We start from the raw sequence: 519,053 nt of genomic DNA, 5'->3' as shown, positions 1-519,053 counted from the left end.
ATTTCAATTCCCTTAAACCCTAACTTATTTCATGGCCTAACGTACGATCTATCCTGGAGGATGTTCCTTACGTGTTTGAAAAGAATGTGCATTCTGTTGCTGTTGGTTAGAATCTTTGGTATATATCTGTTGGGTCTATTTGGTCTAAAGTGTAATTCAAGTCCATTTTATTTTTTATTGATTTTCTGTCTAGATGATTTGTTCATTGTTGAAAATGGGGTTTTGAAGTCCTTTGCTATGTTTATGTTTCATTCTATCTTTCCCTTCAGATTGCTTAGCCATTCTCCTGTTTGACCCAAGAATACTAGCTGGTGGCATTTGTGACTGCAGCATTTACCCCAAGATGACTTTTCATTGAAATATCTTGGTGTTACTATTATTTTTACATTGCTCTAGTATATCAACTTTGGAAACAAAAGACGTCATTCTATTTATAGCATTCTGTTTTTAGTAGTGATATTTTCGTTTACAAAATATGGTAATCCTTGATCACTGAAAATGTCAAATCCTAGAAAACGTAGCATTCCTACATGTTACGTTAACATAGTTCTCGAACAGATGTTGGCTGAAGATTCATTTGATGAATCTGATTGTTCTCAAATAGATGATTCTGATGTCCATTCTGTTTAGAAATAACTCCAAGAAACTTTCATATTTTATTTTCACATTGAAAATCAGTCATATTTGCTTCAACCTCAAAGACTTTGTTTATGTAAAATCAAGTGAATGTTGGCAGCAAGCTTTACTTTTTTTTCCTAAATGGGAAAAGAGTTAATAACTGCTTTATATATTTAGGTGCTCTGATGTTGAGTGCATATATATTTACAATTGTTATATTATCTTGATGAATTGACCACTTTATCATTACACAGTGACCTTCTTTGTTTCTTTTTACACTTTACTACTTAAAGTCTATTTTGTCTGATACAAGTGAAGCTACCTCTGCTCTCTTCTGATTTTCATTTTGCGTGGAGTATCCTTTTCTATCCCAGCAGTCTCTGTGTGTCTCTAAAGGTGAATTGAGTTTCTTGTTAACATAGTATACTTGGATCTTGTTATTGTTTTTAAAAAATATTCATCCTGCCACTCTTGATCTTTGAATTACAGAAGTTAATTCATTTACATTTAAGGTAATTATTGATAAGTAGGGACTTGCTACTGCTACTTTGTAATTTGTTTTCTGGCTTTCTATTTCTGCCTTCCTCTCTTGCTGTCTTTATTTGTGGTTTGATAATTTTCTCTGGTGGTATTCTTTTAATCCTTTCTTTTTTGTTCTTTTGCATCAACTATAGGTTTCTGCCTTGTGGTTAGTTACCATGAGGAATACATAAAACATCTTAAACATTTAAATCAATTAAACATTTTAAATCACTTCATCAGTCTCACTAGTCACATTTCAAATACTCAATAGCCACATATAGGTAATGGCTATTACAGAGCATTTTCATCATCATAGAAATTTTCATAAGATAGTGCTAAGTGATATGGTAGTCCAAATCAGGTGCCCATTATGCTCAGAAAAAGGATGGAAAGGAAATGAGTATTTTCCATATGGTGATCTTGATATATATTCAAAAGAGCAGGATATTAAACATCATGAATTATTAATAATAAAACTACTAGTTACATCTGATTGGTAAACCAATTTAATTTTTTTTTTTTAAGACAGAGTCTCGCTCTGTCACCCAGGCTGGAGTGCAGTGGTGCTATCTTGGCTCACTGCAACCTCTGCCTCCCAGTTTCCAGTGATTCTCCTGCCTCTGCCTCCCCAGTAGCTGGGATCACAGGCGCACACCACCACTTCCGGCTGATTTTTTTGTATTTTTTGGTAGAGACGGGGTTTCACTGTGTTGCCCAAGCTGGTCTCAAACTCCTGAGCTCAAGCAATCCACCTGCCTCAGCCTCCCAAATTGCTGGGATTACAGGCATGAGCCACTGCACCCGGCCAATTTATTTTTAATAATCACAAATATAAGTGTTATAATTCACATGTGAAGATTCAGTCATCAATTACTCAGTCTGTGTTTTTATTTTTTCAGTTGTCATGGTTTGGGCTTTTCTGTCTGTACCCTCACACAACCACCAGCACTTTGAAAGTATAGCTAGTACAAATTAAAGCACAACACAAATTAAAGTTACAAAAAAGAAGAGAATTGTGCAGAGTCCATTGTCCTTTCTCTAATTAATTCAAATCATGATCAGCTTGTCATTTTCTTTCACTTTTCCTGATTTGAAATCAAATTTTCCTCCCCTTACTGACTCAGACATATACTGGTCTCCTTTCTCTCCCAAAAAAGAGTTTTAAAATCCTGAAAAGTGTCCTTGTTATATTTCCCTTTTAATTGCAGGAAAAAAATAATGCCCCAATACCCTTATGTGCTTATATGCATTGCCTAAGATAAAGGTCACCTTTATGATTTATTTTAGAACATTTTTTCATTGCATGAAGAAGCCCTAACATTCAAAGTTTCCTTTCCCACTTAGTAGCTTTACTTCTTTCTAAAAGGACACTGCTAGCACAATTCAATAATTTGGACAAAAGTGAAGAATGATGACTTTAGATTTTGTTTAATTTTAGTTGTAAGGAAGTGAAAACACACATGATCCTACATTTATATTTATTGCAATTATTTTATTAGGTGCATTATTAAAGCTAGATTGCAAGCTCTTCAAATAATTTAACCATCTGAAGGTAAAGGAAAAAAAAATACCATATCCTTGGCAACTTCCTCAGTCATCTAAAATCGCATGCAAAATCTTTTAAAATCTTCAGAGAAAATTGATTTTCCTCCCTTCACTATACCAGCTGCCTCTTTTAATGTTCTCTTTCCCAGGTTCCCAGGCATTTATCCCAGGGTACAACACACAACACAACTGCAAATTTCTGTCTTTTAAATGGCATATTAGAAATCTGTGAGCAAAGTCACTTTTTTGGCCCAGCACTGGCACTGCATCAACTTTCCAAGCTCTACTGACTCAATTTTAATTGCTATGTAATGATTAATTTATATGTGTCAGGTGCTGTATTAAATGCATTATCTAATTTAATTCACTCAAAAACTTTATAATATACTTTTATCATTGCCGTTTTCTGCCTAGGGAATCTGAATTCCAGAGAGGTTAAAATGACTTGCTTAAGTTAGTAGTGAACTTGAGATTTGATCCCTGGCTGTCTGGTTCCTCAATTGAGCATGTACACAATAGTCTCGCTGCCTTTTTGACTCCAAGTGTATTTTATTCCAAAGCTTTGTTATCAATTTTGGTTTTGGACAGAGGGAACTCTTAGAGCTGATATTCTCCAGTCTCTAATGAAGATTCATAGAGACATAATTTAATACGTTGTGTAATGATCATACTTAAGTAGAGTGTATTTGCTTTCTGTAAGTTAATTTTCCAAGATATCTAACAAATTATGTACTGCTACATATCAGATAGAAGTAATCATTTCTTGGGAAAAATAAAACCAGTCTTACCTATGATGTATAATTAGTAAATGACTGAAAGTAGATGGTTAATTGTCATTTATTAGTTGTAAGTAAATAATTTATAACCCAGTTAATATAACTAATTAGATTAGCTTATACATATCATTTAAATGAAATTCAAATTCAAAATGATGCCTGAGAATTCATATATGTTTACATTTTGATAGTTATTATGCTATCTCTATTCCCCCCCCAGAAAAAATCTATTCCTTAACCCTAATTAATTTTTAAATCAACAGCAAAAAAAAAAATGTAAAAATTAATCTGGGTACATGACCAACTTTTAGTAGATTTGATAAAATATTTTATTGATATATCAGAAAACAACATAATTACTGCTAGTTCCATTGTTAAGTTTTAATTCTAATAAGAAATCCTATTTATTAATCATTAAACATTACATTACTAATAATATTCATATTTAATGTCATCACTAAATTAACAAAACAGCATTTGATTGTAAAAGAGAAACTTTTTTCCATTAGATATTCCCAGGGAATAAAGTTCCACTCACAAAGTATTCCTCAAAAGTGATTTTAAAGTAATCTTTAAGGTAATCCCAAATTCTCAATAGCACATAAAAGCATGCATTTTTTAAAAGTAATCAATAAACCAAAAAAGATGAAGTAAACTATTAATTCCCTGGGAGATTTCTTAATGGTATACAAGTGTTTATTTTTCTCTGTCAGGTGAATTATTAGAAATAAATTTGAATGCCAAGGTGATGAAGATTCCTTTTGATTACATATGAAAACCTTCTTTAAAAATTACTCACAGATAAAAATTTTCACTTCTCCATGGTTTCAGTGCCAGGGTATTATATACAAAAATGGTTAAACTGCTAAATAAAATATGCAATTCTAGGTGTCTTATTTGTAATCCTTAGTCCTGTTTCAGCAGTTGTCCAAGGTCAGGCTAATTGTAATGATCACTTTTGTAGAACACAATGGTAAGGATGACTTTTTGTTGTTGTTGTTTAAGATGGAGCCTCCCTCTGTCACCCAGGCTGGAGTGTAGTGGTGTGATCTCAGCTCCCTGGAACCTCTGCCTCCTGGGCTCAAACAATTCTCTCGTCTCAGCCTCCCGAGTAGCTGGAATTACAGGCATGCGCCACCACAGCCCTGCTAACTTTTGTATTTTCAGTAGAGACGGGGTTTCACCATGTTGACCAGGCTAGTCTCAAACTTCTGACCTCAAGTGATCCACCCACCTCGGCCTCCCAAAGTGCTGGGATTACAGGCATAAGCCACTGTGCCCAGCTGAGGGTGACTATTTTTATAATGGCATCTTAAAATGATTAAACTATTTAAATTTAAAAGGTCATTAATAGTGTGAAAAATTTCCACTGAAGTAATTTCCACTTCTACAGTGAGATTTGTAATAGATGCCTTCTTTGTTCTTAAAAATGAGTTGTATACATTAAATATGTACAGTTTTATGTGTTAATCATACATCAATAAAATGATTTGAAAAACAATGTTCAAAGTCAGTTGAAACCTATTCTTAAGGGAATAATGGTAGTGACTAGTTGTTGTAAACCCCGTACTACCAGTATCTAACTAATAGCCAACACAATATGGGCTTCAGGGCTAGTTGGAGCCAGATAGAAGCATTTCTCTGGCCTTTGTGTTATTTTAAGATTGAACTACATATTGACCTTCATAACATGGAATGAAATGGTATCCTGATTCTTTGCACATAGAACTGGCTGCAAAGAAAAGCTGAGTTAGATTACACAGCAGGGAAATAAAAGAAAGAGAAAAAGTACCTCTTACTTTCATTTGAATGTAACTGTGAAAATGGATGTATGTAATATTGGCTAAAATACGCTTAGGAAGGGAATTTCTAAAATGAGAATACATTTGCAAAGCCACAGATGCTATGAATTTTTATGTTTCAAGACATTACAAATTGTTGTCCAAGAATGTTATCCTAATTCCCAAACTCCCAATTGCACATAAAGGCAGGTATTTTTCCACAGCCTTGCAAAATTGCTTAATATAAAACTTTTACGTTACTGTTAATGTAAGTGAAAAAGCATAATATATTCTTGTTTTGATCACTTCAGACATTTTTGGAAGAATGGTTTATGACTATGATATTAATTTATTAATTACTCACATACTTCCTAGCTATTTGCTATTTGATTTGTCTCTCACTGTTTTTCTAAAACTATTATCTTGACACATCCCCTGGTCAGCTCCTTAATCATTTAGTCCTTTTCTTTTCTTTTTATTTTCTTTCTTTCTTTCTTTCTTTCTTTCTTTTTTTTTTTTTTTTTTTTTTTTTTGACACGGTTTCGCTCTTGTTGCCCAGGTTGGAGTGAGGTGGCATGATCTTGGCTCATTACAACCTCTGCCTCCCGGGTTCAAGTGATTCTCCTGCCTCAGCCTCCCGAGTAGCTAGGATTACAGGCATGCACCACCACGCCCAGCTAATTTTGTATTTTTGATAGAGACAGGGTTTCTCCATGTTGGTTAGGCTGGTCTCGAACTCCCGATCTCAGGTGATCCACCCACCTCGGCATCCCAAAGTGGTGGGATTACAAGCGTGAGCCACTGTGCCCGGCCATAGTCCTTTTCAACGTATTAGTTTCCCAGGGCTGCTATCACAAATTACCACTAACTGGGTGGTTAAAAATACATTTTATCACTTTCTGGAGGTTAGAAATATTAAGTCAAGGTGTCAGCAGGGCCACGCTACCTCCAGAGATGCCAGAGAAGAATCCTTCTAGCATAAGGTGATTGCTGTCAATTCTTGTAATTCCTCGGCTTTCAGTTGCATCACTCTAATATCTGCATTCATCATCACATAGACTTTTTCATTGCGTGTCTCTCTGCTTCTGTGTGTAAATCTCCCTCTTCTTTCTCATAAAATCACCAAATCAGTATGACCTGATGTTAACTTGATTATATCTGCAAAGACTCTATTTCCAAATAAGTCACATTCATAATTAGTGGGGGTTAGGGTAGTCAGCACATATTGGCAACCACATATATTTATGTTTGGTGGGCATTGATTGTGTGGAGAAAAGTTAAGTATAATCATCGACTTAGAGAACTTAAAGTAGAACAAAGAGGCACATATAAATATGCCAATAAGTGCAGAACTGAGTACAAAAGAAATACAGGTAATGGAAGGAGAAAGCCGTCAAGCTAGAGAAGACACTCAAACTGGATTTTGATAAAATTAGTAAGTGTTCGACAGGCCAGCTTTGTGAATTTCTGCTCTGCTATTTTTTCTCTTGGTGGGAAGGTTTTAATCATGAAGTGTATTTCTTTAATAGATATAAAATATTCATATTTTAATTTCTGTTTGTGTTAACCTTTTAATAAACTTTTTATTTTAGTATAGTTTTCAATTTATAGAACTGTTGAAAATAGAATACAGAGAATCCTGAATACCTCATATAGAACTTCCCCTATCATTAATATCTTATATTACTATGGTACATTTGTCACAACAAATGAAGCAATATTGCCACATTATAATTCATTAAAATTCATGGTTTACAATTATTTCCTTATTTTTACCAAAATCTTCGTTCTGTGCCACGATCCCATTGGGGATATCACCTATTTAGTCATCATGTCTCCTGTGGCTCATCTAGACTGACAGTTTCTTACACTTACCTTGTTTCCTTGAAAAATTTGAGGAGAACTGGTTAGGTATTTGAAATAACATCTCTCAGTTGGAGTTGGTCTGAAGTTTTCCTCATGATTAAATAAGGGTTATGGGTTTTTGGAGGAAGATCACTCACATGAAGTGTCATTTTCATTACATCCCATCAAGGGTACATGATACCAACATACATCACTGATTATGTTAACCTGAATCACTTGGCTGGAGTAGTGTTTGTCAGGTTTATACAGTGTTTATTTAACTTATTTCCCTATTTCCATACCGTGTTTATTTGGAAGAGCATTACTAAGCACACCTTATATTCAAGGGGTAGGACATTAAGCTTCACTCCTTTGAAAGGGGAATACTACATATATTCTTTGTAATTCTTTAGTGCTGGAAACTTGTTTCTTCCCTCCCATTAATTTATGCATTCAATCATTTATGTATATAAATATGGACTCATGGATGTTTAGTTTACATTTTGGGTTATGATCCAAAACTATATTATTTATTTTGTCTTTCAAATTATTCCAGATTAGGCCATTGGGAGACCTTTCAGATTGACTCTTGTATGCTTTTGACATGACCCCATCATTTTATTTTTTTCAGTGCTTCCTTATTTCTGACACTACAGGATAATCTAGTTTCATCTTGTATATTCCCTGCCTCAGTCCTAGAATCAGCCCTTTCTGCAAGTAACAAGCCCTTTCTGCTTGTTTCCGTCTATTGGAGGATAGTTCTAGAAACGAAGATCTGGGTGCTGAGTGGGTTTGTTGCTTTGTCGGTACTGAGGTGTTATTTCTCATAGGTCCTCTCAGCAAATAATAGAGCTAGGAAATGTACCTATGTATACTAATCTATGCATGCACATATTTATAATAATTTCCATTTGTACCTATCCATATATTAAGCTAGCATGAGTTCAGACTAGTGTCTCTGACTCTAACCCAGTGCTACAGGGTTTATTCTAGATTTCCTCCTGTTTGATGTAACCTCCCCTTCCAACAGTGAGAAGCTGGCTCCTACCATGTAACATCTATTTACTTTTGTTTAATCACAGTACACATGTATAGAATTTTGAGAATTATTCATCCACACCCACATGAGACATAACTTTGCCAGCTAGAATAGTACTTACGTACTGTTCCTTTTGCCTTCAGACTTACAGTTTCCAATAATCATCAAAGTTACTTAGATAAGCAACTTTTCCCCTCTTCTTTAAGTGAGGTGATAACATACATTTAATAGAGTTAATTTTTATAATCTGAATTCCACCCAGAGATCCATCATCTTCCTACTTGCTTATTTTTAAATTTGGATACATCAATATTTACTCTTTGTGCTATGAAGTTTTATAAATTTTTGCTGAAAGCGTAATGTCCCATATTCACCACTATAGTAACATATGGTACTGCCAGCTTATAGAGTTGATCAATTACAAATAAGAGAAATAGAATATTTTCCTTTACCTTCATTTTTTTCTTCTCCAACATTATTTTCTTTATGTAGGTCCAAGTTTCTGACCTAGATCATCTTCCTTCTGCCTGAAATAAATCTTTTAACATTTCATGCAGGTCTACTGGTGATGAATTCCTTCGTTTTTTAATTTCTCCTTCATTTTTGTAGGATAATTTTTCTGGATATAGAATTCTATGTTGATAGATCATTCTTTCAATACTTGTGGTATTTTACTCCACTCTGTTCTTGCTTTTGTAATTTCTGCTGTACTTCTTATCCTTGATTCTCTAATGGGTAAGGTGTTTTTTTCTTCTGGATTCTTTAAGATTTTCTTCTTGTTTTGTCTTTGGTTTTCTTAAATTTGAATAAAATATTAGGAGTACTTTTTCAGTATTTATTCTGGTTGGTGTTGTCTAATCTTCCTGGAACTGTGGTTTGGGTCTGTCGTTAATTTTTCAATGTTCTTGGCTGTTAGTAATTCAAATTTTCTTCTGCTCCCTTCTCTGTTTTTTCTTCTTCTAATATTCAAATTATACATAGTCACTCCAGTTGAATTTTTTCCAGAGTTCTTAAAGGTTCCTGACTGAGCTTTTTTTGTTTTTCTTTACTTTATATTTTTCTCCTTAAATTTAAGTTTGGAAAGTTTCTATTGACCTCTCTACAGGCTCAGTGATGCTTTCCTTAGCCTATTCCGGTCTACTGATGAGCTTACCTAAAGTAATCTCCGTTTCTGTTACAGTGTTTTTGGTTTCTAGCACTTCTTTTATATTCTTTCTCAAAATTTCTATTTCTGCTTACATTATCCATCTGTTCTTGCATGTTGTCTATTTTTTCCACTAGAACCCTTAACATATTAATTATAGTTATTTTTAAATATTCTGTCTGATAAGTCCAAGACTTGTGTCATATAAGTGTGGTAAGTGTGGTTCTGATATTTGTTTTCTCTCTTCAAACTGTCTTTTTTGTTTCCTTTTGGTGTACCTTGTAATTTTTTGTCAAACACCAAACATGTTATATCAGATCATAGGAACTGAGGTAAATAGAGTTCTACTGTGAAGATTTATGTTCTGATTAGAAACTGAATTTTATTTAATGCTTGCTGCAGCTATGGATATCAAAGAATTCATATTCCTCTAGTGTCCTTGACTTTCCCTCCTTGACTTTGGGCATTCCTAAGTATTTTTTTCTCAAGAGTCTGTGTCTTGCAGTTCTTTCATCTGTAATCAACAAGAGCTCTGTTGATTTGATGGTAAGGTGTTAGGGGAGGGGGTGTTTTGTAATCATTCAATTAAATCTAATTGTGGGGTGGGGGGCTGTATATTTGGCCTGTGATCTTCACAAGTGTTTTTTCTCATATTTTTTTTGTTTTGTTTTGTTTTTAATTATTCTTCCCAAGGTGAGACAGAAAGAGTAGAAGAGGCTGGAGTGATAAGAATACCCTTCTCCATGGCTCTGGGACAATGCTCTGTTAAGTTTTCTCCCTGGAGAGTTGGGATTTGTTATGGGAAAGGTTCTTGGCATATTTCACAAGGATTACTCTTCCAATTCCTCATGCCAGAAGAAGGTGTTTCTTGGTTCTTCATTTTGAGAACCTGGTGCTATTTCTGGAGGTAAAGCATACAAAAGTGTGTGTATACTAGGGGGTGTGGGGTCCTGTTAAGTCTGTGGACCCTGGAGTTTCTCATTCTCATTCTATTCCACACTTAGTCTCTAGAAATTTGTCAAAATTATCATTTAATTCTTATTAGTTTATGGCTTCAGCTACTTTTGCTTGAAATAAGCAGACCTGGGCTGTGACTCTCTGAATTTACTTCTCCAGATTTCAGGGTGGTGGTTTGCCTGCAAAATCAATTCTTTGTTGGGCTCAAGAAAAGTCACTGATTTCTAATTTATCCATCTTTTCCTTGTTGTAAGAATAGGAGTGCCTGCTTCTTAGATTTTGACATATGAGAGCTGAAAGTCCTTTATATTATTGACATGAATGTCTCAGTTGCTCAAATGCATGGGTATCTCTATTGGGTTATAGTCATCATGATCTTTGTCTTTGGCATCTAAAAAAGCTAGAGGAAGGCATGACAGAATGGTCCAAACCTAATATGCTTGCCTAGCTTGCACAATTGAAGCAATGTTTCAGACCAGGAGAAGAAATAGTGTTTGGTCTCCTCACAGAAGAGTTAATATAAGTAGGGGCTCTATCCCAGGTTACTTCCAAGTTTAACAGTCCTGACAAGACAGTATAAGCCACTGAAGACTACAGAGGCTTAGATAAGAAAGGGTCATGTTCTCAAACTGACATAGAAATGACAAAATGTGGCCCTGGTATGTTGTCTTAAACATTGCAAGTGCTTTTTAAAAATAACCCTCTAAAGGAAAACCAAGTCATGCTAATATGCTAATGACAAATCATCAGTGAGTTTATTGACAAATCATCAATAAATTCTAGGACAATATTGTCAAATTTATTGGCAAATCATCAATAAATTCTAGAACAATATAAACTCTTGATGCATGTTCAGATTCTGTTACAATGATGATTTTTGATAATGGCTTCTACTGAGAAAACTGCCTATGTATCACATTGCATACCATCCTAGCACAACTGACAAAAACAGGCTGACTTTGAATATAGCCAAAATCCAAGGCATCATCCAAGGTACCTTGTTGGGAACTATTTGGACCATAATTCAAAGAAATTGTAAAGATGAGCTGTTGATTCATCAGCCATTAAGTACAAAAAAGGAGCCTCAACACTTGACTGATTGTTTTGGATATTGCAGATAGCACATACCACAATTAAAAATTGTACTACAGCCTCTAGACTAATCAAACAGACTACCAGCTTAATATCTACAGCTCATGGCTTTGAAATCAAGCCAAATATTAGTAACTCAAGGCCTGAAGCTCATATCTCCTTCAGACTCCATGACATTACAAATGTTTCTAGCCACAGGGTTGATTGAAACCTATGGCAAAAGACCATGAGTACTCCTCAGCCTCTAGGATTCATACTCAAGGACTTTCTCCTGCTACAGAGAAATGCTCCTACCATTTCTCTTACAGATTTAGATTATCGCACCTCAAAAAATGTCGTTACTCCTTAGCAGAGCCCCCAAATAGAAGCTAGAACTGGTCCTTGAGACCTTAGCCAGGCTACCAATTCCACCTTTACACAAAGATATCATGGCTGTCTATAAAATAGTCTGCATACAGAGAAAACAAAATCAGTGCAAAGAAGCAGCCTTCCAACATAATAATAGATTGCCAATAATTTATGTCGTTGATTGCTCTTCGGAATGAGTTGCACATCAAATGGTGTTCCTAGACATCCCAATATTAACAAATTTACCTTTACACAGACTTCTGGGCCAACACTAATAGCCTGAAAATATACGTACTCAGGACTGTGGTTGTGTGATAGCATAGGAAACACCTGGCCCACTAGGAATGCATGAGTCTTGGAGTGGGGAATGATAAAATTTTGAGAAGGAACAGTATCCCTCCCTTCTTTTAATAACAGTATTGTTAAATATATGTGCCATCTCTCTTTTCTTTTTTTTTGTGCCTACCATGACCTCTGAAGATATATAGAATTTTTTAGATGCTTTTTTAAACTTCAATATGTGAAAGGAAAGATTATATTGTTCAACGTAAGGATAATTGAGCAGACATGAACTTGGACATTGACTTTGCCTCAAGTGGTTTTACACACCCCCGCTTCTGCCCCCATGGACTGCTTATGAAAATAATATGGTGACTTGTTTCCCTGTGAAACTCACCATCCTGGAGAAAGAACATTCAGTCTGTCTCAGTCCCAAGAGGGAATGTAAACTTTGATTGGTTGGGTGTAAACTACCCAACTCTGAGAGATGGATGGGAGGGTGAGAACTCATAAATAATTTTGTCTTTTGCTATTACACATATGTAAAAATAACCTGAAATACTCTTTTACAAATCTTTTGGGCAATGTCTTGTGATATAAATCCTGTACAAATTTGGATATGTTACATTCCACTGGATCCAGCTTGTGGTTTCTCACTGATGCTCCATTCTCAGAAAATACTGTGTAACCCTCTCTACTCCCAGACATACTGTGAAACCCACTATGAGTTTGTGTCAATCAGAGCTAAATTACTTACACTTAATGAGTGCCCCCAGGGGATGAGAGAAAATTATGAATGGTTTGGAGGCTCATTTCCTTCTCTCTCTTTTTTTTTTTTTTTTTTTTTTTTTTTTTTTGGTAGTATAGCAAGGATCTGGCCCAGCTTGAGCCAATCTGGGGAGAAACAAGGTCTTTGGCTGACATCAGCATTCTTGTCATTCAAAGTCTTTCCAAGTGCACTTACTTTGCAGACCTTGGCTGTAAGTATGCCTAGTCCCTGGTATTGCTCCTGAGATTCCTTGAAACATTTTTTATTAATTAAATTATGCACTTCTATATTCATCCTAAGCTAACTTAAATATTTGTAACAAGAAGATAGGACATATTCTCTTTTTTTGTGATTCTCATTTCCACATCCATCCTGTACAGGTAGGCTTCTGCCTGATGGAATATTGGTAATGGTCCACATAGACATTCAATGTTTTGCCTGTACTGTGAAATGAGTGTTCAGGGTATTGCTTGGAATCAGGTTTTAAGTCTTACCTGAAGACCGAATGTCTTTAGTAGTTGTATGACTCTTCAGATTTTCTATTTCTCTTTTAATCAGTTTTCTCAACTTCTAATTTTTCTAGAAATTTGCCTATCTCATATGCATTTTCAAATATATTGGCATTAATTTGTTCATAATTGTCTCATTGTTTTAATCTTAATATTATTTAATTCTGTCTGTTCTCTTTTTAGTTCTCCTTAATCTTAATCTTATCTGAGGTTTACCTATTTTATTAGTAATTTCAAAAAAATCAATTCTTGGATTCGTTAGTTAACTAGGTTTTTCAATTTTATTATTTTTTTCTTTATTATTTCCCTCCCTCCACTCTTGTTGGATTTATATCATTGTTATATTTTTAATTCCATGAGATAGCTGTTTAGCTCATTGATTTTAACACTATTTTTTTCTAATGTAAGAATTTTAGGCTATCCATTTATCTCTATATGTTCTTTTAATTTAACACTCTATTATGATACATAGTATTTAAGTTATTCTCATTTTCCAAATTTTGCCTAATTTCCTTAGTGCTTTTTCCTGTGATTCACGAGTTGTATGCTTTTTCTTGTATTTACAAGTATAGTTTTATTCTAGTCATATTTTGTTATTATTCCTTAATTGTGTCATCATCTCATGAAGTTACTGTGTTAGCAACTATTTGAAAATTTTAAAAACTAACTTGATGACTTGGCACACTATCACTTTTCATAAATATTCTATATGTGCATAAAAATGCATATTCTTGAATTGTTATGGTACACTATTTGATATATATTATTACTTTAGGTTTAGTAATGGTGTTGATAAAATTCTCTAAATTGTTTCTGTTTTATAAAAATTTATTTATTCTACTAACCACTAAGAGAGGTATGATAAAATAACACAGAATGTTGATAGATTTGTCAATATCTCTTTGTAGATGTGTGAATTATTTCACTCTCTTTTCTCCCTCCTCTTTTTCTTTGTCTCTCTCTCCCCTCCTTTCTTCTTTCTCCCCTCTCCTGTCTCCTATGTTCTTAGATAGATAAAATTGTAAAACTGTTACAGATTGAGAAGGGAACATTTTACCATTATGCACTGATCCTCTTTAATTTAATAACATTTTGTAATCTAGTGGATTTTTTTAGTTTAATTTGACAATTTTATCTTTTCACTGCAGAGTTTAGCCCAATTAGTGCAATTGTGATTTTCAATTGTTTTAATCATTTTCCTGTCATCTTACAATTATTTCCTCTTTTACACTTTTTACTTTTCTCCTTTAATGACTTTTTTTTTATCGTTCCTATTCCATTTTTCATTTTTATTTTAATTGTTTAAATCATTATCTTAAAATGCACTTAATTGTATAAAATAAATCCATATTTCAATGACCCTTCAAACAATAAGAAATTATAATACTTGTCTGTTTATGACTTTCCCAATTTACATGATCTTATTTCTTCGTATCTTAATCCTGCCCTTTCTTTTAACACCACTAACTAAAAATTATGATTATTAATTTTTAAGGAAATAATATTTACTTAAATTTACCTCAAAATTGTCTCTTTGACTATCCCTCTGTTGTCATTTATGAAAGCACAACTTCTAGAAGCTTCTTTCTTTCTTTTCTCTTTCTTTTTTTTTTTATATGGGTTTCTTGCTCTGTCACCCAGGCTGGCATGCAGTGGCATGATAATGGCTGACTACAATCTCAAATTCTTGGGTTCAGGGTGTTGGAACTGTTTGTTCCCCAGTGCTGCAAAGAAATAGCATTCGAACATAAACTTAATTCTCTCAGCAAGGCAGTTTTTACTTTCTGCAGAAAGGGTGCTCTCTGCAGATATACAAGGGGATCCTCTTGCCTCAGCCTCCCTAGTAGCTGGAACTTCAGGCATTCATCATCACACTTGGCTAATTTTTTCTTATTTTTTGTAGATGCGGCATCTCATCATGTTACTCAGGCTAGTCTTGAATTCCTGGCCTCAAGCGATCTTCCTTCTTCATCCTCCCAAAGTGCTGAGATTAAAGGCATGAGCCGCCACACCCTGCTAAAAGCTTCTTTAACAAAGTCTGTGTTTAATAATTATTAGCTTTTTTATACAAAATTTTTCTTCAAAGAGAGTTTTCCTGAGTACTCCATTGGAAGCTGATTTTTATTTTCTCTTGACAATGTGAAGAGACTATTTCACTATCTCATAGCTTCCATCTTGGCTTAAAAGGCTTCTTACAGTGTAGCAGTCTTTGTTTTGTTGGTGAGCTTTCTTTTTTCTCTGCTTCCTTTAGGATCTTCTTCTTGTCTTTAGTGTTCCTCATTTTTACTAATGTATGCCTAGGTATGCATTTCTGTTTACTTGTTTACAACCCTTCTGTACTCATTGCTTCCTATCTATTTTTTATTTGTTCTGAAAAATCCTCAGACATGATCTCCTCAAATGTTTTCTCTTTTCTTTTATATATTCTTTTTCTGGGACTCAGAGGTATACGATACCCTCGCTTATAGCCTCTGTTTCTCTTTCATGTGATTTTGTCTGTTTTATATTTGGGGCTATGTCTTCAGATTTATATATTTCTTTTATATTCTGTGCCTGATAATTTTACTATCTAATGTGTGTGTCATTGTAAATTTTTAGGTCTCATTTTTTCTGACTCCCACTCTTGAAGACAAGGTTCTCTGTGTGTTCAGTGATCTGTGTTTGTCAATTCACATTTTCTTCCTATGTGGGAACATATGAACATATGAGGGCCTATTATTTTTCATAAGAAAGAGGAAATTTTCATTTGGTTCTGCCAGGTTCCAGAAGTCAGCAGTGAGCCATGCAACATTTTAGATAGCTCCAAGCATCCCACTAACTAAAGTGGAAGTAATAAAAACACTCAGAATCTCAGTGGCTTAAAATGAGTTTTTATTTGTTTTTATATGTAAAAACACAAATGCATAAAATATAATAATATACAAAATATTGCATTTTGTGTGTATAATATACAACATATTGTGTTTGTATGTACAATATACAAAAATACAAATAATTTTAAACAGATTTTGGTTTAGACATATTTTTATAGAACACTCTTTAATATTTGTTTATTCTATTTCTCACTCATGCTGCTTGTTTTTAAGGGCCCCCCATGGACTGACAGTACATGTTTTTCTCACCCTGAGATCAATATGAGATCTCAGTCTGAGATCTAGGCTATCTGAACGCTATCAGTCACGAAGAGAAAGGAAGAAATCTGGTAAATTGTACACTGTTTCTTAAAGCTTCTGATTAGAGATCATATAAATCAATACAACTCTCATTTAATTGTCCTAAGAGGGTTCCATGGGTGTATTTAGTATCAAAACTATGAAGTACAGTCTTACTGTTAGTCTCAAATACTCTCATTTCATTGTTTCCTATTTTTGTTAGGTTTAACATTTATTCTGAGTTTCCAACCTTACATTCAATTTCATACTTAATTTTTCAATTTTCTTCAAATCTTAGTTTTGTTTCTAAGTGGATTTATTTTTTGCCGCGAATCTTTCCAAATGTGGCTCTTCTGTTATTGAGATCTTAATTTTGATTCATCTTTTTTCTCCCTGTATTTCATCATCAAATTTTTAGGATAAGCTGTTGTTGGACTCTATTCCTTGATTTCCTGCACATTCATAAATTTATTTCTTTTATACTAAAATGTCAACTTGACTAAATATAAAAAGTATTGAGTCACACTTCTTTTTTCTAAGGACTTTATAAATATTATTGCACTCATTTTTAGTCTGTGATTACGTGCAAGAGTCATTCAGATTTTTCTCCTTTCTGTGACTTTCTCTGAATACCTATAGGGTACTTTTTACTTTGTAACCAATTTTAATTTAATTTCATTTACATTGTTAAAATCACAAAATAAGATATACTGTTTTACCAAGTCAGGTAACACCGAGATATAGAAAAGAAAATATCAGTAGTATTTATATACCCCCTCCTTAAGCTAGTTTTTCCCCTTTTTAAATATAAATATTTATTGCTTACAACACAGTTAGAGAAAATGTGGAAATCGTATGTCTAGGATGAATTACTATTTTAAATGTAAATACAACCATGTAAGTAACATGCAGATTAAGAAACACTACAAGAGTAGTAGCATTCCAGAAGTTCCTGCATGCCCCCTTCCATTAGCTTGAGTAACCGTTAACTTGACTACTAACAGCTAAAATAGTTTTGCTTATCTTTTTTTTGAATAAAAAAACAAGAAGTTTTTTGCAAAATTTAAATACACATAGTCAGAAATATAAATGGGATATAATATTGTTTATATTTTGTATTAATGAAAGCATTGTATACAGATAGTGTAGCATCACACAAAAAGGTATGTGTATATTCTTAATAATAATATTTGAATTAAATTTTGTGAGCTATGTGAAGGGAGGCTAAATTTTTATATCTGCAGGTATCAACGGTTGTACTTATGTGAAATCGTGGGCATTGAGAAAGATTTGGAGAAACCAGAAATTTTGTATATTGCTAATGAAAACGAACATTGGTACAATTACTTTAAAGAACTCTGTAGCGGAATCTACCAAATTTGAAAATATCCACATGTTGCAGTCTGTCAGTTCTATTCCTAGGTATATACTTAAAAAATTTATAGACATGTTCACCGACAGACATGATATGTATTAAAATTCCAATATCTCTTACGATGGAATTGGTGCCTTTCTAAGAAGAGATCCAAAAGAGTCTTCTTTCTTTCAATCTCTCTCTCTCCCCCTTTCTCTTTCTCTCTCTCTCTCACTCTTTCCCCACCACATGAGGATATTACAAGAGAGCAGCCATCTGTGAACCTAAAAGAAGGCACTCACCAAAACCCAGACCATTCTGACATCTTGATCTTAGACTTCAAACCTTCAGAACTGTGAGAATTAAATGTTTGTTATTTAAGCCACACAATTTTTGGTATTCTATTTTAGCAGCCCAAATTGTCAAGGAAAATAATTACCTCAAACTACAATGCATTATTACCACTCACCCACAAAGAAAAAAAAAAAGCTAAAATGAAAAAAATCACATCATAAGGGCTCCAGCCCCAGGCCCATGACCTAATTACCTCCCAAAGGCCCCGTGTGCTAAAGTAATTCCATTGCAGGGTAGGCTTTCAACATGAATTTCGTGGGACACAATCATACAGTCCATAGCACTTATTTAACAGTTTTATATTCTTCTACAGCTTTTCTTCTATGTTCATATATAAAGATATACAGATGATTTTTTTCTACTTTATCTTCATTTGTTATTTAACATTTAATCATGCAAATAATTATTTATAACATGTATAAGGACTTACTGTAAAATAAACCTACCTCTGCTTAAGAAATGGAATGTTATCTTTGCAGAATTCTTGATCTATCTTTGAAATTCAATATTTTCAAAAGAATTGTTTTTTGCTTTTATTTAACCATCATTTTAAATTTATTATTAATTTTTCATTAATTCGGCTCCAGAAGCAGTGAGTTGAGATAATCATACTCTTTAGTTCAAAAGCACCTTAGTTGTTTCATTTTATTTTCATATCCTCTCTTATCGCCACTCCCTCTCTGATTTTTCTTTCCTCCTACTAACTGCCAAACACATTAAAATATTTGATGCATAAACATTTGTGTGCATGTTCTTCCAAAACATATGTTTCACTTTTTCATAGAAATTATTTTTCTTACACATCTTATACTAGGTCTTAAATTTTTTATTCTGTATTATATTTTAAATACCTATCGTGTTTATATATATATATTGCTGCATAGTTTTCATAATGTACACCAATCACAGATGACTTTTCTATCCCCTCAGTGACAGTCACTTTAACTGCTCCAACTTCTTTCTATCCCAACAATAATGCAATGCATCCCTTTGTACATGTGTCTTTATGGGTGATTGTGAAGACATCTCGGGGTATAGCTTTTGAGCTGTATTCCTTTTCCAAAAAGTTTATGTATCCTAAATACGATTTTATACCAACTAATTGCTCTCTGGAATGTCTACATCAGTCTATATTACAATACAGTATACAAAGGCTCTTATATCCTTATATCTCACTATTGTTTTAAAATTTGTATATCTCTAGTTACTAATCTAGGTAAACATTTCTTCTTAAACTTCAGATGGTTATTAGCTTTTATTTCTTTTCTGTAAAATTCCTCTTCATATCCTTTTCTATGAGAAGCCATACTTTTAAATTATTGATATAATTGATATGCATACATTTCTTATATATTTCTTACTTATTCTCAACTAACCCCTAATTGATTTTATATATTGTAAAAGTCAGATTTTCCCAATCTGTCATTGGTTTGGTTTGTTAACTTTAACAGTTGTTCTTTTGTTCAGAAAAGGCATTGATTTTGTAAGTTTATTTTGTATCCAGCAATCTTTATGCACTCTATGCACTCTTTTTTTTTTTTTTCTGTGACCAAGTCTCGCCCTATCACCAGGCTGGAGTGCAGTGACGAGATCTCCGCTAACTGCAACCTCTGCCTCCTGGGTTCAGGCGATTCTTCTGCCTTAGCCTCCTGAGTAGCTGGGATTGCAGGTGTGCACCACCATGCCCAGCTATTTTTTGTATTTTTAGTAGACACGGGGTTTCACCATGTTGGCCAGGATGGTCACTATCTCTTGACCTCGTGATCCGCCCGCCTCGGCCTCCCAAAGTGCTGGGATTACCAGCGTGAGCCACTACACCTGGCCTTCATGCGCTCTTTTATTATTGTTAATAGTTTGTCAATGAATTCAGCTCCTCCAGTGTTTTTCTTAGTTTTATTGTTCTAGATTGTTTTCTTAGAATACAATATGCTGTCTTAACCTATAAATAAAGGATTCTCTTCAGAAAAAAACAGTAAATTTTTGAATTTTTAAAATATATTTTCTATTATCATATATTGATTACATAATTGTTTTTTCCTCATACTCAGTAACAGCAATTATGCGTATATTGTATTTGTCTTTTATATCTATAATTAGATCTCTAATCTGCTTTATTTATCATTTTTAAGAATTCCATGTTGATTCTCTCAAGTTTTTCTTTCATGTCCTAAAATATAGAACAGGGATAAATGTGTGTGTGTGTGTGAGTGTGTCCATGGTGGGGGTTTATGTATGTGTATATGCACACAATGCTGCTAATGTTGCTTTTATTTCTGTATTTGTTTTGTTTCTCTCTTTTATCTTTTTCTGAGCTCTGTGAACTTACTTTTCATTTCTGGTCTTATAATTGGTTTATGTTTTCTTTAAGTCTTTTGAACTCAAGAAGATTTGATTAGAAACTATATTTTGGGTTTTGGTAATTGTTCTAGTGGTATTTTTAACCCTCTTTTATTTCTTATATTGCTTTTTTCTTACTTATTTAATTTTTAATCTACGAGTATGTCATCCATGCTTGTTTCTTTCTGATTCTTACTTATTTTGAATGGGATGCACATATCTAGTTTAAATATCTGCTGAAATAAAATTAAAGGTGAGAGATGTGAGCTAAAGCAGTGAACACTTAGGACATATCCTCATCATCTTTGTTTTGTCATCTCCTTGGTAATAATCTCCACTCTTTATTTACCTTTCTCATGTCTGCTGAGCAGAAAATCTTTGGAGTTTTCATTTCCACAGTAAAGTCCTATGCTCCAGGTGTCTGTGACATTTTTAGAATCTATTAATTTATTTTCTGCTGGCTTTGATTAGCTGTCACCAAGGTGATTGGGGTGTATGTACTCTCATCTTGACTGATTTCTGAAAAGATGGCATATATATGTGGCTTCTTATTCAGCCTTTCTACACTCCTCAATCTTGCTTTATAAACACTGTATTGTATTCACATCTTCCATGTAAGATATCTTTGATCCTTTCAGAGCTGTGCTATATATTTTGAAGAACCTCTGCACTATTTAAAATATCTGTAAGTGTTTGCACTTACTCTTGACACTTTTTCCCATTTTGGTCCCAATAAATTTTTTCTTTTATTTGGAGTTTGTGATTTAAAATGTGGTTGTCTCCTGGTCCCAATGATGACACAGCAGTCCATATTTCTTTTATACTTGGTGGTTGTTTCAGTTGGCAATACAGAAGGAGATGAATAAAATTGCAAAAGTGAAGAATGCTCAATTCATGCAGTTAAAAATGATGTAAAAGTAATATATTAAAATTAGGTAAAATATTGGGTAAAATTTTTTTTCTTTGTTCAAAACAGAGTCTCACCCTGTTGCTCAGCCTGGAGTGCAGTGGTGTGATCTCAGTTCACTGCAACCTCTGACTCCTGGGTTCAAGCCATTCTCCTACCTCAGCCCCCTAGTAGCTGAGATTACAGGCATGCGACACCACATTGGCTAATTTTTGTATTTCTAGCAGAGACAAGTTTTCACCATGTTGGCCAGGATGGTCTCAAACTCCTGACCTCAAGCGATCCACCAACTTCGGCCTCCCAAAGTGCTGGGATTACAGGCATGAGCCACCGTTCCAGCCTGGTTAAAATATTTTTAATTGCTTATCTTTGAAAGTCTGCTATTATTGTGAAATTGATTTTTCTATGGGATCAGATGGACTGATGCTTTGTGGTGGGTGTGTAATCACTGCAGAAGAAAATTTGGGAACTGAACCTGGAATGTTAGTCCATGCCAATTATTTGAAAATTAGCATCCAAAAAGCAATAAAATTTGTTGAGAAAAATTGAAAGTTATTACACTACCTAGTTTTACTAGGAAAAGATTCTGGCATTGGGCCAATGATGACTGATAATTATTCATAGCACTATTGAAGAGATTGATGTATTTTACTAGGAATTTTTCAGGTGTGAGTGATAGAAATTCAGCTCTCTTAAGCAAAAAGATAACTTATTGATTCCTATGACTGGGTACTCTAGGAGTGGTGCTTGCTTTAGTCATAGCCAGATCCAGAAGATTAAAAATAAATCTTGTGTTGCTGCAAAGTTTAGGTATTTTCGGACCATTCACAATATGGACAGACATAGCCCCTAGTTAGAAATCTAGCAGAACAAGAATTTTTGTCTCCTGATACTCATACATGAAATATTCCTTGTCACCATTGCCCATACTCTTTGAACCACATTAGATTATATGCCCATGCAAGTATATAGAAAGGGGTAGTAGAATGCCACCATGATCTAATTAAAAACATAGGACTTTTATATATAGGAACAGGATATTGGTAGATGAAAATTTATTAATAAGTCCAATGTAATTAATTGGGACAAATATTATAATATCCTGATTGCAGTGTGATCTCAGAATAGGCTTTACATTTCTATTTTGAGTACAGTATATGCAGAGACTCTGAAGTCTATTCTACTTTGTTTTGTTCTGAAAAAAACTGGACAAAGACAAACTAGACTATTTTAGCAATCTTTATTCTTTAGTTGCAGATTGGAAAACCAAAGACTTGGGGTATCTGTTCTGGTAGCTCTAGGTTTTGTTGGGAATCCTAGATTTAAAGATATTCTCTTATTTCTGTTGGAAGTGAATAAGCTTCAGAGCTTCTGACAGCTATCTTGAAATCACAGGAAGGGATGTAGAAGGAATGGCAATTGCATACAGAAGAACTAAGTCCTTTGTGGCATCTGTAGGTCACCATATTAAGCTTTTGCTAAAGCTGACCTATGTCTGAATTTCCCCATATGTGAGATAATAAATTTATTTAATTTTTAAAATGACATTGTAGATCATATATCTGCTACTTATAATTCAGAGCATCCTAAGGGATATACTGGGACATTTTGGTCCTTGGCCCTTATGAATAGTGGCAAAACCTCCTTGTTTGAGAATTTACAATCTGCTAATTTGGATAAGTCATATTGACCTGGATGTTCTTTGATGTTCTTCTTCTTATGACTCCTCTTGCTCTAACTAACCGATAGAATCTTCTCCTTATTTTGGGCATCCCCACTTCACATTTGACTTGACTTCTTAACTTGGCTCTTCTTTCACAGTTCAGTTTCTGCACTATCTCTACTAAACAAAAAGATACCTTTTTTCCTTTTGGGTTATGATTTGGGCATTTATATTTTCTCCCCTATTTGATGAATTGCTGCTTATTAGTTCACACATGGCTTTAGCATGAATAACCTGGCTTCTAGATTACTCTTTCTAATTATGATTGAGCTTCACCTATGCACTTGGAATCTGTCCTTCACCTGTGGTTGGCTTTATTAGGAACTTATCCTTAGCAATAGTTTTAGCAATGAAGGGAAATGAGAACAAAAAATAGGTGGGGCATTTAAAAACAAAGCTCTTTGATTTCCTATATTCACAATCTTAGCCTCATTTGACTCATGTTCTAGTTTAATTAAACTATAAAGAAAATATTTTTGAAGAGTTGCCTGAATAAACGATAAGCCATCAAAAAATCATGGCCTAGGATAATTTGATAGTCAACTCCTAGGAAAAGAGCCTATTCCTGATTCAGGAAATTAGTTGAAAACTCATTTTGGCTGTCAGGTCATTAACATCTAATGGCATTCAGTATTTTTGTACCACACTGCGTAACCTGGGGATTTTCCCAGGGCTTAAGTACAAGTGAGCTTGTAGGCTTGCAGGCAAAAAGAAAGGAAATAGAAAGTGTAAAGCACAGATTAGAGTTGTTTTTTATTTCTGCTTCTTAATCTGGGTGGATGCCTTGTCAAAAGTGTTAATAGTCCTAATATTCTGAAATATCATATCTTCTCTTTCTGCATATTAATTGGTATTTTAATATACTTTGCATTGATATTTGAGTGGGAGGTGGTGAATTTTTCTCTCAATTATTGATTTGGTTATGACATTTCCAGATTGCTTTTTTGCCATATCCTTATTTTTTGCAACCGTAAAGCTTGCGTGGACCCAGTGTAAAAATTGCATTACTCATTTAGCTCTGTAGCACATGTTCAGCTTGTTGCATCTGAACTCAATATGGTGCATATATTTTTTTGCTATGCATGTGAATGTAATTCAAGATGCTTGTTTTAATTTTAAATGCCTACATGCTCTGGCTTCTAACTACAGAGTATTTAAGGTTTTCTGATTATCCATATTTATTATTTCCAGGGGAGTCCAGAAGAATCACTGAACAGCCAGATTTTTTTTCTGTTTAACTTTAGTGCATTTATGTTGTTTCAGTCGCTCTGAGGGTACATACTTTAGTTTATCTTTTTGGATATAATCAAAACTGTTCAACCTGAGGAGTAAAACTTGAAAAGCATAATTAAATTCATTAGTTGCTAAACTTAGAAGAAGAGTTTATATTAAGAAAAATAATTCTAAAAATGTTGATACCTATATTTTGAAAAACACATATAATAGCAATAGCAGACTATGTGGTGAGCACCGTAATAAATTATTTATATGTATTAATGTATTTTATTCCCCCAAATAAGCACTCTACTCCATTTAGCAGATGGGGAAAATGAAGCACAGTGAGTAAATCGTCCAAGGTCAAGCAGCTGGTAAATGCCAGTTTCAGGCTTTAAATCCAAATAGCCCAGATTCATAAGTTGTATATTGCCAAACAATATTACTTCTCAGGTAGTTGATTAAAGTGAGGCAGTGGGGAAGAGTGGACTGGAGAGGCCATAAGCCCAGATGTGGAGGAAGGTAAAGGGTAAGGGGTAGGCTTTAGACTAAGCTATGCCGATTCTGGAATTCACAGCCCAAATGATGGAACTGCTGAAGAAGCTTTTCTAAGATTTTATGTGTGGGTGTGTTTGTATGTGTAAAAGATAGGATACAATTTTTGTACTCTTCAGGCTGGAGTGATCTGGGGGTGCAAAGGTAGCATTTACATTGAGAAAGAGATGCATGCTGACTCACTACTCTCAAATAATAAATACGCATGTTGAATAAACTAGTCCAATCTCAGATAGCTAACAATATGTAAAATCACTAATAATATATAATCTTTTACATATAAACCTATTCAATTATATACCTATAGCATCTCATGTTCTATAATTTTGTTCTTTTCTTGAGCACTGAATAGAGAATGTTCAAATGCATCTAAACAGTTGCTGCTTATGGCCTTACCTACTGACTTCCTCCCTTTTCTCAATCTGTAAGTATGTGCATTCGATGTCTTGACAATAGTATCACTATTTGTGTTTTTCTGTTTCATTCTTATATTTCGACAATAAAAAATTTACAGTAAACACTCGCATATTTAATTTGTACACTGAAACTGCACAAATCAAAGTGTTAATGGAAACATAGCTACCATTTAACACTTGGAAGTTGTGAGTTACCTAAAAATAAATAAGAATACAAATTTGGTATAAGATGACAATATTATTAATATTTACAACATATCTTTGTGGGAAAAGAAAATATATGAATATTAAACCACTTATGTGTTTATATATAGCACACCAACACTCTTGATGTATGTAATACTCTTCTGTACTAAAAAGTATGAGTTTCCTAATTTCCCGCCAATAGGCAACATTTTTTTCTTTGACTTATTGTCACGTGCTGTGTCTGAACTATCATAGCATTTGCAATGAAAACTACTGTTAGCTTGTAGCTAAGGAGTATTGCATAATAATCAGGAAAATTTAATTTTCATATTAATTATAGTAAAATATCCACTAAGTGATTTACTTTGGCTTTTTTGGTCTTTGTTTAATCATCTTCAAAATGAAGAAAATATCTACCTTACAAGTATAAAATATTTTCAAATTATGATAGATTTTAAACTAATGAATCTGAAGTCATGTTTAATATTGGAATGAATAGATAGTAACTGTATATTTATAAGTTGTTGATATATTTTAGACATAATTCAGCAATAACGTTTAAAGTTTTCCTCTTTGTCAATTAAACTTCTCAATACAAATAATTAATAAAAATAAAAGACAATATTTCACGTCAGTAAAACTTTCAATTAATAAGATATACCAAGTATGTTTCTTCTTCTTTACAAGCATTATCCTACTTCTCAAATCAAACCCTGTATGGGAGAGGACCTAACAGACCTCAATATAAGGCTCTGACAGTGTTTTAAAAATTTGCATACCTTAGTTAAGTATGTCACATGCACGCACATGCAGATACACACATTTAAAAACAGTGTCTACATGTGCAATACAATTTTCCCAGATTGGAATTTTAAAATTTACGTGATTAACTTTTTTTTGAGACAAGGTCTGGCTTCATAGCCCAGGCTGGAGTGCAGGAGCGCTACCTTGGCTCACTGCAATCCCCTCCTTCCAGGCTCAAACCATCCTCCCACCTCAGCCTCCCGAGTAGCTGGGACTACAGGTGAGCACCCACATGCCCAGGTAATTTTTTTTTTTTTTTTTTTTGTGGACATGGGGTTACCATGACCACCTCCTCAGGTTTGGTTAATTTGCTAGGATAGCTCACAGTACTCAGGGAAACAGTTTACTTGTGTTTACTGGTCTACTGAAAAGAAATTACAAAGATACAGATGAACAACGGAAGAGATGCATAGGGCAAGGTACATGAGAAGGGGCATGAAGCTTCCACGCCCTCCCTGGCATGCCACCTTCCAGGCATGTCCATGTTTTTAGCAATCCAGAAGCTCTACAAAACCTGTCCTCTGGGGTTTTTATGAAGGTTTCATTACATAGGCATGATTGATTACATTACTGACCATTGGTGATCAAGTCAATCTTCAGTCTTGCTCCTCTCCCTGGAGGTTGGAGATTGGGAAAAAAGTTCCAACTGTCTAATCCTGGCTTGATCTTTCCGGTGACCAGCCCTCATCCTGAAACTATCTAAGGGTCCCAGCCACCAGTAATTAGCATACAAAGGACACATTTCTTACTTCAGACATTTCAAGAGTTTTAGGAGCTGTATGTCAGGAACCAGGGACTGAAACTACATATATATTTCTTATATATCACAATATGAATGAAGGTAATTGAGACTGGAGTAAAGTAGATGAATAAGATAGTGATAAAGCAATTTTATAATTTTATTTTATAATTTGTATTACCTATTGGTAAGCACCAACATCTGCTAGTTATTAAATAAAAAGCTTCTTTCTTAGGTATATTGAGAAGAACATGCACTTTGGAGTTAGAAAATTATTTAAATCTTGGCTTAGCATCTTCTAGCTGGGTGGTATTTTCTGAGCCTAAATTCTCTCATCTTTCAAATTAGGACAACGTTATTTATTTTTCAGAGTTGTTGTAAAGCTCCTGTAATACTACCTGGCACATAATGGTTATTCACACTGTAGCTACTAATGTTTTATCAATATTATTAGCAACGTTATGTTTTCAACCTTTAATAGTAACAAAGGTCTGACTTAGTTCATTCGCATTCCCTTAGTATCTATGGGGAATTGGTTTCAGGAGCCCATGCAGATACCAACATTTAACTCAATTCTGACATTGTCTACTGAGAGATAGTCTCCTATCCTCCAATTTCAAATCCAAAATGAGTGAATTTTCAAGCGACTTATATAAAATAGCATGGTGTTTGCATGGGACCTATGCACAATCTTCTGTGCACTTACATCTCTAGATTACTTATAATCTAGATTATAAGTAATACAATGTAAATGCTATAGAAATAATTGATATCCTGTGTTTTTATTTATATTGCTTTTTATTTTCATTTTATTATTTTTAGAATATTTTTGATCGATGGTAGATTGAATCCTCAGATGAGGAATCCATGGATGTGCAACTCATGGATATGAAAGACCAGCTGTATTTAATTTCTCATTCATTCATTAGACAGTTATTGATCATCCACTGATTGCCAGGTACTTTAGTAGCCTTTTCTAAGTAGGTACAGATATGCCAATAGTCAAGCTGAAGGATAGTCATGAAGAGAGGTACACCCTTCAATCTATCCGTGGCAGAATTTGGGACACTAGCAACATAAATATGGGAATATTCAATATTAAAAAAAAATCTGGAGTTTTCCAAACCTGATGGAGACTTTTTTCTCACAAAGAAAATGTTTTGTAAGTAGAAGAATAATGAGGATGTGATTTCTTGATTGTCGTAGGAGAACATACTTCAATGTTACTGAATCACATTTGCCACTAAATAATTCCTTCTTTGGTTCTATGTTCTCTATCCCCCCAAAATTCAGTCAATGTGAAGGAGATTTAAAAACAGATAAATGAAGGTGTTATGTGTTATCATTAAGAGTAGTGTTGAACAGCATGTATCTTTAGAGAGATGTATGAGAAGAGGGAAAGAAATACCAGGAAGATCAGAGGATATTACTATGAACACAATAAAACATTAACTGTCTCCTTACAGATTTTCATCATAAGGTTTGCATACACATTTAACCTTGGCCACAAGTTGTATTTTTAGAATGGCTGACAAAAAAAAAATACTAGAAGTGTTGGATAAATTATATTATGTATTGGAATATCTTTATACATAAATCTCTAAATGGCTTTTCTTTGTATTATTTACCTGTGCTAATTGGGTAAAATTTGTGAATTAAATGTGATATACTGCCTTTTTTATTTTATCTCTACTCCTTCCTCTTTTCAGTGTTGCTGAAATAAAATGATTCTGCTCATGTAGCTGGACATGCTTAGAATATAGGACACGTTTTGTTACATTTTTATTTCTGTAGATAGAATCTATTTTAGCTTGAATCAAGGGTCACAGAATAAAACTAATCAAGAAAATAGAGGAACACGTGTCTCTCTGCTCTGGTGGGAGAAGTTGAATTCCCGTCGGTTTTGCTCCCACCTCTCCATTCATCCTTCTCCCTAGTGGTCTTTGGGCTCAGTCTCTACCCACCTCTTCTTTCATAGTGTAAGAACCAGGTGCATTTATCCTTCCTCAATTTCAACAGCCACCTACATGTTGAGCGTTCCCAGTTTTGTATCTCTGGAAAAATATTTGCTCTTGATATTCAGACCCATATATTCAAACCCTCGGGAATTCTCCATTTGACCTTTTGCAAATGGTTCAAAGCAAAATCATTTTCTCACTCAAACCTACTTCTGTATTTCCCTCTCATCCAACAGTAATACCCTCCACCTACTTACTAATCCCAGAAGCCTAGGAATTATCATTGATTCTTCACTCTCCATTAAGTTTTACAATCTCTCCATTACTATCCCATCAATTCTGTCATTTTAATTTCTTATAAATCTGTTGTTTGATTTCATGTGCATTGTCACCACTGCCTCATTTCAGACAATTGACATATCTCTACTAAAATACTGTATAGCTCATAAATGGTCTCCTTTCTTACATTCTTGTCCCACCAATCACTTACCTACACTGCTACCACAGTGATCTTTCCAAAGCATGAATTGGGCTTTGCCACTTACCTGCTTAAAATCCTTAAAAGATTCATCATTGTCCTCAAAATAAAACCCAACCTTGTTGGCATAGTACACAAGGCTCTTCTGATATGGTTGTTAATAAATGAAGGTGCCAATCTTGCCTTTTTTTCACCCTCCTTCTTTGACTCCTTCTCACCCAAACTCATGCCCCTGCTCAAAGTCTATGAAGCTTTTGCATTTGCTGGATCCACCCATGCTTTCTCATTGCTGTCATTTGTGCCTGTATACTTTACTTGCTGCTACTTTTGCCTCCACCTTACTCACCCAATTTTTTATTCTTCAGTATAGATATCAGCCTCTACAGACAGCCTTCCCTGATTTTCCAAAACTGGAATCATGTGTCATTATGTGCTCATTAGCAGCACAGCGGCCTGTACTAATCACTATTGAGGCTTATTATATTCTAGTTTATCTGCTGGATTCTCTGTCTCTCAGCACTTACTTACCCTCACTCATTAGACTACAAAAAGTTCAATTCATAGTAACCACTTAATACATTTTTATTGATAAAAAATAGTAGATTGGTATAAAAGAGACTTGGCATAAAACAAAAACAAAAACACAACAAATAAACCAACAAAAAGAAACCCATAGTAGAACATACAACCACCTTCATAGAGATATTATGTAGCTTAATGATGCTGTTTGAAGGTATGTGGATTATCGCATCTTCTGCCTACAAAGATGAAGTATCTATAAGTGGGTAGCCTAATATATAGTAAGTTTCTTATCTTTTTAAATTTTATTTTCAAATAGTAGTTACAGGGCTATGTAGACATAATCATTGACAACTTTAGGAATTTTATCATAAAAATGACATATGTGATAGACACATATTTTGAGTTTTGGGTAAAAATCCCCATCATATTCTATGAATGCAACTGTGTTCATTACACATTTATGAGCTCATCACAACTTAATTATCAATAAGGTGTTAAAATTGTTAATTAAATTATTCTTCACCCTTGGGAATGAATCTTTTCTTTTTGTGTTAAAACATCAGTATAATCAATCAGTGTATTGGAAACCAGAGATTTTTAAAACACGAATGTTTTTATTAAAAAAGAAGGAGAAATGAGAAGGTATCACATATGTTTTCTAGAAAATAAAAAGAATAAAATTTCTAAAACCAGGAAGCCATTCTCCTTAATCTTCATTTTTTAAATACTTACTCTACCCCATTGGCATAATCATTCAGGACATTTTACAAAGTTCTTTTTTCTTAGTGTGGGGCAATCTCCTCTGTTGCTCTAACTTACACTAGATGTTGATTAGAAGATTTAAGAACATCAGTGAGTAAGATACAAAATTGCAATGTTCAGAACTAAGTTTAAAATTGTTTCCAAAAAGCAAATCTCAAGTCATAGTAGAATAAAACATAGAGAAAGGAAAGGCTCTATGAGGTAGGCAATTAAAAGAGCACAGTGAAAAAGGGAAACAAAGGTAAAAAGAGTGAAAGAGGAAAATACATTTTAACAGCAGGAAATGACATGACATGACAAGAAAAAAACGAATGAAAGAGTAGAAAGACAGATGGGAGAAACAGAAGTCAAAATTAACGACAAAAAAGAAAAAGTACACCTACAGAAGACTGAAAAAAAAATACAAGGAGCAAAATGATCTTCCAATTATAAATGTGTTTCAATGCCCAAATATTGCTATATTTTAAAAAATGCCAGAATAGCTGTATTAGTCTGTTTTCATGCTGTTGATAAAGACATACCTGAGACTGGGAAGAAAAAGAGGTTTAACTGGGCTTACATTCCACATGGCTGGGGAGACCTCAGAATCATGGAGGGAGGTGAAAGACACTTACATGGCACTTACATGGCACTTACATGACAGTGGCAAGAGAAAATGAGGAGGATGCAAAAGGGGAAACCCCTGATAAAACCATCAGATCTCATGAGACTTATTTGCTACCATGAGAACAGTATGGGGGAAACTGCCCCCAGGATTTAAATTATCTCTTACTAAGTCCCTCTCACAACACATGGGAATTATAGGAGTACAATTCAAGATGAGATTTGGGTGGGGACACGGAGCCAAACCATATCATTCCACCCCTGGCCCCTCCAAATCTTATGTCCTCACATTTCAAAACCAATCATGCTTTCCCAACAGTCCCCCGAAGTCTTAACTCATTTCAGCATTAACCCAAAAGCCCACAGTCCAAGGTCTCATCTGAGACAAAGCAAGTCCCTTCCACCTATGAGCCTGTAAAATCAAAAGCAAGCTAGTTACTTCCTAGATACAATGGGGTACATGTATTGGGTAAATACACCCGTTTCTAAATGGGAGAAAGCTGCCAAGGTTTGGGGTTTGCACCCTCTGAAACAATCAGCTGAGCTGTACGTTGGCCCCTTTTGGCAATGGCTGGAGCAGCTGGGATGCAGGGCACCAAGTCCCTAGGCTGCATACAGAATGGGGACCCTAGGCCTGGCCTATGAAACCATTTTTCCCTCCCAGGTTTCCAGGTCTGTGATGGGCAGGGCTGCCATGGAGACCTATGACATGTCCTGGAGACATTTTTCCCTTTGTCTTGGGGATTAACATTTGACTCCTTGTTACTTATGCAAATTCCTGCAGCCAGCTTGAACTTTTCCTCAAAAAACGGGTTTTTCTTTTCTACTGCATTGTCAGGCTGCAAATTTTCTGAACTTTTATACTCTGTTTCCTTTTTAAAATTGAATGCCTTTAACAGCACCCAAGTCACCTTTCAAATGCTTTGCTACTTAGAAATTTCTTCTGCCAGATACCCTAAAATCATCTCTCTCAAATTCATAGTTCCACAAATCTCTAGGGCGGGGCAAAATGCCGCCAGTCTTTTTGCTAAAACATAACAAGAGTCACCTTTACTCCAGTTCCCAACAAGTTCCTCATCTCCATCTGAGACCACCTCAGCTTGGACTTGATTGTTCATGTCATTATCAGCAATTCTGTCAAAGCCATTTAACAAGTCTCTAGGAGATTCCAAACTTTTCCACATTTTCCTCTCTTTTTCTGAGCTCTCCAAAGTGTTCCAATCTCTGACTGATACCCAGTTCCAAAGTCGCTTCCATATTTTTGGGTATCTTTTCAGCAATGCCCACTCTACTGGTACCAATTTACTGTATTTGTCTATTTTCACGCTGCTGATAAAGACATGCCCGAGACTGGGAAGAAAAAGAGGTTTAACTGGACTTACAGTTGTTCCACATGGCTGAGGAGGCCTCAGAATCATGATGAGAGGCTAAAGGTCCTTCTTACATGGCGGTGGCAAGAGAAAATGAGGAGCATGCAAAAGCGGCAACCCTTGATAAAACTATCAGATCCCACGAGACTTATTCACTATCATGAGAACAGTACGGCGTATATTACTGCCTTGATTCAAATTGTCTCCCACCGGGTCCCTCCTGCAACCCATGGGAATTATAGGAGTACAATTCAAGATGAGATTTGGGTGGGAACACAGAGCCAAACCATATCAATAGCATTTCCTATAATACATTATTCTTCTAATTTTCTTAAGTTTATAGTAAAAAAAATTCACTTGGACAATTTCAAGACACACCAGAGAATCAAAATATCATCAATGTGGTAGTTTCCAATTGGTTGCCCTGAGCACATTACTTTGTATAGTTTGTATCCATAATGGCACACAGTATTAGCTGAGTAGGTTTTTTCTTATTTATTTATTTTTAATGTACTATTTGTTCTCTCCTAAACTTTTATCTGAGTATTTGGAAGCCAAATGACTAAGATTTTCACAAAAGGTAAAATAGAGGCACATAGCTTTCTTTTAAGTAAAATGTTACTTTACCCTCTAACCTCCAGCATCCCAGGACTAACAATCGATTGCTATTTTTTTTCTTTTTTCAGTGTCTTGATTTTTAGTCTGTTAATGATATGTAAATATTTCAGATTTTCTGTCATCCAAATAATACAGTTAGACTGTAACTATAAATATTAACTTGGAACATTACAAATAAAATTAATAGAATCATTTTAATAGGAGATGATAAGGTCTAAAATATAAACCAGATCTCTCTCTCTATCTCTATCTGTATAAACTAATAATGTAGCAATATTACTTTCTTATTTAGCAAAGTAATTACAAAAGTTCGTGCTAAATTATGATTTCATAAACAAACACATACCACAGGAGTGCAAGCATGGATGGAAAAAAACATGCTTAATTTCCTAGATTTAATAGCTTTTAATGCAACTCCACACCTATTTGTTGAAATGTGGCTATTTTGAAGGTCCCGTGCTAGAGGCAGCTAAGCCACAGGGAGAGGGGAAGAGTTGAAAGAAAAACGCACAGATAATCGTATAGCGGGTCAGGTTATAGTAAGCATTCCAGGCAAAATACTCACATGGGTTATGAAGGGTTCAAACAAAGGGGTTCAAAGGAAGAAGACATCATAAGAAGCTGGAAAAACCAAGAAATCTAATGGAGGATATGTAATTTGAGATGGGTCTGGAAGGATGAGTAGGATTTTGAAGACAGAGACAAACAGTATGACTTTTATTTCAACTGCTATTCTTCAGGTTTCAGTAGTCATTGTATTTCATTTGATGTTACAAGTTTTGGTAATTTCTTCCTTCATTTCTAGCTTCTTAAATAAACCCTCTGCTACATGACCTCTACTGAGCATTAATCATGCCAAATTAATCACTATTTTCTGGATAAGCCAAATATTCTAAAAAATCCCTATGCCTCTACTCATACTATTCTCTCTGCTTGCTTCACCTTTGCTCTTTTCCCTAAAGTAGGCTGCGAACGAATATAGAAGGCTTGGTTCATTTTCAATGTCTTCCTTGACCCCCACCTCGAAGAAGTATGTGTACCTCACAGGTATTTCCAAATCCCTCTGTATGTTCTTTGATTATTGTCTCTCACATCGTATCCATTTATCAAGGAACAAGCTTGTTCCTCCACACAGAGCGGTTCTTAAGTAAGGGCAGGAGAAGCCATATGGTTATCCTCCGGCCCAGGCTGTCAGGTGGTTGGTATTCGGTCTGTATATACTCTGATGCAATCAGTTTTTGAAGGAAAGAACGGTAAGCGCAAATAGAACCATAGCTTGTGTAGCAGGGTTCATGTAAGCAGTGGTTCTTACTGAAAAACAGACCCTGTTCTCTCGGGCTCACTTCTTCCTCCGTGTGAACCACTAATAGGAGGGGACCGAAGGCTGAGGCCAGGCCACCTGGAAGCCCACAACGCTGCTAGTAGCAGCGACAGCAGTAACAGCAACTCACCACTGTAAAATCCTCAGTGCGTTTCCATGTGCTTTCCCTGTCATCTAAATGCTTCTCTTCAGCGGCCTAAGGTGGCCCTTCTTTTTCCCCGAGTTCAGGGAAACACCTCCCTTCTTTCAGAATGTGAGAAAAAAATGGGATTTTCCTGGGGCTGAGAGTGGGGATTCCCTTTCCAGAAACGTGCAATTTTTTCATCCCGCCCACCTGGACTGAAGGCAATCAAAGCGAGGGAGCTCGTGGCATAGTGGAACACTCCAAGCACCCTGGCCCCCCTCCTCCCAGAGAAGGGTCTGGAGCCCCGCAATCCGCTAATTAGCTCGCCCCCATTGGTTGTCCCCAAGGCACCCCCGTGCCGTCACTGTGCTATGCTAATGAGGGGGAGTCTCATTGGCTGGGCCTCCAGCTCCATCTCCACAGGGAGATTGCGGGGAGAGCCGGGTTGGCCGCGTCTGGGGCCGAAACCCACCGCCCCCGATTCCCGCCAGCTCAGGGCTGTGCCGGATGCAAGCCCGCCCGAGGGAACAGTAGCCGGGAGGCTGCCCTCTGGGAGGATCTGGCAACTGCCTTTAAGGAAAGTGCTTCACCATCAAGCGGCGCTCACTCCCACCCCTCTCCCCTCTTTCTAGGCACCGCGCGTCTTTTTCGGCGAAGTAACTTTTTATACCCGCCTCCCCCTAGTCCTGGGGACCAGAGGCGGTGCCGAGCCTGGGGGCGGTTCCTTGGCAGCGTTGATTCTTGTCAGAGCCAGACTTTTGCTCCTGGGTTGGGTTTGCATCATCCCCATTACACCCTCGGGAAAGAGGAGCCAGCCCCCTTTCAAGCCTTAGCTTCCGGCTCCAAGCGGACCCCCTCCCCCTCCCTGTCCCCTTCCCCTTCTCCCATCCCTCTCTCGGCCACAGCGTCTTGTTAGTCCTCTCCCTGTACTCCGCAATATTTTCTTTCTTTCTCCCTCCTCTCCTCCATTTGTTGTTTGATGTTTCCCACTCTTTGAGGAAGGATGGTTGATTTGGAGAGCGAAGTGCCCCCTCTGCCTCCCAGGTACAGGTTTCGAGATTTGCTGCTAGGGGACCAAGGATGGCAAAACGACGACAGGTGAGTGGTGTGGTGGAGGATTGTTCTGTAAATATTGCTGAAAAAGAGACGGAAATGGGAGGGCCGAAGTGGGGAAAGGAGGGAGAAAAGGAAAACGGAGCCAGAGAGGGAGACTAGGCTGGGGGAGGGAGTAAAAGAGACTCTGATTTGTCTCTCCATTTTGACTCTATATAACTGTTGCTATAGATAAGGAACTCTTTTTCTTTACACTTTTCTTATTCTTGCAAGGTATTTATTGCATTCATTTGGTGCTTATTCTTTTGTCTATCTGTGCTTTTCTAGGATGTGTATAAGGCTGGTATCAGAGGTACAATACACCCAAATGGTATGCAATATCATTTCCAGAAAATTTGCATTTTTTCCTTAGGTGTGGTTAATCAAACTCAAAATTGCATGCAAGTTGTTTGAAAAAGCACATTAGAAACTTAAAATCTCCTGAGTCTATTTACCTCCTCCTTGTCTGTGTTGTCTTGAGTAGGTATCTACTTGGCACTGGAAATTTTATGCTGTTTAAACATTTTGGAGTTTTAAGTAGACAATTGGTTTAAATATGTAACAGGTAGTTAGTGAAAATGACAACCTTTTTAATACAATATACTCACTTTGAACAGGTGACTCTGACCATTATGAATAATGATGTTTGTATAACATGATACAACCTTTTCATAACTAGTATATTTTTTTAACTGAAACAGAATATATGTCTCAAAATTAAAATTAAGTTTCAAAACTAGAATATTTATTGTTAGCAAAATATTGTTCATGTGTTTTATTTATAGCATTACTGCTTTGCACAAACTTCTGAAATTCCTCTGTCTATTTCTGTCTCAAGCACATTTTGTATTTCAGCGAATTTAGTATTTTCTGGAATAGTCATCCCATATATCACATGCCACATTTCTTTGTTTTAAAATAATACATGTATACTAACTAGGTTCTCAACTCAATTGAAATGTTTCATTGAAGTTTAGTTTAGTATTGATGTGCTATTTTAGTTATATAAAAGATCCATTATTGGTCCAATCCAAAATCCCCTCCTCATTCACCACTGACCAATACACTCTATTTCTTTTCTTCACCTTTTCAGCTCCCAATACCAACTCCTGTCTCTACACACTGAGGATTTTATCTTGAGCATCAATTATGGGCATCTTGTTTGGTCTCATATTAGTAATTTGAAAGGAGATGGATGTTTTGTAGAGGATATTTTGGTTCAATCTCTTTTTTAGGCAAAACCACACATATTGGCTAAAAATTTAAAGAAGTAATACCAATTTCTCAGTATTCTTGTAAAGTGTTTGGGTAAACTGAAGATAAAGAAAATAATTTTTAAGTGAATTTGTAATACAAATTGACATTTAGATAAACTGCATTAGCCTGGTTAAATGGCTTAGTAAGTGTAGCATGGTGTTCCTAGTGACTGAATGTATATTTAGTTCAGGACCTCAGGATCATTATATAGAATAGAAATCCTCTTTGTAGAAAGTGTGAGATAGATTAAACACATAAAGCACATACTTTGGTTATAGTGATGGTATTGTTGTTTGTTTGTTTTAAATATCATATCCAATATGTTAATTTTCATGTGGTTGCCCTCATTTTTCTAAGGATGCTGCAGAAATATTTTAGTAATTAAGAATTTTGGTTAGTTGAACACTGCCTAAATGGATCAGTGCCATATTAAAAAAGTTTTGCAGAATGGTTAAAATTTTATGTTCTATTAAAAGGTTATGCTAGCCCAACTTTAACTTAAAAAGCAGGCCACATTTACTACTAAAATAAGTTATTAAATATTTAAAACAATCATTCAACCATTTTTAAGGATTTGGCTACTTTTGTGGCTTCATGGAAAACTATTCTTTGGTTTTGGTTCCATTTGTTGTTAATCTTTGAAGGCAAGATACTTGGAATCAGAGAAACCCAGATTCAGTCCTTGGCTGTTTCCTTCACTAGCTGAGTGGCCTTGGGAAAGTCATTCAGCCATTATGAGATTCAGCAATATTATTTTTTATAATGGGAATTATACTGTCTACCTTATAAAACTGTGACAAGAGGAAGGATGGAGAGGCGCAGAACTAACATTTAGTTGGAAATAAGTACTCCCAAGTTCTTTTAACTGTGCGGTATGTTCTTTCTTAGTTAATCCTCAGACAAACTCTGAATAGCAGGCAATTATGTTAGGCACAAGGAAACTGAAATTTTGGTAAATTAAATACGTGTCTTGGATATTATATCTTATCAGTGTAAAGATAACTCTTCAGTTCAGTTTATTATTATTCAAATCCCTCAAGAAATTCTTAAGTTCTTTTCACTTAATTTATTTGAACTTATAAGAATAATTTACAGCACCTAGCATAGTTTAGGTGCTCATTAAATATTAGTTCCCTTCTTCACTTCTGATTTGCCCTTTGCAATCCTTTTTTTCTCCCTTTTCAGACTCCTAAGCTAATATGTGGTAGGTAAAGTCATCTTCCTTGTCTATAATATGGTGACAAATTCCTCTTTGCAATTACGCCTGGATAGCAATCTCATTCTACTCAGTTATCTTCTTGGACTCAATTCTTATAGAGTTGAGGAGGAAGCCCTCTTTCATGTAGGAGTAGGTAGATCATTTCCAACAACAGATACATTTAGTGCTCTGCCCATATTCTCAAAGCAACTTTCTTTGAACACCTCCTGCATGAGGTTTTCTCCCCACCACCAACCTCAGGTGCATCCAAGTCCTGCTTGGAGAACAAGCTGGAGTGTCACTGAGTAAATAGGCTGTTTCTGAATCAATACTTTTGCTTCCTTGCTCCTTAGCTTGGAGAATTCTGAAGCATGTTCTACACTGTGTCCAAAGGGACTGAGCTCCACTTGCCCGCAGTGATAACTGGCTTAATACTGAAAGCTTTATTGGCTTCTGTCTCTCTTCTCCCCTACTGGTATTTTATCTGTGATCAATTCCCAAATGAACTGCTTTTGCTGCAATCCTATCTCAAGCTTACCTTCTGGGAGAATCTGCATCAAGATAGCTGTTTTCTGGATGTAGAGAGCCACATCCTTGTAATGATGGGGGAATTGTGTTCCAAATGTAGGAGTATAAACACTTTCTACCTTGTTCCTCACTGTAAGAATTTCAAACTCCATCTTAGGTCATAGTTGACTGGCACATGAAAATGAATGAAGCATATGATAGATGCTCAAATGGGTGTTGTTAAAGACATAATATTGATGGGCCTATTAGGTGTAGGAAATGTGTATTCCATACCATAGATTTTCTGTGAATCAACTTTGGATAAGTAGGTCATCTAAATTTATATTGTGCCACCTTTTGTGTAGGTAAAAACACATACACATACACTGGCATAATGTACATGTAATGTATATAGTGTATATGTAACAGATATGCATTGCTTTTGTAATATATGTATTATAAAATATTGTATATTGTATGCTAAAATTGTATATTATGTAATGCATCATATATTACAAATATGTGATTAATAATATATATTATAATATATGTAATGAATAGATATGTCTTTGTATTATCTTTACGCCATCCTTAGATAATTGCTTCTCTCTCATTTGCACTCTGATATCCTTTTCTGAGTAGGACATATGGGAATAGGGTTAGACACAGCAGTGCAGAGAATTTAGCACATGGATAACACTACTTCTGTGAGGCCATGAAATAAATTTGAGTTGCTAAATGAGAATATTGCTTATGTGTAGGGATGTCTTTTGTATATATGATGCACACTTACTTGTTTGACATCCTGAGCAAAAAACAAAAATCTAATTCAAGTGGTTTGTATGATATGTCTTTAATGGCCATTCATTCATTCAGCTAATATTTGAATGTTTGCTATGTCTCAGGGCCCCATTAAGTTAGGTTTTGGGACAAATACGGAAAAGAATATGAAATAGCGCTCAGTCTGGAGGGGGTCACAGATATGATAAGAGGTTAATTCACCTCAGAATATTGACAGTATTGTTTATGTTATGATGATGTCCTTATAGAATTTCCATTTTAATACTGTCAAGAAGATTCTGCACCATTTGTAGAAAGGATATTCAGCATTTGCTTGAAAATAAAGTAGTTGAAATCACATATTAGAGATAGCTCAAGGCATTCAACATTCAATATTCAACTTCTGGCACCAAGCCATCTTCCTGCCTTGGACTCCCAAAGTGCTGGGATTATAGGTGGGAGCCACTGCTCCAAGCCTGTTTTCTGTTTTAATATTTCTATGATTCACAAAGCAGTAAAGATTTAGAGTATTCTCCTGCAGTTAAACACTGATAAGTTACAGGTTTTAAAAGTCATCAGCCAGTTATACAAGTCTTCTCCTGTTTCATCATGATTTAGTAATTTTAAACTTTGGAACACAACACACTTAATGTGAATAAATTGTCACAATTCCAACTACTGTTAATGGAAAATCCTCAGTTGTAGCCATAGAAGAGAAGGTCATTTATTTAAGACCATTCTAGTTTTCAAAAATCAGGTCACTTGTTTCAAATCCAATAATCATGCATACCTTTTGTATTTTATAGGTGGCCTTTAGAAGTAATTCAAGGAAGTCAACTAATGCATTGTAGTTGTTAAAACATTAAAGGATTTGAACATAGTACAAGTCAATCCATTAACAGTTTAAGAGGTATTTACAAAAATAGAAAAATATTTCCACAGCATTTGGAATATGTGTAATTTTAGATATACACTGCAAAATATATTGCTTTACATAATCAAATTCAATTGTGAGAATGGGTTTTGTATTGACATATTAAACATTTTATAAATTACTAACTTTATCTCCATTATAAATTATATATTGTTTTGAAAAACAGCCATTTATTATAAAATATTTATTCTAAATTTTAAGTTCAGGTTAGTAAAGACAATTTTAAATTTTTGAGCGCCATTAAAATGAATGACACATTATTTTTACTCTTTAATCGATAGTGGCATCAACTATGCATATACAATATCTACAAAAATGATTTAAGCATTTACTTTAGAAAGAGAGTTTAGACAATCCTGTGTTTCTTATCAATATCGACTTTATTAAGAAAAATATCCACAAATAAGGCAATAGAAAATTAGAAACTTAAACAGATAATGGTATAAAAAATAGACTTTGGGCCGGGCGCGGTGGCTCACGCCTGTAATCCCAGCACTTTGGGAGGCCGAGGCGGGTGGATCATGAGGTCAGGAGATCGAGACCATCCTGGCTAACAAGGTGAAACCCCGTCTCTACTAAAAATACAAAAAATTAGCCGGGCGCGGTGGCGGGCGCCTGTAGTCCCAGCTACTCGGGAGGCTGAGGCAGGAGAATGGCGTGAACCTGGGAGGCGGAGCTTGCAGTGAGCCGAGATTGCGCCACTGCAGTCCGCAGTCCGGCCTGGGCGACAGAGCGAGACTCCGTCTCAAAAAAAAAAAAAAAAAAAAAAAAAAATAGACTTTGAATATATATAGTGTAATACATAAAATGCAGAGAAAAATGTATTATTTAATAATTATTGTTTTTCAATCACTACTAAGAATTCAGACATCAATATTTTATATAAAACACACAAGGTTCTTTTCTTTTAACCAATTCTTATAAATAAAATTGAAATGTGACTTTTCAAATTACTGATACTTTATTTTTAAAGTTTGATTTAATTTAACAGCTATCATATAGCCACTTTCTGCATTTGGTTATGTATTAGTAGTACTTCTGTGAGTGACTTAATCATTTCCCTGGGGCTCCACTGAATACTGTCACATTCGGTATTATGTTCCAATATATGAATTTCATGGGGACACCAACATTGAGATCACAGCAATTGATCCTTTTGTCATTGATGGTTCATCTGTTTTTATTAATTTATGTATTGCCTATGTCATATTATTTATTATGCACCATGCTTGTCTAAGTTGTCTTTAGAAAATAAAGCAAAAAGCAATATTTTTTACAGTAAAACGGTAACCAGTTGCTTTATATACTTACAATTTGAAATTAAGTTCACTTGGCCTTTTTCTGAGCAATATTTAATGTTTAGCGGTATCCTTCATTGAGATGTCTTTTTCTGAGTTTTAAATTTGGAATTAAAATTTTCTCTGCAAAAGCAATCAAAACAATAAATAATTATCCAGAAAGACAATTATTTTTAATCTTTCACAATCCTTGATTGGATATGGGATTTTTTTTAATGGGTCATAGAAAAAAATCCTTTTCACAGAATCTTAATCATTAGCAATTGAATTGTAATTTAAGTAACAGACGTCTATCTAAACATTGTGAGATAGTAAATAGGATAAACTGTATCCATACTGGTAACAATATGTTATAATCATCTGCTCAACTTCTTTTTGAAATTAGGATGGATATGAATGTCAGACATATTACCAAAGAAATAAGACTTTTAGATAAAATATTTAGGAATAAAAATGCAGTATGGGGCAATTTATCTTTTACATTGTTTTGTAATTTTATGTGGCAATTCTAAAAAAAGGAAGTAGGCTAACATACAGGGTCAGAGAATTGGTAAGATGGCTATAAAATTGGTGAAACACCATCATAATAAGTGGTTTAAAATAATCACCGTATCAGTAGAGCCAATTCTGTTTTTGCTAAATAACATCTCCCTACAGAAACTTCTGACAGTTGTGGATATATTGGTCTTTATCATTTCAAAATTTAAATGATAGCCTGCAGAAACCCTTAATAGCATTGACATCGTTCTTTCACAGACATTAAACACCCTACTAATTATCAAGAAGCACACTAAGCTCTAGGGATAAAATTGTGAGCAAAATAGACCTAGTTCAGATGTAAATGATTTTACAGTAGTGGAAACCGATATTAGATTTAAAAATACATATGCGAACTTAATTACAGTTGTGCTAGGCTATAAAGGAGAATGGCACAATGTTATGAGAGAGCATGATTGAAGATGAGCCTAGTCTGGCAGATGAAATAGTGGTCTGGGGAAAGTTTTCAAAGAAATCTGTGTTGAGATCGAGGTGTAAGGATGAGAAGATGCTGGTAGATTAAATGGGAAAAGAATATTTCAGGCTAAGGAGCAGCTTGCCTAAAAGGCCAGTGCTGGGAGAGAGCAAGGCATTTTCAAGGAACTGAGGAGAGTCAGGAGGCATTTGGAAGTATGGGTCTGGAGTTCAAGAGACCAAACTAGGCTTTACATGTGGCTTGTTACTGAAGCTATCCATAGCTATGGAGAAAATCACTTATAGAAGAGAAGGATGGGCCTGGAGCACTGACACAATTTCATACACAGTACAAAGTCAAAACTGGTTGGGTGAGGTTGTAGATGGTAGGATACAAGTGAAGGTGGGGGACTTTAAGTCCCTTCTCATCTTGAGATTTCTGCCTATGTAGAGTAGAGATGGATAAGCAAGGCCAGAAACTTCTTTAGAAGTAGAAGTGCTGGTGGTGTGTGAAATTTTAAAGGTATCAGCAAATGACCAAATTTTATGAATAAACAAATTGTCAATATTGAGCATAGATACTGTTTTACTCTTGCAATTAAATAAAATATAGAACACTGTTAATCTGTCATTCAGTGTGATCCATATCAAGTATGGATATCTAATATAAATGTATTTCTATTGTTGTGCTCCATAACATAGAAACCAAGAAATTCACCACACATCATAACCATGTTTTACTTCGTCAACCAAACTACATCATTAGTTTTTGTTGCCTAAAACAATCACTGATAGTGACAACTTTTCTGATATTATGTGTTTTGTCACTGTAGTTTTCTTAATTAAACGCTCATGTAATAAAAACAAAAACTTTGTGCTCTTAGGAGCTGTGGTTCCTTTGCATGCCTTGCAGCCAACCACCTCCATCTCTCCAGCTTACAGCTTTGTTTATGTGTATTTGGCTTCACAATTTGTCCCAGAAAATTCGGTATTGGCGGACCCTAAGACACAGGGATATTTCATTGCATACCTCTCATGTAGAAGAGTGATCACGTACATGCTTGCAGCAGATGAATAGAAAACTAGGCTCCATGGAGGCCAGAAAACACCGTGAAATGATGTTGGATTCTCTGTAGCTGGTCATATAAAAGCAGAGGAGTGAATTAGAAATTTCTGACCCTGACTCCTTAATAACTAGGTACAACTAGAACAAGCTGACTCATACATAAAGTCTTACATGTAGTATAATTTCAGATTAAGGAGGAACCATTGCATATACATGAAAAAATAAATCATTAACGTAAATGAAATAAATTAGTTCAGTGATATTAGACTTATTTGTCTCTCTTGACTGGGAAGTGGAGATGGCTTTGGAGTTTGGAGGTAAAGAGTTGAGAACCTGGAAAGCCCTAGTTGCCTGAAAGAAAGAAAAATATGCTCTTGGATGTGAGGCAGAAGATAATCAGCAAAAGAGGGAGACTAAGGACAGTGAGATTTCTCTCCACAATTTTGCCTTAGATTGAACGTATTTATCTTAGTCTTTTCTGAGAAATAGAAGCAGTGAAGGAAAACAGAAACAGAACCCAATTGTCAAGCATGGCTGATGTGTAGGGGACAATCGCCTGGCAGCACATCTCCAACTCTTTGACCTCTTTCCTCTTTAGAGTCTTAGCTGTACCTCTCTTCCAATCAGTGCTTTAGTAGTCTTAGCACTACTGCAATTATGCCACGGCTTTAAAGGGTGAGAATCATATCCCTCTGTGTACACATTCCTTGAATTCAGAGTTGTATTACTTCCAATTTTCACAGTATGTAAATATGGGTAAGAAATGGACTTTGCATATAAAGCCAGAAAACAGTAAATCTAAGAAACAGTGAACTGGTTGTTCCTGGCTTTCTTGCACTGGACTTACACAGAATCATAATGATGAATTGTTATTACAAGGGCACACTTAGCCATCTTGTAAATCACTGTGTGAATAGGGATAAAAGTGGATTAACACATTTCAACCTCATTTAACTCCCTGTGGGAAAACTTGTAGATTGTCCACATATTATAAACAACTAGTTGTTAACAACAGGGTCCAGATGTCTAGTTTAATAATGGACAGCCTGCTGTCTCAAGTCTGTCAAAAACTGAAATACTACTCTGTCCCCTAGGGATCAGATAGGGTGATCAGCAAGCTGCACAGGTTCCATTAAGGAGTGATGGTAATGACTTCTGTCACTGCCACACCATGTGGTGATTACATTGGCAAATTATAGATGGAAGCTGTCAGTATTTTGTTTCCATTTCTTACCTTTCTCTGCTCAAAAGAGTTTATGTGCTATTTCATCCATTTCCAATAAAAATGCAGAAGATAAGGTGAAAATGTATGATAATATTGAATATAGTATTTATCACAGCATCAGAGAACATTTACCAACTACTTAGCATGTGTCAAACATTTTTCTAAGCATGTTACATGTATTACGTATTACTTTATTTAATCTTTATACCAATTCTGAGAAATTCTGTTATTTTTCCCATTTTACAAATGAATCAACCAAGGTACAGAAATATATCACTTGTTCAAAGTCACATGACCTGTAAGAGGTAACTAGAATCTAATTATTATGCCTATTCACTATGTTTACAACATACACAAATGTGATTTAATGCTATTTAAATAATAGGAAGAACAAAATTCAAACAAATTTAAAGGCTTTTGAAGTCAGAAAAGTCATACAGCTCTTGCATCCCCATAGGCCAGTGTTATAGTGACTTGATTAAAATAAGTGTTAAGGAATTTTTGAAGTTGGTCATACTTTCTGAAAGAAAAACCTCTTTTGCCTCTAGATGTAGAGCATGGTTCTTTTGATAGTCTGGAGAAAGTAGAATGACATGGAAAATCAGCAAAACAAACTAAGGCAATGGTTTTATTTGTGTGTGTATGGGGGTATAGATTATTATTGATTGATTGACTGAAATAGGGTAAAGGTAGTTAGTATCCCAGAAACAAAATGAAAACAGTATCCCAGGAACAAAATAAAAACAGCACAATGGATAATATGAAAAAGCAAGTGAATAATAAATGAATCATGAGCATATATCAATCAAAAAGACATCATGTAAGATCAAATAGTTAACTTACTAAGACGTTTTAAAATGTCCATTTTGAATGCTTTGGACAGGGTCATCCATTTATTTGCTACTTTAGTTAATCCACAATTATTACTATTTTTTATAGCTATGTGTTTTATTTTTTAATATTTTTCTCAGTAAGACTTTAAGATTTCCTATTTATGCTTCTATCTCCTGAAGTATTTGTACTAGAGTGAAATTGATTTTTTTCTCAACACTGTACTGGGATAATGAAAACACTATGCAGGGATGTTATGAAATTTACATATCATAAAGTGAAGTTACTTGATTTAGGGCTTAACACTTACACCTACTTATTAGTATGTTTTGCCTATTCTAAAGATTTGCAGTGGTTCACAGAAATTCATGCAATAGCATAGAGTAAACAGAAAGTACAACAGAATGAAAAGATAATAAGGAAAAAACCAAGTTAGGAGTATGTAGGTACATAGTATGACTTCCACAAATTTGTATGTATTTACTGGAGATGGGTTGCGAGGTTAGCCAGAGCAAAGATAAGGGCATGATCAGTTGCATAAGATGAGAAATGAACTGGTAGTTCAGAAGAAACACAGCTTTCCTTGGGGCTCAAATTTAAAGAAAATTTATCCTGTGGATCTTTGATTAGTGTACAGTATTCTTATCCACTCTCCTATCATAAAATAGCAAGTTTCATAAGACTCATAACATTCTCACTCCCTGGTGCTGATATAACTATAGAGAATTGTTCTCTTAAAGTAGATCTACAGGACACACCCAGTACTGTATTTCAGGTATATCCCATAGGAAAAAAAAAAAAAGTACGTGAGGTTACAGATTGATTATATTATTGATATATTATATTGTGTACAGTGTACACTGCTCAGTCTTTCATGTAATCTTCCTTAAAAACCTTTTTTTTTTAGTGTAGGTGGCTTTGATTAATAATAAAGGATGCGAAGAGATTGAAGTTACATTCTTTGTTGAGAACCTGATATGTAAATGTAGTCAATAGATACTATAATAGAATGGCTGTCCTTTGATGGAGAACATACTAGGATTCTAACCAAAACACAAACCTGAATTATGTTTACTCTCTCCTCTTCACCTATATTGGACTAACTAATTTATTTTCTTTTTCCACAAGTGCCCAAAGTAAATATACAATTTAATGTTCTATTAAGACTTTGTAAGGGCTGGGTGGGTGGCTCATGTCTATAATCCCAGCACTCTGGGAAGCCAAGGCAGGCAGATTGCTTGAGCCCAGGTTCTAGATCAGCCTGGGAAAAATGGCAAAACTCCATCACTACAAAAAGTACAAAAAATTAGCCAGGTGTGTTGGTGTGTGCTGTAATCCTAGCTACTCGGGAGGCTGAGGTAGGAGGATCGCTTCAGCTTGGGAGGTCGAGGCTGCGGTGAAACGTGATCACATGATTGCATGCCAGCACGAGACCCTGTCTCAAACAAACAAAATAAATAATTGAAAAATAAAGACTTTGTAAGAATCCTGAATTTGGTTATTAATATAGCCATATACAGCCAGCCTTCTCATATCCATGGGTTTTGCTTCTGTGGATTTAACCAATCATGGAGGGAAATTATTTTTAAAAAACAAATAATCCCATCAAAAAGTGGGCAAAGGACATGAATAGACAAGTCTCAAAACAAGATGCACAAATAGCCAGCAAACATGAAAAAATGCTTAACATCACTAATTATCAGGGAAATGCAAATTAAAACCACAATGTGATACCACCTCACTCCCACAAGAATGGCCATGATTATGAAGTCAAAAAACAATAAATGTTGGCTTGGATGTGGTGAAAAGGGAACACATTTACATTGCTGGTGGGAATGTAAATTAGTACAACCACTGTGGAAAACAGTGTGGAGATTCCTTGAAAAACTAAAAGTTGTACTACCATTTGATCTAGCAATCCCATACTGGGTACCTACTCAAAGGAAAAGAAGTCACTATGTGTGTGAAAATGACACATGCACATGCATATTTATAGCAGCATTACTTGTAATTGCAAATATATGGAACTGACCTAAGTGCCCATCAACCAACAACTGGATAAAGAAAATGTGATATATATATATATATATATATATATATATATATATATATATATACACATCATGGAATACAACTCAGCCATAACAAGGAACAAAATAATGTCTTTTGGAGCAACTTGGATGGAGCTGGAGGCCATTATTCTAAGTGAAGTAACTCAGGAATGGAAAACCAAACATCATGTGTTCTCACTTGTAAGTGGAAGCTAATCTATGAGGATGCAAAGGCCTACGAGTGATATAATGGACTTTGGAGACTTGTGGGGAAGGTCGGGAGGAAGGGTGAGGGTTAAAAGACTATATATTGTGTACAGTGTGCACTGCTCAGGTGATGGGTGTACTAAAGTCTCAGAAATCACCACTAAAACACTTATCCACATAACCAAAAACCACCTGTGCCCCAAAAACTATTGAAATAAAAATAAAAATTAAAAGCCTACTACAAAAAATAAAAATGAAAACCCAGTACAGTATTACAATTATTTACGTAGCATTTACATTGTACTAGTTATTATAAGTAATCTAGATTTATACTTGATGGGAGGGTATGATTAAGTTATGTGCAAACGTTATGTCATTTATATCAGAGACTTGAGCATTTGTGGATTTTAGTATCCCCAGGGGTCCTGGAACCAGCCCCCTCTAGATACCAAGGGATGACTGTTTATATGCACATAGATAGAGATATATATAAAGCACATGACTATTGTAGCCAACTTCTGGTTGCTAAGTAATTCATATCATATGAATAACCTCAAGCTAGTGCACAGCTTTTTAATTTGTCTATCACCATTATTATCACTATAATTATTTCAATTATAGTGAATTAATATCATTAATTCATTAATATCAATTAATTCATTAATATCAATATAATTATTTCAATTCTCCATTTCAAAAACTTACAGTAGATTTGTACTATTTTTTTCAAATTCCCTCCTCAATTAGGTATTGAGCTCCACCTATTCTTTCTTGGTACAGTTTCATCCTATCTTATTTAAATTACTACAGCACTTGCCAGCATAGCTCATTATTCCAGGTCTGTTTTATGCACCCTATCTCCAATAATCTTCAATGCTTAACTCGAGCCTCAGTCAACCTATGCATTTTCATCATAGTCTTCTTAAACATGATTTTACCATATCATATTCCCATTTAAAAACCTATGGTATGCCGTTAATGCTATTATTTGAAATATAAACTGCTGACTCAACATTCAAAGCTCTTTATTAATTGGCTTTTCTTCCTAAAATGCTTTTTGAAATTTGATCTGTGTATTTATTCACAGAAATCATCCCTCTTTTCACAAGCTGATGTCTGCTTTAGTGCCTTTGCTTGTGTCATACCATGATCTGAGGCTGTCTGGTATCATGTCACCCCCTTTTTCATTACCAGACTCTAAATTGGATGCAGTGCCAGAGTTATTAATGACATTTTGAAATCACTCTGATTACTCCATATATTCTACATGCCATTATTTTGTTTTATAATTATGCTTATATTTTTGAAGGTATAACATAACTTTCTAGAGGTAAAGCCATGTCTTTAATTCGTTTTGGATCCTCCTACATTATTTAACGCAAGTAGTCCATACAAAGGCTCCAAGAATTTTAGTCCTGTAGTATAAAGAAGATATTACCAAAAGAAAAAGAAATATGTCACAGCTATGAATATATAGGCCACCACATATATATGTGTACATTATTATAATAAAAATGAGTCATTTGAATTAAAATTCTGATCCCCCTTAGAAACAAAATAGTTTTTAATGTTCATTCTAAGCCTAGGCATTGTAGTTTAAGGTATTTGACTTGAAAATGTCTTTTCTACATCTAATTTAATATTCACAAGGAGCTTTTCTGTGGAAATAGCAAAGCAGAATGTGCTTCAGTCCATAATTCATACTGTGACAGTTCAAATGACTGTTAAAGTGAATTCTGAAATTTACACAGGGAACTGCTCAGTGAAAACCATCAATCTGCTTGACAGCCAGCAGTGCCATTGTCCAAGGGACATGTGGAGGTGTTGTAAATGATCAACTCCATCTCATACTCACATAGGTAGTGGTAGTTATACAGAATTGAGATGAATGGTATTGAATTCTTGTGTGTGTGTATGTGTGTGTGTGTGTTGGTCTTCTGTAAAAATCTTTTTCTTTTCCTTATTGAGAAACAGTGCTTATAATAGTTTAGGGTCTGTTTAGTTTTGCAGTGTTAGTATGAATAAAGAATGATTTTCTTGAAGAATAAAAAGTATGTGAAATACATCTGTGACCATTATCTAAACAACGTGTTCTAAGTATTCGAATAGAAGGTACGCTATTCAAAAATATGTACATTCCTATTATTAAATGTGTAGAAAGTCATATCTTTTGTAGGGTTTCTTTTTTGTTACATGGAGTGACCAGTTTTTTAAATTTTTAATTTTTGTGGGTACATGGTAGGTGTATATATTTTTGGGGTACATGAGATGTTTGGATACAGGCATGCAACGTGTAATAATCACATCATGGAAAATGGGATATCCATCCCCCCAAGCATTTATCCTTTCTGTTACAAAAAATCCGATTATACTCTTTTAGTTATTTTCGAAACCAATCCCACTACTGGGTATCTACCCAGAGGAAGAGAAGTCATTATACAAAAAGATACTTGCACATGCATGTTCATAGCAGCACAATTCACAATTGAAAAAATTTGGAATCAGCCCAAATGCCCTTCAATCAATGAGTGGATAAAGAAAAAAATAAAAAAATACATATATACACATATATATGTGTGTGTGTGTGTGTGTGTGTGTGTGTGTATATATATATATATATTATATATATGATGGAATACTACTCAGCCATAAAAAGGAATGAATTAATGGCATTTGCAGCAACCTGGATGGAATTAGAGAATATTATTCTAAGTGAAGTAACTCAGGAATGGAAAACGAAACATCATATGTTCTCACTCATAAGTGGAAGCTAAGCTATGAGGATGCAAAGGCATAAGAATGATAGATGGACTTTGGGGACTCGGCAGGAAAGGGTGGGAGGGGGTAAGGGATAAAAGACTACAAATTGTGTTCAGTGTATACTACTTGGGTGATGGGTGCACCAAAATCTTACAAATCACCACTAAAGAACTTCCTCATGTAACCAAATACTACCTGTTCCCCCCACATTTTATGGAAATAAAAAATTATTTTATTAAATTAATTTATTAAATTTTCTTAAAAATAATTTTTATTAAATTTAATAGAAATTATTTTTTATTTTATAGAAATAAAAAATTAAAATACATAAAAGTAAAAGTACATTTAAATTATTATTGACTATAGACTCCCTCTTGTGTTATCAAATACTAGGTCTTATTCATTCTTTCTGACTATATATATATATGTATATATATATTTATATATGTGTATATACATACATATATAATCAGATACATATATGTATGTCTATAGACATATATATGTATTTCTAACTATATATATGGTTAGGAAGCATTTGATAGCACATATATTAATATATAACTTTCTAACTATATAAAACTATAACTATATAAATACATTTATATATTTATATATAGTTAGAAAGTTATATATTAATATATTTATATATAGTTAGAAAGTTATATATTAATATATGTGCTATAAATATAAATATATAAATATACAGTTAGAATGAATAAGATTATATATATATATCTTTTTTATCTTTGGTACCCATTAACCATCCCCACCTCCTCTCCCAACACCCCCACACTATCCTCCCAGCCTCTATTAAACATTCTTCTACTTTCTGTCTCCATGACTTCAGTTGTTTTGATTTTTAGATCCCACAAATAAGTGAAAAGATGTCATTTCTGACTTATTTTATTTAACATAATGACCTCCAGTTCCATCCATGTTATTGCAAATGACAGAATCTCATTTTTTTTTATGGCTGAATAGTACACCATTGTGTATATGTACCACATTTTCTTTATCCATTCATCGGTTGATGGAAATGGGTTGCTTCCAAATCTTGTGCCGCAACAAACATAGGTGTGAAGAGCACTTTTGATTTACTTCCCTCTTCTTTGTAGTGCCAGAAAGAAGCTTGTAATACATCTCTTTACACTTGAAGCTTTACTACCACATGGAAGATAGGAAAGAAATTCTAGTACTTACAGAAACATATAATTAAATGCATGCCTATAAACACTAATTAAAATTTTTATTATCGAGTTGCTCTGACTTACTGATTCCATTTTTCCTACAACATATTTCATGTAATATCTCATTCTAGTAAACTTTTATAATGAAGCCAGGGTCAGCTCCTCTGTGCATCCCAAATTATGTTCAAATTTAACTTAATCTTGCTACCTTATGATGTGGGATAATGCATAAGAAGTACTTGAAGGATATCATCCCACACTTACAGTATCCTTGACCCTTATATTGTGCTGGAGAGATAAGACATACAAATTAACTATTATATAAGTTAGAATTTGGTACAAAGGATTGTACTATGAGAGCATTGGAGATTTGCATTCTTGGAATATTGTAGGTCAGTCCACATTGCCCTGTAGTATGTTGATTAATGAGTCTTCAGAATGCAAAACTTCTTTTAACAAAGCCATCATTTCATCATATAGGTGTTGAGGAAGTCTTGGTATTTTTGGTGCGGGGGTGGTATATGACAAGTGTGTTAGTCTGTTTGCATTGCTCTAAAGGAATACCTCAGGCTGGGTGATTTATAAAGAGATTAATTTTGGCTCACAGTTCTTCAGGCTGTGCAAGCATGGTACCAGCATCCTTTTTCTGGGGAGGGCCTCAGGAAGCTTCCACTTATTGTGGAAGTTGTAAGAGGGGAGCTCGAATGTCTCATGGCAAGAGAGGGAGCAAGAGAGAAAGGAGGTGCCAGGCTTCTTTAAACAACCAACTCTCTTGTGAACTCAGAGTGAGAACTCACTCATTGCAGTGAGGACTGCATCACATCATTCATGAAGGATCCGCCCTCATGACCCAAACACCTCCCATTAGCCCCACCTCCAACATTGGGGATCATTCTCTATCTCTCTTTTTTTGTGTGTTTGTGTGATTCTCATGCCTCAGCCTCTCGAGTAGCTGGGAGTACAGGTGCATGCCACTATACCTGGCTAATTTTTGTATCTTTTTGTAGAGACAGGGTTTCACCATGTTGCCCAGGCAGGTCTTGAACTCCTGGCCTCAAGTGATCCACCCACCTCCTCCTCCCAAAGTACTGGGATTACAGGCATGAGCCACTGCACTCGGCCTGAGATCTCTTTTCAACATGGGATTTGGAGGTGGTGTAACATCTCAACCATATCAGTAAGGAAGAGAATACACCTATAAAATGTGGTTGAGGTGAACTCGATTTTACTGCCAAGTAACGTGAAAATATCAATTTAGAAACAGGAGCTTTGTTTTACTTAAAATTTTAAAGTAGATCAACCTTTAGGATTTTGTGAGTGATGGAGCCCTTGCCCACCCCAACCTCCTCACCAAAAAGTCATTTTCACCTGGAGGAGCATGTCCTACATTATCTGGAAGGGCAGTGAAGAAAGGAATGAGGCTAGTGCCAGGGTCTGGGAGGAAGCAGGAAAGCAAGGCTCTGGAGGAGGAGTGCGGGCTTGGGGCTGTCACCTGAAACCCGTCCTCCATTGCAGTGACCATTACACTATTTCTCTTTCTTATAACAAGCCATCTCATAATTAGAATCTGTCCTGCTTGTTAACAAATATTATCTGTCAGTAGCTGGCATCTGCTGATCACCTGTGGCAGATGTGGGATTTCTATACAGTTCTTTTTACCCTCAGCCTTTTGTATTTTTGCTCATTTGGCATATTTTAAATGCCTTGTGTGAAGAACAGCTATACTCGGTCAAAAGTGTGGGAAAAGTAAAGATTGGCAAGTAGCAGTATACTTGGCTTTATTCCTTTCAATGTCTGCTTTAACATTTTGGTGATTTCCCAAAGACTAGAGGGTCACAGTGTGTTTACTTTGCATTTTTTTTATTTGTATAAATTTAAGGGATACAAGTGCAGTTTTGTTACGGGGATACACTACGTAGTGGTAAAGTTGTGGCTTTTAGTGTAGCTAAAACCTGTATAATGTATATTGTACTCTACACACTATTTTTAAAACAACAATGGCTACAAAAATGTGTTCTCTGGTGTTGGAATGAAAAAAGCAAGAGGAAAGTCAGAGTCACTTTGTTTAAAAAGTAGCATTTAGAAGGTTTAGGAGTACACTGTAGGTAATGCTTAGTAAAAATTGATTTAGAAATCTGTATGCATAAATTAAAAAACTCTTTTAATGAAATGGGATGAGTATGATAGACTGTAGGTTCAAAAACTGGCTGAATGAAAGGGACGATTCAGTATATTCAAAACACCTACAGAGAGCCAAGAATATCAAGAATGTGGAACAGTAGTCACATATAATCAGAGTTAATGAATAAATGTCACAAATACACATACTCATGTTGTATACTTTTATAAGAAAGGGAGAAATTCATTAGATTGATTATGAAGGGGCTGGCCTCAGAGGGATTGGTTTTTGGTTTGGTAAACTCCCCAAAGAGAGACGGTTTCAGAATGGAAACATGAGGAAAAATGTTATGCTTAAACTTAGAAAATTTATTTGCTAATAAACTATTCAAATAATTTTATTATTTTATCTTAAAAATATATTTTTGACATTTAATGCCAACACCTCTAGACTACAAATACTACGTTAAATTCTTTCAAGAACATTAAAAAATGTAAAGTTGGTACATTTTAATGTATAGAATTTTTAAAAGAAGAACATGTAAAATACTTTGACTATTCACGTGTGCACACACACACACACTTTTTTTTATATATATAGTGACTTTAAGGATTATGTTTACACAAGTGGAGTTATACAATAGAAGATATTGTTGTACAAACTGATGTTTTCACTTAACATATTGTTACGTAAACCTACTTAAATCCATTGTTTTGTGACATGTATTTCTAAGTAGATTCCAAAACAAGATTACTTTTGATAGTATAATATTCTATAATATGAATATATCGTGTTTATTTAATTAGGTGTTGTTAGATATTTAGGTTGCTTTGATGTTGATATTTTACATTCTTGTCTTTAAATACTTATAGGCTTTTTGGGGGATTCACTGATGATTTTATTAAAATAAATTCTTCATTTACTAAATAAATTCTTTCATTTACTAAAATAAATGAAATTACCCTGTTGAGGAATAAGAGTATGAGTATTTATATTTCATGGTGTTTAATGCATACTTCCATATCATACCCTAGAAATAAGATTTCGTTCCTATACACAGTTAGTAGTCTATGTATTATTGTTCCTTGGTAAAAATTAATTGCTGCCCATAACTATACAACTTCTATAAATCATTGTAAAATATAAGTTTCTAACATGACTGATTAGAAAACACTATGTTAATCCTTTTTACTTTCTGGGTATACTATTGTAACATTGTAGATTTGTGTCATTGGGAAAACAAAGGCAAACAAGGACATTTACACAGCTTATGTATTAAGAATAACAATAAAAGTGACTGCTTTTTAAAAATCTCAACAGAATGTTTGCAATAAGACAGTACAGTTTTTGTTTTGCTAATAAAATCTTTGTTTTGCTATGTGTTAGTAAGGAAAGTAAAGGAAACAGATTAATAAATCACACTTTGACATTGCCTTCTTGGAGAAGCTAATGATAAAAATAGATAATATTCATGTTTTCATTATTTTAAGTAAATCATCACATTTGTTGTGTACTGCACCTGGGGCATTAGGGCAACAGCTTTTGCTTTAAATGTTTGTTTTCCTGTTTTTTTTTCCCATCTATTTAATTCACATTCAGTGCTACAGAATATCACTTTTCAGTCAGATATTACAAGTCAAATGTTTATGTACTGCCAATGCTACTAATACCATGTTCAAATAACCTGCAGAAGTTGAACTGCAAGATTTAAGATATTCAAAAGCCACTCCGTCTTGAAATAGCAGTTCAGGTTAACAATAAAAGAGAATTTGCCCCTTTCTTTGCCTCAGCTGATAGAAAAGGTTTTTCAAAGTATTGATTATGATTATTGTAATTTTTCCACACTATCTTATCAAGGCAAGAACCAGGCAGGCATTGAGCCAGCAAGTGCTACCATTTTTGAAAAGATGAATGAATTTTTCTCTCAAATTAATTAGATATTTGGGAGCAGTGGAGCATGTCAGTATATAAGCAGGATAATTTGAACTGTCTTAATTTTGCAGTGGACTTTTATTTTACTTTTCATCATGTTACCCCTACCCATGCCATTGCGTAGTCAATTTAATTCTAAAAGCAAATATCAAAGAGTTTGGGTTACATACTCTATGGGTTATTTTTGATACTTCTTTTCATTAAAACAGAAGATTTAAGTTTAAATGGAAAGTAATTTTTTTTCTATTGAGTACTTACATAAAAATATGTCTATAGATTATTGTAATCAAAGCCTACAAAGCTAAATCTTATAGCCTTATATCTAAATCAGGACTCTGAAATTAAGACATGATACACAGCTATCTGAATAATTATATGGAATGTTAATAAATGATAATATCTTGTGAATTCTGGTATGATTATTATGGTAGCAATTAAATAATATAAGGTAAAAGTCATATGCTTCTTTAATGTCACTATATTAGAGCTGTTGAGGGTATAAAATCTTAACCAACTCTTTCTGATGAGTTTGGTCCCTCTTCCAGCGTTTAGTAACTGTATGGTCTTGGGCAATTATGTAATCTCTCTAGTTGTCAGTGCTCTCATCTGCAAAATGAAGATAATAATTTTACTGCTGTTGGTAGGTAATAGATAATTTATGAAAATTCCTTAGCTCAGTGCTAGGTAATAATTACTGCTAAATGATACCTTCTTAGTCTTTAGAAGTCATCAATATGTTGTTATTCGATTTTTTAGGATTTGGAAAAAATATTTTTGAAAACACATTAAGTGTATAAAGTGTCAGTTCTTGTTAAAATTTTATTCAAATTTTTTCCATGATTCGAATATTTTCTATATTTCAGTAAGTTGCTTTGAGGAAAGTAGAATCATCACAGCAGAAGTTTATTGCTCTTCATGTTTCATAAACTCAGTCCATTTGAATGATATTATGCTAATTGAGTTTTAGAGAGTCAAGCTTCACGTCAAATATTTTTTCTCTCATACTTGTGGAAAGCAAGAGTTCTGTTCTCCTATTAGCACTTATTAAATATTGTGATTATTATTCAATGTGGACACATTTTATCAATAAAATAAGAGCTCAGGGGAGGAACACGAAGAATATATAGTTTGTAATGGTAAGATATGGTGGAAGAGATTGTAAATTGTACTACTTACAGTTGTTGTTGTTGTTTTTTTTAATCCTCTTGATTTTAATGTTAGTAGCCTCTAAATTATTTGCCTCTGACTATTTCTTTCTACTTGTCTTCCTGAAAACTCATGTTTCATAGTAGAAAATGTGGTTTGATATTGGGTTTTCCAATAGCAGAGTAAGAAAGTGACTCAATGATAAATCAGGTACTCTTATTAATGATAACAGAAACGAATAATAATACAGGTAAGAATTCTTATTATTCTAGCAGCAGGAGATGTCTAGATTATCAATTGACTAGTGTCAAACAAATTTTCCCCAAAATGATTGAATTCTTAATAATATTACTGATAGTTTTAAAACTTTAAATCAAGAGTTTAAAAACCCCATGAGATTTTTAAATAAAACAACAAAATGGGGAATTTAGCAGCAAGAAAAGAAGTGAAGGGCTTGATTAATCTGCTAATTATATGCATATTAATTAATTAATTTCCTTATTTTGAAACAGAGTCTCACTCTATTACCCAGGTTGGAGTGTAGCAGCAGAATCTCAGCTCAATGCAATCTGTGCCACTGGGGCTGAAGTGATCCTCCTGTCTCAGCCTCCCAAGTAGCTGGGACCACAGGCACTTGCCACTACGCCTGGATAATTTTTTGTATTTTTTTAAATAGAGATGGGGTTTTGCCATGTTGCGCAGGCTGGTCTCAAACTCCTGAGTTCAAGGAGCTCAAGATATCTGCCACTTTGGCCTCCCAAAGTTCTGGGATTATAGACATGAGTCATCATGCTTGGCCTGCTAATTATATAATTAAGAGTTCAATAGAGTTGAGATTTATGTGCATTTAATAAAAAAAGTTTCATTTATGTTTATTGCCTCTATAAAATGTAACTGATGGGCTATAAAAACTAAAGTACTTGAAAGTATGAGTGTATCTAAAGTTTTAAATCCTGTACTTCTAGATGAGCTATTCCATTTTCAGTCTATGAATTGCTAAGACTATGTCCAAGGAATTACACTGACAAACCTAATGGATGAGTGAGTGAATGTCCTTTTCTTTTTTGATTACAAGAAAAAAATACTCTAAAATAATCCCATTCTCTTTCTTGCTCTGTTATTTGTGAGTCATCAAATTCGTTTTGTGATCTCTATAATGTTTTTTTTTAATTAGTTAGCTTCCTCTTGGCTGTAATAAATAGCTCAGTTATTTCCACTAAATTGACCCATCCATTCCATTTATTTGGGCAATTGAATTATCGACTGAGTGGAATGACAAAGAGAATTCATTAGTATTAATTGTTTAGATAAATATGTGTGGTCCAATAATCAAAATATAAATTAAATATATGTGTAGAAAACCTTTAGAGGAAACGTTTCTTTTCCTCTCTTCACAGTTTATTTACTCACTACCAGTTACTTGATGTGTAAGTCAAGTCCCATCCTCTCTTTGAAGAGATAATTTGTGTAAAGTGTTTGACACAGAACAGGATTGCATAGTATCTTAAGGTTATAGCTAGTTTTTAATTTTCTGATCTTCCTTTTGCCTCTTCCTCACTACTGAGCTTTCTTCCTAGTCTCAGTTTTTGCGCTTATTATTTCATTTTTATAACTACTCCCTTGAGTTGTCATTTTTTAAATATCTGCAGTTTCTCCAACTAGACTCCAAGTCTCTTCTACATCGTATTGTACTCATACTTGAAAATAATAAATGCTTGGCAAATACTGAATGATAAGCCTCTTCTGCCTGTGAATGGTCCTTGTTCTGAGCAGAACACATGTGTGCTGACTCTTTTTCATGGGACCCACGCCTACTGGAAGCACCCTCTCCATTCGGAGTTCATCTTTGCAAACCCCACCCCCAAACAAACAAACAAAATGTTTTGTTTGGAACCCTGGGCAAAGTCTCCTGAATATTAGACTGGGTGATAAATCATGAATCATATTTGTACTTGGGTAAAATTTAACCCAAATTCCATTTGGAATCTTCAAGCTAATTAACTTCCTCCTGAGTCCCAAGGTTCTTTTTCTAGCAAAGCTTATATATTTACTATTAAAATAAAATCTGATATAAAAGTTGACAGGAATTTTCTCTTGACAACATTATTTCTAGTTACTACAATGTTTGACAATATACTTTTCTGAAAATATGTTCATTCATCTGTACTCTTTCTGTCTCATCCTCATACTCTGTTGATTTAATGGTCCAGGCATGCCCCTCTCTGCTAATCTTTTCTTCTAAGCCTCTTGGAATACGTGCACCCTTACAAATAAATTTTCCAGCACCTTCAGTTTTTTCAAGGAGAGTTCATCCATTTGTTAATTTGAATAGGAAACAAACTGTAACATTAGAATCTTTTTAATAAAAGCTGCTCATTTTCATACTGCTCCCCATATATCACAGGTTTGGAAATGTGTTACCCCTCTTCTTACAAATTATACACCATTACATTTCCCCTTATTTGAGGCGTATGTTATTTATTACAGCCTTTGCTTTTTTCTTGTCACTGTGTTTTGTCAACCTTTGGTGATTCCTCCACAATTATGGAGGGTTTGGGCGGGAGCTTCTATTCTTTTTATTTTATTTTATTTTATTTTATCTTAATTCCAGATGCTAGTATCATTGTTTTCGCATTCTTTGCCCAGGTAATACCCTGTTCCAGACCCTGCCTTTATAGTTCCTTTAGTTTGGTGACTTTTATATCCAATTCTGCCTGGCACCCTCTTGTTAGGCTGGACCTGAGTATGACCAAGATTGCTCTACTTCTGGAAACTTACGTGGCAACATCCCACCATGTAACTCTAACTTGTCCTTTCAGTGTTCACACTTCCTTACTAACACCAAACTGATTCATTTTTACATATCATCAAGACCTTCAGTACCCTATATATTTCCATGCTTTCCACCCATTTTTAACCTGAACTTTTCTTTCCTGGCTCTTATTTACTCTTCTATCTTGTGCATTCTTTCTTCTGCCCTATGGCTCTACTTACGTTTCTCTTAAAATTTCTGATGATCTTTTTCATGCCAGGTCCAATGAACAATTTTTTTTTTCTGATTCTCCTCCTCTTTCTTGAAACTTCCTTCTCTTGATTTCTATGATATCATTCTTCTTTGTTTTATGTCCTACTCATCTTATCCTAGTTCTCCTTTACAGTCTTCCCTTCTTTTATTTAGCACTAAAAATTATGTTTTATCAAGGATTCTTCCTTGGTTCTTTGCTCTTTTCATTTCTAGTTTGCTTTGTTTAAACTTCAATAAATGTAATTATATGTTGATGATTTCCAAATCATGATATTTGTCTTACTTCTCTGTGCAGAGCTCTAAAACTATATAGACTGCTTTCCACTGGGTGTCTTTTCATGTTCAGCAGACATTTCAATCCACAGTGTCCAAAATTAATTTTGTCATCTCTTTGAAACTATTTACCCTCTGGTATTTTTTGTGTTTAAATATGGTACCAACATGCAACCAGCCACCCAAGGCTGGATTATTAAATTCTTTTTAAAGCTTGGTTCACTACAGATCTCATTGATTCAATTCATAGATGGCTCAAATTGTTGTCCTCATGAGTCCATTTTAATTATTACGCTTCTAATTAATGTGCCTGCCTTTCTCATCTGAACTCTTGAGAGGTGTTTTAATTTTTCTGCCTCAGGTCTTCCTTCTGGCTGCCATTGGACAATTCCTCTCTCTGGAATGAATAACAACCTCTGAAGACATCCCACTCCACCTCTACATGTCACATGATATTCACCTATTTTTTGACCAGTTATCACTTACATAATCTTTATCTCAGCATTTTAGGAAGGCTTTTTCGCTATGCAAATCTCTGTATTTTATAATCCTGTATAATTATATTTTATAATCCTGTATAATTATATTTTATAATCCTATGCAATCTGTATTATCTTCTGTATTTTATGCTTTTCAAACCTTTATTGTACTCTATTTGTTCTACTTTATTTAGTTTGGACAAGCTGAAGCAGGTGACATGGTTCATCTGTATCCTTGCCTGATGCATCACTGAAATGTAAATGAATTGGTGGTGAGAGAATAATTCAAAGGACTCAGTGTTTGAACCAAGCCTAGTCAATGCTGTCAATGCTGCTGTATCTTGGGTGTTTGTGGAGGCACTAAGGTAGTGGCCAGGACTGAAGAAATTGGGAACTTGACCTTATAAGGCAGCTACAAAACTTGCCCTCTATCATTCTAACCAACCCTTCCAAACTTCTAAAAATCTCAGCTCCACTTCTGCAAGTTTATCTTCCCTGCTTGCATAAAATTGCAGTGCCTAATTTGAACACCTTCGGTATTCATCAAAAATACCAAAGGTGCTCAAATTAGACATTGCATTTTTTGCGCATGTCAAGTTGAAATCTATTCATGGATCTTTAGCTCCTTAAGAGAACATGCATATAACATTACTTTTTACTAGCATTCTTCCAAGTACTTTACATGCCCAACGAGAAAGCATAATATTATCCCCATTGTACAGCTGAAGAAACAGGCATAGAGAAGTTAAGTAATCCGTTGGTGATTACAAAGCTAGAAAATGGCAGAGCCAGGAACTTGAACCCTGTTTTTCTTGGCCATTAGGCTTGCTGGAAGGGGATACTAAGATGTAGGAAGGGAAGGTGGAGATGAGGGTCTTTGTTGATTTTCCTAAAAAAGTTGGCGTTGTACTGGCATATGGAGAGAAGTTGATAAGTAAATATTAAATACATACATGTTGGTTTTGAAATATATGATAAGACTTTTTAAAGTCTACCTGAAGAACTGGCAGTATTATTGGTTCTCCCACAGAATTTTCTTATGAAAGACATAATTTTCCTGAAATGTGAACATAGAGGCATTTGTGATGCCTATTATCCAGCTGTCATCTGTCTATTCATGTTGTACACATCTACTATAATTTAAATAGGAGAACAACAAAATGAAAGACTTAGTTTTCAAAACATAAGTAATGGAAGAAAGTGAATTTGATATATTTTTATGACAGCTTTTAGTAAATACTTTTAAAATGAACTGAAGTTAATTTATGCTTGAGTGGGATTTCTTTCTCTTTTTGGAAAGTTTTTATAAATAAATGAAAGAAAATATGTTCTTACTAATAACAGTTTCCCCTCCATCTTTCCCCCATCTCCTTAGGATACTTGTGGAATGTCTCTAGAGTGAGTCGGCCACTGAGAGGACTTTGTATTGTGTTAACTTCATTATATTGAAATTTTGGAATAGCCTCAGGGAATAAGGGACAGAAAAAAATGGGGCAATATTCACCCGGTGGCATTCATTTTCAGTAAAGAGCAAGTAAAACCCTTTATTAAATTTAATGTTTTATTTTTGCTTAGTTTGGAATATACATGTGTATTTCACATATATAAAAATAGAACTTTTTTTACTAAACTGGTCCAGATCTAGATATTTATAGGCATATGGAATTTGGAGGTTACAAAATTAACTTCTAAGAATAAATATTTCCTACTCCTCAAGTATCATGTAAGAATAATTTTTCTATGACAATAAAAAAAGCGAAACACTACAATCTGACCCATATTTTCTTGCCACAGATTAGCATTTATGTGATCTTATTCTAAGCCTATGTGGTACAGAAAGGTAAAAATGCTAAAAGAATGACTATATCACATATATACTAATATTTCAATGTTTAATTTTCTGAAAAAAAAACTGTACGTTTTGTAAATAGCTGTAGCAGCTATAGTCAAGATGATTTCTTGAGAAGAAATTACCTGTTCTTTAAAAAATGTTCTTGCCAAAATAATGATTGTACATAGCTCAAAAATCAGCTATTATTAGAAGGCTTACAAGAAAACAAGAACAAGTAAAACAACAATAACAAAAACCATCTGGCCCCTGCCTTCACCTTGTCAGCTTTTCCATGATGTACTTTTCAGAAAGAAACACTTTGAAGCCTTTTGAGTGTTTTTCCCTGCTTTTATTCTCTATAGTCAGTTTCACAGTTTCTCAATTTGAGGGAGTATTCATTGACTTCCTACTATGAAATATAAGGATTTAGCAGTCTAACTATACCATCACAACACACATCTCACTCCCCATTCTTCCAATACAGTAATTATTTTTGTTTAGAGCAATACCATGTATGCATATTATATGACTATTTCAGTTTTGCTCAGAACTGAGTAATGAGTATTATGATTATCATTTTCTTATTCAACTGTCTTTGTTTCTAAGTATATACACATTTTCATTTTGTTGTCTGCTAAGTTTTCTAGTTACCTATTGATAGTGTTTCACCAAGCACTGTGGTAGAACTATAAAGCCTTTCTCAGGGTAATCAAACACATCAGACAGTGTACCTGTGGGGAAGGTCCAGGTTATGCTGTGGAAAGAAACACTCTCAGATCCTCCGTGGTTCTCTTCTGTGGAGTTACTCAGGAACTCCCTCCCCTCCCACTGAACCATCTTCAAGCTTCATTCTGTACCCACATTTCTGTGGGATTGTTTATCACTTTTTTCTCTGTTGAGCTGGGGCTTCCATTCTATTATTTCTTCCATTTAGTATTTCTGGAGCTGGGACTTCCATTCATAATAAATCCATTATCTTAGGAATGCTCTTCACTTTCTTTACTTGAGTGTCCTATTTGCTGGATTTGTTTATTCTTTTGTATTGGTGAAGCACATTTTCCAGAAGCTTCCCTAGAAATGGTTTCAGGAGGAAAAGTTTTGAGCTTGTGCATGTCTGAAAATCTTTTTATTCTACCTTTCCACATGAATGGAAACATTTCTAGGTTGGAAAATTATTTTCTGTCAGAATGTGGAAGCCATTTTTCCATTCTTTTATCTTTCCATGTTTCTATTGAGAGGACCATGAACATTCGAATGAGACTTGCTTCCAGCCAATGAAAGCTGTATCACCAATGAAAGCTGTATCACCACTTTTCTGATATTTCATGATGCTGTACTTTAGTGTAGGTCTTTTTAAAAATTTAACTGGGAGGAGTGTGGTGGCTCATGCTCATAATCGCCGCACTTTTGGAGGGAGAGGTGGGTGGATCACATGAGGTCAGGAGTTCCAGACCAGCCTGGCCAACATGTTGAAACCCCTTCTCTACTATAAATACAAAAATTAGCCAGGTGTGGTGGCACATGCTTGTAATCTCAGCTATGGGGAGGCTGAGGCAGGAGAATCACTTGAACCCGGGAGGAGGAGGTTGCAGTGAGCCGAGATCGTGTCATTACACTCCAACCTGGGTGACAAAGTGAGACTGCATCTCAAAAAAAAAGAATTTCTACTTTTTTTTTCACTTTTATTTTAGGTTTAGGGGTACATGTGCATGTTTGTCACATAGGTAAACTTGTGTCATGGGAGTTTGCCATACAGATTATTTCATCACGCAGGTACTAAGCCTAGTACTCAATGGTTATTTTTTCTGATCCTGTCTCTCCCCCGACCCTCCATCCTCAAGTAGGCCCCAGGGTTTATTGTTCCCTTCTTTGTGTCCATCTGTTGTCATCATTTAGCTCCCACTTTTATGTGAGGACATGCTGTATTTGGTTTTCTGTCCCTGCGTTATTTTGCTAAGCATAGTGTATACAAAATGGGGGAAAAAGGAAAATAATCTATATGACATGGATAACATGTCATTGTACCTTTGTCCAAACCCATACGTTGTGCAGTACCACGAGTGAACCCTAATGTAAACTATGGGCTTTGGGTGATTGTGATGTGTCAAGGTAGGCTCATCCGTCATAACAACTGTACCTTCGTGGAGAGGGATACTGATAATGAGGGAAACTACACTTGTGTAGAGCTAGGGATTATATGAAAAATCTCTGTACTTTCCTCTCCATTTTGCTGTGAACATAAAAGTGGTCTAAAAAATAAAGTCTTTATAATAAACTCTAAAAAATGTTAATTGAATGCTATTTCATTTCACTCTAATACAAAAAAATAATTGGAAGCTCTTTATGAATCGACAGGATTTGCTGCCTGAGGATTTTACTGTGGGTGACATGGGGGGTAGCTGATTATTTCCTTGTTACTCCCTCTCCTCCCATCCAAATCCCGAATGCCAATATTTTTAGTCTCTTTGGTCAGTCCCTCTAGATTTGAATTCTCTAATGTTCTATCTTCTAGAGGCTTAATTGTAAAAGAATTCTTCATACGTTAAGTTGCAATGTGTGGACTTTAACATAGCCCCTGCAGTAGGTAGACTTTAACATAAGCGGAAGTGCCAACTCCCCTTCCTAATTTCTTTCCTTCCTGGCCCACTCTGATCTACAGCTAGTCTGTTTCATCCTCCAGTGCTCTGTGAGGTCAGGGAGTGATATTTGCATAATTCTGTGTGGTGAAGAAGGAGGTGTTGGTTCTAAGAGACTTTGCAGCCATTCTATTTTTTGCACCAATCCTTTCTCCGCGTTCAAGGCTCCCAGTTCCCTGAGTGACTTGTCTTTCCAGGTACTGAGGTGCTTCTTGTTGTCTTTCTGTGCTATCTAACATCCTGTCCGTTCTGGATCGGTTACAACTGATTGTTTTTTTTCCTAACTATGGAGTGTGGTAAGACTGCAGGTTTGGGATTGTTTTTTTTCCTAACTATGGAGTGTGGTAAGACTGCAGGTTTCCTAATTTTGATTCCAAATGAAAATACTTAAAAAATATCAATAGCACTTTTCTTTGAGCACTGTACTATATCAATGAGCTACTACAGCAGAAAGTATAGCATTAAGTAAAATCCCATAATGTGCTAAAAGCAGTGCAGATTTCATTTCTCATTGCCTGGTTTTCCTAATAAAAAAAAAATTACACGTTTTAAAATAACATGCATGAGAAACAGAGAAAGAGTTTAAAATGTTAGTGTATTATATTTTTTTGCTTCTTTGCATTTCTAATAATTTTTATTGGGTTGAGAGTATTATGAATTCTACTTTTTTGTCAGATATTTTGGATTTCCATAAATATTCTTGAGCTTTGTTTTAGAATATTTGGAGACAGTTTGATCCTTTTAGGTCTTGCTTTTAAGTTAGGCAGTACCAGAGCAATGCTCAGTCTAGGACTTATTCCCCATCACTGAGGCAAGACCCTTGTGAGGACTCTAACCAGTGCTCTCGGAATCTTGAGGTTTTCTAGGTTAGTTCAAGCACAATTCCTGGATTTGTGTTAGGGCCAGGCACCATTGCCATTGGTTCTTTCCTCAGCCTTGAATAGTTTCCTAACATACATATGTTAATCAAGGGTCAGCTGAGTGCTTAAGGGAGAATATCTACTGATCTCTGGAATCTATTATCTGTGCCGCTTTCTTCTCCCTAATTCTGTGTTGTGTGAATGCTTGCTGTTTTTGTCTTTTCAGACACTCATCTCTGTGCCTTCTCCATTCAGTCTGTCAGGCTTCATCTGTTTTTCCTGACTGTGGGAAATTTTCTCAAAACAGTAAGAATAAACTGAGGCAGTTGTAGGTTCACCTCATTTGTTTCTCGTTTCTCAGGAATTGCCATCCTTTGTTGTCTCATGTTCATCACCTTAAAATATTTTTGTGTGTGCGTATGTTGTCATTTTTGTTGTTGTTGTTGTTTTGGGAGTGGAGTAGGATGGGGTAGTAAATCTGGTACCTATTACTCTATCATTGCCAGCAGCAGAAGCTATAGGATAGATGTTGGCTTTTAACTGATTATATTGTACATTCTTACAGAATACCATATTTTCATAAACAGTTAATAAAGTAATAGTAATCTGTTGGCATAATTAAAAAGAAAACAAAATTTCTTTGAAATTTTATTTTCTATTCAATGTATCATCACAAGCTCTTACTTGGGAATTGTTTATGCAAATATGGAAAAATCGATCACTTTTCCAAGAAAATGTTTTGCTGGGAAAGAGGAATTTAACTAACTTAATTGAATTCATCACTTAAATAAGTATAGGCAAGATAGAAGAGGAAATATTAATATCACTGATTGGATTGATTGTTCTATGAATGCACATTTAGTGGTCTTTAAAAATGAACTTCAAAACCAACACTGCCTAGTGACATAGAAAGCTTTAATTAACTGCATACTATAAACATACATATTTAAATACAGCCAGAGATACTATTATTTCAAAAGAATAAGTTTGTACAGATGAGAAGAAATGATACTAGATATTGAGGAACATATTGGCAGTATTTTCCATATTTTCCATTTACTTTATAATTATGAAATACATATGTTTATTCATACTTTAGTTAAGAGAACTTACAGCTGTTTTTAGAAATCACACACTAAGAATAATGTGCAAAATTTTTATATAATTTATGTAGGACAGTATCTACTTTACTCTGAAGTATGCTATGGTATTCCCAACAAGTTTGGCGTGGAATGTTTTTCTAGCTACTTTAGGTCCTTCAGGAGACAGTAGATTCAAATAGAAAAACATCTATTCAAATTCTAGTGACAATACTGCTTGTCTTTTTGGATAATTAGTTTAATTTCTCTGGATCTCAGTTTTCTCTTTATACAATGGTAGTAATGGAACAAAAAAACTGGCTTTTGTTTCTGATATATCTGTGTTTATATTACTCTTTTTATGTTTACTAGCCTTGAGTTAATTAATCTTGGGAGCTTTAATTCCTACCATTGTAAAATGAGTATAATCATACCTATTTAGCATCGATGTTAGGATTCTTTAAGGATATATATATACACACACACACACACACATATATATATATATATATAAAACCTAACACACTGCCTAGTATTTTATAAATAGTCATTAGATTAGTCATTAGATGTTAGTTATGATCTCTTCTTCAATTTTTTTTTTTTTTTTTTAGACAGGGTCTCACTCTGTTGCCTGGGCTGGAGTGCAGTGGCATGACCATGGCTCACTGCAACCTCTGCCTCCCAGGTTAAAGCAATTCTTGTGTCTCAGCCTCCCAAGTAGCTGGGATTACAGGCATGCGCCTCCACACCCAGCTTATTTTTGTATTTTTAGTAGAGACCGGGTTTCACCATGTTGGCCAGGCTGGTCTGGAATTCCTGACCTCAGGTGATCCGCCAGCCTTAGCCTCCCAAGTACAGGTGTGAACCACTGCATTCCGCCCTCTTCCTCAATTTAAACTGAGAAGACAGTTCGAGCTAATGATTCTTAGATTTTATGTATATATAAATATATCAAATCTATATATTATTTATTATATCTATATTTATATTATTGTAAATATATGTTAGATCTCTCATATGTCCAAGTAATCTGTTGGTTTGCACGATGAATGTCTACATTACAAAAGTCAGCTGAACTGACAAACCTCTTATAATTGGAACAATGGTTGAAATGTTTTCCCATTAGACGTTAGGTGGGTTCACAGCTCTGCTAGAGTCAAGGGACATAGTTTAGCGCTATGGACATTTTACTTATGACTCATTCAACATAAAACTGTAGTATGTCATTATGTCCATTTTCTCAAAAGAGAAATGTTAAATGTAATGAAAAAAATAATATAGATACCATTGAATTATTCAAATGAATGATGCTAGATACAAAGAATTCCAAATTTAAAAGGGGGTAGTTAAGAGAGTGTTCAATAATTGTGTATAGAGATCAGTCAGTCATTGTTAGGGAGTTAAAACAATGCAGATCATAGATCTTGAAAATTTCACCTTGTATGATTAATTAATTCATACCATTCACCCCATTACTTTCTTTGGGAAAATGGCAAACTTTCACTTCTAAAACTCTCCCTTTATACTTTCTTTATACTTTTATAATTTTGAAAAAATTGCTTAATTATAGACACCATGAAATTTAGTATATAAATTACTAAATAATATACTCAATTAATTATGAGTCTTTCTGGAATCTTTGAACTGAAGGCACCATGTTACTTGTTGAAAACAGGGAGAAATATCTGGGAAAGACAGAGAGAGAGACTCAAAACTCTGCTTTATCTTGTATTAGTTTTTAAGAAAAAAGAAAAAACCCTTCTTATGTATGTTTTAAGATTGTAATATTCAATCATAATAGAATAATGCAAGTAAAATTGTACATAAATCATATATATAATTTATCTATAATAGCTCCAAAGTTTTAGATTCTCAACAATTTTAAACATAAATGTATCTCTTTAAATCATAAAATATTTTTGATCTCTGTAAACAAGTTGTGTTATTATTGAAAAGGCCTCATCAAGAAATTATTTCCCTTAGAAAAACAATTCGAAATTTGGAATATTTAACGTATTCTGCTTGAGGTTTGTAATGAACAGGAATTTTGTTGTAAAGTGTAAAAAGTAATGAAATGCATGAGAGCAAACCTGGATTCCAAGTTTTTTAGTCTTCCCTTGCTACCTACTTCCTGGTTAGTTGTTTAACAGCTATGACTCTAAGTGATTCCTTTCTAAAATGAGACAGAACTTTCACTCTCTTTCACTCTCTTGTAGGATTGCTGTGATAGTCACACTAGATAGTGTATCTGAAAATGATTAGTAAAACACTTTAAAAATGTATGGATTATTTGGTATGAAGATAGACTCTTAAGTTGATTAACATACAATAAGACACAAAATTTCATTCGTTGGTTTTTATTACCAGGAAGCTTTTCATATTTACTCTTATTTATGCTTCATAAGAGCCTACCCAAAAATTAGATATTATTTTCTCCTTTCTCCAGAATAAATAATATTATTAATAATTGATTCTCAGAAAAAGTAAATGATTTAATTAAGACCATGTAACTATGATGAAGTTGAGATTCAGACCTTGGTCCACTATACTGTATTGTTCCTTTATCATCCGGTTTTGTATACTTAGATGATTTTTCCATATCCTTGAAATCTCTCTCATTCTCTCTCTCTCTCTCCCCCTTCAAGAAACTAAGTATCTGACACTATTATAAGTTAATTAATGCTATTAACTTATTTGCAGTCCTCTAAGTGACTGAGAAAGTAAACAAGAGTAACATACCAAGATAAAGTTAAAAAAACATAAAATAACTGCCATGTGGAAAAAACATTTTATATCTCTTCCATTAAGCATATTGTGAAAAATAAAATTATTCAATCTCATGAACATTTCAGCCAGTTTTCTGAGGTAGCTCATTCAGCTCCCTTCCTTCCCTCCTCTTTCTCTCTCCCTCCTCTTCCTCCTTCCGTCTCTTTCTTCCTCCTTTCTCTTCTTTCATATTTTATTTATTAGTTATTTAGTGTTTGAAACACTTTGAAGGATATTGGAAAAACAGCTTAAAGAAAATATGAAGATCATGTAACAAATCTTCAATCTAACTGAGTTCTACAGAGTAGCTCATCAAAGTTGTTAAGATCATTTTCTCCTGGCGTGATTAGAAATCAAGACTTCCCATCATGAACTTTAAAAAAAAACATGATTCAGCAATTAAATGTAGTGCTGGATAAATAAGCATATCAAAAGAACAGTGTCTGCAAATTCCCATCACAGAAGGTGCACTTGATTTTAGATCAAGAAAGCCATGAAGTGAATAAACACACACACACACAAATATCTTTATGAGTTATATTTGTGCTTTCACAGAATTTTAAACGTGTCTCTCACAATTCTCTCTTTTTTAGTATGCTTTTATTTTATCCTTAAATCTTAAAAATAGCCATAACTCTCATATTTTTCTGTGTAGATTGTTAAGACCATTCTTTGAAGTTAAATATAATACACTAAATTTCTGTGAAGGATAAGCAGATGTTTTCTGTCTCTCTCATTAGGAAAGACATGGCCAAGTATCTGTTGTGTGCCAATTCAAAACCATCCAAATTTTTTAAAATCCCGAAGAGACAAGGCCTGCCTTGGTTAACAATAGCTTATTTTATCCTAGCATCTATTTAAACCTGAGACACTAGAGTCCCTTTCTATTTTCTTCTCCATGTATATGGAGTAGAACTCATTAAAGTTTTCTGAGAAGCAGGTAAGTGTCATCATGCATCAAGAAACAACTGGAAATTATATGTTAGACATTCTTACTCCATAAAAGCTTTTGCAGCAACTCTTCTGTTGTTGGTTCCTATGCGTTAATTCATTCTACAAAGTTCCTCAGTAAATGTTCTCCTCTTCATCAGATTTTATTGAAAGTCTACATTAACCTACTATCTAAATGCATCATAGTACTCAATAAAATATAGCAACTTTTCAATAATAGTATCCATCACCCTTAGAAAGCCTTTGCATTCCATGATAATGATGACCTACAAGTAATCCCACCCAAAGTGGTGATAGTGAATAGGAATTGCTGACAAAATGGCAAAACGTATGCAGTTCTCTCTTTTGAATACTTTTTCCTTAGCCTTCTCTGATTCACTTCATTGCACTCTCTCTCTCTTTATCTCCTAGAAAGCCAAGATTAAGACATCTAAGTTTCCTTTTTGTGTGTTGTTATCAAAGTCTGCCTTCTTTCCTAGATGCTGAGCGAGATCCTCACTCACTACTTACAGTGACTAGGTCATCACACCAACATCTACTACTACCCAAGTTTAGGCTACTACTCTTGAGCTGGAGGATCTTATGCCAGGTGGAGATTTCCCTATACTGAGAGAAGTTCCAGGTCTCTAGTGGATCTTCATATTGAATCCAAAACTTGAACTGGCAAGGTTTAATTTTGGTGAGAAGGTTGGATGAATTCTCAGAATATGTCACTACCTTACTCTCTTATTTTATAGCCAAGGTTTGCTACCATTTGGAAGAGATGAAATGGTGAACAGCATGTGCTCATGAGCATTTCTCAGTAGAATCTGAGCCTTATGTGAGACAAGAGGACAAAGGTGTACATAGAACCATTTCTTTCATGGTATTGAGAGGTTGCCTTTCAGGTCCTGCTTCTTACTTTTAAAACCTCCTTTAAGCAGATTTTAACACCTGCACAATCAAGGTCATATTTTCAGAATGGAAGCACATTACCAAATATATATACCATTTCTACTGCTGAAATAAAACAACTGATATTTCTGTTTCATGAAATCTCAAGAACTCACATCACTTCTCCATGAACACACCTCATTCTCTACTGAGCTGACCCTTTCTGTGGAAGAATTTCTGCATGTCTAGGGGAATAATGAATCTGCTGGATCTCTGGAAACATAGATCTCAGAAGCCCTATATCTTCCCCTGAATTTGTACCATTTGGACTCTAGTTTGATATGCATTAGGGCATGATTGATCTGTTGATCACAATTACCTTGTTTATAGACAAGTGTTCCACAATAGAGGTAAACTAATCAATATGGTTAATGACCAGGAATCCAGATGTCTTTTAAGAACAATTTTGACTTGTATTGACAAACTAACTTAACTTCAGTCCCTTGGAGATCAAAAATTGCACATGAAAGGGCTTCTTATATTCATTCTCACATTTCTTTCAGCTCTCTGTTTCAGTTGGATTTCAATGCTATTATATTCTGGGATGTTTTCTGAAGATAGCCTTACCTCTCTCATTCTTTCTCCTTTAGAATATCTTGGGCACAGAAAAGTTTGGGGAATTTTTCAGTTCTTGTCTCATGCTGCCTAAATTCTTCCAACAGATACTGTAAATGGACCCCTAAGCATTTTTTTCTAATTGAACTTATTCCTCTATTTTCTGTTTAATGCTAATATGCCATCCATATCTTTGCAAAAATATCTATTCTTAAAACATCTATTATTTCAACAAATATGTGTTGAGCATGTCTCAGGTACTATGAGATACTATTTAATGTGTTGAAGTCATACAAAATAAGTAAAGATTTCTGCCTTTATGGGGCTTACTTCTTAGTGGGGAGGGGAAGATGAACTAATATAGGTAGTCTGCCATATGGGACATATTAGAACAGTGTGGTAGGAGTAGGCCAGGAGAGTGAGCTGTCTGTTCATGTAACTTACTTGTGCCTTAATGGCACTTATGTTAGAGGAAATAAAGACTTGATTTTTTAGTGGAATAGGTCAGATGCAGCTAGTTAGTTATGGGCAACTGTTTTTTAATTGTTTATTAAGATGAACTCTCTGTGTTCTGTGGTCAGACCTTTAATCTTCATCAAGATCCAGTAGCAAGTAAGAATCTATCTAGCTGTTTCTGAAAAGGACAGTAGTTACTCACCTAAGAAGTGAGAATCCTAGGCATCCCCATTATGTTCTTTTTATGAAGGCTTGTATATTCTGTATAGCACCCTAATCTGCTGTAGACTCTTTGAGTATCATTGCATCTGCCAGTTTATAACATGTATAAAGTATTTCTTGTTTAGAGAATCCTACTTTGAGTAGGATTAGAGTAGGATTCTCTACTCATAGTTTCAAGCTTTTCAGTTTACTTGGTATTGTGTCAGAGTATAACACCAATATGTGATATGAAAGTGTTGGGATGAGGTTCCCACAAGTATGTCTAACTCTCTTCCTTTGCACATTTTCAGATTCTTTTCTTTATATTGTGATACAGTTTTTTCCAATTGTTTTAAAGTCAGGTTTACTCAGGCAAAATTAAAATTATGTAATCAAATGCACTGTGAAAATCTACCAACACATAATTTAAAAAAATTAAACAATAAGAATATCAAATTCCAACAATTCCTCAAATTGGGATTATTTCATACTTACTGCATTTCACCCAAAAAGCAGGTTATTCTTGCTGTTGTTACTGTTTTTGGTTGCTTTTAGTGGAATGAAGTGTTGTCTCAAATGTCCTTGCCTATCATTACACAAAGCCTCCATACTCAAAGGCCTTTAATTTTTTTTTTTTTTTTTTTTTTTTTTTTTTTACTCTAGCTCAAGCTTCCTGGACTCAGGAGGCTTTTTGTTGGTTAGAACTTCTTAGCATAGCAGAAGTTTCCTGTAGCCCTTGAGTGACTTTGGTTAACTTGGTTGAAAATTTCCCCCAATCTCTACACCTTTCTTCACCCCTAGAAGTTGTTTATCTACCTCATAATCAAAACAAAAGCATGCCTTTATTTTTAATAGAAATTTCTAGCAGCATATGTAATCTTAGTCTTTTAGCTTTCTTTCCAATCTGGCCAATTTGGGCGAACATAAACCCCAGTTGCTTAGGTATGAATAGGGACTTGCAGTATGAGGGCTGCCATTCTCTTCCTTCAGCCCTGCCTTTCCTGTTATCCTTTTGAATTAATTTCATTAACAAAATGAATTCAGAGGGTTTTTTTTAGCTCTCTCCAGAAGTCTGAACTCCCTCAGCACTGTTTTGCCATAAATAGCTATAGCAGTAAGTTGTTCCAAATGATCCTGAAGAAATCTATAAAATTTAACTGGTACATATCAAATAGAGACTGAAACAAATGAAATGATAGCTTTATCCTAATGTTGTGACCAAATATCAGATAAATTCACAGCTTTATTTCAATCCCAATAAAAGTTAAATATTTTTTATTGAAAATCAACATAACACTATCAAATTAATCTGAAACATAAATGTTGAGAATATGAGGTCATTTTTAAAAATAGGAACAGACACTGCCAAATATTAAGGCATATTTTAAAAAGACAATGTGTTTTTTAAAAAATATTTTATTCAAAGTAAATTTAGAAATTATTAAAACAATATGATCCTGAAATGATAGGAAGTTAACTTGCAGTTAGAACTTGCAGTTAGAAGTAATCAATTAACTTGAAAGAAATAAATTAAAAAATATAACAACATAAAAATCAAATTAACTTAAAATTTTTCAACAGATTAAGAGGCTAAATTAAAATAAAATCTTAGAAAAAGTAGGAGAAAGTAGAAATTGATATTTAAGATATCAAGAAAAGGATGGAAATCCTTTAGGAATAAATTTGTAATAGCAATGATTCACACTCACAGCAATGATGAGTGACTCCTGCCTCATCCATTGTCCTGGATTATTGCTTCTTTAAAGGAACAGAAAGTTATCACAAGAGAGCACATCAATAGATTTTACCGTACAGAGTTCTTTGAACCAACAGCTATGAATTTTTTCTCTGTGTGCCAAGCATAGTGTCTTTCTGGCATGCATTCAACCAGTATTTACTATTTGCTTCAATTATGTTGGAACCTGGAGAGAAAAAAAAAAAAAGCTCATTATTAACATAAACCAGGGGTCCCCAGCCTCAGGACCACTGACCAATACTGGTCTGTGGCCTGTTAGGAACAGCGCCACACAGCAGGAGGTGAGTTGCCAGAAAAAGAGCATTACCACCTGAGCTCCGCCTCCTGTCAGATCTGTGGTGGCGTGTTTTTCTTTTCTTTTTTTTTTTTTTTGAGACGGAGTCTAGCCCTGTCGCCCAGGCTGGAGTGCAGTGGCGCGATCTCTGCTCACTGCAAGCTCCGCTTCCCGGGTTCACTCCATTTTCCTGCCTCAGGCTTCCGTGTAGCTGGGACTATAGGCGCCGGCCACCACACCCGGCTAATTTTTTGTATTTTGTTTAGTAGAGACGGGGTTTCACCGTGTTAGCCAGGATGGGCTCGATCTCCTTATCTCGTGATCCGCCCGCCTCGGCCTCCCAAAGTGCTGGGATTACAGATGTGAGCCACCGTCCTGGCCATGTGGCATTAGATTTTTATAGAAGGGCGAACCCTATGTGAACTGCACATACAAGGGATCTAGGTTGCGAGCTCCTTATGAGAATCTGATGCCTGATGATCTGGGGTGGAACAGTTTCATCCCGAAACCATCTCTACCACCATTTGTCTTTCATGAAACTAGTCTCTGGTGCCAAAAAGGTTGGGGACCGTTGACATAAATAACACACTTTAATGTGTGGTAAATGCAGATGGAGATTTACTGGGTATTAAGAGAGAGCAGACAAAAGATACTTAACCCAGTTGAGATCAAGTCTTAGGATTTTTTGGTTTTGTTTCATTGCTTCCTTAGAGGTGATGACTTCTATGCTGCAATATTAGAGCTGCTAAGAATTGTGAAAAAGACCCCAAGCACATAAATTGAAACCTAATGCTAAAGGCAGAGTGTTATCCTGAAGGCAATCAAAGTATTGGATAAAGAAAGGTTCCAGTACTGAGGGATAGTTAGAGATGTAAATGCTGTTCAGCAATTCTGCTGCTGTTTTCCATATCCTATTTCCTACATAAGCCCTTTTGAAATGCTCTCTTCTCTCCTCAGCCGTCCTTCACCACCTTTATCTCTTTCTCCACAGAACATCTAACTTTTCACTTCAGGGATGTGACAGAAGCCATCACACAGAAGAACTCCCTTAAGTTCTTGTAACAACATCTAAATGAACATAGTCCCATGTGAATTGCTCATGACAAAAGTAAGAGCTATTCTTCCAGATAATGAATAATATGCCTTCTCTGGACCTCATCTTTTGTACTTCCTGATGGATCCCAACCATCAGTTATCCATCCTGTTTCTAAAAATTATGAAAGAAAAAATAGAAGATCCGAGATTTATGCTGACAACAGCACTTGCTATTCAACCTTATCATGCAGGGACTTAAATGCAATGTGATCAGAAGGTTAGACTTCAGGGAGGAGTGGACATTTGATCTTTGCCCTTGACAGATAAGGAGATTTTGATGAGGTTACACTGAGAAGAAAGCATAGTGGTCTAGTAGATGGAAGAGGGCATAGGAAAGAGAGTTGTGTTCAAGAAATGCTACATAGTCTAGTGTAGATTATTTAAAACATTAACGTTCAAGTAGAGGAGGAGTGAGAGATATGGCTGAAATATAGAGTGAACTGTTCTATAATGGACCATGGTAATTAAGGAATTCATATTTAATTTTGTAATTAATATGCATCAAGTAAAGTTTTTGATTAAGAACTATATAGATAATAACTTTCAACTGATGTCATATGATTCTTGCATTTATTTGTGTATTTATTGATGCATTTTAGTACATATTTGAGTTTATAGATCTTGTTTGTATTTGTTGATTGATTTTGCAAGGTATTATATGAAACATTTGAAGTATATAATGAAAACCTAGCAAGATTTTTATCTTGGCTTAAAAAACAATCTTGTAATAGAATAAAGTACTAAATCTAATAATTTATTTATATGCCTTCTATACTTTTCTCCTGGAAGGTACCCATATTAACTTGACATCTTTATAAGGCATTCATTTGCCACATTTTGCTATGGTGATATACAAAATTTCCTTCTTATTTCTGAAGCAATGTCCTTTAAATAACTTTGTTACTTGGTACTAGCATGGTAAAACTATAAAAACAGTTTATTCATTGTGAAACTATGGGTAAACTTCCATTTAGTTTTCATAAAATTTTCCTTTTTGTCCATTCTCTCTCCCACCACCTTAATCTACCTTTTACTACTTCACACCTGACGTATGGAGAGGGCCTCCCAAGATGTTACTTTCCTTTTCCAACCCATTTGATTAATCTTGCACACAATTGCCATGTTCCTACTCATAAACATATCTTTGAATATGTCATTTCTTATTGAAACAATTTTTATTGTGTATCCCCATTCCTTCTTCATGACTGAAAAGACACAATCTAAACTTTGCAACTTAACATTCAAAAACCACCAATTATGACACCAAATTGCCTATGTAATCACTCAAACTGCTTTATTCAGGTCACTGTGCCCTTTGCTGCTTTGTTACTTTTTATAAGCAAATTTCCTGCCAGGAAGGTCATTTTTTCATTGTTTGAATCTGATAAAATTTGACCCAGAAATAGTCTCACTCTCCTTGGCAATAAAGGATCTTTAGTGATCTCCTGTCTCAAGTAGTCTTTTCCTTCACTGTCTGCTTATTTCTTTTTTACAAATTCATTTTTAAAATTGACAAATAAAAATTGTATATATTTATCGTTTACAATATGTATACATTATAGAATTGCTAAATACAGCTAATTAGCATATATAATCTCATCTCAGATACTTATTTTTATAGTGAGAAAGCTTAAAATCTACTCTCAGTGATTTTCAAGAATATAATACATTGTTATTAACTACAATTACTGTGTTGTACATTAAATCTCTTGAACTTATTCCTCATATCTAATATAAATTTTGTATCATTTAACCAACATCTCTCCAGCCTCCTCCCCACCCACATCCTCTAGTAACCACTATTCTATTCTCTACTTCCATGGGTTTAACTTTTGTAGATTCCACTTATAATAAATGAGATCATGCAATATTTGTCTTTCTGTGTTTGGCTTATTTCACTTAACATCATGTCCTCTAGGTTCATGCATGTTGTCCCAAATTATAGTATTTCATTTTTTAAGTGATGATAATATATACAACATATATACATATATATATATATATATGTATAATGATTTGTATATATACAACATTTTAAAAAGTTTTCATCCATTGGTGGACACCTAGGTGGATTCCATATCTTGGCTATTGTGAATAATGCTACATGAACATAGTAGTGCAGGTATTTTTTCAACACGTTATTTTATTTTCCTTTGGATGTATACCCAGCAATGGGATGACACGGCAGTTCTATTTTTTTATTTTTTTGAAGTATCTCTAGATAGTTTTCCATAATGGCTCTACTAATTCACACTTCCACCAACAGTATGCAGATATTCCCCTTTCTCCACATTCTAGCCAACACTTATCTTTTGTCTTTTTGCTAATAACCATTCTAATCTGCATGAGGTGATATCTCATTGTGGTTTTAATTTGCATTTCTCTAATGATTAGTGATGTTGAGGATTTTTTCATATATCTATTGGCCATTTATATGTTTTTCTTTGAGAAACCCATTTGTAAATTGCTTTTTTTTTTTGCTATTGATTTGTTTTTTTTTCTATTTATTTTGTATGTTAATCCTTTATCAGATATATGGTTTGCAAATATTTTCTCCTATTCTGTAGATTGTCTTTTACTTTCACTCTGTTGATTGTTTTCCTGGGATGTTTTATGTAACCCTATTTGATTATTTTTTGGTTTTGTTGCCTATGCATAAGGGGTGATATCCAAAAAATTATTGCCCAAACAAAGGCCATGGAGCTTTTCTCCTATGTTTTCATCTATTACTTTTACAGTTTCAGGTCTGTATTTAGGTCTTTAGTTAATCTGTGTTGAATTTTGTGTATAAGAATTCAATTCACTGTTCTGCAAGTTGTCCCAACACCATTTATTGAAGAGATTGTCCTTTCTCCATTGTGTGTCCTTGTCTTCTTTGCTGAAAATCAATTGACTTTTAAAGTATCTATTTATTTCTAGGCTGTCTATTCTGTTCCATTGATCTTTGTATCTGTTTTTATACCAGTACTATGCTGTTTTGATTACTATAGCTTTGTGGTATATTTGAAGCCAGATAGTGTGGTTCCTTTGACTTTTTTTCTTTTTGCTGAAGATTGAGTTGACTTTTTGTGGTCTTTTGTGGCTTCATTCAAATTTTGGAATTGATTTTTCCATTTCTGTGAATAATGTCATTAGAATTTTAATATGGATATCAATGAATCTGTAGATCACTGGGTAGTGTGGACATTTTAGCAATATTAATTATTATATTCCATGAACATGCAATATTTTTCTGTTTATTTGTTTCTTCAATTTCTTTCATCAGTGTTTTGTAATTTGCAAGATACAGGTCTTTTACTTCCTTGGTTAATTTTTTTCCTAAGTATTTTTATAGCTATTATAAACAGGATTAAGAATTTTTTTTCAGATAGTTTCTTGTTAGTGTGTAGAAATCCTACTAATTTTAGTATGTGATTTTGTATCCTGCAACTCCACTGAAGTCCTTTATTAGTTCTGAGTTCTTTCAGAAGTTTTTTGGTGGGGTCTTTTGTATTTTCTATATATAAGATCATGTTCTCTGCAAACATAGTCAGTTTAACTTCTTTCTTTCTAATATGGATGACTTTAATTCTTTTTCTTGCCTAATTGCTTTGGCTAGAACTTACAGTACTATGCTGAATTTAAGTGGCAAGAATGGTCATTGCTTTTTTGTTCCTGATTTGAGACAAGAAACTTTCAACTTTGCCTCATTGAGCATGATGTGTGATGTGGGCTTGTAATAGATGGCCTTTATTGTGTTAAGGTTTATTCTACATGTACTTTCTTGATACTTTTATTATGAAAGGATGTTGAATTCTTTCAAATTTTTTTCTGTATGTATTGAGGTAATCATATGATTTTGTCTTTCATTTTGTTGATGTGATGTATCACAGTTTTTGATTTGCATATGTTGAATAATTGTTGCGTTAAATGGATAAATACCGCTTGGTTATGGTAAATGGTCTTATCAATGTGCTATTGAATTTGGCTTGCTAGTATTTTGTTGAGGATTTATATTAACCATACATATTATGCTAAAATTTTCTTTTCTTGTAGTTTCTTTGTCTATTTTTGGTATGAAGGTAATGTTGGTTTCATAAGATGAGTTTAGAAGTATTTGCTCTTCTGTTTTTTGGAAGTTTGAAAAGTTTTTTTTTTTTTCTTTTTTCTTTTTTTTTTTTGTTATTGGGGATAAAATGATAACGATGAATACCACTTCTTTGAAATGACAGACTGCATTTCCAGGTGGCAACCCAAACAGATGGTTTTAATAACACAGTCACTCCCCAACATCTCATGAAAATTATACCAAAGCAGTCACGGTATTTCTTCATTACTAGTGATTGGAAAAGGAATGGGAGAAAAGTGTTGGAACAAAAATTCTAACCCCTAAAAGAGAATAACCAAAACAACAAAAAAATACTCTGTCTTTCTTTCGTATTTCTAAGGCCTGATTTCCTCTCCTGGCAACTGGCAAGGCTAGTGATTAGGACCTAGAGTAAGGTTCCTACATTTTTGGCAATTTTGGGGAAAGACTGAAGGTTGAAGGCGTAGAGTAATTACTATTCTTACATGTAGTGCTCAAGTCCTGGATGTTAGAAACCTCAAATTTTGGGACAGCCTCTAAATAATAAAGTATTTACTCCTTTATGTTAATTTTCTACACAGAAGGTCAATGGACAACTAGGATGAGTTTAAAGCAAAGATTCTGCACTATATTTAGATGGTAGAGTTTAGCTAAATTGAAAAGAAAATATCTGGTGTGAAAGAAAATAGTATTTTATTGGGTATTCAGGTATTTCGTTTGGTTTCCTTGTTTACTTTTGTCAATAGCGGACATTGATTGTTAAAGACATTGAGCTAAAATAGAATTGCCTTGGGAGTAATTAGCAATTCAGGAAAAAAAAAAAAGAGAAGAAAGAAATCAGAACCTTACTGTAGTAATCAATTCAAAATCAACGATATCATGACCAATTTATTATTTTTGTTTTTTTCCCCCAGTTCCCTCAAATTCAGTATTCAAATTTCTCAAACCTAGCACATGACTCTCCCCCATATTTGCTGCTCCTTTCATGTCCAAATTTCTTGGAATACTATCTACCATGTTATTGTAAACTAAAAAATAAAATTCTAAGTCCTCCAATCATCTGAATGGACCCCTCCTCTTGGCCAAGAGCATTTCAAAGTTAGCCTGCAAAACTAGTTCAGGCCATGATGGTAAGGAGGTGGACAGACATGCCTCAACATACCCTCCTTCCTTTTGAATGCAGGCACAACTGACCAACATTAACATTAAAACAGAGATCTTAAGACTTTTTGTAGCAATAAGGTACCAAATTCCAGCCTGACACTAGTATAGTGTCATGACAGATAGCAGGTCCTGAAATAAATCAAAATATTTTATTCCAAAATATATATTTCTTTGTCATATTTTGAAATGGCCCTGAAAAGCTGTCTCTTGTGGGAAAAATCTACATTTTGTTGAGAATTCCATTCCCTTTCCAGGTCTTTTCCCTGATCCAGGAGAGAATTAACTAAGGGCCTGGCACCTTTTTCAAGTCAATAAGAAACATTTGCAATCTATTTTCTCTGAAGCTTGATAAGACTCATCTGCATATTAAGAACCTTGGTCTCCTCATCCCCGATCTTAACCCAGACACTCCCTTCTATGAATTCCAGGTCTTTAGATAAACTCTTTCAACCAGTTGCCAAATCTTTTAATCCCTCTATGACCTGGAGACTCCTCCTTTACTCCCTGGAGTTGTTCTGCCTTTCTGAAGGGAGTCAATGTACATCTTACATGTATTGATTAATATCTTATCTCTTGTCTGCCTAAAATGTATAAAACCAAGCTGTATCCCAACCGCTTTGGACACGTGTTGTCAGGATCTCCTGAGGCTGTGTAACGAGCATTTCTGTTCTTCTATTCTTTCTTCTTCTTCTTTTTTTTTTTTTTTTTTTTTTTTTGAGATGAAGTCTCGCTCTGTGTCCAGGCTGGAGTGCAGTGGTGTGATCTCAGCTCACTGCAACGTGAGCATTCTTTAACCTTGGCAAAATAAACTTCTAAATTGATTGAAACTTGTCTCAGATACTTTTTGGTTTACAATATCAACAACTTAGGAGTCATCTTTATGCCTCTCATTGTGATATCCAACGCACCACCAGATCCTATTGATCTTATATATGAGATATCATAAATACATATACTTCTCTTCTTTATCACTCCCACCCTATTCTAAATTCCTACCATTTCTCACCTGAACCCTTTATTAGTTAGGAAAGACTAGTCCATTCCTCTAATCTCTTTTCTCCTTTACAGTTAGAGAGATCTTTTTTTTCCTAAAACTTTGACCATTTTTTCTCTTTAAACTTAACTGACAGATAGTAATAATATATATTTATGGGATATAATGTGATGCCCTGATATATGTATAAGTCGTGGAATGATTAAATCAAGCTAATTAATATATCTATTATGGCCTATACATTTTTAATTATAAGAACATTTCAAAACTACTCTTTTAGTAATTTTGAAATATGTAATTCATCATTAGGTCACTTAAAATATTATTTTATAATACAAAACTAAGCATATTTCCCCTCTTTTCACATGGAAAAACAAAATCTTCCTACCTAGAAATTCTCACCACAAAGGCAGTAGAAAAAGGAAACCTTCATTGCTGAATAAGTATTAAACTGGAATGTGATACACATCACAGGCAATCTATTAAGGTACTACAAAGATGGAAGGAAATTCTGAAGCCAACTAGGTACGGGACTTTATATAAATGTTTTAAAGATACACAATAACCAGTCCTCAAGGAAGAGGACAAGGCAGCACCATTTGTCACAAGTAGCTTTACCTGGTAGTTGGGGTGACCGTGTGTGATGACTAATTGTTTTTATCCAGAGGGGGGAAGAAAAAACATCATATCATTATTACAGGAAGTCATTTTGCCACTTGGAACAAGGTGCCCACTAAAGTTAGGCTCCTGTTTTCCCACAGAGAGTGAGATAGGTAGGGATGTTACCCCTTTTGTTCTTTATATTTCAAAGAGATGGCATTCAGGTTCTTAAGAAAGATATTAATGGATCATAAAGCTGACAAAAAGCCTACTTAGCTTTCCAAAGGACTTATATACATTTCAAAGAGAAGACGATGTACTTCACAATTCTAATTTTTAAAAAGTAAATTAAGAAAAAGGAGGAGAGAGAAGTCTCCATATTTTCAACATGGAAAATTAATCATCTTGTTTTTAATTTGCATTTGTCCTTACAACACCAAAATCATTTTAATTTCTTTAATACCACATTGTTTGAGTGAAAGATTATTTTTCTGCTTCACCGTTCCCTTTACCTAATTTAGGTTTTGTCGTCTTTTGCATAACATTCCTTTTATTAAGGGCTGTCTCCTGCAGCAAATTTTAAGCTACACAAGCACAGGGGCTGCATCAGGTTTTGTTCACTATTGCTTTATGCCAAGTTTAGTGCAGTTCCTCTGGATGCAAAGCAAGCATTTTACTCAACTTTTTAGATGAATGAATGTAAAAGAATCACATACGGCAAATTAAATTATTTAAAAAGAAAAATAATTAATCGAATATTTAGAATATTTATCAAATAACATCTGAATGGAGAAAACCTTCCTAAGATTACAAATAAGACTGAAGAAGCAGTCTTTCTAAGAAAAAGAATGAAATGTCTTATTTAACGTGTCCTGTATGCACACACATACATACACATAGAAAATTAAAAGATGGATAATACACTGGGAAAATTCAACAATGGATTGATTGTTGTATTATAAAAAAATTCAGAGAATATTTTGCAAAGAACTAATTAGAAAATCAAGAAAAGATGCAATCGAAATATATTCTAACCACAGAAAGATTACATCACTAAAAAACAGAGAAATGCACATTAAAATGAAATGCCATATTTAGTTGTGCTTTTTACAATTAAGCTGTTTAGTGTGAAAGAGGATATAGTAAAATAGAAACTTTCTTACTTTGCTAAAATAGAAACTTTCTTACTTTGCTAATGGGAAGGTAAATTTGTGCAACCCTTTGCAAAAAGATTTGTCAATATTTATCAAGAGCATTGAAATGTTCTACTCTTTGACCAAGTAACTCCACTTCTGGGAATCTACCCTAAGAACGTATCTGAAATGACATTCATAGTTCATTTATAACAGCATAAAACTGGAAACAATCGAAATATTCAAAATTGGAGGAATGGCCTATTAATTAATGAAATATATGTATTCATGGGATGAGTTTCTGTGCAGGCATAAAATACCACGTATCCCATTGTAACATGGGAAATATGGTGTTTTTTATTTTTTAAATTACTGCCAGGTTATGCATAAAATATGCAATAAAATAAAAATATAAATTAATAAGAGAAAGAGCATTCCATTTATTTACTGTGACTTCTATTGAAGTAAATAGATTACATGTGAAACACTTGTGGAAAAGATCTGTTGTTTTCAAGTGATCTTAAAAAGCTGTGCTTTAAATGAGATCAACATAGGACTATATTCAGTGATTTTTTTTTTTGTTTCCAAGTAAAACAGCTACTGTTTACATACCTTTTAAAACAAATTTAGGTGTGACTTTCTTATGCATACCTCATTTGTATTTCAAATCAATGTGCCTCTTATGCTATTACTTGTTTTATTAAGATATTACTTGTTTACAAAGATATTACACCTTTTCTTAAAAGTTTATATAAACTTGTGTGATGTAATTAAAGATTTATAATCAAATTTTTATACATAATAAAAATTCAAAAGCTCACACATTTGATTTAATGTGTATTTTTCAGGTTTACTACATTTCTGCAAAACAATAAGAAATATTTTAACTCTGAGAAAAGATGTGTCAACTTTATAAAAAGAGTAATAAATAGAATCCCTTCAGGAAAACACTTAGAAAAGGCAAGGATAAGTGATGAGTCATAAACTTATTTAAGTCAGCATTTTGTCTTCTTACCCTAAGCTCACAGCCTATTTGCTTTTTGTTTCGTTTTCCTGGCAAATTACTGGCCAGGTTTCGGAAGACACTAGACATTCTTGTAAATTACATAATAATTGCCTTGTTGCACTGGTTGTGAAAATATTATTCCTCCCATTTTCCTGCAAATGCTGCAAGCCAAAACAAAAACAAGTAAAAAACACCCCCCAAATTAACAAAAACAACAAAAGAAACAAAAAACCACACACACACACACACACACACGTTATTTTAGATTTTCAAATTATTATAAAATTGTCAGATATATCCTTACTTTATGACCTTATTAATGATGTAGATTTTTCTAGATTTAATTATTTGATTCTACTTTCCATTTATGATTTGAATGTGCATATTTTCATGTGACATTTGAGAGTTACATGCACAATTTTTGCAACAGTGTATAAGCTGCCTCTACTGAAGATTTTTTTTGTTTCATTATATTGTGTCATTTTCTAATTAGTAATAAGAATCAATAATTCACTCTATCTTAATATCGGCTTACAATTAAAAAGTGCTTTCTGGAAAGTGTACCTCATCCACTTTGGCATGATGCTAATTTGTAACATTTTGATGACAACAGTGAGATAAAATATTACAGAACATTCTCTGTCAGGTTGTGCAACTTCTCACATTTTGCTACATAAGGACAATGAGATCTCATTGCTTTTTCTTAGTATTTCTGAAAGGCATTCTTTGATAAGGAAGTTTGATTTCATTTGGAACAAAAGACGCACCTTAAAATAGTAAATTTCTTTTTAATTTAAAAGATGTAAATAACTGAAAAGTTGGCTTATTGACCTACTTGATCATGGAAATTACATGAGCTTATTCACAAACAAGTCTTCAAAAAATTGAAGTTTTTTTTAATTTACCCTCTTTAATAATCCTATACTTTTATTTTTGCATACTTATCACTTTGATGAGATTAGATGCTCAGTGGTAAGTAAAATAGAATAACATTGCTATTAATTAATAAACCTTGTGTACATGATGGGCCAGACTATTATTCTATTGTCAGCCCACCATTTTTTTTTTCTACACGAGATCTTGTTGAGTCATGAACTTTGTATGAGGAGAATATTTGCAGGGGCCATGAAAAATGACATCTTGACTATTAATTAAGACTAAGCTACAGTGTTCACTGAGACCATTAGATTCCTCAAGAAATGATATGATGGCATTTGCTATGATTTTTAAATCCTCATTCAAAATTATGATAAAAATCCAAATACTATGAGAATTCTAGAAAAGTTGAATTTTGTACCATCCCTTTATGTCATTCTAAAACAAGGAACGTTTTATTAAAACAAATTTCTAACTTTTGCGGGTACATGGTAGGTGTATATATTTCAGGGGTATATGAGATATTTTCGTACAGGTACATGATGCATAATAATCACATCATGGAAAATAGGGTATCTATACCCTCAAGCATTTATTCTTTTTGTTCTGAACAATTCAATTATACTGTGATTATAAAATATATGATTAAATTATTATTGACTATAGACCCCCTCTTGTGCTGTCAAATACTAAGTCTTATTCATTTTTCCTAACTCTATATTTTTTGTATTTATTAATCATCCCTACTTCCACCCTCCTCTCCCAATACCCCTCACCTCAGCATCCAGTAACCATCCTTCCATTCTTTTTCTCCATGAGTTCAATTGCTTTGATTGTCAGGTCCCACAAATAAATAAGAGCATGCAATGTTTGTCTTTCAGTGCCTGGCTTATTTCACTTAACATAATGACCTCCAGTTCCATCCATGTTGTTGCAAATGACAAAATCATATTCTTTTTTATGGTTAAATAGTACTCTGTTGTGTGTAAGTATCACATTTTCTTTACCCATTCACCTGTCGACGGACACTTATGTTGCTTCAAAATCTTGGCTATTGTGAACAGTGCTGCAACAAACAAGAGAGTGCAGATATCTCCAATATACTGATTCCCTTTCTTTTGGGTATATACCCAGCAGTGGGATTGTTGGACTGTATGGTTGCTCTAGTTTTAGTTTTCTGATGAACTACCAAACTGTTTTCTATACTGGTTGAGCTAATTTATATTCCCACCAACAATTCTTCACATCCTCACTAGCATTTGTTATTGCTGACTTTTGGAAAAAAGCCATTTTAACTCGGGTGAGAGGTTATCTCATTACAGTTTTGATTTGCATTTTTCGGATGATCAATGATGTTGAGTTCCTTCTCATATACCTGTTTGCCATTCGTATGTTTTCTTTTGAAAAACGTGTATTCAAATCTTTCACCCAATTTTAATTGAATTATTAGATGGTTTTCCTATAGAGTTGTTTGACCTCTTTATATTTTGGTTATTAATCTCTTGTGAAATGGGTATTTGGAAATACTTTCTCCCATTCTGTGTGTTGTGTCTTCACTTTGTTGACTGCTTCTTTTGCAGAGCAGAAGGTTTTTAACTTGATGTGATCTTATTTGTCGTTTTTGCTTGGTTGCCTGTGCTTGTGGGTTATTACTCAAGAAATTTTTGCCCAGATCAATGTTCTGGAGAGTTTCCCCAGTGTTTTCTTGTAGTAGTTTCACAGCTTGAGGTCTTAGATTTAAGTCTTTAATTCATTTTGATTTGATTTTTGTATAAGGTGAGATATAGGGGTCAAATTTCAATATTGTGCATATGGATATCCAGTTTTCCCAGCACTATTTATAGAAGAGACTGTCCTTTCCCCAATGAATAGTTTTGACACATTTGTCAAAAATGAGATCACCATAGGGATGTGGATTTGTTTTTGGGTTCTTTATTGTTTTCCATTGGTCTGTGTGTCTGTTTTTATGCCAGTACCTACCATGCTGTTTTGGTTACTACAGCTTTGCAGTATAATTTGAATCAGGTCATGTGATTCTTTCAGGTTTGTTATTTTTGCTTAGGATAACCTTTGCTATCTGGGTGTTTTGTGATTCCATATAAATTTTATATATTTTTTTATTTCTGTGAAGAATGTCATTGGTATTTTAATTGGGATGGCATTGAATAAGTAGATTGCTTTGGGTCGTATGGACATTTTAACAATATTGATTCTTCCAACCTGTGAACATGGAAAATTTTTTCATTATTTTCGTGTCCTCTTTAATTTCTTACATTAGTATTTTATAGTTTTTATTATAGACATCTTTCACTTCTTTGGTTACATTAATTCCTATGTATTGAATTATATTTGTGACTATTGTAAATGGAATTGCTTTTTGATTTCTTTTTTAGATTTTTAACTGTTGGCATATAGAAATGCTACTGATTTTTGTATGTTGATTTTGTATCCTGCGACTTTACTGAATTTGCTTAACAGTTCTAATAGTTTTCTGTGTAGTCTTTTAGGTTATTCCAAATGTAATATTATTCTAAATATAAGTATCATCTGCAAATAAGGATAATGTGATTTCTTCCTTTCCAATTTGGATGCCCTTTATTTCTTTCTCCTTTCTGATTGCTGTAGCTAGTGCTTCCATTACAATGGTGAATAACAGTGGAGAAAGTGGACATTCTTGTTATGCTCCAAACCTTAGAGGAAAGGTTGCCAGTTTTTTTCCCATGCAGTATGATACTATCTGTGAGTCTGCCATATATAGCTTTTATTATGTTGAAGTTTGTTCCCTGTGTCCCAAGTTTTTTAAGAGTTTTTATCATGAAGGTATGTTGAACTTTATCCAGTGCTACTTCAGTATCAATTTAAATAATCGTATATTTTTTATTCTTCCTTCTGTTGATATGATGTATCGCATTGATTGATTTGCATATGTTGACCCAACTTTTCATCCCTGGGATATATCCCAGTTGGTCATGATAAATGATCTTTTCAATATAATATTGAATTTGGTTTGCTAGTATTTTGTGTAGGATTTTTGTATCAATATTCATCAGAGATACTGGCCTGTAGTTTTCTTTTTTTGTTGGTTCTTGTCCAGTTTTGGTAACAGGGCAATACTGGTCTTGTAGAATGACATTGGAAGTATTCCTTTCTCTCTACTTTTCAGGGCAGTTTGAGTAGGATTGGTATTAGTTCTTTAAATGTTTGGTAGAATTCAGCAGTGAAGCCATGGGGTCAAAGGATTTTCTTGTTATTATGGCTTCAATATTATTTCTTGTTATTGGTTTGTTCAGGTTTTGGATTTCTTCTCAGTTCAATCTTGGTACTCCCTATGTGTCTAGGAAATTATCCATTTCCTCCAGATTTTCCAACTTGTTGACATATAGTTGATCATAGTACTCACTAATGATCCTTTGAATTTCTGTGGTATCAGTTGTACTATCTCCTTTTTCATCTCCGATTTGATTTATTTAGTTTTTCTCTCTTTTTTCTTAGTTGGTTTGGCACTTGTCAATTTTGTTTATTTTTTCAAGAAACCAATGTTTTATTCATTCATCTTTTGTATTGTTCATTTCAAATTCATTTATTTCTGCTCTGATCTTTATTATTTCTTATGGTCTACTAATTTGGGGTTTGGTTGGCTCTTGTTTTTATAGCTCTTTAAGATGCATTATTAAGTTATTTATTTGATGTTTGGCAAGAGTTTCACATTCATTGCATTTATAAATATTTCTAACGTTTCTTGAAGTAGGCACTTAAAACTATAAATTTACCTCTTAGTACTGCTTTTGCTGTATCCTATGGGTTTTGGTATGTTGTTCTTCCATTATCATTTGTTTCAAGAAATTTTTCAATTTCCTCTTAACTTCTTCATTGACCCATGGTCATTCATGCACATACTGCTTAATATCTATGTGTTTTTACACCTTTCATAATTGCTATTGTTATTGATTTATAGTTTTATTCCCTTGTTAGACTCAATGAGTGATATTATTTCATTTTTTTTAATGTTTTAAGAATTGTTTTGTGACATAAGGTCTATCCTTGAGAATGACCGATGTGCTGAGGAAAAGAATGCATATTGTGCAGCCATTGGATGAAGTGTTCTGTAAATATCTATTGTGTTCATTTGCTCTATAGTGCACATTAAGTCTCATGTTTCTTTATTGATTTTCTTTCTGGGAGGTCTGTCCTATGCTGAAAGTGATGTGTTTAATCAGCTATTAGTGTATTGAGGTCTGTCCCTCCCTTTAGCTCTAGTAATATTTTGCCTTACATATTGGTGTCTTATCTATTATGTTCATTTGTTCTATGGTGCACATTAAGTCCTATGTTTCTTTATTGATTTTCTTTCTGGGAGTAATATTTTGCCTTACATATCGGGGTTTTCCAGTGTTGGGTGCATTATATTTACAATCATTATATCTTCTTGCTAAATTGACCCATTATGTAATGAGCTTCTTTTTCTCTTATAGTTTTTGTCTTGAAATCTATTTTGTCTCATATAAGTATAGCTACTTTTGCTTTTTTTGATTTCTCTTGACATGGAATATATTTTTCTATCTTATTATTTTCATTATAGAGGAAGTGATTTTTTTTAAGCAGTAGATCATTGGGTCTTGTTTTTTCATCTATTCAGGCACTCTGTGTCTTTTGACCAGAGAGTTTAGTCCATTTACATTTTGTTATTATTGATAAGTAGGGAGTTATTCCTGCCATTTTGTTCTTTGTTTTATGGTTGTTTTGTGTTCTTTTCTTTCTTCTCTTTTCCTGTCTTTCTTTTAGTGAAGTTGATTTTCTCTCATGGTATGCTTTAATTTCCTGCCTTTTATTTTTCACATATCCATTGTATGTTTTCTGATTTGAGGTGACCAAGAGGGTTGCAAATGCTATCTTAAACCCAATATTTTAAACTGCTGACAACTTAACACTGATTGAATAAACAAAGACACATGAAAAAAACTATTAAAAACTCTACACTTTAACTATATTTCCCTGCTTTTTACCTTTTTATTGTTCTCTTTACATCTTATTGTACTATGTCTTCAAAAGTTGTAGTTATTATTTTTGATTGGTTCATCAATTAGTCTTTCTGCCTAAGTCAAGCATAGTTACACACCACAATTACATTTTAACATTATTCTGTGTTTTCTGTGTACTTACTATTTCCAGTGAGTTTTATACCTTCAGATGATCTTTTCTTGCTTATTAACATCCTTTCCTTTCAGACTGAAGAACTCCCTTTAGCATTTCTTGTAGGAGAGGTCTGGTGTTAATGAAATCCCTCAGCTTTTGGTTGTCTGGAAGGTCTTTATTTCTCCTGCATGCTTAAAGGATATTTTTGCCAGATACATTATTCTAGGGTAAAAGTAAAACAGGGATGTTTTAGTTTTCATGCACTATTATAAAGACTCCTAGAAAATGAAGAAACTCATGATTTCACAAATAAAACAATCAGTAATTCCTCTTTTTAAAAACAAAAATAATGTAGGTATGGGCACATGTATCAAGAGAATTGATGTATCAAGAGAATTGGAGAGTGTTATTTTATAATTAGACTGTTGTTTATTATTTCCCATTGGCATAAAATATTTACTTTTTTTCTCATTTTTTCTATTTATTTTAGTTAGTTTCAAGAAAAGGGGTTGGAATTTTGTAGGTAACTATGTGATGACTTGAAAGAAGAGAATAGGAGGGAGAACAGAACTGGCAAGAGTTTGAGGTTCACTATATTTATAAACATTTCTAACACATCAGAAAATCACATTATTTTTAATATAGTGACCAGATTCCTTTTCCATTATATACTCCTTACAATAAATCTCACATTTTGTGTTTAGTTATAGGCACAACAATTCAAGTATACCAACCAGGGCAGGTGGAAGAGTGAATGTTTCTTTTCATTATAAAAGGGGAAACTTAAGGGTAGAGAGTGTGGTAAAACTAAATGAGCCCACAGTGGATATTCTGTAAGTGAATGTAATTGAGAAAGGAAACATTTTTTTCAGGTCATGATTCAGAGTAACACTAAGTTGTAAGAAACTGCAGAAAAACACATAAAAAAAGAGTCGTTCCATATTTCAGAGTGGACTTTATCCTAATGAGATGTATTCTCTATCACTGACCCCCCACTGCAAGTGCCAGATGCACATCTTTCATGGATGATTTAGAAGATGTCTCTCTAAGGAATAGAAGAAAGTAGCATCTAAGGATATTCACATTTTGATTGTATATCACCCTACTCATGTGTCTCTAGCATACAAAAACTGCAGTCACCAAGATCTCAATGAAATAGCAAAGTAATCAAAGTTTATTTTGGTATTTCTCTTTCTCCACCAAAGAATCCCCCTTTACAAAAGTTCTCTCAGATTTAACATCCTCAGAATCCCCACATCTACCTGCCACTGGTTCTTCTATTCCATCTAGCCCTACTCTTCACACAAGCAATTCCAAATATAAAATTTATGTTTGTTCTTCAAACCAAAACAAATACAGCTATACTACTTAGTGCCTTTGTGTTACAATCCGATGAAAACAATTCAACAGAAGTCACAGATTTAAGACATATTTAATGATCCCAGAGGATATCTAAGCATGAGTTAATCATCATCAATCTCAAAGTGGTAGGCATAGAGGAGCCAAGTCCAGGGAACTTCTGAGCTTCACTCATCTCCTGGAGGCAAAGTTGAATTTATTCCCTTCCTTCATTGACTTCCCTAGAGGCAGTGATGTAAAAGCATGCACTATGAACTGTGAACTGAGACAGCATAGTCTGGCACAAATTCTGCAAATATCTCAAATAATGAATCATAAATATATGAATGTGAAGTTTTTTCTGTATTTAGAAAATTTTCAGGAATGTAATCTCCCAACATTGCCTTTAAATTTTCCATGGGATCCATCTGAATTTGCTTAGCAATCTCTCTCAGAGCTTCCTGGTATCATTTTTTACCCTTCTACTGCCCCCATAGCCTTTGGTTCAGAGAATAGAAGCATCTGCCTGGTGGAAACAGAGGTTCCCATGATAATTGAGCAGAAAGGGAACAGAAGTAAGAAACAGAGCATGTGCAGTTTTCTGGTGTCTGCTGGCTGATTTATTTTAGAACCTCTGCAAGTGGTCCTGTGCTTATTTTTAAGCCATTTGTACATGGATAAAATAAAAATATTCTTTAGGTTTAACATCCTAAATGGTTTCCTGTATGTTAACATAAGAGACATAGTAAAGACTACAAGTCTAAAGCTATTTTCTTGATTGTGATAATCATTTATTATAATAGCATATACAACAGATATTACTTAAATGCAATCTAAAAATTTACATTTTTCTGACAGAGTGATCATAAAATGTGCCTTGGTTAAAATAAGAAATCTTCATTCTGTGTATTTTCTTACACATGGTGCTTGAAGCAAAACAGTTAAGAAGAATCTAGACAATCCAAATGTTTGATTTTTCAAATAAATTTGCCAGGATCTTTGGGTTTAAATTTTTTTTTCTCTCACTCATGCTGAGAAAGTGCACATACATTTTGAAATTTGGTCTATTTGAGCAATACTTTTTTATCCTTTAAACTGATAATAAGCATATGGGAGTGGGATTGAATTGGAGACAAGCTTTTGATTTCTATTGAACACTCAAAAAATGTAAGGTATCAAAAAATTTTTTTAACTATCCAGTGATGGGCTAAAGTGTATCAGAAGTTTGGTAAACTGGTATATCATTCTGATATGGGGCCAGAGAAAGGAATAGATCTTAAATCGTTTGTCAAGTACATGATGTCTGTCTTTGGGGCCTTCTCATCTCCACTTCGTTGCTACTCAGGCCTCTGTTTCTTTCTCAGCCTATTTCTGCTTAAGGCATCCGAAACTTAGAGCCCATGAGATTTCCTACTGAACTCTTTCCTTCTTGCAAAAGGTTGTGTGTTTTATAGCTTGCTGTTTAGTTTAGCCTCCATCATTATACTCAGACTCTATTCAAGAAAACTGCTTTCAGCTAGCAATAAAAAAGAAATACTCAAACATATCTGAATAAAAGACCCACATGGCTCATAAAATTTAGTGTGCATTATAAGAATCACCTTGGTTACTTGCTGAAAATGCGCTTTTGAAGGCTGGTCCCAGAGTTATTTCTTGTCCATGTTTAATAAACACTCCAACAGATTCTGATGTTGGTTGAGAAACATTGTTCTAGGTTGTCTGTATATTACTAGAATTTTGGAAGGATTTAACTTAAGTCACAAGCCGACCAGAGATGAAATGTGATACTATGTATCACAGAGATGTTTGTGAAACTATGAGTGTCACATACATGAAAAAACAAAATACATAATAACATAATACATAACACATAATAAAATTATATGTGTTTTTACTCTGTAGCTTCTTCTCACTCTCTAGTGTGGGGGGGCCTATTATCTGTAAAATAATTCTGTGTTACTTTTCCCATATGAAGTTTCCCACATCATAATTCACTTTGGAATACTTAGGGTCCATGTGTAAACAAACAAACAAACAAAACAGGGTCACAATAGAGAAAAATTGAACAAAATAAACTGCCAAAATTATACATTTTATTGAGTAACAGAAAGTTTTGGATTTACTTCTTTTTTTTATCATACTTTAAGTTTTAGGGTACATGTGCACAATGTGCAGGTTAGTTACATATGTATACATGTGCCATGCTGGTGCGCTGCACCCACTAACTCGTCATCTAGCATTAGGTATATCTCCCAATGCTATCCCTCCTCCCTCCCCCACCCCACAACAGTCCCCAGAGTGTGATGTTCCCCTTCCTGTGTCCATGTGTTCTCATTGTTCAATTCCCACCTATGAGTGAGACTATGCGGTGTTTGGTTTTTTGTTCTTGCGATAGTTTACTGAAAATGATGATTTCCAATTTCATCCATGTTCCTACAAAGGACGTGAACTCTTCATTTTTTATGGCTGCATAGTATTCCATGGTGTATATGTGCCACATTTTCTTAATCCAGTCTATCATTGTTGGACATTTGGGTTGGTTCCAAGTGTTTGCAATTGTGAATAGTGCTGCAATAAACATACGTGTGCATGTGTCTTTATAGCAGCATGATTTATAGTCCTTTGGGTATATATGCAGTAATGGGATGGCTGGGTCAAATGGTATTTCTAGTTCTAGATCCCTGAGGAATCGCCACACTGACTTCCACAATGGTTGAACTAGTTTACAGTCCCACCAACAGTGTAAAAGTGTTCCTATTTCTCCACATCCTCTCCAGCACCTGTTGTTTCCTGACTTTTTAATGATTGCCATTCTAACTGGTGTGAGATGATATCTCATTGTGGTTTTGATTTGCATTTCTCTGATGGCCAGTGATGAGCATTTTTTCATGTGTTTTTTGGCTGCATAAAAGTCTTCTTTTGAGAAGTGTCTGTTCATGTCCTTCACCCACTTTTTGATGGGGTTGTTTGTTTTTTTCTTGTAAATTTGTTTGAGTTCATTGTAGATTCTGGATTTAAGATTCACTTGTTAAATTCAAAGAGAAATTTTGTTTTATCAGAATATAGCAGGTAAAGGAATACTTTAAAGAACTATAAAAACAGATCTCCCTTTACCTACTCAGCACAGAAGTACAATACAAAGAAATGTTTTTTTTACTATTTTTATTTTTTAGTTATTATTATTTTCTTAAATTCTCCCTCACATCATCATTTTATGCTTATAATGTTCTACTTATTTAATGAGTAGCACCATAAAATTTCTTAAAATTTCTATTACTCAATATATGGCTTTAGACACTTTGAAATGCTAAATCTGTGGGCCCACTATAGACGTACCAGATCAGAATTGCATTTTAGACTATCCCTAGCTGATTTATATCTGAAATAGTTTTTTTCTGGATGTTACCATACTGGAGTTTGTTTCTAATCTATAATTTTATGAAATGATTGATTCTTACTAACAATTTTCTAAAAGAAGATGTATTGCTTTTTTTCAAATTATAAATTTTCCATTTAAAAAATAAAAAATACAGAAAAATATAAATAAGGAAACTCACTCAAAAATATTATTGATGTGATAATTTTAGACATTTCTACATTTATATGTAGATATAATGGATGGATGATGAATGGACAGATGAATGGACAGTGAAAGGGTAAGAAAGAATTTTACTGAAATGAAATCATCCCATACAAAATTTTTTAAAATGAAAGATATTATTTAAGTTGATAGAAACAAACTTAAGTGAAATTGAAAGTATTGTTGAACTTGAAGTAAATGTTTCTTTACAAGAAGAGCTATTAGATTTTACAAGTCATCTATAATGAGAACATTGTGAAATTAAATGTTTCAACTTTAGACATCCATCGTCTGTCCAGTGAAGGATGAGAAAGTAAGTGTCCACACTGCCTCACACCTCCACCTCCCAATTTTTTTTTAAATAATGGCAAGGTTTTTAATATTCACATTTGATTCCAAAATCATAATTTCAAAAGTCGTTTGAGTTTATTCCTATTTAGGGGTATAATTGTCTCACTAATAGTACTTAGCAACAGTATCTCCCACCCTGAGCATCCTGAGTTTTTAATTTTGACACACTTCTTAAATTCAAATATTTAATTACATATTTTTATTCTCTCCACAAGGAAGTGTGATGAGTACTCTTTAACTTCTTGCATGCTTATGAAAATACGTTGTCTTTTTACTAGAAGGCTAAATCCCATGGGTATATAGCTCTTTTGTTACTCTATGTTGCATAATCCTGTAGATAATTCTTGTATTTTCAGGCATTGATTTTTTTTTCCATGGAAAAATCTCAGATTACTCTAATTTACATATGCTGTCCTTGTACCTTACCAAATATTTATTACATTCTTTTTCTATGCAGTTTAGTACCTTTACCAGAATATGTGTTAGTTTTGCAATCAATGTTCCATGACGTACATTGTGCCTTAAGTTGCTGATGATTCAAGTTTTCTTGATTTCAGTCCAATTTTCTTCAATAATATCTTCAATGATTTTTTTGACTTTCTGATTTTACTTGTTCTTTTTTTAAGGGAAGTTTATTTATCTGTGTGTGTAGATTTTTTCTTGACTTCTGTTTCACCACAGTAGAATAGGTTTTGTAACAACTGGGAGATTTCATCACTCATTAGAATCTGATGCTTAGGTTTTTCCTTTTATACTACTGTTGCTTTTGAGGAATTAACACTAATCTTCTGTTTACAAGACTAAGGCATGTTCTGAGCTGTGATCTCAGGTGCCACAGGGTATAAGCAGAGGTGACTTAGAAAGCACTCAGTGTTATGGGAAGGTGTCCATCTGTTGATAATATAAATGTCAAATTGCTGGCTGCTATCACTAGGAGGCCCATATGCTGCAAAGATAAGAAGAGTAGCTAATTACACTCCATCTTTCAGAAGATATATAGTTTCCACTGTGCTAGAGACAAATGATGTAACACCAAATGTATGCGTGACAAAAGACAAAAATAGATACATTTGGCTTCTTTAAAATTGAAAACTTTTGTGCTTCAAAGTACATCATCAAGAAATTATAAAGATAATTCACAGAATAGAAGAATAATATTTAGCATGGGATGGAATAGACAAACGTTGTTGAGGATTTGAATAAGTTACAACTCTCATAAAATTGTTTGGTGCAAATATAAACTGATGAAGCTGCTTTGGAAAGTGATCTGGCAATTCTCAAAGGTTATACATAGATTTACTATATGGCCCAGAATACTATTGGTTATATACTCAAGAGAAATGGAAACATACATTCACAGAAGGCTTGTACGTTAATATTTACAGCAGTGTTACCCATAATAGCCCAAAAGTAGAAATGTGGTATATCCGTACAAAGGAATATTATTCAGTAATAAAAATAAATCAAGTATGATACAAGGTACAATATGGATGAAGTTTGAAAACATTAGGCTCAATGAGAAGAGTCAGACATAAAAAGATAATATATTGTACAATTTCATTTACATGAAATATTTAGAATAGGCTAATCTATGAAAACACAAATTATATTAATAGTTGCTGGAGCTGGGGGGGTGGGTGGGATGGAGAGCTCACTGGGCAAATGGGTGCACCATTTCTTTTGGGGTGCTGAAAATATCCTAAAATTTGCTTTGGTGATGATTGCATGACTCTGTTAATGCACTGAAACATATTGAATTATTCACTTTCAATAGGTAAATTGTATGCTATATAAATTATACGGCAAAAAATCTATTAAAGGAAAAGACCAAGTGGAGCACTGTTTGGGGACTTGCTTGCAGGTTCCTATTTGGACTTGCTTAGCAACCTCTCCAGCCTGATCCTGTTTCCTCAAGGTCATGTCTTCTGCTCAGTCTCCCCTAAACTATTGGTATGTCCCTGTGAATGCACTTTCTCTTTTTCTCTACACTGGTGATCTACTTCATGGTGGTGATGAAGAAAGGAGCTAAGCAAACAAAGGTGGTCTTATTCTTCCCTTATTCTCTTTTTAATTTTATAATTATGTTATAACTATATCCTGCTTACCTCTTATGGAAATATAAATCTGAACCTGGACAATTTTAAAATGTTGGCGGGATTAGACCTGTGGGGAAACTCTCATAATTTATAGCAATTATGAGAGGTTCCACTAGTAACTTTTAGCATGTATGAAGAAACTATAAATATATTTGAATCAAATTGAGTATTATCCAAATATTAAGCTTTTGAAAGGTCCACTGGGCTAGGATTTTTAAAAAATATTTTGCTAAGAATGAGGATTAATGTTTTTTCCCCCTTTTTTCCTGTCCAGAAAAACATTTCATAAACATTAGTTTTAAATCCAAACTTTTTATTTTTGTGAAAGCAGTCATTATTTCAAAGTTTTTCTCAACTGCTCACATCCTGAGTAAAATCACATTGCTTAGTCTCACAGGAGACATCATTTGTACTATAAAACAAATGTGATCATGTATAACAAGACATGAAAGTGCAAGCTCGTCAATGTGCCTTTGTGCTGCTCAGGGCATTCTTTTTCCAGTGAACTTTATGTCTGAAAACAAATTAGGATGAAAAGCCTGCTTAGTGAGAATATGGAATCATACCAAAGAAAGTCACCAAACCATCCAAGCATTTCTAACATCCAGCAACTCAATTTCAAATCAATTTGTTTCCAGTTTCCAAGTCTAAATTTTCCCATATTGCCCTTTCATCCTTCTAAATGCAATCCCATTTACGAGTAAAACAACTCCTGTTTTCAGAAGAGCATTATTAGAAGTTGAAGTATATATTATTATTTTAAAAATATTTATTTTTGAATAGGTAATACAGTCATGTGGTTTAAAATTTTAAGACTAGTGTAAACAAGAATAGAGTAAACATTCGTTTGTATCTCTGGCTTCTTCCAGTTTACATTTCTAAAGACCATCAATTTAGGTGGGTTTTCTTTTTCCAATATATGCCTCAAAACATATTCTATACATCTATAATTAAATATATATATTTCTTTTTACAAATGATGGTGGCTATATAGTCTGTTTTGTATATTTCTTTTTTCACTTTTCAGGAAGTCATAGAGATATGTCTACAATAGTGCATCAAGTTTTCTTGTGATTTTAAAATTTGTGATGTGATCTTTTGCATGTGAATGCCATAACTTATTGTTATAGTGACCTTTCATGGATATTTAGGTTGCTTTGGAGAGTTACTTCAGTTGTTGCTGTGCGTGAGTGATTTGTTCCTTTTTATCACTGAGTGGTATCCCATGGTGCAGATGTACTATAGTTTAACTAGTCACCCACGGAAGCAAACCTGGGCTGTTTCCAGTTTTGAGCTATTACAAAGCTGCTATGAACATTTATGTGCAGGTTTTTTGTGTAAATACACAATTATATTTCTGTGGCATAAATGCCTGAGTACGACTGCTGGATTATGTGGCAGTTCCATGTTTTAATTTAAGAAGCAGACAAACTGTTTTTTCCAGCGTGGCTGTACCACCTACATTCTAATCAACAATGTATAAGGGATCCAGGTTTTCTATATCCTCACAGCATATAGGGTTGTCATTATTTTTTATTTTGGCCATCTGATAAGTGTGTAATGTGTTTAATTTTTAAAACATGAAATATTACATACCTTATTCATTAAGGACCATCCAGAAAATTATAGAAAATTATCGTGGACATCCATTTTCCGAACACAGTATGATTCTTCAAAGATAAAAATCAGAGTTACAGATTATACTTTATGACTTTTTAATTAAGTTTGGTTTTGTCTGGACTTATTTTATTTCCCAAGATTTTCTTTTCCTCTACATCTACTTTCACAGATTTGAGAGTAATAAGATGGAAGTAACTGTGATTTATTGCTACCCACTCTGACAAAATTTATGTTTCTATTGTTATATAGCAAGAGACTTCAGATTAATAATACTTCATGAGATGTACACAAGACATTTTACTGAGATTAAACTTTAGTATTCTGATTTTAGAATCCTCACAACTGCAGTGTGTTAAAATGTTAATTCTCTAAGATATTGCTGAAAGACAGATGGGATAATTATCTTCATATCAAATTTAATTGTTTGAAAGCTACAAATTAAATCATGAGCAAAATTTCTCATGCATAAAGCTTAACTCTAGTAAATTCTGTTTAAGAATTATAGCTCAATAGCTTTCAAGACTACCACAACTATATTTTAAATTAATATTTTGCTTATACATTTGCTAAATAATTCATAATTTATAACTATATAAAATGTCTCACCATATTTATTTATGTTGCTAACACTACTCTGAACGTGTTTTATTCCTTAATGTTCCACCAGCGTTTTCTGTAGTTGACTTGTATCCTTCAGAATTCTGTATCTTGGTCATTTTCTCAGTAAGAGAGTTGACTGAATTAAATCCTCCTTTTTTATATTTCCTTCACTCTTATTTCATAACACATAGACTGACAGTTCTTCAATACTGATCATCCTTTAACAGAACCACTTGTTTCTTGTCTTCCTGAGGAGGAGCAGGTATCTTATTTATTGCCATTTTCCCATAGTCAAGTTTGGCACCTTACCCCTAATAGGCATTCAATAAATCTATGTATTTTTATTGATTGGTTGAAAAATGAAATAATGGACCTAAAAACACCTCCCAAGCTCCCCAATCCATTTATATGTTAATTATTATTTCTCCAGTGAGTTATGTGCTCCTAATGCCTAGTTCTTTGAGGATGAGCAGGTGAATGAACTCAGAAGGGGGATTATACAAGAAAGGTGTACTGTAGAAAGTTGTCCTGTGATCTCTTTTCCTCCAGCCACTTTCAGACATACTAGACTTATAACTCCATCTCCTTATCCAGTAAGCTATCTTTTGGAAATTCAGAGCTCTGTAAAAATATTTAAGCTTTTACTTCAAATTAATACACTCTGACGTTTTGTGTCCATAGATGCAGTGTCACCAGGTTGCCCCATATTCTTGTCCTGAAAAGACTTGATATAATTTTCTGACTATGTTTATGGAAAGGTAATGCATATTTGGGTCAGTTCTTAAAAAGTAATTAACAAATTCTAATGAGACAAAAGCTCATTTTAGAAACTATATTCTCTTACTAGACTTTCGGCGGATTTTGGGTTAGTGTAAATGAGTTGGTTATTTAAACCTTTCACATCATGGTTTTTTAAATGATAAATATTGTTATATAACTCTTCCTTTTGTAAATTATGTTTTATATATAACTTTTATCTAAATCTCTTAAATAATTATTTTTAAAATTATAAATGCTCTTGTATATTTCATTTTGTAAATTATGTTGTATATTTAATTTTTTAGGTGCTAGACACCTTGTATTTTATCTGGAAAAGGGAATAATTGTTCTTAAAGTGTTTGACTACCTCATATCAAAAAACATATTTATTTAATAATTGAATAGGTGGTATATTTAAATATATTACTAATCAATATATAATGGTGCATTGGACATTATCTCTCCCAACTTTATGGCATATCTCATGTCCTAGTGGTTAATAGTATAGAATTATTATCAGATAATTAATAATAAATCCTGTGCAATCAAAAACTGAGTCTTTTAAAAGTGACACTCAAGTGTAACACATTAGTAGAATATAAAATATCCTGCTTGTTAGAAAAAAGATCAGCAAAGTTTTTCTGTGTAAATGCCAGATAGTAAATATCTTAGTCTCTGGGGCCATAAGGTCTCTTATTAAATATACTCATTTATGCTGTTGTAACTTAAAAGCATTCTCTGACAATATGCAATGAGTATGTTTGTGCGCCAATAAGACTTTGTATATGGACACTGACATTTGATTTTCAAGTAACTTTAACATGCCATAAAACATTCCTATTCATTATATTTGTTTTGAGACATTTAAAAATAGAAAAAAAATATCTTAGTTTATAGGTTGTAAAAAAAGAGGCAATGGGCAGGATTAGGTCCCTGGATTTCCTGACCTCACTCTGTAGCAAGTTATATTGTTGGGTTATATAATGTAATTCATTTTATTTCTGTTTTTTTCAAATGTATTCAACATATTGATTTAAAACATATTTACTGACTTCTTTGGTTTCGTATATTCTATTTATTACTTAGGAACTAAGAGATATAATAATTTTGGAGTGATAATTAGATATTAGATGCTTTTTTTATCTCAGTACAGTCACCTACTGAACGAATATAAATAGATTTTTATTTATTTATATATTTATTTATTTATTTATTTTGAGACGGACTCTCGCTCTGTCACCCAGGCTGGAGTGCAGTGGCGCGATCTCGGCTCACTGCAACCTCCACCTCCCGGGTTCACTCCATTCTCCTACCTCAGCCTCCCGAGTAGCTGGGACTACAGGCGCCCGCCACCACGCCTGGCTAATTTTTTGTATTTTTAGTAGAGACAGGGTTTCACCATGTTAGCCAGGATGGTCTCGATCTCCTGACCTTATGATCCACCCTTCTCGGCCTCCTAAAGTGCTGGGATTACAGGCGTGAGCCACAGCGCCTGGCCTAAATAGATATCTTTAATTTCTATTTCATAGCTGAAATAATGAGAAAGAGAGGGGATTAGACATATTTTCAAGGTTACATACTTGCTGAGAGTTGGGATATAATTTTTATACATAGGTTTTTATGATTCTGTGTAGAACTGAACAACTATGATTCAGCCACATTATGCTACTTTCACTTTAGCACAGTACTGTGCTCATGTTTATGTGTTTAAAGTTTTGTTGTTGTTTCTTGGTTGGTTGGTATTCAGTGCTGCTATAATCTCAAAGACACAAACAGAAAAATTGAATTCATATTTATTTTGCATTGCATAATTTTCAGCTGAGTGATTTTGCTCCATCTAGCTTCCTTTTGAGGAGAATTGGATTGGAACATTGGCAAATAAAGTTTGATATACAGATTAGTTTCTTTTTTCCCCAAACATGGTCCCTGATTTGAAGTTATGTTTATAATTTAAGTTTTAACTTTGCAATTTTAGTCAATTTCCTTTGGAATTCTTGGATTTTCGGAACATTTGATGATGCATCAGTATTAAGAGATTATTTTTGACAGTGGTTAGAGAAAGAAGGAAGTGTTCATATTTGGAGATTATAAAACATGTAAAAGTGCATATTCTTTTTTCTGGACTTAAAAACTACTAAGAGTGATCCTTTTACTCAACAACAGCATAGAACTATATTCATAATGTAGGTAGTATGGAAAATTGAGCTACCCTTAAAAATGGAATTCAACTAAGGCAACGCATTTTAATTCACTTTATAATTCTTCAAATTTGATCATACCCTTGTTGGATAACACTAATTTATTTCAATAAATTATTTCAGAGTATATAAGAAATTTATCCAATTTTTTGAACAGAGTTGTTAAAGTAATAACAACTAACAGCATGCCACTGTAACTAATATCATCACTCATTTTGATATAATAGATATAATTTATATATATAATACACTTTTACTTAAATGTATTATATTTAATTATTGTTTAGTGGCTAGTAACTAAAAGATTTGCTGAATTACCTTTAGACATCAGAGAAAATTATTTCATATCTGTTTCCAAAATTTAAAGCAAAATCTAATATTGAGATCATGTCATTGCATTTTATGAGATTGATAAGAGTTGCAATTATTATTTAATGACTGTCAAGTTAAGTGAGGGAAATGCCACTTTTTTAGACTAGTAGTTTAATTGAAATAAAAACTGAATACTGTATACCATTAAATTGAAAACAGCTGGCAACATGTGGGATGATGCTCTCCTAACTTGGAAACATTATCATTGTTAAAAACATTATTTGGGCTTATTTTTAAAATTGTGCATAAAGTGTAATATACTAATATTAGGAAATTTATAGAAATGTTGGGAATCTATACTCAAACATCATAAACTGATTGAAATATACCCATAATCTCACTTAATGTATACATAATAATGATTTAAGAAAGCCTGTGAGGGCACTGTATTCCCAGCAGCCCATGCAATGCGAACACACATGAAGTACTCAAATATTTATTGAATTAGTTAACGTATGGCATCCATCTGTATGCTTTGTTTTCCAAAAGAAAAATATTTTCTTATATTCTTATGTAAATTTAAGTAAAATAGTACTCATTTACTTTTAAAACAGAAAGAACTTAGTTTATCATGAATAATTTCATTAAAATGTATTCATTTTTTATTTTTTGTGTTCATTTCTGATTTCTGTCTTCGAGAAGGTATTTAATAACACTTGATTAAACTGCATGAAATGCCATTGTTTAGACAAAATATAAAACCATAACATAACAAAAAAGAGGAGGGTAATGTTATTTTTAAAAAATTCAAAAAAGGATACATTTCATGGAAGTGAATATTTCATTTCTTAAGCTCTAATCTTCTTAGCACATTTCAAAGTTAATTTTCAATTGAGTGGTGCTAGGATAATAAGCAGAAGTTAGAACATTTTAAGAATAATTAGTGTGAGAGAGTCAGATCATCCATGGAAAATTGAGTTATAATTTAGTAAAACAGAATTTCAGTATGACCTGTGTAAGGGAGGTGGCTATGCTTTAGTCAGGAGTAGGCTGAAGTGGCTTTCCAGTGCAGCCTGACTCAGCAGTTTTGGAGCGCAGGCACACAACTCCACACATTATGTAACCATGCTACATGAGGCACATTATATAACCACACCACGTTAGGCGCATTAGGTGATCACCCACCTGAGCTCATGCTTGATTCATAGCCACTATTGTCTGTAAAAAGTATAATTACACTGCTAATGCTGTACATACAGCTTGTGGCTCACACCCACGACTTGCATCCAGGCTGGCTTTCACACACAGAGAGAGTAAAAGCTATGTCAAAACTGTCTATGATTCTTCGAATGTTTTTCCAGCTACCCACCACTTCACCGACTCCCCTTAGACCTCAGTTAGAACCTAACAATTAATTTCATGAAGAGGATCCCCAGCTGGGTGAGCCTTTGGTCCATGCTGATTTCAGGTTTACCATGTAGCCACAACATGGGTAGTGGTGCCTGGTGGCAGCTATATTGCTCCGGTGGCCTTCGGTGGGAACCTGGGTGGCAGTAGATGGGTCCTCCATTTGCATGGAGGAGGCAGTGAAGCAGCTGGAAACACAGAACACCGAGAAGGAATGAGTCTTTGCTGGCAGAGTTGGATGGGCGTTTTTAACTGCACTAGGAGAAGTACACACCCAGTCCCTGAGAGATCCAGCAGAGTTTAGGGCCCTTCAGGAGCAGGTGGGGCACCTGGAAACCTGGCTACACAGCTCAGGAAAGGAGTTAGAAGCTGCCATGAATGGGGACCTTCAGGTGCAGGCAGGGCACCTGGAGGCCCAGCTACAGAACTTGGAAAAGGAACTACAGGCTGCTGTGAATGCAGACCTGGGTTCACACCGTAAAGAAGGGGAAGGTGCTCCAATTGCAGGCTCCCCCGCCCCCACGAGAGATAAGAATGCCCCAACGAGTGACACACTCACAGATATGGATACATTTGATTTCGGACTGAGAGACAATCAATAAGCAGCCCAATGAAGTACTCTTAACTTTGTGGAGACAGTTGTCTCCGGAGCAGCAATTCTAGAAAATGCCCAAGTCGGGGAAGGACATTGCTGCATGACCCAGTCCTGCCTGGCCACTTCAGCTCAAAGGCTATGTGCTGCAACCAGGTAGGGGTGTAAAGCCTTTTCTGTTTGATGAAGGAACTGGCCAAGGTTCCTGGCGTGGGGAGACACCACAACTGGAGGTCCCATGTGAGGTTTACAATCCACTGGTCCACCACCAACATACCACGAGTGCTGGCACTGGTAGATAATAGTGCAGATACATTCTGGGGGTGGGTATTTTACATGGCTTGGCAGCTGTGCCGTCTATTACGGACTTGATACACTGCTTAAGAGAACTGGGACAGTACCACTATGTAGTGGACATGACTAATGCATTCTTTTCCAGAAAGCAAGGAACAGTTTGCCTTCATGAGAGAGAGACAATGGACTTTCACAGTGTTGCCACAGGTCTATATGCATAGCCTCACCGTATGTTGTGGTCTTGTTAATGATATTATGTTAGCCACTGATTCTCTTGTAGATTTTGAAGTGGCAATGCTCCCCTTGCCTAGAATTAAGATGATGAGGCTGAGACAACCTTTCTAGCAGCCAAGTGGGCTATTCAGCAGGCACAACCCCTATGGAAAATTAACCAGGGGAGCCCATTTGAACTGGATGTGCATGTATCCACAGGTAGTTTTGGCTGAGGCCTACGGCAGTGCATGGAGCACCTGGGAATACCAGTAGGCTATTGGTCCCAACTATGGAAAGAAGCTGAGCTATAGAATTCATTGATATAGAAGGAGTTAGTAACTGCATATGCTGCCCTTCAGGCTCATGAGAGTGTGGCAGGATGGGCTACAGTCATCATGCAATGAATTACTCAATAGTGGGATGGGTGTATTCATGGATAACAGTCCCTCGGACTGGGAAAGCAGCTAGTAACTGCATATGCTGCCCTTCAGGTTAGTGAGAGTGTGACAGGATAGGCTGCAGTTGTCGTATGGATGACTTACCCAGTGGCGAGATGGGTGCTTTCATGGGTAACAACCCCCCAGACTGGAATGGCATAGACATCCACTTTAGCAAAGTGGGGCACCAACTTAGACCAGTGGAGTATGCTGAGTATAAGCCCCTTAGCAGCAGAGTTGCAAGAGATCTTGGAACCTGTAGTCCTAATGCAAGATAAGGCCATGGGGCCTGAGGCACCCCTAGACATGGGTCTAGCTGAGCTGCTACTGCTGTCTGGACCACTGTTGCAGTCCCACCTAGTACTGACACCATATTGTTTGAAACTGGAAGTGGACAGTGTGCTCAATGGGCTGAACTCAAAGCAATATGAATGGTGATCACTAAGAAAGTGACACCTATGATAATCTGCACTGTTAGCTGGGCAGTTTATCGAGGCTTAACCTTGTGGTTAACTGCCTATAAGTTACAAAAGTGACTACTTGGTCACCGGCCCATGTGGGGCCAGGCCATATGGCAAGACATATGGTAGGAAAGATGTCTTTCTCCACCAGGTATGGGGCTGAATAGTAACCTGTTATTGCCTGGCCCAATGCCTGTAAAGATAGGGAAATAGAAACCTGACTTAATGTATAAAGCAGCCTTGTGGTAATGTCATGTGGAGTGGTTGCCTGCCATAACCTGGAGTTTTTGCTCCCTTTATTACTGCTGTGGCCTCTGGATCCAGGGTTCCACCTTGTGGGCATGTGTCCCTGCCTGGAGGATGCCCTCAGCTTAGGGGGTGGAGTGTAAGGGAGATGGTTTCACTTTAGTCAGGAGCAGGCCAAGGCGGCTTTCTGACACAGTGTGACTCAGCAGGTTTGGAGTGCAGGCACACAACTCTGCATGATATGTATCCAATGCCATGTGTGGCACATTAGATGATCACCCATGTGAGCTCATGCTTGGCTGGAAGCCACTATTGTCTGTAAAAGATGTAATTACCATGCTGACACTGTACATATGGCTTGTGGCTTGCACCCACAGATTGCGTACAGGCCGGCTCATGCTCAGAGAGAAAAAGCTGTGATGAAACTGTCTATGATTCCTCAAGTGTTTTACTAGCTACCCACCACCCCACCAACTCTCCTCAGACCTCATTTAGCACCTAACAACCTGACATTTCATATAGTCATTTTATAACCTTGGTAAAACCAAGGTTATAAAAATGTGCAAAGAAAATAAGCATTATTCTAAAAAATGTTTTAGAGAAACTTTTTAAACAGCCTAAACTAGAATACATTTTACTATGTTTTCTCAAATATTTGTTAGAGTGATTTTCAATTGTCATTATTAATTGGAATTATCATTAGCAGATCCAGGCATCTTGGCTCTCCAATTTCCAATGTGTTACTGATACTATCTTTAAATGAATATTGCTTATGACAAACACTTTTACAATGTGTAACAGCTGAACAATTGAAATTTAATTCTTTGACATTTTAACAATAAAGCCAAATCAAAGACAAAATGAGATGGTGTTGACCACATGGTGAATACATCATAATGGCCTTACTTGATGAGGGCCATGGTACAGTCTTACACTCCTCCTAGAATGTTGGGACTCTGATTTTGTGAGAACATCCAGAGTTGTGTAATTTCAGAGGAACTGACCCATACTTAGCAAATTAAAGTATGACTGAGAAACAAACCTTAATGTTAGGGTAGTGACTTTGTTCACATTAAATAATATGCATGAAAAGGGAAATTATAATCAGAATTATACCTTGATAACATGGAGCTAAGTAAGTAAAGAAAACGGAAGTGGGTGATTTTGAAGGGTAGTTATTATGCAGTCCAGGCTGTGGCTAGTCTCTACTAGGAAAATTATATTAGAATTCTCTTCTAGAATTGAGGATGCTGAGAATTCTTCTGTTTTTGTTTCCTTTCATTCAGATGATTCAGCAGAAAGGTATCAGTGAAGTTGGGTCATTTCCACGAAGTTCCACAAAGTGACCTGCTTTTTCTTGGGTGGATTTTACGATCTATCTAATGTATATCAAAAATATATAAATTCTGTTTTCACAGTTTTTGAATTTACTTTATTTCTTGGTTTTACCTTTTAATCAAATTTTTAAGAAGCAGGCTTCCTTTTTTTCTGTTCTTTTATGATTTTAAAGTCTAAAGATGAATGCCTTCTTTTAATACGTTTGTTCCACTTAATGCTAAATTAGTTCACGACAGCTTTCTTGGACTTCCTGTTTTCTTCTTATTCTTCATCTGAGAATAATTTCAAGACATAAGCATTTCTGTTTCAGCTCAAGTAATTAGTCTCCCCAACTCTAGCAAATACTATGTTAATAATAATTTTGTGGCTTGTATGTATTTATTGCCTGGAGTAAGGTTTCAAAATGAGCAAGTTTAAGGTAATGCACCTGGCCCATTGTGTAGTTTCAATGCAGAAACAATTTTCCACAGAGTCTAGTAGGAAATCAGTTTACTCCATGGAACAATACTGCTATTTAAGATTTTCTCTCAAAGCATAAATATACTGAAAATAGTTATTTTTCAAATGCATTCAACATTAAAATATGGATAACCATGAGATATGGGAACAGTCTTTGAATATGTGGTTTCCGAGGTAGTGCATTAATATATCTTAGGTAAAAAAGATTCTTCCTTTTTTTTTTCCCCACCAATCTATTACCTTCCAAGTTTTTGTGCACTGAATGCAAGAATACTGGACCCTGATGACAGGTATCATGCATTATCTTCAAATTGTGAATAAAAGCCAATTTTAAATTAATCAGATTACCTTTGGAGCTGACCATCTACAAGAAGAGAAGCCCCTCAGCCCAGGCTTTATGGTACTAGTGGAGGGGCCCTAGTTACCTATCACCCACTCAACATACCCATTCTTTAGTGTCATGGATTTTCCATTCAGAGCACTTATTCCAATGTGTAAGTAAACATTTATTTTTTTTAAATTTATTTTCTGCTTCTTCTGGCTATGGTAAGAGCTCTATGAAAACAAAACCTATTTTCTGTTCCTAGCTTTATATATGATGCCAACCACAATAGAAGACATAAGAATTATTGAGTGAATAAATAAATACTTCTGCACCCAAGCTGAGGATTATTTTTCCACATGGATTATGTAAAGAATCCCTCGATTTCTAACCTAGGAGAAAGCTAGTCAAATTTCCTCAAATCTAACATGACAGAAAGCTAGTTCATATCTCTTGGGAGACTAAGGACTCCAGAAGATTGAGGAACTTGAAGTTTCCAAATGCATTTTGGTTTGTAAGAGTGCTGCCAGTTAATGCCAGTACGACTAGTTCATATTTATAGTTGCTTCTCTGGAATCATCAGATTTGTCTTTTTAAATGATCCTCATCATTATGAGACATATAGACCTCTCCACAGAGAAATAAGAAAAAGGATCTCCTTTTGTAATTGTAATTACCCCTTTTGTAAGGGATAATTTTCTTCTTACATATGCAGTCCTAAGAAGGCCAATAATTATTGCATATTGGAAGAGAGCTTCACTACATCAATAGCTTTCTCTTAGTCATTCTGTCAGAATCACTAGGAAGCCTGTGCTTTAAAAGATATTAGTAGGTGCAAGTAATACCTATGTTGAATTATGATATTCTTAATAATCACCTTGATCACTAAAGTAAAAATGCACATTTTATTTCATACATCGTTTATATTATCCTTGGTTGCCCACAAAATGAGTAAAATTAGATTTGGCCAGATAGAGATCTCTGCATGTGCTGATTATTTGAGAATTTTCTTTGGTTTTGAATTGCTGCTGCTTTTCTTTAGAAGGGGTACATTTTGAATGCTCCAGATTTACATGAGTGGAAATTATATTCCCAAGATGATATGGAGAAGTTAGCAGCCCGAGCTCCTTTGTTTCATTGCAGTGCCTTACATTATAGGTTGTATGGTTTAGGCCTTGGTTTATAAAAAGAGATTATGAGCTTGATTATTAATCAAAGTATATTAATAAAGTAGAACATTATCAATTAGGCATCCTTTCACATGTGGAAAAGATCACATAGAGAGCAGAAGTCACTTATTTTGGCTCAGCAACAGAGAATCATTAAACACGCTAGAGTTCATTCCTGGTGATACATTACTGGAGATTGCAGTAAAGTCACAATTTTTCTATTCTCTTTTATTTTCATTTTATTTTATTTAATAAATATAATATACATAGAATTAAACTAGGTGTGAAAATTCAAGGCTGGAGTAAGAAACACATAATCTCAAGGATTATATGTAACTTTTCTCTTGTTTATATAGATTTTTTTTTCCCTTTCCTGTTAATAAGACTCATGTCCCAAGTGGGAGCTTGGAAATGTTAGAGTTCCAGGATATTAGGTTAAAAATGAACTTAGCTGTTGAATGCTTCTATTGATGTTAGTTCTGGAAACTCAAAATCAGGTCCAAATAAATTACATGGAAATTGTAAATATCACCTACTTTTTCCCTGTTTTTTGCTTGGCTAGTGCTGGTGTTTACGAACTATTCAGAATCAGAATGAATTGTTCCTGGCAGCATGTACTGTTATGCCAAACTGATGCTTTGAAAAGATGTCTCATGGACTTATGTTTTAAATCAGAGTATTATTTCTGTTGATCCTTATTTTATTCTTTGTGAAATAAATAAATATGAACATGTGATAAGGCATCTCTTTCCTAAGATGGAAAAAGACTGATAAAATAAAGACTTTGTTGCTAAAAAAAAACCCAACACTTTACTATACTATTGAGCAAAGGAAACTAAACTACAAATTTGTGTGTTTTGGTAGCTATAGATAATGGGAGTAAGAGAGCTGACTCACAGATAAACCTATTTAGAATACCGAGATACTCAGAATTACCACTTTCTGTAACTTCCACATGCTAGGAAATGCTGCTTCAGTCGTCAGTTCTTCACTTTTACCAGCAGACATTTTAGTGTAATTACATTAAATTGCTGAAATAAATACATCTCTAATTACTTCATGGAGAGACTCTAGCACAGACTGACTAGAGATTCTGCTGAAATAATCACTGAGCTCTTATTTCAGCAAACTTATCACAAATCTACATTTCTCAGCAATAATATCGTGTATCCTTACTGAAAGTCTGTTTTGGGGTGATTTGTTTAAAATTATTTGTGTTTGTATGATAATAATGGTTATCAAAAGAATACCATAAAGATGTGAGACCAAAATATGGAGAAGCTTTGACCCGTGAGTTCTATATTAAGTATTTCCTATACATTCTTATTTTATTCTCATTAATAATAGAAAGTAGGAGCCGTTACCTCCATTTTACCTCGAGGAAATAGAGTCGCAGAACAGTTAACGTGGTGCATTCTAAGTCCTCTTGCAAGCCAGCCCATAGCTGGATTTAAATGTAAGTCAGTGTGGCTACAAAGTTCGTCTTCTTTTATTCCATGCCACTTTTCTTGATGTTATAATACTCAGGTGGTAACTTGTCCTTTTGGAAGTCTGTGAGGGGATTCTGCTATGAGAATGGCAAGAATGTATTTTCACTGATGAGGCAAGAAGACATGGATGGGTCTAGCTCAGTTGAGTTGAAGAAAATGTCTCCAAAGCTGTAGATGGCAAAGCCTACACTTGAAGAAATGGGAAAAGCAACTCCCCATAGACTTCTCAGCAGAATAAAAGTTATGAGAATATTAGAGGACATGGTTGTTCATCTCCGGGCAGTGATAAGTTCAAGAACTTATGTTGTGTAAAATTACTATTTACAGTAAATCTTTGGCTTCTGATTCATCCTTCTAAGTTTTATCGGAAACTAACAAATAATTCTGGGAAGTTGTCAGGGGCCAAAGTAATAATTAAATAGTAGTTAGGAAAATGATATGATGTGATTCCCACTATGGCCTATTGTTAAATGAGCTAATGTCATCAGAGAGCAGCTATTTGAATCTTCATATATAGCATTCAAAAAGTGGTTTTGAAGGGATAAACATTTTAGGAAGTAAAATCATGGTTAAATCTTGTGATAGAGATGTTATTAAGTGTAAACGATGTTTCTTATTTTGTTAGCACTGTATTTATATTACATATGCAGTATGTGATCAGTATAAGAAAATGGAAAATACTGATTAGTGACAATTACTAGAAACTTCAAAAAACACAACATAATTTCAGCAATGCTAATAACTTAGTGTATAATATTTACCATTTTTTCTATATTTACATGTATATGCTTTACCTAAACAGGATCAAATCACAATGGTTTTTGGTAACCTATTTTTTGTTTGTTTATATATCGGTTTTCCACTTAATAGTACTTTATGAATAGCCATCTATCATTATTTGTGATTACAATACTATTTCATACTGTTGATATACCAAAAATATTTAACTAAATGTCTTTTACTGAACAGTTAGTTAAAATATTTAACTAATTGTCTTTTATTGCTTTGATTTTTCAATCAAAACAGGTCTCTCATGATTAAGACTTCAAAAAATATTTATATTCTACTTTGCAAAATTGTCATCATCTAAATTTTAAATCTCCTCCTAACATTTTGTTTGCCTTTTAATGGGATTTGTACATTTTCTATATTGCTACATTTTAATGAATTTATACATATATATATTTTCTTTGTGCATTCTGCCATTCCTGTTATGGCCACAATAAACTTTATATTTATTGTGTTTCTAAATGTATCAGTCATTTTGTATGATGTGTGTCAAAAAATAGTGTCTTCTTGAAATTTGACATTTCATACCCCTTGCTAGTATGAAATATGATTGCTGCATATTTTTCTGAGTCATCAGGCCTGTGTGTTTGGTAGACATGATCACCATTTCATGGGAAATGGATGTTAAAATTAACATCTGATTTTGTTTACCAGAGTAAAGATCATAGGTTATATTTTCTGAAACAAGTGGTATGTTCTATATTTTGAGCACCAAACATCTTGAGACCAAATAAATGTAAAAGATTTTTAGAAAGAAGCCGAGAGGAATATTATGACAATTTATTTGCTATTAATGAATGCACAGTGTTCTGTAAAATAATCATGTTAACCAGTACACTGGTCTTCCTGCATCATCAACATTTCCTTAATAGTCTGCCAAGCAATGCTGAATCAAAGATACCATTAAAGAAATTAGAATCAGCTGCTGAAGCTGAAATGTTTACATCCTATAAAATCCTTAAAAAATAATGATAAAAACACAAGCCTCCATTTCTTTGATCATGCTACTGGATGAAAGGAGTTTGTGGCTGTAAATAAATTTCTTTCTCTTGAACAAGTATCTGAGCAGAAGATCATAATGTCTCCACAGCTAGTTCCTTGCGGATCCACATTTGTACCTTTTCCACGACTTCAACCGTCAATATCTGATTCAAGAAAAAGGTACTGTAGGGTAAGCTGTAACATCAAGGGGTCGAAATGATGAAAACAATGTTTGGATGTTTTTGCTGACATGGATAAGGCTATAATTATTTGCTCTTATTTATTCATCCAAAATAGAGTACTTTTCATAATCTGTAGTTTCAATGAACTTACATTACATGGTTTAAATATATTTCTTTTAATGATCAACAAGAGACACACATTTCGGAAAACTCTCTTAAGCATTAGTAATATTCAGTTTCGCATTTATTTTTAAGTTACTTTGCAAAGTTGAGTACACATATTATACACTGACTTTAAGCCGTTACATTGCTCTCATTTGATATAAAATCTTTTCTCTATCATTGCTATTTAAATTGAAGATATTTTGAATATGTTACAATCAACATTTTTTCTAAAAAGTTATTCAGTCACATTATTTATTTTAAGATTCATATTCAGGAGTTAAATATGTATAGCATAATCATAAGCATGAAAGGCATGGGGCAATCTAATGCACAATCGTATCATGTCTGACTTTACCCTTGAATGATTAGAATAGCTTTCTCTCAAAATGCCTGCTTCTGTTTCTTTTATCAGTACATTTTAGGCTAGGCTGCCAGCATTGCAGATGGGGTTGTTACAAATACATTGATGTCACCAATCAAGGGAATAATTCTACCTAACGAGCGAGGGAAGTGTTAACCAATTTTTATTACTCACAGTCATAAGCCAGCAAGAAGGAAATCTCTACTCCATTAATGATTCTGTTTTTTTACGATCAACACTTAAAACTAAAAGGCTTCTTTTTAAAATGGACCATGCTAAAGTAAATGGGTACGAACCCATGAGTAAAGATTTATTTCATTTCTTAATAGCCGTTTAGTCAATAACACCTTCTTTGGCTTAGATATCATCGGAAAATAAGAAGTTAGTTCATGCCATTTCTACTTGATTCTAGCTCGAACAATTCTAAGAGAAGTGAGGAAAGGAATCACATAATTTATTTTTTCAATGGAAATGGCAACATAGAATTTTCTGTTTTTCAGAGGAAAACATAGAATAATAAAACTAGTGTATCAAAAGACCATTTCTCAATCTGTGTAAATAGTTGGGGCTACCCAGATTTGTAATATTGAGAGTAAAGTATTTGTTCACAATAATTCTACATCTGATTCTAACTTTCTTGAGAATGCTCATATAAAATCAAAATGATTCATCTTTCTGTGGATTGCCAATGATCACAGCATGAGTGAAGTAAACAAATTAGAAAATGGAAAATGAAACCGGATGTTTTGACAGAAAAAACGTAAGGTTTTAATTTGTGATCTGGAAGCTTGTGTAATAGACATGGGTCATTGTTCTATAGCACTGATTGTGGAGATTGTTAGATTGGTGACATAGCTGTCATTCCATTACTGACCATTATTCTGTTTTATCAAAAATGCTTATTAGAGATAGTTAACTGAAAGCAATTTGAGGCTAGAAAGTTGACAATTTAGGATTAAGGAAAATGGCAGAAGAAATTTGGTACATTAGCAGGAGCCATGATACAAGACCAGACCTATGTTCAATTCTTGCTCTGTCACTGTGTGTGAAAGGGGTGTACCTCCGTTCATAGGAATTATGTTCCTTCTTGTGCACCAGCAAGTTTGCTTCACATTAAATTATTTAAACAAATTGGAACTTTTCAAATGGTAACTTCATATTTTTATTGAAATGAAAGTTTCTGAGTAATTAAGCATATATCCTTCATATGCTAGAAATATATGCAACTTTCAAGAGCACATGCTGATTCACAAGCAGAATAATGGTTTCCTATTAATATTGTTCCCCATGAAAGAAATTTAAGCAGCTTTTAAAGTACTTGAAACTGTAAAGATAATGGCCTCATTTTCAAAAAATTTGTTAGATTATTAATATCATTCATTTTACGTTACCCTGTTTTGCTAATAAACTGTCATTACTCACACGTGAATACTTTTGAACATATTTCAGGTAATTTAACCTAACTTCATGTTAGTATGATGCATTTTTATGTCTGTGCTTCAACCTTTGTGTTACTAATACCTTATATTGGACAAACAGAAGACAAGTTACTGAAGCTTATTAATAGCTCTCATAAGTTCTATGAGGTACATCTTTTTACATTAAAATGAATAAAAGAGATAACTTGCCATTTCAAACGCTCTTTTGCTTCTTCTACAAGAAGATTTGAGATATCCTATAGAACAGTGGTCCCCAACCTTTTTGGCACCAGTGACTGGTTCCTTGGAAGACAGTTTTCCCATAGACCAGTGGGGGCACAGTTTTGGCATGAAACTGTTCTACTTCAGATCATCAGACGTTAGTTAGATTCTCATAAGGAGCACACCACATAGATCCCTTACATGCACAGTTCACAATAGAGTTTGCGATCCTGTGAGAAACTAATGTCGCTGCAGGAGGTGGAGCTCAGGTGGTAATGCTTGTTCAACTCCTGCTGTGGGCCTAACAGGTCACAGACTGGTACTAGTCTGAGGCATGGGGGTTAGGGACCACTGTTACAGAATAAACACACTGAGGAGTATGCAAAAAAGTGCTAGACACAGTCCCTGACTTTGTGTTGTTAACATTTAAGGAACAGACAAGAACACATTGGCTTATCCAAAAAAAACTACATAGTGGCCGGGCGCAGTGGATCACGCCTGTAATCCCAGCACTTTAGGAGGCCGAGGTGGGCAGATCACGAGGTGAGGAGATTGAGACCATCCTGGCCAACATGGTGAAACCCCATCTCTACTAAAAATACAAAAATTAGCTGGGTGTGGCAGCGCGTGCCTGTAATCCCAGCTACTTGGGAGGCTGAGGAGGAGAATCGCTTGAACCTGGGAGGCGGAGGTTGTAGTGAGCCGAGATCGTGCCACTGCACTCCAGCCTGGCGACAAAGCAAGACTCCATCTCAAAAAAAAAAACCAAACAAAAAACCTACATGGTAAGGTTCTAAGACTCAGAGCGAGTAATACTGTATGTATGTAAATTATATATGTATAATTTATGTATACAATAATGTAACATATAACATTTGAATGGACTGTGTATGTGTGCATTTATATTTTATATGATTTATATATTATAATTTATAAAATATAAGCATTGAAATTGTATGTATGTTTATATATATCATAGCATATATAAATTATACATGAACATTTTTTATGTAATTATATGTGTAAAGTTTCACTCACACTGAGCCTTAAGACCCTACCTTGTAGTTTTATTTGGATGATCCAATGCATTCTTGTCTGTTCCTCAAATGTTAACACAAAGTCAGGGACTGTGTCTAGCACTTTTTTGCGTACCCCTCAGTGTGCTGATTCACACACACACACACACACACACACACACACACACACACACAGAGTCAGTTCTCATTATTTGTGCTATTTATGTTCTATAAAGTTGCCATCAACTCTGCATTAGTGAATACTAAACTACTACTTCTAAACCTTTGGTCACATTTTTTGTCAAGTGTTCAATACATAACCTTGTTTTATGTATATGTCTGTTTAAAGACACCTTTTAAAATGTATATTTATATTACATAATTAAATATGTACAGTATTTCATTATAATAAAACGCTAGCTAAGAAAGTTTTCACACTTCTTGATTCTGGCCAACATGGCTGTAAACAGTAATGTAAACTTTTTTGGCTTTCAGCCTCGTAACAGTACTGCCTACTGTGCTTTTTTTGTTGTTTTAAAATCAGTTATCACCTCATGAATTCACAAATTTAGCTACCTTCCCATCTTTTCTATAGCCTCATTATGCACAATAAATGTTAGTTTAGCACTTTCTAGAGCAGGCCCATATACAGATTGGTGATTATCTGGATGAACATTGAACTCACAGACAGCAGCCCTATAACTCATGATTGAAGAAAGCTCATCTAACACATATATTTCTCTGTAAGGTATATCACAGCCTTCTTGCACTTAGTAACAGTAGCAGAAACTCAACGTTACATGTAAGAGCTATTAAACAGGGAAATTACGAACAAAAAGCATAAAAATACAAAAAAAAGTGTCACTGTTAAGACCATGAAAAAGACACTTGTTTACAGTATGAGAGCTGAAACGAGAAGGCAGAGCATGGCCTGGGTCAACTCCATCTGGGAATTTGCTGTGCAGACAACTGATTTTTTTTTTTATTTGCTTTACGTAAATCTACAAATAACTGTGAAAATACTACCATTGTGGTCGTTTTCTACCTGTTCCCTCACTTTCTTCGACAATCAAAAACCACTGAATAGCTACTTTTTTTGTGATATTAGCTATCCTTGTAAATGACATTGACATCTAATCTGATGCTTGAGCTAGAATCTCAAAGTCAAATTTGACTTGTTCTTTGCAAAGATCTCCAAAATACAACAAATCACCAGATTTCTTCCTTTTCTCTACTTCAACCATAGCAATATAAAATAGATGAGAAATTGAAGATTCTATAATACTCATTGTATTTATAAAAGTCAAAACCTAGTGATTTATTAAATTAATATTTTTTAAGCTAGAAGACAGTTTATGGAACATAAATTAGATCTAAATTGATTGACTTTCCTATTTGTTGCTAGAAATAGAAGTAAAATGAAAATTTGATAGCTTGGGACTACAATAGGTAGATAACCCAAATATTACATTTAATAACACCACTATCAATATTATTTTTTGATAATGATATCCGGGATATAGGAAAATGAAGATTTTCCTTAACACAAAATATATCTTATTATATATGACTTTAGTGTGAACTTCACTGTTTTACATCGTATTATGTAATATGTCTTGTATTTACATTTGAAACATGGACATTAAATGATACAGCATGATGTTGATAACCTCACTCATTGTATTTAGTGAAATATGGAAAATTATTATGTAATATGGCATTAGTGATAATTATTTACTTGCCATCCTCTTTAGTGGACATGTTATTTTATACCACTGGACATCCATTGTCTCATTTTTGGTAACAATTCCTGATTCCTCTCTGGAAAACCACTTTTTTTCCCCCCTTATTCTCAGTCCGTGGACCTTTGTACCCTTCTCCACCCCATTCTCATTCAAACTCCCAATAAGAATGTGTGAACCTGAAATAATCAAAATGATCAGAATCCAGTTCTAAAGAATTTACTCAAGTGTGAAATTTAAGGATGGCTGCCCAGGAAACACAGACTCCAAATGAATGGGGTCAGTGTTCTGAAGTGGAGAACTAGGATTTTACCTTTATAGGTAGAAACAAAGAAATTTAGTAGGATTACAACATTTTCATATAAAGCTGGTTTATGAATTACAATTTGATTAGTTACAGCTTGTTCGTTTTTGGGAAAGGTATACTTAACAGTTCATCTTGAGCAACTTGATAATCATAGAGTCTTTGTGCTATCTGATCTGTGTCAGGTGCAAGAGAAAAAAGGAGGAAGTTAACCTATAATGAGGGTCAACAAGTAAGAGGGAAGAGAGCTTATCTCTGGTGTCATTTAATCTTTTGCAACATTTTACAAAACAAAGTAGGTAAGGAAAAAGTTAATCTATAATTAGAGAAACAATCACATTTTCTTTAAGACTCAAAATAATTGAAAGTTCCAACAGCTTTAATTTGAATCGCTTATTTTCACAAACGTTACCAGGCTAAGTCAGTTAAGGAACTTTATATCCTCTGACCTCAGTTTTTAATTTAAAGGTAGATGCATGGCTCTATCAGATGCTTTGAGACCCAATAGAAGTTTTTCTTGAAATTCTGGTCTAGACTCTCTTTCTTTCTGGACTCAACAAGAATAAATACAATTTCTGGAGCAGTTGCAGACATCTTGCCACCATGAAGGAAAATCTGCTTCTGAATGAACCAAGGGAATTGTAACTGGAGATGGAGAAAAATAAAGTAGCGGTGAATAGATGGGCTCCTGCTTCAATCCATGTCTGTAGGTGTCACCAGTCTACACTTTTCATTTTTGAGAGGCTTTAAATTCCTTCTTAATTTAAGCTAGTGTGTCCGGAATTGGTTCCTTCCAGTGGGTTCTTGGTCTTGCTGACTTCAAGAATGAAGCCACAGACCCTCATGGTGAGTGTTACCGTTCTTAAAGATGGTGTGTCCTGAGTTTGTTCCTTCAGATGTTCAGATGTGTCTGGAGTTTCTTCCTTCCGGTGGGTTCGTGGTCTTGCTAACTTCAGGAGTGAAGCCACAGACCTTTGCAGTGTGTGTTATAGCTCTTAAAGGTGGTGCGTCCAGAGTTGTTTGTTCCTCCTGGTGGTTTCGTGGTCTTGCTGACTTCAGGAGTGAAGCTGCAGGCCTTCGCAGTGTTACAGCTCAAAAAGGTAGTGTGGACCCAAAGAGTGAGCAGCGGCAAGGTTTATTGTGAAGAGCAAAAGAACAAAACTTTCACAGCATGGAAGGGGACCCAAGTGGGTTGCCACACTGGCTTGGGTGGCCAGCTTTTATTCCTTTATTTGTCCCTGCCCACATCCTGCTGATTGGTGCATTTTACAGAGCACTGATTGGTCCATTTTACAGAGTGCTGATTGGTCCATTTTACAGAGTGCTGATTGGTGCATTTACAATCCTTTACCTAGACACAACATGCTGATTAGTGCGTTTTTTACAGAGTGCTGATTGGTGCATTTACAATCCTTTAGCTAGACACATAGTGCTGATTGCTGCGTTTTTACAGAGTGCTGACTGGTGCATTCACAATCCTTTAGCTAGACACAGAGCACTGATTGGTGCGTTTACAGTCCTCTAGCTAGACAGAAAAGTTCTCTAAGTCCCCACTCGACCCAGGAAGTCCCGCTGGCTTCACCTCTCACTAGTATGAGTAGCTTATTTTTCTCAATTGCAAACTAAGGAGTATGAAGTCATATTAAACCCAATGAATAAAACAGTTCAGGCATCTGAAAATTATTTTAAGAGTTGAAGCATAAAAATGTAAGGTTTAATGACTTATTTTCCACAGATTTTACTATTTGTATTAGAACATCATTTTGGTAAATGTACATCTGTTCTTCATCAAAAACTGCTGGTACCTCTAGTAGTAATACTTTTCACATATGTATTATCTTCCATCACTTCTATCTAGTTTGTATTTGGCCTATAGCTCATTTATGGACACCTAAACTAAATTCATCTCAATTAATCTTTAATTTTTGTTAACATAAAGAAGTTTACAAGCAATCTAGGATACAAAAAGACAAAATTTGTAAATATGCATGCAGAAAATGAAAGCAGGTTTGGAATGGAGTTTCCCAGTATACTGACTCTTTCTGCATAAGCACATTGTTTAAATATAAGTTACAGTGATTATTATATTCTGTGGTGTATTGTTAGACAAAACTACAAGTACTACTGGAATTTAATTAATTAATTACTTATGAATCTATTTATGAATTCCTGACATTCATCTTTATTTTATAATTTAATGTGCTTTTTAAAAACTTTTATTTTAGGTTCAGGGGTACATGTTCACTTTGTTATATAGGTAAACTTGTGTCATAGGGGTTTGTTGTACAGATTATTTTGTCACCCAGGTACTAAGGCTAGTACCCAATAGTTGTTTTTTCTGATCCTCTCCCTCCTCCCAACCTTCACCTTCAAGTAGGCCCTAGTGTCTATTGTTTCCCTCTTTGTGTCCATGTGTTCTCATCATTTAGCTCCCACTTGTGAGAACATATGGTTTTTGGTATTCTGTTTCTATGTTGGTTTGCTAAGGATGATGCCGTCCAGCTCCATTCATGTTCCTCCAAAGGACATCATCTCATTCTTTTTTATGGCTGAGTAGTATTCCATGGTGTATATATACCACATTTTCTTTTTTCAGTCTACCATTGATGGACATTTATGTTGATTCCATGCCTTTGCTATTGTGAATATTGCTGCAAAGAATATGTGGGTGCATGTATCTCCATGGTAGAATGATTTATATTCTTTTAGGGTATACACCCAGTAATGGGATTGTTGGGTCAAATGGTGGTACTGTTTTTAGCTCTTTGAGGAATCAACAAACTGCTTTCCACAATGGTTAAACTAACTTACACTCCCACCATCAATGTATAAGCGTTCTCTTTTCTCCACAACCTCACCAGCATCTGTTATTTTTTGACTTCTTAAAAATAATAGCCATTCTTACTGGTGTGAGATGGTATATCATTGTGGTTTTGATTTGCTTTTCTCTAATGATCAGTGATGTTGAGCTATTTTTTATATGATTGTTGGTTGCATGTATATCTTCTTTTGAAAAGTTGATGTTTATGTCATTTGCCCACTTTTTAATGGGGCTACTTGTTTTCTTTTTTCTAGTAAATTTATTACATTCCCTATAGATATTAGACTTTTTCAGATGTATAGTTAGCAAATATTTTCTCCCATTCTGTAGAATGTCTGTTTACTCTGTTGATAGTTTATTTTGCTGAGCAGAAGCTCTTAAGTTTAATTAGATCCAATTTGTCAATTTTTGCTTTTGTTGTGATTGCTTTTGGTGTCTTTGTCATGAAATCTTTGCCCATTCCTATGTCCTAAATGGTATTACCTAGGTTGTCTTTCAGGGCTTTTATAGTTTTGGGTTTTACATTTAACTCTTTGATCCATCTTGAGTTGATTTTTGCATATGGTGTAAGAAATGTGTCCAGTTTCAATCTTCTGCATATGGCTAGCCAGTTATTCCAGTGCCATTTATTGAATAGGGAGTCCTTTCCCCATTGCATGCTTTTGTCAGCTTTGTCAAAGATCAGATGGTTGTAGGTGTTCACCATTATTTCTGGGTTCTCTACCATGTTTCATTGGTCTGTGTGTCTGTTTTCATGCCAGTACCATGCTTTGGGTTGAGACTGTGGAGTTTTTTAGATAGAGAATCATGTCATCTACAAACAGGGATAGTTTGACTTCCTGTCTTCCTATTTAGATGCCCTTTATTTCTTTCTTGGGCCTGATTGCTCTGGCCAGGACTTTCAATATTATGTTAAATAGGAGTGGTGAGAGAGGACATCTTTCTCTTGTGCCAATTTTCAAGTATAATGCTTCTAGCTTTTGCCTATTCAGTATGATATTGGCTGTGAGCTTGTCATATATAGCTCTTATTATTTTGTGATATGGTTTTTCAATACCTGGTTTCTGAGAGTTTTTAAAATCAAGGGATGTTGAATTTTATCAAAAGCCTTTTCTGCATCTATTGAGATGATCATGTGGTTTTTATCTTTAGTTCTGTTTATGTGATGTATGACATTTATTGATTTACATACGTTAAACCAACCTTGAATCCCAGGGATAAAGCCTGCTTGATTGTGGTGGATTAGCTTATTGATATGCTGCTGGATTTGGTTTGCCAGTATTTTGTTGACAATTTTTGCATACATGTTCATTGAGGATATTGGCCTGAAGTTTTCTTTTTGCTGTTGTTGTTGTGCCTCTGCCAGGTTTTAGTATCGTTTCTATGATCCTGGCCTCATAGAATGAGCTAAGGAAGAATCACTTCTCTTCAATTTTTTGGAATAGTTTCAATAGGAATGGTACTAGATCTTCCTTGTACATCTGGTAGAATTCAGCTGTGAATCTTTCTGGTCTTGGGCTTTTTTTGTGTATTGGTATGCTATTTATTACTGATTTAATTTCAGAGCTCATTTTTGGTCTGTTCAGGGAATCAATTTCTTCCTGGTTCAGTCTTGGGAGGGTGTATGTGTTCAGGAATTTATCCATCTCATCTAGGTTTTCTAGTTTGTGTGCATAGAGGTGTTCGTAGTAGTCTCTGATGGTTATTTGTATTTCTGTGGGGACAGTGGTAATATCTCCTTTGTTGTTTCTGATTGTGCTTATTTGGATCTTATTTCTTTTCTATATTAGTCTAGGTATTAGCCTATCTAACTTATTATTTTTTTAAAAAAATTAACCCCCAGATTCAGTGATTTTTTTATTTGTTTTTCTTGTCTCAATCTCTTTCAGTTCAGCTCTGATTTTGATTACTTCTTGTCTTCTGCTAGCTTTGGGTTTGGTTTGCTTTTGCTGCTCTAGTTTTTCTAGTTGTGATGTTAAGGTGTTAATTTGAGATCTTTCTAACTTTTGATATCAGCGTTTAATGCTATAAATTTCCCTCTTAACACTGCCTTAGCTGTGTCTCAGAGATTCTGATATGTTGTATCTTTGTTCTCACGAGTTTCAAAAAACTTCCTGATTTCTGCCTTAATTTCATTGTTTACTCCAAAGTCATTGAGGAGCAGGTTATTTAATTTCCATGTAATTGCATGGCTTTGAGTGATTTTTTTCTTTATTCTTGATTTTAATTTTTATTGTGCTGTGTTCTGAGAGTGTGTTTGGTATGATTTTGGTTCTTTTGGATTTGCTGAGGATTTTTTTATGTTGGATTGTATGGTCAATTTTAACCTATGTGCCTTGTGGCAATGAGAAGAATGTATACTCTGTTGTTTTTGGGTAGAGAGTTCTGTAGAGGTCTATCATACCCATATGGTCCAATGTTGAGTTCAGGTCCTGAATGTCCTTGTTAATTTTCTTCCTCACTGATCTCTCTAAGACTGTCATTGGAGTGTTGATGTCTCCCGCTATTATTTTGTGGAAGTCTAAGTTTCTTTGTAGGTTTCTTTGTAAGTTTAAGAACTTGCTTTATAAACCTGGTTGCTCCTGTGTTGGTTGCATATGTATTTAGGATAGTTAGGTCTTCTTCTTGAATTGAACCCTTTACCATTATGTAATGTGCTTTTTTTTCCATCATTTTTGTTGTTTGTTAGTTTAAAATCTGTTTTATCTGAAATTAGCATTGCAACCTCTGCTTTTTTCTGATTTCTATTTGCTTGATATATTTTTCCTCCATCCCTGTATTTTGATCCTATCAGTGTCATTGCATATGAGATGGGTCTCCTGATGACAGCATACCATTGGATCTTGCTTTTTTTTTTTTTTTTTTAAATCCAGCTTGCCACTTTGTACTTTTTAAATGGTGAGATTTAGCCTGTTTCCATTCAGGATTAGTATTGATACATGTGGATTTGATCCTCTCATGTGTTTTTAACCAGTTATTATGCTGGCTTTTTTGTGTGGTTGTTTTGTAGTTTCACTGGTCTACGTACTTAGCTTTGTTTTTATTAGCTGGTAATGGTTTTGGCTTTCCAAATTTAGTGCTTCTTTCGATGTCTATTCTAAGGTGGGCTTGATGGTAACAAACTCCCTTAGCATTTGATCTGGAAAGGATCATATTTCTTCTTTTCTGAGAAAGCTTAGTTTCTCTGGATATAAAAATCTTGATTGAAGATTTTTTATTTCTTTAAGAATGTTGAATGCAAGCTGCCAATGCCTGCTGGTTAGTAGGGTTTCTGCAGAGAGGTCCACTGTTAGCCTCATGGGGTTTCCTATGTATGTGACCTGCCCTTTCTCTCTAGCTGCCTTTAATATTCTTTCATTTTGACCTTGGAAAATCTGATGATTATGTGTCTTAGGGATAATCTGCTTGTGTTTAATCTTGCAGGGGTTCTCTGTATTTCCTGAATTTGACTGTTAGCCTCTGTAGCAAGGTAGGAAACTTTTCATGGACAGTATCCTGAAATATGTTTTCCAAGTTGTTTGCTTTCTCCTGTCCCTTTCAGGGATGCCAGTGACTCATCTATTTAGCCTCTTTACATAATCCCATATTTCTTGGAGGTTTTATTTCTTTGTATTCTTTTTTTCTTTATTTTTGTCTGAGTGTCTTATTTCAGAGAGACACTCTTCAAGTTCTAAGATTCTTTCCTCAGCTTGTTCTACTCTGCTGTTAATACTTGCGATTGCATTGTGAATTTCTTGTAGTGTGTTTTTCGGCCTTTTCAGATCAGTTAGGTTCTCTCTTACACTGGCTATTTCATCTGTCACCTCCTTGTCATTTTATTGATTCTTAGTTTCCTTGGATTGCACTTTGCTGTTCTCCTGCATCTTGGTGATCTTCATTCTTATCCATATTCTGAATTCTATTTCTGTCATTTCAACCAATTAAGGCTGGTTAAGAACCCTTGTCAGAGACTAGTGCAGCTGTTTGGAGGAGATAAGACACTCTGCCCACTTGAGTTGCTCAAGTTCTTGCATTGGTTCTTTCTCATCTCTGTGTGTGGATATTGCTTTAACTGCTGGGCTCCCTCTGATTAAAGTGGTAAAGTGGGGGCAGCATGGTATTACTGGAGTCATATGTCAGGTGACCCTGCCCAGTAGGGAGAAGAGAGTACTGGGACCTGCATGGAATACCGTCTGACCACTTTTCTGTGAGGTGGGTGCTCTGTTCTGGGGGTCTGGACCAGCCTCTGGTTGCCGTGGACTCCCCAGAGTGTGGAGACAGCAAGCATGAAGGCTGTAAGCAAATACGGCAATCCCCACTCCCATTGGGAGCTCTCTCCCAGGAGTTGTAGAGCTGCTACTGGCTCCATAGTCCCAGCTGGGGGGTGGTTGGAGACTCAGGCTGGGAGGACCCACCCAATGAGGAAGTATGAGATCAGGGACCCACATAACAAACAGTCTGGCTACTTTTCCATAAGGGTGCTGTAGTATGCTGGGGGTCTGCTCTAGTCTCTAGTCACCTTGGATTTTTCAGTACCTGAAGGTATCAACAGTGAAGACTGCAAAACAGCAAAGATGGCAGCCTGCAGATCTCTCTGGAAGATCTGTCCCTGAAAAGCTCTGTCCCTGTTGCCAGCCCGAACACACTGACAGGGGTGGCTAGGTACCCTGCTTGACAGGTCCCACCCAGTAAGGAGGATAAGATCAGGGACCTACATTAAAAGGCAGTCAGCCTGCTTTTTCATAGAGCAGCTCTGCTGTGTTGTGGTCTGCTCCAGCCCACAGGCCCCTCAGGCATTCCAAAGCCCAAAGGCAAGAATGGCTAAGGTGGCAAAATAGCAAAGATAGTAGTACACCCCACCCTCTGGGAGCTCAGTCCCTGGGAGGTTTGGGACTGCTGCCAGCTGGAAAACACCAGCAGGGGTGTTGTAGATCTTGATGGAGAGATTCCGCCCAGGGAAGAAAAATGGGATCAGGGACTCGTGTGAAAAAGCAGTCTAGCTGCCTCTTTGTAGAGCTGCTGTGCTGTGCTGGGGGACCACCGCAGTCCCTAATTGCCCCTGATTCCCCAGAGCCCTAAGGCAACAATGATTAAGGTTATAAAACAGCAAAGATGGTGGCCTGCCCCTCCCTCTGGGAGCTCCATCTCAAGGTGGTGTGACAATGCTACTCATGACTGGCTGGAGTTCCAAGCCAGTGGGTCTTATCCTGGGAGGTGCCATGAAAGCAGGGCCTGCAGACCAATGCTGCTCAGCCCCTGGATTTAGCTCCTTTCCCAGGGTATGTACGCAGGTCTGACCTCCCACCTTGCTGGAGTTGCAGCTGCCTTTGCTGGGAAGTCTGGGTATCTAATGCTCCTGGGGCTTCGCATGTGCCTGACCAGATGCTCTGCATGCCAGACTAAAGGCCCTGGTGTAGGAGTTCACCAGGGGATCTCCTGATCTAAGGGTTGCAAAAATCTGTGGGAGAAGCATGGGTCCCTGGGGTCACTCACTCACTTACTCACCACTTCCCTGGGTTGGGGAGGCTACACTGGCTCTGTGTTGCTCCAGGGTGGGCAGTCATCCTGTCTTGCTTTTCTCTAATCTCCTTGGGTTGAGTTGTTTTCTTGATGGATCCCAATGCATGTACCTGGATGTTTAGTTCAAGGTGCTGTATTTACTTGCCCCTTCACTTTTCTCCATAAGAGTGGCACACAGTAGCTGCTTCTAGTCAGGATCTTACTCTTATTGTTGTCGTTGTTTTTTAATGAGGTAAATGTAATCTATTGTTAAAGTAAAATTGCTTTACAATAATTCTCAGTTATTTTCACAAAGTTCTTCTACAGTTAGGCTTTAATTTCATATCAACTTTTTCCTAGTTCTAAAGAACACATCTTCCTTGTTAATGTTAAGTCAATGCTTGCTAATTTTTATGAAAGTACAAATGAAATATGCATATTTTCATAAGTACTAAGGTTGTAAGCAAGTTTGCATGCTATTAATAGTCTTCACAGTTTATCATCTATTTTATATAGTGCAATGACTGTTAATGGAAACCTGATAGTCTTATATCTGGAGTTGAAAGACTTATTGATAATGGTAACAATGCAAGGTGGCAGTCTTCTCAGTTCTATTTGCAAGCCTCAGGGTCATGGATGGGACCATGCTGTAGTTATTCCCATAACCATGGCTGCTGGTGAAGTTATCCTTATCACAGAAATGCTGGAAATCGCTTACAACAGAATCCTCATAGTCCTTTTCCATCATTATCGGAAATCATAGTGAGCCAGGACCTAAAAGTTTCCCAGATATCCTTTTGGTATTTTAGAACATATTTTACAATTTTCCTAAATTAGAGACATGGATTATGTCAAGAGGCTGAATGTCTAGAATGTCTAGAACTCATCTGTTGTGGGTTTGTTTCATTTGTTATTTGAAATGAGCTGTAATTATTTCTGTTTCTCTCTAAAAATTAATGATCTAAAATTCAGACTTGCTTGGTCTGAGAGGTACCTCCATGTTAAGGTACAAATAGTTTCGCGATTCTAAAAGACACATTTAGCAGAATTAATAAAGTTATGGTTTTAATGATTCATTAATAAGTATATGAAAAGCATCAAAAAATAGAAATAAATCAACTATCTTATATTTTTATGTAGATATAGAAAAGCAATATACTGGTGATTTAAGTATGTACATTGGTATATAAATACTGCACATATGTAAATACAAATGCAACACATTTAAATATGTAAGTTTATAGGTAAATACAACACATATTTATTTAAATGTTTAAGTAAGTGTTCACATAGTACACATTTTTCCAGCATTTTAACTGTAATTTTTGTGAAGTACATTAGCTATTCTGAAAGTATCAGTAAGAAAAATGTTTTTCAGTGGTGTTTTCCCCACATAGAAGAACATAGTGATACTACTACTGATTCATTTGGTGGACTACTGAGGGGAAGGCTGAAGAAGATTGCTGGGTGGGGATTCCAAATCAGCCCCAATATTAGTACATAAAAAGAAGGGATGACTGAAAATTAGAAAAAAATGGTCAGAAGATATTTATAATTGTCAACATGATTTTTACAGATAAAAATGTAAATAAGAACAAGAGGAAACAGCAAACTTTTATATAGCAAAATTCATTCAACACTCAGCAAATGTATTGAGTACTTAATATGTGTATCTGGCCCTGTGTTGGGTTCTGAAAACACGAGCAAAATGAACAAAATAGAAATAATTCCTGCCCTCACAATTTTAGATCTAAGTAAAGCCATTACTGGCAGCTTTGGAGGGACACATAGCAAGAAACATGCCCTCAAATCAACTCTTGATGAGGCTCATATTTAGATGTTATTAATGATGCATTCCATCTGGTAGCTTCCTATTTCAGTCTATTTGTGTTCATTATTCTTGCAAAGCACTAAGCGTAGAGGCTTCTACTTTGCTCTAAGAGAGTATACACCTTCAACATGGAAATATACAAAATATCAATGTACAGAAATATTTTTAGAATTTACTTTTATTTCCTCTTTTCATACCTCTGTGTTCTATGTAGAACCAGTTGTTTGGTCTCTAAGGTCCATTTGGAGGATATAGATCATTAAAAAACAGTTTCAACACATTATAATAAGTACTATTGTGAAAGGAGTAGAGGGTACTGAGCAAGAACACATGTGTGTCACTTCACTAAGACTAGGGAGGAAGAAGGTTCAGGAAGCATAGAAAGTGAGAGCTGAAGGAAGAAGGACAAGGCCTGGAGGCAAGGCAAAAGAGAGCTTAGTTAACGTAAGAGTTGTTCATTTTTTTCTTAAAAGTCCAAATGAATATTCTTGTTGAAAAATTGTACGATAATTAAGTCTGGTTGAGGAAATAAAGCGATATCATAGTGTGCTAGATTATTCATATTATCCCCAGCAAATCAGAAGCATGCATTTTAAAATTAACAAATGTGTTCCTTTTTGGAGCAAGGTTATTTGGGAGTTTCTGTTTCTCAGCATAGATGCCAGATGGCAGAATCCACAGATTGCCAACCTCTGCATGCTGATAGTTGTCAACTTTGGATGCTAACAGGGTGTTAGAAGTAACCACTGCAGAGTAACTTTTAATTCAGTATATATTAGTGAGCATTCACTTTGAATTAGGTGCTGAGCATACAGTTATAAGCAAAAACTTCTAAGTATCTCGTCAGTGGAGCTTGAGGTTTAATCGAACTTTAAGAAGCTCTGTGATGACAAACTTTACTGTGACTTAAAACTAATTCTAAATTTTTATGGAATCCTGAATGCCATAATTAGAATTAATTGGGAGAAGAAAGGATAGGCATGGGGAAATTAGCAGGTAGATCAGAGTACCTCCTTTTTCAGACACGATAAGGTGATGGGAAGAAGAGAGTGGGTGTTTATTTCCTTTCCAATACTTCCTTCTGTGTCACTATACATCACTCACCCTAGGGATCCAATCTGGCAGTTTTTGCAGTAATATCTAATTAAAGGTCATGCCTTAGAATAGAAGACTGCACATCACAGTACTTTCAATGATGTGAAATACTTTGTTGCTATTTTTGTAGATTGATAAATGGATGGAGTTCAGTTTGGGTTCAATATTTCCATTTTTTTACTTAAAGTTTTGTTTTGATTTGTTTCACTGCATCTTGGTTGAAAATAAATTTTAATTTGAAGTCAAGTTTAAATATCTTAGGTCACTATTGCTAGTGTCAACTGAACATGTTCATTGCAAGCATTTTTTTCTTTTTTCTCTCTTATTCTGGTAAAACATTTTTACTACTTGAAGAACTTTAAACAATAATATTAATATGCACTCAAGTTAAAAGAGGATTCAGGTATAACAACATGATTTTGGCTGAACCATGAGAAGAATAGATTTGACATCAGCTAACATGGAAAGGAGGTTTCAGGGAAGAGAACAAGGAATTTAAGTTTCGATATGCTGGGTTGCAGATGTCTGATAGAGATCCAAGTAGAAATATTGAGTAGACAGCTTAATTAATATATGAGTTTGGGGAAATGGATTGAGCTGGAAATATAAATTTGGCAATCCTGGACATATACTTGGGTTACATTTTGAGTGTTGCTACAAAAGAGGACTATTTTAAGAGTAGAGCAGAAAGAGCCAGCTGAGGTTACTCAGAAGGAGTACCCTGGAAGGTAGGAAGAAAATCAAGAAAATGGAGTCTCTGGAGTTTCCTGGAAGTCAAGTAAAGAAGGTGATTCAAACATGATGAAATGATCAACTGTGCCTAATGCTGATAGAATAAGTACGATGAGCACTGATAACCGATATCTGCATTTTGCTATGTGTAGAGGTCACTAGTGACCTTGAAAAATTGCTGATTAGGTGGAGAGGTGGAATTGGTTAAAGAAAGTATAAGAGATGAGAAATTAGTCAGTGATTTCAGACCTGTTGCTAACAAGTGTTGTATCCTGAATGGTGTCTCTCTCCACCCGCTGACATTTATATGTTGAAGCACTTACCCCTAGTACCTCCGAATGTGACTGTATTTAGAGAGAGGGTCTTAAAAGAGGTGATTATGTTAATATGAGGTTGTTAGGGTGGACCTTATTCCAATCTGACTTGTGTTCTTGTAAGAAGAGTAATTTTGAACACATATAGAGATGTCAGGGACCCGTATGCACAGAGGAAAGATGATATGAGGACACAGTGAGTAACCAGACATCTGCAGACCAAGGAGAGGTGCCTCAAGAAAAATCAGCCCTACTGCACCTTGATTTGGAGTTCTGGCCTCCAGAAAAATGAGAAAATACATTTACCTTTAAGCTCCCAGAATCTATGTTATTTTGCTATAGCAGCCCTAGCAAACTAATTATAAGTCTCATTATGTCTCTCTGTCTCCCCTTCCATACCGCTCCGAACTATGACAAGACAGCTAAGTGCCTGTAACATCTATTTCTGCTGTAAGAAAGAATTTTCTTAGTTCATGCAATGATGATGTTGCCTTTAGGGACCCTGGTTTTTGTGGCAGATTTCTGTGGGGAATTTCTTTGGAGCTTTTTGTAGGAGATTTCTTTGGAAGGTTTCTGGCCTGTCAAAACAGAAATTCCTTATCAGCAAAAATTGACAGATAGCACCGGGGTGAACAGTAGCTTCAGTGATAGCTTATTTCTCTGGATTCTTATTTTCTTTTCTGGCTTCTAAGGACTTCCCTTACTTTTTTGCTAAGCCATGCATGTTTTAAAAAGTTGTGTGTGTGTGTGTGTGTGTGTGTGTGTGTGTGTGTGTGTTGTGTGTGTTTACGTATGTGTAATAATTTATTCAACTTTTTTTAGGTGCTTCCTTTAGGGTGGGGGGAAGAGTTTCATGGGACATCTGGTCTACTATATTGCCAGATGCAGAATCTTGAATTACTTTTAAAACTTTGTTTGTGGTAAAACAATTTCCTCTATATTTGCCAGTTTAACCATAGCTAGTTGCTTGGTTTTGGATCAGGTAGAGTTACTATGAAATTAATAGGCATCTAATAAAAGGTAATTGCTAATGCCTCTGGTTGGATTCTCTAGAAGTGGACACTGATACAAACTTTGTGTTGTAGGCTGTCCTGGGAGAGGTGTGACCTCACACAAGGTGGCTATTTGCAGCTAAGGCAGACATTGAAGCAGCTGGCAGCTGGAGAATATCCAGCTGTTACTGATGAAGGAGAATCTGGGTGCCACATTTCCATGTCGATCACACCCACTTCTATGATACTTAACACATGATAAAGTCTTATGAAATAATATTTAACTACTAAATTAATTGAAACTTAAATTGTTAACCATTGTTTCTTGTGTAAATAAATTGTATCCAGAAAGTTTCTAAAATGTCTGTTTAGCTATGGTAATACATTTTATAATCTGTTTAAGTGTGTGTTATAATCAGAAAAAATATGTAATAACAAATATAAAGTAAATTTGATGTGTATAATATAAGTTAGGGTAAATTGTGTGGGCTCCAGGCTTAGACTGCCTGGAGCAGTTTCATTGTTTATGATTTGTACAACTTTGGGCAAATGCCTCAGTCCCCTAATCTGTATAATGGAGGTGGGGATTATGGCTATGTGCTCTGCATAGTGCCCAGGGTTTATTAGTAAATAGTTCCTCTTGATAAGTTATTGTCACTATTTATTAATATATTTCTTAGCTTCTATTCAAGTTCTTTTAACTTACATGGGCTTCTTTTTAACTTCCTACATTCATATCTTGCATTTATCTGACTTGCTCCCTTTGTTCTAGCCATTTTAATTCCTTTTACTTCCCTGAGTGTACTATATATACATATATTTACATATTTTTCTCTTTATTCTTGCTGTTGCTTAAATAAGAAAATATCTTCCATGTGTCTTCTCATCCAACCTTGCCAATCATATTCTATATGGTTCCCTGTCAAATTCCTACTAGCGCTAAACATTTGATTAATTTACTTATTGGCAGAACATGGACATTTCTTCTCAAGATAGTCCTATGGAGTCCTCCTGCCCATTTTTAATAAATACATTTACAATTGCTATTAATCTCCAGAAGTTCAGATTTAGTTTAGTTGCAATTCTTAGTTTGTGGCACACTCTCATCATTGTCATATGGATAGACTTTAATTTATTTCATTCATTTATTACTTCATTACTTAATTAATTAACTTATTAAAAATATACAGACACCTATGACACTTGAAGAACCAATACCTTATAAATAAATGAAGTCTAACTCTGGACTGCTATACTGTCTTCTCTGGTCTTCCTCACAGAAATAATTTCTATCCTTGTTTTGGCTTTTCATACTTTTGCTTTAAAAAGTATAGCTTAACAGATATGTATGCATCTGTAAATAAGTTATTGTTTAATTTTTAAAGTTTTTTTGAACTTTATAAAACTGATCACTGACATATAGTCTTAGGCTTGCATCTTTTATTCAACGTTAGGTAACTAAGATTTATTCATATTATTGCATATAACCATAGATTATGAACTTTGACTGCAATTTTCCATTGTATTAATATGCCACAAGTTATCCCTGTCAGTGGATATTTAAGCTTCGTCTGTTTCATATTTAAATTTGCTCTCATGAACAGTGCTTCCTTGAACCTTTTTTTTTTTTTTTTCGGAGTTTCGCTTTTTTTTTGCCCCGGCTGGAGGGCAGTGGCACTATCTCGGCTCACTGCAACTTCCGCTTCTTGGGTTCAAGCGATTCTCCTGCCTCAGCCTCCCGAGTAGCTAGGATTACAGGCACACGCCACCAAGCCCAGTTAATTTTTGTATTTTTAGTAGAGACGGGGTTTCACCATATTGGGCAGGCTGCTCTCGAACTGCTGACCTCAGGTGATCTGCCCGCCTCAACCTCTTAAAATGTTGGGATTACAGGCATTAGCAACTGTGCCCGGTCCTTTGAACCTTCTTGTACATGCATCCCAGTGCAAATGTTTAAGTTTCTCTAATGCATTTATCTAGGCATGGAGTTGCTGGGTTGTAAATACATAAATATCTAATTTGACTAGACAATGCCAAATTGTTTACAAAAATGATTGCAGCAGCTGACTCCACTGATAATAAGGAAATCTTTGATTCACATATCTGCAACATTTGGCTTTATTAAACCTTTTGATTTTTCCAATTAAATGGATATAAAATGTTACTTCACTGTAGTCTTATGTATATTTCCTGAGTGCTAATGAGGTTTAACATTTCTCACTAAGTTTATTAGCCAATATTGTTTCTCTTCTGTGAAATGCTAGTTGGCACCTTTTGGTTACATGTTTGTTCTTAATAATTTGTTAATACTTCTTTTTGTATTCTTAATTTTAAATCTTTACCAGATATTTTATTCAAATATCTTCTCCCAATTATGAACTTATTTCACTTTCTTTAAGACTTCAAATAATTAATGCCTTTTATAAATTTGAGCTTATAGAATTTTCTGAGCCCATTAGTGAAGTTATTTCTTGGTTTATACTCTTATCTTCCTAGGGCAGAAATTTTATACATACTTTATGTTTTTGTTTTTGTTTTGTTTCTAAAGTATACTTTCACTGTTCAAAGGTCAAAAATATTAACCATTATTTTTTCATAAAAGGTTAAAATTTTTTAATATTTCAGGAGGTGATTTAATCTATATACTGTGAGATAGAGATCCAATTTCTTTTCTGTTTCTTTCTTTACTTTTTTTTTTTTTTTTTTTTTTTTGCTACTTAGGGAACCATTTAAAAAGATTCATTTATTTAATGCTGCTTCTTTTTTACTACTGTTCAGCCATACCACCTCTGTTATGTATTAATACTTATTATATGCATGAGTCAATTTATTGAATCTTTTTAAATTTCACGAATCAATTTATCCTTCTCTGTACAGCTTCCATAATGCCTTAATTACTGCACCATCCTAATAAGTCTTAATATCAAGTAGAGAAAACCTCTACTCTTTATTCTTCTTCTCAAACATCCTGTATAGTTTGATCTTTTACTCATTATAGAATCAGATTATCAAATTCCTCAAAATAGTCTATGTAGTTTTGACTGGAAGCTTATGGAATCTATAGATTATTTTATCATATTATAAATAACATTTGTTTTCCAAAGCAGTTACATCAACTTAAATTATATTGACCGTTAGTAAGAAATTCTTACTAATTTGAGGAAGGGCTGTTATAGCATAATTTTCAAAAGGTTAAAAACATATCCTTTATATAAATATAACATGAGAACATGTCAGAAATTTTATACACCTCATTAATTAATGAGGGAAACAGTAATGCATTAAAACTGGTCCAGGAGCTTTTGTTAAGCTAAGTAATTCTAGGCAATGATAGAATAAAATTGCTGAGTTACCCCTCCACCTGCACTTCCACAAATACAGTCGCCACCCCACACCAACCCCTAGTTCTACTGGCCCATAAACCACAACCTTTGAAATTATCTTTTTAAATTAGGCAGAAATCCTTTGGATGCCTATTAGACAAAACTCTATACATTAATGTCTTTTCCTTCACATTTGTAAAATACCACAGAAAATAGAAAGCCACGTCCAGCACTGCATTGAAAGAGCACCTCGTAATTGCCTTCATCTACTTTCAAGTTCTGGATAATTTTTCTGATAGAACTGATGGTGAATTTTTCTCAAGTGTAACATTTTCAAATTTTAACTATATCATTATCAATTTCTTAGATAGCTTAGGGAAATTGTATTGAGATGGTTTCATCAAAGAGGCTTATTTAAAATTGGGAGAATATAATCACCAGTTTTTTATATTACTGATGTATTCTTTGACATATGCATATATTTAAAAATAACATTTAGATTTCACATTTTCTAATAAAATTATAGAAAATAAATTTATTATTTACTCATCTCTTTTTTGTAAAATATAGATGTTTTAATCATTATTTATGAGACCAAATAAAACTTAAGGATCCATTAGTAGGGGATTTGTGATTAAATGGTGAATATTATTATAGAGAAATGATATGCAGTCATTAAAAATGATGACATAGGCCTCATCTACTTTGACTAAAAATAATTACATTATGGAACAGCAGGTGTGGGAAAGCTCCCTTTATACCATAAACAACAAATAATTGAAATATCACTAGAAAGCCTGTTAATGAATTAAATTATGTTTGCTCAAACTGTCTTCACTTAGTGAGTAAGCTTTAACAGTATTTCAGGAGAGTGATGTTGTAATTGAGTTATTTATTAGGCTCTAGGATCAAGGCTCTTGTGGTATTAGGCAGATCTTTAAAGGTGGAAAACTGATTTAGAATGGTAAAAGTTCTTGACAAAGTGAGGGCTTTGAAGCAAGTCTTAATGAGTAAGCTACTGTTTGATAAGTGATCTGTTTGCCCAGGTGAGCAGATTAATTATTGTCTCCAATAAATTGATCTGTAGGCATTTTCTGAAGTAAATAAGGAAGTTCTTTATTGTATTATATGCTTATTTTTCCCAAGTAAATGATTATTGTAGGAAACAACCATATCAAATTGAAATAGATGAACCACAGTTTTTGTTTTTCCAATTATACGTTTATTTTAGGAACGTTTTGTATTATCAACACACTATAAAAGTTATGAGTTGTCATTGCTTTGTTGCATATTTTACATATATGCTATGTTTTTAAAATTTCTATAGCAATCCTGTGAAATGGAAGTAATACCTGCATTTTACAGAGAATAGTTATCAGACCTGGTAATCAAATGCATATACGAAGCTCATGCTCATCTTCTTTAGCTCTTACACTATACTACAGAATAAACAAATTCACATACGAATGTGTGGAAACATATTTTCCGCAACATATTTCCCTAGAAAACCCATTTGCAATTAGGAAAAGAGGAAGTCAAATTGTCCCTGTTTGCAGATGACATGATTGTATATCTAGAAAACCCCATTGTCTCAGCCCAAAATCTCCTTAAGCTGATAAGCAACTTCAGCAAAGTCTCAGGATACAAAATCAACGTACAAAAATCACAAGCATTCTTATACACCAATAACAGACAAACAGAGAACCAATCATGAGTGAACTCCCATTCACAATTGCTTCAAAGAGAATAAAATACCTAGGAATCCAACTTACAAGGGACGTGAAGGACCTCTTCAAGGAGAACTACAAACCACTGCTCAATGAAATAAAAGAGGATACAAAGAAATGGAAGAACATTCCATGCTCATGGGTAGGAAGAATCAATATCGTGAAAATGTCCATACTGCCCAAGGTAATTTATAGATTCAATGCCATCCCCATCAAGCTACCAATGACTTTCTTCACAGAATTGGAAGAAACTACCTTAAAATTCATATGGTACCAAAAAAGAGCCCGCATCACCAAGTCAATCCTAAGCCAAAAGAACAAAGCTGGAGGCATCACACTACCTGACTTCAAACTATACTACAAGGCTACAGTAACCAAAACAGCATGGTACTGGTACCAAAACAGAGATATAGATCAATGGAACAGAACAGAGCCCTCAGAAATAATGCCTCATATCTACAACTATCTGATCTTTGACAAACCTGAGAAAACAAGCAATGGGGAAAGGATTCCCTATTTAATAAATGGTGCCGGGAAAACTGGTTAGCCATATGTAGAAAGCTGAAACTGGATCCCTTCCTTACACCTTATACAAAAATTAATTCAAGCTGGATTAAAGACTTAAACGTTAGACCTAAAACCATAAAAACCCTAGAAGAAAACCTAGGCATTACCATTCAGGACATAGGCAGGAGCAAGGACTTCATGTCTACAACACCAAAAGCAATGGCAACAAAAGCCAAAATTGACAAATGGGATCTAATTAACCTAAAGAGCTTCTGCACAGCAAAAGAAACTACCATCAGAGTGAACAGGCAACCTACAAAATGGGAGAAAATTTTCACAACCTACTTATCTGACAAAAGGCTAATATCCAGAATCTACAATGAACTCAAACAATTTACAAGAAAAAAACAAACAACCCCATCAAAAAGTGGGCAAAGGACATGAACAGATGCTTCTCAAAAGAAGACATTTATGCAGCCAAAAAACACATAAAAAAATGCTCACCATCACTGGCCATCAGAGAAATGCAAATCAAAACCACAATGAGATACCATCTCACACCAGTTAGAATGGCAATCGTTAAAAAGTCAAGAAACAACAGGTGCTGGAGAGGATGTGGAGAAGTAGGAACACTTTTACACTGTTGGTGGGACTATAAACTAGTTCAACCATTGTGGAAGTCAGTGTGGCGATTCCTCAGGGATCTAGAACTAGAAATACCATTTGACCCAGCCATCTCATTACTGGGTATATACCCAAAGGACTATAAATCATGCTGCTATAAAGAGACATGCACATGTATGTTTATTGCAGCACTATTCACAATAGCAAAGACTTGGAACCAAGCCAAATGTCCAACAATGATAGACTGGATTAAGAAAATGTGGCACATATACACCATGGAATACTATGCAGCCATAAAAAAGGAAGAGTTCATGTCCTTTGTAGGGACATGGATGAAATTGGAAATCATGATTCTCAGTAAACTATCACAAGGACAAAAAACCAAACACCGCATGTTCTCACTCATAGGTGGGAATTGAACAATGAGAACACATGGACACAGGAAGGGGAACATCACACTCTGGGGACTGTTGTGGGATGGGGGGAGGGGGGAGGGATAGCATTAGGAGATATACCTAATGCTAGATGACGCGTTAATGGGTGCAGCACACCAGCATGTCACATGTATACATATGTAACTAACCTGCACATTGTGCACATGTACCCTAAAACTTAAAGTATAATAATAATTAAAAAAACCCATTTGTATTGTCGTAAGTTTGTATTAAGTGAAATTATATTAGTGACCATTTTCCCTTCTTCCTTCAAATTGTGTCACCTTGACTTTAAATGTATTCCACGCTATACAATTTGCCTATTAAAAGTCGTAACTTAAGCAAGTGCATTACATACTAAGAGAAATCTTAAAGACATACATGTGTTCCAGTGAGCTGTGCCCATTACTGAATTGTGACTTCTTCCAGTTAAGTGCAAAATGGAAGAGACGATTTGGAGGGTTGATTTAAAATCGTATGTTTTTGGTGGGAAGTGTTAAGTTAAAAAAAAGAAAGTGCTTCCTTCACTGCATGTTAGTGTGTTCATGTAACTTCCAGTTTCATACAAATAACTCTCATCTGTTGAACATAGCCCAACTCTTTGAGACCTATTGGTTCCCTCTCCACAAACACATATATTTCTCCCCATATTGGACTTTGTTATAATATTTAACTGTGCCATTCCTGGTAATCCTAGACTGTCAGAGCATCTTTATATTTTCCTTCGAGATTTTACAATGACTAGTGAAATATTCCCATTTGAGTTAGAGATTACATGGTATTTTCTATACTCTTATGTATAGAGAAAAGGAGAAGAGGGTTTATGTGTTGTAGTTATGAAGAGTTTTGATTGGCAAGCTATTAGGTTTATGGTGGGGTTGCAGGTGCCTGTAGTCATATTATAAGCTTATAAATAGTTTTGTGATGAACAGCTTTATATATCTATAATGTATGTAATCATACACATGTGTATGTTTGTTTACATATGTATATGTACTTAGGTACGTAATTATATTACCTTTGAGGCCTTTTGTGTGTTTATAAATAATGGGAAGGAGTGGAGGTGGGGTAAGAAGAAAAACGTGGAAATAATTTAGGAGCATCTGCTCTTTTTTTTTTCTTTTCTTTTCTGAGGTGGTAGTGGTAAGGATACATAATCCTTACCAAAGATAATTTATTACAGGCCTAAATTCTGTATATTTTTCTGCTCTTTATTACACATTTAATAGTATAAAAATGAATAAACGCTTTATTCTTTGCATGTTTTTTCTTTCTTTTCTTTTCTCTTTTTAATGGCTTGGCTCAGGCCTGCCCACCTCATACAGTTGGGCAGGGGGCATGAAGAGGGGGAATCTCTTTGCAATTTACGAATGACAAAATATACCTTTATAATTATTCTATATTTCTTTTTATTTTGGTTCTCATGCTTACATTTAAATCAAATTGGGGTTGCTTGGATTTAATTATTTTAAATAAAATGGGGAAGTACAGAGAGTTGGCCCAGCAAATGAACATTGAACATAAGGATGTGAGTTTTCTAACTGAAAAGAAATACTTTTTTGCGTTAAAGAGTACTTTAATAGAAAAGTACTCTTGGCTGATTTCATAATGTGTTTTACCATGGAAACCACAAGACTATTTCCAGTTACCTGCAGGTTGTGATTACTAAGGGCTGATAAGGAGAGTCAATGCAGTTATTGAGGGGCTATTCATAATATTTCTAACAAAAGAAATTGATAGTTGTTATTTATCCCATTTTATTTCCTCATTACCATTACACCACATGACATTGTATATGTATATGTAACATATATAAACACATGCATATATGTGCATATACGTGTCTCTATGTGTGTGAGTAGCTCAGTTCCCTTTCCAAAACTGACATTATTTTGAATTGTATTTTAAAAATGCAGACAATGCTACTAAATGTCATCAAAATTAATCTTTCCTTCATTATGCAATGTTACTGACTAAAGGTGTTGAGTATGTTAGGCTTGAGTAATTATGAAAAGACTTAGATGGCAAAAAGAAGTTAGGAAATATCTTAGGAAAAATTGCACAACATTTAAATTGCGTTTCTCTGTGTACATAGAGTAGAGGTTGGAAACCAGGTGGAAACTCATTGGAAGCACTTGAGCCTGAACTATCTTTTTTTTAATTTATTTTTGAGATGGAGTCTTGCTCTGTCACCTGGGCTGTAGTGCAGTGGCACGATCTCAACTCACTGCAACCTCTGACTCCAGGGTTCAAGCAATTCTCCTGCCTCTGCTTCCTGAGTCTGGGACTACAGGCACCCGCCGCCATGCCCCGCTAGTTTTTTGTATTTTAGTAGAGATGAGGTTTCACCGTGTTGCCCAGGCTGGTCTCAAACTCCTGAGCTCAGGCAATGTGCCTGCCTTGGCCTCCCAAAGTGCTGGGATTACAAGCATGAGCCATCGCTCCCGGCCCAAAACTACCTTTTTAAAATGAAAAATGGATAGGAGGCTTACTTGTTTATTTTTTACAAGCCTTCTTTTTTATTTTTAATTTACTTTTATTTTTATAGATTTAAGAGGAACAAGTGTAGTTTTCTTGAATGGGTATATTGTGTTGTAGTGAAATCTGAGCTTTTTGTGTGCCCATCATCTGAATAGTGAACATTGTACCCATTAGATAATGTTTCAATCCTTACCTCCATCCCACCTGCCCACCTTTTGAAGTCTTCGATTTCTTGTTTTTCATTCTGTATGTCCATGTGTACCCATTGTTTAGCTCCCACTTATAAGTGAGGATATGCAATATATGACTTTCTGTTTCTAGGTTATTTTGCTTAGAATAATGGCCTACAGTTCCATTCATGTTGCTGAAAAAGATATTATTTCATTATTTTTCTTTTTTTATACCCAAACAGTATTCCATTGTGTGTGTATGTGTGTTTGTGTGTGTATCTATATCTACCCCACATTTTCTTTATCCAGTCATCCATTAAGTATACACTTAAGTTCATTCCATATCTTTGCTATTGGTAGTAGTGCTGCAATAAAAATACAAGTACTTGTATCTTTTTGATATAATAAATGACTTCTTTCCCTTTGGGTACATACCCAGAAGTTGGATTGCTGAATTGAATGGTAGTTTGATTTTCAGTTCTTTGCAAAATCTCCATACTGTTTACCATAGAGATTGTACTAACTTACATTCCTCCCAGTGGTGTATAAGTGCACCGTTTTCTCTGCAAACTTTCCAACATCTGTTGTTTTTTGACTTTTTATAGTAGCCATTCTTACTGGTATAAGGTGGTATCTCATTGTGATTTTAATTTGCATTTCTCTGATGATTAGCATTGTTGAGCATGGTGGCATATGTTTGTGGCTGCATACATTTGTATGCCTTCTTTTGAAAAATGTCTGTTCATATCCTTTGCACACTTTTTAAGGAGTTTATATTTTTTTCTTGTTGAGTTGTTTGAGTTCATTGTAGATTCTGGATATTAGCCCTTTGTTGGATGCATAGTTTGCAAATATTTTCTGGCATTCTGTATATTGTCTATTTACTCTGTTTGTTTCCTTTGGTGTACAGAAGAGTTTTCGTTTAATTAATTCCTATTTGTCTATGTGTGTTTTTGTTGTGTTTGACAAGCCTTCATTTGTTGGTTATCAGAAACTAAGTATGAATATTTGGAAATGGATAGGAATCTGGTTTAGAGTCAATAATCACAGGGCAGACCTTAACAAACATGTCCCACTATTTATGGGGATAGCCCACTATTTGTGGGTGGATCTGTTATTTACAATGTTCTTTTATAATATTTTACAAATGTTCTAGAATTCTCCTACTACCAATAAATTCTCAACTTGCTAAGAAGGCAAGAAGCAAGAAAAAGAATAGAAAGACCAATGTTCCAACTCTGTCCCCATCCTAGCTGTATGAATTTGGGCCAGTCACTAAAATTATTTGAATGAACGTTTCTTTTTCTTTCTTTCCCTCCCTCCCTCCCTCCCTCCCTCCCTCCCTCCCTCCCTCCCTTCCTTCCTTCCTTCCTTCCTTCCTTTTTCTTTCTTTCTCTCTCTCTCTCTCTCCGTCTCTCTCTCTCTCTCTCCCCCTCCTTCCCTCCCTCCCTTCCTTCCTTTCTTCCTTTATTCCTTCTTTCCTCCCTTTTTTTTGATGGAGTCTCACTCTATCACCCAGGCTGGAGTGCAGTTGTGCAATCTCAGCTCACTGCAATCTCCACCTCCCAAGTTCAAGTGATTCTTCTGCCTCTGTCTCCCAAGTAGCTGGGATTACAGGCATGCACCAGCACACCCAGCTAATTTTTGTATTTTTAGTAGAGATGGGGTTTCACCATTTTAGCCAGGCTGGTCTAGAACTCCTGACCTCAGGTGATCCACCTGCCTCGGCCTTCCAAAGTGCTGGGATTACAGACATGAGCCACCACTTCTGGCCCAAAGTTTCTTTTTCTATAAAGTTGATATCTATGTTACTCAAGTAAAAATCAAATAAATTAATAATAGTATACTTTATAAACATTTATTAAAATCATAGACAGCTAAAGGTACAAATAAATAAAATCTAAATTCATAACCTATTTACAAAATCTGTGGGGAAATGACATTAATCATAAGGTAGATTAAGTTGGAATAAGAAAGAATTTCCAAGGATTCACCTCACCATAAACCCGAGTTTTGCATCCTCAGATGTTATAACATAAGGAAGAAAAGTAAGATGATTTTATCTCTCCTACCATACTATTAGTTCAGAGTCCTCATGGTTTGTACCAAAGAAAAAATTGGCTACCACATTATGCCTTCATTCAGGAATTTATCTCTTAATCTTTAATGTCCAGTAGGTCCTAACTAATATGTGGGATGCTCATGATATAAGCATGGACAAAACTCAATATGGCCCTTGCCCTTATGGAGTTTACATTCTAATGAATGAACGTGGTATGACTGAGAACTGGTGTTGTCACCATTATAGAAAAAGACTGTATTTAGGACTGCCACAATGAAGCACCACAAACTTGGTGCTTGAAAACAATAGAAGTTTATTGACTGACAGTAATGGAGGCCAGAAATTTGAACATAGGGTGTAGGCAGGGCCTTGCGCTTTACTAATGCTCTAGGAGAGGATCTTTCCTTGTCTTTTCCAGGTTCTAGTAGTCCCAGGTGTTCCTTGAGTTTTGAAAGTATAACTCAATCTCTGCCTTTGTCTTCATATGACCATCTTCCTTCTGCATATGTGTCTGTGTGCAAATTTTTCTTTTCTTATAAAGACATCTGTCATATTTGATTAAGGGCTCACCCTATTATAGTATACCCTCATATTAATTTAACTAATTATATCTGCAATGACCTCATTCCCAAATAAGTTTGAATTCTGAGGTCATGAGAGCTAGGACTTTTTCTTTTAGGGGGACATAATTCATTCCATCACAATGACCTTAGAAAAAATAGGAGTAAACTGAGAATAATGTGATACATTTGGAAAGGTATAATTTTTATTTTTGTTAGTAGTGAAAACAGAGTGAGATAACCTTGGCAGTATGCTTTCTCCTTACTGATCAAAGTCAGATCACCAAACACGGAATTAGCAGGATGCCACAATCTAGAAGCACAGAAATAACTCCAGCTGAAAAGTTCTTAGAAATGCAAGTTGTACTGGGAGCTATGTATATTAACTCACCATTCAGATGTACATTTTCCAAAGGACAATGAACATCAAATAAATAGAGGACAAGACTTCTGTGCATCCATTGAATCTGCCTGCTGAGACCAGAAGGTCCAGGCAGATAATCCCTTGTTTGAGATGAGTACAGTAATAAAAATCTTATATATGGACTCCATGACCAATATTGCAGAATTAGAAGAAAGAGGGAGGGAAAAAGCACTTGGTAGTAAGAAGTAGACACAGAGGAAGAACCTTCCTCTGATAGTGATCTATGTCTACTGTAAGATTTAAAAGAGACTATCCACAAAAGTTTGATATCCTAAATAGGTATCAAGGCACTGGCACTAGAAAAAAGCAAACTAGTGTTTCTGAAAGAATGGTGCATTGACAGCCTGGATCAGAATTATTTTTCCTGTTATTAAAATGACGAGGCCTGATTTAAATTTATTGAATAAGAATTTTAAGAGTGAATCAGGAAAATTGCATTTTAACAAGATTCCGGGTAAATTTTACATTGAACTCAAGTACCAGAACAAAAGAATAAAAGGAAAATGAAAAAAAAGTATCAAATTAAAATCAACATTAAGGTAGTTGATATCATTAGGAAAAATTGATGACAGTTGCAAAAAACATCTCTGCAGTATCTAAATTGTTTCAGACCATAGAAAAATCTGGAGTTGTTCAATTCATATTCGAAGATACTAGAATAATCTAAAAAAGACATCACATCATTATTACTGTAGAAGAAAAACTCCTGAAAAAGTATAGGAAAATGAATCCAACAGTAAATTACCTGAATAGTTTACCGTCACAAAGACAACTTATTCCAGGATAGACAAAAACAATTGCATCATAGGAAAACTGTTGAAGTAATTCACCAAATCAGTACATGAAAAGGAACAATATACTATTAACTTGATAGGTTCGATATAGGTTTTTTTTAATAACAATCAATACCCATCCATTACTGATATAATTTTTAGTAAAGTGTAAATATTTAAGCAATCCCAATATCAACAAAATACAATTGTTCCTCAGTAATCATGGGGATTGGTTCCAGGACTTCTGTGGATACCAAAATCCACAATGCTCAAGTGCCTCATATAAAATGGCATAAGATTTGCATAATAATCTATGTACAGCCTCCATTATACTTTACATTATCTCTAGATTACTTATAATACCTAATAAAATATAAAAGTTATGTAAATAGTTGGTATACTGTATTGCCTAAAGAATAATGACAAGAAAAACAGATCTGTATCATTAGGAAAATTAGGAGGGAAATAGCACTTAGTAGTACCTAAGTACTACTAAATACCTAATAAAACATGAAAGTTATGTAAATAGCTGTTATATTGTATTGTCTAGGGAATAATGACAAGAAAAACAAGTCTGTACATGTTTAGTACAGATGTTGTTTTTTGTTCTTCCCAAATATTTCCTATCTGCAACTAGTTGAATACATAGATGTGGAACTTAATGGATACAAAGGGCCAAGTGTAATTAATTGCTGCTAAAACACTAGAGGCATCCTCTTATAAGAAAGGGACAACACAATTATTTGACTTTTTTCCCCCCAAAAGTGCTAGTCAATGTAGTAAGGCATAAACAATGAAATGTAAATGCAGTAGTTCCTTAAATAATGCCATTTCATTCAACATTGTTTTGTTATAATATTGTTGAGAAAAAAAATCTATTGCTGATTGGGGTGACTGTCTGTGTGCAGTTTGCACATTCTGTCCATGTCTGCGTGGGTTTTCTTCAGTTACTGCAGTTTCCTCCCATATGCCAAACGTGCAAGTTAGGTGAATTCGTGTGTCTAAATGATCGTAGCATGAGTATTGATGTTTGAGTGTGTCTTGCAATGTGATGGCGTCCCGTCCAGGTGGGATCCTGCCTGGCCCCTTGAGCTGCTAGGATGGGCTCTGGCCACCTACCACCCTGAACTGGAACAAGTGGGTAAATAACCTTGCTTGTTTTCACTAATCTTTCTTGAATGTATGTATAGCTCATATTTATTTCGACATTTAATATCAAAAGTATTTTGGTTTTTATTTAGAAGTTTGGTGACATTTTTGTGGCCAGTAGAAACCTAACTCTTGTTTACATCAATTAGCCTATGGTGAAATTGGATTTGTTATCTATCATTTCTTTTTTTTTTTTTTTTGAGACAGAGTCTTGCTCTGTCGCCCAGGCTGGAGTGCAGTGGCACGATCTCGGCTCACTGCAACCTCTGCCTCTCAGGTTCACGCCATTCTCCTTCCGCAGCCTCCAGAGTAGCTGGGACTGCAGGTGCCCACCACCATGCCCGGCTAATTTTTTGTATTTTAGTAGAGCTGGGGTTTCACCATGTTAGCCAGGATGGTCTCGATCTCCTGACCTCGTGATCCACCCGCCTCGGCCTCCCAAATTGCTGGGATTACAGGTGTGAGCCACCGTGCCTGGCCTATCTATCATTTCTCTTAAAGTCGCAAAGAAGCTATGGATGACATTAAGTGAGGTCTTACTGTAGAAATATTAAAGAACATGTCCATAACTGTCTGTCTAGCAAACCCAAGTAATAAATGTGAAAAAAAAATCACATGTAAGAGAGGTCAACATGGCAGCTATTTCCAATATCAAAACCAAAAAGTTAAAGATTGGAATAAAACAATTTAAAAGGCAACCAAAATTATAAAATAGCCAGAAATAAGTGTCACAAAGAATATATAACATTTACCCAAATAAAATGTTGTTGATCAACATAAAAATAACTATTAAATAGCAAGAACATATTTCAATAGAAGGTACCACCTAATAATGATTGGAATTCCAGTATCTTTTTAAATCAAATAAAATTGCTATTATGGTATTTGAATAAATGTAACAAAATTACTTTAAATTTTAACTTTTGTATAAGCCTTTGACAAAAATGACATCTTAAAAAGTGATGAGAGCAGATTTGCCATAAATCAAAACTCTGTGGTTCTGGGGAAGGTCCAGAAAGAGTACACTAACTTAGTGTAAGAGTACACGAAAGATTACACTAACATAGTCTACTAGATGTAAGTAAATTCAGATAAAGTTAGATGGAGGTAGGGAGGTCAGAAGAAAAGAAGGAAGAGAGGGAGGCAAGATTAAAGGAAGGAAAGGAGGGAGGAAGGAATGGAGGGAGGAGATGAAACCAGTTTAAACTTGAAAAAGGAAGCGGTGAGATTATATTTAAAATAAGTTAAATCATGAAAAACTTTGGGAAGGGTAACCACTAAACTCTGAACTAAATACCTGGGTGCTAAAAAACTGGTGCTGAGGAAGGTCTCAAAAGTACACGCTGTCACTAACATGCCTTGCTGCTAGAAAGAGTTATCATTAAATCAAATTAAAAAAAAAAAAGCTCTACTTTATACTGTAACCAGTAAGCCTAAAGGACATTTTCTGTGCCCAGTATAAGTCATGTATCAAAAAACATTTTGCTTGCATTTTGGCTTTAAATAAAAGTTGTATAATTTCATGTTTTAATATAATCCATGTTTCTCAATGATTATATTGACTCAGAGAGATCGCCAGATTCATTAAGAGTTTTACTTCACATAATTTGATAATTAGATTGGGATTAGGAAATTATTTAATGAGAGACTTCACACCATGCAAAATTGCCTTTGCTCTCAGGAAAAAAAAAAAAGCCAGTGGCTCGCATGCTGTTGTCCAGCCTTTGGCACATTTATAGGTATTGGAGAGCTCTCCACATTGATGGCCATTTCAAAGTTGGATAATTCTCATTCGTAATTCGTGCATTTATCTAATATTCTATTTAATAGAGAATCACATTATGTGTCATTCCATTTTAATAATGTTGGTAACTGAAATATTTAAAGACAACGGTGACTCCTAACTCTTCATAATTACGAATTCTTTCTAGTTTCGCCTACCTTTTCCATATGTGGTATGTTTTCCAGATTCCTCATTATTTTTGTTAAGGCTTTAGATGATCTCATTTCAGTTAAAAAATGCTCCTCTGCGCCTGTAATCCCGGCACTTTGGGAGGCTGAGGTGGGCGGATCACGAGGTCAGGAAATTGAGACCATCCTGACTAACACGGCATGGTGGCTGGCGCCTGTAGTCCCGGCTACTGGAGAGGCTGAGGAGAAGAATGGCGTGAACCCGGGAGGTGGAGCTTGCAGTGAGCTGAGATCGCGCCACTGCACTCCAGCCTGGGCGACAGAGCCAGACTCCGTCACCAAAAAACAACAAAAAAAGGCTCCTCTGTTACATACCCAGTACTGAACTCCAATATTATCTGAAAAATGGACTCATTCTTATAAATTTGGTAATTCTAGGAAGCAAATCTGCATGGCCTTTGCTGAATTATTTGTGTAATAGCCGTATTGTCCTCTCAAATTTGTTTATGTAGCCATAACAAATTTCAACTAGTTTAGCTTTATCTCACTATTTACAGTTACTATATTTAAAATGAACTGACTTTTCATTTGATAAACAAGGGAAACACGTCCAATAATGCATTTCCAAGACACCGATGAAGTTTTGTTTCTGTATGTGTGTGCATGGACTTTTGTAGTATGTATATGTACGTAGATGTGTAGGGTGTGCACATGTGCATGGGCATACAGATGGAAATGTTCTGCTAAAAGATATCATTGCCATTTTAGTGGCTTCTTTAGAACTTCTAGAGAACTTTTCCAACTTCTAGTCTGGAGAAGGTATTAACTAAAGAGAATCTTGCTTACTTTAAAACAATTTCATTTAATATATAAGGTGAAGAAAAAACAAAGTAAGTCAGAATATGATAACGAGGAAATAAAAATAGAAATATATTCTTTAGAGAGAAGATATAAAAGAACATTCAAGTATTTTAGAAGATACAACACATACAGCTTGATTCGTAATTAATTTTAAAAATGCCCTGTTGAGGGTAACATCACACAATGGGGCCTGGGGAAGGGATAGCATTAGGAGAAATACCTAATGTAGATGACAGATTGATGGATGCAGCAAACCATACACATGGCATGTGTATACCCATGTAACAAACCTGCACGTTCTGCACATGTATCTCAGAACTTAAAGTATAATAAAATTAAAAAAAATGCCCTGTTGCTTTTGTGACACAATAAACTGCTTTAAAACTATTCATGGTTTTCCTTGAATAAACAGGGTAGTAGAGGGTTTATGAGATAATATAGTAGTGAACTATTTCTCAAATGCATGAGCAGCTTTGTAATGTCAGTTGTTTTTTTTTTCTCCTAGTTTTCTCTAAGGTATCTACTCTTGCAAAAAAAACAAAACCAAAAATCTCCCCCCCAAAAAAAAGACCCCCAAACCTTATCTGGCTTACATGAATTACATTTTCAAAATGTTACCATATTAGGAAAAATGAAATTAAATATTTGTTTTTGCGTAAACATTAAAATCCATTCTTAGCTGTTTTTGAAATTCTAACTCATAATGAATATATTTGAGACTGATTAAGGAAATTGAGTATTATTTACAAGTTACCTTGCACTGAACAAGATTTCTCTTTTCACTTAGTATTTTGAAAATATTAATTGTGCCTTATCAAAGGGAGACTGTTTGCTAGAATTTAGAGTATTTATTAAAGTACTGCTATTATTTTAGACTGTTGATATTATTGTATAGTGGATCAAATATACAATATGTAGTCTATTAATTGAGTTGTTTGCTTTATAATCTATCTGTGGTAACCTTAACAGTTCTATTTGCCACTGCTACTTCTTGGTTGATCCATAAGTAGGAAGGTAAAGTGTTACAGAGTGTGGTGTCCTAAATAGGCTATAGGTGTAGTGAAGAATTGATTATTAGGCCCTGCCCTTTAAAATTCTGAATAAGTAGATCTGGCACGGTGGTGCCCAGACTGAATTTTTCAAACGTCAGTTAATTCTTACAGCAGGGAAAAAAATGGGGAAAGCACTGATTCAAACCCATTTCAAACACACATATTAAAGACTTTTGCATTATTGCTGTTTTGAATAATCCATGCCACTCATTATATTCATTAATACAAATAATTGAATTGACTATGTATAATATTTAAAATGATTCTATCTTTAAAAGTAGAAAATAATTGCTTCTCTCTAAATCAGTACTTTACTCAGTTCTCATTTTCCATGGCAGGGAATTTACTAAAATACATAATGCATTAAATCAAATAATTTATTTCAAAAATGTATTATTCTTTAAGTTAGAGAACTACAGATCAATTTATATTTGTTGATCTTCATGAAAATAAAGATATGGTTGCTTGCATACATTTACATGTTTTTATTTTCTGTTTGCAGGGTACAAGTTGAATTCTATATGAATGAAAATACATTTAAAGAAAGACTAAAATTATTTTTCATAAAAAACCAGAGATCAAGTAAGTTATTCATTTCATTCCCCTCTGTTCGTACATATATTTACTTCAAAATATTTCAACTGTGTGATCTTTTGCAAAATACTTTTTAGATAGAGGAATAAAATTGGTTATTTTTTCCAGCAGGTGGTAGAGGAATAAAATTGGTTATTTTTTCCAGCAGGTGGTAACATTTTAGAAAAGTATAGGCACTACATATAGTGATATTAATGCTTCTTGAACATCTTCAATTCTCCAAATTCCATGTTAATAAGTAGACTTCTGAGTGGACTATCTGGATTAGTATAAACATTGAGGAAAATAATTTAAATGAGGGTCCTTCCATTTTAACTCTAAATATCGTATTTTCAAAAAGCTCTGACAGACCACAATGGGAAACAATTGTCTGATTTAGGGAAGGGAACGTTTAATATTTCCTAATCATTCCAAATAATAAGAAACATCTAGGTTGCACTGAAATATACAGATTCCTATCTTTCTTAGCCTAGAGATTTTGAGCCAGGAAGTGTAGGGTAGATCTCAGAGTTTAACATCCCAGTGATTCCTATCATCAGACAAATGTAAGAAAGTAACAAAGTAGAACTTCAAGAATACAAAATTGGCATAGTAACTGTCCTCCTGAGCCTATTCAAGGTTAGGAGTGCCGCTGATGCTTGTTGCTTCCCACAATGCCATATATGTTTAAAAAGCCATATGTAATAAACCAATATGCAATTTTTTTTATGGTCATTGCTTACAATGTCACAGGGAATGGAGAGGCCTGCATTAGTTGGTGTAGACATTAAGCTCTGTGAATTTTAACCTCCAAATCCTCTTGTCAAAATTAAGTTGTGCCTCTGTAGGTAGGATTCAAAGAGAGAAGCTTGACTTGTGGGAAGTTGTCCAAATACTGATGATATGGAATATTTCAATATTTAAGTCATACTGCTCAGATAGTCTTAATGACAGGCTGGCCTCAAGGTTAAGACTGTTAGCAACTAATGTTTTTCTAACATGGTTGTTCAGAATATCCAAGGAAGCCCCATAAATAGATATTACCTAAAGGGGTCACATCATCTGAATAGTTTCCCTTATTTCAGTACTAACAGTCCTATCTTTCCAGGCCAAAAAAGGTGGATGCATTGTTTGAATACTTCACCCATAGTCAGCTGCAACTAAGCAGTTATTTGAGGAGGCCCATTTCTATAAAACCAGCATAATTTCTTTAATAATTTGAAAGATTTTTTAAGGAAGTGAACCCATAAAATGTATTCAGCATTTTAATTGGAAAACCTTGGAAAAATTTCACAAATGATAAGCATCGACCTTTTTACTGGTAAGAACTGTTACCACAAGTACACTCACAACAGCAGAGTAGGACAAAAAAAGTGACATTTCATTTCTAGATTTTATTAAGTAATAATTATAGGAAGGCCTTTATCAAAATTTTATTCATAATGCATGAATCAGATATCGTAAAGTAATTACAGGAAAGATAATGCTCATATTAATCAGACTTTATGCATATTGTGCTTAATCTTAAATACTCTTCATCATCATTGAATATTACAGGCTGCATAATTGTGACCCACACAGTTTAGAAGATACATACATGGCAGTTTTAATTCCCACAAAAGTTTAAGATTCCATGGGTATTTTAAATAGTTAAAAATAGAATTTAATTTATTGAACTTTAAACGTATGTGTGTGTATGTGAGAGAAATGGAGAGATTGATCGTGTGTGTGTTTCTCAGTGTATGCTATTAAGATTTCTCTATACTTATATAATATATATTATTATATAATGAATAAATAATATATATAATTATATAATTGGAATGTATTATAATTATATAGTTAATATTAAATATACAACATAGAACTATACAAATATAATTAATTTCTTTATAATCAAATCTACAAGATTCTGTGAAGGTATAAGTTTTATAACTTGGCTTGTGAATTTGTAAGCAGCTAGATTTTCTAGCCAAAGTTTATCCCAAAATTTATGGATGTATAAAATGCTTAAACATATAAACATACTTTAATCAACCTCGATTGGACACAAATTTTGTGGCTTCTGAATGTTCAAATCTAGATTTAGTCTTTTTATAAAATATGCACTCTCATTTGCAGTTCAAGTATTCTGTCAAACTCACTTTTTGTTTCAATATTCAGGTAATTAAAATTCAGCCACCAAGAACTTCAGAGAGTTTAGACAATTATAGTAGTGCAGCTTCTAAATACAATTTAAGTGCTGTATTTAAATTTGATATTTTTGACAATTCTTTTTAGTCTTTTGTGAACTAAGTTCAGATGAAAATCAAACTTTTATCATTTGTTTAAAGGTCTAAGGATACGCCTGTTCAATTTTTCTCTCAAATTACTAAGCTGCTTATTATACATAATCCGAGTACTACTAGAAAACCCTTCACAAGGAAATGAATGGTAAGGTACCTTTTTCTGACCTTCAACAATATTATTTTGATTATTTTGAGTTGTATCACATTTTAAATTTAAAGCATGTTGTGTAGAGCTTAATTTTTAAGGGTATTTTAGGTGTTTGTCACAAATAAAATTGATCGATTTACAGGCACTACATAATTCTTGTAGGTTCTTTGTAAGTATCTTTTATTATTTTTCTGTTTGTCTGATGCTAATATTGGACTGTTAGGCATAAAATTTTATTGCTAGCCAAAGTGCATTAAGTAGTTTTTGTTTTAAAATGGGTAAGTCTCTTTAAAGACCCGAATGCAATTTTGTTCTTGATTTTCAGATACTCCCAAAAGATAATATGAAGCTTCCTATTTAACATTGTAATCTCCTCATAAGACTCCCTTAATAGTTTTCTTCTTTTTCTTTTTTTTTCTCTAGAGACTGTTTCTCTTTTACATATTCTACCTAATTTTAGTCATTTATTTTGTTTTCTGTGGTATTCCATGAATACTAGAGAGGATATTCCATGACAGCAAGGATCTTTGCCTGAATCCCCAGAGCCTGGCACAAAGTGGCAAACAATAGTTATTTGTTAAATGAATGAATGGATACATGAGTAAAAGAAGTTCCTTAGTAATCTAACTTTTGCCTACTCTACCTCATCAGCCCCCTACTCCAGCTATGCTGAACTGCTTGAAGTAGCTTATGCACCTTTGATCTCCCTTCCTCTGGGGCTTTTAACATTCTTCTCCCTCTTCTGGGAAATTAAGTTTCCTGCTCCTCACAACCCACACTTTTTTGACTTGCTTCTGGACTCCAGGACCTTCAGGAAAACAACTTTATGGATAACAGTTAATCTAAAATCCTTATGGGTATTGTGCCTTGTAGCCCAGTTCCACTCTGGCTTAGGAGTATCTTCTGGGTGCTCTCCCACATACTTCTCTCACAACAGCCAAAGCATTGCCCTTGATTTTACCATTCACTTATCAGTCCTTTCTATATGCTCACCAAGGGCAAGAACCATGCTGTGTTTTCCTCCATAGCTCTCACACTAAGCATAGGACTTGGTAGGTCAGTGAATGCTGCTGAATTAATGAAATGATGCTCAGCAATTTTATTGATAGTGTGTTGCACAATAAAAATGATTGAGGACTACTGCCTGGAGATGTCAGTGTTATTAAAATGGTTCATGTAACAAATTATTCTACAATCATATCAGCATTATTTTTAAAATGTGGTGATTTATAAATAAAAAGTACACTAGTGGGACCTGAAAATCATAAAATGAAGCATGATGGAATCCTTCTAAGGGTAAAAGGGCATTTGGTGGGTGTTAGCAGAGTAAAATTATATTATTTGAAAACATTAAGAGGAACAAAGTTTCCTACAATTAACTTCTATGTAATATCACTAAGAATGTTTGGCCATAATTGTAGAGGATATACATTTGAAAAATCAGATTACAGTAATTAAAAAATATTTATGGTTCCATTTTGAATACAATGTTCTGTTTAGCTCCCATGGTTAGTGCAGTATTGGTTAATGAAAAACAGAAGTCGCCTTTATGGGTGCAGGCTCTATTTTAAAATAATGAGGCTAATTAAGCAAAGAGATTTATTTAATTAGAGCTTCTGACATGATAAGTCTGCAGATATTTTGTGCTGCTTTGCTTTATTTTTAAATCCCTTTCAGGAATCAAAACTGATACGAAAACATTATAATATGGGAAAACTGAATAATATGAAAAGAATTTTACTGTTAATATACCATGTGTGAATGGTAAACTGTGATGTACAGATAATGTGTAGTAAATGATTTAAAGATGTTAGGAAAGGAAGCACACCTGAAGCATGTAGTTTATAAATTACACTGAAAGATGAGCCATCAGCATTAACTCATTGCCTGCTGATGCTTACAGTTCATCACTGTGTCCAAACTCATGCATCTGCATCTACTTTAAAAATTGTTCAAATGATTATTAGTTTTTAACATCAAGTGATAGAGACACAGGTAAGAAGCACATGAACATGCTTCTATTTTATGGTATTTGGATTCCATTTAAAATCAATGCCTAATATAGCAAATGGTGTGTTTAAGTGAAATTCAAATTTTAAATACGATTTCTTCCTCAGGGTAACAACTATTAAAGGAAGAAAACAGAATTTTTACAATAGCTCTTAAATATTTGATGATCAATAGGAATGAGTATTTTAATGCAGACCTTTTCTTCTTTTTTGTATATTGATTATTTTTTAGATTGAAGTAGGACTAAGTTCTCTAACAAATCTCAAAAATTTAAAAGCATTTTTTTGTTTACTGGAGTCTAATACTGGTGTTTCTGGTCATTGTGAACCTTTTCTCCATATAATGATTCACATACACAAACATACACACACAGACACAGACACATACATACACACACACACACACACACACACACTCCATAACATGGTAGGTACTATATGTACAAGCCCACTGCATTTTGTGATTATGTGTTGTCCTAAGACCGGAATCTTTGCATCCTGATTTCAGAAAGAGAAAGAGAGCTTGGAGAAGGCATATATGTTTTTAAAAATTATTGGCCAACAAATGACAAACATCACTTTTGCTTGTACTTCATACTCAGGTCTCACATGAGAACCAGTTATATCATCATACCTTGACACAAAGACTGAGAAATGTAGTTGACTGAAGAGTGACTTTTTTGCACTCGACTCTATGCCGTGGAAGGGGGAGAATGAATGTTAATTAAAGAGCCAACTCTGTGACAGCTAACGTTGTCTGGTGGAAGGGCCCTTAATGTCCATTCTTTCAAAGAGTTAGTTATCAGTCTTCTCCGTAACATCCTTGATAGTTGGTTGTCTAACCTGGGATTAAATGTTTCCAATATTTTGAAAGGATTCAAATACCGAAAAGTCTTTCTAACATATTGGCAAGACTCATATGCTTTCATATTTTGGTCACCTAGTTTTTGGATGTGTATTAAATATTTTATGTTCGTCTTGAAATGTGGGCTTAGTATCATATCTAGTATTCAGATTTTAGTGTATATTATGGTCAGGGGGGTTGTATAATTTACCCTCCTGTTTTATTTATTATTTGTTAATACATTACAAGCTTATATTAGGGTTTTTTTTTAGAGCTACCAGTCTTTGAGTTCATCTTGGGTTTGTGAGCAACATATCCTTTCATATGAATTATGTCCTGCATGTTAACCCTATTACTTTCAAATGCTTTGTTCTTCTGCTAAATGTATTCACCTCCTGACTCCCACCTCCTCTGCCAAAGCTGTTCTCACACTTTTACCCTCTATTTTCCTACTTTTAAGACAGTTCATAAGTGTTCTGGGAAAAGTGGCTGAGGCCACATTACTAAGTTCCTATATTTAACTTTTGCTTTTCCTTCTATTGTTTGGTATGGTTCCTTTAGTTTTCACAATAATGCTTCATACATGAATTTTATCAACAGGACAGTCTAATTCAGAATAACTAAATGATATATATTTGGGTTTTGCTTTGCATTTTTTTATTTAATTTTTTATATTTTGGAAAGGGAAATTTGTTTATTATTTAAAAATGTTTCATGCATATTACAATATAGATATATATGGCAAGGAAGTAAAAATTATCTGAGATCACAACACCTAGAATAAATACTTTTAGCATTTTTAAAGACTCCATTTACAAATTCTCTCTATACACAGACATATAGATAACATATACATACTGGTATGACCTAAAGTAATATTTTAATGACTTTTTCCTCATTTGTAATGTTTTTGTTGTTTTACTTGATGATGATGCATCTGCTACTTAAATTCTCTTCTTATTAGGTATTCAGGTAGATTCCAGTTACTCTCCTGCTGTAAATAATACTGAAATAAATATTATTGTGCATGTTTTCTTTCCTCCTAGTGTTTTTTTTATCAATGAGATTAAATTTTCATTTGAAATTATAATTTGGCTGTCAGCTTTGGTTTCACTCCTCATTTTGGAGGTTATCTACGAATGTGCAGATTAGATCCCACATTCTTTTTTTTTATGATAAATTCATTTTATGAAGGAGGGTTTGAACACTAGTTTTTACCAAAATATATACATTTCCTTCTATGTATTTATCCAACTTAATGTTAAGGAAACTGGTAAAAGTATGTCTTTCCATTGGAGATCTCTTTGAAATTTATATATGAGATTTGTAGGACTTTTTTTTTTATGGATTCTGAAGCCTATTTCACAAGACATAGTCTAGACTGGGAAATAAGTATGTCTTTTTTAAAACTCTTATTTAAATTCTTTATGACATTTCAATTGCCTACCAATATCACAGACCAAAGAAAATGCCATTAGTTTGACGTAAGCAGATTTCTTTTGGAATTTTAAAAATACGAAGTTGATTGTATTACAAATTTCAGATATACACATTAGAAAATTATTTCTTTTGGACCCTTTAGGAAAGTATTAATTTCACCAAATCTGCTATACTGGCAGTGTAAAAGTCTTAAACTAACTTTATTATTATTTTTGTCCATTTTCCTTCCCCTCGCCCCCCAATCCCCAACAGGCCTTGGTATGTGTTGTTCCCCTCCCTGTGTCCATGTGATCTCATTGTTCAATGTCTACCGATGAGTGAGAATATGTGGTGTTTGGTTTTCTGTTCCTATGTTAGTTTGCTGAGGATGATGCCTTCCACCTTCATCCATGTCCCTAAAAAGGACCTGATCTCATTCCTTTTTATGACTGCATAATATTCCATGATGTGTATGTACCACATTTTTTTATCCAGTCTATCATTGATAGGCATTCTGGTTGGTTCCATGACTTTGCCATTTTAAATAGTGCTGCAATAAATATAAGTGTGCTTGTGTCTTTAGAGTAGAATGATTTATACTCCTTTGGTTATATACCCAGTAATGGGATTGCTGGGTCAAATGGTATTTCTGGTTCTAGCTCCTTGAGGAATCGCCGTACTGTTTTTGACAATGGTTGAACTAATTTACATTCTCACCAACAGTGTAAAAGCGTTCCTAATTCTCCAGCATCTATTGTTTCTTGACTTTTTAAAAAGGATCTCCTATTCAATAAATGGTGCTGGGAAAACTGGCTAGCCATATGCAGAAAACTGAAACTGGACCCCTTCCTTATACCTTATACAAAAATTAACTCAAGATGGGTTAAAGACTTAAATGTAAAACCCAAAACCAGAAAAGCCCTAGAAGAAAACCAAGGCAATACCATTCAGGAGATAGGCATGGGCAAAGACTTCATGACAAAAATGCCAAAAGCAATTGCAACAAAAGCCAAAATTGACAAACAGGATCTTATTAAACTAAAGAGCTTGTGCACATCAAAAGAAACTATAATCAGAGTGAATATCAGGCAACCTACAGAATGGGAGGAAATTTTTTCAATCTACCCATCTGACAAAGGTCTAATATCCATAATTTACAAGGAACTAAAACAAATTTACATGAAAAAAACAACCCCATCAAAAACTGGGCAAAGTTTATGAACATACAATTCTCAAAAAAAAAGACATTTACACAGCCAATGAACATATTGAAAAAAAGCTCAACATCACTGATCAATGGAAAAATGCAAATCAAAATCACAGTGAGATACCATCTCATGCCAGTCAGAATGGCGATTATGAAAGTCAAGCAGATTTTAATAAGTCTATGTTAATTACCAATTTTCTTTGAAAATACGCACTTCTGTTCAGCAACTTATTTTATAATTTTTTCCAGAGATTGCTACCTACTTGACAATATAGTAACTTTTGTGGCACATAGTTTTCCACTTACAAAACTGGGCATCTATCCCTCTTCACTCTGACACACCTTGTTGTGGTCTGATTTCTCAAATGTTACTCAGAATATAAAAATATAAACACTTTAGAAAAGACAGTGATAATGAATCCATAAGTTATACCTTTGACTTAATTGGCACCATTTATCATTGATCATTGGTTACCTAGTTTAATATATGCAGGTACTTAGCAAGGCATTGGGTTTATAATGGTGAGTAAATTAGATAGTTATTTTATCTTATGGAACTTGTAATTGCAAGGATACAGCCATTAAAGAAACACATATACAAATAAATATAAAGTTTCCACTGAGATGAGTGGCAGGAAAGGTGTGATGGGTGACGTGGCCCAAGGGATTAGTTGACAAAGTTGATCAAGTGGAATCCTCAGAGAGGGTTTCCCTGAAACACAGAGGGTTGAGCTGAGACTTCTAGGATGAGAGGACAGAATGTAAAAAGAGCTTGTAGAAGGAAGGAATGAGTCCACTTGAATAAGTCTAAGAATGCCATGTCAACTGTTTTGAACTTTATTCTAACGGAAGTGCAAAGGCAATACACAATAGGGAATAGGGTAATGTGATCTAAAACGCATTTTGAAAGAATCAGTGTATTTGCGACTTGGAGAAAAATGGTAGAAGGCAAAAGAAGGTGCAGTGTTCCCACTGGTAGGTTTTTGCAAGCATCCAATTGTGAAAAATGGTGGCTTAGAATAAGGTGATTGTGGTAGTAGAGACGAAAAGAAGCAGATGAATTCTGCAGATATTTTGTTGTAATGACTGAAAAGGTTTGATGGCTAGTGAATTTAGTATTTACAGATGCAGGAGAAGAAAGTATCTAAAAGGATGCTCAAGTTTTGAGTAGCCAAATAAAATGAGATTTGGCACCGTTTACTTAAATGCGAAAAACTACCATTCACCTGCCTCTCTTCAGGAAAATGTAATTATTTTTATCTTTTCCTGAATAGGGTATATTGCTGTAAGTAACTCCCATTGGAATCAACTGTGTACTAAATGATGTAGACACAGCTAGGTTATAAATTGTGGAAAATTAGAATTAGAGGGATAATAAGTGTTATGATGTTCTTTCCAGAGCATAAGCCTTTTTATCATCAGAAAATATATCATTTTTAGGGAATAAAGATGATTACTCCTTGTCTTGCCCAATATGTTAACCCCAGTCATACTGTTTTCCATGGTATGTTAAATATTTTATAAAACTTCAAGTCTGAAATATAACTGTGTTGTATACTCTGTTACTGATTTTTTTCTGGTTATTTATACTGTTGTATTTATACAGGACATATATATGTCCTGTTACAAATAAGAATATCTTAGAGTTTGTAGAAGACTATTAAATGACTTTTCGGTGTAGAATTATCCAGTAAAGGGTTTAAGGTTATTCTGCCCTGCCATATCATTCTTTAAATAATGTCACATATTTTAATTTATTAACAATGACAAAAAGTGAAATTCAAAAAGTTTTTATCGGAATAGAAATGAATATTAGCAAAAAGAAAACTAAGGCAACAACGTTTTTTCAAATGTTGATTTTGATATTTTGTCTTTTTATGCTAGCATATTTTAATATTTCCAACTTTAACTGAATTTTAAAAGTGAATAGATTTTTCATATTTTAAAAAACTAACTTATTATTATTCTTTTTATAGGTCTCATATCTTTTGGGTGAACAGAAGTCTACCTTTGTGGGGCTTACAGGTTATGTACAATTTTGTTTTATCCCTATATCTCTGGGTTTATTCACATTTCACAGAGAAGTACTATTGGAGAGCTTTTGATGTTCAAAATGAGTTTGTCTTTCTGCCTGATTAATCTTCATGCACATCTTGGACTAACATTTTCATTTCTTTTTTCTTGTTTGTCTGAGCCCTGCATTCTACCTCTTGAGGATTTCGTCGTGATCAGAATTAGATTTTAAAGAGGTTGTGAGAGTTTGGAGAAAACCAAAGTATACTACTGCTTTAAGGCTCCACAAGTTTTCCCAAACTACATTAAGTATTCCTGTTATATGATTCCTTTAAGGTTACTCAAAGCCTATAACTGTGTTTGCTTTTTACCTTGTATTCTTAGTGTCTGGAATATGGTAGAATATCAATAAATAATTATTTAATGAATGAACAAATGAAACAATGACTCATATCACCAATAGTAAGAGCTTAGTTCCTAAGCAATTAATCATGTAAATAAAACCAAAAGTATGCCATAGCATAAAAGGAGTCTTTAAGAAAGGCTAAGAAAATATGACAGAGCACAAGATGTCTGATTTATATTGTTGAGGTGTTCCCTAGAGTCTCCGTTACTTCTTTGTTTTGTTTTGTTTCCTACTGAATTTCATGCCCAGTGAACTTTTTGTAAGTTTCTATCGCCTCTACTTCTGTTTACTTCCTACAGATCCTTTTTATTTTCTGTTGCTTTTAAAAATTACAAATTAATCGGAAGAATAGAATCACCAACATCAGAAAGAATTGGAGATTGGAAGACACTTGAGTCTGGAGGAAAGAGAAAGACTTTAAGACTCACTGCTTAGGAGCAATCTTTAAACTAGTTTATTTATTTATTCATAAAGTTGTATACATTTATGGGGTACAAGTGCAATGTTATTACTTAGCTATTTTGAGTAGTGGTAAAGTCCAGCTTTTCACTATATCCATCACTCAAATAATGTATGTTACACTTACCAGGCAATTTCTCATCATCCACCCTCTTCCTCCCTTCTCACTCTTCCAAGTCTTCAATATCTTTCATTCTACACTCATTCCACATGTCTTTCAAAGTCACGATGATTGTGAAGTCTGTATATTTGTATGTGATAATGAATTACTTTAAGTATGTGTGCATTGTGATCATAACCATGAAATCAAGTTTTTACTATGCCTGGGTGTTTTAAGTTTTGTTAAAGTCAAGTTGTTTTTTACATTTCCTTACTCTGACTTTTGTTGCAATATCATATTAATTCATAAATAACACTGAAAATATTGAAATGTTCATTAAAATGTAGTATTTTAATCTCTGAGCTATCCTTCAATTAAGTGCACATTTAAAATAAATTGTTTTATGAATAGCCATATATTATCTTCAAATATATTTTGATCTATTCAAATTGCTTTTTAAAACAGTGATATTTGAAAATACTAACGATGCTCTTTTTTTTTTTTTTTTTTTTTTTTTTTTTTGAGACGAAGTCTCTCTCTGTCGCCCAGGCTGGAGTGCAGTGGTGCGATCTCGGCTCACTGCAAGCTCCGCCTCCTGGGTTCACGCCATTCTCCTGCCTCAGCCTCCGGAGTAGCTGGGACTACAGGCGCCCGCCACCACGCCCGGCTACTTTTTTTGTATTTTTAGTAGAGACGGGGTTTCACCGTGTTAGCCAGGATGGTCTCGATCTCCTGACCTCGTGATCCGCCCACCTCGGCCTCCCAAAGTGCTGGGATTACAGACGTGAACTACTGCGCCTGGCCGATGTTCATTTTTAAATAGCACTTTGAGTAAAATGTTAAAAATGCTCTAGAGATCATCTAATGCTATGTACTTCTACAAAAAAAGCATGAGTAATTATGATTTAGAGGATTTATGGAGAAAATGAAAGAGATTTGCGTTTTCTATCATAATAATGCCTGGCTACTGCACATACTTCTGAACATATTTTACTTACACTGTTATGCATTTTATCTGTTTTCTTATTGTTCTCCTGTTTTAATATTCTTTTAAATTCAAAGATTTTTATCCCAACAGAAGAAAAAATGTAATCTCCAGGGTATCTGCCGTTCTCATTCGAATAGTCTTAAACCTCAAAAATCTATAAACATATATATTTACCTGAGACACTTTTTGTTTATATTTGCTTATTTGATTCTATTTATCTATCCTAAGGTTGTAGAGTATTTAACACAGAATAATTTTATTATTTTTTCTAGTTACTTTTTGTGGCACAGTAATATATTTTTGGTAGTTAACACTAGAGATGGTGTATACAATAGAGAATATAGAAAAAGATAAAAGGATACGTAGGAAGATAGTACTAACACTTCTATCTGCACAAGGGGAATTGGTTATGAAATTCATTCAAATAAAATCTGAAAGTATTTTGAAGTGGTGGTATGGTCTATTTTATTTAGTACTCAAAGATGTAGCCTTTTTATTTTGTTTCACATGGGTGATAAGATTGAATATACTATTAAACTTGAAGTGTGTGTTATTTCATTTTCTGTATTTTCTGAAGAGAAATACTGATTTTGGTACAGATGGTCATGCTTCTGGGATAGAGTGGTTATCTGTGGTGGACAGTCACATGTGATTTTATGTATTAGAAACACACACACATAGCTGGGTACGGTGGCTCACGCCTGTAATCCCAGCACTTAGGAATGCTGAGTAGGGTGGATTGCTTGAGCCCCGGGGCTTGAGACCAGCCTGGACAACATTGCAAAACCCCATTTCTATTTAAAAAAAATTTTAAAACGAAACACACCCATAAAAGAGCCTGTTCTTTATATATCATGTAAACTGCAGCCAGCCTATTTTAATACCACCTTTACATTTTGAATAATAACTAAAAATGGTTTACTAAGGAGTATTAGAATGTATGAAAACTAAGATGTAGTACAGGAGACAGCAAACTCTGGCCAGCAGCCTGTCATCTGTGTATAGAAGTTAAAGTACCGCCTAATAAGTCCTATTATACACCCATATATGTATACATGCACATATATTTAAATAAAGTTAGTAGTATAGCCAAGAATATATATAATTTAATTGTATTGCGTTTTCTCATTAAGTTACAATTTATCTTTCAGGTTTCAGTGGCATTGATAAGTCTGTTTGAAACAATATTACTTGGTTATCTTAGTTATAAGGTAAGTTATTTTAATTAGCAGTTTCCCGCTGATAGAACACATCTGTAGTATTTACTCAGTATTCCTCTATTTATAGTTCGCACTGGAAGGTAAGGCTGACTCTTCTTGAGCCACTTTGTTTTGAGCCGCTCCAGTAGCTGATAAAAAGCTGTATGAATACGGTAATGTTTTCCTTGATGACTTACAAATGCTTTGCTAGTTCCTATGGGTTTACTTACCCATTATATGCATGCATATAGTGAGACAAGCAAATGGAATGGTTCAACTTTATTGTATTCAACATTGTTTTTTTCTGATTTGTACACAAAATATTGAGAAAGCAAAAACATGTCTCTTAGGAATTATTTTAATAAATTATCTTATTTTTTGATAAAGCTTTGTTTGGCTAACATGATTTAACAAGTATTTATTGAGCTCCTATTTAATGGAGAGCTCTGTAGTTCACATGATTCTTTTTTCAATGAGTTTACAGTCAAGAAAGGGGAGGTTACAGCAGAGCATCATACAGATAATAATAATACAAGCAGCATATAATGGGTAATTCCAGTGAGGTCTAAGAAAGTACTGTGGGGTTTTATAGAGAGAGCTCATATCATGGAATGAAAAGGAAACAGTAGTACTTGAACCATAGTGATTTCAATAAGGCAAGATGAAAAGACAGCACAATAGAGATTGATAAAATTAGCAAAGGCATAAAGGAAGGACTTTGCATGTAAAATTGGAGGAATAATAAATATATTTGTCTAGAACATGGGGGCATTGTATAGCAGCATATATTTTTAAGTTGATGGAAGATGACTAACACAAGATTCTGTAATTGAAATTCAGTTTTAGGAATATTAGTTCAGAATCTCTATGCAGCTCAGGTCAAATAGACATTATGGTGAAGTTCATGTGCTCAGTTAAGATGTGTTGCAGTATGAAAGGAAAACTGACAGTAAGATTTTGGCTGGATGAAAAGATTTACCAGTTTTAATGAAAGATTAATTATGAAGGTAGAAGCTAAAGAAATCAACTGATGGGTTGAGATAGGCGAAGAGAAGGAAATTCATAGCATTCTAATAGCTTCTAAGTTTGAAGGACTGGAAATACTGCAGTAAGACTAAGAAACAATCGTACCAAGAAAGAAGTCATATTGGGATCCACATAGATTAAATAATGGAATTAGTTTTGGAGGTGATGAATTTCAGGTACTGGTGAACACACAGATAAATAAGGTATGCAATTGAGAATGAGAATCTGGAACTTTTGAGAGGGAGATTTATTAAGACTTGACAGTCATTTTCACTATTAAGACCTGATAGTAAAGGAAGCCATGAGAATCTATCATGCATGGGTTAATCACCAGGGTGGAAACTAAGGCTTATGTTGATGGAGATGCTTAAATTCAGGGTTTTGGAGGAATAATAGAACAATCAGGGAAGACAGAGAAGTTAGAAAAGATAGAAAGTCATTGGAGTGGTTGTCATAATCATTACTAATTTTTGTTAATAGCCTTTTCATCTACTCTATCAAGTGTACTCAAGGTTATGTTTTTGGGGAACTCATATCTAGCACATCAATTTCTTTCTCACTTTTTTTTTGGAGGGGGAGGGGAAAGGGTCTCACACTGTCACCCAGGCTGGAGAGCAGTAGCATGATTATGGCTCACTGCAGCTTCAACTCCGCCTGGGTTCAAGCAATTCTCCCTACTCTCTTGACTAGCTGAGACTATACGTGCACACTGCCACCTGGCTAATTTTTTTTGTATTTTTTTGTAGAGACAGGATTTTGCCATGTTGCCCAGGCTGATCTCAAACTCCTTGGGTCAGGTGATCCTCCAACCTCAGCCTCCCAAAGGGCTTGGGTTACAGGCATGAGCCACTGCATCTGTCCCTCTCTCACTTTTTAAAACAAGAGTTTTGAAGATAACATTCTTCAGACTATTATTTAGTTCTAAATTTAGAGCAAGAAGTTTTTACAAACTCACCCTTTTTTCAGGCTCACTTTTTTTTTCTTTTTTAATTCTCATTATTGCCATCTTAAAAAAAACACTAATTTCTAAGAATGTCAGATTGATGAATAAGAAAGTATAGAAAGAAAAGAATGACAGCTTTAAAAAATATAGGTGGATTGATTAAAATTTATGAGAAGACATAGGATGTTAGAAATATCTGAGGAACAAAAAGTATCATATAAAAGCACATTTGCTATGTCAAGTATAAGAAACTTGAGAAAAGGCTATTGAGTTTACAAATTAGGAGGTCATTTGCTATTTGCCTACAATAGGTCAGTTATAATGGAATACAATTGAGTGTCAAAATTGTTAAATGGAGAATGTTGTTTGACTGGGGCAGGTGCTTACTCAAAGCAGTAGGATGAAGCAAGGATGACTGCTTCATGATAAAAAAAAATCTTCATTGTTTAAAAAAGAGAGAAAGTACAAGGCAGGAGTGAAATATTATAGGAAAGTTTATAATAAGTAAGAAGTAAGTAAGCTGGAATAGAAACCTGAGGTTTAATGATTAGTTTTGGAAAGTCTCCATTGTCTTTTGGGAGTGCAGAAGGTGGAAAGTCGTGGATCAATAAGTAAATTAGAGCTAGAGAAGAGAAATGAAAGAGCTTTCACATGGGAGCCACACATCCCTAAATTACCTAGAAAGTACTAAATCAATAATAAGCAATATAGATGAAGATAATGAAGAAGGGTCTTTTAAGGGTGTATTAGTATATCTCCTTGTCAAAATAGGTGCACTATAAATATGTCCTGATTGACAAATCTGGATATTGGGTAACTAGAAAAATAAAACAAAATAAAAAATCAAATAAATTAATATCCCAGTTCTTATCTTTAATGTTCATTAATATACATGCATACATATATATGATAAATGTTGAATGTAATATATAAATAATGGTATGCTTAAAATTTAGGCATGTGTGTTTTGGGGTAAATTAATCCTATCCCTTCCACTAGCACAGGAATATATACAAAACTGTAACATGGCCAAAATATTAATCTGCATTTGAAGATGTATTTGCTCCAACTTCTGGCTAAAATGTAATATGAAATTAAGATTGGTGTTTTGCTAATAGAACTCTTAGCACTAATTTTAAAAGCCATTTAAAAACACATATTGATTCAAGATAATTTTTATTGCAATCATATGATGATGACATTTATAATCAATTATTGCTTATAATTTATAAAATTAGAGCAGAAAATTGTAAGACCTAGCATGCAGAGCTAGATGATATATAATATTTCCATTTCAACCCTCATAAACATTAATGGCTTCGATGGAGGAAATGTAGACAGCAGTTAAGTCCAGTGTGTTACAGAGAAAACAGATAGGATAAATAGGAGTTATGTGACAGTAGAAGGATAGGTTGCTGTTAATTATCTTCTTTTTCCTCTCATCAATATAGTCCAATCTGTGAATCTCTTTGGTCCCTTCAACAGAGTGTTTGATAATTTTTTTAGAATGGGTAAATCAAGTAATTGGTAGTCATTTATGGTCTCTAAATAAAGCATGTTTGGTAGCAGAATTTAAAACATACTCCTTCCTTCAAGTTAGATTTTTTTTTTTTGAGACAAGGTTCTCACTCTGTTGCTCAGGCTGGAGTGCAGTGGCGTGATTGTCTCTACCTCCTAGGAGGTATAGATCCGCTCGCCTCACCCTCCTAAGTGGCTTGGGACTGCAGGTGTGCACCACCACACCCGGCTAATATTTGTATCTTTTTTTAAGAGATGGGGTTTTGCTATGTTGCTTAGGCTGGTTTGGAACTCCTTGGCTCAAGTGATCTGCCTGCCTCCTCAGCCTCCCGAAGTGCTGGGATTATAGGCATGAGCCACCATGCCTGGCTAAGTTAGATTTTTTAAAGAAAAGTAATATACAGACACACAGAAATGGATATTGTATTGCACCAGCAATTGTTTCCACTGCTGATATTATTCTTTGATACTTATAATTCTGAAATAGTAATATTAATAGCAAATCCATATATAACTTTCTTGTATTTGTTTACATATGTATATTTATGGATAGATATGTATGCTTATATGTGTATACATTAAATATTTAAAAATACATTTAATACAGCATTATGCAAGCACTTTATAATTCTTGAAATTAGACATTCTAAAATAAGCATAACTAAATCATTAGCTACTAAAATAGTTTAAACTTTCATTGAGACTGTAGGTTTTGAAAACCAGACCAACTTAAAGCGAAATTACCTAGAACTATTAAAGTACATGTTGAGTTTAGCAGATAATGAATTAGCATCCATGACATGAACTTATTTTGTCTTCTGTCATACAGAAGTGCAGGTCTGTGCTTAAATCATCATTCCATTCATGTTTATAGCTAGTTGGCAAAACAAACATGGTAATCACCCAACACTAAAGTTCTTATTCTTTTGTCATCATAAATACCCTCTAATTCTTTATCAACTGCTTTCAAAATAAAGTTCTATTTATGCACACACATTCGTTAAATCAAAAGGAAACAAAAACAAACTCTGGCACAATTTCCAAACCTCCACACACAAAAATTCATCATACCTAGAACCCTTTTGTTAAATGTGCAATTCTTTTTTTCCATAATCACATTACAAAAAGCAACAATTTTGAAAGTTTAACACCACACTGGTTTATTTCTGGAAAAGAACAAAGAATTTAGTCCAGGACTCCTGAATACCAGATACTGTTGATTCTGCTTATCTTGTTCTGAAAATGGTAAATCTAAATATTGTTGGGTTTATATGTAGAAATACAAAGACTGCCATAGCGTTACGACACTATTTTAAATTCATCCAAAGAAGACAAATTACCAAACCTTTTATTAAATATTTTAAAATACAGGTATTCTTAACATTTAAGAACAAAAAGTATTTACAAAATGTTCCTTGGCTGAATTGGGGCTTGCAACAAATGAACTGCTATAACTAATATAATTTTTAAAGTGCTCTTTAGGGTTGCACAGATAGTAGTTCCAAGGTTCCATGTTTCTTTATGATAAAAATAAAAGTGCGATGCATTTTAGAAAATCGCATATTTTTCTGCATTATTATTGGTTAAAAATGATGTGTCCGTGCTAAATGTAGACTAATTGGATTGAGATTTCTTTATATTTTATTGAATTCTGTCAATAATAAAAGGAACATAGAGAGGACTGGCCACTGAGATACAGCTACTACTTAGAAACTAAAGAAGTTACTTTTTGGAAGAAGAATAATGCTTTTTATCTCCTTCATGAAAATAAGATTAAATGAAAAATGTATTTAATACAATTTTGAAAGGCATTGTGCTTGCCTTTCAATTTTATTTCTTAGTTTTCTTACATAGTGACATTGTATGAAAGCATACTTTTTTTCACCATACTAGCATTTATCCTTAGGTTTTTGTGATTTATGCTTATTGGGACTCCTTTTTGGCCAATGAAACTTGTGGATCCTTTCTATATTTATGTTTCATTAGCTATTTTTAAGAAAGATAATTTATGGATGTATCTCATAGTTTAGAAGACAACCTGAAATCTTAGAATTAAACTCAATGCATATAACTGAAAAGAGACGCATTTATTTTTAGCAATAAATACATTGCCCCACTGTACAATTTTAGACCATGAAAATTAGTCCTCTGTGGGAAGTTCATTCATGTGTCACAAAACTCACACAAACATACACATATATGCATACATGTGGTGTGAGTCAACAATCCATGGTTGACGTAATGTACCAACAGTTTTTATTTAGGAGATTCAGACTGTCAAGCACTGCGCTAGGAGTAGAGCATGCAATCCTGAAATACACTGGTCCTGATCTTGACCTCACAGAGTTTAAAGTGTTGTAATGTCTTAAGTATATAAATACAAACTGGAAAAAAATGTGAAAGAAATTGATGGAGAATCAAGAAGCCTAATGTGGGGGTCAGATCCTGCCTAGAGGGTATATGATGAAGGGGCAAGGAAAGTCTCTAAAAACCCAGATTTCGGTTGAGAGCTGAAAGGCAGGTATGAGTTAACTTGGCAAAGTGAAGTTGTAAAGAAAGGTAAAGCTTTTCCAAGCCTCTTTAAGAGTTATATGCAAAAGTATACTTAAGGCATGTTCTAAGCAGTGAATATACTTTATATATTCCGTCCATGGAAGGAATGATCTTTAAAATAAGGTTGGAGAAGTCAACAAGAGACAAATGAAATAGTGCCTTGCATGATATAATCACATTTTTGTCTTTGTTTTGTAAGTATCTGAATAGTTCTGAAGAGTAGGCCTGGTCTGGCGTAAAGGTGCAGGGGATTGGTAATAGTGCAGTAGGTGAATTGGAATGGGGCAAGAATGATGGGATGGTGGCTAACTAGGCTTAACAAGTCAAAAAGTGAGAAATGAGCTGAAATAAAAACTAGAAAATCTCAAGATCTATTTACAAATTAGTAGGTCTTATTGATAAATTATAGTATAATTATAAGTATAGTATAGTGTGAAAGGAAAATGTAAAAAGTTTCTCCAAGATTTTTGGTTTGTGTTACTGGGAGATAAGTCAGGGAACAAATCATAAGTTTTGCTTTAGACATACTATATATAAAGTGCTTTAGAGGCGCTGATGTGAATCAGTGGATTAAGCAGTTGATCTGAGTCAGAATCTCAAGAGATAAAATATTGGTTCGAGCTATTGATACAATATTGGAAGTCATTAGCTTATTAGTGATTATTAGTCATTAGCTTATTATAAGTTGAAGCTGAAACATGGATGAAATTACTTAACATGGGTATAGAAACAAGAACTCTTGAATCCTTTCCTCCAGAAAATTTCAATTGGCTCAGCAGTTACAAGTTTAATCATTTCTACATGATTACTTTAAGTATAAAGGTTTTAAACAATATCATTCTTTCAAATGAGATCATTTGGATCCAATGGAAAGAAATGTAAATATTTAAGCTCCAAAAATAAAATAACTATATCACAGAAGGGGAAGAGTGTGTATGAAATAGCTGGGAGTATCATTTACTCATTCGTGATATTAATTGAGCCCCAACAAGCATTTTAAAAAATTAGTTCACTGAAATGTTACAAGTGCTTGCCAAGGAGATTAGTATTGAAGGTGTGGAGGTGTAATATTCCAGCCAGAGGGACAGATGTGGGCAAAAGTCTACAAGCATAAAGTAGCCTAGCTTGTTCAGAGATGGATATAAAATTCAGTGTGGATTAATCTTTGGTTGAGTTCAGGATAGGAATAGAAATATCAAAATTACAAGCCAAGCTAGTAGCCAGAGTTCAAACTGTGAAATTTCATATAATACAGTGATGAGTTTGGATTTTATTATGTTGGCAATGGGAATTTGGCATTTTAGAAAGATTCTTCTGGCTTTAATGTGGAAGAAAAATCGGAAACAAACCCAACCTAGACAGATAATTAAATAAAAATCATAAAAGGCTAATGTGTTATAAATGGAAATGAAGAGAAGAGAGACATAAGAGAGATAAAAGGTTTTTGTTTACATGAACTAAATTATACAATCTGCCACAGTTCATACGAATTTTGCTGGGCATTAACAGAAATAGCCTTTCATATCACTAGCAGCAACTGGTCCCATAACCCTCCTTTCTTGCTACTCAGATCAATCTCTTCTTGTGGACAATCATTGATACCAAAAAAAAATGTAAAATGAAAAGTGAAAATACAATAGTGGAAGAGAAAGGCAAAGGATAACATTCTGGAAATGATGCCGTGTAAAAACTGATGAAAGAAATGATATTATTCACCTGCACAATTAAAAAAAAACATGGCATAACTATGACTAGTTATAACTCTTTTGTTAAATAGTCCTGATTCAGTGGTAGTAGGAAAAGACCACTCTTTCTACACTTCTTCAAAACCGTGCATCCTCTGTCTCATCCATGCTAATCAGATGACATCTCAGAGAGGTTCTATAGCTTTTCTGGTCTTTTCATTCATACGGCAAATCACAGTTTAGTATTTAAGAAATTAGGGGCCGGGCGCAATGGCTCATGCCTGTAATCCCAGCACTTTGGGAGGCCGAGGCGGGCGGATCACGAGGTTAGGAGATCGGGACCATCCTGGCTAACACGGTGAAACCCCGTCTTTAGTAAAAATACAAAAAAAAAATTAAAAAAAGAATAAAAAAAAGATTAGCCGGGCGTGGTGGTGGGTGCCTGCAGTCCCAGCTACTTGGGAGGCTGAGGCAGGAGAATGGCATGAACCCAGGGAGGCGGAGCTTGCAGTGAGCCGAGATTGTGCCACTGCACTCCAGCCTGGGTGACAGAGCGAGACTCTGTCTCAAAAAAAAAAAAAAAAAAAAAGAAAGAAAGAAATTAGGGTCAATATATGCAAAAATTTAAAATTCTCCTTTAAGATGGCTTCTCCCTATCCTCAACTCAGACCTACATGGCACAGGGAATTATCATGGGAGGCCTATCTGATGTTTCTACTTCCTCTCTTATTTGATGCCCTTTAAGGCTGAGGAAGAACAGGGAATGAAGTGCAGTCAGTTTCTGGGTTGAAGTTGCCTGACTGGCACAGTTATTGTCTGGTGTTTGGTTGTTCCTCATGGCAGACACAAGCTCTGGCCCTTTCTCCCATGTAAAGCTTTTGTGGCCTATCTGGAGCCTTTGAATTTCCTGGAGGCCTCAGTGTGTCAGGCTACAGACTAGGGCTCTGACACAGACCTTGGGCTTCTCAGGCCCACCATCTGTTGAAGTCCCATTTCACCTTCAGCTACACAGTCTTACTGAGTGTAAACCATTTTTAAATGACCATAGGTTCCATTCTTTAGGGTTTATATCTGGTTCCCAGAAAATAGGCACTTTTGCCTTAAAATAGGAGGGATTGTGTCCTGTTATTATCCAGTCATCCTTTTTTTCTTTGATCTCTTCAGTTTAAAAAGTTCTGGGCAGTAGCCAAATGCAGTCTCCATGTTGGAGCCAAGTTAAGTGGTTTGGTTCCCTGGAGCCCTTTTCACTTAACTTGAGGTGATGAGATGCACCACAGCACCTGTAACATCTCTATAAGGAGGCATTTTCACTGCTTCCCTTTCTTCTAACTTCCCACTCCTTTACTGTTTTTATGTAGCCTGGATGAGGGTGATAAACTATGCTCACAAAACCTATTACTTAATTTCTTAGTATATGGAGACAATAGCTGCTCTACAACTTTCCTTTGGGATGTGCAAGTATATTCCATCAGTGCAGTTTTTAAACCTTTGGGGCCTTAAGGAAAATTAAGAAAGAGTCCCAATTTTATAGTCAGTGTTATAATGGATAATTGGAGATTACAGTATAGCAGATTTCAAATTGCCTTTCTAATACATAGATCTCTTCATAGAAGAATAAACTGCTTTAGGAAAGTCTGTGCTCATTATCGTCAGACACCAATCAAGAAAGTTTCAGTGGTGACCTCTTAATGTTAGGGTCAGCTTCATGGACACGTATTCTGTGCATAATATCAGGGTCAGCACAAGGTTCCACAACCAGAAGGTCCTCGTGATTAGTTGAATGTTCTAATGTTACCTTCTTGAAATTGTTAATGTCTTATTAGGAGGCCTCATATTTTTCATTTTGCACTGGGTCCTGCAAATTATGTACTCAGTCCTGTTTAATATGTTTGTATTATGAGGGTAGGGAGATTAGAGTCTAGATGATTGAAAAAGTCCTTTCTTTAAATTGTATTAAAGTGAAAACAATTTTAATACCAATGATTGTTAACAAGGGTACGTTTCACAAACTAATATACTTGATGGTTAGTGAATATCATTATTATAGTAAGTAAAACTTCAAATTGTCACTTTTTAATTGACTGTAGGTTTTGTTAATGTGTTTTATTTTTACTAGTACTTTTCTTCCATGACATATTACTTGATAAAAAATGTTATGTGCAATATTCCTGGTTTCTACAAACATTTGTTTTACTTCTTAAACTTACAAAATTGAGAGAGCACAATTACCCTAAGAAAAATAATCTCTAAAAGTCATTGCTACATCTCTATATAATATTCAGTATTCTGTTAATGGAAGCATCCTTATTGCTAGAGAAATTCTAAGTGCTGTCTTTTTCCCCCTTTAATAGGAGGCAGTATAATTGACTTTCGTTTTTATTCATTCTTTCTTGGAAGGGAAACATCTGGGAACAGATTTTACGAATACCCTTCATCTTGGAAATAATTAATGCAGTTCCCTTCATTATCTCAGTAAGTCCTAAAAGAACCTTAAAAAAACACTTTTGTAATTAGACTTAAGTAAAATATTTAAACCTAGATACTGTTAAATAATATGGTAGCTAAGATAAATGGATTTAGACTTTGGTTAGAATCATGATACTAAGCAACAAGATAAAATTGGTTGGATCGTGTTGTGTAACTAAATGGAAACTAATGATTTCATACAATAGCAGAGTAAAATATTTTAAAGAGATATATGTTCTGGGGATGCCATTTGACAAATGTCATTGTTGTTTAAAATTACTAGAAATTACTTATCCACTTATTGTTTATATTGTGGATTTTTTTTAAAAAAATAAGCCAATTGGAAACATATTTACAAAAGTTTTTCATACGTTGAAAATATCTATCTGTGGTTTAACCACAAGATTTATTAAGTCTAGTTCTGTTTTTAGTAAGGAGATTGTCAAAAGTCAGGCACCCAACATTTTGCTTCTTTTCAAACTGCTCTGTGTTATCAGTTCCATGATGATCCTATTCAACTACAGTCCCATAAATATGTTACTCAGCACTTTCCTTTTGCAAAACTATATTTTAATCGCAATTTAATAAAGTTATAATAATGTCTGTTGGGATTATCCTTTGTATTACTTCATTTGAATTTTATTTGGAGGATTTTGAAAATAAGTAGATATTACTTGGAGCTGTCGCTCTGTTCTGATAATTATTTTAATTTGAGTGATTTATCTAGAGAAGCAACTGGAACTAGATTAAATGACAGGTTAACTAAATATAATTCTAATTGAACATAGCTCCGCAATGTCGCTTAAAGTGGTTTAACATAAAGAGAGTAAGAGGCAATATTATGAAAAAAGAGAGTACCTTTCCTCTTTGTTCCTACTTAATACCTCAAGTTACAGAGAAAAGGAAGTCAATGTCTATTACAAACCATCACACTAAAAGATTCAATGATATAATTAGCATAGATATCTGCCATCTGGTGAAAGATTATTATTTTCTTTTTGCTTCTGCAATAATTTCCCTAAGAAAGATTTAGACAATGAATGAAAGAACATATCAATTCCTTACATTTTATTAAGAGTGAGTTTACATTATTTGTCATATTTTAAATTATTATACTTTCTTTAACAGCTTTTTTTCCATTTCTTTTTAGTATACTGGGTATGGTTTATTGCTTTGAGATAAAAGTCTAGTTTTGTTTTGTTTTGTTTTCCAGATATTCTGGCCTTCCTTAAGGAATCTATTTGTCCCAGTCTTTCTGAACTGTTGGCTTGCCAAACATGCCTTGGAAAATATGATTGTAAGTATAGAATTAAAGTGCAAATATGAAAATATTTTTAAACCATTTCTTATTTTCAATGTTTAGATTAAACAGAGAGAGAGAATTTGGGATCTAGTCTTGAACTTTCTAATTCTGCATTCTCCCATAACGTTTAACTCATACTATTGGAATTAATTAAGCTGTAATTAAATTTCCAAATGTTTCATTTTTAAACATCTTTTAAATTAATTTAGGTCATAGTAAATTGTTTCATTTAAATGTTTTTTTAATGAGTCATTGTGGTAAAATACTGTTAAATAGTTAAAGTGATGCATAGTGTAAATTTGAAAGTTAACAGACCTTAAATGACCAGTCTGCTGTATCTTACTCAGAATGAAAACTTGTAAAATGTCCATATTGCCAAGTTACTACCTTTGTAGGGTCCTATGACTGGTAAAGAAAAATGGTTCAGAATTTCTCAATGTCACTAAAAACCTTATTGGTTTTTGGACTGGTTCAACCACTTAGCCAATCTTCAGAGTACAAATATCCTTCCCTCCCAAGGCAGTTTGTTGATGCATAATGGGACTCCTGGCTTTTGAGGGCTCAAGTAAGTGATTTAGTCAAACTGCTCTTAATTGTAGGTAGTCTCATATGCAGTGAACATCTGTGGGGTTTCCTAAGATTCTATGTGGGAGCCAGAAGCCCCTCATTTAGAGTCATCCTTCTGGATTTGCTTGAGCGGGGTTGTGAGTGGGATATTAGGAGAAAAGGAAGCAAGAGGTAGAATAAAAGATGGAGAACTCAGAGCTGTGCCCCAGTTGCATTATACCCAAGGCTGACCCTGCTTGGTGGCATGGTTTATAACTATGACCCAAACCCCAAACATTTTTACCACAGGCTTTAGTACTTCAAAGCTAGCTGTAAGGCATTTCCATTGAGTCATTCATACCACAAATGTTAATACATGTTCACTATATACTGAACAATGTGATGGGCAAATGATCTAACTTCTCTGCTATTATCTTCATCTGCAAAGAAAAGCACCTACAAGTTTGCTATGATAATCAAATGAAATTATATATACATACATATATACAAAATGTACACAGATACATATGCATAATATGTATGTATAGTATTTTATCTGGCACAACAAAGTAAGGGCTCAATATTATTAATTTTACTGCATTGAAAATTATACTTGTTTGGAGGCAAAGTTATTTTCCATTTAAATGGGTTTTAAAATGACATTATGACTAAAGTTTTGGCCTAAAGGAATATTTGGATAACGTTTTAGTATTCACAACTAGATGAATGTTTCTAAACATTTATATCGAGTAACCACTGGAGTCTTATGAAAATACATTGCCAAAGGGTGGGAGAGTGTGGCCTGTGAAATGACTTGCAGAAACATTGGGCTGTCTTAATTGCCCTGATGAAATACTGTTTGACTAAATATAGATTGCCTAAATTGCTAATGAATAAAAATACACCAGAAAAAAATAAACTTATTTGTTAATTTCTGTGTTATTAGTTGTTGGAAAAAAATAACTCAAACAAGACAGGATACATTAAACAAATATTGACAGTAACAAAGCCTGTTTTGCAATATTAATTTATGATTCATTTTCCATTTTATTTCCATATCTCTTTTCGCCAGATGCTAAACTTGTATTTGCTTTTCTGTTCATTAATACCTCTGCCATTAGAGACTAAAGGGTGAGAGATGAAATCCAAATCAGTCAACTTAGTTATTTGTCTTCATAACAGTTCTGGTTAAATGAGTGGTGGACAAAATGAGTGGTACACAAATAATGGCTCATTGCCATAATATCTTTTATAAGAAATTAAACTTAGAAAAAAATTGTTTATTGGCTATTTTATTTTTTTTTCTTTTCAAAATAAACTGTCTGGGCTAATTGATGTTAATTTTCCTGATAATGAGCTTTGTTTGTAATTTCACTCATCTATTCCCTCTTCCTTAATTAAACATACTATTTTCTGATCTTTTGAAATTAGGATTTTCCATAAAAGTTCATGCTTAACATGTAGGGGTTTGGGGGAGTAAGTGCAACACCTGTTCAGATGTCTGTAATGCAAGTAAACTGAAATTTAGTGCTTTGGTAGTCTTCCTACAGCAATATCTTTGAACTATGCAAGCTTTAGTAAGTTACAATCAGATCTAGGCAAAAATGGAAATATGCTTATATTTCCATTTGAAATACATGTATTTACATATGTATGTATGTGTACAGGAGAGTTGACATGAAATGTATGCTAATAAATGTAATGAAACTCATGCATATTTAGTATTTATCAAAATTTACAACTTTTTTTCTGTATTATTTTAGAATGATCTACACAGAGCCATTCAGCGTACACAGTCTGCAATGTTTAATCAAGTTTTGATTTTAATATCTACATTACTATGCCTTATCTTCACCTGGTAAGATTGTACATATCAGAATTTGTGTTATGTTTCATTTAATTATAATTTCTAAAGGAAACCATATTATAAATAACTTTCATTAATAGTTGTCAATAAATAAATAAACAAATATTCACCAAAAAATGTAACAGATCGCCTACAGAAGAAAAAGTAACACTCTTTCTTCAGTCTTAAAAAATAATAAAGCACATACATCATTTGCTATTGATATATACTGCAACTCTGGCATTTTACCAACTGCTGTAAACAGCCAAACTATGAGAATTTATATTGCATCCCATAGTTGTCAAACAAGAATTTTTCCTTCAAACTACTGTTACAGAAGTGCCCTCATCTTTCTACATTCTTCAAAGCAGAAACACTGTTGAGAAAACTGTCCTTACCAATCACTGCTTCTGCCTCTGCTTTCTGTGCATGATTCTTAGTGTGCAGTCAGGCAGAAAGCCAGGGCAGATTTATGGACAGTGCAAGGCAAGACCTGGCACTTCATTATAAAAACATATAAAATATGCTTTATTATAAAAACAGTAATTTCCCTTTCTGGAAGGTCACACTTTGACAATTATAGAGTAATCCAACATGAAATATGACACCGGACATATGGATTCATTCAGATCCTTAATGAGAGAAAAAATGTGAACATCAAAAAATGAGGTAGAATAATATGTTTTTGTTGCAGGAATCTTAGATATGTGTAATTGTGCTGTGACCTGGGTCTGACCCTATTGAGAAAGAGAAAAAGCTAATTAGGAAGTACTAAAAAAGGAAAAATGCACACATACACTAGTACAACTGAGCTAGGTATAAATATGGCTATACATGTATGCATGTAAATATAGATACATAGGTATGACAAGTTTTTGTATCAATAGTATGTGGTTAGTAACTCTACGAAATGGTTTTCAAATATGTTTTATTGCATACTTTTATCATTTAAAAACAGTAGACCTATTTTAGCATACTTAATGCTTTTAAATATAAAATAACCTCTAAGATCGATATAGCCATCTTATCGCCTAGTGTCTTTTTACCTTTCGCAAACTGTCTTTATGATTCACCTAGCAATTATCTAACTGCATTAATATGAAACACTCATTGCAATTATTTCCCTTCTAAAGTCACTAAAAATTCTGGATTTCAATATAATAACATTATTTGGGCAACTTAGGAGTGTTTTCTCATCTAACTTAAGGGAAAGTACTTAAAATTTTTAAAAAAATTATGTATGTATGGTATGCATACGATAATTTTTCAATTGTTGGAAAATTACAAATACTAAAATTAATGATTACTAAATATAATGTGGGAGTCTCTTAAAGTAAATTTAGACAAAGGATAATTGAGATGTTAGTGTGAGAAAAAGGACACGTTATTTTTACATGATGACATTTAGCAGTACTTTTGTTCTGGAGGCATCTTCATCACAATAAATCTTCATCTGTAGTTGGCTTTCTATGCACTCCTACTTTCTGCCTAGTACTTCTATTTTTTGGGTAGTATAGGTGGCACCTAGACAAATTTCACCATTTTCTTATGCGAAAGGATGCAGCATTGCTAGAGAAAGGGTTATTCATTATTTATATGAAATTTCCACTATATAATGTATTCATTATTGAAATTATTTCTATTTCATTGTTTTATTTGGTATAATAGTTATTGTTTTGTTGTTTTGTGTGTGTCTTGTGTGTGTGTTTTAGTTTTAAATAACCGAGTAGTGGTTTTGAGATGTTATCTAATATTACAACTGTCACCAGTAGTGGATATGTCCCTTAATGTGCAATAATTACATAACATTAAGTTTAACTACATACAATTTTATTGTTTAATCACATGTATCATAATATATTCTTAAATTATAATAACTCAAATGGATAAACAGGTTTGATTTCTTTGTGTATTCTTCTCTGCATTACAAGCAAACTGTCTTCATAACTTATGATCATCATCATAAAATCGAATAAGTTTCATTCAAGTTCAACATCAAAGGTCTAATTACCAAGAAACATATAAACAATGTTATATATTAGTTATATCTTAGTCATAGTATGTCATGCAGGCTGTTTTAACAAAGTGTTACACCATACACAATGTAAAATAGAAATATCCACAAAAATACAGCAACTTAAACAAATAGAAATGTCTAGGTAGTCTGTCTAAGACTGTTTCCCCAGCTTGATACTGCTGGGGAATAATTTTCCTTATATCTTGTTCCTTCCATTTTTCAAAACATGGTTTCTGTCTATGGTTCAAGATGGCTGCCCTGTTCTTGCAAGTACGTCCTAAGTCCAGCCTGTAGTTAGAAAAATAAGACACAAGTTGTACTTTAGGCTAGAATTTGGTTATATATCCACACATGGCTGAAAGGGGGCCTGCAAAAACATTGTCTAGCTGGGTAGTAGTATATCCAGCTGAATATCATACTATCACACAAAAAAGAAAAAACAACTGGAGACTGGAATAAAAAGAAGTCTCTTGGTACTAAGTGATAAAAGTCCACATGTACATTAGTTGTTTAAAACCTAGGGTTATCCTAGTTTAGAGCCCTTGAACAACTTTTTTACACATCATTAAATGAGGATATTAATCACTCTATAAGGTTATTTTGAAGTGAGGATTAAATTAGATATAAAGTGTTAAGCAAATAGCATGGCAAATAATGTTAACACCTCAAAAGTTTTAGTTTTTTTTTTCCATTTCAAATGCCTTCTTTATAAAAGATGATTAAATTCTCATGTGAGTCCACAAAAACTAAATTACTTAAAAATATCTAAACATAGTATCCTTTTAATAAAACTATAAGAGGGAACCACTGTGCCTAAAATATATTAACAGAAAATATAAGAAAACATCTTTCACCACTGTATTCAAGTTTTCAGTATTTCATACCTATTTCTAATACTTGAGTCTCTCATTATCTCCACCAAGTTAAAGATAATGGTAGCATCGCTCTCTTGGTACATTTAATGCTTTCAATGACACACAGCATTGCGACATGCCCATGGCTCCAGTTTTACTTCATTCAGAGTACTTTTAAAATTTGATCTTAGTGTAACATGACAGATAAAAACCAGGGGCATGGTAAATAGGGGAATAATTTTAGGCCACAGAGAGGGAAGTAACTGTTCTGTAAAGATAAAAGTGAACTATTTTTTGGACTATTGAGAAATATTTCTCATATGAATAGATTCCATCATTTATTTTACCACTTTCTGAATATTGAACCATAGGACATGTCAGAAATTAACATTACTAAATCAGAACTTGTAATATGTACATTGTAATTTGAGCCTGAAAGATTTGGATAAATTGGCTATATTGTTCAGGAATCTTACAGTCTTAAAATTACCTGTTTTAGAAAGCTGTTACATGGTTTTTTAAAAAGATTTTCCCTTCACCATTACAAAGAACTATCAATATGCATCTGTCTGCAAGAGACACATGTTTAGTGCCAAACTGAAATAAAAATTAAGCTGCTGTGCTGACCCACTCTCTATGGGAAATGTGCTCAGAATTGTTTTTTCGGTCATTGTAATGGAATTGGACTAATCTGTCCACATATTGGCAGTGTACCCCTCTTCATCAATAATACACACTTCCAAGACAGCTGGGAATTGTGATTCATTCTGCGTCTCTAAAACAAAGCAGAGTAAACTGGAGCATCCGGGAATTAAATGCATGACTTTAGCTTAATTATCAACATATTCTAACCAATAATAAGCACTATCATTTATAATGAATTTGGTGTTTCTAATTTTACAGATAGATTTATTTTGCAACTACTTTACTTCAAACTTTAATATTTTTAAATTTACATGTGTTTATATATTTTCATATTATTTCATGGGTTTCTAACATAAGAAACTATATTATGTTAACTGATTTCCTGTTTTAGTTCAATGTTATAATTTCCTGTTTTAGTTCAATGTCATAATAATAATTGAATCAATTCACCTTCTCAGTCTTATTTCAAGACAAAATAAACTCATTTATTGTTTAAAAATATGATCATGTTAAACATGATTAACATGCTTAATTCAAAAGTACTTGGAATGTTCCTATGCATCGATTAAAACCTATTTAAACACTGGATGCTTAAGTTCTTGAACTCTATTTACTGGTTAAAGTCTAACGGCAAATAGCTACTTGGGAAGTGGACAGTGAGAAGATAAGTACTGTAGTTTGGATGAAGAATTACAACATGGTCTAATGGTGTTAATTGCCACTGTCATATTTGGTTCCTAGTTTTTTGTTTTTTTTCACATTAGTTTTTCTTACATTGTAAATGAATTACTGAAAGTGCTTTTGTCTGAAGATCTGGCAATTGACTAACAACTTTCTTCCTTATTCTTCCTGCTATGGTTTAAATTTTCATAATGGCTATGTATAATTTTTGAAAACAAAATAAGACGAAGTCACAAAAAGTGAGAAATGTAAAAGGAGGAAATAAAATTTAATACAAAATGCAAAATATAATTATATGTAATATTCAATATAATCTGCATAATTAATTTGATCCTTATTCAAATGAGTCTCATATTAAGTTCTACTTCCCCACTTTCTCCTACTCATCATTCAAGTCTCAACTTTTTGATTGTAGCTTCTCTATGACACTTTCTTGTAGTCTGTCTAAATTATGGAATATGGTCAAGGTTTATGCTTCTTCAACATTCTAAAACCTGTGAAATATATAATGATTCTTTAATTATCAGTGTTTCTTCTAGACTTTTATAATTCATGAGCGCAAAGACTCAATTTGCCTTTCTTACCATTTTATGCCCAGCATCTCTTATGGTAGTTGGATAATACTAGATGTTTAACTAATATTTGCAATTGATAGAAAATAGCATTCTGGAATAACAATACCCTTATCAAGTGGAGATACTTAAATATATTATAAGTTAAGCATTTCAAACCATGTATTTTAAGAACACTATTTTAAAACTCTTATTTTCAGTTAAGTTTTGTGTGAGGTCATAAGAAGGACTTTTACAGTTATAAGCCAGAGTGTAAATCTGTGAAAATGGCTTCTGGCAAAAAGATATGACTGAGTAGTAAAACTTTTGCAACTTTTTAATTTAAAAAAATACCCTTGGATATAATTTTTGTAAATTACACGCACATACCTTATAGAAATGATAAACCAAATTTTGGCCAATTTTGTCTCCATATAACCCCCAAATTTATGCCTTGAACATTTTCCCTTTTTTGCTTTTTTTTAGAATTTGTGAGAGCAGAACAATGTAATAAAATTACTGAAACTGTTAGAAAGAAAATGGGCTTGCTGCCCGATGCACAGAGAAGACAATAACTATGGCACTGGCTTTTGAGAAAAGAAGGCTTTATTGAAAAATTGGCCATCAAAGAGAGAGGTTCAAATCAGTTTCCCTGATTTGGGACCTGAAGCAAGTTTTAAGGGGTTAGAGGGCAAGATAAAGGATTTAGGAATGTTTACTTGACAGAGTTTGATTAGAGGACTTCAAATGTGGTCATTTACAGTAAGCTACGTTGAGGCAAAGTTTAGCCGTGCATCTTCCAAGTGAAGGAATCCCTCACTTCTGAAAGTTTTCAGCATTCAGATTCTAATTTTGTCCCAGTCTTTTGGTTCAGGATGTTGTTAGAGGTCAAAGCTTTTTCTAGGGCACATGCCCTGACTATGACTTACAGTTTTTGGCTCTGTTATACCTAAATGATAACTTGACATTTTATCAACAGAGCAGGCCCAGTTTGAGCTAGTGCCATGGTTACAGAACTAGCAACTGCATGGAGCATACAAACAAACTGGTTAAATACTCAGAGCATTATCATAAGTGCCATCATGTTTTTCTCTTCCCATTATTGTTTAGGATGTTTAACTTTTTTTTTCTATTTCTTTCTTTGATTTTTTTTCTTGAAATTTCTATTTTACTTTTGTCTGACCTGAATCCTGATCCTCTCCTGAAAATCTGTTAATTTTCCATTATTTTGAAATAAAGAAAATCCATGTTTGTACATTAGGGCACAGGATAGGGCATGGTCACCTTTTATAAATTATTAAATGGCAAAGTATATTGACCCCAAATTTATGGCTAATGACATGATTTACTAATGTTTTTTGCATAGACACAAAGACAGTGCTCAAGAGAGTGAGACATTTCTTTTGACAATAGAAAGACTGGTTTTATCATTACCTCAAAAAAAAAATCCCCTAGAAAATGTAGAATCCCAACATCTCAAATGATCGTATGTTTCATGGGACTCTTAGATATTAGGTATACAATCTACGGGAAATGAAAATGATTATTTGGGACAATTTAATTGGTATTCACTGAATAAATACCAAAGTGCAAGTTGAGGGCTGATTTGAATGCTAATGTTTGAATTACAGGAATGGATGAAAGTGTTAGATGATTTCAGCACAGAATGCCATTGCTAATTAAGTTTTTCCAGTAACTGTGCACAGCAATGAGATTCATAGGGAGTATATGGGATATTAAGCATTATTTATTCCTGCCATGTGACTTTTTTTCTCTGATAATATTTTGTTGTACAAATTGACATTTACCAGGTGGTAGAAAAGTTTGCAGTCTCAATATTTCCTTTCATTCAAATTAATGTTTTCCTTATAAAACATGCCAAAGCTTGAAAAATTTGTACTGCCAAATGTATAGTTAACATTTTAAAAGAAGCGCATTTTAAGAAGCACAGAATAAATAATTTGCAGTTAATGTGCCTTTGTAATGATATACAGGACCTCTTTAAGTAAGTAGATTAATTATGACTTTTAGGTATTTTGAGAGGGTAACATAAGAGTTTGTATTCAACTTCCTAATTAAATTTTGTTTTAGAATTACGTAACAACAAAATTATTTTGTATGGGTTTGTGTCAAAGATAACACTTAAGAATGTTTTGTAAAGAAGCAAACTCCACAGTATATTCTTAACTCAAATCCAACATTCTTCATGAGATTATCTTGAAATATTTTCTAAAATAAAATGCATTTTTATAAAAGAAATAATTAATATTGAAGTCTTACAAAACATAATTTATTTAAATTCTTTTATATTTGAAATATATTCTTACGTAATATAATTTTTGTTTTATATTATTTTGTTTTTTAATATTGCTTTTTAATTAAGCAGTCACCCATTCAGGAATGAGAATATTATACACCTATATATTTATTTTGTATATATTAACAAAATTATATATGACATTGTAGCAGGTAGGTTTGACCCAGTTGCAGGTTGGGGCTGAGATGAAATGTAAAATTGTATGTCTCATTCTGGATGTTTTTAGTCTCGTGCGTTATCTGCACTGGGAGCTTTGCCTTTAATAACTCAAACGTTCCTCTTCCCAGAGCCTTATCTTCTAATTCTGGTTTTTATCACTGCAAAGAGCTCAAATCTATCATTGTTGTGAATGGTGCATTTTGAGGCCATGACTTAACTGGTGGGGGCTCTCTCACCTGTACTCTCAAGCAGCAATTGAGTGCAATCTCTTCTAGGTCAGGGCAGGCTGTTCACTAAGTTAACTGTTGACTCCTTCTTATGGAAGATAGGTAAGAAGCCTTGACTAAAAATAGATAGCTTAACGATCAATAATAAATGGCCTCCATTCTATTTTAGTTTGTGCTGAACCCTTTCCATTTACCAAGTGCGTGCTATCTAGGTTGTTCTTAATACATTTACCTTATTTTCTTTCACCTCTTATTAACTTCCTTAATTACTCTCTTAATGATAGTTGTTGTCACACCAGAGTGACTTCAGGGAGTTGCTTTTTTTTTTTTTGGTAAGCTTTAAGATGTGCTTGCCATTTGGAATAATGGTAAGCATAACAAAACTCTGGAACCACGCAGTCCAGGGCTCATATTATGCCTTTTTCATTAATCAATTCAGTAAGTATAACTTCATGTCATTTAACTGCTCTAAGTTCAGTTTACTATCCATAATATGTAGATAATAATATTGTATAGAATTGTTGTGAAAAGACTGAGTTAATATATAAAAAGTAAGTACTAGAGAACACAATTCATTATATGAACCAATAAATTATTATTATTATTATTTAATTTTTAGTGTGAGAACAGTGTTTTTTTGTGGGTAAGAGGGCTATGCTTGCCTGAAAATGGACTCCACTGTTATTTTCTAAATTGTCTACTCCTTTTAAATCAGTTTTATCTTCAGACAGCCTTGAGAAAGTACATAATAATGTGTGTTGAATAAATATGGAATACAAAGTTTGGGTGTAAAAAATTATTTTGTTTGGAAAATAGCTCACTTTTTGATTGGGATCTCAGTTGAGAATTAAATTGTTTTGACTGGAAAATACAAAGAATTCCTCTCAGGAAACTTGTATTAAGACCAACCGTTGTACCTTTATGCATTAACATCCACATTCATACACTAATATGTATTCTTTGGTTTAACTATATCATGCCTACTGTCTCCAGGGCTTTTAGGTAACTTTTCTAGAATATATTTCTGATATGCCTGTGTCATTTATTGATGTCTATTAAATGCTTGGTATAGATCAGATTATAATTATGCTTACAGAGATGAACTTGGTTAGTACCTGATCTTAAGAATCTTATGATGTTTTGGGAAAATCATGTATAACACTAGTGGTATGAACAAAGTCAAAATGGACTTCAGATAATGCACAATTTAATTGCATCTATTACTTTACTCCCCTATTAACAAATAACCAGAAGACCCAATGGGGCATAAATAAGATCTTAAAACTTAGGAATTGTTAAGGGCACTTTGACACCTAAAAATGAGAAGACAAAATCTGGAAGCAGTCAAGAAAGGTACATTTTGTTAATCAAAGAAATAAGACATATATAGAAGTAAAATATAATGGTAGCACAAAGGACAGAATGGAGCAAATAGAATTGTATTGTTTTAATTTTTATACTATACATAACGTTAAATTCTGGAAGCAATCATTACAAATGCAATAAAACAAAATAAAACAAAAGGATTTTGTCAGTAAATCAATAATGGAGACAAAATGGATCTTTAAACATACTTAAAAAAAAAGGAGTGCCCTACTTAAAGTGTAGTAGAAAAAAACATGAAAACTTGGCAAAGTGCAAGAAAGACTCCCGGAGGAAGTCTGCTTAAGACATCCTTTTCCTCCTCCACTTCCAATATCAGCTTCTACCTGTTCATGCCTCCTGAGGCAGGCAAGAAAAGTGCCAAGAAGGAAGCAGTTGGGATATTTTTTGCCATTGGGGAAACTGGAGAGCCTGAGACTAGAATAAAGTTACTAGAGTGAGGACTGAATGAATCGGAACCAGATAATTGTTTAAACTTGGAGATCCAGTGTAGGTGGACATCGGCTGGAGTGAATTTTACCAATCTGCCTGGGCTCCAAAGAGTTAAGGATGAACTAAAGAGCTTGGCTGAGGCCTCTCCATCTACTGAAAGTGGGAAATTTGAGAACAGGGTCAGAAAGGTTTCTTGCTGGTGCCTCAGCCAGGTTTTCACAGCCAGTGTACTGCTGGCCCCCAGGAGCAAAGACGCCTCTGCTTTCCTGAGAATTGCCACCACTTGCTCAACAAGCAGATAAAAGAAAATAATCATCTAAGAGGGCCAATAATAAAAGAAGGGAAAAACAAATAATAATCTAGATAGGTCTCTAATTAAATAGACTTGCTCATGGAAATAGAACACACTATGGAATGGACTTTGAAGATATATGTGGAATAACTAATCAATACTATAGATGTTCATAAGAGAGAAAAACAAAAGATAGAAGAAAGATAATAAACAAATAATAGGAAAAGAAGGTATGCTGTTTTGAGGAAAGATGTGAGTCTAGAGATTAAAATATTAGAAAAAAACCACCATCTCAGCATATAGTGCTAAAATTACTTCACTCCAAAGACAAAGAAAAACTTGTTCAAGCTTCCGGTAGGAAAACAAAAGATTAATGACCAATTGACTTATAAATTATGTACTGCCTATTTACAAAAGGTAGGCAGCTTGGCCTTCAAAGATGTCCATGTTCTAATCTCTGTAACTTGTGAATATGTTACATTAGATGGTAAAAGGGACTTCAAAGATGTAATTAGGGGAGATTATCCTGGGTTATCCAGGTGACCTAGTCTGAAATCATATGAGCTCTTACAAGAAGAAAACTGTGGGGCTGGCGTCAAATAAATGCACTATAAGGAGAGATGAGACAGAAGGGAAAGAGAGATGAAGTATGGGAAGGACCAGCCATTTCCAGCTTTGAAGCTGAAGAAGACCACATGCCAGGGAATGCAAGAGTCCACTAGAAGGTGAAATTGACTCCTGGTCAAGAGCCAGGGAGGAAACAGTACTTTAGTCCAACAATCACATGGAACTGAACTGCATACAACATGAGTGGACTTGGAAGCAGATTCTCCCCTAGAGCTTCTAGTAGTGAGCCTGGGCTGGTCAACACCTTGATTTCTGCCTTGGGAAACTCATAGAGAAGAAACCGGCTGAGCCTACCTAGACTTCTGGACTCTAGAATTGTGAGAAAATGAATTTGTGTTATTTAAATGCTATTTGTGGTAAATTTTTTAAATGCTGTTTGTGGTAATTTTTTTTTCCTGCAGCAATCAACAACTAGTACAGTTTTCATGGAAAATAATTCAACCCAGCAATTCCATTACTGGGTATATACTCAAGAGAAAATAAATCATTCTACAAAATGGGCACAGATGGGTGCCCATCTGTGGTAGATTGGATAAAGAAAATATGGTACAGATACACCATGAAATACTACACAGTCATGTCTTTTGCAGCAACACAGATGCAGCTGAAGGCCATCATCCTAAGTGAATTAATGCAGGAACAGAAAACTAAATACTGCATATTCTCACTTGTAAGTGAGAGGTAAACACTGGATACATAAAGATGACAACAATAAGCACTGGGGACTGCTAGAGGAGAAAGAGGGGAAGGAGGGCAAGGGCTGAAAAACTACCTGTTAGATACTATGCTCACTATCTGGATGATGGGATCATTTGTACCCCAAACCTTAGCATCATGCACTATATCTATGTCATAAATCTGCACATGTACCCTCAGTACCTAAAATAATAGTTTAAATTATATAAAAAATAAAATTAATGCATTTGCAACAATCGTTGTATCTGCTATACTGGAAATTCCAAGATGGTTGAAAAATATGTATAGACATCAGAGAGAAAAGCCTGAAATCAAGAATCCTATACCCACTTCTCTAGGTGTAAGAAAATTATTTCAGGAAATATAAGGATTAAAAGAGTACACATTCCATCTGAGAAAAATACACAGGGAAGAATAATAAAAAAAATGGAAAGATGACAAAATATGCAATTGGCTGTGAATTATGCAATGCATTCATTTAATCAATATTTATTGAGAAACTAAATCCATTTCAGAACTTCTAGGGGGCTAAAGATAGAGAAATGAGCAAGTAGAGAAAGATAATGCTTTCAGATAGCTTATATTACATTTGGGGGTGGGCACAGATGGGAGATGAATAATAAATGTTTATCTTTTCTATGTTGAGTACCGATAAAAACTATAGGGAAAGATAGGGAGGTAAATTTCAGATAGTTTGGTGAAAGAAGGCTCTAAGGAGTAACATTTGTGGTGACACGTGAATTATCCCCCCATTGGATGTGGCATGATCTAAGATATGACTATAGAGGTTGAGTGACCAAGAAGTGGAGGAAGGAAAGATTAATGTGAAAACATTAAAACAACAATCTGAGAAGTCAGACTGTTTCAGTCAGTATCCAGTCAAGAAAACAAAAATTACTGTCTATTGGAAGGGGGAACTGGTGGCAACATTATAGAAGTACTCAAGGAACAAAAATAAGAATATGAGAATTTTCCACTTCTGAACTGGAGGAATTAAAGTAAAATGATGAAGTTGTCAGTATCATGGCGCTGCCTTACAAGAATTTACAAGCCACACAATCACTGACTTTGGAGATCCAAGGAGTCAAAAAGCATCCCTCAATGTTGCTGCGACCACCTGAGCCAAAGTCCTCAAGTGCCGTAGTGTTGAGGCTATGGAAAATCCACTACTGTGATTGGAGTCAGATCCTAAGAATATCGTTCTACTGCAGTCTCTGGCGTGCCTTCTGCTGACACACTCCACAAAAGCCAGGCTTCCACACACACCAGCTATTGGTGCTGTTACTTAAAAGGCCAAAAAAAGATAAAACAACAAAAACAATAACACAAACTGAAAAACAAAAATAAACCAAAAACAGAACAAAACAAAAATAACAGGCAAAAACAGCTTCTCATTTACTGTGATCATTAGTTTTATGTCAGCCTCACTGGGCGACAGGGTTCCCAGATAGTTGTTGAAACATTCTGAGTGTTTCTGTTAGGGTGAGTTTGATGAGACTAACATTTTAATTAGTAGAGTAAGGCAGACTGCCCTCCATAATGTGGGTGGACCTCATCAGTTGAAGGTATAAATATAATTTTAAAAACCCACCCTCCCCAGACCCTCCACTAACTGACTTCAGACTTCAACACTGGCTTTCCCTGGGTCTCTCACACCATCAGCCTTCATAGTTTAGTGAGTCAATTCCTTATAATACCATCTATTTATATAACATATTGGTTCTATTTCTATGGAGAATCCAGACTAACACTCTTCCTTCTGTATTCCAGTCTGCCAATAGTGCCTCTGTGCTGACAGAATCTAACCTGAAGTCAAATGACAAGACAGACAGGAAATTTCAGTTTGCAGACATAGTTTCCAAAACATAGCTGAGCCGTAAAAAGCTGATATGGAGCTGAGTGCATATACAAGATTGCCTGTACACAGGTTGTTGAGGGAGTCATCTACATGAATGGAGACTGAGACCATATAGGAGAGTTAGTGAAATAGGGAGCTTAGTGAGCTATAGAATAGGGATAATGATCTGGGTTATAATCTGTAATTTTAGACTTTGATGGTGACTAAAGAAAATGAGAGGCATATGGCAATAATCATCAATATATTTCATATAAAGGTGGGTTATTAGTTCTCAGAGTTTCTTTGGATTCATTCAAAGGCAGCTTATAGCAATGAAGTGGTAATGTGATAGTAGCTGGGATTAGTGATATTACTGGAAACATGAAAAGCTTTACGTGCCTTTTAAAAACCTTGCAGATAGAAGGCATGACTTTAGTCGTGCACTTGTACAACTCAAGGTCATACAAGCATCTTTATAGAAAGCAAGGGAAGTTATAGAGGGATCTCTTAAGTCTGTGTGAATTTAAACTTAAGAGGATATTGTTTTATCAGATAATACAAATACTGTGTGGGAATACTTGTCTATTACCCGATTCTAATAACTGTCTTGAAAAAAAGAACTAAATTATCTGAGCAAACCTAGGAGAGGGGAGAAGGAAAGCTAGGAAAAGTGTAATAGCATTCCAAAATTTTATTTGGGAATATTTATAATGTATGGTACAGAAAGGACCATATCTCTTTGGTCAGTCTCCCCAAAAGAGGGGAAAAATGAGTAACAACAAAGTAAAAGAAAAAACAGTAAACACAAATGATATTTAAATAACAAATACAGATTAGTTCCTTCATTCCCCTAAACATGAAGGAACTAAATTTTTCTATTGAAGAAAAGAGAGTGTCTTATTGAGTAAAAAAATTAATGCTCCTTATAAGAAGTATATTAATGTTCCTTATAAGAAGTATATTTTAGTATATTTAAGGTGGTAAGGAAACTTTACAAAGGGATAACAAAAAAGTGCAAATGAAAAGAAAGAGGACTGGCCTGGCACGGTGGCTCATGCCTGTAATCCTAGCACTTTGGGAGGTCAAGGCAAGCAGAACTCAGGAATTTGAGACCAGCCTGGGTAACTTGGTAAAACTCCATCCTACTAAAATCCAAAAAAAAAAAAAAAAAAAAAAAAATGTGTTGGGTGTGGTAGCGCACGTCTGTAGTTCCAGCTACTCGGGAGGCTGGGGCATAAGAATTGCCTGAACCTGGGATTCACAGGTTGCAGTGAGCTGAGATTGTGTCTGTACTCCAGCCTGGGCAACAGAGTGAGATGGAGTCTCAAAAAAAAAGAAAAAGGAAAAAAAAAAAAAAAAAAAAAAAAAAGAAAGAGGGATTAAGAGGGATATAGCACTAACAATGCGAATATTTATTAATTCAGTAAGCGTAATTTTGAATTTCTTTTAGGTTGCTAGAGCTGGAGCAGTAATTAAAATGATCAAAATCTTTTTTAACTTAGGGATAATGACAATAATCATTAGCTGACATTATATAATGTCAGCTAATAAAAAAATGAGAAAATAAATCTGTGGCGAGGATGGAGGCAGATGGGCTCCTTTTTTAGGTAGGGTGTTCAGGGAATTGCTCTCTACAGAAGTAGAATTTGAATAGGGAAATAAATGAAGTATTCAAATAAACCATGCATATGTCTAGTTAAAGTGTGCTAGGCAGAGGAGGAGTCAGTGCAGAGCTCTGGGACAGAAGCTTTATTTACTTATTTGAAGAACGTACTCAGATAGACGTTTTAATAAAAATGCTGTGGATACTATATGGAGAACAGGCTGTGGGGAGACAAGAGCAGTAGCAGAAATACTGGCTGGGAGGTTACTGTGGGACTCCAGGAAAGAGGTTATGAAATCTTGACCTAGAATGGTAGCAAGGAAGTAGGCAGTGATTGGATTTGCAATCTGCTTTAAAGACAGAAGTGACACACTTTTGATTACAAACTAGATATAAGGTGTGAGGACAAAAAAAAGAATAACTTTGAGGTTTGTAATCTGGAAAACTGTGAATGATGGTGCCACATACATACAAGGATAAGAAAATCTGGAAAGGAATCTGGAAAGGAATGGAAATAAGGAGTTCATTATATTCTACATAACTTTTAGAAATACAAGGGGAGATGTTAAATAGCCATTTAGCTATAGGATCCTGGAGTTCAGTAGAGGGATTAGGATTAATGTGTAAATTTGGTAATCATCAACATATGAATGATCACTAAAATCACAGGATTAGAAGAGAGTACCTAGGCAATGACAAAGTGGAATCTCTGATTAAAAGTAAAACAAAACAAAAACCTTTACCGGGCAGTGGGAGGCATTATATAGGGATGAAAGACACAATGTGTTAGTAGATAGGGTCTTCACCTATGGTATCTAAAACACTTGGCCATTAAATATACAAAGCAAAAATGAGTGAAAATGCAATGAGAATTTGATAAAAATATAATTGTAGCAGAAGATTTTTATAAAGAACCATATTACTAAAATGGATTTGAGAATATTTTTTTATTTTCCACTTCTTCAAACACAGCCCTTTCTATACCATCCTACCCAGATGGTTGTCTATTTTAAACCATAGTCAACGTCAGAGCTTTTATAGTACATTTTTGTTATTATAAAAGCATTTTCCTACCCTCAAGCAACCAAACTTATGCTGAATTCATACATCTTTTTAAAACATCATAAAGTCAATTTTTCTTTTAAAATTCTTCATTTTTTATTCTTTTTTCTTTATTAGTGCCTTTTCTATTACCCACCTCCTGAAATTGTGCAGATATTTTTACATTTCAACTGAGTATAGAGTCCTTATAATGAAGATTGTGATTCATTGCTTTTCTTCTCATGATTTCCTATTAGTACATTGTCTAAATTATTTCATCATATATGATGAAATAACCTTTTTCTTGTCCATGATCTTTCCCAGGATATTTTAAAGTATTTTGATTCAGAGTGTGTTGAGATACTTATTTTAGCAATGTCTTCTTTTTCTACATGCATTGCTTAAACTGATGATATCTCCTACCCAGGTTAATATACCAGGGTTACATTATCTTCCACTAACATCTTGCTTTGCAAATATTATATAGAGTATTTCTGATTTTCCCTAATAATCCAGGTTCATTGGGACACTTAATATTCTTTTTACAGAGCCTGTCTGTTAGCCCATTGAATTACATTTATTATAGGTCTTTGTTAGGTCTTTATGTATAAGTTTTGGGTATTTATTTTTAGGTTCCTGGTTTGCTAGCACATTGATTTTAGGATGTTCTAAATATCTCATTAGAATTTCATATGAGCTTGTTCCCTCTAGTGTGCCTACTGTGAAGGTGGAAAACCACTTTCAATTCTCTGCTTTATAATTATCTTTAATATTGACAATTGAGAGTACTCGGTCTTCTTTTCTACAAGCCAAATATTCCCCAAATGCTTTAACTGTTCTCCCCAGGATTTTTGTTTGTTTGTTTGTTTGCCTTTCTCTAAATTTTTCCCATTTTATGATTATAAATTCAAACAGGGCCCAGTGCTGAATAACTGCAAAGATCCAGCTCATTTATATAAAAGCATTGTGTAATTTATAAAGTGCTATTCAAACATGAAGTAGTATTTTTATTGCCACAATTTAGGGGAAATATTTTTAGTTTAAAAAAATGATTGTTCTTCTTAGGTTTTATTTTTCACAGAGGCATATTTATATACAGCTATCTAGAGTGTCGTTAGGTAGAAAACAAAACAAAAAAAGTCATTAGATTTGAAGATATCTTGGTGTACCTCTTTCTTGCTGTGTGACTTTAGTTGAATAACAGGCTTCCTGAGCCTCAATCTACTCATTTGTCAAACGGAGAAAGAAGAATATTATATAAACTTCAACAATAGGATTTGAGACAGCTTTTAAAGTAGACATGAAATTGGATTATTATAACAGAAACAGAAAAAACTATAAGTCAACAGAGTCGGGATTAAGTATAAACATTGTATAAACATTATAAAAAGCTTCCAGGCCACACAGTAGAGGGCAGGTAATGCAATTTTACTTAGCTCTCATTAGAGAGAGTAAATACATAGTTAGAGAAAAACAAAACACACGTTTCTCAATGAAATTAATATTTTCCCTCTTGCAGAAGTCAGGAATTTCATTATGTAGGCAAAATAATACAGAAATGTTATATATAATAATACAATATATTTTTTATAAAAATTTTTATAATGTGCAAATAGCATTGGCTCCCTGCCTATTGCCTTAGAGTTTTGCTTGCATTATCTCTTTTAATTCCAGTAATAGCTCTAAGACACTGAGATACTTATTATCTCTTGTCTATAGATGAGACAAATAAGGTCAGAGGGAGTTAAGTGAGTTTTTAAGTAAGTTGGACATCAGAAATGAGTCTGGGTTTCTCTGACCATGCTCTGCCTTCTTTTTCATGCATTGAAGCCTTATCAGTAGTTTGAAAGCAATTCTTTTTTCAGGGGATGACATGTTGTGGTGAAAATTATGGTGTTTTCCAAGATTCAACTTTATCCTAGGAGATCCATTAGAAAACATAGAGCAGTGGAAGAATAATTTACACTTTCATTTAACTTTTCCTAATATCATTCTCTTTCCAGACCTTTGGTAAGAGTTAGAGAGAAAGTTTTCAAGGCTCTTCCTGCTCTCGGTGGCCTGACTTCTCTATCTGCCTAGATGCTCATAGAGGTAGACGGATTTCAAGATCATCTAGAAGCTGATAACTGCAGCAGTCCAAAAAAACGTTGTTAATTCTTCTGTCTTTCCAGACAACTTTTTTCGTCTATCTTCTCTGTCAGTTACTCCACTATTCACCCTATCCCTTAAAAGAAGTGAAAAAAACTTGGCATATCTGGACTCCTCCCCTTTCTTCACACTGAGTATTCAATCCATTGATAAGCCCTATTGGCTCTACCTCCCAAATCTTTACATCCAGCTCTGCACTGTCACTACTCCTTTTATGCTCCATTATCTCTTGCCTGGATGATCTGGTCTGTCTTCAACATAATTGCTCCCTTATAATGCTTATCTCTCTGACCCCAACTTACATCGTACTTTCTCTCCTTCAATAGGCTTCCTCACCACAGCTTTCTTTTTGTTCCTTGATGATGTTATGATGATTCCTGACGTGTGGGTTTTGAACTAAATGTTTCTGATTCCTTGTATGTTCTTTACTTAGCTTTCGGCCTCCTTTAGGTCTTGGCTTATATGTCAAATACTTAAAGAAATCTTTCTTGACAACTCAGTTCAGGGTCTTAAAAATATTGCTACACCATCTACCACCAACTGCTCTGTAATACATGTTTTCCATTATTTTCGATCATTTGCTTGTATCACAGTTTTTTTCTTTTGATAACATAAAATATGTTCTGGAAATGAAACTGAGTTTTTATCATACATTTGAGGCAAAATATTTCATTGAAGATGGAAAGAAAGAGAAAGAAAAAATGAAACAGTGAAACAGTGATTTTACTTTAAGTTCAATTTCATCCAAAGCGATTAACAATGAAGGCCAATTAATGAACTATATTATTCTTTTCATACTAGCCATGTTTTGAACCTTGCAACAAATATTTAAAACAGGGATCAAAACTTTATAGATCTACATTTCTAATGGGTAAAGACAGGTGGTAGTAAAAAGAGTGATATTAAGTGAGTTCTTTTACATTACATAAGTGGAAGGAAGACACAGTAGACAAATTTTTCACTTAGGAAAGACAGTATAGCTTAGTTAAATTTCATCTTATTTGGAACATTTGTCTTAGTTAATTAGTAGCTTAATAACTATTACTGGTTTAGTTCACTAGGTTTTAAATGTGGACTTAGAATACAGCCCCTGAATAAACAAAGTACTTGTAGGTAACTGGCTCTCTTCCTAATTGATATATCTCAAAAATGAAGATATGTCTAATTTCAAAGATTTCACAGAGAAGGCTTATTTAACTTCCACAAAGTTGGGGGTAATTGATGAAAAGCTTTATTGTATTTCTAGGGCTACCTCCTATGAGTAGAGTGAATCTTGGTCAAGATTTTTACCCTTACTGCCCTAAGATGCTGCTTCTTTAGAGAAACGAGTTGGACTAGATCAATCAGTTATTCCCAACCAGTAAGCTGTGGTTCCACAGCTTGCTCCATACTTTTCATCAGTGTCATCATGGGTTTGTTATTCTATGACATTGATAATTGCTAAGAATGAAGATAAAGACAATTAGAATAATGACCGTTAAATGTTATTTTTAGTTGAATGCGTCTCATGGAGTGAAAAAGTATAGAGAATAGTATATTTATTGTACATGTTGGATTTAAAGAAATCTATCTTTTGCTTAATTTTTTTGTCATGTGTTTTGAAAAAAATACAGAGTAGAAGCTTTTATTGAATGGTAGCATCTTAATTGCAATATTATTGCCTACCTTAATCTCCTTGAGTTTAAAGAATCTGATATGCTAAGTCTCTGACAAATTTTCTAAAAATTAAAGTCATAAGAGCAATGTCCGTTAGGTTAATGCTAACACAGACTATGTTTTCCAGTAACTTTCTTTAGTTTAGAATGTGTCATTGACCTTCTGACACTGCTCTTTGAACAAATATCATTGATCAGGAAAACAGTTGTAATTTGCAGTAATTTTTTTTTTTTGGTCTAAGAGGCCATTCTGTAAAGATACTGATGTATTTGATACTAGCTTATAAGCAATTAAATGTACCATTGACAGAAAGGTTAGTTGAATGCTCATGGACTGCTCAGCTTCCTTTCAACAGTGTTGTTACTCACATATGGTTATGTTTGTATATTACAGAATTATCTATGAATATTATAGTCCATGAAATGGATATAAGTTCATTAACCATCTCTTAGAAGGGAGAAATTTTTCAGTTGATTTTAAGCAGAGCTTATTATGAAACTGAAAGGGCTATCATTATGACAAAGTTTCTCTGTTGATGAACATGATATTTTAATATTACACTTTAAGAATTGAATTCAAATAAGTAGTTACATAAAAATAAGAGTCAGTCTTATTGTGAGAGTAATTCTCATTGCTTACAATGTGAAGAGACATGTTAAGCTGTACTTTCTCTTTTATTTTTAATGGTTACATTTGGACCATTTCTGATAGAATAAAACAAAGCTTATTTTGTGCCTCATTTAATTTCCAGAAAATGTTGACTAGAGACTATTTGGTCTTGTTATCTGGCAGCAGCTAGCAAGATATTCTTTTGGAAATGCAATAAATGTGTACAAATCGTTTAAATTAGCTGATATTTATTTGGTCCTATTTCATATTTCACATGTGCAAGGACATTTAAATTGAGTGTTAATCTTACTAACTTCTTGATAGTAAAGAAGATGGGATGTATACATATATTATTTTATTTTTATCAAATCTGTGAACATATCTTTAAACATATAATGGAAATAGTGTGTAAGCTAATATTTCTATATTATTTCTTGGATATACACTTTACTTTTAAGGGCTGAATGAGATAAGTAAAATAAATTTAAGCAAAAAGAAAAGTAGGTTGTAGAGAATAAAGGGCTCACAACTTAGAAAATCCTTTTAGACTGAATTTAGTAGCATTTCTGTATCTATTATTTGCTCTGGTTAGAGCTATAAATTCACTTGGGTGATTTTCATGGGCAGTATTAAAGTGATTTTCAGCCTGAGACTAATAGTTTAGTGTAAATATATTTGCTGCTTGGGGCAGTAGGAACCACTCACAATATCAGTAGATATTGATTTACTGATGACCTCAAACACTTCCCAAATGATTTCATTCTCTTGCTTAAAATTCTTCATTTGTGCTGTTAGAGTCTTCAGGGTAATGCAAATATCTTAGTGTTGTATATGAAATAATTTATAATTTGTCCCTGCTTTCTTCACTGGCCTCATCTATTCACATTTGCCCTACTCGAAATGCTTTTGTTTATGATCATACTGCACCAGAGTAATGCATTTTACAGTTGACTTTTTGATGAAAAATTTTATTAAATCTTCTTTATAACCAGTAGAATTTGTTTTTAACTGGTCACGATGTTGAAACTTTTCCTATCAAGAATTCCCTTTTTTTAAGGTAAACTGATGAGAGGACGACGAAATATAAATTCAAAGGAAAGCAGAATAGGCATTATGCTTGCTTGTTTTTGAAAGTTAAGCCTTAAAAAAAGGAAAAAGGGAAACATAATTCTTAGAACGATTGACCTTTTGTATTATTGTATTACTGGGAAGGGAGTAAAGGTATATTTAGAAACGGATTTCTGATATCACAGTGAGCTTCAGAAAACCAGTGTAAGTTCTTTCTAATATTAAAGTCAGAAAAGTTTATATGAAGAAATATTTACATGTGCATGGAGGCTATGAACATGCATGTGGTCATGTGATACATACCTGTAGACCCACACATACACTCCATAGGTATACACACACACACACATACTCTCTCTCTCTCTTATGTTTTTTGCAAGCTCATTTCTTCTGTAAGCCACCATTAAATGATGTAGTTCCTCAGGGATCATTTCTAGGCCCTTTTTTAATTTTATCATTTCTTCTTATATTTTTCTTTTGGGAATATATCTTACATTTTAGTTATATTATCTGTAATTCTATAAATATAGCAGTATGGGTAGTGTGTTATGATATGTGTCCATGCAAATTAATGTCTAGGGATGGCTAATCAGCTTGTGAAGAACTCTAATCAGGAACCGGTACCAACTATTGCCAGTTTCAAGTGTCAATAGTTCTGTGCCCAAATCCTTTCAAATTAACATAAGATGAATTAGAAATATCTTTCAAGACATGAGGTTGGCAAGAAAATATTGTTTGTTTGCCTCTGCCCTTGTGGGATTGGATTATAAGAACACGGAGAGCACAGTAGCTTAACGCTTTAGGGAACCTTTTCAAACCTGTTTCCATTTAACAGCAACTTCAGTCACCTGATTCCACAAGCTGGTTATTGAACCTGCCTTTAGTACATTTTCATACTTTTGTGGTATGAACTGTTTTTTCCCATGTGTTTGTTCCCATGTATTTGTCAATATGTAAACCTGTTTGATCTTACAAAATAGGGATTAATAACTATTTTATGTGATGGAGTTTCATCTAAGATTTTGCTCTCAATGTATAATGTTTAGCTGCAAGGCTGTGGAGGGCAAGGAGAATCAAGCTGAGGCCTCAGCTTTTCCTCTTTACATTTGTGGTTACAAATATGCCCCCAAAATAACTTGAAAATGATGACCAAATAAATAGTCTTAGGTCAGTTACTATGGCTTTCATTACAACGTTTAAATGCAACTGTTTTTGTTCCATTTCCTCTTAGATTCCTCAAACTAAATATGTCCAAAATAAAATTTGTATTTCTTCCCAAAATGTCCCCATCTCTGAGATAGCAATTACTGCTCATTCTTTTGAGCAATCCAGATACGTAGGAGGCATTCTTAACACTTCCTGCTTTGTTACAGAATACACAATCAACAAATCCCATAGATTTTACCTCCTAAACACCCTGCAAATCTATCCACTTCTGTACTTCTTAGTCACCACCTTATTTATCTAAATGATCATAACCTCTTTATAGCAAGAGCTATATATGTATGTGTGGCTTACCTATATTCCCTCTGGCTCTATTCCAAACCATTCATCTCATGACAACAAAATGACCTTTGTGATAGACAAATATGATTGTGTTACCATATACTTAATACTTGTTAAAATATTCCACGTGTCTTGTTGTATAGGCAAAGCGTGTTAATTTGTTCTGAATTTCTTACATGAACACTATTCTCCCTATGTTTTTATTCTCATCTCACATTTTTATTTATTTTTTCTCTGCTTCAGAGTCCTGTTGTTGTTGTTTTGTTTTTACTGCCTCCATCATGCTAACCTCCCTTCTACCTAGAATGCTTAACCTTCTCTACCGAATAAAGGCTGAAAGCTTGACATCATTTTTATTTTAAGCATGACTCTTGCATTGAAGTCCGAACCACCTGCTTAGGTCAAATTCCACTATGAACGGAAGTCATAACTCTGGGGCCTCTTCTTTCTGTAGTTGTATACATGTACATTAGCTATTATTTTCTATCTCTTCCACTAAACTCTAAGTTCCATCAAGGAAGCAGTCATGCTGGTTTTTACATACCAGTGTCTTTGCCAAAACTAAGTACTGTGCCTGACACTTAATAGTACTCAATAAATAGGTGAATGGAGAACAAAACTTTTTCACATTTTTCAGGAGAAGAAAATCCTATAAGTTTTCCAAGAAGCAAGAAGTAACAAATTGAAAGTGTTCTCATTTATTAGTAGAAAGGTAAAGTGATTAAGTACCAGGTTGCCTTTATTTACTGTCTTATGTGATTTTGTTCTAAAAACGTGAAAATAATTTTATAATAGCTTTTCCGTCGGTGATCCAGCAGAACTGTTCTTTTTCCCAATAAGCGTTTAACTGCTTAATGTTGGAGTTTCATAGAATTGGAGTTTCCAGACGAAAGTGATGATTTTTCTTGATTATTGACTGTACTATGCGATTGCCTTTGACCATAGTGCTTTTGTCTCCTTATTTTCACCTGGTTTGATCTACTTTAATCATCCTTCTTATTCCATTGTTTTGTCTCTTTATTTGTCTACTTCCTTCACAATTCACAGTGGGAAATACATTTTACATTAAGCACAGTATGTATTTCTTAATAAATGTTTATGAATGGATATGAATAGATACTTTGTACAGCACATGACCTAAGGATTCAACAGAACAACACACTACATGATTAAAAGCTCCATCTTTCCTACTAATAACAGAACCCTCCCACTTTCATTTGTATACATAATAGTAATAACCCACAGGCTGAGTCTATAAAAACTCTACAAAGATTGTTTAGCAGATGCTTTTATTTTTTTAAATCATTAATGATGAAAGAAGATAAAATGTAATAAATAGCAATTTAACATAATTTTGTTTAAAGAAGTATATTCTATAGGACTGGCAATGGACAATGTGGACAATATTGAAATATTTAATATAAGAAAGAACACTTAGCACTCTGTTTGGTACAGCCTTAGATAATTTCTGTCTCACACCTTGGTGATTCTTCTTTCATTAGGTGAAAGAAAAAAAGGAAAAAAAAAAAAGTAGATTTTAAAATATATAAATTAAGATAGCTATTCAAAATGGAGAATATTTTGTTAAAATGAGACTTAAGAAGTGAATACTTTTTAAATATATATATATTTTTTATTTTTAAGGGTAATCTGAAATGAAAGGCCAGCTATGATATATGCCATGAATCTAGATACTGCAAAATGGGGCCTAATACTTTTCAGTTAATGTGGTTAAGATGTTTCATAGGTGTTTAAATAGTTTCTTTAACTAAAATTATTCTTAATAAGATTTAACACGGTTTCAGTTAACAAAAAGGTGGAATGTCAATTTTTTTAATGAGTTACAGTTTTGAGTCTTCCTTTCCATATGGCATGCTCAATTTGGTGAGCCACATTTCAAAATAATTGCAGTACTTAGGAAAGAAATCTGTCTTCTCCCAGCTTCTTTCTGAGCAGGATGAGGGAGCTTCTGTGCTTATCTAGTGCTTTGTTTGGCTGCTGTGGGTCTGTATGTATAGACCGTACTTTGTCAGGAGTTCTCAAGGTTCAGATTTGTAGGAACTCAGTAAAAGAGATGCTTAGTGAGGCATATTGATTTTTTTGGATCTGTGGAAGGAATGGTAGGTCATGCCAAAATGCAAACTTATGGGTTTTTAAGTAGAATCAAATTGAGATGAAGGGTAGAGATGGAGAATTTTTTAAATGTTGTATTTTAAGTTATATATTTTGATATCCATGAAAAAACAAAAAAAAATAGGAACTGACAGTTTCATTATTAAATTCCTTTATGGAACAGTTACTCCAGGGCTGTGTAATCCACATCATAGACAAAGATAAAAGTTACCCAAGTCATTTTATGATTAAGGTAAACTGTGATTCTTAATTACTAAGACAAAGCACAAATTATAGGCTCACATTCTCAAGGTTTATTCCACGAAACCCTAACTCTTTGAAATATTCTGTATAAACCAAAATATTTGGCAGATATGTTTGGTAAATCCTTTAAAATTAATCAATTCTCAGAGATACACAATAAATATTAGTGCAATAAAAAAAGTGAAATGTCATTTGATAAAAAACTATGCCTAAGCCAGAATTGCCAAATGTATTTGACTGCAGAATCTTGTATCTGCTTAATATTTACTGCCAAATTGGATTTTCAAGGAACATATACATACAATGAAATACAGAACTGAAGACAAAGTTCACTTTAAAATGATGGGTTTAAAAATCCTGTGGTAATAAATTGCCAGGATAAAATCATAAGTGCATTTAAATTAAAAATTAAAACCAAACAAAATATTAAACAAATAAAAAGACACTAAACATTACCTCAAGGGTAGACAGGGGTAGGATAATATAAGACTTTCTTTGTATCCTTATTGAATGTCTTTAGTTTATTTTACTTTACATTCTGGGATACATGTGCAGAATGTGCAGGTTTGTTACATAGGTATACATGTGCCATGGTGGTTTGCTGCACCTATCAACCCATCATCTAGGTTTTAAGCCCCGTATGCATTAGGTATTTGTCGTAATGCGCTCCCTCCCCTTGACCCACACCCACCGACAGGCCTTGGTGTGTGATGTTCCCCTCCCAGTGTCCATGTGTTATTATATATCTTTTAATAACAAGTCCATATTACTATTGTTTTGGAACTGAAAAGATTAGAACTGTAAACAAGTTCAAGTAGGATGTAAACCAAGGAGTGTAAGAAATGGCTTGCTACAGGTATATATTAATAAAATACAAAATCCAAATGGATGGAGGATATCTAATAGGAATGTTAAATTCAGCATGCCCAAAAGGGAAATATTTTCCTACCTTCTACCTGCAAAATTTTCTGTAGTATTTCTTACTTTATGTCATTATTAACCATTGCCTTTATCCCCTACTATCTGTAGGTTGTATTTGGAAAATCAATAACTATTTGTTGAAAACCACATAAAACAATATACTTGTCAAGGGGCATATTTGTTTCACATGGTTCTAGTCATGTATTCAATCTTCTATTCATATAATTCTGGAATTATTAAAGTATGTGAAATTCCCCAGGAAATTTCTGTATTTTCTGTTGTACATTGGTTGTAATCAAGTTCTGAAAAAGTGTTTAAGGACAAATTTAGCCATTTGTCATTTTGTTCTATAGTATTCATAATTTAAACACGTATTTACCTGAATTTTAGAAAAAAATACTAGAATACCAGCCTATAACAATTCTTAAAGGATTTTTATTCTGCGGCAGTGTTCTTTAAAACAGATATTAACCAAAGTGGACATTCATATAAAACTAAATCACGGTAAGGCAGAAATTACTATGTGAATTAGTTTTGAAAGCCCAAGTCCAGTTTAAGCTCAATATTGTGAATATTGACCACAGTTATGCAAAAAGATAAATATGTGAATGGCGAGATTTATCTGCTTCCTAAAGTGCATAAACTTTAAAAAAATAGGTATACTTAACATTCACAAAATATAAAATCCTTAAGTCATTTAAAATTAAATATCCATTTAAATCTTAATAGTGAGTATGAATATATGTTTTAAGTAATATAAAAAGAGAAAATTCTATTGGATTTTTTTTCAAAATATTACTATTTTAAAATTTAGGTCTTAAATGTTAACATATCATGATATTAGTTACATAACTTAGTGAATTGTATAAATATATACATATAGGATATACAGATACACTGTCTTTTATATAATCACAAATGAAATCCTTTTATTCAATTAATCTCAGTGATAAGTAATCCTTTAAAACAAGTCACTAGCCTGATGTTGACATACTGGCACTGAAATAGTGCTTAATCTTTTTTCCCTGACTGCTTTTCCAAGAATTCGTTGTCAGTTTCTGTAAATGATGGCAGTCAACCCTCCAAAGGTCAACTAATCTCAACATGACTATTCTTTGCAAATAGTTAAAGATTATGGGTTTACTTTGCAAATTGCCTAACTCTTCTTTTTTTGGAGCCTTCTATGATCGCCCATATTTCCACTTCCATAACCCTTGGGACTTGCAGCATTGAGAAAGGACAAGATTATAGCTACTCATTAATCCCTGGATGGTGTCTGCTGCTAATAAACTTGTTAGTGAATCCTTAGGAAAGAGGGATAAACACTATGTTCTTATCACCACTTTCTCTCTCTATAATCCCTGACTCTATCGTTAGCAGTAATATTTTATTTTTTTGTAAAATAGAAACAAAAGCTTTATGAGACTTTTGTGTATATATTTGATTCATTTTTATTATTCTATTTCTCTCATTCTGGGGCTATAAATAAATAACAAAATTACTACTGAATTCACTGAACCTTATTCTATCCCAGACATTTCACAGAGCATTAGCTCATTTATTTCTCATTATAGCCAATGGGAAGTTAATATTATTATTAATATATTTGCTTTTCATTTGAGGAGCATGAAGTTTGAGTAACTTACCTAGGTTAGCACTCAGCAAATAAAAAATATTTATTAATTTATGATATTATTAGTAATAGTAAAGTGAGGTCATAATCATTCACTTTAGATTCTAGAGGCTCTTTTTTTACCAGACTGGGTGAAAGACCTTTGTCCTATTGATACCTGCATCTGTAACATCCAGTACAATGCTTGGCTAGTAAAACATTAATAAATTTATTTGTATGAATAAATGTGACTAACTTTTATAATGTTAGGTAGCTTTTTTCCATTACAAAATACTTAAGTAAAATTTTATAGCACCTGTTAGTGTACATAAATGATTTTATTATTATTTAAAATTTATAGGTATTTTTGCAATGGAGAAATTATACTAAAAAGATATTCATTTGCAATTTTTCATTTGAAAGTAAATGACTATAAATGAATTGGAGTAACTTTGATATGTATTAACTAAGCAAAAATTATAAATAGAACATGGTGTGACATTGATTTCTTTTTTATATTTTAGATAGCAAAAAAATTTTTAATTTAAAATGTTTAGGCGGGGGATATAGGATAATAAACAAAATGTGTGTTACAATTAGGTAACTACCAAAACCGAGTATTTTAAGAAAACTTATATATATATATAAAATTTGTGTATATATATAAATAAAAATATATATAAATAAAAATATATTAATAAAAATAAATAAAAATATGTTTATGTATATAAATATATAAATATATTTATATATATTATATATATTTTATATATATAATAAATATTTATAAAAAATATATAAATATATATATATATAAGCTTTCTTAAAATACTTGGTTTTGGTAGTTACCTAATTGTAACACACATTTTGTTTATTATCATATATCCCCTGCCTAAACATTTTAAATTAAAAAATTTATTGCAATCTAAAATAAATATATATAAATATATATAAATATATATTTATATATAGATATATATTTATGTATATAAATATATATTTATATATGATATATATTTATGTATATAAATATATGTATATTTCCCAGTCACAAAACAATATTAAATTTGATTACTAGAAAATGTAAACATACCAAAATGTTTACTAAAATCCACCAACTATGGTTATTTATGCTGTAATGAGACATTATTAAATTCTTTTGCCACTTTTAATGTAATATATAATTTAAATTGTTTAACTTGGTTGTAACTGACTGAAAAGATGCATTTCTTTTATGATAAGGCAAAATAGAATATTATGCTTATGAATGTGCTGTATTTGAGTACATTTTGTATTTAATTTATCAGAAAATCTCTGCCTATCATTAAAATTATTTCTGGGTACAGACACAAAATAAGAACTCACCAAAATTCATTAATTTTGATGAAAGAGAGGAGACAGTTTTCATTTAATAATAGCTCCAAAGACATGTGTGAATGAAACAAGATAACTATATTATAATGCCTGATTATCACTGTATTGCTTCAAATCTTTACGTAGCATGTTTTAAGATTCACAGATCTAAGTAAAATAACTAATATGTATTTGTGTAATATTAATGTTTGTGCATAAGGCAAATCCAGTATGTTACCAGTTCTAAAGCTGTCTTTGCCTTAATTCTTATATAACATATAGGTAACAATCAACTGTCTGTGTATCTACCTGTCCTGAAGGCACACTTTCTTCTCTTCCTTCCTACAATTAGCTGAATTACTTTTTGAAGAGATAGTTTATATATAAAGATATATTTTACTTGAATAATTACCACAGAGCAGTAAAATAAGTCTTTATATTTATTATCTTTGAAACCTCTCCAGTTGTGTTGCCAGTAACCAAAAGAATATGCAATTAAACAATGTTTTCCACATGTTGTATATAGGTACTCTATAATGGGTATCAGAAAATGATGCTATGACTATATAATGTGAATCAGAATAGTCTATTCTCTGTTTTTAAATCAAACTTCTCCATGTCTTAGTATCATTTTGTAAAATAAAAACTCGGAAGTAGTAATTTTAAAAATACTTTTTAAATGAATTTTTTAGGATTTTATGAGGCTTGAAGACAGTTTTTTCTTAAACAGTGTGAACATTCTACCTTTAGGATGTGATAAGCTAGTGCAAATTACTGCAAAATTCCCCTCTAAACAATTTCAACTCTTTGAGGAGGTGACTTTTTACATAAAAACAAGATAATAAAAAGGGAAGTAGTTGTAAAACTTAATGTGAAAGTGACAATGGAGTCCAGATTGTATACCTATTACAGGCAATTCTGTCTCTAATATTGAGTAATTTGTTTCTTCCATAAAACATAGCCTAGACAGTTGTCCGAATGCTTTAGTATGTACTAAACTGATTGACTGAACTTTGTATTAGAGCATGCAGTATTCACTGTGACATAATCGGATTATGAATCAAGCATTTGATTTGTACGTCAACATGGTAGCAAAGTTAATCATAAAAACTTTTGAAATACGTTATTGACATAGACATTTCAGAATGAAATGTGACTAAAATAAATATATCTTATATTGGAATATGCAATCTGTTTTATAAAAGACAAGTTTTTAGTTTATTATTTACTTGTACATTATTTATGTAGAATGAATTTCAATAAGTAAATCAAATGCATTTCAAATTCCCCAATTTTTCATTTATTATATTTAAATATTACTACCTGAAACAAAGGCTGGAGTTATAAATACTAGTTACTAGGAAAAGTAAAGCCTATTTTACTTGCTTTTAGTACTTGACTATTTCAAATGATATTATGTTAAGTAAACAGTCCAAATAGTGAAGGTGAGATAAATGAGACAAAAGTTTAAGAAAGAAACAAATGAGATCCAGATGCTGTAGTCCATATTCATATATATATATATATATATATATATATATATATATATATATACATACACACACACACATAAGTATCTATTGCTAAATAGCAAAACACCCCTAAACTTAGTGGCTTAAAATAGCCAGTTGGTTATTTCTCAAAATTCTGTGGTTGATTTCCAGGGCAGATTTTCTTCCAGTCTTACCTGTAATTACTCTTTCAACTTCAGTAATGGCCTGAGGAGAAATGGAGGATGTAAGATGGCCCTACTATTATGTCTGGCAATTGGAAGAGAACCAAGTAGGACATCTTAGTTCTCTTTCACATGGCCTCTCATCCTCTAGTAGACTGTACCACCATCTTCACAGTGTGGTGGTCTCAGGGTATCAAGTAAATGAGAAAAAAGAGCTGCAATGTCTCTTAAGGCTTAGCATCTGCAACCACATAATGTCACTTTTGTCATATTTATTGGTCAAAGCAAGTCATTAGTCCAGTTCAGATTGAAGGACCTGAAGACATAGACTTCATATCTTGATGGGTGGTACAGGAATATTATATTGCAAAAGAAGGGTTTGTAGAACATATGAAGACTTCATTTGTTGGCAGCTATTATAATAATCTATCAAACTACAGGTTATAGAGGTTTCTTTAAACAGTGAGAATCCCGCAGCTTTTCGAACCTGAGGTTGAGCTGTGTTTAAAGAATATGAATACTGCCCTTATGAGTACATTATGTTAAAAGGACAAACAAAAGACCTGGAAGCACAGTAGGAGACTTTTTTGGTAGTTTAGGTCTAGAAAATATATATTTGAATTAAGAAATATACATTTTAACTATAATCAGAGATCGGCTTTTAATGCAGACTCAAGCAAAAGCAAGCACTCAATATTTGAATCATTAAAAATATATGTTATCTTTCTTCTCTGTTCTCTAGTGAAGTATAAAGAAGTTAAGCAAAAATTGTTTACACTCTCAAACATATGTTATTTTAAATAAAATTTTAAAACTTGACTTCACAGAAGTGTTATACAATTCCATTTTTGGTAATACTAGACTACATTTGAATATTCTCGTAATTAGTTTGGCAATATTCCATAGGGGCAGCTGAGCCAATAAACTGTTATGAATCAACTCATTGGTTTAAGTATGTTTACAGTCTGGCAGCTCACACAAAATTTGTAAGCATAAAACGAGGGCGATTTTGCTGGGCCATTTTGGAGACCTGAAGTGAAAAAAGAAAAAGGAAAAAAGCAAATAAACACACACAACAGTTGTAAACAATTATAATGATGACATGTATCTTCCTTTCTCTCTTCTGTCTCTTGATACCTCTACCTGTGTACCTACCCAGCTACCTAACCATTCATAAGCTTATTCTTGACTGTACCAATATATATATATATACATAAAGACAATAGAATATGTATGCTACATAACTTAGACAAATAAGGAGATTATCTTAAAAGGCCGGAAAAGGAACTTCTGGAAAGTAAACATTGAATATTTATTTCTTCATGGTTGTCATAATTGAGCCATGTGCTTCTTGTGCCCAGAAGCCATAGTGAGTATTCACAAATATACACTGATTTTTAAAATAGCTTTATGGGGACATAATATATGTGTCATAAAATTTACTCATTTTAAGTGTAAATTCAATAATTTTCTCATGTATATTCAAAGTTATATACATAAAGAGATATATACCATCACCTCAATTTAGTTTCAGAACATTTTCACCACCACATTCCCATCATCAGTCCCAGGCAACCACTAATTTGCTGGCTCTTCTCTGGATATTTCATATAAACAGAATCATACAACATGTGGTCTTTTATATCTGACTTCTTTCACTCAACATGTTTTTGCTGTTTATCCAGAACTTGGCTTCTTTTAATTTTTATTTATTTATTTATTTACTGAGTAGTATTCCATGATTATATTAGTCTGTGCTGCTATAACAAAATTCCTGAGGCTGGGTAATATATAAACAATAGAAATTCCTTTTTCACAATCCTGAAGGCTGTGAAGGCCAAGATCAAGATGCTGGAAATTTAACATCTGTTGAGTGCCTTCTCTCTGCTTTCAAGATGGGGCTTTACTATTGCATCCTCCCAAGGCAGAAGGGCAAAAACAGCCCAGCTGGTTCTCACCCACAATTTTATAAGGTTGCTAATTCTATTCATGAGTGCTCTACCCTCATGACTTATCACCTCCTAAAGGTCCCACTTCTTAATAATGTTGCCTTGTGGGATTTAAGTGTCAGTGTGAATTTTGGAGGGGACACATTCACACCATAGCCTTCTGCTCCTGGCCCATCAAAATGCATGTCCTGCTCACATACAAAATACATTTTATTTCATCCCAGTAGCCCCTAAAGTCTTAAGTTGTTCCAACACCAACTCTAAGTCCAAAGTCTCATCTAAATATCACCTAAATTAGATATGGGTGAGACTCAAGGCATGATTCACCCTGAGGCAAATTACTCTTCAGCTGTGAGCCTGTGAAATTAAACAAGTTTTGTGCTTCCAAAATACAATGGTGAGACAGGCATGGGATAGATATTCTTATTCCAAAGGGGAGAAATAGGCAAGAAGAAATGGGTAATAGGTCCCAATTAAGTTGGAAATCCAACAAGGAAAAAACATTAAATCCTGAGGTTTGAGAATACTTTTTGACTCCATGTCTTGACTTCTGGTCACACTGGGGAGGAGTCGGCCCCTACCAGGCCATGGGAAGCCCCATCTTCTAAGCTTTGTTTGGCAAAGACCACACAGCAGCGTTTACGGAGTTGGGGTCTAGCATCTCCAGCTCTCCCACACTGGCATTTCATGCTGCTGACTACAGCTCTGGGGTTTCAGGGATGGCTCCACCAGGCATTGCTCTAGTTGGGGACTCTGTGCTGCCATACCCCGGTGGTAGTTCTCTTTCTTGGCCCCAAGGCTCTCCAAGGAATCCTTTGAAATCTAGAGGAAAGGTCACCATGCCTTCACAGCTTGTGCTCTTTGCGCACCTGCAAAATTGGCACCACATGGATGCCACCAAGGTTTACCACCTCTGACTTCCATAGCAGCATCCTGAGTCACTCCTGCACCTGCTTGACCAGCACTTGGGGTAGCCAAAGAGCACTGCACCAGAATGAAGAAAGCTGACTCTTGAGGCCCCAAACGTGCCCTGGTTTCCTCCGTTGAAACTATTCTGCCCTCAAACCTTTCACACTCTGGTCCTGTGATGAGGGTGACAGTCTGGAAGAGCTCCAAAATGCCTTTGGGATTATTCTTCCATTGTCTTGATGAAGACCACCTGGCTTCCTTTTATCTTACAAGAGTCTCCTTATCACATAGTTGCTTGGACAAACTGTTGGTGTTTTCTCTGGAGCACAATTTTTATTTACAATCTGACCTGGCTGGGTATTTTCCAAATTTTTAGGTTTTGCTTCCTTTTTGATTATAAATTGCATTTTTAATCCATTTCTCTCTTCTGACATTTTACTAAAAGCAGTCAAGAAACACAATACATCGCCTCGAACACTTTGCTTAGAGATTTCTTCTGCTACGTATTCTAGTTCACCACCTTTAAATTGTGCCTTCCACAAAAATATTTGGACACAGACATAATTACCAAGTTTTACCACTTTGTAATAAGGATGCCTTTTCCTCCAGTTTCCAATTAGATAGTCTTCATTTCTGTCTAAGAACTCATCAGAAAGGCCGTTACCGTCGGTATTTCCCCCAATATTCTGGTCATGACTGTTTAAATAATCTATAAGAAGAGTTAGGCTCTCTCTACTCTCCTCTTCTTCTGAGCCTTCACCAAAATTGCCCTTAAACACTGAAAATCTAGGCTTTTTTCTGGCATGTACCCTAAAACTTTTCCCACCTCTACCCATTACCCAATTCCAAAGCTGCTTCCACATTTTTAGGTATTTGTTATAGCAACACCCTATTTCTCAGTGTCAATTTCTGTGTTAGTTCATTTGTGCTGCTGTAACAAAATACTTGAGACTGGGTAATTTATGAACAGAAACATATTTCTCACAGTTCTAGAAGAAGGGGAGTTCATGATCAAGGGCTCACAGATTTGGTATCTGGTGAGAGCCTTCTCTCTCACCAAGATGACGCATTGTGGCGTGTCTTCACATGGCAGAAGGCAGAAGAGCAAAAAGAGGGCTAGCTGGTTCCCTCCAACACTTTTATAAGATTGCTAATTCCATTCTTGAGAGCTCCAGATTTAATCACCTCCTAAAGCCCACCTCTGAATAATGTTGCATTCTGAATTTAAGTTTCAACATGAATTTTGGAGGGGACACAAGCATTCAAACCATAGCAATTATACACTGATTGCTGTGTTGCAAATCTTACATCTTCCTCCAACATTGCAAAACACATTTTATTATTCATAGTCTCACTTTGCTTTTTTTTGTTGTTGTTAATAGCAGCATTATTTCTAATGTGATTTTAACACATTTCTAATTTGAGGACATCTAACAACTTTTACGCTGCTCTCTTACTGTCACCTCATCAATAGCTTTGCACAAATGATTGATTCATTTAAGGACTTGTTTTAAGAATTGTTTTGTGTCTTAGTCCATTTTGTGCTGCCATAAAATAATACCTGAAACTGGGTAATTTATAATAAATGGAAGCGTATCGGCTTATATTGCGTTTGGAGGCTGGGAATCCAAGATCAAGGTGCTGGCAACTGGTGAGGGCCTTCTTGCTATCTCATAACATTGTAGAAAGGCAAAGAGAGAGAAAGCACACATGAGACAGAGAGAGAGAAAGAGAGAGAGAAAGAGAGAGAGAAAGAGAGAGAGAGAGAGAGAGAGAGAGAGATCGATCTTGTGAGGGAGCCCATTCCCAGGATACCAACATTAGTTCATTCATGTTGGTGGAGCCCTTATGACCTAAACACCTCTTAATGGTCTCACCTTTTAGTGTGGTACAATGGCAATTAAATTTTAACATGAGTTTTGGAGGGGACAGCATTCAAACCATAGCATTTGGCAATTGTTAACTCCTCAAGCCTTTTACTGTCTTTCTCTTCTTCCTAAATTATAAAAAAAGAAAAAGAGTCTCAAAAAAATTATAAAAAAAAAGAAAAAGAAAAGACTTGGTATTTTGGTAGGGATTAGAGGTAGCGATTTCTTGTGTTGATGTTCATTCAGTGTCTATGTGTATCACCCATGAAATTATCTGTTCATTTTGCATGTTACTCAAATATACTGTGTGATATTTTAGCTACCACTTTTGTCTATTAATCAAAATAAGATCATGTCTGGTCAATGTAGGACAAGAACTTACTAATTATATCTTTCCTAGAAAAATATATTGTAAAATATAAGAGGGACTATTAAATGGCTTTATGAAATGTGCTTTGGCTTTCAAAAGAATAATGATGAGAAATTATGTGTCCAGTTTGAAAGATTTAATTGTAATGCATATTTGTTTCTTTAGCATTTGTGGGATCCAACATCTGGAACGAATAGGAAAGAAGCTGAATCTCTTTGACTCCCTTTATTTCTGCATTGTGACGTTTTCTACTGTGGGCTTCGGGGATGTCACTCCTGAAACATGGTCCTCCAAGCTTTTTGTAGTTGCTATGATTTGTGTTGCTCTTGTGGTTCTACCCATACAGGTAAACAAAACCATCTTATATTGCATAGAAATGTACAGAGACATGAAATTGAATCCTCCACATTTAATAAGAAATGGAAAGTGGCTTATTTATCTAACACTAATTTACTAACACATACTATCATTACATTTAATCAATTACATAAATTACTGCAGAAATGTCATTTTACATTTTATTAGAAACACCGAGTTGCTTTTTTTTCCTTCCAGTCATGACTGACAGCACTCATCTTATTTCAATCATTCAAGATTTTTTTTAGTATAGGGTACTTAATTATATTAAATATAGAATAACATAGTTTTTAATTATAGGATGATAGATCAAAGAAATAAATTTGTGAAGGGTTGATTTCTCTTGGTTCTTCAAAATAAACCACAAAGTCATACACTGCAATGAAGAAAAATCTATTACTTATGTTTGTCAAATAAAATCTGGGCCAGGTGCAGGGCTCATGCCTATAATACCAGTATTTTGGGAGGCTGAGGCAGGTGGATGGCTTGAGCCAAGGAGTTGAAGATGAGCTTGGGCTATAAGGTAAAACCCCATCTCTACAAAAAAAAAAAAAAAAGTCTGAACATGGTATGTAAATATTATGTGGCACTTTGGGGAGTGAGTAGGGAGGTTGCAAAGGGATGGATATATAAATGGAATTAAAGATAAGTAGATGCAATCTCTAACTCTTTCCTATAATAAGCCCTGGCTGCCCATGTGTGGGCAGATCAGAAGCAGGCTATAGGGAAATGCAAATCAAACTTGCATATTCCATTGCAAAACTTTGGCCGCAATGTATCTGAATAGAATACCTGCAAAAATGGCCTTCCTGCTCCGATAAATTCATGCATGTCTTTCTTCCTGACATACCCTCCCTTGCACCTTTCACTTTCCTCCGTTAATGGCTACTGTACAGCTAGAATGTGGCCTTGTGTGTTATGGTAAGAGTAACTCCTATTGCATGAGATATGGTTAGAATTTGACAGAGAATGTGGGAAAATAGCAATGAGGCTTTTCTCTTTCACTCAGCTCTACTGGACATAAAGCAGAGGTACAAACCTCTTAGTGGCCTGTTATTATGTGATAGCAAAATCATGTTAATATGTTTCCTTAGAGACCCGAAGCCCCTGGGAGACATTTGCAGCCTCTGTAGAAATTATATGAAAAGTCTGTCGTTGAAGGGGAATACTGACAATTAGAATCTCAATGAGTTCCATCTAGGAAATTGAAAATACCTAATAAACAATAGATGTATTGCATTGATTTATTTATTTCCTTACTGTGTTTTTCATTCACATGTGGAAAATATATTACAGTTTGAACAGCTGGCTTATTTGTGGATGGAGAGACAAAAGTCAGGAGGAAACTATAGTCGACATAGAGCTCAAACTGAAAAGCATGTCGTCCTGTGTGTCAGCTCACTGAAGATTGATTTACTTATGGATTTTTTAAATGAATTCTATGCTCATCCTAGGCTCCAGGTACATTTGGCTTATATTATGTGCTATACTGGATCATACCTACTAACATATTGTCAAAGTCAATTAACTGATGGTGCAGCCTGCTTTGTGGAGGATTTTTATTTATACAACCAAATATAGAAGGAGTAAATGAAGAACCACAAATATAACCAGGAACATAGAAAAAAAATGCTGGAGGAATACTCAGTATTTTAAGTTTCCTTCTGTATCTACGCTGAAAGACAGATGGAATAATGTTAATGCTACAAGAAAATTTTTCTTTGAATTAAAAGATTGCTTTTTCTCCCTTGGGTAGAGCATAAATGATATTTTTATGGAACAGTGAATTTTAAGATAAAATATAATAAAACAAGAAAGAAACCATTTCAATATCATCTGCTCAGTTAAAATACTGCAGAATTTTATCAAGGATTGCTAATGGAAATGTGGAAGTCTGGGACTTTCATTTTTTTCTTTTGTTTCCTGAAGTATAAATATATCCTATATGTATAGCAATACATGACCAAAAATTGGACAATAACTAGCTGAATTGAGAATATGAATTAAGAAGAAACTTTTCTTTCTGTCTATGCAGATAAAATTCTTGAATATTTCCACTTTCTGCTACGGGCCATGGCATTAATCTCCTTTCCTGCTTACTGCACTTAGTCTGTTGAAGGTCTTGTATTTACTCAACAAAGTTTTGTCAAGAAGTAGAATAACTCCAGACTTCAAGACAATGCTTAGTATTTCTAATTATCCTTTCCTTACAAAACATAGAAATATTGATTTGTGAATATTTTGTAGACCTTTATAAATACTATATTTTTGTGTTTTAAAACACCTAATTTATAATTGATTCTTAAATGATAGAATCATTTTGTTCTATCTTAAATGGCAGAATCATTTGGTTCTTATTCTTTTGTTTTCATATGTTAACTTGCATTTTTAATAGCAACTCCATACTTGTTTTTTTAATTATTTATATTTAATTAATTTCAAGCTTACTTATCATAACTCATAAAGGAAATCCATTTGTGGGAAAATTTTGATCCCATGGTGTATTAGCCTGCTCTCACACTGCTATAAAGAATTACCTGAGAGAGGATAATGTATAAAGAAAAGAGATTTAATTGGCTTACGATTCCACAGGCTATACTGGAAACATGTCTGGGGAGGCCTAAGGAAACTTATGGTCACGTGTAATGCGAAAGGGAAGCAGGTGTGTCTTCACATGGCCAGAGCAGGAGGAAGAGGGTGGTGATACATACTCACTATCAGGAGAACAGCAAGGGGGAAATCTGCCACCGTGATTCAGTCATCTCCCATCAGGCCCCTCTCTTAACATTTGGAATTATAATTTAACATGAGGTTTGGACAGGGACGCAAATCCAAACCATATCATACAGTCATTAACTTTATCTAGTATCAATGTAGAGAATTATTTAAACTCCAGAAATTCCTAGTAGATATATTTTACAGCAGTAAAATGGTGAATGTTTACCAGAGAATTTTAATTTCTATAAATCATTGGTTTAAACTGTTTCACCACTCAGATGTAATTTTCTCCAAAGGACCATATATTTTGTAATATTTTGATATCATGTTCATTTAATTTACTTTGTCAGTATTTTCAGTGTTTTTATGGATCCTTATTCATTCAAATATTCATCAGAAACTGTTCAAAATTATTGTTTCATAATTATATAGCTAAATGATATAAATCGCTATCACAATTTTGATCCTAAAAGTAATGAAGTATGAATTGATACTTAAATGCTTCTGCCTGGTGTTCAATGTATATTTTAGGATCAGTCTGTAGATAAAACTAAAACCTTCACAAGCTGAAAGTGTGTGCCAGGTATAACCACTGATTACCTTCCCTTATGGTCTTAGTAAGACTGAAATAAGTTGAGATGAATTTATTGATTTATGAGATTTGTGTATGTCCCAGTTGTATTTATTATAGTGTAATTGCTATTTAATATATGTCCAGGTTTTAAATGTGAAATTTTATTAGCAAAAGTTCATTTCAGTTTTATCATATTTCAAATTTTTCTTAGATATTTTATTTTTCTATGTAGTGTAACATAAAACATTTTTGTTTCTATTCCATTGCCCATTTTGTTTTGAATAGGATTATTATGTGGTGATTTTGTGTCCTACTGAAATGGATGTACAGGTTCGAAGGGTACTGCAGATTCCAATGTGGTCCCAACGAGTTATCTACCTTCAAGGTTCAGCCCTTAAAGATCAAGACCTATTGAGAGCAAAGTAGGTATCCCTGCCTTTCATCTTGCAGCTTACAGTTTTGAGTGACTTAATATTTTCTCTTTCCTCCAAATTTTAGCAATTTTCAGTGTTGCAAGATGTGTTAAAGTATGTTTGAGTATAGACTCTTGCCTTAGTCCCTCTGCTGGCCAAACTAAAAGGTCAAAAATATATCATAAAATCAGTGTGTTTACTCCTCTTTTTCAGCCTCATCTCAAGGCAAAACTGTTCAGAAGACTGTGACCACACAGCACAATGAAAAAAGTGGCCCAGAATAATTATCTTAAGCTGTCAGAGATTCACTGAGGTATCCAGACTCACTGTTAGAGTAGTCTCCAAATCCCCGAATACTGTTTTTATCCCACATATAAAAATTGTGGGCTAAATATGGTGTGACATACCAGTGCAGTGTGAGTTAGGGTTTACATTTTAAAGAGCTTGCACTATGTATTGGACACATAGCACTTGTGTTGCCTGGGGTCAGAGAAAAAATGGTTGCCATGGACTAGAGGAATCAGAAAGGTGACAGGACTTACTTAGCTACCCTCAGCTACCCTCTTCTTTTTGTGCATGTACCAGGCAATTTGTCTTAAAGGTGACATAGTCTTAAACATTTGTCACAAGTTACCAAGTTGTATCATATGAGTAGAGTGAGAGTATTATTGAGCATAGCGTGGACACCACAGAAACAGAGTTTCTGCAAAACAGTCTCCTTAGTTTCAGATGCCAGAAGGTATCTTCAACAAAAGTGGTTTTGCTCAATATTTTCTGCTGTTTTTAAAGTTTTAAACATATCTTCATGTTTACCCTTGAGTTGTCCTGCATACTCTTCTAGATTTAAAAGTCTCCCACTGAATTGAATAGCATAAGTGCTTTATACTTTTTTTTTTCTTTCCTGGATAACCTGAGTGTGCATGAGCGGGTGTGTATTTGTGCCTGTCTTCACTGTGTGTGCAAGTGTGTGTGTATGTGTGTGTGTGTGTCTGTCTAGTGGGTGTTGGAAAAGAACAGAAGAAAAGTCAACTGTTTTGTGGAACAGACTTCTGGACTCCTTTGTGCTGCATAATCCTTCAAATGATGACTAGATACCTAGTCAGGAACTCTGATGTTACCTTTGATTTATATATAATAAAGTCGATTTAATGGAGTTTTTTTTCAATGATTCAACTTCTGAAAAAAAAACAGCACGAGAAACTAGCAGGATATAATGAGTGTTATCTAATTGGAAAATTACATTTCTTTGTGAGTATTTTCATCTTTTTGGTGGATTAAATACTTTATATTTGTGGTCATTGTACATGTGACAGTTCTTTAAGTCATCAGATTTTCCCAGCACCTCAGGTAAACCCTGGCTTTAGGTGTTTACTGTTTGCTATCTATACTCATTATTTGGGTGTGCTAGAGAAATAGATGCTTAGATACTACTGTAATCTAGATCATTGTATTCATTGGTGTAGATAATCAATATTCTTAATTTATTGTATGATAGTTAAGTTCTTCACACAATAAACATGAATAACATTCATATTATGTTCAATATGAATTTGTGTAATACATGGAGGCTTCTTTCCATCTAACAAATTTATCTGAGTTATTGGTATTAGCTATTAGTATCTAAGCTATATACTATTTAGGATTAATGTAACTAATTTATTACCAATAGTCTTAAAATGATGTCTTGGTAAAAGCGACCATATTTACAAGAAGAATTCCTCCATGTGATAAAAGAAAAGGGAAGGGAATGAAGGAGAGAGAGAGGTAGCTATCTGGTCATACTCTAAAAGCTATTTAAAAAAACAAGTTAGAGTGACGCAGTATCCATTTTTATGTTCATTTCCAATCTTAGCTTCCTATAAAATATTTGGGATTTAATATAAACTAATACATTTTTCAGTGCAATTCCTCATGCATAGAGCATGGAGTAGGATTCTCCAAACAAGTTTCATAGGTTAGTTACATGAGTTTTGAATTGTTTAGTTGAAAATGGTGTTTAAAGAAAGTTATCCAACACTCATATTATCTTAATAACCATGGTGCAACATTTTCCCAGAACTGTTTGGTTTGGTCTTATTTCAAGGACTTTTATATTTCCTCCCCATAGAAACCATTTTTTTTTTTGGAAAATATTTACTTTATCACAGAGAACCACAGAGATAAATGATTCCTCATTTTGAAAATAAACATTCTTGTGCTCTTAGAACATCATGTATCAAACACTAAAATATACTGTGTCTTTATCACTAAACTTAAGAAATATTGAACCCTAGTATGAGGGGAAGGGGCTTGGAAAAAGATGATGAATGATCTCCAGGAAGTATAAATACAAACTAGAGTTTTACTTATGAATACAGAGGAGCTGTATTCCACCCCTCTTAGTTTGATTCAGACATTACAGTTAAAATACTATTAATCATAAAATAAAGACCAATATAGCCCCTTAATTTACTCAAAGCATGCATATAAAATATATTTAATCATACAAAGAAATAACATTTGGCTTTTATTAACTTTTGTCATAAAACATTAAGTTATAATAGACAACCCAATAGCAAATTTTTTTTTGTTCAAAATCAGATATAGTCATGATCTGCTAGAAATTCAACTTTCATTTAAGCTTAAGGATATACATGGTCTACATGTACATTTTGTGCAATATATGGACTCAAGACTGAAATTCTATTTTTCAGAAAACCTGTAGATATTTCAGTGTGTGATTATTTTGTTTTTCCATCTGTATTTAGGATGGATGACGCTGAGGCCTGTTTTATTCTCAGTAGCCGTTGTGAAGTGGATAGGACATCATCTGTAAGTTTCTAAAATCTTTTTTAGTAAGTTGTGCTTTCCATTTTAGAAGATTTTTTTTAATTTGAGTTTTTAAAAATTCGCCAGCATTAAGTATTGGTGACCTTAAAGTTTTACTAAAAGGAAACAAATATTACTGAGCTATCTTTTCCATAAGAACAGTTGTATCATTGATTGTATTAACAAAAGTGTTTTTCAAATAGTTTCTATGAATATTCTCATAATCTGTTGATCAAAATGAATCATATATAAACAGAACTGGAACATTTTTTATTAAGTATGTCTTATGATATGTAGTTTTGTTAAAGTGGCCTCAATTTTTTCAACCTTAAGACAAAGCAGATGGATCAGGCATTAGAACCAATTGGAGAGTTTCTCAAAACTATGCATTTGAGAACCTTCTATTCAAGATATTTGGGGTGGTAATCAACAATCTCTGTATTTTTAAAAGCTCCACAGGTAATTCTGAAACACATTTCAGTTTGGTAACCTTTGGCTTATATGATATTTATGATGCATTTTTTAGGTCCACAGTTCTATCAAACTTTAAATTAAATTGTATAAAGCAAATAATGGTATAAATTATATTTAAAATTTTTTATTTTATAATTTTTTTAAGTGCTTCATTATTTTATGTTCAGTAAATTCTACTACCTCCTGTGTTTCTAAGCCAATGACTCCATCTCTAGCCATTATCTGCAATGTGTGGACAAATGAGAACAATTGGTGGTTTCTATAGAGAATGGGAAAAGGCAAACTGTGCATAGATCTTTCAGGTATACGTTTTATTCTCTTCTGGAGCACTTAATAGGCATACTCTTTTACATTAATCTAGGACTGTAAGTCCTGAATGGGCAGGCTCTGTGTTGTCCTCACTCTAATTTACCTAAACTACTTATCCATTTCTAAAATGTTTAAACTGATTTTCTCATCTTTCATTTGGAGTGGGCTGCTATTAGCTGAATTGTGGGCCTACAAAATTCCTGCGTTGAAGTCCCAACCCTTAGTACCTCAGCATGTGAACTTATGTGGTGATAAGGTGTTGAAAGAAGTAATAAATTTATAATGAGACCATTAGGGTAGGCGCTAATCCAATATGACCAGTGTCCTTATAAAAAGAGAAAATTTGGAGGCAGACACGTATACAGGGAAAACACCATGTAAACATGAAGACGGCAATATACATGCCAAGGAGAGAGGTCTGGAACAGATCCTTCCCTCACAGCTCTCAGGAAGATCCAACCCTGCCAACAACTTGATTTCCGAATTCCAGTCTGTAGAACTGTGAGACAATAACATTCTGTTGTTTAAGCCATTCAGGTTGTGGTACTTTGTTTGGCAGCCCTAGGAAACTAACAGAAGAGTGTAGACCAAAAAATGATTGGAAAACTTTTAAAATATTTTTTGAAATATATATATGAGAAAAAGTATCTGCTCCCCACTTTCTTCACAATTACTACCTTAATTCAGATCAGACTGATTCATCAGTTCATTTAAGCACTACTTTAATCGTTTCTTAATTGGTTCAACATAGTAGGTACTCCAAACATGTTTATTGAAGAAATGAATTTGAACTGAAGATAATCAAGTGTTTCTATATTTGGTTGACTTATGTAATTGTGAGTGTTGTGCCCCCTCGAGTGGTAATTTGGCTTTAAATTACTTTCAGTTTTTCAGTATGTGTACTATCTTTGTGTAGCAAAAGAGGTGTAAGCATTAGGAAATAAATACATAATACCTTCTAGAGTACCCTTTGTAATGTGAATTTGGAAGGTTTTAGTTAATCAAATGCATTCTCTTTTTTTTCCTGACACTACTAAATTGGAAGAAATGAGTAAGAAGATTTATACCTATAGGGACAACAGATTTGGTAGATGAGACAATACTAATTTTATATTAATAATAATTTTGCAAGCTACAAAGCAGATAGATGAGTGTCAACAGTGAAGGAAGTTAAAATTTAAGTTGAGACAGGAAACAAATTAGAAGCAAGCTGCGTTTTGCAACCGAACCTCAACAGTCTCAGAAAATAGAGGTACCAGATGTCTCTGAATGTAGGGTTATATGTATGACTAAATACATGAATACTGGTTAGAAGTCTATAAGAAAAGTAGGTTCTTTGAACCCCTGTACATATCCATTGCTGGTTACTTTCCTAATCCTGGTAAAAGAGTTTGCTATTTGGAGAATTTGATCCAGGGATACTCTACTCAGAAACACCAGCTACAGTTAAGAGTCTAGGCACCATGCTAAAATTAAGGGAATTAAGAGTAATCATATCACTGAACGTGATATGATTTTCCCAAATGACTCTGAGAAGCATTACAGCCTGGTCCATATCTCTATTGACATTGACACAAGATTGGAGGAGTTTCCTCATGGGAAATGGTTCAACACAAGATAAAATGCATTATATCATTCAATCAAAAGTGTGTGTGCCTGTGTGTGTCTGTGTGTCTGTGTGTGCAGAGATATGAAACCTGGTGTTCCCCAGTGCAATATTAAACATTGATCACTCTAAAATGAAATCTATGTGAGAAAAGCTCTCTGCCTCCACTCAACTCCTAACCTCTTTTGAGTGCTTAACTCCTGCTTGTATTCAGACACCAGACAGCAGACATAGGGATTTGAGGACATTTCTAACAAGAACAAGAAGGAATAAGCAAACAAACAAACAAAAACCATACACAAAAAGAGAAACTCAGAGGAATCAAACAATACCATATAGTTCTGGAAATAGAAATCAATCTTAAAGTATATATTTAATAAATATTCCTAGTAACATGAGAATATGGTACATACATAAAATAAGAATAGTAGACTAGATCACAAAACAAAACAAGACACTCAGTGAACCTGAAAGAGCTCCTGGAAATTAAATCTAGCATAACAAATGAATAATTTAATAAAAAGCCTAGAAGGTAAACCTAAGAACATTGAAGAATGAAGAATAATAAAATGAACAATAAAACCAAATAGTGTAAAAGAAGAATTAAAAAGTTGAGAAAATTATGGTAGTTAGAGAGAAGCAATATCAATATAGTAGGAATTTAAGAAAGGGATTTTATAAAACACTAGGGTAGAATATTATGAAAGACATAATACGCCCAAATTTTCCACACAAAAATTGTCAAATTGAGAGGGCCCACTCATTATACAATAAGGACTAGAAAAGATCTGTGCTGGTCAGGGAGAAGGAAACAAAAGAAGAAGCCAAAGGAAAAAGGAAAAGGCATATGAGGAAGAGGAACAATAGGAGAAAAAGAAGAAAATATTCAAAACTAAGGGTGGAAAATTGGAATGTCTTCAGATGTCTCATCAGTAATGGCAGAAGACAGTGGGACAATGCTTTCAAAATTCTGAAGGGAAATATTTTTTCACTTAGAATTTTGTATCCTGGCAAAAGTTTGGTCTAGTAAGAAAGTAGAACCAACCCAAATGTCCTTGGAACCAACCCAAATGTCCAACAATGATAGACTGGATTAAGAAAATGTGGCACATATACACCATGGAATACTATGCAACCATAAAGAATGATGAGTTCATGTCCTTTGTAGGGACATGGATGCAGCTGGAAACCATCATTCTCAGCAAACTATCGCAAGGACAAAAAACCAAACACCGCATGTTCTTACTCATAGGTGAGAATTGAGCAATGAGAACACATGGACACAGGAAGGGGAACATCACATTCTGGGGACTGTTGTGGGGTGGGGGGAGGGGGGAGGGGGGAGGGATAGCATTAGGAGATATACCTAATGCTAAATGATGAGTTAATGGGTGCAGCACACCAGCATGGCACATGTATACATATGTAACTAACCTGCACATTGTGCACATGTACCCTAAAACTTAAAGTATAATAATAATAAAATAAATAAAAAAAATTAAAAATTAAAAAAAAGAAAGTAGAAAGAAGTTATTTATATAAACTAAAGATTTTAAAGAATGCACAACTCTCTGGAAGCTGCTGGAAGATGTGTTTACCAAAAACAAGGAGTGAGTGAAGGAGAAGTAGCCTCAGGGGATCCAGCACAGAGGAGAGAATGGAATGGACCCTAAACAGCAGGCTCTCAGTGCCAGCAGTCAGACCATTGTGAGGAGTGGAGAACTTCAGGAAGGCCACCTCTGGGGAGGAGACCAAGCTGGCGTTACCTGATGTGGTTGAGTGTATTGAGAAGAGCTTTCCACTTCTGGGCAGGGGTTTTGGATTGCATTTTGTCTCCCCTTTTATTTTCACTTGTTGGAGCCCTAACTCCTAGTTCTTCACAATTTTACTGTATTTGGATATAGGGCTTTTAAATAGGTAATTAAGTTAAAATGAAGCCATTAGGGTGGGCTCTAATCTAATATGGCTGATGTCCTTGTAAGAGGAGAATAAGATGATAGGATATACAGAGATACCAGGGGTGGGTGTGCATATAAAGTAACCAGGTAAAGAGGCCAATGTCACAGGCCTCAGAGGAAACCAACTCTGCTGGGACCTTGTCCTAGAAATTCCAGTTGCCAGAACTGTGAGAAAATAAATGTCTTCTGTTTAAGTCATCAAACCTGAGTTGTTTTTGTTGTTGTTGTTGTTGTTCTTGAGACTTGAGTTTTGCTTTTCTTGCCCCGGCTGGAGTTGAATGACACAATCTCAGCTCACTGCAACCTCCGCCTTCTGGGTACCATGCCTGGCTAATTATTTATTTGTTTATTTATTTGTTTGTTGTCTATTTATTTTTATTTTTTGTGTTTTTAGTAGAGATGGAGTTTCTCCATGTTGGTCAGGCTGGTCTTGAACTTCCGACCACAGGTGATCTGCCCGCCTTGGCCTCCCAAAGCGCTGGGATTACAGGTGTGAGCCACCGTGCCCAGCCAAATCTGGGGTATTTTTTTATGGTAGCCCAAGCAGACAGATTCTGAATTAGCAATGAGTGGTTAGAAAACTAACAAATGTCAAAAGAGACAATTAGAACGGAAAACAGATCATTCAAGATTGGAAATATAATTATAGCACTCAACATGCTGTTCTATGAAAAACAGCCATAATAATGTGAACACTGAAGATTGATTTAACAAAAATTATCGAACTACAGTCATGCACCACATAACATTTCAGTGACACACTGAATATACAATGGTCGTCCCATAGGATTATAATGGAGCTGAAAAATTCCTATTGCCTAGTGACATCATAGCTGTTGTAACTTAGCAGTGCAGAGCTTATGTGTTTGTGATGATGTCGACTAAGATCAATAGGTTATACCCTATAGCCTAGTACATACTAGGCTGTACCATTTAGGTTTGTGTAAGTACAGTCTATGCCCAATGACAAAATCGTCTAATGATGGATTTCTCAGAATATATCCCCATCGCTAAGTGAATCATGACTTGTATATTCAAAGGATGGGAAAAGGGAAATTCAGAATGAGGGATGAGAAGAAAGTTATACTCTTTTGTTCCATAATAGAAAGCTAGTAGATTATAATTTAAATTGAAAAGCAGGAAATAGTAATAAAATCATAGTTAGAAATATGGAAGGAGGTTAAGAGAATACCCAGTTTTAGGGCTGTAAAGGGACTGCCTCTGCGGAGTGGAAATATGTGTGAGAGTAGGAAGGAGAGAGAAGGCTGCACTTATATGTTATGGAACTTGTCTTTTTGGACTATGTACATGTATAGGTTTGATAGCATTTTTAATTAAGTGTGAGTTAGAATATGTCTTGGTCTAGGAAAAAATCATTGATTTGAAAAATGTGCCATTAGTTGTGAGGAGGTAAGCAGGTTTCTTGTCATGTCAGCTTCACATAACCCTTGAGATGTCAGTATAAACATGGGTAAATTTGCAGTTGAACTGCCTGTGTTTTTTATATATGTACTTTTTGTCTTTCAATAAAAATTTATTTACAAGAAAAAGTGGCAGGCTGGATTTGGTCTCCAGGCCCTCATAGTTTGCTGACCTCTGCTATAGATCATATTGTTTTAAAAAAAATTTCTGTGGGTATGTAATAGATGCATTTACTTACGTTAAGTGAAATAAGTCAGACACAGGAAGGCAAACATTGCATGGGGTCTAAAAATCAAAGCAATTGAACTAATGGACATAGAGAGTAGAAGGATGGTAACCAGAGGCTGGGAAGGGTAGTGGGGGAGTGGTGACGGGGAGATTGGGATGGTTAATGGGTACAAAATAAAATAGAATGAATAAGACCTACTATTTCATAGCACAACAGAGTGACTATAGTCAATAATAACTCAATTGTACATTTAAAAATAACTAAGAGTATAATTGGATTATGTGTAACACAAAGGATAAATGATTGAGGGGATGGATACTTATATATTTTTTAATTCAACTTTCATCTAAACTTCTGATTAAATTATTCTGTCTTACTTTTACTTATGAATCAGGAGAAGAAATAAGGCATGCCAAGTGAAGCTTCATAAAACAGGTAGAACTCAACAGCTGTTGGAAAAACAGTTGGAAAAACTGTTTAGTGAAACAAGTAGCATATATAGCCGTGAAAAGTTTGGTAGAGTAGCAAGGGGTCAATAGGTACAGTAGTATCCCCCTTATCCACGGGGAATACTTTCCAACATCCCCAGCTGATGCCTATAATTGCCGATAGTACCAAACCCTATATATACTATGCACTAATTTCTTTTTTCTTCTTCACAATTTCATGGATAGAGTATTCGGTCTTACTATAGATCTTGGCAACCTCAGCTAAGATATTTTTCTTTCCTTATTAACTTGAGAACTTTCATCTTTTCACTTCAAGGAGGCACTTGATGCCTTCTTTTTGGCATATCCAAATTGGCAGCATTGCTACTCTTGCACTTTGGGCCACTAAGTAAAATAAGGGCCACTTGAACACAAGCACTGCAATACTTCAAGAGCCAATGTGATAACTGAGACAGCTACTAAGTGACTAATGGATGGGAAGCATATATAGTGTGAATATACTGGACAAAAGGATAATTCATGTCCTGGGTGGGACAGGGTGGGATGGAGTGAGATTTTATGCTACTTAGAATGGCATATAACTTAAAACTTATAAATTGTTTTTTTCTAGAATTTTCCTTTTAATATTATTGGGTCAAAGTTAATCTTGGGTAACTGAAACTGTGGGAAGGCAAAACTGTGGATGGGGGCACTATTATATAAGGAAAGCAAGTAAATTCTTAAAAACCTAGCAGGGAAGTCAGTGTCAGAATTGGGACATCTTGAAGAAAGGGACAACAAGAGTGTCATTGAGTCCTGGTAACTGGGTGGAGTTTTAGGTCTTGATAGAAAGGGTAAGGAAGAAAAACTCATGTTCATGAGTGGTACAGTATCTCTGCTCCTTTGGCAAAGACTGGAATCTCTTTTAATTGTTTTATGTTTGGATGTACAGGGACTCATGGAAGTGTCTACAGCCCTTGGAGAGACAGAAACTTTGAGGGACTTGGTTATAAAATAGAAAGCAGACTATTCCTAATATGCTCTTATCCGGACATAACAATAGGCTGTATCATTCACCTCTTTTTTAAACCATTTATTTATATATATATATATTTATATATAGGTGAGTACAATGATTCAAATAAAGATGTAGACAAATTATGCATTATGCTAAATAGCTAACAATGTTAGCATACAGGACACCACGTTGCTTGGTAATTAACATTCTCCCATGTAATATATTGTTTCTTAGGAAGGATCTGGCATAGTTGCTGATGCAAACACTACATTATGTCTTACACAGAGGTTGATTAAACAGTTCTCTCAAAGGACACTCCTCCTCCTCCAGCATTTGATGTAAACTCAATCAGGATAGTAGAAATCTTTGCTCTTTGATTCCCCAAAAGTTAATAAATGCATGTTTTCTCCAGTTTTCAAAATGTCGAGGTCTGCTTGTTTTGTTTGTATCATTTTGTAGGGACTGTATGGTGAATACATGAGAGCTTGGTCCAGATCATTTCTTTTAGTTGCCTCTCCCCAAGTAAGTTGTTCTTGAAGAGAATAAGCAATTCCTCCTTTGTGATTAAACAGTCCTGCTACAATTTAATCATTTCACATGCAGTAAACTTTTCTTGGATATTAATTTGGAAGAAAATGAACTGTTTTGACATTTGCCCTTAATATGATCAAGCCAGTGTCACTGTCATTTTATGTGCTTCCAGTACACAGCCAGTGTCTTGGGAGGGCCAGAAGACCTGGAATCATGGTATGTTCTTACATGATGTAAAATACTCCAACTTGTCTAAAGACTGTCAGATGTCCCTTTTCTTAAACTCACTCACACTAAATAGTTGAACCATATGGAAAAATCATGGAGAATTACATGGGGGAAATTCTCTTTCCATCTTACAAGGTATAACAATCAAAGCTAATTCCTAGGCTACATACTCTTCAACATGGTTCAAAATTGTATTTAAACCACTGGTAAGTAGTGAGAATAAGCAGGCATATTTTACATTTTATCAAGACAGTTAAGTAGAACAACAACAAACAACAACAACAACAAAAACTTTTACTTCGTTTGAAAAAGTAATACAAAATATCAGGTCAATTACATGGAATCTTGGAGAAATATTTGTTAGGTTGATAAGATTAAACAAAATTCTTTTTCTTCCCATAGCCTCAATTCCAAGAATAACAATGTGAAATTAATTAGTGAAATGCTTATGATTTCTTAAGGAAGACATATTTAGAATAAATTTTAAAATGGTTATTTCTGGATAGAGCATTTCCAAAAATTACTTTTAATTGATTAATCTTGCAGTATTTTCTGACTATTAAAAAATACTGCAAGTCTTAGAATTGTAATGTACAGAGTATAATGTAGTTTTTTATAGTATTTTGAATTAGAATAATCTGTTACGTGTGAAAATATATTTTTAAAATCTGTATAATTGAATTGTTAATATTAGGCATAACTTTGAAGTGATTTTCCTCAATATTGTTCTAAATCAATCTGATGCATTATGAAACTTTTTTTTATATATATGATGTTCCTTGGTATGGTACAGCTTTTGAAAAACATTGATTGCACACTATTTGTTAAAAGTACATATTGAATTATTATTGCTGAATTTATAAAATTAACTGAATAAGTTATTTTGTTGTCTTAATGACAATGTAATAACTAGGCAAACACTGACAATCCTAGAATTGGTCTGTGTATATTTTTCTGATTGGAGGGGGGCATTTCTGAATAACATTAAAATGCAAAATTAATAAGCATTACAAATACTCTCCTGTGGAATTAGCAATATTTTACAAAAAATAAATGTGTGTCTATATAAAATTTTGTATTCTTTATTAGAAAAACAGTAGGTAATCATGAATTTGAAAGTGCCATAGCACTTTTTTCTGTGAATGGCCAAAATTATTTAGGAAAATTATTAAGTGTAATTTCATTGTGATCAAAATGCTTTCTGACTATTCTAGATTAATGTTATTTTAAAACAATAAAGCACATGACATACGCTTTTTAAAGAAGATGCCCAGAATTTTTTTTATACGATGGTAACATTTGAAGATTTGTAATATCATAATGCTAGTTATCTGCAAAAATCTTGCAATTTTTTAGGATTGTAGTTTTAGTCAACATTTCTACTATTGGTATACATATTTTAGCTCATTTTTCTTCAAGTCCAATTAATAAAAAATGGAAAAAAAGGATCCAAACATTTGACATTTAATAAGTCACTTTCATGTGATCAAGCATTTTGTGCATTTTATGTCATTAACCACAATTTGTTCATAGATGAGAAAACCAAGTCTCAGAGATGTTCAACAGATTTCCGAGAGTGACAGAGTCTAAATTTTACCCAGTTTAGTCCAAATCCCAAACCTCTGCCTTTACAACAAACTTGTCCCCATGTTGATAACAGCTTAGCTTACTATTCAAATGGCATACACATTTGAAAATAAAAGTGGTACTACTGTTTAAATATTATAATAATAATGACATGTATACATGGTTTCTGGTATCAGCTTTCTGTTCTACTCCTTTCCATCCTAGTTTATCCCTTAAAAGAATATATTAACTTTGTATCCATTAAATTATTAATCTATTTTATATCCTGGCACTGTAAGAAAATGACATTTTCTGACCTCTTTTTTCCTTTGGCTTTCAATCTCAATTTTACATTTCCCAATTTTCATTTTTGAAGTTACATTTGTGCATTTGAAGACTGATACTATTTACCTTTTGTTCTCTAAACAAAATGAGGATGTCTGCCATTATTTATTGATTAAGTGTCGAACCCAATAAACTTTTAGAATTGCATGACTATGAACATATTGTTTATTGAAGACCCAGTGATCAATTTGATTACATTTTCTTTTTCCTTTTTCGTGTTGCTTTACTCAAAATTTCCAAAATCAGCTATATATTTTATGTGTTGATTACCATACTGTACATTTGTGTGTGCTGGGGGGTAGGGGGCTGCTAACTGTTATTTGTAGAGCTTCTATTTACCACTCACTATTCTATTGTCTTGTCATATGTTTACAGGCCTTAGTCTATCTAGCTTCAAATTTCTAGGAGGCTAACTGATGTAATCTGTTGCAACCCACTCCGAATTGCACATAGTATTTTATACAAGGAAGGAAAAGTACCCTAGTATAACATTATTTCCATTTTTAAAAATGATTCTTTCTTTTCCTGTATTCATTCAAAAAATATTTATTGAGTATTCTGTACCCCAAACATGGACATACCAGCTGAACACACAGTTATTAACAAAACAGTAAAACATTTCCATTCTCATGGAGCTTATCTACTAGTAGAAGTGACACTAAGTCCTAAGTGCCATCTTACGTACTAGTAAGAATTGACATTAAATAAATGTGTACAATGTTAGTGAAAATTATTAAAAAGAGAACACTGGGGAGAGATCATATGAAATGTTAGGAAAGGCAGGCATTGTAAATTGAATCACTAATTAAAAATTGTTTAAGATTAACCTAAGATAATCATTAAGCTCATTATTTATAGAACACATCAGCACAACAGCATATTAGAGAGCTCGTACATCATTATCAAGTATAATTTATCCTTGGAATGCAAAAATGGTTCAACATGCTAAAATAAATAACTGTGATAAACACATTAGCAGAATAAAGAACTTAAAAATATATTCCCATCTCAATATACTCAGAAAAATCATGTAACAAAATTTTCCATAGGAGCATATCTATAGTTAAAAACATAGCATATACAGGGATTGGTAATATCCACAATTTCAGGCATCCACTGAAGGTCTTGGAATATATCCCCCACCCCTGTGGATAAGGGAGAACTATTTTATGTAGAAAACTATAAAGATTCCAGAAAAAAGTGTTAGAACTAATAAATCAATTTAGTAAAAGTATTTGCATTCCTATGCACTAACAATGAACCATTTGAAAAGGAAATTCAGAAAATAACTCTTTTACCATAGCCCTCAAAAAGAATAAAATACTTAGAATTAAACTTAATCAAGGAGGTGAAAGACTGGTACACTGAAAACTACAAAACATTGTTACAAGAAATTGAAGGAGACATAAATAAATGGAAAATGGAAAGACATCCTGTGTTCACTATTTCCATCAGAATCTCACTGGCCGTTTTTTTTTTTTTTTTTTTTTTTAACTGGAATAGTTAAAAACAATCCTGAAATTATTATAGCACCACAAAAGATCCAGAATAGCCAAAGCAATCCTAAGAACAAAGAAGAAAGCAGGAGGTATCAAACTTTGTGATTTAAAAATATATTTCAAAGCTATAGTTATTAAAACCACATGGTACCAGCATAAATACACGCATATAGACTAATAAAGAGCCTAAAAATAAACCTATGCACATATAGTCAACTGATCTTTGACGAGGTTGTCAAGAAAACACAATGTGGAAAGGATAGTCTCTTCAACAGAAGGAAAAAAAGAAGGAAGGAAGGGAGGTAGGAAAGAAGGGAGGAAGGAAGGAAGGAAGGAAGGAAGGAAGGAAGGAAGGAAGGAAGGAAGGAAGGAAGGAAGGAGGGAATAGAGGAGGGAGGGAGGGAGGAAGGTGGGAAGGGAGGGAGGGAGGGAGCAATGAGGAAGGAAGGAAAGAAGGAGGGGAGTAAGGGAAAGGAAGGAAGAGAGGGAGGAAAGGAGAGAAGGAGAAAAGAAAGAAAGAAGGAAAGGAAGGAAAAGAAAGAAAAGAAAGAGAAGACATTGGGATCTTACATCCTACACAAAAATCAGCTTAAAGACTTTAACTTAGATCTGAAATGGTAAAATTGAAACAGAGGAAAAGCTTGACTTTGGTCTTGGCATTGATTTCTTGGTTATAACACCAAGGTACAAGCAACAAAATAAGAAATAGACAAGTTTTTTTTTTTTTTTAAGCACTGAGCACAGATTTTATTGCGTAGTAAGCACCCAGTGAAAGTTAGCGACTACTACTAATGGTAATAAAAATGATATTTTTCGTTTGTGCTGCAGGGTGAGCTAGAGATCTGTATAATTTTATTTATTTATTTATTTTTATTATACTTTAAGTTTTAGGGTACATGTGCACAACGTGCAGGTTAGTTACATATGTGTATGTGTGCTATGTTTGTGTGCTGTGCCTATTAACTTGTCATTTAACATTAGGTATATCTCCTAATGCTATCCCTCCCACCTGCCCTCACCCCACAACAGGCCCCAGTGTGTGATGTTCCCCTTCCTGTGTCCATGTGTTCTCATTATTAAAACAAACAAGTGGTATTATATCAAACTAAAAAAAAAAAGCAATAAACTTATGCATAGCAAAGGACAAAATCAAAGTGAAAAGACAACCTGAAGAATGGGAGAAAATATTTGCAAACCATATGTCTAATAAGGGATTAATTTCAAAACTATATAAGGAATTTCTATAGCTTAATAGCAAAAAACAAAACCAAACACACACACACACGAAAGGAAATAAGCTGATTAAAAAATGGGCAAATGACTTGAATGGAAATATCTCCAAAGAAGACATACAAGTGGCCAACAAGTATCACGTTTGAACAGATGATCAGCATCATTAATTATCAGGGAAATGCAAATCGAAAACAGCAGAGATATCACCTTATATCTCTTAGGATTGTTATTATCAAAATCAAGATAAAAAGAGTTGATGGTGATGTGGAGAAATTCAAAACCTTGTGCACTGGTTGTGGATATATAAAATAGTGAAGCAGCTATGAAAAACAATATGGCGGTTTTTCAAAAACCTAAAATAGAATTGCCATATGACTCAGAAATCCCACTTCCTGTTATACATCCAAAGGCATTGAAATCAACATGCGAAAGAGATGTCTGTACTCCTATGTTCATTGCAGTATTATTCACAATAGGCAAGAAATCAAAATAAACAGTGTCCATTAACAGATGAATAGATAAGGAAATTTGGTTTATACTGCCAATAGACCTACATTATAAAAAAGTTGAAGAAAGTTCTTTAGCAAATAGAAATGATGTGTTGTGACACTCTGGATTCACATGAAAAAATTCAGAAAGCCAGAAATGATAAATATGTTGGTAAATATATATAATTTGAAATTTTAAAAATATTATTTACTGTTTAAAACAAAAATAATGACAATTATTGTGGGATTTATAACAAGTAAAATGAGTGACATTCTAGCATAATGACTGAAAAAAACAAAATATACTGCAGTGAGATTCTTTATGTATTATTTGAAAGATGGGTGTAATAAATGCTGGTGTATGTTGTAAACCTTAGGGTGGCCGTTAATAAAGATTTTGAAAACCTGTATGATTAAATGGAACAATAAATATATTTAATGCAAAAGGCGGCAATAAAAGGGAACAAAGAATAGATGGGATAAATAGAAAAATAAGAAGATGAAAATGATACACTGCACAAATACTAATCATATATAAGTGGAAGTGGCTATATGAAGCAAAGAATCATGGACAAGAACTCATACCAAAGATGAAGAGGAATATTTTGTATTGAGTAAAGGATCAATGCATTAAAAAAAAAAAAACTCCTAAATGTGTGTGTGTGCTTCATATAAAAAAAAACCCTCAATATACATGAAGTATAAAATGGCATAACTGAAAGGAGGAGTAAAAAGCTACAGTTAGTCTTATAATTTTCAACACTTCTGTCTTAGCAATCTGTATAAAAATGCAGGGGATCAGTAGATTAATAACAAACTTGAACACACTATCACCAGCTTGATCTAATTGACATATGGAATATTACACTAAAAAATGGAATTCCAGTTTTCAAGTACACATGAAACATTCACAGAGATACATCATATTCTGGACCAGAAAAGATATAGCAGAGAATTTAAAACCTACAGAATATGTTATCTGATTATAATTGAATTAAATGAGGCATCAATAATAAAACCACAGCTGAAAAATACCCAAATATTTGGAAATAAAACAAAACATCCATAAGTAACCCATGGGTAAAAGATAAAATAAGAAAAATTATGATGAAAATGCAACGCATTAAATTGTATGGAATGCAGCTTTACCAGCATCTGAAGAGAAATTTATATCTTTAAATCTTTATATTAGAAAGGTTTAAAATTTAATAGCAAAGAGGAATTGGAGACAATAATTATGGACTTTGAAAGTGTTTTCTGTACATGAGTGCAATGAAATCAGGCAGTAACTGATGGGTAATGTTTGATCAATGCAAGCTTTGTTTCCTTCTTTTCCTTTTCTTATTTTTTTTAGTGGGAAAGATTTTGGCCAGTAAATATGATAAATATCTACCAAAGATGGCAAAATTGATCATGAAAGAAAATAATAGGATGTGATCTTATGCAGGAGTGGAAGGTTTTTCTTGGATAAGGGTGTAAAACTTTCGTCCATTTTAACAAAAGGGAAAACAGTATATATAGAAGGTATGTTTGTGGCCCCATGTAGTGAAAAGAGCTTGTGGAAGTTGATTTTTCTTGTTTCCATTTGCTTAGTGAAATAACAGTTAAGATTATCAGGGCAGAGGGAGGCTCCAGGCCCTCGAGAAACATTGGCAAGTGGCACAGAGAAGATTCACATCCCAAAGGAGCAGAGAAAGAATTTATAATGGAAAATTTTCTAAAATAAACGTTCTAAGTAAAGAGAGGTCAGAGGCCTACAGTCAGGAGGAAACCTGTCTAATGTTTATTCACACTGAGGGGAGAAACTTTGAGGCATCTTAGGTATTTGACTCCCAAGGCTTTAAAGTTGTAACTCTCAGAAAAAAAAAAATTGTTTTTATTCCCGGCTCATGCTGCTGACTTTCCTCTTAAATGTCAAAGACATATTTATTCTTGATTATTACATGCATTTTTGAACATATGGTATCTTAGAAAAGAAAGCAAACAATCACTGAGCACTCAGTGATTTCCCTTCATGTACCCTTCAGACAGCATGAGAAAAGAGCTGAAATAAAATGTTTGCTGTGGAAGCTTTTTCACTGTTTTTTTCAAGTATGTTTTGTTTTAAGAAGATCCACTTCAGGCACTGAAACAAGCACATAATAATCTGTACTATGTCATTCCCTAATGAAATGTACCTTAGATTCTTTTGGGAGATTTTGCAATTTTATTTAGCTCTTTAGTCAACCCAGTGGTTAGTGACTTGTTTTCAAAAATATTTTTCTTACCATTCTCAAAAATCACAGAATTTTAAACTTGAAAAGATACCTTGAAATCCCTAATATAACTGAGTTTTTAGTACACTCAGAAATAATTTTTGGTAAATTTTTGACAGATGTACATCCCTGGACTTCAGTTACACGCCGTCAAGATAACCTGACCTCTTTACGAATCACTTTACTATTCATTTGACATTTGTATACCAGTGAGTTTCAAGAGGTTTTTGGATAGTGTGGTCGTGACTATGTTAAATTGAGTAACTAGATCAGGGAAAATTCAAGAGGATTAAGATCTGGAATTGGATCTGGTGTTGAGGGAAGTTTCCTTCAAAACCTGGGAGAGGATTTAAGTAAGTAAAATATACAATTTATGGAGTGTACCGTTCTGGATGAATTACTCCAACTCAGACCAAGGACTAGTAAACGATACAGTGTTTCAGCTTTCAGAAAGAGTACAAAATGAGTTTAGCTGCTCTATAAGGAAAGACAAAAAGTAGGCTTTTGAATTGGCAATTATGTTGACTTGCTGCTCAGTCCCAAAATTTCTGGTAAGATTTTGATAATATATATGCAGATTCCGACAGGCAAGCAGGTTTTTATCATTAAGTATCTGTAAGGAGTGGTAAATTTTCAGCCACGAGAGTGGGAATCAAAAGCAGAATTACAGTCCCTGAGAGATTATTGAAAAAGCAAGGACTTTTTTTCCTAAAACTAGAACCCAAGGTAATGTTTCAGTCCCAGATATACTGTTAAATCCCTTCTGCTGAAACTTGGCAGGAGGACAAAATTATATTTACAGCCATACAAGTTTGAATGCTGAGGCCCAGAATGCTAGACCAAGTCTTCTTTTAATTTTTTTTTTTTTTTTGACTTTGATGTAGATTGTTCATGAAGACTAGGCCACTGTTGAGCCTATAGGTTTGGGTGAGTAATATAGTTTAACTAGACTACAACTAGTTGGCCTGATTTTCTACTTTCTGATAGCCAGCTATTCTATCGTAAAATGCAGCCACATATTTTAATGGTGGAGAATTTTTTAGTGATTTTGGCTATTTTCTTTTAAGGTATTTTTATTTAAGAGCACTTTTGAATTATTTTTGTATTTAAAATAAGTATATATCAAATTTGAAGCATACTTCTCTAAAGACATCAATTACAATTAATCACAATGAAATGTATCATTTTCTTAATTCAGTCATGAAGTTAGGTCAATTAGTTATAGATGATAAATACTATGAATCTTCTGTATCAGAATTACCTCCAGTTTTTGATATTATCAGATATATGTGTATGTAATCTAACCTTATACTTTTTAACAGTCTACATATTAGACCTGGATGTTCTAATTATGAACAAAATAGACCCTGACCTCAAGGTGCTTTTGAGTCCAATCTACTGTGAGGCCTTCCTAGGGCCATCTGTGAAGAAATTGTTCTCTGGGCAAGGATCACATTTGGCAAGAATTGTTTATACAACAATACATTCGAATGTTTTCAAGACAGGTTTGTTCTCCAGATTGCCATAAGACTTCTTTTACTCTTTATTTATTTTATAAGTGTTTGTGATTAGTTTGCTCAATCGCTTATAAATTTTGGGCAAATCTATCTACATGTATTATTTTAAGTTTTACAATTCAGTTTCACTTTATATACTAGTAATCTTAAAAAATAAAGTGTCCAATGAATAAGTTAGCAAGATATACTCAAAGTATGCAGGGTAAATAGATCAATTTTCAAGTGCTGCAGATGTATTTTATAAATTAAAAATCGAAAGGAAAGTGATGCCTTTGATCAAACCAATGTTTTATCACGTGTAGATGACAGACTCTGTTTGAGAGTCTAATAAAAATTATAAATTTATGGAGAGGTAAATAATTCATTTATAAAATTTCATCTAAAATGTCTGAGTTCTTTAATGGGTTATTTGGATTTCAGTAAAATAATTCCTGCCATAGGTAAAGTGATTTATTGTAAGTCCTTAGAACAACAAATACCTTTTAGATAGTACAGTTTATTAAGTTGAATTTTATGGAGACATTCATTCTTCACTAATTTAATTTTTAGGCAAACTGACTTTGGGTAAAATGTTCTGTTTCACAGTAGCAACAGACACTCAGATGATGTGGTAGTGTCCCAAGTTACCTACCTTTATTATTACAGCATTTTTATTCTAAGGTTATCACAATAAACATTTTACTCTATGATTCGAAATATGGAGCACTTTACTTAAGGATGAATTTGTCCCCAAGAAAAGTTTTAAAAAATCAATCAATCTTCTGCTTTTAGAAAAAAAAAAATGAAGTGAAATCTTGTTTCTTTGTTAGTTTAATTATCTGTATTAGGAAAATTTTTCTTTTCTATTTCTCATATGATATTTATGCCATGTTATACAGCTCTTTTCCTTTTTCCTCACTTAATGACCCACTCAAAATTACTGATGTTTGTTCTGTTTTGTGAGGGCATAAAATATGAATAAAACAAGGAAGATTTCAGAATAGGTACTTTATCTCCTGTATTCATCCATTGAATTGAAATATTTGCTAAATGCTTTCTATATGCCTAATTCTCTTTATATTATCACATTTAATGTTCACACTATCAATATGAAGTAAATATTGTTTTTCTTATTCACCTGTGATATGCAAATGAATGCTAGGTTCTGGGGATAAGCTAGGGTGAGCAAAATGTAGACATGGCCCTTGCCTTCATCAAGCTTATAGTTTAGGGAGGACCAACTTTTAAAAATGCTAAAAATTAGATGGGGTTAATTGTTCACAGAATACAATGGGATCAAGTAGCATCATCTATCCTAATTTACCAGTAGTCAGAAGAAAAGGCTTCCTAGATAAGTGACTTTTTAGCAGGGATGAGAGGCATGAATAGGGCTGAGCCCATAAAGAATGTTCTTGGCAAATGGTCCTAGGTGGGAAATGCTGGTTATGAGTGGAGAATGTGCATTATCGCTAGAGAGAAGAATGCAAAGACTGAGGAAATAGTTTGGGAAACGTTTAATAAAGGTTGTCGTAAGCCTTGTTAAGAAGTTTGAATTTGATGCCAAAAGAAACGAAACCACTGTAGGATTTTAAGTAGCCACGTACAACAATAAGAATTTTAGTTGGAAAAAACTGCATCTGATAAGATTACAGAATTAGTGAAAAAAATGTTATAAAGCTTGAGATAGGCTGACTGGGGAGCTGTTGCCCTTACTCCAAGCCAGAAGTGACAAGTTTTTAGATTAGGCTGTGGCACTGGTGCTGGAGAAAAGTGGAAGCTATTAGAGCAGTCTTTAGAGGCATAATCAACAAGATTTGAGAACTCACTAAATGCAAGGTAAGTGAGACAGAGAAGCTGAAGATTTAGTATCTATTAGTATTTTCTTTTGGGAAAAGGGAGGACTACCAGTAGCAAGATGAGTTCAGTTTGGGATAAGAATGTCAAAGGGTAACCAAGTGCATGGTGTCAGATAAGCCAAACGAGGATGTTTTAGGGAGCCAGTGGTCTACAAGTCAACTGTTGCCAAGGGTTAAGATAAATAAGAAAAGTAAGTTGCACACATCCATTATACAATAACCAAAACTTCTGTAAGAAGAATCAGATCCGTAGTAACTTCCCTTTACTCATGCATTTTTGTAACCTCTGAAGTGAAGATTAGAGCCCAAGGTTTGTGACTCTACAGATCATGCTTTTCTCACTTACTTTTTAAAAAAATAAACTAGACTTTTTGTTGTTATTGTTAAGCCATTTTAGGTTTACAGAGAGAATGGAACAAAAAATATAGAGAATGTCCATATCTCACCCCCTACACTCCTCTCCCCCTACACCCCATTTTCCTATTTTTAACATCTTCCATTATTGTGATACATTTGTTGAAACTGATGAACCAATATTGATAAATTATTTAACTAAAACCCATAGTTTACATTAGGGTTCACTCTTTATATTGTATATTCTGTGGGTTTTGATAAATGTAATATGACATGCATTCACCATTACAATATCATAAGGAATAGTTTTAGGGTCTTAAAAATATTATCTGCTCTACCTATACATCCTTCTGTCCTTTCTTTTCCCCAACCTGGCAACCACTGACCTCTGTACTATCTCCATAATTTTGCATTTCTACAATGACATATAGTTGTAATCATGCAGTATGTAGCCTTTTCAGATTCACTTAGCAATATGCATTTGAGGTTTTGCATGTCTTTTCTTGGATTGATAGTGCATTTCTTTGCATTGCCAAATATTCCATTGTATGGATGTGGCACGGTTTATCCATTCATCTATTGAAGTATATCTTGGTTACCTCCAAGTGTTTGTAATTATAAATTAAGTTGTTTTAAGCACATACATGCATGTTTTTGTGGAGACCTACATTTTCTGTTCACTTAGGTAAATACTAAGGAGCCCAATTGCTGGATTATTTGGTTAGGGTATACTTAGTTTTGTAAGAAATTGTCAAAATGTATTCCAAATTTGATGTATCATTTTGCATTCCCTCCCAGCAATGAATGCAACTTCCTGTTGATCTGTGTCCTCTCTAGTATTTGGTGTTTTCAGCACTTTAGATTTTAGCTATTATGAAAAGTGTTTAGTGATGTCTTACTGTTTTAATTTGCAACTCTCTAATGACATGAGTTAACTATCTTTTCATTCTTCTAATCTGTATACGTTCTTTGGTCAGATGTTTGTTTTGATCTCTGGCCCAATTTTAAATAGAGTTGTTTGTTTTCTTGCTATCTACATCTTTGTGTTTCAACATGTTTAGTCCATTGGCATTTAATGTCATTATTAATATGGTTAGATATAGCTCTATCTAAATTGTTTTGTTTGTTTCCTCTAATTTTGGTTCCTCTGTTTTTCCTTTCCCACATTTTTTATTATTTGATTTTGTAAAGCACTGAATGTAATATACCTATTGGCTTTTTAGATGTGCCTTTTGAATTTTTTTTGTGAGTGCTGTAGGGATTACAATACACATTCTTACTGCTTCATAGTGAGCTTTATATCATTGTTATACCACTTGTTAAAATTATAAACTTGCATTTATTCCTTTTCTACTGTCTCTTATGTTATTGTTGTTAGATATAATAATTTATCCATAGATTAGAAACTACACTAAACAATATTATAAATTGTGCTTTATTCAGATTATATATTTTATAGAAGTTAAGAGGAAATGGATTTTTATAGTCATTAAAACATTAAACATTTGTTACTCTTGTTTTATTTCTGAAGTTCTTTCTCCCTGGTATCATTTTTCTTGAGTTTATATAGTTTTCTTAAACTTTTCTTGTAGTATGATTCCAATGGGAGTACATTTCCTTATTTTAGAATAAGGAAAGTACATTTCTTTATTTTAAAAAGTCCTTTATTTCACCTTCCTCTTTGAGGGAGTTTTTGCTAGATGTAAAGTTCTGGTTTCATAGTTTTTTTCCTTCATTCTAAACTTTAGAATTTTTTCCAGGGTTTTCTGGCTTTCAGGATTTTTGATGAGAGTCCTTGGCCATATGACTCTTTCTTTGGGTGCTGTCAAGATTTTGTCTTTATTTTTGTTTTTTAACAGTTTGAATACAATGTGGCTAGGCATGGTTATCTTTTTGTTTATATAGTTTAGATTTTGCTAATTTTCTTGAACTTATAAGTGTATGTCTTCTACAAAATTAAAAAGTTTCTAGTCATTATTTCTTAAAATCATTTTCTGCTAGTTTTTCTCATTTGTTTTCTTTTTGGGAATTCAATTATATTATGTAAGACCTTTTTACCGTGTTACACAAGTTCCTGAACTCTGTTCCCTTTTCCTTACCTTTTCTCTTTGTTTTTCAAATTGGGTAAATTCTATTGATCTATGTTCAAGTTCACTGACTCCTTTCTTCTGTCATTCCCAATCTGTTTCAAAGCCCATATAGTGAATGTGTTTCTTCATAAACTTCAGCTTTTTAATCTAAAAATACTTTATATTACTCTGCTGAAATTTTCTTTTTTTTATTACAAACATGTTTTTCATTACATTACTGATCATAGTTCTAGTAGCAGCTTTAAGTCCTTCTCTGCTAATTCTAACATCTCAGACTGTCTAGTAGCTACCATCTATTGGTTATCATTTTGTTTGTTTCCCATGCAAATAAGTCACATTTTTCTGGAAATTCATAAATTGAATAATACTGCATCGTATTTTGGATATTGTGTTATGTTGCGGAGGCTTGGATTCTCCTGTATTCTTCCAAATAATGTTAGTGCTCTCATTTTAGCAGAGGCTAAGTTGCTTAAACTCAAAATAAAGCAAACTCCATCACCATTGAGGTTGGTAGTGCTTCACAAATGTCAGCTCAGATTGTTTTTATGCTTCGCCATGGATTCTTGGTTCAGAGGTCAGCCAAAGATGTTTACACTCATTCACAGAATTTGTGGTTTCTCTTTGTTGCCTCTCCCTTTTCCTGTGTCTGGTGGCTCTGGTTGTTCCAGGCTCCATTCGCTTGTTGTTCTGGCAGGTTTTCTGTGGAGTCTTAGCCAACTTGTGCTGTTGTGGTAACCACAGCTGCCCTCAGGTCACAGCAGCAAAAACAGGGAAATTATAACATGCAAGATACTTCCTCCAAGTTTTAATTTTCCTCTAAAATCTGCCTACTTTAGTTCGTTTACTAGGGCCTTTGTATGCTTGTTCTATAGATTTTTTAATAGTTGTCATATGCAAGGACAATTTATTAGGAGCTTATTCTTTCATATTGATAGACGTCCTGGCCTCTTCTATTTCTTCTTTTATTATTAATGTTACATTTCTTGCTGGTGTCAGCAGATAAGTCTCACTTTAAATTTTTCCTAAGAAATTCATTTTTGTTCTTTATCTTTTATCCTTAATGATATTACTTCACTATTACTAAGATGATACACATAATAAGAAAAACAACTTATGTTTTTTCGATAACTGACTGCCAACCTCTATTAAAAGGTGTATGTGTGTTGTCTATTTCACCTTAGAAATCCTGTAAGATACAGAATATCTGCATTTTACTAATGAGGAAATTTAACTTGTCCAAGTCTAATTAGATACTGAGGGATAAAGCAGGATTAAAACCCCTAGAATGGCCCATTATCTTCAACACAACACTAAACATAATGAAATAAAATAAAATAAAAATTATAACTTGGCATCCTTTTACTTATATAGTGGTTTACTTTCTATTTTTTCCCTTTCCTTTAAAATTGTGTACTTCTAGTGAAAGAGAAATGACAGTAATCCTCCATTAAGTTATCTATAACCCTCAAACCTCAGATTTAAAAGCATGTAAAATTGATTAACAAGTATTCACTTGATGAATCTTAGTAGAATTATTGGGCTCATTCTGATATTTGAATATTTGCCTGTAAGGAACATATGGTACATGTAAACCATGCTGGACTACTATTCATCAACTTTCTTGTAACTTAAAGTTACTATCTTGTTTTGAGTTGCTATAACAAAATAGCATAGACTGGGTGGATTATAGACAACAGAAATGTATTGCTCACAATTCTGGAGGCTGCAAAGTCCAAAATCAAGGAGCCAGCTGACTCAATGTCTGATAAAGACTGGCTTCCTGGTTCCTAGATTGTTGTCTTCTTGCAACATCCTTACATGGCTGAAGAAGCGAGGGAGCTCTCTCTCAGGTGTCTTTTATATGGGTATTAATCCCATTCATGATGACTGCCCTCACGATGAGGCCTACCAGAGGCCTCATCTCCTACTACCTTCACAATGCAGGGTAGGATTTCAACATGTAAATTTGGGGAGGACATGATCATTCTGTCTATAGCAGTTTCCAACCATAAATAACAACTTCTTCTATCTGCATTTGGATAAACAGTCCCTCGTGTCTATCTGTATTTTGGATCTTCCTTTCCTTTCACTAATAGTGCTGTCAAATAGAACTTTCTGTGATGGTGAAAAATTTCTATACCTCCACTTTCTAATATGGTAGCCACTAGCCATGTGCAACTATGAGCACTTGAAATGTGGCTAGTGTGATTGAGTAATTACATTCTTAACTTTGTTTAAGTTTAGTTACTTCAAATTTAAATAGAATTATGTGGCTGGTGACTGTTAAATGGACAGTGCTACCCTAGAGCACCTTTGTGCTTCCTTTCCAAAAATGTATTAGCTAACTGTGTGGTTCATTTATCTAATAATCTTCCTTGATTTTTTCAATTCATTGAATTTATGGGGTGACTACTATGTAAAGGAGTTCGTGTTAAGCATGGTTTTGATTCCTTTTCTTACTTTAAGTGTCTTTTTAAAAACTTTTTTTGATGTATTTTATTATATCTAAGAGTTTTTTATGTCTTCAAACATACCACACAGGTACACACACAGACACACACACACACACATACACACAGGTCAAAATTATTTTACCTTTACTATTATATAAAAAAGTAATTTTCTAAGCATGTTATTATTATATGTACATTTTTGATTTCTCCTTGGAAATTCCTATTACAAACTATTAGTTTTGCTACATGTCTGAAAGCTTCTGACTGCAGAAATTTTCTAGGAAAATTATTTTTAAGTCTGTCTAGCTATTTTTTCTCTTAATCTTTTCTAATATTCTAAGTGCTAGTAATTAGCTATGATTGAATTAGCTATTACTACCTTCTTCTATGGAAATAATAGGTATCCTTAACAAGTCCTCAGAGTAATTTTTATGTTTAAGTTTTAACTATGGATGTGACCAAGCAAACTGATTGCTTACTTTTACTTTATATGTTATAAACATTGTAACTTATGCTATGATGTTTTTATTTTGATCACTTCAGGATCACCAAACAATTTTGAGAGCATGGGCTGTGAAAGATTTTGCTCCAAATTGTCCTTTGTATGTCCAGATATTAAAGCCTGAAAATAAATTTCACATCAAATTTGCTGGTAAGTTTTTATCTTGCATGAGATCCATTGAATTTCCTGAAACTCCTATAGTGGCTTAAGGGTTAAGTCTCTGAACTAAGTGGCAACTTAAAGTATTCAAGATTCTAAAGAACTGAAAATGATTATTAAAACTAATTTACTTGATACGAGAGGATTTATCCACTTTAATATGTGACAAGATAATACTTTTGCTTGAGTCTTAATTTTTTTATATAACTTGGTGATTTTAGTACCTTAACATAATGGATGCCTTAATAAGCCTAAATATATTAGCAGTAGTAGATTTATGCATAATATAGACACAAATTTCAAGTGCCATATCTACTCATTTATACATAGGTTTACACATAGATGGGTGATATTTGGCTATAGATAATTGTTTAATACACACATAGGCTTACCATGCAATAGACTAATACATTGAAATGTATTCAGGTATATGTAAATAGAGTTAATTTAGGGAATAGACTTTGAAAAGAATTCAAGAAAAAGATGCATGTGAACTTTTTTGAAGGTACTGCTTTAAAAATGACAGATCACATGAGATTATACTTTGAATTGCTAGAAAATTGAACAGCAAAATTGTACTTGCTTTTTTTTTCTTAAATGCTTCTGTAAAAAAAACCGCTAATGTTGATTTAAGCAGTAATTCAAGTGCACGTTTTCCCCACAATCACAAATATCCCATGTTTTACATTATATTCTATCTTAAAAGTTTAAAGCTCCAAAAGTCATTAAAATGTAATACATTTTAGCAATGTGTCAGCAAAACGTATTTCCTTCAGAAAATGTGTTTACATATCTTAAAATTCTTACCTGTTAGTGTATGATTTTGAAATGAAAAATTGTAAATACTAGGGAATTTTGATGCAATGATAAGAAAATTATGAAATGGTTGCTATTCAGTTTGCTCTAGCCTTCCCCAAATTTATGTCATCACTTTTTTTCCTAACAATGTATAGCAAACAATTTAAAGTAATAGCTTCCAACTCTGGTTGCACATTAGTATGTTTTTGGAAGAATTTCTAAAGTACTGATCATAGAGATTCTGATTTATACAGTATGATAGGTGCTAGGGCCTCTCTAAGACTATTTCTTAACTGAAATTTAAAAATAACAGTGCCTCTTTTGTAGAAGGCTTTGTGAAATTAAATGGAAAAATATATGTGAAGTACTCCATCTACAACCTGTTACGTATATCATTAGCATTCATCAAATGCCAACTTTTTATTAAAAAGACCTTTGTAACTAGGCTATCTTATTTTTATTATTATTTAAGAAAAGAAATATTTTTGAAAAATTTTAAATATATATGGTGATGACTTGCTATGACAAAATTTTTGAATGGCAGTAATGACATTAACACTAAGTAAACTCTTAAAATGATGACTTTAAATTTGAGTGCCACCACTTAAGACAGGTAGGCAGATTACTATTTTGAGCCTTATTTCCTGTCTACTAAAAGGCCATACAGATTATGTCTCTGTTTTATCAGGGTTAATAGTAAGGATTTAATAAATAATGTCTGAAACATATTAAGTGTTCTATGAATGGATATTGTATCAAGACCTTAAAACAATATGTATTTTCGAAAGACAATTTGTGATTTTGAGTGTATTTTAACTAAAATTCAGAGCAGGCTTCAGTTCTTTCTCCCTTTAGCACGCCGTTGGTATGCTTCCATCGAGAGATCAAATTTGCTGAAAAAGTCTACTGCTAAAAAAAAATACGGACTATTTGTATTAATCTATTTTCTGATTCTCATTTTGTCATTATTTTAATAATACCTTCAAAATGAATAGATTATTTACAAATTCTATCCCAACCATTTATCTCAATATTTCTCATTTTGACACCTGATGAAATTCTTTTTATTAGTGCCTACATTCTTTTATGACTGAGATTACATTTCAGAGGATCTCTTTTTACATTGTGTAAAGATGAAGGCATCCTAGTTTCATTAAAATGCCACAAAAAGAGTTTGGAGTGCTGTATGAAGCTCTCAAAACAATACCATATATTTTATATCTCAGCATGAAGTTAAAAAATTATGGACTTTTCCTTTCAAAAGGCAGTGCATCAAGCTGTCACTTAGTTTGTGTAAGAGATTCTTTAAATAATGGCCCTCAAGAAACCATGCTGTATATATCTGTGCCCTGTTGCCGTGTGATTTTGCAGCTTTTTACCATGAAGAGGTGAAATCTATTTCCCCATCTTTGTATATAAGGTTTGCTTTGTGATTTGCTTTGACCAATATAATCTAACAAAACTTACACTGTGTAACAACAGAAGCTAAGACTTAAAAGGTCATACTGGTTCTGCTTTTGCTGTTTTGGAACACTGCTCAGAGACTACATATAAAGAAACCCAGTTTAGCCTCTCTAAGGATGAAAAATCACTTGGAAAGTGAGGCTCATCCATACCAGCACCTCACCTGTCCAGCTCCCAACTTACTTACCAGCCAACCCAAGGAATCATGCAGACCCACAGAGTTTTGAGAAATAAAATGGTGGTTAAGTCACTGAAGTTTGGAGGTTACTAGTCATGTGGCAGTAGATAACTAATACTGTTGGTGATAAAATAATAATTACTTTAATTTAAAATCGTATTTACTTGACAATATTTATGATATTCTTGTCCTTGTACTCTCATAGGTATTAAATATGTAGATTCCAATATTCACAAGATATGAAATGAGGCATTTGCATTTCCATTTATTTAAATAGCTCCTTCGGTTTACCCTAAATTGTGGAAATATAATCATGATTATAATTTATGTTTAAAAAGTAAGCAAAGTTTACTTTCAGAAAATTGTCCTTTTTATAATAAATTTGTCAAAATAACATGATTGAAACTGCGAATTCTGGAGTGAGACATTTCATGGTGATGTAGTTGCTGTCCTGTGTACTGACTGCATGACCTCAGGCTTCTTCAAGTCTTTAAGCTCGAGTTTTTCAAGTTGTAAAATGGGGATGATATGAGAAACAACCCCCTCATGCCATTATAATACTAAAAAGGATACTTGGAAGTATCTTTTTAATTTTTAAGCCACCAGTAAGTGATGTTTTAAGCCACCAGTGCTATTTTAAGCAACTGGTATAATTTATATCTTGAGTGCCTATTCGTCATCTTCATAACAAATTTGTATTGTACTTGTTTAGAGGAAAACTAACTGGGCTCTCCCATAATGTTTTACAAACAGTTTATAAGAGAGATTTCAAAAGCATATAATTCTGAGCTTACACACATTTTCTCAGAGAATAGAAAATATATCTTCCCAACTCATTTAACGGGAATAACATAGCCTTGATACGAAACTCATTCAGGATAGTTTTGGAAATAACATTTAGAGTCTAACTTAATTGGTTAACAGAGTTGAAAAATTATATAAAATATTTTAGGAAAACAAACCGAGTAATATATTTATAAAAGAATATATAATCACCAAGTTGAAATTATTCCAGAAATAGATCATTATGTTAAAAGAGAATAACCATATCATAATTTTAATGAATGTAGTAAAGTATTTGAGACAGACTTCAACATTCATTCATAATTAAAACTTAAAAAAAAAAATCTATTGGAAAGCTAGGACCAAAGAACTTCTTAATCTAAGACAAGTTATCTTCAAAATAACCAAGAAAAAATTATATTTAATAATCACATATTAAAAAGCTGTCATTTAGGTACAAACATAGGTGTCTACTAAATCAACTTTTATCCAGTATTTTTCTGGAAATCATAAAAATGGCAGTGAAGCTGGAAAAAAGTAAAAGATATAAGCATCAGAACACAAGAAATAAAATTGTCATTGTCCATGTATCATCAAATTCTCTACAAGGAAAATTAAAAAGAGTTTTTTTTTCTTTCTATTCATCTTTTTCTTAGAGGATCTCATCTATTTATATAATTTGCAAAACTAAAACTCTTCTTCAGTATCCACTATGAGCTTCAGTTTTGAATCTTCAACTGCATGGTCAATATCTCTTATTAGATTTCTAACAGCCCTCTTAAAATTAAGATGTCTAAAAATAGTTATTGATTTTTCTCTGACTTAAAATCTGTTTCTCACCCATTATTCCCAGCACCATCTGTATAGAACTCAATCAAAAACCTGTGAGTCATGCTTTCCTTCTCTGCATCCAATCCCACATCTTGTCCTATCGGTTGTACTACCTAATCCACAGCGGCATCACAACCCTAGTCTACGCCATTATCATCTCTCACTTTAGGCTATTTCAAAAGAGTCCCTTTTCATCTTTTTCTGGGTATTCACATGTTGTATCTATAAGCTTACTGCTGCACTTCATGTCCCCCAGAACATTTGCAACAGTTATTGCTGTTTGTGTATCACAGGAGGCGGCTCCATCTTCATACCTCCATTGTCAGCCTAAACTCGTTTTCTTTTACCAGGATACAAATTCCAATACCCTCTCACAATATCATTATTTTTTAAAGATTCTTTCTTGTGAATAATTTGTGTCACCTTTTATGGTTCAAAATTCAGATGTTAGCGTGGCTTTGGTTATGTCAAATCATTTTTTTTCCAGTGAGAGACTTTTTTTCACCAATATAATAGTGTTGTTAGAAGTGGCAATTGGTACTGAAACATATGACAGAGGCAATGGCAGCGTGCCATAGACATGACTAATACAAAAATGTGTTTTTGTAACATTTTGTATTCTCTGTCAAGCTCTTGTGGGTGTAGCGATTCTAGTAAAGCTTCTCTAGGGTCAAATATCGGATCTACAATCACCTGGGGAAACCTTATGCTTCCATGTTGTGGAACCCTTCATAAATTCCCCTCCTCAGTTGCAAACCACGATTAAAGGGCACAATATTATAGCAGTTTAGTTATCAGACATGTTTCTGTAGCTCAACATTTAATCTGACTGAAATAAACTTCATATTTTCTTCTCTGTTGTGCATTTCCTAAATCATTAAATGCACACACACACACATACATGCACACACCCCAAAACAAAAAAGAAAAAACATGTACTTTACTAGGAGGATAACTTCTTCATTGAAAAACCTTGAATGAACTTTGAAAATAAACTGCGCTCTCCAGTTAATCAATTTCAGCTGAATGAAGTTTGCTGTTTGTCTCCTAGTCAGATGAGGTTACTCAGAAAATCAGTGGGAGGTGAATTCATGTTTTAAGAGTAAATTAATAGCTAAATTTAGATAAACACAATATCTCTATCTTCCCAATAAAGTGTTATGTCGTCTGTGAATATTCAGTTCTCTTAGCTTCCTCATCCAATTTTCTTTCAACTGTTGAGTCCTCTGAAAATCTCCCACTTCATTTGAACAGATATGAGAAGAAATAACAATCGAATTGGCAAATTTTCACTCACAAGTAGGAGTAAAGGATGTAAAAACAAAGGAGTGAATGAAAGTGTGAATTATCTACTTTCCATGCTTCTTTTTTAGTCCAGAGGCTACCCTTGAGATATTTTCTATGCTTTGGTTACGGTATTTTATATATCACAGAATTTGATTGTAATTTGTTCACGAAAAGGAGAACCATATCTCAACAGTAAAGTGTTGACTGAATGAAATACTTTGTACTTCGCAATTCAAACCTGCCTAGAAGAATGCAACATTATACCAGAACAGTAGGAGTTAGTTCTTCTAACAATTAAAATAATTTTTAATTACAATAAGAAGTTAAAAGTCCAAGCAAAAGTAAATGTATTTTTAGCAATGTCACAGACAATATTGTTTAAACATGTATCATTCATAGAGTTTGATTCCCATTATAAAAATAATAATATTTAAAGTGCACACACATACATGTACATATCTTGGAGAAATGATTTGACCAGAAAATGAAGGTTTTGCTCAGCTTAGCCATCATCCATTTTGTACTAAATCACTAGATATTCCAATGCATCACTTTTTCCTACCCAAGAAAGAGAGTGGGAAAATATTTCCAAGCAATATAAATATTGGAAATCATCTTAGCTGTTTCTAAATAACATATGGATGTGCAGGCTTGACTTTCACCAAATGGTAAAGTGTGAGTTTTTCATGCTGAATGATTTCTTCATTTCCCATATAACACCCACATAGACATCATTTTAAACTTCATTTTTACAACCTACTTAAGAACATAATGCTTAGAGTTGTTATATTTTCAAAATATAAAACATTAAGCCTTTGAAAATTCTCATTTTTTTGGATGGAAATCTTTTCTCTTTGATTTTTTTTATTATCGTGGAGATCATCAGAAACTACTTAACATAAGGCCATGTTCAAGCCCAGCACTGTCTGGAGAATCTTTAATTTTTTATGCCATTCCTCACTATTTTTTACTTTCAAAAAATCAAACTTACACTGTTTAAAACAGTTACACAATTAAAAAAAACCATATTCTCTCCATCTACATTCAAAAACTGCAAAAACTGTTAACATTTTGCCACTTTTGACTAATCTCTTTGTACGCATACCTAAATACACACATATTTTTATATCAGCGGAGCTCTCTTAAGCATAAGGAAATTCTGCTACATAACAATGCTAAAATTTTTACCCCTAAAATGGTCAATAATAATTTTATGGATCCAGTTTATATGCAAATGTTATCAATTGTCCCTCAGATTTTCCTTAAATCTGTATTTTAAAATTCAGTATTAACTCAAAATTTTATTTTTACCACATTTATGTTTTTTATTTCTTTGTAAAAATTTTTATGCAATAGTTTTAGATTTATGGAAAAGCAGTATAGATAGTGCAAAGAGTTCTATATACCCTCTACATCCCACAGCTTCTCCTAATGTTAATGTGGTATATATAACCATTATCCATTTAATCAAAACAAGAAATTAACATTGGTGTTGATTATTTTTAAATGAAAATTTAAAAATTTAAATATTGCAAAAGATGTTTAAGCCATCTTTCCTGTTTATTTTCCTTGACATTTGATTAAATTGACACTGGATATTAGGTATTTTGAGACATTTTCTTGTGGGCCACTTATGACTTAATTAACTAAAATAATCTTTTGTTTATCTCCATTAATGTTTTTTATAGTTGTATATTTTCAAACACCCAATTTCTTGGTTCTGAGTACCAGAGTAAAATAATACTTATTTTTTTAGAAAGTGCCAGACATATTCTATCATATCCTATGCCTATGGTATTTAGTCTGCCAAGTAGTTCCTTGATATAAATGTCTTATGAAAAAGACCAGGTATGCTCTCTTTCACTCTTAAATACTTTTTCATAACATTTTCTAGATTTGTACTATGATCAATTTCTTGTTCTATGCGCTAGTGACATAATGATGAAGAAGATGTAATAGGTGTCAATTCCAGTGGCAGCTTGTCTCATTGCCTTTACCTGTCACCCTGTAAAAAAGTCAATGCACTTTTATATACTTCCCAAGAATACCACTCCAATGAGCTTATCCTTACTACATAGAGCTTTAGTTGGAGCCTTACAACCCCCCTTTCCTGCCCTTCATAACCTCCATGTATATCAAACCAATTATTCCAGTTATGCTCTAGTCTCACTGTATATTGCTTGATGAATTTAGTCAATCTCATACACCTACAATAGATAGTTAAGGCTTTCATTATTTAGTTTCCCTATCCCAGAAGTAATTGGTTTTGGTTTGAAAAGAGTCTCCTAACATATGTTTTTTTTTAAAAAAAAAAAAAAAAAAGAATGAATGAGATCTTAACAGTAGGATGGCCAGCAAGTGGAGATGACAATTCTTATAATGGGGTGTTAAAACTATCATTACCTCAAATCACCTTGCCTTGGAACTTCATATTGTGCACATACACATACACAAATACATGTGTATGCATCCATGTGTGTACATGTGATTGTGAATTAAATTTTACTAAGATTTTTTTGGAGAAGTAGTGTGAGAATAATGCAAGTATTCGGTAAAGGCATAAAATTTTAACTAGATTAAAAAAATAACTCTAGGGGAAATGTTGAGTGCAGTGAGGAGGACAAAAAAAACCTCATAGGAGTGATTATTTAGGAAGCTATTATAGTTGTCCAGGTGAAAGATATGGAGAGTGCTATCATAATGGAAATGGGGAGTGAGAACATATACGTAAAACATTCCATATATTTTCTGTAGACTTAAAAATCAGCTGACTGCAGCAACCAAGGGAGATTGAGAAAATCATTTTATCTTTGCTACTCTCACTTTTTCATATATCTTCACACTTAATATAAATTCTGTTAGAGTACTGAACTTATTGATTCATAGTCATTTCAATGTCTATTTAACACCAGAATATGAGTTTATATGTCCAGTGATTGCACAGTGCTTGACACATAACATGTAATTATTGTACTATACAGAATATACGATTTAAAAGATCCACTTAGAAAAGTGACAATATAACCTAGTAAAATAAAAAAATATGCCAAAATATATGAAATAGTTTGCAAGTACACAAGTAATGTTCCATCATGTTGTGGAAAAAAAAAATTCTAGAGGAGAGAGTGACACAGAAAAAAGAGCACCAGAAATCTAAAAACAGCGCTTTGTAATTTTTTTCTGAGTATTAGGTCACACATGTACAAAATGAAACTCTAAAAGCCAGGCTAAAAACAACCAAAGAATCATAAGCAGAACAATTCTCAGTGCTCAGACAGGGTGGGAGATATTCACACTCTGAGCAGACATAGTAGAATGACCTTGGCGATCAGCAGGGCATTTGAAATCTTATGAGATACATAGTTTGCTAGTAAGACTGACTTAGCCCCAGAGCAAAGGGTACTCTAAATAGATCAGTATTAGTTTTCAGTAATAAAAGCTTACCACTAACTTTTCAATTTACAGTGACACAAACCTATTATCTGTGTTTCTGTGGGTAATGATTCCAGGAATGGGTTATGTAGCTCCCCTCATCAAGGTCTCACCAGTCTGCAGTGAAGATATCCACTTGATCTATAATCTCATTTGAGGTTTGACATCTTAGAACTTTGTCTACTAACACTGCCCTTGAAAGTTTAAAAATCCAGCAGACCTTCAAGGTATCAAACTAATTCTACCAAAATGAAGCACCCCATTTTAAACATTGTATAAGATAACATTCACATTGGCCAGTATCCAATTGAAATGACTAGACATATCAATAAATGGGAAATTCCAACTGTGATTAAGGTAGAAATAAAACCTCTTCTGTACAAGCTTATATCCAGAAAATAAAGGAGAGGAGAAAAAAAAATTTATAGTGATTTTGTAAGGCCGGCATTATTTGATTAGGCCAAAGCCAAAGACATCATGAGAAAAGAAAATTGCAAACTGATACGTTTTATGAACACAGATGCAAAAATCTTCCAACAAATCAGTAGCAAATCCAATTCAGTAATATACAGAAAGAACATACTGTTACCTAGTTGGGTTTATCCCAAGGTTACAATAGTCATATAACATTTAAAATCAGAGCAGTTCACCATATTAATACATTAAAGGGGAAAATAAGTATATGATCATATCAACAGATGCAATAACCGCATTTTAAAAATCAGTAATGTTTTTAACAAAAATTTGTGCATACTGGAAATAGAAGAAAAGCAACATCATATTTTTATTATACTTGATGCTTATAGGCTGAGTACTAAACTCTAATATTGAGACGTCAAAGCTGTGTGCTCTACTTCTATTCACACTGTACTGAAGGTCCTAACCTGTGCAATAAGGCAAATTAAATAAATGTTAATGTACATGTTAGAAAGGAAATAGTAAAACTAGCTTTATTAATAGGCTAAGTGAACATTTCTTTAAAAATGGTAATGAATCTATAATAAAGCTAGTAGAACTAATGAATGACTTAGGAATATCAAAATGATCTTCCTTATACAGAAATCAATTTTATTTTTCTATGCTTGTAAAGATAATTTAGGAATTTAAATTAAATATAACCTTTAAAATTCATCAAAAGTATGAAATAGATATGGGAGAATTTAATAAAATATGTGCAAGTCTCATATAAAGAAACTATAAACATTGCTGAGAGAAATTCTTAAAGAGCTAAATAAGCTGAGAATGTAGCTTACTTCAAGGGTTAAAAGATTCAATATTTTAACATGTTAATTATATCCAAATTAACCTACAGATTCAATACGTTTCAACTGAAATTATAGCTGTCACTTTGAAATATTAATAATCTTATTTTAAATAATATAAAAATGTAAAGATAATAGTCATAACAACTATGAAAAAGAAGATTCATGTCAGAATATCCGTAGTACCTCTGTTGTGAAGCTTTACTGTAATACTAAAGTATTAAAGACAGCATGAAATTATCATAATGATAGACAAATAGATCAATGGAACAGAATACAACCCAGAAGTAGATCAACTTGTATATTTTCATCAACGATGCCAAGTTAATTACCTTGGAGAGGCAATAATCTTCAACAGATAGTTCAGGATCAACTTTATATCCTTCTGGAAAAAATGTATATCTTGAGCCTTACCTCACACCACACAGTGAATATTAACTTGAAATAAATTATACTCTTAAATGTAAAAAGTGAGACTACAACATATCTAAAATAAAACATAGAGGAATGTTTTCACAGACTTGAGTAGCAAATATTTCTTAGCTGAGACACACGAAAACCACAAACCATAAGAGAAAAAAAAAAAAAAGAAAAATTGGCTTTCATCAAAATTAAACCTTCCACTCTTCACTAGACAATTTCAAAGAATGGCGAACCCCAGACTGGAATGAAAATATTCACAATGAATATATCTGATTAAAGTTTGAATCCAAACGTATATAAAGAACTCCTACAATTCAATTTTAAGAGTCCAAACAAACCAATAAAAATAGGTAGAAGAATCGAACGGATATTTTATACACACACAAGGATATACCAATGACCATTAAGCATATGAAAAGATTGTCAATATCACTAATCATCAGCAAAATGAAGATTGGAAAGCAATACCATTACACACACAGAATGCCAAACATTAAAAGGATTCTTAGTATCATGTGACTGAAGCTCTCATGCCCTCTTGAAGCTTACATTCTAGTGGGAAAGATGGTTTGAGCAAGAAAGTGCTTAGATGGCTATTAAGGGAAAAAAATGCAGGCATCAAGGAAAGCTTAAAATAGGGTGGACATACAGATATGATAGATGAATTTTGGCAAAGGGACATGTAAGTTATACACTGACACAGGAATGGGTTAGTTATATTTAAATGAATGCAGATATGAGTGATTCCTGAATGTTGCCATACAGTAAGAAACCAAGGTAGAAAATGGTATGGTGAATTAACAGGAACTGAAAACACTTAATATGGCTGCACCAAGATAGAGGATAGTAGGAAATGGGGGCAAGGCAAAAATAAGATTAGGAAGAACTTTATAATTCACTTTATAAAGGAATATATAGTAGTAGGTAGAAGATGGGTTTGTGGATGATTATTATTTTTAATTTACTTATAGATTTTTGCATATTCTCATTTTTCTAACAAGATCCAAATAATCAAGCATAATTAATACCATGATAAAATTTGTGAATGGTTATATCTAAGCAGTGAGATTGTTATTCACCTAATTATAACTATAAGTTATGTTTATATAGACTACAAAACTGTGTTTACATGAAGTAAAATATCAGTTACTGTTAGTGAAATATATATAAATTTATGAATATGTATTAGTCTATTGCTACATTTTATAACCCATGATCGATCTCACTTAATATTTTCATAAAGCCACTTTCATTCATAACAAATTCTCATTTAAGCCATCAAGCTATGCTGTATAATCAATCATAAGGACTAAATTGATAAATCTGTCAATAGCTAAATCCTTCTTGAGAACGCTAACTCTGCTTCAAATAAGGAATGAGAAATAAAGCAATTTAAAAAGTGGTAGCTATTCGTAAATATTACCAAGATGAATATGATTAGTAGGATTTCTAGGTTAAATGGTATTTGTACTTTTATGGTTTTTAATACACAATGCCAATTTGCTCTCCAGAAATATATTACTTACCTTTGAAGAAATGGGCAATATTAACTTTTGCCCTTTGGTAGAAAGAAAAATAACATAAGAACTACAATAATTATTATAATAATAGTGGTAGTCAACACATGTAGTGCTTCCTGTGCAAGGGCTACTGTTCTAAGGCACTACTTATAGGTTAACTCAGTTCTCATTGCAATTTCGTAAGCTAGTATATTAGTTACATATTGCTGCATAACTATCCCAAAACTTTGTGGTATAAACAACAATGTAAATTTATTATCTCAGTTTCTGTGGGTCAGGAATTTGGGAGAAGTAATAATCTGGATATTTATGATGTTACAATGAAGATGTAGGTTATTTAGTGTAGTTGCAGTTATCAAATAACTACAGGTATTTGAAGGCTTGACTTGCGTAGAATATCTGTTTTCAAAGTGGTTTACTTACATGGCTCCCAAGTTGGTGCTGGCTATTGGTAGGAGATCTTGGTTTCTTACATGTGGACCTTTCCTCTGGGCTGCTCGAGCATCCTCATGATGTGGCAGCTGGCTTTTCCCAGGGCAGATGATCCAAAAGAGAGCAAGGCAAAGTCACAATGCCTTTTACGGCATAGCCTTAGATATCACACTTTGTTATTCTGCAATATCCTAATGGTTATATGGTTCATCCCCATTCTGCTATGTAGGAGGGAACAGCACAGGCATGAATACCAGCATGTAAGAGTTATTTGGGGCAATCCTGGAGGCTGGCTACCACAGACAGATTATATTATCATTTCAATTTTACAGATGAGGAAACAGATCCAAAATATATATATATATATATATTTTTTTAATGCAGAAATGGTGCCATACTAACTGGTTGAGACAGTACTTGAATCCACATTCTCTGTCTCCAGAATGTGTGCTTTTAAGAGATATGTGGTATTGCCTTTAATTCTTCATTAAAATTTTAAATCTTTATTTATTACACAGAGTTGTACATTCTTGTATTTTTTGTTTAATTTTTGCATTTGTATATAAAATTTATCCCTGTGCCCTTATTTTCTGTTTGGCGATTTTTTAATGAGTTATAGGGATTTTTTATATTCTGAAATTAGTAGCAATTTGGCTTTTTATATGCAGTCATGTGCTGCGTAACGACGTCTCAGTCAACAATATACTGCATACACAGTGGTGGTTCCGTAGAGTGTAATACCATCTTTTCACTGTACCTTTTTCTATGTATAGACATGTTTAGTTACACAAATGCTCACCATTGTGTCACAATTGCCCACAGTATTCAGTACAGTGGTATGCTGTACAGGTCAAAAATAGTGTGTGGATAGTACATGATTGGAATGTCAAACTGATTTTATTTTTGGAATCTGCTGATGTGAATATCATATTGAAGAGTTGTGTGGGCTGTTTGGGGTGGTTGAAGTTGGTGATGTTGAAGAAGGACAATTCAGAGTAGGTAAGGACTCCAACAAGACAAAACATTTGGCTCAATTGTCTCATAAAATAAAGCTTACTTTGCATTAAGAATTCCTTTTAAAGTGCATATTTCTCTTGGTGAAACTGAAATTTCAATCTTTTTTATATGTTAGTTTATTTGGGTTATTAAGTGAATATCTAGTTGATAGTAGCATCTGCCTATTTGTCTGTCTGTCTGAAGGTCTCTCAATCTCTTATTCCATAAAAATAGACATTTGGGAGGAAGAGGGAATGAAGATTAGGTTGTTATGCGAGACTTCTAAAAGATAACCAGTGGCCAAAAAGTGGGTTCTAAATGCCTAATTCAAGGGATGATTTTATGTATTTTATTGTATTTATTTATTTTTTTAAATAATTTTGTCCAGAGTAATGGTTGCCAAAACAGTTTTAACAGATTTTTTTTTTTTTTTTTTTTTTGGAGATGGGGTCTCACTCTGTCACCCAGGCTGCAGGCTGGAGTGTGGCAAGATCTCAGCTCACTGCAACCTTCGCCTCCTGGGTTCAAGCGATTCTCCTACCTCAGCCTCCCAAGTAGCTGGGATTACACCCATTAGCGTGCACCACCATGCCCAGCTAATTTTTTATTTTTAGTTTTAGTAGAGATGGGCTTTCGCCATGATGGTCAAGCTGGTTTCGAACTCCTGACCTCAAGTGATCCGCCCACCTTGGCCTCCAAAAGTGCTAAGATTACAGGCGTGAGATTATATGTGACAATCATAAATTTGGCTCTGGGTTTTTTTGGTCTGGGAGGATCAGGCAAATTGTAGCATCTTTCCTCATTGGTAAGGGAAGAGTATGGGTGGGCTCACATAAATGCACATTTCTATGTATTATTTATTTTTATCAAACAAAACTTTACTTGTTATGAGGATTTATAGCTTACTGTATGCTTTCCTGAGTCACTTCAATTGAAGTTAACAGCTTTAGTTTCTTACAGCTTTATTGTGGTATATTTGATAAATAAAATTGTATAAATTTAAGGTGTACAATGTGATGATTTGATATACATATGCATTATGAACTTATTTACCCAATCAAGTTAGTTAGCACATCCATCACCTCACATAGTTCCCTTTTTAATGTGTGTGGTTAGAATATTAAAGGTCTACTTTCAGCACATTTCAAGTATAAAATATAGTATTGTTAACTACATAAGAATTACAGCGTTTTGTGATTTATAAAAATAACTATGCATTTTTTTATCTAATTTGCTGCAAGGTATAGCTGGCCAAAGACTTAACATACTTACAGGCAAGGGATTCAGACTCATGCCATGTGACTCCAAATCCAATGATTCTTTAAATCAAGCACAGGGCAACATTGAATACATTTTCCTACTTTATATAGCATTTCTGCAAGTGCTGGGGTTACATTTTAGTCTTCATAGAATGCGTGATTCAAAAGTTTATTTTTTTGATTTAAAGACACGAATTTCCTGAGGGTTACAGTAAAAATGATGTATAATAGAAGATATACTTGGACCCTGTCATCACTCCCGATGATTCCAGTCTTATTTATACTGTTCAGCCCATAAAGTATCCAAATTCAATCTTCTTTCCATTTTGCTTATTCAATCACCCAGTGCTATAAAACACTCTCCTTCCACCTCATCAACTCATCTAATGCAGTGTTATTCAAAGTGTGGTCCAAAGACCAGTTTCATTCCACAGACTTTTATCAAGCTACAACATGATAAATACAGCAATTGAGAGCAGCATTTTAGAAATTTTGATAGCGATTTGACATTGCCATGACATCCAAATGCATAATTAGTGGACTGTCTCTTTGGAAAACATATAGACTACTAAGCATATACATAGTTTGGGCTATATCAAAATCATAGGTGAATCACATATGGCATGAGCTGCCTATGTGCTTGCAATGGGTTACGACCTGTTCTTTCTTTTTATTTTACAATTAAAAAGAAAAAGAAAACTGGCCCTTCATCACAAATAGCTTGAGAACCATTATTCCATTTCATCATCAGTTTAGAGTCTTCCTGTGCCTCAGTTCCATTTCTTCTCTTTTTCCCTCTCTAAGGAACCTGAACTCCCTAGTCTGCCACTTCATTCAGTCAGCCACATGTCAGTGTTCTGACTTCCTTTGTTTTTCATTTTTTTCCCATAGCTTTTGATCAAAAGTAAATACACATGCAAACAAACAAAATTCCATGTACGCTGATCCTTTTTTTTTCACTCCTTGACTGGCACTCCTGGAAAAACAATAATACTCAGTGGGTCAGATTGTGTTACCATAAACTCATGTTCAGGCAGCTCAAAGCGGCCCTTAACGTTGTGTTTTTTTGTTTTTTTCTTTTAATCAAATTATTCTCTTGCTCTTGTAATTACTATTTCAAATTTATCTCATTTTCTAATACACAGAGATATGGGAAGCCAATACATGAAAACTTCCTTAAATTTTGCAACTTATTTTCCAAATGTTAATTTATGTTCACTTATTGCTTCCTGCTTTTTCCTATTATAATTGATGGATTTCCTTTCCATATCTTTGCTGAGTGCCCAATTACCTCATACCCTATCAGCAACCTCAGCAATATTTTTCCTTCCTTAATCTTTAGATTTCTTTCTTTCTTAATATATTTGTGTAAACATTTCCGTTTCTTCCTACCTCTCCAATTTTATTTTTACGAAATTCTGCATACTTTCTTCACCTTTCAAACAACTTTTCTTAATTATCTTTAAAATATTTGGTTAAACAGGCCGGGCGCGGTGGCTCACGTCTGTAATCCCAGCACTTTGGGAGGCGGAGGTGGGCGGATCACAAGGTCAGGAGATCGAGACCATCCTGGCTAACACAGTGAAACCCCGTCTCTACTAAAAATACAAAAAAAAATAAAAAATAGCCGGGTGTGGTGGCAGGCACCTGTAGTCCCAGCTACTCAGGAGGCTGAGGCAGGAGAATGGCATGAACCTGGGAGGCGGAGCTTGCAGTGAGCCGCGCTCGCACCACTGCATTCCAGCCTGGGGGACAGAGGGAGACTCCATCTCAAAAATAAATAAATAAATAAATAAATAAATAAATTTGGTTAAACATTATTTCCTTAAGTGAGGCTTTTTTCATTCCCTCAGAGCAGGCAAAGTATCTGTATATCCTCTTAATACATATGCATTTACTTTCTTTTTACCATTTATTGCAGTATTTATTTGCTACTAATAAATCTTCCAGAAATCTTCCAAAATATTTTTGAATCAGTCATTCAAATTATTTTAGTTCAGCTACAATATTGTGTTTTGTGGTTGAAAAGGAATGAAACTGATCTCAAAGGCAAATTTGCCTACGTTCTCTCAAACTTCACTATTACACGACAGGTGTTCGGGGAGCTTGGTGGTTGTGTTTTCTCAGTCATCAGTTCAGTGTAATGGATGCTCCAGCCATTTGTTCATCTGGTAGCAAGTGGTCATCTTTAAGTGGTTTCTACAGAGGGAAACACTGCTACATTCTGTTACCTATTTTAAGTGCTGGTTAATCAATTTTAGAGTCGTATAGCTTTTGTAGAGTCCTTTGTAGATAGTTTGAATTTAATAAGTAATAAATTCAGCCAAGTTACTTCACTGTTCTGAATATCTGATTGCTTATCTGAAAACTACTTAACACAATATATATCATAGAACTTTTGAGAGGTTTAATAATATATATATATAACTTAGCATGAAAGCAGAAATATTATTTAGTATTATTATTTTATTACTAAAAAGAAGCTTCAGTAAGTATCTTCGATACTATCAGAAGCTGATAAAGTATACTCTTGGTTAGAACCTAAAGAAATTGGAGGAAAATAATTTTTCAAAAATATTAAGACTGCTATGTATTTATGAGAGGTATAAAAGAAAAGGAGGTTAATGAAATTAAAACTGTTCTGCACTAGGGTAGAGGAAATTTGAGCCCCCTTTTGAGTATTTAATAGCCTGAAACATCAAAAAAGATTATATTTATTGTACTAAAATAAGTATTGAAGCAACTGGAAAAACAGAAACGTGCTTTTTACTTGTGTTATTGAAATGAAATAAATCTGTTTTACAGAAAATTGCAAATCTCAAATTGGGTTAGATTCTATGCATTTAATAAGCATTCTTATAGTTAGATCTAGTGAAACTAAGTGACTTTTAAGGATTTACTTAAATCTATTCTTAGCCATTTAGTGGTTGAATGCCTCACAATCTGAATTGGCAAAGTTTCTGACGTGTTCATATGCACGCGCACGCATGCACACACGAGTGGTTATTTTATTGATTAAAGTAACAGGATCAAAATAAAACTCACTTGATTGCAAGACATTATCTATTCTCATATAAGAAAAAGATACAATTTTTTGTAGCAATAAACCCACTCTTGCTTGCAAATAGAATCTAATAAGCAAAGGATATGGGAAAGATTTTATAATGCAATTTAATCAGTTGTTCTATTTAATAAACTTTTTCCCCATAAAATAAAAATGACTAACATTTAGATTTTAAAATCCACCCTGGTTCGTTTTTCTATTTAAAAGCCATTTTCCAAAGGATATTTGATTTCTGTAAATTAAAACCCAGCACTAGATTGGTTTACTGCACTTTCCACTATTTACTGTTTTCCAAAGAGCTGTTACCTAGCAACTGCATGGAAGAGGTTTCTAGTACTTTAAATCACACAAAAGCTCAGAATATAAGGTGATGTAGACCTTTAAGAAAATATTCTGACTTGTTTTAAAGTAACTATCAATTTTATTTTTCATAAAGTAAAAGGGACTTGAAGACAATTTTGATTCATATTTATCAATGCATTTGCATCTCAATTGTAATTTTTTATTTTAGAAGCTTTTAAACTGAAAATGACAGACATTAGAATAACAAAGAAGAAATCAATAATCTCACAAAATACTACTATTTTAAAAGTCATATGCTTCTAAAACTCTTTCCCACCTGTTGAGGCAGTTTCTATTGACAATTTGATGCTTATCTTTACACACTATTTTCTGTGCATATCCAGACACACATACAGGCATACACATGAGCATTCTTGCAGAATTCAGCATTTTTACAAAAGTGAGACCATGTTTTTAATTGAATAACAATGGAATTATGCTATATTGTTTTGCCACTTACGTTTTAAAAGTATACTGTTGGCATTTGTTTCAAGATAGTTTATTGAAATCTATCTTTTGATTTTAATAACGCAGGATTGTGATGATCCATAATACTTGTTTAGAATTCTAATTAGCATTTTATACTCATTTTCTATTTTTTTCCTCAGACAATTCTATGAGGTAAACACTACTGTAATTCACATTTTAGAGATAAGGCCTGTTAGGCCTACAGATTAAGAAATTTGCCCATGGCCTGGCACACTCACTGGTGATACCACTTGACCACTTGATCTCATGTGCTTATGTCTTAACAAGCAATAGTGAAGAAAGATCTAAGTCAGAATAAACAGAAACTTTAAATGGATGAGAAGAAAATACAAGATAAGATGCATGTACATATATCTTGTATTTTCTTCTCTCTCTCCATATATACAGAGAGAGAGAGAGAGAGAGAGAGAGAGAGAGAGAGAGAGAGAAAGTCTCACTGTATTACCTAGGCTGGAGTGCAGTGACACAGTCTTGGCTCACTGCAGCCACTACCTCCTGAGTTCAAGTGATTCTCCTGCCTCAGCCTCCCGAGTAGCTGGGATGACAGGCATGCACAACCACGCCTGGCTAATTTTTTGTATTTTTGGTAGAGACTGGGTTTTGCCATGTTGGCCAGGTTGGTCTCAAACTCCTGACCTCAGATGATGTGCCCGCCTCCAGCTCCCAAAGTTCTGGGATTACAGGCATGAACCACCACACCCTGCCACATATAATTTTTAAATAGGAAACACTTTCTTCAACAAAGGAGGGGAATTAGAAGCTAGAAGGAAAAAAAATGACAGATTTATATTTGATAAAGAGTTGTCCTTCTTTGCATAATCAAAGCTGTGCTTTTGCTACATATGTTGTCTCACCAACAAGAAGAAAAGAGTTTAGGGAAAGTGATTTTGTATACAAAAAGTAATCCAGAGTTTATCCATTTCTGCACATTGTCCCATCAGACAAACCCTAGTAATGTGGCCATATCTAAAAGGGAAACTGAGATATGTAATTTCTACCAGAGCAGCCATGAATCCAGGTAAAATATGAAAGTGGGGTGGGGGGAATAAGAGCGTCTATTACTAAAAAGAAAGAAAGAGAAAATGAATACTGGGGGAGGTAGTAGTTTTAGCGATGGTTCTAGTCTTTAGGCACCCAAGTAACCATGCATAACATTATATATATATAATATATATATATAATTATATATACAATGTTGTTTACATATTATATATTGATTTAGTAGATATTATATTACATATTGTATTATATATTAAATTATTATATATTATATTGCTGTTTCATATATATTACTTACATATATAATGTTGTTTGTCTATATAAATATATATAATACATAATGTACATGGTTTCTTGGGTGCCTAAAGGCTTGAACTATGGTTAAAACTACTCTCTCCCCCAGTATTCATTTTCTCTTTCTTTCTTTTTAGTATGTCTATTAGCCATTTACTGGCTACTATAAATGGCATTCATATAGCGCCACTAAAACTTGGAGTATTTGACATAGGGAATAAATGAGAAAACACTCATCCATTCCCTAAGACAAATACTCCAAGTTTCATCAAATGACACATCCAGCTCAAAGTTCAGGATATCTGGAAAATGTAAAGTTGGATCTAGATGTGGCTCCTAATAATCTAGCAATATGCACATTAATAAATTTGCTAAGTGGTCCCAGGACCACTACCCCATACAGATACACAATAGTAGAGGAAGAAAGTTGTAATAAAATAATGGTTTTTGGAAAACAGAAGAAGGAAATGCACAGTAGTCATTGGTCCATAGTATGTCCTTTGGCACACGAATTGAGAAACCTCCAAAGCAACATATAAAATTCCTTAATTAAACCTTGATTCTTCTCTTTACGGAGTAATTCCTTTGTCCATTCATATTCATGGCTCACTATTCTCTGTGGCCACTCTTGAAGTTGAAATTCGAGTGGATTTCTTCTAGGCCTCTCTATGTGTCAGTAACTGTGTTCAAAGTTCTTTTCTAAGAACCTTGTTAAACCTGACTTACTGGATTTTGTTGCCCTGTCCATATCACCATCTTTCTTGCAATGGTGGATACCTTGGTATCATCTGAAACAAGTTTCAATGTGAAGGCAGCACTGCACTTTAATCTGATTTTGTCACAGGTCTGTCTTTATTGGTCTGGCTGGGAAGTCTAAATTAGAGGCCTCTGATAAAGGCTCTGAAAGGGAATGTCATCTCCTGCTATTTAGGATACAGTTCACTTTTTCAATTCTGCAAGTGTTCATTTTTATACTTTTTATTAGATTTTTGATCACAAGCAAACAATGTACTACTTAAGAGAGTTCTATTCCCTTCTCTTTCTGCTTGCAAAGTGATCAGTTCTTACCTCAGATCAGCTCTCTATGTATTGCTGACTAAAATCAGCAAGGTGCTGTGAACAAACATTAGTATACTTGCCCTTTTCAACCACCTCTTCTAAACATCTCTCCATAGGTAGGTGGTTTTTGCATACAAAGAGGAAAATGGGTAGTAGGGAAAAATAGCAGTTACTGTTATTGATGTATTTCTACAGTATGCATTTCTATATTATCTAAATTTTGTGACTGTCTCTTCTATTTTTAATTAGAAAATTATTTGATAAAAATTGGCAGTTTTTGACTTGAAATTCTCCCCCCCACCAAAAAAAATGTATCTGATAAACCTGAAAATGTACTCTCTCTCCCAGCTCACCGTCACTCTCTCCAACACTGCTTGGTCATACTATCTGATGATGTTTATGCCCATGAAAAGGATTCTTTTGATGTTCTAGAATAATGTTTCTGTAATTTCCATTCTTTCAGTGTTCTTGCTCAGCTCATCCTAGCTCAGCAACCATTCTAGGGTTGTAACTTAGATCATATCATTACCAATAAACGTCACTCCTCTGTCATCTCCAATCCTAGTGTGTCCTTCTCTGACCACCACTTCCTATCTTTGTAGTTCACTCCCTCTAATGAAGAACTTCAACTATCTTTTGACCATACAAGACCTACAATTCATTGTCCCTACCAAATCTTCACTGCCATTTACACCCATAGGTCTTGTCTTCCCTTCTTAGCCTGCTTGAATGTCATGGCACATTATTAATAACCTACATCTTCGATTACACTTGTGACAGTGTTTATGTGGTTTGTGGGCAATAGGGAAACAACTATGAGGAAGCGGGTCAGAAAGTAAGCTGACCTAATGATTAATGCTGAATGGTGCTGCAAGCTTGTTTTATTTCATTTCTCCTCCTTCTTTCTTTTTTAATTGGTTTAATAAAATTTATAGGGATGGTTTTATTTTAGTTGAATGTGTCAAGAGTGACCCAAATTATGTAATCAAGTCTTACAAGGTGGAATGCTAAAGAGTTGGAAAACATGAAAACCAATTAGAAAGTTGTTAGCCTAGAGGAAAGAACATCAGAGTTTGAATAACAGTCCACAATCCCTTAGCTGTAATTCCAAAACCAGGAATCTCTGCAACATGAAAATATTTTTGTAGTCTTGGTGGTAAAACACGAAATTATCTGAAATTATTTGGTGGTAGTTCCTGCACTGAACTGCCATGAAGCTATTTAACCCTTTATTTTTTCTACTTAGTATAAATATTCAAACATTTAGCTGCAGAAACAATGATATTTTTAGGAATAGGTTGTTCCTTGGATATGTTATATAGTGTCTGGTAGATGAAACATATTGCCTTTCTAAAATCTGAATATTTTTTAATTCTGAAATTTGATATCTGAGCCTTAAGAATTATGGATGTATTAGAAACCTGTAGTAAGTAGTGAGAATGACAATGGGAAAAAAAGAAAGAGAGGGGAATTTGATTGTATAATCCATAAACTTTGGCTATTATAATGTATTGGGAAATGAGGGGCAGTTAGAATGAAGGAATATTTTCAGTATTTTAATTCAGGCTGAGGATTAGTGGTTAGTTCTAAAAAATGTCCCAAGAGGAAGGATGGATTTGGACCTAAGAGGACAAGTCTAGATATAGAAGCAGTTCTATTTTTCAGATTGAGTTTTAGCTCTCTGTGATGCATGCAAATAAAGATTATTATCCAGTTGAATATTATATCATATCTTTTTCCTTGTATTTTCCATTCTTAGAAATTAAATAGCTTTCTTAATGAAAAGAGTACTGAATTTACATTTGTTCTAACAAAGGCTTTCATGATAATTATATATTAACTTATTTATCTAAAAATGGTTATTTTCTCTGATCCAGTACTCTCTTTTTATAATAAATATTTTGCAACACTTCCTACACTATTTTGAAATGAAATTCAGAGTAAATATAACTATCTATACACATAAAGTATAAAAAGTTAGTATAATATTCTAATTCTAATATGAAAGAGAAAAAATGGAAATAATAATAAAAAGCATGTTTTTTTAATATGTAAACACTCAGGCATGAATAAACAAGAAGACAGTGGGAAAAAAAGACACTTTTACCAATGACAAGGTGCTAGGTTTTGACTGATACATATCATATATTAATTTTTATTAATGACTTACATACAATGCTAAACATAATAAAGTAAAATTTCTCTTAATTTACACCGCAGTTGCATCCCTAGATAATTCAGTGTACAAAGGAACAGTGCATACATACTTTGTGTTTATGTGTAAAATTGCCACCATTGATGGTAGTACATATACTTATTGTTGAAAGGGCTGATAGACACTGTAAAACTTTTACCAAATGTAGAAAAAAGACACATGCAAATACAAAAATGACTATCGAAATGTAGGAATCTTTTGCTTCCTTCTAATTTTCTCTGATTAGTACAGTTTTTGAAACATTAGCCACTGCAGCAAAATCTTCCCACAGCCATTGCCCCCCAAACTCAGATGCACACATTTATTGAAGAAAAGGGAGGAGACCTAATTATTTTTTTTACTTTTTTAACTATTGAAGGAAAATACAATGAGATATTTTCAAAGTATAACACATCCATCACATTTTCTCACATTCCCCTACTGAAAGAAATATGGTTTGTGCACTGTAGTAAGGAAAAGTTAATAATTGCATGCTACATTGCATATATGGTAATCATACCTTCCAAATTTTCTGTTACAGTTTGAAATTTTAACAATTCTATGTGGTAATAAATGTACATATTTTTCTCAGATCATCTGTTCTAATTTTTGATTTGAAATTTATGGGTTCCCTATGTATTGATATCATATGATTCTACAGTAATAACATTCCGGGTTTAGCAGTTTTGTCACTCTATTTTCACAGATTGGGCATACACACTCAAAATTATTTTGAGATAATATTGAAATGATAGTTTAAAAACACTCTTCTTTTGCAAATCTTATGTACACTTCCCTGCATTCAAAATTGTATCTAGAATCTGCTTGCCTTTCCTGCAAAGCAATAAATAATCTGGTTATGTATTTCAAAAACATTTTATGTCAATTATAATATATTGACAAGTGGGTGTGGGGAGAGAGATTATCAGTAGAAACTTGATATTTTTGTATTTTTGAGTAAATCCTGACATATATCCATAGTATATATTTTCTTCCATAAAATGTGAAAGAGAAACAATAAAAAATGAAAGCAAAATAAAAAGTAGTATGCTATCTCATGTACTAAATCATATTATAAAAACAGGGCAGAACGAAAGTCAATGTTTGTCCAGAGCATTTGCTAAACCATTTCCCATGTAACCTTTTCTTCTTTCTTCATAAATTGTATGGTGTTATGTATTCATTTTATAGATCTAGCTCACTGACAAATTTGATCTTCTATTTCTTAATTTTGCTAAAAGTGCTACTTTTCTGCCTAAGAATATGTATTTTCTTAGAATTTTAAACCTTCTCTTTATTTTTAATACCAGCTATACTTGTTTATTTGGGAAAACAGGTTTTTGTTTTTTCCAAAATAAACACTATTTAATCACTTTTTAAAAACACGACTTCTGTAGAAAATAGAATATCTGGCATCTGAGCCCTCATTCCTGCATAACAATGCTTGGCCTGAGTAGCATCATTCTCTTTAGATGTGGCCTGCACTTTCCCATGTGCTCTCATTTCTAGCACTATTATTTTTATGTCATTGAATTTCAGCAGCCATTTATTATGTTTTCTGGTTGGACCCTATCATCTTTTGGGTTTATGACTTTTAGGAATTTGGAGTTAAAGTACAATTTTAATTTCAATTTATTTTAGCAAATTCTATTGCTTGATATTACAGTTATTTTCATAGTATCAAATATATTTCTTCTATGCTAGGCACATATTATCTGCTAAATCTTTTAATAATTACTTTCTAAAATTTATGCTGTGTCATTATGAATTTGATATATCAGTACTCTTCTAAATCAGTACTGTTGTATTTTATACTATAGAATTATCAGAACAAAAGGAGACTTTATAAAGTATTTGAAATATTTTAGACCACACCTCAAACCCACCTGCTAGGCATAGGAAGATTAAGCATTTTACCAAAAGTTGCCAATTTTGTTAAGACAGGGTTAAGCATTTTAGCAAAGGTTGCTAAATTTGTTGAGACAGGAGTGACCCCCAAGCCAATCACTTAACCCATACTCCAGTACTCTTTCTTAGGAGATATATTTCCTGGGGATAAAATTGCACTTGTAAAAACATCTCTAAAACAAGTATGTTTATATTGAGACTTTTACCATTTTATTCATTTTGTTTTATTTTTTACATTTTATTACTCTCCAAAGGTAAATTATTCTAATTTACCTATTTTATTTCAAACAGATCATGTTGTTTGTGAAGAAGAGTTTAAATACGCCATGTTAGCTTTAAACTGTATATGCCCAGCAACATCTACACTTATTACACTACTGGTTCATACCTCTAGAGGGCAGTAAGTATATTTTTTCTTTAAGTTAACCTTTTAAATTATATAAAAAACAATAAGGGCAGTTATGTGATTTAAAAATATAGAAGGCCTACGTATACAGCTAGATATGTACCTATACTTGAATTTGTGTGAGTTATCTTTATCTGGTAGATAAATAAAGACATGTTAAAGAATCCAAGACATACAAAAAGTGAGTAATTTGCTGTCTTTTCTCAGTAGTCTTGAGATAGTTTGTTGCAACTTATTAGTAAATTCTAAGTGCCGGCATCATTTGTTAGGCCTAGGATTAGGACATTATTTTTATTTTAAAGATGAATACTTCTGCAGCAAATGAAACATTTAATTAAAGGATTCTCACAGTTATTAGTATAAGAACTTAAAGTCAAATTTTTCTGTTCCTGAGGTAAGTTTTATCTGAAAGCTTAATGTACACAATTGATGTCAAAATGGCAATTTTATAATAGAATAATAACAAAGTAGTTGTATAAAATTAGCTAATGCAGTATAAATCACTTTTTATATGCATTTCAAGGTTGGAGAAAGTTGTACCATTAGAACCTTTTTTATTCTTGTTTGTTTATTTTGATAGAGTTTTATGAAATACAGAAGTTGTTTTTGACTAGGATGATCAAAGAAAATATAACTAGTGAACATAGTCATTGCTCTTATTTAAAGAGACAAATGTACTTCATTTCATATCTTGTCATATTTCTAATCTTATATTTCAGACAAAATGTTGATTTTCGAAGTAAATTCCACTTATGCTAGTGGTTATGATTACTCATATTAAGTAAGTTAATTGATAATTGTTTAGGTGAAGTGTCAAATCAAATAAATCCAGAAAAAGGAAAATTCTTTTTTGAGATTTATTTATAGATGGATAAGTTGTTAATTTAAAAGTAGTAAATACTCAGTGTTATATAAATTAGATTTTACTGTCTTACTTCTGACTGCCTAATTGGGATGGTAAAAGTTTCTTAGGAGCAATTTTCTCAAAGTTGTGAATAGGAATATTTCTATTCTATATACTTACAAGCCTTTAATCTGTGCAATAGGAAGGATGTAACAGGATTAGGAATGACGTTTATCTTCTTTGCAGAAAGTGTTTGTCATTTTGATGCAATTAAATAAAGTACTAAAAATTATTTTAACACCAATTAAGTGAACATTCATAGAACTCATCAAGTGTCTTCATTATTTTTCCGTAACGTCTTCGTACAGACTCAGACAACTGTAATGATGACTATCTAGGCAACTTCATTGTTGTATACATGAGTGATAAAATAAGTCCCATAAACACTATATAACACAGCTCATTACTCATGACTGAAGTTAAATTTCGTTGTGCATCTCCTAGTAAATATTATTTATTGACAAACAGTATTGCCTGGTGAAAAAGAATTATACTTCACATAAGTTAAAAAAAGATTTTAGTGATCCTTAGAATAAGACGTTTCCCAACATACTCTAATGAATTTTGCCTTATTAAAAAAGAAAGCAATGTTGTTGAAAACATTGTTATATAATTAAGGATTTCCTTTAAATAAGAGTGACTTGCAAAATTATTTTACAACTGTGTCACAGTAAATGCTATCATCCACCATAATAACTTCTTATAGTAGATTTATTGAAATAAAACTTACATACTATACAATTCACCCATTTAAAGTGTACAATTCAATATGTTAAAAGTATATTCATAGAATTATCCAACCATCACCATTAAATGATTCCAGAACCACATAAAGAAATTATCTACCCTTTAGCATCACCCTACATTTTCCCCCCACCAATTCTTGCAGCCCTAGGCAACCACAATCTATTTCTGCTTTTATAGATTTACTGCAGCCTCCACAGTAGCTGGGACTATAGTCATGAACCACCATGCCAGGCTTTTTTTTTTTTTTTTTTTTTTTTTTTTTGTAGTGACGGGATTTTGCCATGTTGCCCAGGCTAGTCTCGAACTCCTGGGCTCAAGTGATCCATCTGACTTGGCCTTCCAAAGTGCTGGAATTACAGACCTGAGCCATTAGGCTCAGCTGAAATCATTTTAGTATATTTGGTAATACAGTAAATAAATGAACGTAAAGAATTTTAAATAATTTGGTTTTGCTTTAGATTCAGGGGATATATGTGCATGTTGGTTACTTGGGTGCATTGCATAATGGTAGAGATTGGGCTTCTAGTGTACTGGTCACCCAAATGTTGAACATTGTACATAATGTTTTTCAAGGTTCATTCATATTGTAATATGCACCAGCACTTTATTCCTTTTTACAACTGAATAATATTCCATTGCATGGATATATCACATTTTATTTTTCCACTCATCAGTTGGTGGGTATTTGGGTTGCTTCTAACATTTTCACAATGCTGCTGTTAACATTTGTGAAAAGGTTTTTGTGTAACATAGGCTTTCATTTTCTTGCGTCTATATCTAGGAGTAGAATTGCTGGGTCGTATGGTCACTCTGTTTAGCTTCTTTAGGAACTGTCAGAATATTTTTCCAATAGCACTTTGATTATCATCATCAATATATCAGGATGCTACTTTCTTTACATCATCAGCAGTATTCGTAATTATCCGCGCTTTTTTTTATCATAACCATCCTAGTGGGCATGAAGTGGTCTCTCCAGCAACTTACCCAGTACTCTGACTAATACAATTCCCAAGGCTGATTAAAACTCTTACAATATAACATTTTCTTTTTCTATTTGTTATTATGTTAATTCCAGTTCTAGCTGATCTGTCAGTCATAAATAAATTAGATGACTTCATAGAACTGTGTAATTTATATTTTTAGAGAGTTTATTCTGTATTTTAATGCTTCTCAATTTTTTTCCTCATTTTTCAGACCCGCTCACTTTATTTACATTTGAGTGTTCTGTGCTCTTGGCAGTGGTATGTCTTATTGTTGATTAAATTAGCATTTTTATTTATTTGGCAATCTTGTCAAAAATAAGTTTATTCTCAATGAAAATAAATTTATTCTTCCACAATGGTTGAACTAGTTTACAGTCCCACCAACAGTGTAAAAGTGTTCCTATTTCTCCACATCCTCTCCAGCACCTGTTGTTTCCTGACTTTTTAATGATTGCCATTCTAACTGGTGTGAGATGGTATCTCATTGTGGTTTTGATTTGCATTTCTCTGATGGCCAGTGATGGTGAGCATTTTTTCATGTGTTTTTTGGCTGCATAAATGTCTTCTTTTGAGAAGTGTCTGTTCATGTCCTTCGCAGTGTGGTGATTCCTCAGGGATCTAGAACTAGAAATACCATTTGACCCAGCCATCCCATTACTGGGTATATACCCAAAGGACTATAAATCATGCTGCTATAAAGACACATGCACACATATGTTTATTGCGGCATTATTCACAATAGCAAAGACTTGGAACCAACCCAAATGTCCAACAATGATAGACTGGATTAAGAAAATGTGGCACATATACACCATGGATTATTATGCAGCCATAAAAAAGGATGAGTTCATGTCCTTTGTAGGGACATGGATGAAATTGGAAATCATCATTCTCAGTAAACTATCGCAGGAACAAAAAACCAAACACCACATATTCTCACTCATAGGTGGGAATTGAACAATGAGATCACATGGACACAGGAAGGGGAACATCACATTCTGGGGACTGTTGTGGGGTGGGGGGAGGAGGGAGGGATAGCACTGGGAAATATACCTAATGCTAGATGACGAGTTAGTGGGTGCAGCACACCAGCATGGCACATGTATACATATGTAACTAACCTGCACAATGTGCACATGTACCCTAAAACTTAAAGTATAATAATAAAAAAACAAAAATAAATAAAAAAAAATTTATTCTTTAGAAAAAATCACCTTTGAACATGGACTATAATGATTTCCACAAGGAAATGCTGGATTATCAGTCCAGTTTGTTAACATTCAACTGGCCCATCCTGATTACATTTCAGCTTTATCAGAATTTTAAAAATTTAGCAATTCATTTTCTTTGTCTTTCAATTTGTTTTCACAATACTTAATTAGTCCCATCCATGAGGTAATCTTTTTCACCTCAGTAATAATCGAGGGGTAAGAAAAAGAGAGAATTGATAAGAAAAATACTGCTTAGTTAGAATTCACAGAAGTTTGCCACTGATTAGATATGAGTGTAGAAAAGAGAGAGGGGGAAAAAAAGAAAATCTCCTCACTTATTGACACTGGACAGTAGAAAATAATGAAGTACATAGTTGGCAGAAGGAAAAGTGGTTTGATATTGGATGTATTTGCTTTCTGATGAAGACATAATGTGGTAGGAATTGCTGCACGCTTGGTTCCTGAGGTGGTGGATCGTGCCAGTCAGGCTCACAAATGTGAAGGAGGAAGTAGTAGGGATTTGGGAGAAATGACAATTTGAGACTATTTTCTAGGAATTTATTAATTCTAGGAAATAGAGTGAAGAAAAGGAAAGCAAATATAGTATAGCATAATAAAATAACACTGAGATAGGATTTCTAAAAGGAACTGGATTGTTAACAACATAGATGATTCTAGATTAAGACTGAGCAAGCATTTTGGAGGCTGTTCTCTGAGGACTTCTGAAAAAACAATTTCTACAATGGGGATTTTCTTATTGTGAGAAAATATGAACAAATTAAGGAATGATAAGAAATGAAGTGTGGTTGGAGATTGCTACTTCATTAGGTTTGTTCATTAATCGAAGAAAGAAAAATAATGGAAGTCCTATTGCACAGAAATGTTAAGGAAAGCTTTTTCTATGTACACAAGTATTTATCTATTTTTGTTTGCTTTTAATGTTTAAATTTTAAGTACCACTAAAGAAAAAGAGATTGAAAACGCAGTGAGGGAGTAAAGGATGAGATCCGGAGACTGGAATGCTTCTGCATGATAAAGGGAAAATCATTTATTCCTTAGGAAGTAATGGGTGAGGCAAGTGGTGATTTACACTAATTTTATTTCTGTGGAATAAGGAATATTGCATTAGTTAAAAATGTGTTCTGCCCCATGTAATGTAATATCTCACTGAAAGTAGGGGTGGTGTTTAGTTTACACCTTAAAAACTATGGGTTCAGCATCCAGAGCAGGCTATCTGACTCAGTGACGTCATCAGAGCACGTTGTTCTGTTTTCTTATTCCAACATCTTTACCCTATAGTCTTTACCCTTCAGGATTCTCTTATTGTAATCGTAAAATGCATTCTCTGCTTCAGGCTAGTCTTCTAGGTAAGAAGATGGAAGAATGTCAAAGGGGCAGATTATTGCCAACTGAGGCTATATTTAAGGCTTTCCATGAGTCCCACTCATTGCCTTTTAACATATAATTGGTCAGAGCCCTGTCACATGTTTCCAGACATATCTCAAGCATCCTGAAACATTAAGTATTTTAGATTTATAGCTTTTTAATAGAGAAAGGCAAGGGAAGAGTGGTTTATAAAACATTTTGGAGTAGTCAATACAGTTTCTGTCATTTTGTCACAGATTTGTGATTATCATTAAAAATTATACATAGCAAAGAAACTATGCTTTCATATTTTGCATAAAGGATATATTTCACATATTCAAATGTAGGCTTGATTCTAGTTGTATCTGTTAGTTATGTAAATATTTATAAAGTACATATACATCTACACATATATTTACATACAAACATATGCATACATTTATTTAGAATTGGATGTTTACTTTTTAAAAATCATTAGATTAAATATCATACGAACGAAATGGTAAATCAAAGGATCTTAGAAGGGAATATATTGAATCATACAAATAACTGAGATCACCTAAGTTTTACATGTGAAGTACCACGAAGGTCATTGACAGTCATTAAAGAGAGAGCTCAAATTTGGTGATGCAATCATTCTGCTAAAATAAATATTACGTATACCTATGGTATAGTTACTACATGATTTTTTTTTATAGTTCTTTACCTGAATTTTAATGTTTCCTGTCACAAACCAAAACAAGTCATATGATTATTATTATAAAATGTATGATAAAGAAATTTATCTCAGTAAAGCAGCAGCTGAAATTATACTCTTCAGGAATCACAAATCCTAATCACAAACAAAATTCTTTCTGTTTTGTAGTAGGCGTGTTGCAAATTCAGGAAGGAAATGTGGCATAGAGGAAAGAACACTGGTTTTGGCAGACAGAAATGGTTGACTCATTAACTGCCAAACCCAATTAACATTGAACCAACCTACTCCACTTAATTTTCAATCATATTATATGGAAAGTTGAGATAATAATTTTTACCTAATCCATTTATTTATTCACTTATTTAGCAATTAGTTATTGAATATTCACTGTGTGACAGAATGATTTCAGGTGTTCTTAAAAAACCAGAAAAATCTCTGCTCTTGGGGAGTTTTTATTCTAATTGGAGAGACAAAATAAACAATAATAAACAAGTAAAATACAAATATTTCTGCTGGCAGTAGTGCTATGGAGAAAAATTAAGTAGGGAAGGGCAATGAAGAGCACAAGGATGTAGCAGTGGGTTTAATTTAAATGATACAGTCATTGTATGACTTCATCAAGGAGTTGGTATTTACAATGACCTGAGCAAATTAAAGTAATAATTATGCACATATCTGAGATATAAGTTTTCCAGGCAAAAGGAAAAGCAGAGACTCTGAGATGCAAGCACATCTGATGACTTGAGGAACATCAAGAAGACAAGCAAAAGCCGGGTGTGGTGGCTCACGCCTGTAATCCCAGCACTTTGGGAGGCCGAGGCAGGCAGATCATGTGGGTTCAGGCATTTGAGCCTGGCATGATCAACATGGAGAAACCCCATCTCTACTAAAAATACAAAATTAGCCTGGCATGGTGGTGCATGCCTGTAATCCCAGCTACTCAGGAGGCTGAGGCAGGAGAATCCCTTGAACCCAGGAGGCAGAGGCTGCGGTGAGCTGAGATCGCGCCATTGCACTCCAGCCTGGGCAAAAAGAGCGAAACTCTGTCTCAAAAAAAAAAAATAATAATTAAATAAATAAGTAAATAAAGAAGACATGCATAAATAGAGCAGAGTGAAGGAAGAGAAAGGTAGTAAAAGTTGAGATCTGAAAAGAAACAATGGGCCAGGTCATGTAGCGTCTCCTAGGCCATTATAAGAATGTTGATGAACATACAAATTTGGCTGTCATGACCATATAAACCCCATTTAAAGCCTTGAAACTGGATGAAGTCAACTCACAGGATTACTTTGAAAATTATGTAGCCATGCCCAACCATAGTAATTGGTCTTTAGTTGTCTCATTGGCTTTGTTAATCTATATCAGTCAGAATCTATACAAGTAAGAGTCAATCTTTTAATTTGGTGTCAAAATTGGCAGTTTGAGAGAGACAGGAGAAGACAAAACAGGATACCCAGAACCACATGTTGTATTTGTGATGGAGTAGAAGAAAAAGTCCCATGCCTTGCATGTTTGTATTTTATATCTAAATCAGAATATTCCTAAGCCTATACCAAAACATCACAATTTCATGACTATAAGAGAATAAATGTTCATAATTTTATTTAGATTTTTTTTGGAACAATGACATTAACAAACAAATAGATAACAGGATGCAAGAACAGCGACAACATGTTTTTAACCATGGCCAATCTTTTGATTCAATGCCTTAAATATTACAGAAATTAGGATTAAAGGTATTTTGAGAAAAAGGTGATTTAAATACCTATAATGTTGAACCTTTTTATTTTCAAGTGATATATTATTCAGTCATAGAAGATTTTTATAGAAGAAAGCCACCATGAGTTACAGGAAGTATAAAACTCTTTTGTCTGCTTAAAAGGTGTATGTTTTTAGTGACCATTTGAAATGAACAATATAAAGAATTGAAGAAAGAATTATTGAAGAGGCCTTAAATAAGACAAATTTATTTGAAAATTAATCAGAAGACATAAAGATTAAAATATAGGTATCAGAGAAAATAATTGTTAACTTCTATTAGTATAAGCAAATAATAGTTGCTATTAGATTCAAATACTGATAACACATTATTACAAGGATATTTTGAAATAACGTTATTTTGATTTATGAGACCAAAGAAAGAGAAGGTTCCAAATACTAATCAGTTGGTCTATGATATGAATGTATATTTGAAGTACTCTGAATGGATGAAAAGATTTAAGAATTCCAATGCTATATTTTATAAATATATTAAAAGTAAGGGGAAGCAAATTTGCTTTTACATGGCGCAGAATTAATTTTAAAAAGTTGCAACATTGTAAATATGTTCCTCAGAGGTGGTTATTTCAAAAGAAGTTCTTCATTAACTTATTGGGAAAGTATGTTATTTTCACAAACAAGTTCAAACAGCAGATCTAGATATTGCTGCAATGCTCTTTGTGAAATGAAAATTCTTATAAACATTAGCTGTTAAGTTTATCTGTTGTGTTCAAAGTAATTGGTATCTTTAAAAATAGAAAAGAAAAACAGAATACCTGATTTACATTTGTTTGCTTAGCTTTCAAGATTTCATTATGCCTGTATTCAATTGCTAAGTGTAAAATTACAGAAAGGTGGTTTTATTCAGTTTTCTATCATGAGCATTTAAGCTTAAGGGAATTTTAGGATTCCTCAAAAAACTATTTCACCAGAGAGATTGCTGAATAATTTTGCAAAATCTGCAGCCACAGTAGAAACACATTAAGCCAAAATGCAATGTAATTAATTTGTGTGTATGCTGTATAAAAAGTGATTCTGTAATTTCATATGGTTGCCAAATTTGTGTTACAAGGCAAAATTATTGTTTTTGGATGGGTGTTAATACCTTTCCTGAAAAATAAAATTACGTATTCAAGGAAGTTTGGAAATATTAGGTTAAACATATTTTAATGACATTTTAAAAACCTTTTAATTTGAACCAATTTTAAACTTACACAAAATTTGGAAAACCAGTAGAGTTCACACATACGCTTTCCATACATAAACTTCCCTTAACATTTATCTTTTATAATCATAGTGCAATTATCAAAAGAAGGGGTTAACACTGATACAATACTATTGACTAAATTATAGGCCTTATTTGAATTTTATTTTTTTTCATTAATGTCTATTTTCTGTTCCACAACTCTAAGATCCTGCATTGCCTTTAGTTGTTATTTCTCTTTAACCTCCTCCAATTTGTGACAGTTCTTGTGGATGAGATTGGAATCAGTATAAACTCATGATTTTCAATGTATATAAACAAAAAAGATAGATACAGAAATACAGATGTGCCTCTATGTATGTTTGCTAGTATATATACTTACAATTCCTGGCCATGTCTCTGAGACAGAACAGAGGCAATGACATCTCAGTAGCAATGAGCAAACATGTCTTAGTAAATTTGTGTTGCTACGACAGAATACCTGAGACTGAGTAATTTATAAAGACAGATTTATTTTCTTGGGGAGTCCAAAATTCAGGGCCAGAATCTTGTGAGGGCCTTCTTGCTGTGTCATCCCATGGCAGAAGGCAGAAGGCCAAGACAGTATGTGTAAAGGGAGCTAATGAGGAGGGTGAACTCATGTTTATAACAAACCCATTCTCCAGCCATAGGATGTTAATCCATTCTATGAGGCAGAGCCCTATGAACTAATAAGGCCTTATTAGGCCCCACCTCCCAACACTGTTGCATTGGGCATTAAGTTTCCAACACATGAACTTTAGGGAACATATTCAAATCCTAGCAACACTTAAGGCTCAGATCTTGATTGGTAAACATCATCCTCCAATATAAATATCCAGGGCTCCTTGGAGTATTGGTTGATTCCAGGAATGGGGCAGGGAAAATACAAGATAAGCCTGAAAAATGTTGTGGTGGCAGAAAGTAAGGAATTGCTCAGAATTATATGGGGGCTGGTCAAAAGAAACAACATGAAGGAAGTCCTAATGGGCTAAGATGGAATCTTTTGGGCCACAAAATAAATAATGATATTAGGTTTTAGCCCATAAAATAAAATAAACATCCAGTAGTCCATACTAATATAAATAAGTAAATAAGGGATAAGGCATAGCTCTTTCTTACTGAAGAATTCTAATAAATATAGAAGGAAAGAGAAAAATATGAAGTCACCATTAGGCAAACACTACAGTAATAATTGTGACTCCTCAATGAGTACTAATATTAGGGGTGAAAGTTTGAGGAGAACTAGTATAATTGTGTGCTTTTGACATGCCTCCCTAAAATAGTTAATAACTATTAAGGGAAAATTTGTAACTTTATCATGGAGGAACCTGGGAGACACCATCTAAACCAAGGGATCAAGATAACCACAATCAATAAAGATGTTTTCATGTTGCCTTTCATATGATGCACTAAGAAGTTACTTTGGTATTCCTGCCAACATTTTCTAATCATGTGAAATATTGAGAGCATCCTACAAAATGACTGCCTGAAACTCTTTAAAATTTCAAGTCTTCAACAAAGAAAGACTGAGGAATTAAAACTTTATTTTAAAACATTTTAGCTTAACTCGAGGAGGTTTTAAATATTTGGAGATAGTATTTTGACTGGAGGATTTCCCTCAGCAAAACCTTTATGAAAGTATGTATTTGGAAGAAAAGAAAGGCCAGCAAATGTCAGGTAAAGCAATGCTTTTTTCTCTTACTGCCTTGAACCCAAATTCCAAGCAGAACTTTTAAGGATCTGAACTACACCAGACAGAAGCCTTCAATGTTTCTCTGACCATTAGGCTAATGAACTCAGATGCAAATTAGCCATGAGATCTTCCTTGTCTGTCATGCTCCGGCATCCAGAATCTCCAATTCTAAACACTGTGATAAGGGAAAATAAAAATCCATTGTCATTTATCATCACCAGAAAAGAAGGACTGAGAAAGACCACAAGGCAGGAGGAAAGCAAGGAAGGAGGTAATGACAGGAAGACAGGAAGACTTTGTTTCCCTTTAATCCTAAACTCCTCACAGAAGCCCCAGGGAATCAGCGGTCATGAGGGAGGAGGAGAAAGTTTCTCAAAAGTAATAGGGATTATAATTACCACACTGACTGCAAGAAAGCAAGAACAAACAAACAAAAAAAGTGGGGGAGCATGCTCAAATGAACTATTTTTAGTTCCCTTGGAAGTTTCACACTCAAAAACTGTGACAGAGAACTATATTTTGTAACCTGGCAAATCTAGTCCATCACCCTCCTCCTTAGGTGGATAAAATAGAGTACCAGTGAGGATGAGAGGCATTTTGATTTCCCTTTAGAGTGAAACACACACACACACACACTCACACTCACAAACACACACACAATTTAAAGTCTTAATGTGATTGATTGCTATAAATTTGCTAATTGTTAGTTGGCATATACAACTTGAACTTTATTTGATATAACTTTCTTAAATCTGAGCCTCTGTTTTCATTAATAGATTAAAGTATGTTTTTGAGTGGTTTCAGTCAGATTTGAAAGTATTAACAGACTTCTTTTCCAAACCCCACATCTCCTTCCCACTCCTATTACCCCACACCACCAGCTACCTGGTGACTTTCTGACTGCAGCAAAGTGGGGAAGCGCCCTTTATCAATGGGTCCATGACTCATTCTGGTCTCATAAACTTCTCAGGTAGACAGTGTAGCTACTTATTATCTAGCTGCTGACAACAGCTAATGTCATCTTCTGGCAAGCTTCCTGGTGAGCCATAAGTCCAATGCCTACTGCTTGTTCTGAGGACACACATCTGCCCTACTTACTACTTCACAGAGCTTTTTTATGAATGGGCTCCTGGGATCCAACTGCTTCTCAGTCATCTCTGGCTGTCTAATTGCATCATTCTGGTGTCTCCTTAGGCTCCCTCAGGTAACCTTCGGGACATATCCATTACCTCATCAATGGATGTATGAGAAAGATATATACAGACACTATCTATGGCAAACTCTCATCTTCCTCTGTTTGTGTGGGCAGGGAGTGTAGGATGCTTTGTGTGTGTGTGTGTGTGTGTCTGGTGTCTGTTGGAGAGGGCGTTGCTTGTGGTGATTCTTATCTGGCTAACTCAACCGGTTCTTTTAACCTACTTCATGCCCCTGCATATCCGCTCCATAGGCTGCTGTTCAACTAACTATGTCCTGGGAAGAAATGTGGAACTTTCTGCTGAGTGGATTTCCAAACATGGAAAGGCCTTTTTCTTACTTCTATCCCATATCATTCCCTTTCTTTCCTCTGTAGGATATGAATTTCACTTCATCAGGATACTACATAATGGTTAATACTTGCTCTTCTAAAACTCTCCCACCTTGCACTATTCTGCTCTAACTTACATGGATCTTTGCGGCCATAGTATTCGTTTGCTAGTGCTGCCATAGAAAACTACCACAGACTGGGTGGCTTAAACAACAGAAGTTTATTTTTTCCACAGTTCTGGAGGCTAGGAGTCCGAGATCAATGTTTGGTTTCTGCCCAGTCCTCTCTCCTTGGCTTGCAGATGGCTGTATTCTCGCTGTGTCCTCACATGGGGTTTCCTCTGTTGCGCCCACATTCCTGATGTCTTTTGTGTGTTCAAATTTCCTCTTCTTCGGAAGACACCAGTCAGATTGTAATAGGGCCCACCTCAACAGTCTCAATTTAATCACATCTCAAAGAGCCCATTTCCAAATACAGTCATATTCTGACATACTGGGTGGGGGATAGGGCTTCAACATATGAATTGTTGGGGGACACACTTGGCTGAGGAACACCCTGGAGGTGGGGACACCATGGGTTCTACTGAAACACATTTACCAACTGCTATTGTTGCCTCTATGCAAATAATTCTGCCATTTCCACAGAAGCCTGCTTCTTTAGTCGTGGGAATTAAGAAAGATGATATGCAATCCCCAGTTGTCCTTTCTCCATTTCTCCTGTGGCAACAAACAAACAAGAACAAAAAAAAACCTACTACAAGGCTGGAGATCTGAGTGGAGGTAATCACAGGAAAAGAAAATAATAGTAATAGTAAATAATAAAAAAGTAAGTTCTTAATCTTACTTTTTAAAAAATATAAGGCAATGTGTATTAAAAATCTATATGGAAAGGCATTTTATTTGATGTATCCCAAAATCTACTTGACTGAGAAATGTTTTCCTAGGCAGACTCATTAAAAGGTCAACAGGAACAAGTATTCTATTAAACATATTTTGAGGAATCTGGATGTTGACCCTTGTCTGGCAGTCCCATGCTTGGAAAGTGTTTAATAGTTCAGCATTCATTATTAAATTAGATTTAAATATATCTGCCTTAATTCTTTAAGGCTGTCTATGCTCTAGTACTAATTTATTTTTGTATCCTTATCTCTTGATTCTCTTATATATAGCATGTACTCCAAATTACATGATCCTAAATATACTTTGTGGTTTCCGCCTTCTACATCTTTTTTTAATGCTGTTTCCTCTGCCTTCCTAGAAGGTTTTGTTAAATCAAAAATTCTATCTCTTCATGAATATTTTTAATCTCCTTAATTCAGTGTGATTTCTTCCTTCTATGAACTTGCATAGATTTTACTATGTTCTGCCAGAGCAGGTATTATTCATTTTTTTCTTTACTTATGAGGTTGTAATTTCATTCAATATAGAGAACATATCTTGCTTATCTTTAAACCTTCCATAATGTTTTTCACACATGCATCTTCAACAAATATTAGTTAAATAAATGAAATAAGATGCACTAAAGATTGAGATGATTTATTCTTTGGGTCTATGCCCTGGTTCCAAGTAGTTTATGAACCATATGCATTTATCTGCTCTCTCTCATGAGACTCCATTGATACAAGGAAAAAGAAATTTTTAATAAATTATAAGCTTTTATTGATGAAAAATAAATAGAAGAAGTGAGAATTGAATGAATTTCTGGGAGATGGAAAGTAAACAAAGCAATATTTTCTGTTGGAAATCACGGCCCAGACTTTCTTTAAAGGGTGATATAGTAAGACAAAATGCCAGTCCCCGATGAAACTTTGAGGGTACAAGGTGCCTAGAAAAAGAGGGCAAATATTAATTCAAGTTATGTATATTGAACGATGACTTACACCTCTTTCATTAATCACAGTACTATTTCCCTGCAGTTAAGTCTGGCTAGACATTTATCATTCGGGAAAAATAAAACTTTTCCTAGAATAATTTAAATAAAACGAAGTCCACCTTAGCAGATAATTTGGAGCTGGGTTCCAGTTCTCTATAATCTGGTATTTGAGAGGCCCCAGATTGAGTAGTCTAATTTCTTTTTGCTTTCTATATGGTAAAACCTACCATTTAACACATCATATTCACAGACAAAGGAATCCATTTAATGTCCTTATATCTTGTACTCGAAATTTGAAATATGGCTCTTGTTATTTGCTGAATATCAGCATGCAGGATGAGATGAGAGAAATATATCCAGCCAAAGGAGAGCAACAACTTCTGTTCTGTTGTACTGAAATTGTTTTGGGTCTATAGCTAAGGTTGGGTGTTACTTACACTCATTAGTAAACATAGATTTGTTTAAAAAAATCAAAACTATAATATTTAAAAAGAGAGTCAAATATATATTTTCAAAACAAGGAGTTTCAGTAAGTGAAAACAAAGTACATTAAAAAGAGATTCAAGCATGTATTTGAAAAGTAGAGTAGTATAAACAATAATTTAGAAGACTATTTTGAAGTATTATAAAGGGTGGTGATGATTATTCAAAGGAATAAAATCTTATGGATTTTGTTTTTCCACAGGCTTAAATATTTAACTTAAATTTCTGTTGAACATGATTCTGGAGGTGCTGATTTTGTCTTCAGTATTAAGGGGATAAAAGGGTCATAACAAATAAATACAGAAATCCAAAATAAAATAATGATAATTATTATTCCCAGCAAGATTCAAACAGAACAGGAGTTGTGGTGGAGAAATGGAGAGGAAAGACCTGTTGAAATTAAAAGAGTGATTGCTGAAATTTAAAAAAAAAAATTGTTTTGGAAGATAATCTCATAGAAATATTTAGGATTTTAGATAAAAATGCAGAGTTGGAATATACAAGCAAAAAGACTAGAAGCACAGGAGATCAATCCAGAAGAGATGATATTTGCTTTGGTAGCAGCTCCACCAAGAGAGGTTAGAGAAAATGATAGTTAGAAATTATAAGAGAAGAGGAGAGACTCAAGCCTGTAAATTGTTAGGGTCTCCTGAGTGTGAGTCGTAATAAATAAAAAAGAACCACTCTTAGATACTTAGCACTGCCAAATTATAAAAACACTAATGATGAAGAAAATTTTCTGAAAAGGAAAGAGGAAAAAGAAATTCAGTATTGATTAGAGCTTTTAAACTTTAGACAAGACTACCCATTGCCTAGTTTTAAGTATAAAGAGAAATATAAAGGAATATAGTCACAGAGTCATTGGGAAAGCAATAAAGTTACTCTCTATGTTAAACTTGCATAAAAAATTCCCACTACCACACCAAGCAACTAACCAGATAAAGGAGCTTTGGCCTCTAAAAGCCCCCAGAACAATACTACCTCTACTAGCCATCCATTGCAACAAAATGGATGCCTCCCACCCTGCCTGTTTCCTCCCTTAGCTCAATTCCAAAACAAACACCTATATTTGTATCTGACTGCTGGAACCCAGGCCACATGTCTGCACCACAGCTAGAACCAATGATTCCTAAAATTTACCACTGAAAAGGGGTCCAAATTAGAAAAGTCAGGCACTCAGTCTCCACAAGGGATTGGAATAAATTAAAAACAACATATCAAATGGAATGCATCTGTTTTTTCTCCCAGCTGGAAAACAAAACCATAAACTCCAAGAAATAAAGAGTTTATGATAAAGCAAATTAAAACATGTCATAATATAGAGCAATAAGTAGTCAGTAAGTAAAGAGAAATTATTTGAACATTCTTTCTGGATAACTCAGGGAACTGCAGATAAGGTCATATAATTGAAGCCCTCCACTTGACTCTCAATGAACTCTATTGCAATCCGCATAATAATGTAATCACTGCTCACAGGCTCTCTACTTTAAATCTGAAGTCATAGACTTATAGCTAATAAACAAAACACCAATATTTACAACTTCAACGATGTTCAAGATTTAACAAATAAATATTGAAATAAAAATGAGAAGATATGGAAATGAAGAGGGTAGCTAATATCATCCCCAGGTTCCAAAATAGAAAATCAAGACTCTGTCTATAGTTAGTGAAACATAATTTTAAGTATGGTAAGTTAAAAAGTACCTAGTAAATCAGAGATTGCATATGAAACAAATTCTACCAGTAGATAAGTTTTATTTGGCTGCCAACATGGTGTCAGCATTTTTTTTTTCCTTTTGAATTGTTTTCTTCGAATTTGCGGTTCAGTAGACATCCAACAACCAATTCACCACAAGTCTGAACACTCCTTATATCCTATATCTGGCCTGACTTATGTGTTTACTTTACTAAATTTGCTCTGTAGACACTAGAGTCAGAACATTGAAAAATAGAAATTAAAAATAGCAATATGATTATATAAGCAACTCTGGGGAAATTCACTGTGAAAAAATTCTTTTCTGTTATATCTTACAGGAGGAGGTCAATAGGTAGTACCTACAATAATAGGGTAGTAAATGTGGTAACATATTATTAAGAGATACCTTAAAACTCTCTGAAGTAAGCTCAGGATTTGGAAGCATGTGTTGTTAATTTTTTTTGATCAAAATTTAAGCTATGAATGAGAAAATAGCATTTAATTAAGAGTTAAAACATTATTATGGTTTGGTCATTTATTTAGTCATTTTATAAATAATCATCATATGCATCCATACTATGTAAGGTACCATGTTAGGACTTTGGGGAATATAAGCTTGAATACATTGTGATCACAAATCAGACCAATAGTCTGATTAATAGACAATTACTCAGACTAAGTGCAGGGCAGGATGAAATTTAATATTGCTTTTATATGTATTTGGAATGTATTACAAATTTCCCCTAATGGTTTTATTTTACTAATGAAGATTATTTTTAGTTATGGTAAGAATTAATTACTTGAGAAGAAATCAAATGACAACATGGAGAGACAGCAGAAATGTCCTAGTTATAATTATTTTAAAGGGCAAATGATAAAATGTAAATAACAGCAATAGGAGCTTTGTAAGTTCCTACATGTCTAAGTATTAATATTTATGGAATATATCTTGCCTGGGAAATTCACTACAATGTTTTAAACTAAAGGTACAGATATAGCAATGTAATATAAATGCACAATGGCATGAAGCACTTGAATAGAAGCGAAGCATATGGTATTCACTAAGCAAGCAGGCTGTGATCTGTGTGAGAGAGGGGAAAGTACAATGTAGCTATAAAATTTTATTAATGCTGAAGTAGAACAGTTGAAAATCAGTGAGATATAACTTATTTAATAATGGAGTTAAAGAGCTGAGAATGCAGCTCCAGTATTACAAGTGAATTTATTTTTTCACCTGACAGTTTAAAAAGTAGATGAAAAGTCTTAACACAATTTTAGGGTATTTTTTGTGTGTGGTGGTAACAGGAATTAAATGAACACTTCAAAAAACCCGTTGAGAGTTATTGAAGGAGAAACCAACGTTAAGGGCAGTGAATTTAAGCTACTTTCATGTACAATCAACTTTTAAAATCTAACTTTGGCACCTTTTTTTATTTCTCATTGAAGTAGATGCCTTTCAAAATGGTGTTCATTGTTTATGATCACTGTCAATAATGCTTGAAAACTATTTAGCATTTTCCTATTCTCTCCACTTTTGATGGCCATTTTTCTTATCCTGAAAATGGCAAACAGCTTTCCGGTTCCACCTGGTGGTAGAAAATTGATTACCATGCTTTATATTGTGTCTGCAACTTTTAATCTTAGAACTCAGATTTCTAATTTGATGCTTGGTGACCTACAATGTTGGGGCAGTTCTGCTGTTCAAGAATTGGAATTCATAAGCATCTTCCTAGTAGACCAAGGTGTCTTTTTTTTTTTATTACTTCTATCTGGAGTTCTCAAGTACTTTTCTTTCTAGATATTCTGCATCCGTACAGTCAGTTCTATCTGCAGACTTACAAGAATAAATGTTCATATAATACATAGTTATGTGTTAGCTGTTTATTTTGTAAACTCATCTGTTTTGGAAGCTTCTGTGTACCCCACATACCCCCGTACCGTAAATTATATTTACCTTTCCAATGAAACTGGCTACGATTTGTCAGAATTATTTATTTGACCTACAGTGGCTAAACTGTGGATTCCTAACATTGATAGTAAAAGCAAAATTGTAATACCATTTAAATATTTTAATTTTTAAATAAAGTTTGCAATAATTGTGAAATAATGTAATTCATGAGTGCAAAAAAACACCCTGGGAAGTATACAAACAACAAACTGATTGCAACCAAATGGACATTATTTCCATAGATTATGGAATTAAATAAAGTGCATTAATTTTAATTAGATTTAAACCCTTTGGTGACTTATTTTAGACCTTTAAAATCTCCTTGCAATCAATATAGTGAATTAATACATTTTCTTATCTTCTTCAAAATAGAATATCAATAAAGAAATTTATATTTAACTCATTAATCTTATTTAAGTACAAACTGGAATGAAATTCTTTCCCAAAAATGTCAAAATATTTCTACAGTTACGTATATGCAAAAATTTCTGTAGTTATATATATGTAAACACTTTTACTACATGGTGGAGAATGAATTATATATTAAAGTTATCTTGTGACAAGGTGCTCTTTATTCCCATTGATGCAAAGATAACTTAGTTTGATAATAAATATAAATATATAAAAGTAACTAATATGAAAATCTGTGTCAATTTTGGTGAATCTGAAGTAAATTATTTATCATCTGTTTAGCTACATTATTTAGGATCAAAGAGAACAAAATGTACTAGCAAACTAAATCCAAGGATTACAGTGTAGAGGTGCTTAAAACAATGCTGTGAAAGAGGTAGACTCCCACTAATGATTATATTTTACAATTTTAAAGGCAGTGCTTCATAACACCAAGGCTTTTCTTTAGTTTACCTCTAGTGTGATGGCATTCTTATATACATAAAGAAAATATGAAAATTAAAAAAAATAAATTCTACTTTCTAACATCTATTAATATGAATTTCACAAAAACATACAGGTTCATAAAAACGTAGGAAGTCATCAGTATAATAAGATTTTGTGCTATTTTATTAAAGTGGGACTACTTTACTGAACAGGGTAGTACAGCATATCCTGAAATAAGAACAGAGTATGCAACATATTAAGACTTCAAAATATTGTATCTAGGACAGGAAATTCCAATTAAATCCTTTATTTCTCCCTTTGGAAAAACTGATGTGGGGAAACTCTTAAAAACAAAACTATATAAGGTTCTTTTACTGCATTCAGAGGTCTGTATTGAAATACATTTCCGCAAAAAACAGATCCAACTACTTATTAGCTAACAGCCCTTATTCCACTTGGTTGATTATTTTGAAGTATAGTAGACTAATATGTGAGTTAATTCTTTCTGCCAATAAATACCCATTTGCCTTGAAAATGCAATCATTGTTAAGTGAGAAATATGCAACTCGTGTTTTAAAAAATTGTACAAATTGATTTACACACAATCCAAAAGTTAATGGAACAGATAATATCTTTACCTTGGAAACAATAAACAGAAGGGAACAAACAGCTTTTTTGCGGTTTGTTTTTTTCTAACCAATAGTTACTATGCTGAGAGGAACCTTCATGTTGCCCCAGGTTTGGTGATTATAATCCAAAACTGAGGACAAAAATGATTCAAGTATTTTATTTGCTAATCTTCTTACCCTTCTATAAAAAGAGATGATCGGAGAGGGTGACAGATAGAGGAGCACAGTGGTTATGCATCCACCCCCAGCCCAGTGAGATGAGGTCCAAAAAAATTACTTATTACTCATGGAAAATAGGATGTCTGCCTGCAGTAGGAACTAATATCTCATTTGCCAGTTAGACATCTGCTTATGTAGTTTCCTGAGATTATTTGACCATGAGGGGAAAAAGAGAAGGAGATGGCAAGTCAGGGAGATGACAAGTAAGGGAGTAGAGACTGCTGTGGAGCAGCCCATACTCTTGCGCGTGAGTTTCCTGAAGCACAACCGATAGTTTAAAAAGACCACAGTGCAATCAAACTAGAACTCAGGATTAAGAGACTCACTCAAAACCGCTCAACTACATGGAAACTGAACAACCTGCTCCTGAATGACTACTGGGTACATAAAGAAATGAAGGCAGAAATAAAGATGTTCTTTGAAACCAATGAGAAGACACAACATACCAGAATCTATGGGACACATTCAAAGCAGTGTGTAGAGGGAAATTTATAGCACTAAATGCCCACAAGAGAAAGCAGGAAAGATCCAAAATTGACACCCTAACATCACAATTAAAAGAACTAGAAAAGCAAGAGCAAACACATTCAAAAGCTAGCAGAAGGCAAGAAATAACTAAAATCAGAGCAGAACTGACAGAAATAGAGGCACAAAAAACCCTTCAAAAAATTAATGAATCCAGGAGCTGGTTTTTTGAAAGGATCAACAAAATTGATAGACCACTAACAAGACTAATAAAGAAAAAAAGAGAGAAGAATCAAATAGATGCAATAAAAAGTGATAAAGGGAATATCACCACTGATCCCACAGAAATACAAACTACCATCAGAGAATACTACAAACACCTCTGTGCAAATAAACTAGAAAATCTAGAAGAAATGGATAAATTCCTTGACACATACACTCTCCCAAGACTAAACCAGGAAGAAGTTGAATCTCTGAATAGACCAATAACAGGATCTGAAATTGTGGCAATAATCAATAGCTTACCAACCAAAAAGAGTCCAGGACCAGATGGATTCACAGCTGAATTCTACCAGAGGTACAAGGAGCAACTGGTACCATTCCTTCTGAAACTATTCCAATCAATAGAAAAAGAGGGAATCCTCCCTAACTCATTTTATGAGGCCAGCATCATCCTGATACCAAAGCCGGGCAGAGACACAACCAAAAAAGAGAATTTTAGACCAATATCCTTGATGAACATTGATGCAAAAATCCTCAATAAAATACTGGCAAACCGAATCCAGCAACACATCCAAAAGCTTATCCACCATGGTCAAGTGGGCTTCATCCCTGGGATGCAAGGCTGGTTCAATATATGCAAATCAATAAATGTAATCCAGCATATAAACAGAACCAAAGACAAAAACCACATGATTATCTCAATAGATACAAAAAAGGCCATTGACAAAATTCAACAACCCTTCATGCTAAAAACTGTCAATAAATTAGGTATTGATGGGATGTATCTCAAAATAATAAGAGCTATCTATGACAAACCCACAGCCAATATCATACTGAATGGGCAAAAACTGGAAGCATTCCCTTTGAAAACTGGTACAAGACAGGGATGCCCTGTCTCACCATTCCTATTCAACATAGTGTTGGAAGTTCTGGCCAGGGCAATTAGGCAGGAGAAGGAAATAAAGGGTATTCAATTAGGAAAAGAGGAAGTCAAATTGTCCCTGTTTGCAGACGACATGATTGTATATCTAGAAAACCCCATTGTCTCAGCCCAAAATCTCCTTAAGCTGATAAGCAACTTCAGCAAAGTCTCGGGATACAAAATCAATGTACAAAAATCACAAGCATTCTTATACACCAATAACAGACAAACAGAGAGCCAAATCATGAGTGAACTCCCATTCACAATTGCTTCAAAGAGAACAAAATACTTAGGAATCCAACTTACAAGGGACGTGAAGGACCTCTTCAAGGAGAACTACAAACCACTGCTCAATGAAATAAAAGAGGATACCAACAAATGGAAGAGCATTCCATGCTCATGGGTAGGAAGAATTAATATCGTGAAAATGGCCATACTGCCCAAGGTAATTTATAGATTCAATGCCATCCCCATCAAGCTACCAATGACTTTCTTCACAGAATTGGAAAAAACTACTTTAAAGTTCATATGGCACCAAAAAAAAGCCCGCATCACCAAGTCAATTGTGAGCCAAAAGAACAAAGCTGGAGGCATCACGCTACCTAACTTCAAACTATACGACAAGGCTACAGTAACCAAAGCAGCATGATACTGGTACCAAAACAGAGATATAGATCAGTGGAACAGAACAGAGCCCTCAGAAATAACGCCACATATCTACAACTATCTGATCTTTGACAAACCTGACAAAAACAAGCAATGGGGAAAGGATTCCCTGTTTAATAAATGGTGCTGGGAAAACTGGCTAGCCATATGTAGAAAGCTGAAACTGGATCCCTTCCTTACACCTTATACAAAAATTAATTCAAGATGGATTAAAGACTTAAACGTTAGACCTAAAACCATAAAAACCCTAGAAGAAAACCTAGGCATTACCATTCAGGACATAGGCATGGGCAAGGACTTCATGTCTAAAACACCAAAAGCAGTGGCAACAAAAGTCAAAATTGACAAAAGGGATCTAATTAAACTAAAGAGCTTCTGCACAGCAAAAGAAATTACCATCAGAGTGAACAGGCAACCTACAAAATGGGAGAAAATTTTCGCAGCCTACTCATCTGACAGAAGGCTAATATCCAGAATCTACAATGAACTCAAACAAATTTACAAGAAGAAAACAACCCCATCAAAAAGTGGGCAAAGGATATGAACAGACACTTCTCAAAAGAAGACATTTATGCAGCCAAAAGACACATGAAAAAATGCTCATCATCACTGGCCATCAGAGAAATGCAAATCAAAACCACAATGAGATACCATCTCACACCAGTCAGAATGGCAATCGTTAAAAATTAAGGAAACAACAGGTGCTGGAGAGGATGTGGAGAAAGAGGAACACTTTTACACTGTTGGTGGGACTGTAAACTAGTTCAACCATTGTGGAAGTCAGTGTGGCAATTCCTCAGGGATCTAGAACTAGAAATACCGTTTGACCCAGCCATCTCATTACTGGGTATATACCCAAAGGACTATAAATCATGCTGCTATAAAGACACATGCACACGTATGTTTATTGCGGCTCTATTCACAATAACTAAGACTTGGAACCAACCCAAATGTCCAATAATGATAGACTGGATTAAGAAAATGTGGCACATATACACCATGGAATACTATGCAGCCATAAAAATGATGAGTTCATGTTCTTTGTAGGGACATGGATGAAATTGGAAATTATCATTCTCAGTAAACTATCGCAAGGACAAAAAACCAAATACCACACGTTCTCACTCATAGATAGGAATTTAACAATGAGAACACATGGACACAGGAAGGGGAACATCACATTCTGGGGACTGTTGTGGGCTGGGGGAAGGGGGGAGGGATAGCATTAGGAGATATACCTAATGCTAAATGACGAGTTAATGGGTGCAGCACACCAGCGTGGCACATGTATACATATGTAACTAACGTGCACATTGTGCACATGTACCCTAAAACTTAAAGTATAATAATAATAAAAAAATAAAAGAATAAAAAATAATAAAAAAATAAAATAAAAAGGTTTGACCTATCTTTCTAGTACCCCATCTACTCCACAAAGTGAGGCAGCTGAAGAAGCTAGAGTCTATAGGGTGTACCGCTAGGAAATAAGGAAGAGTGGAATGCAGTTTCTTGCTTACCAGTGATGTCATACAGAGGCCCACCTCTCACTCCCCGAAAAACATTTTCATGTCTCTATAAGATAGGCATCATGTGGTTACCATCTTCATAGAAAACAATGATGGCAGTTAGAATTAGCCTGCAGAGCAGCGACAGCCCAGGGAGAACAAGCCTGAGCTGGTAAGATTGGAGCTTCAAATTTGATAGGCCTGGGTTGGATTTAAATGGAGCTCCAATGTGATTTTAAAGAAATGGGATCTGCCTAAAATATTATTAAATGATAGGAATGGGAGATCTGAAATTGTATGGCTGAAGGCTACAAAGTCACGGAATTTGTAATTTATTTACTTCACTAGACTGCTTTTTTCCTTTTTCCCAAGCAATCAACTTGTCTTCCAATATCCTTTCCTTTTAATTTTTTTCCATTAAGACATTTGTTGAGGGCATAAAAATGTCAAGGATAATAAACACAAGCTTCTTTTCCTTCCAAGATGTCTCATCAAAAATTTTCTAAGGCTCTCTTGACTGGTATTGGCTGTTGGGTGCATGAACTCTACAGCATGCCCCTTTATTCAGAGAGACTAGAGATCTAGGGGATTCTTTCTTTCTCTTCTTTCCTTTGTTGCCCAGGCTGGAGTAGCTGGGATTACAGGCATGCACCACCACGCCCAGGCATTTTTTTTGTTTTGTTTTGTTTTGTATTTTTCGTAGAGACAGGGTTTCTCCATGTTGGTCAGGCTGGTCTCAAACCCCCGACATCATGAGATCCACCCTCCTCAGCCTCCCAAAGTGTTGGGATTACAGGCGTGAGCCACCGTGCCTGGCCGGGATTCTTTCAAATATTAAACATATACTGTTCTTCTGTACTCCATTTGGTTTTTTAAAATATAATGTTTCATCTCCATATTCTGTTATTTTTTAACTTTTTTTAAAATCCGAGATCATTAAAAGTAGCTGTAGCTAGCAATGATTTTGAAAACAAATGTGGACATAAACTTGGCTAGGAAGGATTCTTTACTATTCAATGACTAGTCAATATAGTAGAACAGTCTCACAAGAGTATGAAGTAGATAACAGATTATACTATTTTAGAGGTTGGAGTGTACCTCAAGGTTAACAGTTAGTAATTACACAAGCCTCTTATTTCTCCTAAATGTTCATTTAGTTGCTGTAAACACATCTTAAATCTTTATTAAATGGTTTTTCATAATTTTCGATGAGCTTCCCACTCTACGCTTTTTGTCCATAATATTTCTTATGTTTTTATTGCTGCTATTTTTATCTAATTACAACACTAAATTGATATAATATTAAATTCACTTCATGTCCATTAGTGATTATGAAACTCAGTTTTTTTTTTTTTAATTCTAATGACACATTTATCATAGAGAAAGTAATTCATTAGACCTAAACATTATTCTGGTGAAGGCAAAAGGAATTATATAATTAGAAAAGCAGAACATTTAGTAATTGAGCATGAAGAACATTGTTAGATTATTCTTTGTTCATTTAACAAAACATATATTAAGCTCTTCCTCTGTGTCGGAACCGATGTCATGTCTTGGGGATATAGTGGTAAACAATACATGATCCCTTTTCTCATAAAGCTTATTTCACAGGGAAGCAAGATATTAAGAATTAATTAACACAATTTAATGTTACAGTATTATGAAAGGAGAAGTACACTACAGCAAAACTGAGGAAGTAATGATTAAGCTGAGGGTCAAGAATGGATACGCCATAGGAGGTAGAGAGAAAAGTATTGTGGAAAATCCTAGACATAAGAGACAGTGTCTTGTTCAGGACAAATTAAAGACTTCTAATGGCTGATGTGCATAAGAGAAAGCAGACAGAAGTAACAGATGAAACCTGAAAGACAGTCATAGAACAGGTGAGCAGGGCTTTGTAATGACAATTTTTCAAAGTTTAACTTTATCAGATGGAAGAAGGAAGCCCTTTAGCATTTTCAATGGCAGAGTGACATGAAATAATTTGAGATTTTGAAATTTACTCTTACTACATTACTGTAAAAGGATTTGTGAAAGCATTCACTGGAAACAAGGAAGTGAGTTAGGACTGTTTTAAAGGTGTAAGAATTGATGATGGAGGAAGGAATAAACAAATAGGTGAGTACAAATCACACCTGGGTGATAGAATTAAAAGATTTGCCGCTATAAGAAGTTTGGAAATGTACTATTTATTTATGTAATTATTTCTCCCTCATTCAAAATCAGTCTTGAATTAAGTCTACCCAGATATAAAAAGTAAGATATAAGAAAAATAGAAAATTGGGATAGAACTGTAAGCTGAAGACAAATTAATGATTTTTAGATAGATCTATAGGATGTAAAATGTCCTGCATTACCAATAAAGGTACAAAAACTTGGCATTTAATATCCTAGTAGCCTCAAGAATGGAAATAAAACAGCAGCAACATTCACACTGAATGTTGGAGCTCCTCAGAACTGACGTTCCTGAACAAAGTGCTGGCTTTTTAGCCAGTGTGTCTGGGTTGAATTATTTGATCTACCCATGCTGGCAAGATCATCAAAGCCATTGAACCTCAGTTTCTTTATCTGTGAAATGGGGGTAAAAGCATATATCTCATAGATTACCAGGAAAATAAAATTTTTCATTAAATAAATATTTTTGAACATCTACTATGTCTTAGAACATGTTCTAGTCACCAGAAATCCTCCAGAAAACAAAGTAAACAACAGGGCTCAGTGGTTCCACTGCTACATTCTGCTGCAATTGGTGTTGGGTGAGATGTTGTGGCAGAAATAAAGAGTAATTAGCATTCAAATGAAGGTATAATATGTTGCTAACATAAAGATGTCAATTTCATCCAAATTTATTATTTTAATTCCATCCCAACAATCATACCAACACAACATTCTTTTTTAAAATAGATAAGCTGATTTTATATGATAAAATGAAGCAATCAGACAAGCAAGGAAAATTTTCAAGGTCAATAATAATGAGAGGGGATTATCTTATATACTTAAAAATAATGTGCAGTTACAATAATTGAAATAGTGTGCTATTAGTGAATTCACAGAGAAGAATCAATTAACAGGCTAGAAATTATATGTACCTCTAATACAGGCACAGATAATTAGGAATTTGGTGTTTGATAAAGGAGTTATTTTAAATTAGTGAGTAAAAAGATAGATTATTCAATACATTGAGTAACTGGGTGGATATTCAAAAAAGCTAAATTCAATACATTCATCATAGAAATGGAAAAATGATTACTTTCTGCCTAGAGAAAATATTAGTCCTAAAATATTAGTAAGTAGGGGATAGGGGAAGCTTATGTAATGTAGACCAAATGCTGCCCTGAAACACAGCAAGGAAGCAGTGAAAAATATACAAACAAAAAGCTTTAATTATTGGTACCAATCATGGAGGAGTTTTTTTGCCTTTTTGTGATGCATTTTATTTTTTATTTATTAGAAAATATTTCAGACATTCAAAAGGTATAAGAATATTATTATGAACACCCATGTACCTAGTATTCCAGATTTAAAAAAATAAACATGCCAAATGTTTGTGAAACCTCACATACACTATGTCTGTTTGACATCTCCTCTCTTTTTCTAGGACTTAGTTTGCTATAAAGCTGAATCTGCAGACTATTATTTTATTTAACATTTTGTATTTAAGATTTCCCCATGATGTCTTGTAAGCACTGGGACTTGCATTTTCACTGTTATCTATATGTATATTTATTTGTTTGTTTATCTATCCATGTTTCTTGTGACTAAGAATATTTAAGATTGTTATATATTTTTCTCTTCCATTAGCAAATTCTCGAAGTCTGCCTTCAGAACATACCCAGAATCTAACATGATCCAAACCATTATCATCTAGGTGGATCATTGCAATAATCCCCTCACTGGTCATTGTCTCTTCTTCAATCTGTTTTCAACACAATGACCAGAGGGATTTTATAAAATATGAATCAGACCTTTTGTACTAGTCTTCAAAAATCTCCAATGATTGCCAAGTCATCCCAATGAAAGGTCAAAGCCATAGTACAGTTATTTATAAAGTCCTACATGATCCCTCCTCCCAGCTAGTTACCTCTGTGGCCCCATTTTCTCCCCCTCCCTGAATTCCAGCTAAACTGGCTTCCCTGCTCTTCCTTAGCCGCATCAAGCATTAACTGTCTCAGGGAAGTGCTTGTAGCTACTTCTGCCTGTAATGGTCTTCTCCCAGACCTCTCTTGCCTTCTTCAAGATTTTTACTCAAATATCATCTTTTCCCTAGTCACACTATTTACATTTTATTCTACCTGCTAAAATATTAGCTCCCTTTCTGATTTATTTTTCTCCCCACAATTATCACCTCTAAACACAACACAATTTGCTTTTTCATGTTTATTGTTGGCCCTCTCCCACTAGTGGCTCTATGAGACAAGATATTTTTACCTTTTTTGTTAACTGCCATAACCTTTGAATCTAAAGCCTTTCCTGACGTTTCACAGGTGCTCAATAAATATTTTGTGTATTAGCTAATGAGTGGGGACTGGATATACACATCAGCATTAGATGTAATATTGATGTCTAGCATTTCTCAAGCAAATAACATGCGATGAAAATAACAAAGTTTGTATACTGACAATTAGATTAATTTAGAGATTCCAGGTTAACTATTAGAGGTTTTGAAGAAATCATAAAGAAAAAAAAAATTCCAACGAAATGACATCCTAAAAAAAGATGCTGCCTGAGGGGCAATGTGCCAGCATAAAATAGCAAGGCAATAAGCAAATTATTTAAGAAAATTTATCTGAACTGTCCTAGTCCGATTCCATCCATTTCTGTTCCCTTCCAAGTTACCACATTGTGTTCCCCTGTCAGCTTCTGGAATTAGATTTCTAATTCTCTTGAATAGCTTTTAGTACCCTTGCATGACAATTAGTTGACCTCATGCTGGCTTTTGGATCTCAAACAAATACTGATGAATTACCAGCACCATCTCATACATTTTCAGCCTTTCAGATAGATTCTGTTTTTGCCAAGTATCATCTTGCTAAATAGTAATGTGGTACAAAACAAAAATAACTTTATTTTTGTTTGCCAAAGGGAACGTTTTTTCCACCAGAGACAATCATTCTTAGGAAGTAGTAGCTAGATGTAGTCATATGCAATCAAAAATCAAAACTGTTTTATGTTGTTGTTTTCCTACTTCCAAAAATACGTTAACATTATGGAAGAATGGGCACAGGTTTTAAAAGCATTATTGTTTAGTAAGTCGACTAGGTTTATTTAAAATAGCTCCGGAATTTAGCAATGAGGAAGATGTAACATCAGAGTAATATTGGCAGCTTACATTTACTGCGTGTTTTCTCTGATCCCAACATCTCCCAAGTGATTTCTTTGTGTTACCTCATTTTATCTAACCCAATGAAGCTGATACTGTTTGTCACTGAAGAGATAAAGAATCACTGAAAAGTTAAATAACTCACAAAAGATTGTAGAGTTTGGCCAGGGGCGGTGGCTCACACCTATAATCCCAGCACTTTGGGAGGCCAAGGCGGGCGGATCGCCTGAGGTTGGGAGTTCAAGACCAGTCTGTCCAGCATGGTGAAACCCCATCTCTACTAAAAATACAAAAATTAGCTGGGCATGGTGGCAGGTGCCTGTAATCCCAGCTACTCGGGAAGGTTAGACAGGAGAATCGCTTGAACCCAGGAGGCAGAGGTTGCAGTGAGCTGAGATCGTGCCATTGCTGTCCAGCCTGGGCGACAAAGCAAGACTCCTTCTAAAAACACACAAATAAATAAAAATAAAAACAAAACAAAACAAAACAAAACACGATTATAGAGTTGGGACTCAGATTAGACAATCAAACTCCAGGGCCCAGGCTCTTAACTCTTTAAGCATACTTAAGAAGGAATGAGGCAGCAATGAGGCATACTTAGAAAATATAGATATTTTTTAAAGCTTATTGACAATTTGAAAATATTGACAAATGTTACCTTCCTAATAACCCTTTAGACAATACTCAGTTTAAAATGGCCTTTAAAGTCCTAAACATGGTTGTAATGTCTTGTGATCTGTTTTGATCCATTAAGAATTGATTAGAGATTATGATAAATTATTTTGATTTTTATATATTTATCATATTGCTTCTAAAATGTGCTTTTTTGTAGAGTTCATAAGTGTTATTCAGCAAAGGTAAATGAATTTATTATATAAAATGAGAAATAACCTATTTATATATCCATTATGAATTTCTCATAAATTGAATTTTTAATATATTTCTAAAGCCACTGAGTTAGGCGGGCAGCGCAGAACGTTCCAGAACAAAAGACATTGTACTTTTTGTGGTAAAATTATCTTCTTTATAAAAATACTTTTGTGGGATGTCTTTTGGAGATTTAGTCAGTTCAGGCTGTTATTACAAATTACCACAGCTTGGGCATTTTATAAACAACAGAAATTCATTTCTTACAGTTCTGAAGGCTGGAAATCCAAGATCTAGGTGCCAACATGATCCAGTGCTGGTGAGGGCCCCCTTCTGAGTTTTAAACTGCTGACTTGTATTTTCACATGGCGGGAAGATAGCTCTTTAGCATCTTTTTAAAAGGCACTAATTCCATTCCTGAGGGCTCCACTCTCATAACCTAATTGCCTCTCAAAGGCCACACTCCCAAATACCATCATAATGGGATTAGGATTCCAACATGAATTTTGTGGTTACAAGAATATTCAGTTAGTTGGAGAGATCCTTACATTTAAAATAAGAAAAGTGTCTTTTCGTGACTGCTATACAATTGGAAGAAAGTTATTGCTACGATATGAACAAAAACTAAAGGTATATTTTCTATAAAATCAAAGATAAATTGAGATAAATTTGTAATTTTAAGTATAAAGCAAAATAAAATACCTACAGCAGCCACGCAGGTATCATAGGTAAGATAACGTTGGCCATATTATGGAGACTGTACAACAAATTTTAGAAGATATACATGATAGGATATGTATATAAAGAGAGACTAAAATCCTGTATCTCATTGATTCATTGTGAGAGTAAAGCTTTTCATTAGCTGGATCTTGGAAAACTCCCACTTTCTACAAAACTGTCATTTCTCAAGCATATATATATATATACATATATATATATATATATATATATATAGTATTCAAAATTTTTTAGAAACTCTTGCATATAATGTCATCTTCAGACTTCAAAGCATTACTCAGATGCTCCTTTGGATTGTGCTTGCCAGTTCTTACACAGTTGAGAAACAGTTCTATAACAACTGTTTTTTAACCACATTCACTGTGTTTTCTTTTTGTGTGTGTGTATGTGTGTGTGCCTGTGTTGCAGAGAAGGCCAGCAATCGCCAGAACAATGGCAGAAGATGTACGGTAGATGCTCCGGGAATGAAGTCTACCACATTGTTTTGGAAGAAAGTACATTTTTTGCTGAATATGAAGGAAAGAGTTTTACATATGCCTCTTTCCATGCACACAAAAAGTATGTTTCTGCCTCAGAGAAAAATTAAAATATCAATCAGTCAAGCATATCATGTGAAAATAGTTTTCAAAAATAGAATGCATATTGTGTTCATGTGTTTAGGCATTCCGGAATTTTTGTCACAATATTCCCCAATGTTGAAACATTTGAACCCTGGTGTCTGTATGGTCTCTATAAGACAGTCAGGAGTAAATTATAATTTAGTAGGAATATTTCATTTAGCCACTTTTAAAGTCTTTTTAAAATATTTTAATCCATTAAGAATTTACATACATATGAAAATCTTCTTCACAGATCTGAATTTTAAGATGTTGATTAGGAACTAAAACAAAGTAACACTAATATTTCTAAAAACTGTACATTTGAAAAAAAAATCTCTGATGGTGGCCCTTGTTTTGGCCTGAGAAATAAGTTAAAAAATAAATAAAACTACCTTCCAATTCAAACATAGAACTTTTTTTTTCTTTTCCTTTTTGGAAAAAAAAAGGATTTACTTAAGAAGTAAAAATGTATGTATATAATGAAAATAACATATTATCTGTATTAAATGTTTTAATGTGACACATTTTGGAGGATTTACAATATACGTATATAGTCTACTAACTAATCTATTATGTAATGTACAGGAACCCCCAACTTATGATGCTTTGACTTACTATTTTTTTACCATGATGGTACAAAACAATAGCCATTCAGTAGAAACCATACTTCCAGTATCCATACAATCATTTTATTTTTCACTTTCAGTAGAATATTCAATAAATTACATAAGATATTTAACACTTTATTATAAAACAGGCTTGGTATTAGATGATTTTGCCCAACTGTAGGCAATGTAAGTGTTATGAGTATGTTTAAGGTTGGCTAGGTTAAAACTATGATATTTGTTAGGCTAGCTGTATTAAAAGCATTTTTTATTTAACAATATTTTCAACTTATGCTGGGTTTATCAGGACATAACTCTATTATAAGTCAAGGAGCTTCTGTATTCTACTTTACTTTTTTTTTCTGACTAAGTACATACCTATTTAAGACTATTTAAATATATATATTTTTTCTAAAATTTAAAGTAAACCAACTGTGATAAATTCAGGGACCCTGGTTCTCTTTCAGGTGACCATGGGTAAGTTTCTTTCCTTTGGCCAATAGTTTTAAGCTTTTTATTTATTTTTTTTAACCAAAGTAAGATATGCTGTTTATGTTTTTTGACCAAAGTAAAATTGTTGTAAAAATTCGCAAAATAATGTTACCCTTAGTGTATACATGCACTCATGTTTCTTATGTTCTTCCATTCATTTTCATTAAAATGTAAATTTATAGTGGTCATAATCAGCTAAATTGGTTTTACAACACACTAAGCACATAGTTTATTTTCCTGTAAAAATGAGGATCTTGAACTTCTAGGATCATTTCAAGCTTTAAAATGCTATTATTTAAAGCTTTTATTTTCCTCAGCCTTACAATAATTTACTAATTTTCTTACAAACTCTCTTTTTTTTTAAATTAAGGTTTGGCGTCTGCTTGATTGGTGTTAGGAGGGAGGATAATAAAAACATTTTGCTGAATCCAGGTCCTCGATACATTATGAATTCTACAGACATATGCTTTTATATTAATATTACCAAAGAAGAGAATTCAGCATTTAAAAACCAAGACCAGCAGAGAAAAAGCAATGTGTCCAGGTCGTTTTATCATGGACCTTCCAGATTACCTGTACATAGCATAATTGCCAGCATGGGTAAGTATAAACAAATTTGAAATATCATTAATTTATTTCTAAAATAAAAAATAATGATAAATACCAATGCATTTAAATTTTTATTAAAAGTTTAAAGAAAATTTCAAACATGCTGCATTTTACAAACTAGGTATGACTAGGTATACAGGACAACAGTTCTAAGTTGTGAATTTTTTAAAAAGTAAGATATTAGCCTACTGTGGTGGCATATGTCTATAATACTACCTATTCCAGAGGCTGAGGTGGAAGAATTGCTTGAGCCAGGAGTTTGAGAACAGCCTGGGCAACAGAAAAAGACTCTGTGTCCAAAAAAACCTCAATCTAAGATATTACAAAAACACAATCAACAATCATTTTATATTTCTCATTATATATAAAGCACCACACACTTTTATATTTCTTTTGTAAGTTCTCTTTGTAATTATCATCAAGAGAGGCTATTTCAAATATTCTTCATTTTCTCAAAATTCTCTTTCCATCTCTTACCTCACTCTCACCACTGAACTTGGCTTCTATGACACAGAAGAAGAAAGGTAAAAGAAAAAATACCTCCATGCAAATAAGAATTTCTTTACGGTTTGGCCTCCAAACCATCTACAAACCTACAAACATTTAGTATCTGTCACAAGGAAAATGTGTCATTTTTAACTAATACTGATACATTCATTTATTCCAGGAACCATGCCCTTGTTCCTCCTCAGAGACTTTACTCTTTAATCCCTCCTCATTACCTAACTTCATTTTCTATTCAGAATCACTGGCTGATCTCTCTCTCTCTGTGTCTCTGTCTCTCTCTCTCTCTCTCTCTCTCTCTCTCTCTGTGTGTGTGTGTGTCTCTTCATATCTCTGTGTGCACCATACACTTGTAATTTTGAACCTTCCATGATAACAACTTCAGAGACAAATTTCTCCAAAGTGTTGTGTTTAGTGGCAGGCTTTAAATTTTATTGTTGTCCTATGTCCATGATTCTACCCAGTTCAATCTGACACCTGCAGTCATATCACTGAAACTATTCAGGCAAGGTCACCATGTTCCTCTTTGTCACTACATCTAAAATGATTGTCTTCACAGTATATGACAAGAATATTGACCATGTTCTTCCTGAAACACTCTAATGCCTTTTTTTCTGCTTTGTGCACATTCATTTTCATTGTGTGGTCACTTCTGTTCTCATGGATTCTATTGTCCGTAAACTGATTATTCCTCTGTCTAAAGCATTAACTCAACATCTCTTTACAGCAACGCGAACTGTCTACTAGTTATTTCTGTTTGAGTATTTTGTGGGAAAAACTGGCACAGCATATTCAAATTAAACTGATCCTTACACTCTCATTCAGTCATTCAACACCGTTTTTCTCCTTCTCCTTTTTTTTTTTTTTTTTTTTTTTTTTGCTAAAAAGCAGATGACACCATTATCCTTTGATCTGTAAGGCCACCATTCTGACTTTTCACCACCCGCTCTTCTCATACCTCATCATTAACCAAATTCTATTAAATCTGGTCAGTAAATAGCCCCTAGAATCATTCAGTTTTTTTCCATGTCCACCACCAACATCATCGTGGTCTGTGCCTCCATCCTTCTCTCCCTGAACTGCAGGATCAACAACCTTGTCTTTTTTCCATGCCTCCAGCCTTGCCACTCTACACTTAATTCTCCATCCTGCCACCAGAGTAAAAATTTTTAAATATAATTTTGATAGCATCATTTCCTGAACAAATCACCTGCTTTATACTACCCATTGGAAAAAAAAGTCTAAATTCTGTAGTGTGACTTAACTTATAAATAGGATAACCAAAAGTTCTTGTTTGCATTAGGCAATCCTAGTTTTCTTAGGAATGTTCCAGTTTCTTAGGATTGTTCAGTTTATATAATTGTCCTGATGTAATTATTAAAAGAACCCCCTTTTACTCTGCAGTATCCTAGTTTAGAAAATAAATTACTTCATCATTTTCTTTATAGGCTTTTTATTAGTGATATTTTCTGACTTTTCTAGCTCCACATTTTACCACCTCTTTGCTGCTCTCCTGAGCTCCAAACATACTCACTTTCTTTCAATCTTCACTAATATATTTTTTTCACCAATGGGCCTTAAAACATTAAGTTTCCTCTGATGGAACTATTCCTCACACCCCAACATTCCCTAAGTAATGACTTCTAATTCTTTATATCTTAGTCAAAATATCACTCCCTCCAAACACTATTCCATGGTTTTACCTAGACCTTCTTAGGTAATCCTATTTGTCATTTACTTATTTTTATTCTACAGTAGCAATATTCATTTTTAATGTCTTCAAAAAGTACTTATTGTGTGCCTAATATGTACCCAAAATAGTATTTATTGAGTACCTAATATGTACCAAGAACTCTCGTGTAAGTGTTTGTGATAAAACGTTAGTGAAGAAACAAAGATCCCTAGTTCATAGAGCTTGCATTCTATTATGGAGAAGACAGGCGATAACCAAAGTACATATAAAAAAATAAGTAAATTACTTAATATGCTAGTGGGTTATAAGTTATAAAGGAAAAACTAAAAGAAGAAAACAGAGCTAGTATAGGAGATAATTAATTTTTGGGAGGAGCAGATTTTAAATGAAGTGCTTAGTAGGCCAGAAAGTGATGTTTGAGCAGATACCTGAAAGAAATGAGGAATTAGTCCTGTGGAGGTCTGGAGAAAGAGATAACAGCTGGTACAAAGGCCCTAAAGTGGGAGCCTGGCTGGGGTTCTCCAGGAACAGTAACAGGGCCCTTTGTGCCTCAAACACAGTGAATGCTGGAAGAATAGTAGGAGATGAGGACGAACAGGTAGAAAGAGGCCAGATCCTGTTGGGCTTATTTAAGTCCATATGGGATTGCAGCTTCTACTCTCAGTGAAGTGGGAATTATTGCAAGGCTTTATGCAGAGCCATTGACCTGATCTCACCTATGCTGAGTGCTCAACTCAGGCTGCTGTTGAACATAGATGGTTTGGAGCAAGGATCAGACTATTTTCAAGTGGAAGTGGTAAGAAGGAGAAAATTCTGCATGTACTTTGAGGATAATCAGGATTCCTTACAAAATGAAATTGAACTGTGAGAAAAAGAGAAGTGTGAAGAAACATAAGGTTTTCGGATTAAGCAACTAGGGAAAGAGAATGGCCATAAATTTAGAGGAAAGGCTAGGGGGAATGCAGGTTTTGCGGGGGTGAAGGGAAGATAAAGAGTATTTTGGAACACCTTGAAGATGTCTAACAGGAAGTTGTATGTAAGAGTCTAGATTTCAGGAGAGAGAGAGAGATAGGCTGAAAAAGTAAATTTTGTATTTCTGATCTTATGTATATATTTAAAGCCATAAGACCAAATGAAGTCTTTGAGGAAATGAGTACAGGCAGGAAAAAATAAAAGACAAAGCTCTGCAGTATACTAAGATTAAGTATCAGGGGGATGAGAAGAAACCAGCAAAGGAGACCAAAGAGGAGCTACTGGCAGGCTAGTAGGAAAACCCAATGAGTGAGGTGTCCTGGAATCCAAGTGAGCTAAGTGCATTAAGACAACACCATGTAAAGCCATGTCTGATAGGTCATGGCTGAAAGCCAAGTACTGATAGGTCGTAACATAAGGACTGAGAAGTGTCAATTGACTTTAGCAATGCAATGATCATTGTTCACCCTCATAAGAGCTGTTTCAATGGAGTGGTGGTGGACAATGCTAGATTGGACTACGTTTGGGAAAGAATGGTAGAAGATAAATTAGAAACAGTAGGTCTGGACAGTTCTTAAAACGTCTGACTGCAAAACGGAGAAAAGAAATGGATTTGTAGCTTGTGTTGAAAGTACAAGCAAGTAAGGAAGGCAGAGAGATTGAGGGTTTGTATAATAGATTGTATATAATTATAGGCCATGGAACTTAATTTAAGTAAGGAAGTGAAAAGATGTATTTTGGTTAGAAAAGACTGAAAGGAGAGTGGATTAATCGATTCTAATTCCAGTGAAAATCAAGAGGGAAAGAGCTGGAAAGCCAAGGTACAGGTGTCAAAGAGTGAGATGCCAGAAGGAGAGATGATGTGCAGCAAGTAATAATTACAAAAGCTAAGGTGTGGCCATGAGAGTGAAGGACTGAAGAGTGATAGTAGAAAAAGCCATTACTAGAGAAGAGGACAAGGAGTTGAGTCTGGAATGTTGGAAGGATCATCTATGTGTATGGTGAAACTGCCAAAAATCAGGACAGACAATGTGGAGAGACTATTAATGATGCAAGAGCTAAACTGTCTGGGTGTATTCAGTTGCATAGGTATAGATATGGGGAACATGGAGAGTTTAACTTAAGCAGGGTTCTATTTTGTCAAGAGGGTGGAATGAAGCAAAAATGTATCAAGGGATCCAGGGGTATATGCAAGAAAATAATCATAATGCTTAAACATGGAATTTAAGATAGTTAAGAAGAGAAGAGAGAGCATCAAGGGAATGAGAGAGACAAACTCTGGTATCATCAGTAGAATTGAAGTTCCAGCATGGTAAAATCATAGCTAGTGTTAGGAAATCAGTGAGAGTGACCTGAACAAACAAGAAATAGTGGTGATCAAAGGGTGAATGCATAAAAATGTGTGCAACATTGTTTTTATTGGTTATAACAAGGTCTAAAAAATCACTATGGAAGTGAAGGGCTGAGATAAGGTAAAAATTTCTTCAGTTCATGTTATTATAATGAGGAAGAAGCTTGGAAGGCCAGAGGTTTGAGGAAAGTAGAATTTTAAATAGTCATGCGCTGCATAAATTCAGTCAATGATGGATAGCATATACAATGGTGGTCCCAATAAGATTGTAATACCATGTTTTTACTGTATGTTTTCTATATTGAGATTACCATTGTGTTAGAATTGACTACACCAATCAGTACAGTAACATGCTGTACAGATTTGTAGTCTAGGAGCAGTAGGCTATACCATATAGCCTAGGGGCAGTAGGCTATACCTATACCATATAGCAGTAGGCTATACCATATAGCCTATGTACCATATAGCCTAGGATAGTAGGCTACCTCATCTAGGTTTGTGTAAGTATGATGTTTGAATATCTAAGAAATCACCAAATGGTAGATTTCTCAGAACATATCCCCCTTTTTAAGCAATGCATGACTGTAATTGTTTCAAAGAATGGGACAAAGCAAAGACTAGCAACTTTTAGAAGGATGACCAGGTGCCACTGAGTACATAAATGAAATAAGTAATTATGAAATATGATGCCTTTCATCGTTATTTTCTCCAGAAGGAGAGGAACCTCAATTTTTCATAAATAGATATTAAAATTAATTTTTACATTTCAATAAAATTCACAAAGGGAATTGCTTCTTCTGCCTTCTATTCCTTGAATGCCTCAAGTATTCAATAACCTTAAGCCACTTGGGCTTGGGCTTGCCATTCTTACTGCCTCCAGGTACTTCCATGACTTGTGTGCTCCTTATTGTATTTCAGGTCAAAAATCGAATGTCCTAACTTCACAGTGGCCTTCTCTCCTATCAAATAAAAATTCCATTCCTCTCCCTGCATGCTACTGATTATTGTCTACAATTATCCATTTATTTGTCTACTTGCTACATACAGGTTTCATCTTGTAGAAACTTTGTTTGTCTTCTCTACAGATCTCAAGTACCTGGAACAGTGCTCCCCATATGTGGCACTCAATAAATATTCATTTAATACAAAATAAGTATAACATATTAGTAGTTCCGATATTTTAAAAAGTGGTCATAAATCAATTACAAAAAGATAGCTCAATAGAAAAGGGGGCGCTTGAACCTGGGAGGAGGAGTTTGCAGTGAGCCGAGATTGTGCCACTGCACTCCAGCCTGGAGCGAGACTCTGTCTTAAAAAAAAAAAAGAAAGAAAGAAAGAAATAAAAGAAAAAGCAAAGAGGGGAAACACATAATGAAAAATTCACAAAATGGACATGGTCAACAACAAAAGAATAAATTTTAAATAAATATAAATTGAAACATCAGGGTATACTTTTTCACTTTAAGTTTCTATATACTTCAGGATTTTACAAATCTTATGTTTTGTGCCATAGAACAACACTCTGCAAATACACTTTTGTGCAAATAGAGATTTTCTTGTCCAGGAAAATGCCTGTGTGCAAAAGAAATATTTAGCTATCAGAACTAAACTTATACACCACACGCATAAATATATACTCTCTCTATATATATATTTATTGTGTTTATTATATTTCATATTTCATGTAACCTTCAACACTAGTGATCAATATGGCAAACGCCTTGATAAATTTTCATGTTTTATTGTTTTAGGTACTGTGGCTATAGACTTGCAAGATACAAGCTGTAGATCAGCAAGTGGCCCTACCCTGTCTCTTCCTACAGAGGGAAGCAAAGAAATAAGAAGACCTAGCATTGCTCCTGTTTTAGAGGTTGCAGATACATCATCGATTCAAACATGTGATCTTCTAAGTGACCAATCAGAAGATGAAACTACACCAGATGAAGAAATGTCTTCAAACTTAGAGTATGTTCAGATACTCTAAGGTGTAAGATTACTGGGTTTTGTGCTAATGTCCTTAAGTATTTTCTTTACATACCTTCCCAATAGGTAAGGAGCTAATGATCTTTCCTTCTGAACATCCTAGAATCATTCCTATATACTTCTACCAAAACGCACTGCTAGTAGCCAGTATCTCTTTTGACTGCAGAGCATTATAAGCCCTCAAGTTTCTGGCTTCAACATATATTTCCAGTCTCATTTTGCTCTTAATTATCTTTTATCCTCAAGGAAAAAAAAATCAGTGTTCCCAAGATATAAGCTTCATTTTCATAATTGTATGGTTTTTATAGTATATTGTACTTTATACTTTGAATTTACTTTATTGCACATCCATATTGAAGTTCAATCAATTATTCAATGAAATGAAAACACAGCCCCTTCCATTAAGCTTTCCTTACTTATCTCAGTGTTCAGCACTTTCATACACTATTCATTAATTATTTTAAATGTATGAATAAAAGGAGTACTGTTTCCCTTTTCTAGGCTTCCATAATAATAGAACGCCAATCTATATAGTATTAATCACATTGTAGCTTGCAGTAGAGTTTGTTTGCATGTCTTATTCCACATATTAAATTGTCATTCTTCAGGAAAACACAGCAGTCCACAGGCTTGACTGTGGAGTACTAAGGACATTGCTTGCCATGCCAGTTCCACTTTATATTGGTTGTGTACAAGTGACTTTAATTAAACAAACAAACAAAAAAAAAAAAAAACTTGCAGCTGGGCACAGTGGCTCACACTTGTAATCCCAGCACTTTGGAAGGCCGAGATGGCAGGATCATTTGAGGTCAGGAGTTTGAGACAAGCCTGACCAACGTGGTGTGGCTGGTCTCAAACTTTACTAAAAATATAAAAATTAGCTAGGAGTGGTGGTGCGCGCCTGCAATCCTACCTACTTGGAAGGCTGAGACAGGAGAATCACTTGAACGCAGGAGGTGGAGGTTGCAGTAAGCTAAGATCCTGCCACTGCAGTCCAGCCAGGGCGACAGAGTGAGACTCTGTCTTAAAAAAAAAAAAAAAAACTAGCCAATAATTTATTTACCTGTAAACTGAGTGTAATTACTACTTCAGAAAGCTATTAGTGATTAATTGAGATAATGGAGAAAAAGTGTTTATACAAAAACAATGTTTTGTGTAGAGTAAGCGTTCAATTAGTATTAATTACTATTAGTCATATTACGGGTAGTAGTGGCATTGGCAGCATAATCTCTGACATTTCTTCCAGTGTCTTTCATAAAATGTAAATTCAAGTAATGTTGAACTAAGAAGAACTTCAGTGTCATTGAAGCTTGAAAATATTCTTTGTTTAAATTTCTCACACTTAAAAAAATACTGTAAGAAAGGTTGGTGTACCCACAAAACCAAATCTACTCTTCAAAGACATTAATGGTCAAAGTCCTCAAATGTATTTGGAATCTAGGATGGGAACAGGGATAGGTTTGGCAACCAGTGTCTTCACAGGAAACAGTGTTTTGGAGTGCGACTGAAATTCTTTCTTTACACTTCTTAAAAAATTGAGAGGTAAAAGATTTTTTCTTATTTCTAGAAAAACGAAAGAGATGTTGAGTAATTGTAGAGATTACCAACTTCTAAATTTACAAAATTTTACCCTATAATTTTATCTCTTAGCCAACGAACTTTATTTCCTGAAAATGCTGATTTGCATCTCTTCTTTAAGATAAAATAGTTTTAACTAGGTCAGAAATTTTATGGCTTAGCAGGTAAATTTGTTAAAATCAAACACTTTCTTATTGGATAAAGGAATATTATTTTCACTAAATTTTATTTTATTGCCTAATTTTCATTTATGCTGCTACGTTTTAGAAGTTTCATTCTGAAAGTCAGTATAGCCGAAATATGCTGTTGGCTGTTTTTTAAAAGTCAGCAAGCTAAATTCTCTGATAATGTTTTAAGTATGATTACAACAAAAACTATGTTTTTAACCAATTAGCTCAGTTATTTGTTCCATTTCGGTTATGTAGTTATGGCTAATGAATATTGATAGAGCAAATCATAATAATGCATTTTGCCTTAAATGTATTTTGTAAAAATTACCATTACTATTTATTTTTTAAAAATGAAAATCTTCTAAGCTGTGAGTTAACAAACTTTTTATAAATAGGAACAACCAGTAAATATTTCAGGCTTTTTGACCCCTGTTGCAACTACTAACTCTGTTACCAAAGCACAAAAACACCTATACACAATACATACATGAATGAGTGTGGCTGAATTATAATAAAGCTTTATTTATAGATACTGAAATTTGAACTTCGTATAATTTTCGCATGACATGAAATACTAGTTTGATTTTTTCCAACCATTTTAAAATGCAGAAACAACCCTTTCAAAACCATGTGGAGGGCCATATTTGATCCTGGGGCCACAGTTTGCCTACCTCTCTTCTTAACTACCTCTTTATCAAAATATAATTGCAACACAGAGGTATTGATTATAATGTTATTAAAACAGAGGAACATGGTCGTAACTTAATTTCTCAAATTTGCATGCCTTATCCAAGGGTAATATTTTGTATTATTTTACAGGTATGCTAAAGGTTACCCACCTTATTCTCCATATATAGGAAGTTCACCCACTTTTTGTCATCTCCTTCATGAAAAAGTACCATTTTGCTGCTTAAGATTAGACAAGGTAAGTACTTGTTGATGCTTTTTTGTTTACAAAATAAAATTATAGCATTTTATAGTTACATAATTTAAGTAATTTGTACAGCATTTTGATTACAATATGTTTAAGGGGTATTGGTATTATCTTTTCCAATGTAAATTTATATAAAGTGGTCAGTTTTACATTTTTAACTGCACAAATGATTACCCAAATGCTTTAGTCTTCTACCATATTAGCCTACTGGATCTGCTAGTCATGTTGTTAAAGAGAAAAATAAGGTACCAAATCTCATCCCTATGAACCCTCAACAACCAAAGTCTCCAAAAATCACTTGGGTCAAATGTGCATTATTTATTTTAACATTATTACTTTATATCTCATTATGGAATCCCTTGACATGATGGGAAGAGTAAGTCCATGTGTTAGACACAAAGATTCATTTATGACTAAAGTGAAAGCTCATATTAGAGTCTTGCCTAATATTTCCTTTCTCAAAATTTTACTGTCATTCTTGGATGTCCAAGAGAAGCTGTCCAAAAGATAAAAATTCTAAGAATGCTAGAGTTTTTATCTTTTTTCACAATATAACCATTGGGCTTGACTGGTATGAATTTATTCTCTTGAAGAATAACAAAACTGATAAAAGGAAGAACCTTATATTTACTGCCCCTGGAGATTCAGATCTGCCACTAATTCTAGCTAGGGATTTTTTCTTTTACATTAAGTTTTGAAGTTACAGTTAAAAATCTCAGCTCTCCACTTACAAGTCATGTAATTTGGGCAACTAACTTCACCAAGTTTCAGTTTCCTCATCCTTAAAGTGGATATTATTTTAATATGAACCTCATAAGGCTCTTACAGGGATTATATAATTTAGTGCATGTTTAATGAAGTGCAAGAAAGTTAATAACTGAGTTGGTGCTTAATATATTCTTGCTATTATTTTTATATGACAAATATTATAAATTTTGACTATTACTGTCACTCTTGAGGAAGAAGATTTACAGAACATTAGAAAATTCCTGCCTTTGTTTCCCTGAAGTTGCTTTGAGAATCTTTGCCATTACTCTGAAATATTCATCTGGGCCCATTGAGATGGATGATTCTGACCCTCAAGACCAAATATATATATATTGCTTTCATTCAAATGAGATTCTGTCCCTCAAGACTGAATATATATATTGGTCTCATTCAAATATATATATATATATATATATATATATATATATGTCTTGAGGAACAGAATTATCCATTTCAATGGGCCCAGATGAATACACACACACACACACACACACACACATATAAGTGTATATATACACATATATACATATATGTACATAAATACATATATACATATATATACCTATATGCACATATATTTACATATATACACATATATATGTGTATATATATGCGGTCCTTATTATTTTAATATTATGAAGCACTTGATATTTCTGGCAAGCTATGTATTTTCAGTAACATTAATAAATCCTAAATTTCAAGGCCCTTCCCCCACATTGACTCCTTTTAAGACTAATATTATTTATAATATTGTTGTTATTTTCTTTATGGATAAATCTTAAAATAATATATGCTTCAGTCACCACAAAACCTGGATTCACTTCTGGTTTTTATTTCTTTAAATGCACAGTTAAAGTAGAAAAAAATATTAGGAGACAAAAAAGTGGAAATAATTTATCTCCAAACAGAGATCCCAATCTAACTGAAAAGCTAAACTTTCAGAGAACAGGATTGATGGAGGCACAATAAGAGGATATTTTAATATCAAAGGACTATTAACTGTCTCTTTACCATATTAATGAAGCAAAATTTCTGGGTGTTGCTGATTGTCTAGTGATACCTGGAATTATTGGTTATTTAGGTAGCATTAGACTGATAGAAGGTGGTCTGCTATGTAAATGAGCACCCACTTTGGGATTTTAGGAACAGTATGGGATTATGCAGCTGACTCTACTGTGTCTGTGAAGTGTGTGAGTTGGGATTGCCTTATCCAATTTATTCTGTGTCAGTATCAGTGGGGCTGGTGTCCTGGTCAGTGTTCATGAACACTAAATTCTCTGTTCTCTGCTCTTTGTTTCCCTATTAATTGAGCTATTTCTAAATCTCCTTAGGGAAAGTTATTTTTTCCTTTATTTATCTTATAAATATTGACATTCTTGATGATCCAAACATCAGCTCAACACTATTCTTGTTGCATGCATGATCTCTTTCTGAGTGACTTTATTTCTTATATTACTTCAGATTCTGTTTATAATTCTCCAAGCACCCTTTCAATAAAGACTTGTTGCCCTTGTTTGTTACCATTTCCTTTGTTCTCTATTCTTTCTTATACCTTAGAATTTCCTTCTGGATTCATTTTCCTGTTTCCTAGATTACCACCTTTAGAAATTCTGTTAAGGAGATTCTATTGGTGGAGAATCCTTTTAATTATGGTTTCCTTTTATTTTGGTCTCATTCTTGAAAGATGGTTTACTTTGTGTGCAAGTCCAGGCTGTTAATTTAGTTTTCTGGTTTTTTTTTTTTTTCTTTTAGCACTTTAAGGACTGTACTTACTGCCTTCTGTGCTCCAAATAATGGCTGAAAAGTCAGCTACCATTCCAATTGTTTTTTCTTGTAGATGTGGCTCTTTTCTCTGTGTCTGCTTTAAGATCTTCTCATTTGATTTTTCATCACATCTCAAAAACTCTCAGCCAATATTTACTTGAATAAGTTTTCTTTCTGATTCTCTCTTAGCTCTTTTTCAGATATTCTGATTAAATAAATGTTAGATATTCTCACGATAGCTTCCAAGTCTTAATTTTTTCACCCTAGGTTCTGTTTTTTTTCTTCTCTGCCTTTCATTTTAGTTTCTGTATTCCATTCTGTCCCGCACGTGATCCCTTTGGCTGAATCTTAAGTGTAATTTAAATAATCTTTTGAGTTACACTCTTTACTTCAAGAAGATACAGAGAAATAGATTTAGGTATTATTTTTAATATCTACCTGCTAGATGTTATTTTACATAGCCTCTTGTTCTTTTCTCAGGCTTTAAATACTTTCTTTCTTTTATTTAAACATGTTAAATGTGCTCATTTTATATTCTGAATTTAATCACAAAATTCGTAGTCTTTGTGGGTCTAGTTATCTTGTTATGATTATTTCTGTTTACTCATGGTGCTTTGTTTTCAGCAGTGTTTTGTAATTTTTTTATTCAAGAATAATGGCAAAGAATATTCCAGAGGTGTCCGAGCATGGTGGCTCGTGCCTGTAATCCCAGCATTTGGGGAGGCTGAGGTGGGTGGATTGCTTGAGCCCAGGACCCCGTATCTACAAAAATACAAAAACATTAGTCGAGCATGCTGGTGCCCACCTGTAGTCCCAGCTACTCGGGAGGCTGAGGTGGGAGAATCACCTGAGACTGGAAATTTGAGGTTTCAGTGAGCGATGATTGCACCACTGCACTCCAGCCTGGGCGGCAGGAGTGAGGCCCTGTCTCAAAAAAAAAAAAAAAGATCAGAATATTCCAGAGGTGATAAATGTTCCAGACAACTAACTAATCTCAACCCACATAAATAAGAAATGAACATAAAGACATATAAAGGTAAAATAGCAGAACATCAAAACAGTTCTCCGTGCAGATAATTTATCTGAAAATAATATTGGGTTAACAACGCTAATTCTGTCAAATTCTAGACTCCATGAAATAGCAAAATGCCCTTAGCCCAACGATGAGTTTTGGTAATGCTTTGTTCTTGTTTTTGTTGGTATTATTGGGTATTTTACTTTAGAGTATTTGAATCATTATCGTGCCAGCTCAAATATGCATGTAGACAGTTAGGGGTTTTTTGTTTTTTGGTTTTTTTTTTCACTGTTTTATTTTCTTCATCGCTTTAAGCATTCAGTACTGGGAATGTTCCTGAAGTTACCTAATTATGATATTACTATATTTCTGGAAATGAAAGTCAGAGAAAATTAATTTGTAAAAGTGTATACCTGGATGTCTTCTAGCAGCAAACTTTAGTTTACAATAGAACAAGCACACACACAAAATGTTGGCTCTTTCAACATCAAGCTACAAACCTGCAATTCATTTTCCTTGTCCATGCACACTTTTATTTCTTACTGCAGGTTGCAGAAATGGGCACAGAAAAATGTAACTATTTTCAAATTTATTAGAAAATAAGGATTTACATTGTTCAATTAATTTTACATTTTCCTATAGCTTAAATTTTCTCCAAATTTTAATGAAGTATCCAAATGGCATTTCAATGTATACTTTCTCTTCTCTAGAGTTGCCAACATAACTACTATGAGGATGCAAAAGCCTATGGATTCAAAAATAAACTAATTATAGTTGCAGCTGAAACAGCTGGAAATGGATTATATAACTTTATTGTTCCTCTCAGGGCATATTATAGACCAAAGAAAGAACTTAATCCCATAGTACTGCTATTGGATAACCCGTAAGTATATTTTAAGATACACAAACAAGATAAACTGTTTTTAATAGTATGTTAATGTATATCAAAAATAATTGCCTGTAATATTCTGGTAGTATTTTAAATCAGATACATTATGGTACATGATTCATTGGGAGATATATTCTGTGCTGTGATACAAAATATATCATTGAATATGATTATATTCATAAATACTACTTAAAACTGGGATATTCTGAGAATTTTATTTAAAACTGTTTTGCAAGTGGTCATCTACTCATAATACCACAGGAAATAGGCCACTGAAATAATTACTGCAATTTTCCTTAAATTAATCAACTAGCCTGACAAATCTCTGCCAAAACTGGACAATTTTTTTTTTGTCTTTCTAAAGAACCATTAATTATCAGAGAAGCATTTACTGATCCATTTTTATATGTTATAACACAAAGCATCATCAGAGGTTATTATGACTGGACCACTGTTAAACCATACATTCTATGACATAATAGAAGTAATGCTTTACCTTGTGCATTTATTTGGAAAATATTGGATTGGTTTACTTTTGTTAAATAGGACTACTTAAGCAATTCAAAATTCTTATGCAAATATAAATATGGGTCACTGAATGAGACAGTCAAAGCCATTTTATTCTAAAATTATAATATCCGTCTCTGTGACTGGAAATTAGTAGCAGGTGGTCTTTAGATTAATACCATATTTTAGGATTCTCTCACTCTCCTCATCCATTCCAATGTGATGCAAATGTCAAGATGAACTATTACTAAATGAGGCCAAATTCCGTTGCCTTGTCTCTGCCTTTCAAAATTATCAAAGTTTTTCATAAGAGAGACATCTGCCCAGTACATTATAACTTTATAGTGTTGTTTATTCTCACTTTACCAACATCAAAATACTTATTGATGCAACTTTCTTAGAATCATCATTATAAGAATAATCAACTCCAAAAATTTATCACACTTGTAGAATTTTCATTTGAAGAATTTTCAGATATGATTACTCAATGACTTTTTCTATACTTCTTTGGCATCTAAGGAAAGCTGAGGCATATTTAGGGTAAATGAAGGGGAACAGAAACTTGGACCAAATTTCAGAAGAAATAAAAGTTTGTTAAAACAAATTTTAGAACAATCAAAGTTGCATTGTGGGATGGCTATGGCAATACAGTGGTTGTAAATCACTTCTTTCAAATATAATCTTAATTCTGAAGCATCTCTGCTAGGAAGCTCCAAGAAATTGGCTGAGCTGCCACAGGAGGGATGCCTAACTGTGTGAGTTCAAATGTGTCAGCTTTTGGCTTCTTTTGCTTATGATGAGTACATTGCCCTGAAAGTGGAAGTTAAGACAATGGCATTTGCAAACGTTGCCTTAGAGTAGCTATATGTTGTATGGCTTGGATCAAACTGGATCAATTCAGGTACCAGGTTACAGACAGGAAGGTAGGAAGTGGATTGAGAAAAAAGTGGAACTGTGCTTACAGCATCTTTCTGATAGGACTAAGGACAAAACTGTACTTTCCTCCTCTTCACATAATTTCAAGATAAAGTTTCTTGTCCTGATGTGTAAACCTCCCTACCAAAAATCAGTCTCTTCATATCTGGGACTGGAGTTCACTCTATGAACAGAGATGGACTCCTCATTTTCAATCTTCAGTCTTGCTAGGTAACCTTATTTCAAATCTCTAAGTCTCCATTTTCACCATCACACAGGTGACAGGAGCTAAGAAGTGTTTTACTTGTATGTTTTATGTAGATTTTAGAGTAGCTATAACCAAATCAATCCCTTTCTGTTTGGTTTTGAATAAACAGGTTACAAAAATGTCTGATTACTGAATGATTGATTGATTTGTATATTAGGATTATAAAATCAATTATGTGATTGTTCAAGGACTGGCTACACAGTCTTCATTCCTTGATCAATCACAAAATAATCTGAAAACTCTACCTCTCTTAATTACTGACAACTGGTTAGTATTTCTCTATAAATATAGATGTGGCTTTTATCAGATAATAATTCATCTGAATAAGACCATAAAGATTATTCAATAAAGTTAATATTATTTACCTCCATCCTCTGTTCATAATTACAATGACTACTACATGTCAGTCATCATACTACACACTTTACTTTACATTTTAGTTGCACAAGTCACATATTTACATTACAGTGATGATTTAGTCTTAGAGAGATGTGCCAAGCAGTTTAAAATCTCAAATTACGATGTAAACATTTAAATAAACTGAAAGCTGTGTGAGGTGGCTACAACACTGTCTCTTATTTTAAGAGGATGTAAAAGAGACACAAAGAAGGTGAATGACCTTTTTCATGGTCAGTTTTTGAATTAGACCTTTCTATGAAATTTCTGTTTTATTTTTCTTTCAACTTACAGGGTTTTCATATATGAAAAAAATACATGTTGCTTGCTCATACTTTTTGAAAACAAGAATATATCTTAACTTTGGTTTATTTTTGCATTAAAAGTTCCCTTTGCCTTCCTAATGGCTTACATTTGGGAATCCAACAATCCACATTATATTGTTATTAAATAATTCTTGTAGGGTTTGACTTTATTTCAAAGGGTTAGGTTGAAAGTTCACGCTGTAAAATCTGTTAGCTTTCTGTGTACTTCCCGAAAGTATTGTCGAATATTCTTATTTGTTGTCCTCTGTTCCTTTGGTTAAGAATGAGGAAACTAAAACTAAACACCAATTAACAATGTCCAGGAAGTTTTATGCAATTCTTTTTTTTTTTTTTTAACAATTAGATGCCTGTTGCTCTGAAATGGAGAGCACTTTGCAATCCATCCTACAATATTACAAAAAAAATGAGGCTTTCTTCTTTACAATATTTCCATATTATAGGAATTCCTACAATGATGATTGCATACCCTTCTAGAATTATTAGTTAGTTTTGAGGGTTTGACTTAAAATTCACATGAGTACAGCTGAAAATAGTATTCAGTATGTGGCTATTTTTAAAAATTAGTCGAAACGGCAATTAATTCAATATAACAGAAATAAATAATAGCAGATGTAATAAGCATGGGATTTTAAAATGTAAATTAAATTTATAATATTCATACACATAATATGCCAAAATAAGTGTTCACAATGTTTTCAAATATAAACCTTTCTAGATCTTAAATGGTAATTAAATAAAACTCAGTCATATTGAAAAGCATCTTTCAGTTGGTACTGGTTCATTAGAGCTGGTGTCAGTTCTGATTGGCTGGCCATCTGTTCTGTTTGGTCTGTTGTGCCATACTGATTTTAAATATTTTGATTACCACCCCAACCTTAAAGGTCATCTAGTCATTTTTAACATCATCTCATGTGAAAGATAGAAAAGCAAGTCAAAAGCTAGAATATATTATCCAAAGCTACATAAGGATGAAGGGAAAGATCCAGGCTTTTGCTCTTAATATTTATCAAGGTCTTCTTCACACTATCCATTCATTAAATCAATCTTCTTTCCACATATGGTGCCAAGTAAACTTCAGCTTATTTTGAAAGTAATGATAAAATCCCTGATGTCAGTGTTCTTATTTTTAAAATTCAAACTTTAGACTTATTCAGATCTAAGTTCTAAATTTATGCTCTTGATAGGTCTGTTAAATGTTACTGAGTCTTTTTAAGCCACATTTTTCTGATTTGTAAAATGGTTAAAACATTTATCTTAAAAAGCTATTGTGAGATGATGTAGATAATGTATATAAAATCCTAGTGCAATATCTGATTCATAAAAGGAAGATAAGAAACATCATTTTTTTCTTCTGCCAATCAAGAAAATAACACTGTCACTATTCAAACTGATGGACGGATTATGAAAACCCAATTAATAAAAAAGGACACTTATTTAAGTAGCTAAAATTAAACTACTTTCATATTGTCTAGCAAGGAATAAAGTACTTAAAAGTGGAATTAGGAAATGTTAACAAAATAAACTGTGCTCATAAAAGCATGCTATGCTCATTTCTTGAACTTGAAATAAAGAAATTAATTTTTAATTGTTATTAGTTAAATGGGAACAAAATAATGGCCTTGAATTTTACAAATTCATACAAATTTGCAAACCTTTTTTACTTCCTAACAGTCACTGACTAATATTTGGATGGCAACTTTTGCTATGAGAATTTCTATAAGAATATGAGGCTTTTGGCTCATAAGTCGTCATCTTTTCTAATAGAATTACAGTTAAGACTCATTAATGAATGTGCTCATTTTCCTTCTGTTTACTAACATCAGTTACTTTTTGTGTTTGTTGAATTTTTATTTTGTTTATTACCGGTTAGTTTCAGCCTGTGTTTTTTTGTTTTGTTTCGATTCATGTATATTTATTCTTCCCTGGATCTATTTTTTGTCATGTTTACCTTTTTAATTGATTATCAAATACTTCTTTATATATTAAGCAACTGTGGTCTACAAATTTTGTATAAGTAACAATTTTTCGACATTTATTTCTTATTAATCTGTTTGTAATGAGCTATGTAGTTAAATCTGTCAATCATTGTCACCACTTTTCCTTAATGTAATTCCCAACGTAAATAAGCCTTCTCTGTTTAGCAGTCAGATTTTTTAAAATGCATACATTTTATTCTACTGCATAATTTTTTAAATATAAAACTCTTCATCAGTACTTTGGGGACATAATGTAGGAAAAGGACATCTAGTTTTAGGAATGTTTTATGTTTTTGTTTAATGTTTTTCAATAATAATGCTTCCCAATGTAAAGGTTGTGCTTGCCAATTAGCTGCCTCCCAATGATTAAAAAATTGTTTTATTATGAGCCTATAATATCATTTATGTTACTCAATTACTAAACAGGTCGGTGCCATGAACACTGTTGACAATGTATTTAGGTCAGCTGGCATAATACATGTAAATGCACAATTTATTTATTCTTTATGTTTCAGATTTCCTTTTAAGCCACCTTTTTTCAATAGCTGTAGTAGATGAATCTATCTATTATGCTAAATTAAATTTTGCAAAGAATACGGCATAATAGACCACTTACCTTAGATATCCTTCATCAGGATTATATATTTAGTAGGGTTCAGGTGACTTCATTTACCTTGTAACATAGCTGAATTCATGTAAGGATGAACCATACTACCACAATACAGATGTTAAAGCAATTTCCAAGGATTTGGCACATTGCTTGCCCATTGTAAGTACATATTTGTGGTAGAATTGCATGTGACTGAAATTCATGAGTTTCTTAAAGCATAACAATGATTAAATTTGATGGCCAGTTAGCTTTTATATTCTCTGCTAGACAAAGCAACAAAATAGAAAGGCCTTATCTTCATTTTTAACTCTAGTAGAAGGGTTGGCATAAAATCAAGACTTACTTTGTCCACAGTGACCTCAAGACACAGGCGAAGGGATTTTTCAGATCACCGCAACAGCCCAGTGTTGCCCCACTCTTGTGGTACCTGCATCCTCCTATGTGCTTCTCCAATTACAAGACAGGGTGAGAGAGATGTGGAGGGTTTTGAATCAGCAATTAAAATAGCCCTGCTAATTTTAAGAAGCAGGACAGTACCTAGAAAGAGTATAACTAGAAATCTCTACCATAAGGCACTATCAGAGACTGCTACTGGAGTGTATATTTGGTTATAATATTTGTTGAAAACATATATCAGGATCTTTAAAACTGTTTATAGGCTGTGATCCACTAATATCCCTTCCATAAATGTTTTGGGATAATGATAAAAAAAAAATCAATGCTTAAAAAAAAAAAAGAAAATAAGGTCTTCGGAAGATGTGAATACCAGTGTTAAATACGATAGCAAGGTACTGCAAAGAACTGATAACTGCAGTATTTCACAGAAAAAAGTGAAAATAACTTACAAAATAAGTAACTGAAGATTTTAAGAATGAATTGTGGTACATTCGTAAGATGTAATACTATTGGGTCATTTTAATGACTACAAAGAAAATTAATGATAGGAGAAATTTAATCAAAATTAAAATAATGGTATTCTTTACAAGTTTTTTTTTTTTTCTTTAAATGTTTTGCTGTATTAAGCATTCTTTTTCTTCAGAGTGTAAAGAGCTAGAAGGATGACCAACAGGAGAGAAATAAGTCAGGGAGAGAACAAAAAGTTCATCTAGCCAGGGAGGCTTGTAGGTACCAGTTTTCTTGGCCTAGAATTTTCTTCTCCTCCTCATATGCTGAACAAACTCCTACTAATCCTTTAACATTCAAATTAAATATCAGCTCTGTGAAATGTTCCTCAATTCTGCCTCCTAAATATAACATATTGTTTGTTTTTACAGATTAAAATATATAATAGAATTGTATGATTTTGTACATAATTTTTAAAACTCTTTATTTCTTACAAGTTAACAGGATATTCTTTTGCATATACCTGAATGTGTTAAAATGTCTATTAAATAAAATGTTTGGATACATATATGCTGAGTGAATAGATACATGAAGGAATTAATAACTTTGTGAAATGAATACAATAGATTAAGCAGTTTCTAAGGAAGCTTTCCAGTTTATGGTTCTTTCCTCAAATATGTATATAAGTAAAGACTTCAGTCATAAATGTTTCCTCAATAATATATAGAGAGTATATCAATAAATTTAAAAATGCATTACTTTCACTATAATTTTATATAATACATATTTTGCATGAGCATATATACTATATTTATTTGACATACTGACATATTATATAGGGCATGTTGTGATTATACATATATCCCTTAGAGAAAGTAGTTCTTAATAGACATGCTTAATAGTTGCTCACTAAGAGGCATTAGTACCCATTGCTTTAGATCATCTAAAAAAATGCATTAGTTTTTTTATTTTACAAGGCCTCCTGTGCATGGATAACTTTTAAATTTATTTATAAGATTTCTTGGTCATAATTAAGAATATCAATTCTGTATTTTTGTAGAATTATGCGATAATGTTTCTGATTTAGAAAGCTGAAATACAACTTGTTTTTATAATTCTGAGGGCATTTTATGATTCATAACAAGTGCAAATGACATTTTCTAGTTAATGTTAAGAAAAAAAAGCACTGAAAATTAATTTTGTCAGCAGTGTTGAGTTTTGGAAATGCAAACTAAGTCAACTTACTTCCTTTCCCTAGAAGTGCTGCCACTGTTGTGACATTGTGTTTCATTTTGTAACCCATCTACTACTTAGGCCAGATATGCATTTTCTGGATGCAATCTGTTGGTTTCCAATGGTTTACTACATGGTGGGCTCTATTGACAAGTAGGTGACAAAATCTTTGGCACACTAACTAGTGTAGTGTCCTGTGGTTTGTCATGTGCTGTGCCTTGTTACTGCATGATGAGTGTAATTTGCCGTGTCAGTATTGCAAATATGATATATTTTGCATGTAGAGCTTATGTTCTCGTGTTATACATCTTGTATTAAACTTTCTGAGTAGTAATCTATTGTTGAATTAAAACAAATCTTGCTGCATGTCAATTTTGTCAGTTTTGCTCAGTTTCTAATGCTGTTTTAGTTTTGTGTCATCTATAACAACATTATTACTATTGACATAGTGGTAGAGAAAACTAAAGTTGCAATATTGTGATGCATTGATAGCGTTACGATAACTTCTGGAAACTTTGAAATAATTTAGAAATGCTCATTTTAACTTAGATTTATAAATTGGAGCAATTCCTTTAGAGTTTACTTTGGTCACATGTCAGAGTTTATAATTTCTAAAATATTTGTTAATGAAAAGGTCATATGTGTTTAATACATTAGTAATTAAATACAAATTCTTATACATGTATTATGGTGACATTAAAAATATATATAAAAATAAAAGATCAAAACGCTAATATACTTGAAATAATATATGTTACTTTTCCACTTCTAAAAAATGTCAGCCAGAGCCTTCAAAATAAAATGCTAAAATTTACCAATTGAGAACTTTAACACTTACATTTTATCCTGTAGATGTTGAAGAAAACACAGTTTTACAACTTTGAAAGTATTTAGTGCTGTGGATACATTAAAGGTCAAACAGTCTAAAATATGATTAGCCTCCATTCTATGTTAATATAATTTACCTCATCAGTTATGATAATACTAACCAAGTAAATAAACTGTAGTTAGATGTACTAAAATTACTATTTAAATTCTACACATGTTTTATAACCAATCATCTTTTTTGAAATCTTTTGAGGTAATAGTGTTCTGTTAAAATTTATTAGAAAAACAGTATATCTAAAAGCTAAAGAATAAACGTCCCATATACCTTTTCTGATGCAAACTATGAAGTGGATTCTTCCTCTGTACAAGTATTTATGGTGAGAGAATAAATAATTGAAAGGATCAAATTCCTAGGGACAGAAATAAAACAGAATTGGCTACGAATTGATAATTGTTGGTCTGGGGACAGTTATGTTCATCTAACAATTCTCCTCTTTTGCTTGTATTTGAAATCTTTCTTTAAAAATACCTCTTTGAATGAATTAAAACACATTCATGAACACTTCTTTACACTTACGTACTTCACATTCTAGTCCTTGCAAAAAGGGGTCTTAGAGAGGGATAGAAAGGGAGGCTTTGCCAATTATCCCTATAACTTGTTTTCCATCTAGATTGACTTTCTTGTGCTCCCATCTGCTGGCCACACTGTGTAAAGCAGCCATGCTGAGGGAAAAATAAGGCAATGGCCTTGCAGAAATTATGATGGAGAGGAGTTATAAGAATAAGTTGGCAGCCTACTTAAAAAAAAAAAATAAATGCAGTAGTAAATAGAAAAATAATAATATAATCTTAAAGCAGAAAATAATTAAAAAGCTTCCACATGGTTCAGAAATATTATTCCAAATTTATCTACTTTCTATATAGATTTAAATTGATATGTAACGATAATTTGCCAAGGTTATGAGTAAACTATAACAGCCAGTATTTTTGAGACTGGAATTAACCGACACACGTGGGTATAGGTAACAGCTATTTAGCACAGGTACTCTCAAAGTGAAGTTTTGGTCAAATGTTCACTTCAACGTCATTGAATGATTGATGATTAACTATTCATCTTTCCTATCTTCACTTCTATGCATATATACTTATCCAGTCACTCTTATCCTCGACTGCCCTATCCTTTCCTTTTCCTATATAGGTAATTATAATGGAGATGTTTTATTAATGAAGAAAAAAGATTGTGAAAGCTGAAATATGAGAAAGTGATGTAAAATTATGATAAGGTGGTGTGAAGACATATGACTTAAGCGTCATTTTGATGGTCCACAAGGGCCATAACACATTCATTTTCCATCTAACTCTTTCTTTTTTAATGTACTTTAATAAATTAAGAAAAATTATGATAAATTTCCTGAATAAAAGAAAGACCCAAGTATCCCTAGGCATTTAAACTTGAAGGTCATCATAGTGGTTGGATGTTATGGTCCTGGCCCCTCTTATCATAGGAAATTTATTTGGAATAACATTCTGTTTCCACAGTTTTAGCCATAAAATCTCTGCCACAGACCATTGTTCCTGATTCAAGCGAAATATTTTTTCTGGACTACTCCTGGGGATCTTGGACTCAAGGCTTTGGTAATACCCTGTCGCCTAATAACAGAGTAAGAAATCCTGCCTCCCGCCTTCCCATAAAAGGAAAATAATTCCCTCTAACGTGACATGGCTAACTCAACCAATCATGCACTTGGAAAAGATCCTCAGGGACTTCACTCTTCAATTTAAAAACCTAAGAGAAACTACTGCTCTTTAAGCTTTAAACATCCTATTATAAATCAGAAGATACGGAAATCAATTAACCTATCTTTTCTTATCTGTCTTCAATCAACTCTGTACCTAGAACATTCTTGTACTCATTCAAGTTTAGTCTCCATTATCCAATTCAGTTCTACTTTTCTAGTTTGCATGAAGCAGAGGCAATGAGAATAATGTTTCCCTGTTTCAGCTTTAACGGTAAATAAACATTTTCTTTTAATTCATTGGGAGAATGATAGGTAAGATTTTTTTTTTTGTCAGTGATAGGGAAGAAGACTGACTCTATTTTAGCTCACAGGTATGTGTTTCCTACTTTAGCAATTACTTCATCCAGCCAAAGAAATCGGGTTATTCAATCACTTGCTCAAAAACTTAGGCTGGCTAAACAGTAGGCTTGCATACAACAGAATTTGTATATTTTATATGCTCTTGGTTGTGTAGAACCAATCTATAGCACATAGGTCTTACATAAAGGAATAATAAACATTTAAAAATAAACATTTCATAGTTTTGTATTTTTTCGTTAAGCTTGACCATCTAAATTAACATAGCACTTATTTATTCCTCTCTTACCAAAATTACTTTAGAAGTAAAAAAAAGTAAATGTGTCTTTGAAGTAGTATGTTAACTGTAAAAACAAATTTCTAATATGCTCTATTTTATTGCAAAATGGATGTATTCCATATTTCATGTATATAATTAATAAAAATTATTAAAGAAAATATTTTAACACACATATTTTGAAACAGTTGAGATCTAATGACATGTAAAGTACCCAAAATAAAAATTATTTCATATTGGTAGATAATATTGTATCATAATTCCCTTTAATAGCTACCTGTGCACACTCTGTAAAAGCCACCTCTAAAGGCAACTTATATAAGCACAGGGGATAGTGCTAGACTTTAGCACTGATTATAACATTGTGATTTATTTAATGTTTGTTTTTCTCTGTTGATTTTTATCAAAGCCTAGATGACTTACTCAGGTGTGGAGTGACTTTTGCTGCTAATATGGTGGTTGTGGATAAAGAGAGCACCATGAGTGCCGAGGAAGACTACATGGCAGATGCCAAAACCATTGTGAACGTGCAGACACTCTTCAGGTAAGTGGCTGAATCATCCAACCTTGCCACTTACTTTGTGCTAAACATTGGTAAAATATTTGACACTGACTCTGTGAGGAATGAACATGAGACACACCAACTTTATGTTCATTTATTCATTTTTTTCATAAAGTAAATGTTTATTGAGCATGACTGGCACTGCATAAAGTTAAATTTTTAACACCAGATCAGTAATGCTTCTCATAAAACAAATTGAATGATATATCTATTTTCTCAGATAGTTTAACAGTAGCAAATTCTTGAAAATCATGTGTACTAGTAGTCATGAGTTTTGACAAGCAGCCCATGTTCTCGTATTGGTATTAAGCCTAGCAGTGACCAAATATTTGCATTTACATACTGAATAGCTAGGACTGAAAGACTGCACAGCTGTGAACAGGTAAGTTACCCATGTTAGGAGCAAAGTCATGACATCATTTTCACTGTTTTCCTGTCTTTTATTAATTAAATGTACCCATTGAATTTAATTAATTGAATTTAATTTAATGGGGATATGAATCCCCATTATGGTTGTCTTTGGGTAAGAGTAAACAATCCTGACTAGAGAAAGAGCCATGCTATAAGTAAAGTCAAACTCGTCTGTCATTCAAGGCATCTGTTTCACTTGGAACAATTCTCCCTAAAATCATATGAAATTTTAAATATCCAAAAGACCATTTTTTAAGTTGTATGAGTTTTGCAGAAGCCTGAAGAAAATACGTGAGCTACCAAATTACAGAGGTAAATGAAACAATCTCAACTTTCTCATCATCCATGTTCACTCCACTTTCATACTTTCATATTGTAGTAAAGCATATATTGAGGTTAATTATTTTGCCTTCTAATTTGAGTTCAAAATTCAAAGGAGAGAGCCTAGATGCGTGTCTGTGTTAAGTTGCCTATTTTTAGTATGATCTTAGGCAAATTACTTTTCTTCTCTACATCTCAATATATTAATCACAATATTATTAAAGATTTAGAAACATGCAATGCCTTACTTAGCACATACCTGGTCATTTTTAATTACTTAATAAATATTAGCTATTAATATTACTAGCAGTATAATTATCACTTCCATGTGGCAGAAGGGAAAAGCCACTGACCTTGGACTATACAGCAGCAAACTTTATCTGGCACAATGTATATCCTAGAGGCTCCAGCTGACAGTCACTAACTTTGTGACCTTCCTAACCTCATTAAGATTCAGTTTTTCTCATCTATAAAATGCTGCAGAAAATAACCGACCTTGCAGTGTTAATGTAAAGATTAGAGATCAGTTATTTAAAGAATCTGTCATAGCACCTGGAAAATCTACACTGAATTTGCATAAGAACCTCTTGTTCCAGAAGAAGAAATACACACTTTAAAGTTATTATAATGCAGCAGTTCACTTAGAATATAGCTAACTAGTTAACTAGTGAGCTGTATTAAACAGTACATTTTTAAAAGACACTATATAGAACTTGTTTAAAATATTACAGATATATAAATTTTTTTTCTCTAGAGAATATAAAAGAAAATTACAGGGTAGAAAATTAATTCAAGGATGAGATTTATAGCTAGTGAGTAGGGTAAAAATCATGCTTTTTGATTCCATGCTTGGCAAAAGCTAATTATATAAAAGAGGATCCTAGGTCTTTTTAATTAAACATGTTATTTAAACTTTCAATTTACCATGAATTTTATTTCTATTATGGTGACATTTCTATTGATTTAACTTTTATTATATATTCTCTGGATGAATTATTTTGATTCCAAGGAAATAATAAATCCCCATCTTACTGAGAGGTTCAAAGGCTGTAATTAGTAATTTAAAACAAATTAACTCACCATAGTAATCATGGACAGATACATATATGGCAACTAATTGTGCAAAGGCTATGTTACTCTGAGTACCTAGCTGAAGATGTGATTACCACTTGTTGAATGAATGAATGGATGGATGAATGAATGAATTAATAACTTTGGATACCTTAACTATTAGGCTTATCTGTCTTCAGCAGTATATTTTAAAAATTATATAGTTTTTATGGTATATATATAGTAATCTAGACTGAATAGTTTTGAGCAGAATTTTTCAAAAGAACTATTAAAAACCCAAATTGCAAAGAAATTACCTCTGTTCTTTCCTTTCTTATGCCCTATCATGACATTACTATTATTTCTCTAAGTATATAACAGTATTTTTTAGGAAAAAATTATATGAAACTTTTTTTTTGTGTTGTGTGTTAAGCTGCTAATCTGTGTATGCTAAGCTAGGCTAGTTTTACATGATAAAAAGTAAGACAGACATTTATAGGTTTCTATGATATAAGAAGAATCACTTTTGCTCATAAATGACCAAAATCACACAGACTTGGGAGTTGCATTTTACAGATGTGGTTAATTATCATCCTCCAGATCACTCTTCTGCATTCCTTGGAGATTTTAGTTCCTGATTTACTATGACTCTTGCCAACCCTGATTATCATAATTATTGATGATTTCAACAATCTTACCTAGATGATCCTTTGAATATCTGACCTTCACCACCCATTCTCATGGTCATAGCCTAAACCTTGAACTATGAATAATTTTACACTCCACATTCTCAGTTTCTAGCATTCAACACTCTGAGTAGTGCTACTCATTTTCTATCTAATTTCTTCTAATATTCTCAACTCTTAATAGTCCTTTGACCACACTGGAACCTGTCATCCACCGATCCTACTACCTTTTTACTTACCCTAGTCACCTGAGGGCTTTTTCCCTTCCTTACCCAGATTCAAATCTATGATCAGTCATGATAATCACTGCTGCACTGAAATCCTCAATGGATAATTACTGATTATCTACTACACACTGACACTGATCTCAACTCTCTCCCTTTTCTCTCTTCCTCCTACTCCCAGTTTTCTCTCCTTTTAGGTTCTCTACCCACCACCTTGCATGAAATTCCTTAGAGGCAGATGACAACATTCCAGAGGTAGGATCCAGTTACCCTCATCAGTAAGCATCAGACAACTAGAAATCCAATCACAATGGCTGGATATCAGACTATTTAGGATTAAAGCTTTGGGCCCCATCTCTAAGAGAACTAAATTCTTATACATTAATTATGCATGCGGGAATAGTATCTTTAAAATATTTCAGCCAATCCTTGTATCTTAAAGAACACCATTAATATTCTCAATCAAGAGCCAATTTCTAATTCGTTGATTAGTAAGGCCTAAGACTTTGATAGAAGTACAGATAACAGAAGTAATGTTGTGTGAACATTCAGATTAAAAACCAAAGCTTAGGTGATGAAATAGAATGCCTGCTGCACCTGGTATTTAACTTAAACCAATGCATGCACGTATCACATTGTTTATTTTGAAGTGTTTCGAAAAGTAAATTACAGACATCATGAGAGTCCTAGAACGACCTAGACAGGCCTTTTATTTATCACTTACCCTGATTCGTTCCTTCTCTCATGATGAGTTTTATCATTTTTTAAATTTATTTATTTATTTATTTTTCTCGCGGAGGGGACACTCTTAGTAGGCCTTTAAAGCAGCAAACTTTCTCTGGAACTACCTCCAGTCCAGAGGTTCCAAATTCCCTGGAGGAATAGTGTATCTCCACTCCTTTACTCAGAAGACTCCTTGAATCCTAAGCAATTGGCTGTTCGCCTCCCTACACAGTATTTCTGCATATCAAAGACAATAAGGAGATAAGATCTTCCTCGGGTTAGATCCTGTTGTACCTCTCTCCCCAAAAGGGTTTTTATTTACACATCTAAAAGAAGACACTCAAGTAAGCCATCCCAGTACAAAGAGCTGCTAAAAAGTGAAAGAAAAGCAAGTCCTCAATTTCAAATTTAAATGTATCCTTCTAAAGATTTAGCTAACAAGACAATCATTACAATTGGAAAACATTTCATGTTTTCATATTTGTATGAACAAGTACTAATATCTAAACAAAGTTTAAACCCACAAAACAAAATGTGCTTTGGATTAGAAACAACCACAGTAAAAAGTCTATGTCAAATTGATCTACCAAAATATCCCACTTGGTGGCTGTTTGGCATGTCACTGGCATCTGTCATTATTTTCATTTTACTGAGAAAGAAATAAACATTTAGAGAAATTTAGTGTCTCATCTTAGCCCATCTAGGAATTAAAAAAAAAATGGCAGATTCAGGGCTATGACCAGAGTGTCAAGAAAGACAAGAGAACTTTACCTAGGAGCTGGGGAAAAAAAGTCTCTCTGGAGAGCACACAGAATATAATGTTTAGGGCAGAATGGGTACAGAATTTGTATGGTAAAAGTCCAGGCGTGACCTAGTTGAGAAGTCCCCTTGGGTTGATTTTGTTTTAATACAAAGATTTTTGGTTGCTGTTTTTGCTTTTGTTTTCTGAACTTTAGCTGACCACACTTGTAAGATAATGAGCAATGTCAATGGAAACATTGAAACAGGTCATGGATTGTTATCTGGTTGGAATGGAGCAACTCCTGCATTAGATCTATAGTAGGACAGGATGACTTCTGTGGCCATGCCTGCAATTGTGATTTGTTAATGTATCATGCTTGGCCCCTAGGTTTATTGAGCATCTAGTAAGTGTCAGGATTGTACAGGATGCTGTGGCTGCAGTGATGAACAAGGTGGACATAGCTGGTGGCCTTTGAATACTAATAGTCTAACAGAGAAGGTATTAAGCCAGTCATTTAAAATTTTAATTAGAGAATTATAACTGTGGCAATTATTGGGGAAAATATGTAGAATTGTATATAGACTCAGATAATAAGAATATTTGCTCTAGTCCCATGGGTCAGGGAATGTCTTCCTGAGGAACTGATAATCTTTTACCTGAAAAGTGAAGAGAGACTAAATGGGCAAAAGGATGGGTACAGCACATTCCATATGGCGGCAGCATATACGAAGCTCTGAGATCCTGGTAGTGACTATTCAAGGACTTGGAGCAGAGCAAGAGGAAGACTGGTGCGAGGAGGCTGAAATGGAATTTAGAAGCCATATTTTCATGGCTTTGTAAAGTATGTTCATATGTTGGTCTGAATTTTAAGAATAATAGGAAATCATTGAAGAATAAAGAAATTTTAAAAGATAACTGCAGGTACAATGTAGAGAATTGTTTCAGGAAAAGAAAGAGTGGGTGAGAGCCGACCAGTTAAAAGACTTCTGTATTGCCACAACTATAAGAGCATAGAAGGGCAAGTTTTGTTTATTTGTTTCTGTTTTTTTAAAGAAAAGAATATTGTCTTAGATTGGCACAAGTAGTCATAATCTTACGAAGGAAACAACATGTACATGCACATGGAAAATGACAGATTTCTAAATAATATAACCATAAGTAAATAATTTAAAATACTCAACATGTATAAATACAAGATTGATATCTTTATATAGTGAAAACCACTTTTAATGTTTAGATTGGTGATGGTTTACATGGATAAGATTTTTGAATACAGAGGATTCCTTATATTTATCATACTGTCATTTATTACTAACTCAGACTCCCTGAAGTATTTTAAAATTATTTATGAAAGATTACATACATTTATACTTGTTTTAGTGTTGATAGTCAATTGCAGTCCAAAAATCCCAAGTAGTGTTTTATGTGTATCTAAGTGTGTCTGTATACCTCCTATTAATGTATACCCCCTGTTAATTAAAAACATTATTTCCAGCTACCATGGCAAATCAGAATTTATAGTGTAATATATAGCTCAGTAGGTAATATTTTGAATAATGTGTCATAAACATTTTCCAATATTCTTATATTTGTGTTTTTTGCTTTATGATACAAATACAGCTAGTTTCAGAGTTCCCCCAGTAGCCTGTGAAATAGAATATATGGTGTGTTTTTCATCTTTATATTGGTTAGTAAAAATATTTATTGAATAAATTAATGCAGGCAGAGAACTCTTCCATAGATATTTTACACATCTCCACAATTATATTTACATCACTGAGTCAGAACACGAAGTAATTGTAGAAAAGTTTTAAATAGAACAAACTATATCTTCTTTTTTTAATTACAGTATTGCTCTATTATGTTTCTAGTGCCCAGGGAAAAGAGACGTATTATTTCATTTTAATTCTAAAATGTTCTACATGCAAAATGTGTTTAGCTTATATTAAGACCCAGAAATAGATTTATGGTGTTAGTGTTTCAAAGGAGACTAAATAAATCTATTAGACAACCAAATTTGTAAATATAAAATATTATAACTGAATACAAGTAATAGTCTATGGATATAAAGGGGGTTAACATACAGTGTTTCATTATGTAAGTATTAGTTCTAGATTTTTCACTAGGTGGCAGGCTTAGCTAATACTTTCAGTTTCTCAGTCCAAAATAACATAAATGTTGTAGGTTCATTTATGTAGAACAGAAATGGGAGGCACATCACGTAAATTATGTTGTCTTATTTAATTTCAACTCCAGAAGCCACTCAAATACAAGGACTGGGTCACTCAACCATATTTTCACTCACTTTTATTAAGACCCCAAATACTTCTAGCTACATATATGTGTATATTTCTATTTGATAAAATGTGTTATAAAAGAATAATAAACCAAAGAATCCAGGTAACCACAACTTGATTCAAAGTGAGAATACTGGTTTATATCAAAGATAAAATACATATTTTTAAGGGAAATAAAAATGTTCCAAAAGTTAAACTTGATTTTCATTAGTTTGTAGCTACGTTTTCCTCATAAATTCTATCTCTAGCCTGATATCTCAACACTGTCCTAAATGTTCTTCATAATTTATCCATTCACTAGTGTCTTAATGCTACTTAATCTAGGAGTGTTTTGTTAGCCAAAATGTATCACCCCTAGAAAAATACATATATCCTTATAATTGGTGAATTTTTATTGTTTCATCTATTATATTATAGTGTTTAAAGTCAGGAATCTTACTTTATGTGTTTATCTATCTCCTGGAGACCAGAAATTTCTAATAGTAAAAACTTGATAATTATTCATTAAGGCTAAATTGAAGTAATTTATAAAACGTTATTTTTAAAAGAGTTGATTTTTAATATAGGAAACATGAATCCATTGCTAGATATTGTTAATAATTTATTTTATTTGGATCATCTGTGTCTCCTTACACTGGTCTATCTTCCTCTTTATTATAATGGTGGGGGAAGCTTCAGAACCTAATGCTGTGGTGTGACCCAGGCCCTGCCACCTACTAGAATGTTACCTTGAACATACTATTTTGTCTCTTTGGTCCTCAGTTTCCTCATCTATAAACTAATAATTGGAGGTAAATCATAGAGTAGTTTTTTGTAGTTTGAAGAGGTGATGTGACCCTTTCAATTTCTAACACAAGTTAGAAACTATTGAGATCCAAAGAAGTCAGGCAGATAGAGATAAAAATATTAGGCAGGAAGATGTGACTTTGGTGTAGGCAAAAGTGGGCTTTTAAAATCCACCCTTGAGAACCATGGTGAGGAGACATACTGGACAACCACAAGACTTGTCCTAGAGGGCTTATCTCTCCTCACAGCTTGGCACAGACCAGTACACATCTAAAGACACTGAAAAGATAGAGTCAGGGTTGAGACAGGCACCCTCAGCTCTTCCTGGGGAAGGAGAGGATACAGATGGAAACACAAGAGGGTTCCTACCTGATGTGAAGATTACATGAGTTAATCTTACATAGACAACTCTTAGAGCCGTGCTTTATAGTTATTGTTTTATGGATGTGTGTTACCCATCGGAGAGAAAAAAAAGAGGAAAAGACAAAGAGGAGAACCTTAGATCCGTTAATTTTTCTTTTTAAAGTTCAGTGCATGAATGTGGGATTTGTTGTCTGCATGAGTTTATAGGGCTTTGTGCTCATTGATTCATTTTTGTCCTATTTTTCATTTTAGTTTCTATTTCCCCAGATGATGGAATTTTGTCTGTGACAACCATATATGGTGAATATCTTTAGTGACATTGTTATTTTAAAATATTTCTTAAATAAATACTTTGAAACTCCCATATGGTATGAAATTTGGCAGTTGGTGGCATTTCCCAGGCCTACCAGATGGAGTTTGCCAGCCAAAAGTCAATTGACATTTTTTTTCCATCAGGCCACTTTTCTAATTTTTAAAGAGTTTTTGAGAAAATAACTTTTATTTATTGAATGCACTATCATGGGTGACTTTTGAGTGAGAATAGAGCTGCTAAAAGAAAATCATGTGAAATATGGATAATACAATGTTTCTCCATAAACTATTCTAATTAAATTCAGTGCCCTCTTCATCAAGATTTAATCTCAAATGCACAAACATGAATTGAGAAATTGTTTAACAAAGATTTGTTAATTAAAGGAATATAAGGTTATAGTCACTTGAGAGGGAAACCATGCTTTCTAGTTGTTATGATTTATTAGGAGAGCTAAGGCATGAATAAAACCAACCAGGTAGCTAGAGAAGCCAACAGGTAGTGTAATCAATAAATCAGATACTGGGCAGCCAAACTGGAGAGAATGATTCTGAGTTTAAAAATTTTTTAAGTTTCATCTTGAATGGATTTGAGAGCCACTTTAAATATTGGTAGTGATTTCGTAGTATAGAGATTCAGGAGAAAAGTAAACAGAAAAGAAATGGCATTTCAGGCAGAAATAACATCAGAAAAATTTTAAAAACTAAGAAAATAGTAATAACCGATTTAACTAAGAAACAGTACCTTTTGTATGTAGCCACTAGCTTCATGCTTTGCTACATCCTTTCTTTGCAGAATCTGATATTTAGAGTTTCTGTAATGAATTTAAGGTCACAGAACTATTGAAAAAGTTATCAGTTGCACAAATAAAATTACTGTATTTTTAACATTAAAAGTCAGCAAAAGAAATTATATCGTGGTTGTTGTTTTCCTGATATTATTTTAATAACAATTACTACAATTTACCTGAATCAATAACTACAGTAGTATTTATTACCAAAACGAAGATTAAGAACTAGGATTGTTTAGTCAGCCACAATTTATTACCCCTAGAAAAATACGTATATACTTATAATTTGTGAATTTTATTAAAAGATTTCACAAAATACCCAATGATATCCTAGCTCTCAAAGGCCTTGATTAGGTAAGGCCCAATGTTAGTCCATTTGTGCTAATGGCCAAGAGGGCGTGTTAGGTTTTACAGACAACTCTAAAAAAAAAAAAGCAAGCAAACAAAAAAAAACCAAAACTCTTCTTAAGAATGTGTTAGTGTCTTAACCTGAATGGTGACTAAAGCCCAATGTAAACACACCTGAGAGGCAGATAATCAGAGAAGCCTGGTCTGAAGGCTAAGAAAGGCCCTGCTTGCTGCAGAGCAGTAGGGTGGGCACACTCTCCCCAGCAGGAGGGAGCATTCCTGGCAAATCATCCATCAACCTTCCAGAGTTGGACCTGAGGAAAGGTAAAAACTCGTCTGTAATGCTGGAGCTCAAGGACAGGGCTCCCATCTTAAAAGAAGCATGTACCACATCAAGCACTCGGGCACATGGAAGTAACAGCACCCTCATGACTGAATGAGCATAAATTCATAAATTCATAAATTGAGAGCAGAAGGAGCTGATTTGTTCCTGAGCCACACAAACAGGCTGTTTATATTCTGCATATTTGCAGTCAGTTTTAGTCCCTGAGTTCAAGGGATGAGTTCAACCTAGTGATGGGAATTTTAAGTGGTCATAACTTAGTTTAAAGACATATCATATGAAAAACAAAGGTGATTATCACAGAAGTGGCTGCCACAGAGAATACCAAAATATTTAACAAGGAAAGCTACCAGGGATGCATAGATATCAGGTAAGGATCAGATCATGAACAACAGCAAAAATAAAAAGTATTTATTGTGGTATCATCCTGCCCCTTTTCTCTGGGGGAAAGAAATCTTGTGTGAGCGTGTACGTATGTGTGCTCATTTTGGTATATATTTGAGAGAGTGTCAAATGGGAAGAAAGCTAATATGAAGCCATGGGACCTGTGAAAAAAAATTTCAGGATACTTTTGGGGAACACTATCAATGCTTTAGCCTTGGCCCCAATTAATTACAATGAAGTTTTACATAAATTATTTCCTCATCTCAGAAGTTTGTTGTAGCAAGATTTGACATTTAAAAATTGCCCACTATGAGAATAAGGAGCCATAGGACATGAAAGAGCTCACATAGTAGACAAGAAGCTCATTATGTGAAATTTTTGCCAATCAGCTTATTTATCTTTATAGATTTCTGTTTCAATACCATCCACAAAGTAACCTTGTAACTTCTTAAATCAGCTTTATGAGTTTCTTCTATGTTGTTCCATAATTGTAAAGAGAAAATGTCTAAAAAAAGCCAAATTACTGAATTTATTTTTCTTATTGTGCTAAAATGTCTGTTAAAATATTCTTCGGGAAATAGTGTTTCATTTTTCCTGCATTGTATAGAAGATTTTATGTGGCACTGCCTGCTGTTGTAATTGGATATAGTTTTATGCCCAAGGCTAGGAATCACTCACTCATAAATATGTTGTTATAAAAAATACCATATTGGATTGTTAGTGTAATGCAAATGTTCTTTTGAAATGTAGGTTGTTTTCCAGTCTCAGTATTATCACAGAGCTAACTCACCCCGCCAACATGAGATTCATGCAATTCAGAGCCAAAGACTGTTACTCTCTTGCTCTTTCAAAACTGGAAAAGGTAAGACCCCACATTATCAAGTAAATTAGATTTAACCATCTTTATTCAGAAATTAACTCTGTAAATATATAAAAAAAATGCCATGAGATAGTAAAACTAAAATGCTGTTTTGAATTTTTATTTGGGAGATGAAATTCTAATTGATAATTTTTTTAAAAATGTGAATTGACAGATTTGAACGATTTATATCACAGGTAAATATGATGGAGATATTTTGTTCTATTATTATTAAGTATTAAACACATGATTTGTGAAAGAATTAAATGCAACAGAAATGTGTATACTCACTTACTTGCTATGTCATGAAAATGCTGGCTTCCCAGATGTCACCAATACAACCTGACATAAAGCTAAGTTTATTGCTTACCTAGGTAGGGGAGACTACCTCCCCAGTAGAAGTTTGGCAAGGTCTCAGAGGGAGGAAAACAAGGTCAAAATATACTGAGAACTGGAATTTAATTTAATGATGATATTTCAAAACAGGGACTTGACTGGGATTGGGAAGAGATCCGGATAATGCTAATAGAGACAATGGAATTGCAAAGTAATGTTATATGGTCAGAAAGATTTGGTTTCCATTTTCAGTATACAGGCTGAGTGTGGGTGTAGATGGTTTTTGCACTCAGCTTTTACTTACTACTAAATAGTAGTGTACTGAGAGAATTAGATGTGAAAGGAAAAAAAAGACCCAGTCTTATACATGTAAAATGTGTTAACCTGGGTGTGGCGGCTCGTGCCTATAATCAGAGTGACCTGGGAAGCTGAGACAGGAGGATTCCTTGAGCCCAAAATTTCGACGCTGCAGTGAGCTATGATCATGGCAGTGCACTCCAGCCTGGGTGGCATAGTGAGATCCCATTTCTAAAAATAAATAAATAGTTAAATCTAGGCTGTTTTCATTTCTTATAACAATATAAGAGGTAGAGAAAATGATGCCTTATATTTTTTGGTTAGTTATTTCTTTTAATTACCAATTATGACAGACCAGATGCTGTCCTAATTCCTGGGAAACATATTGTTGAGTAAGGTTGTGTCTGTACCCTCATCTATTGATTTATCCAAAGCTAGTCACACACGTGATGTTTATAGAGCCTTACCCTGCTTTTTTATGGCCACAGGGAAATTGTTGTTGTGCCCTGCTTCCAGATGTGGAAACTGAGTTTGAGACTAGATAGATACCTCTCCCAAGATTATACAGCTACCAGTTCAATTCAGCAAGGCATATGTAAGGCTATTAATATTCAGGACAGAAAATTTCCACTATGCCACGTTGCTTTAGCAACATAAAAAAAGATGGCAAGCAGGGCTAAATTGACTCAGACTTGAAAGCAAACCAAATAATCAGAAAACCAGCAGGAATCCGTGCTGGCATGATGTAGTAGTACAGCCTCCTTCATGGGAAGTGAGGTAGAATCACTTGTGATGAAGAAGCCAGGATCTGTAGTCAGATTGGTCCAATTCACCACTGCTTTTGAGAAATGGAAACTGGATAAATTATTTCGTAGCCTTGGGATTCTTATGTGGAAAATAGTGGTAGGAGCTATTTTAAATAGTAGGGTCATTATAAAGATTACAGCACATAATCTATGCAAAACACTTAGCCCTGCATTTGACATATAATTAGTACTCAAATAAATGGTACTAAAAGCATAACGATACATTTTATATTTGTTGATATTGTCACTAATAAATATTTCATTCTGTGCATTCTAGTTGTTGACGAGTCAGTTGACGTAGCAAGGTCATAATTGTGGAAGGTAATTTCAGTATTTGTGAGCATTTGTATTGACATGCTTGTGTGCTTATTGCATTAGGGAAAAAGAAGAAAAATATGAGGTATATATGCCAGTCAATTACATATATCTCTTTATCCAAAGGAAAAATAAAACTTAATATTTTTGCAGCAGGCAAGAAGGCACAATTTAATACCAGGTATCTAGGCTAAACTCCCAAAGAGAGAGACACAAGTTGCCTTCCTCCTTGATGTTCACATTTCAAAAAGATACCCCAAGGCCCACAAGAAAAACATTCCTGGAATGCAAAACTGGCTAGAGGTTTATTCAGCTTTTCAGAGATTTGCATCCATCTCAGGGACAGAGAAAGGATTTCCAGTTACAAGTTTTTGACAGAGAAAGGATTTACAATTACAAGTTTTCTAAAGAAAATGCTCCAAGGAAAAGGGAAGGGACTTTTGTCATCAGGGTATTTTTTTTTTTTTTAAGATTTGCATTTGTCCTTATGTCTTTTAGATTTTTCCCATGAAGAAAAAAGAAACTCAATACATCAACATATTTCCAAATTATTCAGGGATAGGAAGGCTGGAGGAAGTGGGATTAAAATAAATAGTTTGAATGTTATAAAGCTGTGGAAAATTCTTTGATCCACTTGTTACCATATTATGTTAAAGTTAATTTCAGAAACTTAAAAATTTAAAAATGTAGAAACTTTTTAGTCTTTTATAGTCTCGTGGGTTGAATCTCATGCCCCATCCAAAAAAAAAAAAGTTGTGCTGGGGTCCTAACTCTTACAGATGTGGTCTTTAGAGAGAGGCAGTCAACTTCAAAGGAGACCATAGTGTGGGTTCTAATTTATGGCTCACTGACATTTTTATTAAAAGGGTGAATTTAGATATACAGACAGACACACATTAAAGGAAGGCAATGTGAAGGGAAACAGAAGATAGTCTTCCATAAGCCAAGGAGAAAGGCCTGGAACAGATCTTTCATTTACAGTCCTCAGAAGGAACCAATCTTGACAACATCTTTATTTCAGACTTCTTGCCTCCATGACTGTAAGGCAATAAATCTATATTGTTTAAAACACCCAGTCGATATTACTTTGTTATGGCAGCCCTATCAAATAATGTTCCATGAATGATATGGTAAATCTTCCAATCAAGGTTTTTTTTTAATCAGTAATATTTACTGGTATGACAGCTAACACAGTATTTAATTATCTTTCCATATTTGTATTCTGGGTGCAAGGAGATTTTTAGGATTAGAAAACTGATCTCTATTTCCAATATTTAAATAATCAGTAGCATTTTCTATAGTTACTGTTGGCTGAGGGTTACATGGATTTTTATTCTTCCAAACAATTATGAATATTGTTTCCATCTATCTATAAGTAGATGCCCTTGCACCTTCACAGGTGAGACCTTCACCTTTAGAAATACAATTAAGATTTTAAATCACAGCTGGGCGTGGTGGTTCACACCTGTAATCCCAGCACTTTGGGAGGTTGAGGCAGGTGGATCACGTGAAGTCAGGAGTTCGAGACCAGCGTGGCCAACATGGTAAAACCCTGTCTCTACTAATAATACAAAAATCAGCCAGGCCTGGTGGTGTGCACCTGTAGTCCCAGCTACTCAGGAGGCTAAGGCATGAGAATCGCTTGAATCCAGGAGGTGGAAGGTGTAGTGAGCCAAGATTGTGCCATTGCACTCCAGCCTGGGCGACAGAGAGAGACTATGTCTCTAAATAAATAAATAAATAAATCAGAAATAAACACCAGCTTGGCTGCTTACACACTTTCACACTTTTATTTTGCTACTAAGTGGTCTTCATTCATGTTTAAGAAGTAGGATTTATAGGGATAGGTGTGGAATGTTAAACTGTATTATTCCCAATTACTTTACTTTTGTGACGATTAAGCTTTGATGTTTTCCTTGTAGACCTTGCATTCTAATAAATATTAATATATGGTTTCCACTGGTATCAGAAGTAATACTCTGTAAAGATTTTCTGAAAGTAGCTACTTAGTGAAGAATATCTACTGTAGGGGATATAGGGGTAAGGATAAAATTTTCCCTTTGCCCTCCAGAGGTTTGCTGAAACTCACAAAAGGCAGATTAATAGCAGAAATGGCATGCAAATTTATTAGTGTGCATGCGAGAGAATCACCAAGTGATTGCCCCACCATGCAATGGGGTACACATGGTTATATACTTTCTTTCTAGAGGAAAGGGAGACGGGAGGTATGAATGATTTTGGGGGGACACATAGTAAATGATCTTCAGGGAAATTCAATAGACTTGAGGAACATATAATATGGCCTGGGACAAAATCGGTTGGGCCCACAGAGCAGACAATGGTTTGTGACAAAAGTCTGTTCAGGTGTGTTGACAGACTTCAGTCTTGCTTCCTGTGATGTGAGCTTAGTTAATGAAAACTCAAAGAAGAGACCAGAGTAATTGTTTTCTTCTTTGGCAGGTCCAGACTTTAGGCCAATAAGGGAACTTCAGAGAACAACTTCATCCTGTGCTTTGGGAGAGAGAGGACTGACAGGAGGTTGTAGGACGGTGGGGAGTCAGAGGGATCTTGAGAGGCTTCTTATTCTGTTCAGCATGTCAAGGCACTATATTTTGGGGTATTAGTTTCTGAGCTCCAATAGGGGAGAAAAAATTTCTCACCCATTGCAAGGTTCATGGCAGAGGTCCCTGTAACAAAAGACAGATTAACAAGAGAAAAATATAACAAATGTATTGAACATAAATCTTATGTGACAAATGTCTTCAGAAATAAAGACTCAAAGAAACAGGGAATCTGTGTATTTGTATGCCTAGGCATGGACAGCTGTACAGAATTATTATTGGACAAAGGGGGTATCATGGTAATAAATTAGGGAGGTGACTTAGCAAGGCCTATTTTTCAGATCTTCTTGGCATCTCTTTGTCTTCAGATATGAGGACATTGCCCTCCTCTGAGTAGAGGGGGAGCCCTCTGGAATGAGGATCTTATGACCTAATTTCAGTGGAAGGTCAGCTAAATTTTATGGCCTGCTTCAGGGAAGAAGGGGTGAGAGAAGGTTAGAGTCCATCCTGCTGCTGCTATTTTCTCACATGTCAAGCTGACATATTTTGGAGTAGCATGTCCTGAATCCCATCACCACAACACTGTCCTTCAATGAGAAATCAAAAGAGCTAAAAACACGGAAGGATAACTAGTTCATAACAACAATATGAAAAATATTGTGAAGTTCATTGACTATTCCTTGCCATCTTGAGGAGCTCCCTTTTCCACTGTCTTCTGTAGCCCCTGTCTTTCCACTCAAGCTTCTTCTCAAGCCATCATTACCTATGTAACTTCAGAAATATACACTCCTTGCAGCCTGTGTAATTTTTGTAGCCTGCTACATGCCTATACAAGTTTGAGAAAGTTTGAAGATTTTTATGCTTATTAAAGCTTACAAAGACTAAAGGTTTTTCAGACTATATTTGCCTTTCTGTGCCTGGCTTATTTTTCTTAACATAATGACTGTTATGTTAAGAGAAACCATCCATGTTGCTGCAAATAACACGATTTCATTATTTTTACAGATCCATAATATTCCGTTGTGTATACATATCACATTTTCTTTAGCCAGTCATCTATTGATGAACACTTAGGTTAATTCCATATCTTGGCCATTCTAAATGATGCTGTTATAAACATGAAAGTGCAGATACCTCTTTGAAATACTAATTTTCTTTCCTTTGGATGTATACCTAGCAGTGAGATTACTGGATCATGTGGCAGTTCTATTAGTTTTTTGAAGAATCTTCATTTTGTTGTCCATAATTGCTGTACTACTCTGCATTCTTATAACCAACAGTTATAAGCGTTCCCGTTTCTCTGCATCCTTGCTAGCATTTGTTATTTTTTGTCTTTTTGATACTTTGATAATAGGCATTCTAACTGGGGTGAGATGATGTCTCATTGTGGCCTTGATTTACATTTCCGTTATGATTAGTAATGTTGAGCATTTTGTTGTTTTGGGGAGAAATGAGCAGGTTACCTTCTATTCTGCCATCTTGGTAACAGCATTTGTGCCCATTTTCCTTTTCATCTGACCTTTCTTTTATTGTTTGCCCACTTTTTTTTGCTGATTTTTTTTTTACGTTATCCTTGTCTTGGATATTTACATCACCACTACAGTTTTGTCAGCGATACTTTTCATGTTTGAATGTCATTGACACCTTCTCCCAACAAAGTAGGTGTAACAGGTGTAACAGGCAACAGTAGAAGAGCTAAATAGAGATGGAGAAGGCAAGGAGGAAAAGAAATGGAAAAGAAAACAACAATAGAAAAAAAAGGGAAATTTTTGTCTCATTTTCCTCCAAAGGCTTATTTCTTTTCTCTTGCTTTGATGTATTTCACAAAGCCTTTTATTAATGTGTGTATCTGTGCACAATTTGCTTCAAGACTGCTTTCTTTAAAATTGCTTTTGAATGATCACCATTCCCAAATGATGGTCATAATCACAATATACAATCATGTGATAATTACACCTGATGTAAGAAGCAAAATAATGAAAATCTGAGATAACTAGCTGGTATAATAAAAATAAATACTTGGTCTTTGTCCCTGGTTTCTGGCTCAGAACTTCAATACTCCTTGTAATTTTCTGTGTGATAGGAGTGTCTTTTGTTATTCATACTTTCCAACCATACTAGATGCTATGGTAACAAAGGGACTTATGGAGGGGCACCTCTATAAGCTGGTGTGGGCAGCAGAAAAAGGAAGCTCTGATTAAAAGGTTGACACTTTTAGCCTTTACCCTCAACTCCAAGGAGGGCAGAGGGGCTGGGGCCTGGGTTTCATCACGTGGCTAATGATTTAATTAATCTTACCTGCATAATGAAGCCTCAATAAAAACTGAAAAATAAGGCTTGGATTGCTTCCCGGTTGGCGAACATGTTGACGTCCTGAGAGAATGGGGCACCCCAACATCACAGTCACGGAAGTTCCTGTGATTGGGAGACCCTTTAAGACTTTCCTCCACATGCTTTTTCATCTACTGTTCATTTATATTCTTCATAATAACATTGTAATCATATGCATAGTGCTTTTGTTGTTCTGTGAGTTATTTTAGCTAATTATTGAATCTGAGGGTTTATGGGAAGCCCCAAATTTGTAGCTGGCTGGGCAGGAATACAGTTGGCTTGAGGGTACCTAGGACTTATGGCTGGTGTTTAAATTGGGTGCAGTCTTCTGGGACTGAGCCCCTTAACTTGTGGAGTCTTTGCCAACTCCAGGTAGTGTCACAATTGCACTTAATTGTAGGATGCACGCTTGATGCAACAGAATTTATGTCAGAATGCAAACAGTCATGTCTATAAGTTATATATTACTTTTATAGTCAGTGGTAGAACAAAACGATAAGAATTTCTACCAGTGATTGGAGATATCTTCTGGGAGAAATATGGTAAAAATGTCATTTTTTCAATATATTTTCACTATAGAATAGTAAGAAGGCAAAATTTACACATTCTCAATTTAAACTCAAGTGAATAAATATTTACTGAGCACATACTACGAGCCAAATGCCTTGCTGAATTCTAGGCATTACAACATTGAATAAACCACATAGAATTTATAATATGATGGGTGACACAGATATATGAAAACAAACAAAAGCACATTGTCCTACTAATTTTTTCTGTCCAGACAACTTAAGCTACATTTTATTCATAATCTAGGTTCTGGAACAGCTGAGTGGGAGTTTGGTGCTACCTGCCAACACTGAGTTTGATTCATTAAGAAAGATTCTTATCCTGTTTTTAAGAAAATATTTACCTTGTCTCTATATTCATCCAAAAATAATTTGAAAAGAAGGCTAATGAGTTTCTATTTCTTTAAATGAGGAAAAACATTGTTCAATCTATTCTAGAAAAGTTATAAATACAATTTATATGGATAACAATCTTAATGTATAAATTTGTCTATTAATAATATTTATAGGATTGTGATTGTACATAATGAGCCCAAAGTCTTCACATTATGCTACTAAGACAATGCAGTGCATACATTCACTTCAAATTCAGTGTAATTAGCTCCCCATGGAAGAGTGCCACACAGCTGCTGCATATGTGTCTATTGTGAAGAGGAAAATGTATAGCAAATTGTTAAAACCATTAAAATCAAAATATTAAATGCAGAAAAGTAATGAATTTATGTAACTAAGTTAATAAAATTAAATTATTAGAATGTGGTAATTTTATGAAGTTAATCATTTTATGAAAATAAATAATTTATAATACAGTAGTTAACTATTTATTATTCTTAGGAAGTCCAACAATTGTCTTTTCATAAACATATGCACACACACACACACACATCTACAGAAAGAGAGAGAAAGAGAGAGAGATTGCATAATTTATTTCACTTCTCAATAAATGAAAGAAATAAAAATGCTTATAAGTCACAAAAAAGAAAGTATCATCTAGGATGACAAAGGTTACTTTTGGGTGTGCTTTCTTTTTGAAATGTTAAAATGAATATCACATTAGACAAGGACATGAAACCAATGATTTTTTTCTTGCTTATTATTTCTTCCTCTACATTAATAAGTATGTCCATCACTATTTGATTCTGTTTTGCTAGTCTGCAAGGCACTACTCATTTTTGAATTCAGAGTCAAAGAGAGTACAGTACATTTATTCAGCCTTCCATTTCAAGGCAGAGAGAACTGAAATAGGAACCCTTGACTTCACAGCCCAAGTCAAATAAAAAAACATTTCAAAACATTAAAGCCAACAGAGTACCTGATTTATTATATTGGGAAAATGGACACTTATTTGTGAGTTTATTTTAAGTATCTTTCTTGTTGCTATAACCTGTAGAGGAATTACTTGAGAGATTCTGTGCTGAATGCTGTCATTATATTTAGCTTGAACTAATTGGATACAGGCTCAGAAAATGTTCAAATAATTAGTTTACTATTTTCAGTGCATAAATTTCTCCACAAGATGTAGAATTTGTATCATTTGTATTTAAAGTCCTTCCAAATTCCTTCCAGTAATATATTAGGAATCTAAAATTATAGTCTCCGTATACTTATTCATATTTGTAATATATTCATTGTTATAATCAAACTGTATCAGATTAATTGAATATGGATGCATTTAAATTACTGTTAACTCTTTTTGAAAAAAGTATGTTCTTTGGCTTCTTTGACTATTTCATTTTTTGTAATTTCTATAACTATCATATTTTCTTATTTATTTATGTAATATTTTTCAACTTAATTCTTGGGGCTTCAAACTGTCATCAAATCATAAAACTAAACTTAGGACAGTTTATCTTTAATACATCAAACAGATAATAGTATATTTATATAGAATTTCATTCTTTATTTTGAAAGTGATTTTGATCTGTGGGACCCATTATTGAATGCAATTCATCATATGCTCATGTGATTATAACTGATTTAAGCAGTATTTTAGAAGTGTAACATATGGAGCAGTTTTGGTGTATCAAAACAACAAAGTAGTCTAGACTCAGCAATGAGTCATTCATATGCACTCCTGTTAATCTTTCAAAACCATGATATAATTTACATTGACAACCCTCCATGTCATAAAACTTACACAAAAAATTTATGCATCCTTTGTTTATCTTCTAAGGACTCAGATATTTAAATATTATCTTTAAATTTATAGCCTTCCTAACTTAAAACTAATCTCTTGAATGATGATTTTTATGCTCAATAAAAATAAGACTTCCTAACTTAAAACTAATATCTTGAATGATGGTTTGTATGCTCAATAAAAATATTATTTTTAAATTTTTTTGCCTTACTCAAAACCTAGTTTTTACACTTATACTGTAGTTAAAAGGAGTGGAATATCCTCCTTAATTCTTATATGAAGACTATTTTCTAACCTTTTCTGTTCAAAAATTTCACCCAATGGGGATTGCCAAATGTTTCTGTAGACATTTTGAGTGGTTCGAATTCTCCATCTCTTTCCTTGCATTTTACAATGTTTTTTTTTTTGGTTTTCAGACTTTACCTTATCATGAATATTAATGTTGACTTTGCCTGTTTTTGTTATTTTTAGAATTATAGTTGTAACTTAAGAGTTACAATTTTTGAACAATAATAAGTCATACAGAACTTACCTTTATTTGTGTTTTTAAGTATTATAGGTACAAATAGCTTATTTTATAGTTTATAAAAGCACAAGAAAGAACACTGGTTTTAACTTCTCCAAATTATCATTTTAAAAAGTACAAATGTTTTATTCTTTTATTCTATATTTTTATTTTTAATTGACAAATTATTAATTGGGTACAGTGTGACATTTATATATATACACATATATACATATATACACATATATATATTTACAATGTGTTATGATTAGATCAGACTAATTAACAAATCCAGGACCTCACATACTTATTACTTTTGTAGTGAAAAGATTTAAAATCAACTCTTCAAGCAATTCTGAAATATACAATACATTATTATTTATTGAAGTTAGCATTTTTTTTTTGCAATAGATCACTAAGCTTTTTCCTCTTAACTGAAACGTTGCACTCTTTTGATCAACATCCCCTTATGCCCTTCCACCAGTCTCTGGTAACCATCATTGTACTCTCTACTATGAATTCAATTTTAATGACATAATTTTTTTTTAGGCAAAATAGTATTCCATTATGTATATATATATATATATCATATTTTCTTTATCCGTTAATCTGATGATGGACACCTAGGTTGCTTCCATATCTTGGCTATTATGAATAAGGCTGCCATGAACATAGGCATGCAAGACATCTCTTCAACATACTTTTTCAGTTTATTTGAATATATACCCAGAAGTGAGATTACTTATTGCATGCCTATTTTTAGTTTTCTGAGGAAACTCCATACTGTTTTTCATAATGGCTGTCTTGGCCGGGCGCAGTGGCTCATGCCTGTAATCCCAGCACTTTGAGAGGCCAAGGCGGGTGGATCATGAGGTCAGCAGATTGAGATCATCCTGGCCAACATGGTGAAACCCTGTCTCTACTAAAAATACAAAAATTAACTGGGTATGGTGGCGCGTGTCTGTAATCCCAACTACTCGGGAGGCTGAGACAGGAGAATCGCTTGAACCAGGGAGTTGGAGGTTGCAATGAGCTGAGATCGCACCACTGCACTCTAGCCTGGCGACAGAGCGAGATTCAGTCTCAAAAAACAAAAAAACAAAACATAATGGCTGCCTTAATTTACATTCCCACCAACAGTGCAAAGGGTTCTCTTTGCTCCACTCCTCTGGCTAACACTTATTTTGTCTTTTTGATAGTAGCCATTCTAACAGGTATGAGGTGATATCTTATTGTAGCTTTAATTTGCATTTCCCTGATGATCAGTGATGTTGATCAGCTTTTCCTATACGTGTTGGCCGGTTATATATGTTCTTTTGAGAGGTGTTTCTGTAGGTCCATTGTCTTTTTTGTGACTCAGTTATGTGTTTTATTGCTGTTGAGTTGTTTGAGTCCTTATATATTTTGGATATGAGCCCCCTATCAAATGTATTATTTGCCAATATTTTCTCCTAATCTATAGGATGTCTGTTCGTTCCATTAATTGTTTTGTTTTTTGTTTTTTTGTTTTTTTTTTTTTTGACTGTGCAGAAGCCTTTTAGTTTGTTATAATCCCATTTGTTTGTTTATGTTCTTGTTGCTTGTGCTTTTGGGTTCCTAGACAATAAATTATTGCCCAGAGCAATGTTGTGGAATACTTCCTTTATGTTTTCTTCTAATAGTTTGACAATTTCTGGCCTTACATTTAAGTCTTTGAGTTGATTTTTGCATATAGCATGAGATAAGGTCCAAATTTTTGCATATAGCATGAGATAAGGTCCAATTTCATGCCTTTGCTTGCAGATATCCAGTTTTCCCAGCACAGTTTAGTGAAGAGATGATCTTTTCTCCATGGTGTGGCCTGGCACCTTTGTTAAAAAAATCAATAGGCCATTAATTCATGGGTTTATTGCTGGGCTCTTTATCCTGTTCTATTGGTCAATCTTCCTGTCTGCTTTTATGCCAGTACCATTCTATCTAGATTACTATAGCTTTGTAATAGATTTTGAAGTCAGATACTGTGATGTCTCCAGATTTGTTTTTTCTTTTGTTTTGTTTTGTTTTGTTTTTTTCTCTTAAGATTGCTTTGGCTGTTTGAGGTCTTTTGTGATTCTATACAAATTTTAGGACTGTTTTATCAAAATTCTGTGAAAAATGACATTGATATTTCAATCAGGATTGCAGTAAATCTGAAGATCACTTTGAATAGTATGGATATTTTAACAATATTGTTTCTTCCAGTTTATGACCACAATAACGCTTTAGATTTATTTGTGTCATCTACAGTTTCTTTTATTGGTGTTTCATAATTTACAGTATAAAGATCTTTTACCTCTTTGATTACATTTATTCTTAAGTATTTTTTTTTTATGCTATTGTGAATGGGACTGGTTTTAATTATTTTTTCAGGTAGTTTGTTTTTAGGGTAAAGAAACACTGTTGACTTTTATGTGTTGATTTTGCTGAATTTGTTTATCACTTCTAACAGCTTTTTGGTGGAGTAGTTAAGGTTTCAATATACTGTAAGTTCATGGCATCTGCAAACAGAGACAATTTAACTTCTTCCTTTTTTTTTTTTTTTTTTTTTTTGAGACAGAGTCTCACTCTGTCGCCCAGGCTGGAGTGCAGTGGCGCAATCTCCACTCGCTTCAAGTTCCGCCCCGCCTCCCGGGTTCACGCCATTCTCCTGCCTCAGCCTCCCGAGTAGCTGGGACCACAGGCGCCCGCCAAGGCGCCCGGCTAATTTTTTTGTATTTTCAGTAGAGACGGGGTTTCACCGCGTTAGCCAGGATGGTCTCGATCTCCTGACCTTGTGATCCGCCCGCCTCGGCCTCCCAAAGTGCTGGGATTACAGGCGTGAGCCACTGCGCCCGGCCACTTCCTTTTTCTATTTAGATGCCTTTTACTTCTTTTTCTTGTCTGATTGCTCTGGCCAGAACTTCGAATACTGTGTTGAACAGAAGTTGTTTGAATGGGCAACGTTGACTTTGCCCCTGATCTTAGAAGGAATAGCTTTTAACTTTCTACCATTGAGTGTAATGTTAGCTGTGGAGTTTTTATACATGGCGTATATTATGTTGAGGTACATTTCTTCTATGCCTTATTTGTTGAGAGTTTTCCATCATAAAAGGATGTTGAATTTTGTCAAATGCTTTTTATACATGACCTTGCAATATTTGATTTTTAAGTGTGTCCTCAGTAAAAGTATATATCCCTGTAGAACTGGAAAGTTTTGTTAATTATTTTTGTATGCTAAGAACCTAGGTCAGTGCCTGATTCGTAAAAGTAAATTGAGAAATATTTCTTAGTTGTATTGCTTAGAATTGTCTCCTAAGCCATGGAATATTTTGTAGTCAATTAGAAATGTTCTATTTTTTAAGACACATTTAAAATATATATTTAGATTACTTACTATGTTATTTTCTGATATAATTACTATTCACCCAAGTTACTTTTAAGCAGAATTTGAGTTAGTAGATCCCTAGACTAATTTCTAAATATTTTATCTTCCGAAGTGTAAAATAAGAGCCTTTTAATGGAAGTAAGGAATGTAAATTAGTGAAGTGAAAAATTCTGGCCAGTTGCTACCATGACCTATGATATCTGGTTCTCCAAATTTAAAATAAGTCGGAAGTGCAGATTTTTATATTAAATGTTAAATGATGGAACTTATTAAACTTCAATAAATTTAGGCAGCCCAAATGAAACTCCTCTGTAGTTCAGATTTGGACTAATTACTGCCAGTTTGTAACTTCTAGCCATATGTTGTTTTCTTGAGACACAGAGAGGTAGGTTAATGATAGTGTCACAAAAATCTAACTGGATAGGAAATACTAAGTATTAATCATCCCTAATTTTTATTTCTCATATGTAAATTCAGCATGATAAAGTGCAATTCATAAAATTAATCCAAATTCTTCATTGTCCAGAATTAAAAGAGAAAGTAATTGTGTAATGTATTTTTATCAGGATGGAATCAGATGCTTGGAATCTTACTTTTTACATAACTTTAAAGTCAATAGGTTTTGAAAATAGTGTCATAAAAATCTTTTTTTCCTCTCTGTAAGGAAAGTTAATAACAAAAAGACAGGAAATCATACATGCAGAGTGATTCACACAAGCAGAAGGGCAGCATCACTGTGCTTGTACGAAAGGATTTCATAGAGTGGGTAGCATGATACGTATTTTGAAGGATGAGGAGGACCTGCAGAGATGGTTTTGAAACAGAGTTTTGACCTGCAGAGATTGTTTTGAAATCTCTTATATGAAATTGTTACCCACAGTGAGTTGGAACCCAAATATGAGGAAGAAATTTTCAGTATTTAGCTAAATAGTCAATCATCTGACTTACTAATAGTCTGCTGGGAAGTACTGAAAAGTCATCCTGGAAAGCAGTTTGGGAGCTAGACCTTAGAATGCCCTGAATGCTGAGTCTTTGGAGTTTTTGATGCAGTGAATGGGGAGTCATGGCAAGTTTTTAAATGAGGACATGGGGGAGGTGGCATCGTCAGACTTGTACTTTTATGAAATTGATGTGAAATTTCTGTATTTATCTGAAAAGAGACATTATGGGGAAAAGGGAAAGAGTTAGTAAGTTATTTCAATAAATCAGGCATGAGATAATAAAGACCTGGTCTAGGACTGTTAGGGTGAATATATTGATTAAAAACAAAGAGAGAATTCTGGGAAATAACTGACCTTAGTGAGATAAATGATACATTTATTTAAGTATATTAAAATTATAGTACATAAGTAAAAAAATAAGTGGTGATATATAAATGAAGCTCAGGAACAGGATGAAATATATGTGTGTGTGTGTGTATATATATATATACACCTATACATATACACACACACACACATATATATGTATATGCATAGATATACTTGAAGGTTGTGCACATAAATGTATAATTGTAAAGCCTTAAGAAATGTAAGGCTTAGAGAGCCATAAGGAAGGTTAAAAAGAACCACAAGGAAGATGAGTTTAACTAAGGACTTTATCCTGAGGTTCATAAAGGAGAGTCTAGAAAGAAGACAAATCAGAGAAAATGAGCAAGGGGTCCAAGAGTATTCTGGAAGCTGAGATAGAGTGATGTGAAAAGACAGAGCTCCAGAATTAGAATGTAGTTTGTCAAACACTGTAAGAAAGTTCAAGTAGGATGAATGCTGACAAAAACCACTAGATTTAGGAATTACATTATGATTGGGTCCAGAGGAAAGAATGAAGGAATGTAAAAGAATTATAGTTGAGAAAATAGGGGATAGAAACCAGTAATTTGTGCCAATAAAATTCTTGATTTTTTTTTTTACCTCCCACACTGTTCTGTTAAATCCAATAATTTTATCATCTCATTCCATATGGTATTGATGGACACAGATTAAAGGAAACAAAATTTCTGCCAGAAACACATTCCTTCTTCCAAGAAAGGCACATGTTCATGATAATAAAACAAATGGAAAAGTAGGTAAGACCAAACATTTAAAAGTGTCTGAAATCTTTAATGATTTAAATGTCATTGGTATTCTTTTAGATACTTATATAAGTATTTGTTAGGAAAAAAATATCATCAGTAAAACTTCAATTGAATTCAGAATTCTACTAGAAAAGAAATATGATAAATTTAACAAAAAGGAATCATAGTGTATGTTTATACTAGCAACAATAGCAGAAACATTTATTGTAAAACCCAATAACTAGACATAGTAAAGTAAAAAAGCTTTGCATATTGTGACATTACAATTCTTCACATTCTCAAACCTCTGTTAAATAACCAAAGTGACAAAATAGAGGTATTGAGTGAACCTCGAACGTTTGTTTCTTGTTTCTGGCATATGAATGTTCTAAGCATTAAACTATGCAATAAATTGTCTTTTGATGTAGGCCGCTAACATAAGTAGAAAAAATTTATTTATTTTTCCAATCAAATGTCACTGACTGTGTGCCAGGCATTGTGTTAGGCATTGTGTAAGTAACAGAAAGCAAAATCATGGTCTCTGCCCTCTTGGAACATAGGATCTAGCTGAGATAGATTATTAATAAATTAAAAACATAAACAAGGTGTAATAGGTTTCAAAAAAGCTATGAAAGTTTTAACAGGTTATATTCAAGAGTAACTGCAGAAAGACAGGTTTTAAGTAAGGTGATAAGGAAATACCTCTTTGGGGAGGTAATATTTTAGCTGCAATGATAACACCAGCCTAGTCCAGTAAAAGCCTGGGAAGTAGCATTATAGGAAGGATAAAAAAATACAAAGTTCTTGAGGTAATATATAATTTAGCATATTCAAACAACTGATAATAAAAATATCTTTTTAAGTACTTACTATATACAGTAATTTTAGAGGTTTTATTATGTTTATTTTTTGTAATCACAGTGGGATGTAGATGTCAATATGAATCCCAATTCACAGTTATAAAACTGAGGAACAGAGAGCTTAAGTAACTTGTAAAAGATCATACAATTAGTAAGCGGAAACACTTGACTGAAACTATTGTATGTGGTTTCAGAATCCAAGCTCCAAACCATTGTATGTTGTATTGCCTGTATGATCCATATTTTTGGCAGGTGGACCTGTCCACTGGCATCAAAACCCAAGTCCAAATCAACTTGTGATCTGATCTTCCTCCACACTTTCTATTTTACAGAAGGTGCAATCATCTGCCTCATTATCTAGAGACCTGTGTATCATCCTCATCTTCTCTCTACTTTAGTACCAAATTCAATCATCATATCCTCTTAAAATTGAATGTCTAAATGCATTCTGAATAAGATCTGTTTCTGCAAATACCACAGTAGAATGTACATTCGTCTTTCACTAGGATTGCTGCATTAACACTATAGTTTATCTTGCTCAATTTTCCCATGCCACCTCCTCATTCACAAGCCATTTTCCACATTGTCATCAAAGTGAGCATCCTAAAAACATAATCGTATCACTCCTCCTCTTAAAAACACTTTAGTTTTTCCCCATTGCCTGTAAGATGAAATTCAAAATACTTAACATGGTTTCAAAGTAGGGTAACCATATGTCCTGTTATTTCTTAGACAATCTCAACTTATATCATTATTTTTCAGTGTAATTCTTAACTGCATCCCCATTACCTTAAAACATATCTTGGTACTTTAAGACCTAGTCCAAACTTATTGCTCTAGTCTCATTTCTGACCTCTCCATTCAACCCATATACTTAAACTCTATGCTATTGGATTGTTTGTAGTTCCTGAAGTCTCTCAAGCGTTTTATTTTTTTATTTTTTATTTATTTATTTTTTTTTACTTCCACTAGAGAACATGCTGGACATTCTGCTTATAGCTTTCAACTTAACACTCACTCTTCCCAAATTTCTACTCAATTTTAGGTCTCAACTTAGACATCACCTCTAATTCAGCTCTCTGGCTTTTCTACTAAAAGAATAAGCTAGGTGCCCTTCCTAAGTATGTATTACTGCCTAATTATTACATATATTCACCCAAGTGTTTTTGCCTATTTTGCTATTGTTACCATTCACAGCAGTGTAAGTTCTTGCAGACAAGGAAAATATCCCTGTTTGTTTAACTAGCTCCTGGCCCATATTCAACACATAATACTTCTATTAACTGATAAGATACTGTTAGTTCTATATAGGAGCTCTGTATTCCTAGCACTGAGGATGATTGATGCCCTACACAAAGTACGTTCTCAACGCATATTTATTAAGTGACTACTTTAATGCACAAATGAATACATTGGTGTTTGGGGACTTTAATAGTGAATGGAATTAATTTTAATTAGCGTTGCTGTTTAAGGTGGTATCAATAGGATTCAGATGTGTGGAGATGGGAAGAGTTCATTTCCTATAGGAATAAGCACTGTAGGTTAAAAAACTGTTCTGTATTTGAAAAATATAGTGTGTGAAATGGTAATGTAATTGAACCAAGGAATGTTTGTTTGTTTGTTTGTTTGTTTGTTTGTTTGTTTTGAAGAGTAAATGTAACATCAAATTCTCAGGCGTTCCAGCACTTTATTCTGGCTACTCCCTTTAATTTGGGTCTAACATATCATGGCTTGGTCTTCTCCAGGATACTTGTTACACCTCGAGAACTAGGTTTGTCCTCAAATTCACGGGAAAACCTAGCTGTATCACAATAAGAACAGCTAACTCCAGTCATCTGCAAGCCACTCACATGAGCTGTTCAAGTTAAGCACTCTTCACACCTAGGTTTATAAATTAGAGAATATATTAGGATTTCATAGACATAGACAAAAATGTGGAACCGCTTTCCTATCCTTTGCCTTACCTTCTCCCTGTATCTCAAGTGAAGACGCTCTTATAGTGATAGTCATCTCAACTAGACAGACACTATAGATACACGTGAGATGGGAGGCTTCCCTTCCACGAGAACCCACACATTTATTACATTAGAAACAGGAGCTTGCTTCTGTTGCCTCAAGAAGTGAAGGTTGATTTCTTATTTTCTGTATCTTATTCTGATTTCTTATTTTCAGCTGTATCAGTCTTCCTAGTAAAGGGAATTTGTCAACAAAAGAAACTAGAATTTTTGAGGTTACCATTTGTTAAATAGAAGCTTAACTTACATTCTCAAGAAACTCTTCTAAACTTAAACAAATTTGACATTTGCTCTCTTACCTTCATTTATTAAAGGAAAAAAAAATTGCAACAGAATTTTTAAAAAGAAACCCTCATACACCATATCACCCCCCAACTCGTAAGCATTCAAACATACATAAACAACGTGTGTGTGTGTGTGTGTGTGTGTGTATGTGTGTGTGTGTGTGTGTGATATACAGAAGATTAGTTGCAAACTGATATACCAGATGCAATTTATCAGTTAGGTGGAGAAATGAAACTAAGATGATGGACAGCTAGAGACTACTGGATGTACAAAGCCTGTTTTAGTCTGTTAGGGCTACTAGAACAAAGTACTGTAGACTGGGTGGCTTATAGACACCAGATATTAATTTCTCACTGTCTGAAGGCTGGGAATTCCACATTCAAGGTGCTGGGAGATTTGGTGTCTGGTGAGGGCCCATTTCCTAGTTCATAGATGGTACATGGTAGAAGGGGCAAAGAGTTTCTCTTTTTTAAAAAGGCAATTGCATTCATGAGGGTTCCACCTCCATGAACTAATCACCTCCCAAAGGCTTCACTTCCTAATACTATTACCTTGGGGATTAGGATTTCAATGTATGAATTTTGAGGGGACACAAACATTCAGACCATAACAGGTGCCTACCTCCCTATTTTTTTGTTCTCACCCATGAGAATATTTAAAAGCAGGTCTTCTTTACAGTGTTCAGTGTTATGGTACATCGTGTGACGTTAGTTTTTTTTTCACATTTTTTTCAATGATTTTTATTTGTTTCCATTATGATGTCTCTTCTTGTATGAAGAGTAAATACATGCTTAATGTACAAAAAATGTTGATCTTTCTTCACTATTGGGTGTTTTAACTGAGAAAATGTGGTTAGCAAAACGAAAGGGCAGTTTAAAAAATATGATTATCAGTGAAGTAATGACACATTTATAGCTAAGAACCATATGATGAGAACTTTTTACGTATGTCAACACAATTTACTGAGGCAGAAATGCATAAAATGTGGAATGCTCACAAATTTTTCTATCTCAAATTTCTGAACAGAAAGAACGGGAGAGAGGCTCTAACTTGGCCTTTATGTTTCGACTGCCTTTTGCTGCTGGGAGGGTGTTTAGCATCAGTATGTTGGACACTCTGCTGTATCAGGTATACAATATTTCTTTTTATTTTCTCTAAAATGGTTGTTTTCTGTTTTAGATTTTATTTAAATGAATAATACATCTAGTGTTTCACATGCAGCTACTAACTTAAAATTGGCTCCAAAAGTAATTCAGTATTTTATTTCATGTACTTAATGACATAAATGCTCCTATGAAACATTTTGTAAGAAAAATACTATTTTTAAAAATAACCTATGGAAATTATTTCAGGCATTCTTTTGTACCAGTGCCCTGCAGTGTTTAATATATTTAATACATTTTAGTACATTTTGCATGTTACTCCAAGCATATTACTGGATTTAAAAAGGTAAAAAAAAATTACCAACTTAATAAAAACAGCATTCCTTATAGTATACATTTTTTCCAGGTTTGAAATAAAATACCAAATTGATGTCAATAAACTGATAAACTAAGGACATTTTAAGAATCTGCTGATTATTGCCTATTTTAGAAAAATATGAAAAGACTACAACAACTAAAACCACTGAGTTTGTTCCTGAATGCCAAGTTAACTTTTTCATTTTATCATAGCTAAGAGGTTTGTGGAGGTGTTTGTTCACACTAATATCATCGTTTTTGTCTCTGCCAGAAACTGAATAGCAGTAATATCTCATTTTTTCTGATTCAAGTAATCAGACAATCTCTAAATATTTCCATTAAGAAGAAAGAAATATTCGTAGAGTTTTAAATTATTTGATAACATTAATCTCAAATTAAGCATTTCAGCATTTTATTGTACCTATTCTTTTTGCTTATTTATGTACTGTCTTCTATAATTGCTTGACTGAACAAACTAATCCAAAGAAAGTTAAAGCTTTTCTGCAGAACTTTGGGCTAATTTTGCCCATGATTATGCCTCTAGCAACGTCAGGAACCATCTGCTTATGTCAGATGAGAGCTGGAGCAAACACAACAAAGTAGAATAAATACCCCTATTATCCCTAAAGTTTCCAGACATATTATCTGGGTACTACAGGAGGCAGGGCTCCCACTCCAAACACTGTTACCAAACACACATACTTCTGATCTCTTAAAGAGATTAAATTGCAGGGGATGGTTTATTTGAAGAGCAGTGTTGAAACTGAAGATTTTATATCAATAGGAGCCAAATGCTTGGGTACCATTATGCACCAGTAGTTTTAAGATTTTTTTAGCCACAGTATCCTCTGTTTAAATAAAATCTTGTAAGGAAATCTCATGTATAAGTTAAATAGAAGAAAAACTGTTCTAAAAACTGTTCTATAGAAATGGAAAGCAGTAGTTTTTTCTTTCTCTTTGTTTTTGCCTCACGTTTATGTTATAAATAGAGATACAGGAAATTGCATGATTTTCTGAAACTTCGGAAGAAAGAGTGAACTAGAACTATATATATATATATATATATATATATATATTTTTTTTTTTTTTTTTTTAAGACAGAGTCTTGCTCTGTCGCCCAGTCTAGAGGGCGGTGGTGCGATCTCGGCTCACTGCAACCTCTAGCTCCCAGGTTCATGCAATTCTCCTGCCTCAGGCTCCCAAATAGCTGAGATTACAGGTGTGCACCATTACATCTGGCTAATTTTTGTATTTTTAATACAGACGAGGTTTCACCATGTTGGTCAGGCTGGTCTCGAACCCCTGACCTCAGGTGATCGGCCAACCTTGGCCTCCCAAAGTGCTGAGATTACAGGTGTGAGCCACTGTGCTCAGCCTAAAGTCTTAAATTTTGACACAGTAAACATATTTTGCATTTCAATACATACCTGCATTTGTGTGTGTGTAGATGTGTATGTATATATAACTGAAACAAAATATTAACAACACTTACCCTTTCTGCTCATAATTTGCTGTACTATTTTCTATCTTACTGAATATACTCTATTTCATTTTAAAAAATTGCTGGCATTAATTCATAACTATTTTGTGGCTTTTTTAAAAAACACTTAAGTAGAGGACTTCTGAATTAGTAAAATCCAGAGCATAATTTCTCTTCAGTGGGACTTTTGATCTACTGTCAATGGTTCTTGAATGATTGGGAATTATTTTCAGTCACATTTTCTTTAATTGCTTACTAACAAAATGGTCTGTGTCTGTAAAGACTATTCTAGCTTTCAACCTTTCCAATAATATAAGAGATGCACTGTCACCCCAGGGAAATGCAATGATTCTATTTATCTATTTATTTATTTATTTCATTTTATTTATTTTTTGTTTGTTTGTTGTTTTGAGATGGAGTCTTGCTCTGTTGCCCAGGCTGGAGTGCAGTGGCGTGGTCTTGGCTCACTGCAAGCTCTGCCCCCCGGGGTTCACGCCATTCTCAGCCTCCCAAGTAGCTGGGACTACAGGTGCCCGCCACCACGCCCAGCTAATTTTCTGTATTTTTAGTGGAGACAAGGTTTCACCGTGTTAGCCATGCTGGTCTCGATCTCCTGGGACCTCCCAGGAGTGCTGGGCCTCCCAGAGTGCTGGGATTACAGGCATGAGCCACCTCCTTAATTTTTTAAAGGTTCAATTTTAGGCCTGGTGTGTTGGCTTATGCCAGTAATCCCAGTATTTTGGGGTGGCCAAGGCAGGCGATCACTTGAGGCCAGGAGTTCTAGACCAGCATGGCCAACATGGGAAACCCTGTCTTTACTAAAAATACAAAAATTAGCCAGGCGCCATGGCGCATGCCTGTCATCTCAGCTACTTGGGAGGCTGAGGAAGGAGAATCACTTGAACCCGGGAGGCGGAGGCTGCAGTGAGCCGCTATCATGCCACTGCACTCCAGCCTGGATGACACAGCAAGACTCTGTCTCAAATAAATAAATAAATAAATAGAAGGCCCTATTTTATCATGAAGTGTTGTGGAAAAAGAATATGCAATAATAAATGATAAATATAGTTTAGAAATTTACTTCACTAGCTTAGAGCTTAATACTAAAAAAAGACTGAAATTTTTCATTGAAAATTTGTTTTAATTGTTTCAAGTTTTTATGATAGTCATCATTTCATTTGGGGTTTTTGCTTTAAAAATTCTAAAAATTTTTTATCATGCCTAATAACACACATAAAATGTAAGCATAGTTAGATATTTCTAGACAAAAATTATTTCCTGTGTTTCCTTATGAACAGCTTAACTGTACATGTTTATCTAGGATACTAACAAGATAGATTAAATTTACTTTTGTATGGAGGGTTAAAAATGTGATATGAGAAATAATCTTTTAGAAGTCAGATGTTCACACTTTTAGCTGTTCTACACATCTCATACACATTATATATAAATATACATTTATATATTGTTTGTTTGTTTATATTGCAGTCATTTGTGAAGGATTATATGATTTCTATCACGAGACTTCTGTTGGGACTGGACACTACACCAGGATCTGGGTTTCTTTGTTCTGTAAGTTAATAATCTCTAGAATAAAAGATAGTTGTGATAGAAGGTTCTGAAATCTATCTACCGTGTACTTTGCTAATTCTTCTATGTCATGTGTTATTTTTTGTATTGTGAATCCAGATGCATTTGAGTTTTTAAAATTCCTTTAAAAATTTCAAGGAAAACATATTATTTTTACTTAATAATCATAATAAATAGCCATTTTGTGTAAAATGCTGAATGAATTTGGCCAGGCGTGGAGGCTCACACCTGTAATCCTAGCACTTTGGGAGGCTGAGGCGGGTGGATCATGAGGTCAGGAGTTAGAGACCATCCTGGCTAACACAGTGAAACCCCGTCTCCACTAAAAATACAAAAAATTAGCTGGGTGTGGTGGCGGGCCCCTGTAGTCCCAGCTACTCGGGAGGCTGAGAATGGCGTGAACCCAGGGGGCAGAGCTTGCAGTGAGCCGAGATCGCGCCACTGCACTCCAGCCTGGGCAACAGAGTAAGACTCCATCTCAAAAAAAAAAAAAATGTTGAATGAATTTTTTTTTGTTAACTGGCAATTTGAAACTGCCGTAGGATACTATACTGTCCACAAAAACGGTGATCATGCTTTTTAACTCCTTTGTTTTATAGATAAGTATACTTTGTCCAAGTATGCTGAATGAAATGATTTGGTAACAGTTCAGATTTACAAGAAGCAAAGGGGCACTACAATTTTTGTTTCCTGTCTGGTATCACGATGCTTATTCTACTATTCATCTTTCTCAATATAGGCATTATTGGAACATTGGGTGGAACAAGTCAGTATGGTGCTAGAGTGTCTTTTGCACTTCGCATTTGGTAACATCAGCATACCCTGTACATTAAATACCAGTGTCAGCCTCCAGTTATTGCAGCATGCAAAATAGTTTCCATATGCTTTACATTTCCCAGTCAATTACCAGTGCTCTATTGCCTACTGATAACGAACTAATATAATGTCATACTGCCCTAAATTGAGTACTCGGATTTCTTAAGTTTGGTGATGCATAATAAATAAATTTAATACATGGATAAGCATGAAATATTACTTGGAGATTTCCAAATACTAATAATTTCTCCCTTTAAGAAGTGAAAAATGCTTCAGCCAGGGATGTCGGTTGAGTCTGCAGTGAGCCATGGTTGCACCGTTGCACTGTAGCCTGGGTGACAGAGTGAGACCCTGCCCCCCACAAAAATAAGCAAATAAAGAAATGTAAAGTTACCACTAGGTTTTTATTTCTGACACATTTAATATGTAAATAATTTGTGTGTGTTATAGATGAAAATCACTGCAGATGACTTATGGATCAGAACTTATGCCAGACTTTATCAGAAGTTGTGTTCTTCTACTGGAGATGTTCCCATTGGAATCTACAGGACTGAGTCTCAGAAACTTACTACATCTGAGGTTTGGAAATAACAAAATATTCTTGTTTTGATGTTTAATCTGATGAGTGCAATCATTCATAAGCTTATAAACTGATTTATAAAAAATGCAAGAGAAAGTGAAAAAGAATGCTACCTGAATACGTAGTGTTAAATCTCAGAACCAAATTTTTTTTCAACTATTTGTTTTACTAAACTATGTCAGTCTTCCAAAAAATATTGTTGGCTAAGGGGCTGTTCTAAGTTTATGGATGTTGGGCTTTAGATGACTTTTGTAGATCTAGGATTAGCTGTTTTGGAAGATTATCAGGAAGCAAATTAATTACAAATAACCTTGAGGTTCTGACACATAAGAAAAGTTCTCAGGGCAAGCAACCTAGATTTCTAATGTATACCCCTACTGCATATATTAGCATTTTGAAGGAAGCAAAGCAAAGATAATTTAGTAAGTGTTAAAATTCACATTTCTCAATCTCTAGATTGGTGACCACTCTAAAGCCAAAAGAAAACTCTGAGTATAAGAGTAGTGTCAGATCTTCCCAAAGTAAACCTCAGTAAATTTAACAGCAAACTTGATCTTGTTAGTATGGAAGGAGAATCTCTGGTAAGTTCATGCACCCGAAACATATTTGCATTTTGATTTGATCACTTCATGTGGTTCATGTTGTTCTAAGTAATTTTTATAGCCTTAGTGTAATATCACCTTTTAGGTCAGACTCTTTTTTGAAATAAAGATTTTGGATGAATTCATCATTCTATCAATATCTATAAAATTATTTAATGTAAATTATGGTTTGTATTCTTGAATTTTTTTTTCTTCAGACACTTCAAAGTTATTACAAATTAAAAAGAAATTTTGGTCAGCCATTTTTTTTGGTCTGATACAAAATTACCTCAACTTTGAGGCTCAGATCAGACACATACATTTCAGTAATTTCTATGATCATTAAACCACCTAGTGACAAAATTAATAAATCCCTATATAGAAAAGAACTTTATAGAAAGCATAAAGATAACGGGGTAGATTTTTGTTGTTGCTGATCAAATTTATAGTTTGACACTTATATAAGTTACCAGCAGAAAATAGGTTAGTTTTTCTGAGTTGCTTCTTGGTGGTGTCACTTTAGCTTCAGGAGTGTTAAATGGAGCTATGTGGCCTGGCACAGTGGCTCACACCTGTAATCCCAGCACTTTGGGAGGCCTAGGCAGGTAGATCACAAGGTCAGGAGTTCAAGATCAGACTGGCCAATATGGTGAAACCCCATTTCTACTAAAAAAAAAAAATACAAAAATTAGTCAGGTGTGGTGGTGCACACCTGTAGTCCCAGCTACTCGGGAGGCTGAGGCAGAAGAATTGCTTGAACCTGGGAGTCGGAGGTTGCAGTGAGCCAAGATCACGCCACTGCACTCCAGCCTGGGTGACAGAGCGAGACTCTGTCTCAAATAATAATAAAAAAAAATTTTTTAATGGAGTTTTGCTGCCGTCTCTCCTCCTGAGTCTGAGTTTTTCTTTTCCTGTGGTGGTTGTGGTTCACACTGCAAAGAATGAGACAAATCAAGAGAAAATCAGGAATGACTGACTGGAAAAACAAACCAGACAGTTAAATATGTAAGATGTTTGTCTAGATATGCCTAAAATTTTAAGAATACTGGATTCAAAACAATATTATTTAATTAAAGGTTAAGAGAAGATCAAGTGCTTTCATACCCAAGTAATTAAGCACGATCATGATCTGTTCAGGCTGCTATAACAAAATACCATGGACTGGGTGGCTTGTAAACAACAGAAATTTAATTCTCAAAGTTTTGAAGGCTGAGAAGTCCAAGATCAGGGCACCAGTTGATTACGTGTCTGTTGCCGACCTGCTTCCTGGTTCTCAGATAGGCATCTTCTCACTGAATTCTCATCTGGTGGAAAGGGAAGGGGATCTCTCTGAGTCCTCTTTTATAAGGCTCTTTCATGATCTAATCACCTTCCCAAAGCCCCACCTTCAAATATCATCAACATTGAGGATTAGGTTTTCACATATGCATTGTGGGGTGATGGAGAACAAATATTTAGTGTATACAAATCATTTCTTATTTGACCATAGCAAGTACAAAGAAGACTTTCATACAGTAGAGTGTTGCCCTGATTTTTTGTCTCACATATAGGCTTTGGGAATTGTAATGCAGTAAATTCTGGCCTTGGTCAACTCCATGTCCATGTCAGTATTATGTATTATAATAATGTTCATATATTATTAAAATACTTCTTTTGTGCTGTTGACATTGCAGATAGGAAAAGGATACTGAGTATTTGAATTGTCATCAAGGAGTATTTAACTACATTTAGTCAACTCTGCCCATAGCAAATAAAGATTACCTCATTAAAATGCTTGTAAATTCTCAAATATCTAGATTATATTAAAAATATATATCATTGGGATGATAAAAGGACACTGTTTTAAATAAAAATAATGCCTCTTGTTTTTCTCTACTGAATTCAATCCATCTTCTGACACACATATTGTTATTAAATTAAATTCTGCCTATTGTAGAAAGAATTGAGGCAACTAACAAAGATAAACAGTAGAAACATCAAGCACTTTTTACAACAAAATATTTTGTCGTAAATGTTTTGAGAAGTTAGTGTTACTGTACTAGCATAAACTGAGTGCTACAGTTGAGCCTGACTTCTATTTTTAATTTCCTGGTAAATAAGGTAAAAAATAGCAATATGTTGATCTATATAGTAATTATGGTCTGATACATGAAAGGATAAAATTCATCTTGCAAAAGATTTGTTTTTCTTGGTCATTTTTTAAAAGAATGAGTATATTATTTGCTTCCTGAATTTGGAGATTTTAGATACCATGATGAGTAATATCTATCTTTGCTCATAGCTTTGCAAGATGAAAAAAATACCATTAAAGTGCATATCTCTTACATTAATCTTTAACTAAAAAAGTAGGAAGGGATATCAATTAAATATTAACCCAATAAAGACATTGAGGTTTTTTTTTGTATTTAAAGAATAAAACATTATTTTTTTAAGATTATATAAAAACGCAGAATAAGAGCTTAGTGGATCTAACAAAATAAAATTGACTCTGACAGTTCACCATGTCTCTCAAATATGAAATGATTCAAAAACAAAGTTTTGAAATTTAAATAACCATTAGTGTTCAAAATGGCCCTGTTCTCTTACTTGAACTTAAAGAAAGACACTAGATTTCAGGAATTAGAAACTTCTTTCAGTAATTACTATTGGAGAGTCTATATTTTTGCTTAGGTTGCTGTCAGATCTCAATTTTCCTCAACAGTTCAGAAAGCTTTGCTGCTGTCAGTCTCTCCATATAAACACATATTAAAGGTTTAGTCTATGGAAGTGGTCTGTGGCCTCTGGACCCCGGAAAGAGTTGAGGGCTAGGAGTATCACACTGAATTCTGAACGCTAAGTTAAAAGATACATTCTGTACGCTTTACACTTCAGCAGATTGAAAGACTCTTTCTTAGGGAAACTGACCAACCCACGTGGAAGGCCCTAAAAATACAGATGTGGGAGATTCTTTAAGTTTGTAATCCAGCCAGATCACCATGAAATGCAGCAATAAAAAGAATCTCACCCAGAGCTTTCAGTTAACTTATTAGTCATTTACTCTAAGAAGAAGACAACTAAAAATTCCCAACAGAAGTGAAAAAGCTTATAATATGAAGTTCAGGAAGTTATTGATAAACTAGAGCAAGAATTCAAAACATGGACAATGAGTAAAGAAAAGATAAAATTAGAGAATTAGTCTAGGAGTTCTAAGATTTGAATCACAAGATTTCAAGAAAGAGGAAATGCATACAAATTGAAGAAATATTACTGTAATAATTCTAGAAAAATCAGTAGTGTGTTAGTTTCCAAATGGTAAGGGTTACCATGTGTCCACAACAGTGAATTAAACAGTGAATCACATCACCAATTTTCAAAACACTGAAGGAAAGGAGGGGATCCTAAAATCTTTCAGAGAGATGAGCAGGAGACGTGCGATAGGTCACATACAAGGTACTATTGGGGTTTTCTCAACAGCAATACCACAAGCCAGAATAAAATGAAACAATGCTCTCAAGATTTTGAAAGAGTATTATTTTCAAATTAGATTTTTTTATCCAGTCAAAGCAAAGTTGTGTAAGAGTAGAATAAATCAGATATCAAATATATATATTCTCCAAAAATATCCTTCCCAAGTCTGCTGTCTAAGGAAACTACTCCCACCAGAATGAATGAGTAAAATGAAGGAGAAATAATGATCTGCAGGAAACCAGACGTTTTATGGAAACCAGCGACAAGAATGAAGTAAAGAGGATCAATAGGATGGTGATGTAAAGACCCCCAAGCATAAAGGGAGACCTAGAGCAGGTCAGAAGGCTTCAGAGAGAATTCTTTAGGAAGATTAATCCTGATGCATCTCAATGTTTTAAATTAATATTAGAAAGTTGCCAAAGAGTTCAGGATGAATTATTGCATATATCTAATTACATATCAAAGCAATTAATACAATAAAGCAATTACTGACCTTAGGAATATAACATCGTTATCAACAATGAAAGAATGTGTGCAGGAAATGAATACTAACCACATACCTATATATCTTATCTGTAAAGTATACTTAGTCATGGTATGTCCTGAATTTTGATCCAATAAAAATTATGTTGAACTATTTTGAGATGATGAGGGCAAAGGTAGTGGAATATATGGAAAAGACTGTTAATGACTCTTCTTGCAGAGTGAGAAGTCAATAGATAAAAGCAGAAACTGAAAAAAACATGAAATAATAATCAGGCATATTCTATAGAAACAGAGAGAGAAAGAACAACATAACCAACTAAAAGAGGCAAAAGTAGATGGGTCTTATGAGAGGGAATTAAGAGATATTATGCTATAAGCTGCTATTTTTCTAAACCAGCTATAACATTTTCTGACTGTTCAAACCATGCATGTATAACTAGTAAAAAGCACTAACAGATGTAAAGGCATAATGTGGTGATATCAGACCCATTCATTAATTATTTCTTTAGTATATACACATTTAAATGCTAAATTCTACTCTGTACTATGAAGAACATTTATTAAATATCAGCTTTTTACATAAGGATAAACTAATATAAAGACTTTAGGCTTTGCTTTCTGGTTTATTCATGGAAAAAAAAATACTTTTAAAGGCAGATGCAGGTTTTCATGCCACATCATTTTCCAGCCTGTCATCTTTCCATGTTCTGAGTAGAGAAAACAAAAGTTATCATTTTTTATATCTCTGATATAACTGCTTTGGCTGTGGGAGTGGGAAAGCACTGCCTAATGTTTAGCTGACATTTTTAAAAAGACAAACGTTGGTAAAGAACATTGATAATCAAAACTATTAACATTTATAGAAGGCCTGGAATACTATCTCATTTTTTTCTGGTGTGATGTAGATTAGTGAAAGGAGAAGTCACACAAACACAGCAGAAAGTAAAGTGAGGGTGCACACAGTGGCTGGAAAATCAGTCTATGGAAAGCAGAGTAGAGATGGAACTGCCCATTCATAATTAGTCATATGCCCTCCATGCCAGGAGAACTTCTGCCACTATCTATGTGTTTTCAGTTCAGGGAATTTTGACAAACATCAGATACTCCTGGTTCGAACAACATATATAGGAAGGACAGGGACACATATTACTCTTAGTGGACAAAAAGGATCAGTATTTTCCTTCTCAATCCATAATATAAAAGTATAAAATGTCAAAAGGCTCCCTGAAGTCATTTAGTGGCAAAATGTCACCTTAATTTTCATGAGATTATTTATAATGTTTACTTATTCCATTGAGAGTGAATATTTATACTTTTCATTGCAGAAATATTAATTTTTGAAAATGAAGGCTACCTAGGTTCCACTGGGGGTATTAGCTACTATATAGCATATAACATAGTATTAATTTTCCAAAATCTGAACAATTCTGAATTATTAAGCATATTTGTCCTTTGGTTAAGAAAAGGTAGACCTATGTTTGCCTCCAGTTTTCCAGTGTGCAGAAAATCTCATTTGTTTGAAGTATACTATAACCAGTGAACATTTTACTAGGAACCAGAAAAACATCTTTTAAAGCATATTAATATACCAACATAATTTATAGTGTATGCAGTACATTTGTGGAATGTGTTACCCTGAATTTTGGCCACTTTTATAGTGAATAAATCTTGTAGCTTCCAAAAATGTGCATAGTGGAATAAACATTGTCCCATGTGCCAATCATTAACACTTTACTATTACAATGGGAAGTAGCTTTTAAAATATATTATTAAGATACAAATTTACCTATTATAAAATCTCATTAAGATTATTTTAATAAGGTTTAGGATTGACTGGTTGTAAAATTCTACCTGTCCATTCTTTGCTATTATTCTCTCAAACAACATTTATTCCATTGTGTCATGTGTAAGGAATCCTGAAATAGTTTCAAGAAACCCACAATCAAATGTTTATTATGCATTTCTTATATTTTCAGTTATAGATAATACTATTATAATACTTATAATACTAACACTAGAGGAGTTATATTACAAGTTATATTACATCAAATAATATACTTGAAAATGTTACTTCCACCTATTCAAAAATGAATAGACTATTGTTCTTTAAATTTGAAGAATAAGACAGCATGATTTTTATTTATAACCCCTACTTAGCTATGATACATTGATTAAGGAAATCAATTAGTTTAGATTCCATAGCCAATATGAAAGCTCAGAATATTTCTGTCAACTAACTTAATTACATATGTATGTAGGAGAAAAAATCAATCTTACTGTAAGATCTGAAATTAAAAAATAGTACAAATATTAACACCAATAATGATTATAGAATGTCAATAATTATATCAAGTATTCTGTTATGACTATAGTAGCTTTATAAGCTACTACCAATTATTTTATTTTCTTCTACAAGCACCACTTTTTCTATCAAACTTTTATACTTAAAGCATATTAATGTACCAATATCATTTATAGTGTATGGAGTACATTTGTGGAATGTGTTACCCTGGATTATGGCTACTTTTATAGTGAATAAATCTTGTAAATTCCAAAAATGTGCATAGTGGAATAACCATTGTCCCGTCTGCCGATCATTAACACTCTACTATTACAATGGGAAGACAATTTCAGCAAAACAAAAACAATCTAACAAGACTGAATCTTTAAAAATAATAGCTTATTCTTTATCTAATTTTGTTCAAAAGCCATACGAGAAATATGCATGCAATTGGATTTTGTTATGTGGGTATATGTTACATTTTGTCCTTGTTACTGATTGTTGGCATGCATCTATTGTTTAGTCATTGTTTAAACTGTGTTTTGTGTGTTTCTTTTTCCCTCCCGTTGTGTCAGTCTCGAAAAATAGCATCACAAGTAAGTATTTTCTGTTTGTTTCCCTTTCCTCAAATGGTGTAATATATTAATTCAGAGCTATTAAAGAAAAATAATATTAAATATTGAATTTAATACTCAGACATTAAAATGAAATAAATCATTTAAACTTAAATGCATATAAATGTTTTCTTTTCAAATTAATGTACTTATATTTCCCCAGTAAATTTCCTGGAATTTGCCATTGTAAAGATTAAATTCTAAGAAGTATTTGTTTCGATATTTGTGTGCTAATTAAAGTTAATAATGAAAGATATTTCAAGATATTATCATGGTTTTTAAAGTGATTAGAAAACTAGTTTTCTTTTGCTTTTCAACTTTTTAGAGTAGACCTCCTTTACTATGCAGGAGAACCCTTATGTTATTCTTAGTGCATTCTCTAATTAGACATAAAAGGTTATAGATTTCAGACTGATTTATTTCAGAAGATGTTTTACTTAACCATGGTGTATGTAAATATTCTTAATAATATTATAGTGAGACGTCTTAAGATCTCTCTTAGCAAATTTCAAGCATATGATACATTAACTGTAGTTACCATGCTGTACTTTAGGTATCCAGAACTTATTCACTTTATAACAGAAGGTTATCTTTAACCATCATCTTCCCATTTCCCCCATCCTCTGGCCATTGGTAACCACCATCCTACTCTTTTTCCATGAATTTGACTTTTTGAGAGAAGGAGAACAACATGGATGAACCTGGACAAGATTACGCTGAGTGAAATAAACCACATGTTTACAAAAGATGTTTATAGTTTTTTTGGTCTTTTCTACACATCACCTTGGGGCGTTAATCGCTTCCTGTGGTTTCAACAAGTCATCTATGTTGATAGATGGCAAAGCTGGGTTTGTAGCTCTATCTGTTCTAATTCCTTAACATGAAACACAAATACATAAACTTTATCTGGAAGATCCTCTCCATCTTGTTATCTACCAGAATTACAAATATTTATTGGGTAACACTAGGCACCAAATGCATCCAGGTAAGTACTTAAGATACATAAGCAAAAAAAAGGTTTTTCAGAGGGTTGACATAAAAACTTCATGGCCTTTCTTCGATTTAATTAATTTTGGTGGATTTAATATACCAAAACTTTCTTCCCTTCAATATCTTGCATAGTGCAGCCAGATTGATGATCATTTTTCTTTACTCACATGATAAAGAATCCGTAGTGTATATCTGATGCCTACTATTTCAAATAAAAATTTTTATTGCTGGATTTTAAGCTACTCTATCCTCTTGTCCCATTCCTGGACAAGTCACTTATCCAATTATTTTGCCTGACCAATTAGCACTGGGCTTGGAACACAATGATCTGAGTTTAAATCTTGCCCTCTCCTTTTACTAGCTGTGCCTGAACTTTGGCTATATGTAGCAGAGTGAAGATTAAGTAAAAAACATATTCTTATCATTTCACAAGGTAGAAGAAAGGCAGAGATGTGTGGAGTGAGTTGTTCAGTGTTAAAAGCAAGTAATTCTGTGGCAAAGCTCATAGAGTAACGTAGATCTTACTTCATCATTCTTCATTGGTGCATTGTTTTTGGGTGGATGATACCACCTCAGAGAATGTTCATGTCAATTCACTTAAAGTTATAAATAAAATATGTAAAGTAAGTATTCTCGTGATTAAGTACTTTCATATTAGTCAAGCACAGCTGTGTTCACTGACCTTCGATGCATCCTAATTCACAGATAGGCACACACAAACACACACTCGCAGACATAATGAGTCTGAGCTCATCTGTAATTCTGTTTCACTTTCTCTCTAACAAAAACTGTACTCTTAAATCTTTCTCTTACCTTATTTTATAATTTTTTCCTAATATTTTCTAGTTCTACTGATTCTTAATCTCATTCATTCTCAAACCCAGGAAAGCATTTCTTACTTTCATTATTTACCTACTTTAACTTAATAAGAGTTTCACTGGCACACTTACTAACAAGAGGCTATTTAATGCATCCAATTTATTTGACTTAATTTAACTACGTAGTCATGGCTTTCTGTCCACTTAACGTCTTAAACTGCCTAAAGATCATTCTTGTACTTAGCACTGCCACAGAAAGTAACTTAAGCTTTTAATCACAGCTCCCTGTCAAATGGCTGCTAGTCTACAAAATGAAAACTGAAGAGAAAATTATAAAGTTGATTTAAGTTCCCTAGGTCTTCATAAGGAAGTCATGATCTGTAAGCAGTGGTATATTTAGATCCATAGTACTATTTTAGATAGACTATTTACATAAGAATACAAATATTTGTATTTACCAGGTCTTATAGTATTCTTTTCTTTAATTAAAGCATTGCATGTAACATAAAAATTTTCTTTCCACAGGCTTATTTATCCATTGGTTCTCAGATGCTGCAAAGGATAAGGGAATTATGTGTGTGTGCGTGTGTGTTTGTGTGTGTGTGGTTGTGTGTGTGTTTAAAATCTTTTGTGTATGGTTGGGGAGGTGCTGTACTCACATTAGAATCACTGTACTGGCTTTTGAAAGCTTCACAGTTAGGTCCTTTCTTCTGGACTATAATATAGTGAAGGTGATTGAGTGATAGCCCCTCTGGCCTACCTTGTAGTGTGTAGGTTTTACACATACATGCACACACACACACACACACACACCTGCATGTTGAAACCATTGCTTTAGTCTATATATTTCAGTAACTGGCTTACCTTATAGTGTATAGGTTCTACACTTACACGCACACACACATACACACACACTCATATACACACACATGCATGTTGAAACCATTGCTTTAGACTATATATTTTGGTAATTCTGGAAAATTATAAATTGCACTGCTAAGTTAACAGAGCTGGCAATGAAACCGTGATTCTAATGATGCATACAATTTGACTGCCTGTATGCGTACGTTGAATTTGTGTGTTTATACAATGCTTTTCTCTTTGTTGATTTTGTTTGTAAGTCAATTATAGAGTCTAACATGATTCAGCTGTCTAGCAATATTCTTTACAAATATATATAAATATGCATAATATATACAAACCTAAGCATACATACTTAATTTTTTGTGTGTAGAAAGCAAATACGTTTTTATATTTGGTGATGTGATTTCTAGACATTTAGACATAAAATGAACCTTTTGGTTACAGAAACCGTTCTTTAATTTTCTAACAAATGAAAAATTAATTATAATGAAATCAGTCTTGATTTGGGCTAGGCTGATTTAGACCTTGGGCCACTATAATCCCTACCAAATAAATAGTAGATGGGTAAAGACATGTTTTGAGATCCAAAAAAGTAGTTATCAAATTTACATCAATAATAATTTTGGTGCTAATAATATTATTTTTAAAATTTGCATTAACTTTTAAAAGAAAAGCAATTCTATACCTTTAGAAAAGATAAAAAACATCCCACTACTGCACAGTGAAAGAAAACAGAAATAGTCTGATTTCATAAGAAAAACAATTAAAAAATAGTATTAGTGACATAAATGGAGTCATATGATGGAGAAACATGAGAAAATTAAGGCTATTTTATTAAGTATTTAAAATAAATTTCTGAACACCACAACTCAAAAGTTATGAGTACGTTACAAAAGGATTGTAAACCTTAAATATTGAAAATTGTTATTTGGAAAATTTATTTCTCAGGGTCATTGGTAACCTGTGTAGCATACTTGTATGAATGCAAGATGCATGACCTGTATTTGAAACTTCCGCCATAAGCATTGCTAAATAAACTAATAACATTTTCTCAATTCTCCTCTTCTTCAGTGTCTTTATAACAATAGGTATTTTTTATGGCAGGTAGATTACAGGGGAAAAAAAGGCTGTAGTAAGAGCTAGTTGATAATATCCAACACCTCATTTCATTCCAAGAAAAAGACTTCTTCCTTGGCCTCCATGATAGCTAATTTTTGTATATAGTCCCATATTCTTAATTCCTAATTTCTCTTCTGCTTACTAGTCCACAACTGAAAATACTGAGATATAAAACTTGAAATTGGGAGCTTACCTCTAAACTTCTGGACTATAATACACTGAAGGTGATTGAGTGATAGCCCCTCTGGCCTACCTTGTAGTGTGTAGGTTTTACACGTACATGCACACACACACACACACATATACACACACTCGCATGTTGAAACCAGACCATTGGGCCACTATAGTCCATACCAAATAAATAGTATGGAAATCATGCCTACGTTTTTATTATTGTATCCAATGTGCTTTGCACAAGTGCTCAACATATATTTGCTAAAGTCAATCACAGATATCTTTCTTAACATAGAATCATTCTTTCAGATCTGCTCACACTTACATTAATTCCATCTTTACACAATTTTATTTGTACCACTTCTGTCATTAATTTTGGTACCTATCATTTTACCCTTAATTATTATGTAATTGTTTATGATTGTACGCCTTTGATTTCTTCACAGATTATAAGGTGCTAAGTGGATGGGACATGTATTGCATTATTTCTTTATTATTATTATTATTTTTTACCTAGATCTAATGATTGTATACATAAACTGGATATAGTTCTGAGGAGAATTTTTACCACTCCACAGAGGCAGTGTGGAGAATTCACCCAAAATTTGGTTTGGATGTTAAAACTGAGGATGCCACATATGCCCCAAGAGTTTTTGTTGAGTTTCTTTTTTTTTTGTGGGGAGAGCAAGATGGGCTCCTAAGTAGGTCTGAGGAAGCAGATCATTTTTGTTTTGGCCTTTATCATGTTTAGGGCTGGGTTTTGGGTGAGGTTTCTCATGCATAAGGAGCATAAACTTCCTGCTAGGGAAAAAGGAAGAAGTGCCCAGGCTTTCTTATCAACTAGCTCAAATCTGGGGCAGAAGGTTGCATTGGATCTTGAAAGCTGTCAGCAGTCAAACATCAAAACTGGAGTGAGACACTGTTACAGTTCACTCGTGATGTTGGATGGGTGACTGAAATGTGCCTTGTTTCATTTAATAAAATGCTCCGTGAAGCTTGTAGCCTGTGGTTAGTAGGGAGATGAAAGTTATCTTAAATGCCTTGTTCAAAAGCACAGCATTGTGTATTTTGGAAAAGTGAAATTCATGTCTTGGTCACTTTCAATGATGTCTGGAATATAGAAGGTGGTAAGAATTGTTTTGATGAGCCTTGTATTATGGTCTTAAATGTGTAGGTGTATATGTATGTGTAAAGACATGTGTGACCTTGATTATTATTTTGTGTATGTATGAGGCAAGGGATTCCCAGAGTTCTTTACCTTGGAGGGCAACCTTGGATTAGGAATTGTTTCTGCCGTTGGCTGGACCAGATGGCCAAACCACAGGCAGTGACCCAAGAGTCTGTAGAAATGTGCAAGTGGGACCTGTTTTTATCCAGGGTGTCTAGTGCTCAAATGATTCCCTGCTAACCTTTGGGTCCTGTCCTTTGTTAGGTCTGTCATTTTAAGGGATCAAAAGCAGCAGTTCTCCAGTGAGCTTCATCACATTTAACACAATACCACCATCCATGCACTGTTCACTTGATTAATCCCAAGGGGCTCCCTAGGTAGCCAAGGGATTTAGGATAGGAGTGACATGCTCAAGTACCATGGCATATGACAAGGGGCTGAGGATAGGGGAAACTTTTCCTTCCTGCAAGTGACTTATGCCCAAGTTTGGCCCTTTCCTATAGAGTCTTTGGTGGCTATGTCAGACTTGCAGGGTGATGCTTTCATAACCAAAGGCACAGTGGACCACTGAGTGCACAGTCCTGAGCGCAGGGCATCTGATTTCAGTAGAGCTCAGTATGCAACCAGCAGTTGCTGTTCTAATGGTATATAGCATGTAACCAAGGAGGATAGTTTTTGCTACCAGAAGCCCACGAGCACCACTGTGGTTGATGCAGGAGGCAGTAGAAGAGGTGAACAATGTGATTGCCTATTGTAATTGCAATTTGGAGAGATTCTAGAGCCTTCTGTTTTAAGGGGTCTAATTCAGTGTGGGCCAGTTTGCAAGTAGGAGCATAAATGGGCTTAAGTAAAAAGTGATACTTGTTAATGAGGAATATCTTCCATCCGAAACCCCAAAAGGCCTAAAAATGTTAGTTTTGTCTTAACATTGTGGATACTGACAGGTCATTGTTTCTCGAGCGTGTCAGTGATGAAGTAGCCTTTGATCAAATAATGCTCAGAAATTTGACTACACTGGGGAGCCTTGCAGTTTGTATAAGACAATGGTCTATTCTTTCTTGTGAGCTCCTTTTTGAATGTTTATTCATCCTGAATGAGTGTGTCAAAGGAATCTCCTTGGAAGAGCATGGCATCAATGTAATGTCATACCTATTTTCCCACAGAAACTTGGATGCAGTAAAGATCTGCCTGCAGAGGGATTGTTTGTGACAGCAGGACTGTTTAAGTATTCTATGTGTAGTCAGGTAGAGAATTTTGAGTTCTTTTGAAGATAAAGAAAAGCTATAAGCCTTTCCCTGTAACTGTGGGGATCGGGATCTGTGTTGTTACAGAGGCATAGGCAGCAACAGCAGCAGGAGCATTTTTGTGGGTGGCCAAATGAGCTATCTCCTTTTAGGAGTGTAAGAGGCTATCAAAAGAGGCACTTAATAGAACATATTTGTCAAATCCTTATGACTTTATGACTACAAAGTATTTACAAATTGCTGATTGAAAGGAGTCAGTAGTGTCACCAAGTAATGGTGGCCTTAATATGTGGAACCACAGCATTAAGCTTTGGATGATCTACTACCAGCCTCCATTTATTTTTTTCAGGTTTAAGAACAGGCCAAATTTGACTATTAAAAGGAGAAGCAGTGGTGACTATTACCCCTTCTCTAAATAGTTCTTAGGTAAGGGGTTCCTTGTTCCAGTTATTGTAGTCCTTATTAACTACTTATATTGAGAAGACAGAAAATGCATGTGATTCTATATTGTCAAACTACTTGTACATGTCAAAGATTTGATTTGATTTACTTTAATTTGTCATTAATTGGTTCAGAGCATCCATGTCTACTATGGGATATTTTTAGACAATATCTGTTATGACCATGGAGTATTTAGGCCAGAAAGTAATTCTGATGGTTAAGATAAGGTATATTTATTTGCCCTGTATTTTATATGTGATAATCACCTCCATAAGAGTAAGGGGAGGTACCTTTATTTTAGTGCAATTCCCATATTTAGGGTACTTTGTTTAAATTTAGTGGCATCTCCAGTGATAACTATAGTTCAATCCTCAACTTTGATTAAGTTTCTTAACTTTTGCCAATGGGTGCGTCTCAGGAAACATATAAGTTAATTTGGAGCTTATGTTGTAGAGGCACAACACCATTCAGCAAACTTACCTGCCTTTATAAATTCTTCAAGTAATTTAAGAATTTCCAAGTGGGACAAATTATAGACTTCTGTTTATATTTTTGTTTTCTCCTGTGTATCCAGTTTTCTGCTTCTTCCTCCTATATCCAGTTTTGTTTTTGTTGTTGGGGCTGGTGCTGTTTTTTGTTTGTTTGTTGTTTTGTTTTTATTTTCTATCCTGCTCATTTTTACAAGCCTCCTTCAGAGAGTCTCAAGTAAGTATCATCAGGGTTATGGGCCTCCCTGATGGCAATGGTTGCTTCATCAGATTTTAAGTTCCCTAGATTGAAGTTGGGTTTGAATTAACCTCTTGGGTATGCCACAGAGTCCCATGTTTGCTTTTCTCTATAACTGTGGGGATCAGGAACTGTGCTGTTATGGAGGCATAGACAGCAACAGTAGCAGAAGCATTTTTTGGGGTGGACACATGAGCTATCTCCTTTTAGGAGTGTGAACCTCAGCATTCCACATGGTAACTGCTCTTCTTCCATACAAGCAACCACCCAATGGACCTGTATAGTGCACAAAGTAACAGGTATTTTTCCTAGGACACACTGTAGAATGGGGGCTGATGCATGGTTGAGACATACAACCAGTGATCACACAGTAGGAATTATTCCCCTGTGCCTAGTGTCAGCCACATTTCTTACTGGATACCAACCACTTGATTCAATATTAGACACAAAGATAGGTCTGGGCTAAGACACATGACATGGAGCTATTACCAAACTCCCGTTCCTAAATATTACTGATGCTTCCAGGCATTAAGTTCATTTAATTCTAAACAGAAACTTGGAAAGACTCAGCAAATGCAGCATAAATTTGCACAGGTTAAAGTATGCTTGCCAGTGGGCAGAAAAAAACTCAAACAGCATAATTGTCTCGACAATACAACAAATTAACAAGGCAAAACATAAGAAGAGAGACCCCCAGTGGTGGTGGTCATTGCCTAGATACCCCTTGCTGTGCCAGTTGTTAAGACTACCTTTCATAGATGGGATAATACCCAACCACCATCCCAAATCCAGTCCTGTTGAGACTGATGATTGCACACCTGCACTAAGAGGGTATTGAAAGGGCTACAACTCATATAATGAGGCTTTCCATGGAGAGTGAGGCAGGCTTCCAACCAGGTCAAAAAATGGCTTGGGCTGGAAAGAGCAAGGAAAAGAAACTGGCTTGGCTTTCATCACGATTAAGCATTGGGGCTGGGCTGGGCATGGTGGCTCACGCCTGTAATCCCAGCACTTTGAGAGGTTGACATGGGAGGATAGCTTGAGCTCAGGAGTTCTAGGCCAGCCAGGGCAACATGGTGAAACCCCATCTCTACAAAAATACAAAAATTAGCCAGGCGTGATGCTCCATGCCTGTGGTCTTAGCTGCTCGGGAGTCTGAGGCAGGAGGATTGCTTGAGCTGGGAGGTGGAGGTTGCAGTGAGCAGAGATCCTGCCACTGCCCTCCAGCCTAGGCAACAGAGCAAGACCCTGTCTTAAAATAAATAAATAAATAATTTTTAAAATTAAAAAAATATATATATTGGGGCTGGAGTGAGGTCCTACATATAGACTGGGACTTACCAGCTTCCCCATCCATGGGGCAAAAGGGAAAGGAAGAGTGTTGGCACTTGAAAGCAGTCAGCAGTCTAATGTCAAAAATGGAGGCAGACTATTTATGATGAGATATGGTAAATGAATGTCTCCATATCTTGAGCTGATGGAGAAGACTTAAATTTCTAAATAAGTAATGAAAACTCAGGAAGTAATGTATATACCTTCTGCCTGTCATCCTCCCATTTATGAATTACATCACCAGAATTCTAGTATAATAAGACAAACCATTAAAAACAATGAAAAAGTCCCCTCTCAATTTGTTCTTTTTAACTCAGATACATTATTTAAGTTCTAAGAGCAGGCAGTCATCAAGTGGTTAGCAGTTACATGATATTAATATTCAGTGTTATAAAACAGGAACAAAAACATAAGATTTTTCTGTGCTTAAAGCAATAGGAAAAGCATTAAGAAATTGAAGCCTTATAAACCAGCTGTTTCCAAATGACAGCTTTGAAAGATCAAGAAAAAAAAATCACCAGCAGGATGAGAAAGAATGCCAAGATAATAAATTAGCTAGATTCCAAATTCCACAGAGACCAAAGTGTAAGTAGAAAGTAGAGATTGAATTAAACACACACACACATATACACACAATGCAGTAAAACCAAGTCATCAAAGAGGTGTAAATGTGCAAGTTAATGTGTACATTTAAAAATGTATCATAAAAAGGAGATGGAAATAACCAGAAATATAACAGTGACTATATTTGATTTATCTTTTAGAGATAATTAACCAAAATGTAGATGAGGTTGGATGGAGAAAGAGGTGCTTCGTTTGATAGTAGTGAAAAACCACTAGCATGAATTTGTGGGTTATTTAATATTATCTCTTAATAGATAATTTGATATTTTTTTCACTTGGACATATACATAAATTTTGCCTTTTGAAGTTATAGAATTGGAATGCTGAGGTAATAGAGGTTCTACCTACTCCGAGTATGTTTTATATTCATAGAATTATATATTGGTGGTTTGCTGCACCCATCAACCAGCAATCTACATTAGGTATTTCTCCTAATGCTATCCCTCCCCTAGCCCCCCACCCTATGACAGGGCGCAGTGTGTGATGTTCCCCTCCCTGTGTCCATGTGTTCTCATTGTTTAACTCCCGATTATGAGTGAGAATATGCAGTGTTTGGTTTTCTGTTCTTATGTTAGTTTGCTGAAAATGATGGTTTCCAGCTTCATCCATGTCCCTGCAAAGGACATAAACTCATCCTTTTTTATGGCTGCATAGTATTCCATGGTATATATCTGCCACATTTTCAAAACCATCATGGCATATGTATACCTATGTAACAAACCTGCACGTTCTGCACACGTACCCCAGAGCTTAAAGTAAAATTAAAAAAAAAAAGAATTATATATAGGTGGAACTGAAAGATACCTAAGAGACCACACAGATGAGATAACTTATTTTTATGTATGAAAAAGGAAATCAAAGATTAAAATAATTTTTGTCATTCCATCAAATTATTGGCTTTAAAAATGTTATTATTTGAACATGAATTTCTTTAGTAAATATTTGGCTTTAAATTTGCTTTAGAGTTTAAATACTAGGTTCTTATAAATTTTGTGTTTTCTTGTCATGAAGACAGGGTATTTTCCTGTCTAAAATTACATTATTTTCTAAGAATCTCAATGATTTGCTTAAGGTCATAAAATATTTTCCTGAGGTGGTTGAAAACACAGCTTATTTATTTGATTCCAAATTCAACATTTTTTAGACTATAAGATTGTTTATTCTCTAATTGTCTTTTTGATTCCAAAATTAATTTGGAAATGCATCAATATACAGTGTAACTAGCTATTTTCTTTCTCTGCATAGATCACAGACCACGTGTACATATTAAATTGAGCTTTGGAAACTGGTGAAACATCTTTCTTTAGATTTTTTTTTAAATAAAAATAAGCTTTCAGTGAACTCAGAGTCACTGAAATATATAAGCCTTGGTGCTTATATATTTAAATTTAGATGATCCCTCAAGTATTCTTATAATTTAACCTTTACTTAATGGAAAATATCAGATAAGGATTCTTTGAGAAAATGTTAAACTAGCACATTTTAGTGATTTCATTTTCTTTTCTTCTTTAACAACAATTCTAACTTCAATCATAAATTAAATAGCACAGTTTAGAGTACTATGAAGTCTGTAAAACTATCCTTAAGGGAGTCATGAGTCCAGATTACAAACACTCATTTTCAAACTACTAAGTGAATTGATTTATTTAAAATACTACATTGTTCTATAGATTGCTCAATAACCTATGACGTGAATAATTGTTCAGTAAAAAATCAAGAAGAGGTTGAATTGAGTCACTTTGATGTGTGTGTGAAGAGTAGGGAAAAGAGTGATGTATTTAGTGTATCTGACACTTTCTACTTTCCTTAAAACTATAATATAATCAGCTATTTTAGGCATAAGAAATATTTTCTTATTTTTTGTGTTTTTAATTATTATTCATGTGAAGAAATACTTTTAGCCTTAAAAATCATATTAAGTATGATAAATATTTAGGAAGTAATATAACTTTTAGAAAATGATAATATTTTAAATTTGTATGGAAATTGTTGGAGTAGTCATCAATTTTTCACTTCTTTATTGAACTGTATATATTACCAGAAGCATTTCATTTACATATGCAAATGTATTTTCGTCATTCTCACAAACATTAGTATTAAATTTTGATTTTTCAAGTTAACGATTATATTATGTGCCTTACAATAGAAAAGTCAGAGTTCTGTAGTTATTCCATGGAAAAGTACAAAATAATTCATAGAAACTGTGCAGAATGAAAAATATTCACTTTCACTTTAAAATTTGTTTTTGTTTAAATTTACTAAACTTTAACCAAGAAATCTTTACAGCCAAGAATATGTTTTTAGCATCTTGATTTATTCAGAAGTCTAGTGATAGAGAAAAGTGCACCCAAAATATGAATGATTCCCTCTCTTTTTCATCCCCATTTTTCACTTTTTACATACCCATCATAATTATTTCGTATTATTTTCTTCCTTTTACTGTCCTTTTATACAAGGTCATAAGCCATAAAATATGAATATTTATTGGGTGTTTTCTAAGACAGACATCTTACTATGCCTTTTCATGCATTATCTCTTTTATGTCTTCAGAAAAATTTGATAGGCAAAGTAGTAATGTAATAATAGAATGACAATTTTTTAGAGAGGGAAATGGAAATAAACTTAAAGAGCTTAGATTACATAACCAAGAAGGCAAACTGGTAAGTGGTAGAACTGTTATTTAAACTCAGGTCTGATGCTAAAACCTTGCTTTTAACCACTCTATCATTGTGACTCTGAGTTCAGGAGAAGGTCCTACTATAAAGGCACTGTTGTGTATCCAGCACTATACTATTTCCACTAGATTATGATGGCATGTTTAAAACACAGGAGAGTTACAACTAGAAGAAGAAATGACATCAGGAAAGTATATTTATAAATGGACCTCCTATTAAAACACACAAACACACACACACAAACACACACACACATTCAATATCCAACAAATAGAGTAATAAACGTTTGTTGCTAGTGTTATTGATATTGTGGATCATTTTACAAGGATATATTAATGATATTATTGTTATATGTGAAAGTTTACAGTTGACAGATGTTTTCTTTATATATTAATGTGATATGAATTTTCACATTTCTGTCAAATAGAAGATGGCTGTTATTATCCTCACTTTTTTATAGGGGCTATGCAGTTTTATTGTGGAGAAAGAGTTAGGAAACATTCAAAACAGAACTCAAATTTGTGTATATTATACATATAAACTTAATGTACTTTTTATTATGTCCTGTTGGAAGAAAGAGAAAAGAATGCAAATTCCAAACATGTAAAGAGCAATTGATGTGTTTTGGGTTTGGATTTCCTAAAATTAACCCTCAAATTCTTCTCATTTCTTTTTACTGTAGTTAAAGTGAGGTTAGTAAAGAAATGTTACTTATTTTATGGAATTATTGAAAAAAAAGATGAGATTCTTACAGATTTTTATGTACAAACTATGACAGTTTCTCTTGGGGGTATTCAAAATAATGCTGAATAGGCTATTAAATATTGCTTAACTAATGTATACATAGGTTTCAGTTCATCTTGTAGATGTATACTTTACATGATGCCTGATACACATGGCTAAGAAAAGCATTCACAAAATCAGTGTTTCATCTCCTACTTGGAAAAGAAGTGAATCCCTATGCTCCCATTTAAAATTTTTTATTAATTTATGGTTTTGTGACTTGAATTATAAGTGATATTAGATGAACATAGTATCTTTAATGTTTGGTTTGGCAAGATTATTATTTCCACATATTTGTAGGAAATCAAACTATCACTCATAGGGACTTATGACTAGAAAGAGGAACAAAAAGATCACTTCAAATAAATTTAAGATTATGATTAAACTCTGCAAGCAAGTCTCTAAATATGACTGAAATATCATATTTTCATTGTTGCTACAAAGTACAACTATATTACTAAATACATATTGATATTATTGTTGGTGGTACGTATTACTTAAGAGTTTATGTGTTTTACTTCCACAGAAGTGAATTTTTAGTACATTATCAAGTAGGTGAGAATAGAGTTAAAATTTTATAAAAATGTTCATTATTGTTAAACCATGGTATTAAAAACTTTTAATGCTTAGAAATTAAGTTCTGGTAGATAAAATATGGTTTCTAAAATCATTTAATCTCAATTATTTTATAATGAAGAGATGAAGATTTTTTGGATATCCCTCTGATATAGTACTGTTTTGAAACAGATGTGGATTAGTATTTGAATTTTTGGATGAAATTAAGTGTGAGAGAATTTCATAGCTTGCCACTGGGAATTGTATATAAAGCATTGACTGAGCCTGTATAATTTATATTCACTTTTAAAGGATTTTATTGGATCTACTTCCTGACGTTACTTAAATTGGTAATTTAAATTCTATTACTTTAAAAGCCAGCAACACATGCATGCTATAACTGAAGTTCAAGATTCCATCCGTAGAAGGGAAACACAGTTCACAGATTCATGAATGCTGCTCTTAAGTACAATAGTATTCAGGAAATTGTTCATTTGCATGTGCATGTTTTTAGAAAGTAAGACTTTCTTCTTTGATCAGTGTTGCATTTCATATGACTTCCTAGTATGAAAAGCAACAATTTTGAAACAGTAAGTATTGCTTATTAAAGGCTTAAAATCAAAGGAGAGCATCTTACTTTAAAAATCAAATTTAGTCATAAAAGAGTAAGTCATAATAGACTTTGTGAGTTTGTTCATTGTTTTTCCCTCCTATGGAGAACAGCCTGTTTTAAGTCTGAGTTGTAATTCTACAGTATATTTGTGAAACATTAATATTTACAACATATTTTCACTCAGAATACTTAGAATACTTCCTGAATTATGTTTTAATATTTTAGTCAGAAAAGCACTTTATATGGTTAATAATAAATGCATGAGTTAAAAAGTGAGTTTTGTTTTCTTCTGGAGCATATGAGAGAATTTTAAAAATTCACATATTATAACGTTCATGCCAGTGCTGTCTTTAGAAAAAGCAATAATTTAAAAACAACATTAATTCCAAATCTAAGATAGTTATCTTAATTATTTAAATTGAGTGTGAAATACTTGTAATAGGTTTAGAAAAGTCCATTACATGGATTTTATTTGGATAAAGTTGTAAAATGTCTGGTTTTGTATGTTTCAAACAACTGTATGCTAGTAATATCATAAATAACTATGTATGCTAAGTAAAGTTTATGCCTAAAAATTAAATACTTTCATAAAAATTTGTACCAGAGGATACAGGTATTTATTTTGCCTGATTTATATGTACGTTCAAGGAAACATACATTTTAATATTTTTAGTAATGGAAAATTAGAATCAAAGACTGATTTTGCTCTTTCTGTGAAAACTCTCCTGAGTAGAAATATAACAATATATTAGCAAATAAAATATTATTTCAACTTCAAGCCATATTTATTTCTAAAGTATCTAATTATCAATATCTATTTCCTTTAAAGTCTCAAATATCTATCAGTGTAGAAGAGTGGGAAGACACCAAAGACTCCAAAGAACAAGGGCACCACCGCAGCAACCACCGCAACTCAACATCCAGTGATCAGTCGGACCATCCCTTGCTGCGGAGAAAAAGCATGCAGTGGGCCCGAAGACTGAGCAGAAAAGGCCCAAAACACTCTGGTAAAACAGCTGAAAAAATAACCCAGCAGCGACTGAACCTCTACAGGAGGTCAGAAAGACAAGAGCTTGCTGAACTTGTGAAAAATAGAATGAAACACTTGGGTCTTTCTACAGTGGGATATGGTATGCTCTTTAAAAACTACTGTATATATGGACTCGTGATTTCTTGCCATTAGTAGTAATATAGTTGGTTCTAATTTAATAAAGAATTGAATTTTTGCTTCACAGGTCAATTAGTAGAAACTAGTGATACATCTGATCTCCTACAGAAAATTTAAATGATGATGATAAGATAAAATGCTAAAAATTTTCAGCGTTTGCTGAGTCTGCTAGGTACTGTGCTAAACCCATTACATGAATTATCTTAATTTTAATTTTCACAAAAACTCTGAGCCAGACCCTGTGTTTTCATGTTAGAAGTAAAGAACCTAAGTCAGGTAGCCTTCTAATTATCATCTTATTCTAGTGCCTGAGATAAAATGAATTTGAGGCATTGACAAGTAACTGATTGTATTGGCCACAGGTAAACCAAAATGTTCTTATAAAATTTGTTTAGTGTATGTGGTTTAGAAACAAAATCTTCAAAAACTTTAATTTTGAAGCTCAAATACTGCTTTATCTCATATAGTGCCAATCTGTCTCAATAATTGTTCAGTTCCTATATATGATCCATAATTGCCATATAGACACTATAGACACAGCTTAAATAAATAATGCAAAGCTTAAATAATGCAATTATACATTTAAAATATATCATTTATCAGTGTATGAATTTTACTTTAAAAAGATATTTAGTCCAGTCAAAGGAAAACCAAATGATAAACAAGGTGTTTTATTTTACGTATATAAATATGTAACATGGTAAACCAGGAACTCAGATAGGGTTAGTATCATGCAAGTTAAGAATCAAATAGAAGGTATTCCATATTTACCCTTTTCTCTTGTTTATTATTGAAATCTCAACATGAGGCAATGTTCTTAGGAAGAAATTTTAGTCTTTGAATTAGAGTTTAAGAGAAGTTGCCTCTGTTTCTTTGAATAAGGAAAAAACCCACATATTAAGTTAGCACTACTCTATGCATAGCATGCTATGTGTGCTACTCCAGGAACTATGCTAGGTGCTTTATGTGTATATTCTTGTTACTCTTTATAACCCTGATTTGATAGGTATCTCATTTTACCTTTCAGAATTTTGACTTTCAGAAGTTAAAGACTTTGCTCAAAGACATACAGTTAAAATGTGTTGTAGTCAGGACTCCATATATAGTTCATAATTATATGATACTTACTTAAATGTAGTCCAGATTCATCTGTGACAAATAATTTTAATATAATCACATTTAATGTCTTACATTAAGAAGCAAATTAAAAGAAAAAGTAAGATCGTCATTTTAGAAATCCACTAATAGCTATCTGCCAATTAATTTACATGGAAGGTGATTATATTCTTAAAAGGATTATAACTGAGAATGCAGCCCAGCGGGTCTCAGCCTTATTTTGCCCAGCCCCTATTCAAGATGGAATTGCTTTGGTTCAAACGCTTCTGACACTAACACTGTTTTTTATATATATAACAGATCAAAGGATATATATATATATATATATATTTCCATGATAATCACCTGTGAAACTGTCAAACTTGAGGAAAATGGTGCTTTACAAGTGATGTATTAGGAATCTTATTTTTATATTGTCTAAAGAAAAATAATTATATCTCAAATAACACAAAAAACTCATAAGGAAATGTTGAAAAATATTTAAAAATTTAAGTCACTAAATTGCTAATATTTTTTTCAAAGAGTTAGCAAACACTTTAAAATACAAGTTGTCACTAATATCATAGAGCAGTCAACACTGTTGTTGATTAAGTTTTTTCAGATTACCTTTGTTAAACCAAAATTAAATAATGTGAAATTATAATTTATGGAAAATGCTGTCATGGACCACAGCTTACAAGGATGTCATTTTTGTTTGGCTTAATTTTTTCATGATTGATTTCAGGGTTTAAAATTTGGCAGAACTGTTAGCTTTTTTGGGGGGAGTAAAAGGATATACCAGGCTTAAAAAATGGCTCAGTGGTACCAGGTTTATAAACTTGATTTCAGTAAATTTTGAAAATCTGATGCTTGACTATAGAAATTATTGCTTTATGATCATGGAATAATTGGCAGTTGTTGAGGAAAAATATGGAGATAAGTTCCAAAAGGAAGGGCAAGATTTTTATACTTGTGTTTATGCTTATATAATACTATGTGAAAACTCAACTATGAAATAGTGGAGACACATTTTATTTGCCTTTTGAGAGATTAAAACAAAGTTATGAGACATTAAATGCCTTGCCCAGAGTGATTAACATGCAGGAGGAACTGAAACTCTGACCTTATCTGCAACTGTATAGCACTATTAAAATTGTTAATATTTTCTGATATACAGGTTAGGCTGAAATAATCAAGTCATACAAATTCTCATGCATTTATTATCTGAGATATACATATACCTACTCCCAAAAGATTCTGCATTAGAATACAAGTACACAATATTTCACTTGTAATTCCAAAATCCATAATTTCTGAAACCAAGGTTTTAAGTAAGTTTGGCACTAAAATGTGTTTGGATATGGAAACTGATCCAAACTACCTGAAATGATTAAGTATCCTTTACTTATCCTATTTATTGTGAACATATATGTTTTACTGCAGAACCATTAATTTCTCTGCTCCTTCAAACCCTACTGTGGATGCTACACATTATGCGTTATATGCTCAGTAATATTTTCTAAATCTGAAAAATTTAGTTCTCAAACACATCTAGCTCCAAGGGATTGGGAGGTGAAATATGAGGACCCATATGCTTTGAGGAAACAGCTAAAGTGACAATCTACACATTCTGCTTGCTTTTAATTAATTTTTTGTAACTTTCTTCAATATAATTTTTAAAATATATTCACCTCCAAGTTGGACAAGCCGTGTGTTCTTTGGCAAGTCACATCTCTCTGAACTTATTGTCCACCATCAAATGAAGATAATAAAGTATTTCCCAGGGGTATGATGTGTTAGTTATAATTGTCAAATAATAGAATGCAAGTGAAAAGATTTTTTAATCTATAAACTCTATTGCAAATGTGAATAATTTTTTTTCTGTTAATAACTAACATTATTCCTCAATAATCTGTTTAGACTGACTCTCACGCTCACGAACATTGCTCTTTGTTATCTATTGATGGATTTTATGATTAGCCCATAAAATGGTATTTCTAGTAGTATATATTGGCAAGTAAATCTTCCTGATGTGACTGCTGATAATAGGTACTAGCTGATTTGGACGTGTATTGTTATAAATTTCATACTGTTAGTAAAAGATGAAAAGCCAAGGGAAGAATAAAAAGAAATCCTTTTAAATAAAACAAGATAACTAACAGTGTCTAGGCTTGTCCTTTATTATACCCAAGAGAAATTCTTATTTTTTTGTCAAGGAAATTATAATTTGCCTAAAATAATGAATAGAGTAACCAAGAACTCTTTTATAGCTAACATGGTGACTTAGTTCTTAGTCATTGTCTTTCTTATGCAAAAGAAATAAGCAAACTTAACAAGAAAGAATTGTTATTGTTACTCAAACTATGATAGATTTAACAGCAGTAGTAATAGTAGTGGTGATGGTGGTAGTAGTAATAATAAGACCATCATCTTCTGTTTTCAGCTCATAAGTTTTCGTATTTTTTAACGAATAAATCAAATATTTTTCTCTAGTACAGATTTCTTCACAGATTTATCCTAAAACGTATTACCAACTGGGGAAAAGGAACTATGGCTAGTTATTTCTTTTATAATTTTTTGCAACTTTTAATAATTGGAAGGAATAATACAAGTATTTGAGATCATGCTAATGACTTCACTAACAATTTACTATTTCAGAAGGAATTGGCACTGGATTTTTATTGTTTTTTGAGATATATCATTTAGCTTTTCCTAATATAAATGAGTGTGTGTGTATTTTCCCCAGAAAATTAATTATATTCTGTATAATTCTATATTTCCAGAACTCTCAGGGTTGGCCCTCAAAAACACAAGAATGAATACATGGGGTTTGATTTATGTTAATCTCATTCTGTTCATAGAACTTTATTAGGAGTAAACAAACTAATCTTTTTTCTTAATAGATAAATCAATAAAGCATTCAAAAAGGGTAATTGATGAGTTAATGATAGGTAGTAAATGAAAATATTTGAGCAATAAATTGTTCCTATCTCCTTAAATTAAAATATAAAGTTTTACTTTATAGAGTTGTATCATATCCTTCCTAGAGCATTAATTTTTCAATGACACCAATATTTTGCATAATTTCTCACCATACTTAATTGCACTTATACATATATTTAATCTTTACAACTGGAAATTCAAGTGCTGTGTTTTGGCACATGTGTAGGAAAAAAGAGGCCAATTTGAATCAAATAAAATTTTTTTGTTATTGAAATAAGTTAGTTGGTTGAGTGAACTTTTTACTTTTAACAGTTTATTATGGGTTGAGTGGTTGAGTATAAATAGTCAACAAAAGAACAAAGAAAGAGCTTTCTAAATGCTGTAAAACAACAGGGAGAAACTTCTGATTTTGACCATCATTTATGTTCTCAACTGAAATAATACAAAAAATGTGAAACAATATTGTGCAGACTTTGGACAAAGGAAGCGTATAACTTTGTTCCCCAGGGAAAGGGAAATAGATGAATTAACTCCTTTATAAATCAAGGACTAGGATGCAAAATAAGAAAATATGACCCATAACCAGTATAAAAATAAATCAACAGAAACAGATTCGGAAAACACAGATCTTAAAATAGTTATAATATATTCTATATGTTCAAGGTGGCAGAGGAAAACAAGAACATGATAAGGAAATAAACTGAAGATAGAAGAGACCAAATTGAACATTCTAAAAATGCATAATTCAGTATTCCAAGTTAAATACTGGATGGGGGTGGCATCAGAATACCTACCACAGAAAAAACTATCAATGTACATAAAGCCATAGCAATAGACTATCCGAAATACAGTATAGAGAGAAGGAGGGAAAATAAAACTTCGAAGAACACATAGAATGTTAGTTACCAGTGGGACAATATCAACTAATGTAACATGCATGTAACTGGACTCCAAAAGGAGAGAAGAGAATGGATATTTGAAGAAACAATGGCCAAAATTTTTTCAGATTCGATGAGAACTCTACCTAAAATTTAAGAACCTCATTGAAACCCAAGCAATATAAATATTTAAAAATATAAATACTAATAAATACATATTAATAAGTAATGCCAAGAAACAATATACAAAACTGCTGAAAATGTTTCAAAAGGGCTAGAGGAAAAAACCACTTTATGAATGAGGAATATAGGTAAAATGTAAACAGACTTCTTGTTAGAAACTTTACAAAACAAAAAAATAGAAAGGCATCTTGAGAGTAGGAAAAAAAATAGCCCACCTATAACATTATATATAATATAGATATCTTTCTAAAATGAAGGCAAATAATATTTTTAGACAAACAAATGCTGAATTTGTTTATACTACAAAAAAATGATAAAAGGCTTTCCCAAAACAGAAGAAAAATGATGCCAGGTGGAATTATGGATCTAGACCAAATAGTAAATATATAGGTAAACATGCAAGCTATGTTTTTATTTTGTTAAAAGATAATTTACTGTTGAAAGCAAGTTTATAACATTGTGTGGTTTTTAGTACATATGGAAGCAAAAATGTCTGGCTATAATAACTGAAATAACAGGAAAGGAAAAACTGACGTATAATGTAGTAAGGTTGTTCTACTACATGTGAAATGGTATTATATTATTTCAGAGTAGAGAGTAATAACTTAAAGCTGTATATTGTAAACTCTATAGCGTGAGAAATAATAGCACACTAGTTTTGCTAAATAAAGCAACCATCCTTTCTTGTTTATGTGTTGTGCATGGCCTCTTACATCTACAATGTAAGAATTTAGTAGATGCAACAGTTATCATATGGTCTGCAAAGCCTAAAATATTTACTATCTGGCTCTTTACAGAACAAAAGTTTGCCAACCTATGACCTAAAGGAACTACAAAATAACTAAACCAAAATGATATAACTAATAGCCAATAGTGCAAATAAAATGGAATGATTAAAAGAAGAATTTTTTTAAAAACTCACTTCAAAGAAGGAAGAGATAATAAAACAATAAGAAAACACAACTAGCAAAATGAAACATCTAAACCCTAATATATTAACAATTATTTTAAATATAAAGAGACTGCACAGTTCAGTTGGAATGCAGAGATCATCAGGTGGCATTAAAGAAAGCAAAACGCCATATATGTTGCATAAAAGAAACCCACTTAAAAACAAAATTGGTTAAAAGGAAAAATATATTTTTAAATTTTTTAATTTTTGTGAGCACATACTAGGTGTATATATTTACGTGGTACATGAGGTCTTTTGATAAAGGCAAATAATGCATAATAATCACATCAGGGTTAATAAGGTTTCTATAATCTCAAGCATATATTATTTCTTTGTGTTATAACCAATCCACTTAAACTCTTTTAGTTATTTTTAAATGCACAATAAATTATTATTGACTGTAGTCACCATGTTTTGCTATCAAATACTAGGTCTTATTCTATCTAATTATATTTTTGTACCCAATAACTATCCCCTTTCTCCCATCCCCACTACCATTCCCAGCCTCTGGTAACCATCATTTTACTCTCTGTCTCCATGAGTCCAGTTGTCTTAATGTTTAGCTCCCACAAATAAATGAGAATATATGAAGTTTTTATTTCTGTTCCTGGCTTATTTCACCTAACATAATGACCTCCAGTTCCATCACATTGTTTCAAATTACACTATCTCATTCTTTTTTCAGCTCAGAAAAACAAACAAGCAAACAAACAAAAAACACACTGCTAAACACACTTTGGAAGGGCTAGAGGAAAAAAACACTTTATGAATGAGGATTAAATGTAAAATGACAACAGACTTCTTCTTAGAAACTGCAAATCAAAAAAAGTAGAAAGGCGTCTTTACTCCATTGTATATATGTATCATATTTTCTTTATCCATCCATCTCTTGATGAAACTTAGGTTGCTTCCAAATCTTGGCTATTGTGAATACAGCTGCAATAAACATGGGAGTGCAGATATCCTTTCTTTTGGGTATATACCTAGCAGTGAGAATGCTGGATCATATGGTAGTTATGTTTTTAGTTTTTTGAGGAAGCTCTCAACTGTTCTCCTCATAGTGGTTGTACTAATTTACGTTCCCACCAACAGTGTACAAGGGTTCCCTTTACTCCATATCCTCGTCAGGATTTGTCATTGCCTGTATTTTGGATGAAAGCATTTAATTGGGGTGAGATGATATATCATGGTAGTTTTGATTTGTCTTTCTCTGATGATCAGTGACATTGAGGAACTTTACATATACCTGTTTTTCATTGATATGTCTTCTTTTCACCAATGTTTATTCATCTCTTTTGCCCATTTTTAAATTGAATACTAGATTATTTCACATAAAGTTGTTTGAGCTCCTTACACATTCTGGTTATTAATCACTTGTCAGATACACAGTTTGCAGATAGTTTCTCCCATATTGTGGGTTGTAACTTCACTTTGTTGTTTGTTTCCTTTGCTGTGAATAAGCTTTTTAACTTGATGTGATCCCATTTGTCAATTTTTGCATTGGTTGTCTGTGCTTCTGGGGTATTAAAAAATCATTACCCAGTCCAATGTCCTGAAGAGTTTTCCCAATGTTTTCTCTTAGTACTTTCATAGTTAGTAGTCTTAAATTTAACTCTTGAATTTTGATTTATTTTTGTAAATGGTGAGAGGTAATGGTCTAGCTTCATTCTTCCACATATAGATATCCAGTTTTCCTAGAATCATTTATTGAAATTCCTTTCCCCAATGTATGTTCTTGGCACCTTTGTGGAAAATGAATTCACTGTTGATATCTGGTTTTGTTTCTGGGTTCTCTAATCTGTTCCATTGGTCTGTGTGTCTGTACCATGCTGTACCATGCCAGTACCATGTTTCATGCTGTGTTTTTATGCCAGTACCATGCTGCTTTAGTTACTTTAGCTCCGTAGTATAATATGAAGTCAGGTAATGTGATTCTGCCAGTTTTGTTCTTTTTTGCTCAGGGTAGCTATACTGGGTCTTTGTGGTACCATATAAATTTTAGAATGCTTTTTTTTTTATTTGTGTGAAGAATATCATTGGTATTTTGATAGGGATTACATTGAATCTGTAGATTGTTTTGGATAGTATGGGCATTTTAACAATATGTGAACATGAAATATCTGTGAATATGAAATATCATTCAAATTTTTTTGTCCTCTTCAATTTCTTTCATCAATGTCTTTAGTTTACTTTGTAGAGCTTTTTCACTTCTTTAAGTTAGTTCCTAGGTATTTAATTTTATTTGTGGCTATTGTAAATGGGATTACCTTCTTGATTTTATCAGATTGTTCACTGTTGGCATATAAAAATACTAACTTTTTTTTTTTTTGAGACAGAGTCTCACTCTTGTCATCCAGGCTGGAGTGCAGTGGCATGATGTCAGCTCACTACGTAACCTTCGCCTCCTGGGTTCAAGTGATTTGCCTGCCTCAGCCTCCCAAGTAACTGGAATTACAGGCATGCACCCCCAGGCCCAGCTAATTTTTGTATTTTTAGTAGAGACAGGGTTTCACTATGTTGGCCAGGCTGGTCTCAAACTCCTGACCTCAGGTGATCCTCCCGCCTTGGCCTCCCAAAGTGCTGGGATTACAGGCATGAGCCACCATGTCTGGCCATTGATTTTTGTATGTTGATTTTGTACCCTGCAACTTTACTGAATTTGTTTATCAGTTCTAATACTCTTGGTTCAAATCCTTAGGTTTTTCCAAATAGAAGAGCATATCATCTGCAAACAAGGATAATTTGATTCTTTCTTTTCCAATTTGAATGACCTTTCTTTCTTTCTCTCTCTTGCCTGTCTATTCTATATACACCTTCCAGCAGTATGTTGAATGATGTCGTTGAAAGTGAGCATCCTTAACATGTTCCAGATCTTAGAGAAAAGGCTTTCAGTTTTTCCCTACTCAGTATGATACCAACTGTGCATCTGTTGTTATGGTTTTATTGTGTTGAGGTTTGTTCCTCCTATACCCAATTTTTTTAGTTTTTTTTTAATCATGAAAGGATTTTGAATTTTTCCAAATCCATTTTTAGCACCAATTGAAATGATCATTTGGTTTTTGTCCTTCATTCTGTTGATAAGATTGATTGATTTGCACATGTTGAAGCATCTCTGCATCCCTGGGATAAATCCCACTTGGTCATGATGAATAATCTTTCTAATGTGCTGTTGAATTCAGTCTGTTAATACTGTGCTGAGGATTTTTGCATCAATGTTCATCAGAGATATTGGCCTGTAGTTTTGTTTGTTTGTTTCTTTGTCGATGTATCTTTATTTGGTTTTTGTATCAAGGTAATACTGGCCTCTTAGAAAGACTTTGGAAGTATTCCTTCCTCTTCTATTTTTTGGAATAGGTTGAGTAGGATTGTTATTAGTCCTTCTTTCAATGTTTGGTCAAAATCGGGAGTGTAGCCATAAGGGTCTGAGGCTTTTCTTTGCTGGGACATTTCTTATTATGGCTTTCATGTCATTATTTGTTATTGGTCTGTTTAGGTTTTGGATTTCTTCATGTTTCAATCTTGGTAGGTTTTGTGTGTCTAGGAGTTTATCAATTTCTTCCAGCTTCCTATTCATTGTCATATAGTTGTTCATAGTAGTGTAGCCTCTAAAAGATCCTTTGTATTTCTGCAGTATCAGTTGTAATGTTTTGTTTTCATCTCTTATTTTATTTATATGGGTGTTTCCTCTTTTTTTCTTATTCTGGATAAAAGTTTGTCAATTTTGTTTATCTTATCAAAAAACAACTTTTTCTTTTGTTGATCTTTTGTATTTTTTTCTTCATTTCAATGTCATTTATTTCTGCTCATACCTTTATTGTTTCTTTTTTTCTACTATTTTTGGTTTAGCTTGCTCTTGCCTTTCTAGTGCTTTAAGATGCATCATTTGGTTGTTTATTTGAAGTTTTTCTATTTTTCTGATGTAGGCACTTTTAGCTATAAATTTTCCTCTAAGTGCCGCTTTCATTGTACCCCATAGATTTTTGGTATGTTGTGTTTCCATTACTTTTTGTTTTGAGAAATCTTTCAATTTCCTTCTTAATATCTTCATTGAGCCATTGGTCATTCAAGATTATACTGTTTAATTTCCACGTGTTTGTATAGTTTTCATAGTTCTCTTGTTGATTTGTAGTTTTATTCCTTTGTGGTCAGAGAATATACTTGCTATAGTACCATTTTTAAAATAAATTATGAAGTCTTGTTTTGTGGCCTAACATATGGCCTGTCCTTGAGAATGATCCATATACTAAGGAGAAGAATGTGTACTGTGCAGCCATTGGATGAAATGTAATATGGATTTTGGTTGTGCCCCCACCCATATCTCATCTTGAATTGTAGTTTCCATAACCCCTACCTGTTGTGGGAGGGACCTGCTGGGAGGTAATTGAATCATGGGGTGGTTACTTCTATGCTGTTCTTATAATAGTGAGTTCTCACAAGATCTGATGGTTTTATAAGGGGCTTTTCTGACTTTTGCTCAGCACTTCTCCTTCATGCCATCATGTGAAGAAGGATATGTTTGCTTCCCCTTCTGCCATGATTGTAAGTTTCCTGAGGCCTTCCCAGCCATGCGGAACTGTGAGTCAATTTCTCTTTATACATTACCCAGTCTCAGGCGGTTCTTCATAGCAGTGTGAGAACCAACTAATACAAAATGTTTTGCCAATATCTTAGTAGATATTTGGTCTATAGCAAGGATTAAGTCTGACATTTCCTTGCTGATTTTCTGTCTGGATGATCTGTTCCACATTGAAAGAGGGCTGTTGAAGTCTCCAGTTATTATTGTGTTGGAGTCTATCTCTCCTTAGTTCTTATAATATTTGCTTTGTATATCTGGGTATTCCAATGTTGGTTGCATGTATATTTTCAATTGTTACATCCTTTTTCTAAATTTACCCCTTAATCATTATATATTGACCTTTGTCTCTTTTTATAGTTTTTACCTTGAAATCTATTTTATCTGATGTAAAAACATTTCTCCTAGTCTTTTTTGGTTTCTATTGGCATGGAATGTCTTTTTCCATACCTTTTTTTCAGTCTATGTGTGTCTTTACAAGGGAAGTGTGTTTCTTGTAGGCAAGAGATCATTAAGTCTTGTTTTTCTAATTCATTCAGGTGCTCTTGTATTTTGATTGGGAGGGTTTAGTCAATTTACATTCAATGTTTTCATTGATAAGTAACAACTTATTCCGACATTTATTTATTTATTTGTTTTTTGCTGGTTGTTTTGTGGTCTTCTCTTACTTCTTTCCTTCCTTCTCATCTTCCTGTTAGAGAAGGTGATTTTCTCTGGTGGTATACTTTAATTTCTTACTTTTTATTTATCATGTATCTGTTGTATGTTTTTTGATTTGAAATACCATGAGGCTGGCAAAATATCTTACAACCCATTTTATTAAACTGATGACAACATAACACTGATTGCATAAACAAACAAACAAGTAAAGAGAAAAGTAACCAAAACTCTACACTTTAACTTTATCCTCCACTTTTTAACTTTTTTTTGTTTGTATTTATATCTTATTATACTATGTCCTGAAAACTGGAAAAATTGTAGCTATTATTTTTGATCAGTTTATCTTTCAGTCTTTCTACTGAAAATACAAGTAATTTACCCACCACTATTACAATAGTATATTTTTGTGTGTGTATTTACTATTACCAATGAGTTTTGTACCTTCAGATGATTTCTTATTGTTTTAACATCCTTTTCTTTCAGATTGAAGAACTCTCTTTAGCATTTCTTATAGCAGGTCTGGTGTTGATGAAATCTCTCAGATTTGTCTGACTGGGAAAGTCCTTATTTCCCTTTTTTGTTTAAAGAATATTTTCAATGGGTTGAAAACACAAGGATAAAAGGATACAAGTATTATTCCTATTCTAGGATACAAGTATTTTTCCTTCAGCACTTTAAATACATAATGCCACTGTCTCCTGGCCTGTAAGGTTTCCACTGAGAAGTCTGCTCCCAGATATATTAGAGCACCATTGTATGTTGTTTCTTTTCTCTTGCTACTTTTCAGATCCTTTCTTTATTCTCGATCTTTTGCAGTCTGATTATTAAATGTCTTAAAGTAGTCTTATTTTGATTAATCTGCTTGATGTTCTATTATCATCTTGTATTTATATATTGATGTATTTCTCTAGGCTTGAGAATTTCTCTGTTACTATCCTGTTGCATCAACTTTCTAAGCCTATCTTTCAACCTCCTCTTTAAAGTCAGTAACTCTTAGATTTGCCCTTTTGGTGCTGTTTTCTAGATTCTGTAGGCATGCTTCATTTTTTAAAATTGTGCTTTCCTTTTTCTCCTCTGACCGTACTTTCATATAGCCAGTTTTCAAGCTCACTAATTCTTCTGTTAAGAGACTGATGCATTCTTCATTATGCCAGTTGCATTTTTCAACTCTAGAATTTTTGCTTGTTTCTTTTTAATTAGTTCAACCTCTTTGTTAATTTTTTTGTTAGGATTCTGAATTCCTTCTCTGTGTTATCTTGAATTTTGTTGAGTTTCTTCAAAACAGCTATGTTGAATAATCCATCTAAACAATCAAATATCTGTCTTTCCATAATTGGTCGCTGATTCCTTATTTTGTTTGGTGAGGATGTGGTTTCCAAGATGGTCTTGATGCTTCTGGATGTTCATCAGTGTCTGGGTATTGAAGAGTTAGGTATTTATTGTATTCTTTGCAATCTGGGCTTGTGTGTACCCATCTTTCTTGAAAGGCTTTTCAGGTGTTCAGACTTAGGCTTTGTTATTTTTTTGGGTTTGCTTTGGCTTTTTTAGAGAGAGGGTCTTGCTATGTTGCCCAGGCTGGTCTCAAACTCCCGGGCTCAAGCAATCCTCCCACCTCGGCTTCCCAAAGTTCTGGGATTACAGGCATGAGCCACCACAACCTGCCTGAGACTTGGACTTTGTGTTTAAAGTTTTTGGTCACTGCAGCCATATCTACTCACGGTGCACCCCAAGCCCTGTAATGCTGTGGCTCTTACAGACTTGTAAAAGTATTACATTGTTGGTATTGCATAAGATCTTGAAGAATTCTCTGGATTACCAGGCAGAGACTCTTGTTCTTTTTCTTTATTTTCTCCCAAGCAGAGTCTCTCTCTGTGCTGACCTGCCTGGAGCTGGGGAAGGGATAACACAAGCACCCCTCTGGCCAGCACTACTGGGACTGCAATGGGTCAGACCTGAAGCCAACACACTATGGGGCCTTGCCCAAGGCTTGTGGTAACCACTGCCTGGCTACCACGTATGCTAGCTGAAAGCCCTAGAGCTCTACAAACAGAAGGTGGCAAAACCAGCCCATCTTTTTTCCTCCCTTCAGGGTGGTAAGTTCCCTGCTTATTCTGGGCAAGTCCAGAGATGCCATTCAGGAGTCAGGGCCTAGAGTCAGAAACTTTAGGACTCTAACTGTTTCCCTATCCTACTGCAGCTGGCCTGGCACCAAAACCACAGGCAAAGTCCATCCCTCTCTTCCCTCCCCTTCCTATAAGCAAAGAAATCTCTCCCTGTGGCCACCACCACTCCAGGCCAATGTTGGGTACTACCTGGCTACCGTCAATGTTCATTCAAGGCCCACATGCTCTTCAGTCAGATTTTGGTGAATGTTGCCAGGCAGGAAACTCTCTCCTCAGGACAGTAGGCACCCCTTTGGCCCAGGGAAGGTCCAGAAATGCTGACCAAGAGCCCAGGCCTAGTACTGGGGACAGTAAAAGCCCACTTGGTGCTCTGTACCACTGTGACCAAGCTGGTACCTGGGGCTGCAAGACAAAGTCCCCTTTACTCTTCCCTCTCTTTTTCTCTAGCATAAGGAATCTCTTGCTATAACCACCACAGCTGGGAATGTTCTGGGTCATACCTGATGCCAGCACATCTCTGAGTCTCACTTAAGGCCCACAGCAAGTACTGCCTGGGTATCACAGCTGATTATTCAGGGCCCAAGGGCTCTTTAGTTGGCAGGTAATGAATGCTGCCAGGACTGAATCCTTCTGTTTAAAGAAGCAGGTTCCCTTCTGGCCGAGGGTATGTCTAGAAATGTCATCTGGGAGCTAGAGCCTGGAATGTGGACCTCGGGACTTTGCCTGGTGCCCTATCATACTATGGCTGAGCTGGTATCCAAGTTGCAACACAAAGTCCTTTTTACTCTTTCGTCCCCTCAAGCAGAAGGGAGAAGCCTCTCTTGCAGCTGTGAGCTGCACCGCCTGGGTTTGGGGGAGGGGTGGCACAAGCACTCCCTTGGCCATCCCAGCTGGTATCTCACTGGGTCATGTGCCCCATCAAGTCCATTGTCTTTGATTCCAACACAGCTCCAGGACTTCCCCAAGAATTTCAGTCCTTATGGCCTAGACATCCTTTCAAGTTTATTTAGAACCCCAGAGCACTTTAGCCCACAGTGACAAGGCTTGCCAGAACTCAGGTTCTGACTGCTGGAATAGGCAGTTCTTCTCTGGCTAGAACTTGTCTAAGTGTTCCCTCTGTGGGCACTGGCTGAGTTCTGCCCAGTGTTGCTTACCACTGTTCCAGGGCAGCATTGAGTTCCAATGCAGTCTCACAGTCACTGTGTTCTCCATTCCCCGAGTGCACAGACTCCCTGCACCATGTGGCCACTGCCAAAAGATAGGGGAGGGTTGGTGTTGGAAATTCAAGATGGTCTTTCCTACTCTCCTTAGTGCCTCTTTCAGTGACATAAAGTTAAAAACAGATGCTGTAGTTGCTCACCTCATCTTTGGTTTTTATGAAGGTGTTTTTTTTTGTGTGGATAGTTGTTCAATTTGGTGTTCTTGCAGAAAGTATGGAAGCTTCCATTTGGTCATCTTGCTTCACCTCCTCTGTGGAAAAACACTTCTTAAAAATGTTTTTTCATGCAATGAAAAGAAGAAAGCTAGAGTGGCTATATTAGTATCAAAGTAGATTCATGCAATAACATGGATTCAGCACAAAAGCATAGCTAAGAGAAAAATAGAAACACATTTTATTATTCCTAGAAAACTGCTTCTTGAAATCAGTGATTGCTAGAAGTTGGGATTGAGAGGAGAAAATTGACTACAAAAGGGCATGAGAGATCTGTTTGGCATTATGAAAATGTTTGACATCATAATTATGGTAGTAGTTGCCACACTATGCATTTGTCAAAACTCATTGAATGTGCACTTGGGATTAGTTAATTTCTTATTTTGTTTTTACCCAACGTACCTATGAGATAATCAAAACAGTGATGGTGATCCTAAAATAACTTCAATGATATGTTTAAAGTTATATAGGAAGTTTACAGTAACTTATAGTAAACCTATAAGTAAAGATTCCTGACACTTATTCTGAAGATCTGTATTATATAGTATGAAGCTATTCTAAGAAAATTGCTAAAAGGGTCTGTGAAGGCAAAAACTTTGCCTATCTTGTTCATTGCTGTGTCCTCAGAATTAGAGTTATCTGTGATCCAAATAATCATGCTGTTATCATTACTGAATGACTTAATCGAACACAAAAATAATGAATATCATGTAATAAATTACAATTATCAACTGATCATAAAAATGTTCTGTAAGTCAAATGAAAGTACTGCAGGAGAGCTGCAAAATTGGAAAGCTTGGTATGTACTTATTTTTAGATTTTTTAAGTATATGTTTAATATTGTTTTCTTCAATCCTCAACTATTACTTCAGTAGTAGTAACTTTAAATTTAAATCAATGGGTCCAATTATTAAAATAAAATTATATAATAAATATGCTATTTGTGTTTCCAAAATCTTTTAGGCTTTCTGTAATGTCTTGATTTTACATTTTCAGATTACCAATTAGATTCATCACTAAATTTTGAAGTACTTCACCTGAACACATATAAAACCTTTTAGTTGACATGCAATGAATATTCTATTTAAATATAAATGTACACTATGTTCCTTACTATGAAGACAATCTGTATAGTTTTGTCCCACATTCTTTAATATAAAATAGCTGTAATCATAGTATTTTGAAAGAAACTAGCATTTATTGATAGCTTCCATTCACCAGGGCACCCAGTAGCCTTGAAGATTGTGGTAGGGTAAGGGATATGGAGCAATGGAGAAAGCATCTTCACAAAACAAAACAGGACTTTGCACCATTGAAGAAATCATATATATTTAGACTAATTGTTCATGTTTGCTTTCTTTTGAATCTCTATCTTGTTAAAAAATATTGCAAGGTGGTTTTTGTTTTTCAACATTTATGAAACGTAACATAGGTTTTTAAAAGAAAATCTGTGTTTTCTTTTAAACACAAGTAGGGTAGTGACATAGGTTTTTAAGAAATATTGAATACTCTATTTTGAAAGGAAAATTGAGTATCAAGTAATTAGTTTTATTTGCAGGAAGCTAGTAAGTGATGGAGTGGCTCATGGCAAGTTAAAATGTAGCTTGTTCTGAAAATCTTTCTATTCATTTTGCTCATAGTTTCATATGATGTTGAATACACTGAATATTCATATGGAGATAAATTAAGAGAGTTCAAATGTTTTTAATAATTTTATCTTGCCTATCATAAAATGATTAAAAATCTTTGAATGATAATGAAAATAATTTTAAATAGAGGTCAGTTAAATGGAATTATTCTTCTTTAGTTCTTATCTCTAAGCACCTTTCACACCCTCCAAATATACTGGTCAGTTCAGTAACAATAGATGAAATAGTTGTACTCATAAACATAATTTGGCACTAAACTGGAATACATGAGCAAATTGAGTCAGCACTGTAAAACTAGCCAGTTTTATAGGTGGATAACACATAATGTGTATATAAGTTCAGGTGAAGGAAAATGAAATCTTCACTAGATTATGCTATTACCAACTATGTAGAAGAAGTAAGTACAGTATGACTGAGTTTAGCTTCCCTGATAAGGTATTTCTTGTACTAACAAAACAAAAACAAAAACAAAAACAAAACAAAACCCTCTTTCTCATATAGCACCTATTTCTTTTACTTATTTTCTCCCATTGGCATTCAAACATACTGTGGTATCTCCCAGCTTAAAATTCTCTGTCTCCTTCTCTAAGTCTCTTTCTCTGTCTTCCTTTCTCTCTCTCTCTCCTATTTCTGTCTTCCACATCATTTCTATCTCTCTTCCTCGCCCCTTTTACTAATTTATTCCATTTCTATTGTTCTCTTGCTACCAATATCTCTCACATGGGTTTCTGTTTCACAATGACCACCTAATAGTCCTGAGTTTAAACTTGTCCCACACAAAGTTAATTTCCCACAAAGCAATCAAAGTGATATATTTAATGTAAAATTGTTTCATACCACCAGCCTTCCCCTCGATCCTTACAAGCTTTCAATGTTTTCTCATTGCACTTTGAATAAAATTCAAACTGCTGACCAAGGGTAAAGCCCTTCAAGAATCTGGTCCCAGCTTGCCTGTTCAACATCATCTCAAATTAATCTTCTCCTCTCTCACTTTAGTTTAGTCCATTCCCTGGTGCCTACTTTCTGCAAATTAAACCAAATCATCTCTTGCTATGCCATTTGCCCTTCTATCTGTTCAAAACACGCTTTCTCTATTTATGCATGCCCACACCTTCACATAGCAATACATATATAATTGTTTTTTATAACTTACTGCTTGATTTTGCCTGCTACTATAATAATACATAACCTTTATGTTGCACTTGATAGCAATAAGATACTAAGTACAAGAACTATAAATCAATGTGAACATATTATTTTTAAATTATATTTGTTATTTATTTATTAGAATAAATAGAATAAATGTTAATTCTAACAACAACCTGTGAGATTGCACTGTTGCTATCCTCATTTTTCATGCCAGGATGTTAATCGCAGAGAGATTAAGAGAAATTAAATAATTTGCCTAAGATCTCAGAGTAAGCAATTGGCAGATCCATAATTTCAAAGCAAGCAGTCTGGATTCAGAGCCTTTGTTCTAAGTGATATCTTTATATTATATAGAATGTTCCTCTGACTACACATGATACAATGGATATGTGTTTTCAGAAGTTATATTCGTGTACTAGGGCTGCCATAAAAAAATACCACAGAGTGCATGGTTTAAACACTAGAAGTTTATTTTCTCACAATTGTGGAAGATGGAAGTCCAACATCAAGGTGCCCAAAATTTGATTTCTTCTGAGGCCTCTCATGTTTGCTGACAGATGGCTGCCTTCTTTCTGTGTCCTCATACAGTCTTGTCTCTGTGTGTATTTACTCCTGGTATCTCTTCTTCTTCTAATGTGGACACCAGTCCTATTGGATTAGAGGACAACCCTGTTGACCCCATTTAAACTTAATTAGTTTTTGAGGCTCTATCTCCAAATACAGTCATCTTGGTGGTTAGCTTTTCAACATTGGAATTTGTGGGGGAACACACAATTCAGTCTATAACAGAAATATTATTTAATGGTAACCTACACAAATATACAAAATATTTAAATTTCTGTCTTACAAAATTCTATTATCCTCTTTCAAAAATCCTCTTAAAATACTTCAACATGAAAATTTAAAACAAAACAAAAATATGAAAGTAATGTGTATGGAATAGGACTCATTAATCAATTATTTTGTAAGAACCATAGGAATATGATTCTGTCCCTTTTCTAATGTGATCTATTTACACAAACTACTCTAAGCAAAATATTTGCCATTTGAAGATTTTTGTTTAATAATTGTATATGCTAGTTAATATAGCAAAAGAAGTTTCTTTGTAAATGCTAGTAGCAATCTTTAAATTTTTCTCCATATAATTTATTTTAAAGTTTATAATATTCAAAAATATTATTTTCAGTTTTTATGAGTAATTTTATTAAAATAATTATGTCACTGATGAAACAGTACTTTTAATGAAAATAATTTAAACTTATAATTTTTTTATTTTGCTAATGTCGTATTTTGGTTATCAGGGACACAGTAAATATATTCACTGCAAATTCCCTTCATATATATTTTTATTTGGTAAGAAATAGATTCTGTTGTTCATGAAGCTAATTTACCAAATAAAATTTATTTTATTCAGTAAATATGGCATTCTTGGAGCAAAGCCATATTTTAATTAATTTGTATCTTTGCCATAGTCAATGATAATTGATAGGATCTTGAAGATCCTACAAATTTGCCACATTTTCACCTCCAGAATGAAAGAATATCTAGAAAACAACCATAGAGAATGACTGATGGAGACAAAATATTCCAGGATCATGGCTAATAGAAACTATTGTTGAATGTGGTTTTGATGTGTGACTGCAATAGGCTTTTAGAAAATCTCACTTTTTAATTCTTTTTTAATTATTATTATACTTTAAGTTCTCGGGTACATGTACACAGCATGCAGGTTTGTTACATATGTATGCATGTGCCGTGTTGGTTTGCTGCGCCCATTAACTCGTCATTTACATTAGGTATTTCTCCAAATGCTTCTTAAACACAAAGTCACAAAAAAGAGGGGCAACTGTAGGCCTTCTGTGCAAAGCAGCATGGCAGAGAACAAGCAGGCAAAATGTACCCTATAGGAAGGCACACGTGAAAGAAAAAGAGAATAGCTTTGAAGTCAGCAAATTCTTTTAACCTAATTCTAAAAGATAAGTCATTCCTCCTCCCTTAGGAAAAGTCAGTGAGGGGTGAGGAAAGAAACCAAGAGAGATTATTTCTGATTGTGATGCTTTCTACGTCTTGATAAGCCATGTATAATAATTGAATTGAAAACTTTAGCAAAATGCTTGCTCCAATTCCGTGGTTTGTGGGAAAATAAATATCTTCAGTAGGATAAATAATACAGGCTACTTAAGCAGAAAAAAAATATTGGCACAAAAATCATATCTCCCACCGGAAATTTCTCAATTATCTACACAATTTTTACATTTTTAACAGGCAAGCCAGGTCACCGATAGAATTTGGCTTGATTCTAGAACCAAGAAGTATAATATCCTGTTAATAATCAAGGATAAAGGCTAGGTGTTGATATTGACTGAGAAGTTATCTGTTAAATTGTTTTTTCCTGTATCACAGTTCAATAATGTCATTGTTCATAAAAGAAACGGAGTTATATATAGTCAAATAAGATGTAGATTTTCTAGTCCACCTCTTACTTTTTAGATTATTACAATTTAGTCTCCACAATGCACTATCAATCTGTACCTTTGCACAACAGTTGTAGAAATTCAAATAAGGGGGCATTTCTCAAAAAGCACATATGAATCAAAATTTCTTTTCTTATGGAGAAATAATCCTAGTAATCTCCTGCCAGTAAAATATGTTTTGAGTTGGAATTATACCTTATTTGTAGTAAGCATCAATATATATTCATTGGAATTCTAATCTCCAGACAGTTAACTTAGCCATCTAACACTAGATATGACCACCAGGTTTAGCAAATAAAAATACATGATTCCCAGTGGAACTTAAATTTCTGATAAACAACAAAGATATTTTAGTGTAAGTATATCACATGCAATATTTGGGATACATTTATTCTAAAAAACATTAGTTATATGATCAAGCCATTGTACTCCAGCCTGAGTGACAGACTGAGATTCCAACAACAGCAACAAAAATGGTAGTTGTTTATCTAAAATTCAGATTTCATGGGCATTCTCTATTTTTCCTGGCAACCCTAACACTATGGCATGATACAATTCCTTGTGTCTATCCCATAGATGTGGAGCTGAATATACTAATTTATTTGATTATGAATTTGGTGAGCTATTGATTGTAATAATGTTACTGGCAAACTTACAGTGGGTTTAATTATTTTGTGATTTTTCTGCCTTGAAAGATAAGGATTTTTGTTTTTACACTTTAAAAATGGGGCACATCTCCATATCAACTTGAAATACCATAGCCGAAAATAGTGTCTTTCATATTAAAGTGACAGGTTTCTCGTTAGAGGAACACAGTAGTCAACATTATTTTATGAATGTAATTTATATTCCAGTGCAGCAAATTGTTTATCAGGGTCAGCTACAAATATCTTGATTTTAGTTTAATGCAGTTATTTGAGTATGCACTAAATACTATAGGTATTGGTATGAAACCATTTCTTAGACTGGTATGAAACTTATTCTTAGACTTTGGGTCAAACTGAAAAATTTAGTTCTTTCTTCAGGAGCCATTCTTGTCTGCAACTGCAGTGCCTGGAATACTATAGCTCAAAAACAGGATTTTTGAGAGAATTCTCATAGACTGAAAACTTTACCCATGGGAGGAATTATGTTTACTGAAGTATATACATCCACATAACTTTATATTTACATCTTATGATAATCTTGAAATCTAAAAAATTGAGACCACAAAGCTGTTTGCCTTTTATTTTTTTCAATGTCCTATGTAATGCAGGGTCAACATTTCAACTTGCAGCCTGAGGATGTTTTCAGAGTGAATTAATAAATTAAAAGGGTTCAGCTTTTCATTTTAAATATATACACATATATATATTGCTTTAGGAAAAACAAATGATTCAGGAGTACACTTCCCTTAAAATTCATGGTTAAATTCTGTTCTAGAGGATTCTTTGCATTCTGCAAAAGCATTAGGATGAGTTACATGAGATGTGTCATGTAGTGAAGCCAAACACATATTTAGGGTCTTCAAGCTTTTTAGACACATTTCTAGCATGTTTTCTAAACATAATGTAATTATATTATTTTTCCCAAGAATTTCCTGTGTGGATATTCTTTTCTAGGATTGTTATCTATAACCATGATTATTTTTTGTAATTGATAAAGCATAATAATCAAGTAAACATCTTATCCAGTCATTTATTAAAGAAAAATACTTTTTCAGTGTAATAAACGGTAAACTATAACTGTGATTATTCTGAACAGAATTAGATACTTTATTGTTATCATCTATTGGAACAAAAAATAAGTATGTGTCAGATATTTTCAATGACAGCAATTTGAAAATAGCCAAACTTATGTGCACAATCATGCTGTGGACAAAACTATACCAAGTTCTTGTTGACAGTTATATGGTTTGAATATAAGCTGTTCACTAGTAATTCCTGTAATTTTCTATAAGCAGTATAACAAACTTGGCATTTATTTATCTTCTAGATGAAATGAATGATCATCAAAGTACCCTCTCCTACATCCTGATTAACCCATCTCCAGATACCAGAATAGAGCTGAATGATGTTGTGTAAGTTGATCTCATATCTCATATAAGACAGATATTTTTAGAAAACTACTATTTATTTTTGTACTTATATTTAGGCCATAATAGCCTCTTATTTTTCTTATAAGTGCTTAAATAGTCTATACCTAATTTTATAAATAAACAAATGCATTTCATGTGTTGTGTGCAATATAAAAATATGATTGTTTAAAAGCAGTATAAAATAAAGAAATAGCAGCATGAATTCTGTATTATGTGAGCTAAAAAATATTTGGAAAAAATAAGTGAAGACGTGGAAGAATAAAAGAGCAACTCAACAGAAACAGTGAAATATCCCACACTGTCTAGTTCTAAATACCTTCAACTTCCCAAAAGCCAAACTGTGATTGGTCAAACACTTAATAGAAAAAGTTCTATGGGACTAATTTTATTTCTTGAAAAATAATTATTGAACATGTACAGTGGTAGCACTCACCTAAAGATGTGAGATAGAAAGACTAAGGCATTTTCTCTGACTTCAAAGTCCTTACACTCTAATTAACAAAGCTACAATTTACACATGAAAAATTTAATAGCAATACATAATAGCACTTTGTCACTAATAAACTAAGCATCAGTTGAGTGACATAGACAGTGCTTTTCTGAATTAATAGAAGGAGACATTATTGAGTAGTTGGAGAAATTATAAAGAATGTAAGACTTAAACTAGACTCTGAAGGGTAGATAGAATTTATGATGGTGGAGAAGAGAGGACATTCCAGAACAGAAAGAATGGCTTGGAAAATGCAGGAATTGCATAAAGTGTTTCAGTGTCAATTTGACTGGAGTAGAAATTGTGTATAGTTAGCATTTCTGTTGTAAGGCAAATGTAATACTGGAAAAATAAATTATATTTGCCTCTGGAAAGGTCTTACGTGACAAAATGAATTTAAAGTTGGCCTTATAGATGATGGACAGCACTTAGACATATATGAGCAAGTATGTAACAAGACTTTAGAAAAGGCACTTTGACAGTTGTTGGTGTAAGCCTAGGAAAGAAATTCCTTACAAGAATCTTCCCTTGAGATACACGACCTGTCCTGGGGTAGATCAAGTGATGTTTACCCAGGGTAACTAACTATAGATTGTATTACTGACATAAAACAAATGCCAAAGATCCACATGTTTTGTTGGATATTAGATCCATAGGATGTGTTTGTGTCTGTAATCCAGAAAGCAAGTGACAAAGTCAGAGACTAGCAGGACTGAGAACATTTTGTTATGCTGAGCATAATATGGATCCATGCAAGAGGTTTAGAACTAAATGTAATAATATGCAAAATTTTAGAAGACTCTTTTATATGTTGTCAGTTTTGTGGAAGATTTCGACTGGAGTGAAAAGGGTATGATTTTTTTAAAAGAGTTCTGCAGAAAACAATAGAATTGACTGATAGGATGGGTTAGGGTTGGGGTGAATATGAACGTAGGGAAAACAGTTAAAAAGCAGGTGTTAGAGAAACAACCATCTGTCATAGCATCAAGATAAAGCATTGTAAAGGCAAGCCCCTATGTAAATAGATTTATGAAGGCAGAAAATGAGACTTGATTATTGATTTGGGAATTGAAAAAGAAGTTTAACACAGCTTTAGGGTTTCAAACTGTGTGATTACAAAAATAAAAAAAAAATGTTGTTTCATCAAAACAAGTCAGAATGGGGAGACAATTTTCCAGGCAGGAAAGAGGGGCTGTTGGGTAGTAAAAAAAAAAGAGATGATATGTGGGTCCAGGTATATATGTATTTTTAATAAATGTTGACTTTCTAATTAATTAAGTTTATTGATATATAATAGTTGTGCATTTTATGAGGTACATGTGATATTTTGATACATGCATAAAATATGTAATGATCAATCAGGGTAATTGAGGTAGCCATTACCCCAAACATTTATAATTTCTTTGTGTTAGGAATATCCCAAATGTTCTTTTCCAGCTATTTTGAAATATACAATGAAGTCTTGTTAAGCATAGTTGCCCTACTGTGCTTTGAAGCACTGGAATTTATTTCTTCTGTGTAACTGTATTTTGGTTACTAATAAACCAGTTTCTCTCCATCTTCCCCTCCTCATCACCCTTCCCAGCCTCTGGTAACATTCTGCCTACTATCTCCATGAGATCAATTATTTTAGCTCACACATTTGAATGAAAACATGATATTTGTTTTTCTGTGGCTTATTTCTCTTAACACTGACTATGTTGTTTTTCTGTGGCTTATTTCATTTAACACTGACTATGTTGCTGCAAATGACAGAATTTCATCTTTTTTATGGATGAATGGTATTCTACTTTGCATATATACCACAAATTTTCTTCATCCATCCATTCAAATATGTTATTTAAAGTATAAAGAGGAAATGTCTAGAAAGCATTTAGATACACAGTATTGGAACTTTGAAGATAAGCTAGTTTTCTGTAGAAAAAATATTTTTTATCTTCCAGCTGAAAAAGGCTAAATAGGGAATGTTTTTTCCAAAAATATAAATACAGAAGAAACAGTAGAATAATTAGTGTTGTACTACTGACGAGTGTTTTGTTTTAGGGCAGAAACAGGAAGCATTTCAAAAACTTATTAGGAAAATAAAACAGCAGGAGTAAATCTGACCCCAAATAAGTGTGAAAAGATTCCTAAAATGCACCTAAGATAGAACTATCAAGTATAATATTGCTTTATTTTGCCATCTGATAATACTGGTTAGAATACAGGAGCATTGGGGAAACAGATGAATAACAATTTAAGCTAGTAGAATTCTTAAGTCACTGTCAAAAATTGTATCTGATGGTGATATTGAATTTATAAAGGACTTCAATTAGAGGAAAACATCTTATTTATGATGCACTTGGATTTTAATTACTCATCCTGGACCCTTCACATAGTATATTATGATAATAAAATAAAGCTGTTCTTTTTTCATGGCATCCACATTTATACATGTCTTTTTTCTTTTAAGTCCATAAGTATAGATAATTTTTATTAAATATCTAATCTACCCATATTAATTCCAGCCTTCTTATACCTTTTTTCAAATAAATATAATTGTGTTAATTATATAGAATTTAAAAAATTATGCTTACCTTATTTGTATTTTATAATAAATTATGTTTCTTAAGCTTAATACAATCATTTCCCATAATTATTTTTGACAGAATGTTCAAAGAAAATGTTGTCACCCTTTTGAGACTAAGAACATGTCATTTTGTCAAATATTTATGTTCTTGATTTCAAATGATGTTTAATCTTTTTACTTATGAATAAAATATGTATGTCACAATGTGGACAGGTAAAGTAGACATATTTTTAGAGAATTTTCTGTCTTTTAGATACTCTTATTTTTTATTAGTTTTAAGCTAAAACATCAACTTGACTGCTATTAAAAAAATAAAAAAGCTTTTCTTACACCATTGCAGTGATCTGTATTTGTGGCATTGAGATAATTAAATTTCAGTGGAACCAGAACAATGATAAATTATCATTTGAAAGATGCCTACCATGACATGTAATATATAAAAACACAGTTTAAGAAATTTGCTTTATTGGACTCATAGGTTTTGTAGTGACAATAATAGGAAAAGGAACTTTTGCTACTGCATCAATGAATGCAGAGAATAATGGATTATACTGTTATCTTTTATGTTTTTCTAAAAATTCACTTTCGGAAGTTTGTTTTAAATGAAGAAGCAACATTAATTTGATGCGAACAATAATAAATCACTAGATGATATGGTATTAAAAAGTGTAATGTGCACTATTAGTTTTCTTCATCAATCCACAATGCTATTGATATTTAAAGTAACTATAAAGCAGTGTGCATAGATGACAAAATCCAGTTAATAGGTCCAAGAACACTAGTCTCAACTTTTATTTGGTCAAAGAAAATAGACTCAGTGTTTTTGATTGCCTTTTCTCATTTTCATTAAGGAGTATATTTTGTGAATTTTTCCCTTCAGTCTTTAAGACAAAAGTGCAAACTTTATTAGCGTTCTCACTTTTTAATTAGTTTTCCTGTTCATTTTATATACTGCCTCTTAAAAATATTATAGAAGTATTAAATACTTCTTTCATTTGGACTTGGAACATGACTTTCTTAGAATGCTGTGTTGCATATATTTATTTTCTTCTCTCCTTTTCAAACCCTTAGTGGCTTCCTACTGCCTTTAAAACACAAATTGAAACTACTTATTCTGAAACTTAAGGTCATTCATTACCTGTTTCCTACCTTTGTTTTTGACTTTACCTACCATGATTTACTAGTTTTCTAAAGTCAAATCATTTCTAAGCACATCAGAAACATCCATCCTCTGTGGTCTCCATTGACAACATTTGGGATCACCTCCTGTTCCTTCCTCCTAAATCTTCTCTGAAGCCTGGAGAGGCAAGTTCAACCCAACCCCACAATAAAGCAGTTCCTAATTCTCTCTGTTGTTCTTTTTCACTTTGTATGATGTTTGGAATTTCTTTTTTTTTCTTCCATTATATCTGCTTCATAAATTTTACTTTAATCTTCTGCCGGACAGGAGTCATGTTTTGTGATTTTGTTTTAATTCTAAGGTGTTAGCACAGTTTCCTACAGGTGCTCAAGAAGCAGTCACTAAAGATACTCAGGCATACCTCAGAGATTTTGCAGGATTGGTTCCAGACTACCACAATAGAGTGAATATTGCAATCAAGCCAGTCACTTGAATTTTTTGGTTTCCCGGTGCATACAAAATTTATGTTTGCATTATACTTTAGTCTACTAAGTGTGCAAAAGCAAAGCATTATGTCTAAAAATTTACTTAATTAAAAAACAGTTTATTGCTAAAAAAAAAATGCTAGCAGTCATCTGAGCCTTCAGGGAGTCATAATCTTTTTTTGCCGGTAGAGAGTCTTGCCTCAATGTTGATGGCTGCTGACAGATTGGGGTAGTGGTTACTGAAGGTTGGAGGGGTGTGGCAATTTCTTAAAATCAGACAACAATGAAGTAGTATGCTGCATTGATTGACTCTTTCTTTCATGCAATATTTATCTGTAGCATGTAATACCCTTTGATAGCATTTTACCCGAAGTGGAACTTCTTTTGAAACTGGAGTCAATCCTTTCAAACCCTGCTGCTACTTTGTCAACTAAGTTTATGTAATAATATAAATTCTTTACAGTCATTTCAACAATGTTCATAGCATCTTCACCAGGAGTAGATTTCATCTCAAGAAACCAATTTATTTGATGATAAATAAGAAGCAACTCCTCATTCATTCAAATTTTGGTCAGAGATTGCAGCAGTTGAGTCACATCTTTGGGCTCCACTTCTAATTCTAGTTATCTTGCTATTTCTACCACAACTGCAGTTACTTCCTCCATTGAAGTCTTGATCCCCTCAAAGTCATCGATAAGGGTTGGAGTCAACTTCTTCCAAACTTCTGTTAATGTTGATATTTCTACCTCATCCCACGAATCATGAACATTGAAATTACTCTTTGATCCATGGGCTGCAGAATAGATGTTGTGTTAGCAAGAATGATACAATACTAATCTCATTGTACATCTCCATCAGAGCTCTTGGGTGACCAGGTGCCTTATCAAGGGGCAGTGATATTTTGAAGTCTTTTTTTTAAGTGTTAAGTCTCAACAATGGGCCTAACATTTTCAGTAAACTATGCTTTAAACAGATTTGCTGCCAGTCAGGCTTTGTTTTTCCATTTCTGGAGCATAGGCAGAGCAGATTTAGCAGAATTCTTAAGTGTCCTAGGATTTCCAGAATGGTAAATGAGTATTGGCTTCAACTGAAAGTCACCGAATGCATTAGCCCCTACCAAGAGAGTCAGCTTGTCACTGAAGCTTTGAAACTAGGCTTTGTCTTCTCCTCTCTAGCTACTTAAGTACTAGATGGCAACTTTTTCCAATAGAAGGCTGTCTTCCAAATTGAAAATCTGTTGTTTAATTTAGCCACCTTCATCAATAATCTTATTAATAGTTTGATTTTTTTGATAACTTGCTGTAGCTTCTGCATTAGCACTATCTACTTCATCTTGCACGTTTATGTTATGGAGGGGACTCATTTCCTTAAGCTTCATGAGCTAACCTCTGCTAGCTTCCTCTTCCATAGCTAACCTCTTCCATAGCTTCTTCACTTCCCTCACCTTTCAGAGAATTGAAAAGAGGTAGAGCATTGCTCTGGATTTGGCTTTGGATTAAGGGAATGTTGTAGCTGGTTTGATCTTTTTTCCAGACCACTCATACTTTTGCCATCTCAGCAATAAGGCTGTTTCCTTTTCTTATCAGTTGTGTATTCACTGGAGTAGCACTTTTAATTTCCTTAGGAACTTTTCCTTTGCATTCACAACTTGGCTAACTGGCACAAAAGACCTAACTTCCAACTTATGTAAGCTTTTGATGTTCCTTCCTCACTAAGCATAATCATTTCTAGCTTTTGATTTAAAGTGAGAGACATGATACTCTTCCTTTCACTTAAACAATTACAAGTCATTTTTGGGTTATTAACTAATCTAACTTTAATGTTTTTGTGTCTTGGGGAATACAGATGGTGGAGGAGAGGGAAAAGAGTCGAGGGAATAGCCAGTTGGTGGAGTGATCAGAACACACATATTTTATTGGTTAAAATTGCCTTCTTATATGGGTGCGGATAGTGGTATCCCAAAACAATTACAATAGGAACATCAAAAATTACTGATCACAGATCACTATAACAGATATAATTACAATGGAAAAAGTTCAAGTTACCAAATCTGACACAGAGACCCTAAGTGAGCACATGCTGGAAAAAATGTCTCCAACGGACTTGCTTGATTCAGGGTTGCCACAAACCTTCCATTTATAAATAATTCAATATTGGCAAAGTGCAATCAAGTCAAAAGCAATAAAAAAGGCATGCCTGTACATCATTTGACAGTCTAAAGTAAGACAACTCTCTGAAAACAAATTCTCACATTAATGAAATGTTTGAGTTTGGCAGATAAACATTTTTCTATTTACTAGCAGAATTAATTAAGAATTATTCTCTATACTTTAGTATTATCACTTACTATACCATAAGCTGAATTTTAGATAAATAATTTTCCTGCTAATTTAAACGTTATGCATTATATTCACTATAACATTTGTTAAACTGTTGATTTTATAGATTCATAAAATATTTAAATTGAAAAGACTATAGAAATTGCTTACATCAATCTCCTAATTTTTTAAGTGATAAAAATAAGACAAAGAACAGTTAAGTAATGGAAGAATGATGGCTAAAATGTAGGTCTCCTTCATAGAAAAATGGCCAAAGTAAGGGATAATAAGTCAACAGCATACTTAATCATAAAACTTTGATGAGACGAAGGTGCTGAAATTGATTATAATTGAAAAATAATGGTGACTGACAGTCAACATGCACAGGGAAAAAGATGAAGAAGAAAAATAATAGTGCTTGATTCATCAGCATTCATCATCATAATCTTCTCAGGTATGAAAATGATAATATTAACCATGCCAAATTGTAAAGGCCAACCAAACAGTGAGTTCTACCACCAATGTTGTATACAGACAGTTTAGATAATCTGAAAACTGAACAAATAAATTAGAAATATGAAGTGTCAGTGTGAATTAATGTTGCCTGTATTTACTATTGCAAAGTTATTTATTTTGTTTTCTTTTATTAGATACTTAATTCGACCAGATCCACTGGCCTACCTTCCAAACAGTGAGCCCAGTCGAAGAAACAGCATCTGCAATGTCACTGGTCAAGATTCTCGGGAGGAAACTCAACTTTGATAAAAATAAAATGAGAAACTTTTTTCCTACAAAGACCTTGCTTGAAACCACAAAAGTTTTGCTGGCACGAAAGAAACTAGATGGAAATATATGTAATTCTCTCATATTTAAAAACGTAATCTCTTCTCTTAGAAGTATAGATCATTTTGAAACTTAATGTACTACTTACTGGTACTCTCCCTATTAATATTTGAAGGACCTCAATGGAATAAATTTGAAAAGCTAAATTAAAATACAAAAATTTAAATCTGACATTTAATTGTTTTATAATAATCCAAACTCTATGAAAGCAATTTTAAAAATTATTAAGGTTTTATGAAGTTGACAAAATCTAACTATATTTGGTGCATCACAATGGACACAGAATGCTGCTGCTCCTCTTAAAAATTAAATGTGTCATATTATATTCTTTAAACTTACTGTTTTACAAAATTGAGCTCATCGTAAATGTCTAGTCTTCTCACATAGAGATTAACCAACAAACTTGTGTGGCTGACTTTTGTGTAAGAATCATAGTTTGCTTTAGAATACAAATCTTTAAGTCATTTTAACTTTTTTTTCTGCCTTACGATATAAAAATATTTATCTTAGAATTTGAGATGTTCATAGCATGTTTTATTACATTGAAGAAACTAAAACATAAATGAAAAGAAACACTAGGTTCCTGCACTTTTTGGTAACTTTATGTCTAGCAAATATTTTATGCCAAGAAAAGCATACTATAAAGCAAATATCTATTATTCTCCTAAACGAATGCCTAGCATAGAGAAAATACTTAATACACATTTGTTGACTTAAATTTAATTCAAGGATTGAAAAATTAACTGGATATCTTGAAATATACAGTAATGATTGTCCTTAGACTCTTGAACTTTACCATCTTTCCTATTCATATATCTATATAGTAAATTTCACTAGAAAAATTCTTTTAAAATTGACAGAAGATAATTTATACCTTTTATGGACTCTGAAGACACTTCAAAACATTAAAAGTCCTTATGTCTTTGGTAATGAAACAATAACACTCAATGAAGGATGTATTAAAATTTTTGACTTAATTTTGAAATCGTATATATGAGCTATACTTTAACATTATGAGAGAAAAGCATAAAACAAAAATAGGTAGTTCTTGGCTTTTAACATTAATGCAAATCATGCAGAATTTGAGTTATAAATTTAAATATAAATTGACCATTGATGATATCCAGTTTTTCATTTTTTACCTGTATTGCATTTTCCCCCTAGAGAAATAGATCAAAAGAGCACAAGAGTATGCGTACATAGTTTACCAGGTAGTAGAAGTGTGTTAAAATGTTCCTGTAAAAGAAACATTGGTAAATTTAAATACATACTGTTCTAATTTTGTATTTTTTAATTTTTGAATTTGACATTGAGTTTAATTCAGCAACAACAAAAAATACATATAAAACTAGAAAGGGACTTTTTTTCCTTTCTTTTCATAATGAAGCAGATCAACTTAAAGGATAATAAAATTTTTAAAGAAAAGATATTCTAATGTACTCTCAATAATTCTACAGAAATAAAACTGTAAAGTGCAATGTGAAATCAAAGATTATAGTCATTGTATAATTTGGCTTGGAGGCTATGAAATGTCTTTTTTTCTTTTTGGTATTTTACATTATTCACATTTTAGAATAACAAGAACACCAAGAATTACCCCTAAAACAGAGACCCTGTATTTAATCTACTTTGATCAGAGAAGTAGAATTTATAACAGGTTAGCTAAAATTGGGAGCATGCCTTAAAACTTAAAGATTGTATGCATATATGTGTATATGTTATAAACGTGAAATATATTTGACACACACATTCACATATAAATTGTTAAAAACTGAAGGCAGAATGGAACTAATATATGTAACAGAGAAAAACAATAAATTTTATGAACTTGTTTTATATTTGCATATCAAGAGTCAAGTATGATGTTTCTTTAAGTTGACTTTTTTTACTTCATTATTTTTAGGAATAAATGTAAGATTTTACAAATCTTTTATTTCCCCACAAGATCTGAAGTTTGGTATTTTTGCATTATGACAGTTGTTGAGACTAGGATTTTAAGCTAGGATATGATTATATTTCCTATATAACTAAAAATTTTGTTTCATAAATTTTAAAATAATTATTTTTGACTATGAACATTAGTCCAAATTTAATATTTGACACAGTTCATACCAGCTTGCTACAATAATGATAATTTATTAGTCTTTCTGTTATTTAAAGAATAAAAACATGCTTATAAAAGACTTTTAATGAAATGTTGCCTTTTTAAAATAATTATACTTGCACATGAAAATAAAATATAAAGTCAATAATAGTCCTTGTAGCCCAATGGGAATTGATTCTGTTTATTGTCTGTACCATTTTGCTACCAGTTACATTGAACTGCTTTAAAATAAATAATAAAATTATTTCTAATGATGAAAACTCTTGATTTTTTTTTGCCAAAACTTCAGTTGCTTAGATAAATTGTGTGTTGGAACTATAAAAATCATTTTTCATTTTTATATTTTAAACCCAAAATAGCTATGGAGGTTATCTCATTGGAAAATTTAGTGATAAACAAACTTCTGTTGAATTATGTCTTAACATAATAGATTCTGAATAGTTGCACCATGTCAGAAAAGGAGAAGTGAGGAGGGAAGGAGAGTTGAAATGGGAGGAAATGAACAATAGGAAGAAAGGGAGCAAGAAGAAAACAGAAGGTAAGAAAAAAAATAAACCTTAGTGAAGATGTCAGAAGAGAAAAGTATTTTATGACACAGAATCATGTCACAATACCCTAATTTAAGAGTCAGAAAAGGGAGGAGGAGCCAAGATGGCCGAATAGGAACAGCTCCGGTCTACAGCTCCCAGCGTGAGCGACGCAGAAGACGGGTGATTTCTGCATTTCCATCTGAGGTACCGGGTTCATCTCACTAGGGAGTGCCAGACAGTGGGTGCAGGCCAGTGTGTGTGCGCACCGTGCGCGAGCCGAAGCAGGGCGAGGCATTGCCTCACCTGGGAAGCGCAAGGGGTCAGGGAGTTCCCTTTCCGAGTCAAAGAAAGGGGTGACGGACGCACCTGGAAAATCGGGTCACTCCCACCCGAATATTGCGCTTTTCAGACCGGCTTAAGAAACGGCGCACCACGAGACTATATCCCACACCTGGCTCAGAGGGTCCTACGCCCACGGAATCTCGCTGATTGCTAGCACAGCAGTCTGAGATCAAACTGCAAGGCGGCAACGAGGCTGGGGGAGGGGCGCCCGCCATTGCCCAGGCTTGCTTAGGTAAACAAAGCAGCCGGGAAGCTCGAACTGGGTGGAGCCCACCACAGCTCAAGGAGGCCTGCCTGCCTCTGTAGGCTCCACCTCTGGGGGCAGGGCACAGACAAACAAAAAGACAGCAGTAACCTCTGCAGACTTAAATGTCCCTGTCTGACAGCTTTGAAGAGAGCAGTGGTTCTCCCAGCACGCAGCTGGAGATCTGAGAACAGGCAGACTGCCTCCTCAAGTGGGTCCCTGACCCCTGACCCCCGAGCAGCCTAACTGGGAGGCACCGCCCAGCAGGGGCACACTGACACCTCACATGGCAGGGTATTCCAACAGACCTGCAGCTGAGGGTCCTGTCTGTTAGAAGGAAAACTAACAACCAGAAAGGACATCTACACCGAAAACCCATCTGTACATCACCATCATCAAAGACCAAAAGTAGATAAAACCACAAAGATGGGGAAAAAACAGAACAGAAAAACTGGAAACTCTAAAACGCAGAGCGCCTCTCCTCCTCCAAAGGAACGCAGTTCCTCACCAGCAACAGAACAAAGCTGGATGGAGAATGATTTTGACGAGCTGAGAGAAGAAGGCTTCAGACGATCAAATTACTCTGAGCTACGGGAGGACATTCAAACCAAAGGCAAAGAAGTTGAAAACTTTGAAAAAAATTTAGAAGAATGTATAACTAGAATAACCAATACAGAGAAGTGCTTAAAGGAGCTGATGGAGCTGAAAACCAAGGCTCGAGAACTACGTGAAGAATGCAGAAGCCTCAGGAGCCGATGCAATCAACTGGAAGAAAGGGTATCAGCAATGGAAGATGAAATGAATGAAATGAAGCGAGAAGGGAAGTTTAGAGAAAAAAGAATAAAAAGAAATGAGCAAAGCCTCCAAGAAATATGGGACTATGTGAAAAGACCAAATCTACGTCTGATTGGTGTACCTGAAAGTGATATGGAGAATGGAACCAAGTTGGAAAACACTCTGCAGGATATTATCCAGGAGAACTTCCCCAATCTAGCAAGGCAGGCCAACGTTCAGATTCAGGAAATACAGAGAACGCCACAAAGACACTCCTCGAGAAGAGCAACTCCAAGACACATAATTGTCAGATTCACCAAAGTTGAAATGAAGGAAAAAATGTTAAGGGCAGCCAGAGAGAAAGGTCGGGTTACCCTCAAAGGAAAGCCCATCAGACTAACAGTGGATCTCTCGGCAGAAACCCTAGAAGCCAGAAGAGAGTGGGGGCCAATATTCAACATTCTTAAAGAAAAGAATTTTCAACCCAGAATTTCATATCCAGCCAAACTAAGCTTCATAAGTGAAGGAGAAATAAAATACTTTATAGACAAGCAAATGCTGAGAGATTTTGTCACCACCAGGCCTGCCCTAAAAGAGCTCCTGAAGGAAGCGCTAAACATGGAAAGGAACAACCGGTACCAGCCGCTGCAAAATCATGCCAAAATGTAAAGACCATCGAGACTAGGAAGAAACTGCATCAACTAATGAGCAAAATCACCAGCTAACATCATAATGACAGGATCAAATTCACACATAACAATATTAACTTTAAATATAAATGGACTAAATTCTGCAATTAAAAGACACAGACTGGCAAGTTGGATAAAGAGTCAAGACCCATCAGTGTGCTGTATTCAGGAAACCCATCTCATGTGCAGAGACACACATAGGCTCAAAATAAAAGGATGGAGGAAGATCTACCAAGCCAATGGAAAACAAAAAAAGGCAGGGGTTGCAATCCTAGTCTCGGATAAAACAGACTTTAAACCAACAAAGATCAAAAGAGACAAAGAAGGCCATTACATAATGGTAAAGGGATCAATTCAACAAGAGGAGCTAACTATCCTAAATATTTATGCACCCAATACAGGAGCACCCAGATTCATAAAGCAAGTCCTCAGTGACCTACAAAGAGACTTAGACTCCCACACATTAATAATGGGAGACTTTAACACCCCACTGTCAACATTAGACAGATCAACGAGACAGAAAGTCAACAAGGATACCCAGGAATTGAACTCAGCTCTGCACCAAGCAGACCTAATAGACATCTACAGAACTCTCCACCCCAAATCAACAGAATATACATTTTTTTCAGCACCACACCACACCTATTCCAAAATTGACCACATAGTTGGAAGTAAAGCTCTCCTCAGCAAATGTAAAAGAACAGAAATTATAACAAACTATCTCTCAGACCACAGTGCAATCAAACTAGAACTCAGGATTAAGAATCTCACTCAAAGCCGCTCAACTACATGGAAACTGAACAACCTGCTCCTGAATGACTACTGGGTACATAACGAAATGAAGGCAGAAATAAAGATGTTCTTTGAAACCAACGAGAACAAAGACACCACATACCAGAATCTCTGGGACGCATTCAAAGCAGTGTGTAGAGGGAAATTTATAGCACTAAATGCCTACAAGAGAAAGCAGGAAGGATCCAAAATTGACACCCTAACATCACAATTAAAAGAACTAGAAAAGCAAGAGCAAACACATTCAAAAGCTAGCAGAAGGCAAGAAATAACTAAAATCAGAGCAGAACTGAAGGAAATAGAGACACAAAAAACCCTTCAAAAAATCAATGAATCCAGGAGCTGGTTTTTTGAAAGGATCAACAAAATTGATAGACCGCTAGCAAGACTAATAAAGAAAAAAAGAGAGAAGAATCAAATAGACACAATAAAAAATGATAAAGGGGATATCACCACCGATCCCACAGAAATACAAACGACCATCAGAGAATACTACAAACACCTCTACGCAAATAAACTAGAAAATCTAGAAGAAATGGATACATTCCTCAACACATACACTCTCCCAAGACTAAACCAAGAAGAAGTTGAATCTCTGAATAGACCAATAACAGGCTCTGAAATTGTGGCAATAATCAATAGTTTACCAACCAAAAAGAGTCCAGGACCAGATGGATTCACAGCCGAATTCTGCCAGAGGTACAAGGAGGAACTGGTACCATTCCTTCTGAAACTATTCCAATCAATAGAAAAAGAGGGAATCCTCCCTAACTCATTTTATGAGGCCAGCATCATTCTGATACCAAAGCCGGGCAGAGACACAACCAAAAAAGAGAATTTTAGACCAATATCCTTGATGAACATTGATGCAAAAATCCTCAATAAAATACTGGCAAACCGAATCCAGCAGCACATCAAAAAGCTTATCCACCATGATCAAGTGGGCTTCATCCCTGGGATGCAAGGCTGGTTCAATATACGCAAATCAATAAATGTAATCCAGCATATAAACAGAGCCAAAGACAAAAACCACATGATTATCTCAATAGATGCAGAAAAAGCCTTTGACAAAATTCAACAACCCTTCATGCTAAAAACTCTCAATAAATTAGGTATTGATGGGACGTATTTCAAAATAATAAGAGCTATCTATGACAAACCCACAGCCAATATCATACTGAATGGGCAAAAACTGGAAGCATTCCCTTTGAAAACTGGCACAAGACAGGGATGCCCTCTCTCACCGCTCCTATTCAACATAGTGTTGGAAGTTCTGGCCAGGGCAATCAGGCAGGAGAAGGAAATAAAGGGGATTCAATTAGGAAAAGAGGAAGTCAAATTGTCCCTGTTTGCAGACGACATGATTGTTTATCTAGAAAACCCCATCGTCTCAGCCCAAAATCTCCTAAAGCTGATAAGCAACTTCAGCAAAGTCTCAGGATACAAAATCAATGTACAAAAATCACAAGCATTCTTATACACCAACAACAGACAAACAGAGAGCCAAATCATGGGTGAACTCCCATTCACAATTGCTTCAAAGAGAATAAAATACCTAGGAATCCAACTTACAAGGGATGTGAAGGACCTCTTCAAGGAGAACTACAAACCACTGCTCAAGGAAATAAAAGAGGACACAAACAAATGGAAGAGCATTCCATGCTCATGGGTAGGAAGAATCAATATCGTGAAAATGGCCATACTGCCCAAGGTAATTTACAGATTCAATGCCATCCCCATCAAGCTACCAATGACTTTCTTCACAGAATTGGAAAAAACTACTTTAAAGTTCATATGGAACCAAAAAAGAGCCCGCATTGCCAAGTCAATCCTAAGCCAAAAGAACAAAGCTGGAGGCATCACACTACCTGACTTCAAACTATACTACAAGGCTACAGTAACCAAAACAGCATGGTACTGGTACCAAAACAGAGATATAGATCAATGGAACAGAACAGAGCCCTCAGAAATAATGCCGCATATCTACAACTATCTGATCTTTGACAAACCTGAGAAAAACAAGCAATGGGGAAAGGATTCCCTATTTAATAAATGGTGATGGGAAAACTGGCTAGCCATATGTAGAAAGCTGAAACTGGATCCCTTCCTTACACCTTATACAAAAATCAATTCAAGATGGATTAAAGATTTAAACGTTAGACCTAAAACCATAAAAACCCTAGAAGAAAACCTAGGCATTACCATTCAGGACATAGGCGTGGGCAAGGACTTCATGTCCAAAACACCAAAAGCAATGGCAACAAAAGCCAAAATTGACAAATGGGATCTAATTAAACTAAAGAGCTTCTGCACAGCAAAAGAAACTACCATCAGAGTGAACAGGCAACCTACAACACGGGAGAAAATTTTCGCAACCTACTCATCTGACAAAGGGCTAATATCCAGAATCTACAATGAACTCAAACAAATTTACAAGAAAAAAACAAACAACCCCATCAAAAAGTGGGCGAAGGACATGAACAGACACTTCTCAAAAGAAGACATTTATGCAGCCAAAAAACACATGAAGAAATGCTCATCATCACTGGCCATCAGAGAAATGCAAATCAAAACCACTATGAGATATCATCTCACACCAGTTAGAATGGCAATCATTAAAAAGTCAGGAAACAACAGGTGCTGGAGAGGATGTGGAGAAATAGGAACACTTTTACAGTGTTGGTGGGACTGTAAACTAGTTCAACCATTGTGGAAGTCAGTGTGGCGATTCCTCAGGGATCTAGAACTAGAAATACCATTTGACCCAGCCATCCCATTACTGGGTATATACCCAAAGGACTATAAATCATGCTGCTATAAAGACACATGCACACGTATGTTTATTGCGGCACTATTCACAATAGCAAAGACTTGGAACCAACCCAAATGTCCAACAATGATAGACTGGATTAAGAAAATGTGGCACATATACACCATGGAATACTATGCAGCCATAAAAAATGATGAGTTCATATCCTTTGTAGGGACATGGATGAAATTGGAAACCATCATTCTCAGTAAACTATCGCAAGAACAAAAAACCAAACACCGCATATTCTCACTCATAGGTGGGAATTGAACAATGAGATCACATGGACACAGGAGGGGGAATATCACACTCTGGGGACTGTGGTGGGGTCGGGGGAGGGGGGAGGAATAGCATTGGGAGATATACCTAATGCTAGATGACACATTAGTGGGTGCAGCGCACCAGCATGGCACATGTATACATATGTAACTAACCTGCACAATGTGCACATGTACCCTAAAACTTAGAGTATAAAAAAAAAAAAAAAAAGAGTCAGAAAAGCACTGGTTAGAGAAAAGAAAAAATAGTTTTTAACGCAAAGATGGAATTCCAGTTCCAGGCAAATGGAATACACCCATTTCTCCCTATTCCTCCTGCTAAACACAGCTAAACCCCCTAGATATTATATGTAAAACAAACCTAAGAAGGTTCTGAACAGTGGAAAGAAGGAGGAAGACAGACTAGGGAATTGGGACTTGAAGAAAAACATGGTGGTGAATTCTGTGGGATTTTTCTTGGCTTCCTGTATATCCTGATCTTGATATTGAGAAACATCAATGAGCACAGATGAAAAAGTTCTAAGAAAAGCCTGCTGTCTCCTTCAAAAGGACTGGCTCCTGCGGCAGATGCGGCTTCTGCAGCACCAGACTGCTGACAGTTTAGTATGGATGGCTTCTTCTTCTGAAATGGGCTCCACACCTTGTGGCCTGAAACTTCCCTCAGCACCCTGTTAGATGGTTTTCTAGTGGCGTGCTTCCAGTGAGACGCTTTCCCATAAAAAGCTTCCTCTGGCACCTTAGAGGGTGGAATTCCAGCAAGTTCTGCCAGTGCAGCACCGTAGTGACTTCTCTGCTGTTCTGTGAGCCACAGCCGTGCTATCTTAATTTCCAGTGCAGTCCTGGAATCTCTTCCTGGAGCACTTTATCTTGGCCTTGAAAATAATGCATGCTCCTTACATCTGCTATTGCTGTATTATTTTCAAGTTCTCTTTACTATTACTAACCAATCTGATATTTCTCTATTGCTCTGTTATAGTTAAAAAATCTCTGTGTAAAATATTCTCTGTCCAAATCACTGTGTGATTTCTCTCTCCAAACAGGACCCCGACTGATACATAATGCACAAATCAGCAGTTCTTGGTTTAATGAAATAATGGTGATATCAAATTCTGCAAACCTGAGAGACAGACTTTGGGCAAATTCAAAAAATTAAATAGCACCTGCTGGGAAACTTTGCAGACAGATGATGCACTCATCCCGTGGAGCATTAGACCATTTTCATTTCGTTTTGATCTTCTCTACTCTTTTTTATAGGACTGTCTTCAGTCCTATAGTTTATAGGACTAACTCATTTGTGGGAAGGGAGAAAGAGATATGCCAAGTTCAATCATGTAGGTCAATCTAAAATTATAGCAAATTGTTCTTAAAAATAGTAATTTTGCTTATAATTAAACAATATGCTTATATTGTTATCCAATAGAATTGTATTTTATTACTTAATGTAAACATGTGTTTGTAGAAACAAAACAAAGACCCGTTTTTCTAAAAATAAATAATAGAAATCTTTCACAAATTGCACTATAATTAGTCACACTCCAAGGAAATATAATATAGCTCCACTCCAAGATTTGTATTTTCTTCTTTTTGTATCATACACAAAATATATTTCATCCTAGTGACACCAAGCTAGATATATTTGTACTTGGAAATTAAATACAATTCCAAAAATAAACATTTCTAAATTTATTGACTTCCACTCTCTGATCTGTATGTTATTCATATAGACTAAGAAAGCATGAGTAGTTCATCAGAATATATTTTTTTCCTCTGAAAGTTCTCGACTTTCAAAAAACAGGAGCTATGAGACACTTTTATTAATAGACATGAGATTGCTACTGAAGTCGATGTTTGTAAATACACTGCATAGCCATATAGGCATAATTAAGTTATACATTGCTAAAGTAATATTTTAAAGCTTTAAGTTCTTTTAATTACTGATTATTATCTTATGCAAGAAATACGTTAAAAAAGGTAATAGATTCCAAATTTTAATTGAGACCACAGAATGAAAGCCACCAAAAGATCTTTCAATCTGTCATAAGATTTCACAAAGAAACTCACATTTTGTGATATATATTAGGCAGGACAAGTTAAGCTACAGTGAGGGAAGAGAGAGACCCTCTCATATTGTTTTATACTCAGTACCTGTTTTAAGAAAAAAACAGGGAAGTAAAACCAAAGACAGGCAGCCCGGCGCCAGGCCCGAAACCAGGCCTGGGCCTGCCTGGCCTAAACCCAGTAGTTAGAAATCAACTCATAACTTAGAAACCGACGTTTTTCATAGATTCCAGACATTGTATAGAAGAACACTGTGAAACTCCCTGCCCTGTTCTGTTTCTCTCTGACCGCCAGTGCATGCAGCCCCTGTCATGTACCCCTTGCTTGCTCAAATCAATCACGACCCTTTCATGTCAAATCCTTAGTGTTGTGAGCCCTTAAAAAGGACAGAAATTGTGCATTTGGGGAGCTCGGATTTTAAGACAGTAGCTTGCCGATGTTCCCAGCTGAATAAAGCCCTTCCTTCTACAACTCAGTGTCTGAGAAGTTTTGTCTGCTGCTCATCCTGCTACAACAGTGCAGTAATAGATTAAACTCCATACATAATCTCAAGTGGTTTAATATAATAAACATTCTATTTTATATGGAATAATATCTAATGCAGAAAACGATTTGACATTTTAAGATAAAAGATTTTATAAATGTGCATTCATTGAAACAATATAAAATACAAATCATCAGAACAATAGAAATATATCTAAAGTATTTATTACCTTTACTAAAAATTCAGACTTGAAAATAAAATATGGAGAAAACAATAATTATTTTAAAATTTCAAATGTTCTTGGGCCAAGTTATAAATGATTTGATTTTGAAAACAAAGTATGATCACTTTTTAATTAAAAATAATTGATTTTTAATGTTTCTGGCAAAAAGCATCCTGTGAAATAACTACAAAATAACTGACATTTCCACTGGCAAACAAGTTGCTAAAAATAATTAAGTAGCTGTGCTTGATACATTATCAGTAACTAAAGGACAGAAGTTCTTATTTTGAAGCATTCAGCATCCTCTAAGTTAGTTAATGTGGGCAATCCTCATTTCTCAGTTTAGTGATGTTAAGATTTATTCTTGTACTAGAATCAAGTTGCAACCTAATTTAAGAAGAAAAAAAAAGAAGTAGTCAGTTACTTCTGAGTCACTGTTACAAACTCAAAAGCCTAAATTAGCCAAAGAGGAGATGGTCCTCTGATCATTTTGAAATATAAAATTTTCAGGTCACATATTTTTCAAGATAAGAAATCTGTCTGGTGAAAATGTGTTACCTAATTATCAATATAGTTGTGACATTTATTACTGAAATTTAAAATCACTTAATAAAATAATTTTATTTTGTTAAAATATTATTTTGGGATTTGAGGGCTATACTGTCATTTTTTTTCTTGAGTTTGGCTGAAAGTAAGAAACCATTGAAAATGTATTATTAGGAATCTGCATGAATGATGGTTTAGTATTCTGAAGTAGTTCCTGTAATATTTTTAAAGTTTTTCTTAGTCAATATTAAAAAATATTGACAAGATCTGCCCTCATAATCATTTAAACTCATAATAATTTAAACTTTCAGAGCAATTTTTCAAGCTTCCCTGATATCTTTCAGTATTCTCTAACACTCTCCATTTGTTTACTTCTTTATATCAAATAACCACCAAAGCAATTACCAAATCCATATAGCCTCGAAGCAACTTGGTGAAGTAATTTAACATCTTTTCGTATCATAGATAGAAGCCAATTTTCATCAGAGTCTAAAATCAATTGTTTCTCTGTAACTCTTCCAATATCATAGAATAAACTACAGGATACAGATGATGATCACGGGTGAGTAATTTATTTTGTGTATACAATATTTGTCAGGCCTCTGGACCCAAACCTGCACGTATACATCTAGATGGCCTGAAGTAACTGAACAATGACAAAAGAAGTGAAAATGGCCGGTTCCTGCCTTAACTGATGGCATTACCTTGTGAAATTCCTTCTCCTGGCTCAGAAGCTCCCCCACTGAGCACCTTGTGTCCCCCGCCCCTGCCCGCCAGGGAACAACCCTCTTTGACTGTAATTTTCCACTACCTACCCAAATCCTATAAAACGGTCCATCACTATCTCCCTTCGCTGACTCTCTTTTCGGACTCAGCCCGTCTGCCCCCAGATGATTAAAAAGCTTTATCACTCACACAAAGCCTGTTTGGTGGTCTCTTCACACGGATGTGTGTGAAAATATTGACCACCTCTCTAGACATGTCTGTGTTGTAATTGGCACACCTTGCATCCTGCTATGCTGCATTGCACTCACTTCTACAGAGATGGCTACTTGACCCTCAAGCATTCAGGAGCTAAATGGCAGGGCATGTTGACCATATGAAAAGGTGGCTGGTCACTCAGCAGCAATTCCCCTGTTTTGTAACATTGCAGGAATGGTGCTCTGAGAGCCAAGACAAATGAATTTTGCCTGTGTCCATTTTTTAACGAGATGATGCATAGGAATCTTTGCTGAAGGAAACAAGTTATTAAGCTTGCTCTTGGAACAAGGATTCATTCCAACTGACTTTTAGGAGCATGAAACAACTGACAATGGTAACTGGGTGATGAAACTGGAAATTATTTCTGCAGAAAAAAATTATTGTAGATACAGACACCCCAGATACGGACACCCACAATTATTATGTGGCAACTTTATGTGGTTTTATGAGTTCATGAACTAAAAAAAAAAAAAATTGTCATGAGGCCCTTAGCAGCTCAAAAATAGGTCTCTGCTGAAAATTTTTAAAATTTTATTCAGCTGACAATACCTATTGTTCATCACACCAATCGGATTACCGCCTGCTCACAGGGTATAAACACAAGGCTATTATTTTATCCTAGTAGAGAAAAAAATTCCCCAAAGGGCAAACCTGAGATTCATCTTGAATTTCCCTCTTCTCCTTTACCACACCTTCTGTCCATCAATTCGTTGTCATTTCTTGTGATTTTCCTTCCTAAATGTCTCTCAGATCCAGTCTCACCATTGCCTTTCTGGACCAGTGAACTCGGATGTTAGCCTTATTCTGCATTTCTCAGATAAACCTCCCAAACTCCATCTTTCCTGCTTCCATTCTTTTCTCCAAATTATGCTCAGAAAGATTGTTCAAAGATTTTAATGTATTCTTAGTTAAAATCATCCACAGGCCTTTTATTACTCTTAGAATAAGAACCAAAGTGATTATCAGGCCTAATAAATAGGTATGATCTTCTTGTCATTCTAACTATTCATTCAGTTATGCAAAAATACCTATCAAGAACCACTGTTGAAATAAGTAAGTACTTTTCAAGGACGGTCTCAAATATCTTCACTAATGATAATATACAACTAAATATTTCCTTTATATACCCTCATAGTATCCTATGCCTCTTCACAGCTTTTTGCTCCGATGTGTACTTGTGTTATTAGTAACAGTATTATAATGTAGTATTTGATCAATAGAGAAGAAACAAAATTTTAAAATCTGGTTGGAAAGACTCTCAGGGAGAGAATGTATGTTTTGTTTAGAAATACACTATTGGGCAAGTTTAGCTTAAAGAGAAGCTCATATGGAAACAGCACGAAGGGGCTAAGATAAGACAAGTGACAGCTGAACTACACATAAGATTATAGGAGAGATTTAAAGCATAGAAAGAGAACTAAGTCCAGTGAGAAGATATCATGAGACAGGAGGTCCAAGCACCATTTCCCAGGTGAGAAGCCTAGTCAACTGTAGAGGAGCTTTGACTAGAAAAGCTTTTAGTGCCAGGAGGTGGTAAAAAAAAAAAAAAAAGACTTTGTTTGTTTGTTTGTTTGTTTGTTTGTTTTTGAGACTGAGTTTCGGAGTTCCGCTCTTTTTGCCCAGGCTGGAGTGCAATCGCACAATCTCGGCTCACCGCAACCTTCGCCTCCTGTGTTCAAGTGATTCTCCTGCCTCAGCCTCCTGAGTAGCTGGGACTACAAGCATGTGCCACCACGCCCAGCTAATTTTGTGTTTTTAATAGAGACAGGGTTTCCCCATGTTGGTCAGGCTGGTCTCGAACTCCTGACCTCAGGTGATCCACCTGCCTCGGACTCCCAAAGTGCTAGGATTACAGGTGTGAGCCACCGTGCCCAGTGGATTAATTGTTTTTGTTTATGTGCTGTGGTATACTTCAGGGTACCTGCTTCCTCCCCTCTTATCAACTTAAACCTTCAATAAATTCTATTATTTATAGAATCCTGTCTAATTGATATTTGGAGAATAAAGGGATGCTTAGCAATAAAATAGTCAGTGTCTCAAGGCAAAACAGGCAGCTGAGAAAGAATAGATGACATGAAAAAAGCAGCTCCCAGGTGAAGCACTCAACATCATGTTAATACAATTTGATTTTCCTCTAACTTAAAATAATTGTGGTAGGGGAAATGGAGAAACTGCTACCCACCTACATCTGTTTAATGCTAGATTTTCTTGATAGACTAAAATTCCTGAAGTCAGGGACCATGACTATCCACACAAAGCCCTAGGTTATTTTATTTATTTATTTATTTGGGACAGAGTCTCATTCTGTTGCCCAGGCTGGAGCGCAGTAGTGCGATCTCGGCTCACTGCAACCTCTGCCTCCTGAGTTCAAGTGATTCTCCTGCCTCAGTCTCCTGAGTTGCTGGGATTACCACACTCAGCTAATTTTTTGTATTTTTAGTAGAGACAAGGTTTCTCCATGTTGGGCGAGTTTAGCTAAAAGAGAAGCTTATATGGAAACAGAGTGAATGGGCTAAGATAAGACAAGTGACAGCTAAACTGCTCCTCATAAGATTATAGGCTTGTCTCGAACTCCTGATCTCAAGTGATCTGCCCACCGCAGCCTCCCAAAGTGCCGGGATTACAGGCTTAAGCCACTGTGCCCAGCCTCCTAGAATATTGATCTTGGGAAATACTTGTTGATTACCAATGGGGCATTGCATTATAAACTCTAGATATCAAAGAATACCTAATAATTCAGAAATTAGGCCTTATAAACTGGTTATATTCTGTGTGTCCACATATTATTTAAGAAATGCAACCTTCTAATTTCTTTTCTCAAACATATATGTGTGCCAATCAGCATGGAGAGAAAGCATTGAGGGATAGGAATAGGGGAGAAAAAGTAAGAACATTATTTTACATTAAAAGTATTTTCAATTTAGAGTAACAAACTGCAGCTAGAGAACAGGGAAAAACTAATCCAGTGGTTTTGAAGCCATTATGTAGAAAGGGAAATATTTGAAATTAAAATCTATTGGTTCAGTCCTAATACAAACGACATCACTGACGTGCACATGTAGAACAAAGTGGACAATGGCAGGGGATGCAAATCTCATTAATTCTACACATATAATTGCCTTGTTATCTTTCTGCTTCAGTTTCTGTATAAGATCATGGGTTGCAAAAATGTATTTACATGTATAGCTAACCATAGCTAAGGAAAATCTAATAAAGCAAACTTCTGAGAAGTCAGGAATCTCTTCCCATGATGCAAAAGTGGTATTAAAAAAAAAAAGGTCCAATTTTTCGGTCCACCTTGTGCTACTATTCTCAAGATATTAATTCCTAGACCTTAAAGATTGAATCATTTTAATACAATGCAAATGAACACACTATTCCCTGTTATGCACATTATATGTATGTGTGTTTTGAAAGTGTGTGTGAGTGGCATTTCAGTATCTGCCCTTCCTGTTATAGAGTAATTCTCTATTAATTGTTAGAATTAGTGGCATGCAATGTCCTTCCTCCACTACAGAAAGTGAAGATAGAAAATCCTCACTCTTTCATTTTCAATAATCTAGGCTTACCTACATCTAAGGTTTTAATCTGGAGCTGACAAAGTGAAGATGAAGAGGTGGTTCAAATTGATTTGTGATGCCTTACAAAAGCATCAGTGATGTCCATTTGCAGTATTCAACAAAATAAAACGTCTAGCAGTGGATGCAGTATACAGTAGTACTATTCTGGCTAGATCATTGTCCTACCAAACTTCAGGATCCTCATTGATTCTTGCTTGTTTTCCAAGCCTGCCTCTTTATTATTAAGTTTGAAGCGTAAGCCCCCATATCTATCTAAAAATTCCTCTTTTGTATAAGAAAAATGTGTTTTTGTCAGTTTAAAAAAACTGTGATAGTTTTGTTTTGTTTTGTTTTGTTTTGTTTTTCAAAAAGAACCATAGTAATTCTTTTTGTATTCACATCATTTGGTGGTTCCCTCTGTATTGAGTCTCCCCTTTCTGTTAACTGTTTTGGCCAATGGGACAGTAGCAAACAAGATGAAAGTAGAGGTTGTGAAAAGGCTTATTTATTGTGATTTAAGACTTTTTGCTCTCTGTGAGACCAGGGCTGGCTGATCTTGAGAATTCGAGATCACATAAAAAAGAGACCAAACTTCTTACCAAACAAGTTATTGAGGCCATTATAGACCACTGGATATCAACCAATCTTCCAAGTGACCACAGAAATTATCTAAGACAGCTGAGACCAGAATAACCACCAACTGTCCTACATAATCAGAAAAAAAATAAACATTTGTTGTTGTGAGCTGTGAAGTTTTGAACTGATTTATTATATAGCAAAAGGTAATTGATACACCAATAATTAATTTATATGCCCAAAGAGAACACACTTTTCTAATTCACTCATCCAACTCTAAATTCGGGATCACTGGATGATATCCATTTCTTCTCTAGTTTCACCCCTCAGACGCTAAAGTCTCTAAATCAGAAAAGCCTAGATAAAATAGAAAGAAAAACTATTCTACCTTTCTCATCCTCTCTCTTTCTTTTTTCAAAAATGTGTCATTACATGTAATTCTGAAAAGAACCACCTTCAACGCCATCTCTTGGTATTCAAAGCAAAGTTTTCTGGCTATAGTAGAAATAAAATCATATATTGGCTACTGGTTGACATGATACATCACATTTTCCAATATAGCACCCAAAATTTGAAAGACATTGCTGTCAATGTGACCCTATATCTGAATATCCAATATACAACCCATAGCTCTCTAAGGCCTGTGCTTCTGGGCCACAAGGTATATAATACCACTAAATATTATAGATATTGGACTACTGTACTGGATTTAATAATATCTCCCAAACCCATGTCCACAGAGAACCTATGAATGTGACCTTGTTTGAAAATAGGGTATTTGTAATGTAATCAAGTTAAGATGAAGTCATACTGCATTAGGGTGGGTGCCAAATCTGATAGGACTATTGTCTTTTTAAGAAGAGACATATTTGTACACAGACACATAATGAGAACCTCATGTGACAATAAAGGCAGTTATGCAGAAAAAAGTAAGGAAACGCCAAGGACTGCCAGCAACCACCAGAAGCTGGGAGAAAGCCATGGAACAGATTCTCCCATGGAGTCTCCAGAAGGAGTACATCTCGCTGACAACTTGATTTCTCACTTCTGGCCTCCAGAGCTGTGAGAATAAACTTCTCTTGTCATAAACCTCCACTTTTGTGGTCATTTGTTGTGACAGCCCAAGGAAACAAATATGCTTATCTTCATTTTTTTTTTTACTTTGAAGTAAGTTGCTTGGTCAGTGGTGTTAACGGGGGATACCAAGATAGTAATGGCAAGTAAAATAAATTAAAAGTACTTTAACCAGACAGCCTGACAGTAGGAAATAATAAACATTCAATTATTCCCGTGTTCCACTGGGCTAATAATGATGTAGGCTCTGCGTGGAAATTCGTTTTGCCATCTGATCTCCAGTGTAACAGCAATGACCTTCCTCAAGGTGACCTGGGCCTCTCTTCCATTTAAGGAACTCTGATGATTCTATAATTTCCTTCAGATATGAGAGTGGAATAAAGATCGATGACTCTCATGGTTATATGACTCAGGTTCTACAAATCAAGGAAAATGTTGATGGGTTGCCTATCAACTAGTTTTATTCCTTTATAAAACAGAATTTAACTACTGCCAGTGAAATTTTATTTGAGATCCGATCATGACATCCATCTGATGCCTTTGAGGGTAACCATAGCAACCTTACTTGAGACATTGAGAGCTGATACCCAGTCCTGCTGCCTTGGATTTCCTCCCATCCCAGCTGAGATCACAGTACTTGACACCATTCCCAGCCATTGATGGTTTGGCTGAGAAAAATTTGGCCCCGTGTATCCACCCAAATCTCATCTGGAACTGTAATCCCCACCAGTTGAGGGAGGAATCTGATGGGATATGATTGGATCATGATGGCAGTTTCCCCCGTGCTGTTCTCATGATAGTGTTCTCATGATAGTGAGTGAGTGCTCATGAGATCTGATGGTTTTAAAGTGTGGCACTTACCTCATTCTCCTCCTGCCACCATGTAAGATGTGCCTTGCTTCCCCTTCACCTTCCACCACGATTATAAGTTTCCTGATGCCTTTCAGCCATCTGAACTGAGTCAATTAAACCTTTTTTCTGCATAAATTACCCAGTCTCGGGTAATTCTCTACATCAGTGTGAAAATGAACTAATACAGCGGCATTCCAGGCATAGAGAGAACAGTAATAAAGTGCTAATATGATTTAGATATTAAATATTTTGATAAGGCACGTGAGTTGTAACTATAGCCCAGTGGATCACGTTCTTGTTGCTGGTTAGAATTACCCAGGGAGCTTTTTAAAAATATTGATGCTCAGGCCTCATTCTAAATCCATTAAATCAGAATCTCTGAAGGGAGATCTTGGATGTTTATATATATTTAAGGATCTTTAAATCATTCTAATGTACAACCAGGATTGTTATTTTTCCCCTAAATATGGAATTAACTTGCCACTGTCTCTGAAAATTAACTTTCTTTGTGGGATACTGATATTCACTGGTATGTGTTTGCCTGTGAGTGTCTGTTGAGGAGTTAATCTGAGGGTCAGGAGTATCCCATGTGCCCTTTCCTCTTCTTTGTCTCAGTTACCACATTTAATCCCATGTCAGTCCTCTGTTTCCACACTCAAATCTACATCTGACTCTGCCTATAAGCATCCACCTCCCATTACCCTCAACTTCTGAATCCATTTGACTGTACGTGCCCTTAGCAACGATTTCTCCAGTATCAGCAAAAAGTTGTATATTTTCAACTTCTTCTCTGCAAATTCTCTTTACTTTCTTTCTTTAAAAGGAACTCATATCTCTCCTTAGGAAACTATATTTCCTGAATATTGAATAATGTCTCATTTGCTCTCTCATATTTCTTATTCCACTAGGCCTAACAGTGAGGTTGGTCCTCTCCTTGATACTCATGGCTGCTTCTAGGTATGTTTTCCTCCCTCTTTCCTGAATCACTCCCTCCAATTCTGAATCTCATGTGATCAGATGAATGCAATCCACCAACTATTATTCCTGTTTTTTGCCACACGCCATTTATAAACCTTGCCTCCATTTCTTAAATATTTTAGCTTCTGGATTAGCATTGGATTCCTCAACAAAATTCCTGTTTAATTTTTGGTGATCTAAATATGTAATAGATGAACATTCCAACTCTGTGACTGCATAATTTTTAGATCTCCTCTCCTAAAAAGACCTTATCCTCCACCACTCCTCAGCCACTCATTCTTATGATCATATCTTAGAAATTTTCAGTATTAATAAGTGAAAAAAGCCTTCAGAATCTCATTTCTGTTGAAAGATAATTTTCTGAAAAAGATAAAGTCATGACTTTCGAAGAGATATGAAAATAAACATGTGTTAAAGAATTTATTTTACTTCTATGCTATCAGGAATCCAGGCAGATGTTGTAACTGGAGTAAAGGAATGCTGAGATGAATTTGCAAATGGAAAAAAAGAAAACTTTTTCCACCGAAGAGAGGAAATCACCCAAATCACTATCAAAGAAGACTTAATGTACATATCTCTCAGTTGCATACAACTTTTACAAATAGTTACAATATAGGTCAAAGACAATGAAAAGGACCAGAATCAGACAACTTGTAAGGGCATGTTATAGGTGGTGCAAAGTTTTCCACTAAGACACAAGAAACTTTTCTATAGTTTACATAGATTCCACACTGTGATTGACCCTCAATCTTTCTAGCTTTCTCACTCTAGAAATATGTACACAGTAACCCATGGACCACCCCCACCCCTACCCCATAGCTGCTGTCTATTCACCATCCCTCACATCCCTTGTAATGTCTCTTTCTTCTTTTCCATGCTTAAATATTTACACTTAATCATTTTAATAGCCCTCTTATATGTATCTTTAAATTTCTTGTTAATTTCTTTTGTTATTATACTCAACTGAAAATCCTTGGTAACACTAGTTAAGTTCAACTCTTCATCTGTGACTATTTTATATGGTGACATATACCCACAGATATAGAGGGCTTTTCTGCTCATTGTCCATTCATGTGCTCTCCCATATTTTCCGGCCTCTTTGTAGTTTATTCAGGACAAGGGACTAGTATTGTCAATGCTCTGTGACCATGTATTATTTCCTAGATGAAGCATTTAAGATCCTGTGCATAAGCCTCAGTACTCTCTTTCCCAGACTCATAGTTAGAAAAAGGCTTCATCAGCCTAGGTCCCTGAATGACCATGTGGAGCAGAGCACACACACACACAACCCCAGCACCACCACACCCAATACCACCAACCTAAAGACATATAAAATGAGTGAGATATCAACTTGGTTGCTTAAGGCTAGTGAGAACAGAAAGTTGTTTATTACTGCTGCAGAGACTAGTTTATCCTATGTAAAACATGTGTTGACTGGCTTCACTTTAAATTTGTAATTCATTCCAAATTTCAAGCGTTTCTTTAATGTTCCTAGAAATGATACTACCATTCTCTAGTGTTTTTGTTTCCTATTCTCCTAAAGGACTATATCAGAGTCTGTTTTCAATACCCTAGTGCTTTCTCCCTCATCCTCAGTCCCAACTGATGACCTTGCATCTTATTTAACTGAGGGAAGCCCACAACATATAACTTTCAAAGTATCTCAGGAGCATATCTTTGATAATATATATCTGTACACTCTGTCCATTTTTCTTTTGCAATTGATAAATTATATCTTCTCCCAATTCAGACCATGCCTTTATTTTTATGATGTATTCCCTTTTTTTTTTAACTTCTACCCAAGAACATTTCTCCAGTGGTATTTTTACTCTCTACTTAACTATTCCCATTAGCATTTATAAAGGTAGGAGAACACCTTTACAAATTGAAAAAAAAAAAGCCTTCTCAACTTAATTACTTATTTAGTTAATGTCTAATTTCTCTACACTTTCTGACAACAAAACTCTTTGAAAAAGTTATCCATGCTTCCTGTTCTCAATTCTTCTCCTTCCATTTTCTGTTCAACCTATTCTTCTTTTGCTCTCACCACTACATTAAAATAGCTCTTGTCATGATACCATTGATCTCTGTATTGATAAATTAAAAGTCAGTATGCAGCCCTCATCTTGATCTGTCAGCAAGCAGCACTTGACAGATAATTTTTTCCTTCATCATTTGTCTGAGACAACACACTAGTCTCTCTCCTATCTCACTGACCACTCCTGATAAGACACCTTTCTTCCCAGTGAAAAAAATTCTTTGTACTTAATTCTAGTACAAAACATGTTATGAATAACACTGAAGTGCGTGAATTGGATAACGTTCTCACCTCTGAAACCCTTATTATTCAGAGTTGGAATGAAAAGAAAAGTTGGAGTGAAGAAAAAATCCTTCAAAAGAGGGAAAGTGCTATATGCAGAAGTGAGGGATGCTAGATAAACATGCAACATATTCTAAGAGGACACAGAATTCCTATAATTACAAAAAATTAAATACATGTATAGAAATAATAAATATTATTTTATCGATACACTAATATGGTACTACTTCAGTGCTTAAAATGATGATATAGAGGTATGTCTAATAACCAGAGCTTAATGTAGAGATAAATGCTATTCTAATAAATGAAAATAAACATAATACAGTATGAAAATATGGGAGAAACTTTTTGCATGCTACTCATCTGACAAAGGTCTAATATCCAGACTATAAGGAACTTAAACAAATTTACAAGAAAAAAAAAAACAACCCTATCAAAAAGTGGCCAAAGGATATGAACAGACACTGCTTCTTCTTTTTCTTTTTCTTTTGTGAGATGGCGTTTCGATTTTGTTGCCCAGGCTGGAGTACAATGGCACAATCTCGGCTCATGGCAACCTCCACCTCCCGGGTTCAAGCAATTCTCCTGCCTCAGCCTCCTGAGCAGCTGGGGTCACAGGCATGTGCCACCATGCCTGGCTAATTTTTTTATTTTTAGTAGAGATGGGGTTTCTCCATGTTGGTCAGGCTGGTCTCAAACTCCCGACCTCAAGTGATCCACTCACTTCGGCCTCCCAAATTGCTGGGGTTACAGGCCTGAGCCACCATGCCGGGCATGAGCAGACACTTCTTAAAAGAAGACATTTATGTGGCCAAGAAACATACGAAAAAAAGCTCATCATCCCTGGTCATTAGAGAAATGCAAATCCAAACCACAATGAGATATCATCTCACACCAGTTAGAATGGTGATTATTAAAAAGTCAGGAAACAACAGATGCTGGACAGGCTGTGGAGAAATAGGAACACTTTTACACCGTTGGTGGGAGTGTAAATTCGTTCAACCATTGTAGTGGACAGTGTGGTGATTCCTTAAGGATCCAGAACCAGAAATACCATTTGACCCAGCAATCTCATTACTGCTTATATACCCAGAGGATTATAAATCATTCTACCCTAAAGACACATGCACACATATGTTTATTGCAGCACCATCTACAATAGCAAAGACTTGGAGCCAACCCAAATGCCCATCAATGATAGACTGGATAAAGAAAATGTGGCACATATGCACCATGGAACACTATGCAGCCATAAAAAAAAGAATGAGTTTATGTCCTTTGCAGGGACATGGATGAAGCTGGAATCATTATCCTCAGCAAACTAACACAGGAACAGAAAACCAAGCATCACATGTTCTCATTCATAAGTGGGAGCTGAACAATGAGAACACATGGACACAGGGAGGGGAACAACACACACTGGGGCCTGTCAGTGGGGGCGGGAGGAGAGGGGAGGGAGAACATCAATACAAATAGCTAATGAATGTGGGGCTTAAAACCTAGATGGTGGGTTGATAGGTGCAGCAAACCACCATGGCACGTGTATACCTATGTAACAAACGTGCACGTTCTGCACATGTATCCCAGAACTTAAAGTAAAACTAAAGAAAAAAAAGAAAAATGAAAAAAGAAAATATCTGCTTGATTTCTCTTTCTTGCAAAGTTATAGGAACTAGCAATAAAGCTGGTTTGTTTATAATTGTTAGAGAATAATTTTCACAAAAGTAAAATCATGACTCTCATACAAACATAAAATGAACAAAGATTTTATTGAACTAATTAATTAATGAGGGAAACAGTAGGATTTTATAACTAATTCAAAGAGCATAGGCAAAACTAGAAAATATATGAAAAAATATAATGCTTATGTTAGATATAATACTAGTTATTGTCTAATGAGTTAATTAATCTGTAGGGCAATTTATTCCACTGTACAGAAATTATTTACATTTCACCAAAAATACACTATTCAAAAAAAAAAAAACTTTACAATTGAAGCCTGGGAGCCTAATATAAACTAAGAACCTTTGCCTATATAACATGCCCCCATGTGACACTGAAAGGATGTGTTGCCCAGCCAAGTTTATCAAATTTTTGAACATATTCAAATTTGAAAAAATGCGCCATTTTAATTAGAGATGAGTGATTAAAGACAATGAGATTAATTTTTTCCCATTCAATTTCCAGGAATCCTTGAATTCAATCCACAGTTGAACTCCAGAACTATAACTATCTCATAAGGCTGTTATGCAGGAAAGGAATTATTCAGCAGGTCTGTATTGCTCAGATTCTGCAAATTTTCAAGGAAGGACATTCTTTAGGAATATCCCTTGGCCAGCTTCTGGTAGATGAGCACTGAGTCCTTGGAATATTATGCTTGGTAAGATATTTTATATGTGTGAATGAGGTCTTGGGCCGCTTTGTACCTGATGGATTAGATAGTTTTTGCAAACTAATATAATTTATAGTGAATTCCTGTTTTTGCTTTGGTGTGTTAGAGTATTAGTAGTTGAGGTCAGTCATGCAGGTGGTGTGTTCCTACATGACTGACCCCAGGAAAACTCTAGATACCAAGGCTCAAGTGGGATTCCCTACTTGACAACACATTACATCATGTAGTCACACATCATTAATGGAAGAATGAAACATCTGTATGACTTCACTGGGAGAGGGCTTTTAGAAACTTGTACTTTGTTTCTTCTGCACATTGTCCCATGTAACTTTTCCCTTGGCTGATTTTAATCTACTTGTACCCTTTCGCAATAATAAACCATAACCATGAGTATAACAGCATCTGAATCTTGTGAGTCCTTCTAGCAAATCACTGAGTCTAAGTATAATCTTTGGGACCCTTGACACAGTTGTAGTGAGTAACCGAAGAGATAATGCATGTAAAGTGTTTGGCAAATAAAAGATTGTATTGGCTCACCTCCAGACCACAGAAAATGCCAATTATAAGAAAACTCCTCTCTAGCACACCTTGACATAATTGACTGGATTTAAGATGGAGCCCCAGACATCTTCCCAACACTCTTCCCCAAACTAAGAGCCATGGCTCCATTATCTGACTTGACACCATCAGGGCAAATCCTACTCTGTCCTTTATTCTTGTTTAATCTCAGTCACTACCTGTTACGTAAGTACTATAATTGTTTAATAGAGTTATAAACCTGATGTTACTTTTTTGCATCATTAGTAACGCTTTAGTATGAGACAAATAGTCTGGCTATAATTTGCTCATAATTTGGCTAAAATATACAATTAAACCTACCATTGGGTTTGTACTCACTTTTCTTTGAATGTCACCCATCTTCCTTTGATCCAAGTTCTTCGTAAAATTAACTTGGTTTCCCGAATGGATGAACTCAACCACTAAGTGACTTTTCAGATGATACAAAAAATAAATAGTTCAGAAATATGAACACTGAATCAAATTGTACCCCAAAAGAGAGTTTCCTTTCTCCACAGAAACAACTGGGTACATTTTATATGAACTAGATTTGTAACCAAACTTTCAGAGAAATGGACTTTGATAAACAGTTAGGGAACATAAGAGGCATGATCAGAGGCTAATGTTTAAACTTTAAAATAAAGTCAAACTAACTAGGTACAGCCAAAAGCAGTTTTTGTTAGATTTACATGATGATCCCTGTCGTATAAATTTCGACAACTGACACTGAACTATTCTTCATATATGATAGCAAAACATTGAAACAGTATTTGAAAATCTCATAGGAATAACTGTACCAAAAATAAATAATTGAATTGCCTCTAAACACTGGTATTAGATTTGTGGGGGGGAAATTTATTGTACCTACTTCTACAAATTGAGGAGTAATGTGTAATTTTATTGAACTGATGCCTGCTTTAGAGATAGTCCCTACTGTAATGGAGATTCATTTTGGCTCACCAAATATCAAATAATTTAACTTAAGGTATTTGTATAATTTGATTCAAGAAGATAAAAACTTAAAGTGTAAATTCAAAATTTTAACCACCAGAGAGGAAATTAGGACTCTTGTCTTCTGCTCTAAGTGTCTTCATTTCACAAATTACAGAAGATCAAAACATAGGAAGAGTTTTACATGCTATGATTTACAGAAATAGCAGGAGGATTGTACACTGTAATTAAGGCCATAGAACTTCATGCTTGAAAGAATTTAATGTAATAGAACAGGTCGTTCAAAATAGAGTCATTTTACATAAAATGCAAGCCATTCACAGTAGAATATTAACAATTTTAGGAAAACAATGTTGTACTTAAAACCTCATAGGCTTGTCTGGAATGTTTAATATTGCAAAAAGGGTCTGTGAAACAAACAATAAAATTATGGAATTAATAATTAGGCTTAGCCCTGTACATGGGTCAGTAGATTTTTCATATCAAAATTCTTTTTGCTTAATTTATTTCGGTATCTTGGCTTCTGGATTAGAAACAAACTGCAAGATCTGTTCATATCTTAGTCTGTTTCACTGCTCAAATGTTTGATCTCCAAATTTTTTAATTCAGTCATAGCTGCTATTTCATAACATGATCTAATAAATGTACTCAAAACAAAAGAAAAAAGAAAAGTAAAAGAAAATCTAACATAACACTTAGAGATATTGGAACAGTTACCACCAGGAACTCTACATGTGACCATTACACATTAAAACCAGTGCAGATTGGATTGATTATATCCCCAGGTGATAATGATTTCCCCTCCTTTCTAAGCTAAAGGATAACGAAAGAGGAGATGGAGAACTAAAACCAGTATATTTTTCTATTCTCTGCTCAGAAATTCTAACCCAGAGATACTTTACTGTTTCTCTACTAAATAATTCTAGCACATAACATGCTTTTCTTTTTGTGTGTCAGGCAATATAGGCCTTAGGCAAAAATTACTTATATGCTTGCTCCAGGAAATATTTACTTTTCAAAGATAAGATTGTGAACCAACCTAAACAATTTTCTTATCAAAATTAGCAGCTTGCTCATCAAACTCACAAGACTCTTACCTTTCTGCACCCAGCAAACAATACAAAATTTCATATCAAAAACTTTACCTGATCCAAATAATTCCGTGCCTTGCAAGACTACCTTATATCATCCAGTCCAGGCCTTAAATCTGACTTTTCTTTTCTGAGACATTACTTAAGTTCTGTCAAAGCAGTATCTGTAGTAAGTTTGATAAATAAAATTGGTTGCTAAACATCAATATCTACTTTTCTGGCAGATGTTTGGGGAAGTCAAAAGTTGACAGAATATACTTAATTTATTTTCCCTTCTTAATCTCCTGGTACGTGTTAGGATCTCCTAATATGTGTTAGAATCTCTTGGTTCCTTTAGCATAACTTTAAATAACATACACAAATTGTTTCTTAATTACTAAATTCAATGCTGTTTGAATCCTCATTCATACAGATATAGAGAAAATCTAATTAATAAAGATATGGAAATAAGTGCATATATTTTTCCCATTCACCTTTCCTAATCTTTTACATTTTTATTTTGGAATTTGTCAACATATATAACATTTATCTTCCTGCAGTAGTTTAATTTTGGTTTTAGAATAAATCCTGATTTCCAGTGAGTAAAAGTGCTCTACTATGGTTTTTCTAATCAGCATTTGGTTGGCTGGATTTTTCAAACATAGAATAAGTATAATGTAGATTTTTTTTTTTAACCTCTGTGCCTAGATCCTTCATTGAGTCTCACTGGTTTTATGATATGTATGAAAATGTCTGCTAGTGGCTTTAGATTTGAATGACAGCTTCTATAATAAACATTCTTGCATTGCTCTTTATTTTTCTCAGAACTTTGTGTAAACTGCTCTATCACATTCTAGCACTGGATGTGTCAACGAAAAAAGTTTGAAAGTCTGAGGCTGGCCTGATATTTTTAATCTTTATTTGTTAGAAGCATGATATTTCTGCTAAAATGTCTCAAGAATCCTTTATCTTTGAAGTTTAGTAACTTCACTAGCATATGTCTGGGTATTTCTATATCTTTTTTTTTCTTCGTGAAACAGTGCATACCATTTCAATAAGCAGATTTGTATTTTTTCTTTTAGAAAAACATTGTATTGTCTAATGAATAAATTTCTGTTCTATTTTTATAATTTTTTTTTCTCTTCTCTACTTTAAGGAGTAAATTATTATTATGTACAGCATCTTTTTTGTTAGGTATCCTTTTTCTTTCTTATAAAATCAGTTTCTTTACACTTTTTCCCTGAATTCAAAATGATTTTCTTAGACTTTCCTCTAAGGCACTAATTTAGACTTTGAGCCTCTCTTTTCTGTTCTGTTCCACTAATTATTATTTGTAGTTTCTTTTGGTTCTCAGTTGACATCCTTCTACTGCACTCTCACTTTATAATTCTTTTGTTTTCACAACTCATTATTTTTCAAAAAATTTATCTCACAGAATAATGTTTTCTTTAAAGTACTTTCTTATAATGAACACTTTCAGATTATTCTTATTTGATTCCTCTCGTTTTCTTCTAGATTAGATTATTTGATCATTTTGCAGGCTGTATTCTCTTCATCTTCCCCACCATCTCTTCCTCATTCATCAGTGACCACATACTAGACTTCCTTTTAGCTCTTTTTCCTCCTGCACATATTCCTTTTGCTTTTGCCTCACCTTCCTCATCTTCATTCCATGGCTTCCTATTTCTTTTTCCTTCCAATTCACTTTTGTATAGTAGCCATTTCATTTATTTTCTTCTTTCTCTTACTTAATGTGGGAAAGTTTGTTGGGACTTTCTCTTTGTTCCGATAGTGGGTAAGTTCTTTCTGACTGTTTTCCTACCTTTTCTGTGATTGATTTATGCTTACACATAATAATTAAGCGCTATTATTAATTCTACAGCCTGAGGACATCAGATGAAAGTGAAGTTAACTGAGCCCCTGTACTAAAAAAGAAAATAATTATTATTATGCCTTCACATCTGTCCAGGTTTACTCGACTAACTCAAGTTTATCTTCTTCCCATGAGACTAAGGAGGTTCTTGGATAAAAAAGCAAATTATCAATGACATGATAATTTACCAGTGATAGGTCAAATATCATGAGGACCAATAATTGACCGTTGGAATTAGCTACACAGAGGTAATTGTTAATCCTGATGGAGAAATTTTAGTGTGTACCCTTTCTTCTTTGAAACACTCATTCTCTTGACTTATGGACAGTAAAAATGTTTCAGTTTCATTTACTTCTGTGGCCACCCTTTTTTTTAAATGTTTACTTTTTTTTTCTTTGCTGGTTCTTCCTCATCTCTCTCATCTTTTAAAATTGGGCTCCATAGGACTTGTCTTTATATGCGTTCTCTTCTCTGGGGGCACACATTCAATTTTGTGGTCTCATATTATCTTTTGGCCTTAAATGTTATCTACTGTTGATGAAATCTAAATTTATGTTGCTAACTTCTATATGCCCCTTAAACTTTAGATTCATATTTAATTGCTTTCTTGATAATTCCAATTAAATATATAATAGGAACCTAAATTTCAAGTTTAAAACTCCTTCTTCTACAATCTTCTATTTTTAATAATGAGTACTGTCACATTGTCAATTGTATAGGTTAGGAACCTCATAGTCATCCTTGTTTCCTGGATTTTTTCTCATACTTTGTATTAAAATCGTCAGCAAATCCTGTTCTTTCTTCAAAGTATATGCAGCATTTGACCAATTCTTTCACTTCTATACCCTGGTCAAAGCCACTATCTTCCCTATCTGAGATAATTGTATTAGCCTCCTAACTAATCACTCTGTATTTCATCTTCTACTTCCAATAATATATTCTCAATACAAATGCCTGAGTCATTCTATTAAAATATGTTGAATCCCACCACTTAAAACCTTCTAATGGCTTTCCAACTTACTCACATAAAATTTAAGTTTGTAATGCCCCACATATCTGGACTCCTGTTACCTCCCTGTCTTAATCTTCCTACTGTTTCCTCGTTGATCACTCTGCTCTAGCCAAACTTAGTCTTATTGTTATTTTCTTAAAAATCAAATAGATATGTTCCTTCCTCAGGGACATGGCATTTCCTGTTTTCTTTCCTCGGAATATTCTTCCTTCAGATATCTGAATGACTTTCTTTTCTTTTAATACCTCCTTTAGGCTCTCCTTGAATACCATATACAAAAATTCAAACTCTTTCTCAGCTCTGCCTCTTACGGCTGCATCTTTATCTCACTTCCTTGATATATTTCAAGTAGCAAATGTATTACCATCTGATATACCACATATCTACTTCCTTTACTTGGTGGCTTCCTCTTAATATAAGTTCCATGTATTTAGAATTTTGTTTATTTTGTCTGCCTCTGCATCCCCAATATCTTGTTCATAGTAGGTAATCAATAATTATTTGTTAAATTAATGCATGTCTGAGATAAATTCAGTCTCACTTCCATGCTCTCCTCCCACATCTACTCTTAGCATATCCCCAGTCAGAGGAGAAAATTATAAAGATAACCATTACTAGAGGATATTTTATTTTGTTTTCTGATAGTATGAATCATACTTTCAGCTGGAAATTATTAAGTATAAATATTTCCTGTCTCACCTTTAGCTTGCTTCCTAGTCTCTTAAACCAAAATGCTTAATTTCCCCATAAATTTCTAACATATTACATAATTCATTTATTTATTATGTGATTGTCGTTGGCCTCTCCCCAGATGTCATCTCTGAAAGAGCAATGCTTTCTGTCTGTTTTGCATTCTGCAGTGTCTTATGTTGGTAGCACCATGACTGGCACAGTGTAGATACTCAATAAAACTTTGTCGAATGAATCAAGCAAACACTAATGATTCTTTTGGCTATGTCCTATCTATGCATCACCTGTCTGGTGTAGCTATTAATCACTTTACTTATTTTTAGCTATATTTAATGTTAGCATGTTGAAAATAATAAAGGTAAAAAAATATAGGAAAGAGAAAATTGAGTTAGTGTAAATAAGCATGGCTCTTATAATTCTATTTTACCATCAGTATCCAAAAAAATTAAGAGGAAAGCTACCTAAAACCACCCTGAAATATTTCAGGGTTATTTTTCAGTGACATTCCCTGTAATAAAACAGATATCACTGAACTTCAGTTCATAGATATGCAGAGTGCAAAAATATTGCATTTAATTTTGTCTAGAGTTCATTTTAACTGACAAAAACACATTCCTTTGCTGACAAATGAGTATGTGAATTGAATCCTCCTAACTGAATCTCTTGTGTGCTCCTGGCAGGGTAAAATTCAAATCAGCCTCCCACCTTTCGCTCTGCCTTCTTAGATTTTCTTCTAGAGTTAATTGGGCTCTTCCTGGTGACAAGCAACTTGATTTCTGAGAGAATATACAAATGCACATAGGCTAGTATGCATTTAATCATTTTCATTAATAACAATAAGCCCTTTCTGTAGTTTCTAAAGTATACAGAAGGATTGACTAAAGAACAGAAAAATATATTGTAGGAGTATTAGATATTAGAATACTAATTAAAAATATTTTTTAGAGTACACACTGGAGGCATCACTGATCCATAACTTGATTAGACATATTAATTTATCTTTATCATTTTTTCCTATAAATTTGCAGAAACATGTCAGTAGCTCTGAAATGAAAAAAATATGCATAGCCTATTAAAAGAGTTACATATGTTTTAATGTTTGTAAGTATAGTGTGAGGTTGTAAAGTGAAGTATATGAAGCATTATACCTTAGAGAGCATTCGTGGGGGTAGTTTGAGAAGTAAAAATATTTTTTAAAGGAAGGTAAATATACTTGTCTAGCAATACACCATATGCCATATTTATAGATTATCTGTTCCATGTAATATTAAAAATGAAATGCTCTAAATTTTCTAGTAAAATCTAGAGAAGAATATTCATGTATTATTTTCATATATTTATCTTTCTTCAGTTTAAGTGTAGAGAAGCAATAACAAATGTTTATAAAGCACTTGCTATTTTTCATTATTAGGTATGAGGGATATGGTAAAAAACCATTATTTTCATATTTAATAATCAAAACCTTTGAAATATTGGATCCAAAATGAATTTTACTGTGGTTGAAAAATATATCCCTGAGTCAGGAACATCTCTGTTTGGTATTTACAGAAAAAGACTACATTCACATGCACATACACACATACACAGAACGGTTATAGTATGTTCCCAATTTAATTAACCAAGGGTATGTAATTTTAGCAATGATAAACTGGCTACAATAAGCAGGAGCAGTTGCATCTATCTCAGCACCACAGAAACCTTGAAAAGGGGTAGGCAGATGCTGGCAACACTGTCCATTCACATGATTATCTTAGCAGGTCTGGAGTTCCAGTTTATGAGGGTACTTCATAAAAATTCTAAACATTTTATATAAATAAACTGTCAGCTCTCATTTAAGCTTTCTTTCTCTTTCTTTCTTTCTTTCTTTCTCTCTTTCTTTCTTTCTTTCCTTCCTTCTATTCTTTCTTTCTTCTCTCCTTCCTTCCTTCTTTCCTTCTTTCTTCTGTTTTCTTTCTTTTTCTTTTGCTTTCTTTTCCTTCCTTCCTTCCCCCCTTCCTTCCTTCCTTCCTTCCTTCCTTCCTTCCTTCCTTCCTTCCTTCCTCCCTCCCTCCCTCCCTCCTTTCCTTCTTTCTTTCCCTGTTTCTTTCTTTTTTTTTTTCTTTAATAATGATTTTTTCTGGTTCTGACTTAAATTCAGCAATGACAAGGCACGTCCTTTTCTGGAGGAGCAGAATAATTGTCCAGATGTCCCCAACTAACATTGTTGTAGTTTGCTGCATGATGATGATTTAATCTTCTTATATGTGGGGATTTCTAATACTGAGTTTAGTACAAATATCACAAGTGATTCTTCTCCCAAAGGCAAATTTTGTTTAAAAAAAATTTGTAGTCTAAGCCTATTAGCATACAACACAAACTCGCTCTTCTCATGTTCTAAGCAATTTTGTCTTTCAGTTTTAAATTACACTAAATTCCAAGTCTCATATACATGTCAATGGAGAGCTATTTATACTAAATAATAATGTTTGCACATGCACAAAAAGGAAGTAAAAGAAATAAAATATTCACGGCCATAAGACCTTGGTGATTTTTTTTCTTCTTGAGCTTAGATAGAGCAGAAAAATTAATTACCTGGCTATCATGTAGCTGCTCCTGCTCTGAATGTTCAGTTTACTGGGAATTTACTGTAGTCTTATAGTGTGTATTTGTATGTGTGTATGTTTGTGTGGATGCATGTGTGGTCTTTTCCTGTGAATTTATAACCAATCTGAAATGTGGCAAACCTTGCGTGAATTATTATGGACCCTTTATTTCTGTTATACAGTTTCTCCATTTTTCTGTGACACAGTGCGTGAAGCAGTATTTCAAAACATCTCACTCTGGTCCTCTTCCACAACAAGGCTTTAGGTATCTTTCAGGTAAGAGCAATGTATTACCTATTACGATGTAGCAAGTCACCTGCAAACTTACAGGCTTAAAACCAAACATATGTATTATCATGCAGAGTTTCTGAGGGTCAGAAATCTAGAAGCAATTTATCTGAGTCTCTCATGAGCGTATAGTCCTCATGAGATTAGCTGAGGTTGCAATTATCTGAAGGTTTGACTGGGGTTGGAAGATCTGCTTCTAAGGTCACTTAGGTGGCTCTCACCAGAAGGCCTCAGTTCTTCAGCACATGGTCCTCTCACAACATGGCATCTGACTTCCCCCAGAGCAAGTGATTCAACAGAGAGAGACAGAGAGAGAGAGAGAGAGAGAGACAGAGAGAGAGAGGCCAAGACAGAAGTTATATGCCTTTAATGTCTTAGTTGTAAAGTCACATAGCATTACTTCTGCATTTTTCTATTTGATAGAAATGAGTCATCAATTCCAGCCCACATGCAAGGAGAAGGTAATTAAGCTTCATCTCTTGAAGGGAGGAGTTAAAAAAAACTTTGGACACGTATAAAGTCAAAAGAATAGTTTCCTATTCATTATTGCATTCCCATAGAGAAACTAATACTCTTCCTATGGTCAATTAATTTTTTTTATCTTAATGCACTTTCATTACATTCATCCAACTAATTCCCAAAAACTGCACCCATATAATAAACATTAGTCAGCCAATATCTTCAGATAATAAATCATTAAAAATTTCCATTTGTATATTTGTCTTTTGATATAAAAAGTAAAATTAATTCAAATTTGGGTCATATAAATTATCATACACTTTAAATTCCATAGAGTCAACAAAAATGCCCACAAAAGTCCAGAGAATTTTTTTTTTTTGAGACGGAGTCTCACACTGTCACCCAAGCTGGAGTGCAGTGGTGCGATCTTGGCTCACTACAACCACCGCCTCCTGGGTTCAAGCAATTCTCCTCCTAAGCCTCCCAAGTAGCTGGGATTACAGGTGCTCACCACCACACTTGGCTAATTTTTTATATTTTTAGTAGAGACAGGGTTTCACTATGTTGACAAGGTTCATCTCAAACTCCTGACCTCGTGATCTGCCTGCCTCGACCTAATACTGCTCTTTTCCAGTGGTCTTAGCAAATGGCACACCAGGAGATTATATCCTGGCTCAGAGGGTCCCATGCCCATGGAGCCTCGCTTACTGCTAGCACAGCAGTCTGAGATTGAACTGCAAGGTGGCAGCAAGGCTGGGGGAGGGGCATCCACCATTGCTGAGGCTTGAGTAGGTAAACAAAGCAGCTGGAAAGCTCGAAATCGTTGGAGCCCACTGCCGCTCAAGGAGGCCTGCCTGCCTCTGTAGACTTCATTTCTGGGGGGCAGGGCATAGCTGAAAAAAAGGCAGCAGAAACTTCTGCAGACTTAAATGTCCCTGTCTGACAGCTTTGAAGAGAGTAGTGGTTCTCCCAGCATGGAGTCTGAGATCTGAGAATGGACAGACTGCCTCCTCAAGTGGGTCCCGGACACCTGCATAGCCTAACTGGGAAACACCTCCCAGTAGGGGCTGACTGACACCTCATACAGCTGGGTGCCCCTCTGATATGAAGCTTCCAGAGGAAGGATCAGGCAGCAACATTTGCCGTTCTGCAATATTTGCTGTTCTGCAGCCTCCGCTGGTGATACCCAGGCAAACAGGGTCTGGAGTGGACCTCCATCAAACTCCAACAGACGTGCAGCTGAGGGTCCTGACTGTTAGAAGGAAAACTAACAAACAGAAAGGACATCCACACCAAAACCTCATCTGTATGTCACCATCATCAAAGACCAAAGGTGGATAAAACCACAAAGATGGGGAGAAACCAGAGCAGAAAAGCTGAAAATTCTAAAAATCAGAGCGCCTCTTCTCCTCCAAAGGAGTGCAGCTCCTCACCAGCAACAGAACAAACCTGGATGGAGAATGACTTTGATGAGTTGAGAGAAGACAGCTTCAGACTATCGGTAATAACAAACTACCCCGAGCTAAAGGAGGATGTTTGAACCCATCGCAAAGAAGTTAAAACCTTGAAAAAAGATTAGACGAATGGCTATCTAGAATAAACAGTGTAGAGAAAACCTTAAATGACCTGATGGAGCTGAAAACCATGGCATGAGAACTATGTGATGCATGCACAAGCCTCAGTAGCTGATTTGATCAAGTGGAAGAAAGGGTATCAGTGATTGAAGATCAGATGAATGAAATGAAGTGAGAAGAGAATATTAGAGAAAAAAGAGTAAAAAGAAACAAACAAAGTCTCCAAAAAATATGGCACAATGTGAAAAGACCAAATCTACGTCTGATTGGTGTACCTGAAAGTGACAGGGAGAATGGAACCCAGTTGGAAAACACACTTCATGATATTATCCAGGAGAACTTCCCCAACCTAACAAGGCAGGCCAACATTCAAATTCAGGAAATATAGAGAATGCCACAAAGATACTCCTCGAGAAGAGCAACTCCAAAACACATAATTGTCAGATTCACCAAATTTAAAATGAAGGAAAAAATGTTAAGGACAGCCAGACAGAAAGGTCAGGTTGCCCACAAAGGGAAGCCCATCAGACTAACAGCAGATCTCTCGGCAGAAACTCTACAAGCCAGAAGAGAGTGGGGGCCAATATTCAACATTTTTAAAGAAAAGAATTTTCAACCCAAAATTTCATATCCGGCCAAACTAAGCTTCATAAGTGAAGGAGAAATAAAATACTTTACAGACAAGCAAATACTGAGAGATTTTGTCACCACCAGGCCTACCTTACAAGAGCTCCTGAAGGAAGCACTACACATGCAAAGGAACAACTGGTACCAGCCACTGCAAAAACATGACAAATTGCAAAGACCATTGATGCTATGAAGAAACTTCATCAATGGTCAGTTTCTTCATCAATGAGCAACATAACCAGCTAACATAATGACAGGATCAAATTCACACATAACAATATTAACCTTAAATGTAAATGGGCTAAATGCTCCAATTAAAAGACACAGACTGGCAAATTGGATAAAGAGTCAAGACCCATCAGTGTGCTGTATTCAGGAGTCCCATCTCACATGCAGAGACACACATAGGCTCAAAATAAAGGGATGGAGGAACATCTACCAAGCAAATAGAAAATAAAAAAAAGCAGGGGTTGCAATATTAGCCTCTGATAAAACATACTTTAAACCAACAAAGGTCAAAAGAGACAAAGGAGGCCATTACATAATGGTAAAGGGATCAATTCAACAAGAAGAGCTAACTATCCTAAATATATAGGCACCCAATACAGGAGCACCCAGATTCATAAAGTAAGCCCTTGGAGACCTACAAAGAGACTTAGACTCCTGCACAATAATAATGGGAGACTTTAACACTCCACTGTCAACATTAGACAGATCAACGAGACAGAAAGTTATCAAGGATTTCTGGGAATTGAACTCAGCTCTGCACCAAGCCGACCTAACAGACATCTACAGAAGTCTGCACCCCAAATCAGCAGAATATACATTCTTCTCAGCACCACATCTCACTTATTCCAAAATTGACCACATAGTGGGAAGTAAAGCACTCCTCAGCAAAAGTAAAAGAACAGAAATGATAACTGTCTCTCAGACCACAGGGCAATCAAACTAGAACTCAGGATTAAGAAACTCACTCAAAACTGCACAACTACATGGAAACTGAACAACCTGCTCCTGAAGGACTACTGGGTACATAATGAAATGAAGGCAGAAATAAAGATGTTCTTTGAAGCCAATGAGAACAAAGACACAACATACCAGAATCTCTGGGACACATTTAAAGTAGTGTGGAGATGGAAATTTACAGCACTAAATTCCCACAAGAGAAAGCAGGAAAGATCCAAAATTGACACCCTAACATCACAATTAAAAGAACTAGAGAAACAAGAGCAAACACATTCAAAAGCTAGCAGAAGGCAAGAAATAACTAAGGTCAGAGCAGAAATGAAGGAGATAGAGACATAAAAAACCCTTCAAAAAGCTCAATGAATCCAGGAGCTGGTTTTTTGAAAGGATCAACAAAATTGATAGACTGCTAGCAAGACTAATAAAGAAGAAAAGAGAGAAGAATCCAATAGACACAATAAAAAATGATAAAGGGGATATCACCACCGATGCCACAGAAATACAAACTACCATCAGAGAATACTATAAACACCTCTATGCAAATAAACTAGAAAATGTAGAAGAAATGGATAAATTCCTCGACACATACACCCTCCCAAGACTAAATCAGGAAGAAGTTGAATCCCTGAATAGACCAATAACAGGCTCTGAAATTGAGGCAATAATTAATAGCCTACCAACCAAAAAAAAAGTCCAGGACCAGATGGATTCAAAGCCAAATTATACCAGAGGTACAAACAGGAACTGGTACCATTCCTTCTGAAACTATTCCAATAAATAGATAAAGAGGAAATACCCCCTAACTCATTTTATGAGGCCAACATCATCCTGATACCAAAGCCTGGCAGAGACACAACCAAAAAAGAGAATTTTAGACTAATATCCCTGATGAATGTTGATGCAAAAATCCTCAATAAAATACTGGCAAACCAAATCCAGCAGCATATAAAAAAGCTTATCCACCACGATCAAGCTGGCTTCATCCCTGGAATGCAAGGCTGGTTCAACATACGCAAATCAATAAATGTAATCCAGCATATAAACAGAATCAAAGACAAAAACCACATGATTATCTCAATAGATGCAGAAAAGGCCTTCGACAAAATTCAACAGCACTTCATGCTAAAAACTCTCAATAAACTAGGTATTGATGGGATGTATCTCAAAATAATAAGAGCTATTTATGACAAACCCACAGCCAATATCATACTGAATGGGCAAAAACTGGAAGTGTTCTCTTTGAAAACTGGCACAAGAGAGGGATGCCCTCTCTCACCACTCCTATTCAATATAGTTTTGGAAGTTCTGTCCAGGGCAATCCATCAAGAGAAAGAAATAAAGGGTATTCAATTAGGAAAAGAGGAAGTCAAATAGTCCCTGTTTGCAGATGACATGATTGTATATTTAGAAAACCCCATCGTCTCGGCCCAAAATCTCTTTAAGCTGATAAGCAACTTCAGCAAAGTCTCAGGATACAAAATCAATGTGCAAAAATCACAAGCATTCCTATACACCAATAACAGACAAACAGAGAGCCAAATCATGAGTGAACTCCCATTCACAATTGCTTCAAAGAGAATAAAATACCTAGGAATCCAACTTACAAGGGATGTGAAAGACCTCTTCAAGGAGAACTGCAAACCAATGCTCAATGAAATAAAAGAGGACACAAACAAACTAAAGAAAATTCCATTTGGGAGGCCGAGGCGGGCGGATCACGAGGTCAGGAGATCGAGACCATCCTGGCTAACACGGTGAAACCCCGTCTCTACTAAAAATACAAAAAATTAGCCGGGCGAGGTGGCGGGCGCCTGTAGTCCCAGCTACTCGGGAGGCTGAGGCAGGAGAATGGCGTGAACCCCAGGGGGCGGAGCCTGCAGTGAGCCGAGATTGCGCCACTGCACTCCAGCCTGGGCGACAGCGAGACTCTGTCTCAAAAAAAAAAAAAAAAAAAAAAAAGAAAATTCCATGCTCATGGGTAGGAAGAATCAATATCATGAAAATGGCCATATTGCCCCAGGTAATTTATAGATTCATTGCCATCCCCATGAATCTACCAATGACTTTCTTCACAGAATTGGAAAAAACTACTTTAAAGTTCATATGGAACCAATAAAAGAGCTTGCATTGCCAAGACAATCCTAAGCCAAAAGAATAAAGCTGGAGGTATCATGCTACTTGACTTCAAACTATACTACAAGGCTACAGTAACCAAAACAGCATGGTACTGGAACCAAAACAGAGACATAAACCAATGGAACAGAACTGAGCCCTCAGAAATAATACCACACATCTACAACCATCTGATCTTTGATAAACCTGACAAAAACAAGCAATGGGGAAAGGATTCCCTATTTAATAAATGGTGCTGGGAAAACTGGCTAGCCATATGTAGAAAGCTGAAACTGGATCCCTTCCTTACACCTTATACAAAAATTAATTTAAGATGGATTAAAGATTTAAATGTTAGACCTAAAACCATAAAAACCCTAGAAGAAAACCTAGGCAATACCATTCAGGACATAGGTATGGGCAAGGACTTCATGACTAAAACACCAAAAGCAATGGCAACAGAAGCCAAAATTGACAAATGGGATCTAATTAAACTAAAGAGCTTCTGCACAGCAAAAGAAACTACCATCAGAGTGAACAGGCAACCTACAGAAAGGGAGAAAATTTTTACAATCTACCCATCTGTCAAAGGGCTGATATCCAGAATCCACAAATAACTTAAACAAATTTACAAGAAAAAAATCAAACAACCCCATCAAAAAGTGGGCAAAGGATATGAACAGACACTTCTCAAAAGAAGACATTTATGCAGCCAAAAGACACATGAAAAAATGCTCATCATCACTGGCCATCAGAGAAATGCAAATCAAAACCACAATGAGATACCATTTCATACCAGTTAGAATGGTGATCATTAAAAAGTCAGGAAACAACAGGTTCTGGAGAGGATGTGGAGAAATAGGAACACTTTACACTGTTGGTGGGACTGTGAACTAGTTCAACCATTGTGGAAGACACTGTGGTGATTCCTCAAGGATCTAGAGCTAGAAATACAATTTGACCCAGCCATCCCATTACTGGGTATATACCAAAAGGATTATAAATCATGCTGTTATAAAGACACATGCACACGTATGTTTATTGTGGCACTATTCACAATAGCAAAGACTTGGAACCAACCCAAATGTCCATCAATGATAGACTGTATTAAGAAAATGTGGCACATATACACCATGGAATACTATGCAGCAATAAAAAATGATGAGTTCATATCCTTTGTAGGGACATGGATGAAGCTGGAAACCATCATTCTCAGCAAACTATCACAAGGACAGAAAACCAAACACCGCATATCTCAGATGATAGGTGGGAGCTGAACAGTGAGAACACTTGGACACAGGGTGGGGAATATCACACACTGGGCCTGTTGTGGGGTGGGGGGAGGGAGGAGGGATAGCATTAGGAGATATACCTAATGTAAATGACGAGTTAACAGGTGCAGCACACCAACATGGCACATGTATACATATGTAACAAACCTGCACATTATGCACATGTACCCTAGAACTTAAAGTATAATAAAAACTAAAATAATAAAATAAAAATAAAAGTAGTAAAAAATTGATATGTTACATTAGAGAAAGTATATATAGCTCCAAGACACTGATCTTTACTACTTAGTAGGAAATTTTTTTTTCTTTTTCTGCTTCTCTAAATCCTCTGATATTACAGGTAAAATAAGGTGAAGTTTGTGTCTGAAAATAATATAACTTAAGTTTCATATAGTTGACACAAATGATGCTGGCAAATAAATGTATCACCAGCAAATTTTTTTTGGATGACATTAGTTCTTATTGATTTAAAACAAGAATGTAATGGCTTAAGGACTGAAAGCAATATATACTTCACGGCACAGTACATACTAACATCATTCATATCAAGAGAAAACAAAATGCCGATACACCACTGTGTTTCTTTAAATGAAGATACAATAGCAATTTCCATGGGGAAAAACCTACTCTTTTCATTCTACCTTTCTATTTCTTTCCAAGTGGTAGAAAATCTAATGTACTATGCCAAAGTCCAGGACTCTGTTTCGTCTATTCTCACTAGTGATAGCAGTTTAAAACATCTAGAATGGCTGGGCACAGTGGTTCATGCCTGTAATCCCAACACTTTGGGAGGCCAAGGTAGGTAGATCAAGAGGTCGGGAGTTTGAGACCAGCTTGCCCAAGATGGTGAAACCCTGTCTTTACTAAAAAATACAAAAATTAGCTGCGTGCGGTGGCAGGCGCCTGTAATCCCAGCTATTGGAGGCTGAGGCAGGAGAATCACTTGATCCCGGGAGGTGGAGTTTGCAATGAGCAGAGATAGCACCACTGCACCCTAGCCTGGGAAAGAGAGCAAGAATCCATCTCAAACCACAACGACAACAAAATCGATCTGGCAGATATGTATCTCTATATTTTTACTTACTTGTCTTTGTGATTGTGAAACAATAACATGATTTAAGCTCATCTTGCAGTCCATTCTTTTTCTCTGATCAATTAGTGGAATCTCGAAACTGAATCGTAGCCGTAATCCCTGACTTACTTGTTCTCCCTCTTAGATTTTATCTTTTCATGTTTGTAGAAATATGAGAGTAAGAATTTGATGATTGTTCTATCTTCTCTCTGTTCTCTTTTTTTGCACATTACACCAGGATAGTTCTAATACTGGAGCTGGAGGCAGGCAGCTCTGCTGAGCTTGACAATAGGCATCAGGAAAAACTGTGAACTGAGAAGCATGCTTCAGATTCAAGGTTCTGGTAATTATGTATTAAATATCTCACAATTTAACAGTGTCATGTAGGAAAATTCTTAGGAATTTGAGCCAATACATGGAAAGAGTCTACTGCTTGAGGAGAAAAGTGTTAGTATTATGCAGAAAAATAGTCTTTAATTGTTAGATGAGAACTCATAAAAGATTATAAATCATTAACACTTTGTGTCTTCAGCTTTTGAATTATTGGTATTATTATTGTTATTAAGTTCAAGTATTTGTCTTTAGTAGGCAGACCTAAACTCTGTTATCATGTTTTGGACTTCATGCAGTAATAAAGGGTAAGCAATGAAAAAATTAACTTGGAGATTCCTATAGGTTTTCCACCAACTCTTTCACACTGTCCCTACCATGTGCTTTTAAATTGATTCTCATTTGTTTAGTTGATAAGCTCAGCCAAAGCTGTAGATGTCATAGGTACAGATCATGGCCTATTCACCTTCCAGGTAATGTAATCAATAATGGATGAAGAACAATAAGGCCCTTTATTATATATAAACATGTCATCTTCTGGGCTGGGGAAAAAAACACAAAGGAGTTGTTAAAAACCCAAGAATTCTTGGCATACTCTAGCCATCAGATTTTATTAAAAGCTATGAGAAAACTGTAGTGAAGGGGCTAGACCTCTTCTAAATGGAATATATTAGCAGAAATATATTAATGAAAATTAGAAAAAGAATATATGAAATTTATAAAATACAGATACTAATCTTGCAGTTAATAAGTAGAACGGTGGAAATGCATAACCAATGTAAAAACTAGTTTTGACCCTACAGAAATGCAGGATTATTTATTTCTTTATTTTACCTTGTCCACAGGTACTGCATAAAAGTAGTTAGGATCTTTTTTTTTTGTCTTTTTGAGACAAAATGAAACATTAGAGGAATTTACCAAGGAGACATGTAAAGACAACATGGAAAAGAAAGCATATGCTGTAACTGAAATAGTTATTCAGGGATTGGAAAGTGAATGTACTAAAGGAAGGAAAGCTAATAGGTTTATATTACTGAAGAAATATTGATCCTTGCTATCATCCTAAGTATACCAACAATGGTATCAATTACCAGAAGTTTATCTTCAGGAATCTATTGAGTGTGATCCTTCAGCTAGGGCAAACTTAGGAAAGAGGTAGATATGTGCCATGTATGTGAGAATTTCTAGAACAACTACAGCTCTAGATAGCCTGAGAATTCTAAATACAGGGATTTAAGTGGAAAATTGGGATTGTGGGTAACGCAAAGTCAATAACCTTTCTTGGAGACTGGCTTCCAACAAATGTGGTATTTCTCCTTTTCTCCGAAGGGAAGTCGAGATTACATCCCTAAAGATGATCCACACTCAACTTTGCACTGGAATATCTGGTAAGAAAGATTCAAAAAAGAAGTGAAACTAAGACGTTTTAAATATATTGGGTAGATACTAAAAAAAGAAGTAGGAACTTTGAGGAAATATATTATAAAACTATTTTTTCCATAAGAAAGAGTATTTCAAATAGTCTCTACTAAAAATAACGTATGGCCATATGCAGTGGCTCACTCCTGTAATCCCAGCACTTTGGGTGACCGAGGCGGGTGGATCACTTGAGGTCAGGAGCTCGAGACCAGCCTGGCCAACATGGTGAAACCCCATCTCTACTAAAAATACAAAAATATTAGCCAGGTGTTGTGGCAGGCGCCTATACTCCCAGCTACTCCAGAGGCTGAGTGAAGCAGGGGAATCACTTGAACCCTGGAGGCGGAGTTTGCAGCGAGCCGAGGTCGCGCCACTGCACTCCGGCCTAGGTGACAAGAGCAAAACACCGTCTCAAAAAAAAAAAAAAAAGGCATGTATGAGTGAGTTTCTCCCAAATATATAAACATCATAAAACCATAACTGACATTTTGATGGAAAATTTCTTCCACTCGAGTCATATTCACTTGTAGTAAATCTTGATAGTGAGCTTGCACTAGCTTTCATTCCAGTGAAGCTGAAACCAGGATTTTTGTCTACACTGTGTCTTCTCCCCATGGTAGAGAGGATAGTGTGGATTCTTAGGTATGCTTCATGACTGACAATAGCAAAGTGAGGCATTCCTTCTGTTTAATGTATGTTAATTTAGTTATAATGTTGATTATATATTAGATAGATGTAGAACTAGCTTGTGTTACTTTCATGTGTACCATTGCTTCTTCCAAGGAATGTTTGAACAGTTTCTATCTTTGGAAGTTGCTGAAAGAGCTATATCAGCTTCAGCGGTGGAAAGCACAGGCTCTAGGCATTGAAGAAATAACATAGTACATCTAAGCACTTCATTGTATCCCATCTTTATGGATAAAAGGAATAAAAACAACTTTGGGAAGAGATTCTAATATTTGAATAAGTGTTTTAATGTGGGGATGGTTTTTTCAGTATTAAAATTTTTGATTATTTACAATTTATTTTGAAAAACCAAATGAAAGAATTATTGAGCAACAAGGCATTTAATTAAAAATGTGGTGAAGAGAGAAAAAAATTCATATTGTGACTTAAAACTAGCCCATTTTCTTTCCAAATAAAAGGCAATAGCTATCTTACGGACAATATTCCTATATATTGCTATCTTATGGACAATATTCCAAGACACAAATGAGTCCCAGTTACTGATCCATCATTAACCTTCCCCTTTCAAGGTCTCTGAAAACAAGAGATGTATTCAGATAGTCAATATCTGCTCCTGATTTGTGTGGCCAGCTTTCCACTGCTAGGTTTATACATCCTTGCTAACTAAATTGGGAACTTACTGTAGCTTACAGAGAGGGTATATGTGAATTTGTGCACACATGTGTGTTTGTGTGTGTATGTGTATGTGTGTTCTTTTCCTGCAAACAAATAACTTATCTGAAATGTTGCAGCCCCTATATAACTTACTAGTGGACCCATTGTTCCTATTAAACAATTTCCCCATATATCTGTTACACAAATAAGCAGGAAGGAGATGATGAAGAGTTTCAATTTTTTTCTAAATGTAGGTGATTAGAATTCACTGATGTGTTTTCAGTAGAAGACGGATACGATCATCTGATTTCTACTTTTGTAAGGTTACTTTAGATATTGAGTAGAGAATAGACTGGAGGGAGGCAAGTGTTAAAAAGGCTGGAGGGATGCAAGTGTTAAAGTTAGAAGGTTATTGAAATTTTTATAAATAATTTTACTTTTTTTAGATACTTTAAACTTACAAGAATACAGAAGTCATGTTATGTGGCCAAAGAAATCTCTAGTTACTAAGAAGCTGGCTGATATACCAAAATGATATATTTGCTTTCATAAAATTAATCTCAAAAACTAGAAATGCTCCTTGATTCCTTTAACATGCACTTGTAGTTATAATTGCACTGAATTTATCTAAACACTTTTGGAAAACTATTTATGTTTTCATACAACTCTATAGCTAAGTAATTACACAATTCTATATATTTCAACTTATTTTTTAATGTACCTTTTCCAGGAGTGATGCCAACAAGATGATGGAGTAGAAGACAGAGCCTTCATTCTGTCCCCCTGCAAAGTAACAATTAATTAGACAGATATCAATGAATGAAATACTAAGAGGGCAAAATAATCCAATTAAAAACCTTCAGCATCACCATGGAACAAGGAAACATGGACAAAATCTGTACACAAAGGAACACTGAGAAGATCAGCATACTTGAGACTCCTGGAGATGACGAGGAACCTCCTAATGGCTAGTTTTTCAACCCACAACCAGTGTCCCTCACATGGGAAGCTTGTTTATACTAGAAGACTCCCTTGTATCTGATTTCTGACCAATTACAACTGTGTGACCATTGCTGTATGCCGCAGCTGGGAGCTTGAACAACAACAACAACAAAAATGGCATGGATATCAGTACCAGCCACATGGTGAGTGCCAACATGGTTCCCAGTGGCCTTCTCTGCAGAGCACCTTGGCAGACTTTGCCACTGAGGGTTACAACAGCCCATATGGCATCTGCCGATTCACCATAGCCTTCACAGCAAAGGTGCCATTAGTGTTTATTGGCATGGACCCCAGCAGCCGGCTCTGCAGAGGATACTGGCAGTTTTTGCCACTGAGCTAACCAACAGCCATCATAGAAACAAACCTCCTTGGAGAGGGAGATGCTGCTGGTATCCCTACCCATAAGAAGAAGCTACTGTTGTGCCACTCAGAGATCAGTGTTATTAAAGCCCCAGCTACATTGGGGTTCCAGTACTAAAGAGGCTAATAACCCTGTTCTAATGGGAAATAAAGGGAAGCTGGATATGGGTGTTTTATGGTGTGATTTTCACATGACACTACTTTTACCTGGCAGACAGCCTAATGGCTAGTTGTCCCACCCACAGATAGGGGTCTCTCACATGTGAAACTTGTTTATACTGGAAGACTTCCTTGAGTCTGTTTCCTGACCAGTTATGACTGTCTGACCATTGCTCTATGCTGCAGCTGGGAGCTTGATCTCATGTTCTCCCTGGCATCCCAGGGAAAGTGGGGCCTGAGGAAGCCTCTAATTCTTCAGATGGAAGGTGCAAATTCTGTAACTACCAGAACAGAAAATAAATCCAAAGATTTTTACTTACAGATTCTAGGCAAGGAAAGTGTAATGAGTTCAAGAGGGCAATCATTCATCCTCGGATCTTGTGTGTCATCAAGGAAGAGTTTGGCAGAGAAAGGGAGATGCATGTGGCAACTAGCAGTACAAATAAAGAAACAGGATGTGAGTCACTTTAAGTTAAAAGGCAAATAGCTGAATGGTTCATTTAAAGGATAGCAGTGGGAAAGCAAGGAGCCCAATCTGCTAGGCAGGAGAGATGACTCTAACTTCTTATCTCTGGCAACTGACTTGAGTCATTTGGGTGAGATGTAGAACTGGACTCTTGTAAATGGTGCCAGAACTCTACTTCTGGTATGAGAAAGTTAAACTTGTAGTCAAAATGGATACTTAGGCAATAAAGAGTTATAAAAATTTATTGCCACTGGGATCACCACTCTCCCCAATCCTGTGTAGTCCCTGAACCTTAGAGCCACTCTGCTCCATACTGCCCTGCACTCCAGATCCTAATTACACAGCACTTTGTGATCACCTGCACCTTGGTAATTGGAGCCACCCCTACAACAAGCTAGCCTCCATCCAGATTCCAGGGGTGCTGTAGCTTGGTGTGTACTTGAGCTCTGCACTCCAGCTCCATGGCCACACCACAGGCATCATGCATCGAACATGCATACTATCACCAAGAGCATGTACATGACCTGGACCTGATGCCAAGGGAGATTCTCTCTCCCATAAGAAAAGAAAAAAAAAATAGAACAGGAGGACACCAGCAGGCTTCACCAAAAAAACCTCAATAGCCTTTACTATGTTTATAGACATCCATAACGCTAGCTGCTGAGGGCCCCTGCAATCTTAACTAATGCTGGCCTCAGCTGACAGAGCTTCATAGAGGCAGTGCTCTCACCAGAGCTGGAACCATCTCACCCTACACAGCCAGAGAGAGCCCTTACATTCACACATAGGTGAAGGTCTTTCTCCACTAAAACTAGTTGATAAAGTCCAGAAGAGGTGATTGTCCATTACATAGACATTAATTTAAGGCAACAGGAAACACACACACACACACACACACACATACGCACTCCACCACCAACAGGTACACCAACAACAAGAAAAAAATGACAATACCAAATAATAAGGAAGAAAATAAATTTCTAGTAACTGACTCCAAAGAAATAGAAATTTTCCGACAAACAAAATCAAAATAATTGTTGTTGAAAAGCTCAGTTGAACTACAAAAGAATATAGGTTTAAAAGATCAAAAATATCAGAAAACAATATGAAGAGAGACCCCTTGGTATCAATGGGAAACTGGTTCCAGGACTCCTTGTGGATGCAAAAATCTGTGCATACTCATGTTCTGCAATTTGTCCTGTGAAACTCAGGAATATGAAAAGTCAGCACTCCATACACATCGGTTTTGCATCCCACAAATGCTGTATTTTTAATTCACTATTTGTTGTGGAGTCAGAATCCATGGATAGGAAGAGTCCTCTGTATTTATTTTAAATCTGTGTATAAGTGGACCTATACAGTTCAAACTTGTGTTGTTCAAGAGTCAACTGTATAAGGAAAATAAGAAGTTCAATGAAGAAATAAAAAATTTTAAAAAGAAAACAAACTCTGAAGCTGAAGAAGACAATGAGCTAAATAAAAAAATACTATCTATTTATCTATCTATCTATCTATCTATCTATCTATCTATATATATATATATGTAAAATCTGCAGCAAATGTGAGAAGGAATATGTGAACTTGAAAACAAGTCATTAGAAAATATCTAGTAAGAGGAGAGAAAAAAATGAAGAAAGTCTATGGGATATATGGGACACTGTCAAGAGAACTAATTTTCACATAATAGATCTGTAGAAGGAAAAAAGAAAAAGGAGCAGAAAACTTACTTAAAGAAATAATGGATAAATCTCCCCAATTATGGGGATACATACAGACACCCAGGTACATGATCCTAAAAAGTCTCCAATAATGTTGAATCCAAAAAAGAGTTCATCAACAGCTGTCGACATCAAATTGCCAGAAATCAAAGACAAAGAAAAAAAATAGTGAAAGCAGCATGAGAAAAGAGATTCCTCACAGAAAAGGGGACCTCCAAGAGACTGTCAACTGATTTTATGGAAAAAAAATATGGTAGGTCAGGAAAGAATAGGATGGTATATTCAAAGAAGAAGAAGTAGAAGAGAAGAAGAAGTAGAAGAGGAAGAGGAGGAGGATGAGGAGTAAGGGGAAGGGGAAGAGGAAGGGGAAGAAGACTAGCAAGCGAAAATACTTTATCTGGCAAATCTGTCCTTCAGAACTGAAGATAAAAATTTCCCAGGCAAACAAAAGTTGAGGAAGTTCATCACCACTGCACCTCCTTACAAGACATGCTAAAGGGGGCGCTTCAAGCTGAAGCAAAAGGATGCAATTACTAACATGAAAACATATGAGAAAATAAAGCTCACTGGTAAAGCAAATATATAGTCAAATACTGAACACTCTGATACTGTAATGGCAGTGTGTAAATCACTTTTAACTGTAATTAAAAGTTAAAAGACAAAATATTAAAAATAACTGTTAGTGAATATACAATATAAAAATGTAAATTGTGACATTAAAAACATAAAATATGAGGGAAATAGAATAAAAGTGCATAACTTTCTATGTGATTAAAATTATATTGTTAGCTTAAAATAGACTAACTACAGGAGGCTTTATTACCTTATGGTAATCACAAAGCAAAAGCTTATAGTAGATACACATAAGATAATGGGACAGGAATCAAAACATGCTGCTACAGAAAATCATCAAATCACAAAGGAAGACAGCAAGAGATGAAGAGCACAAAACAGCCAGAAATCAATTAATAAAATGGCAAAAGTAAGTGCTTGCCTATCAATAATTACCTTGAATGTGAATAGATTAAGCCTCTTAGCAAAATACATAGAGTGGCTCAACCCATAAAAAGCAAGGTCCAATTATATCCTTCTGCATTAGTTTGCTTTGGTTGCCATAACAAAATACCACAGATAGCGTGGCATAAACAGAAATTTGTGTCTTACAGTTCTGCGGGCTTGGAAGTACAAGATTAATGTTCTGAGTGATTCAATTTCTCGTGAGAACTTGCCCTTTCTCTCTACTATGTGAGAATACAAGTCTGGCTGCCTTCTCCCTGTATCTTCATATGGTAGAGAGAAAGCAAGCTCTTCTGCTCTTAAAAGGGTGCTAATCTCATCATGAGGTCCTTACCCTTATTGCCTCATCTAACTCTAATTATATCCCAAAGCCTCTACCTCAGATACTGTCTCATTGGAAATTAGGATTGCAATGTATAAACTTTGGGGAGACACAAATATTCAGTACTTAACAACTGCCATCTCTGGACTTCTCCAAAATTTATTGTATCTTTCTTCATATGTGGCCTCCAGAGCTGCCCATGTGATTATTAACACATCATTTATAAATGGGTAGAGCAATGCTGCCCATCTTGTTTCACACACCTGTACAATGTCATTTGTTACTTATTGACCGAAATTATCAGTCATATAACAAGGCATAGATTAGGGTTTAGTTGTTTTCACTGGGACAAATCTCAGGGGAAAAAAAGCGTCTTTTCAGAAATTTTCTTTTTCTTTATTATTATTATTATTATATTTAATAAAGTTTTAGGGTACATGTGCACAACGTGCAGGTTAGTTACATATGTATACATGCGCCATGCTGGTGCACTGCACCCACTAACTCGTCATCTAGCATTAGGTATATCTGCCAATGCTATCCCTCCCCGCTCCCCCCACCCCACCACAGTCCCCAGAGTGTGATGTTCCCCTTCCTGTGTCCATGTGTTCTCATTGTTCAATTCCCACCTATGAGTGAGAATATGCGGTGTTTGGTTTTTTGTTCTTGCGATAGTTTACTGAGAACGATGATTTCCAATTTCATCCATGTCCCTACAAAGGACATGAACTCATCATTTTTTATGGCTGCATAGTATTCCATGGTGTATATGTGACACATTTTCTTAATCCAGTCTATCATTGTTGGATATTTGGGTTGATTCCAAGTCTTTGCTATTGTGAATAATGCCACAATAAACATACGTGTGCATGTGTCTTTATAGCAGCATGATTTATAGTCCTTTGGGTATATACCCAGAAATTTCTAAATACTGTAAACTCATATCACAGTCATTAAGTCTAACATGCAAAGACACTAGAAGAACACAAAGTTCAGATTTTTAAAATATTGAGATTTCAGTGGTCAATTGTGAGACTTCAAAGAGACGGCAGTCAAAACTTCATGACTTTATAATATGATTATTTCTTCATTAATAAGCACCAAAAGTCAATTTTCTCTAAATTTAAAATCTGGCTACTCTTTAGTATTGTATATTGAAGAGCAAAACATCCCTTGTCTTGTGCCGTGAATATGATAAATGTTATGTTATAAGATTTTTATGGTCAGGCGCAGTGGCTCATGCCTGTAATCCCAGCACTTTGTGAGGCCAAGGCTGGTGGATCACTTGAAACCAAGAGTTCAAGACAAGCCTGCCCAACGTGGTAAAATCCCATCTCTACTAAAAATGTAAAAATTAGCCAGACCTGGTGGCATGTGCCAGTAGTCCCAGCTACTTGGGAGGCTGAGGCATGAGAATTGCTTGAACCCGTGAGGTCTCGCCACTGCACTCCAGCCTGGGGGACGGACAGAGATCTTGTCTCAAAAAAAAAAAAAAAAAAAAGAAAGAGAAAGAAAGAAAGCAAGAAAACAAGAAAGAAGGAAAGAAAAATTTTTGTGGTTATGCATTATTTATTATAACAATCAATTTAAGAATTTTAAATAACATTTATCAAAGCTGAAAGTTTACATAAACAGTATTTGTATGAATGTATGATGCCCCCTGTAAATTTCCTAATCCTAGCAGCTATCAGTTTGGTGTGTAGAGCTTTCTGGATGACGTCACATGTATTGTTAGCTCATTCCCTGACCCCGTGTGAGTTATCTGTATCATAGTAGTTAGTCTGATTACTCGTTTACTCTTTTTTTTTTTTTTTTTTTTTTTTGAGACGGAGTCTCACACTGTCACTGTCACCCAGGCTGGAGTGCAGTGGCGCTATCTCTGCTCACTGCAAGCTCCGCCTCCCAGGTTCATGCCATTCTCCTGCCTCAGCCTCCCGAGTAGCTGGGACTACAGGCATGAGCCACCACGCCCGGCTAATTTTTTATATTTTTGGTAGAGACGGGGTTTCACCATATTACCTAGGATGGTCTCGATCTCCTGAACTCATGATCTGCTCGCCTCGGCCTCCCAAAGTGCTGGGATTACAAGCGTGAGCCACCTCACCTGGCCTACTCATTTACTCTCATCTTTCATCGTGGAAATCTAAATAAAGACCAAAATACTTGTAATTTTAAACATTGAAACAAATGTGAGCTATACATTCATTAAAGAAATGTTAATAAAACAAGTAAGAATACTTACCCAATTTTTGGTGAGTCAGTGAGTGACAGTGGTCATAACGATGGTGGGTTAAGTAAAGAAATAAATGTTTGCAAAGTGAAAATTGTAAAGAGCACCTCCTACCACCACAGAGTTTAAAAAAAGACAATGAAACATATGGTGGGCTCACTGAGCACTTTCCTACAGAATTGTTCATTGTTGTGCATCTGTATGATTACTGTATACCTTATGAATTTTTATTTTACAATTATTTATATTCATTCATTTATTTATTTTCCAACTCATTTATTCCAGTTCAGGGTCATGGATGGTCAGAGCCTATCCCAGCAGTTCAGGGCCCAAGGTGAGAACCAACTCTGGACAGAATGCCATCCATTGAGGGACATATTCACACATATATCTATACTCACTTAGACTGAGACTATTTAGACACACAAATTCACCTAATGTGCACATCTGTGGGAAGTGAGATAAACCTGGAATACTGGGAGAAAACCCGTACAGATGTAGGAAGAACATTCACATTCAACACAACAGTGGCCCTCAGGTGGTAATCAATTTTTTCTCATTTACATAATAAAATGACATTGAATGAAATGGCATTATTTAAGGACCTGCTGTATCCTACTCTCCTTGGTTAATTTCCTTAGAATTACTACTACACATGTTCCCCAGGTTTCTAATATATATTAGCTAATATATATTGCTAATATATATTAGCAAAATCCTGCAATTCTTCTTGTTTCTAAGCTCCTTTCTTCAGAAGTCTAGTGTAAAAAGTTCACCCTTGAACAATTCAGGGTTAGGGATCTTTACCCAGCTCCTTTCACCCTCCCTTAGTTGAAAATCCACTTATAACTTTTGACTCTTCCAAAATTTAACTACTAGTAGCCTACTGTTGATCAGAAGCCTTGCTGATAACATAAACAGTCGCTTAACACATATTTTATATGTTACATGTGTTATTATACTGTATTCTTACAATAAAGTAAGCTAGAGAAAAGGAAATTATATTAAGAAAATTATAAGAAAGAGAAAATATATTAACTGTTCATTAAGTGGAAGTGGATCATCATAAAGGTCTTCATCCTCATAGTTTTCACATTGAGTAGGCTGAGGAGGAGAAGGAAGAGAGGGCTCAGGAGTAGAGAGACAGAAGAGATGGAGGAGGTGTAAATATGAGCAGGAGAGGCAGGCACACTTGGTATGACTTTATAGAAGTACATGGTAATTTCTGTCTGACATTTTTTGGTTTTTCATTTCTCTAGCAATCTTTCTATACAGTACCAATCCTTCCACCATTTGCTTTAGTTTCAGTGCCCATATCACAGATGGGTCCATGTCATAAAAGAAGTCAAAAGCAATCTTTAATACTTCGAATCCTTCTGCCAGATTGTCTGGCAATTGATTTTCTAGCACTGCTTCTTCTGTCTCTTTTTTCTGATCATCTGGCACTGGCTCAGATGCACCCATCTTCATCAAGTTGTCTTCTGTTAATTCTGCCACTCTGGTCTCTATTAACTCTCTACTTTCTCCAAGATTTGTATCTTAAAACCCTTCACCCCTGATCTTTTTTTTTTTTTTTTTTTTTTTTTGCCATATCCACAGTGTCTTTTATACTATCCTTAATTGGCTTTGTCATAAATACGGGAAGCCATGCACAGCATTTGAACACAGTTTACTCCAGCAGGAATGTATTGTTTTGGGCTTGATGGCATTTGTGGCATTCTCTATAACAATGACATTTTCAATGGTGTAACCGTTCCATTCCCTCTATCGGAATTATGTTCCATAGCATTGACAATCTTTTTCATAGAGTACTGTGTGTAGTGAGCCTTAAAAATCCTTATGACTCCCTGATCTAGAGGTTCAATTAGAGATACTGTGTTTGGGGGCAAGTAAACCACTTTGATTCCTTTAGTGTTGAATTCCTGGGATTCTGGGTGGTCAGGGGCATTTTTCAATATGAAAATAACTTTAAAATTAGTCCCTCACTGGCAAGATACATCTTGTCTTCAGGGGCTAAGCATCAACAGAATCAATGCCAAAAAGGGTTCTTGTTTTTCAGACATTCTTATTGCAGAACCAAAAGATTGACAACTGATGTTTATCTTTTCCCTTTGGGGCTTGGGGGGATGGGGGCAGTCCTGATCATAAACCTGAGGGCTTGTAGCAATCCTGCAATCAAATAAAAGCTGAGTTTTCATTAGGAAAAATACCTAATGTAGATGATAGGTTGATGGGTGCAGCAAACCACCATGACACGTGTACACCTCTGTAACAAGCCTGCACGTTCTGCACACGTATCCCAGAACTTAAAGTATAATAATAATAATAAAAAGAAATTTCTACTACATAGTTTCTTTTGCTACATTTCCCCAACTGACCAAGGTTTTATTCTATTTACAAATTTCTAACTCCTGGAACAAGTAGAAATCTAAACAAGAATAGCAATTCTGACTAAAGGAGAGTATTCTAACTCCTAAAACATCTCAAGATTCATTTTGTTTGTTATAAATCCAGCTACTCTAGCTTTCTTTGGCTAATACTTAAATTAAACCTTATATTTAGTGGTATTTATGGTAAAAAGCATATACTTAATTTTCTTCTGTTATTCATTATAATCCCTAAGTTTAACCCATGTATTTTCTCCATTTGCATTTATTGTGATTACTAATATACCTAAATTTATTTTTACTATATTATTTAATGCTATTAACCTTGTTTTTTCTATGACTTTTTATTTCCTCCTTTCTGGCATTTATTGCTTGCTTATACTATCTTGAAAACTATATACAATATTTCTATCCTTTTAAGTGATGACTTTAAAAGTCAATATGCATATCTGACTTATTCCCTCACAAAAAAAGCTGCATTTTCAATACGAGATAAGAGGATATTTTGCAAAAAGTGTAAGGACTTTGTTCCTGCTGGAGTAGCTGCAGTGATGGCTTTGTGAATTCCCTTTTCTTCTTTTACAATGGTCCTTAGGCTGGATTCATTTATCTTGAAATGGCGGGAAACTGCAGCTGTAGACCTCAATCTGTAGTACATATCAAGCATTTCAACTTTTTTCTTCTAATGTCATGACTTTTCTCTGCTTCTTGGGAGCACTTCCAGCATCACAAGTGGCATTTCATATGGGTCTCATGGTGTCACTCAAGGTTTACAGTATTATAGTAAGCATGATGAAAAATGCACAAGAACAAGGAAAGATTACTTTTTACCGAGATACACAATTTACTTGGAGAGGCAAACTACTCATGAGGAGTTGATCATTGTCACATGACACTTTAAGCCTGTACCCACAACATTTGAGCCCACCACAATAGCAATAGGAGTTGGCTATGAAATTACTACAGATGTAGTTATGATTGAATACTGCATCTTTAGGTTTCTCTCAGTTGTAAATGGCGCCATGTATGGTCTGTATATTTTAGTGTAAGTTTTGATAAATTTCAACTTTTTATAATAGACTTGTGTATATTTTATGGTAGTAAATGACAAAATAAACTAGCATCTACATATATTTTTATTTATGCCATACCTAAGTTTTTCTGAATTGTTTTTGATATTTATAGGTTATACAGTTCATCTATGAGTATTTTCAAATTGTTGCAAATCTCTAAAAATGTTTCCAAGATATTTATTGAAAAAAATTCTCATATGAGTGGACTCACAGTTCAAACTCATGTTGTTCAAGGGTCAACTGTACTTATCTCCTTGGAGCATGCTGAGATTTGACATTAGTCAAGTCAAGAGGAAACAGGGAGTAACTCTGATGGTCTTGAAGAAATTGAGTGTCCCCTTTTGTATTAGCATTCTTCAGAGAAATGGAACCAATAGAAGATATATATAAATATCAATAACTATGCCTATATCTATACCTTTCTGTAGAAAGAGTACAAAATCTCCAGATTGGGTGGGCAGGCTGGAGATCCAGGAAGAAGTGCACATGCAGTTTAAGTCCAATGGCTGTGTGCTGCAGAATTACCTTATGTTCAGGGGAGATCAGTCTTTTGTTCAATCTTTGAACTGATTGGATTAGGCCTACCCACACTATGAAGAGCAATCTGCTTTACTGAGAATCCACTAAAATACAAATCTTATCTAAAAATACCCTTCAAGTTGACACAAAAACTAGCCATCATACCTTTCTAGATATCTGCTAATCAGAGAATTTTAAAAGTCTATGATTTGAAGGAAGAGCAGGATCCTGAGACTCACGACAGCATGCTACTTCCACTAGTAAGGGGGAATCAGAGTGATTTTAGTACAAAATCGTCAGTTTCATCTAGATTAAATGAGATTTCCCCATTACATGTTTCAGGATTCATCTTTTTCCAACTAATGACCAATGTTCCCAAGTGAGACTCACTGAGACTAAGACTTCACCTGTTGCTGTAGTTTAGCCAGGCAGAACTAAATTTTACGTTTGATTCTCAGCAACATTAGCCAAATAGCTACAAAAACTAAGCTATTCTCTTAAGCCTGCACAGAAGCTCTCTAGTTCTCACAACATGGCTTGAGCTGGTTCTGAAAAATTCTGAGCTTGTCATTTTTATTCCGTAAGCTTAAAATGGGCTCAAAATCTCATTTGCATCATAGTCATCATTACTGTGATGAACCTTAATTACAGTAACCATTCCAGCTCCCAAAGCAGTGTGCTTTAGTTTACTCTATCACACTCAATCCAGATAATAGTTTGATTAATTATGATGATACTGCATACCATAGATTACAAGCATCTCATTTCAACTTGGCAAGAAAGTCAAGTTTAAGAGCAGGATTAAACCAACAGCAAAATCCAATCCTGGCAATTGTAGTTGTGGGAACACCTTCCACTACCAATTCTGGGTATCAGCATCAGTCTGGGTCCAACCATGGGAGAGAAACCATACCATAGTGTGAACAGAAAATTTTAGTATGAAAATTATTTAATAATAACAGAAATTGGAGAATACAAGATTTATTTCTTTAATAAGATATAAAAAGAACTGTTAAGAATATAGACTCATAGGTATAAGTAGCTATTACTTGTAGGGTTAAGATAAGGGATCTAATGGAGAGATCCTCCCCAAAAGGTAGTTAGAGCCTTGTTGGGGAGTGAAGCAACGTGGCTTCCTACATGGCAGAAAAGTTGCTGTGGTGCCTGGAATGTCAGAAGTTGCTGTAAATCTGCTCTCTGGGGTACCTGGGGAAGCTAACTACAGAGAGATGCTGTGCTTTGCAACTTGCTGCAAAGTCAAATGTGAGAAGCCTCAGAAGCTGTTCATATGAGATACTTTGCTGATGGAACTCTTCTATAAAGTTTCCCAAGGTGGGTGTCTGAGGAAGCTACTGGGTGCTGAAGAAGCCTGTTCCTGGAGGAGCTGTTCACTGCAGAAGCAGAAAACTGGGGAAGCCACACACTGGGGCATCCACAGTTAGAGAAACTGTATGCTAAAGCAGCCTAGTAAGGGGAGCACAACAGAACCCGGAAAAAAGATAATCAAACTGAAGCAAACCAAATTCTTCCGCCTCTGGTGTTGCTGTAGTAGAACTCTCTACTGACAAAAATAAACCTCACGTTGCCAGCTGGCAACAGTGTTTAAAGGGCCCAACTCAGGTCCATTTTCACAGAACAAGCCAAGATAACTATTGGATAGCAAAGGAAGAGTTGATTGTTTCGTTTGTTGTGCAGAAGCTCTATGTTTGATGTAGTCTTGTCTGTTTTTGCTTTTGTGGCTTATGCTTTTCATGTCACAGCCAAGAAATTATTGCTTAAACTAATGTCATGAAGGTTTTCCTCTATGTTTACTTTTAGGGGTTTTATAGACTTAAGTCTTGGGTTTAATTCTTTAATTCATTTTTGAGTTGATTTGAGTGTATGGTGTAATACAAAGGCCTAATTTCATTCTTTTGTATTTGGGTATCTTGTTTTCCTATCACTCTTTGTGAAAGACTATCCTTTCCCTATTGTGTATTCTTGGAACTCTTATTGAAATCAGTTTGTCATATATGTGTGGGTTTATTTCCTTTACGGAGAGAAATGGTCCACAACAATGTCTCTGTCCTTTAGTTGAGTTATAACTCATCACTCAGAGGTCATCATTCTGAATTATTTTTTGAAACTCACCCTCCTCATAATAAAAGTATGAGATAAAGGATCATTTACAAAACCATTCACAAGTTTTATTGTTAAGTCAGTGCCTTTAGCTTAGCTTTTCACCATGTGGCCATTTTATTGTACTTATTAAACTGAACCATATGAAGATGCTATTTTAGTAGATCCAAAATAGTCAAATATTAGCTATTTTATTATAGTTGAAACTAAGAAAACTTGAAAATTTCGTCTGCACATTCTGTTTGTATTATTTATAATGCTATTGACTGCAACTAGGTCTAAAACTGAAAAGCAAAAGGCTGTGTTTTCATAAGTTTATGTTATTTCTGTTTACTGACCAGAATAAATGCCACATTTTTGTCATTTGGTTTATTCAAGGAAATATCACTAGCAGTAAGTTGCCTTGTATAAGGTGTGACTAATTTTTAAAAATAATATAATTAAAATATATCTTTTTGTAGGAATTTACATTACAGACAGACATATATTCCTAATAATCTGCTAGTGAACAAGAAAACTTAGACTGGATTGAGCATTACAATGCTAAAGCTTATATCAGAGGTCACAGAAATCTTTGTTTCAGCTAAGTAAAATCATTTAACATAACTGAAACCTGCTTTAACTCTTCTTTCATTATTTTGTCCATAGCTAGATAAATGTTTACTTGAAATAAAATTTAAATTGCATATTTCTATGTTGAAAAAAATAACAAAAAATCATGTTATCCCGTGACTTAAGTAATGTAACATGACTTATGCTTAACCTAGTTTAATAAGCTAATGAACATAATAGTTCTCTTTTAAAAAATTAAACATACAATGTTTTAAAAAATTAAACGTACTGTGATTATACCTTACTGTTCTTTGCCCTCTATTATTTAACAAGTGAAATGAATAGACATGACAAAAATAATCTTCAAAAAGTGTAAAGAAATTTTAAGGATAATAAACTTTTTCTCATTAGAATAAATAATAACAAAGTACATGTAATCAGGACAAATTATGAAGGATGGAATTTTGCAAGCAGAATTTATAAGATCTGAAAAAAATGTCCTTATTAGATATTTAGACAATATTTTATAGAGAAAATACAAATAATTTTCAGACTAAAGATTACTCTCACTCAAGTCAATTTTATTTACAATTTTATAAAGATTGCTTTTGATTTTAATTTTAAATTTTTATTTTTTTAAAAAAGGCAAACATCAGGTGGCTTTGCTGATTTCTAATCTTTGTAAGAATATAATATGTGTGAGTGACGCACAGGACGTGCTTGATCTCCTTTTCCATACCTAACATCTACCTGCACACCTTCTACTTTGGGAGCTGAAGAAAGTATACTCAGTGTTTTAGAGATTACTCTCCATAAAGAGTAACTCTGTCAGATAATTTGAAATATAATATTCAACCATTCAGTTGTGAGACAAAAATGATTTGTTTAACCTCCTCCTAGTCGAGGAAAACTAGTGGTTGGGATTGGAAAGATTCTAGAGATCAATACGAGTTTCTCTGATACCCTTGAAACTAAGGTATGGGGTAGGAGTAAAGTTCAGAGCAATAGGATCTTCCTTTCCATTTGTGGAACTGTGAGAAGAGAGGCCCTGAGTTCCATTTTTCTCTGGAGAAGCTCTGATAGAAGCCAAGCCTCCAGGATCATCTGTAACAGGATAAACCTTGGTGCTAGGTCAGGGATGAGCAAAGACAGGCCTCTGGCATTGCAGAGAAAGTAAGTAAAATCCTCTGGCCTAACTGAAGCATAGAATTAAACAAATGGTGTGTGCCCTAGACGTAGGCTCCATACGGGACTTGTCGCAGAGCTGAGAAAATTCATACCCTGTCATGGTAAATGAGGTGAACTCAGTTTTTATTCCTGTGACTGGTAGATGGATGGAGGACAAATGATAATGAACAAATTATCCACTTATAAGTTAAAAATTCAGCTTTTGCCAACTGTAACATGCAAGTACTCTTGTTTAATTTGAGAAATTCAGCAAAGAAGGAAAAAAGAAATGATAAATCATTATTGTTTACATTTATGGGGTATGGGGTACAATATGACAAACATACAATGAGAAATGATTGAATCAAGCTAATTAACATATACAGCACCTCACTTACTTATTTTTTGTCATGACATATTTGAAATTTACTGTTAGTTTTTTGAAATATACAGTAAATTATTATTGTCTGTAGTCACCTTGCTGTGCAACAGATCTCAAAACTTATTTTTCTTGTCTATTTGAAACTATATCTTTTGATCAACCTCCCATTCCTTTGGTCCCAACATGACCACCCCAGCTTCTGGTACCCGTCATTCTACTCTCTACTTCTATGAGTTAAGCTATTTTAGATTCCACATTTAAGTGAGATCATGCAGTATTTGTCTTTCTGTGCCTTGCTTATTTTACTTAACATAATGTCCTCCAGTTTTCATCCATGTTATCTCAAATGACAAGAACTTCTCCTTTTTTAAGGCTATTATTCCATGTGTGTGTATATATATATATATATATATACTACATTTTCTTTATTCATCCTTTGATAAGCACTTAGGTTGATTTCATATCTTGGCTATTATGAATAATGCTGCAATGAACATGGGAGAGCAGAATTTTTTTGACATACTGAATTCAATTCCTTTGTATATATACACAGCAGGCAGTGTGATTGCTGGATAATATGGTAGTTCTATTTTTAATTTTTTTAGGAAAAAAATACAACTTTCTATAATAGTTATACTAATTTATATTCCCTCTAGCAATGAAAAGAACCCTTTTCATCACATCCTCATCAACACTATCTTTCATCTTTTTGATAAAAGCTATTCTAATAAGTGTGAGGTAATGTATCATTGTGGTTTTAACTTACATTTACCTAATAATCAGTGATTTTGAGCATTTTTTAACGTACCCATGGCCTTTTGTATGTCTGCTTTGAGAAATGTCTGTTCAGGTCCTTTGCCCATTTTAAAGTCAACTTATTTGTTTTCTTGCTACTGAGTTGAGTTTCTGATATATTTTGAATACTGACCCCTTATCAGATGTATGGTGTGCAAATATTTTCTTCTAATCCATGGGTTGTCTTTTCACTTTATTGTTTCCTTTGCTGTGCAGAAGATTTTTAGTTTAATGCCATCCTATGTAGCTGGGTTTTTTTGTTTGTTTGTTTTTGTTTTTGTTTTGCCTGCACTTTCATGGTCATATCCAAAAACAAAACAAAACAAAAACAAAATTGTTGTTCAGACCAATGTCATGGAGCTTTTCCCCTATGTTCTCTTCTAGTAGTTTCACGGTTTCAGGTTCCACTTTTAAGTATTTAATCCATTTTGAGTTTAATGTTGTATGTGGTGTGAGATTAGGATCTAATTACACTCTTTTGCATGTGGTTATCCAGTTTTTCCGACACATTTAATGAGGAGACCATCCGTTCCCCATTATGTGTTCTTGGCACCTTTGTAAAACATCAGTTGACCATGAATGTGTGGGTTATTTCTGGGATTTCTACCCTTTTTCATTGGTTATGTGTCTGTTTTATCCCAGTACTATTAGGTTTTAATTAATCTCTTTATAATGTGCTTTGAAACAAGGAGTATGATGCTGCCAGTTTTGTTCTTTTTGTTCAAGATTGTTTTTGCTATTCAGGGTCTTTTGTGGTGCCATTCACATTAAAAGACTGTTTCTTTCTATTTTGTAAAAAATGACACTGGAATTTTGATAGTGATTGCATTGAATCTGTAGATCACTTTGTATTGTATAGACATTTTTACAATATCAATTCTTCTAATACATGAATATAAAATGCCTTTCTATTTATTTGTGTTTTTTTCACTTTCTTTTATCAGTGTCGTACAGTTTTCAATATACAGGCCTTTCACTTCCGTGGTTAAATTTAAACCGAAGTACTTATTTTCCTTGCTGTTATTTTGGGGTTGTTTTCTTAATTGTTTCTCAATTTCCTTTTGGCAACACCAAAAGTCTATTATGGGTATAAAGAAATGATACTAATTTTTGTATGCTGCGATTATTCCAACACATTTACTTAATTCATTGAGTTATTAGTTCTAATAGCTTTTGGCAGAGTCTTTAGCAAATGGAGACAATTTTACTTCTTCCTCTTCTACTGGGATATCTTTTATTTCTTCCTCTAGCTTAATTGCTCTGGCTAGGACTTCCAGTACCATGTTGAATAGAGATAGTGAAAGTGGGCATCCTTATCTTTTCCGTGATCTTAGAAGAAAAGCTTTCAATTTTTTCCCATAGAAAATGGTGTTAGCTACAAGTTTGCCATATATGACCTTTATTTTGTTGAGGTACATACCTTATATGCCTAATCTATTGAGAGTTTTCATTATGAAGGATATTGAATTTTGTCAAATGCTTTTTAAAAATGTTTAGATAATTGTATGTTTTTTTATTTTCTTAATGTGGTATATCACAAGTACTTATTTGAGTATGTTAAACCATCCTTGCATCACATGGATAAATCCCACTTGACTACAGTAAATGATTCTTTTAATATCTTGTTGAATTTGGTTTACTAATATTTTTTTGAGGATTTTTGCATCTATGTTTATCTGGGCTTTATAATTCTAATGCAGTTCAGGAATCTCAAACCAGGGGATATAGCATTAAAAATGTAGTATATTCCTAACCTCATTTACCTTTATAATCAATTTTCATGCATACTTATTAACATCTCCCAGAATACTGTTCAGTAAAAGCATTTTTGAAAACAATGCTTTATATAAAAAATAAAAGGCTTTGGTTTTTATTGAACATATAGGATATTAAGATCAAATAGATATTTTCCTACTACTTATTTGGTGAGTATAATTAATGGCTGCCATACGCACCTAGACACATAGTAAGATGTAGGGCCATCAGTCATAAAAATAACAACCCAGAAGTTCCCAAAAGGACACTAAAACCAGACACACACACAAAATAGGTCATCTAAGAAGACATGAATTTCATATTAGTATCTGATTTCTCTTTAACACACTCTGTGCTAGAAGACAATGAAGTTCTGCCTTTAATGTTCTAAAGGAAACTGTTTTCCATTTTGATTCTATATGAAATAAAATGATCAATCTCTTCATGGTAGAATAAAGTCATTCTTCAGAAGCAGGAGTGCTCAGATAATATATCTCCCCTTCATCTTTTCATGTGAGATTTCTTCTCACTATGTGTACGTAAAAGAAAGACAGCAATGGAAGGAAGCACCAGGATGACAAGCAGGCTTAGAGGGTGTATTAGCCAGGGTTCTCTAGAGGGGCAGAACTAATAGGATAGACATATATATAAATGAAAGTTTATTAAGTTTATTAAGTATGAACTCCCAGAATCACAAGGTCCCACAATAGGCCGTCGCAGGCTGAGGAGCAAGGAGAGCCAGTCTGAGTTTCCAAACTGAAGAACATGGGGTCCAATGTTCGAGGGCAAGAAGCATCAAGCATGGGAGAAAGATGTACACTGGGAAGCTAGGCCAGGCTTTCTTTTCACATTTTTCTGCCTGCTTATATTCTAGCCATGCTGTCAGCTGATTAGATTATGCCCACCCAGATTAAGGGTGGGTCCACCTTTCCCAGCCCACTGACTCAAATGTTAATCTCCTTTGGCACCACCCTCACAGACACACCCAGGATCAATACTTTGTATCCTTCAATCCAATTAAGTTGACACTCTGTATTAACCATCACAAGTCTACCCCTTATCAACATGAACCCACACACATCTCCTGAGATCAAACATAATCTTCAAATGAAGACAATAATAAGGTCATAATTATGCCTAACGTAATACAACTATCCTTTGTACAACTGGAAATGCACCAATCTTCAACCCAAATACTGTGACATAAAGTTAACAATACTTAAATGTTGATGTGAAGTCAATAAATCATATGTCACATGATGACAGAGAAAGAAAAAAATGAAGATATTTTCTTAGTACAAGTGTATACATGTACAAACATGTTTTTAACAAAAGAAGGAGGAAATACTAATGACAATTACAATCCTCGTATCTGCAGCTGGTCACGTGGTTGTAGTTGGTATCGATGACTACCTTCTTCTGTTACCCATTCTGTATTCCATTTGCCTTCAGCAAGCACCTCAGCCAGTCATGATTTTTTTAATGGTGGAGTGACCCAGATCTTCATTCATGAAGGGTCTAGGTCATTTGTAGTCCTGCCTGGATTGGGCTGTTGTAGTTTCCCATTGACCTTATCAGAGGGCATGGTAATACTAAGAAACGCATCAATGGATCTCTTGTATTCCATGCATACTCTTCCTTACCTCCATTGTGGAGTAGAAGACTGATTTCATCTTGGTAGTCTAGGTCAATCACCCCAGCCAATACTGTGACTCCCTTCTTAGCCTGTTGACTTAAAGGTAGTAGGAGCCTAAAGTGTCCAGGTGGCAATCTTAACTTCCAGTTAAATAGAATTGTTGTTGGGTCTCCTGGTGGCAGCATTCCTCCCTCTGGAACTAAGACCTCTATGCCAGAAGAACGTTGCGTAGAAAGTCGCGGGAACAGAAAGCAAAAATTTTGCTAGTGGGTCACTAGGGGTGATGGTGAGTGGTGCCACTTCCACTTCCACCCATTGATTCCTGGACCCATGAATCCTGGCTATGGGAGAAGCAGTACCAGATATTGGATGCTGATTCAGAGCATACACGACCTTCTGGAGAACTTGCCCCAGCCCTGGAAAGTAGTGTCAACTAGTTGGCATTGGAATTGTGACTTCAAAAGGCCATTCCACTGTTCTATCAATCCAGCTACTTCAGGATGTCTGGTAAGACCAGTGAATTCCACGAGCATGAGCCCACTGCCATACTTCTTTAGCCCTAAAGTGAGTGCCATGGATGGCAGTCTTGGCAGAAGCATTGCATGCAAGATAAGCACACCCATATCCGGAGTAATTATCTATTCAGGGAGGACAAACCTCTTCCCTTTCCATGATGGAAGAGGTCCAATATAGTCAACCTGCCACCAGGTAGCTGGCTGATCACCCCGAGTAATGGTGCCACATCAAGGGCTCAATGTTGGTCTCTGCTGCTGGCAAATTGGGAACTCAGTGGTGGCCGTAGCCAGATCAACCTTGGTGAGTTGAAGTCCATATTGCCGAGCCCATGCGTAACCTCCATCCCTGCCACCATGGACATTTTGTTCATGGGCCCAGTGGGCGATAGCAGGGGTGGCTGGGGAAGGTGGCTGACTGGTGAGGGCCAATACTTTGTATCCTTCAATCCAATCAAGTTGACATTCAGTATTAATGATCACAGAAGTCAATGATTTACCATATTGTAGAAGGTGGATGGAGACTTCCATAAAAGAGGTGTCTTTAACAATATGAGTCCAATAGAATCAATCACATGCTACATAAGAAAAACATTCTATCACAGGGCTACTATGTATGGTTCTGCCTTTAAAGGGGTGCCTTTCATAATGTGCACATTGTAGATTTCTGGATTTCTGAAGATAATTTTCAGAAGATGACAGTGAAAGCCATATAATAGAACAATTTTATGCCAGATGAAAGTATATATGTTAAAGAAGAGATATTTTTTCAAAACAATGGCAAAGCTGAATTAAAATTAAAGGGAAATAGTTCAAGGGGAAAAAAACCCTCTAAATAAATAGAAATAAAATTAAGGAAATGTAATGAGGATTACATTAGAAATGACATCAATAAAGTCTTCCCAGAGTTTTCATAACATAAGTTATTCTGCAGGTTGTGATGTTCTCATAATTTTTACCAACTTCTTCTGATAATATAATCCCAATTGGAAACTTTTCAGTTCTCATTTTACATGAACTCTGAATAGATTTTGGCATTATTTTGACTCTTCTTGTTTTCTACAACATCATATGCCTTCTTCCCTGACTTGGTCCCTATGTCTCTTGCCATGCCTTCATTTTATGCCTTACATGGAGCGTTCCTTTCTATTCAGTCCTTGCTATCCTCCTTACTCCACATTCTTTCCTAAGGCAATTAAATTTGCTTCTATAATGAAATAATACATATATAAAAATTTCACTCTGTTGATTACCAAGTTTAAATACATTAGGTCTCAGCATCAATGTCCCTTATTCAGAATCCCTTCTTATTCTCCTTATCTACAATGCAACACCAATTATACTTACTCACAATACCAGTTATACTGTCACCATCTGTATGATATAGCCACTGCTATGGGCTGAATGTTTGTGTCCTCCCCATGAAAATCATATGTTGAAATTCTCACTCATAAGGTGATGATATTAGGAAGTAAGGCCTTTGGGAGGTGACTAGGTTATCAGAGTGGAGACCTCTTGATTGGGATTACTGCCTTTGTAAAAGACTGCAGAACACTAGCTAGTCCCTTCTATCATGTGAAGACAGTGAAAAGGCACCGTCTATGAGGCAGAAAGCAGGTCCTCACCATATATGTAACCTGCTGGTGGCTTGATCTTGAACCTCTCAGGCTTCAGAACTGTGAGAAATAAATTTCTTTGGTTTATAAACCACCCAGTTTACAGAATTTTGTTATAGCTGCCCAGACTGTCATTACATTGTACCCATTTGTTTAATGTCTCTTTTTCCATTAGATTGACAGAAATTATTGTGTATTTTAATGATAATTGTATCCTCTGCCTAGAATATTGTGTAAAATGTGTGTATGTGTGTATCTGTGAATACATATAAGTATACCTATTTTTGAAACCTATAATGACTGTTTCTGTTCTGTCTTCAGTGATCTTGGTATGTGAAAGAGATTTGTAAATTGTAAGTGTTATGCACTGTAAGAAAAATATATTTTGAATTTACTGAGGTTTAATTTATAATCTAAAGTGTGATCAAGAATTTAAATTTGAAAAAGAAATGCTCTGTGGTGTCTAATAGGCTTGTGAAAACTTGAGATATCCTACGGTAAAAATGATCAATAAAAAGCTTTCTTACTCATGTAGTTATTGTACTGGATTTTTACAGAATGTAAAGCTAGATATGCATAAGTTAATTTAAGATGTGAAGATAAATTATCCAATATCAGTGGATCTAATATCCACTGTTAAAGAAAGCTAAATATGACCTGGGAAGGATTCTGTACTTCTATATTCCAGTCCTTGTGGATGAAGTGCAACCTAACTTAATAGGTAGAGAGGATTGAATATAGGAGTATGCTCCTGTAGCAATCACTGAGTCTTGGTCAATCCCAACAGCCATCCTTCAACCCGTCATACACTTGTGAGTGTTCAAACTATGCTCAGATAAGGCCAATGCCGACCTGTAACCAATCCAGCTGTTACTGTACCTCACTTCTGATTTCTGTACATCACTTTACTTTTTTTGACCACAAGGCACTCCTGGCATCTCTCTGAATCTGCTATGATTCAGGGGCTGCCCAATTCGTGAATCATTCATTGCTCAATTTAACTTCTTTAAATTAATTCAGCCAAGTTTCTCTTTTAACAGATGATGTCAGAAGTGGGGTGCAAAGTAGAGCTTCTGACAACCCCCGGGAGTACTGAGTGAACAAGCAAGGTATCTGCAGAACCCACTTGTGTCCACCGATCTCTCAGAGTGCCTGGAGATCATGGGTAAGTTCTCTCTCAGATTTTGGGGCTCCACCTATTTGTGTTTTGAGCTCTCTGAGTTTCTTAGAGCAAATTTTTGATCCAAACTGGGTTTGGAAGTTGCAACAGAAACTGGATTGGGTCCAGGAATGGATTTGATTTAGTAATTAACCAGCTTGGATCCAGTTAGAGGCCTCTTACATCTGACTGGGTCAGAAAGAAACTGGTAGCAAATGGTAATATTGTAGGGGTGTAAAATTTGGCTTTAAAAAATTTGTGGGGATTTTTGTATTCTACACCTTTGTTTCATTTTACTTGTGCACTTAGGCAGGAAAAATCATTGGGCAGGTTAATCAAGGGAACCTGAAAGCAAAGCCAATATTAGGTAAAAATGGGATTCTTCATATCTGAAAAACTGAGTCCCTTCTGGCTTATACATTAGGCACAGGAAAAAACAAAGTGTTACCGAAATGGCAAAATCTTACTAAAAGTAACTTATGGTGAAACATTCTGAATAAACAACAATGCATTCAAGTGCATTTAAAAATGAGGGCTCCCAAAAATTAAAGCTGCCAATCTTTCAGCTTAATTATTATCCTACTCCAAAGGAAATACACTGCAGCACCAATTGGCCGACTTCGGATAGGTAATGGGGTACATTTTACCTGAATAAAAGATGGAATTGGGTTAGAGGCCCTCCCCTCAATAAAGTCCCTCTTGGTTAAAAATGGATTAAAGATCGCAGGGCCCAACCAAGGACAAGTTTGACCTTTGCCAGTTCAACGTTGGGTGCTAAGCAGAGTGGCTAATGTCATGAATTTTGCTCTGGCCAGAATGAAAAATGTTAATTGGGTTACCCCCCGCATGCAACCCCATGGGCAGCAACTTGCAAAATTGAAAGGCTTTTGCCTGTGGTTCCCATGAAATAAAAATTCCATTGTCCAAGTCAAATTACCGATGATAACCCATCAGTTATCAGTGCTATGCACCAAATTTGGAGAAACAACTGATATTCAAGAGTATAGAAGTCTAATGTTAATTAAACATGGACTCATGGAGAACCAGGATGGCCACCTTGTCCTTCCTGAGTACATAAAGCTTTTATTATTAAAAGTTCTGCATTCCATGACTCATCATGGAAAAGATAAAATGATCCTAATTGAATATATTGGTGTGGTGGCATAAATTGCTAAAGTAGTTTATAACCAATATTTGGTCCCATATTCCCGGGAAAAAAATCTAAGCTTCTAGATTGTGAAGGGATTGATTATCCTCTGTGAATCATATCTCTGTGAACCATAAAAAGCTTTCTTTAGTGGTGAAAATACACTGTGGCATAATAACTTAGTGTTATAATATCAGGCCTCCTCCATGGGAGAGCTTTTATACAACCAGAAAACATGCTTTGGAAATAACATTTGAGTGAACTCCCTTTACAAAATGTTTAAACAACCCATCAGATGACCAAATGTATATCCGTGGATGACCATGGATAAACTTATACTTTGATAGGTAAAAGATGAGAGCCTAATATAGATAAGAGACTGCTTAGTTAAGTGAATAGACTCTTTATCTAGCTCATTCTTTGATCTATTTGATTGTAGGTGGTTTGGTTTATGGGGACCCTGGGTAAGAAGCATACTCTACCCTCTTGGTATTATCCTCCACAGAGTCATAAAATTAGTCTCCCTATTGTGCTGCATTCTCTCAAGGGTTATAAATGTTTGCATGCAACCATCTCTAGAATGTCAAATGGTCTCTCTTCAATTGGAATGATAAGAGCTGAAAGAAATGTGTGACCATGGGGACTCTGTAACCTATGAATGGCATGCTGAGACCGGAAACCCAAAATGATGGTAACTGAGAGTGATGCTAAGGCCCTAAGTTTTAGTAAAACTCTTACCTAAGTGAGAACCTGGCCAAAAAGTGGGAAATTTTTAAAACGAAATTATTAGAGGCCATTGTTTTGGACTGAGCTCACGCACTAGGCCCCAACAAACCAAACCAAACAAAACAAAAATGGAGTTGTTCAGGCTAAATGTGACATAATCAAACTAAGACTTCATTTATTTTATTTTATTTTATTTATTTATTTATTTTTATTATTATACTTTAAGTTTTAGGGTACTTGTGCACAATGCGCAGGTTAGTTACATATGTATACATGTGCCATGCTGGCGTGCTGCACCCATTAACTCGTCATTTAGCATTAGGTATATCTCCTAATGCTATCCCTCCCCACTCCCCCCATCCCAAAACAGTCCCCAGAGTGTGATATTCCCCTTCCTGTGTCCATGTGTTCTCATTGTTCACTTCCCATCTATGAGTGAGAACATGCGGTGTTTGGTTTTTTGTCCTTGCGATAGTTTACTGAGAATGATGATTTCCAATTTCATATATGTCCCTACAAAGGACATGAACTCATCCTTTTTTATGGCTGCATAGTATTCCATGGTGTATATGTTCCACATTTTCTTAATCCAGTCTATCATTGTTGGACATTTGGGTTGGTTCCAAGTCTTTGCTATTGTGGATAATGCCACAATAAACATACGTGTGCATGTGTCTTTATAGCAGCATGATTTATAGTCCTTTGGGTATATACCCAGTAATGGGATGACTGGGTCAAATGGTATTTCTAGTTCTAGATCCCTGAGGAATCGCCGCACTGACTTCCACAATGGTTGAACTAGTTTACAGTCCCACCAACAGTGTAAAAGTGTTCCTATTTCTCCACATCCTCTCTAGCACCTGTTGTTTCCTGACTTTTTAATGATTGCCATTCTAATTGGTGTGAGATGGTATCTCATTGTGGTTTTGATTTGCATTTCTCTGATGGCCAGTGATGATGAGCATTTTTATGTGTCTTTTGGCTGCATAAATGTCTTCTTTTGAGAAGTGTCTGTTCATATCCTTTGCCCACTTTTTGATGGGGTTGTTTGTTTTTTTCTTGTAAATTTGTTTGAGTTCATTGTAGATTCTGGATATTGGCCCTTTGTCAGATGAGTAGGTGTTTCTTTAAAGTCTTAGTTTGAAATTTTCACAATCAAACTAAGACTTTAAAGAAACACGTAGATTTTAGATTAGAACAGACTTGGTTTTGTTTTCTCCTGTAAACAGAACATTCCAGCACAAGGAGGTACCCTCTACTTATTCCTTGTTTCTACCTTTGCAGTACCCACTGTTTTGTTTTTCAGTGGGTTTCAAGACCAAATATGTACATTTACAAAGGTGATAGTGACATCAATGTCCAAAGTTTTGGTCAATCTCTCAAAATTAAGAAAATGACCAAAAGTGGGGAAATGTTAACAAAAACTAAATATGGCCGTACTTCTATATTTGAGTTCTTGTGGATGAACTGAAACCTAACTTAATAGGTAGACAAGATTGAAAACCTAACTTAGAAGTATGTGCCTGCAACAATTGCTGAGTCTTGGCCAATCTCAGCAACCATACTTCAACCAGTCATACACTGCTGAGTGTTCAAACTATGTTCAAATAAGGCAAACTCCGAGCTGTTATCAATCCAACTGTTTCTGTACCTCACTTCCAGTTTCTGTATGTCACTTTACTTTTTCAGTCTATAAATTTGTTCTGACCACGAGGCACCCCTGGAGTCTCTCTGAATCTGCTGTGATTATGGGGCTGCTGGATTCATGAATTGTTCATTGCTCAGTTAAACTCCTTTAAATTTAATTCAGCTGAAGTTTTCCTTTTAACAATCACAAAGAGGAAATGTTAAAAAAAAAGAAACTGAGCATGTTTCATCAGTAAGGCTTATTTTCAACAGTGTTTTCATTTGAATAAGGTAAATGCACACAACATATCTAAATAAGCTGTGCTGTTATCAATTAATCATACACATGCTTCTAGAAATTTTAGAATATAAATAAAACTATAGGAGAGCATTATAATTCACAATACCAGTACCCAAACATTTGTTATTAATACATTTGTGTTTTTCTTTTTAGGGCTATCTCAATGTAGTATGTATTTTAAATATTACACTACACTGCATAAGCACTTTTGTGTCTTAGTTTTTAAACTTAGTATTATACTGCGATAGCTACCAAAGCTGTTAAGAATTTTTCAAAACATAATTTCCAGAGCTGCATAATATCTCATTATTTATATACATCAAAATGTAACTATTTTCATATGATCAGTTTTTAAGTTATTGCCTCTGAACTCTAAACCCACCTTCCTATATTCCTCATGATTTCTAAGATACTATATAATGTACCATGAAGTGGAATATAGGAGGAATATTTAGATCCTCTGTTTTATATGACACTATAATTAAAATTTTGATTTGTACTTTTAGGATCTACATGTTTGTATCTATGATTATAGTTAAAGATTTATTGTAGTTACATGTTAGAACACCTACTCCTTACTCCTGATTCTTCCCAACTGGTAGACAGTTATTAGAGCAATATTCTTGGCCTCTCAGAATGAAACATTTAGGAGCAGGAACTAAGAAGATGTTTAAATCTCAGCCCTGCCCTTCTCCTCTTCATTTGAGACCTGTAATCCTGTAGAGAACATGTGCCCCAGTGTACTTTTGTGCCTTAAGTTTATCAATGAAAGCTCTGTCTTAGTAGGAAGGCCTGCAGTTCTTCAGGGCGGTCTGTGATCAGATGGGCAAGTCTTCGTTTCTGGGCTTTAGTATTAGAAACAATAGGTTGTCACATAACTAAGACATGTTCTCTTAAAGCTCTATCTGTGGCTCTGTTTTCAGGCAGAGAAAAAGGTTGTTGTCTATAGGAATTCTGTGTCAAAGTTTCTGAACATTGTAATAGTTTTAAAATAAATCGTCAAACAAGGTAATGCTAACTTACACTCTCAATAACAGCACCCTGACCAGAGCTAAATATTATTATTATTTTGATAAAAATGTTTTGATGGGTAAAATTCTATATAAATTGTTTAGTATTTTTAAATAATCACTTAGAATGCTATAGCTTATTAATATGGATACTGACAAAAGAGTAATGCCTAAATGATAGTCACCATTGGTAACACATTTTAAACATAACTGAGACCTCTGTATTGATTTGAACTTTTATACCCATTTTTCTCATCAAATTTAAAAGCAAAGAAAAAAGAAGAAATGGAGATGTGAACTTCAAGCACTATTTATTGAATAGAGAATAACTTGTCTAAATCTATCATAGCATTAATTATACAAAGACCAGTAAAATAACTGTCAGAGACTCTCAACAACTTAGGTACAGAAGGAATATACCTCAACACAGTGAAGACCATATATCACAGGCTCCCACCTACCATTATATATTTAACTGTGAAAAGCTTCCATATGATCAGGAAGAAGACAGGATGCCCAGTCTCCTCATTTATATTCAACATAGTACTAGAAATCCTAACCAGAGCAATTAGGCAGGAAAAAAAAGCCACCCAAATTAGAAAAGGATGTCAAATGATCTCTGTTTGCTGACAATTTGATCTTATATAGAAAACTCCCAAGACTTCATAAAAAAATTGTTAGAACTAATACATTCAGTAAAGCTATATGATACAAAATCAACATACATAATTCAGTTATGTTTCTGTATAATAACAAATAACTATCTGAAAAGGAAATTAAGAAAATAATCTCAGTCACAATATATCAAAAATATATAGAAATAAATTTTACCAAAATGTTGAAAGATCTACACACTGAAAACTATAAAGCACAGATGAAAGAAACTAAGAAAAACACAAATAAATGAAAAGATATACTGTATTCATAGATAGAAAAAATATTGTCAAAATATCCATATTACCCAAAGCGATCTACGTATTTAATACAATCTCTATCAAAATTTAAATTGCGTTTTTCACAGGAATAGAAAAATCAATTCTACAATTTATATGAAGCTACAAAAGCTCCAGAACAGCTGAAGCAATCTTAAGTGAGAGGAAGAAACCTTGGGGGATCACATTTTCTGATTTCAAATTATATTGCAAAGCAGAAATTTAATTTAGTTATTAATAACTTAATCCTTATATTTCCAGTAGAATCAAAATAGTGCGATACTGGTGTAAAAACAAGCACATAGACCAATGGAAGGGCATAGAGGGCTCAGAAATAAAGGTAAACGATAGTCTCTTTGATAGGGTTGGGAAAACTGGATATTCATATGCAAAATATTAAATTGGATCATTATCTTACACTATACATAAAAATCAACTCAAAATATATTGAAGACTTACACATAATACTTGAAACCATAAAACTCTCAGAGAAAAACATTGATAAAAGCTCTGCAACATTGTTCTAGGCAACAATTTTTTGGATATGACACCAAAACTACAGGGAATAAAAGTAAAAATAAACAAGTGGAACTGCATTAAATTAAAAATGTTCTGCACAGTAGAGAAAACAACAAATGAGAAGGCAAATCAGGGAATGGAAGAAAATATTTGCAAGCATATATCTGACAAGGGGTTATTATAAAAAAATAAGGAATTTATACAATTCAATAGCAAAGCAAAGCAAAACAAAACAAAACCTAATTAAAAGTAGGCAAAGGACTTGAATAACCTGAGTGAATATTTTTCCAAAGACATACCATGGCAAATGGATATTTTAAAAGACGCTCAATATCACATATCATCAGGGAAATGCAAATCAAAACAAAAATGAGATATCAACTATGCTTGTTAGTATGACAATTTTCAAAAATGCAAAAATAACAAATATTGGTGAGGATATGAAGAAATCGGAGCCCTTGTACACTGTTGGTGGGAATGTAAATTGGTACAGCCATCATGGAAAGTCATATAGAAGTTACTCAAAAAATTAAAAGTAGAATTATCGTATGAACTATTAACAATCCCATTTCTGGAAATATCCGAGGGAAATAAAATCCTTATCACAATGAGATATTTGTACTCCCATGCTTATTGCAGCATTATTCACATTAGCCAATATGTGGACTTATGTGGTATATGTACAATAAAATATCATTCAGCCTTAAAAAATATGTAAATACTACCATTTGTAAAAACATGGATGAAACTAGAGAACATTATACTCAATGAAATAAGCCAGACACAGAAAGACAAATGCAGTATGATCTCTTTCTCGCTTACATGAGAAATCTAAAATAGTCCCACTCATAGAAACAAAGACCAGAAGGGTGGTTAGCAGGCGTCAAGGGGAGGGGGAAGCGGGAAGATGTTGGTCAGATGGTACAAACTTTCAGTTACAAGATGAATAGGTTCTAGGGAACTAACGCAATGGATGACAACTATATTTCGTAATAATGTATTGTATACTTGAAATATGCTGAGAGGAGATTTTACATTTTCTGACCACATACACACACACACACAGACATACAAAGATAACTATGTGAGGTGATGGATATGTTAATTAGCTTGATTGTGGCAATTATTTCACAAAGTATACATAAGTTGAGACATCATGTTGTATATCTTAACTATATTTAATTTTTATTTGTCAATTTTACCTCAATAAAGCTGGAAAAAAGTAATAACATCGCTATTGTTTTGGTTTCTATTGATGACAGTTTGCTTGACTTGAAGGTGCAAAGACTCCACGAGTTAGATTTTGAGGAAATATTCTCTATGAAAGGAGAATACAGGTTATAGGAATTTTTTTCATAAAACTTTGCTTTATAATGTGTAATAATGTCATAGTAATTATAAAAATAACAATGTTATATTACTTTTTGCTTTTGCGATGGACTTCTTCAAATACAAAGACAGTTTTCTCATTCCTGAATTTCAATCTTTGGATGGAATGAGGTATGTAAATAAGGTCAGGATACCTTTTTTGATAAAGATTTCCCTAAAATTATTAATAATTACTTTCAGATATTGAATTTTGGCCCCATTTTTATCCTTCCTTTATCCATACCCTTTATCTTGTGCATTTGCAGTTCCTTCCAAAATACACACACTAGAGGAAGTGTGTATTTTCCTGACCTTTGACTTTATGTTTAATTATATGACTTACTTTGGCCAATGGCATGTAAGCAAGCAGACAAAATGCAAGTGAAAGCATGAGACGTGCTTACCGGTTGGACTTTCTCTTTTGCTCTTATATTATTGTGATAAGGAGAATATGCCCGAACTAGGCCACTGTGTCAACAAGGATGAGAGTAACAAGGCCAATCCTGGGCTCTAACCTGCAGCTTGGAGTCAAGCCCAGCTATGCTCAACCTAGATCAGCTGACCCCCAGATGGCCAACAGCAAGGAGCAAAAATACATGCATTTTGTTTCAAGCCATTCTATTCTGAGGCATTTTGTTACACAAAAGTATTGACATTTTAAATTGACACTTTCACATCTATTCTATTAGTTAAGGCTCTGAATGCTCATATGAGGTAGGTTTTGTTATCTATCTTTCACACACAGAAACTGAGCCCTACATAAATTAAGAAATGTGTCCAAAGAAACAGCTAGGAAGCAAAAAAGGAGAAACCTATTTCCAGTGTAGAAAGTTGAATTCTCCCATTAGTAAAAGTATTTTCTAACAGGATTTTTCTGAGTAAGAATTAACTGCATTTCTTTGCAGGTGCCACAGTTATATTTTATTTTGATTTTGACTTATGGGACTGAGTTGGCATTATGGTAAAGTGATTAAGAGTGTGGGCTCTGAAATCAGGCTGCCTGGGTTTATATTTTGGCCCCCAAGTTGCTATTTATGTGCAAGTTATTTAACTTGATTTTTCTGTTTCTTCATCATGATATGGGCCTAAAGCCTTATAGTTCATATGGTCGTTGTGAGATTTATATATGTTAGTACATTTAATAGGCACTCAATAAATATTATTATTTTGGAAAAACGGTCAATTTTTATATTCTAAATTTATATATGTGCTGAGTAAAGTGTTGTTTGTTAGATTTTGTATGCAGGAGATCAGTTTCAACATCTACTATGCAAGAGGAGTGAGAGAAAATCAATCCATTAATTAACAGCAGTCACCAAATATGCCTGATGTGCAAACATTTTTTAACCCTGAGATGGTCTGAGAAACTTACTAAAATCTGTACCTATGAATTGTAAGAATGTTCAAGTCAGTAAAATATTATGAACAAAGTCATATATTGGCTACTAAACTCCACAGCCTATATGGCAAATGAAACATCCTCACTTGTTGAAGAAAAAATAAACATGAATGAGAGATAATAAGAGACATGGGAGTAGAGATGGGTTGGGGTCCAACTGACGGAGATTTATAATATATTAACGGGAACTCCTTCTCTTTTGGGGTTAGGAGGAAGTTAAAAATGAACAGAAGATTGACCTTACCAAACTTCTGTTTGATGAGAAAATTCATCTAGTTGCAATGTATAAGATGTATCAGTTTGAGTAAAGGTTGGAAATACAAAGCATGAGGTGTAAAAATACGTAAGGCATTTCCCAAAGACATTATTTATCGTCAAGGGTAACTTTCCATAGCAACACGTATCTTTCAGTTAGAGCCTGTGTCTCAGGTGTAATTGTGTATTAATTGAATTTGGTTAATATCTGTTTATGCTGTTACTTTAAAACTTCCCGATAGCAGATATTATGTTTGTATGTTTGTTATGTTTATTTAACATTTTGTCCTCAGAACCTGCAGCAGTGATTGGCCCACAGTTGTTGCTTGGTATCTGTTAAATCAGTAAAGAGATAAATGATAAATGAGAAAATGATACAATGAGACAATGAAGATAAATGCAACATTTTTTAGATTAAATATTATTTAATCAAAATCTAATTTTATAATTGAACAAAGTGTAAGAATAAGTGTTTCAATCAAGATTATGTAAATTAAATGAACTTAATTTTTAAAACTACTTTTTCATTGAAATACAAAGTTTCACTGAACTTTAAATGTCAGGAATATTTGAATCCAAATACGGGAAAATGTTTTCCATTCTACTCTCTTCTGAAATACAATAATATAATTTGTGTTGTGTGTCTTGTGTGTGTGTATGTGTGTGTGTGTATGTATGCATGTGTGTGTGTGATACTTGAGCTAACATTTCTAGGTAGTTTGTCCTGGGAGATTGTCAGGGTTATTGAACTATAATACTTTTAAAAGAGAATTCATACATTGAAATCATGAATTTGTTAGCTTGAATTTCGTCTCTTTTTCCCAAGAGACTGTGAACTCTTTAAGAGTAGAAACTTTGCCTTTTTAAGCTCTCTGCTTCACAAAGTGCTTGGTACATCATTGGTGATCATCATCTATGTAAAGGAATGAATTTTTCTCATGTTAATCTGGAATTAAAGATGTAAATATTCTCTAAATTCTAGAAATAGTGACCGTTTTGCTCAGTTTTATCTTCCCAGGGACTGGATATGTCTGTATTTACATCAATAGCACACTCTCTTGATTCTGTAGCTTTGTATTAAGTTTTAAATTGGGAACTGTGAGTGCTCCAACTTCCTTTTCAAAAATGTTTTGGCTGTTCTGGTCCTTCACATTTCCACATACATTTTAGAATTAGCTTGTCTATTATTGAAAATAAAGCAGCTGGGCTATTGATAGGGATTGCACTGAATCTATAGATTATTTTGGGGAGTACTGCCATCTTAACAATATTAAGTTTTCTAATCCATGGACCAGGGATAGCTTTCCATTTTTATTTAGGTCTTCTTTAATTTCTTTCAACAATGTTTTGTAGTTTTCAGTGTACAAGCCTTGCACTTCTTTTGTTTAATTTATTCCCAGGTATTTAATTCTGCCTAGTTTTGTAACTACACTTTAGTGAAAACAGTCATGCTCATTTACTTACCTACTGTCTATGTCTGCTTTCCCTACAATAGGAGAGTAGGTGCAATAAAAAGTTTGCCCACCCCTTGTCTAGAAGTCTCCTGATAATACTCTCTGCTAACAAATACAGCAGGAATCATTTTTCATAAACACTCTGAGAAATTTCAGTATTCTCTCTAAAGTTGCAATAAAGTAATCTTTACAGTGCATAGAAATGTCTCATCTCTTATCTTTGGGCCATTATCCTCTGCAATTTCTAGTACAATTTATTATCTGCTTCAACAAATCCTCAAATTGCTGTCCTCTAAATGACACATTGAGGGTCTCTAGGACCTTCAAATATTATCCTTAGATTCCAGATAAGCTGCAGCATTACAATCTGGATTGTTTGAGCTTCATAATATAGTAATACTAAATAAATATTCTTGCTCTTTTGACACAGACAACAGAATGCAGTGTGAGGGATGTCAAGTCATCTGGGAACAACACTTTCTTAAGAATTCATCTCAATTTCTGCGTTTTTTGGAAAGGTCCTTAATTGTTTGCTGCCTCTGCAAGCTAGACATCTCTTTCAGCAAATGGAGACCCAGATGGTGAGGCAAGAGAAGGAATGACCAAATTAATGAAAATGTTCTTTCAGCTTGTTATTGAGCTTGTTATTCTCCTGAATGCTTGCTCTGCGACTGTTATGCTAACTGACCCTGTGGGTAGAGGAGAAGGAAATATCTCTTCTGTTAAATTAAAAAATAATAATAAATGACAATCAAAAATACAAATAGAATTATATTATTTCTTATTTTTGAAAGATAATTGTGCCAACATCTCATACAGTTTTCAACAAAATAGATTTAATTGATCTCCTTTGAGGGGTAGTCAATCAACAACAGGTGGGAGGGAAAAAATTCCAAAACTCAGACCTGAAACACATCTCGAAATACAAGAACAATTGGAAGAAGACACTTACTAATGAGAATTTTAAAATTTAAAGGCTTGACTTAGAAAGAAATCCAAGTACAAATAATGCAGACTATATTATTGGTTTATCTTTGAAATTGCTTTGTGACAGCACCATCTTGTGGTTAAATTTAAAATAGTTTTCCACTCTAATCAAAGGTAGGCTTAAGCTAAATACATAGTTTCTTATGATTAGTCTAACATATGTTATACTTATAAACCATGGTCTTTTTCTATTTAATTTTACTGTAATTTTAAGAATACGCTTTTTATTATTTAAAATTCAGAAATGTTTTCATTTTATAAATTATTTTGAAAGATCTTATTGTACTCCTTGGGGCTAATTTAATAGTTTAAAAAGTACATAATACTTTTTAATACCAAAAGTTATATTTGAGCAAAGAGAAAGGTAAATATATCATGAGTTATACATAAGAACTTTTTAAAAATCAGAAATATTGCCGGCCGGGCGCGGTGGCTCACGCCTGTACTCCCAGCACTTTGGGAGACCGAGACCGACGGATCACGAGGTCAGGAAATCGAGACCATCCTGGCTAACACGGTGAAAACCCGTCCCTACTAAAAATACAAAAAAAATAGCCGGGCTTAGTGGCGGTCGCCTGTAGTCTCAGCTGCTGGGGAGGCTGAGGCAGGAGAATGGCGTTAACCCAGGAGGCAGAGCTTGCAGTGAGCAGAGATCCCGCCACTGCACTCCAGCCTGGGCGACAGAGCGAGACTCGTCTCAAAAAAAAAAAAAAAAAAAAAAAAATATATATATATATATATATATATATATATATATGAAATATTTTTATCTTTGAACTTACTTTTTAAACATTCTTAAAAAGTTAAGGAAATTATATCATTAAACTTTTAACAAATGTTAGACTCTAAGGGCTAGATAAGATAAAGGCAATAATCAGTATAAGACAATAATCAATACAAGGCAATAAAGGCAATAATCAGTACAAGACAATAATCAATAGGCAATAATCAATACAAGCATGATAAATATGAACACTGTAATAATAAAAATATGATCAAAATTTGTGTTATTTACATTGTGTTAATAGAGAGCATGAACCAAATGTTTAAGAATTTATACTGCTGTGGTCTACTCCTTACGCCGTGATAGGAACTATTCTCAATCAATTTCTGTTTTTTTTGTTGTTGTTGTTGTTTTTTCAGAAACCTCTCGTAGTAGCTAATTCCCACCTCTTCCCAACCTTATAAATCCCATGTTAAATCTCCTCCATAATGCAAAATTCCTGATTACTGATTATGGGCTTTGTTTGCAAAGAATATGGCTTTATTTCAGTCTTCTTCAGAATGTATTTCCTGTGGCTGTTTAATTTAGATTGTGTGTTTATCACCTTGAGGATCACATCCAGCCTCTCTGACTGTAGGTGCAAAGTATGCTGAGAATGAATAGAACCTATATTCTTCAATCTGGAAGGCAATTTTGGTAACTCAAGTTCAGTTTGCCAAGAAGGAAATTTAGACCCCAAAAGTGAAGCACGTTTTCTAAAACCAAACTAGTGTAGGCTGATTAACCAAGGGGAAAATAAAATACTTTAGGCTTTGAGGTACAAGTTTTTTTTTAGCTCAAATTATGATTTGTGAAGGTTTTCAAAACATATACACAAGGCCAATCTTGTGATTATATGTTTAACATTTAGTTCTTTATAGAATAACATGTTTCTAATGACAATAATAATACAAATATGATTTAGTTAAAAATAACTTCTAGTTTCTTCAGTGGCATCTATCCTAGGTAAGCAAACACGTGGGTCCTGTTTTTGCCTGCAGACCCTGTCTCTCTCTAGATAGTTGGTGTTAGTTGTTTGCCCTGTGACCTAACTTACCTAATAGGTTCCAGAAACATTGCTATTTGCATAATTATTTTTTAGCTGTAAGAGTGGGAGCAATGTCATTTTACTTTCATTTCTAAATAGCATTATCTGGCCGGGCGCAGTGGCTCACGCCTGTAATCTCAACACTTTGGGAGGCCGAGGCAGGCAGATCACTTGAGGTCAGGAGTTTGAGACAAGCCTGGGCAACATGGTGAAATCCTGCCCCTACTAAAAATACAAAAAATTAGCCGTGCATGGTGGCCGGCGCCTGTAGTCCCAGGTACTCGGGAGCCTGAGGCAGTAGAATTGCTTGAACCTTGGAGGCGGAGGTTGCAGTGAGCTGTGATGGTGCCACTGCACTCCAGCCTGGGAGACAGAGCAAGATCCTGTCTCAAAAATAAATAAATAAATAAATATTGTTCTCTAATAAAAACAATGAGATGAGATGGCTTATTTTAGGGCTGGCACAATGAAAAATATGAGATGAGCGTTTAACATCTTGTACAGCCAGGAAATAAGGGGAGGGGAAGAAAGGAGTGATGTCAAAAGGACACAGAAGACAAGTTGAATGAGCTCCCACTATGCAAAGCTGGATCTATTCCAACAACATACTAAATAATAACAGCAATAGATTGTAACTCAAGGAATGGAATATTTGTAAATAAAGAGCTATCATTTATAAATGAATAAATATATTTTCTGAATATATAAGTAGGGGAGAAGGGGCATATCTTTTAAATAGAAGGGGTCAAATAATAAATGTAGGAAGGATGAGGCATCAAAAATCACCGTTAGAACCCCGTAGTAACTGATGCTGCAGGCAAGATCCACTAAGGCATGCTAAAAACAGTCAGCAAAATTTTAAGGAGAAACAAGATATTTGTATAATTTCAACATATTTCCCTCAAATCTTTAATAATTCCTGTATTCATTTTAACTTATATCCAAAATTATTTGATATTATTCCATCTAGGAAGTGGAACTTAATTTGCCTCCCATTGAGTGTGGCATGGACTTAGTGACATGCTCCTAACAAATAGAATATGGAAGGGAACAATAACAACTTTAGAGGGGAGAAACCCAGAAGACAGACACCGCCTCCTCTAAGTGATCAACATTAACATCATGAGTAATAAGTCAGGTTGATAGCATGTCACACTGACATGATGTAGTAAGAAGGACACTGCTGGCCAGGCGTGGTGGCTCATACCTGTAATCCCAGCACTTTGGGAGGCTGAGGCTAGCAGATCACCTGAGGTAGCGAGTTTGAGACCAGCCTGACCCACATGGAGAAACCCCATCTCTACTGAAAAGACAATATTAGCTGAGTGTGGTGGCTCATACCTGTAATCCCAGCTACTCAGGAGGCTGAAGCAAGAGAATCACTTGAACCCGAGAGGCACAAGTTGTAGTGAGCTGAGATGGCACCATTGCACTCCCGCCTGGGTGACAGAGCAAGACTCCGTCTCAAAAAAATAAATAAATAAATAAAATAAATAAATAAATAAATAAAATAAAATAAGGACATTACTGTGATTTTCTTCTCTCAAATCCAAAACTCCAATCAAATTATGATAAACATTAGACAAACTCAAATTGAAAACAATATTTCTTCTAAGGTGACAAAGTCATGGAAATACAGTCATAAAAAGGAAACAAAATAAGCGTGAGTACAGTCACGAATTCAAGGAGACTAAGGAGACATACTGACGAAATGCAATGTGGTGTCCTGGTTTGATTTCAGGCATTAATGGAAAAACTAGTGAAATCTGAGTAAAATATGTAATATAGTTATTAGTATTTACCAACATTAATTTCTTAATATTTATAAACATACCATATATAGTAAAGTTAGATGTTAACATTTAGGGGAAGTTAGGTGAAAGGTGTATGGGAATACACTGTACTATGTATCTTTGCAACTGGTCTGTAAATCTAAAATTGTTTTAAAATTGTTTACTCTTTTACAAAAAGAGTAAAAGTGTAGTTTTGAACCCACTCCTGCTTTTCTTGAGTCACTGTGTGTCTATTCATCTAAACTCTAGAGGGAGCACAATGGTTTTCTGGTCAGAAGGATTTCCATCATCAGGACATCTTATGGTATGAATATGACAACTTGAGTTGAAGTTTAAAAGCATATGGGATTTCCATAAGTTACGTCACTAAACTGGGAGATGAATACTCTGATCACTGGTGGCTGAATATCTAAATAATTGGCTGTAGCTGCAGAGTCAATGGAATTAATTATTGTCTGCCTTATATTTTCTTCGGCCCATCATGCAGATTTACCAGAGCCTTTCTGTTGGCTAGTTTGAAATTTGTAGTCTGTCAGCTACCCTTATTAGTTATTTGCTTACTGCCATCGATAATAATGACAGTGATAAAATCTCATTCATATTCTTATAAAATCAAAGACTCAGACAGGGGATTCCCAATTTCTATTGCTAGAGATGTATCTCCCAGGGCTGTGACTGTTCACAGAATCTGAGTACACCTCCCACGGCAACTTCTTTTCCATATTCCTAAACATGCTATTAGTATGAAATTAATGAATTTTAAAAAAATCTGTTCCTTCTATATTTACATCATTTTCTAACAAAATACATAGTCAGCAAAATCTCTGGGCTCAGAATTTTTTGTTGTCTTCAGTAGCACGTCTAGCAAAAAACAGTGCCCCCTAGGTGGCTTCCAAATGTCTGTGAAAGTGTGAGTAGTGAGCAATTGCATCAGATAGTCATCTCTTCCAAAAGGCCAATGATCGATGCTATGTAACTCCTGATGTCTGCCCGAGGCTGCACTCACCATGGGTCTCTGTAGCCACAATTGCAGCAACAGAGAGGCACGTTTCTCACATGGCCCCAGAGGAGCTGTCTATCCTTTAGTTTTTTTAAATCTCTGTCAATACCTGCTGCTACTCTTTTTCAAAAACACTTTTTATGTGTCTGCTGGTATATAGACTCCCAAATGTGCATCTACAAGTACAGTATCATTCTTTCGAAATCCAGATAATCAGACCTCTGCCAAAAGACCGTACAACTATCATGTCAATAGTTTGTTTGGAATGATGGTAAGAGTAGTCTCAGAAACGACTTCAGCAAACCAAACAAGGAATATTTATTTAAAGAATACACAGGGATGTCAGTGCCATTCCAATCGTGGCACAACAATTAGAAAGACAGTTCAGGTCACTCAACATTTCAGGCTTTTGATCTCAAAGTTCTTACCAGAGATTTTAAGATTTCAGAGGACACCATCTGAATGGAGGGCCATTTCAGAACTCCTTCAGTCCTGGTATTTTATCGAGTAGCTTGAATAGTTTCACACATAGATTGATCTGAGCCAGATGAATCTCAGTGATCTTGGAGTTAATTAGTATTCATTGTGACTACTAGGGTACAGGACATAGCATTCTCGGACCCATTTATATTAAGAAGAGCATCCTTTCAGTCAATGCATTCATAATCCATGGGTTATTTTTTTTAAAGTTGGCTAATAGACTCCAAGGTCAAAAACTTCTTTATTTATATTTTCTTCCTAGGGCCAAGTCCACCTCTTACTCCCAACACACACACACACACACACACACACACACACACACACACAAAACACAAACACACACACTCCCACCCACCACTTTTATTCAAATAAATGGAGTTTGGGATATATCGAATATGGCTGGGCAACATCCTTCTTTGCTGAAAAGATTCAAAATAGTTGTTGAATATGTAAAAACTTTACAAAATATATTAAATATTTTTTGTGAAAAACCCCAAACTAGTGTAATTTTAGGGAGTAAATTTTATGCCAAAATATCCTGATATAGCCTGATGGTAGACTTCTGATTTTCAGGGAGTGACAGGCTGCTTGCATTTCAGGTCATGCCAACTCAAATTCATCCTTGAATCTCGCAAAAACACATTTTATAGAACAAAAAACAGCAGGCAATTTAAATAATACAAGCAAACACTCTCAAAACCTGCTGCTGAGTACCTCCATGTGAACTTGTTTTGTGTTTGGGCTTCAAAGGATCATAGGGAGGGCTGACAATTTGGGCTTCTTTGCTTCTTAGATAATTTAATTTAGGTAATTTAATTTAGGCAAGGAGTTTTGCAGGATTCAGCTAAATCTAATTAGACTACAGCTATAGTCCCCCAACTCTTCCTTCTTCTATGGATTTTTTTCAAACAATGTATCCTCCTCATTACATCCAGGGAGATATTTGTAAAATCCAAGTTACATCATATCATTCCCTTGAGTAATAGATCTCAAACACCTTTAGACAATAGCTAAAACCATAAAGTGCTTTGCCAGGTCAGAATGAGTTTGCCCTAGCCTTCCTCTGAAAACTTCTTATGTCACTCTCTCAGTCTTTATACTAGACATGAAAGACCTAGTGTCTCATGCTTTTTTCTCACCCGAGACCTTTGAAGAGGCAGTGCCTTTTCATTCCTTTCTAACCCTAGGGTTAATTTCTATTCACCCTTCAATTCTTAGCTTAATTGCAACTCCTCAGGGGAATACCCCTCAGCTCTCCACAGTGAATGAGGTCCATTATTAGATACTCTCATGCACTCTGTCCACATCACTTGGCATACCTTGAATTATTTAATTAATGGTTTGAAGTGATTTTTTTTTATCTGTATGTTTCCCGTTAGATTATAGGCCAAGAAGGCAGGTGTCATGCTGATTTCTAATTTCATTATTCCTAGCATTAACTACAATGCCCAGAAAATAGAGGTTACAAAATATTTTGGGATTGATTAACTCGTTAGAATTCTACTTTGGTGATGTGATACTAAAGTCCCACTTAATGACAAAGTGTTATTTTCGTTGCTTCATTCTCTGTGCAAAAATTTCCCTTAGGGAACTCTGAAGGAACTTGCAGGACAGGACATTGTTATTTGTTCCCCAGCCAAATAGTATCATAATTCAATGTTAATTGTGCATCATTCTTCACCATCTCTTAAAATTCATGCTCATTTTTCTTCCCTTTCTTTGTAACATTTTTGCTCAGAATTTAAAGTCTGTTTCACTAATGCCAAAAGTCATTGTTTTATAAAGAAATGAAGATTATTTAGAGATTTTTTTCCTTGAGGTTTCCTCATAAAATAACTTTAAAAACCTTTAAAGTATATTATATATATTATGAACAGATTATTTTATTCTTATTCAACATAGTATTTATTGCATATCTTGAATACATGACATTAGTTTCTGTTTTCATTTTTTAAAATTTTATATGTGTTTTATACCTTGTATTGAAGATAAAACAAGATGTGCAATGAGTAACTTAAACATGCTATTAGAAATTGCAGTTTGACATAAATGTATAACCAAACCCATTATAGACCACAGATTTAAACAGTAAAGTCTGAAACAGATGCATAAATATACACAGATTTTGAAGATAGCATTGAGAATTTTTTCTGTTTATTTCTGTTACATTAATAGCTACTTCAGATAAATCATAATATATTTACAAAAATACAACAAAAAGTGTGGATTTTAAACCCTACACATGAAACAAAAAGGAATTTTTAAATTATGACCTCACCTCAGTTCCTCAGTTCTGCAGAAATATTTTATTCATAATTACATTGGAAGAGAGAAAGAATGTACGAAACTCCTAAAGAACTGACATGCTCACAAATATCAAGCAAAACAAGAATTAACTAAATGGACTGCACTCAGAAAGTTAAAGCAAGCCTTTTAACTTTTGCTTGGAATACTGCTGATCCTTGATTTGTTTTTCAGAGTGAAGGAAACTTATTTTAAACTATTTATGGCCTTTAATAATTGAGTAAGGTATACTTCTATGAACAAAATTTGGAGCATGTTTATTTCTCCTTCTGGTTCCTCTAGAATTTGGAAACTATCTGTGAGTACTCTTAACTTTGGCAATATAGTTGTTTGCATCAATGCAATAAGAATCCATTTTTCTTTGTCAACAGTACATAATTGGAAAAACTGGTTATTTTATCAAGGCTTTAACTGAAAGGGTGTGTTTCCCTTTAAGTAATCAAGCTTGACATGCAGAGTCAATAAAAGCCCTTTGGGGAGAACTGTCCTCATACCTTGTCTACAGAGTCTCTGCAAAGGGTTCCTAACCTGTGGTCAGTAAAGAATGTCACTTTCTAACAGGTCCAGGAGTTCTGAGTTTATCTTGGGATCTCAGGAGGAGAGGATCACCCAGCTCACAGGTATCTGAGCATATAAACTCATGGCTGGGCTTGGCTTTAATTGTCTTATCTGAAATTCCTTGTGCCACAGTTTCATCAAAGCCAATCCAAAAGGCCTATGTAGAAATAACCATTCTTGCTGCACTTTATGCAAATAATCAGGCCAAGTATAAGATTATAGTTTATCCATAATTTGTTTTTACCAAAAATGAGGACTAGAGAGAAAAATTGTGCTTCAAAGCTTATCATACATTTGTCATTAAGTCCTAGTCTCATTAATTGTTTTCAAGCTTTCTGTCTACATTTTAGACTAACCCTGCTTATTCCTGTGAATCAAGTAGTGGTCTCCGGCAGCCTGGAAGAAAAAATAAGGGATGGGTAATGTAAAAATCTGGATCAGTATACTAGTTCTGGGCAATTATCCTGCAAATTCTGCCAGGTAATAAAAGTGAGTAGGGTGCTCATAACCCAGAGATTTCTTTATTTAGGAAAATAAAACCAAGGCACTTCATAGACCCCCAAAGGGGAATTCTGTATCTTGTCAAGTAAAATTTTAAATGCAAATTATCTACCACACCACACTTACGGAAACTGTTATACTCACTCTTTTATTTGCAGTAGAGTTATACATGGTAGCACCTTCTAACTGAAATATTAAACAGAGAGTTTCCATTGCTGTTGTATTTTGCTTAATTATTATCCTTATAGCAGGGGTAATAGTTACTAACAAAAAAAAAGCATGAAAGTTTTGCTATCACTGAGTCTGCTAGGACTTTTTATTGGGTTTAGTGATGCAGTTTTAAATGAAACATGCAGCTTTTAGATTAACACCTCTAGTAAAGTAAAGGAAAATCTACAGGTACTTACAAATCAAATCAAAATTATTGACAGGCTCAGGGAAAATGCCAGCTTCAGCCCTGAGTGGCTGCAATCCCTCTTTAATAAATTCCAGTCTTCTTTATGGAATTGGTTAACCCCCATGTTAAGCTCTCTCCTGCTTATATGTCTTGTATTGACATTTGGACCCTGTATATACAATACTGTAACTCAAATCGTTTCTTCTTGCCTAGAAGCTATGAAACTCCAAATGGTGCTGTAAACTGAAACACACATGGCCACACCATTCTTCCGAGGACCCTTAGAACCACTCCAGAAGGAGCCTTAGCTGCTGTACCCCATTCGACACCCCTTTTCAGCAGGAAGTAGCCAGAAGGAGTCATCGCCTAAAACCCCCTAACAGCAGTTAGTGTGGCATCTCCACAGGGGGACTGTTGTAGGAGTTATTAAGAAATTATTTTAGACAGTTAGAGAGGAAAAGGGGTCCCTGGGAAATTTTCAATTTTTAAAGCATCTCCGGAAAATTTCTTGTAAAGCCCTGGCTCTTAGAGCCAGGCTTGCAACTTTTGATATGCAAGTGCAAGTCATTAGAAACTGGATCCACTCAGGTAGCATGATGCATCACGCTACCTGACTTCAAACTATACTACAAGGCTCCAGTAACCAAAACAGCATGGTACTGGTACCAAAACAGAGAGATAGACCAATGGAACAGAACAGAGGCCTCAGAAATAACACCACGCATCTACAACCATCTGATCTTTGACAAACGTGACAATAACAAGAAATGGGGAAAGGATTCCCTATTTAATAAATAGTGCTGGGAAAACTGGCTAGCCATATGTAGAAAGCTGAAACTGGATCCCTTCCTTACACCTTATACAAAAATTAATTCAAGATGGATTAAAGATTTACATGTTAGACCTAAAACCATAAAAACCCTAGAAGAAAACCTAGGCAATACCATTCAGGACATAGGCATGGGCAAGGACTTCATGTCTAAAACACCAAAAGCAATGGCAACAAAAGCCAAAATAGACACATGGGATCTAATTAAACTAAAGAGCTTCTGCATGGCAAAAGAAACTACCACCAGAGTGAACAGGCAACCTACAGAATGGGAGAAAATTTTTGCAATCTACCCATCTGACAAAGGGCTAATATCCAGAAACTACAAAGAACTTAAACAGATTTACAAGAAACAAATCAAACAACCCCATCAAAAAGTGGGCAAAGGATATGAACAGACACTTCTCAAAAGAAGACATTTATGCAGCCAAAACACACATGAAAAAATGCTCATCATCACCGGTCATCAGAGAAATACAAATCAAAACCACAATGAGATACCATCTCACACCAGTTAGAATGGCGATCATTAAAAAATCAGGAAACAACAGATGCTGGAGAGGATGTGGAGAAATAGGAACACTTTTACACTGTTGGTGGGAGTGTAAACTAGTTCAACCATTGTGGAAGACAGTGTGGTGATTCCTCAAGAATCTAGAACTAGAAATACCATTTGACCCAGTGATCCCATTACTGGGTATATACCCAAAGGATTATAAATTATGCTACTACGAAGACACATGCACATGTATGTTTACTGTGGCACTATTCACAATAGCAAAGACTTGGAACCAACCCAAATGTCCATCAGTGATCGACTGGATTAAGAAAATGTAGCACAATGCACCATGGAATACTATGGAATACTATGCAGCCATAAAAAAGGATGAGTTCATGTCCTTTGTAGGGACATGGATGAAGCTGGAAACCATCATTCTGAGCAAACTATCACAAGGACAGAAAACCAAACACCGCATGTTCTCATTCATAGGTGGGAACTGAACAATGAGAACACTTGGACACAGGGCGGGTTACATCACACACTGCGGCCTGGGGCGAGGTGGGGGTGATGGGGGAGAGAAAACATTAGGAGAAATACCTAATGTAAATGATGAGTTAATGGGTACAGCAAACCAACATGGCACACGTATACATATGTAACAAACCTGCACGTTGTGCACATGTACCCTAGAACTTAAAGTATAACAACAAAAAAAAAAGAATAAAAAAGAAACTGGGTCCACTCAAACATGGACCTTCTTGCCTTTTCTCCACATGTTCCTGGCAACATGACCACCTCCATGTACCCCCACGTGTGTAGAATATCATGGTGCCCTGCATTTGCATATTACAGAGCTAGGGTGGCAGGACCAATTTTTACGCGGGCTATGTGAATAACATGCTTAGTCAAACCAATCCTCTGAGCCCTATGCAAATCAGACACTGCCTCTTCCAGCCTCTGTATATATACCTAGCTGGTATCTGTGGCAGGTGGAGTTCTCTCTCTTGGCTTTGGAGCACACCCCTGCCCCGCCCACCACCCCCCCCGCCCCGCCCCCAGCCCACACACACCTCTGTACAGGGGAGCTTCTTCCTTCTCTCTTCCTTCTTGCCCCTTCTTGCCTATTAAACTCTCCACTCGTTAAAACTGGTGGCAGGCGCCTGTAGTCCCAGCTACTCAGGAGGCTGAAGCGGGAGAATGGCGTGAACCTGGGTGGTGGAGCTTGCGGTGAGCCGAGATCGCGCCACTGCACTCCAGCCTGGGGGACAGAGGGGGACTCCGTCTCAAAAAAAAAAAAAAAAAAAAAAAAACAGTGAAAAACATTTATTTTTACCTTGAAAATAAATACAGCAATGTGTCAATGCAATCAGTGTACACTTTAAAACTGTAAAATAAACTTATAGTTAACTTATACTATTATTTTTCCATAAATTTTGGAATGGTGATAAGCATAAATGTTTCTGTAATCTTGTAATTGACATTTATTCGTTTTTGTTTACTTTGAATCTGAACTCCATATCTATATTTAGGAACTCCCAAAACTTATAAATGTGGGTAGAAGGAAGAGCCCACTGAAGCTGAAAACACCAAATACTTGCTTTTGCAGCATCATTTGAGCTTGGGTGTGACGCTTAGGCTTAGCCAATCCAGTGAACTTGCTCAAGACATTGAACCTGGCTCCAGGGACAAAAAATAGTAAGGAATAAGGGAAAGTAAATTCGTGGGTGAGGGAGCAACTCCAGCATCACCAGGTCTTTAAATGCAGCAAAAGTAGTGGTGGTGCCCTGCGAAGAGCAGTTACAGCAACCGTAGTCCAAGTCATGGCAAAGCAGAACTCAGTCAACATGGTTTTGTGATAGAATCATACCACATGCTCACTGTGCAACATTCCTGGGAATTCTATGGGTGACTGATGTGTATTAATTATTCAATATCCACTTAAGACTTTTCTGCTTTAATGAGTCACACTTAGTTTCTGTTGCTTTGAATCCACATTCCTCACGAAAACAGTGTCTACACTTTACAAAATGCACATTTATCTACATTGATTAGCAATAAATGTAGCTCCAAAATTCTAATGTATTTTAAACCCTGGTATAGGGTATTCTAACTTTCAGGTATTCTAACTTACGAAATTATAAAAAGGTTATATGTAATTTTTTTCATAGTAAAACCAGTTATCTTTAAGCAATAATTTATAACTAACTCACCACTTTTAGAAATACTATATATTTGGTTTGTTGTTGTTCTAAATAGTGAACTTCTTTGTGTTATCATATGATATGACTTTTAGACTGTTAAAATAATGTAATGGATGATCTCCTGGATAACTTATGATATTCCTAAGGGAGTGGAATTACTTTATACAAAAAGCATCATGTCACCAATGTTTGGCATATCTTCTATCAAGAAAAGAAGATGAAATCTTAGAGAGTTAAGTAAATTGTCCAAGGTTACAGAATACTACTAAGTGGAGCCGGAGTGCAAATTTAGGTGGTCTGGCATATTTGGAAACATCACGCAATTGTACACCCATTCTTTACCTCTTTATATCTGGGTTAACTCTATGGCTACTTTGACCAATTAAATACAAGCTTAGCCCTTATTTGGCCTGGAAGCTTCCACTTCATGCCTCGTAAGGGCCAATTGTGTAGAGACCTCAAGTGGTCCCAAGGGAGTGGCCCCACAGCTCCTGGCTGGCAACCCCAACTGAGATCCTACCTGATAGCCACTACCAACTTGACACTATGTTAGTGAAGATGAGGAAGCCATCCTTCATATTTCACCCTCAGTTTTTGAACTATCTCATCGGAGGTCCCAGACATCAAGTAATAGATTTTGATCTGATGCCATAATTGGATGAGGCTTTGGGAATGTTGGGTATGGTGTAAGTGTATTTCTCATTTGAATTGTGGCTGCAGGCCAGCTGTGAACTGACTGTATTTGCTGAAAATGCTGCAATAACATCTCTCATCACACATGTTCTTCTTCATTATAATCTTGCCACAGCTCCATCAGGAGGTGAAGTATTTTTCCTTGTATCCCCTTGACTCTGGCCTTTGACTTATTTGACCAACAGAATAAAGTAGAAGAAAGTTCTGGGTGTAGCTGTTTACCTGACTGGCAGCCCTCTTTTGATTTCTCTGGGAACCAAGCTTCTCTGCTATGAGGAAGCCTTAGAGAGGAACACATAGAAAAGAAACAAGGCCTCCAACTCACGTTCTTGAATTATGATGTCAGTGAAGAAAACACCTTGAATATTCCAGTCCAGTCATTTGATCTATTCCAACTGAGGCTTCAATCCTTGGGGAATAAGAAGAGATCATCCCTACTATTGCCCTGTTAGAATTGCTGAACCACAAAACCGTAAGATTGCTTTATACCTCTAACTTTTGGAATCTTATGCAGCATTAAATAATGATACCATTTTTACTGTATACCAATTCTCTTTCAGGTGTTGGACATATAACAATGAATAAAATAGGCTATATCCTGCTTATATTTGAGTGAAGAGAGACATAAAAAATAAATGTTTAGTAGTAAGAAGAAAAGATTTTACATAGTGATACATTTTATAATAGAATACATACATGCATAAAAGTGGAGACAATCCAAGGTCATGTTACGTTGAGTGCCTCAAGAGGAAATTGGTAACTTTAGGCAGAAAGATTATGAAAAAAAAATTCTGAAGAGGTGAATAAGCTGGGATTCAAATGATGAAAGCAGTCATCCATGAGATATCTTGAAGGTTGTAGACCCTGAAATGATTTTGGCATAAGCAAGTAGGATAATGGAGGCCAGAGAAGCTAGAGAGCAATAAAGGCAGGGGAGTATATGAGATGTTCCTAGGTCCTCTGGAACAGAGAGGTGTCCAGGAACATTGTGAGCTAAGACAGGAGCTTAGTTTTCATTGTATGAACAATAGGAACATACAGGAACAATAGGAAACCATTGAAGGGCTCAAATAAAAGGAATAATATGGTCCAATTTAATTTTATTTATAATTTAAATTTTGGAATAATTTTAGATTTATGGAAAAGTTGCAAAACTAGAGTTTCTTTGTATCCTAACCCAGTTTCTCTTATTGTTAAAAGCTTTCATTACCAGGATTTGCCAAAAATAAGAAACTAATATTAGTACATTATTATTAACTAAATTACAGACTTAATTTTGATTTCAATTCGAAGGAAAAGGTAAGGAATAGTGGCTGAGCAGAAAATCTGGCTTCAGTGTTTAAAATCCCTGCTTGGTGGGAGGGACAAACTTTGAGACAAGATCCACAGGATCCAAGGACATGAGGAAGACAAATGGTACAGGGTTCAGACTGGTACCAGGAAAGAGTGCCTTCATGTCCTGTACAACTGAGGAGACCCTGTATTTCCTGTTCAAAACAGTCTTCCTTCATGGGATTAGCAAATATAGGTCAGTGCATTTAAAATCTAGTTAGGCAGGACTTTGCACCTATCTGTCATAGTGGAATATATTTTAGCCCAAAGGATGGTGAGATGAATCTGTACCCACAGGGAATCACATTCATCATGTTACAGTAGAAAGTAGTAAAGAAGTGACACAAATGGAATCAGGTTGTAGTGAGTGAACCACCAAGAGAAGAAAATTTAAAATAGCAGTTCCAGACCCTTTTTATCTCAGGCCCCCTTTACACTAGTAAAATTATTGAAGGCCCTTCAAAGTTATGTGTTTTTGAATGATCTCAATTAGTGTATTAGAAATTAAAAATGAAAAATATAAAATATTATTAAATAACTTATTTAAAAGTAACCATAATACACTCATTACATTTTAACATGAGTAACATATTTATATGACAAATAACTATATTTTTCAAAAACCATAAGATGAAGAGTGGCACTGTTTTACAATTTTGTAAATTTCTTAAAGATTGGCTTAATAGGAGACAGCTACAATTTCATATTTTCTTCTTCTTTTACTCTGTTGCAATAAAGGCATCATGTACCTTCTGGGAAATTACGCTGTACACTTGTGAAGAACGAGAGTGAAAAAAGCAAATATTGTTTTACTATTATTTTGAAAATGTTTTTGACCTCATAGACCCTCTGCAAAGGACTTCCAGGGATCCCAAAGAACACTTTGAGAATCACAAGGCTAAGGGAATCACATGGTTGGGATGGATGCTTGTAGGTGCTGTTGCTGCCGTTGCTGGATAGGATGTTACCAAAAATAAATATAATTTTCTTTAGTATTTTGGCTAGGGCTTGCTCTGTGTTCATGATACCAATATTAGAAATGCGACATTTATTTATTAGATGCTTTCCCATATTTTGTCTAATTTACTTCCTGTAAACACCGAATTGTCCTTTATCCTGACAGAAATTGTTGAAACCCACTTTGATACAGAAGGAATATGAAGTTCAACGTGGCAAGTAACTTGTCTTGACATGCACAACCAAATAATAGCAGAGATTGTCTCCCATGGCTATGTTCTTTCCAGAACATCTATGCTTTCCCCTTAAGCAATAATTTCTCAATACAGCAATAATTAGGACTTATGGGAAAATGAAGATTACTTGTAAATATAGTACAAAGAAAGGACTTAAATAAAGCCTTATGTGGGGAACTTGAAAACGGACAGAAGCCATAGGTCAAATGTGAGGAAAACAGATTTTTATTGTATTAGCATAACAGTAACTACAACAAAAATGATGACATCTACTGAATAAAATTAAAGCTTACATGGAGAGCATCTTTTGGGATGGGTGGTTCACTTAAGCACCCCTGACAGGCATTCTATGGAGAAAAAATCAGTTGTATTTTGGAGGAATTGAGGGAAAGGAAAAACTCAGGGGTAGTTAGCCTGAAGCACCTATACTGGAAGACATGAGAGTCATACAGACAATTTGGGGAGCCATGATTGGAGATGTAACAAGGACTTCAGAGTCAGCTCTTTGGCTTATCATCTACACAATTTATATAAATTCCATTTCAGTAAACCTATATATCCACAGAAAGAGTTTTTATAAAGTTTTTTAAATGTGGAATATAAGATTTCAAGTGTGTAGCTTATCTCATTTCATTATTCTTGCTGCCAGATTCACTTTATTTCTGCATAAAATGGTGACACCTTGGGTTATTGGGTTGGTTTTTCCTTTGTAAATAACTCCAGCACTTTCCTCTGATAGGCAATTCAGATTATTACTTATGAGAGCCATCAAGCTGCAGATACATTTAGCTGCATCAAAAATAAAATACCCATTGCCTTACAATTCATGATATGTCCAGAAAGCTTAAATATTTTAGTATGTGTAATATATTTTGTCACTGTAAGTCACTTTCACAACTGACTGTGCAAAAAGTTATCAGATGGTTGCCAATATTTTCTCAATTTTGAATCTACCTGCATGTCATTTGCTAAACAGTTTCCAAGACTAAATCATATAAAGAATTGCTATAATGTTTATAAGAATGGAGGTGCATCCAATGTTATCTACAGCTAAAATGAAACATGTCCATAGTACTGGGGCTTTTGTCATCATCTTATAACCACATCTGGCATGAAGATATAACCATGTCACACTTATCTGTCATTATAATGAAATTCATTTAATTTTCTTTCTTGACAATCAAATGATGGCATAATAAAAGGCAGAGGAAAGTTATGTTAATGTTTATGTGAGAGTGAGACAGATAACCCACCCTCATGTCAATGATGTCTGCTGGGGATAGTTTCAGCTTCTACATAGAGGTAAGGAATGTATTATTTATAATCCAAGATAATAATCCATTTAATTACTGTGTGCGTTAGTTTCCTCCTGGTGCTGCAACAAATTGCCACAAGTTTTGTGGCTTCAAACAACATCAACTTGTTATCTTACAGTTCTGAAAGCCAGAAATTTGAAATGCGTCTGAAGAGGTTAAAAATCAACATGTCAACAAAGCTATGTCCCTTCTCAAGGCTCCAAAGGAGAATCTTTTTCTTTGACTTTCCTAGTTTCGTGAAGCCCCACACATCTCTTGGCTCATGGTCTTTTCCTCCAGAGGAAATCACTCCAACTTCTGCTTCCATTCTCCCATCTCATTTTGTATCCCTCCTATAAAGCTTATGGTTACATTGAACCCACCCATACAATCCAAGATAATCTCACTATCTCAAGAACCCTATTTTAATTAAATCTGTAAAGTCCCTTTTGCCATGGAAGGTAACATAATCACTGGTTCTGGGAATTAGGACTTAGGTGTCTCTGGAGGTCATTATTTTGTTTATCAGACAAAGACACTTGATTACTGATTCGCTCATGTACCTGCCCAAATTGCAAATGCTTACCAAGTAATTGCAAATTATCCTACAAGATAATTTGCCAGGTAAAAAGCAGAGATTCTGCCATCAAGTCGCTTAAAGTCAAGCCTGATATGATGAGTCTGATATGATGAGTTTGATACAGTGACTTTATTGGACCACAATTAAAAATCATACAGTGTTATAAGAGCAAGTTAGATGAACAGTCAAACTATACTATGGGGCTCATGGCAGGTTTTCTGGAGGAGGCAACAGTGCAAAGAAGAGCAGAAAAATGAATGGTAGATAGCCAGTTAAGCTGCACGTGATGTGAGGGAGAAGGAAGAGAATCACATGAATTCCATCAAGTGTCTAGTTGGCTTTCTATACCACCTGTACCTGCAATCCATTGGTCCTACTCCATTACATTCTCCCTCATTTTCTTCACTAACTTCTAAATCACCTTAAAGCCAATGGATCACCTTTATAATCATTCTTCCATGCCCACTCACAATTCCTTTATTTTTCTTCTACATTTTTGCCAAATCCAGAACACACTAATTTATCCCAACTCTTTGACATCTCTATACCTGCATCTATGCAGCTGAGTGAAGCAGGAGAAAAGCACACATATATACTGTCTGGTTTCTTTACCTTTATAACCTTGAATATTAGATGAGCTCATAATGCTACCTAGAAATCCTAATACAGTCCCCTAGGCCAGTTATTCTCTCATGACCCTAGGCAGCTATTCCACATCTCTGGCTGTCTCCTCAAATCGCCATCAATTTCTCTTTTCTTGGCTGATAATTCTGTCTTCTATCTCATTGTGAAAATAAAACAACTGGAAATGAAATTATACAATCTTGCTCCACCATATCTGTCCACCTATCCATCTATCTATCTCTCTATCCTAGTGCCTCAAATTTACAGAAATCATATCTTCTTTGCTTTCTTTTATCACTGAACTGCACTTCTAGTCCAGTCTTCCCACCTGTACAACAGTTCCCATGTGTTTTCCAACTCCGCGTAGATAGTATTTCAGGAATTCTGCTTTCTCATGCACTGAAAATTTTTCTTTTTCTCTACTGAAACATTCCATTAGCATACAAGAATGTTGTTGTTACATGATCTTAAAAATAAAACCCCTCTCCATTTAATATTTCTCTCCAGTGATTAGCTCATTTTTCTGCTTCCCTTTGTAGTAACATTTCTCAAAATAGTACACATACTCCTTTCTCTCTTTTAAATATCTCTTAAACTTATTTCACGTAAGGTTTTATTCTGTATACTTTAGTGAAACTGCTTATGCAAGAATGCTACAAATAATAATTCACACTCTTATAATACTTACTATGTTCCAGATACTTTATAAAGGCACTTTATGAGACTATCTAATCCTTACCACAACATGCAAGGTAGCTAGTAAGAAGTGTAGGTGGGAACAAAATCCATGTAGATATTGCCTAAATCCATACTTTTGGCCACTACACTATATTGCCTCTCTAACACACAAATAACCTCTACATTTCCAAACCTCATTTCAATTCTTAGTCCTCATCTTTTTTAACGTATCAGTTAACAAATTGATTATTTTTGTACTTTAAAAAAGTTATTTTTCATTGGCTTTTGGGACCCCACATTTCTCTGATTTTCCTTCCACTTCATTTCTTATAGGTTTCAAAAGGAACAGAGTAGATGAACATAAGAAACATATGGTTCCTTGTGCTTAAGGATGTGGTGTTTAGTTATGCAGAAGGTACACTGGTGAGCAAGTAATCTTTCTACAAAGTTTTAAAAGGGATAAATTCAAAATGCTGTGGTGTTTAGAACCAGAAGTTACTAACTTTCCTGTTAGTATTTCAAGTATTTCAAGAGGAGTAGTACTTAGGCTACATTTTCAGATATAAATAGTAGGATATTAGATTGAGAAAATGCAAAAGAATGTTCCAAGTAAACTGAAAGCCTGTGTGAACACAGGATGTTTGAGAAATCATGTATGAAGCTAATGTGGCTATTTTCACCTCCAATTCAATGTCTCTTTATTTGATTTTGAATCAGTATGCTTCAGAATTAGGCAAAATTACCCAGAGACACAGCAACATGCAGTAGTGTAGTTTCACTTTTTAGCCACATCCACATTAGATTCCTTCATAGAAATTTCAATAAATATCACTGCCCAGCCTGTGCCCTCAGGGCTTATGATTAGTTTTTCTGGGATGCAGCCTGAGCATTGGTGTTTTAAAAAGCTCCCCAGGTAAATCCAATGTGTAGCCTGAGTTGAGAACTACTGGGCTAGAACATAAACAACGTTGAGGAGAATTAGCTAGAAATCAAGTCTGGAGGTCGAGTCCAGGCTAGCTAGTAAAGGTCTTTTAGGCTGTGCTGGAGAGTTTGAATATTATCTTATAAATAATGTAAGGTTGAAGAGGGTTGTATGCAGGATCATGATGTGATGTAATCGGTGTTCTCAAAACAAAAATAACTTTAGAGAATGGTGAGAGTTGGGGTATGGAATGTTGTTGCAATAACATTGGCACAGGTTATGAGGTGAGCCTCTTGTCTTAATTCTGCCTGTACCTAGTATAGTGTTTGGTATGTTTGTCAGATGCCAAAGAAGAGAGATATATAGGCTAGTAAATGTGATTTGCTGGTTGGGTAAACTATTGAGGGGGAGGGTTCAACATTTCTCTTTTGTTTTAATATAAAGATCTCAGTTATGTTTTTTTTAAAAAAATTAAATTTATTAAATTTATAAATTATTTAATAAGCCTGGAAATGAGTGAGGGGAGCTAAGGCAAGCATATCTGAGTGGTTTGAAGCAATCAATTTACCTTTAAAGATGCAAGATTATTTTTGTGTTGAACATAAGTCTGTCTCTTATTTCTCCGCAAAGTCATGCACAATTATAGCTTGAAAATCTTGATTAGGATCCATTGTGATCTACTCACAGCATCTGAGGCTTTTGTTAAAAAAAGGAAGGGAGATTATTTCAAGAGGTTTTCAACATAATCTAGGGTGAAGTGGAAGTCAAAGGAGAGAGTGAAGATGAGAAGAATGAGCAGCGTTTCATTTCATCAGCTAATGTGGCTCATTCTACACTGGCCTTCTTGAAGCTCCTGAAAGAGATTAACATTCTCACCTCCGTGCCTTTGTACTCTGTTTCTTGTGCTCAGAACATTATATATCCAGATTTTAGCATAACTTACTCCTTCTCTTGTTCCATATTTCTGCTCACATATCACCCCATCAGAGAAGCATTTTATATACCCAACTCTCCACTCCACCTTGTTAGTGACTTCATCTTCTTCCTCTGCTTCTTTTTTCTTTTCTCTCACAAGACCCATCACTGCCATAAATGAATGAACTCTTCCTAGAAAGAAAAACAGTGTGGGCATGGAAGGAAGTATTTATGTCAGGAATGAAGCAAAGAAGGCAGGAAATTATCTTAATAGGAAAGTTTTTCTTGTGAAAGATAACTATTTCTGCTTTTAAGTCCCAAACTCCATACTGAAGAGTGGATGTTACCAATTTCTTTCTCAATACAGTAAAAATAGAAAATAAAAAAGCAAGAATAACTTGAAACAACATGAGCATATTGGCTGTATAATGAAGAAAATAAAGGTAAAAATGTTGAAATTTAAATTTTCAGAGCTTTCACATCCTCAATTCATAGACAGTTCTGATAACATCATGAACACATTCTCACTTTTATTCAGTGGACATTTCATCTGTGAGAACTGCTACCATTCAGGTCACGCTGAGAGAGAGGCTTTGTTAAGGAATAGAAAATGCAAAGCTCTTTGAAATCAAGAATCATATCCATAGTGTTTGGCATAATATTCCAGGGAACTAGAATGATAAAAATTGTTTATTTCACTTACTAAGGTATTTTCTGAGAACCTTCCACATCCCAGGTACAGCACTAGGCCTTGGCCATGGAGGGGTGAACAAAACAAGCTTACTGCCCTCATAAAGCTTAAAGTTTATCAGGGGTAGATATATTTTAAATAAATTATTAAAGAATTAATAGATAATGTATAGTTATATAATTTATGTTTTAAAAGTAAAAAAAAAGAAGGCAAAGACAGTTCAAACTTTCTGGATATAAATGATCATAAGTATTTGAAAAGTCATGTATTATCTCTAAAGATCATCATCAAATGAATAAAATTATCCCACATTTTCCACCAAGTTTGGCATAGAAATAGAATCAGGAAAAGATAAGGATAAAAGGATCAGGCTTATTTCCTGTAGAACTAGATGAGGAACATACCTTGGGATTGGATTTGAGTCAGAATTAGGGTTTCTCTGCCTTTTTCCAGTCCAGACCTCAGGATTTAGTTACTTGGAGAATGAGGCTTATATGGACTATGATAGTGCCAGGAAGTATAGCTTGTAAATTTGTAGCCTCCTGTAGTGACGAAACCTCCCCTATTAATGGAACACTACAAGTCAAACACTGATGCAGGCGAAGGGCTATCCCTTAAAAAGAAATGTCTCAGACTGGTTGATCCACGCGTACTCAGAACTTTTGCCGATCTCTCCAATCAAACAACTGGACACGTTACTGTTGTCAATGCGAGGAGTGTGCAAGAAGAGAAGGAAGGGTCAAATCTATTTGTCCAATACTTCTAAGAAGGAGAAATCTCTATCTTCTAGCCTTCCAGAAAAGGAGATGAAATGGATGATTCTTCCCACATTATAGGTCACTAAACATTGAGTACACATGTACACAAAGAAGGGAAGAGTAGACACTGTGGCCTACTTGAGGGTAGAGAGTGGAAGGAGGGTGAAGATTGAAAAATTACCTATTGGGTACTATGCTTATTACCTGGGTGACAAAATAATCTGTACACCTAACCCCCGCCACATGAAATTCACTCATGTAACAAACTTGCACGTGTACCCCCGAACCTAAAAATTGGGAAAAAACAAGTATTTGAAAAGGTTTCCTAAAGCATTGAAAATGCAACATGTTAACCATCACTTTGAAAGAAAAAGTACAGAATAAAATAAAAAGAAATTAAATTTAAAGTTTAGAGTGGTATGAGAATACCACTCTAAACTTCTTCTCACTGCTGTGAGGATATTCATTTGTGTTTCACAGACACAAGAGATGGCATTCTTAGAGTGTCAAAGCCGACACTCAGTGATCATTTGAAGCACAGCGGAAATACATAATTTTCCTGATCATAGCAGAAGCTAATAGCAAAGAAAACACTAAAGCCTGGATCTTCTGACTATAAGTCCATTTATCCTGTGTTATGTCAACTATGCCATGCTTATTTATTTTTAGCTTAGAATATTCCAGCAGCTTGTTCATTATTTTTTGAACTTCTGGATATCTATCGTAGAATACAATTTTACCTACCCCATGTTTAAAAATATGTTAATATTTTTCAAATTTGCTTCTCAGCCCTTTAAGTAAATAGACAGATAAAGAAATGAAGCAGATACAATTAAAACCCTTTCCCCCAAACTGCCCCATTTCTCTACTCATTCCTTCCTTCCTCAGGGGAATTTTTCTTTTTCTTTTTCTTTTTTTTTTTTTTTTTGAGATGGAGTCTCACTCTGTTGTCCAAGCTGGATTGCAGTGGTGCGATAGTGGCTTACTGCAACCTCTGCCTCCCAGGCTCAAGCGACTCTCCTGCCTCACCCTCCCGAGTAGCTGGGATTACCAGCGCCCGCCACCACACCTGGCCAATTTTTTTTTTTTTAGTTTTAGTAGAGACTGGGTTTCACCATCTTGGCCAGGCTGGTCTCGAACTCCTGACCTTGTGATCCACCCACCTTGGCCTCCCAAAGTACTGGGATTACAGGTGTGAGCCACCGTGCCCGGGTGGAATTTTTTTTTATTTCCATTTGTGTAGTATGTAGCCGTATTTGCTTCAAATTTGTTCATAAATATCTTACTCTGTATATCTTTTTCAACTTGTTTCTTTTCTTCAGGGTTTTAGTTTTGAAATTTATCTATGGTACCATATATAGTTTTCACTTGCTCATATTACATGTATGATTATTTTTTATAAATTAGCAATAATTTGTCTATTCTCATAATGGAAGACAGTTTAGTTAACCAATTTTATTGTTAGGAACAGTGTTACAACAAACATCCTTGTGCACTTGTATAAATGGCATTATCATGTGGTAGTGTATATGTATATTCTAATTTATAGATTTTGTCCAATTGCCCTCTAAAATGGTTAAACCAATATACTGTTATAGCAGCAGCAAAAGTCC

At 34.5% G+C, this 519,053-nt stretch overlaps 1 protein-coding gene, 2 long non-coding RNA genes and 1 other non-coding gene across 18 annotated transcripts, besides 2 other annotated features; all 4 read left to right on the top strand.

Annotated features, from left to right (window-relative positions):
• Window positions 34,744-35,260: an enhancer, noted in NCBI's record as "H3K27ac hESC enhancer chr1:196577905-196578421 (GRCh37/hg19 assembly coordinates)". NCBI's record gives its function as "activates a minimal SCP1, AML or CMV promoter by ChIP-STARR-seq in primed H9 embryonic stem cells {active_cell/tissue: H9 hESC(primed)}" and the evidence as "EXISTENCE:reporter gene assay evidence [ECO:0000049][PMID:30033119]".
• Window positions 35,595-418,256, top strand: KCNT2 (potassium sodium-activated channel subfamily T member 2). Of its 15 annotated transcripts, NR_146058.2 has the most exons (30): window positions 35,595-35,820; window positions 151,694-151,773; window positions 154,098-154,197; window positions 161,656-161,704; window positions 164,797-164,856; window positions 174,967-175,041; window positions 176,249-176,332; window positions 178,648-178,742; window positions 214,278-214,458; window positions 215,766-215,930; window positions 218,047-218,183; window positions 220,922-220,985; window positions 245,364-245,472; window positions 270,787-270,895; window positions 301,807-301,956; window positions 303,465-303,694; window positions 309,975-310,188; window positions 312,774-312,879; window positions 317,146-317,318; window positions 326,766-326,861; window positions 328,009-328,143; window positions 338,690-338,801; window positions 358,277-358,378; window positions 361,679-361,762; window positions 363,047-363,175; window positions 370,547-370,567; window positions 384,411-384,448; window positions 385,541-385,841; window positions 407,965-408,049; window positions 415,700-418,256. NR_146058.2 is itself a non-coding variant. In XM_006711294.4 (29 exons), exons 1-29 carry the CDS (start codon window positions 35,726-35,728, stop codon window positions 415,809-415,811), a joined length of 3,429 nt encoding a protein of 1,142 aa, XP_006711357.1. In that variant the 5' UTR covers window positions 35,595-35,725; the 3' UTR covers window positions 415,812-418,256. The 15 variants fall into 15 exon arrangements, 11 of the variants coding, with proteins under 11 accessions (XP_006711357.1, XP_006711358.1, NP_940905.2 ...); XM_006711294.4 differs by lacking the exons at window positions 326,766-326,861; window positions 384,411-384,448 and adding an exon at window positions 324,480-324,551; XM_006711295.4 differs by lacking the exons at window positions 326,766-326,861; window positions 384,411-384,448.
• On the top strand, window positions 61,554-61,622 carry MIR4735 (microRNA 4735). Its single transcript, NR_039888.1, has one exon. It is a non-coding gene; the product is annotated as a microRNA 4735 (primary transcript).
• Window positions 269,767-270,303: an enhancer, noted in NCBI's record as "OCT4-NANOG hESC enhancer chr1:196342862-196343398 (GRCh37/hg19 assembly coordinates)". NCBI's record gives its function as "activates a minimal SCP1, AML or CMV promoter by ChIP-STARR-seq in naive H9 embryonic stem cells {active_cell/tissue: H9 hESC(naive)}" and the evidence as "EXISTENCE:reporter gene assay evidence [ECO:0000049][PMID:30033119]".
• On the top strand, window positions 272,857-296,497 carry LOC124904597 (LINE-1 retrotransposable element ORF2 protein-like). Its single transcript, XR_007067045.1, has 2 exons — window positions 272,857-282,688; window positions 283,654-296,497. It is a non-coding gene; the product is annotated as an LINE-1 retrotransposable element ORF2 protein-like (long non-coding RNA).
• Window positions 418,257-457,865: 39,609 nt separating the features above from the next.
• LOC105371674 (uncharacterized) lies at window positions 457,866-461,613 on the top strand. The gene is made up of 3 exons (XR_922395.3): window positions 457,866-457,967; window positions 459,284-459,342; window positions 461,445-461,613. It is a non-coding gene; the product is annotated as an uncharacterized LOC105371674 (long non-coding RNA).
• The last annotated feature ends 57,440 nt before the right edge of the window (window positions 461,614-519,053 follow it).

Source organism: Homo sapiens, chromosome 1, assembly GCF_000001405.40.
Source record: "Homo sapiens chromosome 1, GRCh38.p14 Primary Assembly".
In the NCBI taxonomy this organism is placed as follows: domain Eukaryota; kingdom Metazoa; phylum Chordata; class Mammalia; order Primates; family Hominidae; genus Homo; species Homo sapiens.
Note: the sequence above shows the minus strand (reverse complement) of the source record. Positions and strands in the feature narration are given on the sequence as shown.

What these genes read in the sequence shown, in the direction of transcription:
- KCNT2 (XM_006711294.4), top strand. Translation starts at nt 35,726, where the DNA reads ATGGTTGATTTGGAGAGCGAAGTGCCCCCTCTGCCTCCCAGGTACAGG. An exon ending in ATGCCTTGGAAAATATGATT is followed by an intron (nt 176,333 to 178,647) that starts GTAAGTATAGAA and finishes GTATTATTTTAG; the next exon opens with AATGATCTACACAGAGCCAT. An exon ending in AGAAACTTACTACATCTGAG is followed by an intron (nt 363,176 to 370,546) that starts GTTTGGAAATAA and finishes CCGTTGTGTCAG; the next exon opens with TCTCGAAAAATAGCATCACA.